The sequence below is a fragment of the Bombyx mori genome, chromosome 22, assembly GCF_030269925.1.
Source record: "Bombyx mori chromosome 22, ASM3026992v2".
In the NCBI taxonomy this organism is placed as follows: Eukaryota; Metazoa; Arthropoda; class Insecta; order Lepidoptera; family Bombycidae; genus Bombyx; species Bombyx mori.
The window spans coordinates 15,974,558-16,551,273 of record NC_085128.1 but is presented as its reverse complement, the minus strand read 5'-3'; the positions used below and the strand labels follow the sequence as shown (position 1 = coordinate 16,551,273).

Genomic DNA, 576,716 nt, shown 5'->3' with positions numbered 1-576,716 from the left:
AGCAAGGCAAAGCATATATTATTATACAAGTTCCGAACAACAACATTTGGACCGTCGGTCTACCGAGCAATTCACCCGCTCGGTGGAAGATCTTTCCTTTCGTCGTATATTCCCAAAATTACATGGATGATAAAAAAACAGTACGTAAATAAATATGAGGAGGTAAGCTCGTTGAGTGCGTTTCGTCACATTTTTCAAGGACTTTGGCAGTCTTTAGAACAGGCTATAAAGTTTTGTTTTAATTTGTGTTCGCCAAATTATTGATATTCGCCCGTAATACTCACACTGAAACTGACACATCCAGATTTTTATTTTGTCTTCTCTCATTTTCCCTTTCATTTTGTTATATTATATTTTGAAATGAGAAACTAATGAATGTAATAAACAAACAAAGAACGAAATCAGTTGTCAAATGGAAGTCAACTTTGTCAATGGAAAGCAACTATATCTATGTCTTAACTTATTTGCACATAGATATTATCAACATTAAATTATTTTTTCATGTAACTGTAACTGCTTCTTTTGTCTGCTAAAGACATACTTGCTGGTAGATATTCATATCACCATATGTTTCGATTTGTATTAAAGTTCTCAGATTCATACTATAATTTGATTTTTACAGTATATAACCCACACAAACCTGTCTGCTTTAGAAACGAGCTGCTATTGCCGGATATGATACTACTTTTCCATCAGGTCTGGCAACACTTAAAACATAGATTAAAGGTAGAATTAAACGTTCTGTACTTGTCATGATTTGTGATGGAGTTAGCCGCGAAAATGTTTTACTGCTAAAGTTCCTCATTCAACGCGTTCCAATGTTTCAGAATGCAAAGTTGTGACAAAGGCTGGTTCAGCAGAAATGACCAGTTGCATTTCATATCGGCTCCATATAATTTTATACTAAAAAAAACTCTGAATCTTTGATGATTATCCCTTCATGATTGGGAAATCGGAGTTTCTGCTCAGTGACATTAAGAAAACAGTAATCCCGTTTTTGCAGGCTAGCCGCCGTAGCACCGTGGTCCGTGAGGAACGTCGACCTTCACGACTTTTTTTTCCTACCTATGCTGATAGCCTTGAGAGGCTATTTCTTCTTCACCCTAACGTGTGTAGGTGAGCTCACGGGGCTCAAACCGGAGTGTTGCTAACACTGACCCTAGCAAGAGCAGAATCTACCACCGGATCGGAAACGCGACCCACCGAGAAGATCCGGCGAGAAACTCAGTGGGTTGTGTCTGTGGGCCTTCACGACGATCTAAGCCTTGAATCTTGGAACTGGAAGGGCCTTCGAGCCACACGTAATCTTTTTTTCCGAAAAAAAAAGATAAAAGCTATTTCCTTCACTTCCACAGCGATGAGAGCGCCTGATATGAAGGATTTGAAACGGGAGGAACATTGAAATGAATATTGACAACGTTATTGAGGTACAAAAATCGAAAGAATAATCAGACAATATTTAGAATATTATGTTTCAAGGTTTGTTGGCTGCCACTTTGGGTAGTGGGTTCCGATAGCCACTTTAAAACCAGGAGCATAATCGTCTCCGCCCATCTAGAGCAATATAAATAAATAAATAAAAAAAAACTAACCATACTTATACATTCACACACGAAACCTCCACAGATACCAACATAAGAGGAAACATGCGAAAATACGCAAACCTCGGTTTAATACAAACAAATGGACGCGCTTGTTCGATACAAAAAAGCGAGGCTGGCCCTTAATTGATTTAATTTGTCCGCAGTCAAAACTCCGCGCCGTGTCGCCCTGTCACCCGTCACGTACTGTGCGAGTAAAGAGGATTCCACAATTGTGTTAAAATTATATTATATTTTTTTGAAAGTAGGATAATAATTACGGCATTGCACAATTGTGTTGAAAATATATTTTTTTCTCCTACCTACGCCAAAAGTTCGGTTTTCGTCCCGCTGTACAGGGAAGAAAGTCTAACTTTTTCTCCCTGGGTACTGACAAGTGCGCATGCGCGTTAGTGTCTACATCTGCTCTCACGCACCTAAAATTCTCCGCCATTGTTGTGCTCGGGTAATTTGCAATATTGTGTTTAGTGTAAAAGTGAAATAAACAAAAGGCAATAAAATTTCATAGTGAAGTATTAAACAAAGATGAGTTCATCAGACAGTTCTTATTCAATTAGTAGTAGTTTATTTAAAAATTAAAAAACAGTTAAATTGTTTTTTTTTATGAGTGATTTCATGAGTTTTATTATTTTTATTATTATTATTAAAATTGGGTTTCAGTAATCACAGCTCGCCTATTCCCGGAATGGTTTTCCAATAAAAATAAAATAAAAAAGTAATTCCCAAAATTCCGTTAGAGACAATCGTTTACCGGAGATTAAAAACAAGGCAACATGAATCTTTCAAAGCACTGTCACTAATCCACACTCTCCCAATTTATTGCATATCATTGCACGCCTTTCTTTCCTACCGATGGTGTGGCATTGTGGGAATCTCGCAATTCAATCGATACGTATTATTATATAACTAACAACACAGAGTTTTCGGTGGAATGGTGCAGCATTATAACTCTATACCCCATCTGCAAATCAACTAAAAATGAATGACAACGTAATGTAATTTTTTCGATTTACACATTACAAAGTTCAAACCGAAATAAAACACAGAAATTCCGGACCGTTCATGTAAGGCCTCTAAATTCTCTTTTCTCTACTTCTTTTTTTATTTTATTTCACGCTGCTCTTTTCCATTTGTTTTCATTAAATCTTTCGATTCCGACTCGAGTCTAGAGCTTTATTAATCGCTTTTAAAAACAAACACCGAATTAACAAAAGAAAAAAGTATACAGAGTGTGTTACTAAACAAATGCTTGTTCTGAAAAATAAATTTGAGTGAAGCGCAATCTTTGCTCGCAGTAAAACAATTTTTCAGAGTTTCCAGCTTTTTAACTCTTGGAGCTAGCGGATAAATATGGTGATTTATATACATATTATATTTTATATGACTGACTCCGTGGTGTAGCAGTTAGCGTCCCTGAATGTTGAGCCGAAAGTCGCGGGTTCGATTCAGTCGTGTGATGAAAACCCATTAATTATTTACACATTAAGTTATGCACCTACCACAGGATTCTCTACACCACCCTTGGTTGACTGGTAGAGAATGCCTCAGGCATTAAATCCGCCATTGTACTTCTGTGCATTAAGTTAAATAAATATATAAATAATAAAAGATTTGTTTGCTCTTTTTCTGGATTTTTCTGGTACCTATAACACAGAGAATCCCAATTTAGGGCCAAATTAGGCCAAAATAGGGCGTGATTTGTTTCCAGATATTATTATTAGTTATTATAGTCGAAATATCAACTGGAATTGGATAAGCTGCCTATTCCTATGTTCCAATTTCATTGGTGATAATAACAAAACTGAATGAATTAATTGAATTGATACAGTAAAATTGAGATTCTAAGCTCTTGAGGTGGATGGGTGGCATTTAGTTCGTCATGCAAGTGAGCTCCAGAAGCCACTAAATATCAAACAGACCATACACTCGTTCACCAATCTATTAACAGAAAAGAATTTGTAATCTAGGAGATAGCTTACCCGAAATGTTAAACAATAAAAGCACAAAAATAATTAAAGCAAAAACTCAAACGACACGCATTTCAGTATATAACTAGGTATATTTATTAATATTTATATATGCACCAGCTGAACCGGTAGATTTGGTAGTGCCTCCATCGATAAATAAAAGACCTAAACTTTTGTATAAAATAAACTTAAAACAAACAAGGAATCCGTCCGACGGGGGACACATCAAAGGAAAAACAACATTATTATTTTTATTTGATTCCGAGCATTTTCATATTTATCTACCTTTTAAACCTTCTCTGGACTTCCACAAATAATTCAAGACAAAAATTAGCCAAATCGGTCCAGCCGTTCTCGAGTTTTATTTAGCGAGACTAACGAACAGCAATTCATTTTTATATACATATATACATATAGGTATATATGTCTGTTTCATTGTGTATGCAAAATGAAACATGAAACCATTAGTTTTATGTATAAAAGAGATAAATAACAGCATTGAATATTTAATGCCGACTGCAGTCCCATTTCATAGCTGTTCCCGGGGGAGTGCATCTTTACCATCTTAAAGATTCATGTCTCTCATTTGAGACGACACTGAGTACGTGTACGTTGCTGTCCCATTTTTAACCAACTTCAAGAGAGGAGGAGGTTCTAAATTCAACTGTTTGTTATTAATTTTTTATTTGAAATCTGATCCTTATCTTGTGGTCTCAATCAAAATCAGATCTGTAGTTTTGAGTTATATTTAATTATTTCTGGAACGAAGTTCCTTATGGAACGATGCGGAGGGTTACCCTTACTGGGAAAAACCGTCCGTAACGTAAGATTTTTATTAGTAATGCACACAGTGTACAACTTAACTTTGTAATAACGTACAAAAAAACCATATTTTTTATCATTAATTGACCACGATCTCAGAGCGTTCGTTTGCACAATACACTAACTCTTATGCAAACATCCGTGAATGAAGTGTACCACAATAAGTTCGCACGTTACCGAATGACCGTGGGTTGTTGCGAAACCTCCAGTTTTATTTTCCTTATACCTCGAATAGAACTTAAAATTAATATTTTTATAATAAGGAACTTCGTTCCTATTCGGTGTCCCACGACACCACACATATTTTTTGTTTTTGCTTCGATGGCTGGACGATTTCGGGGCCAACCTGGTGTTAAGTGGTTACCGGAGCCCATAGACATCTACAACGTAAATGCCGCCACCCACTTTGATATATTATTATGAGCTCTAAGGTCTCAGTATAGCTACTTCAAGCCGAAACGCATTACTGCTTCATGGTAGAAATGGGCAAGGTAATGGTACCTACCCGTCCGGACTCACAAGAGGTCCTATCGCAAGTAATGACGCAATTATAATTTTGCGGGTTTGATTTTTATTACACGATGTTATTCCTTCATCGTGGAAGCCGATCGTGAACATTTGTTAAGTACGTATTTCATTAGAAAAATTGGTACCGGCCTGTGGGATTCGAACACTGGAGTTAAGCAGTCACCGGAGCCCATAGACATCAACAACGTAATTGCCGGTGTTTAAATAATAAATAGAACTTAAAATATTTGTAGCGCATACAGAATGCAAACTGGTATGCAACATGATATTATACTAGTTTGAAATTGTTTCACACCAAGGGAGTTCTGTGCGTCTCACAATGATGACTCCAGACTTGATAAGCGAGTTTGTTGCATTGTGGTTTGTTGTTTGTTAGCGGAGACTTATATAACTTGTTGTAATATCATGTTAGATCTGGTTTGTAATGGAATACTTGCAACTTAGACTACTATTTATCTTTCAACCACTACTGGACTGCTTTGAGAGTGCATTAACTGAAGGATCACTGGTATCTTCGCTAAAATCGGCGGTTAAAATAGACTCTGTAAAATCCTTTTTATCGTCGCACCTCCCGCCATCGGAGTAGAGTTCATCCGTATTATCTGGAATCGCTGCGTTCATCGACAGTGCGTTTCCAGAGGTCTTTTTTGACACGTACCATCCGGCTATGGAATGAGCTCCCCTCCACGATGTTTCCCGAGCGCTATGACATGTGCTTCTTCAAACGAGACTTGTGGAGAGTATTCAGCGGTAGGCAGCGGCTTGGTTTTGCCCCTGGCATTGCTGAAGTCCATGGGCGACGGTATATCCACTCACCATCAGGTGGCCCGTATACTTGTCAGCAAGGAAAAAACGCATAATCATTGTCGGTCCCGTAAAACTGAACAAATTTTAATCCGATTAATAAACCAGTTGCTGTGTGAATACAGTCCGCTTTTATTCGAATAAGCCTTGCACCCAACATCTCACTGCAAAGGCGCCAACAGTAACAACTCTTTAAGAAACTTTGAACTCTATAGAAATCTCTTTTTTTTTATTGCTTAGATGGGTGGACGAGCTCACAGCCCACCTGATGTTAAGTGGTTACTGAAGCCCATGGACATCTACAACGTAAATGTGCCACCCACCTTGAGATATAAGTTCTAAGATCTTAGTATAGTTACAACGGCTGCCCCACCCTTCAAACCGAAACGCATTACTGCTTCACGGCAGAAATAGGCAGGGCGGTGGTACCTACCCGCGCGAACTCACAAGAGGTCCTACCACCAGTAATCTCTCTCTCACTCTCTCTCTCTCATTTGTAATCGTAATCTCATTCGTATTAATCTCTACTAGAGGTCCCGCAGTAGTCGAAATTCGACTATAATTAATTAGAATTGTAAGTTTGTACACTATTAAGATTGTATTTTATACTTCTATAATCACAAATTTCGCCAAGACTACACTATAAAAATATTAACAAAGACAAACCATATTCTATTCTCAATTTGACAACAGACGTCAAGAACAAAAGTTGGCAATAAATAGTATGCATGCGTGTGTGCGTCAAATACATGGTCCACACGTATACGCTCCAGGAGGAGCGCGAACTCCGTGCCGTCATACGTGGCATCCCTAAAGAGTTGGATGCCGAGCTAGTCAAGGCCGACCTTCTCGAACAAGGCCTACCGGTTAACTCCGTACACCGCATGCACACAGGTCGCGGAAGGGAGCCATATAACATGGTTCTCGTCGCCCTCCAGCCTACCCCCGAGGGTAAGCAAATATTCAACATCCGAACGGTCTGTAGCCTTTCCGGAATCGCCGTCGAAACCCCACACAAGAAAGGCACACCTAGCCAGTGCCATAACTGCCAATTATACGGGCATTCTTCCCGTAACTGTCACGCGCGCCCCCGATGCGTCAAGTGTTCAGAGGAGATCACGCCACGGCCCTCTGCACTCGCGATCAAAAAACCGCGACGGAACCGCCTAGCTGCGTCCTGTGTCGTACACAGGGTCACCCCGCAAATTACCGCGGATGCCCCCGAGCCCCGAAAATAAATCGCCGCGTCGCCCGCCAAAACCGTCTCCGAGCTTCCGGCCCAGACATCAAAGCCTCGGCACCCTCTGTGTCGCAGGCTAAGCCAGCGTTCGTTCCGGCGCCGGTGCCCAGTGTCTCGGCTTAGGCTAAACCGCTGCCGTACACGAACACGGATACAACTCCCTCCTCCGCGATTCGTCCCGCCCCCGCAACTTGTCCCTCTCCCGCGACTTGCCCTCCGACCGCGTCCGACAATCTCGCTTTAGCGATCGACTTCTTTCAGTCGATCAACTTTGAGCGCGTTAACGCTTTGGGCGACGCCATTCGCGCTGCCTCCACTGCACAACACTTTATCGCCGTTGTGCAAGAATACGCCGACGTATACGCGTCATTAAATACGTACGTCCTCCCCTCATTCCGCCGGTAATCAATGGCGTATATAAGTAGAATAAAGCCCCTATCCGTAACGATAGGATTTTTTAACGCTTACGGTCTCGCAAATCAACGTGATCAGGTTTCTGACTTTTTGCGTGACCATCAAATTGATATCTTTTTAGTGCAGGAGACCCTACTTAAGCCCGCGCGCCGTGACCCTAAAATCGCGAACTATAACATGGTCAGGAACGACAGGCTCTCTGCTCGTGGTGGTGGTACCGTCATTTACTATAGAAGAGCCCTGCATTGCGTCCCGCTCGATCCTCCCGCGCTCGCTAATATCGAAGCATCAGTGTGCCGAATCTCACTGACGGGACACGCGCCGATCGTTATCGCGTCCGTTTATCTTCCACCGGATAAGATCGTTCTAAGCAGTGATATAGAGGCGCTGCTCGGCATGGGGAGCTCTGTCATTCTGGCGGGCGACCTAAATTGTAAACACATCAGGTGGAACTCACACACCGCAACCCCGAATGGCAGGCGGCTTGACGCGTTAGTCGATGATCTCGCCTTCGATATCGTCGCTCCGCTAACCCCGACTCACTACCCGCTAAATATCGCGCATCGCCCGGATATACTCGACATAGCGTTATTAAAAAACGTAACTCTGCGCTTACACTCGATCGAAGTAGTTTCAGAGTTAGATTCAGACCACCGTCCCGTCGTTATGAAGCTCGGTCGCGCTCCCGATTCCGTTCCCGTCACGAGGACTGTGGTGGATTGGCACACGCTGGGCATCAGCCTGGCTGAATCTGATCCACCATCGCTCCCGTTTAACCCGGACTCTATCCCGTCTCCTCAGGATACCGCTGAAGCCATAGACATCTTAACGTCACACATCACCTCGACATTAGATAGGTCATCGAAACAAGTTGTAGCGGAGGACTTCCTTCACCGCTTCAAATTGTCCGACGATATTAGGGAACTCCTTAGAGCTAAGAACGCCTCGATACGCGCCTACGACAGATATCCTACCGCGGAAAATCGTATTCGAATGCGTGCCCTACAACGCGACGTAAAGTCTCGCATCGCCGAAGTCCGAGATGCCAGATGGTCTGATTTCTTAGAAGGACTCGCGCCCTCCCAAAGGTCTTACTACCGCTTAGCTCGTACTCTCAAATCGGATACGGTAGTAACTATGCCCCCCCTCGTAGGTCCCTCAGGCCGACTCGCGGCGTTCGATGATGACGAAAAAGCAGAGCTGCTGGCCGATACATTGCAAACCCAGTGCACGCCCAGCACTCAATCCGTGGACCCTGTTCATGTAGAATTAGTAGACAGTGAGGTAGAACGCAGAGCCTCCTTGCCACCATCGGATGCGTTACCACCCGTCACCCCGATAGAAGTTAAAGACTTGATCAAAGACCTACGTCTTCGCAAGGCTCCCGGTTCCGACGGTATATCTAACCGCGTTATTAAACTTCTACCCGTCCAACTCATCGTGATGTTGGCATCTATTTTCAATGCCGCTATGGCGAACTGTATCTTTCCCGCGGTGTGGAAAGAAGCGGACGTTATCGGCATACATAAACCCGGTAAACCAAAAAATCATCCGACGAGCTACCGCCCGATTAGCCTCCTCATGTCTCTAGGCAAACTGTATGAGCGTCTGCTCTACAAACGCCTCAGAGACTTCGTCTCATCCAAGGGCATTCTCATCGATGAACAATTCGGATTCCGTACAAATCACTCATGCGTTCAACAGGTGCACCGCCTCACGGAGCACATTCTTGTGGGGCTTAATCGACCAAAACCGTTATACACGGGAGCTCTCTTCTTCGACGTCGCAAAAGCGTTCGACAAAGTCTGGCACAACGGTTTGATTTTCAAACTATTCAACATGGGCGTGCCGGATAGTCTCGTGCTCATCATACGGGACTTCTTGTCGAACCGCTCTTTTCGATATCGAGTCGAGGGAACCCGCTCCTCCCCACGACCTCTCACAGCTGGAGTCCCGCAAGGCTCTGTCCTCTCACCCCTCCTATTTAGCTTATTCGTCAACGATATTCCCCGGTCGCCGCCGACCCATTTAGCTTTATTCGCCGATGACACGACTGTTTACTATTCTAGTAGAAATAAGTCCCTAATCGCGAAGAAGCTTCAGAGCGCAGCCCTAGCCCTAGGACAGTGGTTCCGAAAATGGCGCATAGACATCAACCCAGCGAAAAGTACTGCGGTGCTATTTCAGAGGGGAAGCTCCACACGGATTTCCTCCCGTATTAGGAGGAGGAATCTCACACCCCCGATTACTCTCTTTAGTCAATCCATACCCTGGGCCAGGAAGGTCAAGTACCTGGGCGTTAACCTGGATGCATCGATGACATTCCGCCCGCATATAAAATCAGTCCGTGACCGTGCCGCGTTTATTCTCGGTAGACTCTACCCCATGATCTGTAAGCGGAGTAAAATGTCCCTTCGGAACAAAAGGTGACACTGTACAAAACTTGCATAAGGCCCGTCATGACTTACGCGAGTGTGGTGTTCGCTCACGCGGCCCGCACACACATAGACACCCTTCAATCTCTACAATCCCGCTTTTGCAGGTTAGCCGTCGGAGCTCCGTGGTTCGTGAGGAACGTTGACCTACACGACGACCTGGGCCTCGAATCTATACAGAAATACATGAAGTCAGCGTCGGAACGGTACTTCGATAAGGCTATGCGTCATGATAATCGCCTTATCGTAGCCGCCGCTGACTACTCCCCGAATCCTGATCATGCAGGAGCCAGTCACCGTCGACGCCCTAGACACGTCCTTACGGATCCATCAGATCCAATAACCTTTACACTAGACGCCTTCAGCTCTAGGAGCAGGCTTAGGGACCTCGGTAACCGTACTCGTCGAACTCGACAAAGAGTTCGCCGTGCAACCTAACCCATGAATCAGCTTGCTGAGTTTCTCGCCGGATCTTCTCAGCGGGTCGCGATTCCGATCCGGTAGTAGATTCATTCGCGAAGCAGCTACTCTTGAGTTGTTAGGTCTCCTTCGGAGGCGCTCGGGCAGCTGTTAGCAAATCCCACCCCTCCTGGCTGAGCCTTTGCTCGCCCACCTGTCCTGGTGAAACTAGAAAGGCCACCGGGCCACCAGTAATCCTTCAATCATAAAAAAAAAAAAAAAAAAAAAAAAAAAAAAAAAAAAAAAAAAAAAAAAAAAAAAAAAAAAAAAAAAAAAAAAAAATACATGGTATGTTGTGTGTGTAATGTTTTCTTTATTGATTTAATGTATCTTTTATGCATTATTCTAAAAAAAAATTTGCATTGTACACTTCTCTTTATTCTCTATAAGTGTGGAAAATTTCATACTCCTCCGTCCGCGCAATTTTCGTAAAAAGGGATACAAAGTTTTTGCTTCACGTATTAATATATAGATAACATAATTCTTCGAAAGTCCTGCATATAGACAACTGAATCAAATCATTGGTTATCTGGTTAAATGTAGTGTAGAGACGATAACTCAGAGCGATCATCGTCCTCGCTTGATTGAACAAGCCGCGCGGCGTCCGAATGTCTGAATCGAACCGGAAAGCTTTATTCAATTTTATTAATGTGAATTATGTATGAATCGTCGTGGCCTAAAGGATAAGACGTCCGGTACATTCGTATATAGCGATGCGACGGTGTTCGAATCCCGCAGGCGGGTACCATTTTTTCTGATGAAATACGTACTTAGCAATTGTTCACGATTGACTTCCATGGTGAAGGAATAACATCGTGTAATAAAAATTAAACCAGCAAAATTATAATTTGCGTAATTAGTGATGGTAGGACCTCTTGTGAGTCCGCACGGGTAGGTACCACCACCTTGCCTATTTCTGTCGTGAAGCAGTAATGCGTTTCGGTTTGAAGAGCGGGGCAGCCGTTGAACTATAAAAATTGAGAGCATAGAACTCATATCTGAAAGTTGTTGGCGGCGTTTACGCTATTATTAATTACCTACAGGCTCCGGTAACCACTTAACGCCAGGTGGTTTGTGAGCTCGTTAACCCCAGTAAGCAATTTAAAAAAGACTTGTAATAAATTGTGCTCTCTATCTGAGACCTCATGACTCGAGATGGGTGGCAGCATTTACATTATATCTCTGGGATCGTCCGCCTAATTATAGAACAAAAAATAATTAAATAAACTATTATATATTGTTCTAAAATACAGTGCTTACCCGAGTCGGTAAACAATACGTCGTGCAACCAGTTATTACTCAATGTACTTGCATTACATTGTCATGAACTGTTTCCGCCTCTCTGGCTTAATTATTATGAAATTATTATAAGCTCCGAACCACATCCAAAAATGTGAGGGTAATTTTCTTTATAAATATTAATTAGCTGGCTTTTTTTATTATTATTTTTAGCTACTAAATAGCTAACTAAAATTATTTGCCAAAATTTTATCTTCCTAGCGATTCCTAACATCAAATGTATTTCTAAGACATCTTTCAATTTTTCGACGTGAATTACGCGTCTGTATACTCTTAACTTTTACGTTTTGTACTTACAAAATAAGTTCCTATGCGAGCGAATGGGACTCTGAATACAATTTGTTGGCCAATTCTTCGAAATTCTCCACTGTTTTAACACGAATTCTACTTTTGTGAGAGGTCTTATAACCCAATACTTTTTTGCACAATCAAAATATTAACATATTCAAGTTTTTTAGGAACTAATTCTAACAAATATTGAATGTAATATTGAATGTTTTGTTTTTCGAAACCAATGCACTTTAGTTTCAAATAAGGAATTTTTTCCCTACCTATTCGTTGGTAGCCTTATGAGGCTTATTCCAGCTACGCCCGGATGGGTGGGTGAGCTCACGGACTCAACCTGAGAGAATTTGCTAACACTAGCCCTAGCAAGAGCAGTGCTTCGCAGAATCTACCACCGAATCAGAATCGCGACCCACTGAGAATATCCGACGAGAAACTCAGTAGGCTGAGTCTCTATAGGTTAGGACGGTGACCGGTGCTATTAAGGCAGTTGATGGACATCATGCTTAGCAAAAATAAAAGTTTAAAATAAGGAATTTGTCTGAAAAAAGAAAACGAAAAACAACACATGCATGAAAAAAAAAGTTGATTTCCCCCTAAAATTTTTAATTCAATTAACTCTTTCTAAAAGGTGAAAGACTCTTTGGGACCCGCATCGATCCATTCAATACACCACAAGTACACAAAGAAATAAACCTCAGTGCATAAAGCTGCTTCACACTCATAAATAATTCAATTGTATTTGTCTTTTATTGTCGTCTAATAATAGAGAGGTCAGCACGGCTTTTACGTGTCCAATGCGGTACGCCTCTATAATTTCAAACGTCTATAAATCGACGTTTGAAAACAAGAAGGAATTTATAATGAAAGATTGAAGAATAAGCTAGTGAAAGCCGCGACTTTGCCTTGTTAACGTATTTAGATACACTAGATGATGACCTCTTGTTGTGTCTTGAAAGCGGTCAGTTGCCCTCAATTACGAAAAATAGTATTATTATTCGCCAATAGATGTCAGGAAGAGTTGATTATTGAAAACACGAATAAAACAACATTTTCTGAGAATAAATCGTAGCTAGATCGATTTATCGCCCCCGAAATCCCCTGTATACTAAATTTTATGAAAATCGTTGGAGCCGTTTCCGAGATTCAGATTATATAAATATACAAGAATTGCTAGTTTAAAAGTATAAATTATTATATATATTTCTATAACTAGAATGTACACTTTTTAAGGAGGCTGTGAAGCTAGACCATTTCCAGTATTTGCTTACGCACTTCACTATAGACAATTATAAAGTCGCGTTCCGTTAACACTAATCTAGTGAAACCAAAGGACTTTTTTTAATTATTTGTAGTTTAAAACAAAAATGCGCACACAAACAAACAAAAATTCCATAGTACACCAGTAGAATATAAATGTTACCGGCAATCTGTATATTTCAGGTATTCTATACAATGCCTATAGGTACTTAAAACGTTGATTTTAAGCAAATCTAATGTGTTATTTTTGTTTGTCATTTAATATCCATCTACTTACTTATTTACATAGCATTGATAAAGGCAATTATGTTATAGTAAAAAGAGGATAAACGTATTAATAAATACAGGCCCAAATATAGCTATTTTACGCATTACCGGTGGACCAGTAGGCACTCTATATAATACCTAAAAAATTTATACATTACCTGAACCGATGGAGGCTGACAGTCGACAAGCTAAAACGGAGTCACGATCCTCAGCAATGAGGGAGCGATGGAGAAGAAGAAGGTAAACTATATACTGGAAAATAACATTCATAATATTTCATACATTACCTTAAAGTTTTAGGTATTCTGGTGCTTCTAGGTACTTCAAGCACCGGTCACCGTTCTCGTCGAACCCGTCGCTTGCGACGAAGGGCTCGACGAGTAAATTAACTCTCAGACACAGCCCACTGAGTTTCTCGCCGGATCTTCTCAGTGGATCGCGTTTCCGATCCGGTGGTAGATTCTGCAAAGCACGACTCTTGCTTGGGTTCGTGTTAGCATCGTCGTCAGGTTTGAACCCCGTGAGCTCACCTACTAGTTACGGTTACGCTGGAATAGCCTCTCTAGGCTACCAGCTTGGTTAGGAAAAAAAAAACTAGATATTCTGTACATTACCTAGGTATTGTATAAAATACTATATTTACAAATTGCCGGTAACATAAACAATAAAATGATACACGGCAATGCACGGTCGAATGTGTGTCACAAAACATGTAATTGAGCTATTGAAACGTGGGTTAAGGAAACGGAGGCTATTAGAAGCGCGGATAGGCGGTTATTAAGAAGTTAAAGACGGGGTGTAGTCGCGCCGCCGGCTGCGAATGTTCCCTCATTATTTATTTAAAATCCAGATCCGATTGTCGTATGTACGCCTTCGGTGTGTGGCCCAACTTGAAGACTGACTGAGGTTTATAGCTCAATCTTCACGAAACTCTCATTAGCAACCAGAACGAGATAGCAAGTGGAATATTTTTGTTTATGCTTCAAAATCTAATAAAATTTTAATTGTAGATCAGACTCATATCTGAGAATCTTGCCTACAAGTGACATATCAAAACCTGTTGAGAGTTAATATGGCGGTAAGGTATTAAAATTTAGTGAAGATATCATATATGAGAATGGACACATAAATATGATTATAGGAAATTTAATAAATAAAAACGAATAAATTAGGTTTTTGTGCACCTGATAAAGTTTAACTTAAATAATTAATCTTTCGATAAGTAAAACGACAAAAAATATTATTTTTTAACAAACAAATTGACAGACTTAAGCCATATTATTATATTGTCTATAACTACGTCTATACGCATGTCGATATCTTAAAACCAGGTAGTTTGTTGTCTTTATGTGTCTGTGCGTATAAACGCCTTTAGAATGTGCCATAATACCTTTTAGCAATGTGACAAATGAAGGTATTATAATAATTTTTTTGTAATGCACCTAAAGTAGTTTATACTTCAAAAATTGTGATTAGTTTTAAAGAAGTACATCAGCGAAGTTTAGACAGAAAATCGGTCGCTGTGCGCCGCAGTTTTAAGGCATCCCTTCGCTACGTAGAGCTTTTAAAACTTAACCCTTATTTTCTCACTTTGAGCACTTTAGGGGATTACAGATGCTGTTCAGTCCTTCGACCTTTCGATTTGGAAGGCTAGTTCCTGATCCGCGCTAAGTTACGGTCTTTTTTCGAGGATGGGGTTTTTAGATTGTAAGATAGTTTTATGTCTCTGATTACCTATGTGTTCTTTTTATTTTAAACTAGCGACCCGCCCTCGCTTCGCTTCGGAAACTGTAATATTATTGATTTCTCCACTATTTAATGGATGTTATTATACATATAAACCTTCCTCTATAATCACTCTATCTATTGAAAAAAACCGCATCAAAATCCGTTACGTAGTTTTAAAGATTTAAGCATACATAGGGACAGACAGATATAGGGACAGAGAAAGCGACTTTGTTTTATATTATGTAATGATGGCTTATTACGCTTCTAAAGTTTAGCGATTGTTGAATGCCATTTCTGTACAGATTTTACGTACGCACTTATTTCTTCAGAAAAATTGGTATCTGCCTGCAGGATTTTAACTCAGGCATCTTCGGATCTCTCGCTACGAGTACACTGCGCTTATAAAACTCGATACAGCTACGGAACTGTAAGTTTTGTTGCAAAGTAAAATCGTGTATACATATCTATCTCTTTATGTGTTCAGCTGAAATAAAAATTGTCAAAAAAATTATGATAAATTCGACTGACGAAAAAAAAGAATAGAATTTCAACTTCTAACCTCGGTCGCGGTTATTTTCGTCTGTCAATTTTAAGCAAAAGCCTGCGAAAGTTCTAACGAAAATACATGAAAATCCTACCTGTCGCCCCACGTGGAGCTTTTACCGGTGACTGTATCGGTAAAAGCATACCGCGGAGACCACAAAGGAAAAGTTGTCGCGGAACCGCAACCATTGTTTGCGCGGACGGTGGAACGTTCGAGGCATTGAATTAAAAACCTACTAGAATATCCCATCTTCATTCTTTTTTTTTTTTTTTTATTGCTTAGATGTGTGGACGAGCTCACAGCCCACCTGGTGTTAAGTGGTTACTGGAGCCCATAGACATCTACAACGTAAATGCGCCACACACCTTGAGATATAGTTCTAAGGTCTCAGTATAGTCACAACGGCTGCCCCACCCTTCAAACCGAAACGCATTACTGCTTCACGGCAGAAATAGGCGGGGCGGTGGTACCTACCCGTGCGGACTCACAAGAGGTCCTACCACCAGTAATTACGCAAATTATAATTTTGCGGGTTTGATTTTTATTGCACGGTGTTATTCCTTCACCGTGGAAGTCAATCGTGAACATTAAATTTGTTGAGTACGTATTTCATTAGAAAAATTGGTACCCGCCTGCGGGAGGTGGTCTTATCCTTTAGGCCACGACGACTTCTATTAATTATAGTAGTTATTAATGATTAAAATTTACTCTTATTTTATAAAATCAACGATGCTTACGTGATTTGTATGCTCCAATAAAATTAAAATTATATAATTTTGGTGTTTCTAAAAACAATAAATAGTTTTTTCGTCATAAAATGTTTCAATCAGAAAAAAAATATCTAGAAAATACGTTCCGTACTTTTCATCCAAAAAAATTCTAGTTATATACATATTTTATTTAAAGTCAACGTTTTAAAGATTTTTTTCAATCTTCAGTCATTTCAAATGTGTTCTTTTTCATAAATTTCTTTCACTGTTTTCGCCTATCACAACTTCACATCCATTCTTTGACATTTCGACTGGATCCGTGTAGCGTGTTTCGGGCACCAGAGGTGAACAATAAATTCAACGCTTTGTGCTCCGGGATCTCTCTCTATCTCGTGGTTTTTTTGAGACCGCTTTAGACATAGAGCTCAGCAGCAGATTTGCAACGAATGATTTAATGAATGAACAGATACTTTGATAACAGACGTCCTTCGCAAACTTTCACGAGCTCCTTTTTTTTATTGCTTAGATGGGTGGACGAGCTCACAGCCCACCTGGTGTTAAGTGGTTACTGGAGTCCATAGACATCTACAACGTAAATGCGTCGCTCATTTTGAGATATAAGCTCTAAGGTCTCAGTATGGTTACAACGGCTGCCCCACCCTTAAAACCGAAACGCATTGCTGCTTCACGGTAGAAATAGGTGGGGTGGTGGTACCTACCCGTGCGGACTCACAAGAGGTCCTACCACCAGTAGTCCATGAGCTTGTTCACGAAATAAGTTTTTAATTTTACTCATAACGTTTATACTCCTTATAAAATTAGCGACATTCTAAACCCCAATCAATGAACATCCAAAAGAAATCGTTAACTGCATTGTCATAACCACATCTCCCACACACTTCACAGTACTAACACTGCTCCATCAACTAATATGTCCATTGTCAATAACTAGCGTCTAATTCGTCCTGACGACACCTTTTTCACGCTCGGGCAATCGTGAACTCCAGTGCTGGAGGTATCGCCAGACTCAGCGCGTTCTCACCTTTGACACGGGGCCCGTATATCATCTCGGCACAAAGGTGTGCTTTTGAAGTGAGAGTAATAGCCCATGGTGAATATAAATAACGGTTTCCCAGCGAGAGCCGCGCTATTATTGATAGGGGTCGCGTCTGCGCGATTTGCATCGCCTTTTTGTGTATACAAATCATTTCGCGAGTATTTTTGTTGTTTTTAAATTACATTTTAGAGTGAAGTTACCATGAAGTCACTAGCCTTAAATAAATAAAAAGTAAATTTTAATAGACTTGGGCTGGCCATGTTGGAGATACGATTCAGCGGTATATTTTTGTGTGTCGTTACATTGCATCTCGTCCGGAGTCATCGACACGATCTTACTGTGTTTTCGGGATTATTTCGATAGACCCTGTATTTTACTTTATATATCAGCTAGATAATATATATAGATAATATATAAATGTAACCGTCACGCATAATATTCTTCTTATAAAACCAGCAGATGAGGCAAATGTTACTTCATTTGCCTTTTTTACCTCACTCCTTGCCCGGAGATCCTTATTGCCATGGCTTTGACGCGGTGTTTCTTCGTCGCACATGTCTTTCTTCGAACGAGGTTTGAGAAGACTCATCACCGGCAGACAGTGGCTTGCTTGGCTGACTCTCAGACAGTGCTGATATCTATGCGCGATTATGACCAGTCACCATCAGGTCATTTGTCTATAATGGTTATTTAACTCCAGTTGATTACCCACAATATTTACTGAGGGGCCAATACCTCAAAATTTAATGCTAAACATTCGATTCATGAAAATCAAAAGCTTCTCTGTCTAGAGTCAAGGAAACACAGCGTGTAATTTGTGTTTCGCAAAATGTTCATGTTTATTAATGAGCACAACATTAGGTGTTAGTCGGAGGCAGAAAGCGGAGTCATCAACGTGGCTGAGTATTTGTGCTTCTAGGGATTACAGCCCTCTACCCTCCCGAGCACTCCTGGCAAATATTGACATTTCGCTGTTTTAATGCCGACGTCAAACAATCGACGATCCGTCCGTTATTCGCGTTAATGTTGCCGCATTATGCATTGTTGGGAAATTTTCAATGCATTTTTTGAAACAGCTCATCCATCTCATGACGTTCTGGTATTGACTGGTTCTTACTGGTAGTAGGACGTCTTGTGAGTCCGCACGGGTAGGTAGGTATCACCACCCCGCCTCTTTCTGCCGTGAAGCAGTAATTCGTTTCGGTTTGAAGGGTGGGGCAGCCATTGTAACTATACTGAGACCTTAGAACTCGTATCTCAAGGTGGGTGGCAGCATTTACGTGGTAGAGGTAAATGGCTCCGCTAATAAGGTAGGTCGTGAGCCCGTCCACCCATCTAAGTAACAAAAAATAAAAAAGTTCTATTAAACATTTTTTTCCTCATACCTTCCAGACTTTGCAGTTTCATTTCAAAATAATAAAAAATTAAGCGGTTCTCGGTGTTCATACACATGCAATACCTTCACCTGCTTTAAGACTTGAGTTCAAAGTCTCAATTGCACAGTACGATTGCAATTTGCGGCAGAAATAGGCGAGGTTGCAATACCTACTAGGGCAGGTGCAAAAGACAATCAGTAATTACACAAATTATTTTTTAGCGGGTTTGCTTTTTATTACACGATAATATTTCTTCACCGTTGAAGTCAGTCGTGAATGTGAATTTAGTAGATACATATTTAATTACATTAAAAATATGTACCTACCTGCCTGCAGGATTTGAAGACTGACGAAATCGTGTCAATCGATCGTATATGAGACGCCTAGTATACTCCGATCGATCGACATTTAGTTTATGGTCGATGTTCTTCATTTAGAGATATCTTCTTTTAGGGATACAATTGTAATCCGATAAAATTTATCAACAAAAAATGCAAAAATAAGTCGCAATGTACAACATCCCATAAACTTACATATCTACAATTAAGAATATTTAAATTTTTATTTCGCTAAAGTGCTACGTTTTGTTTTTAATAACTGAGTAAAATTATCGATTTTATAATCAACAATATCATTTTCTCTAGATAAAAATTAAATTTTATTAAATTAACAATCAGCTACTTATTTTTGACAACTTTCTCACAATATCAAGAAGTTGTTTGAAGAAAGTTCACACCACATAACTTTTAGGGAGAGCTAGCTATAAATTAAGATATCTAAAAAGGGTGGGCGTAATTTTGCTTAAATAGTCTTAACGAAAACGTTATTAAGCTGATAAATTTTCTTCATTTCGGAAATAAGCAAATTTAGCAAGTACTAAAATCTCATTTTTATTTTGTATTCCATAATTTGCAGAAAGCTTTGAATAAGAGCATAATATTACTATGTCCTTATACAAACAGTCCCGAGTAGAAATCCAAATCTAATGGTCATTCCAGATTCGGGTGGTAGGCTGATTGAAATAATACGTGCTTGAAACTTTGTTACATTGATTATTTAATTTAAAAACAGCATCTAACTTGTGAACATCAACTAGAGTAAAACGAACCGTCAACAGAACAATAGCTCACGCCGCAAACAAGAGGGAGATTTTTGTTAAAGCCCCGTCCGCCAATCGCCATTCAATCTTTTTTATTTCTTATACATTCCACGTCTTAATTCCTTGAACAATTGACGTGTTTGCGATTGGCTTATAACAGCTTTTATATTTGGCTGTTGAGTGATTTTTCGGGTTCTCAATATGGCCTCACATTTGGAAGCGCTTTTCAAACGTCTGAAACGTTAGCTTCTTTTTTTTAAATCTCAGTTTTTATTTTGTACATTACATTATCTCTTTTGACATTCTAAAAGGAAAAGTCATTTCCAAATTTAGCTAAAATTACTAAAGAGATCATTACTAAAAAGAAAAAAAAAAGACATAAAATACTAAATAAATCACACTATTTATATCTTGAGCTATTGAGAGAATCTTCGATAAAAATAAAAATAATGATACTAAAGGAAAACTTACTTTCTCTTTTGTGAGAAAAGAAACTTATTTCAATGGTTGTATTGATGAAACTAAAACTACTGAACAAAACGAAGAAGGTGATTAACAAATATAGAGATTAACAAAAATTATAAAAATGTGAAGTTACACGTGAGAAGTAAGAATACCAATGACGTATGTAACATTTATTAGTAATCTTTGCCCCCATAAGCGCAACTAACAGTCTCGATTTTTTTAATCATTAGTTACAACTAGGAAAGATACTCAGGTCTTCTAAATAATCAACGATGCAAAATTCAATTGAAAATTCTTAATCATCTTTATTGTGTTGAACCGAAGGACTAAATTTGCATAATTTTTCACCCTCCCATCCCTTGGGAACGTTTATCCTGTCTGCATAAATGCATGGAAATGTCGACGCGTTTGATACAAAACACTATAGAAGCATTTTAGAAGTTTGATCGAAGTCCAGTTTATAAAGAGCTGCTTTTCGTTCTGTGTTGAGGCTGAATACGGCCTTTCGTTTATTGGTTTATTTTGTCATACTCTAACTTGATAGTTTTGCGGGTGAATTTAGTTGAGAAACTCAAATGTATTTGCTGTGAAGGAAATACTTTTATTCGTTCACACAAAGCTGTCAAGATTCGACGGGTAACCGAATAGTTCTTAGAGTTATTTAATTTTTCCAGAGTGCATTGTTTGTTGTCGCTGGAAATTGAAATTGTTAAAGTTTTTTTTAATTTTTTTTATTGCCTTTGTAGGCAGACGATCATACGGCCCACCTGATGGTGAGTGGTTACCGTCGCCCATGGACTTCAGCAATGCCAGGGGCAGAGCCAAACCGCTGCCTACCGCTTAATACTCTCCAAAAGCCTCGTTTGAAGTTAAAGTAGTAAAGTAAATTGTTGAAAGGTTAAAGTAGAAAACTGACAATACTTTGTACATTACAATCAATGAACGACGTAATGAATAAGAAGAAGTGAAATACGAAAAGATTTATAAAATATTGCTATAAGTGATCTCTTCCAGATAGCAACGGCACAAGTAAAGTAATTAAGGAAAAGTTTAGATTGCAATGCAACAGAACTATTTATAGCATTTGATTTCTTGAATACCTAATACATCTTCTATGTAAATTAAAATAAATGTTTATTTGTATGTTTAGTTGCTTGACCTCTCTTCGTTTCTAAACTTTTTACTAATTTACTTCATCGACTTTTTTTAACCCAGATTTTTAGAACAAAATAAAATCTATATGTGATCGCAAAAATTTCATTAAATCTTTATTACTCGCTCAGATTCATCACAAATAATTATCTAATTGATATTCTTTATTCGGAAGATACATCGTGAGAGATGAAACAAAAAAGTCATCTATACATACGTCTACATAACCGTGAAATTGCTTTCGAGATTATAATATTATCTGCCGTGGCAGTCCCTAGTGACAGTCGGCCCCCGTAATTGTACCCTGTGGGACCCTCGGCACGGGAACACGAACGACTCGAAATAAAATTGAAAGAAATCTTTTTGATCGTTGGATACATGCATAGCAGTTCAGTTTTTATGATTTTTTCTTTGATTTTTTTATGAGTATTAATGTGATTCGCGTTGGAAGCTTAAGGATAAGATTTTATTCAAAACTGTGATGAAAAACAAATCGAAAGCTGGATTATCTCAAAGTAAGACTTAATGAGAGTAAATGAGATCTTATCAAACGAAATTTAATTGATGGAGCTAAGCTCGTTTTATTATGACGTAGTGCATATAGGCTATATTAGACCATTGCGAGCCCACCTCTGAGTACCAGCAACAATGTATTGCACCTTTAGAAGTGAAGTGACTTAACTTAAAATTTAAAAAAAATGAGTTTAATACTTTCAATGACTTACGAGTATAAACATGTATACTACCAGTTTAAAAAATATTACTTTATTTAAATTAAAAATTAAATTTACATTTTAGTTTAGAAAAGGACAAAGCACACTTTCCGTTTCTTTTAAATCAAGCGCATACTTTAAACTTTAATAGCGAATTTTTTTCTTATCTACTCTAGTTACCTCGAGGGGTCATACTAGGTTCTCCAGTAGATGAGCTCACGGAGCTCAAACCTGACGACATTGCTAACACTAGCCCTAGCAAGAGCAGTGCTTCGCAGAATCTACCACCGGATCGGAAAAGCGACCCACAGAGAAGATCCGGCGAGAAATTCAGTGGGCTGTGTCTGTGGGTTAATTTACTCGTCGAGCCCTTCGTCGCAAGCGACTGGTTCGACGAGAACGATGACCAGTGCTTGGGTTACCTAAAAGCACCGTTAGTGGATCAGAAGGATCCGAAATGACGTTAAGACGACGTCAACTGTTTACCATTCGGTCCGCAGGATCGAGGATAGCGCATTAAGGCTTAAATTATTAAAATCTAAATAGAAAAATCACAATTCGTCAATTACATTTTTGGCGTTTACCTAGAAAACAATAGTTTTAGATTAAGCCACTTCAATTCTAAAGATGCGATATTATGGCTGTCTTTGTAATTAAAACTTCGATCTCAGATGGGATGCGGAGTTCACGTAATTATATCTGTGGATATCAGTGAATAAGCAGTTAACTATTTATACCTAATACTAAATGTGTGTATTTATATTTAGCATAGAATAAAAATGTATTATTAAATTTATTCTATTATTTTTATCGATACTCGTATATGTGATTAGAAACATATATCATATTTATTTGTTCGCTAATCACAAGTCCAAACCTACAGAAACCTTAAAAACTTTATAGACTGTATTAAGTTGGAATATATAAAAATGCTTTAAGAAGATCTTTACGCGTCTAACTCTTTTAATAAGTTCAATACATTATGAAGCCCTTTCAATGTTCTTCTTTTATTATTATTCGTGTCGGCTCCGAGGTATCGAAGGAGTTGTAATTCAATTACACGACTCACCGTTACGAACAGAAATGGCGTGGAGTTTGCTTATATTTATTGTTTAGGCGATTTTTTTAAAATTCGTCAATTAAATGCACAAACGCAATCACATACGCACACAAACATGGCCGACATGAATTCTATTTTACGTACTACATATTTTTCTGGTTCGAATGTCCATTATAAGGTTTAATCTCGCGTTTTTATAGTTACTGTATTATGTATTTTCGTTTTTTTTTTGTCCTTGAAGGTACGGCTGATGGTCAGTGGTTACCGTCATTCATAGACGTCAACAATGCTAGGGTCAGAGTAAAGCCGCCATCTACCGCTAGAAGCATCTACCTTCTATATCTCTTTCTTTATCTTCTTCTGTTTCTTCTTGGTATTATCCCAATTTATATGGACTCAAAACAGCATATCCTCCTATTTTGCTAATAAGTCTTGTGATCGTCCACCTGTCTGAAGTCAACCTTCATTGAGTTATATCTCCAGTGGTATAGTCTTTGCAACGTTCCATAGGGAGGAACTTTTTCTGTATCTTTCTTTTGATGATGTTTCTTTTACACATCAAATCAATCAAAATACAGAAATACGAATAAAATTTAATATTTTCATTTTTTATAATTTTAATAAATGATATTATACACATTTATACTAATTGAAAATTTTAAAAATATTAAATTTTATAATTAAATCAAAATATTTTATATTTGTAATAATTCAAAATATAAAATATAAATCAAGGTATTTTGATTTCTGTCCTACCCATTAACCTTTATTTAACCTTTCCTCGGTCAACTATGTACATCAGTAAATAAACAAACATTAGATACACTATTCATAAATGAATTAAAAACTGTTTATACACTAGGGAGGCTCAACCAGTTCTTGTTCCAGATGACAATATCGACATTGCGATAGCAATATTATTACTATGGATTCCTTAGAGAACTCCACTGTGAAAACACTAGCTAAATTACTATCATTTGCAAAAATAAGAACAGGATGATTACAGAAACAATTAATAAATATATGTCGTAATTTTATTCAGATTTTAATCGCCCTTTAATGTAGATTTTTATCAATGACTAGCTGGCCCGGCGAACTTTGTTCCGCCTTAGAGGAAATAAATAAGCAGACTTTTGATTTTATCAAGATCAATTTTTTATTTGGATAATTCATTTTAATGATTCTTTATTGGCCATGTATTTTTGTTGTTATTATTATTATTATCTTCAGTCCGTTCACTCGCAATGTTTCGAATCTTAGTTGCATTACGGCTTCGTCGGGAAAGATTTGATCGTGTTCATCGCGGCATGGCTTTCTTAATGATTACCTATCTCGGCACAATAAATTAATAGAAACTCAAAACAAACACATCAACCGGTCAACTTCAAATTTCTACTATAAACTACATTACGTATAGCTGTCAGTTGCGTTTTGTTATTCCATATCAGTTGTGTTTTGTTATATCCCGTTTTATGTCACGTCCCACGGGATAAAAAGTATCCTATATCCTTCTCCTGGTTCAAAGCTACCTCCCCACCAATTTTCAGCCTAGTCAGTTCAGCCGTTCTTGAGTATAAATGATGTAACTAAGACGACTTTCTTTTTTGTATATATATATATATATATATATAAATAATATATATTATAATATTTCAGACTTTTTAGCACGCTGCTAGATACTATGTTACATGTGCTTTCATAGACAAGCAGTATCTTTAAAAACAAAATCTATCAGCAAACAATTTGCCGGCTCGACCTGCCAGGGCATTGATATAGAGCCGAGAACATTGATGCATGGCTCTCTGTACTTGGCAGATATCCTGCTAACACTCTTCGTGTTAGATTTTATGGCATCTTAAGCTGTCGAAAGAACATAAACGTAAAACTAAGGTCGTTTAAGATGTTCAAGAGACCATTTGTAAGACCAATTGTAGGAAGCCGGGCATACAATTTTCGGGTTTGTGTTTTATGTTTTTCTTCTTTGTTTCAGTATGGCGTGTTTTTGCTGATTACATATTCCGTTTTTGGTATGAAAGAGAACGGAATGAGAGAAATTTGATTTATTGGAAATTGTAAACAATTGAGATTATATTAAATAAAATGAAACGATAGGAGATGAGATATGAGGAGACGAAGTGAGGCGAAATAATGTCTCAGTAAAATTGTAGGAGCTTACTGAGAATTCAGTGTAATCTTTAGAAAATCATCGCTAATGTATTTTAATGTCAATTACTAAAACTTTACGTTTTTTCGTTTTCTGCTTTGTATCTTCGCTTCTTTTTTTTCTCCACCTTATCCCACTAGGTGGGGTCGGTAAAGCTATTTTTTCTCTTCCATTATCTTCTATCAGCCGTCGTCTCAACATTCACTCCTCTCTCTCTCTCTCATATCGTCATTCACACACCTCAACTATGTGTTCTTTGGTCGACCTCTTCCCCCTCTACCTTGCACTACCATTTCCATACAATATTTCCTAGTCACATGCATCTTCTCTACGCGTCACTTGTCCATACCGCGTTAACCGTCCGCTCTTTCCGCCTTGTGTATGATATACATGTCGGAGACGGTCATTAGTTTGGTAGCTAAACGAGACGCAGCACGATTCCCGAGAGATGGCAGCACGATTGCGGTATCGTTGGAACTCGGCTAACTTCGTGCTACGACAGAGCCTAGCCGATGGAAGCGCGTAGACGCCATCACAGTGATCACACTTACCAACCAGATTTCTTGAAGAGCGGTGCCTCCGTCCTAAGAACTGTCATTCATTTTGCTTGCTAACTTCAAGAGAAGATTTCTAAATTGTTCTAAGACATCAAACGTGATTGGTTTCAATCAATATTTCTCTTAGCTCGATTCGCCCCTACGATGTCTGACGATGGTGTTAATAATTGTGGCTTCTCCGACATATATATTTTACGTATATATTACCAAATTTGGGATAAAAACATTCATGGCCCCGAATAGGTTTCTAGTTTATAAATTAAGAACGAACATCTATATTATGTACTCATAGTACGTTACAGTAAACGGTTTACGAATGTATTCAGCACTCACATAAATCAATGTGCACTGCAACGCGCGGGACCGATGCCAAACTTCACGAGTGATTTAGAAACTGGAAAACGTTTAAGGTTTTCCTAGTAGAAAATATAGGAATTACCATTAAAGTGCCGATCTATTTTAACATTATTTTATTTTATATGAACACTATCACTTAATTTTTGTCACGATATATATTATCAATTTTTTTTTTTTTATAAATCTCCTCCAGTATCAACATCCTTCTCTGTTATTCGTTTGCGTTGCCAATTTACAAAAACAATATATCATAGTATAATCCAATTACCCCAATGTGTCGCACCTTTATGAATAAAAATGTTCTAGGCATCCTCCATGTTAATAATAGGTCAAGTAGCGTAATTGTTTAATGTATATTGTGAATAAAATTATTTCCTTACATTATAAGTTATATTAGTTTTCTTTATCGTGTCGTTTTGTCGTATAGTTGTAAGGACCATTGTATACAAATTCAGCACTTTGTCTCGCTTAGTCGTGCGCACATGGCTTATGTTGCAAGTCAGATTTTGTTTCTTTTTACTTGTGTTTTTTGTGTATCTTTTTAGCTTGTGATGTGTATTGTGTGCCTAATAAATAAATAAATAAATTCGTAATTAAAACTCTTATAAAAACCGAAGTTACCGAAACCTATAGTCATCAACAACGTCAATGTCGCCACTCGCCGGCTGCCCCACGCTTCAAACCGAAACGCATTACTGCTTTACGGCAATAATAGGCGGGGTGGTGGTACTTACCCGCGCGGACTCACTAGATACCCTACTACTAGTACCTTTTTTATTGCTTTGATGAGTAGACGATTTTTAGGGCAATCCTAAACGTAAAATTTTATATGATTGTTTTTAGATGTTTTTTTTTTTTTTTTTTATGATTGAAAGTTTACTGGTGGCCCGAAGGCCTTTCCAGTTTCACCAGGACAGGTGGGCGAGCAAAGGCTCAGCCAAGAGGGGCGGGATTTGCTAACAACTGCCCGAGCGCCTCCGAAGGAGACCTAACAACTCAAGAGCAATTGCTTCGCGAATGAATCTACTACCGGATCGGAATCGCGACCCGCTGAGAAGATCCGGCGAGAAACTCAGCGAGCTGATGCATGGGTTAGGTTGCACGGCGAACTCTTTGTCGAGTTCGACGAGTACGGTTACCGGGGTCCCTAAGCCTGCCCCTAGTATTAGAGCTGAAGGCATCTAATGCAACGGTTATTGGATCTGATGGATCCGTAAGGACGTGTCTAGGGCGTCGACGGTGACTGGCTCCTGCATGATCAGGATTCGGGGAGTAGTCAGCGGCGGCAACGATAAGGCGATTATCATGACGCATAGCCTTATCGAAGTATCGTTCCGACGCTGACTTCATGTATTTCCGAATTGATTCGAGGCCCAGGTCGTCGTGTAGGTCAACGTTCCTCACGAACCACGGAGCCCCGACAGCTAACCTACAAAAGCGGGATTGTAGGGATTGGAGGGTGTCTATGTGTGTGCGGGCCGCGTGAGCGAACACCACACTCGCGTAAGTCATGACGGGCCTTATGCAAGTTTTGTAAAGTGTCACCTTGTTCCGAAGGGACATTTTACTCCGCTTACAGATCATGGGGTTGTTTTTAGATGTAAGAACACACTAATAAGTATGGCAACACAGTTAGTGGAACTACAAAAATTTCTAGTCGAACGTGCACGTGTTGTATAGCAAAAAAATTAAAATCCTTTGCTCTGAATCTAGTTTTTGTTGAAGCTAACACCAATATACAGTCCACGCTCTAAACAGATGAGCTCAAAGCAGAAGCCGCCATCAAACGGCTCACCTAGTGTGAAGTGGTTTATGTACCGGAACTCATATATATTTCACGTGAATACTACCACCTCCTTTGGGACATGAGGTCAAGGTTTCCATTAACTCACTATTTGATACGAGTAGGTACGCTATCTACTCCGATCGATTTTTCCGATCGAAAATTGAGGAGCATCTCATAGAAACTTTCAACCAATATTTTTCATTCACCGTATTTTAAGTAAAATTATGAAAGCCCCGATATTATATAGGTACTTCACATTTGTTTCTCATCAGAAGAATGTGGATAACATTTTTTTCGATTCATATTTGAAAACGACAGAGTTGCATACACAATTTGCATGTACTTCCATTATTTTACCTCTTAGGGAGAAATAAATAAATAAATCTTCTTCATTTACTTCGGCCACAAACTCATCATCATTATCATCATTATCCTGCCCTTCTCCCAGTTACCTGGGGTCGGCGCAACATGTTTTCTCCTTCCACACTCTTCTATCATATACCATTTCTTCGCTCACTCCCCTCTTACCCATATCGTCTTTCACGCAATCCATCCATTTCTTCTTAGGTCTACCTCTTCCTCTATATCCTTCCACATTCATAGTTAACAAACTAAAAGGCGGCAACTGTCGAAATTTCAAGATGGTAGCTGCAAAGGATTTGCGTCGATGATTCAGTCAGTCAGCACAAGTAACTATGTATGTTTACGAAATAACACAATATTCCAGAAAATGAAATTAATACTATCAATGAACATACAGTCTTCTACGAGACGAGTAAGTCTAGGGGCGGATCAGACAGGGGTTGCTTAAGTTTTCTTGTGGTTTCCATGTTAAATCCCTAACATATTTCACGGTAATATGACTCTTATCACAAAGCCTTTGAAGACGTTTACCCAACGACGCATTCACGAAGTGAACGCTGCATTGAAATATGATAATTTTGTTGGCTAACGACGGTATTCATAGTTCGAAGGGTAAATAAAGAATCCTTAGTAATTACGAGCGAGATTAGTATGAATTTCAAAAGATTTGAAATGGAATACAACAAAGTTATGCGCTCCTTTATAATCTATATATTAATACGCGAAGCAAAAACTTTGTATCCCTTTTTACGAAAATTGCGCGGACGGAGGAGTATGAAATTTTCCACACTTATAGAGAATATAGAGAAGAAGTGGACAATGCTAATATTTTTTTTAAATAATGCATAAAAGATACATTAATTCAATAAAGAAAACATTACACACACTACATACCACGTATTTGACGCACACACGCATGCATAGGTATTATTTATTGTCAAACTTTTGTTCTTGACGTCTGTTGTCAAATTGAGATTAAATATTGTTTGTCTTTGTTAATATTTTTTATAGTGTAGTCTTGGCGAAATTTGTGATTATAGAAGTATAAAATACAATCATAATAGTGTACAAACTTACAATTACAATTAATTATAGTTGAATTTCGACTACTGCGGGACCTCTAGTACGATTTAATATATACACATGACGTAGCGGTGTCTTTCTCGAATAAACGGCGAAAACTTATATCGTGCTTACTACATTTTTTTTTAGAAATCTCGCATGTAATATTGAAGTGTAAATTTTGAAATCGTCGCGGCCTAAAGGATAAGGCGTCCGGTGCATTCGTATCTTGCGATGCAACGGTGTTCGAATCCCGCAGGCGGGTACCAGTTGTTCTAATGAAATACGTACTTAACAAACGTTCACGATTGGCTTCCATGGTGAAGGAATAGCATCGTGTAATAAAAATTAAACCCGAGAAATTATAATTTGCGTAATTATTGGTGGTAGTGCCTCTTGTGGGTCCACACGGTTAGTTACCACCACCCTATTTATTTCTGCCCTGAAGCAGTAATGCGTTTCGGTTTGAAAGGCGGGGCAACTGCTGTACTGTTAAAAAAGCGAGACCTCACAACTCATGTCTTAAGGTGACAGCTACGTTGTAGATGTCTCCGCTAACCAATTAACACCAGGTGAGATCGTCCACTCGTCTAAACAATAACAAAAGAAGAAAAAGTTTAGAAGAACATTACTTTTTTGTTTTTTTTTATTGCTTTGATGGGCGGACGAGCTCACAGCCCACCTGGTGCTAAGTGGTTACTGGAACCTATAGACATCTTCATCGTAAATGCGTCACCCACCTTGAGATATAAGTTCTAAGGCCTCAAGTATAGTTACAATGGCTGCCCCGCCCTTCAAACCGAAACGCATTACTGCTTCACGGCAGAAATAGGCCGGGCGAGTTACATTACAAAATCAGTTTCGTAATGTAACTCGAACAACTACATCATGATCGTGTTCCGGCGTTTCCGAAACGTTGTAATCCGACGTATTAAGCGGATTATAAATTACACGTGCCGTCGTAATCATTTTAGTTTTGACGTAAATTGTTTGCAAAATAAAATGGTCCTGGTATTTTTTTTTGTGAAATAATCCACATCGCAATGTAATTTTTTTTTTATAACCCGGCTTGAAGTTCATTTTTTTTTTATTAAATAATCCGATATGCAGTGTACATTTTTTTTTCTTAATAGTACGGTATTAATCTCTTTTTTTTTTTTTGTAGAATATAACGTCTTGAATTTAATTTTTTTTATTTGTGACCTTTTTTTGTCGTATGCAATGTACTTTTTTTTACAACACGCCTTGAATTTGAATTTAGAAGGCTTCAGACATTTTTGAGGCGTAATATTTATTATGTTATTATTAATCGGATTTTCACAATAAAAACTTAATATGTGTGAATATCATTAAAATATTTCGGTTCTATTTAAGTCACTTCTATTATATATTATTACGTATAGTATTATAACGAAGCTTACCATTTATACACAATTTCTATTATAGTATCATTATATACAATAGCAAATTTTTATAGGTTCGAGAAGATTCAGGAGCCTTTGAATGTATTTTCATCAAAAAACTAAAAACACTTTTGAACTTGCATAGTCGGATAATCACAAACAAAGCTTACTCCGCCATTATCATGAAAATAAGCTTCAAAAAAAGATAAGCAATTTTCCTTCTAGAAAACGTGTTACTGAAGGCACACTTATATCTTAAGCATCATAACCCAAACTCTAATATATGCATGAATATTTTACCACTAAGTGCCAACACCCTTGCCATTAGGGTGAATGCATCAGGTCCTAAGCGCAGCTAAGCACCGCTAAGAGCTGAAAACTAAATCCCCGACATCAAGCATTCAAGTAGCACAGACGACGATCGCGTACACCTGACTACTGTTTGAGTGCAATCCATAAGCGAAAGCGATTTTGTAGGCTGGTCGAGGCAGACCGGAATCGCAATTGTCGATGTTGATTAATTTACCTACAGGTTATTTTGTTAGTGATTTTATCTCATTCGTGAAATAATTAATCATCTAATATATAAAATTCTCGTGTCACAATGTTCGTTCCCATACTCCTCCGAAACCGCTTGACCGATTCTCATGAATTTTTTTATGCATATTCAGTAAGCCTGAGAATCGGCTACTATCTATTTTTCATACCCCTAAGTGATTAGGGTTGTCCACCCCTAAAAATATTTTTTTTTATTTGGACACTTTTTTTTGTTATAATGAGGTATTATGTGGTTGAATGAGGTTTTGTTATTTTTATTATATATTCCCTCATCGTTCACAGCACTACATACCCCTTTCACTCATTTACCACATCCTTACACACTTACAATAAGTTAGTTTTTTTTTTAAACACTAGAAATTCCCTAGAAATCTTATATATGGCAAAACAATGTTTGCCGAGTCAGCTAGTGTTTTTATAAAAATATAAATTATTTATTCTTATCATATTAAATTTATGCGTAATATACACACATATTTATACGAATAACACATAATACATATAATTCGAAACATTTTATTGACAACTACATAGTTTTCTCAATCAAGACAAGATTGTCTGGAAATATAATTTTTCATCAAATTGTAAAGAATGAAACAGAAAAGAATGTACTACATAATAATAAATCTTGAGATTTCAGTGATTAAGGTCGAATTTCGATTATTTCACGGACGTTAGTTCGAATAAGCACTTATATTTCGAGCGCTACCTCTTATTCCAAATTTCAGATTCATTAAACTCGCGATCGCTTCTGCTCTACACTAGACCGACCTTTTGTTTGGTCTCCTCACTTAGAAGGGTGACACAGGTGCGTCAAGGGTACGTGCCCAATCAAGGGACCAAGAATTGTTAGACACGACCTTTTGATGATGTTTGCCTCAGCCCTTCCCTGGAATGTTTCGGATACAGATACCTTGAATATTTGGAATGCTCCAAATGATTCGAGCTGTGACAGAACGCATTGCGCTCAATAAGTTCCCAGACCATTTCAGTTGTGAAACTGTTAGTTTGGTATTTGAAAATATTAATTATTATTTTTTATTGCTTTTGGTGGCTCATGTATTTTTAAGAATGTAAATCGTTGGTTATAAAACGGTCGATGAACTGCTGTAAACAGATCTTTATTTTTATTTTTTTATTACTTAGATAGTTGAACGAGCTCAAAGCCCACCTGGTGTTAAGTGGTTACTGGAGCCCATAGATATCTACAACGTAAATGCGCCACCCACCTTGAGATATAAATTCTAAGGTCTTAGTATAGTTATAACGGCTACCCCACCCTTCAAACCGAAACGCATTACTGTTTCACGGCAAAAATAGGGGGGATGATGGTACCTACCGCCGACTCATAAGAGGTCTTACCACCAGTAATTACGCAAATTATAATTTTGCGGGCTTTATTTTTATTACACGATGTTCTTCCTTCACCATGGAAGTCAATCGTGAACATTAGTTGAGTACGTATTTCATAAAAAAATTGATACCCGCCTGCGGGATTTGAACACCGGTCCATCGCAAGATACGAATGCCCCGAACGTCTTATCCGTTAAGCCACGACGACTTCGACGACAATCTCAGCTGTCGTGGATGGGCAACAAATATTCATCAACTAAACGTTCGCAACAAGAAAAATACCATTTACAATTCCGTGAATATTGGTGGTATAATTAAATACTGAGAGCACACACGGCTGGGTAATACCTAATTTGTCAGGTTGCTTCCTGCAAAGCAATAATCCAGCGTTCAAGGTAGGTTTTCGAGCGTCCTCGGAGCCTCAATTTCAAATTTCTAGGTTGTCACCAAAAACATCCACGTTATTTATTGTGTCTACGGTAGCCATCTCACGTCAAATTGGTTCCAAACTGGTCTCTTCATTTATACCAATTAAAATACCTTACAAACAAGTTTTAAGGACAAAAAAATATAAAAACTTTTAACCAACTGAGTTTGTCGCCGCATCAGTTTCAGTGGCTCGCGATTCCGATCCGGTATTAGAATCAGCGAAGCACTGCTCTTACTAGGGCTAGTGTAGGGCCCCTGAGCTCACCTATTGGTCTGCGTGAATTTGGAATAGCCCCTTAGGCTACAAACGATTAAAGAAAAATACTTATGTTTATTTTTTTATGAGTTAGTCTTAATTTGATGGTTTACTGTCAAAAATGGTAAATGCGAGCCCACAAAAGGATTACAGTTTTCATGGGCGCGGACAATAGCGATGTGAATGCGTAATAATAGTATAAATAATGTGTATGATACAAGAAGGTATATAAATTAGAGGCCCGAATTACTTAACTACAATATTTTTCATGGGTGGGAAACATTTTATTTTTCTTTTATCCTATTCGATCTGACGTTAACCGCAGTTCAGTCTCGATGTAGTCTAAATATAAGTAAATAAAACTATAACTAAATTTTGTATGGTTTATATCACTACATAGTATAAATCAAAGTCGCTTTCTCTGTACCTATATCTGTCTGTCCCTATGTATGCTTAAATCTTTAAAACTACGCAACGAATTTTGATGAGGTTTTTTTAATAGATAGAGTGATTAAAGAGGAAGGTTTATATGTATAATAACATCCATTAAATAGTGGAAAAATCAATAATAAATTACAGTTTCCGAAGCGAAGCGAGGGCGGGTCGCTAGTTCTCAATAAAATGGCAAACACGTATTTCACGCAACGCTAACGTTTGATTCATACAAGTACTACGGACTGCTCGTTTCTAAAGAAGCAAACATAGTAGTTTTATGGCCTCCGAAGCTTTCATGGGGTAAAGCACTGTATTTTCTTGTACTATTTTGTATTCGAACTTCAAAATGGGTTTATTTGTTCAACTAATGTGCTACTGCAATAATTTTATTTCACAAAAGAAGCCAAAATAAAATTATATGCGGAAAGTTTTTATTTAATCCTGACGTGACATGTTCTGAAACCGTACCGGTAGCTACAATCCTAGCCATCTATGCAGCGAAGCAATGATGCACTCCGGCTTGAAGAGCGGGATAATCTCTATGCTTAAGAAGACGCAGTCCCACGAGATGGTTGCACCAGATTCGGTCTTGTCTGGGCATGTAGCTTTACGACGCCCTCCTCGAGGCCAAGGATCGCAGCAGATGGAGAACAATCGTACAAGAGAAATTGATGCAGTGGTGGAGTCACGACCCTCAGTAATGAAGAGAACGACGCTTGGAGGAGGATAGTAAAAAAAGCTGTCTTCAAGCCGCATAGCCTTATGCTACCCGGTAGAAACAGACACAGTGATCGACAGTACTTGTGCGGCTCATAATACGAACTCCCGTAAAATAACTAAGATGATATACTTTTTATATTACTTTTAAATTTTTATTTTTTATTTATTGCTTAGATGGGTGAACGAGCACACCGCTCACCTGATGCTAAAAGGTTACTGGAGCCCATAGACATCTGCAACATAAGTGCACCACTCACCTTGAGAGTTCTAAGGTCTCCTTACAACGGCAGCCCCACCCTTCAAACCGAAACGCATTACTGCTTCACGACAGAAATTGGCGGGGTGGTGGTACCTACCCGTGCGGACACACAAGAGATCCTACCACCAGTAATTACGCAAATTATAATTTTTGCGGGTTTGATTTTTATTACACGATGTCATTCCTTCACCGTGGAAGTCAATCGTGAACATTTGTTAAATACATATTTCATTACAAAAATTGATTCGAACAACGTTGCATCGCTAAATACGAATGCACCGGACGTCTTATCCTTTAGGCCACGACGACTTATGATGACGGATGATGAATGCACAGCCGTGCTATAAAGATATATTTATTGATCATTTATTGGAGCTTTAGAACTCAAACAACAATATTCTCTATCCAACAACATAGAAAGTTCCAGAAAAAAAACTTTACTAACCGTAACGACATGACATTTCTGTTTAAATAAATTACGAAACTGCCGATAACCTTATAAATTCTTTATACGACAGAACGACGTAACAGCCAACGGGCTTCGCTTAAGTCATTGATAAAGAGTCGAAAATTGTGCGTCCCAAAGTAGATAAAGTACTTCAGTGTATCGAAGCAATGCATCATTAGGCAAGTTGTGAGTTTGGCATTCAAGGTCCTCCCTCGCAGGGCGCAATTTGCAGCGATTGATATTTCCCTCTTATCCGAGAGTTCCCCCTATGTTTGGCGTGTCATTTCGAAGATGTAATGCCAGTTCACAGCCCGGGAATTCCTTTGTTGAATGCACTATGCTTAGGTTCGTAGGTATATCTGTTTGTCGTTTACGTTCTGAAATGATTTGGGGTCCTCCGGATCTGATTCATGAAAATCAATCTCTACTTAAAAAAATGAATTGCTGTTCGTTAGTCTCGCTAAAACTCGAGAACGGCTAGACCGATTTGGCTAATTTTGGTTGCTTGAATTATTCGTGGAAGTCCAGGGAAGGTTTAAAAGGTGAAAAAATATAAAAAAGCTCGGAATTATATAAAAACAAACAATTTTGTTTTTCCTTTGATGTGTCCCCTTGATGTGTCTTTTATTTATCGATTGAGGCACTACGAAGTCTGCCGGGTCAGGTAGTTATTAATAAATATTATGTACGCGCTTTTTTAATCAATCATCGGTACGTACTCATTACACTCAATGAGATATTTTAAAGAGAATTTCTAATTTTCGTTCTATCCTTAAATATGATTAGTTCATGACACGTAGCTAGTTCTAAATCGGATTATAATTATTACAGAAGAGAAGTTTTACTGGTGGTAGGACCTCTTGTGAGTCCGCGCGGGTAGGTACCACCGCCCTGCCTATTTCTGCCGTGAAGCAGTAATGCGTTTCGGTTTGAAGGGTAGGGCAGCCGTTGTAACTTAGAACTTATATCTCAAGGTGGGTGGCGCATTTACGTTATAAATGTCTATGGGCTCCAGTAACCACTTAACACCAGGTGAGCTGTGAGCTCGTCCAACCATCTAATAATAATAATAATAATAAGCCCATTTTATTTCCAAAACACAAATAGAAAAAAAGAAAAAAAAGAAAAACACCTTATCAAATAAAAATTACAAAATTAAATATAAACTTGTGCTTGGAACCCCATTCGGGTATAGGCCTCCTCCAGCTTGCTCCACTCTTCCCTATCCTTGGCTTTGTTTCTCCATTCTTTTCCAGTTGCTGCTGTTATTTCGTCGATCCATCTGCTTCTTGGTCGTCCTCTTCTTCTTTTGCCCGCTGGTCCTTCCCATGTTGTAATTTCTAATGTCCATCTTTTATCCGTATATCTCGCAAGATGTCCTGCCCAGCGCCACTTTTGTGTCAGAGCGTACCTGAGAGCATCTATCAGCTTTGTTTTTTCTCTAATGTATTCGCTTCTTATCCTTTGTATTTTTCTAATATTCAATATACTTCTTTCCATCGCTTTCTGACAGGTCGCTAATTTTGTTTTTATTTTTGTGTTGTAAGTCCATGTTTGGCACCCATATAAGAGAGTCGGAAGAATACAGGTATCCATCACAGTCTTTTTCAGATGAAGAGGGAAGGACCCTTTTAGAATTTCCTTTAAGCTCCAGAATTTTCTCCAAGTTATATTGATTCGGCGTTCGACTTCTTCTTCATCGTTGTTGTCTTTAAATGAAATTAATTTTCCGAGATATATATAGTTGTTTACGTACTCTAACGGTTTGCCATACAAGCTGATTTTATCAGTACTACTGTTTGTCATTACTTTGGTTTTGTCTTGGTTCATTTTGAGACCGACTTTTTCGCTTTCCTCGCTTAAAATATTTATCATTTTTTTCGAGTTTTTCGTTTGTTTCAGCGAAGAGAACGATATCATCAGCAAATCTCAAATGTGTAAGTCGCTTCCCATTTACTTTGATTCCGTTCGATGGCCAGTGTACATTTCCAAAGATAAGCTGCAGTACTGCTATAAACAGCTTAGGCGACAAAGGATCACCCTGTCTTACTCCTCGGCAGATTTTTATGTCCTCTCCCCGTTTTTCCAGTTTGACTCTGCTGATACTTCCATCATAGATGTTTTTTAATATTTTTATGTATTTATCATGAACGTGACATTTATCTAGGGCTTTCCATATGAAATTATGTACGATTGTATCGAAGGCTTTAGCATAGTCGATGAAAGCTATGTACAGTGGTCTATTGAACTCTTTATATTTCTCTATAACTTGTTGTATAACATGTATATGATCTATTGTGGAAAAACCCGAACGGAAACCTGCTTGTTCGATCGGCTGGTGTTCTGTTCTGCTTTGTAAAATTGATGTGAATAGCTTGTACATACTCGAAAGGAGGCTAATAGGCCTGTAGTTGCCTATGTCATTTGGATCTCCCTTTTTGAGCAGTCCAACCATCTATGCAATAAAAAAAAAAAGAACACTTTATACTATCTTTATTTTGATATGTCATAGAATAAATTTAAATATTGAGATGCAGCTTACAATAAAGCCCTTAGTGTTTTTATTATAAATCTAACTGAAATCTGCGTTCCAATAAAAGTGTAGGTACCTACCATTCTATTCATGCTGCAAAGTCGCTCTGCAACGTCATGCTGCAACGTCATTCTGCAACGTCGCTCTGCAACGTCATGCTGCAACGTCGCTATGCAACGTCATTCTGCAACGTCGCTCTGCAACGTCATGCTGCAACGTCGCTCTGCAACGTCATTCTGCAACGTCGCTCTGCAACGTCGCTATGCAACGTCATGCTGCAAAGTCGCTCTGCAACGTCATTCTGCAACGTCGCTCTGCAACGTCATTCTGCAACGTCGCTCTGCAACGTCGCTATGCAACGTCATGCTGCAAAGTCGCTCTGCAACGTCATGCTGCAACGTCATTCTGCAACGTCGCTATGCAACGTCATTCTGCAACGTCGCTCTGCAACGTCGCTATGCAACGTCATTCTGCAACGTCGCTCTGCAACGTCATTCTGCAACGTCGCTCTGCAACGTCATTCTGCAATGTCATTCTGCAACGTCGCTCTGCAACGTCGCTATGCAACGTCATGCTGCAAAGTCGCTCTGCAACGTCGCTATGCAACGTCATGCTGCAAAGTCGCTCTGCAACGTCATTCTGCAACGTCGCTCTGCAACGTCATGCTGCAACGTCGCTCTGCAACGTCATTCTGCAACGTCGCTCTGCAACGTCGCTATGCAACGTCATGCTGCAAAGTCGCTCTGCAACGTCATTCTGCAACGTCGCTCTGCAACGTCATTCTGCAACGTCGCTCTGCAACGTCGCTATGCAACGTCATGCTGCAAAGTCGCTCTGCAACGTCATTCTGCAACGTCATGCTGCAACGTCATGCTGCAACGTCGCTCTGCAACATCATTCTGCAACGTCATTCTGCAACGTCGCTCTGCAACGTCATTCTGCAACGTCGCTCTGCAACGTCATGCTGCAAAGTCGCTCTGCAACGTCATTCTGCAACGTCGCTCTGCAACGTCGCTATGCAACGTCATGCTGCAACGTCGCTATGCAACGTCATTCTGCAACGTCGCTCTGCAACGTCATTCTGCAACGTCATTCTGCAACGTCGCTCTGCAACGTCATGCTGCAACGTCATTCTGCAACGTCATTCTGCAACGTCATGCTGCAACGTCGCTATGCAACGTCATTCTGCAACGTCGCTCTGCAACGTCATGCTGCAACGTCGCTCTGCAACGTCATGCTGCAACGTCGCTCTGCAACGTCATGCTGCAACGTCGCTCTGCAACGTCATGCTGCAACGTCGCTCTGCAACGTCATGCTGCAACGTCGCTCTGCAACGTCGCTATGCAACGTCATGCTGCAAAGTCGCTCTGCAACGTCATTCTGCAACGTCATGCTGCAACGTCGCTATGCAACGTCATTCTGCAACGTCATGCTGCAACGTCGCTCTGCAACGTCATGCTGCAACGTCGCTCTGCAACGTCATGCTGCAACGTCGCTCTGCAACGTCATGCTGCATCGTCGCTCTGCAACGTCATGCTGCAACGTCGCTCTGCAACGTCGCTATGCAACGTCATGCTGCAACGTCGCTATGCAACGTCATTCTGCAACGTCGCTCTGCAACGTCATTCTGCAACGTCATTCTGCAACGTCATTCTGCAACGTCATGCTGCAACGTCGCTATGCAACGTCATTCTGCAACGTCGCTCTGCAACGTCATGCTGCAACGTCGCTCTGCAACGTCATGCTGCAACGTCGCTCTGCAACGTCATGCTGCAACGTCGCTCTGCAACGTCATGCTGCAACGTCGCTCTGCAACGTCATGCTGCAACGTCGCTCTGCAACGTCGCTATGCAACGTCATGCTGCAAAGTCGCTCTGCAACGTCATTCTGCAACGTCATGCTGCAACGTCGCTATGCAACGTCATTCTGCAACGTCATGCTGCAACGTCGCTCTGCAACGTCATGCTGCAACGTCGCTCTGCAACGTCATGCTGCAACGTCGCTCTGCAACGTCATGCTGCATCGTCGCTCTGCAACGTCATGCTGCAACGTCGCTCTGCAACGTCATTCTGCAACGTCGCTCTGCAACGTCGCTATGCAACGTCATGCTGCAAAGTCGCTCTGCAACGTCATGCTGCAACGTCATTCTGCACCGTCGCTCTGCAACGTCATGCTGCAACGTCGCTATGCAACGTCATTCTGCAACGTCGCTCTGCAACGTCATGCTGCAACGTCGCTCTGCAACGTCATTCTGCAACGTCGCTCTGCAACGTCGCTATGCAACGTCATGCTGCAAAGTCGCTCTGCAACGTCATTCTGCAACGTCGCTCTGCAACGTCATTCTGCAACGTCGCTCTGCAACGTCGCTATGCAACGTCATGCTGCAAAGTCGCTCTGCAACGTCATGCTGCAACGTCATTCTGCAACGTCGCTATGCAACGTCATTCTGCAACGTCGCTCTGCAACGTCGCTATGCAACGTCATTCTGCAACGTCGCTCTGCAACGTCATTCTGCAACGTCGCTCTGCAACGTCATTCTGCAATGTCATTCTGCAACGTCGCTCTGCAACGTCGCTATGCAACGTCATGCTGCAAAGTCGCTCTGCAACGTCGCTATGCAACGTCATGCTGCAAAGTCGCTCTGCAACGTCATTCTGCAACGTCGCTCTGCAACGTCATGCTGCAACGTCGCTCTGCAACGTCATTCTGCAACGTCGCTCTGCAACGTCGCTATGCAACGTCATGCTGCAAAGTCGCTCTGCAACGTCATTCTGCAACGTCGCTCTGCAACGTCATTCTGCAACGTCGCTCTGCAACGTCGCTATGCAACGTCATGCTGCAAAGTCGCTCTGCAACGTCATTCTGCAACGTCATGCTGCAACGTCATGCTGCAACGTCGCTCTGCAACATCATTCTGCAACGTCATTCTGCAACGTCGCTCTGCAACGTCATTCTGCAACGTCGCTCTGCAACGTCATGCTGCAAAGTCGCTCTGCAACGTCATTCTGCAACGTCGCTCTGCAACGTCGCTATGCAACGTCATGCTGCAACGTCGCTATGCAACGTCATTCTGCAACGTCGCTCTGCAACGTCATTCTGCAACGTCATTCTGCAACGTCGCTCTGCAACGTCATGCTGCAACGTCATTCTGCAACGTCATTCTGCAACGTCATGCTGCAACGTCGCTATGCAACGTCATTCTGCAACGTCGCTCTGCAACGTCATGCTGCAACGTCGCTCTGCAACGTCATGCTGCAACGTCGCTCTGCAACGTCATGCTGCAACGTCGCTCTGCAACGTCATGCTGCAACGTCGCTCTGCAACGTCATGCTGCAACGTCGCTCTGCAACGTCGCTATGCAACGTCATGCTGCAAAGTCGCTCTGCAACGTCATTCTGCAACGTCATGCTGCAACGTCGCTATGCAACGTCATTCTGCAACGTCATGCTGCAACGTCGCTCTGCAACGTCATGCTGCAACGTCGCTCTGCAACGTCATGCTGCAACGTCGCTCTGCAACGTCATGCTGCATCGTCGCTCTGCAACGTCATGCTGCAACGTCGCTCTGCAACGTCATTCTGCAACGTCGCTCTGCAACGTCGCTATGCAACGTCATGCTGCAAAGTCGCTCTGCAACGTCATTCTGCAACGTCGCTCTGCAACGTCATGCTGCAACGTCATTCTGCAACGTCGCTCTGCAACGTCATGCTGCAACGTCGCTCTGCAACGTCGCTCTGCAACGTCATGCTGCAACGTCATTCTGCAACGTCATGCTGCAACGTCGCTATGCAACGTCATTCTGCAACGTCGCTCTGCAACGTCATGATGCAACGTCGCTCTGCAACGTCATGCTGCAACGTCGCTCTTCAACGTCATGCTGCAACGTCATTCTGCAACGTCACGCTGCAACGTCGCTATGCAACGTCATTCTGCAACGTCGCTCTGCAACGTCATGCTGCAACGTCATTCTGCAACGTCGCTCTGCAACGTCATGCTGCAACGTCGCTCTGCAACGTCATGCTTCAACGTCCCTCAGCAACGTCATGCTGCAAAGTGTCTAATAAAAATCGCTAAGCACATAAAAACACTAAAGCGTGTCCAACAAGATAGCGCCATTGTTAATCCATTTTACGACAGGCGTTTAGCTGCCTTTGATTTTAAAGGCCTCAATTGCATTTTCTGTACAATATAAAAAACAACATTTAAAGCCTTTATTTTCTTTTAGATTATTATTTTACATTTGGGTTGTTTTGTATGTAACATAACCATTAATAATACCAGGGGCATTACATAGATTCATAGATGACCATATTTTTGCATAACCGTTGTCTTGATGCGAAATTGTTGCAGTTTTCCATCAAACTTGTAGATATATACTTTTCTTGATTTAGGTTAGTGGCTAAGAATATAAGCTCTGGTAGGATAGTGGAGTGATATGAGGAATTACGATGTTGTACAGGGTTTGTATATGATATACCTAGTTTAAAATTATCGTTTTGAACTAAGGGAAATTCTAGAATGTATACATGGGCGCAAACGCCACTATTGGCAATAATTAACATATAGTTTAGTTTATTCTATGTTATTGTTTATTTATTATTAGCAATTAAAATTAGATTCAGCATGTGAGGTCTCGTCTGTTCGGCGAAGTTATTTCAAAAGCCTTCAGCTACGGTGCTCGATTCATGTAGTCTTGCTGTTGCTGGCTGCTGCTTGCCGATGTGAGTCCCGTCCCGATGCAGTTATGCACGTTTTCTATGCGGAATCCTACCATCTGCGCCAAATTTGTTACGCGGTGAGCGGTTTTTTAGTTTTAAAAAACCTTATTTTGATACACATTATTTATCCTTTAACAAAAATCTGATGTTACACGGACAGAGTTAGGATGTTATAAGCTTGAAGATTGATGTCGAACTCCTAAGTTGCAAGGAGAAAGATAATTTATACATGAATAGTATACATTTACTAAACAATTAGTAAATGAATCATTTAGACTATGAACATTATTGATAGAGACTTCAGTTAATCTAACTAAGAAAAATATTTTGAAGTGAAACTTCTTTATAATCGTTGTGATTTCAAATTCGATGAAACGAAATGAAACGAAACGAAAAAATTAGTCGATTGAGACACAAACACTTGAATGTCTATACATTCTAATGAATCCTATGAATCCTATGATTCATCCGGCGAGAGAATGAGATAGAACACATTATACATGAAGTTAAAATATCAATTCACAGAGGGCGCTACCTCATACAATGAAAGATGATTTACAATTATTTTTATTTAGTTTGTTATCAACAGTCGCTGCATGTAAATTCAACAATTCATGAATCGCGGTGACGAGATGTTACACAGTTCATAGACGTTCTCGTATTTCTCTTGCTAAATAATACTTACCTGGCGTAGGTATACCGTGATCACGCAGGCGGTTCCCCAGGGTGAGGCTGCTCCAGTGGTTGACCCTTGCGATTATTTTTATTTTTTATAAGTTTCACTTCTACCGTATGTGACTTGCACACACACCACACACTTTTTTTTGAAGTGAAAACTTCTTTAGCATCGTTGTGATTTCAAACCGGATGCAACGGAAAAAACGACAGGACACAAATACAAAAGAATGAGACAGAAATATACATACTATTTAATACAGCGCCATCTGTGAGATTTTTTAATACTAACGTGTGTATGAAAGCTCTTGTAGTGAATTTTAAATTAGGATTATACGTGAAATTAAAATATCAATTCACAGAGGGCGCTACCTTACAATTACTAATGACAAAATTTTAGATATACTTAAGACGTTTAGGATAATTGTATTTTAATTTTGGAAGGTTTCACTTCTACCACGTGTGAATTGCACACATGTTTTTTTTTTAATTTTAAAGTTTCAAGGTTAAAAATAGCATAAAAAAAAATTTTTCACATTCTAATTAAATGTCCCAGCAATGCTTTGATTGCTAGATGTTCAAAAACAAGAATAACTCGTGTTATATCATTGTCGTGTCTACATCAAATCGCTAGGGAAACTATTTCAATATCTACCATAAATTATGCATGACGAGAGCCGCAGTTCCGCCCTTCTCTAGTTCACCAACATCGACATCTTGAGCCGATATTATGTAGTTCAGCTCCGTTAGTGAAATCAATAGAAATCAATTGAAATCAATCAAAAATTACATAGTTACATTTCGGCATGTAAGTACATCCCTATGAGCACACAATCCATGTGCTGTACGTAAAGTGGAGTTTTTAGTCCAACTTAACATTTAACATGAAATTTTCAATTGCGTCAAAGAAATAACCCAACAAGCTATCCAGTGATGTGCTTTCAAGTCGTCATGACTAAAAGATGAGGCGCCCGATATAAAATATATTTATACGAATGTGCCAGTATTCAAATCGTAGCGCAACTCCTCGGCAGATTTTTATGTCCTCTCCCCGTTTTTCCAGTTTGACTCTGCTGATACTTCCATCATAGATGTTTTTTAATATTTTTATGTATTTATCATGAACGTGACATTTATCTAGGGCTTTCCATATGAAATTATGTACGATTGTATCGAAGGCTTTAGCATAGTCGATGAAAGCTATGTACAGTGGTCTATTGAACTCTTTATATTTCTCTATAACTTGTTGTATAACATGTATATGATCTATTGTGGAAAAACCCGAACGGAAACCTGCTTGTTCGATCGGCTGGTGTTCTGTTCTGCTTTGTAAAATTGATGTGAATAGCTTGTACATACTCGAAAGGAGGCTAATAGGCCTGTAGTTGCCTATGTCATTTGGATCTCCCTTTTTGAGCAGTCCAACCATCTATGCAATAAAAAAAAAAAGAACACTTTATACTATCTTTATTTTGATATGTCATAGAATAAATTTAAATATTGAGATGCAGCTTACAATAAAGCCCTTAGTGTTTTTATTATAAATCTAACTGAAATCTGCGTTCCAATAAAAGTGTAGGTACCTACCATTCTATTCATGCTGCAAAGTCGCTCTGCAACGTCATGCTGCAACGTCATTCTGCAACGTCGCTCTGCAACGTCATGCTGCAACGTCGCTATGCAACGTCATTCTGCAACGTCGCTCTGCAACGTCATGCTGCAACGTCGCTCTGCAACGTCATTCTGCAACGTCGCTCTGCAACGTCGCTATGCAACGTCATGCTGCAAAGTCGCTCTGCAACGTCATTCTGCAACGTCGCTCTGCAACGTCATTCTGCAACGTCGCTCTGCAACGTCGCTATGCAACGTCATGCTGCAAAGTCGCTCTGCAACGTCATGCTGCAACGTCATTCTGCAACGTCGCTATGCAACGTCATTCTGCAACGTCGCTCTGCAACGTCGCTATGCAACGTCATTCTGCAACGTCGCTCTGCAACGTCATTCTGCAACGTCGCTCTGCAACGTCATTCTGCAATGTCATTCTGCAACGTCGCTCTGCAACGTCGCTATGCAACGTCATGCTGCAAAGTCGCTCTGCAACGTCGCTATGCAACGTCATGCTGCAAAGTCGCTCTGCAACGTCATTCTGCAACGTCGCTCTGCAACGTCATGCTGCAACGTCGCTCTGCAACGTCATTCTGCAACGTCGCTCTGCAACGTCGCTATGCAACGTCATGCTGCAAAGTCGCTCTGCAACGTCATTCTGCAACGTCGCTCTGCAACGTCATTCTGCAACGTCGCTCTGCAACGTCGCTATGCAACGTCATGCTGCAAAGTCGCTCTGCAACGTCATTCTGCAACGTCGCTCTGCAACGTCATGCTGCAACGTCATTCTGCAACGTCGCTCTGCAACGTCATGCTGCAACGTCGCTCTGCAACGTCGCTCTGCAACGTCATGCTGCAACGTCATTCTGCAACGTCATGCTGCAACGTCGCTCTGCAACGTCATTCTGCAACGTCATTCTGCAACGTCGCTCTGCAACGTCATGCTGCAACGTCATTCTGCAACGTCATTCTGCAACGTCATGCTGCAACGTCGCTATGCAACGTCATTCTGCAACGTCGCTCTGCAACGTCATGCTGCAACGTCGCTCTGCAACGTCATGCTGCAACGTCGCTCTGCAACGTCATGCTGCAACGTCGCTCTGCAACGTCATGCTGCAACGTCGCTCTGCAACGTCATGCTGCAACGTCGCTCTGCAACGTCGCTATGCAACGTCATGCTGCAAAGTCGCTCTGCAACGTCATTCTGCAACGTCATGCTGCAACGTCGCTATGCAACGTCATTCTGCAACGTCATGCTGCAACGTCGCTCTGCAACGTCATGCTGCAACGTCGCTCTGCAACGTCATGCTGCAACGTCGCTCTGCAACGTCATGCTGCATCGTCGCTCTGCAACGTCATGCTGCAACGTCGCTCTGCAACGTCATTCTGCAACGTCGCTCTGCAACGTCGCTATGCAACGTCATGCTGCAAAGTCGCTCTGCAACGTCATTCTGCAACGTCATGCTGCAACGTCGCTATGCAACGTCGCTCTGCAACGTCGCTATGCAACGTCATGCTGCAAAGTCGCTCTGCAACGTCGCTATGCAACGTCATGCTGCAACGTCATTCTGCAAAGTCGCTATGCAACGTCATTCTGCAACGTCGCTCTGCAACGTCATGCTGCAACGTCATTCTGCAACGTCGCTCTGCAACGTCATGCTGCAACGTCGCTCTGCAACGTCATGCTTCAACGTCCCTCAGCAACGTCATGCTGCAAAGTCGCTCTGCAACGTCATTCTGCAACGTCGCTCTGCAACGTCATGCTGCAACGTCGCTCTGCAACGTCGCTCTGCAACGTCATGCTGCAACGTCATTCTGCAACGTCATGCTGCAACGTCGCTATGCAACGTCATTCTGCAACGTCGCTCTGCAACGTCATGATGCAACGTCGCTCTGCAACGTCATGCTGCAACGTCGCTCTTCAACGTCATGCTGCAACGTCATTCTGCAACGTCACGCTGCAACGTCGCTATGCAACGTCATTCTGCAACGTCGCTCTGCAACGTCATGCTGCAACGTCATTCTGCAACGTCGCTCTGCAACGTCATGCTGCAACGTCGCTCTGCAACGTCATGCTTCAACGTCCCTCAGCAACGTCATGCTGCAAAGTGTCTAATAAAAATCGCTAAGCACATAAAAACACTAAAGCGTGTCCAACAAGATAGCGCCATTGTTAATCCATTTTACGACAGGCGTTTAGCTGCCTTTGATTTTAAAGGCCTCAATTGCATTTTCTGTACAATATAAAAAACAACATTTAAAGCCTTTATTTTCTTTTAGATTATTATTTTACATTTGGGTTGTTTTGTATGTAACATAACCATTAATAATACCAGGGGCATTACATAGATTCATAGATGACCATATTTTTGCATAACCGTTGTCTTGATGCGAAATTGTTGCAGTTTTCCATCAAACTTGTAGATATATACTTTTCTTGATTTAGGTTAGTGGCTAAGAATATAAGCTCTGGTAGGATAGTGGAGTGATATGAGGAATTACGATGTTGTACAGGGTTTGTATATGATATACCTAGTTTAAAATTATCGTTTTGAACTAAGGGAAATTCTAGAATGTATACATGGGCGCAAACGCCACTATTGGCAATAATTAACATATAGTTTAGTTTATTCTATGTTATTGTTTATTTATTATTAGCAATTAAAATTAGATTCAGCATGTGAGGTCTCGTCTGTTCGGCGAAGTTATTTCAAAAGCCTTCAGCTACGGTGCTCGATTCATGTAGTCTTGCTGTTGCTGGCTGCTGCTTGCCGATGTGAGTCCCGTCCCGATGCAGTTATGCACGTTTTCTATGCGGAATCCTACCATCTGCGCCAAATTTGTTACGCGGTGAGCGGTTTTTTAGTTTTAAAAAACCTTATTTTGATACACATTATTTATCCTTTAACAAAAATCTGATGTTACACGGACAGAGTTAGGATGTTATAAGCTTGAAGATTGATGTCGAACTCCTAAGTTGCAAGGAGAAAGATAATTTATACATGAATAGTATACATTTACTAAACAATTAGTAAATGAATCATTTAGACTATGAACATTATTGATAGAGACTTCAGTTAATCTAACTAAGAAAAATATTTTGAAGTGAAACTTCTTTATAATCGTTGTGATTTCAAATTCGATGAAACGAAATGAAACGAAACGAAAAAATTAGTCGATTGAGACACAAACACTTGAATGTCTATACATTCTAATGAATCCTATGAATCCTATGATTCATCCGGCGAGAGAATGAGATAGAACACATTATACATGAAGTTAAAATATCAATTCACAGAGGGCGCTACCTCATACAATGAAAGATGATTTACAATTATTTTTATTTAGTTTGTTATCAACAGTCGCTGCACGTAAATTCAACAATTCATGAATCGCGGTGACGAGATGTTACACAGTTCATAGACGTTCTCGTATTTCTCTTGCTAAATAATACTTACCTGGCGTAGGTATACCGTGATCACGCAGGCGGTTCCCCAGGGTGAGGCTGCTCCAGTGGTTGACCCTTGCGATTATTTTTATTTTTTATAAGTTTCACTTCTACCGTATGTGACTTGCACACACACCACACACTTTTTTTTGAAGTGAAAACTTCTTTAGCATCGTTGTGATTTCAAACCGGATGCAACGGAAAAAACGACAGGACACAAATACAAAAGAATGAGACAGAAATATACATACTATTTAATACAGCGCCATCTGTGAGATTTTTTAATACTAACGTGTGTATGAAAGCTCTTGTAGTGAATTTTAAATTAGGATTATACGTGAAATTAAAATATCAATTCACAGAGGGCGCTACCTTACAATTACTAATGACAAAATTTTAGATATACTTAAGACGTTTAGGATAATTGTATTTTAATTTTGGAAGGTTTCACTTCTACCACGTGTGAATTGCACACATGTTTTTTTTTTAATTTTAAAGTTTCAAGGTTAAAAATAGCATAAAAAAAAATTTTTCACATTCTAATTAAATGTCCCAGCAATGCTTTGATTGCTAGATGTTCAAAAACAAGAATAACTCGTGTTATATCATTGTCGTGTCTACATCAAATCGCTAGGGAAACTATTTCAATATCTACCATAAATTATGCATGACGAGAGCCGCAGTTCCGCCCTTCTCTAGTTCACCAACATCGACATCTTGAGCCGATATTATGTAGTTCAGCTCCGTTAGTGAAATCAATAGAAATCAATTGAAATCAATCAAAAATTACATAGTTACATTTCGGCATGTAAGTACATCCCTATGAGCACACAATCCATGTGCTGTACGTAAAGTGGAGTTTTTAGTCCAACTTAACATTTAACATGAAATTTTCAATTGCGTCAAAGAAATAACCCAACAAGCTATCCAGTGATGTGCTTTCAAGTCGTCATGACTAAAAGATGAGGCGCCCGATATAAAATATATTTATACGAATGTGCCAGTATTCAAATCGTAGCGCATTGTTCAAGACAATTTTCTATTATTTAATAGATATAGAAATAGATTCTGCAGTGTCTGTCAGAATAGATTCCCATCTAAGCCATAAAAAAAAAATCTACTATGCTTACGTTTTTCCAAAAATTACTACAGCTTTACTGCTCTCAAAGTCACAGCATACAAAATTAACAGAGAGCCTTATTAAACAAAATACAGCGCAATATATTTTGTGTACTATAATATATCCGGCACCCAGCTACCTCATACATTCATTACTTAAACGAAGGTGTGTATGTACGTACCGCCCTTTCCTTGTTCAGCGATAGGAATACACCTGAGCCCATAATAAGAACTAAGAAACGTAGCTTGGTTTATGGTATTCATTTGGTATTAGGTGTTCAATTACAACAGAAATAATTGATTATTATCGAAACAGTAATTTAAAAATTGTTCAATTGTAAATTGTTTAATTACTGATACAGTTAGAAGACAAAGCGCCTATCTTTCATCCACGATTCCGATCCGGTAGTAGATTCATTCGCGAAGCAGCTGCCCTTGAGCTGTTAGGTCTCGTTCGGATGCGCTCAATTGGCTCTTAGCAAATCCTCGCCAGGCTGAGGCCATGCTCGCCCACCTGCCCTAGTGAAACTTTAAAGGTCTTCAAGCTACCTGTAATCCTATCTATTGCTAAAAACCTCGAGGGATTATGCTATCTCCATCGAACGTATAGGCGAGCTCACGGGACTTAACCTGGAGACTTTGCTGCTAACATTTACCAAGGACAGTGCGTCACTGAATCTACCACCGTATCGGAATCGCAACCCACTGAGAAGATCCGGCGAGAAACTAAGTAGGTAGTTACCCACCTAGCTACTAAGAAGGTAGGCTTAAGTTGAACAACCAACCCTTCATCTCATTCAACGGGTTCGTCCATAATGATGACCGGTGCTTGGAATGCCTAAAAGCATCGAGCGTGGATCGGGAGGGTCCGAAATGATTGGTTCAGGGCGACGGCGACTGTTTATCGTTTGGTCGTCAGGATTGGGTATGTAATTTGCGGCAGCCGAGATAAGACAGTTATTATGTCGCGCCGCTTTTTTCAAATCCGCTTCTTGATTAGATGTTGATATATTTGCGGTAACCACTCACCATGAGACCTTACACTCGTCTGCCTAGAAATATTATTTAAAAAGAATCCATTCTTAGATAATGTATTTTAAAATAAAACGAACGCGCATTTTCCCACGATTAAGATATTACGTATAAAAAGGTATATTTAATATATTTTTGTTTATTTTGGTTTCTTCGTCATCATGGGTCCCCTTCGTATGCCGATATTCATTGACATTACAGCTTATAGCTGTTTCTATTATTCTCGTGCTGTTGATACTTCGATCGTGCAAGTCAAGACCGTCGATGGTATCTATGGGGTCTAATCACATAAGACGCCCACGTCCAACCACCGAAGATTAGCTGATAAAGAGCGGGCCATTTTAAATCGTTTACACTAACCATAACATTAATGTACGTAAAAAAAAACTAGATTCTTTTGTTTTATATAAGTCCAAATATGATTTCACGCAAACAAATATGTTTTTTTTTTTAATGCTTAGTTGGGTGGATGAGTTCACAGCCCACCTGGTGTTAAATGGTCACTGGAGCCCATAGACATTTACAACGTAAATGCGCCACCCACCTTGAGATATAAGTTCTAATGTTTCAGTATAGTTACAACGGCTGCCCCACCCTCCAAACTGAAACGCATTGCTGCTTCACGGCAGAAATATGTTCGAAAATTAACACGTCCAAAACACAAGTTTTATCTGACATCATTTCACATTTGTTCCTAACTAACACTAAATTTATACTTAATCCTTTGATGTACGTCCTCAGACTAAGTAAATTCAACTCGCCGGACCGGACGGTCTCTGACACAAATTGCTACACTCGTGAGCTCTATTTCACTGTCCGGTGTCAGAGACAGTGCCGCTTTAGTGTTTGGAGTGTATGCGCCACGAGACACGAGTATCCCGCACAAATACCAGAAAATAATTTAGTAAAAATCATAACAGGATCATATAGAAAATAAATATAGGTGTAGTCTTAAAGAAATCAAACAGTTTTAGGTTCTATAATATTTTTTTAAATTTTACGAACGATATACGAGTATAATGGTTTTTCGTTGAAATTTAGTAAAGATAATAACAGGATCATACAGAAAATGATATAGGTGTGGCCTTAAATAAATAAAACAGTTTTAGGTTCAATATTTTTTATTTTTATTTTACAAACGATATAAAATAATTTATCGTTAAAATTCCAACAATACTTTTAATCATCAATCATCGATCAATAAAAAAATAATAAATCGAGAGGTGAAAGGCAATTTGGTTTAAGCTTGAGATATAAGTTCTAAGGGCTCAGTATAGTTACAACGGCTGCCCCACCCTTCAAACCGAAACGCATTACTGCTTCACGTCAGAAATAGGCAGGGTGGTGGTACCTACCCGCACGGACTCACGACCTTATACCGTAAAAGTAGTGTAGTATGTACCTCCACTTAAAATATTCTAAATGTCTCGGGATATTTGCTACGGAAAGGAGTAGTAGCCTCAGCTAACGACACACGCGAAAAGTGGAAGAGCCATAGGGATCTGAACATAACGACGCGAAGCAACCATCAAAACACGGTTATTATTTCGACTTCGGCTATCTAAGCGGCTTATGGGAAAATCAATTTCGTTTGTCACAGACTGTAGGGTGGCCACGGTATACTAATATATATAATTATACTAGCGGACCCGGCCACACGTTGCTGTGGCTGTGGCTTTTTTTTTTTTTTTTTTTGTCAGGAGGAAATCGCCGGACTTCCGCCCTTCACTGGGGATGGAGGGCGGGGCATGTCGGAGTCGAACCGACTAAAACCTCCTGTCTCTCAACAACCAACGTCCAAACCTCGCATGAGACAAAACTCATGAAAAGGCAAGGGGGGAAAGTGAAGCGTTTAGTGCGGAGCACATCTCTCCCATCACCCTTCCCCTCGGGACGCCGGACTGGCGGTCGTCGGCGCCACGACCACCAGCCCTCTCGGTCGGCAGGCTATCCGAAGCCCGCCTAGATGGCGCCGGTTAGAATGGTCTATCCTACGGAATACCCCGCTGGGTCAGAACCAGCGTGGGTTGAGGATAGCCGGCCTTCCATCACCCGGATGCTCATGCATAAAACGCGTGCAGAGCAGCTTGCACGTCGTCTTCTTAGGCCCCCTTCGTCGGTCCCCAGGCCGACATGTGAGGGAGACCCGAAACACTTAGAGGGCCAGGGCTTGGGCGAGATCCGCCTCCCTGGCCCCCGCTCGACGGCGGCGGGCCTGTGCGTCTCTCACGCGCCCCGCCGCCTCCTTCTGCGAGATGGTGCACTCGCAGAAGTCGAGCATCGCCTTCCACGACTCGTCGTCACCGAGCATCGATGCCACAACACTCGGCAACGACAAGTCGTTTCCTATTTTTGCAACGAGGACACGGCGCCACCCCTCCCATGCGGGGCAGGCAACGAGCGTGTGCTCCGCCGTGTCCAAGTTGCAACCACAATGGTGGCACTCTGCCGTCGGCTCGGCTCCGATCCGGTGCAGGAACTCACCGAAGCAACCATGCCCAGTGAGCACCTGCGTGAGCCGGAAAGTGAGGCGTCCTCTGTCACGATTCACCCAGTTCACAAGAACCGGGCGAATCGCCTCGACGGTCCTACGACCAGCCGAAGGATCGGCCAGCCGTCTGGACCATGACTCCAGCACGGACCGCCGAGATTGGGCCCTCCGCGCTCTGACCACACTGGGGCTGAGACGTGCCACGCCCCGGGCATGAAGGTCAGCCCGCCACTGATAGTCAGCGGCGAGCGCCTCCGCCTCCAGGACCCAAGGCGGCGTCCCAGCCAGTACACACGCCGCCTCGAAGGAGATGGTGCGATAGCCACGGATGACCCTGACCGCGATGGTGCGTTGCGGCCGTTGCAGCAGCTTCGCTACCCCCACGGCCAGGGACTGGCCCCACACGGGCGCCCCGTATAGGGCCATTGATCGCACCACCCCCGTATAGAGACGGCGCGTCACCTGGTCAGGCCCCCCCACGTTGGGCAGAAGCCGGCTTAACGCGCCGGCCACCCCCAACAAACGAGGGACCAGGTTCTGAAAGTGAGCACGGAAGGTCCAACGACTGTCCAGAATGAGGCCGAGGTACTTCAACTGCACCCCGACCTCGATACGGACGCCTCCAACCATGATATGGGCATCGACAGGTGGCACTCTCCGGGGCCTGTGGAACCACATGGCCTCGGATTTACTGAGCGCCACGTCGAGGCCCAATCTCCTGATTTTGCCGACGACATGCGCCACCCCAGCGGTGGCAAGACGAGCAGACTCAGCAAAACTCCCCCCCCGGGCCACGACCAGCGTGTCGTCTGCGTAACAGATTACGCTTAGGCCCGGGAGGAGGGCACCCCTCAGTACCCAGTCATACCCGATATTCCACAAAAGGGGGCCGAGCACCGACCCCTGTGGAACACCGCGCACGACCGGGAACCTGTGCACGATCCCACCGTGTCCGGTACACGTGACCGATCTGTCCTCCAAGTAGGAACCCACCAGTCGGCGAAGGTAGAGAGGCACTCCGTGTCTTTCCAGTGCCCCCCCTATCACGGACCAGGGCAAAAAAAAAAAAAAAAAAAAAAAAAAAAAAAAAAAAAAAAAAAAAAAAAAAAAAAAAAAAAAAAAAAAAAAAAAGGGTGTTAAACGCATTGGCGATGTCGAGCGACACCGCCAAGGCCACCCCACCCCTGGAGACGGCTTCTTCCGAGAGAGCCCGTACGCGAAGGATCGCGTCCACCGTTGAGCGACCCTCTCGAAAGCCATACTGCTCCGCCGACAGATCGGGTCCCACCCCGACCAGATGCTGAATGATGCGGACCGCCAGAATGCGTTCCAGCAGCTTGCCCACCTCATCCAGCAACACGATGGGACGGTACCCGGCGGCAGTATCCGCCGGGCGCCCCTCCTTTCTCAACAGCACGAGTCTGCCCGTCCTCCACGATGAAGGAAACCGTCCCGACTCGAGGCAGGAGTTGTAAAGCCTCAAGAGTCGGTCCCCCAGGGCACCAAGAGCCAAGGCCCAAACCCGGCCATGGACGCCGTCCGGACCGGGCGCAGTGTCCTTCGCGCACATTTTACGCACGGCCACATGGAGCTCCGCCCCCGTTATATGGGGCACCTCAGCAGAGGCGTCGCCGCCGTTTTCCGACGGGACGTCCATAGCGGGAGCGATAAATCCCTCCCGCTCCTGCGGGAACAGCGCCGAGACGATGTCCCGCAACTGCTGAGGCTGGAGACGCTCCGTGATTGGGGGGGCCCATGGGCGCATTTTATTGCGCACCATATGATAGGGTCGCCCCCACGGATCCTCATCCAGCGTCTCCAAGAGACCCTCCATGTGTTGGTTCTTGGCTCTTCTGATGGCCAGCTGCAAAGCCCTCTGCGCGACGCGAAATGTGCCGTACAGCCGGGCCTCCACCACCGCGAACGCAACCGGATCGTTGCGCCGCGGCAAGCGACGGCGGCGATGCCTGGCGCACTCGCGCCTCGCCCGAACGCACTCCACGCGGAGTTGCGCGATTTCGGGCGACCACCAGTACACCTGGCGATTGGGAGGCCGAGGGCTGATCCGGGGCATCGATACGTCGCAGATGCGTCGCATCGTGTCCCGGAACCACCCCGCTTCGCGCTCGACCTCAACCGGATATGGACGCATGGGCGTCCACGCCGCCACCGTAGAGGCTTCCATCAGTAGCGCCTTATTCAGGCGCTTCAATGCCCACCTGGGGAATGACCAGGGCGCACCATGTGGGTAGTCACCGTGGGCGTCCGCGACTGCGGAGCGGGCGGAGAGATCAAACCGAATATATCGGTGATCTGACAGCGTCTCCGCCCCCTCCAAAACCCTCCAGTCGCGGATACGGCGCGCGATGGCCGGGCTCGCAAAAGTAACGTCCACAATGGACTCGCCCTGCCACCGCACGCACGTCGCAACCGACCCTCTATTCAACAAACAGAGGCCGGCCGCGTTCGCCCACCTCTCCAGTAGCCTACCCCGAGCGTCCGAGCGGGGGGAGCCCCATGCGACAGACTTCGCATTGAGGTCCCCCGCGAGAATCACTGGACGAGGAGCGAGGCGGCGAGCAATCGCCCCGATCCTGCCCAGGAAATGCCCGAACTCGACGGTAGGCCTGTTCGGAGAGAAGTATGCCCCGATCACGACGGTCCCTTCCAGCTGCACTGCGACGAACCCTTGGCCCCTGGTCACCATCGCCAGGGGGGGGATCGCCGCGTCTCTTCTTATGACTATGGCCGCCAGGCCGCCATCGTCCCCAAACCAGCAATCATTTGCCGGGGGAACGAAGTACGGCTCGGCGACCACAGCCACATCTATGGACCACTCCGCCATGCTCTGAGACAGCATGTCCTGAGCTCTGGCGGAGTGGTTAAGGTTTCCTTGGAGGAAGCGATAGGTGCGGTCCATTACTGTTGGACCACATCCATCGCCCCCTCCCCTTCACCGCTGCCCCCGCTCTCCGGCACCGGCGCCGCAACGGGGATTACAACGTTGGCCAGTGCTCCTCTGGCCAACCTTCTCTTTTGCCGGCGCTTTGATTTCCGGCGCCGGTTTCGTTCGGTGTTATCACCGGACGGGAAACACGCCTTGCCTCCCGCCCGGTGGTTTGCCCTGCGCCCGGCCGCAGCGCACAGAGCGCAGTGCGGGGCGGCCGTGCAGGACGCCGCTTTGTGGCCCGGTTGGCCGCAACGGAAGCACAGACCGCTGCGGTCAACCGAGCTGGTGCACCTAGCGAGGCCGTGCCCCGTGCTGAAGCATCGGAGGCATCGCCAGGCACGTGGTTCTTGGAGACGCACGTGGGCCGCTATCCAGCCCACGCGCAGTCTCCCCGGATCCCCCGTCGATCTTCCCGGTGGAGGGGTGGCCAAAGAAGTGGCCGCCTCCACAGGGCAGCGCGCCCACGCCGACCTGGCCCCGGAGTACCCTGAGCGAAGTTCGCCCACGGTCACGCTTTCCGGGGCACATCCCCCCTGGGCGGCTATTGCGGCTGCCACCTCCTCCTTGGTGGCGCAGTCGTCCAGGCCGGTGACCCTAATCTCGGCCATCCTCACCGGCCTGTGCACGCGCACCTCTTCCTCCGGCAACGCCACGCGGAGCGTCGCCACTAGTTTGTCCGCGATGCCAGAACTATCGGCACCGGGACATTCCAGCAGCTTCGCCCCATTGGCGGTATGCCGGAAGCGTAGACCTTCCTCTGCCCCGATTTCTGTCAGGTTTACGGCTGCGCGCGCCCGGGCCATCACCTCATTGTAGGTGAGGCCCTTTTCGGCGGCGCCCGGCAGCAAAGTCACTACCACGGCAGCTGACCCCGCTGCGCGCGGCTTCTTCTTTCTGTTTTTCTTCTTGCTAGCGGCCGGTGCTCGACCCTCGCGGGGAGCAGCCACGGCCGCCAGCGCTGTATTTCGGGCTGCAGCGGTCGGCGCTCGACCCTCTTGGGGAGCTGCCAGAGCTGCTGTCTGTCGCCGTGCTTTGGTACCCCGCTTCACCACTTCTGTCCAGCCCTCGTCCATGCTTGACGGGGGAGGAGGAAGGGGACGAGGCTGTGGTTGGGATCTCGGGGCGGGATTCTTGGCTCCCGCACCTCTGATATTCTGGTTCCGGCCTCCACGTCGTGCCACCCTGGTGGATGGGGTAGAAGTGGAGGTCGGCTGCGCGGCCCAGTCCCGTATGGCGGTCGTGGCTTTTGGTGCCGGGACGCAATTTCCGGAACCATTCGAGGAGCGGAGCATCTCCTCGAGGCCAGCAAAGTGTTTGCGGACCTCATCCGCCACCGCCCGCGAGATGCAGGCCACCATTTCTTCTCTGCTTGGCGGCTCCGCAGGCCTGGGCCGCGACAGCGCCGGCCACTCGTCTACCATCCTCGCCAGTGGCGAGCGGATGTCTTCAGCCTGCGCTGGTGCAGGCCTTAACCTTCCTCTCTGCATGGACGCAGGGATGGCCGATATTTGGGGAGGCGGCGCAGGCCTTAACTCAACCCTCCGCGGGGGGTGAGGGAGTGCGGGAGTAGGCACTCGTGAAACAGGGGCCACAGAAGTGGGCGCTGGCATGGGCGCCGCCACACTCATCACAGCTCGTGAGGGCACGCTGGTGTCCATCTTCCTCGCGGGGGGCCCAGAGTGTGCCAGCGCAGGCATCGGCGACAAGGGAGTCCCATCTCGCAAGACCGGGGAGTCCTCCAGAATGCGACTCTCCCTGGAGTCAAGCTGCCCGACGAGTTTGGACAGGGTGGGGATCAGCTTTGTCCTAACCATAGCGGCTCCCTCCCGGAGCCTTTTCCTGTAGCTGCTGCCTGGCTCAGCGCCCTTGGCAGCCACAGTCGACAGCAGCTTCGCCAGATTGACCAGCGCAAGGTCGAGGTCGCGGAATGCCTCGTCCCCGCTAGCCAGGGACGCGGCCGACGTCGACATCGATTCCACCGACGTCGCTGGTGACACTGCGCCTCTCCTCCTTACTGGTGGCCGCTGGGGAGCGGGCATCGTGTCTTTCGTTGTGGCAGGCCCCGCAACCACCGGAGCCACCTCCTCGATGGCCATCGTCTTTTCCGGCACCTCGATGCTGGAAGATGACGCGCCGCCGTCGTCGGACGTTGTTAGTGGGGTCTTCCTTCGCCCCCTCTTTTTCCCTACCGATGGTCTGGTGGGGTTGATCGCACCCGACTCGCTGGCGAGCGCAGAGCGCATCGAGCCGGCGATCGGGGAGCGCCTCGGTTCGACGGGAATTCCGCTGCCCGTCGCACAGCCTCCTTCATCCTGGCAATTGTTGCCCCCCCCAGAATACGTGGGGCAGCGTGCTTCCACTGAGGTAGAAGCACGGAGGGATTCTCCGCCCGACTCGCGGGCGGTACCCTCCTGGGGTACTAACTTTGTACAATTGTCCATCATCATGAAATTTCTTTTTTTATTAACCAGGGGTTTGGTCCCCTGGGATCTATGACACCCTCGGGACTGGAAACCCTCCAGCCATACATCCCATCGCCGGGTGTCGAGCTTGGGATTGGGGCATTTTTGAAGAGGTTTGCGTCCTCGCGGCTCCGACCAGTAAAGGCAGGAGCCCCCGTTCCCCATGACTGGGGTTTACGGTTTGGCCGACGGTGGCCGAAGCCTGTCCGTCGCCCACAACGCGGTGTGGAGCCACGCCGGCGAGCCGGTACCTTCCATATCTGGAAGGCTTTCCCCTGTAGCCAAAGCCGGGGACATGGCAACCCGCAGCCGGAAGACACCAAAGTGCCGCCGGCTCATCAGGCTCCCGAGAGCCAACCCCTCATCCCCTAAATGCCACACTTTGCCAGTGCAAAGGGGGTGGGGAGAGGGTCCCTCACTCTCTCTCAAGCATCCCCCGCAGAACGCGGAGGCGGCTGCGGAGAGCTGGGCGCAGTTCTCTTGGTCGCGGCGTCCCACACAGATTCCTCTGCACGCGATTTTAGGGACGCACGCTTAAGCCCCACCGCCACGACAAGGCGGAACTACATTCGGTGGGGGTGGCTGTGGCTTAGGTTTTTGTTTCTAAATAACTCGCGGCCGCCTATGCTAATACCAAAAATTGACAACGTAAGAACAATTGGATTTCACTGTATTGCGTTTACTACGAAATAAATTTCACTTATACTTTAGCCTCAGAAACACGTGGTGCTTATGCCATTAAATTCTAGCTTATGTGAAACGTTGGTATTTTTAGCACAGCACCATCTATGAGATATTAAAGTCACAGTATAACAATTGTCTGTAAAAACTGATTTAAGGCGCCATCTGTTTTAGACTTATGAAACTTACAATTAATAACAAAAATCAACATAAGAAATCATTTTATTGTTAATTAATAAATATTGCGACCAATCATCGAAATAAAAACCATCCTATCTCTCAAGTTGGATCGAACTGCACATGGTGTGCGAATTTTATTATAATCGGTTAAGTGGTTTAGGAGTCCATTGAGGACAAACATTGTGACACGAGATTTATATATATTAAGATTGATAATACCTGAAGCAAAAACTTTGTACACATTTTTACGAAAATTGTGCGGACGGAATAGTATGAAATTTCTCACACTTATAGAGAATATAGAGGAGTTCAGAGTGCCAATGATATGTGTACAAATAACAAGAACATTTCCGATAGTACTAGTAGTTTCGATATCCGTTTTGGTTATTTGACAATAGATGGTGTTACACTTCCCGAACGTCCCAGATAGTATTTGTTGTTTTGATATCTGTTTCTCCTATTTAATGACAGATGGCGTTACTCGATGGCGATTTACATCTATGGCAGTGTCTTTGAAAAATTTTATTTTAATTAATATTTATCTAAAAGACACTCAATGAGCCAAAGTCGATTCGTCTTGACGGTTTTTTGTGCGACATTTTCGTTAACTACTATAACATTAATGTGAGATTACTTTGTAAATAAATAGAATATAAACGGATGATTAGAAACGTCCCACTGAGTTTCTCGCTGGATCTTCTCAGTGGGTCGCGTTTCTAATCCGGTGGTAGATTCTGCGAAACACTTCTCTTTCTAGGGCCAGTGTTAGCAACACTCCCGGCTTGAGCCTCTTGAGCTCACCTACACGTCAAGGAGAAGCTGATATAGCCTCTCAAGGCTATCAGCATAGATATATATATATATTTTTAATGAAAAATGATTTATCTACGAACGAAAAAAAAATACATATTGGCATTCTAAAATGAATTATGAAATTCTAAAATGATTAATGGCGGATTGCACACTCGTTGTACACTCACAAATCAACATTAAAAGCATTTTCACTGGTGGTAGGATCTTTTGGGAGTCCGCACGGGTAGGTACCACCACCCCGCCTATTTCCGCCGTGAAGCAGTAATGCGTTTCGGTTCGAAGGGCGGGGCAGCCGTTGTAACTATAATGAGACCTTAGAGGTGGGTGGCGCATTTACGTTGTAGATGTCTATGGCCTTCAGTAACCACTTAACATCAGGTGGGCTGTGAGCTCGTCCATCCAACTAAGAAAAAAAAAAAAAATTCGGAACATTATTCAAGATGAACGTTTTTTTCTTCCTACGCACATAACTTATGGTCGCATTATCGCGTTCGCGTAACCCTACTTCAGTTCTGCCGACAGAATTAATTTCCTGGGCTATAACTTTCGTATATTGGACATAGTATTACGAGTAGCTGGGATTTATAAGGCACTTCGTCTGGTGCAGGTATCGAACGCCTTCCGTGACCCGCATGCAATCGTAACCTGTCGCTTTGTAAATGTATGGGACATATGGATGAGCGAATGCAGAAGTTAACCAATAATGTAAATAAAATAAAGGATTTGTCTATGATACTTATGAAAGAATCAAATTGTTAACGTGGTACTAAAGTCCATTTAAATTAATTATATCGTTAGCTGATAATTATTATTTTATACTAGCTGACCCGGCAGACTTCGTAGTGCCTCAATCGATAAATAAAAGACCGACGGGGGACACATCAAAGGAAAAACAAAATTATTTAATTCCGAGCATTTTCATATTTATCTACCTTTTAAACCTTCTCTGGACTTCCACGAATAATTCAAGACCAAAATTAGCCAAATCGGTCCAGCCGTTCTCGAGTTTTAGCGAAACTAACGAACAGCAATTCATTTTTATATATATAGATTATTATATTAGCATCTATTGCTGATACTAATCAATGATATTACATGCAGTAGCAAATTGTTTTAACTTAAATCTAATACATCGGATTTCCCGGTTCAGTGATCAGCGTGTCCTGTGACACATAGGCCTCTTCCAGCTGCTTCAATTCTTCTCTATTGGTAGCTTTTCCGAAGCAGATTGTCCCTCCAATCATTTTGATATCATCTGTCCATCTTCTAGCTTGCCTACCTCTTTTTCTTTTGCCATCACGTGGCTGCCATTCTGTTATAATTTTAGTCCATTTCATTCTGATTTCCCTTGTGTTTTGTCCATCGCCATTTTAACCGTCTTATTTTCTTTAGTACGTTTTCCACCTTTGTTGTAGTTCTAATGTCTGCTGCTGGCTGATAATATCTGATCGTAAATGCTCACAGCCGAGAGCTAAGTATATTTAGGCTATTGATAACATGGCATAATATATCACTTAAGGAAACAACGTCCAAATTATGTTTATAACAGAGTTGAGTGAAATTAAAAAGGTCCTGCGGGCAATCGCCGCGATTTCAGTTAATAAGAGTGAATTCTGCTCCGGTTACATCTGAGGTAACCAACCTCACCTTGCTAAACCAGATGAAGGAATTGTCCAGAACACGGCACTTTAACTCCTAGGCTACGCCTCTTCCGCGAGATGTTTAGTCCAGGCACCGGAATATTATCTTGCCTTCTAAGATGAGTAAAGATTTCTGAAACACACGACTATAAAAATATATGTTAAATATTTAGCTCTTTAAAGTGGCGAGCAATTTGAGAGGCCTACGTCCAGCAGTGAACTGCTGTAGGCTAATGATGATGATGATCATTTAGCTCTTTTGGTTGACAAGGCTGCCGACCAATGACCAATCAGTTATTTGTCTAATTCATTAAATAAAATTAGACAGAACTTAGGTAGCGTTCCGCCTTGCTCGCCGGGGCGCCACCCTGGGACCTGGAGGCGGAGGCGCTCGCTGCCGATTACCGGTGGCGTAGCGACCTCCGCTCTAGGGGGGAAGGGCGCCCCAGCGAAGGTGTAGTTCGAGCGCGGAGGCTCCACTCTCGGCGGTCCGTGCTGGAGGCGTGGTCTCGCCGCTTGGCGGACCCGTCGGCCGGCCTCCGAACCGTCGAGGCGGTCCGCCCGGTTCTCGCGGACTGGGTGGGCCGCGACCGCGGATGCCTCACCTTCCGGCTGACGCAAATGCTTACCGGCCACGGTTGTTTTGGCCGGTACTTGCACAAGATAGCCGGAAGGGAACCGACGGCGCAGTGCCACCACTGCGCGGACCGCGACGAGGAAGACACAGCGGAACATACATTGGCGCGTTGCTCTGGATTCAACGAGCAGCGCGCCGCCCTCGTCGCGGTCATTGGAGAGGACCTCTCGCTGCCGCGCGTCGTGGCTACGATGCTCGGCAGCGACGCGTCCTGGAAGGCGATGCTCGACTTCTGCGAGTCCACCATCTCGCAGAAGGAGGCGGCGGAGCGAGAGAGGGAGAGCTCTTCCCTTTCCGCACCGATCCGTCGCCGTCGAGCCGGGGGCCGGAGGCGGGAATACGCCCGCACGTCCCGGCCCCTGTAGGTGGCGGCCTCCCCCCGGTGAAGGTCAAGGGGCGACCTGAGGGGGTGAGGCCGCGCGGCGCGCTACCAGCACTCTAGCGCGCTGCCGTGGAGTGAATAGAGCGACCGGTCGACGGTGTATCGCGTCCCGACCCGGCAGGCTGGTTCTGGTCCAGCGGGGTATTCCGGGACACCGGCGGCACCGTCTGGGCGGCCCGACGGGCTGCCGTACCGAGACGGCCGACGTTTCAGAGCCTTCGATTCGCCTCGAAGGCTCCGTCGGCTGGGCGTCCTTGGGGTGAGCCGCGCCGTCTGGTTGTAGTGTTGACCGCGGTAGCCCCCCTACCTCATCCGGGTTCTGACCTCGGAGGGGATCGGACGTCGGGTGTAAGAGTGCAGAGGAGTCGTTTAGTGGGTGGGCTCTAAAATCCTTGGGCCCGCGGTCTGCTCACAACACCATGCAGATCGTTGAGTCTCACATACCCCGCGCGCCCCTTTTGCGCGGGGACCTCGTAGGAGGTTCGGCCCTCTACCCGAAAAAAAAAAAAAAAAAAAAAAAGGTAGCGTTCCGCCTCTGGAATAAATATATCTAAATGAAGCAGTTCACACCAATGAAGGATTTGTTATCATAGGTTTAACTTTATAAGACAAATCGATGAACCATCCAGCGGAGGAGTTCATACAACGTAAATGCTACCATCTACTTTAAGGAATCAGGTTACAGTCTCTATTGCTAGTCTATTCCCCCTTACGGATTCGGAACTTTGTGTGTAAAGAGTAGGAAAGTCACGATACCAGCAAAAATTAAAGAATTATTATTACTATTAGCTCGTCGGATACCTTTGCATCAATTAAGAAAACATTAAGAGCCGTTAACGTTTAAAATAAATTCACAAGCCCGAAGTTTCTCGTTTGTAATCACTCCGCGATTTCACATTCGCAGAGTCGCTTGTGCGAGAGTTGCTAATTACTCAAGTTACATACGGCGTACGTGTTTTAGCGCTCAATACAATGGCGCTTTGTTCACGGTTTAATTGTCTTGTAATCGCTGTTTGCTTAATGTATGAACGACTGTAATTAATCCGGGCGAGGATTTCGTATTGTGTCCCTTTTGATGAAGAGCGAGTTTATTGAGACATTTTCCTTTTTTTTTGGCTAAAATTACCGATTGAGCTCGGTCATCGTGGACTGGAACCGCAGACACCGCTTTAAGAAACCTTGGAACAGCAGTGGACGGTCGACAGCGCCCTGAGTATACCCTATGCACTGTTATGTTCTTAATGCGAGTTTTTTAACTACTCGATCGCGTAAAAGTTAATACAAATTTGTATGGAGTCGGAACAGTTTCCCTTCATTTTTAACATCTTGATCGCGTAAAAGTTGTATGAAGCTGAAACGCCTCTTGCGGCAAACGAAGGGAAGCTGTTCTGGCTCCATACAATTTTGAGTTAACTTTTACGCGATCGAAAAGTTAAAATACTCGCACTAAGCACAATAGTGTCTGTTAGAAACGCTAGCCACTTACTATGAAGCGGCTCCTTGACTCGTTGATTTCTAATGGAAACGGAAGAATGAAATGGATCTCTTATTTACACTAGAATTCTCACTAATAGATAGAGGACTGTGATACTAACCTGCGTCCATTCAGAACTCATTCGAACACTTAAGATTTTTTTGGTACAGATTTGGTCCAGATTTGGTTAAATACGCAAAATCTCTTATTCTAGACATTCTATTATATACATTTTAAAAGAAGCAGTTACAAAAAAAAATACCTCTTTCAATCAACCAGACATGCGAGGCTCAGGTGACCTTCCCAGGGCGATCGACATCAAATTCTGTTCAGCACACACACGAGACAGCGTCGGCTAGTGATGTACGACATTTAGAATATCTGACAAAGGTAGCCAGAAATATTATACTGTAAATATTGTAAATATTTATGTGTAAACTAGCTGACCCGGCAGACTTCGTAGTGCCTTAATCGATAAATAAAGGACCTAAACTTTTGTTTAGAATAAAGTTAAAACAAACAAAAGGAATCCGTCCGACGGGGGGGACATCAAAGGAAAAACATAATTGTTATTTTTATTTAACTCCGCTCATTTACATATTTATCTACCTTTAAACCTTCTCTGGAATTCCACAAATAATTCAAGACCAAAATTAGCCAAATCGGTCCAGCCATTCTCGAGTTTTAGCGAGACTAACGAACAGCAATTCATTTATTATTTATTTATATAGATTATTATTATTTATATAATTATTATGTTATATGTAAATATTGTACTCAGAAATATTATATTTGTATTGACTGTGCCCTTGGCATTGTTAATGTCAGCGAAAGACGGCAACCACATGCTCTCGGGGTGGAAGTTCGTCTGAATGAACAGGACATGAGAAGGAAGCTTTGCCCCAAGGAAGACGTGTGTGCTACGAAAATCTCTATTTTTAGTGTGGCGTCGATTCCCACGCTGTAACCCAACCAGGTACCCCTTACCGAATGGTACTTTGTTTTCCACAAAAGAGAACTTTATAAAAATTACTGTCAAATGACAAATCTAGTTCGCAGATTTCGATACAGTTCTAAATAAAATCCGGCGAATCACTGAGCCCAGAAGTATCTCTGCAATCATTGGACTTGTTACGTGTATTTATTACATATATTCATTTATTACGCATATTCATTCATTACGTATATTTCACACTCGTTTCTTCATTCTAAAACTAAAAGTATTTAAGTTGAAACCGTTATTTCAAAACTGAAATCACCATAATCAAAATACCAGTTTCGATAACATCAAAAATATTGACTAGTATTTCTTGTATCGTATATATTGAATAGCCACATCATACTTAGTACTACTAGTAGATACTAGTTTGAGTCGTCGTCACGGCGCGTTATGTGAAAGAGCTGGCTCAGGTGCGTGACGCTAACGTATACTTACCCTAATCTACATTGAGACAAATAGCTATCAGTGTTGTGCATGAAGGCAAACTCTTTTGGATTAAGAATATACATATGTACATATATGTTTTGAATTGAATTGAATTGAATAGCTTTTTATTCAGATCCATATTACAATTAAATGACTAAATATAATTTAAAGAAATCTTAAATTTTATTTAAACCTTAATCTAGCCTATTATTTGAATTTTCCTATTTTCTGCAGATCTGTTTGCCAATCGACAAAGGCCTCTTCCAACCTTTTTCACTCATGTCCTTCTTGAGCCACTCTGTTCCATGTGACGCCTGCCAACTTGTCTTATGTCGTCATCCCATCTTTTTTGCGGTCTACCTTTTTTCCTTTTGTTTTCTCTGGGATACCATTGTGTCACAAATTTGCTCCATTTATCTTTACCTCTAACCATATGCCCTGCCCAACGCCATTTAAGCCTTCTAATTTTGCACCATATATCTATAACCTTTGTTTTGCTTCTTATTACACGGTTACTCAGTCGATCTGACATTTTCACGTTCATCATGCTCCTCTCCATTGCGCGTTGGCAGGGTGCAAGCTTGCTAATTGTGTTTTGTGATAAACCCTCCAACATATATATGTGGTTACATATATATTTTTACACTATACTACAGAGTAAACAGAAGTTTTCATCGTCTAAGATCTGCCGTAGCAAGAGCACTTCTTCCTGATTTTACTACCGGATCGGAATCGCGACCCACTGAGAAGATCCGGCAAAAAACTCAGTGGGTTAGATCGTCACGTAATCGTGTTGTGATTGATACCTGTAACCACAAACGGAACGTTTGATAATTCAATCTAAGGTCGAAAAGGGTCGTGTTCCTTTAGTATTTTAAATTTATCATTTGTATAAATGTCAGGACATTCTGGTCAAGTATATTAGCTACCTCTATACACATATAATGTGCTTTTAACATCATTATCAGCCCACGGTCGTCCATTACTGGCCATAGGCCTCTTCCAGCTTAGACCAGGACAGGTGGAGCTATGACTTACGAAGGGTGACGGACAATAAAGGGATGAGGGTACCGAAGACCAGGTTCACTGATGTAAATGTGATTGCATGCGTTCTTGTATTGGAATTGAGATTTTAACATTAAATTTTTATGACTGCACTTTGTTTACTACGTGTAGTGAACCGTCGGTTAGTTTTTTGTCGTCTATTTTATGTATGAGAGACATATGAGAACGGTCAATTCGTTCCTTGTCGTCTGGTTCATGTCGTCCTTTTAGGAAGTCAAAAAAGTACTGCCTGCCGCTAGTCACGTACGCCCTCGTTCCATTTCTCGCTTTATTTTTGAATTCTTGTCAAGTGTCTGTCTTAATCTGTGTTTAGTCGTTGTAGGTCTTATGTCCTGTCAAAGAGGTTGCACGCCACGACATGTAGTAGGTATTTCATTATCCATAATATCTGTTCTATCTATTCCAAGACATTTTTCAAGGAAATCAGCAGCGCTATTAATATTTGTACATAAATAAATAAATAAAAATCTGATCTGTAGACATTTGGCTCTAACCAAATTTACTCAGCGAATATTCTGTTTCAGAAAGCTACACGTTTAATATGCAGTAGTTTAAGAAAATTTACATTCTAGCGAATGATTTTTATTATTTTTTTAGGGTTAGTTTACTAGCCGAACCCTTCGACGCAAGCAACGGTTTCGATAAGAACGGTGACCGGATAATATATTGTCGAGCTCAAGCACAAGTTAAAATGAGTTCAACAATGATATCAATAGATGGCGTTGTGCGCATAAGCTGAATCGCGCTAACGACTTTTGACTCAAACAACTATAAAGAATTTTGATTGCTAATTTCGTGTATCTCTGGTTTCCCTTCAAAACGTATAAATCTTTCGCCTTTTACTAAAGATTTCCGTGGAGGGGAACACTCAAATGAGTCTATAGTATTTTTGACGCCACACTTCGGTGTGGCTTATAAAATTTACAAATATAGCGTCTAGACTTGCGCAAAACATCACTTCCCAATGTAATGTGATATGACATCACTTTTACAGACAGGTGATATTACTCGAAAACATTACACATCACTCTTAACATTACTCGGTGCGTTCAATAGATACTGTGACGACGAATGCATTGTATCTATACACCCGAATCATTACTTAAGTGATGTGTATCAACACATCACTTAGGTAATGATTCGGGTGTGTCATTACAGTAGTGTATTACAATACAAAGTATGAACTTTGCATTGTAATACACTGTTATATTACTTGACAGAGATTGACTTACTTAATAATATAATAATTTTATTTTTTACTTAATATAATTTATTGTGGGATGAACGGATTTCATATGGCGACTTAGACTGCAAATTGAGCTCGACAATAATGTTAATATACGAGAGCAGTAGATGCATTGTTTCGGCGCGATATCCTCAAAGTGCATCCAAGGAGGACTGTACTTTCATTTAGACGCCGTTCTTTCTTTCACTTATTAAACACGCATTAAAACAAATAATTAAACTATCTTCAAACAAGTGCTTAAGTAATTCAAATCAAACCCAAAAATTAATATGAAATATTACTAAACAATTACGAGCGACTAGTGATTTTACAAAAGTTGCGAATAAAAAATTAAGTAAGTACTTGCGGGGAACTACCGGCTGGGCGCATGAAAAATATAAACACAAATACCTATATTAAAATTCAGACGTACCATAGGTATAAAAATGTACCTAGCGGCCAGGACATACGGTTCAAAATCACTAGGAATAATTCCGTGTCGCTTGCTCATTTATTTTGCGTCGATCGGTCTGTCTCGCTCGCTCTGTTCCGTTCGTGTATTAACACGTTAACAGTCCGGTGTTACGTATGTGGTACACGGTTAGCGGTTCCGCCGAGTTAGTGTACCCTATGAGGTACACGAGCCGATGTGTTTCTCTACGAGGCCTAGATCCACGGACTTGTCAAATTAGTTAGTGTTTTCTTTGTGGACTTGTGGCCAAGGATCTAATAAATGGAGAAAGTCGAAAACATGTCATATTTTTTTGAAATTCTTAGTATAGCAACACGACATAAAAAAACTTAGAAAAAAAAATACAAATTTTAATTGGTGAACTAAAAGTTTAGAAAAACAAACAACGCAATATGCTTTTTTGCAAATTTTACATTGCGTTGATACCCTTTTGGCTTTGGCCTGTGCATATGGAGCAAATCGACCTTCATCAAGAAGGTTTTGGCAGCATCCCACGCATCGTCTTCGGATGAATCGAGATTCTTTCTTGCCCAAAAACTCAAAAAAATGTGTTTTTCTCAGCGGCGTAACTTGAACTTGCACGTTTCATGTGCTGCTAGAATGAATGCTTTTCTCTCCTCTCTTTCGGTAAACCTTTTCTCTTTTTATTGACTGTGCCACAGAGGTCTGTATTGCGAGAAAGCATAAATTCTGCCAAAGGGTCGCTCGTGTAATAGTTGTAAGTTATGATGCAGCGACCTTCATCAAGTAAACCTTCTGCGAATGTTACTACCATACTTCCGGAGGTATCCAAACCAAAAACTTGCACATTTTGACCATTGTAAATTTGGTATCCCTAAGTGTTCTGCAGACCATAGTTTATAGATCTTCATGTTATATTTATGTGTTTGAGGGTATGTATTGACGGAAAAGTAGTTTGCCGCGGAAGTGTACCATCGATATGGTAATAAACTAACCATACATACGTCTACTGGAACACTCATGAGCCTGTGGTACACGTAAAAGTTACCCGGTAATTTAATTCATAAGTCCGTGTACCACCCGCTGTACACGGGTATATCCGGGGTCAACGACCATATTTTGTTACTTTTAATGCATCAGCCGATAGGTGGACATCTAATAATGGCCAAAAAATATATAATCACACTTGGACATATGGCGTGTTTCGGAACGCTTGTATGGGGACTGTTAACGTGTTAAGCAACATTACACGACAAAGAAAGAAACATGTTGGGTGATAGTGTGATGTTTGTTTCCTTCGCGTAATGTGTGATGTTGCATTACATCGTAGAGTAATATTACCCGAGTAATATCACTCGCATTACTTACACATGTCTAATAGCGTCGAATAATTGATGGCCGTGTCGGAGACTCTCATTAGTTTAGTAACTAAACGAAATCGGAGACGGTCGTTAGTTTGGTTGCTAAACGAAACGCAGCACGATTCCTGAGAGATGGCGGTGCGATTGCGGTGTCGTCGGGTGGGGGATTAGTTCTTTATAAGCCCCTATTATAAGATGTTACTCCCACACTGTGGAAGCCAACTGCGAACACTTGTTAAGATACACTTCACCAGAAAAATTGGCACCCGCCTGCGGGACTCTAACACCGCTGCATCGCAGATATGAATGCACCGGACCTCTTTTAGGTCACGACTACTTCAAATGTGTAAATTTTCTTCCCTACGGAAACATTGCTTGCTTGCTTGGTGGAGCCCGAAAGAGTCATCAAACGTGCAGTTTTATTAGTATTAAGTTCAGCAGATTCCTAAAGTTTAAGCGACAATTCACCGTCTCATGTCCTGGTTTACTGCACTAGTGGCATGTAGCTGTATCAGTAGTCAGCGGCTTCAAACGATTCGTGTCGGAACTACCCACTCGTCATGACAAGTCCATTATTGCTATCGAACTTTCGCTTGAGACTTGCACTTGCCTTAATTTTTTTTGCAATAATTTGTTACGTGTTGTATTTCGTTAGTAAATACCAAGCGATTAAGTCAAGAATCAAACTGGGCGACATGAGCCAGAACGTAAGATGTGGCGATTTCTTCGTGACTCAGATCTTCCATCGAGCTAACAGGAACGTCATAACACGACTTGCGTATGCTGCGAGACATTCACCCTCTTGTGGCTTGCCATTGTTTAAATTGATAAGCGTCGCAGCCAGAGTTTTCGGAGGTATCATACCAAGCGAGAAATAAGTCGCGAAAATGCTTCCATGTGATACCTATGTGCGAAATCTGCGACAACATGATGATGCTCGGCCTTTCAGGGCTTTACTGAAGGCTACAATGAGTAATGTGCCATCCAGTAGACGTTCATCGAGGTGAATATCAACCGCAGCGCACTAAATACGCGGATCGGCATCTGGCTGTTCCCGATGAATTTCTGACCCGTGATCTAGTACCACTATTGGTATTCTGATCTGCATCATGTTTTTCTGCTATATATCGAACATGGCACGCCATGATCCCACTTCTGATGACAGCGTCAGGGATGGCTGAGCGGCAGTTCCGTCATCATACGTATTCGGTTGAACTCAGTTTACTGCAATAAAAGTCAATAAAACCTTTTGAATAATAATTATTGAAACTCTCAACAAATTTCACAATGACAGGGTAAACCGACAGTTTCGATTCAACTGACCGACTGACTGACTGACTGACAGACTGACTGACTGACTGAGACGACTCTTTTTTTGTTTGTTTGTTCTACCTAAGCTGAGAGCCTTGAGAGGCTATTTCAGCGTAACCTTAACTAGTAGGTTCAGGCGACTCTATCCACGTACCGCCATTTTATACTCAGGCGTTACGACGTCTACCCTACATGTTTGTGATATTTATCAAAACAACATTTTATAATTTAAAATAATAATCAAAACAATGTCTTAATATTACTAAAGTCGGTATCTACGACAAATATATATACGGTACATACACAAAAATAAATTTTTTTTACAATTTTTTTGTCTGTCTGTCTGTCTGTTAGTTTGTTTCGGCTAATCTTTGGAACGGCTGGACCGATTTTGACGGGACTGATAGGTAGCTGATGACGAAAATAACCGCGGGTAATATCGCGGGCCTCAGCTAGTATATATATATAAATAGAAACCTATAATTACATTCACTACAATGAACAATAATTGTCTTTACTATTCCTTAAAATTTAAAGGAACCAGTTTCCAGAGGTATCGGAAATTTTAAGTTAACGCCATCTGTTGATAATTATAAAAAGCCATTTGCAAACAACGGTGAAGAAGAAAAATTAGTTCCTTCAAATATCAGAGATGTCACTGTTGCAACAAAAAATATTTTTAATTTGTAGATTTGTCTGATCACAGAAATAAATGATAGTGGTAAGCTATGTTATTTGCAGTTTTATGCTTTTATAATAAATATAACATCATGACAAAGTTCTAATAATTCTACATTTAGATAGGTAGGCAGCGGCTGGGCTCTGCCCCTACCATTGCTGACGTCCACGGGCGAGGGTAACCACATTAAGCCTCAGGTGCACCATATGTTCGTATGCCTACAAGAGTAATAAAAAAAGTGTGTGTGTCCGCTCCGACGCACGACTGGAGTTTACTGGATATAAAAAATTAAACGAAACAATACGAGAAATAGTTCTATATTACGACAACACGATACACTACAGATTATTAACAAATTAACGAGACACAAAACAAACGACTAACAAATATATGAAAATACAATAATGAGAGAAACGCGCGATCAGTACGAGGCTTTGTGGCGGACTGCCGGCGCAGCAGCCCGGCGTCACCTGCGATAACGCATTTCGTGTGACATGCGCAATCAGGCGCATAACGCATTTCGTGTGACATGCTAGTACGATTTTGGTCCCCATAATTTTCATACCCCGGGCCTATATATGTAAATCGATTCTAAAGGAGTAAACTCCAAAAATATATTAACACATTCTTTCATCTGTCTGTGATGAAATGTAGTAGTTAATATAAAAAGGCAATAAATTATTTTATTATTTATTAATATTATTATAATAATATGTTAGTCCCTACCTCCTCCACGAGAAGATGGAATAGCCCCTTATGCTATCTTCAAATAGGTAGGGAAAATAGTCCCTGTGATCAAGGCATGATATTTAGCGATATTCACAGCAGAACGTAGTAAGTATTAAACGGTAGGCAGCGGCTTGGCTCTGCCCCTGGCATTGCTGAAGTCCATGGGCGACGGTAACCACTCACCATCCGGTGGGCCGTATGCTCGTCTGCGTACAAGGGCAATAAAAAAAATAAAAAAACCATTCACCATCAGGTGGGCCGTATGCTCGTCTGCCTACAAGGGCAATAAAAACAATAAAAAAACCATTCACCATCAGGTGGGCCGTATGCTCGTCTGCCTACAAGGGCAATAAAAAAAATAAAAAAACCATTCACCATCAGGTGGGCCGTATGCTCGTCTGCCTACAAGGGCAATAAAAAAAAAACGTGAACTGTTTTCACGATAAACATGACAAGTTTAATTCAATTTACATACATAAAATAACTCGTCAAATTCAGTCAACCATCACTTCTCTATTTGAATTGCCGTGACGAATAAAGAATACGCGTCAGAGTGAATGTATTTAAACTGTTAACATTGTTCGACGACACGAGACGACATTCACGGGTAATAAGTTATTTATATAATAATCTGAAAGGAGGATAGCTGGTAGATGGCGCACTGACTCTGCTCTTGAGCGTAATATAAAGTCTGTTACAGTAATTCGGTTGGAGGTTGCAGGGTCCATCGTTTGCACAAACTTTCACAACCTCCGTTGATTCCATGGTTGCCCTAAATCAGTGATTCCCAAAGTGGTGTATATCGACCCCTAGGGGTCTATGTCAACATGCAAGGAGTCTACGTCAGCGAAAAAAAATTTGGGGGTCCACAAAAGTGGATCTCAACACATACACTGATAGTACCTATTTACTTACATCATACTATCTTATAATGTCAAGACATCATTAGCCGAGGAGATTTAAGATTAACCCTTACAAAATTGACGCCAAAATTGATAATTTATTATTAAAGCATCAGGATCATCCTTCTCACTAAAAATATTGACTTATTGCTTATGTTATTTTATTTATAGTTTATTTTATGTTACGTATATTTTACATAACAGATACAAAATTTTATTTTGAGTAGTTTTAATTTAAATTCAATTAATAAATGTATAAATTAACATGTGTTTTTACTTTAAGTTTTTAACACTAAGCTTTACTACAGTTAGAAATTTACAGGAAATCAATATCAGGTAAGTAGGGGGTCTACCCAACACGGAAAAACATGGCAAGGGGTCTACGACACAAAAAAGTTTGGGGAACTCTGCCCTAAATCATTGTGAACGTGGATTCGTAAATCCAAAGTAATCCAAACACAATGTCACCGGTCACCGTCAACGCGTCTCTGTAGCCGGGGTGAGGTTACGCCGCGAGCACGATTTGCCGAGCGAACTCATCTTTATATTAATAGGTGAAACAAAAACTTTGTAGGTACCCCTGTTTATGAAAATTATGCGGACGGAGGAATATGAAATGTCCCATACTCATAGAGAATATAGAGAAGGAGTGCAGTGTTAATTTTTGACTATGCATTAAAAAAAACATTAAATCTATTTAAAAAAAAACATTACACACACACGCATACATACTATTTGTTTATTGTCAATTTTTCTTATTGCTTCAATTTTCTTATTGCTTATGGTCTGTGGTCAAATTGAGAATAGATTATAAATATTTGTCTTGAGTCTTCGTGACTTTTCTGATTAGAAGTATAAGTAGCCTTTGAAATAGAACCTTAATAATGTTCATACAAGACATAATTTCAATTAATTATAGTCGAATTTCGACTAATGCGGGACCACTGGTAATAACAATATCATGATTGTTCATTCGACCTTGTCAAGCTGTCAATAGGTAATTAAAATATTTCAATAACCATTTCGTTAAGCATTGGAAACAAACATAAAACTTTCAATACATTAAGCTTCAAATAAACAACACACGTTTTACAAGTTAACACTATTTTTATAATCGAACAGCGTGTAGCTTCTGCCAAATTTTTTTTTGAGGCGGCCTCAAAGTGCGCGGCCTAACGGTGCATACACACATCGTTCGAACGACCCAACGAATGAATGAAACGAAAATAATCAGTGTAGGCGTCTTACTATGGAATCCGAATGTAAACATTTAATATTTTTGTAGTAGGCTGTTGATGTGAATCTTCCAAACGTATTGTTAATTCCTTGAACTCTGTTTAATGTTTTCGCGGAAGTAATATGTATTATTTAAGATGGTGTTGTTCCTTAGGTGTTTTTTTTTTTAAAACACACAAATGATTGTGAGTGCTAGTATTTAAAAATCGCCACTGTAGATGAAATGTAATGAAATGAAAATATTTGTTTAAAATACTTAGACATATGCGAATTTCCGTTTCATTCCGTAAATATGCCGCGGATACTGAAACCTTGAATATGAATAATCGCGTTTACAAAGGATAGGTATTCGGTTGGATACTTACGTATTTGTTTTATTTTTATTAGTATTTGAATTATTTATGTACCGATGTACCGGTTAGATCTGCGGATAAAGAAATCTTTAACCGCGAATTTAGGAATTGAGTCGCATTTATTTAATCCGCGAATAGTGAAAACGCGAATGAAGGAATACGCTATTAAGGAGCTTTTACTGTAATAATGACAGTTTATTTTGACATTCTTTTTTTTATGGCCTGGTATTCAGACCTTTAAGCCAATTTTGACATTCAAAGTGTATGACAAAGGAAGTCCGATATTTAACGACTATACCTTCAAAAATTTCACAAAAAAAAACGATTACTTACTAGGTATATTCTAAATATATAAATATATTCTAAAAAAATATATAACTAGTCAGATCATAAGTATTGTCACACAGTAAAAACTTTTCTTTTAGAATGCTGGCCACAAAAAAGTTTATTGAATTCGAATTTCGAATTGTTCATGAAAATAAAAATGTATACTTTTAGAATTTTACTCATTTTTAAATATGGAGTGGACGCTTAAAGAAGACCGTGTTGCAGTTATTGCGTTGCATCGTTGCGGTTACGCGCCAATTCAAATTTTTAACATACTGAAAAATTTGAATATAACCAAAAGATTCGTTTATCGTACCATCAAACGATACAATGAAGACTCTAGTGTAGATGACAGGTCAAGAAGTGGTCGCCCTCGGTCTGTTAGGACTCCAGCAGTGATAAAAGCTGTGAAGGCGCGAATTCAAAGAAATCCCAAACGTAAGCAGAAACTGTTGGCCCTTCAGATGGGGTTAAGCAGAACCACGGTGAAAAGGGTGTTAAATGAAGACTTAGGGCTTCGGGCATATCGAAGAAAAACAGGACATCGTTTGAATGTTCGTCTAATGGACCTGAGACTGAAGAGATGCCGCGCTTTGTTGAAGCGGTACGCGGGAAAAAAATATCGGGAAATTCTTTTTTCGGATGAAAAAATTTTTACCGTAGAAGAGAGCTACAACAAACATAATGATAAGGTGTACGCACACAGTAGTGAAGAAGCGAGTAACCGTATTCCGCGTGTCCAACGAGGTCATTTTCCATTCTCGCTCATGGTATGGTTGGGAGTTTCTTATTGGGGCTTAACAGAGGTACATTTTTGTGAGAAAGGTGTAAAAACGAATGCAGTTGTGTATCAAAATACAGTCCTGACGAACCTTGTGGAACCTGTTTCTCATACCATGTTCAATAACAGGCACTGGGTATTCCAACAAGATTCGGCGCCAGCTCATAGAGCGAAGAGCACACAAGACTGGCTGGCGGCACGTGAAATCGACTTCATCCGGCACGAAGACTGGCCCTCCTCCAGTCCAGATTTGAATCCGTTAGATTACAAGATATGGCAACACTTGGAGGAAAAGGCGTGCTCAAAGCCTCATCCCAATTTGGAGTCACTCAAGACATCCTTGATTAAGGCAGCCGCCGATATTGCATTGGACCTCGCTCGTGCTGCGATAGACGACTGGCCGCGCAGATTGAAGGCCTGTATTCAAAATCACGGAGGTCATTTTGAATAAACTTTAGTGTCATAAGAATCTATGTTTTGTTAAGTTCATTTTGGTATATAAATGGTTACATAATGAATAAACTTGTTTCAATTATTCCATAATTTGGTTTCGGCAACTGCTTAACAGTAAAAGCGGGCTTAGAAATATTATCTTCCCAGTGGGTCGCGATAGCCCCGGCAGAGGGGATTGCCCCGAGGCCCGATCCGCACCCCATAAGGGGACGCGAGGACCCGACAGGGGGAGTCGCGATTCCGATCCAGTGGTAGATTCAGCGCAGCACGGCTCTTGCTTGCCGTGGGCTTCCTTACCCTCCCACGCGTTATTGGAATAGCCCCTTAGGCTACCAAATGATTAGACAGAGGAAAAAAATTCAACAGTAGCTTCGATCCAAGATACCTCCTACACCAATATTGTTTTCATAAGTAAGTCTATTTCTGAACGTTTTCGCTTTATTTTGTTCTATAGAAACACGCTAATAAACTTAGATGGTGTATTAATATTTGTACTGACGTCATCATTGTGGAGGAACCAGGAGCATACCTGTAAATCATAAACGCGGCTTACGTTTGTAACTGAAACCAGAAATTCATCTGTTCGAATTGTTTTAATAAAGAATTGAATAAAAATATAATCAGATCGAAATCATCTAGATTACGTTATTCAGTTACATTATTAATTGAACAATACTCTTAATATCTTGGGCGTCATGTGACGAGGTGGGTGTACCAGACCCGATTTACCACAGTGACGTAATTTATCGCGTCATCACTCAGAGACGCCTGCCAAACTGAGATCGATGACTCTTTTTTATAATACATAAAATTTAATTTTGTTATTAGATATCTTGTTGGAGTTCTAGTTTAACTAGCCTAAGTTGCCGCATGTTGCCATACGAGCTGACGTCATCAGGTTTTAAAAGAGTTCGTCATCATCATTTAACCACGAGTTGTATGATATTTACAAGGATCCTAATATCATAAAAACAATAAATACGATAGGCAGGACATGTAGCTCGAACGGCGGAGACCAGAATGCCAAGACAAATACGATAAGGCAAACCAGAGGACAGCAGAAGCCCAAACTTCGATAATGAGATGGCGTAGAGCAGCACCTCAAAGTTATCGGTGTTAGGAACCCTAGGAGAAAGCCCTGAACAGAGCAGTCTGGAGAGAAATACTGGACTAGGCTAAGGCCCACCCTGGGCTGTAAGGCCTAAGATGATGATCATCATGGTTCCAAGCCGGTTTTGGCCACAGCGACCATTTTTTGTTGTTGTTTAAAAGCTTCTTCTTAAAATCTTAAATATCCGCGCCTCTCATGCGCTCTAATATGGCTATGCCTATCTTGTTCTTAATGCGGAGTTTACATTACGAAATTAGTGTCATGCATGCTGAACTCAGTTTCACGAAAGTAGTTTCGATATATGCGAAAGTAATTTTAATAAATATTTTTCTAAGCCGCGGCATACGCATTGAGGTATCTACACCTACTAGTATCTACACTACAGTGTACTATTCTGTACGGACGGTATTACAAAACAATTCGCGCAGTATTACATAAGTCACACTCTCGCACGTGAAGCACTCGCCAAATACCAGACGGATGAGTTGTCCACGCACTCGAACAGGGCTGATAGACGTGTCCTGAACTGCTGCTAATTTAAACATTATTTTTTGTAATTCAATTTTACACAGTAACTCACGGTTTCCTTTTTTATTTTATTAAAGTACACAAGAAGTGTGGAATACCACTTATTGAACTGGTTACGGAAGCCTTATTTTTTATTTATTGCCTTTGTATGCAGACGAGCGTACGGCCCACCTGATGGTAAGTAGTTACCGTCACCCATGAACTTCAGCAATGCCAAGAGCAGAGCCAAGCCGCTGCCTACTGGTTAAGCCTATCCTTGGGCCCGCGGTCTGCTCCCTAAATCTGCAGGCCGCCAAGTCCCATATACCCCGTGTGCCCCCTAGACGCGGATACCCCGTATGAGGTTCGGCCCCCTGTTCGAAAAAAAAACCTATAGACACCAAAACGCTGGTAACGCAAGCCGCCACTTTTTTTTCCTACCTAAGCTGGTAGCCTTGAGAGGCTATTCCAGCGTAACCTTAACTAGTAGGTGAGACCACGGGGCTCAAACCTGACGACGTTGCTAACACGAAACCTAGCAAGAGTCGTGCTTCGCAGAATCTACCACCGGATCGGAAACGCGACCCACTAAGAAGATCCGGCGTGAAACTCAGTGGGCTGTATCTATGGGTTAATTCGCTCGTCGAGCCCTTCGTCGCAAGCGACGGGTTCGACGAGGACGGTGACTGGTGCTTGAGGTACCTAAAAGCACCGTTAGTGGATCGGGAGGATCCGAAATGACGTGTTTGGGGCGACGTCGACTGCTTTCCATTCTTTCCGCAGGATCGGGAATGTAGTTACCGGCGGCCACGATGAGAGGGTTCTCGTGTCGTGCCACTTTCGAAGTGGCGCATCGACGCCGACTGTAAATACTTACTGATGGACTCTAAGTCCAGGTCGTCATGGAGGTCGACGTTCCTGACGAACCAAGGGGCTATCCTGAAAAAACGGGATTGTATGACTTGAAATGATTTTAGGTAAGTGCGGGCCGCGTGAGCGAACACTACACTTGCATAGGTCATGACGGGGCGTATGCAAGTTTTGTAGACTGTCACCTTATTTCTAAGGGACATTTTACTTCGCTTGCATATCATCGGGTAGAGACGTCCTAGTATGAAGGCGGCACGGTCGCGTACCGTCTTTATATGGGGGCGGAATGTCATCCTTCTGTAGAGTGACGTCTAAGTATTTGGGCTGCCACAAACTTACTTTCTGAAGTTGAAACCTCGATTTGTTTGCACCCCCCACCCCTTCAATTAGAATGTATTGATTAATCGCACTAATTTAATTGCCTTTGATTTCTATTTATAAAGCTTCGGGAATAGGAATAACTACATTAACAAAAAATCGCGTAGGATTTGTTTGTACAAGACTCCAAATAACAGTTGGCGCATAGTTATTTTTATTTTTATTCATTTCATTGTGCATGACAAACTAAACTATTCCCAGAGCCTTAATGTTTTGGTTGGCACATTGAATACCCGGATCATCATCTCACCCTTTAGGGCTATGTCATAGTACGTGACAGAGAGAGTAGCTCTTTTTTGCGCAAATTAACACCACCGCTTCACAACACGCCGGCCCTGTTGATTGCTGAATTCAATGGAAAAATGGTCATATCCTACTCTTAAGTCTGGAAAGATTACCTCAGCTAATAGAACGGTCGGGATGCAGGGAAGATGACATCACGAGTTTCAAGACGAACCGGGTCGAGTATACTCAGCTGATATGAGAAGTGCTGTTTGCTTGCTTCTGGCATAACTTTTTTTTATTTTGGAAGAATGGATTACTGGTGGCTTGAGGGTATTCGCAGTGTCACCAGGACAAGTGGGCGAGCGCGGGCTCAGTCAAGAGGGGTGGGATTTGCTAACAGCTTCTCGAACACCTTCGAAAGAGTCATGACTTCCCAAGGTCAGTTGTTTTGCTAATGCATCCTACTGTCGGATCAGAATCGCGACCCGCTGAGAAGATTCGGCGAGAAATTGAAGTGAAGACATCATAATTGATAGTCTTAAAAACGATTCCAGACAGGCATCACATTCGAACTCCCTATATTGATTTACTGGCAGACTGAAATATACAAACTATTCCATAAGACCCAACAGAATATCAAGTGAGTTGCTCAGCGTGTCATTCCCAGTCATAAAGGACAATGACCTTTCATAGGTCAATTGGCTAATTCACAACTATTGAGAGTATTATTAACAACAGATCGCCAGTAAACCGACAACCCTATGACGACAAGCAAAATAAACCGTTATTATTTAGCACCTAAGCGTTTTTTTTCTTAGTTGTTTTTATTTTCGTAACGAAACGATCTGGAATAGAACAAGAATCCGCCCACAGTTTAAATGAACGTAAATCCGAATCGTAATTTGACGAAGACGTTTTGATTTCTGCACATTTGTAGTTTGATTCATACGAGACGTTTAATATTGTGTTTGTGGATTTTGATACTTTATGCTCTTTAATAATTGGTCTTGGCATTGCCACCGCGACGGAATTCGTAAACCATGAATATCATATCGTGTCCATATTGACCACAAAGATAAAGATCTATTGAGAATAAAACACTAATGAACAAACAAATGAATTAATTTGAAAATAGCATTCCATGTTATTTTTAAATTAAATTCCAAATGGCCATTAATGTTAATTCCTAAACGGCAATTTCGTAGGTGAAGATCCAATACATTCTCGCTCGTGACTCATTACTAGCATGTCTCGAGAGGCATGCGTGGTAGTACCACGTAGGCAAAGGCAATTGATGCTAGGCAAAGCCAAGTGATGCTAGGCAAAAAGGTCGAATATGCGAATTTGAACACGTTTAGATTCGTATATTCGATTTCTTTGCCGACTGACTTATGTGCTTAGTGTGAATTTTTTAACGTTCTCGATAGCGTAAAGTTGTTAGGAATATGTTGGTATTAATGACATTTTCGACAGTTACATCTCAGCCGCCCGTCAGTGTCAGTTTATGAGAATTGAACCATAACAATTTCAATTCTATCAAATCAGTAAGACCCATGATCGCTACAGCTCATAGATAGGTTTCATAATTCAGTGCTACAGCTGAATAAAAGAATCTGGAAAAATAAAAAAAAATATAAAAAAATAGTTTGTAAACAATAAAATATCTATGATATGTATAACAGATAATAATATCATAATAATATGGCCAATGCATTACTAACTCAGAAAACACTTCGACCTCCTTCAGTTACTACTATTTATCATATTTTATAGGTATTTGCACTTTCCTATGATATTCACGTAGTGCCTTTTTCATTGATGCAGGATTTTTTTTTTTGCTAGTCGTTATAGTAATTTTGAGCTGCAACTCTTGTCCATTCTTCCCTAGAATCGGCAATTAGCATTATTAAGTTTTGTATCTTTTTCGTTTTTTTTTTGTCAGTTTTTTTTTCCTACCTAATCTGATAGCCTTGAGAGGCTATATCAGCGTAACCTTAACTAGTAGGTGAGCTCACGGGGCTCAAACCTGACGACGTTGCTAAGACGAACTCTAGCAAGAGCAGGAAGCAATAAATACATATAATAATATAGGGTATGGGGTAAGACGTAATATTTAAGTGCAAAATAAAAAATATGGTTTAAAAAATGACTTGAAATAATTTATTATGGTATCTTACCCTCACTGACATCTTAATTCTTACACCAACTTGCCCTTGATTCGAGATCCTCAGAGGCTAATGAGATGTCTGGTCTTTCCAATCTTTCTGTATGGGGCTGAGACGTGGACGCTGAGGATACAAGACCGTCTTAAGATTGACGCACTGGAAATGTGGTGTTGGAGACGTCTCCTCAGAATTCCGTGGACCTCGCACCGTACCAACATTTCGATCCTGAAAGAGCTCCACATCAAAGAGAGACTATCGTCAACAGTCCAAATACGAATCCTCAAGTTCTTCGGGCACATCACTCGTAATGAGGACTCCATTGAGCGATTGGTGATGCAAGGGAAAGTCGAGGGCAAAAGATCTCGCGGACGATCTCTAACACGATGGACCGACCTCATAAAATTTGTGACTCACTCCAACATAAACGCTTGCTCTCACTCTGCGAAACATCGTGCCACATGGCGTCGCATCGCGAGAGCATCAGTATCGCAGGATCCAACTGATGCATGACCACGACCAGTCTGTCAAAAGTGTACGAATAGGAAGAACTTGCCCTTAAAATAATATTTATAAATAATTTCACAACAAAAAACTAGTTTTCTACAGCAAGATTAGAGTTACTTTAGTATGTATTTTGTAATACAATAAGGATTTGGGATAAGTAAGTATTCGGTAAGTTACTAATAAACACATGCACAACAGATAAATGAAAGCGGGATATTTTCGTTCTCGTTGGGGACAGCGCGGCAGCGGGACGGACAGTCTGAAAGCGAGACAATCCCGCCCAAAGCAGGACGTATTATTACTATGGTCACATTACGTATTACATTAGTCCAAAGTCTCAGACGTATTCCAATTTCAGATGCGGGTAAACACGCTACGTGGAGCTTAAATTCTTCTGCCTATTTATTTCAAAAATAATAAAAAAATCAGAGACTAAATTAATTCATTTTCTTCATATAAAACATTCCTTAATACAGAAAAGAGAATTATTTGTGCCAAAAGTTTGCCACATCGTAGCTTTGGTGTTGTTTTCCAAAGACGTTTGTGACGTCCTCTGCGACCTGTCCACAGTAGAACACAATTCGGCAGTACTATTTACATAGACAATTACTAAGATTTATTACGATCGTGACCCAGTGGCGAACGTGCTTCAAATCAGCACGTGTCTTCATCGAGACTGGGCACGTGCCAATATATTCTCAATTTTATTGAAAATTCATTTACATACGTAGTGTGAAATATGTTCGCGGGTGTTCGCAATTATGAGTCTTTTGTTTTGCGCAGTCATGGTGAACTAGCAACTATCTATTATGTATAAAGGTATCTAGGTCCTAAATAAATGTAGACGATTTTTTTACCTCGCTAGTCGGCTAGATTTTTATTTATTTATTGCATAGATGGGTGGACAAGCTCATAACCCACCTGATGTCAAGTGGTTACCAGAGCCCATAGACATTTACAACGCAAATGCTGCCACCTTGAGATATAAGTTCTAAGGTCTAAGTATAATTACAACGGCAGCCCCACCCTTCAAACCGAAACACATTACTATATATTTCACGGCAGAAACAGGCAGGGTGTTGGTACCTACCCGTGCGGACTCACAAGAGCTCTTACCACCACTAATTACGCAAATTATAATTTTGCGGATTTGATTTTATTACACGATGTTATTCCTTCACGGTGGAAGTCAATCGTTAATTTTTTTTCGAGAGCAACTACTTTTTCATAATTAAAAGAGAACATAGACACTACTTGTGACCACTCCGACTTTGAGATATATGTGACCAAAATCTCAATCGATCTGAAGTAATGTTTAAATTATTATTTTTTTCTTTGATTCGATACGATTGGACGAATTATATTATAAGATCACGATACAATCCGATCATTAAGATGTGTGCCAATTTTAGAAACGCATCCCCGCCCGAGACGAATCGTGTTGCAGCGTGAATCACACCGCCGAAATAACTATATTGAAGTTCAATTGTACGTGTCGGGGATTCTTGTGGATTAAATGGATCGGCTCACTTAATGAGTGCGAGCTCAGATAGTTATGATAATTCGTTTAGTTATTTGTCGATCAGAAGTAGAGAGGACGCATATTTTTCGATTGCAAAGCAATGCTCCACGTTCGTGACAAATAATGCAAAAAGCAGTAATGCCTTTCGGTTTGGAGGGTGGGGCAGCCGTTGTAACTACATATACTGAGACCTTAGAACTCATATCTCAAGGTGGGCGGCGGCATTTACTTTGCGTTGTAGATGTCTATGGGATCTGGCTCCTATTATTATTATTTTTGGAGTTTACTCCTTAAGAATCGATTTACATATATAGGCCCGGGGTATGAAAATTATGGGGACCAAAATCGTACTAGAGAGTATAGCATGTCACACGAAATGCGTTATGCGCCTGATTGGCCATGGTGATGCGTGCGCGCGCCAATCAGGAGCCAACGCGCGGCCGCGTTATCGCAGGTGACGCCGGGCTGCTGCGCCGGCAGTCCGCCACAAAGCCTCGTACTGATCGCGCGTTTCTCTCATTATTGTATTTTCATATATTTGTTAGTCGTTTGTTTTGTGTCTCGTTAATTTGTTAATAATCTGTAGTGTATCGTGTTGTCGTAATATAGAACTATTTCTCGTATTGTTTCGTTTAATTTACCGACATCGTTTTGCTTGTGGCCGGACGCCGTTCGGGTTCGATTCCTGAACGTATCAACTGTTAGTGGGTTGATACCCGAATATAACCCGCTACAAATCATTTATTAATAAAGCTTTTTTAATAAATGCATATTTTACTGTATTCAACTGACACAAATTTATATTTATATCCAGTAAACTCCAGTCGTGCGTCGGAGCGGACACACACACTTTTTATTATTATTGCTTACATGGGAGGACGAGCTCACAGCCCACCTGGTGTTAAGTGGTTACTGGAGTAGGTACCAGTAATTACGCAAATTATAATTTTGCAGGTTATTATATGTATATACCTATATGGAAGGAGAAAACATGTTGCGCCGACCCCAGGTGACTGGGAAAAGGGCAGGATAATGATGATGATGATGATGACCTATATTATATATATACTTATATAAACTATCTTCTATCCAATAAATTTTCATTTCTATATTTATTTGTCCTCTCTGCGTTACTAAGCCTTTCACCCGATTTAGATTCAACTTAAATAAATGAGTGCAGTAGAATGGCCTCGAGCAGGGAGAGATGGCGGGACATCGTGAGACGCATCAAGTCTGCCCCTTCCAACACTACATGACGAACACGACCACTCTGTCAAGAGTGACACGATTGAGAAGAAAGATTCAACTTGTATACTTGTCGTTGTCGATAAGATTTCTATCATAGCACCATCAAAGTGTCAAAGCTCCTCGTGAGCAGCTTAAAAAAAGCAATGTATTTCTCACAGTTACAGGTAATCGCAGAGCTTAACCTCGTTTCACTAGTAAGTAAATATAACTTGATACTATTGTAATTTGTTGTTACACAGTAAATTAAAGTCTATAATTTTCTCTCACACTACAATCAAGAGTAACAAGATACGTTCGTAATGTAATCAAAATGCCCTTCACAATTTATTAGTTCTAATGTGCGCAATTACACATGAGTAGTCGAGAGCATGAGTATTCATTACCAAAGAGCAAATGAGCTCATTTTATCTAACCCTCGACACAATCCGTGTCTCCATTTCGGCTGTATCGTAAATACGTACCTAATAAAAATATTATAAATTGTATTGTGAATATGTATGTAAAGAAAAACCTTTTTTTTGTAATTTTTTAAACAAAACTTGTAAGGTTTTTTTTTTTAAAAAGGATTTTTCTTATATATATATATTATCTGAACTCTCTGTCATTGAGAAAAAAGACAAGTTCAGTTTTATTTAATTCAAGAATACTGTGTAAAATAATTTGTGAAAAATAAAGGCTTTAAATGTTGTTTTCTTAATAATTGACAGAAAATAGAAAGAATATATAAGAAAATAAAAGAATAATGAACTTGTACGGTAGGCAGCGGCTTGGGTCTGCCACTGGCATTACTGACGTCCATGAGCGACGGTGACCACTCACCATCAGGTGGGCCGTATGATTGTCTGCCTATACGGCAATAAGAAATTAAGTTTTTTATTTGTGTTTAACCATAGTACCATTAGTAGTGAAACTGAGACATTTTCGTGACCATTAGAAGTGCTGCGGCGAAACAGCTTGCCGTTTCAGCTTCTTTAGTGGGCAGCCGGGTTAAACAATACAATAAATATATATAGCTTGTGACTGTCAAAGGATAGCACGGCACCGAACGTGATATGGCCTCTTGTGAGTCCACTTAACACCAGGTGGGCCGTGTTTTTTGAAGTGAAACTTCTAATACGACTTCCTTACGACTTCCAACAAGGTTGCGTTAAGCGTTTAACGCTACCGTGGAATAGAAAGAGACAGCGCGAGAGGGAATGCGCGGCACTCGAACCCAGCCGCGTAGTATACCTGTCACAGGGTCACAGGCCAGCGCGAGCGTTAGCAACGAGTAGCGTCCAACATATTAATGAAGTATTTAAAAAAATATATATACATACATGTATATTTTTTATATTTATTTTTCTATCTATAGTTTAAAATACATATAATATAAATGTTGAAGATGTCGCATCTCTTATACACATAAGTCCCTATTACAAGAGCAATCTGATTTAAGGATGAAAAATAAAGAAAACACAATACTACACATCGAAATAGAAGTTTCACTTCATTCACGTGCGCCAAGTTGCGCGTGCACCGTTTTTTGTTTATTGCCCACCTGATGGTAAGTGGTTACCGTCGCTCATTGACGTCAGCAATCCCAGGGGCAGAGCCAAGTCGCTGTCTACCATTTAGTACTTCCGCAAGCCCCGTTTGAAGAAAGACATGTCATAGCGCTCGGGACGTGTGCTTGTCCACGCAAATAAGCAATAAAAAAAGCAAATAATAAAGATAAACGTTTGAATCGGTCTGCTAGCGTACGAGCCCTTCATCCATCATTTTAAAGGGACTGTAGGTCCCGCTCATTTTATTCTTAGTCCTTACATTCTTGTCATAGTGATCGTGGTCGTCATAACATAACAAGAGGGAGCAGATTTGATGGGTATATAAAATACACATTCTTTTCTTATAATTTGGCGATAATATTACATTGTCACAGATTATATACGTGGCAGTCTGAAAAAAGAATCTATAGGTACCTATGTGATCTTTTTTTCAAAATTCATTGCCTCCATCCGTCACCGAATTCAGTGAAATTTCTGGCCTTAAATTCGAACCATTCGTTCCAGTTCCGAGCGAACGATCCGAGCATCTCCATGTTATTAATTGCGTTACAAGACAAACTGGACTTCGGTATTCGGAAGACAGATATGTACGTAGGGCCACTGATCAGTCCTAAATTGCATTGTTTATTTTGCATAACGTCTTCCACTGAATCTTGAATTGTAGAAGTCAAGTAGTGAGCTTATCGTTTAAAGCATCCGTGCTTTACTGGGTTCAACACCCTTTCGAGTGATACAACTTTCGCAGTGAAGGCAAAACATAAAGTTGTAAAGGTTAAATCGGGAACATGGATAACTTTGTCCTGATATTTCGGGCAAGAAACAAAGCCGGGCAAAGTCATGTTTGTAATGTAGCTGGTAGTCATCAAAGAACACAAGATATTTGACAGATGCCTGAATCTCATTTACGACATTTTCAAGATGTAGATATAATGGAGGAGGGAGCGGCCGCCTGAAGAAGAGGAAGAAGAATAAGATCAGAAAGCGAGAAGAAGAGAATAGAGAAGAAAAACACCTCAGAAAGAAGTCCACCCACCCAAAAAACCCAAACAAAAACTCTAACCTGCAACTCATCACCCCTGCCTCAATAGGCACGGAGTTCAAGCCCGGGCAGAGGGGGTTGCCCCCAGGCCTGATCCGCGCCCCTGTAAGGACGCGTCACGTCCTAAACATACGAAGCATCGAAGCTTTGGTCCACCAAGAAATTTCACCAGCTCAGTGGAAAATCTTTTGTCGTTACTTTCAAAGTAATTTCAAAGGTCGGATAGGCACTTATATATTGCAACTGAGATTTCGGCCGCATGTCTCTGGTCTCCGATTACTGCTTTATAACAAGTAGTTAGTGATACTCAAAACCCCTACATTAAGCCTTAAATCGCTGTCAAATAAAGCTAAAACAGTCTAATTAAGAAACATGCATCAAAACTGTTCGCTAAATTGGTCGCTCGTGAAGATGAATAATAAATTTATTAGATTACCGAATGGCGTATAACACTTTAAACACCTGATTCCGAACCCTAAAACATTGGAGCCGAGCCAGAGCCGACGGAATGCGATTTGTAATGTTGATTTACAAATTAAATAAAACATACAGTTCATTAATGTATATATATATATATATATATATATATATATATATATATATATATTTATCGATTGTTGTTATTATTGTCCTATCTTTTTTAGTTATTTGCCTTACTTCACGTTATGGTTATATGTGGGCTGCTGAGATGCTAGGTATGTTTTTCTATTTGGCAAGGAAAGAATCCAAAATGAAAAATGGCTATTACATATGAATGTTTTATGTTTTTATGTTAACTGGTGGTAGGACCTCTTGTGAGTCCGCGCGGGTAGGTACAACCACCCCGCCTATTTCTGCCGTGTAGTAGTAATGTCTTACGGTTTGAAGGGCGGGGCAGCCGCTGTAACTATACTTGAGACCTTAGAACTTATATTTCAAGGTGAGTGGCGCATTTACGTCGTAGATGTCTATGGGATCCAGTAACCATTTAACACTAGGTGGGCTGTGAGCTCATTCACCCACCTAACCAAAAAAAAAAAATGTCCAAGTTCCGATGGTTGATGTCTCAATAACATAAGCACTGATAGTTTTGAAACATATATTGGCTTTGCGTCAGTAATAGGCAGAATTTCACAAATTTTGCAAAAAAAAAGGGATTTTTATGTATTTTTTTTGTTTATTTATCAACATACCGTTATTTATAGACTGTTAGCTATCAACATACACTGTGCAAAATCGTAACAACTAAAAATAAAACTAAACTCTCTAGAATCATCGTACAATCTATTATCTAATGTGTATCAGGTTTGCTAAAATCAGATGCGTCGGAAAGCAGCGGCTTGGCTTTGCCGCTGACATTGCTGAAGTCCATGGGCGACGGTAACTACTCACCATCCGCTGGGCTGTATGCTCGTCTGCAAACAAGGGCAATAAATAAAAAGCTTGCAGTTTTATCCTCTACAACTAAGATTGATACCGTCGCATTTCACAAAAAAAACGCAATTACCATACATTAATAGAAAGCAACAAGTAGGGCAATTCAAAATACGTACACAGCTTAATAATGTCAATCCACAGAGGTGATTCAGAAGCATATTTCAAAGTCTTGTAAAAAAATATGTAGGCATTTCTTTTTTTTTAGAAATGTAATTGGGCCGTGCCTGTATCAGAATTACAATGAGGTCGACGCGAATTACATTTATAGAACTAAGAAATAATTTAATTCTAGGTCAGGTGATAATTTTTAAAGGAAAACATAAAGATTCGTACGTATTGTGGTGATAAATTTTATTAAACACTGTAGGTACATTATATGTAGGTATCGTCCTATTGATAACGCTTTTGTTATACAAAATAATTATAGATAGATACCTAACAAAATTTAAATGTCCAATTTAAAAAAAAACTCTGCTGTTTTTTATTGCTTAGATGGGTGGACGAGCTCACGGCCCACCTGGTGCTAAGTGGTTACTGGAACCCAGAGACATCTTCAACGTAAACGCGCCTCCCACCTTGAGATATAAGTTCTAAGGTCTCAAGTATAGTTACAACGGCTGCCCCGCCCATCAAACCGAAACGCATTACTGCTTCACAGCGGAAATAGGCAGGGTAGTGGTACCTACCCACGCAGACTCACAAGCGGCTCACAAGCTACTCCTTTGTTTCTCTCCTGTAGGAAGAATGGCAGGACAAAGTATAGTTAAGTTGGTAGTCGAGGATTCCAAAGTCGCATATCTTATCTGATCAAACAATTGCTTCTTTTGAATTTTATTCAATCACTAGTGGACCCGGCGAACTTTGTTCCGCCACACGGTTTGTTTCAAACACATCAACCAGTCAACTTCAAAATTATACTATAATTAACACAATTAACCATAGATTATATTACGTTTAGCTGTCAGTTGCGTTTTGTTATAGTTACCACGTTTTATGTCAAGTCCCACGGGAATGTGATAAAAAGTATCCTATTATGTCCTTCTCCTGGTTCTAAGCTACCTCCCCACCAATTTTCAGCCAAATCAGTTCAGTCGTTCTTGAGTTATAAATAGTGTAACTAACACTTCTTTTATATATATAGATTATTTATCTAAACAGCTAAAATTACAAAATAAATTGATTAAAAAAAACAATGAATTCTATATTTAAATTTATTATTCGATAATTCCTGAAACTAATTTTCTATAAGCACCGTCTAAATCACTATAATGTTCTCATGAACCAAAACTTTTCGGGCGAAACGTAACAATGTTGATCCAGTTCGAATCCCAATTTACGTCAAATCTTGGCTAACATTGTTATATTTGTGGTATGCGAACAAAAACACGATAATAAAATTTTAATAATTGCCCGTACCTAGTAAATAAGTAAGTCGTAAATCATGTTTTTACCAAAAACTAATAATAAATAATAAAAATTTATAATTAAGTTAATACAACCATAGAAAAGAGAAAAATCATTCCATCCCCGACTTGACAATGACCAAAAAGATTTGTAGTAATGTGTGTGTAAAGGACAAAACAATAAAAAAATCTAATAATGACTGCCTTTTTTGTCAGTCGTTTTTTTTGTTTGTTTATTAGACATTAAAACTAATTAAATATCGAAAATTCTTTTTCTTCCAACTTTATAGGTAAATCATCAATCAAAAACAAATGAATCTAAATTGTAAGGAAAGTACAATACTAGGCGAATATAAGTTTAATAACTAAACACACTCGAGATTATTAATGTCGATAAATTACTCCATTTTTATGACTTGAAAACAATTAAATAAATTACATATTTGTCCTTACTATACGTCCTAGCGCATCGCCCACAGAGATCTCTACACTATTTTTCTTCACAAAATCACAACGCTAAAGTTTTTTCTAAAAACACATTTGACGTACCAAAACATATTGTTCGATATTTTTTTCTTAGTGGAAATGAATCACATGGATATTTTCTCACTTGTATGTTATTTTTGTATTGAAAACACTGCGTTGCGTTACAGTAAACGAAGGTCGCCCGGAGCAGGTGAATAGACACACCCACCTACGTGAATGTATTCCTGGAGTACAGGTACATAAACAGTGAAAGTATTAAACAAGACGCTTATATATAAATTTATTTTTATACGGATAATATATCGTATTTAGTGTACTTAGATAAAAATATTTGTAAGACAGTAATAATATCGTATAAATACTTATATAAAAAAGTATTACATCAGAGGTTTACTGGTGGTAGGACCCTGCCTATTTCTGCCGTGAAGCAGTAATGCCTTTCGGTTTCAAGGTTGGGGCAGCCGTTGTAACTATACTTGAGACCTTAGAACCTATATCTCAAGATGGGTAGCGCGTTTACGTTGTAGATGTCTATGGGTTCCAGTAACAACTTAACACCAGGTGGGCTGTGAGCTCGTCCAACTACCTAAGCAATAAAAAAAAGGTTTTCATGAACACCGATATGGTTGAAAACACAACAAATTTAAACTATCAGATGCAATTTCCATTGTCGCGTCATCTCGTTGTGGCCACCGAGACAAGCCTGGTGTGGTAGTAGTCATAACAGAATTCAAGATATCTGACAGATGCCTGAACCTCGCTTACGACATGTTCAAGATAAGCTTGCATATATACAAGATCCGAACAAGAACATTCGGACCGTCGCGTCGTCGGTCTACCGAGCAATATCACCATCCGCTTGGCGGAAGATCTTATCTTCATCTTTATCAACGATACCGACGTGATACGTGGGGCTATTAGCCCCAGTGGCTGCAATCACTGCGATTAACCATAGTAGTGCATCTCCAGAGACCATACTCTATCATTTTTTATACTGAACCCTCCTCCATGACATTTCCTGAAAAATATACCATTTCAGAAGAGTTTTAAAAAGCATCATTAGCTGTAAATACTCTCACAATTTGGCGAATCGTCCTCTGCTTTCGATAATTATAAGAATGCAATACATTAAATAAACTATTTAATATAATTATGAAACACCTATTATTTGTATCAAATCTAAAACCTAACAATACTATGATGTTAGTGTTCAACAATTATCTTATGTGTATGCTACTTACACGAAACCTTTCGATATTTCCGAATGACACCAAACGTCCAGTTTCTACGTCAAAATACTCGGTGACTGACGAAAACATTCCAAGAAAATTCCTCGCCTCAAGCCGAAGGACAACGACAGATGTTCAGTTATTTTGTTTATTTCAAACCGTTTTTTTTTTCTTTACGATTCCACTTTCGTTCGCAGGTCAATGATAATAAAAATCATTCGCTAGAATGTAAATTTTCTTAAACTATTGCATATTAAACGTGTAGCTTTCTGAATCAGAATATTCGCTGGGTTAATTTGGTAAATGTCTGCGATCAGATTTTTTAGACAGCCGAATTCACGACCCGCTTTTGTTTTTCACCTTACAAGGCTGTCCACTCTTTTATCATTCAAACCAATACACCTCAAGCACCGGTCGTCGAACCCGTCACTTGCGACGAAGAATTCGTCGAGTAAACTAACCCATAGACACATCCCACTAAGTTTCTCGCCGGATCTTCTCAGTGGGTCGCGTTTACGATCCGGTGGTAGATTCTGCGAAGCACTGCTCTTATTTGGGCTAGTCTCAGCAACGTCGTCAGGTTTGAGCCCCGTGAGCTCACCTACTTGTTAAGTTACGCTGACATAACCTCTCAAGGCGACCAGCTTAGGTAGGAAATAAAAAAGCGAATACGTCTAACAAATAACGTTATAAGAATATAAATTCACGAGTAGGTACCATTGTATTTCTCTATTATCCTATTATTTCTGAGGATAAGCAGTTATATGTTCCAACTTGAAGGATCGGGCAATTATGCAATACAATTGAGAATGCGACCTCATGTCTCAAGGTGGGTGGCGAGATTCACGCTGCGTGTGGGCTCTAGGACGCGTTTAATACTAGATCAGCCACGAGTTTATGAACAAAAATTTCATAGTAAAAAAATGGCACTCACATTGAGCAGAATTTTATTTTTTATTGCTTAGGTTTGTGGATCAGCTCACGGCCCATTTGATGTAGAGTGGTTACCGAAGCCTACAGATATATCTACAACGAAAATGCCGCCTCCTACCCTGAGATATAAGTTCTAAGGTCTCAGTTTTTACAGTACACTTAGCTTATGAGCACACGTCTTGCGCACCAGAGAATACAGTTACAACTTTTTTGTCCTCCATGGCCTTTTAACGGAGTAGGTACGCACTATGTAACCTCAGATGCGAGACGCTCGTATATGGTAGTTTTCCAATTACAGCACAAGAGCGCATTATGCGGCATAATGCTCAACGTTGAATGTTCCAACTACAGCAACGCTTCGCACAATCGAGCACTCTCAAAAGTACTGCTCTCGCGTGATACTCGCAATCGATACCGACTCAGTGGCAGAAAATTGACAAGTGTTTTTTCTTTAAGTTGACATTGATCGAAATTTTGTTTATATTATCTTTAGCAATATTATTTAATGTCGAAAAAATTGTAAGGCTTTCGTTTCGTCGTAGTTTCTTAGAAATAATCAATGTTAATTAAAACTGTGCTAACTTAGCGCACTCTGCTGATGCATTTGAAAACTAATTCACGTTCCAATTAAGCTTCAGCATAATTCGGCATTGTGCGTCACTGAGTCGCATTATGCTCTGTAATTGGAAAACTACCTATAACTGCTGAGTCATGATAATTATTTGCGCGCGGGAAAAACATTACGGCTTTCGTGTTCAACCTTTTCGCATAGCTTTCTCGTTTGAGCCGTTCTATGAGAGAAATGAAGGATGGCGCCACGTAAACACATAGAATACAAATGATATACATATTTACACGTTTCTGGCGGTCGTCTCCGTGTATAAAGCTGTATGAGTCAGCATTATGTTCTCGAACTAATTATAAAATAATGACGTGCTAAGTTGTTTTTGTTTCGCTTTAAAAGAACAATTCAAAATTTCTTTGTGTGTTTGCGATGTATTTCTGAAATGTCATATGTGACATACAACACACAATAAATAAATCTACAGTGGGTTTTACGGATTTTCCGTTATAACTATTGGACCATGCATCCGATTGACTTGAAATTTGGTATCCATGTAGAAAATACATGTAGGTACTTAATGGATAGGCTAATATTTATATGAGTGTTGGACTCCCTACACCAGTTGCAGGGGCGTTAATGATGAGAATCGTTATGGAGGCGCTAATGATAATATTATAATAATAATATAATACTTATCGCTTAATATGTAATAATGTTAATTTTAAATACCCAGCGAAGCGGGCGGATACAGCTAGTAATTAATAAAATCACTGCTTTTCCAACTCATACTGGTTCTACCTTGTCAAAAAGATCCAGCTAAGTTCTCCAAAAACTCTTTACTTAATTTTTCTTACGTGTTTAATGAAATACCAAATTTGCCGTGTGTGTGTATTGTGTGTGTGTGTTTTAGTTAGAGACTCGCATTCCGATGGGATGCCCGGATGTGGTCGACCTAGATACATCCACCGTGGCATGCGGTGCATACCGCGCGTGTTTTAATGTCTCATTTATATCAAGAAACCGCAGTTAATTTTATTGAACGATGTGTTACTCGAGCATTTTAATATACGGCAGCGAATACCAGATGTTACAATCATCAAACGAATTTACTAGCCCGCTGAAAACGACTACTGTTATATACTAATACTAAATACGCTATTCGATAATTCTGGGCACCATTACAATTTTAAGTTTTTTTTTCCTTTTTTATTGCTTAGTTATGTGGTTACTGGAGCGCATAGACATTTACAACGTAAATGCGCCACCCACCTTGAGATATAAGTTCTAAGGTCTCAGTATGGTTACAACGGTTGCCCCACCCTTCAACCGAAACGCATTACTGCTTCACGGCAGAAATAGGTAGGGTGGTGGCACCTACCCGCGCGGACTCCAAAGTGGTCCTCTACCACCAGTAATTATGCAAATTATAATTTTGCGGGTTTGATTTTAATTACACGATGATTTTAAGGTTACGTCAGGTATTTCGCGAGTGTTAATTATTCTAATGCAATTAGAGACCACTTAGCCCACTGAGTTTCTCGCTGGATCTACTCACTTAGGCGCGATTCCGATCCGGTGAAAGATTCTGCGAGGCACTGCTCTTACTAGGGCTTATGTTAGCATATTCTCCGGTGGTAGATTCTGCGAGGCACTGCTCTTACTAGGGCTAATGTTAGCAAATTCTGTCATGTCAAGCCCGTCAGCTCTCCTACCCGTCCACGCGTACCTTTAATAGCCCCTTAGTCTACCAGTGAATAGGTAAGGAAAAAAAAGCAGCCGAAAGACGACCCAACACTAGATCCCAACGAAGATGCCCTTGCTACTGCTTTACCAACATATACAAATGCGGTGCTCAAATATAATATAATCTTGCTGATTTAGTAAACAATAAAAAAATATATTCTTCCAGAAACACAACTGTAGTAATCATTAATTGTTTAGAACCCATCATTAAAGTCTCGTACAAAAATAATTGACTTTAAAATCATCTAATCTAAATATTCGTAATCAATATTTGACGGAGAATTTATATTGCCGATGATTGCTTAGTTTAATTTCCTTCATTCAAATACTCATTATATGATATTAAACTTATCTAACCTAGTATTAATAGGATTAGAATAACATAATAATTGCTAGTATTTATTGGGACTTGGTTACTATGCACGATTTATCACACTAGCCTCAGTCGCCTAGAGGAAAAAAGCGATTAGGCTTTAAAAACGTCAGACATATACCGAATCTTCTAGATAAATACATAAAAAACAACTTCTGATATTAAGAATAGCATTATATTAAACCGAAACCTGCAATATCAATTTTTGTAATTGCTATTAGTGAGTTTTATAACACGGTATGGGCACGTATTCTGCCTGTTTCTGTCGGGAAAGATAAGACAGCTGTTAAGCATTACAAGAATCAAGGTGAGCGGCCCTTACTATCAGTATCCTAACTGTCTATGGTCTTCACCATCAGAATGACTATACCGTCTACTCATGTACTAAACGTATTATTACTAATGAAAATTTTAAAGCCAAAGCGATAATTCAATGTGTTTATTACTACTGAAATTCTCATCATTAGCATAGATAGTAGAAAGATAAAGTTTTATTCGTTTTTAATTCACAAGTGAATGGTTTTGTTCTAATTGTTTTCTGTATTTTATTTAATACTTAAAAAAAGTTATTTAAAACCTCACATTCATATACCTTTAAAAAAATTATTTTATTCCTTTATTTTCCAAATAAAAACTACAGGATGTCCAAGATTTTATGCTTTCACAAAAAAAATAGAAAAGCCATCAAACTGCACATATAGAAAAAACAACAGCGAATCAAATTAATTTTTTATAAAAGCCATAGGTTACTCGACCTTTTAGTCCTTTTGTTGTTTTTTTATAATTTTTAATAAGAGTAATAAATTGTGTGCAGTATAAAAAAAAAATTAAAGTAGCTAAACTTATACAATTCAACGACATCACTCCTCACGTCGGCTCACGTTTCCGAAAAGCGTCCAGACATTCATGATTACGAAACAAGGCGACCTACCCAACAATGTCGTTAGAAAAACATCTAGGTTTGTAAACATTTAAGAATTCAAAGAATTCGTGTTTTCGTCGCGTTCTGTTACCGATTTAGAACCAGCATGGGCTCAGGGATGCACCGATTGTCAAACTTTCACAAAAAAAAAAAAAAAAAAAATTTTTCGTTTCATCCAATCAAAGCACACGTCTACGACTTATTTTATATTGTATACCGTGTGTATGTATAAGATTTGCAGAAATGAGGAGACCCGCATAACGACTATGGCAACTGACATAGCCCGAAGGATTGCAAGATTAAAGTGGCAGTGGGCATGGCAATAGCTCATAGGACACATGGCAGCTAGAGCCGAAAAGATCACGAGTGGCGAGCGCGCACCGGAAAGCGCAGCGTGGGTGGTCTCCCACGAAGTGGACCGATGACTTGCTAAAAGTCGCGGGAATCCACTGGATGCAGGCTGGGCGGGACTGGTTACTATGGCGAGCCTTGGAGAAACTATGACGAACCTTGGAGAAGCCCTCTGTCTAACAGGAGACGTCCGTAGACTGACAAAAAAAAGATGTGCGTACTGACCGTTCTGAATGTTACCTATTAGTGTTCGCCCACTTTTCGAAATTCGACCATAATCACTGATATCTTAAGGCTTAGAATCATTTTACGTATAACATTTTGTATCGTTTTGTAATCAACATCTGATTTTGAAAAAAATAGCAGATGATTAAAACACTCATCAACACCCAAGTTCTTCAATCACTACTCCTCCTGCTCCTTCCGTCGAATACCTCAATGCCGAGGGTCGTGACCACCCTTCTGTGCCACTTTCTCTCGCACGATCTTTCTCCATCTGTTTCTGTCTCTGGCATTCACTACTAAACGAAATAAAAATAAAATCGGTTTACAAATAGAGGATATAAATATAAAAAAATCTTCAGAGGTGTCAAGGGACACCCGGATGGAACGAAGTTCCTTTTGATTAATTAGTGAAGGATTGTAATTATTTTTTTAAAGATAATAATAAATTACGGCATTATGAAGAAGAAAAAGACAATACTATGAACTAAATTACTATTGTTGAAACGCTATCTCGAGAAACTGTACTGATTACGCGGACCAATCGGATACGAGCAATGTCACGCGATAAGCGCCTACACGTTGATTGGTCAGAATGACGGATCTAAAAAGTGTCGTGACAACTTTTCGTAAGAATTTTTTCCGTCTAGCCCCCTTTCACAACCCGCGATAAGGAACTTCGTTCTAATTAGAAATATATTATTTATAAATAGATGTAGTATCTTGTTTTTTTTATACATAATAAAGAGTGACCACTACCAATGACGACGGACGTGAGTCCGTCACTCTTGAATTAATGTCGATTAATGTAACCATTGAATTAAATGTTAGGCGATAACATCAAAACATTGCGATAAAAAACACGCTTTTTAATTCATTATTACAATTAAAGTTTTTGAAAGGTACTGACCATGAATTCACTACTTATGTACTGGGTCCCTTTCTATAATAAAGATATTTCTAATTAATGAGAAATATATTAACGACACTCATTTTAAATGTACTTTAGTGATATTAAAACTCTGAACTGATTGTTCCGAAAAATATGTCGTAAATAATTCTCCATTCGCCCTTTGAAACTAAGCTGCGGTAGGCAGCGGCTTGGCTCTGCCCTTGGCATTGCTGAAGTCCATGGGCGACGGTAACCACTCACCATCAGGTGGGCCGTATGCTCGTCTGCCTACAAGGGCAATAAAAAAAAAGTAGATTAGCTCATCTAATTACGATGATTGAAGCATGCATTCATTTACGTTAAAATCTTCGTATGTAATGTTAATCATGGAAACGAATGCTAAAACTCAATATCTGAAGCGAACTAGCAACCCTACAAGTGAAAGAGATTTGGTCCACACCGCCGGCGCCACGGACGCTAAATAAATCGTTTGTATACAATAAATCCTACCGTGTAAACACGAGATCGACAGCCAAGACTTTAGTACAGGATGTATGTGGGTGAGATTCGTGAACTTCAGGGTTGTGACCACAGAACGGACGAGATCAGAATCGTTATCCTTAATGAACGTTCGACAAGTGACGTTTCCTTTGACAGCTGTCAATTTGACAAACATTGTAAACTGTCATGTGTTCGAAGCTTCGGAAATAAAATAATGAAAATTTAAAAAAAAAGACAAGTACAATGGCTAAAGTAGTTTTAATTAAGGATACGATGATTGTTATTTATTTTTTCTTTGTTTTCACACATTTGTTTAGTCCACGAACGGAAGCTTCGTCCTTTGTTTACATTATTTTCTGTTATCATTCAGCATCTTTGTAATTTCTAATAATAAAACACATCTACGTCATAGACTAAATCAAATACATTTAGAGTTAGACGTTTTGTTAGTCTATGATTGCATTGTTCAGTTTACTGTCTCAATCACGGAAAAATATCGTGAAAACAATATTCAACATACCGTAATAAAATGTAATGACGAATGTGTATTCAAATTACGCAGTATTCGAATTACTATTGTTGCGGCAATAACACAATATACAGATTTAGACAGCTTCCGCCACAGACACGCTTAGGCAATATGAGCGTAATAAATATTATGGTAGATCTTAATAGAAGTTGGTGATCTAATATGTATCATGATTGTTAGTGCAAGTCTAGTTTTTTTTTACTGCTTAGATGAGTGGACGGTGTTAAGTGGTTACCGAAGCCCATAGACATTTACAACGTAAATGCCGCCACCCACCTTGAGACATGAGTTGTAAGACCTCACTTTAAACAGTTACCCCGCTAGAGAAATACCTACACACTAAATTGAGAGTTTAATTATTTAATTTATTAACTGCCAATACGTTCAGAAATGCTCCAGAAGCTTTAATTTGAAAACTAGGCTAGCGTATTACCTACACGCTTTAAAGATGTCGCCTCAACTTCTCAAATACGAATACTCAAAACGGTAAACGCACAGACCTAGTTTATTGATTGGTCATTTAAATTTAGTATCAACTAGCGACCCGCCCTCGCTTTGCTTCGAACACATTAAAACACACATGAAACCAAAAAAAAAAAAAAAAATTTAGCCTATGTTCATCAGGGACAATGTCGGCTTCTAATGGAAAAAGAATTTTTCAAATCGGTCCAGTAGTTTCGGAGCCTATTCGAAACAAACAAACAAATCTTTCCTCTTTATAATATTATAGTATAGATATAGATATAGAAGTATAGATAACACATCCCAAAGCTAATCGGTTCAAGGTGCCATATCAAGGTATTCCCGTTAAATCGAATTGGGCATGAATCACTCTGCACCCGTTTTAGTGTTTATGCGTGGTTGTACAAACATGTAATCAATCAGGCTCCAGACACGCGCAGACATCAAACAGAAAGTTCGGACTTGGCCCAATATTGGTTGTGTATTGGTCGCTGAACGTTGGGCAAATTACTTGGTCAAATATTCATGATTGAAACCAAAAAAAAAATGTATATAGCTACAGCTAACGAGCATAGAGATAAAAGTCGCCATTTTTCTTGATGTCGGAATCTCATAATGGCACGGTGGCTCGTGGGATAATAAATTATTAGTTTATGAAAGATAGTAAATAATAAAATAGACTTAACAAAAAATAAGGTTTATGTTCCACAGAATTATCTTGACCAAAGTAAATTCCGTCATGGAATTTTGTCACATCATAACTGATGTACCATCATTCAAATCCATTGAATGAAACAATATTAACTTAAATTTGAGTGTGCTGTGGATTGGCACGTTTATAGTTAATTAAAATCCATTATTGATAAGACGTGACTGAACGACAATAGCAAATTTCTGACCGTGACGTCATAAACCCCGAACAACTTCAAAACGCTTCCCAAAATATTACCAATATACATCGGTCGAGAAGCAGTTTACATTTAGCGTTATATTCTAGGAACCGGCTGACACATTGATACATTTTCATAGCGCACTTGTATCGAGTGCCGAAACTGAAGATTCCACTGGAAATAGCCCTAAGGTCATTAACATCAACGCTAGGAAAGTAACGGTTTATTTGACGTTGTAAATTTGACCGAGGAACGCGCATTAACGCTGGAAAATAAAACATTTCGCCAACAAGCCATCACATCCATCAATCAACTCAAGTTATTAATATGCTGATTATGTTTACGCTGATTTGTCTTGAAAGTTTGAAAAGGGAAACTGATAGATCGTTATCCTAACTGGTCGCTCTTAGAACAAAGCAATGCGAATTCATATTTGTTTTAATTAACACTTAATTAAATTTGTAAATCGTCGAGATAAATCCAATCCCAAGTAAGGATAGAACTAAATTCAATATAATTCTGGTGGTAGGACCTCTTGTGAGTCCGCACGGGTAGGTACCACCACCCTGCCTATTTCTGCCATGAAGCAGTAATGCGTTTCGGTTTGAAGGGTGTGGCAGCCGCTGTAACTATACTGAGACCTTAGAACTTATATCTCAAGGTGTGTGGCGCATTTACGTTGTAGATGTCTATGGGTTCCAGTAACCACTTAACACCAGGTGAGCTGTGAGATCGTTCACACATCAAGGCAATAAAAAAAAAATAAAAAAATATTTGAAATTGCTTTTAAATGATTTAATATATAAATTCGTACAACAAAGTACTTTATCTCTAAATGATTTTCTTTCTTCTTTGTATCGCATTGATGCAAATAAATAAAAAAGAATTTTAAATGCATCTACATTGTCCACGCAAACACTAAAAATAATAAGTCGGCTTGTGGAAGTGATGTTATATAATATATTTTAGGCCGACAATAATAATTAGATAAAATATTTGAAAATTATAATTATGGCGCCAAAACCGTCAGTGACTGAAAAATGCACAGATAATATAAGAATTGGACATAAGCGTTTCGTTTCACGCTGTGAAGATTTTGGACATACATTAAGTATGAGTAGTTGATAATATTAACTAAAAGACTCTAAGTTTTCTAACTTTCTCTAAACTCGAATACGGGTTGCCTACATAGCTTCAAATCTTTCATGAACGCAAGTAACGTGGTTCTACGTATATTGTTGGCTCTCAAGTGAACCGACTCACCTGTGCCTCGATTCTGCCAAACTCAACAGTCCCATTAACATTTCGAGATTTCTCCGCATTGGGGATGATATAACTGGCACATTCCTGCGGCTCGTATCACTTTGGAATAGTGCCAGAGCTCTGGACGCCGATACCTCGCTAGGGCACCGTTGAGGTGACAAAGCGCTTTTATTGCACGTCCTCCAATAGTCGAATTAGATTGTGGCTCGTTATTAACACAAACATTCACATACAAATTGTTCTTAATATAACAACTGTGAAATGAATCCAAGATTCGAAAATAATTTAGCAAACTTTTTTAATAAAATTAGGAGCACGGTGCAATTTTTCTTTTTCAAACTGGTTAGCCAAATAAATGAACATTAACAATAATTAATCTCATTTAATTTCTAAATGTCACGTTTTTATTCATCACCGGTTTTCCAGCTCCCTCCACGAAGCTTGCAATCATTTTAACTATACGGTTATGTTTTGTTACGGTTTCTTTGCTGCTACATTATCTTCCGTTCCGTTTAGATTCTTATTTCAGATTAATTTATTTACAAATATCTGTTTCTTGTATCACACGAAAGTAATATGTATGCTTAAAAACAAAACAAAAACACGAATAAATAACACAAACCGAACCAACAATTAAACTCTTTTTAAGCTGTTGTCAATATGTTAGATCGAAGTTATAAAATTGTTGTATTGTCATCGATTTTTGAGGCATTTACAATTTTTTAATCGCCGCAATTCTTTTAGTCTCTGAAAATAACGTTCAAAGACTCCAAACAAACATTCATGTACCTACTAAGCTAATAAAAGCATGCTAATAACGACGCCATATTAGAAAACCAAAATGGCGACGTCGCAGCATGCCAAAATGTCAGAGCCCTTAAAAACTATTTACGTGATTGATGTTGGCTACAGTTTATTTTTAATTTAAACGTCTCTCTGCTGTTTTGTTTTGTAATGCGAGTGACATGACTTCTTCGTGTTTCACTCAAACAACATTTATATCTCATAAAAAGTAATGTCCATAAGACTGCTTTGTAGCTTTGCTTGATAATTTTTATGGACTACACACTTTTATAAAATTCGCTAATGCCTCACGGTCTAATAGATTCAATCGCTCTTTCTTTGTGGCTTAGAATAGCACCACCCTATGCTTTTCCGTGTGAGTCGGCTAAGGGTTTAGTGGCGTTATCTTAGCGCTATACTAGTGTGGTACGCAGCGCAATTTTGGCATTTACTGGTGGTGAAGGGCATTGTGACAACGTGCAAGGGTACTTGATGTGAGATTCATACGTACCGCTATTAATCTCGATCCCGAAGTGACTAAACTATATGTAACTCTCAAGTTAATTGCGTCAGAAAGGTCGCAGCTCAATGTGCTTAGTGCGAGTTTTTTGACGTTGTCGATAATGTAAAAGTTAACTCAAATTTGTATGGAGTTGGAACGTCTTGCTAATGATTTCTGCTAGGGGCGCTGTTCCAAATGCAAACTTTGCGTTAACTTTTACGCTATCGAGAACGTTAAAAGATTCGCACTAAGTACACCAGTCGCATGTTCGTCTTGGACTTATTCATCTTTAATCCCAGCTTTCCATCCTTTGAACGAACTATTTTAGATTCATTCAATGACACCAATAAATTTCTACTGCAATTTTAATGCGTAATAAATTAAAAGACAGTCACAAACAAACAGACAAGACTGCAATTGCAAAAAATATTTTTGATGTATTTATAGAATATAAAGTGGGTTTATGTTTTACACGAAAACCTGGAATGCGAGTAAGGTCGTAAGATCAAAGTGCGGGCTAAAAGGGGAGCATAAGATACATAGTGTTGTATTATGACTTTTATGATTTACGATTTGTCTGAGCAATAAAACGAGACTAAAAGACGTGAAACGACAAAAAGTGAAAAAGTTATTGTAATGCAAAAATCGCGTTCCGCTCAGATGTTTTCAATGCATATAGTATCGAATTAATAAAATAGATTTTTACTTTGTACGTATTTCGTATATTTCGTATACGCAGTCATATATTCATCTGGTTAGATATGTCTTGGTCGATTTTTTTTTTACTAAACCTAATTTGACATGTTTAAAAATGTCTAATGATAACGCTTGACTCTCGCTTGATGGAGAAGTAAAATCTATACTTATCTAAGATATTATTATGATTTTCTACTTAATTTTGAGTACTAAGTCTTGGAAAATTGAATAGCCCCACTAGGACTTTTCTTATGTTATGGAAACTGGCAAACAAATACGAGCCCAAACGGGGCAACACTCTAAAGTGTCTTTCACAAAGATCTTTCTGTTCAAAGGTATTTCTGGTACTGAGCCCAAACAGAAATCGATTTTAAGCACCGTAAAACTCTAGCAAGATTATCAGATCCTTCCCTGATATGTTCTTCTTCTTTTTCTAATCCATAGATGGGTGGACGAGCAGCCCACCTGGTGATAAGTGGTTACCGGAGCCCATAGACATCTATAAAATGCCGCCACCCATCTTGACATATGAGTTCTAAGGTCTCAGTATAGTTACAACAGCTGCCCCACCCTTCAAACCGCATTACTGCTTCACATCAGAATAGGCAGGGTTGTGGTTCCTACCCATGCGCACTCACAAGAGGTCCTATCATCAGTAATGATGAATTGTCAGTCACGGTTGTATTCATTATATAAGCACTATTGATCCGTCCTGCTGTACATAGCATTTGTGCCCAAAATCTTTGGCATTAGTCATACATCTGTTTGTTTTTACGACGATCGTGAATATACATATACAAAACCTTTTAATTTTATACTTGGCATCACAACGTGTTGACAATTCAATGGCCTCACACGACCGACCGACCGACCGACCGACCGACATGAAGGTTTCTTATATGAGCATTTAGCGATTTCGTATTGCATATAACTGTAAGTAGCTGTGTCCGTTTTGAGTATTTTAGTAAACAAATACCGATAACACAGAATTGCCAATACTTTTTCGACTAAATCCCAATCAAAATCCGGGGGCATTATTGACCAGGACTTTTCTTAGCAGACTGCAATACCTTGAACTGCTTTGCGCATAAAGTATCTATTCTGTGACAATCGGTGAAAAAATATACACATCCAGCGCCAGTCTTCGCAGCTGCTTCGTATCTGATCTCCTCGATGAGGCTGCCTAGAAAAAAAGCTGTCACCTTAAGCTGATATTCGCCCTTGGCCGTTGAATGGTAAATAAGACGGGCAAATATAAAGATCACCACAAGTGGCTGTAGCAAAAAGGAATAGTCCCATGACCGTGTTACTAGAATCACTAGCGAGACGCGAAAAGAAAGCAAATTGGTATTCAGTAGTAGAGCATGAATAATTAAAGTTGTTATTTTTGTCCACCAGAGCTCCTCTCCCTCGCGTCGTTTCCTCACTCCTGAGGGTCGTAACCATTATAATTCGACATGATTTTATTCCTTGTAGTGTCCTGCCAGCGCCTCCGTACATTGGCCGCATGAAAGGCGTCATGGAATGGGATCTCTAGTGTGGTGCGGATTTGGTCGAACCACCTTGTCGGACTGCGCCCGCGCGGTCTCTTTCCCTCGATCATCCCTGTCACGAATAGTCTTTCTAAGCTATCCCGTGTTTTCCGAGCAATATGACCGAAGTACTCAAGTGCGGGGCGAAAGCAGAGTGTGGACAGGTAGTCTTGATCTGCAGTTGATCTAAGATAAACAGATTGCTTCTCTTCGCTGTCCAAGGGATCCAGAGCATTCTTCTCCAGCACCACATCTCAAAAGCATTCACGCGTTTGCGATCAGCCGCTTTAAGGGTCCAGGTCTCCGCTCCGTATAGAAAAAAGGAAAAGACCAGAGTGAGCACCAATTTTGTCTTTGTTTTCTGGGTAATGTTACGGTCCTTCCAGATCGGACCGAGCTGGGTCATGGCTCCCTTTGCCATTCCAATACGCCGTCGTACTTCAGGTTCGCTGGATCCAGTATTGTTAAAGTTGGAGCCTAGGTAAATAAAGTTGTCAACAAGCTCAAGGTTTAGTGTTCCACTAAGCTCCAACTTTTTTGTGCGATCAATGACCATGATTTTAGTTTTGGATCTGTTAATGGTGAGTCCCATCGCCAACCCTATGTGCTCCATCCTGTTCAGAAGCACTGTCATTTCTGCTTCTGTTGTGGCAAGCAGAGTGGTGTCATCTGCGTAGCGCAGGTTCGTCACTCTGACACCACCTATGATTATGCCTCCATCCCAGTTTTCTAGGGTCTTACGCATGATGTATTCGCCGTATATATTAAATAGAATGGGTGACAGTATACACTCCTGGCGAACTCCTCTTCTGAAATTAAGCGGTTTGACATAGTGCTGTCGACCCTTACAGTGCCCTGACTGCCATAGTATAGGGATTGGAGAAGAGCTATAAGGTGCATGGGCACCAGAGCTACAGCTATCAAAAATATCAAAGCTAGTTAGGATTGAATTAGGATAAGACACAGTCCGACAAACTCATAATCTCTTCCTTGTTAGGCAGGGAGCACATTTCCGGGCAGAGGACCTACAGTGACCTATGAAACCTGAAGTACAGGTTGTAAATTAAAAACCTTTCCTTTAATATTTAGAAGATGAATCAGTAACACAATTAGCTGGCTCAAATCAAGTATCCGGGTCAATTAACACTCGTGCGTACAAATTAGCCACGGACTTTACTTTCGAAAGTATGGTTAACGCCATTACGTTGGTAATATCTTTACCTTTCGCATTCGTCATTCAGTGACGCCTATAGGCTCCTGTGTCTTAAAACCAAGAGGTATGCTCGTACAATCATCTAGATCAATAATAATCAACATTAATTTAATATGTAGGTAGTTAGTTCTCTTCATCTACCTATTTCAGCACAATTTACGCTTCTCATTATACCAGTCGCAAAAAGTCTATTCGACATCACTCACGCGCAGATCTACCACTTCGATAAAGCGGCACGACACGAGAACCCTCTCATCGTGGCCGCCGATAACTACATTCCCGATCCTGCGGACAGAATGGAAAGCAGTCGACGTCGCCTCGAACACGTTATTTCGGATCCTCCCGATCCACTAACGGTGTTTTTAGGTACCTCAAGCACCGGTCATCGTTCTCGTCGAACCTGTCGCTTGCGACGAAGGGCTCGACGAGTAAATTAACCCTCAAACACAGCCTACTGAGTTTCTCGCCGGATCTTCTCAGTGGGTTGCGTTTCCTATCCGGTGGTAAATTCTGCGAAGCACGGCTCTTGCTAGGGTTCGTCTTAGCAACGTCGTCAGGTTTGAGCCCCGTGAGCTCACCTACTAGTTAAGGTTACACTGAAATAGCCTCTCAAGCCTATCAGCTTAGGTAGGAAAAAAAAATTTAGCAGATCTGTGTATTTTTCAATAGCCAATAGTGGACCAAATGAAGACCAAACATTCCACAAGTTGCATGAACGTTATGATGAGAATATGCGAAGCGGCGCAGCACCAGCGGGCCGTTTCACAAATAGAATGGAATTCAAAACGCGGCACGACAGTTCACCACCTTGAAAATGTCGCTCGCATTCCAGAGCAACGGATCATAATGGAAATCGAAGTGAGAGAGTGAGAGGTCGCACGCTTTAAGAAGACAGAGATGACCTCTCTCTTATACGACGTGCGACAAAAACATTTCATAAGGCTGAATTTTCTTAGACGCAATTAGTACCAAAACATTCTCATACGGTATTCACTCATGGCCAAGTGAGCCGTATTTTCGACTGTATTTGTAGATTCACAAACTAATAAATGTGTACAATTGTTCTTATCGTTTTACACAGGGTGTTTTTATTATTTAAACTAGCTGACCCGGCAGACTTCGTAGTGCCTCAATCGATAAATAAAAGACCTAAGCTTTTGTATAAAATAAACTTATAACAAACAAAGGAATCCGTCCTACGGGGGACACATCAAAGGAAAAATAAAATTGTTATTTTTATTTAATTCCGAGCATTTTCATATTTATCTACCTTTTGAACCTTCTCTGGACTTCCACAAATAAGCCAAATCGGTCCAGCCGTTCTCGAGTTTTAGCGAGACTAACGAACAGCAATTCATTTTTATTTAAATAGATTATACTAATATTATAATATTCTCTGTTCATATTTATATGTAATATAATACGTTCATATCAATCTTGTAAATTTATAAAATTTATAAACTAAAATAAAAAAATTACTATGAGTATTTGCATTTTTATGTTGAATAATTTAGACTGGTTACAACAGATTCTAAAAACTCGGCCTATTATAAGTACTACAACAGAATATGGTAATAATAATTTTAAATATTTAATTTATTTGTAAGAATGAGTATTAGTATCATCTAAAGTATTGAGTTAATTAGCACAGTTAATTTTATACACATCCACTTAAATGATTATCTTAAAACTTTCATTAAACATGCACTCTGTCCACCCGTAACATAAAAAACAAAAATAAATATATTGCTTAATTTAAAGAATTAAAAAAACACGCTTAAATAACAAACCGAAACAATTAATTTCGCCTTATCCTGTTGATACCAGGATTCAAATTCAAATTCAAAATCATTTATTTCAACTTAGATGTCAGTATGACACACTTGTTGAATGTCAAAATACAAATAACAATGTTAACTCTACCACCGGTTCCAAAAAAAGCCACAGTCCTGAGAAGAACCGGCGAAACAAACTCAGCGGGCATATTAGATCGACGTTATAAAATTATTGTTTTGTCGTCGGTCCTTGATGCGTGTGCTTATTTTCAACTTCATCGGACGTCTTGAACTCATCAAACATGACATTCAAAGATGAAGTTACAAACAAACATACATGTCCATCGTTTGCCACGTAACATCCGGCTTTGGAATTAACTTCCCTCCACGGTGTTTTCCGAGCGCTATCAAACGAGGCTTGCGGAGAGTACTTAACGGTAGGCAGCGGCTTGGCTCTGCCCCTGGCATTGCTGACGTCCATGAGCGACGGTGACCACTTACCATCAGGCGGGCCATATGCTCGTCTGCCTACAATGGCAATAAAAAAAAATAATAATAATAAAAGCATATTAAAAACTTATATGCACGCTGAATTCTTTTAAAAAAAAAACTCAATCCTTAAACTATTAATCGTACTCAAAAAGGTGAATCCAGAACATAAATAATCAAGCGAAAAAAAAAACCACATAAATATTTTAATATCAATTTAAGAACAGTAAACGAAACGAATATTATTTGGCAGACGGTCCCGACCTTGCAATCAACATTCACATATTTATAGCCCATATAAATTTAGATGTTATCTCCAAAACATTTATGTGGACACAGCCAATAGTGGATGTACATTTATCGCACACGATTCTGGATAACGTATTTCGTTGATTTATTCAGAAAATTGCCTTTTTTTTATACCTTTCCATGGGTAGTCAATCAAAGGGCCCACGTCGGGTTAAGGTTTACCGGATCCAACGAACAAATACCTTTTTTTTAATAACTCAAGAGCAATTGCTTCGCGAATGAATCTACTGCCGGATCGGAATCGCGACCCACTGAGAAGATCCGGCGAGAAACTCAGCGGGCTGATGCATGGGTTAGGTTGCACGTCGACATCTTTGTCGAGTTCGACGAGTACGGTTACCGGGGTCCCTAAGCCTGCTCCTAGTGTTAGAGCTGAAGGTATCTAATGCAAAAGTTATTGGATCTGATGGAACGAACAAATACCATCGCTCGTCTCGAAACATGAGGACGATCATAAGGACATGGTACAACGGCTGTCCCACCATTCAAATTGCCATAAAGGGCAACTACGCGGTAGACAGAATGGCAGTATTTACCAGAGACAAGCTTATCATACCCTAACATCAGTAATTACATATATACGACTATGTACTAATTTTGCGGGTTTTGTATCTATTGTTCGTGATAAAAACGTGTAACCTAGGACGTGGGGTAAGTTACTTCGATGATGGAATTGCACCACCCCAGAGCGTACGCTCGTGGTCTGCTCTGCTGGGAAGGACCAGCTTCGTGTCCTTGTCCCGCAAATTGGGGCGGTCTTGTCGCTGCCGACCGTGGTGACACGATGCTTTTCAACGACAATTCCTGAAAAGCTATGCTTGACTTCTGCGAGCCCACTTTCTTATAGAAGAAGTCGGCGAAACTGGAGAAAGAGAGCTCATCGGTCTCCGCACAGATCCGCTACCGTCGGACTGGGGTTCGGAGGAAGATCTTTGCCCGGCTCCGGCTAGAAGAGTGGTTGGATATGGTTCTCCCCCGGTACGGTTCGGAGGGTCGGGAGAGGTCGAGGCCACCCGGCACGCTACCTGAGCCACCGTACCGAGACGGCCGACATAGAATCGTCGATTCGCCTCGATGACATTTGCCGACCGGGCGTCCTTGGGATAAATTGTTTAGATTGGAAAACTACCATTAAGTAATTGTTAATTACAGAGCATAATGCGACTCAGTGACGCACAATGCCGAATTATGCTGAAGCTTAGTTGAGCATTATGCCGCATAATGCGCTCTTGTGCTGTAATTGGAAAACGGCCTTTAAAAGCGTTCTCATAACAAACATCACAAAAGAGAAGTTCAAGTCGTGACACGTCTGCCCCTGAAAGGGAATCTAGCTCATTCTCAAATAAAACAATATTTAAACACAATTTTTTGTTGTTGATTTCACCTTTCTTTTAATGATTTCATAAAACAAACTGGGTAAAGTCATTTAAAAAAATCTATTTTCGAAACCGATGATCTCGCAAAGTTTTTGTTTATAAAACTTATATTTTTAGTAGTTTCGTTTACAAAAAAAAAAGCGAACATCTTCCACGTGTCATGTGATTGGATGACCGAAAAGTGTACTTGCAAACGAGCGGAACGTCTTCAACTAATAAATGTGACATCATAATATCATCACAAAACTTTTACTTCATTTAATATACTCTCTTTGTGCATTTTGTTTAATTATTCCTTTTCTATGAAACCGCGGATAGAATTACGTGCTGATTTGACACATTATATACTTAAGTAGTTCTTTGTTGTTGGCACTTTAAGGAAGTTTTCTGACAATGTACCCATACATGTACGGGTTTCAAGGTGTCTTTAATTTAAAATCTCTGTTAAAAAACTTGAAGCCGGATATCTGACAGGTATTATTATTATAAATTATTATGTTGCTTTTAGAAGGTTAAGTAATCGCTTAGAGTTAGCTGGAGGGGTGGGTTTGCTCATTAGTCAAATAAATGGTTATGATTTTTTTGAAATTCATGTAACGACGTGAGTAGATTTATACCATAAATTTCCATATGAAGAGTGATCAAGGTAAAATGTGGTAGACTGCTTCATTTTCATTATTTGAAATGCTCAAACAACATTATTCTGTAGTTTGGAATTGAGTAACACAGATAATTAGCAATGAGAGTGAACTTGGCCGTGTGAACTCGCCAACACAGGTGGAAAACATTAAAAACTCGTGCCAAAAATATTACAAAAAAAAAACACTGCGGCTAATCTAGACTTTCTCGACAATACAATTAGACGGTTGTGAAAAAAAATTGCGTGTTAACATTTACATATTCTTTTCATGGACTAATGACATTGGCAATGTGCCTATTTCATGGACGAAAAGGATGCGGATCCTCTGGCATTTATTTCTCTGGTGAGTAATAATATTTCTTGTGTGAAAATCAAGCAGCTTTCGGATTAAAGTTTAATTTTTACTCTATTCAATATTATAATTTTTTTACGATTTATTTTCGCATTCATTGTTATTGTTACATTTTGTACTATGACCGGTCAGTAGTCCCTCGTAACCACGAAAACTGAGAAGTATTCGAAACATGTTTTTTTTTATTCAATTTTTTTTATTTCGCTCATGTAATTATATTTCTTAAAGTCAGATAACGTTTTATTCGTTTTGTGATTAGAGGGCGTCACTAGTCCAAACGTCACTGTCAAACTGACATTACGTTTTCCCGCCCACCGCGCCAGTGATTGACAAGCGCGAATACACGCACAAAGGAATACGGAAAACCATAAATGATCTGGCAGCGCTGTGATGCTGAAGAACGCTAGACTATTCCGAGAGCTCAATGCCACGGGGCCAACAGCATCTCAATGATGATGTTACTACATCGTTCTAATTACACGCACGTGTATTTGCGATGCACGCTTTAAAACTCCGTACGATATAGTCATAATAGGATTATAGGATAATACTGGAGTATGAATGTGATGCGGTCTTTTGAATTTATGAAAATTAGGATTTCCTGTTGTCTCAAATTTTGCAGTTCAAATAATAAATAGGCCTTTATAAGTAAAAATAAGAGTAATTATGGAATAAGAGTTCCGTCGCGATAACTTTTTTTTTCCTTTTACCTATGCTGATAGCCTTGAGAGGCTATATCAGCTTCGCCCTACCGTGTAGGTGAGCTCACGGGGCTCAAACCGGAGTGTTGCTAACACTGACCCTAGCAAGAGCAGTGCTTCGCAGAATCTACCACCGGATCGGTAACGCGACCCAGAGAAAATCCGGCGAGAAACTCAGTGGGCTGTGTCTATGGGTTAATTCGCTCGTCGAACCCGTCGTCGCAAGCGACGGGTTCGACGAGGACGGGATTGTTGCTTGTGGTACCTAAAAGCACCGTTAATGGATCGGGAGGATCCGTAATGACGTGTTTTGGGCGACGTCGATTGTTTACCATTCAGTCTACAGGATCGGGTATAGGGCGGTAACAATGCCACACAAACTGCTCACACTATTAATGACGCTACAAACGAGCGCACGACACGATATTGGCTTAAATCCTTCCGATATGGAAAATTTGATTTAAAAATGAGCCCAATGGTCGCTCTAATTAAAGGCGACAGTGGAAGCTGACGACATTCGATCTACAGCTGAGCTAGTAAGCGACTTTCAACGTTATAATCAAGACAATATGGACCAACGTATGGATTAAATTGGCAAAAAAAATATTGTATAAGTGGGTGCAGCACGTACTGACAGATAGCCAGCGCGACGAATGCGTTTAGGCCGTGTATTGCTTAACAGACACAAAAACGAAGGCATTTTGTTTGTTGTATTGTCAGTTTCGATAAAAAATGGATTCTTTTTTATAATCGTAAGCAGCCATCATCTGGTTAGACCTTGGTTCAGTATTTAGACAACGCCCAAACGAAAACTTACCACTAAAAATTCATGACCACTGTTTAGTTTTTCAAATGATATACATTCTTCACTGCTTCTAACCATTTTTTTTTATTGCTTACATGAGTGGACGTGCTCACAGCCCGCCTGATGTTAAGTGGTTACTGGAGCCCATAGACATGTACAACGTAAATGCGCCACCCACCTTGAGATATAAGTTCTAAGGTCTCAGTATAGTTACAACGGCTGCCCCACCCTTCAAACCGAAACGCATTTACTGTTTCACAGCAGAAATAGGCGGGGTAGTGGTACCTACCCGTAGGGACTCACAAGAGGTCCTACCACCAGTAATAAAATAGCATTAGCATTCCTGCGAATGTGAACGGTGAGGAACTGGACGCAATGATGGTGAAGCTTCCGAATCTCCGACCAGCCTTGGTTAATCGCTCGCTCCCGCTCTTCCCGGTGCTCCTACATGACAACGCTCAACAAAGACACAAGAGAAGTACACTAAGCTATCATCGTGCTCACTAGACCTTGTGTCGACAGACATTTAGTTTGAAAAACATCTTGGAATGAAAAAATTTGATACCCGAGATGCAGTACAAAATGCCTCTAAAGAGTTTGACTCCCGTACAGCTGACTGCTTCAACAAGGGCATTGAATATTCCCACGACCCTGGCAGAAACGCATCGATAAAATCGGTGCATATTTTAATTGATAGAAATAAAATTAAAATAAATAATAGTTTAAAAAAACTAACAAAATACGCCTTTATAGAAAATCCAAATAAAAACAGAAAATAAATTTTAATATCATCATCGTCATCATCAACAGCCCACAGTCGTCCACTGCTGGACATAGGCCTCTCCCAAAATACACCACTGAGCCCGGTCTACGGCTCTCCTCATCCACTTCTTGGCGGCCACCGTTCGGAGGTCATCGCACCACCTAGCCAGGGGGCGTCCCAAATTACGTCTTCCGCTGCGCAGTCGAGAACCCGTTTGCTCCAGCGATCGTCAGTCCTACGGCATATATGGCCAACCCACTGCCACTTCATCTTGCTAACTCTGAGAGTCAGGAAATTATAATAAATTTGAATTAAAAATAGAGTAAGAAAAAATTTATTTTATTTAAAAAAAAAGCGTCTAGCCTTAGCCTTAATTTTGGCTTGATATTGGAAACTAAAGTATTAAAGACGGTCATTTACGATGTGCAATGATGTCATGAACGAGCTCACTGGCCGCCTGGTGGTGTTTGCCAAAACCCACGTCACGAAGTAAACGCCGCCGTCCGCCTTGATACATCAGTGTGCTTAGTGCGAGTTTTTTAACGTTCTCGATAGCGTAAAAGTTAACTCAAATTTCGAACGAGCTCATGGCCCTCCTAGTATTAAATGGTTTCCGGGCCCTTAAACATCAACAACTTAAATGCCACCACCCACTTTGAGCTCTAATTCTCAGTTCTGTAGTACAACGGCTGTCGCGCCTTTCCGGTAACGCATTACTGCGTCGGTAGAAAATAGACAGCGTCGTGGTGCGTGTCGTGAGGGCTCACAAGACGCCCTACCCCCAATTCAAAGTCAAGATGTTGTTTCGCGGACAAAACTGATCTTTGACGACTTAGTGACTTACTTAGACGAAAACGAAACAAAAATTTCAATTAAAAAAACACCGATTCATTTATTTTTGGTCCCATTACAAAATTTTCATCGAAAACTTACAATCGATACATTAGATTATATTTAAAACTATTTTTCTAAATTAAATCGATATCACATTACAAACTAAATAATATAAAGTTAACAAAAGATTAGATAATTATCGTAATATAATGACTTTTACGACAGCATCTGCGACCACGAAGTAAAACATGTGAAACGTCCAAAATAATGTGTAACCAATACAGAATTTGGATTAAAACGTAAAACTAATTTTAATTAATTTTACTTATTTAAATTAATAATCGCGGAAACCGAAGAAAGTACTAGAGATTAAGATATAACTTTCTAATTTGGAGCAAATTTTCAAAAAACAGTTTTTACAGCTGGAGATCAACCATGCAACATAGAATCATTAATTACTGTAATTTGTCTCTACTTCGCACAAGCGTACAACCTCTTATTAATACATTGTCGATACGCTTTTTCTCCCGAGAATTAATGCTTCTTATAACAGAACTGTTTCTTTAATAAAAAAGTTTTAAAAATTTTCGAAATATGAATCCAAGATAAAAACTTTAACACGAAGTAGCATAACGCGGTACATATTTATAATATCAATATTATAACATTTTAATGTGTTAACATATATTAGATTTTCATAATTTAAAACGATAATAATAACTATTTCATTTCTACCGTACGAGTATAGCTAAGTTCAGACAAGTACAGATTCTGAGCGTACCTAAAATATTTAGGCTTTATAAGTGCATAATATTGCATCATATTTAAAGCAACAATAACATTTTCATTTTCACAACAGCCGTGTTTTCTTCAATTCAAAGTATGTGTCCGATAGTAATTAAAAAGCACATTCAATCCATTCACTCATCAATCTTCCTTCACTCGTTCATTTTAAAACCATTCCACCATTCAAAGCTCATTCATTCGCTCAGTCTTATATTACTTCCCGCGCAAATCACAGCTCTCATTTTCGCAATTCGAATATGTATTTAAATAACGCGTTCCATAGATAGTTTTTTTTTTTTGAGTTTATGACCTATCTAGACCTTTAGGCCATATTCCATAGATAGTTATATTATAAGGTAATACCGGAACTAAAAATGTCAAAAAAAATTCATGAAGCCTCTTTCGGATGACATAATTGAATTCCGGTGTATCCTTACAATATACGCGTTGATGATATCCTTTTAATATTTCAGCATTTTTCGATAGGTCCGTATCGTTGCCTGAACCATGTCATTCCGCTGTAATCAGGCTCGTATACATCAGGGATCTCTTTGTCGATGGCCTCGCAATACACCATCTTGACTGTTGCTTCGCTGAACAGTCTTTCTTCGAATTTGATGAGCTGCTTGAAGAAACCCGTGTTCGGTCGAATTTGTGGTCTAGGAGATAAGAAATGAGTTAATTGGATTGTGTCAACAACGATATCGGTTTGAACTAATTGTACCCCGAGCATTTTTAAAAGTAAAAAGAAAATACGTAATTCTGGTCATGATTATGCATAAAATATAACTCTCATAGTCTTCTCGGTTTTTTTTTATCTACAAGGATTTTGAAAACCACTCGAAGTTGATACAGTATTGAAGTGTAATTGTTAATGCAAAAATATTATATTGCGTTTAAGATTAAACTTACCGTCTTATCTTCAAGTAGTGGTAGGCATCACGTAGGGTCATCTTCTGCCATTTGACCAAGTAAGCCAGACAGAGTGTCACTGATCTGGACACTCCGGCGACGCAATGAACCAACACCACCCCTCCGTTTGTGACCACCTTGGACAAAATTTTGAAAGGTCAACAATAGGATCTTACATGTTAAAATGTTCGATTATTAATCTGATAAGACGGAGATGCTGTTAGGCTTCCTCGAATCGGAACTATTCCTTATAAGCCATCCGTAGTGCTATTTCCACTTGGTTTTCTAGATTAACTAGTCCAAAAAATCCTATTCTAGTTTTATAGCCAAGAGCGAAACCCAAAATACTTTGCTTTTTGAGCTACTTTTAATTGCAGAGTTGAGAAGGATATTAAGGGCAATAAAAAAAAATGCACAATACGAAGTAATTTGAAAAATGCATAGAATTTCCTCTTCGAGCTAAGTTTTCCCAATTAATCATAGAAAACGTCGACCATCTCCCATTGAATGAGTAGTGTCGTCCATCTAAATTTACTAGTAGTTCAGTAATAATGGTTTATCTTAACTTATTTTTAAGAACTAAATAGTTGCAAAATTTTTTCTCACCTCATTAATAAGGTCAGCAACCCTATCCATATAGGGGAGCATATCTGAGTTCGGAGTGTCCAACAGGGGTACGAAATGCCTCGGTACGTAATCTTCGGGCGGTGGAGGCAGTTCTGGCGCCGCGCTGACGATCAATCCAGGATGCAAAACCCTGACGGCTCCAGGTAGAGCGTGAGCTCCACACACGTAGACTAGATTCGTGACCCTCGACACGCCCAATGGACAGCCCCTGTTGACAAAATAAAGGCTTAAATACATAAATTTAAAATACCGACTCCAGAAATGCCATTCCTTTAATTGCCATGAACGTATCAATGTTTCCTTAAAAAATAAAAATTTGTTCTGATTAAACGCTATACGACTTACAGCCCTATAGCCCACTGAGTTTCTCGCCGGATCTTCTCAGTGGGTCGCGTTTCCGATCCGGTGGTAGATTATGCGAAGCACTGCTCTTGCTAGGGTCAGTGTTAGCATCACTCCGGTTTGAGCCCCGTGAGCTCACCTACTAGTTAAGGTTACGCTGAAATAGCCTCTCAAGGCTATAAGCTTAGGTATGGAAAAAAAACAGCCCTTAGTAGCTAAATCGTTAAAGCATAATAAGCTGTTAAGATCCTAAGAATAAAGAGAAACAATATCCGTTTTAATAATGAATAGATCAAAACAAAACATCAAAGGTTCAGTTAAAAAATTTCACACTTCACGCCAACAATGGGGAAGTTTATGAAATCGATAAAGACGTATCATCGTAAACAGAAGGCGAGAACGCTGCAGAATCGAAGTATTCTGTCGTACAACAAACGGAACGCGGCACGTAAACACGAAATTCCTTCAAGTTGTGTCATCCTGGCTTCGTGCCAGGGCGGGCTGATCTAGCCGGGACACTCAGCCTACGTATGCCCATTGTGCTCGCATAATTTATTAGGCAACTAGTCAATGATTCGCCAAAAATGCACCTAATTAAAACGATGAAGGTCACATTTATTTTATTGGGTGAATACAATACGACATTCTGTACCGTTTGCAAGTATTTTAAATTTTTTTTATTGCTTAGACGGGTAGACGAGGTCACAGCCCACCTGGTGTTAAGTGGTTACTGGAGCCCATAGACATCTGCAGTGCAAATGCGCCACCAACCTTGAGATATAAGTTTTAAAGTCTCAGTATAATTACAACGGCTGCCCCGCCTTTCAAACCGAAACGCACTACTGCCTCACGGCAGGAATAGGCAGGGTGGTGGTACCTACCCGTGCGGACTCACAAGAGGTCCTACCACCAGTAATAAAATGGCATCAGTATTCCTGCGAATGTGAACTGTGAGGAACTGGACGCAATGATGGAGAAGCTTCCGAATCTCCGGGAATCTCCGAAAAGTAAATTTTATTATTGTATTTTAAAAAAGCGATTATTTTCATTTATGTCAACATTTGCTTGTTTTATTAAAGCGCGTAGATAATTTATGTAAAAACAATTTCAAGAAAAATCGTTTTCAAGGTATCGGTCGTGGATGTAAGCAGTTTTGGCGAATTTTTTTGTCAAGCTAACGATCTGACTAGAGAATAGTTAATACGCCAATGAATGTCACCCCAGAGAGCAGCAGCCGTGCGTACAATCCACATGGATTCAAGTGCTCACAGGAGGACGTTATGGCGAAACCTGAATTAGGTATACATATATGCAACGAATGCTTCAACTAAGGACGCGTAGTTGGCTTGCGGCAAAAATAGGCGGTACCGTCGTATTCATACGAGATTTGATGAAATGAAATCGTATTTCCAAAATAAGCAAATATTAGCTGTCACTTACTAAAATCTTAACACCAAAAAAGTTAACACAAAACAATGTAATCATTACATTTGTTGACCACATTTCGAGTGCCACTTCAAATAAATATGTGATCTACAAGGTAATAGCAAACTTCATAAGGAAAATACAAAAGTTTCAAACTAAAGCTAAAGTAAGCTAAATATAAAACTAAAGTAAATATACGTTGAGAGGCTTTATATAAAATTATTGATTGTTTAATAGATTAATTGTTAAACGAAAATTATAATATAAAACCCGAAGTAATTAAGGTGAACCCTGTAACAAGAGTTTCTAAAGAAGTTAGTGACTAATCAGGCCTATATCAACCTATCCTGTCTAACTGACAGGATCTACTGATCGTAAAGTAAGAAAGACAAAATGTTGTGTTTGCTTTTACAACCATTTTCTTATTAATCTTCATTTAAAAATGAATATTTTGATTACATATTTTAAGTAGCTTTACAGATTAGTCAATAGACACTTTTCTTCCTATTTGAGTACAAACACACACAGCGGAAACGACAGATTAGTCAATAGACAGACACTTTTCTCCATATTTGAGTACAAACACACACAGCACAAACGTCAATGATTAAAATTAAATATTTTTTAACTTTTAAAGGAATAACATAAAAAAATAGCTTAATTTTTTTTACAGGAAATTATTTTTTATTCACCTGTTCAATTCTTCTCTAATTAACTTTTGCGTGTCGACCACAACGGTGGGCTCATTCTCTCGACCGACACTAGCAACTTTGTCTCCAACAGTTAAAACTTTCATCGCTACAGTTATTCACTTCTACGTTTAATCAGAAACAACTCCACTGCTTCGGGAAAACCACAAAATAATTCGTTTGGAATTTAATGTTTTTTTTTTCTTTCTCGTGTGTAATTTCGTTGCGGTAATAAGTCGGGTGTGTCGGATGCGTACGCGCGAACCGTCGGCTGAATTCGCACTGACACTGGGAGAGAAACGTTCAGTTAGAGAGCATCGAGTGTAAGAATGCTGTGAGTCCTCACTCCTGGCTACCTGTGCCTACATCGCGACGGCGGTCGGCTGCAATATCCGGCATTCCACGGGCTATTCTCGTACAGAGACACGTACTTTGTTTACGATCCGAGCTTCTGTATCCGGACATAATAAAGCATAAACGAACTATTCTTATTCTTATTCGATCCAGATTATCCAATAACCAGAATGCATCACCGAAGCGTTTTATCATGTTTTCACGAATTGCATAATCTCGTAGATAGTTCTACAGCTTAATTTCTTTCTTGTTTTAATTAATTAAAATCACTAAATACATTTTGTTGTTTTTTCGTTTGTTTGTTTGTCGTTTTCGAACGATTACTGGTGGTAGGACCTCTTGTGAGTACGCGCGGGTAGGTACCACCACCCTGCCTATTTCTGCCATGAAGCAGTAATGCGTTTCGGTTTGAAGGGTTTGGGGCAGCCGTTGAAACTATACTGAGACCTTAGAACTTATATCTCAAGGTGGGTGGCGCATTTACGTTGTAGATGTCTATGAGCTCCAGTAACTACTTAACATCAGGAGGGTTGTGAGCTCGTCCACCCATATAAGCAAAAAAAATATACCAAATCAACCTCAATTTCATTATCCAGCTTATTAAGCAGCATTCCATGTTACTACACATTTCTACTTAATATTATTTATAGAATATTAAAGCGGAAGCCAAGTATGAATACAAACTATAGTCTTGATTCTCCAATTTCAAAATACTTGAAATAATATCGTATGATTTCAAAAGTCTCACCTGTAAACTGAATTAAACCATAAATTTCTGTTAAATAACCATTGTGAGTTCGGTGCCAACACTTCCTGTTGCCTTGATATTTAAGATTTTATCACTCTGTCTCTGTGGTTAATTCAGTCTTTCTGAATTCGTCGAGGGGCTAATATCAAAACCGTTTTTTGATATACAATTCAAATTTCTAGTTGTATGGGACTTTGATAATATTGTCGAATACTTTTAATTGTTGAAGTTAATCTGTAACTTTAATGTTTTGTTTTATAAAAAAAATATCACATTTCCTTGTTATCTTTATTACTATTTTTCTTAATTTGTTTATTCATTTATATTATGTTTTTTATATTCTTATTTTTTTCATTTATGTTATTTTTCCGTTGACGTTAGGGATATTTCGATACATTTGACATTCTTCTTACCGGTGAAAAGCTTAACATGGGAAATGTTCGGTACGCATTATTTTAGAAGTTAAGTCTTTTGGGGGCTCTTAGCACGGACTCTATCCACATAGGTCCAAATAGGAAGATGCTGCCTTTTTCGGTAGGCAGTGACTTGGCTCTGCCCCTGGCATTGCTGAAGTCCATGGGCGACGGTAACCACTCACCATCAGGTGGGCCGTATGCTCGTCTGCCTACAAGGGCAATAAAAAAAAACATTATTATACGAATCTAAACTAGGTTGTAGCCAACCAAGCCAAATAAATAATAATATCTTAGGTTACCTAAAAATAGCAATTCTTACCAATAAAATAATCTTATTAGAAAGTATCATTGAAGCGATGTATTTATCCCATCAAAGAAAAGTTCAGTTCATTATTTAGATTAAAAAAGCACTTATTTTGAATGTGATAAATGAGTCAGGTCCATCCTTCCCAATGTGTTTTTTTTTCAAGTAGCTTTCGGAACCAATTGAACCCGATAAATGCAGTTTTAATACTTATAAAAAAAAACCATTCAGTCTATTCGAAGTTAATATTTATGATAAAGATGAATATATTTTTTTTCTTCTTTTTTTTTGCTTAGATGGGTGGAGGAGCTCACAGTCCACCTGGTGTTAAGTGGTTACTGGAGCCTATAGACATCTGCAACGTAAATGCGCCACCCACTTTGAGATATAAGTTCTAAGATCTCAGTATGGTTACAACGGCTGCCCTACCCTACAAACCGAAACGCATTACTGCTTCACGGCAGAAATAGGCAAGGCGGTAGTACCTACCCGCGCGGGCTCACAAGACGTCCTACCACCAGTAAAGACTTTGACTATTTCGTGACGCTTCACCTCATTTAATCTTGTTAATTCCTTCGATTCACCATTCCATGAATTTATGGATAATTTATTGATCAACTATTGTGCAGTGAAATTATAGGTACGATGATAATAACTGAAACTAGTCCGTGATATGTACTTAGAAAAATGGAAGAGCATTAATATAACACTAGTGACATAATCACACGGTTTCCATAATAACCCCACTACAATATCAAAATTAGAACAGGTTTGAATTCCTAAGCAAAAATCTCTTTTTAATTATTTATTTAAAGTGAATGTTTGAAGTCTACACTAGATTGTAAAAAATGATTTAAGATGATTTTAATAGCAACTGCATCGTCGGAAGAAATTCGTCTTGTGTAACTAAAAGTTTGGTTTTCCTCCCGCTGTACGGGGAAGAAAGTGTAACTGTTCCTTCCTGGGTACTGATAAGTGCGCATGCGCGTTAGTGTCTACGTCTGCTCTCACGCACCTAAAATTCTCCGCCATTGTTGTGCTCGGGTAATTTGCAATATTGTGTTTAGTGTAAAAGTGAAATAAACAAAAGGCAATAAAATTTAATAGTGAAGTATTAAACAAAGATGAGTTCATCAGACAGTTCTTATTCAATTAGTAGTACTTAGTTAATTTAAAAATTAAAAAACAGTTAAATAGTTTTTTTTATGAGAATGGGGGGATCCGCCCCCCTACCCCCCACCAGGGCTTCGCTCCTGGACCCCGGCTCGGTACTCCACGAACTTTCGGCCTGGTAGGAGAAAAAATAGTATGTTTTAGAATTTTAGAATGGCTCATTAGAATAGTACATTGTGCACTTTATGCACAATGTACTATTCTAATGAGCCATTAGTCTATCCGACAGGGAGATGTTATATTTCCGAAACTGTTCACCGCTGCACTTGAAGATGTCTTCAAGACGCTGGACTGGAAAACATGTGGAATCAACGTCAACGGAGAGTACATGTCACACCTTCGATTTTCCGATGACATAGTCTTAATGTCGGAATCGCTGGAGGACCTCAGTCGTATGCTCAACGATCTCAATGCTGCTTCCCGATGCGTGGGACTGCGGATGAACCTTGACAAGACGAAAGTCATATTCAATGATAAAATCGTCCCGGGCCAAGTTACCATCTCGAATGCAATCATTGAAGAGGTAAAAGACTTTGTCTACCTCGGTCAGTCTATCCAGATTGGCCGGGGTAACTTCAATACAGAGATTGAGAGACGCATACGACTGGGTTGGTCGGCATTTGGGGAATTCCGTGCAATCCTCACCTCGCAAATTCCTCAATGCCTGAAGACAAAAGTCTTTAACCAGTGCATTCTCCCCGCTATGACCTACGGCGCGGAAACCTGGACACTGACGGCAGGGCTGGCCCATAAGTTAAGAGTCGCACAGCGGGCGATGGAGAGAGCTATGCTAGGTATTTCTCTAAGGGACAAAGTCCGGAACGAAGAAATTCGACGGAGAACCAAAGTCGACGACATAGCTCTCAAAGCTAGCAGGCTGAAGTGGCAATGGGCCGGTCACATCTGTCGAGCCAGCGACACCAGGTGGGGGAGGAAAGTCCTCGAATGGAGGCCACGGATGGGTACAAGGAGCGTGGGGCGTCCTCCAACCAGGTGGACTGACGACTTAGTGCGCACGGCGGGAAGTCGTTGGATGCGGAAGGCGGAGGACCGCATTATGTGGAAGGCATTGGGGAAGGCCTATGTCCAGCAGTGGGCAGATAAAGGCTGATGATGATGATGATGATGATTAGTCTATTGAGATTCTGACCGCAAGGTGCATTGCATTATATCGAAAAGTAAGAGACTATTTCGTTTAAGCGGTTTAAGCTCAAAAATAGAAGAAGCCACTGAGTTTCTCGCCGAGGCTTCTCAGAGGATCGCGACTCCGATCCGGTAGTAGATTCAGCGAAGCACTGCTCTTGCTAGAGCTAGTGTTAGCAATTCTTTCAGGTTAAGTCCGTCAGCTCACCTACCGGTCCACGCGAATTTGAAACAGCCCCTTAGACTACCAACGATTAGGTAGGGGAAAAAAAGGTGCAAAGAACACAAAAAAGAAAATATCATCACTGAAGTCACCCCTAGGCAAAGGCGACCTCGAATTATTTTTTTGACAGAGAGGCTGGTAATTCCATCGACCGGTGCGAGCTGAATACCTCCTACCACCAGCATTACTACAGAAATATATGAAATTTGCGTATTCAATACTGGTGGTAGGACCTCTTGTGAGTCCGCGCGGGTGTGGTGGTGTGAAGCAGTAAGCCGTTGTAACTATACTTGAGACCTTAGAACTTATGTCTCATGGTGGGTGGCGCATTTACGTCGTAGACGTCTATGAGCTCCAGTAACCACTTAAGACCAGGTGGGCTGTGAGCTCGCCCACCTATCTAAGCAATAAAAAAATTGTCCTTTGTCGTATCACTCTTGTCAGTGGTCGTGGTCGTCATTCAGTATCATTGCTGTGGGCAAATACTATGCAATGTTATGTTATTACACGACGTTATTCCTTTAACACCGAAAATTGCTTTATTATATCCATATTGACCCAGTGGATAGATGTTTAGGAAACTACTACTGAACATATGCGACGCGAACCACGTGAGCTTAGATTACAATACTTAACGCGATGTTATTGTGACAGTTATCAGCAAATAACATAATGTATGCTTAACCATAATACACATAAATTAATTATAGATAAGCAACTCAAACACTCAACAAAAATGTTTACGGGCGTCGGCCACTAGACGGCTTCGCTTCGATTAGTTTCTCATTGCTCCTGTAGATGGCAGTAACATATTACCTATCCTATATTTTATTTTTAAATGAAGGATATTGTACATTTTCAGAAACCTCAAATTGATGCCGCTCTGCCTATTTCTGCCATGAAGCAGTAATGCGATTCGGTTTGAAGGGTGGGGCAGCCATTGTGACTATACTTGAGACCTTAGTACTTATATCTCAAGGTGGGTGGCGCATTTACGTTGTGGATGTCTATGGGCTCCAGTAACCGATTAACATTTAAAAAAAATTTTAATCAATTTGTCTCTATAACAAATAAAGACTTGTATGATTTTTTTTCTATGTTTAGTTATACAATAATTAATTACCTTAACTTTAACAACATATGAGTTTATGGGCGTCCGCTACAAGATGTCGCTAGTTTTCATACAAAACATATGTTTGTCAAGTAAAGTATCGCAGTTTCAGGGCTCTGTGTTTAACTGTATCCGTACAGTTTGCATAAATACTCGACGTCACAATCTATAAAATTCAATTTTATTTAACAACGAAAACTAGTTTAAGTCGTACTTAAAGCCATTTTCGTGGTTTAATCTAATGTTTATTATTTACATTTTAATTATTTCTAGCGTTTTAAATACTCTACAGTTTTCGTGGTCGCAAACGATTCTGAAACCGAAAACAACACCGAAAGCGGCGAAAACTAAGGATATAATAAATAAATAAATATTTACTAACAATCACGCCACGTTAACTGGTCCCGTGATAAGTTCGTAAAGAACTTGTGTTACAGGTACCAGATAACGGATATAAATGTAAGATTTTTATTATACACATACATATATTTAATAGACATCCATAACCCCGGAAAAGACATTTATATTTATTATCATACAAATAACTTCCCTTGGCGGGATTCGAACCCGCGACCCCCGTGTGTACCACTACACCAGACGGCCGTATTACTACTTAATAGAATAGATCTAGACTAATTTATATGTATAATAGCTGCAATTGAACTTATCGATGTTATCACATCAAATTTCACTCGATTTACACACAATAGTACGATTGCGAACCGATGTAATTGCTTTAATGACCGTTCTCCATTAGATCACATGTAATGAGGAAAAATTGCTAGTCTCTAAAATCAACAAATGATTATAGATTTATTACTATACTCAATATATGTTGAAGTATGTTCCTATATTGATCAAATTACTTTATTGTGGGATATGGATAAATTCTTTTTTACGATTATAAATATGCAATTTTTTTTTATTGATTAGATAGGTGGACGAGCTCACAACCCACCTATTGTTAATGTTGATTACTGGAGCCCATAGACATCTACAACGTAAATGCGCCACCCACCTTGAGACATAAGTTCTAAGGTCTCAGGTATAGTTACAACGGCTGCCCAATCCTTCAAACCGAAACGCACTACTGCTTCACGGCAGAAATGAGCAGGGTGGTGTTACCTACCCGCGCGGACTCTCAAGAGGTCCTACCACCAGTAATTAAGCAAATTTTAATTTTGCGGGTTTGATTTTTATTACACGATGTTATACCTTCACCGTGGAAGTCAATCGTGAACATTTGTTGAGTACATATTTCATTAGAAAAATTGGTACCCGCCTGTTAGATTCGAACACCGGTGTATCGCTCAACACGAATGCACCGGACGTCTTATCCTTTAGGCCACGACGACTAAATGAATATATAATTATGGAAAGAAGACGTCAAAATCGACAAAAACAAAGTAGGTATAGGAAGTCAAACAGACACAAAATTTCTACACGTTTTGTATTAGATACTGTTGCGGTGTGACGAATATATTTGTTTTCGCACTAGACCTGGTACGCTTGAGGGCTTTGTGACAGAAACAAGCTAGATGGTGATACCTACCCCTGCGAGCTCACAATACTCCATCTATCAGTAATGAACACGTCTAACCACGTCACACGCATAGATACCACACCAGATAAATATGCCCACAAGTTACATTAATAATACTCGCACTGGGGTCATAATTATTTTAATTCTGTTCTTTTCATAATCACTTTCTTTCTTTAATCAACAACGGTAGACCTCCTTCGACTCCTTGGACTACATTTTGCGTGTGCTTGACTCTTAGTTTACGAACTGTGCTGGGAGCTGGTTCCACTGAGAATTTGTGCAAGATGGCCGCCAGTCCCGCCAATGACTGCATTTCACCTAGACGAGCGCCTGAAGTATAGAAATACCAGTTTATAATTATTTGTAGGTATAGAATGTCGACGCTCACTTTGAGTAATGAGATCACAGTCTTAAGGTGTGTATTTTTTTTATTGCCCTCGTAGGCAAACGAGCATACGGCCCACCTGATGGTGAGTGGTTACCGTCGCCCATGGACATCAGAAATGCCAGATGCAGAGCCAAGCCGCTGCCTACCGTTAAGTACTCTCCACAGACCTCGTTTGAAGGATATGTCATAGCGCTCGGGAAAAACCGTGTAGGGGAGTTCATTCCAAAGTCGGAACACACAATAGAGACAACAACAACAAAACACAAAATATTTGACAGATGCCTGAATCTCGCTTACGACGTTTTTAAGATAAGCTTGCATATATACAAGTTCCGAACAACAACATTTGGACGGTCGGTCTACTGAAAAAGATTTCCCGCTCGGCAGAAGATCTTCACTTCGTCGTAAACTTACAAGAACATATGAGGCCATATTTTTTGCCAGCGGTAGTTGAACCCTGTTACAGCCGCGTCACTCGATACGCTACGTTTACGTCAGGTAGAGAAACTCACTAATTAGGTCGCGGTGTTAATTCCTGAACCATTTGTATAAAACGAAATCATACAGCGCATTGAAGATAAATACATAATCTCAGGATAGTAGGGCGGTTAGTATGATGGCTTGTCCCATCGGAAAATGACGCAGACCATAAGTTTCTTAAAAAAATAATACATAACTTATAGAAGGTACCCACCTATACAGTTCCTAGGTCCAGCTCCGAATGGTAAAAACGAAAACTTTTTAATCTCCGAATCTTTAGCGAACCGCTTCGGACGAAATTCGCTGGGATCGTCGAAGTATTTCGCGTCGTTCTGTATAGCTTGCGCGGGAATTATGATTCTCACGCCAGGATCTATGGTAATACCTAATTCTGGTATAGTATATGATCTTGTGCAAACTCTATGCAAGTTTCCAAGGGACGGGAACATTCTCAACGCCTCTTTAAATGCCATTGTTAACAATGGCATCTCCAATATGGCATCATAACACAATTTGTTATCATGCCTCGATAATACCTCGTCTATTTCGCATTGAATTTCTTTTTGTATTTCCTGGTGGAAGGCGAGTTGGTGTAAAGTGTAGCTGGTCGCCGACGAAGAAGTCTCAAATCCAGCCGCAAAAAACACAAACATCTGAGCCACAATACATTTAGTATCCATTTCAAGTTGCACCTGAACAGGGGTGCCGTCAACGTTGAATCTGTCTATAGATTCTCCTTCAATGACCCCTTTCTGTTTCAATTCCAGAAGCAGGTCAACGAAGTCGTTTCTACCGCAAGGCTTCCCGTTCCTCTGATCCCGAATTTTTTCATAAATCTCCGTAATAGTGGCTTCAACCGAGCTACTTGGCAGGCGCAAGTATTTCCTCAGCTCCGGTAACAGATCCCACAGGCCAATAGCTACTAAACTCAAACCCTGTCGCGTGAAAATTAATCTTCCTAATTCTCTAAACAGCGAACATTCATTGTTGATGGTATCCATTTGGATTCCAAATCCACAAGCGCCTATGAACTCTGTAGAGAACCGCGCCATCAGCTCCCTGACGTCACACTCTCCTCCTCGTCCAGCGTACTCACCGGCTACGCTCTTCATCTTCTCGGCGCAGTTAATGACCAGGGGGAACATGGCTTTAAGTTTAGCGGTCGTGAAAGCAGGCGTCAATCTCTTTCGCAATAGTTTCCATGCATCTCCATCGACGTGAAATAAGTTCCGCAGTAAGGGTTCTAGATCTGTATTCCTTCCCAAGCCACGATGGTGGAAATACACGAAATCACCGATTAATATATTTTTAGCGATATCTAAGTCTCTCACTATGAGTTCCGGCTCGGTGCCTCTGTAGTAGCCCACGACTTTTTCATTTGGATACTTATTGTAAAGCTCAACCGACAATTCAATTATACTTTTAAGACCGAAGACGTTGCGAAAATGGTTTCCGAAGAACGGTACCGGTGGATCATGACGTACTCCCCTCTTCGCCCAGTAATTATGATTTCGTGTCGTGTATAAATAAATTACAATACTAAATATTAACAACAAAGCTAAGAGCAACATGGTGTCGAGGACGTGTGAGCTCAGACTGAAAGTACTGATATTGATGTAGCGTATTAAATAGTTTCGCGTGTGAGATCAAGGTCCATTATAAAACCTGTTATGCCGTCAATTGTCGGGTACAGTCGTATTGACTGATAAAGCGTATAAACTAGCTTATCTAAAGCGACTATTTGTACTTTTACAAGTAAATCAAATACTTGAATATAATATAAAAGAAATTGAAAAATTAAAACACACTTGAAATAACATTTAAATGTAAATTTTATTACAAAATAAACAAAATTTTTAGTAGATAAAGATTGTATTATACGATTTGTAGTTTAAATTTAATTAAAGAAGTATTATTTTGCTCTAACTATACTTGAGACCTTAGAACGTATATCTTAAGCTGGGTGGCGCATTTACGTTGTAGATGTCTATGGGCTCCGATAACCACCTAACATCAGGTGGACTGTGAGCTCGTCCACCCATCTAAGCAATAAAAAAGATCGACAAATAGTTGGATGCTAAAAATGCCCCTTACAATAAATTCGAGCAAAGGTGAGGAATACATTTAGCAATATATTAATATTGTCTTGACGTTTTTATTAGTTCGCAACATTAATGTTCAATCCGGAGATTGAATGAATCGAGGTGGCTAGGACTGCCGCCTTCCTGACGAGCTTGACCACAAACGACGATAACCACTCACCATCACCATCAGATGAGACGTTGTTGCGTTGTGGTGAATGAAAGTGGACTGTATTAGTAATTTGATATTTTTATTAGTTCATAAGTGATAAATTAAAGAATTAAAATTAATGAATAGAAGAAATATGAAATAGATGTGTCGCCGAGATCACGGGGTCAAGCCTGACGATGTGGCTAACACGAACCCTAGCAAAAGCCGTGCTTCGCCGAATCTACCACCAGATAGGAAACGCGACCCACTGAGAAGATCTGACGAGAAACTCAGTGTGCTGTGTCTGTGGGTTAGTTTACTCGCAGAGCCCTTCGTCGCAAGCGACGTGTTCGACGAGAACGATGACCGGTGCTTGGGGTACCTACCTAAAAGCATCTATCAGACATACATATACGTTTAAATATATCAAGAATAAACACCCAGACGAATAGCAAACAAATCAGTTCACTAATGCTTGCCCAAATTGGGAATCGAACTCACGACCCTCGGCGCGACAATCAGGGGTGCTAACTATTGCGCCACCGAGTCAGACAAGATATGAGAAGAATCTTGTGAAAAGGGTTTATGTCTCTGAATCGTTATGTTCTCTACAATACGTCTAAGTCACGTGCAGTGAATATTATTATCTGACGAATGCAACGACACGTAATGAAACGATTTTAATTGATGCTTAGTAATAAGTAAGGAGAGGAGTTAATAGGATTTGTTCGTTGGTTTCTCGTACTTTAGGCCGAATAGTTTTTTTTTTTAATGTATCCTCGAGTAAAATCCACAGAAATGGCAACGCTGCTCACAAGGGCGTCATTAAAAATGTTACTAGTGCGGCAAATGTTTGAGTTGCTCCCGGGATGCTTATGACGTAGAATTATACCCGTTATAATACGTGTCAATTGGGTCCTAAAGGTTGAAAAAAAATTGATAACTCAAGATAGGTACGCATGTCCTATTAAATGTTTTAATAGTAGATTCTAGTTGTTTTAGAAATTTGCCATAGGCCGATATTGGGTAATTCACAAATCAATACCATCTTAGAAGCACAATGATCTGCGATTTTCAGCTTTATGTTCAAGCGGCGAGTGAGCATCACTGATCACTGATTTAAAATCGCGATCAACTCAAACAATTATTTACCATACCCATATTTCATTGTTATACTCTTTATCAAAAATACATTTGTGTTAGCTGTCAAAAATGATATTGTCAAAACTCAAATCCCTGTAAATTTTTGATGCCTCTATAAGTAATTTTTAATCAATTTCTGTATATTTATATCAAAATTATCATCATATTATGTCGAGTAAAATGAAAGAGCTGTGCTAAGTGTACTCAATAAAATGTCATTTAATTACGTTCAAGTTTATTATGGGCCTTGTAATTCATTTCACACCACTGTTCATAAGCCGCAGAAATTGAAAGGACTCAGAGGTAAAACTTGAATTCTTCCTCTAGATCTTTAGGTTCAGTATTGTTGATATATAAAAGTAGTCTTTTTTTTTAGGTGGGTGGATCATCTCACGGCCCACATGGTGTTAAGTGGTTACCGGAGCCCATAGATATCTTCTACGTAAATGCCGCTATCCACCTTTAGATAATAGTTCTACTAAGGTCTCATATTTACAGTACAACGGGTGCCCCACCCTTCAAACAGACACGCATTACTGTTTCACGGCAGAAATAGGCAGGCTGGTGGTACCTACCTGTGCGGACTCACAAGACGTCCTACCATCGCGTGATATACTCCCCTGCACTGCAGCTGTATTCAGCACGCTGTGTGGTTAGTGCGAGTTTTTTAACGTTATCGATAGCGTAAAAGTTAACTCTTGTATGCAGTTGGAACAGCGATCCCAGCGGCAAACGTAGACAAACGTTCCAACTCCATACAAATTTGAGATAACTTTTACGCTATCGATAACGTTAAAAAACTCGCACTAAGCACTTTAAGCTCGACAGTTCACAGCGATACATTTTTGTTATGAAAATGCAATTTTTATTTTAACATAGGTATTAGTAACATAACTATAAAGTCAATATATTTGTTCCTTTTGAACTCCGAAGCGGCTGAGCCGTTTACGATTAAACGTTCAGGAAATCTTAAGATCGGCCTAGCGGTTGATCCTTTGATGTGTGTGATAGCGATCGGATTAAAGTCAAATCAAATATCGACCAGCGAATCGGCAACCAAACTTATACAAAATCTCATTATTAGTTGTGGAGCCAGTAATTTTAGTAGCGCACTGTTGGTGCCAATGGAATCTTCTGGAGTCTTCCTAGTTCATTCGAGAAGTAATCACGCCTTCTCGTTCGCAAACCAGAATAGACTTTATAATTAAACGGCTTGGGTGTAATTTGGTCTTGTCGATGACTATTGTCGATCAGACGAGCCAAGAGCGTGGGTCTGTGCGGCTTTAAGCACTGAAGTGTCCTATATGTTTTCCGCTATAATATTCAGGCAGCATCTATACAGTTATCAATATAACGCACCACACAATTATAAAGTATATTTCCGAACAGATCGCTTACAGAAGCTCGGCTTCAGGGTGGACTTGGTTCCTGTGGAATATATAAATTATTGTGTCCTTGAAATGTGCGGTCATGAGGTAAACATGAATTTAATTCCCATTTATTTTAACTGTATTGTAACAAAATTAAGTACATATGTAAGTATAAGAGGTTTTTTTTCATTGCTTAGGTGGGTGGACGAGCTCACAGCAGACCTGGTGTTAAGTGGTTACTGGAGCCCATAGACATCTACAATGTAAATGCGCCACCCACCTTGAGATATAAGTTCTAAGGGTCTCAGTATAGTTACAACGGCTGCCCCACCCTTCAAACCGAAACGCATTACTGCTTTACGACAGAAATAGGCAGGGTGGTGGTACCTATCCGCGCGGACTCTCAAGAGATCCTACCACCAGTAATTACGCAAATTATAATTTTGCGGGTTTGATTTTTTTATTACGCGATGTTATTCCCTCACCGTGGAAGTCAATCGTGAACATTTGTTGAGTACGTATTTCATTAGAAAAATTGGTACCCGCCTGAGATTCGAACACCGGTGCATCGCTCAACACGAATGCACCGGACGTCTTATCGCTTAGGCCACGACGACTTCGAAGTTAAGGCATAGTTTCCGAAAATAGATACGAATAAAGTTAAACAGTTTGAAGTCGTCGTGGCTTAAAGGATAAGACGCTCGGTGCATTGGTACCGGGTGATGCGACCGTGCCGGTGTTCGCATCCCGCAATCCCGAAATACGTAGATAGCAAATGTTCCGGAATGACTTTAATAGTGAAAAATGTCGCAATGAAGATAAATCCCACAAAAGCTGTAATTTGCGTAATTGTTGGTGACCGCGCATCATCTAATATCTCGCATTATCACATAATTAAACAGATATTTCGCTGCAACATTCAAAACCTACTCTTCAATATGCCGCACACCACGGATCCTGTCTGCAATCGCGCTGTACAAGCCGTTGTCGAATCGTCAGCGAAGTTCAAGAGAGCACGGAGTTACCTCTGGTTCTGGAGGCTCATCCAGGAACAGATCTTCTTAAGGAACGAATACACACCGAGGGATCATTGGCCTTTTGAATACGAGGCCAAAAATTTTGCAGGATGTTTGGACTGCGTCAACTGTTGCGGCATCGATACGGAAACTATCTAGTCATACATATTCTATATCGTAGATTACGTTTGTACCCGAAATAAATGTTTAACATATCCTTCAATAGTCAATGATCACGTCCTTACGGATCCATCAGATCCAATAACACTTGTATTTTTTTATTTTTTTATTCCTTATATGTGTGGACTAGCCCACGGTTCACCTGGTCTTAAGTGGTTACTGGAGCCCATGTACATCTACAACGTAAATGCGCCACCCACCTTGGAGATATAAGTTGTAAGGTCTCAGTATAGTTACAACGGGTGCCCCACTCTTCAAGCTGAAACGCATTGCTGCTTCATGGCAGAAATAGGCGGGGTTGTGTTAGACGCCTTCAGTTCTAAAGCTAGGAGCAAGCTTAGAGACCCGGTAAGCATAATCGTCTAATTCAGCAAAGTGTTCGACGTGCAACCTAACCCATCCATGAGCCCGCTGGGTTTCTCCCCAGATCTTCTCAGCGAGTCGCGATTCCGATCCGGTAGTAGATTCATTCAACAGCTACTTTTGAGTTGTTAGGTCTCCCTTGGAGGCGCTCGGGTGGCTGTTAGCAAATTCCACCGGTCCTGGCTGAGCCCTTGCTCGCCCACCTGTCCTTGTTAAGCTGGAAAGGCCACAGGGCCACCAGTATAATTAAAAAAGAGGTAATGGTACTATTTTCTAGGGTACGCATTAGTATTTTCTGAGTGAATAGTTATTTGTTTTAACCCTCAGTGGGTCGCATTCCGATCCGGTGGTAGAATCTGCGAACCACTGCTCTTGCTAGGTAGAGTCCCTTGAGCTCACCCACTCATTTTGCGAATCTAGCATGATCCCTCAATGTCTCTAGAATAGGTAGGATTAAAAAAAGTTGTTTATTCGCATGCAAACATAACCAATTATATACTACGTACATACACTTGTGTAGTCGTTTATTTCCGCATTATTTTTCATTGGATGCAAGATAATACATTGCTGCTACTGGCAAGTGCGAATTTTTTAATTACTATAGTTTTTGGTTAGTGCCAAATTGTATAAACATATCATTGACTCGGGCAAACTAACAATATCAGTAGCCGAGTACAGCTGCGTTTCATTGTTTGTAATCTACCGTTGGGTTCCAAAGCATAGGTACTTAAATGGGACACATTCGGATGACCATGATTTTACACAAGATTTCCGGTAACGAATCTTGAAGTTTTATATGATTCAAGCTCCTATTTACAATCTAGAAGATAGATAGGCTAGACTCGAGCATTGCCAGTTTACTTAGTTAGTTTATTTTTAGTTCTTTATAGAATTGGCATCAAAATCAGATTGGTAGCTTCTGAGACTAGCGCATTCAAATCGTCGGCCGAGTAGTCGGTGAGAAGTTTTTTTTTTATCTGTGTGCGCGTAACTTAAACCTAGTGTACCCAATGAATCTTGCGACGTCTAAGTCGTTTGTGGCAACGAGAACTGCAACTTATACGAAACCTCGAATGAAAAAAATAACAATAACAATGGCGGAATTAAACCGTAAAACTAATTTTAATTATATCAGATCGAGACATTAATGAAAATTTGATAATTTGATAAATAGCTTTATTTAATTTACAATCGAATTAATATCGTGCTCTAAATACATACATGGGGCTTTAACATTAAAACTTAAAAATACACCTAACACCGACGCTAAATAAAAACAACTTATAGTAGGTATTTTATTGCATGTTTCCATATTGGAAAATTAACAATAATATTTTGATCTTACGTTTTTACGCTTCTCTTTTGAACGACGCTTTGAAAATTTTGACGTTTTGAACTCTCTGACGTGTGACACTGGTTACAGTTTTATTACAAGCTAAGGAATCTTGAAGCAGAGGCCTACAAAATACCTTTTTTGTGAATTATTACGACCTTACATCCGGTAGTTTAGTGATGTCGTTTTTATTGAAAATAATAAGCACACTGAAGAACATAATTTAACATAGTATTTTAAATCGGTTAAGTTTCCAGCAAAGCAAAGTGTATTAAAAATTTAGACCCTTCAAGTAATTTTCATTCAATTTTCAAATATTTTAGTTTTGTTTTAGTTGATCTTGCTGTATTTATTCTTTATGGAACAATAAAAGTGTTTTAACACACTAATTCTCAGACGATCCATTGAAACTGTATTGTAAATCTATTTTAACCACAATGTAACAAACAAAAAAAAATTTAGTTTGAAAAATTATCGTGAATATTAAAGTTCTATACCGATAACTTTAACATGTCCCGTGACAATTTGACAAACTTTATATACACATACCTATGTATAGTTCCCTATGCCCACATATATGTATGTGTGTTGTATTAGCAGTAAAGTTTATTGCTTGTAAATGCTTAATTACTTACGATTAAATATGACTGTTATTGTTTGTGTGTTTTCTGTTGCCGTATCAAACTTTGACACGATAATGATTTAGTTTTAATAAATTTACAACTAGTTATTACCCAAAGCCACAGCAGTAGGTAGTAAACTATTGCCCACAGCCTGTTTGGTCTTACCGATAAACCCTAACCAATCTATACAGATACTGACTATCATAAGTATTTTGTCCTTATATCCTATTACGATAGAGATGAATATATATTTTTCGACACATATAAGTATGTATTACGTGACACAGACTGACATGTTTTTTTTTTTTAATTTTGTGGAATATGCAAGGATTTCTTTATTATTCGAGTACAAAAATACGCCTTTCGCATCGACACGTCTCAGTTTTGTTTGGATAACGAATATTACACGATCAAATTTTAATTTACGAACTCAAAATTTCGCTATGATATTAAAATATACAATCGAATTTCGCCAAAAAAAGCTATGGTACTTCAAGTCCCACATTGAGTGCATTCCTCATTACGCAGGCACACATCTATTCAAAACATTCATACGTCAATTAAAAACTAAACGACTACACAAAATGCGATTACTCTTTGTTCCAAATAAGTTTTAATTAGAATTTAAATAATAAAAACATTCCGATTTTGTTGAGACTCATTGTCTCAATAGCATCAACCAATAAATATTAAAAATTATTTTTTATTGTACACAACATAATTTTATTATCTCATATATGATATACATATATGATACAACACAAAACTTTAGCTTTAGGTCTTTAAATAGATCGATGTTGGCATAAATCGTCGTGGCACTATCCGGCTAGAAACTTCTATGATGGAAACTGGTTTCTGTCAAATAACTTTATCCTAATTAAAATTGAATTTTAATTAGGATAAAATTTGAAATTGAAACAGTACAACGGCTGCCTCACGCGCCAAAACCGAAACGCATACTGCTTCACGGCAGAAATAGAAACATGATACACTACCACCAGTTATCTACAACGTAAATGCCGCCACCCACCTTGAGACATGAGTTGTAAGGTCTCACTTTTAACAGTACAACGGCTGCCCCACCCTTCAAACCGAAACGCATTACTGCTTCACGGCAGAAATAGGCGAGGTGGTGGCACCTACCCTTGCAGACTCAGAAGATGTCCTGCCACCAGTTTAATTTTTATTACACGATGTTATTCATTCACCGTAGAAATCAATCGTGAACAATTTTGTCAAGTATGTATATAAAGAAAAACCTTAAGTATTTAAAACCTCTAAAGCTCTTTAGTTTAAAAAAAAGATTTTCCTTACGACAGATTGACTGACATATCAGTCAATCAGAAAAAAAAGAAAACTTCTGTTTTACATAATTCAATAAAACTGTTTAAAGTAAGATTTTAAAAAGGAGATTATATAAAGACTTTATATCTTATTTTTTTTGTATTTTACAGAAAACTTAAATCTTTTATTATTGTTCAATCATTCTAGAATATTCCATATCATTATATTATGTATTTGATTAGAAGAATCGGTATCGGTCTGCGGGATTCTAACACCTGTGCATCGGTCGATACGAATGCACCGGACGTCTTATCCTTTAGCTCACTATGACTTCATATTTGTCGCTTACTATTCGGGAGCCATCACCGTCTGCCAACTATCCACCGACCTAACGGATAGCTAAAAGCGGTCGATACTGAGCTTTGCTCCACGAGCCCCATAATGGTATACCATGAAAGCTCCTCTGAATAAATAAAAAAACGGTGCGCGTACAAAAGAAGTGAAACTTCTCTTGCAGTGTGCAGTATTGTGGTTTTCTTCATTTTTATCCTTAAATAAATTTTCTCCTTTTTTTATTGCTCTTACGGCCGGCATAGAGCACACGGCCCACCTGATTGTGAGTGGATATCGTCGCCCATGGACTTCAGCAATACCAGGGGCAGAGCCAAGTCCCTGCGTGCCGTCTCTTATAATAGGGAAGGCTGTGTATAAAAGAAACGACCTAGCTCGCTTTCGTCCTTTCCCTCTCTCCACGGTCGAGTGGTTCGCGAGACGCTTTATTTTCGCTCTCGCTCTTTCTAAATTGTATAATATCTATCTAGTTCTCTCTAGCCGTAACGAATCTGTCGCGAGGTAAATTTTACTCTCAACGCGCCTAAAGAAGTTTCACTTCAAAAACTAGGCTACGGCTTGGGACGACCACCAACTCTCCATCAGGTCTGTCTACAATGCCAAAAATCAAATAATAACACAAACAACTAATTCAACAACCGAAATCAACATGGATGATATATTTAATATTAGGACTGTAAAATTGTACTTTTTTATATATAGTCCATATCATATTATAGCACAGTTATTTGAATGCCCAAACATAAGTAAGAAGCCCTTTATTGATATTAAAGGGCCTTATGGACATGTTGCTTATGGACATTGGCAATGTCAGCGACACTCGATTCGCCACTGTTTTCAAAGCCACTGTTTTCAAATAGCATTCAACAAATTGCCCTTAATAAAGCTCTCTATCAGGTTTTCAGATTGAGATCAAGAGTCTTCGAGTGTAAGAAGATGAGGGCGTTCTTAACGCGTTATTTTCAGCTTGATCTGTGAAACGGAATTTCTTAACGCAATTATGACCGACAGAACTTGCATATATGCAAACTTATCTTGGAAATGTCGTCAGCGAGATTCAGACATGTGTCAAATATCTTGTGTTCTATGATGAGTACCGCCACAGTTAGAAACGATCAAATTAGTAACGAATTAGAAAGAAATAGAAAATTGAAATCGCGGCGCTCAAATGCAACCAGTTGGATTGTATTACAGCGTAACTGGTGTAGGCCATACATGGATGGATATTTCTGCCTATCTCTAAAAGTGGCAAAGATAAGAACCTGTTTTTTTTTCAGTGTTTGTCAAACTTTTTTTTGTTTCGTAATGCGCGACATATATTAGTGTTCTATTTTTTTTATACGTTTTTTTTTGATACTATGTTTTTTCCCTGTACACCCCATTACCGCAAAGCAAGCTTTGGTATAGAACTTGTTTAGCGGCTTTAATCAGACATATTTCATGGGCAAGTTTTTGTATGAAGTGACAAAAATGACTGCTTAGTTCCGTGAGTTGTTTTGTAATTAGTTACGACAAAAAAAAACTAATCCAAAAGTTCCATGTATCGAGCATAAAATCTATTTCCAACACATTTATTCGAACTCTATTGTCAATATACATTAAGCTCAATTTTGAATGCACACACAATGTTCGATACAAATTTTAATCGAACTATTCGTACTTGTTTGTGCTTTCAGCTTTGAGTGACACGAGTTTCGATTGAAAACTTTTTTTCGATGGTCTTACCGTTGTCCTTGTTACTGACAGCGACAATGCATCGGCAACGATCGCCTAGTGCAGTTACATCAAGAAACCGAAACAATAAAGCACTTTTTGAGTCTTAAAAGCCACAGATTTTATTAGAAAACATTTTCAGTAAAAATCTCATTCAATTTTATATCGACGATTCAATCACATCACTATTCTCGTCGTCGCGGAAGACTAAGGTTTGTAAGCCACATTGTTATAACTTACACTAATTTAGAGAGAGTGAGAGATAGAGACATTTAGAAATATATTTTCGTAACAAACAAAACATATTTAGCCTCTACAAATAGAAAAATCGATGTTATATTTATCGATATCGAAAAATCGATACGTGCCAGTTCTCATCGAAACTCGCTTACATTAGGGCAGTGTCACATTCAGTCATTTACAAACGCTTCACAGCACGTTACGACACTAATGCAGTTTCAAATCGAGCTGAAAAGTCACTCGATAGTCACACGACAATCATTTCACTAAGCTCTTGATGTGCTGCAGAAACTCGTAGTAGGAGAATGCCGACTCGACTCGGTCGTCCACCAGCCTCTCCAAGAACAGGTGTCTCGACGGGGAATTGTCTCTGTAATTTTACAAAAAAAAAACATTTATATTGTATTTTAAATACATACACATAGAGCTTATTTTTAATTTAAACTTTTCGACATAGGTTTACCGCCAAAATTAGCGTCGAACAAAGAGACTGTAACAGTCGAAAATAAGACCCTAACTAAAACATAGATATATATAGTACGAGCGGGTCATACATAAAGCAAGTACACGTATTATTCGGAATTTTTTGTACTCTTTTAACGAAAATTGCGCGGACGGTGGATAATGAAATTTCCCACACTTACTAGTTTATATAGAGAAGAAATGTAGAACGTTATTTTTTTTATGCATAAAAAATACATTAAATCAATTAAAAAAACATTACACACATTATCATGTATTTGACACACACACGCATGCATACTATTTGTTTTTTGTCAAACTTTTCTTATTGCTTATAGTATTATGTCAAATTGAGAATAGATTAAATATTGTTTGTCTTTATTAATATATGTCTATAGACTCTATAGGGTAGTCTTGGTGAAATCTGTGATAATAGAAGTATTATAAGTCTTTGACAATCGAACCATAATAATGTTCAAGCTTATAATTTCAATAAATTGTAGCGCTAGTAGTGATAATTACTTCAATATCAAAATTTCGGAGGCGTAAGGTCTGTCGTCGTTGAGTTTGTCTATGAAGGCGTGCAGCAGCGCGCTGGGCTCGGTGTCGAGGCGCGGCAGGGCGCGGCCCTCGTCGCCGAGCTGCGCATGCGCGGAGACTCCGAACGCGTCGGCCAGGAAGGCGGGCGCGACGCCGTGGCACACGTAGATGATCATGCACTCGCCGTCGTCCAGCAGGTACGCGCCGTTGCTGTTGATCCTGGGAACGGCCGAAGTGAAACTTCTAATGCGACTTCCAACAAGGTAGCGTTAAACGTTTAACGCTAGGGAACGTGCATTTGGAAAAATTAGCATTTTTTTATCGAAGTGAAACTTCTAATGTGACTTCCAACATGGTAGCATTATTATTGTATTCCATCTTCGAGCCGATGAATTGCCAATGTTATGTACGCCATTATTGTCACATGCATCAGGCCATAAATTAAATAGCTTAAGTTATTTTCAATGTTAAATATATGTGATGTGGCAGTACTTTTTTTAAATAAATAAATAAATAAAGAAGTGAAACTTCTAATGCGACTTCCAACAAGGTTGCGTTAAACGTTTAACGCTACCATATTAGACAGGGACAGAGCGAGAGTGAATGCGTGGCACTCGAACGCATGCTCGTAGTATACCTGTTACAGGCCAGCGCGAGCGTTAGCAACGCGTAGCGTCCAATATTTTAATGAAGTATGTATTTAAAAAAATATATAACATAGTTATTTTTCTATCTATAATTTAAAACATATATAATATAAATGTTGAAGATGTCGCATCTCTTATACACAGCATTCCATATTACAAGAGCAATCTGATTGAACGATGAAAAATGAAGAAAACCACAATATTACACATTGAAAAAGAAGTTTCACTTCTTTCACGTACACCAAGTTGCACGCGCACCGTTTTTTCATATTGATACAACAATTCCTTTCTACAACTCGCCACTGACATACATTATATTTTACTTGACAATGGACCCAGGGGCTATGACATAGCTGTATTGGTTTGCGGACTACGGTGATATCCAAGAGTAGCGGCGATTACCTCGCGATAAATGGTTCCTGGAGCCCGTTCCGTAAATGCGCCACCCACCTTGAGATATAAGTTCTAAGATCCCAGTATAATTACAACGGCTGCCCCAACCCTTTAAACCGAAACGCATTACTGCTTCACGGCAGAAATAGGCAGGGCGGTGATACCTACCCGCGCGGACTCACAAGACGTCCTAACACTAATAATTACGTAAATTATAATTTTGCGGGTTTGATTATTATTACACGATGTTATCATTCCTTCACCGTGGAAGTCAATCGTAAAGATTTCTGAAGTACGTATTTCATTAGAAAAATTGGTACCCGCCTGCGGGATTCGAACACCGGTGCATCGCTACATACGAATGCACCGAACGTCTTATCCTTTAGGCCACAACGACTTTGTGTAGTATTAGTGGTGCGTGCGAACCTCTCGGCGGACAGGTGCAGGCGCGGGGGGCAGGGCGCGTCGTGCGGGGGGGCCGGGGGGGCGAGCGCGTGCAGCGGGTACAGCGCGGGGTACACGAGCCGCAGCAGCTGCTCCAGCGGCAGGCACTTCAGCGAGCACATGTCGGCCACGCGGTCGTCCAGCCGCGTCGACGTGCCCGTCCTGAACGCTTTCTGTAGACGAAACACGACACGATATTAACGTCACCTTATTTTTTCCTACCTAAGCTGATAGCCTTGAGAGGTTATTTCAGCGTAACCTTAACTATAGTAGAATTATTTTGTCCGTGCAGTTTGGGTCATAAAACATAGCCCGGCTAGGGCGGTGAGCATGTTGCGTGGGCGCAACGCCATTATCGATAAAAACAAATGAGTCATCGAAGGCAGGTACACGGCGACAGTAGGTGAGCTCACGGGGCTCAAATCCGACAAATTGCTAACACGAACCCCAGCAAGAGCCGTGCTTCGCAGAATCTACCACCGGATCGGAAACGCGACCCACTGAGAAGAGCCAAGCGAGAAACTCAGTGGGCTGAGGGTTAATTTACTCGACGAGCCCTTCGGGTTCGACGAGACCGGTGCTTGAGGTACCTAAAAGCACCGTTAGTGTGGATCGGGAGGATCCGAAATGACGTGTTTTGGGCGACGTCGACTGCTTTCCACTCAGTCCGCAGGATCGGGAATGTAGTTACCGGCGGCCACGATGAGAGGGTTCTCGTGTTGTGCCGCTTTGTCGAAGTGGCGCAACGTCACCTTGCCGGTCGCATCAGTGACGTCATATCACATACAGTACCCGGTGGTAAAGAGTGCACATCGACGGTACGATCAGTAGTGTACGACAGAGATAACGCTCTACGAATCCGAAAGTAGCCGATTGTCTCTTTCCAAAGGTCGTCGAGCAATATTTATCGCCGGGTACTGTACTTACTATTTACATTATATTAATTAATATGAAAGATAACAAATATGATTACCTTAAAATTATTAAAAGATACAGTAATTAAAATATGTATGTATATTGTTTGTGTATATATGTATATATAAATATATTTTTTGTGTATGGATTTGCAATTTAATATGAATTTCATTGCACCTACCACTATTTACTCTGCACTACTTTTCATTGACTGGTGGAGAATGCCTTAGGCATTAAGTTCGCCAATGTAAATTTTACATGAAATGCAATTTTTTTTTTGTTCCCCTTGTAGTCAGACGAGCATACGGCCCAGCTGATGGTGAGTGGTTATCGTAGCCCATGGACTTCAGCAACACCAGGGGCTGCTGCCTACCGCTTAATACTCTCCACAAGCCTCGTTTGAAGAAGGACACGGTCATAGCGCTCGGCAACACGCAAAACATATATAAATAAATAATTCTTTTTTCAATTAATTTGTAGTTTTTAGTATATAAGACAACACTGAATTGTTTAATACTGTAATGTTTTGATATAGATTTAATTTTGTTATGCGTTAAACGAAGCCTTTTTTGTATGAAGTGAATGACTTCGTTGGGTGTTATTGTGGCGCGCTACTGTCTACGACGCGTCTGTCAGTTATATCCTCATAGTGAGGTGACCTGCTTAAATACATCGATTAAAGTGAATGAATCGATACGGGCTTGAAACATATGTGAATTTTAAAAATCATTAGGCGAATCCGTCTCATTATAATTTTTTTTTTCGTAAAATTTAAAGAACACAAGTACATAAGTCGTTGGAAGTCGTTGGATGCGGAAGGCGGAGGACCGCATTATGTGGAAGGCATTGGGGAAGGCCTATGTCCAGCAGTGGGCAGATAAAGGCTGATGATGATGATGATGATGAAGTACATAAGACAAGTACATCTTCTTTTTCTCCACCTTATCCCACTAGGTGGGGTCGGCACAGCGAATTTTTCTCTTTCATTTTCTTCTATCAGCCGTCATCTCAACACTCACTCCTCTCTCTCTCATATCGTCATTCACACACTCCATCCATGTCTTCCATAATTTAACAAAAATATTGAGCAGTAAAGTAGTAGGGTGTGTGTGGTACCCGCTTGAGCAGCGCGAGCAGGTAGAGCGGCAGCAGGCGCAGCGCGGCGGGCGCGGGCAGGCCGGGCGCGGCGGCGGGCGCGTTCTGCGCGAGGCGGTGCGCGCTCAGCGCGTCCGCCGCCACGTTGGTCAGCGCCTCGCGCGCCTCCGCCAGCGACGCCGACACGCACCGGTCCACCGCTGGGGAACGTGGGACGCCAACATTTATTTATATATTTACTGCTTAGATGGGTGGACGAACTCACACCCCACCTGGTATAAAGTGGTTACCGGAGCCCACATCTACAACGTAAATGCGCCACCCACCTTGAGATATAAGTTCTAAGGTCTCAGTATACTTAGTCTAACCATAAATACTGTTACAATTAAAAATAAACAAAATATTACATTTTAATTTGGAATCTGTCATTTTTATATGATTGCTCATTGAGTTTTCTCATTTTGGCGCCAATACATTGTACAATATTTTGCGATATTAAAATGGAGTGGGGTGATAAAGAGAACCGAATCGCTGTGATTGCATTACACAAAGTAGGTATGGAGCCAAATGCAATTTTTAAAACTCTACATACGCTTGGTATTAGTAAAATGTTTGTGTACCGGGCTATTAATAGGTGCAATAAGACCTCCTCTGTTTGTGACAGAAAAAGATCTGGCCGTCCACGTAGTGTTCGTACGAAAAAGGTGGTCAAAGCAGTAAGGGAAAGAATTCGAAGAAATCCTGTCCTTTCGGACAAAAGATTTTATCTCGGGAGATGAAGATAGCAGCTAGAACCATGTCGCGTATTTTAAAAGATGACTTAGGACTTGCAGCCTATAAGAGACGTACTGGTCATTTCTTAACTGATAATTTAAAAGAGAATAGGGTGGTAAAATCGAAACAACTACTGAAGCGGTACACAAAGGGAGGATATAGGAAAATTTTGTTTACGGATGAGATTTTTTTTACAATTGAGCAACATTTTAACAAACAAAATGACCGTATTTATGCTCAAAGCTCTAAGGAAGCTTTCCAATGAGTCGACAGAGTGCAACGTGGGCACTATCCGACTTCAGTGATGGTTTGGTGGGGTATTAGCTATGAAGGAGTGACTGGGCCATACTTTTGTGAAAAAGGTATCAAAACATCGGCACAAGTGTATCAAGATACCATTCTTGAGAAGGTAGTGAAGCCCCTTAACAACACCATGTACAATAATCAAGAATGGTCCTTCCGGCAAGACTCGGCGCCAGGTCATAAAGCTCGGTCTACGCAGTCTTGGTTGGAAACGAACGTTTCGGACTTCATCAGAGCTGAAGACTGGCCGTCGTCTAGTCCCGATCTTAATCCGCTGGATTATGATTTATGGTCAGTTCTAGAGAGTACGGCTTGCTCTAAACGCCATGATAATTTGGAGTCCCTAAAGCAATCCGTACGATTGGCAGTAAAAATTTTTCCCATGGAAAGAGTGCGTTCTTCTATTGATAACTGGCCTCAACGTTTAAAGGACTGTATTGCAGCCAGTGGAGACCACTTCGAATAAGCCTTTTATAATTTTAATTGTTTTATATTTATGTATTAAACTAACACACTGTAAAAGTAATAAATGTTATTTGCAATAGATTTTTTTGTTTTTTCCTTTGACTCAGTATCTACGACAAGACTAGGTAGTTATTGAAAACGGCTACCCTACTTTTCAAATCGAAACGCATCACTGCTTCTCGGCAGAAATAGGCAGGGTGGTGATACCCACCCGCGATCGTACCACCAGTAAGTCCCGAGTTACTAATATTTTTAAAATATGCAGTGACTTGTTGATTCTTTGAAAAATTATGTTCGATATTATTAAACATCTATTACTATGAGGCCCTAGCCCTACTTGACAACTACCGTCACAACAATCCCCACGGATCCCGAGGAGCGAAGACCAGACCCACTGTCACAAGCGGTCCCGGGGCGCGGAGGTGGCACTAACCCATTTTGCTGACCAGTCCTATGATGCAGTGCTGGTCGGCGGCGTGCAGCACCTCGGGCAGCGTGCTGGCCAGCGGCAGCGCCAGCGTGTGCACCCGTATCCGCCTCTCGCCTGGAAACCAACACAACCTCGTGTACTCACTTGGATGTAAGTGTACTAAAGACTCGAAACACACGTTTGTGGGGAGGCTTAAACGACGGAGGGAAGATATTCCACCGAGCGGGCGATATTTGCTCGGTAGACCAACGGTCCAAAGATTGTTATTCGGAACTTGTATATTATGTATATATGCAAGCTTATCTTGATAATGTCGTAATCGAGATTCAGGCATCTGTCAAATATCTAGCGTTGTATGATGACTAACCGCCACACGTCCAACCAAGTTACACTTGCGACGTCCAAAATGTCATCATCTTCATCAGCCTTTATCTGCCCACTGCTGGACATAGGCCTTCCCCAATGCCTTCCACATAATGCGGTCCTCCGCCTTCCCGCCGTGCGCACTAAGTCGTCGGTCCAGCTGGTTGGAGGACGCCCCACGCTCCTGGTACCCATCCGTGGCCTCCTTTCGAGGTCTATTCTCCCCCACCTGACGTCGCTGGCTCGATAGATGTGACCGGCCATTGTCATCCATAATTTATAAAGTATATAACTTTTTCGTTTATTATTTCAATCAATATATATTCGCACCTTTAGAATTATAGAGAACAAATAGAAAAAATGTGTTGTTTGGAAAACATCGAATAAAATTTTCAAATCGAAATGAGGTAGAAGAGGGGGACGGAATGAAAGAGACCGATAGATAAATTTGTCCCTTTATAAGTTACTTTCGGCCATTTGATTATTAATTTTTTAAGGGAAATTTTAACCTGGTAACTAAGACTTGTAAGTCATGCCTTATTTTAATTTATATTCTTATTTTTATGAAAAATGATGAAATAAAAATGATGAAATTAAATGAAATGAGATGATATGGGATGAAATATAGTCTCAGTAAAATAGTAGTCATTTACTGAGATTTTTTCAGCGGACTTTTTGGAGGATTTCGAGAAGTTACGTCCAGCGACTTTTTTCATTTTCCCACATTTATGCACTTTCACAGATATTAAACAGTTAATAAACCACCGTTATTAGACATTTAAACCTGAAGAAACACTAAATAGACAAAACAAAACAAATCACACAACTTCACTCCTCGCGTTCCCGCCAAAAAGTCCTTTGATTATTAAGAGCCGCTGAATAAGGGTCGTCTAGGTCCATTTCTGAATTAAAATCGAAATAGGTCTTTACAACTCTAAAGGTTTGCTATATTGATGGGGGTGGGGGCGGGGTGGGGTGCGTACCCTTGCTGCTGGTGTAGAGCAGCGCGGCCTGGAAGCAGACCTGCTGCAGGTCGGACAGCGACTCCTCGATGGTGAGCTGCATGCCAAATCCCACGTCCGGGGACACGTTGGGCAGCGACAACAGGTCCGTGGACCGCACGAAAAAGTTGCCGTGGAACGTGTGTATGGAGATTCCTCTGAAAACGTCAATAATCAAATTATATATTATTGCATAGATATAGTTGTCTTATTGAACGTGCTGGTGGCCTCCGCGTAAAGGGTCGCCAGCGGGTCGTTCCGAGGAATAACAATATAAACTGTAACTGTTTAATTTTTTATTAAGATCCATTCAATTTAGTTAGTTACATTAGTAATGCATCCTTCTTGTTAAAAGTTTTTTTTTATGTTTGAGAGACTACTGGTGGCCCGGAGGCCTTTCCAGTGTCACCAGGACAGGTGGGCGAGCAAAGGCTCAGCCAGGAGGGGTGGGATTTGCTAACAGCCGCCCGAGCGCCTCCGAAGAAGACCTAAAAACTCAAGAGCAATTGCTTCGCGAATGAATCTACTACCGGATCGGAATCGCGACCCGCTGAGAAGATCCGGCGAGGAACTCAACGGGCTGATGCTTAGGTTAAGTTGCACGTCGACCCCTTTGTCGAGTTCGACGAGTACGGTTACCGGGGTCCCTCAGCCCGCTCCGAGCAAGTCAACTCGCACATCTCAACACTGGCAGCTGGTTAAGCCACGCCCCCTACAATATGGCGCCGCCGCATCTTATTTGCCAAATAGACAAGATGGCCACGCTTTGACTTATTGTTCTTCGGGCGGAGGACATGTTGAAAGGGGCGGTAGCTTCTACACAAAATTACTATTGATTAGTTTTAATTTTTACTATAAATACGATTGTGCCGTAATTGTAAAATAGACCATTAGACTAGGGTCGATAATTTTTAAAACCAAAAAAAATAATAGTAGGACAAAACCCATTATTAGAAAAGGAAGGGAATATTAGGTCATAGAAACATTTTGTTTACGGATGAGAATTTTTTTACAATTGAGCAACATTTTAACAAACAAAATGACCGTATTTATGCTCAAAGCTCTAAGGAAGCTTCCCAATTAGTCGACAGAGTGCAACTAACACATAAACACACTGTAAAAGTAATAAATATTATTTGCAACAGATTTTTTTTTTCCTTTGTCTCAGTATTTATGGCAAGACTAGGTATATAAAATATATATCGTAAATATATTTTTAATAATTAACTTTTGGCCAATTTTCATATATATTTTATACGTTTCAAATATATTTCAGATACATATATTCAAAATATATATTTTTAATATTTTTAGCTATGTTTTTATGTCTTTTAAGATATATTTTGAATGTATCTAAAATTATGTTACATTAAGCATATTATTTTTTAAAGAAAATATTACTATTTTTATGTTCGAGTTGATTGATACAGATAAAAATAGAGATAGTATTTACCTTCCTATGCAGATTCGAAAAGTTTTTTTTTTTTTTAAGTAAGATTGTCACAATTATTTTAAAGAAACTCAGCGTGCACGTGTATTTTTATAAACGATGTTGTATGTACTGTATTTCGAATACTGGCTAGGCTAACGGTTGTTACAGCTGCTCCGAAATAGTAGGTATGTATGTAGCTTACTACCAGCTAGGCGGGTCTGGGGTCTTAACCCAGACCCGCCTAGCCCCTTCCCCACTTTTCTTGGAAATACCTTTTGATGGGCTAAAATTTTTCGTAGGTCACTCAGGTATATAAGTTATCTAAAAATAGTTATAAACAGGCATCTACGCATATAATTTAAAGAAGATTCGACAACTTTCTCCAAATATTGTAGATGTCTTATTAAATATTAATTTTATTCACTTATTTGTTTGTTAATTATAGTAGTATATTTTGATTTGCAATTATTATTTTTATCAATGTAACATGTAATCTTACGTTTTTCGAGTAATTAAATTGTAAATTTTATTAAATAGCTCAAAATTGTAAATAATAATTTTAAAAAAAAATCGAATTCGAGTTTTTTTTCGATTTTTTGCATTTTCTGAGAAGATTTACTATAGTAACATTTTTTCGGAAAGTAGAGATTTCAACGAACAGAAAACATACCAACTTTTAAAAAAAAGCTGATATTTTGACGGGTGAATTTTCGATTAAAAATTAGAGTGCTTTTCCGATGTTAATTCAAAATAAGGTGAAAAAATTAATATTTCTATTCAAATAAATTACAACGTATTTGGGACATAAAAAGGAAAGTTTTCACCAAATTTCGTGAATTTTTTTTTTTTTTTGAAAAAGAAAAAAAAACCAAAAACATGGTTTTTTGAATTTTTCACATAAATTTTGAGGTTATGTGAAAAAAGTGTAAATACAAAAGTTTTAGATCTTTTTATTACCTACAACTTTACCATTTGACTTTTTCCATAGGACTTAATTTTGCTGGAAATCGAGAAAATCCGTTTTTACCCTTAAACCCAATATATCCATACGAGTAGCCCAAGTAAGAGCAGTGCTTCGCAGAATCTACCACCGGAACGGAAATGCGACCCACTGAGAAGATCCGGTGAGAAACTCAGTGGGCTGTGACTATGGGTTAGTTTACTCTCCGAAAACTTTGTCGCAAGCGACGGGTTCGAAGACCGGTGGTTGAGGTGTATTCGAACACTGATCAGAGAGCGGACAGCCTTCTAAGGTGAAAAATAAAAGCGGGTCGTGAATTCGGCTGTCTAAAAAATCTGATCTGTAGACATTTGGCTCTCACCAAATTTACCCAGCGAATATTCTGATTCAGAAAGCTACAAGTTTAATAGTAGTTTAAGAAAATTTACATTCTAGCGAATGATTTTTATTATTTTTTTAAGGTTAGTTTACTCGCCGAACCCTTCGACGCAAGCAACGGTTTCGATAAGAACGGTGACCGGATAATATATTGTCGAGTTCAAGCACAAGTAAAATTAGTTCAACAATGCCATCAGTAGATGGCGTTGTGCGCATAAGCTGAGTCGCGCTGACGACTTTTGACTCAAACAACTATAAAGAATTTTGATTGCCAATTTCATATATCTCTGGTTTCCCTTCAAAACGTATAAATCTTTCGCCTTTTACTAAAGATTTCCGTGGAGGGGAACACTCAAATGAGTCTATAGTATTTTTGACGCCACACTTCGGTGTGGCCTATTAACGTGTATGTAAGATTGGTGATGGATGAATCGAAGTACTTAGGGATTTAAAATAACTCATCACTCTTCGCACAATTTTCATCAAACCTGTTGGTACTATTGGTTGAATGCGTGGTGAAAAATGTTATTTGAGATGACAAGCCGTGATAATAAATTTTATTAATAATGTGACTTATTTATTACAAAGTTATCGACCCGGGTCTATAATTATTAAAACAAAAAAAAAATAGTAGGATGAAACCCGTTAGAAAAGGAGGGGAATATTATAAAAATAATAATTTACGGGCGATCTGAGGTCGGGAAGGGGATGGGGGGTTTAAGTGTAAAAAACGGTTTTTCTCGATTTCCGGCAAAACTAAGTCAAATGGCAAAGTTATAAGGTAATAAAAAGATCTAAAACTTTTGTATTTACACTTTTTCTCATAACCTCAAAATATATTATGTGAAAAATTCAAAAAACCTTGTTTTTGGTTTTTTATTTTTATCTTTTTCAAAAAAATTGTTTTTTTCACGAAATTTGGTGAAAACATACCTTTTTATGTCCCAAATACGCTGTAATTTATTTGATTAGAAATATTTATTTTTTTCACCTTATTTGAATTAATATCGAAAAAGCACCCTAATTTTCAATCGAAAACTCACCCGTCAAAATATCAGCTTTTTCCAAAAAGTTGGTATGTTTTCTGTTTGTTGAAATCTCTACTTTCCGATGGTGAAAAAAAAATTTATTACTATAGTAAATCTTCTCAGAAAATGCAAAAAATCGAAAAAAACTAATTCGATTTTTTTTTTCAATTGTTATATACAATTTTGAGCTATTTATTAAGATTTACAATTTCATTACTCGAAAAACGTAAGATTACATGTTACATTGATAAAAAAAAATTGCAAATCAAAATATAGTACTATAATTAGCAAACAAATAAGTGAATAAAATTAATATTTAAATAAGACATCTACAATATTTGGAGAAAGTTGTCGAATCTTCTTTAAATTATATGCGTAGATGCCTATTTATAACTATTTTTAGATGACTTATATACCTGAGTGACCTACGAAAAATTTTAACCCATCAAAATAAAAATCAACAATATTTATACCTATAATAATTCTACCCTGGTCTACATCTGGAATACTTCATATTAATTTTTTTTAACAAACATGTTTCATAATTAAAAATATTTGGTAATTAAAGATTATTTCTCGTTATGAACTGGTATTCTGTTATCAGCTCGCCTGTCCTTCGAACTGGGTTTTACGATTAAAAAGAGAGGCAAGGTAGTGAATAGGCCCGGGGGTAGCCTGTCCTCCTAAATGAGCCTTACAATTAATGATTATTTTTTATTGCCCTTGTAGGCAGACGAGCACACGGCCCACCTGATGGTCAGTGGTTACCGTCGCCCATGGACTTCAGCAATGCCAGGGGCGGAGCCAAGCCACTGCCTACCAATGAGAGAGGCAAGGTAATGAGTAGTGCTGGGAGGGCGGGGTGCGGTCGCTCACCTGGTGCAGCGGACCCTCATGACGGCCTCGAAGCCGATCTTCCTGGTGAGGTAGCGCGTGAGCATGCGCTGCAGCGTGCGCACGTGCTGCGGCCGCGCGCTCGAGTACAGCGGCACGTGGTACACCGACCCGCCGCTGAACTTGCTCATGCCGCCTGCCACAACACACGCCGCAATGTACACTGCGCTTGCGAGTACGCGCGGGTAGGTACCAACACGCTGCCTACTTCTGCCGTGAAGCAGTAACGAGCTTCGGTTTGAAGGGCGGGGCAGCCGTCGTAGCTATACTGGTACTATATAGCAGCGGTCGGGGAACTTTTTTACCCCAAAATATTTTTGTGCAAGTTGATATTACCCTATGGTGAAAAACAAAAAAAAAACGAAATCGCTTCTTTTTAGCATCTTTCATAATATAGCCCCCATGATAATTTTGAAAAGAAAACAATTACTAAAAATTTAACGACTCTAAAGAAGTTCCACTTCAATATATACTTTTTACTCACAAAAATTTCATGTTTACCCCCCAAAATTTCATTTTACCCCATTGGGGGTAATTTACCCCGGTTTCCCCGACCGCTGCTATATAGACTATATAGAAGTCGTCGTGGCCTTGAAGGATAAGACGTCCAGCGCATTCGTGTTGAGCGATGCACCGGTGTTCGATCCCGCAGGCGGGTACCTATTTTTCTAATGAAATACGTACTCAACAAATGTTTACGATTGACTTCCACGGTGAAGGAATAACATCGTGTAATAAAAATCAAACCCGCAAAAATTATAATTTGCGTAATTACTGGTGGTAGAACCTCTTGTGAGTCCGCGCGGGTAGGTACCACCGCCCCTTCTATTTCTGACGTGAAGCAGTGATGCGTTTCGGTTTGAAGGGTGGGGCAGCCGTTGTAACTATACTTGAGACCTTAGAACTTAGATCTCAAGGTGGGTGGCGCATTTGCGTCGTAGATGTCTATGGGCTCCAGTAACCACTCAACACCAGGTGGACTGTGAGTCCGTCCACCCAACTAAACAATAAATATATAAATGACTAACTTAACGTCGCAAGGTCAGAGTACTGCGAGTTCAACAGGAACAAGTCGATGGACAGCTGCGCGCCGCTGCAGTCCAGAGCCAGACGTTTGTAGAAGTCGGTCGCCGGGTTCAAGTGGTTCACATCTTTCGAAGATCTCGCGTTGGGATCCTCTCTGCAAACATTATTACATTTGTTGTCATAAATGGAAGGAAGGCATCGTGTTTTATTTGACTGTGACTATTTTCTGGAGCCACGGACAACGTGCAGTGCATCGTCGAGTCCAGACCTCAAGGTACTATTAGTTCATTTTGTATGAAACAAGAAGTAAAATTTTTTTTTTTTTAGAATAGCAAACTGTAGTTAAATTTTTTCAATATTTAAATGTAATAACATCTCTGGCGACGGTGACCACAAAAACAATAAAAATATACAAATGAAAAGTGAAGATAATACTACACCCTCCATTTACAAGGTATTTACAGTACTTATACAAAAATATCGAGGGATGAAAGCCCATTTGTTTTAAGCGACATCTCGCTTAATACGCTATCTTTGTAATTAAAGGTGAGTTTTATTTATAGTAGGTATATTAATTAAATAATTTCATATTATAATTTCACGAATTTGTTTTTGGTTTATTTTACTATTAATTACAATATAATCAGATAAGTACAATATAAATTTCTAAAACTTCAATTGTTTTTTATTTATTTTTTATTTCATGTATTAATTTATTTAGTCATCACTGTCTAATCTCATGTGCGTTAGATGACTTTTTGGTGAGAACGCGAGGAGTGAAGTTGTATGATTTAATTTATTTTGTCTATTTAGTGTTTCTTCAGATTTAAATGTGTAATAACGGTGGTTTATTAACTGTTTAATATCACAATGTGAATGTGCACAAATGTGGGGCAATGAAACAAAGTCGCCAGACGTAGCTTCTCGGGACCCTCCAAAAAGTCTATTAAAAAAGTCTCAGTAAATAACCACCATTTTACTGAGATTATATTTCATCCTATTATCATCTCATCGCATTTCATTTCGTTTTCATTTCATTTCATAATAAAAAATTTCGTATGAAAAAAGTTTTCATTCAAATTAAAATAAGGCTGGCTTGACCTTAATACTTTTAAATTTTCACACTGCTATCGGAAGGCACTATGATTTGGCGGATGTTACGTTGCGTCAAGGAACGTTTTCCACAGGAGAAAATCGCCGGATCCCCACCCGCACGGCAGGTGGGGTATGTGGGAGTCGAACCTCACTAAAAACTCCTGCCGCTCACAGCCGGCGCCCTGCCCCGGACCGGGTGGGAACCCAGTCGGAGCTATTGAGACGGCGGGACAGGGTTTACGCAGAGCACATTACATCCATCCCGCCGGTCAAGGAAAGTTAGGCTCATCTAGTCAATTTGTATGACATGATGACGTTAAAACGCAGCGCTAAGTACGCGTTCTGTTTGACGAAGCCTTTATTGCTGTCGTGTTGGAGTTGGCTTGGAGCGTGCTCACCTGGAGTGCAGCGCGCCGGGGCCCGCGGTGGGCAGGCACGTCTGGAACACCGTGATGCGCCCGCCCGTCGGCGCCTGCAACACCACACCAGTCGCGGCATGCCGTATTATTTATTGCTTAAGCGGTTACCAAGGCCCATAGACATCTACGACGTAAATGCCGCCACTCACCTTGAGATATAGGTTCTAAGTTATCAGTATAGGTATAACGGCTGCCCCGCCCTTCGAAATAAAACGCATTACTGCTTCACGGCAGAAATAGGCGGAACGTTGGTACCTACTCGCGCGAACTCACAAAACGTCCTATATTATAATTTTGCGGGTTTAATTTTTTATTACACTATGTTATTCCTTCACTCTGGAAGTCAATTGTGAACATTTGTTAAGTATGTATTTCATTACAAAAAATTGGTGCCCGCCTGCGGGATTCGAACACCGGTGCATCGCTACATACGAATGAACCGGACGTCTTATCCTTTTCTTTTATGATTGAGTGTTTACTGGTGGCCCTGAGGCCTTTCCAGTTTCACAAGGACAGGTGAGCGAGCAAGGGCTCAGCCAGAAGGGGCGGGATTTGCCAACAGCTACCCGAGCGCCTCTAAGGAAGACCTAACAATTCAAGAGTAACTGTTTCGCGAATGACTCTACTACCGGATCGGAATTGCGACCCGCTGAGAAGATCCGGCGAAAAACTCAACGGGCTGACGCTTAGGTTGCACGTCGAACTCTTTGCCGAGTTCGACGAGTACGGTTACCGGGATCTCTACTCCTAGTGTTAGAGCGGAAGGCGTCTAATGCAAGGGTTATTGGATCTGATGGATCCGTAAGGACGTGTCTAGGGCGCCGACGGTGACTGGCTCCCGCGTGGTCAGGATTCGGGGAGTAGTCAGCGGCGGCAACGATAAGGCGATTACTATGACGCATTGCCTTATCGAAGTAACGTTCCGACGCAGACTTCATGTATTTTCTGTATATCATGTCCATTACACATCCCACCACGACTATTACTCGATGACGTAACAACAGTGCATGTGATATCCATTGCGCGTTCATTTGACATTGTATCGATTCTTTCTTTTTTTAATACCGCAATGAAAAAAAAAAGCGACCGTGGTTAGGTTAGGTAGCGCACGCACCATGAGCCTGTAGGCGGCCTGCAGCGCGGCGCCCAGCGCGGAGGCGGGGGGCGCGGGGCCGCGGGGCGCGGGGGCGGCGCGCGCGGGGAGGGCGCCCAGCAGCGCGCACACCGCCTCGCGCCGCTCGCCCAGGTTCACCAGCAGCGACTCCGGGGACGGCAGGAATATATCTGCACGCAAAGTGTACACACTGTTACGCCATCTATCGCCGAATAGTCGAACGAATATCGAAGGACCTAGTAGAGCACCTAGAACGCTCGAGAAGTACAACGCTATCTATTATCACATAGCGGAAACTACTACTAGATATATGGAATATTCTCGATAATTCTAGGAATGAGGTATCGGCTATAAAAGCGCTGTAGAGATGGTACGCAGTCAGTAATCGGAACTATTCAGAGCGAAATAGCGAACGTATCACCTGAAGCAAAGCGAAAGAAGCGAATTGAGAATTTGAAAGTATTTGTGAAGTGTTATAAGCGTTCCAAGTGTTGAATACAGTTTTAAGTTGTACTTTGGTGAAATTTTATTTATTCCGAACCCCAGCGAGTAACTATACTCTGTTTAGCACTATTCTTTTTGAAGGTTAATTTTCATTGGTCGTTTTTTTTTTATATTTTTGACCTGGTAACTGAGACTTTTAGGTCAAGTCTTATTTTAATTTTAATGAAAACTTTTTTATATGAAAAATGATATTACAAAATGAAATGAAGTTGATTAATTAATATGAAACATGGCATGAAATGAAAACGCAACGAAATTAATGAAATAATATAATCTCAGTAAAGTGGTCGTCATTTACTGAGACTTTTTCAGTGGACTTTTTGGAGGATCCCGAGAAGTTATGCCCAGCGGCTTTGTTTCATTTCCTCATATTTGTGCACTTTCACAGATCCGAAACAGTTAATAAGCCACCGTTATTAACTAACCTGAAGAAACACTAAACTAGACAAAATTAAATCACACAACTTCACTCCTCGCGTTCCCACCAAAAAAATCTTTAGCACTATTCAAACTTTGACTATGTAACAGTAAATCTACCCTCATTTAAGCGTCAATAGTGTTTAAAGGACGTACCGTCGATGTCCAGGACGGTCATCTCCTTGGGCCTGGCGAGCCCCTCGCCCATGGAGTAGTAGTGCACGTGGGTGTCGTAGCAGATGAAGCCGATCTGCGTCCGCGCGTCGCCCGGCAGCTGGTCCAGGTTGCTCATCAGCACGTCGCAGACAACCTGCAATTTTTTTGCCAATGACCATAGTGTAATTTCAAAAATTCACATTTCCACAAGGATATCTTATATATACCTATATATTAAATAATACGTGAAGCGAAAACTATGTATCCCTTTTTACGTAAATTGCGCGGACGGTGGAGTATGAAATTTCCCACACTTATAGAGAATATAGAGAAGGAGTGCACAATGCTAATATTTTTCATACATTTAAATTAAAAAATTACATACACTATCATGTATTTGACACACACACTCATGCATACTATTTGTTTATTGTCAAACTTTTCTTGTTGTTGTCTGTGGCCCAATTGAGAATAGATTAATATTGTTTGTCTTTATTATTATGTGCCTAAAGTCTTGGCCTTCATGGAGTAGGATTTTTGATAAAAAAAGAATACAAGAACAATATATTAAGCTTCTCAGGCTTATCTGAAAGAGTTGCAATACTTCAACTTGAGTTCAACAAAAAGATAATATTAATAATTCAAGTGTATGCACCAACTGAAAAGGCTTCTAAAGAAGAAATGGAAAAATTTTACGAATCACTGCAAGAAGCGCAAGCGCAGACTAGCGGGGATGTACTGCTAATGGGAGACTTCAATGCCAAAGTAGGGATAGCTAAAACAAAAGAAGATAAGATTCTAGGTAAATTTGGGTATGGAAAAAGAAACGAAAGAGGTGAAAAGCTCATAGAATTTGCCTTCGAACACAAACTGTCGATTATGAATACGTATTTTAAAATGAGACAAAATCGAAAATGGACTTGGAAATCACCAAATGGAAAAGTAAAGAATGAATTAGACTATATCCTATCAAACCAGCCCAAAAGTATAAGGAAAATAGAAGTACTGCACGGCTTAGGGTATAGTTCCGATCACAGACTGGTTAGAGCAACTTATTCTTTACAAAATACTAAAAAATGTAGGATATCGTTCAAATCATCCCCAAATATATTCAAAACTGAAAAAGAAATAATGATGTACACTAGAAATTTAGAAAACAACATAAAAGAACTTGAACCTTTTGAAGACGACGATGTCCAGACCCTATACAACAAAATAGAACACGTCATTATAAAAAGCATATCAACAAACGAACACAAAGAGGAACAAAGTAATTCAAACAAAATTCTTACACAATCAACAGTAAAACTAATGACCAGACGCTCGACACTATTGAAAATAAAACAAAAAACTTCGGAAATGAAGGCAGAGCTAAGTATGCTATTCAAAAAAACGAATAAAAAGGAGTTCAACAGACCAATATATATAGGTTTTATCGATTACGCTAAGGCATTTGATACGATCTCACATGACGCCATCTGGGAGGCACTGGACAAATGTCAGGTCCACGACAAGTACAAAAATGTCTTGAAGAACATTTACGACAAGAGCACCAGTTGTGTGAAACTAGAGAACCGAGGACCTGAAATACCTATTCTAAGAGGAGTGAGACAAGGAGACCCACTTTCCCCGAAGATCTTTATAGCAGTGCTGCATAACATTTTTGAGGAGCTGAAATGGAAGAACGAAGGCCTTAAAATATGTAACCAATACTTGAGTCACCTCAGATTTGCAGATGATATAGTCCTCTTAGCTGATAACAGTAGAAAACTAGAAAAAATGATAAACCAACTAAATGTACAAAGTAAAAGAGTAGGCCTATTAATGAATAAAGACAAAACAAAAGTAATGACAAACAGCGTCAAACATCCAATAAAACTTGAAGGAAAAACATTAGAATTCGTAAACAAATACATATATCTAGGAAAAGAAATATCATTTGAAGACAGAGGCGAAGAAGAAGAGGTACAACGTAGAATAAATATGAGTTGGAAAAAATATTGGTCACTCAAAGAGATAATGAAAGGAGACTATCCACTCCACCTGAAGAAAACAGTTATGGATACATGCATCTTACCAACTCTCACATATGGTTGCCAATCGTGGACTTTCAACACCACCATAAAAACAAAAATGGTTAATTGCCAGAAAGCTATGGAAAGAAGCATTCTAAAAATAAAAATAAAAGATAAAGTAAGAAGTGAATTTATACGAAAAAAGACAAAATTAATTGATGTCCTAAACTTCAGTAAAAGATTAAAGTGGCGATGGGCTGGCCACGTAGCACGCTACAGTGTCAAACGATGGACAATTGAAGTGACAAAATGGAAAGGGCCTAATGGGAAAAGAAGGAAAGGACGACCTATGAAACGATGGAGTGATGATATCATAGTCACCGCTGGGAAAGAGTGGATGAGGCAGGCTGGGAACAGAGAAAATTGGATTAAGCTGGAGGAGGCCTATACCCAAATAGGGGTTCCTGTCGAGGAAAATTGAACGGCAATGTAATTGGATCTGAATGTGGGAGTTATATATGGTTGAGAATATTTACATGTAATATTTAGGTGATGGGAAATAAAAGGCTTATTATTATTATTACAGTCAAAACCGTTTATTGCGACATCGTTTAGAACAACATGCCGGTTATAATAACCTAAAACAAAGGTCCCGGCTGAATGCTATAAGACCGCCTTATTAAAAACATTGCTTTATACGACATTGCTTATAACGACATACCTCATAAAACGACCACATTTAACTAATATTTCGGAGAATTAGATCTGTTAGAACAACCGGCTAAGCTGTATTGTAAACAATTTGAATAGGTATCCACATTTGTCTTCAATGGCTATTAAAATCAGGAAAGAAAACAATAGGATTTAGTTTAGTGTAGGGTCTTTTCTAATTCTTAGAAACAAAACACGTGCATGCAGTAGAGTCAAAGCCCGCTTCTTCATATCTCTTCAGTTAGTTTATTACTTATCTATACACAAGACGCACCAAAACTTTGTGGAGTTATTCGTGAAACTTTAAAAATGTCGCAAAGAAAAAGAAAACAAATTAATATTGAAGAAAAATCGCGTATTATGTAAATATATTTTTCCAATAATTCCCTATCGATTTGTTTGTACTTGCACGATACACATTAAACATCACCGGTTGTTACGACTATCGGTTTTTACGACTGAATATGAGCAGTCCCTTCGATGTCGTTATAACAGATTTTGACTGTATTATTATTATTAAAGTCTTGGCGAAATCTGTGATTATAGAAGAATAAGTCTTTGACAATAGAATCATAATAGTATCGACTACGGGGAGACCACTAAATATTTTTATTGGCCGTTTATATTGGCTTAACAGAGTGTTTACAAGTGTCCTTAGAAAATGTTGACGTTATAACCTGAAGGTAGCCGGAGTCTCTGGCTATCTGCGACACGTCGAACAAGAACAGGTAGACCGCGGGCTGCGGGGGTCGCAGCATGTACTCGCCGGGCGCGATGAACTCTATGGTCGCCGACTTGATCTCCGGCCTCCGCGACGGGTCGCCGTACGACTTGCTCACCGGGTCGTATTGAAACTCTTCTGGCACTGCAATTCGATACAAACATCGAGTATGATTGACGTGATAACATCTTATAAATAGATGAACAACGGCTGCACGCACGAAAAAGTGTCACGTTCCACCTGAGTCTGAGCGCACGATCACCGCAAGCGTTGGCTTGTGACACATTTATCTATTTTCTCGCGTGACGTCAGAGCGAGCAGTTCGAATAGTTCAGCTATTGACGTCATCACGTAAAGCTATCGTCCGTAAACCGACTTTACAAACATTTTTTTTGTGTTGGTAGCCATCATGGAACACAAGATTTTTGACAGACGTCTGAATCTCACTGACGACAGGATAAGTTTGCATATATACAAGTTCCATCCGTCTACAGAGCAATATATCACCCGCGCCATCGAAGAACATCCCTTTGTTGTTAAAGCACCCAAAATTTCACTACATTCGACGGAGATATTATGTTTCTATAAAATACGGATATGTAAATTTATGTTAATTCTTAATACAGAAACAAAAAAAAAAATATCTTCTAAGGATTTTTCTATTTTCTTCTTCTAAGGTTAAATATAGACGCATCATATACATCAGACAAAAAACTTAGAAATGCCTTCAGTATTTATGTAAGCTATTAAAAAAAACCGCAATCTCTGCTTCCGTTAACCAATAAACGCCAAAATTCCCCCCGCTTCCCTAAGCGCGCACACAATATATTCAAAACAAATTATTTAACGTTATCGCGTTCATCATTTGCAAACATTTGCATTATCAATCCATTATCGATCTACGTTTAATTGCTAGATTATCTCTACAGTATTCAAAGTCCGCTTTCAGAGCTCTCCGACGACACACAGTTTAGTTGTCGGCTTGATACGACGATGTCTTTGCAATTGGTTACAAACATAAAAAAGATACAAAGTTTTTGTTTACGATGAAACACAAAAGATAAAAAGAAGGAGAAAGTAGACAAGAAACAGATAGCCAAGGCAAAACAAGCAGGTATGCGTAACAAAAAGAATTATATTAAAGGTTTAGCACAGAAAGGTGACGAGGGATGTGCGATCGCAAGTCCGATTTCAATTTTGTTTGGGTCTTTTTGTGTTTGTAACCAACTGCAATTCATCAAGGACCGTCGGTCTACCGAGCAATATCACCGGCTCGGTGGAAGATCTTCCACGGTAAGAGTAACGCCATCTATCGCCGAATAGCCGAAACGAATATCAAAGGAACTCGTAACGCCGAGAAAGATCGAGAAGTACAGCGCCATCTATTGTCAGATAGCGGATAGAACAAACATCGAAAATACTCGACTTTTGTGGAATATTCTCGATAATTCTAGAGATGTCGTATCGACTATAAAAGTGTTGCAGAGATGGCACGAGTCAGTTAGTAATCGGAACCACTCGAAGCGAAACAGCGAATGGATCACTTGAAGCGAAGCGGAAGAAGTGAATTATGAATTTTAAAGTGTTTATGAACTGTTTTAAGCGTTCTAAATCTTAATACATTTTCAACTTGTGATTCGGTAAAATTTTATTTATCCCGAACTCCAGTGCGTAACAATACTTCTATAAAGTATAAACTAGTATTTCCTTCGGTTTTCAACGGGTCGTATCATACCACGAACACACACACTTACCCCTGTTTTGTTTAATTGTGTTCCATTGCGGGTCATCCCAAAAACATTAGGAACGTGATTTTTTTATGCTGTATTATTAGAAATTACCAACTCTGTCTTCTTGAACGACTCCAAGAGACGTTTTATTCTAAAGTCGCTAAATACTTGGAATACCTACATCCTACAACGTTTAAGCAGAAATACACACACAAACAATACTCACAGTCATTGACCCTATAACACAGATTGCATTTCCATCGCTTCGCATCGACGAAGTAGACAAACGGATTGATGTACGTCCGACAAGCCCGACAGCGGACTATCGTAGCGCACTGGATCACTGGTAGATGCTGGAAAGAATATCTTAATGTTAAACACATTTTGTGTACCCGTTATTGCCCACACCCCCTGCCCACCTGGTGTAAAGTGGTTACAGGAGCCCATAGACATCCACAAAGTAAATGCTGCCACCCACCTTAATAACATATATGAATTCTAAGGTCTCCGTTTTTACCGTACAACGGCTGCTCCCCCTTCAAACCGAAACTTATTACTGCTTCACGGCAGAAATAGGCAGGGTGGTGGTACCTACCCGCGCGGACTCTCAAGAGGTCCTACCACCAGTGATTACGCAAATTATAGTTTTGCAGGTTTCATTTTTATTACACGATGTTATTCCTTCACCGTGGAAGTCAATCGAGAACATTTGTTAAGTACGTATTTAATTAGAAAAATTGGTACCCGCCTACGGGATTCGAACACAGTTGCATCGCTCAACACGAATGCACCGGACGTCTTATCCTTTAGGCCACGACGACTTTATGAACGTTCGACGTCTGAACAAATGATATAATTATAGTTGATGTTTACTTACATTGAGATCCTTGAATGGATGTATGAGTATGCCCAACGGTAGTCTTGACTTCTGGAGTAGGCTGTTCGTTTCTGGTATCTTATTCAGCGTGCATCTGAATATTCTGTGAAAGATATTAACAATGACATTTAGTTATTTAGTTTATTTCAACCTGTATGTATGTGTATATTCAAAGGAATTTTCAGCGACTTGACGACTTAAACAATTCGAAATTTAAAATACCGTTACGCCGGTAAAAATAAACGCCATCTATCGCCGAATAGTCGAACGAATATCGAAGGATCTAGTAGCACCTAGAACGCTCGAGAAGTACAACGCCATCTATTGTCAGATAGCGGAAACGCAATACTCGAAATGTGTGGAATATTCTCGACGATTCTAGGGATTTCGTGTCAACTATAAAAGCGTTGCAGAGATGGCATGAAGCTAGTTAGTTAGTAATCGGAACTACTCGAAGCGAAACAGCGAACGGATCACCTGAAGCGAAGCGGAAGAAGTGAATTGAGAATTTTAAAGTGTTTGTGAAGTGTTCTAAGTATTGAATACAGTTTTTAAGTTTTACTTCGGTGGAATTTTATTTATCCCGAACCCCAGCGCGGAACAATACGTTAGCCTAATATTTGAACCGGGATCTCGAATATAAAAATATATCTATGAATGTTTAGTTCGACAATTTCTATTCAAGCATGTTGTTGTAGTTTTAAAACTATATTTAATCACTTTTCCATTTTGTCACTTTGTTTACTTTGGTAAATGAACGTTATATTAACGATTGAGACCTCAAGCCTCATTGTGGTCAGAGGTAGTCACATTTCTATTAAACGTGAATATCGTCCTCTAAAAAAGATATTCTAAATTATTACTTATATTTAATTAGTTTTATTATTTTTTTAGTCATAATTATTTGACTTTCCGCCTTTAAATTTCACAAAAAAATATCCTTAAGACCTAATAATGCGTGGAGCATTAAAAACCAAATTTGTTTGAAGAAAATATTAGGTTGGTTTGAGACATTGGACATATTCGGTTACAGGGTACGTAGTCTGGTATCGAAGTTCATTCCCTTGATAAAATACGGTCGACATTCGCGTGTCTTTCTTTTATCGAGCAAAAAATAAACCGGCATAAATCAAAGCACTTAACGTCCATGCTATTTGTTACTCATATAACTTATTCTTTATTACGTAGATGGGTGAACAAGCTTACGGCCGTCCTGTGACTACCGGAGCTTTTTTTTTCCTATCTAAGCTTGAGAGACTATTTCAGCGTAACCTTAACTAGTAGGTGAGCTCACTGGGCTCAAACCTGACGACGTTGCTTACGCGAACCCTGAGCCGTGCTTTGCAAAATCTACCACCGGTTCGGAAACGCGACCCATTGAGAAGATCCGGCAAGAAACTCAGTGAGCTGTGTCTGTGGGTTAATTTACTCGTCGAGCCCTCCATCGCAAGCGACGGGTTCGACGAGAACGATGACCGGTGCTTGAGTTACCTAAAAGCACCGTTAGTGGATCGGAAGGATCCGAAATGTCGTGTTTTGGGCGACGTCGACTACTTTCCATTCTGTCCGCAGGATCGGGAATGTAGTTACCGGCGGCCACGATGAGAGGGTTCTCGTGTCGCTACCGGAGCGCGTGGGCATTATAACGTGAATACCGACACCGCGGCATTAACTCTGTAAATGACTATAGGCGCCGCGGATACCTTAGACAGCGAAGAGAACCAATGTCAACAAATTAAGACAACTGCAGATCAAGACAAGACTGTCCACACTCTGCCTTCGCGCCACTCGAGTACTTCGGTCGCATTGCTCGGAAAACCCTAATAGATTAGAGAGAGGGGGAAGTTCGAGGGAAAGAGACCATGCGGGCGGAGTCCGACAAGGTGGTTCAATCAAATTCACACCACACTAGAAACGCCATTATTAAACGAAGCCCTTAACGCGGCCAATGATCGGAAAGGCTGGAAAGACATGACAAAAAATAAAACACTGTTGAAACATGATGGTCACGACCGTCAGCAGTGAGGAAACGACGCGGGGAGGAGATAGGTTCCGCTAACCAGTTAACACTAGGTGTGGGCATATCAACCCATCCAAGGAACAAAACTATAGCCGTTACACAATAAACATTCGGATTTATTTGGTGTCTAAACGAGATGCTTTTAAATTGGCAATGCATCGAAAACAAAGGGACGCTTCTTGTATTACGAACGATTGTATACAGAAGGGGGTCAACAGTGTTTATATTAGAATACGTAGCTTATCACCGATCGTCAATTGTAGAAACACAAAAGCAAACTTGTGACCGCGATCGAATACGCGGAAACATTAGCATCTGTCACGCGAGTAATGTATCTAGTGTTCTCACACGCATCGGCCAATCTTTCTTTAAGATTTAAAAATATATATTTTTTCAAACCCAATTCTTCTCGGCTTTCTGGCCGATTTAGCTTTGATCCTATCGTTACCATACAGAATCGTCCGTTAGGCCGAACTGAAGATTTCCTAAAAAAATAATCGTAATCGTCCAGTTCTTTCGGCGTATAAATGGAAGATAATTATACACACATGGATATTTTTATATATCGTACCTTTAGAATTGAAGTAGTTTGAAAAATGTTAAGAAAATGAGTTTTATGCTTTGAACGTCTTATAAACATGTAAAAACGAAATTTAAATTTTAGTAAAAAAAATAACGAAATACTCTTTCCGTCTCTTTTAAATCAAGCGCTTAACTTAATCTTTAAGCATACCCTAAGCCTTAAGCTTTGAAGCTTAAAGTATTAGAATCAAAATTGAAAAAATACAAATCTTTAAAAATTATTTTTTTTTGCCTTTACTACAAACAAGAACTTGGGATTAAGCCACTTCAATCAATTCTAAAGGTAAAATTGATTTAAGTGCCTTAAACCCGCAACATATCCGAATTTGTGTATTTATACTAGATAGGACAGCCTTTGCAAATTACATTTTTTTTATTGCTTAAATGGGTGGACGAGCTTACAGCCCACCTGCTGTTAAGTGGTTACTGGAGACCATAGACAACGTAAATGCGCCACCCACCTTGAGATATAAGTACTACAGTACAGTTACAACGGATGCCCCACCCTTCAAACCGAAACGCATTACTGCTTCACGACAGAAACAGGCAGGACTGTGGTGCGGACTCCAAGAAGTCCTACCACCAGTAATTACGTAAATTGTAATTTTGCCAGTTTGATTTTATTACACGATGTTATTCCTTCACCGTGGAAGTCAATTGTCAACATGTGGTAAGTACGTATTTCATTAGAAAAATTGGTACCCGCCTGCGGGATTCGAACACCGTTGCATCGAAAGATAGGAATGCACCGGACGCCTTATCCTTTAGGCCACGACGACTTCATACTTACATTCAAGACTTCAAACTCATGCCTCAAGGCACGGCAACGAACAAGGATAACGGACATGCACGTTAAGACCCATAAGGATCCCGGTAACCAGCTGACGAACCATGAACTTATCTAGTTCCGTCTAGTGCATTAAAATAAAATAAAACCGAAATTTACGTCAACACAAGCTTATCTCGACACATCAGTGAAAATTCCTTACTACAATGGACGAATCAATTACACTCAATTTGGTGTTCTATTGTGAAATACGACGAACACAAAAGCACAAACAGACATCGTCTGATCACAATTTTATTGATTGTATTATTTTAACTTAACAGAAAAAATCAAGTTTCATAATGAATATTCGAGTAGTAAAATTCAAAGCGCCCTTTTTTTTATTTGCGTTATTACTGGTGGGTGTCACAACACTGCTGACTTCTGCCGCGATACATTCAGGACTTCCAGTTTAAAGGGTGGGGACAGTTGAATTGAAACTTAAACTTGACATCTCCAAGGTGGGTCACTCCGGTAACCACTTAACCTAGCTAGCATGAGCTATGAGATAGAGCTATGAGATAGGTGAGTTATCTATAGATTTGATTAAACCGATAACACGTCCTATACATTCTTTTAAATATTTGTTATCTGCTTATTTTATTACAATTCATTTAGAAATAATAAAAGTACTAGGTAATCGTATTTATGTTGTATCATTTAACGTTTATACGGTTTTAAGAGGTTGATCATATTTTTAGATAGCAGTGAATTAATTATTATTTACTGGTGGTAAGACCTGTTGTGAGTCCGCGCGGGTAGGTACCACCGCCCTACCTATTTCTGCCGTGAAGCAGTAATGCATTTCGGTTTGAAGGGTGGGGCAGCCGTCGTAACTATACTGAGACCTTACAACTTATATCTCAAGGTGGGTGGCGCATTTACATTGTAGATGTCTATTGGCTCCAGTAACCACTTAACACCAGGTGGGCTGTGAGCTCGTTCAACCATCTAAGCAATAAAATAAAAAAATATTGTATATAATTGCATTTCTTATGTAAAATACCTATATTATTTAAACGTTCACGCTTTTTACCTACACATATTTAATTGTTCATTTAATTGTAGATGTAAATTAGATTGCTACTCGTTGAAAACGGTAGTTGGTTTTCGTTTTTGGTAAATACAAAGGCCGTTTGCTTGGCCGGTACCTATCTATGTAACGGAATTTTATCATAGCAAAATTTCACGAATCATGGGAGTTGAATTTTTGCTTTCGCATCCACGATCGATGACAATACAGTAATTGTATTTTTTTGACGAAACAACCGGACTAAGATGGCAGAAAAAAAGTGAAAAAAAAAGTATGGAATTTTAAAATAGAAATATTCAGAGATTTTAAATTTAGATAAGCAGAACAATGCGTCCATTTTAATTTTTAAACTGGCTAATTTGGCTAATAAACGTGTATTTTAATTCGAATGGAATCAGAACTAAGTTTATATAGAAGAAGTCTGCAAGTAACAACAGTGACAGAGAAAATAAAGAGTTTAAAGTTATCATGATGTTGGCCTCCAAAGAAATAAATTAGTGTGCGTTTTATGCTATAATCATCATACACCAAAGTTTTTATAAATTACATTGAATACACAAACCATCACCGGGGCGCATCGATACTGTTGTCGCGTGAGGAAGCGTATCATAAAACTGAACACCTAACGTCTCAGTACGCGTCTATTGAAAAATTACGGATAATCATAACGCACTTCTTGATTTTCACAATACAATAAATCTTGCCTTAACACGTTCTCTGGTATATCAAGATTGTTAAAATTGTACTTCCGATAGCTAACGATAAAAAACTTATTGAGATAATAACAGTAATACAAAAATGTATATGTCGTGATAATTTTTGGAAGACAAAACTCATTAGATATCCATGAATCAGCATTATCAATTATTATTTTTTATTGCCTTTGTAGGCAGACGAGCGTACGGCCCACCTGATGGTAAGTGGTTACCGTCGCCCATGGACTTCAGCAATGCCAGGAGCAGAGCCAAGCCGCTGCCTACCGCTTAATACTCTCCACAAGCCTCGTTTGAAGAAGGACATGTCATGGCGCTCAGGAAACACTGTGGAGGGGAGCTCATTCCATAGCCATATTAAGTTTTAAGACCAAATTGGCCACATAGCATGCTTAGAATCACAGTGCAAACATTTATTTTTGGGGAAAATCATCAACTTATGCTGATACACCTAAGAATCACTACCCATCGAAAAACTTACAAATACATTAACAAACATAGAAGGACTAGACAATAACATTCACATCTTAATTACCATTTGATCACCAAAAAGGTATCAGTCACAAAATGGACACTAAATCCACCTACAATGTAAGGGACCTAGCTATTACAGAGGTAGTATTGGGACAGACTCATTTTTCCTATAAAGGATCAGATTTAAGAGCCCATATATTTGAAACATTTCGTGATAAAACTTCTCAAAATACTAATTGGGTAATTATATATGCATTAACAATGTTCATTGCAGACTCTGTTTTTAGTTTATCAGAAAAAATTGTTGAAAAGTACTGCTTACAAACATCACATCACCTCCTATGATGATACCATCATCAGTTGTGATTGCCAAACAAATTTAGAAGCAGCCTTGGCTTGACAGGTAAAACACCAGTTATGTTATAATATTTTTGAGTGATACACAGTTCTACATAGTTATAAGCATGTCAGGTTCAGCAGAATAGCGTTCAAACTTTTTGTGTATAGAACAATACTACTTGCTTGATACAAGAATTTCCTTTTGTCATTTCCTTATATCATCACTTCTATCACACAATTAGCCTTCCAGTGGTAAGTCACATGATGAGCTTCAGAAGTGGCTTAGCACCATAGAAGCAATAATGAGACCATAAGAATTCATACGCTACTATTTATGGCAATCTACCAATGAACCATACGATTCCTACCATCATCACTTTTAATAAAATTCCATTTAATTTTTATTTAAATAATATAAAAAATTGTTTCTCTTCAATTGTATTTATATATCACTACGACCACTATGACAATGTACTCGTAGGTGTAGTAAATGCAAATATATCCACACCTACTCAAACAATGTGCAGGTGTTGTAGAAAACTTCATTAATTATTAGAATTGATAATGTATTACTTTTACTGAGATTTTAAAATTGTATTTTATTTTTTAACTTAAACCTATCTATTTATAATACAATACCAATACTTACTCAGGACTACAATTGGGCGAATCAGCAAACTGGTGTCCGAGCTTAATTTCCGGAGGATCCTCAGGGTATTCAGGCAATATATGTCTAGTTTGCAGCAAGTCAATCATGTGATGACCCCAAAGTTGATCAAAACCTTGCTTGGTTACACTCAACTGTCCCATTTGCTGTGTCAAACCTTGAGCATTGTACTGCTGTGGATATTTCGTAGATTGTTGCGGAGCAGACTGTTGATTGTAACTGGCCTGTGGCATCTGAGGATATCTGCTCTGCATATTACTTTTCAATGGCCCACCAGTTGGTCCACTTGGAGGCCCCGCTTGTTGATTTACTGGTATATTTTGATTCATAGGCGGTATTAGTGCTGTGGGTACATTTGAACCAATATTGGAGTTAAGTCCTGGCTGACTTACAGGTTGATTTAAATAAGGTTGACCAGGTGGAGAGCTTACAGATGGCATCATTGGTAGAGGATTTGCAGAACTGAACTGCTTGGGAGGTCCAGAGACTGGTGGTAAAGGACCATTTAGGCCCACTGGCCTTGCTTCTACTGCTGAATTTGGCGGTAAGGCATTTGAGCGTGGTCCATTTACTGAGAAACCCATATGAGGGCCACTTATTGGAGGGTTAGTGACAGGACCCGATATAGGACTTGCATAAGGTGGATTCAGAGGCCCAGGAACTGAAGGCCCAACATTTCTACTGACAGGAGGCACTGAGGTACCTATATTTGTTGGACCAGCCAGAGGTGGGCCTGGAAACTGAGTACTATGTTGTATGGGCAGTGACTGTGGTCCTGAAGGCTTTGTATTTGGAGCTGGACCATATTGATTGATTGAACTGGGGCCATATCCTCCCACTGGAGGCCTATTTAGTGGAGGCACAGGACTGTAGCTACTAGATGTTGGGTTTGGCATGGATGCAGCCAAAGGAGGCCCATTCACAAGGGGTTGATTATGTTGACTAGGGGGTACTAGTGGTGGTACATTATCGTTGATTTGTTTCTGAGGTTGATAGTTAGGGGTATAAGGGTTTGGATTGGAAACAAAAACAGGACTAGGCGATGATATCTGATTTAGAGGTTTAGAGCTTTGTGGAAAAGGTCTCATTGGCGAACCTTGCATTCCACCTTGCACCAATCCAGGCTGATTGAAAGCTGGTGAGCTACTGGCACTTTGATTGAAGTTGTTTATGTTTTGTATAGCATTATTTTGAGGTGATATTGTTCCATGAAGAGGACTATTTGAATTGTTGTCCTTCAGTCCTCCATATCCTGGGGGCAGCTGACCCAATGGTACTTGAGCGTATTGATTATGGTTAAAGGCTTGCACAGGGTTTGCATTCGCTCCAGGCTGGCTTACAAACGGATTAGGTGGCAAATTAGACATGATTTGTCGATCTGCAAAACACAATGTTCTTTGTAGTACACACAATCATTTAAAACAATTAACAATGAAATCACTATCTCAAACACACTACTAGGTGTTTATATAGCGATAAAAATGCTGATATCAATTAGGAAATTATTAAAACATGCTAATTCACCAATAGGATGACGGATTAGCTAAGGAATTGACTGGCATCTTACCTACAATACGGTGACTTTAACACAAAGCACTAGTAATATACTTCTGTTATATATTATAGCATTCTCACATATTAACCTTTATTGTGAATTAACGTAATTAATATATTTTAAGACGAAAAATACGACCCTGACTTACGTGGCCGAGCAAATTAAAGCGCCCTCTGGATTGATTTTTGACAAGAAAGACAATGTCATAAGCTCATTACTGTCAACTAGTGCTGCGTCAAAATTTAATGTCACGTATGAATCGACTTTAATCGAATTAGTCGATCTTCTGTTTCATTGAATCCTGAAGCCAAATAAGTCGATTTATGCGATATTTTATTATCTGCTGTCATTATGATGATATAACAGTGATACGAGATGATTTCTAATGCCGGCCACTCACACGCGCGCAAATATTCGTACATTGTACGAATGTTTGCGGCAAGGGCCGTCAAACATTCATTCGCAAACTTAGCGGCTGTACAAATGGTTTCGGTACTCAATTTCCGACCCGTTTGCGCTTCCTCCTGCACTTGTTTACGAATGTCTCACGAATTTCTCCTCCTTTTTAATTCGTCAATAAAGCATTGAAGAGAAAAAGAATTTTGAATTCTTTCCCAGACATCATTAATAGCCATGCTGTTTTTATAGGATTTCTTTGGATGAAGATACGCTACACAGTAGACGTCACGATCTATGAAAATAGCGAAACGTCCGTTGCCCTTGCAATCCTGGGCGCAACTGGTCACACGAATGTGTGGGACACTATGCGAAGGATCGCGGTTCGCGCGCTTTGATGTCTGTTAAAGAACCGACACAGCTTGGAAAACCACGAATGCAGCGAAAACTTTGCATAATCATTTGCAAATGTCGTCTTACACTTGCGGGTTTGCGTATTCGTGCGAATGTGAGTGACCGGTGTAAAACTCAGTATGCCTTGAGAATTATTTTTAGATGGTTGAATTACCCAGAAGCCCAGGCCCTTAATTTTTCATAAGTATTTCATTTTGTATTCGACCTAAGGTTACTGTTTCTTATTCGTGAGATGCATATGACGCCTTCTTTTATTAGTGCCCTTATTGGCAGACGAGCACACAGTCCACCTGATGGTGAGTGGTCGTCCATGGACGTCAGCAATGCCATGGGCTAAGCCAAGCCGCTGCCTATAATTTTTGATACGCGATTATTGGAAAACTTGTTAACCGAGAAGCTATCTAGTCACGGCGATGATGTGAATCTAGCGTCCCATGGCGTAATGTGACATAGAAGCATGGCCCTCGTCAACCTCCTGACTATTCAGAGAAATGAATTTTAACTGGATTGTCTGCCAACTCAAGGCATATATTGAACCTGTTATTTACCTAATCCATAAAATTAGCGCAGTATTTTTCAAGACAGATAAAGTAATGTTATATTTCAGCATTTTATTGCCAATCGTTACCTTATTTACAAAACCTCGATTACCACAGCCGGGATTCACTAGTCCAAATAAATGAAAAACAAATAAAAATTCAAACATCTGTATTTCAAATGACATTTCAAATCAATGATTTAGTCGTAAAACAAAATTTCAACAAACATCTGCGTATGTAATTTTTTTAAATTGATTGGATTAAAGCCACTCACTCAGATACGAATTACAAAACATAAATATAATTTTTATTATAATTTGTGTAATATAAAATTTATAATGTAAACAATAACGGCCAACTGATTTGTACATTTTCATTCCTCGTCCAATCAACGAACTACGCAGGATTACAGTCTAGCAAGTCTACACTTAACAATATCAACACCACATTCTTTCAGCAATATAAAAGTATTCAAACTGATCACAATGTTATGGCAGCTCCATGGAACCCCATGCAACACTTAAAGTAGGTACTCACAGAGGACAACTTGCCAACACATAATTATCATCATATTATACTTCGTTCGAGATATTTTAATTAGTAGATCTATTAAAAATTGCAATCTTTTACAAAGATTTTCATTAAACTCTTTGAGTAATTTAAGAATTGTGTAATGTTTCGGCCTCTCGGTTAATTAAGTAGCAAGTAGCCTACTGTAGTAGCGTAGCATATATGACGTTTCATACAATCTATTCACAAGCATCCGTTCTGTTCGTCGGACAATACTAAGAGAATTTTATTCTTATTTTACATATCCAAAATATTATAATTATGTAATGATCGAAATAAACGCGAGAATATTTACACTTGCACCTTATAAAAATGTCACATATCGCCCGCACTTCAACTACCTTTCTCATTTCATAGATCGATTCGAAATTTAAAGATTGAGATGCGTTTTTTTTTTTAATAATCAGTAAAAATGCATAAAAACAATCACATAAACAGACTAGGATCCGAAAACGCCGTCGAAAATTACATAATTTCTATTTATTGCAAGGAATAGGCCACGAAAGGAAGGCGACCGCACACGAGTACGAGCTCGACTTCAAAATGAGGATTTTAAAAATCCAAAAATATCATCCACGCCTGGTGCGGAGCCCGGGACGCCCGCGGCACGCTACACGTCGTAAAAACTACTCAGTCGTTTTCATTATCAATAAAAATATACGTTTAATGGCTCAAATGAAACCGTATCGGGTCGTTCGGCGGGCTCGGCGGCGGCTAGTGCACCGGCGGCTGCAGGCGGCGCCGCAGCAGCTCCGACTCGGCCGGCGGGGACAGCCCCAGCGGCGCGAACTCGTCCGCCTCCAGCAGCGACGCCGCGCCGCCCGCCGCGCCCCCGCAGCACGACTTGCTGCACCGCACCGCCGCCGGGCGCTCCATGTACGAGTAGTTCATCGAGAAGTGCTGCTGGATCACGCGGTTGACCGCCATCGCAGACTCCGCGAACTCCGACAGGTTGCGAGCGGATAAGTTCCTGCAAATAATGTTTAGCTGTAGTAAAACACTAAGTTAAATCGTATGCAAAACAACAACAGTCAATAACACGTAAGGCTATCTGAAAGAGAACCTCACAGGAATTGTTTAAGATGCTCCAGTCATCTCAAGTTTTTATCCTTCACAGGAGCAGGGCTCATCCGGACTAGCTAAAGCCACTGCATTCATCGAGAGTGCACATCGACAGTTTACAGACAGGCTTTGAAATTAACATCCCTCTGTACAACATTCGAAAGCGCTGGGATTTAGCGAATTAGCTGTTTTCCTAACATTACTGGCATCCGTGAGCGATGATGATTATTCATCATCATATGAGCTGTATACTACAACTATGCTGTCCTACAAAGGCAAAAAACGTATTATAAAATCTTACCGTTTAATATTATGAGGGGTCTGCAGCTTAGGGTGCTGAGCGTGCGGGTCGGCGCGACGAAGCCAGTGGTGCTGGAGCACGCGTTCCGCGCTCAGTCGGTGGGAGGCTTCGCGCACCAACAGTTGCCGAATCAAATCTTTCGCTTCAGAAGAAATGTGTGACCATTCTTCTTCGGGGAACGAATAACGACCCTCCTATTAAGAAAATAAGTTATTTACAACATGTCAATAGATTTATTTGTATTTATTAATGATTTTTTTATTGTTGGAACGAAGTTCCAGGCAGGCTTGGAGGGGATAGGGATTTTGCTGCGCGACCGAACTGAAAAAAATGTGATAGTAAAACCGTAAGAAAAAATCCGTGGAAAAAAGTGCGTGGAATAAAACCGTTAAATGAGACGTGCGCAGGCGCGACAGTCGCATACACAAGCGAGTAGTGTATAATACCTTTCTCTTTCTCCCTCTTTCTTTTCGTTCTCTAATCCCTTCTCTCTCTATTTAGTAATTATTTCTATTTCTATGTAATTTTATGTTGTCAACCAAAAATAAAGAGATATATTTTTTTTTTGTTATTTTAATTGATAATTTGAATTACTATTTTTTTTATTTTACGTAATTTATTATTTCCTAAAATACTGAATTTCCTAAATACTTTCCCGTACTTAAATAAAAACTAATCAGCAAATTTTAAGAGAAAAACCAAGAAAACCTACATAAAATTGAGCACCATTTCTTTTTTTGCAAATTGTGTCGATTCTACATTAGCCGAAGGAACTTCGTTCCTACCTGGTGTCCCACGACACCACATCTTTTTAGATGGATGGACGAGCTCACAGCCCACCTGGTGTTAACTGGTTACTGGAGCCCATAGACATCTACAACGTAAATACGCCACCCACCTTGAGATATGTTCTAAGGTCTCAGTATAATTACAACGGCTGCCCTGCCCTTCAAACCGAAACGCATTACTACTTCACGGCAGAAATAGGCAGGTTGGTGGTACCTACCTGCGCGGACTCTCAAGAGGTCCTACCACCAGTAATTACGCAAATTATAATTTTGCTGGTTTGATTTTACTGTATTATTATATTAGTATTATTACCTGTATCGAAGTGAAAAGGAGATCCTGACAGGCGCGGCAGTTCTCTCCGCGCTCCCATCCGCAATCAGCTCCGCAGTCGGCGCGGAACGGCGGATACCCACAGAGTAAAATGTAGGCGATGACGCCCAGCGACCACAGGTCACATCGTTTGTCATAGTGCGTCGCAGCCGAGCCCGCGAACAGGGACACCACTTCGGGTGCCATGAATTCAGCGCTGCCCACCTGTTTTGGCAAAAGAGAATACTATTTCAGAAAGTTGATCCATTGATAGTTCGATAAAAATATGTTTTCAATAGTGCCAGATCATAGTCGATTTTGAGCTTTACATAGTTCCCTGGGTTTAACGGTTATAATCGACTAACTGTAATTAGTTTTTATAAAATATCTTCATTATACCTTCGATCGAATCACAAGACATAATTTACTCTATCTACAATATTATAGATAACTCTAATGACTCGACGCCGGATATTGCAAAATTATTTGAGTTCAAATCAGTCACAAAAGTTACAGTCAATCTAAAAGTTACAAATCAGAGTCCGTCAATGAGTTCATTAAATATTCAACAGTAGATACTAGGCTAGCACTCTGTATCAAACTTTCATTTCGTGAGCTATCCTACTGCGGTAGTTTTAACAAGTTTGCTACACCTTACAGTATGTATATGCACAGAACTAATAATATAATTGTCCCTTTTCATAGTACTTCAAAATGAAACTTATATTAGGCAGGTTTAGGCATATAATTAATATTATGCTTACTCTATGCAACAGGGAGACGATGAGAACAAATTGAAACACATTAATGATCAATCAATTAGTTATCTAGAAGGGAAAATTTACAGATATATAATATATTTTGGGTTATAGCTTAAGAGGCAATGAATTCTGTTGAGTTATGTATTCGATCGAATTTATGTAAAATTTCAAATATACGTATCATCTCATTAATGAATGACGTCTTAAAGGATTTTAGTGTACAGTTAACATAACCTTGCTCTTCTTAAAACGGGCATTTTATCTCTATTGTAATTAACAAATAGAAATAAAAATCAACGTGTTAATTTTTTATCACACAACCGTGACTTATTTCTGAGCCCTTCTGTGGCGTCAGCAGTTCTTCGTTAATTACAATAAAATAAAGCATCGTAAGAGATTTATATATATTAAAAAATAATGAATCGTGACTCATTTCAACAACAAAACAAAACATGGGTGTGGAAATAATGATTAATATATTATATATTTAAATAATATGGAGAAAATAAACTAATATAAATTTCAAATGCGTGATTCGAACAAAGGATGTCGAACTGATATACAACGCGATACGAACATGTTCTGTTCACAATATATATTTTGTTACTAATTATAGATTCTATACATGTAACACATGCAGACAGCGAATACTAATAATAACATATATGTACATGTGTACGTAGTTCGCAGTAAACAACGAACCGAGGCTTAAATTATTTATTAAAATATCTATATATTAATACGTGAAGGAAAAACTTTGCATCCCTTTTTACGAAAATTGCGCGGACGGAGGAGTATGAAATTTCCTACACTTATAGAGAACATAGAGAAGCAGTGCACAATGTTAATATTTTTTTTAAATGATGCCTAAAAATACATTGAATCAATAAAAAAAAAAACATTACACACTACCCATATATTTGACGCACACACGCATGCATACTATTTATTTATTGTCAAACTTTTGTTCTTGACGTCTGTGGTTAAATTGAGAATATGTAGATTATATATTGTTTGTCTTTATTAATATTTTTATGTAGTGTAGTCTTGGCGAAATTTGTGATTATAGAATAGTCTTTGAAAATGGAATCATAATAGTGTACAAACTTTTAATTTCAATTAATTATAGTCGAATTTCGACTACCGGACGACCACTAGTTTATATTAAATGAAGATTCTATCATGTCTGTGTTCACGGGATTGTTCATTTTAAACTTTATAAATATGATTTTGCAATTTCAAATTGTGTTCTGTTAAAAATCATTAACATATTATATATATAGTATATCATAGATATATTACACATATTTAGCTATAGTTTTTTAAATATTTTTACGTGTGTGGCCTTACGATATTTTAATAAAATCGATGCCAAAAAAACAGAAATGCCTGTAACCCATGACAAACAAAAAGAAAGTAGTCCATTTTATTTAATTGACTTCAATGTGCCTTTTTTTGGGGGGAAATCACAAAACAAATTTAAATTTAAAAAAAAATTACCTGTAAATTTAACAATAGAGAAGAAGTGTTTGTGTTTGAAATCTCAAGTTTTTCTCTTACAGTGGAAAATTCGCTTTTTTTTTATTGCTTTGTTGGTTGGACGAGCTCACAGCCCACCTGGTGTTAAGTGGTTACTGGAGCCCATAGACATCTACAACGTAAATGCGCCACCCACCTTCAGACATTTGGAGTGTTACAATATTTCCGTTTTTATGCGCCGATACATTATAGTATCAGTGACTTTTAATATTATAACCGAATTGTATTTATTGAAATACAACTATCAGGTACGAAGTTAGTTATATTCTGTCAATTTAAGAAAGTGAATCTAAAATAATTTTCCTTTTTTTTTCTTTTTTTTTATTGCTTAGATGGGTGGACGAGCTCACAGCCCACCTGGTGTTAAGTGGTTACTGGAGCCCATAGACATCCACAACGTAAATGCGCCACCCATCTTGAGATACAAGTTCTAAGGTCTCAAGTATAGTTACAACGGCTGCCCCACCCTTCAAACCGAAACGCATTACTGCTTCACGGCAGAAATAGGCAGGGTGGTGGTACCCACCCGCGCGGACTCACAACAGGTCCTACCACCAGTAATTACGCAAATTATAATTTTGCGGGTTTCATTTTTATTACACGATGTTATTCCTTCACCGTGGAAGTCAATCGTGAACATTTGTTGAGTACGTATCGTTCCTTCGACTGATCAAATTCATTATGTACGTGATCACACAATATTATAACGTTTTACAATGACACGGTAAAATAATACAATCACATAAACCATGAAGATAGGGCACAAATCTTTATCATTAAAGCGACTTTACTACTTCGGTTTTATTAAAAATACTCCTTCATAATTTTTTTTTATTATGATCACTATATTTTTGGTTTTTTTATTCGTATAAAATACTTTCGAATTGAATATTACAGTTTCATTTTAGATTTCACATATTAAAGGTGAAAATCGTTGTGATCGAGTTAACCGTGAAACAATAGTTTGTGTAATACATGATATTAGCCAAAATACATCGCGGCGTAGCTATGAGAACATCAATACCTTTAGATATTTAGCGAAAAAGAGTATTTATATTTACAAAACAAAATCTCGTCAGACAGTTCAGGTAACTTTGCTGATGCTCTAGAATGTACTAAAGATGACTAATAACTTTATTGAGGCATAAATTGCGCTATTGATCTCTTAGTGTTAATGGTATTAAATTAAAAGGGTGACAAGGAGGCCTAATAATAAATTATGCACATTATTTTTTCATTTACAAAATTTAAACTCACTCTTGACTTTGATATCAAATTTAAACTCACTCTTGACTTTGATATCAAATTTGCAGAATTTAATGGCGTTACGCCTAAGCGTATAGCGTAAGCGTCTTTAAGTAGGGACATGCTTTTGTATATTTATAATCTTCTTTTTTTTCTCCACCTTATCCCGCTAGGTGGGGTCGGCATAGCTAATTTTTCTCTTCCATTCTCTTCTATCATCCGTCATCTCAACACTCACTCCTCTTACTCTCATATCGTCATTTACACACTCCATCCATGTCTTCTTCGGTCGACCTCTTCCCCCTCTACCTTGCACTACCATTTTTTGTATATTTACAATTTATTTATTTATTTGAATTTCCTACAATGACAGAATTCGAATTACGCTATATTGTTAATGAATTAATTACATATCGACGCTTGAAAGGCAAACATGACTAAGCGACAATAACTGCTTTGTACATAAATGATAGGCAATAACTATATTCGATGCGCAAAAAATATTTATTTCTAGGTCTATAAAAATCATTTCAATCCTACAGCTACATTCGTCAAAAAAGAATTTTTTTCAGGTATTTAAACTTTAAATTAGTCTACTGGAAAGTTCACGCATTGTCGCTTAGTCACGTTTGCCTCTCAAGCCTCGATATTTTAGATGTATCTATTTGTTAGAATGTCGAGTGAATACTAACCGGCGTCATCAGCTGCGGCGTGGCCAGCGGGCTCGCTACGCTCGACGTGAAGCTGATGCCGCTGCCCAGATCAAAGTCGCAGATCTTGACCGGGCACAGCCTGTCGCGGTACACGCACAGAATGTTCTCGGGCTTCAAGTCCCTGTGAGCGACTCCCTTCCCGTGGAGGAAGTGCAGGGCGTTCGCCAGCTCGCGTACTATCTCCGCCGCTTGCGGCTCAGAAAAGTAATGGTGCTCCTGTATACGAGAGAGGAGCTGACCGCCATTGATCTGTAACAAACAATAAAAACAAGCTTGACTCGTGTGTTAAGACGCCACGTGAATCTTGAACATGCAATTATGCCGCAGTACACATCTAGGGGTGGAAGAAGCATCATTTTTTTAGTCATATCCCTAAAATAGGTCCACATAAAACTTCCACGTTAAAAAAAAGCGACATCTTGTAATTAAGACTTTTCCTTCCTATTGCTGATAGCCTTGAAAGGCTATTTCAGCTTCATCCTAACATGTGTAGGTGAGCTCACGGGGCTCAAACCGGAGTGTTGCTAACACTGACCCTAGCAAGAGTAGTGCTTCGCAGAATCTAACACCGGATCGGAAACGCGACCCACTGAGAAGATCGGGCGAGAAACTCAGTGGGTTGTGCCTATGGGTTAATTCGCTCGTCGAGCCCTTCGTCGCAAGCGACGGGTTCGACGCATACGGTTCAAAATCACTAGGAATAATTCCGTGTCGCTTGCTCATTTATTTTGGTCGATCGGTCTGTCTCGCTCGCTCGGTTCCGTTCGTGTATTAAGCAACATTACACGACAAAGAAAGAAACATATTGGGTGATAGTGTGATGTTTGTTTCCTTCGCGTAATGTGTGATGTTGCATTACATCGTAGAGTAATATTACCGGAGTAATATCACTCGCATTACTTACACATGTCTACACCAGACGGCCGTTTCAAGATGGAGAGGGAGAGCTACTTAGAAATATTAATTGGAGGTTCTACCGCTAATATCGGCCCTTTTATATAACAATACTAACATAAGCTTCAGTCGGTACACTAACATAAATAACAAATGAAATAAAGTAAAACCACTTATCTAATAAAATTTAAACAAACCTAAGGGATAATAAATAAAGTTTATAAATAAATAAATAAAACTGTTGTTTTACTCTAATAACGGATTTAAAAAAAAACTGACATTCCAAATAAATTGAAGTCTATTTTCGTTCACATATTATTAAAAGTGTTATAGAGATTTAGCTAAATTTTGACCGACTAAAATCGATATACCTATACGAATTCAAATTTCGGTTTCCATTACAATTTCTATACTAATTGTTCTTGGACATGATTGATATATTATAAAGTCAGAAGAGTATCGAGATTACGCGCCATATTAATGCCGGATTAATTAAAAGCAATCTTACGCACACAGCAACCGACGGGCCATCTTTAAAAACAAATCTGTCGAGTCATTCACGTTACTTTACTACCGCCATAGCTTTTATACCGGTCAAACTGAAAAATATACGGCGCACGTCTTGTATCAATTTTATGGAGATAGACGATCCAACTGGATGTAATAAAAAAAAACATAATCCGTAAACAAACAACGTTATCGCCAGAGTTCACAACACATGATTGTACTTTATTACATTCAATTTGATATGGACCGTATAGTTTGCGAATTAATATATGTATTTATTAAATATACCTAAACGTTTTGTTATGTAAACACGCTGCGTCATAGATACGAGAGCTGAACATATTTATGTATCAACAATAATAATACATGTTAACGAATTAAAAAAAACACACGCGCCACCAATAAACTCAAATAACGTAGGAATTTAAAAATAGTATTTCAAACAAAGCGCTATCGGCGAAACTAGACTAGATGATTCACACGCGAAATATGTTCGATTTTTCAGTTGATGTTAAACTAACAAATGAAATAATGAGTCACAGCGTGAAGCATATGACTATATTTCTACTGAAAGTAATAATGAACGCAGAAAAATTCATTAAAGTTGGGTAGAATTAGTGGCGCGCCTCCGGTTATGTGGCATTCCCGATCCTGCGGAAAGAATGGAAAGCAGTCGACGTCGCCCCAAACACGTCATTTCGGATCTTCTCGATCCACTAACGGTGCTTTTAGGTACCTCAAGCACCGGTTACCGTTCTCGTCGAACCCGTCGCTTGCGACGAAGGGCTCGACGAGTAAATTAACTCTCAGACACAGCCCACTGAATTTCTCGCCGGATCTTCTCAGTGGGTCGCGTTTCCGATCCGGTGGTAGATTCTGCGAAGCACGGCTCTTTCTAGGGTTCGTGTTAGCAACGTCGTCAAGTTTGGGCCCCGTGAGCTCACCTACTAGTTAAGGTTCCGCTGAAATAGCCTCTCAAGGCTCTCAGCTTAGGTAGGAAAAAAAAACCTGTTATGTGGCCCAATTTTTTTTAATTTACATTTAAATTAATAGGTTGATTATGTCAGCACACGAAAAGTGTAATTTATTTAAAACGTTATTATTATTCGTTAATTATATCAATAATGTCTCGAGACTTAATTTTATGAAATCGTATTCGTAATGTCAGCTTGATCGATACATCAATTTTAATCGAGCAATATATCGCAATCGATTATATATTAACCGAGCAAGCATTAAGCCAATATGAATTTTTAAAATAACAATTACTGATAAGTTCTAGTATCTACTATTGATATCAAAACATCATAATAGTAGTATAACATAGAAAAAAACATATCGACTTCGCTAAAAAAACGGTATTAAAAAAATTAAAACTTAATTTTGTAAGAGTCCAAAAAAATATGTCAATAGCAAATATCGGTTCAGCTATGACAAGTATTTAATTGATAATCTAAAATGCTCTCAATTTTAAAGACGTATCATATGGTTACTTAAAAATACGATACTGGCATACGCGTGCTGAGTATCATACTAGTACTCTGCGTACGACTAATATTGCTATTTCCCCAAATTCAATCGTTTCTAACCTCAATTTAACGTTCGCCTTAATTTTACCGTAATTAATAAAAGTATTAAAAACTTCGAGAAAGCCAGTGATTAAAAAATAATGAGTATTGCATCAGCATTACGATTCATAATAAACAAATGATGCAATTATTGCAATTTAAGCGAAATACTAGGTGATACAACCAATATCAATAATACCTACTACGATGAAAAATGAAACAAAAAATTTTTCAGCATTTGTCAACACTAGAACCATGAATGTATTGAATAAAACTCATTTCTCACACCTGAACAAACGCATATGATATGAATGAAATAATTTTAATACATTTTAATATAATTTTTGGACGAAAACATTAATTTTACACACATAATTCATTTCGGTAATTCATATTTTAACGTTTACACACACTCAAGAGACACCGTGAAAAATTGAAATAATTAATTTAATATTTTTTGTACATAACCGCTGGTAACCTCAGAGGCTATTCCAGATACGCTCTAGCGGGCAGGTGAGCTCATGGGCTCAACCTGAGAGTTTGCTAACACTGGCCCTAGCTAGAGCAGTGCTTCGCAGAATCTACCACCGAATCGGAAACACGACCCACTGAGAAGATCTGACGAGAAACTCAAGTGTGTTATTTTTGTCAAATCGTACGCATTGATAATTAAATATTCAAAAGTAGTTCGTTAGTTAAGTTAGTAGTGGTAGTAGCTGAGCTCACGGGGCTCAAACCGGAGTGTTGCTAACACTGGCCCTAGCTAGAGCGGTGCTTCGCAGAATCTACCACCGGATCGGAAACACGACCCACTGAGGAGATCCGGCGAGAAATTCAGTGGGCTGTGTCTGTGAGTGAGGGTTCAATTCTTGATGCGTGTGCAAATCTTCAAGTGCATTGGACGTCAAAAAGTAAGAGAGTAATGAAATATGTAAATGAATGCTGGACGGAACTGACCTTTTCGAAGACAAGATAGAACTTGTCCGTGTCCTCAAAGAATTCGATGAGCTGGATTATGTTCGGGTGTCCCTGGCAGTAGTGGAAGGTCTCCACTTCCCGGAACACCCGGGCGCGGGCGTGCCCCGGTACTTTGTCGATGATCTTCACAGCGAACTCGAGCCCCGTGTAAATGTTAACGCACGTCTGAACCGAGGCGTATGCGCCCTCGCCCAAAACCTCGCCCGTCAACTTGTACAGGTCTGCAGTTAAAATACAACAAATCACTCACTTATTGCTTTACGTTTTAACACAAACGAGCTCACGGAGGATAGTGTGCTTAATGCGCATTTTTTAAAGTTCTCGATAGCGTGAAAGTTAACTCAAATTTGTATGGAGTTAGAACGTTTGCCTACGTTAGCCGCCAGGGGCGCTGTTCCAACTGCATACAAATTTGAGTTAACTTTAACGCAATCGAGAACGTTTAAAAACTCGCACTAAGCACACCGGTCTTAAAAGCAGAGTTGCCATCTACACTATACATATTTTATTGTACTGGTGTTGCTGACCTAGTCGATGCGAATGCCACCACCGACCTTTATATTTAAGGTCAAGAGTCGACGAAATAACGGATCTTTACCCTTCACAGAAGAACGACGCAATGGAAATAAACGGAGACTGATAGCAACGGTATGCGAGCTTGAATTATCCGCCCAATAAAATTAATATTTATTTATATAAAATTAATTCGATACTAGGCATACACATGCATGTTTAACTATGCATGCATACATACAACTATACCTATATAAAGTCATAACGCTAAAATGTTACTTATCATGAAGTTCATAATATCGTCTATAGGTTTAGTGGCTAATCCTATCTCTACAGGGCTCTCTACGGGGTCCGTGTTTGATCCCCAATCGGAGTCGATATCTTTGTTAAAGATTTAGTTTCTGAGATTTCAGAACTCTGCGTTGGTAGAACATAATATATTTTTATTTAACGAATATCAATGCCTCCATTGTTTAAAATAAAAAAATCCAGTTCTTTGTCCATTACCCCATATCACAGATAGCAACGTATTAATCTCTAGCCTAGAACTTTTTATAACTAATCTGTTTGCTGATTAAATCGTGTGCGATAAGAGAACTGGGCTCATATTATTTACATCCACTGTTTGTATAAGTGCTGATAATTTTACCTCTCGGCTTTACATTAAGTCACCTCGACTTTGTGTATACAGCTTTAAACGTTGCTATGAAGAGAACTATCCATTAAAAAAATGTCTTAAACGTTTTACAGACGGTTCTTGGGTAGACGAGCTCACAGCCCACCTGGTGTAAAGTGGTTACTGGAGCTCATAGACATCTACGACGTAAATGCGCCACCCACATTGAGATATAAGTTCTAAGGTCTCAGTATAGTTACGACGGCTGCCCCACCCTTCAAGCCGAATCGCATTACTGGTTCACGGCAGAAATAGGCGATGTGGTGGTACCTACCCGCGCGAACTCACAAGAGGTCCTACCACCAGTAATTACGCAAAATATAATTTTACTCTGTGGGTCATTCGCTCAGTACCAACCTTGGAAACATGAAGTAACAACGGAGCTTCCAGAACGCTTCTTCCTGCGACGCTTCCTGCGCGCCTCTTCCTTGCGTCGCTGCATGTCCTCGCTGTCGGGGATGTCGACCGGCGCGGACTGCTCGGCGCCCCTTGGAGTCTCATCTGACTCGCGTTCACTCCCCGACTGGCTGCTACAGCGACCCACACCTGTAAACAAAAATACATTAGCCATCGCATAAACTTCGGCTGATGTCACTGGGCGAAAGCTTTTTATTGCTTAGCTGGGTGGACGAACTCACAGCCCACCTGGTGTTAAGTGGTTACTGGAGCCCATAGACATCTACAACATAGATACCCCACTCACCTTGAGATATAAGTTCTAAGGTCTCAGTATAGTTACAACGGCTGTCTCACCCTTCAAACCGAAACGCATTACTGCTTCACGGCAGAAATAGGCGGGGTGGTGGTACCTACTCCGTGCCGACTCACAAGAGGTTCTACCACCAGTAAAATGAAGGCGTGTTTTTTTTTTTAGATTCGACGAAGACGAACTCAATCTAAATGCTAAGATGTTACCGGAAACTTTCAATAAAACACCGTGAAGACTGGTGAGAGATCCCATTGTCCTTACTTAAGAAGCAACCTTCCCTTCAAAACTGTCACCAATGCTATAATCCTCAGTTATTACAAAATTTACTGACGAGTGTTCATAGTCAATAACGGATGTCGTGTCGTACCTAATTGAACGCTCGTCTATATAATTAAATCACAAGTGAACGAACCTTCAAGGTATCGCCAAGCAAACTCCATTCAAAGTACGTCTAATAGCCATTCAACCAGCGCAACACGTCTATGTAATGAACATACAATGTACACAGACTTCATGATAACAATTCGAAAAAGTAGCATAACTTTTGCAATGTAATTACGCGAGACATCTTGAGCAAATGTGACGGGTGCAGTCAAAAATGAAAGTTAGTTGACGGTTAAGTTTGATGAGATCTCGCAATCAGTTCTGTCCTAACGAGGTTTTAAGTCTGTTCGAAACATAGCAACCCTATTTTCCTCACCGCGGCGGAAGCTTTTTTTTAATTTTTTCCTACCTATGCTGATAGCCTTAAGAGGCTATTTCAGCTTCGCCCTAACGTTTGTAGGTGAGCTCGCGGGGCTCAACCGGAGAGTTGCTAACACTGACCCTAGCAAGAGCAGTGCTTCGCAGAATCTACTACCGGATCGGAAACGCGACCCACTGAGAAGATCCGGCGAGAAACTCAGTGGGCTGTGTCTATGGGTTAGTTCGCTCGTCGAGCCCTTCGTCGCAAGCGACGGGTTCGACGAGGACGGTGACCGGTCGGCGGAAGCGGGGGAAGAGGCGTGGACTTACAAAATAAAACGACGTGCATCAACGAGAAACGCACAATAATTGTCGGTCCCGTAAAATTGTACTAATTTTGATCCGATTTAATAAACCAGCTATAAATACAGTCAACTTTTATTTGAATAAGCCTTGCAACCAACATCTCATCGCAACGGCGCCAACAAAGTCTCAATGTTTAAAGAGCCCAGAAGACGACTTGAAACAATTGGGAGTGGTTGGTTGGTAATGAGAAAAATGTTGCCCCGATAAAAGTATTGGTAAAATTTCATGGTGGACGTGATTGAAATATCTGGTTACGACAACAGAATAGCGACCGACATGGGCAGGACTCTCGCGGAGCTGTGTGCCAAACGCGTAACGCTATTGTTTCGAAATTTAACATTTTTTCGCTTCGAAAATTTATGCATTTACCGTGACTCCGCTTTATTGCGTTTTCTATTCGACTTTTTATCGATGCCGTTTGATAATTGAACACACGAAACTAATTATTCATGATTTGCTATTCGCCGGCATACGTTTTATGTTTGTATAAATGCTTGGCAATGAACGTTATTAACGACAAACAATTACTAATTCTTATTCCATGTTAACCGGAATACTTACAAGTTTATTGTGTTTAAATACAGATTAAGTATGTTCATTGTCATTGTCAAAATCAACGACCGGTGGGAATAGGAAATAGCTTGGCTCTGCCCCCTGACAGTGCTAATGTCTATGACCGTCATTAACCACTTACCACCGAATGGGCCGTGTGCTTATCTGCTTATAAAGGCAATAACAAAAAAATAACAAAGCATGAAAAACGACGCATTTTCCAATATGAACGGAGCTATCGTTGTATTCTAAAGCAATCGAGATTCGACCTATCTTCTATGGGTCGCAGGAACCACGTTGTACCTTCATCAAATCAATTGGTCCGCGAGATCGTCTCCCCGTATATCCCTAAATAAAAAATCCCTGCAAATCAAAAAACATACTCAGAGGATGACGGCGCAAAATAATTCGATTCACGCAAGGCCGAGACACGTGACAAACGAATTAATTCGATTGTATAATAGCGAAACTTCCAGAACAACATATCATTCACAGTTGTCATCGATAGTGGAATGACGGGAGACGTGGCAGCACGCTGAGTTGGCAAACAAAGCCGGTTCAATGACCTACATGGCCGCACCCAGCGCTCACGCACACCCACTGTACTACGCGATCGACTCTTTTGTCCAAACACACTCCAACAAGATCTGTTAATACGTACAAATGAATGTCGTTAGTTAGAATAGTAGATACGGAATTAATACCTATAAAATATATGGACCAGTTTCAAAAGTCGATTGGTTGTTATTATAGGAATACTAAACCTACTAATTCTACACTTGTCGAATACTTTGTTTTTTACTATATAATTGTATTCTGAATCGTCTATGAGGAACATTTCGACGTTGCTAACATTATTACTTACTACACTATATACATAAAATGTAACATTCATTTTATGTGAAATCAAAAAATGTAACACGATGCCATTGCATCATCAATTTAATTTCTTGTAAGACTCGAACAAAAAGTAGTTTTAATTAAGCTGGCAACACGTAATTCCGTTGACGGGGGGATTATCCCGATTAGCCTAACAAACTATGTAATGTATAATCCACTTTCGGGTAAAACAATAATTAAATAACAGAGGATGTTAAAACACAAAGATGGAAAGACCAAATGAAAACGGTTATCAATAATAAAGTACCTTAAATCTTGACTTCTGAAATAGATGAAATTAAAATTGAAAAAAAATTGTGAGCAACATCGTTTTTTAAAATCTTAAATTCTTCATAATAAAATGGCTCAATTTATATTCTAGTATTTTCTGTTCAGTGTCAATTTTGTATCATAATAGCAGCCCTAATTGCTCTATATTTAAGATGCACACAGAGTATAAAAGAGGTATTTAAGGTACAGAGAGAAGTATAATTTATATTTTTACTGGTAAATGGTTTGTCCAAATTTAGCTAAATCTGTTATTAGAGACACATCACACACACTTTGTCTATGTTTAGAGACGCAGCTGTTTGAAATCCGAATCGCGTTGCCGCAGTCGTGTGGCGCTTGGATCTGGATTTAAAGTTTTATTTACATTTTTAATTACTTATGTTTCGTGTGTAAGTAAAAGTGCTATGTTGTACTTTACAATTTCGAATACATGATTATCTTCTATTTAAACCACAATAATAAATAAATAATCAACGTTCTACCAAACGAGTATTGTGTTTATTAAAAACATCTTTTCACGTTCCTTGGCTTAAATTATCCTATAAAGTTATACGTAAAAAACTTGTTCTAACAAAAACTGGTTATGTTCAAGAGGTGTTTTTTTTTAAGCAAATGTGTTTAATGCGCGTCTCATTTGAATGGAGAGAAGCGAAAAATTTAACTTAGATAAATATATACATATAAAAATATCTATGTTTGTGTGTTTTTATAGAAAATACTTGAGTAAACGAAACTCAAAAATGTGGCTTCCATTTAAGAAAGCATTTAAACCTTAATTTATATTTATACTAATATATCAAAATCTAGTGATTTTTACGGATGTTCCGTTATAACTACTGCATCCGATTGACTTTTAAACTTGGTATCCATATAGAAAAAATACATGTACTTAATGGATAGGCTAATATTTATATGAGTGTTGGACTCCCTACACCAGTTGCCTAACGTTAATGATGAGAATCTTTGGGGGAGGTGAGAAATAATAATTTTAATTTTAAATTCCCAGCGAAGCGGACGGGTACAGCTAGTACTATATAACTTGCCAGTTTAATGCTCTATTAAAACAAACTCGGAATTTGTGACCACAGACTCACTAACATCAAATGCGCAGTGACAACGCGCGGCCGCCGTGTGCATGACACACACGCACAACTATAACAATTCAGCCACACCCACACAAACGTGTTTCGAAATAGACACACTTCCTGTTTATAATATACTGAATTCGTTCTAATTTTTATACGTAGGTACACGTTTTTTTTTCCTTCCCAAAACAACGTACAAAAACTGTTTAATTCGCACACGTTGTATTCTAATGCGTCGAAGTAAACAAACAACGTGATACGGTAAAGGAAGCGAGCCTTGACAAATTTAAAATCGAGAGTTACTGAGTCACAGTCTGCATCGTGTCAGATATGTCACGCAGCCTACATATCGACCTTGAGAACCTAAATTGAAACATTCAACTTTTGTTCGAACATGATCGGAAGTGTACAGTGTGCAACTACAAGTTTTTAACGTTCTCGTTAGCGTAAAAGTTAATTACCAATTTTAATTACCAAATAATAATACCAAATTTGTATGCAGTTGGAAATGCACCCGGCAAACGTAGGCAAACGTTCCAACCCCATACAAATTTCAGTTAACTTTTACGCTATCGAGAACGTTAATAAACTCGCATTAAGCACACTGTTACCACGAAAAACAACATACAATATCAGCTCTGTTGTGCCACTCGATGTATAATAATTATTGAAGCTTTTATTAGTGAGACCACGACTGGTTTTTAATAATTCAACGAAACTCGATATACATTTTTAAATATGTACTTTAAATATCTTAGGCTTATTCGGTCAGTTACAATGGCGAATGACAATATCGTGTGAAATTGGGTATCGCACAAGTTCACAACAAATAATGCAGACCTGTTTATTCTAATCATGGTCACGGTATACAAAAGCTAGTAATCTATATTGTTTTGAAGTTGCTTCTATTGAACTTTCAACTACTTTAGCACGTTTTTACTAATTAAAATACGTGTAATCAGACAGAAATCGTGGCAATAAATGTACAAGGTTTTGGAAGGTTCTAAACTACTTATTGTGGAAGATAATTCGATGTTCATCAATGTGTCTTCGTCATTTACTGTAATCTATGATCACAAATTTTCAATCAATCCTGCTTTTACTATTAACACACTTTTATTAGCTTGATTGTATGTGGGTCTGAAGTCGTCGTGGCCTAAAGGATAAGACGTCCGGTGTATTCGTATCGAGCGATGCACCGGTGTTCGAATCCCGCTGGCGGGTACCAATTTTTCTAATGAAATACGTACTCAGCAAATGTTCACGATTGACTTCCACGGTGAAGGAATAACATCGTGCAATAAAAATCAAACCCGCAAAATTATAATTTGCGTAATTACTGGTGGTAGGACTTCTTGTGAGTCCGCACGGGTAGGTACCACCGCCCCGCCTATTTCTGCCGTGAAGCAGTAATGCGTTTCGGTTTGAAGGGTGGGGCAGCCGTTGTGACTATACTGAGACCTTAGAACTATATCTTAAGGTGTGTGGCGCATTTACGTTGTAGATGTCTATGGGCTCCAGTAACCATTTAACACCAGGTGGGCTAGGAGCTCGTCCACACATCTAAGCAATAAAAAAAAAAGACTGTTTTTTTTGCCAGCTTTCGGCCCACCTGATGGTGAGTGATTACCGTCGCCCATGGACGTCAGCAATGACAGGGGCAGAGCCAAGCCGGTAATATCGTTAAGTACTCTCTTCTTTATGGGTAACGCAATTTCTGAACGTTATTTTCATAGACCTCAAGACGTGTGATTAACTTTATAATTGTTGCACGCATCAAGGACCGATAACAATATAATAATGTTATAACTTCGCTCTGATGTCCTGATCAGTATGAACAGGATAAAAAAAAAAAAACTTATTGTTAGTTTAGTTTGCTATCTAAACGTTTTATTTCTTTTTGTTTAATGCGAATAAGCACTTCGTTTATTATCAGCTCATGTTAGTGATGCAACTGCATTCCGATCGGTAAATCCATGATTTTAGTAAAAGTTGGTGGGATTTTTGATGCCTACTTGAAAGAATATCTGAAGACAAGAATACCAGGGTCCACGCCGGTCTCAAAATAAATACTAAAGACTGTTTAACGTTATTTATAAAATTGCATTAAAAATGACGGAAAATCGCCTTATATGGTATGGCCATGTCATGAGACGGGACGAAGATCATGTGATGAAGGTCGCATTGGGCTTGCCAGAACAAAAGAAAGGTAGAGGCCGCCCGCCATCGACCTGGTGGTCAAACATCGAAAGAGACCTTAAGAAAGCCCAATTACCAAAATCAACAACTCAGGACAGATCAGCCTGGCGCCGTAGAGTGAAGAGACCCGACCTCAGATAACGGGAACAGGGACGGATAGTAGTAGTATTGATTTTTGATTATTTTTTTTATTGCCCTTGTAGGCAGACGAGCGTACGGCCCACCTGATGGTGAGTGGTTACCGTCGCCCATGGTTTCAACAATGCCAGGGGCAGCGCAAAGCCGATGCCTACCGTTTAATACTCTCTACAAGACTCGTTTGAAGGAAGACATGTCATAGCGTTCGGGAAACACCGTGGAGGGGAGCTCATTCCGTAGCCGGATGGTACGTGGCAAAAAAGACCTCTGGAAACGCACTGTCAATGAACGCAGCGGTTCCAGGTTATATGGATGAACTCTGCTCCGATGGCGGGAGGTGCGATGATAAAAAGGAGATGAAGGGATCATCTCAAACAATTCCTCAGAGCATTCCCCATGGAACATACGCTACAAAATACAGAGGGAACCGAAGTTCCTCCGCAGACCCAGAGGCTCCAAATGATACGTGTATCGTATGGTCACGCGACAGAACCGCATGGCTCCACGTGGCGTCAAACAACGTGTGCGTTACGTAAATAGCCGTCCATTAATACGAGGAGCTCCACATATAAACGGAGAGCCTGCCCTTCAGATTAGCGAGGTCGAAGAACAATAGATGACCCACATCCAAATAAAACGGTTTTATCGATAAATTAGAAACAAGTAAGTAGGTGTATGTAGGTATGTAAATAAATAATTATTAATCACTCGTTGGTAAGTGATGATTGCAAAGAAAAAATGGCTTCTATCGCTGTTTTCATGATGCCCATCTAGACATTATCTCAGTGTCTGTGGCTTGACCTATAACTTCCTATTATAAATGATATAGAAAACAATAAGTTCTTGTCTAAAAAATCAAAGATGCCTAAAAAAACTTTTTATAAGCTATAGGAATGATTTATTAGAAATAGAAAATAAACAATTTCACGATATCGTTTTTTTTTTAAATTACGGTAGCGGTATCGTCTCTTTCTAATTGATAATATTAGTTCTTTATTACAGAATGTATTTCGTAACATTTTTAATGTCTTGAAAAAGTTCGTCTTACGCCAATGCAATTAAAATCTGATGCTAGTTATTTTGTTCCTTCTCATATTAATGCTTATGCCGCAGATGTTTATTAAGTATAATCAAGCAAAGATAAAGGCGTCTAAGCTTCAAGTTTTATGAGATTTCAACTAGAGATGTTTCGTTGCGTTAGCGGACCTCATCATAGCGGGTCAGCGGGTTGTTTTTTATCAATCACAGGTCTAGACTGTTCTAGAACACCCGTATCTTTGAAACCCGTATGAGCAATTCGGGCTTGCCACTTTTGTGCATCATGAAACTGAACACGATCGAGTTCTCTTTACGAATTAGCGGCTACAGTATCAACTTTCTAATCTGTGCGGCAACGGGCTCCATACTTCAGTGATCATAAGCCGTGCTTTTGTTGTATACCCTTGAGCTAAGAAGAAACAAGGCGCTTTCTAATTGGAAATGCAAATTCCCTTGCAACACTGGCGCCGTGTCTTTCAATGTCTCAACGGCTTAGCAGATCGTGAAAGTACAGTTATATTTACACATTTTTTTTTCAATAACTCAAAGTAATTTACGACTTGTATACAGGCGCGCCATCGACTGGGTCGTATTAATGTTTTTAAATTTCGTAAATCTTGTGGCGTAGGTAAATTTTATAATCGGTTAATGAACGAGTAATTTAAAATGTTCGTGGCCAATTATGCCAATTTGGGTCGATCCTGGTTTCGGTAGCAAATGTTGATGGTGTGGTGTGTTCACATATTTTATATGCCTTTCGATATTGATCCAATGTAATTTGGACTTTGATATAATTCGGTCGCCCGTATCTCCATTTTTCGTATTTTAATTTTTATGAATGCATTTAAACATTCAAGTGACGATATATTGTCTTGTTTCCATGAACTTAATCAAGAAAGACTGAATAACAATAACCAACTAACTGTGTATGATAGAACTAAAATGTTAAGTTTTTTTTTTCCCTACCTATGCTGATAGCCTTGAGAGGCTATTTCAGCTTCACCCTAACGTGTGTAGGTGAGCTCACGGGGCTCAAACCGGAGAGTTGCTAACACTGACCCTAGCAAGAGCAGTGCTTCGCAGAATCTACCACCGGATCGGAAACGCGACCCACTGAGAAGATCCGGCGAGAAACTCAGTGGGCTGTGTCTAGGGGTTAATTCGCTCGTCGAGCCCTTCGTCGCAAGCGACGGGTTCGACGAGGACGGTGACCGGTGAAATGTTAAGTATGGCAGCTCTGATTCACGGCTTTTATTTTGCGTATACCTAAATACATATAAACAGCTTGACTAGCGCACTATGTACATACTGCCGCTTTCTTACTGCAAGATCTATCCACCCTTCACTGAAAACAACATGTACTTGCAAACTGTTACAACGCAACACGCTTTGCCACGATTAAGCATTTTTAATGTAGATAAAATACTTATAATATACAAATTTGAACTTAATTTTAGTATACATTAGAACTTATAACGCCATAAGTACATTAGAATTCAGCGTCCATTAAATAACCAAGTAAACGGCTGATAAGGTCATACGTGAAACGTTGCACCAGCGAAACATTACTTTCACTCGATATGAACCATTGAAGTTGTTATAATGCAAACAGATTAGAAAAACAATATGCCCATTTTGTTTGTAAGACGTAACATGTCAACAAAACATGTCGACATGTCAATCCTGTAGGAATCAACTTAGCTATCCATTAGACTTCGATCAATAATAGTACTAGATTAAGGATCAGGAACAAAAATAAGACGCTCCAGTGGCCACGTTTGCATACACGAAAACATCTTCATTTCTTAGAAAAAAGTTTAATAATGTTAACGACTTCAGTTTATTATAAACCTTAATACTTAAACATAAAGTTTAATTACCATTGCAAAATATATGTATTTAGGTCCTTTCGTCAGAAAAAGAGTATTATGGAATAAATTTAAAATGTCACTTGAACATAAAAAGTCATCAGTACAAAAATATTTATTCTAAAATGATACTTAAAGCCTAATTTATAAGGTTAAAAATATTTGTTTAAAATTTCGTGCTTATTGTATTGTGGAACTATATGTAGTTCTTGGTATTACATTTCAATGCTCAGAACACAGTAAGTATTGAAAGACATAGAGTTGCAGAATATACATATTTGTTTTAGGTTTGTTTTGTATGGTCGCAACTATTTTTGACCGATTCAAAAAAGTAGTAGATAATATTTTACATTGCCGCTATTACAACAAATAGGTGATAAAAAATAAAATTGAATAAAGTAAAAAAAATATGAAAGGAGACACGAAACATGTTTTCCACGTATTCTTTATACAGAAGTAATTAAACCAATAATGTAGGTTTAATTACCTTTAAACAGATTCAGTTTGTTATAAAGCTGTCTTTTAGAAGTCATTTTTATATGAGCGGTTTCTTTTTTACAAATATAATGTAACCTTATATCAATGAATTTTTCTATAATCAGTTTAATTTAGGCTTATTTTATGGCTGTGTTCGTTTCCCCCAGAAAACAAATCCTTTTCAGCATATACGCTTAAAATATTTACACATACATATAAAGTTTTTTTAATACTCTTTTGCATTGATTTGCCACCACCATTGAACAATTCTAGAATTTTTATAAGGGTTCTATATGTCTTCTCCTCTTTCTTTCGCGACAATATATATCCATTGGGCACAGCGACAAGGGGCTACTAGGAAATCTACAAACAAAAATAACATTATAAAATATCAAAACTACTCTATGCATTCCCTGTTCAAGAATAGGTGATGTTTGTTACAATAGTTGGTGCCTTGCAAACATTGCAAACATTGGCCAAACAATTATAATATTCGTAAATTGGGTTTTATTTACAATATAATTGTGTTTATTATTTTATGAAAAACACTTAATAATATAAATTTACCAAAAAAAGATATTCCTTCCAAAACCTTGGTGTTACGGTGGTTTTTTACTCAGTTTTTGAACGCGCATTGCAGCGTTTTGACGTCTTAGTGTTGGCTATGATTGGACCATACTAATTTGAAATAAGACCACAAATTTATTTGTGGTCTTATTTTTCGGGCTGTTTTTGAAGCGCTAATCGCGAATCTAGTAGTATTATTGATCGAAGCCATTAGAGAACATAACTACTTACCAACGGGTTGGCCAAACATTGGATATATTTAAAAAAAATGACTACTAAACCATGAATAAAATAAATAAACGTTCCACATTTAGCAATAAAAAACTAGAATTTTCTAGAGCGCGGATCCCGTGATCAGTAGATACCATACGAGCAACGAAGTGATCAAATCGTTACTATAAGGAATATTATAGGAATATCTAACGAATATTCTACAAAGAAAATAATCTGGAGAAACATATTGTATTAAACAAAACGACTTCGTAAAAGTAAAATCCTAAAACTTTATGAATCACACTTGATGGTTTGAAAAATAAAAACGCTAAAACGTCATAGGGGTGCGTATTCCGGGTGGCAGCCGGTGCAGACTGCAGGCTTCAATCGATTCACGGAGGAAGGGGGTGAAGGGAGTATTATGCCGGAATACAGTCATGGTCAAGGTTATGTCGCGTTCTCGTACAGATACTAGACTAGGTACATAGTTACCGTCTGTTTGATTAACTGAAAACTTAATTGGAAGTGAATGTATTAAGTTCTGTGAAATTCGTTAATAACTTATGTATGTGGAAAACTCGTATTAAATATGTCGAATGAATAAATATCTGTAGTTAGTTATTTTATTACAGTAACTAATACATTTATTTGATCATTAAAATAGCTTGTACGCAAATTTCTGATTAGTTACTGTTAGCACGTGTTATGTAACGAATTCCCAACCAATGAAAAATAACATTCACGACAATAAAAGAGTGCGCAGTTGTTTTAGCTTGACCTTGGCCGTGAACGGCGGGCGTCGCGCTTCACCGCGACCGAAACGTTATACAGAACCTAATACCTACCTACCTACAGAGTGAATTGCATTTCATGTTAGACACGCGTTCCATAACAAAATTATCGAACGACGCGCAAATTCACAAATCGAATCGAGAATTTGAAATCACTGGATAACGATTAATGTAAATTCTAAATGTCAAGCCTGTTTTACGGTCGTGAGTATAGATTTGATAGCCATTAGTTTAGCGTTAACGAGCATGAGTTCCGCATACAGTGCGTCGCAGAACTAAATACACGATATGACAATTGTACGATATCAATATGCAAACTCAGTATCAATATTTACCAGTCGGGAGTAAACGATAAAAGCGTTGGTAAATACAAGCATAATAATATCAAACAAACGCACCTTAAAAAAATTCTCTCGTGAACAGAAAGCACGGTACGTATTAGTAAATAAAGTTATATGAGGCGATGACATCAGCTCTCTTTACAAAACAATGAATTCCGTTTAAACATACCTACATGGAATTTCAAAATTCGAAAATATGTAAGTTCTATTTAACCGTATTTTAAAAGAGAAATCGCATTCCAGGACCTTTGCAATTTGAACTCTGAATGATGTTTGTAAGCTATTTAAGAATAGTTCGCATTCATAAAATTCCTATAATTTCGTGACAAGTGGAACAATAGAGCAAGTTTATAGAAAAATATTTTTTAGTTTAACTTATTAAAGTAAAGAAGCATTTTGAAAGAAATTATCTTCATAACCTATCTTACAACTTGATACTACTCGTATAGTATCAAGTCTTATTTTATTGAGACAATGAAAATAGCAATATAAGCACCTAGTACTCAGGATCAAACATTCCAATATACATAGCATTGAGCGTGGTCAGTATTCTAATACCTACAATAATAAGAGCAAATTTAATAATAATAAAACAATCATCAGAACAATTATAAAATCGTACTAATACCTATATATTTTTCGTACCTATTACACCCGAGAGGAGCGTCCAATTTTTTTGTGCTTTTTATTTCAAAGAAACCGTCACTTCATTGATAAGTTTATTTTCGAACAGTAGTAGGTTAATTCGTAGGTGTTTTCGACAAAAACGATTGCACTCAAAGTTATCAAACTTTTAAAGCTTTTTATTTCTTTATTTGTGATTGAAATGTTTTTAACACACTTATGTAGTTAAAGTTTTTCAAAATAAATTTTATAGTATTAGTTATAGTGCAAAATTTGCAATTATGGTCAATAAAAATGTTGCATCAATGGAATGTGATATTACCTACCGCATCTAGAAAAAAAATACTTACCGCTATCTACACTCTCTTCCGATACCTTCTTGACCATCTTGATTGCTTGATACGTTGATACAGCGATAATGATATTTAAAACGAGTAGGTGTACTACTCTTCAAAAGCCGCTTTCAAACTTGTGGCGGTCGCCTTATCGACGTGAAATCGGTACAGCGTTAAAAGATGAAGGAAAAAAAAAACGCCGAAAATAATTCGAGAAATTAACGAAAAAAGCACCACCGTCGAGAAGGATGTACGTAAATTGTGCCGGAAGGTAATAAACAAACACTCTTAGAAGACGGAATAAAAAACTGCTGGTATCGTTAGCGATCCATCCTACACACGCCCGCCTATCCGATGTTCTGAAATCCAACTGAGGAATTGAGGATCGCGACTCAGGTCGCGGACGCGCGGAGTCAACGCGAACCGGCGCGCACATCATACGTAGTACCTCTTGCCCCTCAGTTCATTCTTCTCCCCGCCGGTCGCCAGATCGTGCGAGGTGCGTCGTTGTTTTGGCCTCTGTTTCTCGCGCATGCGTACTCGCTCGCTCTGTTGGTGACGTGTTTATATTTTTTATTCATTTTTCTGGATCTCAAAATTGGGGAGCTTTAGATTAATTTAGCTGAACTTAACTGCTCATTCTAATTCTTTCCGAACATCTACCAAATACTCCTCAACTAGTTTATTGGTTTATGAAAATTTTAGGTTCTTGCATTAAACCTATCTAACAGTCTAGGTACCTAATTAACTTTCGTAACGACGTATTGCGGTATTGCATCATCCTATATAACCACACGTTACTTGTGTCTTCTATGTTCCATGCTATTTATATACCTATCTACTTTTATGTTTCCTAATGTTCCTTTTTTTTGTCAAAATACTCTAGTCATTAAAGGTAAATAAATACGTTACGTAAATAACGTCTTATAAAATTTAGTTAATTAAGAAAACAAAGAAATTCAAGAGGAATCACGAATCACATAAAAAAAGGATTTTTTTAACTAAACACATGGTTTCTAGTTAAATTGAAAGCTAATTTTCGGAACCTTTCAATTCATGGTGAAAATTAGTGCCGATTTTAAATTGTACAGTCTGGCTGAATGTACTGCCGTCTTTCTTTTGATTTTCTATTTCTCTCGGGTGACCTTCTAGAAGGGTTTGTTTATAAACACGCTACAGGAACGACAGATCAATGCAGCTGTACGGCGCAGAACGCACGTGGTAAAGTACCTACCTACAAATCATATAGAAACCGGTCTGCCCGGCGACCGGCGCCGCCATGTTTGTTGTCGTTGTCACGCCATTATATTGCCTTCTCTGTCGCACTTTAAGCGCTCCTCCTCTAATTTCCTCCATTTCTGTCTAGTGTCGGATCTCTCGCTCTCGGGCCTACGTGACCGACAATAACAATAACATAACCCCGGCAGTACATAGTATAGTTTATTAGCAGACTTCGAATAAAACAGGAGATAAGTATAAAAATATGTATTTTTTTACTCAACTCTTTAATTAAACGTCTATTTTAATAACTAATATGCATTTGATTCGTTGACGTCTTCGCCACATTTCAATTAGCATATTTAGCAAGAGGTTTGTGAATAGGTTGTTTTGAGAGGCCATAGGTTTTAAAACTAGTTATCAAGTTTTAAAACGATATCGCGTGAGTTTTGTTTATCGCAAACATGTCAAAAATTATCTTGGTGTGTGTGTTTGTGATTTTTAAATTCTGCGTAATAGTTACATGATGACAGTTTCGAAAAAGCTAAACGATCAATCAAATTCACTTATATTAAGGAGAACATTAGATTTAAAATAAACATTATCATCACAGGTGACATCATCCCAACAGCTTGATACATTATTTTCTAGAAAAATATCGTTGTGGAATAACGCAGGTTCAGAATAGTTAGGTTAGTACCTTTTTTTTTTTTTTTTTTTTTTTTTTTACCTTTTTTTTTTTTTTTTTGGTCAGGAGGAAATCGCCGGACTTCCGCCCTCCACTGGGGATAGAGGGCGGAGCATGTCAGAGTCGAACTGACTAAAACCTCCTGTCGCTCAACAACCAACGTCCAAACCTCGCATGAGACAGAACTCATGAAGAGGCAAAGGGGGGAAAGTGAAGCGTTTAGTGCGGAGCACATCTCTCCCATCACCCTCCCCCTCGGGACGCCGGACCGGCGGTCGTCGGCGCCACGATCACCAGCCCTCTCGGTCTGCAGGCTATCCGAAGCCCGCCTAGATGGCGCCGGTTAGAGTGAGCTATCCTACGGAATACCCCGCTGGACCAGAACCAGCGTGGGTCGAGGATAGCCGGCCTTCCATCACCCGGATGCTCTTTTGTAAAACGCGTGCAGAGCAGCTTGCACGTCGTCTTCTTAGGCCCCCCTCGCCGGTCCCCAGACCGACATGTGAGGGGGGACCCGAAACACTTAGAGGGCCAGGGCTTGGGCGAGATCCGCCTCCCTGGCCCCCGCTCGACGGCGGCGGGATTGTGCGTCTCTCACGCGCCCCGCCGCCTCCTTCTGCGAGATGGTGCACTCGCAGAAGTCGAGCATCGCCTTCCACGACTCGTCGTCGCCGAGCATCGATGCCACAACACTCGGCAACGACAAGTCGTTTCCTACTTTTGCGACGAGGACACGGCGCCACCCCTCCCATGCGGGGCAGGCGACGAGCGTATGCTCTGCCGTGTCCAAGTCGCAATCACAATGGTGGCACTCTGCTCGGCTCTGATCCGGTGCAGGAACTCACCGAAGCAAGGTTAGTACCTAGTTGTGTTATTAAATTAGATATTGAAACACAATAATAATTATTATAAATTAGTAGATACGCAGGCTTTTTCGTCTCGTAGGTACCAATGCGGGAGGCGTTTGTCAACTGTTCTGGCGCCATATGTGCATATGTAAGTGGGTAGTTTGATCGTAGATTTTTTACAAGTTACATTGCGCGCTCACAAAGCTATTTGTATTATGCTTGGCGATTGATTTTTTAATTTCTGTTTACGTCAAGGTAACGCATAATAGCGTTTAGGCTTCGGTACCTAGTTCTTTTACACGAAATAAGTTTTGAAATTTCGTATACAAGAAAAAACCATTTAAATCCCAAATCGTTTCCTATAACCATTTATTACGTAATAGTAAAAGTCGAAACAGAATACCCCGAGAATAAATACATTTCTTACTACATTGCCTACACATCCCTTAAACCATTCGTCGTAAGGTCGAAATTGCAGGGGCCGAAAATTCCTATTGCGCAGTTGTTTGTAATCCGGGAGCCCTCCTTTGTCTCGTATTCAAGTTACGATCGACAGTGTAAGAACTTTATCATAATATGTTTAAGTTACTATATATTTATAAGACTCAGTATATTCTGTTATTATATTGCGTGGCCATAAGTTGTGATACTTAACCCTTTTAGCGCAATTAAAAAATTTACAACACAGCGAGACTTGCTACTCTTTACCCATTAGGCTACAGACGCTTTTTCGACAGCGTCTCTGATAATGTTTTGTTCTATTTAATTAGTTTCAGATTTAATCTTTATGCTAAAGCTATCCCTGATCCAATATAACTAATCGATCACTAATTCATATTTGTAATACATATGTTTTACTATTAATTGCTTATAAAAATAGTTTAAATAAGTAGGTATCTAACACAAAATTATTTTGTTTGTAAAGAAAAAACTTGCTTCTTACTATAAAAAAATAGGTTACTACGCTAACAGCTTTATGGTTGGTTGTAAATAAATAATCTATTCACTACAAGCACCCTTATGTTTCCTTTCAAGGCATCGATGACCTTCCCTATTCAGGATTAAGTTCAAAATGCCTTGTATCAAAGTACCTATCCTTTGTTCGTACAGAATGCTCCCGGGCATTCCCTGGGATAAATTTTTCGTTTGCTCGCGATACAGGGATGTCTTATTGTTAAGGGGTGATGCAATATTTGTCAATGATTACAACATTTGCATGGATGCATCGCGCTATGCACGTAGCACACGATAATATCTTTTAATATATATATTTTTTTTATTGCCGTATAGGCAGATGAGCATATGGTCCACCCGATGATGAGTGGTTACCGTCGCTTACGGACGTCAGCAATGCCAGGGGCAGAGCCAAGCCGCTGCCTACCGTTTATAACTGTTAGTCCAACTGTTAGTTTGTAAGAAGAATTAGTTAAATAAATAATGATATTCTTATTGTACTCACTTAAATTTAAAGTCTATATTCTTTTAATTTTCTATTATTCCTGTGTAATATTAATTTGCTCAATGATTTAATTAAACAAAGTGTGAAAAAAAACATTTAGGTACTGCACACCCTCTCAGAGCTGTTAACTTATTGTCAAACAAATAATTTCCGCTCGGTAAGTAAAATATCTTATATAAACCTAAGTAGAATCATTACTTTAAATTCTAAGCTAGTCTATTCCTATATATTATGTAAAACGTTATTTGTATTCCTACCTATTTACTCTTGCACCTTGTGTGACTTATGTTAAACCACAGGACAAAAACCTCCATCTTTGCAGAGTTTTTAAAGTTATGTAAAGTGTGTTCGAGGGATTGTCAACATTATTTTTGCTTGTAAACCTTAACTTCCTACAAAGTCTTAGTAGGTAAAATAAGGTAGGTTAATTAAAAAAAAAAAAACTAAACTTCATTAATTTAGAATATACATTATAATGTATGATTAAAATGTATGTATTACATGTCTAATATACATTACACATTAATGTCTGATGTATATTAGACAAGGTGCATGCGTCCTGCCTATTTTTGCCGCTATCGTTCATGCGTTCCGATTTGAAAGGTATATAAGGCGTCTCTTATACAGAACAATTGAGGCATGGCTTTATGACTCACTGGGTCGCGATGTCTAGTGTATAAGTTCCGCTAAACACAATCAGGCGGGCCTTGACTCGTCAGCTCATCTCTAGCCATCAAGGAGTCTGCTCACAAAAGAATCCCACGGACTACTACGTGAGCGGTGGCTGATCCATTGAAGCCCCGTTTATAATACTCTTGAAACTTGAAATACATAGATATTAGAAAGTCTAATCGTTGAAAATTCAATAAGAAACACATCATTTCGGATCCTCCCGATCCACTAACGGTGCTTTTAGGTACCTCAAGCACCGGTCATCGTTCTCATCGAACCCGTCGCTTGCGACGAAGGGCTCGACGAGTAAATTAACCCTCAGACACAGCCCACTGAGTTTCTCGCCGGATCTTCTTAGTAGGTCGCGTTTCCGAACCGGTGGTAGATTCTGCGAAGCACGGCACTTGCTAGGGTTCGTGTCGTCGCAACGTCATCAGGTTTGAGCCCCATGAGCTCACCTACTAGTTAAGGTTACGCTGAAATAGCCTCCCAAGGCTCTCAGCTTAGGTAGGAAAAAAAAACAATAAGGTAAAAATCCTTTTGTTCTTTATTCTTACGTATTAACGATTAGTCAGAAAGAAAGTCTGAAACAAGAACAAGAATAATTAACTTCACAAAAGCTCCTTATTATCAAAAAAGCAGGACTATATAAAATATTATTCTAATGTTACATATTTTTTTATGTAATCAAATCACATTTCGATACTTATCTGTTCAATGATTATTATTCGGACGTGTTTTTTTGTATAAGTTTTTAAATTCACTAAACTAGTTTCGATCTAAGACCGAAACTCAATCAAAATTAAGCCATCAAACACCTACATAATAAACGAATTATTATGATTTTATCACTGAAATTAAATTCCAATGAATAATATAACCTCAAAATAGATATCGATATATCATCGTATGCTATCAGCATACGTTTGATAATACAGTTCATATTATTTAAAATGTTATTGTCGTCCGTATAAATATGGATAACAACAAAGTGCCTTCTAAGAATCGTTTGTGATTTTCTTCGAACACCGACAGATCAGACTTTTAGTATTACGTAAGCATAACCATCGACCATTGAAATATTCAAATATAAACACCGTTCAGTTGATTAGTTGACGGCTGAGAACAAACTAAACGTGTGAGCGTTAAACAAAAAAAAGTATTTCAAAAATATTTTCGACCTGCATGAACGGTGAGACCGTGCCAGTTGCCAAGGCCATGTCGATTAATACTTCAGTGCAGTTCGAAAATACTGATAATTTTTCATGAAAAATATCGCCATTTTTTTACCGCGCAAAAGACTGTTATGTCCGTTATAAGTCACCATTATTGTCAACTTTATGGTTTTATTAACTTTGTCATATTATTAAAACCACTTTTATGGTTAAGTTTCGAGTTTATTATTTTCATTTTATCATTTTCATCAAGTATCAAGTAGTCTAGCTTGTTCAGTGATATATGCTATAAATAAAATCATTGCACCTCTTTTCAGTTTTAATGGTCACCAACTTTTACATTGTCTATGAATTTATTTTTGGTGGTAAAATTCTAGATGCGGTATGTACTTTTCTTATTACAGTTGTACCGCTCAGATGTCCATTACCAAAAATATAAAAACGAAGTGCGTGATAAGTTTGCGCTAAAAAAATTTTTTTGCACATCTTGATTCGTGTTTCTGCTCACGTGAAAGTATACTTATTTAATTAACACTTATTGAAGTCTATGCAAATATACGAACACGTGTACCTGGCCGAATTGACACTTACATTATTAACACAGATGTAGCTAACCTGAGATAGAAACAATCTTTTGATACGTTGCTATTTACGCAGCTCAAAGTTATGCATACATTTTGGTAGTGTATCCTAAAGGTATACGGCACGTCAATAATAAAAATCATTTATATTGATACAGCAATGGTCGTTCATATACATAACTGATTAACGTTCATTCCACAAGTTAATTTTACAAGTTTCATCCCTATGAATTTCAACTTAACATTTATTAATTTCAAGTTTAACTCTGGCTTGAATTAAATTAGCCATATAAAAAAAGAAACGACCGAATAGATCCTTCTTTTTCGAAGTAAACTCATGGTTATGATAAACGATAAATAGAGTCTTATGTGAAGGGTTATTTTGTAAGATAAATTATCATACGGTCACCGCGTTCAAGGTTATGGAGCTAGTACATTAGCAAGTCGAAATCTTTTCGCGTTGTTATTCATAGTCGATGTTTATTGCATGCGGGGGCTCCCAACGGTGAGACAGTGTCGATCACCTTATTGGCTTTTCAGCACATTTCAGTGTGTATTACTTAGATTTTTTTTTTTTTTTTTTTTATTGTGTAGATGAGTGGACGAGCTCACAGCCCACCTGATGTTAAGTGGTTACTGGAGCCCATGGACATCTACAACGTAAATGCGCCACCCACCTTGAGATATAAGTTGTAAGGTCTCAGTATAGATACAACGGCTGCCCCACCCTTCAAACCGAAACGCATTACTGCTTCACGGCAGAAATAGGCAAGGCGGTGGTACCTACCCGTGCGGACTCACAACAGGTCATACCACCAGTAATTACGCAAATTATAATTTTGCGGGTTTCACTTTTATTACACGATGTTATTCCTTCACCGTGGAAGTCAATCGTGAACATTTGTTGAGTACGTATTTCATTAGAAAAATTGGTACCCGCCTGCGGGATTCGAACACCGGTGCATCGCTTCAACACGAATGCACCGGACGTCTTATCTTTTAGGCCACGACGACTTGTATTACTTGCATATTCACTTATAAGATTTTGAGTTATTTAACCCAGGATAGTATATGAACTGTTTGTTTGTAAACAAACATTGTAGGTGTTTCTACTATATTTGTGTATATTAGTTCATATTATTTATTAATTTACATTACACACCTACTCCCTATTTAATATTATATCATATTTATTTACGTATTCTATAACACACTCTCATACAGTACACTAATACGCCAAACAACCATACATTCACAACACTACTCAAAATTATATTATTTACACAAACATAGACGGGGTCTTTGCTGCATACTAGCGGTTGCGCCCGACTATGTTTTTATTATTTTATAATTATCACAAACATATTGTAAATTAATAAATATGTGGTCATAAGCGACAGAAAAAAAAAAAACTAATTGCAATTTTGATATCAAATTGAGCTTCTATCAAATTGTTTTGTTGACCTCAAGAAAAGCTTGTTGATAGCAACCAGATATCTACATCTGAATTGACGTCAAACCTTTTAATGTTTTAATGAATTCGAATAATTTATGCTAACTTGACATTTATTTGTCAGATTTAACAAAAAATTAAAAAGTATATTCAAATTAGTCATCGTTTTTTAAAAGCCAAATGTTCATCTGCTTACCATATTTGAAATCGTTCTCTAAATGTGTGCTCGCGTCGAACGATGAGATTGTGTCGGTATTCGAATCCCGCAGGCAGTTACTCATTTTTCTAATGAAATACGTACTTAACACACTTTCGCGAATGACTTCCACGACTAAGGAATAATATCGTGTAATTTCGTAATTACTGTTGATAAGGGCTATTGTGAGCCCGTCTCATCCGCTGAGTTTCTCGCCGGTTCTTCTCAGCGGGTCGCGTTTCCGATCCGGTTGTAAATTCATTCGAAAAGCAGTTACTAACCCCTTAACACTAGGTGGGCTGTGAACTCGTCCAACCATCTAAGCAATAAAAAAAAGAACGATTACGAATAATATTTTAACAATCTTAACATCCGATAAGTTGATAAGATAATTAAATACTACAATTATTATGCCTATTACGATCAGCAAAAAAATTTTTCATGTAAAGTTTCATAGTTCTGGAATTACTGGTTTTTGTGGTATGACTAGTCTTATACCACGATCCTCAGGGCAGACAGTGTGGCGACGTCATCTTTGTGGTCAGACATGAAGCAGTGTAGTAACAAAGTAAAGGTGATGTTTAAACCGCAAACAATTGCAGTCAGGTTTGCCTGACCTAATTCTCAAACCTGATTCTTGTATTGTTCCAAGCTGTCTGTCTCCATACGTTAAAATCCGACATTCTTGTATCGAAGATACTATTATGTTAAAATTTACAGACGAGGTCTCGATTCATATTTTAGGTTAGCAGAATCTTATATCTTTAAACGAGCAATTCTTGCATCACTACATACCTACCTAGTATAAAAAACAAAGTCGCTTTCTCTGTCCCTATATCTGTCTGTCCCTATGTACGCTTAAATCTTTAAAACTACGCAACGAATTTTGATGCGTTTTTTTTAATAGATAGAGTGATTGAAGAGGAAGGTTTATATGTATAATAATATCCATTAAATAGTGGAGAAATCAATAATAAATTACAGTTTCCGAAGCGAAGCGAGGGCGGGTCGCTAGTATAAATATATATATATAATCTGAATCTCGGAAACTACTCTAAGTAATATAAAAAAAAAAAAAATTATAGCTCATAGTCTCATATGCATTTTATGAGGGCTGTATACCCACCCTTTGAATCGGAATGATTGCTTCGCCGCAAAAATAGCCAGAATGATGGTACCCCATGAGATGGTTCAACCTATCAGCACAAATAAACAGTCAATGATCGCGTTATGCTTGAATAATACTCAGAAAAAAGCACTACCCATTCTCTTGTGAATGCCTTAGTCACTTAACCAGCCACGGAATAGTTAAGGTAATTGATTGATTGATTACACGGCAATTGATTCTATATTATTTTATAGAAAAAAATTACAAATCAAACCGTTCATTTGATCTAATCTACCTAGTCAGGTCATAAATTCTGTCACATGTTTAATGTAAAATAATTGAAACAAGTTTATTCATTATGTAACCATTCATATACCAAAATGAACTTAACAAAACATAGATTCTTATGACACTAAAGTTTATTCAATGATCTCCGTGATTTTGAATACAGGCCTTCAATCTGCGCGGCCAGTCGTCCATCGCAGCACGAACGAGGTCCATGTCAATATCGGCGGCTGCCTTAATCAAGGATGTCTTGAGTGACTCCAAATTGGGATGAGGCTTTGAGCACGCCTTTTCCTCCAAGTGTTGCCATATCTTGTAATCTAACGGATTCAAATCTGGACTGGAGGAGGGCCAGTCTTCGTGCCGGATGAAATCGATTTCACGCGCCGCCAGCCAGTCTTGTGTGCTCTTCGCTCTATGAGCTGGCGCCGAATCTTGTTGGAATACCCAGTGCCTGTTATTGAACATGGTATGAGAAACAGGTTCCACAAGGTTCGTCAGGACTGTATTTTGATACACAACTGCATTCGTTTTTACACCTTTCTCACAAAAATGTACCTCTGTTAAGCCCCAATAAGAAACTCCCAACCATACCATGAGCGAGGATGGAAAATGACCTCGTTGGACACGCGGAATACGGTTGCTCGCTTCTTCACTACTGTGTGCGTACACCTTATCATTTTGTTTGTTGTAGCTCTCTTCTACGGTAAAAATTTTTTCATCCGAAAAAAGAATTTCCCGATATTTTTTTCCCGCGTACCGCTTCAACAAAGCGCGGCATCTCTTCAGTCTCAGGTCCATTAGACGAGCATTCAAACGATGTCCTGTTTTTCTTCGATATGCCCGAAGCCCTAAGTCTTCATTTAACACTCTTTTCACCGTGGTTCTGCTTAACCCCATCTGAAGGGCTAACAGTTTCTGCTTACGTTTGGGATTTCTTTGAATTCGCGCCTTCACAGCTTTTTATCACTGCTGGAGTCCTAACAGACCGAGGGCGACCACTTCTTGACCTGTCATCTACACTAGAGTCTTCATTGTATCGTTTGATGGTACGATAAACGAATCTTTTGGTCATATTAAAATTTTTCAGTATGTTAAAAAAAATGAATTGGCGCGTAACCGCAACGATGCAACGCAATAACTGCAACACGGTCTTCTTTAAGCGTCCACTACATATTTAAAAATGAGTAAAATTCTAAAAGTATGTATACCTTTTTTATTTTCATGAACAATTCGATATTCGAATTCAATAAACTTTTTTGTGGCCAGCATTCTAAAAGAAAAGTTTTTACTGTGTGACAATACTTATGACATGACTAGTTATACATTAATACGTGAAGCAAAAAGTTTGTACCCCTTTTTACGAAAATTGCGCGGACGGAGGAGTACGAAATTTCTCACACTTTTAGAGAATATAGAGAAAGAGTGCCGAATATTAATATTTTTTTAAAATTATGCATAAAAAATACATTAAATCGATAAAAAAAACATTACACACACTACCATGTATTTGACACACACACGCATGCATACTACCTATTCGTTTATTGTCAAACTTTTCTTATTGCTCAAAGTCTGTTGTCAAATGGAGAATAGATTTGATTAAATATTGTTCGTCTCTAACATTTTTGTCTAAAGTGTAGTCTTGGCGAGATCTGTGATTAAAGAATTATAATAGTAGGTATTTGACAATAGAACCATATTAGTGTACAAACTTATAATTTCAATTAATTATTGTACCGGGGGACCACTAGTTGTAATTAATCTTCGAAAAATGAAGTACGGGCCTAAAATCGGTTTACGCGATAAAGTATTTAAATATTTCAATTTTATATACATATTTACAATAAGTATATCACAGGCAGAGGAGATATTATGCTCGCACCTATAGGCTAAATAAACCAAGGGAAAACACGAAAAAAGGGAACTAATACATTTTATTTATTTATTCATTTATGTAAAGCTTTTTTGAATGCGCAATTCAATATACGCAAAATTCAATATACGTGCAGTATGCAAAAATTATCCATAAATCATTTCTTGCAGCATTTCCTGTTTAACCATAGCGTCGCCCTCGTGCCTAATACAATGTCACGCTGTTCACGATATTAGTTAACTGTAACAAAGTTCCTGAAATTCTTAAGTTCGAGATTTAGGCGTCAATGCAAAATAATTCCGTTTTGATAGAACGCTCCCAAATAACAAATTCATACATACTTACGAACGTAATCACACAAAAACGCCTGAACGGGCTAGGCCGATTTTACTCACAAAGATACCTTATAACCTATATTATATATACTTACCACGGGACCAGTTAACGTGGCGTGATTGTTAGTAAATATTTATTTATTATTATTATTATATTAACACATAAAATACTTTTTTCTAAAGGCAAATGACATGGCCAGAGCAACGCCGCATGCATCACTAAAGTAAATACGACAATGACTACGTTGCTTACGGGCTATGGTAACAAGCTACTCTTTGTCCCACGAAAGCACGACCCATTTTATTATTTTTTTCAAATCATAGATTCTTCGAAACTACAACGCCTTCCCACTGGAATTATAATTAATTAATAAAATATATGTATTATCATTACAGTTAAGAGTATGAACCCCATCTCTTAAGGTACGCCGTTAGCCCACTGAGTTTCTCGCCGGATCTTCTGAGTGGGTCGCGTTTCCCGTACCGTGGTAGATTCTGCTAAGCACTGCTCTTGCTAGGGCTAGTGTTAACTTCCCCCAGATTAGTGCCCCCAGAGCTCGCCTACTCGTAAGGTCACGCTGACATAGCATCTTAATATTACAAGCTTAGGTAGGAAAAAAAGGTACGCTGCTGCGTAGTTATATAAAATATATGGATATAAAATCAAAAATATCGCTTTAGGTTTTTTTTTTTTTGTAAAAACTTTCAACTTTTTTTTATTGCTTAGACGGGTGGACGGGCTCATAGCCCACCTGGTGTTAAGTGGTTACTGGAATCCATAGACATCTACGACGTATTTACGCCACCCACCTTGAGATATAAGTTCTAAGGTCTCAAATATAGTTACAACGGCTGCCCTACCCTTCAAACCGAAACGCATTACTGCTTCACGGCAGAAATAGGCAGGATGATGGTACCTACCCGCACGGACTCGCAAGAGGTCCTACCACCAGTAACCAACCAACTACCAACTATGTCACATTATCTGAAAAACTCAGAGAGCTAAGTTGCATATCGAAGTCTTCGTCGCATTCAATCAGAACGGTTCTTGGACTACCTAAATCACTAAGAACCGGAATGGATTGGGAGGAACTCAAGTATATGCGCTATATTTAGTATACCGACGCGAGGGTTAAAGTTTTACTGTAATAAAAAGGGCATTTGTTTATACTAATTAGTATTCACGTAAATATTCAGGATTATCGAATTGCGAACTACTGTTCTGCGAACTGTAATCAAATTTAATAATGTATTAAGGTCATACTCGATGCGGTTAACCACCGATTATAACATTAATTAAACTCGCCATCCACATAATAATATCGTTTTAAAGCTATTAAATGAAGACTGGAGAAATAGTAAAATAAATGCGTTTATTTAAAAACCATTGAGGGATCACAGAGCTTGCGCGAGATTATTTTGAAAAGCATAAAGGCACGTATTTTTAATATCAACGTAAGAAATGTAAATCTAATAAGAAAGCTACATAATATATTTGTGTAATCAAAATATTTTAACTACATTTAGTACCAAAGTGATCTCATAAAAAATATATTTTCAACTATTCGTAATGGAAATATCAACTATAAATCGAATGTACTTATTAATCTTCCAATATAATATATTCCTTAATACAGTGTTTTGTGTTAGTATAACTATTTAAATAAATAAGCGGAAAAATTAAAAATACATTTCATAAATCAATCTTCAACATAGTATGCGTATTTGCATATTGTTAGAATACTGTTAAAAAAAAACAATTTAGTTATTAGTCAATTCGTTCAAGCATCGCTCTAAAATTGTTAAATCTATTTTGATGAAACCTTTTTTCGATGAGGACCGCGTAATAAAGTTTAAACAGACAACCTGGCAACCTGTTTTACAACCAAGCGCAAGCGACATACGGTGAGGAGGTGAGCTGTCGTTTCAAGGATATTCATACTAGTTATCTTTTTTTTTATGGCCTTGTAGGTAGACGAGCATACGGCATAATACCTGATGGTGAGTGGTTACCGTCGCCCATGGACTTCAGCAATGCCAGGGGCAGAGCCAAGCCGCTGCCTTCCGCTAAAAACAAATAGTACCGCGGGCGACTCTTTGGTTACATTAAATTAGAATGTAGACTCGTAAGCTAAGCCTATGTTTAGTGTACGCAATCTTAATTCATAGTATATAAACAAAGTCAACATTATCGAAACGCAGCGAACGAGTTTATCATATTTATAAATATATAAGCTTCATTAAAAGGCCTGTTAGAAAACGAAAACTATAAATTATTCGTAATAATATATTCTGTTGGTATTGTTCGCGTAATTAGATATCGAATTGGTTTCTAATAGAAGTTTGTTTAGATTGTGAGGCACTTTTCAAGAATTGCAGTCATGTTAAGATGCTTTCATTAGTTTGACTTGTATGTACAATATCCCGAACTCAATCCTTTAGAATATTATAATGAAAAATTTTAAGACTGAACTCTTTAAGTTGACAATTTGTACGTCAATGTCAATACAATATTTTCATTACTATGGTCCAATGTCATGATAAGGATGATCAGGATAAAAAATGTTTATTACAATTTTTACTGCGGCTATCAATTGAAGCGTGTTGTTTTGTTTTTTTAGCTTCATCTATTAGACAAGACGTATTGGTATAAGGTATGCTAATTGCCAAACTCCTAAAAACTACTTGCGAAAAGCTAAGGCGAAAAGTAACTAAAACTACTTGCTCAGATAATTATAATAAGTATTGAATTTTATAAATTATAAATGAGCTATCTTTTTTATTTAATTTGAATGACTTACTCTGACAGATGAAAATTTTTTGACCGATTAGCAAAAGGCATTAAAAATGTTTAACAAACTCATATTAGCAGGATGTTAATCGTAAACTTTATACTTCACATGGAATTATCAAAATATTTCCCTCAAATTCACGTCGCGATATGTTCTAGCTTAAGATCAGGTTGTAAGTTCTGAAACATAATAGTAATGATTCCAATTATAAACACACATCTATTTATTGTTCTATTGTATGTTATGTATGTCAAAACATCTCAAAGTCCATGGTGATGATAAATCAGAAACATCGAGGCCAAAGTCCACTCAAGGTCAAGATCCGAAGACATACGAGAACTTTCAGCATTCTAATTTGACGCATCAATACACCTGTCAATTTGACACGAGGCGCTGAGTTCAAGGGCACATGTAACGAAAACTTCAGATTCCCAAACTCACACGAATGCATACAAGAGTTCGTTGGCCCCGATAACAAATGACCATCAGCTGCCATGAAGACTGACATCGGCAATCGGTGTCCACATACACTAGAAAAACTGAAATATTACCAAGTCAATGCGTTACTGAAAAATGAGGTGTATATCAATCGGGAATTTTTGGGGTTCCGTTTGCTTGAACTAATTTTGCTTATATTTTGGGTAAACCTTTGTAAATCGCTATTTCGACGACGAATTCAGAACGTTTCAGAGCTAATTCTAATATATCTGACGTACTTTATATTTTAACAATGTTAAAAGTAGTTAGATTCGATGTTATTGAATAACAAATATCCCGTCTAGAAATTGGCCGGATTGTAAAACATTACGGGCTTATTACAGATAGACAGTCCATTGCTCTTAATTTAAACAATTAATTTGTTAAGATTTATTTTATCGTAATTTTTATTTAAAATAAACATATGAGATGCTTTATCAGATATAAATTAAAAATAGTAGCTCCTATTTCTTAAATTTATCTTAAAAAAATATTTCTTTATTTATTTGTGATATAATAATTTTAGAGTTAATTATCCCAATATTATTGCTAAAAGAGAGGACCACGCCAAGCATTTTCAGACTTATTTTAAGTCTAAATAAATCAATCATTACACGAGATATACTTTGGAACAACAAAAACCTCCTCGAGCTTGTCAGAATTTCATCTAATTCTTTATCCATGTACAATAATTCGTACAATTATAATTAATACAATGATCACTCCAACCATATCACCATAAAACCTATGTAATAAAACGCTAAATTCAAAGTTAATGTTTTGCACAAAAATACTGCGCATATGTACCTACGACTAGTTACGTTCATTAATATTCTTGTTTAATAGTCTCAGAATACGCTAAAATTTTTATAGTAAACTTTTAAAATTCTTCCATCGATAATAATGCTTGTAAATCCAACGACAAAAATACCAAGAGGTTTAAGAAACAAAATGAAAAAAACCGCCATATTTAGTGGATTGTTACCAAACAAGCTTCACAACAAGTTTGGTTAGATTATACTGATACAAGCCTCGGGTGATGTCATCGAGTACACTCAAGTATAGCTTGAATGTGTGAGTTTGTACACACCTAAAAACACACGAAATAGTGTTGTAGCGTTGTGAACTAACAAAACGAAGCCGCTTTTGTATACTTAGTCAAACACTAAAACTTAAACTTAGGTTATTCGACGAATTTACTGGCTATATTAAAACAGCATTGTTATCTGAAAATCTTTGTTTTCTGAACAGTCGAAAACACAAAACGATGCCTCCAATGAACACTACTCTAACTCAAAATTTTGAAATTTTCGTTTTGCACGCAAATCGCTTCACTATTTTAAAAGTATTACAAATCATTACTGATGGGGTTCGAAGCAAGAGTAAATCAGCTAGTTACACAAAAAAAAACCATAAATATATCTGCAATAATAAAGATTTTATCAACTTTTTTTTGTCTAAACGCTCCTCCTGTAAACCTACGAATTTGGAGTTAGCGTAGTGTTCATTGGAGGCATCGAAAACATATTTGAAAACGGTTTAATAAATACACGTAACAAATACATTTCTGACGAACATGTACACTGACATTCAAAAACTAAAACTTATCTACTATCCAAACTTAGTCATTCAAATGTTAACGTAGGTAGTCTTCCTATTCAGGACACATTCTCTGGTTCGACACGCTACCGGCACCTTAGACTTGTGTTTGTACGTACACAGAGCCACAGCGGAATGGAAAGTTCCATGGTTCGATGTATAATGTTTATTTTAAATTTCAAATCCTAGTCATTACGAGAACGTCTACTGAATAGGAAAAATGTGAATTATAAATGGAATTGAGAAAAGTTAGGAGTCCAGTTATATGTTTAGTTGGAACATACAAAACAACTGGACGAAATAAATTATTACGTTCTCAGCAAATAACATTAAAAAATCATGTTTATACTGTTGATGGCGGGAAGATGTCGACCCATACGATGTTCAGTGTTGACTATGGCCTGTTAACAACGCGATAACCACCGGCCACTTTGAGGCATGAGGTCGAAGACTCAATCGTAATATTTCACGGCTGTATTCCATTAATGAAACCACACATTAACTCCACAATACATTCCTGACAAACGTAAACAAGTTTTTTTTTTTTTTGCTGTTGTTATAATACCTATCGTTTCTTCTGTCGATCACGTTTTTAATTTCGGTCAAGGATAATCGGTTGGCGCGTAAATAAATATTGTGCGAGTGAATTAAAACTTCAGTCTTGAAGTGTTCTTTTTGAAAGCTTGGGCAATAATTGTAACGTAGGTACCTTTATTTAAATCGTACGAAGCTCGTGTGCAATAAACACGAAAGTATTACAACATTTCAAAACAAGACCTTCGTCCGCGAATTTCTTTAATCTCTCAAAGGAACAGACTTTTTTTTCCTACCTAAGCTGATAGCCTTAGGGGCTATTTCAGCGTAACCCTAACGTTTGTAGGTGCGCTTACGGGGCTCAAACCTGATGACGTTGCTAACACGAACCCTAGCAAGAGCCGTGTTTCGCAGAATCTACCACCGGATCGGAAACGCGACCCACTGAGAAGATCCGGCGAGTAACTCAGTGGGCTGTGTCTGAGAGTTAATTTACTCGTCGAGCCCTTCGTCGCAAGCGACGGGTTCGACGAGAACGGTGACCGGTGCTTGAAGTACCTAAAAGCACCGTGGAACAGACTAGCACATAGTATATATAGGTAATACACCTCACAGGCAACGTTGTGTTACTGGAGACATTGAAATACTAGTGGCACAGTTGCCTTTTTTTTATTGCTTAGATGTGTGGACATGCTCACAGCCCACCTAGTGTTAAGGAGTTACTGGAGCCCATAGACATCTACGATGTAAATGCGCCACCTTGAGATATAAGTTCTAAGGTCTCAAATACAGTTACAACGGTTACTCTACCCTTCGAAAGGAAACACATTACTGCTTCATAGCAGAAATGGGCAGGGTGGTGGTACCTACAAGGCGGCGGACTTACAATAGGTTCTACCACCAGTAATTACCTAAATTATAATTTTGCGGGTTTGATTTTATTGCACTCACATTTTTTTTCTCTGTCGTATCACTCTTGTCAGAGCGGTTGTGGTGGTCAGTCAGTATCATTGCTGTGGGCAGGTGTTATGCGCCTCACAAGCAATCGCCATTTCTCCCGGTTCGCGATGAGCCTGATATGCTCATGTAAATAACGTAATTCCCTCACATACGTAGTTGTAAATTCAACAAAGAGCACGAGTAACTGTTCATTTATGTATGAAGATACAGGCTCAAAGGAGAACGAAACGAAAATGAAAAAAAAAAAACCAATAACTTCATTGAAGATAAGCGGCGCAGCAGTCTTTTTAGTGTTTGATCCAGTCTATTGGACACGTTTCTTATCCGACCGTGACGGGGCAACGCAAAACCGCCATCGCTCAAAACACGTCTTTTCGCATCCCCCGGATTCACTCTCGATGCTTTTAGGTCCCTCAAGCACCGGTCTCCATCCGCGTCGAACTCGTCAATTGCGACGAAGAGTTCGACGAGCGAACTAACCCATAGACGCAGCCCACTGAGTTTCTCGCCGGATCTTCTCAGTGGGTCGCGATTCCGATACAGTGGTAGATTCTGCGAAGCACTGCTCTTGCTAGGGCTAGTGTAAGCAAATTATCTCAGGTTGAGCATGTCACGACGTAGCTGGAATATGTGTATGTATGGCGAACAGCGAATAGTTAAGGAGAAAAAAAAAGGAAACTGTACACGGCATTTACCAGTTCATATGGGTATGCACCACCAGCAAACCGATTTCTGCCGCGAAGCAACCATTCCTTTCGATTTGAACCGTGGGAGAGCGGCTATATTATTGAGACTTAGTGCTTATAACTCAAAGTGGGTAACAGCACTCACGCTGTAAAGACTATGAGCACCTGATGCCCACTTAAAGCTCCTTCACTCATATACGGAATACGAAATAAAAAAACATTCAGAACGCAGTCAAAGGCACTTTTTTTTAAGCAATGTCACATTATATTATTACTATGTGTGTAAATTATGTATAAGTGTACAACAAAGTATAACAATAAATATGAACGCGCATTATATTATTATTAGGTCTGCGATAAATCGAGCGAAACAGAAAACACATAAATGATAACCTGAAAGCGCTTGATAACAGTATCTAATTTATATGAAAACATGTATTACATAATGTTTGACGAAAATATGTTTAATTCGTGTTAATTTTTTTTTGCTCCCATAAATGTGCAATAACCGGTCTGTGTTGTTAAGGAATTGGCTGTTAACATGCAATATGCCATATTAGGATAAGAGAGTCTTGATTGTGTTAGCATCCTTCTTCTTCTTCTGAGTCGACATCTTCATTTCTGAAGGCTGTGTCTAGTTGGACGACTGTTCTCTTACTACCCGTTCCACAAGTCCTTTCCACGTTTCCCTGGCAGTACTTACTGCTGCAGGTAATTATTTATTATACACTAGCTGACCCGGCAGACTTCGTAGTGCCTCAATCGATAAATAAAAGACTTAAGCTTTTGTATGAAATAAACTTAAAACAAACAAAAGCAATCCGTCCGACGGGAGACACATCAAAGGAAAAACAAAATTGTTTGTTTCTATATAATTCCGAGCATTTTCATATTTATTCACATTTTTAAACCTTCTATAGACTTCCACAAATAATTCAAGACCAAAACTAGCTAAATCGGTCCAACCATTCTCGAGTTTTAGCGAGACTAACGAACAGCACTGGTGGTAGGACGTCTTGTGAGTCCGCACGGGTAGGTACCACCGCCCTGCCTATTTCTGCCGTGAAGCAGTAATGCGTTTCGGTTTAAAGGCTGGGGTAGCCGTTGTAACTATACTGAGACCTTAGAACTTATATCTCAAGGTGGGTGGCGCATTTACATTGTAGATGTCTATGGGCTCCAGTAAACACTTAACACCAGGTGGGCGGTGAGCTCGTCCAACCATCTAAGCAATAAATAAAAAAAAAAAACAGCAATTCAGATATATATAGCACTATAACAGCGCTCGTTTTTATTTTCTTCAATGGTCGATGAACGCATCGGTCTTATACCGGTGAATGGTACCGAAATAATGCTAATAAAATGCTATACCTCCATAAACGAAACAGAATATTCAAATTGAAAAACATAATTAATTTGCGTATTGTTTTTCGGTATTCGCGATTCGACAACACATTTAAACCTTATTAGACTTTTACGATTTTATTTCGCGTTTTTTTATCGTCATAATATTATATACGACGTAATTCGAATACATTACGGTTTTCGTGGTCACGGACGACAGAGGTGTGCCTTTGCACCTTTACGATAAAAATGACAATGCCAAACCCGATATTAAACCGTAAAACCGTACTTTTGAACTGTAAAACCGTTATTTTAATTTTAATATTATAAAAGCATGCTCATTGAACTTCAAACAATGTTATTTCTACCACCGGCTCTAAAACAAGCCACAGAACCGAGAATAGCCAGCGAAACAAACTCAACGAGATGGTCTTTTTCACGTATTTTTAGTTAAAGCGGTATACATGTCGCAGGCAATTTGTATGATTCCGCCGTTTACAAACGGCGTCGTCATTATAAAAACGCTCGCCGTTATGTAAAATGCCGAAGGCAAAATGATAACTCGTTCAATAGTTATAATTTCGACACTGGTTGCAGTTTTAGGGTGACCATAATAAAATGCAGTTTATAATAATCAGACTTTATTTCCGTAATCAAGTACTAATGAAGATTTCAAGTAAGACTAAATTATGTGCTTTGGTTTTCTTAAAGTACTTAGTTAAAATATTTAAGTAACAAAACAACATTTAAATTACAGACTTTATATACTCATGACAATAATAAAACTTCTAAGGATAATATGACACATTCAAATAAAACAAACAAGTCGTAAGTAAAACCATATTATTTTGAAGTTTGAAGTATTCATGGTCTTGACTCTGCTCATTAAAATCTCGAGATATAATCGGTTTAACTACGATACCTTTATTTGGTATGTTACGTTTGGATTCACAAACAGGACATAACGATACGAATAAATCAATCGCTTTTCTCACATTAATAAATCTATCCTTCGTTTGATACTGAATTTTGCCTCGATCACCATGTCCGCAACCTCTATGAATCTCTAACAATACATCGGAATATTCGTTCAACGGTATTACACGAACGGTTGGATCAGGGCTATCCTTTTTAAAATAAGGTAGTCCAATTCACTGATGCTCATGACCTCGTATTGTCTTGACCAGTAGTAATCTGCAGGAGTCCTCCGCGAACCAGATTCTGTGGCCACCTTAGCATTTTTTAGGTGCCGAATAACCTCAAAAATCTTACTATTTGTCCAAGGCTTTTTTACAGCTTCCATTTGAGAATTGTATTTTTTTTTTAATTCACTATAATATATACCTTTAAAATCAGAATTCTTTCCTAAAATGACTTCTCCACACGATATATTTGCACTGTTTTCAGTTCTTTTTTGACGTGGTTGTTATTATTTTGATCAACAGTGGCGCGCGTGGTAAAAAATTGAACTAAGCATTTCAATTTGCCGCGGCATTATGAAAACGGCGTTTGAATTGTCGATGCTATGTTGTGGCATATTATAAAGTGACACGGCAGTTTACATTTTGCCTTCGGCATTTTACATAACGGCGAGCGTTTTTATAATGACGACGCCGTTTGTAAACGGCGGAATCATACAAATTGCCTGCGACATACACACGGTCACATCTCGTAAATTTACAACATAATTGCCGACACACGAGTCTGCTGTGTGCTTAGTGCGAGTTTTTTAACGTTCTCGATAGCGTAAAAGTTAACTCATATTTGTATGGAATGGGATCGTTTGCGTACGTTTGCCGCTAGGGGCGCTGTTCCAACTGCATACTAAATTGGGTTAACTTTTACGCTTTTTATTTATTTATTTTTTATTGCTTAGATGGGTGGACGAGCTCACAGCCCACCTGGTGTTAAGTGGTTACTGGAGCCCATAGACATCCACAACGTAAATGCGCCACCCACCTTGAGATATAAGTTCTAAGGTCTCAAGTATAGTTACGCTATCGTGAACGTTAAAAAACTCGCACTAAGCACTCTTATGGCGCGCTCACTTTGTGTTATTTTTTTTCCCTACCTATTTGCTGGTAGCCTAAGGCTATTTCAGCTACGCTCGGACGGGTCGATGAGCTCACGGGTTCAACCTGAGAGAATTTGCCAACACTAGCCCTAGCAAGAGCAGTATAAATATAAATATAAATATAAATATTTACTAACAATCACGCCACGTTAACTGGTCCCGTGATAAGTTCGTAAAGAACTTGTGTTACAGGTACCAGATAACGGAAATAAATGTAAGATTTTTATTATACACATACATATATTTAATATACATCCATAACCCTGGAAAAGACATTTATATTTATCATACAAATATCTTCCCTTGGCGGGATTCGAACCCGCGACCCCCTTGTGTAGTGACCGTGTCACTTACCACTACACCAGACGGCCGTTAGTGCTTCGCAGAATCTATCACCGGATCGGAATAGCGACCCACTGAAAAGATCTGGCGAGAAACTCAGAGGGCTGTGTTTATGGACTAGTTCCCTCGTCGAAATCTTCGTCGTAATCGACGAGTTCGATGAGGTTGGCAACCGGCGCTTGAGGGCCCTTAAAGCACCGAGAGTGAAACCTGGGTTTTTGTGTTACATTGCGTGCTAAAAACTACTGAAGTTGAAGCTGTTAGATCAGTATGGCTTAAATATTTTATGCCCAAGATCTTCATTTAGTGTATGACCATGAATGCATTTCAATAATGTTCAGTATATTGTTTTTTAGGTCAAATCGAGCTCCCATAGCAAATAAATTCAATATTTCGAATATTAAGCCATATTATTATGACTTAACATGGAAACCAGTCTTCCTTTGTACCAACTACACATTCAATAACACCCACGTCTTAAAACAGAACATACATGCTAAATTACTTTGAAATGAATATATTGTGTAATGTACACGAACTTACAAACCATCTGAGACTATAAATAGGAGGCAAAGGGTGGGAAAATCATGACCTCAACATGTCGGGTTGTGTATTAGCAATTAAATTAGTTTTCAATTCTAATCCTCTTCTACAAATAGTTCACAGTGAGTGAATAGAGTTTTTAATTAGTATTTCTTTCGATCGCATGTCTTGCAACTAATGTTAGTAACAAAATGTAACAATATTATCATCTGCGATATTATTGAACAGACCGGAGCTAAACTTCTAAGGAATAATTTATTTGTAATCACCTAATGTCTAAGGAAGTATTATTTCCCGGCAAAAGTGAGCGATAACAGCGATAAATTCAAGTTGTGTGCAAACCATTATCATATTTTGCAACTGTGCGACATGAATACGCAATAGTTCGGTGTTGCTATGTATTGTGGCTTAGAACAGAATAAATATTCTTTATTTTACATAAAAAATCGTTTAGTGCTTTACATTTTTAAGAGGCTTTAAAAAAATCAAAGGAATGTAATTGAAATTTTGGAATGTACTCTTCACTAGAGAGGATTTAATTTTTATTAATTACTGATTTATTACACTAGTGTTGTTCCCTAACCCTGGAAATCAATCGTTAGCAAGTGTTGCTCACGCATTTGCTTAGGATAAAGGTCAGCTCCCCTGGGCTTTGTACCACGGAATAGTTGCTTATCTCGACATGAGTAGGCGTTTTATCTATTACATCTATTCTTTTATCTCAGTGGACATAACGGATTAACTTTACTACATTAATAAAATATAATGAACATATAACAACAGATGTGTATCACGTAAAGATTATAATTACCCTTTACGGTATAATAACACGTTTTTTTATTCACATCCGAAATTATAACGCGTTTTCGTGCTTGAGAATAGTTAAGTCGTCCAGCTCGAAGCTTACGGAGTAAAACCAGTTTCGAAAACACAATAATAATAATACAAAAACAATTTAATTGCTCTGCTGGTTCTCTATTAGGTAAGTTAAGTGTGTTTGAGTTTTAAAAACAAACATATCACAACTTAAGCCACACATCATTATTCGCAGTCAACAGCGAGAATTTTAATGAGTCATTGTTGACTGCCTCAAATCGTTGTTATTCTTAGTCTAATGGTTGAATTGAATGGCCTGCGGGAGTCAAGGTGAACAGTGCAATAAAACGTTACTTATTATGTAACACATTTTTTGTCTCTTTTGTTTTAGCGATAAAACACACGTATGATATTATATGAAGTAAACATTTTCATCAGTAGCGAGTAACTAAGTGTGTTGTGGTTTTGGCCACTGAGTTTCTCGGCGGATCTTCTCAGTGGGTCGCGTTTCCGATCCGGTGATAGATTCTGCGAAGCACTGCTCCTGCTAGGGCCAGTGTTAGCAACACTCTGGTTTGAGCCCCGTGAGCTCACCTACATGTTAGGGCGAAGCTGAAATAGCCTCTCATGGCTATCAGCATAGGCAAGAAAAAGAAAAAAAAAGTGTTGTGGCTTAGAATTGCATCACTTCGTCTCATCCTGTGGGTGTCGAAAAAAATGATTAGGATCTCTTCGGAGCAATTGACAGCAACGTTCTCTGATGTTACAGCGTACTGGAATCACTAATAATTTACTGATCTACCGAATTTTGCATTTGCCCGCATAAGCCTCGAAGGAGTCGGGTGTTTCAGTTTGAAGGGTGGGGTAGCTGTAATAATAACGCCAACTTTGAGACGTAGGTTTCACCTCAGTTTTTTATTTTATTACTTAGATGGGTGGACGATCTCACAGCCCACCTGGCTTTAAGTGGCTACTGGAGCCCATAGACATCTACAACGTAAATGCGCCACCCACCTTAAGATATAAGTTCTAAGGTCTCAATAATAGTTACTACGGCTGTCCCACCCTTCAAACCGAAACGCATTACAGCTTCACGGCAGAAATAGGCAGGATGGTGGTACCTACCCGCGCAGACTCACAAGAGGTCCTACCACCAGTAATTACGCAAATTATAATTTTGTGGGTTTGATTTTTATTACACGAAGTTATTTCTTCACCGTGGAAGTCAATCGTGAACATTATAATTGTTGAGTACGTATTTCATTAGAAAAATTGGTACCCGCCTGGGTTTCGAACACCGGTGCATCGCTCAACACGTATGCACCGGACGTCTTATTCTTTAGGTCACGATGACATCTACATCAATTTACATCAAATTCATCCAACTCTATCTATTCCAATTCTCTGTCAACGTCTCCTACCGTGTTATCGGGAGAAACCAAATTATTAATGATAAAAAATACATATATGTTTAATAAATTGCTAACTTGTTAATACGTTTATGATAATAAGTTGTAAGTGTCAATTGTGTTAACTTAATTCGCAAGCAACTCAGGACTTGCATCATTCACAGGACACGTCATAGCCGCGTGATAAGCTCGACTCGAAACTTGGAACAGGTATCAACGGTACTGTATACACTTTATCATACTACATAACATTTAATTAGTGTGAGCAATCTATCATAGAGATTAAGATTCGCATCAAAATCGACTATCGACAATGAAATTTTGCAAATGGCTTTTTAAATAGACTTTAAGTGGTCGTGGCCTAAAGGATAAGACGTCCGGAGCATTCGTATCTAACGATGCACCGGTGTTCGAACCCCGCAGGCTGGTACCAATTTTTCTAATGAAATACGTACTTAACAGATGTTCAGGATTGCCTTCCACGGTGAAGGAATAATATCGTGTAATAAAAATCAAACCCGCAAAATTATAATTTGCGTAATTACTGGTGGTAGGACCTCTTGTGATTCCGCACGGGTAGGTACCACCGCCCTGCCTATTTCTGCCGTGAAGCAGTAATGCGTTTCAGTTTGAAGGGTGGGGCAGCCGTTGTAACTACGTTGAGACCTTAGAACTTATATCTCAAGGTGGGTGGCGCATTTACGTTGTGGATGTCTATGGGCTTCAGTAACCACTTAACACCAGGTGGGCTGTGAGCTCGCCCACCCATCTAAGAAATAAATAAATAAAATAGATTTGTGTATTTCTTTTAATTAGATACTCTCTAAACGAACGAAATGGAAGCTGATGGTACAAAGAGTCACGAAGGTCTTTCAGGGACACGACCTTCAGCAATGAAGTATGCGACAGAGAAGAAGAGATATTCTCTAATTTATGTTAAGGCTCGTGGTTGCGTTTTAAATCTATCTATAAGTATATAATATACAAAAATGAATTGCTGTTCGTTGGTTTCGCTAAAACTCGAGAACGGCTGGACCAATTTGGCTAATTTTGGTCTTGAATTATTCGTGGTATTCCAGAGAAGATTTAAAAGGTAGATAAATATGAAAATGTTCGGAGTTAAATAAAAATAATAATTTTGTTTTCTCTTTGATGTGTCCTCCGCCGGACGGATTCCTTTTGTTTGTTTTAAGTTTATTTTATACAAAAGTTTGGGTCTTTTATTTATCGATTGTCCAGGCCTTTCCAGTTTTACCAGGGCAGGTGGGCGAGCAAGGGCTCAGCCAGGAGGGCTAGTATTTGCTAACAGCGACCCGAGCGCCCCAAAGAACACCTAACAGCTTAAGAGTAGCTACTTCGCAAATGAATTTACTACCGGGTCGGAATCGCGACCGCTGAGAAGATCCGTCGAGAAACTCAGCGCGCTGATGCTTAGGTTAGGTTGCACGTCGTACTGTTTACCGAGTTCGACGAGTACGGTTACCGGGGTCCCTACTCCTAGTGTTAGAACTAAAGGTGTCTAATGCAAGAGTTACTGAATCTGATAGATACGTAAGGACGTGTGTTAAAAGGTACAATGTAACCCCTTGTACTCTCTCGAAGTTTACTTCCCTTGATGTTTCAAGAGATCTTTCGGAGCTTGAACCGCCTTTATCCGCCGTTGCCATTATACAACTATGCCATTAATGTACCTTAATTTGGACTGCTCCAGGTGAACTGTTTAATTTTCGATATTTAATATTGGACCATCATTGTTCAGCATAAGTGTTTCTAAGTAACATTAGTGTCCCACCGTTGGAATGCGGTATTGCATTTACCTATGTTACGCTCAAGAGAACTATCGGTACTGGAACGGATGATTCTCTGCGGAACAACATAACCACGTAAGCCAACCGTAAATTTCACGTGAAAATTAAATAAATTTGTACACAACGAACTCGTGTGACTGTAAATATACTATTTGTTTATTACAGTTTTTTATATCTCGCGTCGCGATAAGATACGGGGTATGAAAAAAAAAAAAAGATAAAATCTACTCCGCCGTAACTTTGTCGCGGTTTGAAGGCTTGTAAACAAACAGTTTTGTTGAACAACGTTTTTGTGATCGGCGGCTTCGCCCACATGTCGGCGTTTACCTTCCCGACAGATGTTTCTATAAACAGAAATCGGTCAATATTAATGTCTAAAATATTCAGTCATTCAAATTAATGCGGATAAAAAGTAATCGACACGTAGCTATATTATAAGTCAGCCAAACAGTATTATATTAAATAAACTAGCGACCCGCCCTCGCTTCGCTTCGAAAACTGTAATTTATTATTGATTTCTCCACTATTTAATGGATGTTATTATATATATAAACCTTCCTCTTCAATCACTATATCTATTAAAAAAACCACATCAAAATCCGGAGGGATATCGGGACAGAGAAAGCGACTTTGTTTTATACTATGTAGTGATGCGAAGACCAAACAGTTCAGTGTGTAAGTATAATCTATCAGACAAACAATAAAAAACATATATATTTTTGGCGATTTTGCATGAAAAATGTTAAAAAAATTTGATCTAGAAATTTAATCGAAATTTTGAAATTCAAAATGTTTCAAAATATTCCAAAAACTGTGCGAACACTAGTTACATGAAATTAATAAACAGCTTTATCTATCCCAAATGAAAAATGAACGTTGCTAAAATGAAGAGAAAGTGGTAATTCTGTACCCGAGAACTAAATCAGAAACTTATATTACATTACTATTCATTATATTACATAACACGCAATGTAATCATCCGACGGTTCAATAAACCCGTGCGACATGGGACAACAAGTTTGTTATCGATTGCAGGTTGTTTCATATTGCTCGATAGGCAGCGGCTTGGCTCTGCCCCTGGCATTGCTGAAGTCCATGGGCGATGGTAACCACTCACCATCAGGTGGGCCGTATGCTCGTCTGCCTACAAGGGCAATAAAAAAAATAATCCTAAAACGATAAACAATTCTTTGCTTGACAAAAGCACTATGCTTTCAGTATGTGTTAAGCTTGTTTGTTGACCAAATGAATTGTCTGTAGAGACAATAGAACTAGTGACAAAGGCTTTAAAGCATTCGGAACCAAATTCTTGCTGAAGGACTATTTGAAAATTCCGCGCCCCCAAATAACGGGAACGTGCGAGGAATTGAGATTTCTGCTCTTTATTCAACGGGGACAAAAAATCCGACACGAGCTTAAATAAAAAAGCCTTTGTGCTTGTTACATCGCAAATTTCTCACAATAAATATTTTGCAAAAATAAAATGAGATCCTTTGCGTATATTATAGTTGCTCGGTATTGAACTATGGCTAGGTCATAAGACCAACATCACACAGCGTTATTATCCTAAATTAGATAGAGGAGTAAAAAATGTTCAATTGACAATAAACTCGAAGATTGTGACTCGTGATAGTGTCAACTCAAAAGAATAGAATAATGAACAAAAATACAGTCAGTCGAAAGTGACCACTTTGACTTCTCAGATAGATTCTTGAAACTGTACGATAAATTCCTGTTCACATTATTCTCCGAGCGTTGTATTGCAATTTTGTTTAAAGAGGATTAAAGAGACTCTTATTATTGTTTGGTTCCCATAGAACACTAACTCGAGTAAAAAGCAATAAAAATAACACAAAACACAGAGCAAACTTAAAACCGAAGTAGCACTTACGAAAATAGTATAACAAGTTATGAATACTCTTCCTAATTGGTGATTCAACGGAAAATCTGTCTGTTAGTACTTATGCTTGTAATGGGAAGATTGTAAACATACCGTACAAAAATAATCTATATATTAATACGTGAAGCAAAAACTTTGTATCCCTTTTTACGAAAATTGCGCGGACGGAGGAGTATGAAATTTTCCACACATAGAGAATATAGAGAAGAAGTGCACAATGCTAATATTTTTTTAAAATAATGCATAAAAGATACATTAAATCAATAAAGAAAACATTACACACACTACATACCATGTATTTGACGCACACACGCATGCATACTATTTATGGTCAAACTTTTGTTCTTGACGTCAGTGGTCAAATTGAGAATAGATTAAATATTGTTTGTCTTTATTAATATTTTTTTATAGTGTAGCTATGGCGAAATTTGTGATTATAGAAGTATAAAATACAATCATAATAGTGTACAAACTTATTATACAATTCCAATTAATTATAGTCGAATTTCGGCTACTGCGGGACCTCTAGTACACATAGTTTGTACAATGAACCATGACATCACGGGCCAGAGACCGGAGCGCCTGTGCATTAAATAAAATCCACTGAACCTACTAAATACCGCGAAAACAAGTTATTGTTACTAAAATAAAAGCCTTTTCTACGTTATTAAATTTACACGGACCAATACAACAGAGTGGCGGATATTGAAGGCCATAAGGTATTAGATAATTAATTTAATGTATTAGATACAAATAAATTAGATTTTCGATTGCCTATCTATTAAAGCACCAAAGCTACTGCTGATCGAAATATTTCGCAAAGAAAATCGTGAGCGGTACATACTATATTATATTATTTATTAATATGTTCCTACTAAATTAAAAGACAACACCGATCACTCTGCAGCAACTCAATCAAGACAGGAGCAGAATGGTTCAACTAAATGTAACCCCATATTCTATTCGCGGTAAAGTTAAAAATAACGTCACGTGCATCTAAACACCACATTCTATTACTAATTAAAGTACTCTTTATTACTATATTTCTATTAGGTAGCCTAGATTCTATAGAAAAAAGATTATAATTTTAGAAGGGTATATTTTGTATCCTTCAAGTTCAAGTAATACTTATTTTTTACGGCCTTATTCAATTTCATGAAATCAGTTCGTAATAGTTTCACAACCAGTCGCTTTTTTATTTATTGCTTAGATGGGTGGACGGGCTCACAGCCCACCCGGTGTTAAGTGGTTGGTTACTGGAGCCCATAGACATCCACAACGTAAATGCTGCTACTCACCTTGAGATATGAGTTCTAAGGTCTCAGTATAGTTACAACGGCTGCCCCACCCTTCAAACCGAAACGCATTGCTGCTTCACGGCAGAAATAGGCAGGGTGGTGGTACCCGCGCGGACTCACAAGAGGTCCTACCACCAGTAATTATGCAAATTATAATTTTGTGGGTTTCATTTTTATTACACGATGTTATTCCTTCACCGTGGAAATCAATCGTGAACATTTGTTGAGTACGTATTTCATTACAAAAATTGATACCCGCCTGAGATTCGAACACCAGTGCATAGCTCAACACGAATGCACCGAACGATCCGTTAGGCCACGACGACTTCAAAGTATTTGACAATAGAATCATAATAGTGTACAAGCTTATAATTTCAATTAATTATAGTCGAATTTCGACTACCAGGGGACCGCTAGTCTAATTTAAAAGCAAAACGTTAAATAGAGTTAACAAAACATTGAAATGGCGACCGATGTAGCCGCGTACTCACTCCTACATTCGACCGCTGAACTTTCCACGAAATTCGTTCTGGAGTTTACGTGTTCACATCGCATTGAACAGTGGCGCATCAATTACCGGCATCATTCATTCCGATGTTTTAACGCTAAACGTACGTACCCAAGACTTTTAATCGGAAAAGCTTTTACGGCGCCATTTATTTTGTTGAATGGGGCTCTAGAGAGTGATGCCAGGGGTAAACCTTTTTTTATTTTTTTATTTTTTATTGCTTAGATGGGTTACGGCTGCCCCACCCTTCAAACCGAAACGCATTACTACTTCACGGCAGAAATAGGCGGGGTGGTGGTACCTTCCCGCGCGGACTCACAAGAGGTCCTCCCACCAGTAAAGTTTTTGGGAAATCGCGAATTGCTGAAAACGAAAATATGCAATAGAAACAATAATTATGAATGTTTAAATTCTTATTCGTGTTTACTTTGATGAATTTATACCGGCCATAGGATTCGAGCTCCAGCATAGTTGACTTGACGTCTTGCACATTGAGCCACTAACGCTCGAATAATTCAATCCAACTCTAGTGATAGGATTTAAGATATCATCGCCGCCACGACTATTTCAAAGTAGTACTTCATAATAGTAATTTTGAAAATTTTAATTAAAATTTTACAATAATTCAATAACTATACTATTCTTTGGTATGACAGAAGTAAAGATACAAAGATACTATTACAGTAACAAATATAATATTCTTTGGTTTGACAGTAGTTATCATACAACATAACATACGACATTTTCAAGATAAGCTTACATACATAATATATACAAGTTCCGAACAACAACATTCAGACCGTCAGCCTAACGAGCAATTTCACCTCCCAAAACGGCACACCTAGATTTTTAAACGTAGATGTATTTATGATAATTTAATATTTTACTTAAGTATAAGACTACAAATTGCGCAATGAAAGTGATAAAGAATCGCGGCTAGTGGAGATACTAGCATTAATAGCCTTGCCTTCTATATAGTATGTATGTGGTTCTGGTTTTTTACTTCAAGCGCTCCGGGCACTCAATTCTAGTATTATTATTACCTTTTATTCTTATTTTAAGTTCATGCATATTTATGCGCTCGGTACTAGCTTCACGGTTCATTTCGATTTGGCAACTAAGGTACTGTTCAATGCGTAAGTTCAGGTTATAGTTAACCCATGCATTAGCTTGCTGAGTTTCTCGCCGGATCTTCTCAGCGGATCGCGATTCCGTTCCGGTAGTAGATTCATTCGCGAAGCAGCTGCTCTTGAGTTGTTAGGTCTCCTTCGGAGGCGCTCGGGCAACTGTTAGCAAATCCCACCTCTCCTGGCTGAGCCTTTGCTCGCCCACCTGTTCTGGTGAAACTATTAAGGCCTCTGGGCCACCAAGCAATCCCTCATTCGTAAAAAAAAATAAAAAATATGATAGCATTATCTCTCGACTACAATGTATCTAAAAAGTGCAACGAATATTGCGGATTGACAGCATCTTAGCTATTTGGTTCTATGTAAGTAGTTTACTACACATGTTAATAAAAATTCAAAGCTGGTATCCCAGTTGTACTACATAATACTATTTTCAGTTCTCCTCATTATTATTACAACCTTGATCGTTCGGAATTCAAAACAACAAACACACCGAAGAGGCGAGAATGCTGTAGGTAAATTGGAATTATTTTTAGAATCGATATTTTAAAGGCAATCGACTTATGAACTTATACATCTACACCTTCTGTCTTTAAATACTCTAGCGATATAGTATAAATTTAAATTAACTACAACCCTATTAATAAGATTATAGGTTAGGTTTCGGATATTAATGAATCACTACATTCTGTGGAATTAATAAACACTGATGTTGCCACAGCATTTGGTTATCAAAGAATTGAAAATTCAATTTCATTATGATTAAAAGTTGCATTAAAACATCGAATTAGATTTTAAAAACGATTATCTAAAACGAGATTATTAAATTCGTATATAGATTAAAAACATCCGATGTAAAAAAATATGTAAATTAAATTTAATTATCAGTGATAAATTGAATAAAATCGACTTTCTGTTTCGATGTTTATCAGTTTATAAGTAGGCCACTGAAAAATTAAGTCGAGTTTATCGATTTTGTTTTAATTTATAAGCCTTATGTTCTTATCTACTGTTGTTCAGGGAATTGTTTCGAAAGCGATCTTACGGTTCTAAAAGTGAATATATCTAAAAGGGGAAATGCTTTTTTTTCTTTATTAAGCTAATTTTTCCTTGATTAAGTGGATTATGGCGGTAGCTATCATAGGACACAAAATACCTGATAGATGCTTGAATTGCGCTAAAGGCATTTTCAAGATATATCTGCATAAATTTAAGCTAAGAAATATGATTTTGTACCTAGTCCTAATCTATACCAAGAATACCAAGCACTTTCATTTGCATATGTGGGAGTAGCCCATAATGCGAAAGTATCGTGAACTCCCTCAATCTCCCACCTGCTCTCTCTTTCTCAATTTCGTGTAGCATATTTCGAGTAATATCTCTGCGTAATAATAAAATAAAAAATTGTCTATTTATTAAAACATTGAAGTCATTACATGCTTATACAACATACTTTTAATGCAATCAAACCCTTTTTACCAATAACATCATTATCAAGATTTTTTTCTATTTTAAATGAATAAAATTTAGGAAAAGAACAACAATTAGTTTTTAGAATAAACTTAGAGCATTTAGTATTTCCTATCTAGTTACTGTATTAGTAGTACATTTATATCTTTTATCTGTGAACGCCTTGAGTATAAAATCCTTACTCTATTTTTGATTCGATGTCACTAATGTAATTAATTTGTCTCTTGATATCTTAATATTGAGGCGCGCTCTTGATCAATAAATGTCTATTTCAATTTTACAATGCCTCAGTTAGAGCACATCAGTGCTTAGTATTTGCTGTAAATAAGTCTCGCAGCACTAGATGGTGCTTCATAGTGCCATCGTCTTTGACATTGTCCATGTTCATATTTTCATAAAAATTATTATTTTCTTTCTTCGATTATTATTTTCTTAAGGTGAGTTAATCGAAAAAATTAAAATACATAATTTAGTTTGCAAAATATAAAATTACCCAAAACGGTATAGAATTTAAATGAATTACTGTTTTACTGGGTTTTTTTAGAGATCAAACAGCATTTGCGACCTTTGTTAATATGGTTAATCCGGTGTATCAACACAAACGTGAGATTTAAGTTAGGGTATTAAAATTTAGCTTTATAATGTTACCGATATGCGAATACTACAAATAAAAAACCCAAAAACATTTTCTTTGCAATTGAATATGCAATTTCGAAAAAGGCATATTTTGTCAAATACGTTTTTTCATATACATGTAGTTTTGAGGCTTACCTACATACATTTTATAATAATTCCAGTAATTTTCAATTGCTAATTAACACTAAAATATATCTCAAAAGTTAATATTTTGAATTTTACACTGCTTTAGAAAATAATCAGTTTTTTTCATTTCCTAAACATTTTACATTTTCAGAGATGTGCCCTTTTCGAAATTGCATATTCAATTAATTTAAGACAAAAATAATTGTTCTCCTAAAACTCAATAAAAATTCATTACGATAAATATTCAACTCATGTCAAATACGTGTGTCAATGATTAAAGGAATGGAAAAATTTATGTAATATCTCGTTGATGTGTTACAAACGAGTTGCTTATAGACGTGTCCGTGTGTGATAAGTGGGTCAAACGCGCGATACCAACATAATGTGAACGTATGCAACAGCTGACAACCGAGGTCGACGACCTCAGCTGTGTGCGGGGCAACGACCTCACTTCCACCCAATCCACCCTTCAACTCGCAGATGAGTGAATTCGGGGCACCTTTTAAATTTAGCCAAGCCTTTTGTTATGCAAGTTACGTTTTGTGCTCGTAATTCGATGTCATTTTGATTATGACATACGTAAGTGTATGGGGGAATGTGAACGAACCCAATATTTCGGGTTGATTTAACGGTACAGTAAAAGTTTATCCAAACAGTCAAGCACCGTATTGTATTCAAAATCGCCTTCGGTAAATTAACACCTTACGCCCTATCTTAGAATCACGCAACTTTGAAGTACATTGCGCATTTTCTATTACATCTTGAAATAGCATTCCCTTTCGAGAAATCTTCTTCGGTCGTTCTTCGGAACAAACTTCGTTGAGTCGCGTCAATTCCCCGTAACAACTTAATGCCGAGAAAACCGTGGTGTCATCTTCGATTCACTAATAAATACGAAATTCTACCACATAATCGATAAGTTCAATAACGCTTTAATAATAATACAATAAACAATCAATGATGTATAACTAATACAGTAAGATTTTATTGCACTAGATGGGATAAAGTGCTCAGGGCCCGCCTGCTGTTAAGTGATTACCGAATCTCACCGCCAGCCTTTCTGACGCGATGCTGTAACGCATTTCAGTTCCAAGGGTGGGACAGCCGTTGTACTGTAAAATGGAAACTTCAAATTCATATCTCAAAGCGGGTGCTGGCATTAACGTTTTTTATGTCTCCGGTAGCCACTTAACGACCATGACAAATCGTCCCCAAATTTAATCAACAAATAAAAATCTCGTGACGTAAAATCGCAGTTTATTGTTTCACTGCTATCTCTATTCGAGCAGAAACGCATTATTGTTTCGTGGTAGGAAATAGACAGAATCGTGATTCCTACCCTTGTGTGCTCGATACGTCCCCACCACCAGGAATTACAAAAAAAATATTGATTTTCGCGGATTTCACGCGGCAATGTCGAGATATGTTGATGGCGATTCATATTTCGTTGTGAGGGAGTTCAGGGCCCGTGTCGTGTCAAATCAGCTTCAAAGAATATAGAAGAAGAAATGGTGCACGCATGCACGATCTTCTTCTCAGTCGGACACTCTTGCCAGAGCGGTCGTGGTTGCGCTGACGCTGTATATGCAGAAGAGCCCGTTAGGTCGCCCATGCTCCTGACGACCGCCCTCCAGGCGATGCGCTTCCAGGTCTGGCGGTTCGAAATGTTTCGAAAACATTCGACCATAATGGACTCAGTTGCCTTCTTTATTAGGTCAGTCCGGCGGGTCGGTGAGCGGCCGCGTGATCTCCTGCCTTCCACCCGGCCTTGGACTGCCAGCCAGTGCTCTGAGTGATTGTTCGAGATGATACCGTCATCCAAGGAGTATCCCTGCAACCTTCCGAGAGTATTGGGATACTTGGGGTCGACATTTCGAGCGATGTCTAGTTTCGGAGTCATTTGGAAGGCAAAGCCAAGTTGGCGTCCAAAATGCTGGGAGTCCTCAACAGAGCGAAGCGGTTCTTCACGCCTGGACAAAGGCTTTTGCTTTATAAAGCACAAGTCCGGCCTCGCGTGGAGTACTGCTCCCATCTTATGGCCGGGGTTCCCAAATACCAGCTTCTTCCATTTGACTCCATACAGAGGAGGGCCGTTCGGATTGTCGATAATCCCATTCTCACGGATCGTTTGGAACCTCTGGGTCTGCGGAGGGACTTCGGTTCCCTCTGTATTTTGTACCGTATGTTCCATGGGGAGTGCTCTGACGAATTGTTCGAGATGATACCGACATCTCGTTTTTACCATCGCACCACCCGCCACCGGAGTAGAGTTCATCCATACTACCTGGAGCCACTGCGGTCATCCACAGTGCGTTTCCAGAGATATTTTTTGCCACGTACCATCCGGCTATGGAATGAGCTCCTCTCCACGGTATTTCCCGAGCGCTATGACATGTCCTTCTTCAAACGAAGCTTGTAGAGAGTATTAAATGGTAGGCAGCGGCTTGACTCTGCCCCTGGCATTGCTGAAGTCCATAGGCGACGGTAACCATTCACCATCATGTGGGCCGTGTGCTCGTCTGCCTACAAGGGCAATAATAAATAAATAAATAAAAAGCCTCTCCACCGAGTGCATGCACGATGTGACCTTGAAAAAAAGTGATTTAGAAAATTCTATAATTTTAAAACATATTCTTCGACTATAAATTAATGAGTCATGGGTGCTATATTTTCTTTTAATATAGCATGTGTTAGTCATAAAATGAATATGGAGATATAAAGATAACAGCTTAGTGTCAGTACAACAAATGCATCAAGTGTGATCACATGGCTTAGCGGTATGCACGCTTCTCGAATGCGAGGTCTCATGTTAGAATACGTTTATAGTTCCTCTGAATAAAAAAACGGATATACCTTGGAATGGATTTAGGAGATATTACAGTTCGTAATCTGCTTCCAATCAATATTTCGATAGGCAGCGGCTTTTCGGTAGGCAGCGGCTTAGCTCTGCCCTTGGCATTGCTGAAGTCCATGGGCGACGGTAACCACTCACCGTCAGATGGGCCGTATGCTCGTCTGCCTACAAAGGCAATAAAAAAAATAAAAAAAATTTGGCGAAACGGTTGTGATTCAATTTGTCCAATTTGGTCCCAAACGAAAACTGTAAAATGCCCAGAATACAACTTCGAAGAGGATTATAATTTTGTAATTACCATTATTCGATGGCTAAAAGTTTCCTCCCGAAATCAAACTAATATATTTATTGATAAATAATTTTTGAAATTTCATTGTAGATAATATAGTCGGTTGACCGGACAAGTTATTCTACTTTCTACGTCGTGTCAGATGAGAATGTAGAGTGACTTGTTCGTCGAGTCTCGGTCTGAGGGTTTAGAACTTAAGCTAATAAATAAACAAAACTGTATAATATTATTAATAGCGATGCACCGGTGTTCGAATCCCGCAGGCGGGTACCAATCATTCTAATGAAATACGTACTTAACAATTGTTCACGATTGACTTCCACGGTGAAGGAATAACATCGTGTAATAAAAATCAAACCCGCAAAATTATAATTCGCGTAATTACTGGTGGTAGGACCTCTTGTGAGTCCGCACGGGTAGGTACCACCGCCCTGCCTATTTCTGCCGTGAAACAGTAATGCGTTTCGGTTAGAAGGGTGGGGCAGCCGTTGTAACTAAACTGAGACCTTAGAACTTATATCTCAAGGTGTGTGGCGCATTTACGTTGTAAATGTCTATGGGTTCCAGTAACCACTTAACACCAGTTGGGCTGTGAGCTCGTCCACACATCTAGGCAATAAAAAAAAATACATTCACACTGTCTCAACATCCACAATCAATTAAACAACAAAACCGTTTTAAACCAAACGCGTACAGACACGGTATGCGCAACGCAAAACTATCACAATTCTAATGATAACTTATCGTGATTGAAAACTTTCGAAACAACTTGTTTGTTTTATTCACTAAATCAACGAATAACAAAAAAAAAACGATTAAATTCCTTTTATATAGAATTTATCAAGGCGAATTAATTCGGTCACGTACCACTGCTCAACCAGAAACAGACCCTGCGCCCTTATTCTGGATAACGATTATTGGATTAATAATCGAATCAAACATTAAAGTGAGATTAAGATCGAAAGTGAGAGCGAATGACATTTCAATATCACAATTAAAACAATACGACTTAGCAAAACTGTACCGATGTTATAGAATTAATAAAAAAAAATTTATGAGCAAAACCCTCAGACAGAGGCTAGTGAAGGCAAAAACGGGAATTGTTATCGAATCCGAATAAATAGATCAGTGTTGTATCGGATTTCATGAATCGTAAACATAATATATAACTACTTTTACAGTTTAGTCTCGCGTTTCTTATTGTCATTAGATCAGTTAGCGCAATATTGTCGACGAATAACGCCACAGTCATCCGTGACCACGAAGACTTAAGTATTCAAAATGTCCAAAATCATCATCATCATCATCATCATCAGCATCATCATCATCAGCCTTTATCTGCCCATCGCTGAAATAGGCCTTCCCCAATGCCTTCCACATAATGCGATCCTCCGCCTTCCGCATCCAACGACTTCCCGCCGTGCGCACTAAATCGTCAGTCCACCTGGTTGGAGGATGCCCCACGCTTCTGGTACCCATCCGTGGCCTCCATTCGAGGACTTTCCTCCCCCACCTGGCGTCGCTGGCTCGACAGATGTGACGGGCCCATTGCCACTTCAGCCTGCTAACTTTGAGAGCTATGTCGTGGAAACGAACGTCCGAAATAATTAAAAAAAAAAAACATGCCAGATCAAATCGTCTAAATACTTTTAATTAAAACAACATTATGCGTATTACGAGTATTTACGAGCTCCTTCAAGTAGGTATTACTGATATGCCCACTTCTACCGTGAAGCAGCCATTAGTTCAGGTGTTAGGGTTGGGTTTAACTTCATATAAATGAGTCTGGCGAGTGTGACTGTAGTCACGCCACCCAGCCCCGGGTGATGTGTGAACTCGCCCGCTAATCTAAGCGGCAGAGTACTAAAAAAAACTCATCGCTCAATCACACCGTCACCAGGCCTCGAACTGGAAATGTTCTTATTCTAGAACGTCTGAAACGACGCGACGGAATAAGGCCGACTAGTGAAGTGCGTTGCCCGCCGCACGTACGCACCGCACCGACCTTGCTTGTGTTTTGTTTCTCAACAATAAACAACCATAATGAGAGATACCATAAGAGCTATAGGTGTTTTGTACTTAAGTACCGCACAGGGAAATAACACCGCGGTCTCATCAGTTCAAACGTAAACAAATTAAACCTTAATTTTTTTTTAATAACGTCGTCGTGATTTGGAAAACTTCCGTATTATGAAAAAATTAAAGAAAATTCACGTTATTAAATTATTTTCAAATGGGCTATTTGAGTAGGTTAAATATTGTTGGGTCCCGCGGTGAACCTCGTATATATGACTAATAAGCTTATAGTGTCTAAATCTAATAAATTACCGCAACCCAGTTTTTTTGTTAACACACGACAGAGGTCACTTGCTGGTTTTCGATCCTCTTTCAGGATTGGAAACTTCCTATAATTATTTTGTAATAAAGCCCTTGTTGAGCTCTTGTTGTAGAGTTGTCTTGAACTGTTTTCTATTTTCCCGATCATCTACGTTACAAATTCAACGGGTTCTTACGATGTTTTTTTAGCTTTAACGAGTTCCCGAAATTCGTTATAACGAGTGCCCTGATCACTAGAAGTCTACCATGCATCACTTGCAACAGCGCCGTATAGTAAGAATCCGTTAAATAATAATAATAATAACCTTTTACACAAAGTCGGCTATTGCGCAGAATCCGACAGTATCGAATATAATTCAGTTTCAATAGATGGTGGTGGTGGTCACTCTTTACTGGTGGTAGGATATCTTGTGAGTCCGCACGGGTAGGTACCACCACCCTGCCTATTTCAGCCATGAAGCAGTAATGCGTTTCGGTCTAAACGGTGGGGCAGCCGTTGTAACTATACTGAGACCTTAGAACTCATATCTCAAGGTGGGTGGCGGCATTTACATTGTGGATGTCTATGGGCTCCAGTAACCACTTAACACCATGTGGGCTATGAGCTCGGCCAACCATCTATGCAATAAAAAATATAAAAAAAAAAATAATTTCGAACAGGGCAAATCATAGTTCAATATAGGACAACAAGAAACTATTTATCTTCTCTTTTTTTGCCTACCTATCTACCAGTAGCTATTCGAATAGCTATTCCGGCCTCAGCCCGAGAGACTTGGCCAAGATTTTCCCCAGCAAGAGCAATGCTTCGTTGAATCTACCACTGACAAAATCTGGCGGGGACCTCAGTGGGTTGGTCGAATCGGTAAGTTACTCTGCGAATCACTGCTCTTGCTAGGGCTAGTGTTAGCAAATTCTCTCAGGTTGAGCCCGTGAGCTCACCTACCCGTCCGGGAGTAGCTGGAATAGCCTCTTAGGCTACCAGCGAATAGGTACAGTAGATTGGGGGGGATAAAGACTAGAGTGAGAATAGGGACAAATCTGGGATGTCCCAATACTTTTGTTGAGTTGTTAGATTTAACTTTGTTGAACTGAATCTTACTTTTATTAGGTGTTTAAGAATGTTAAATAGTTTAATTTAGTCATCAAAGTTTTGTAACTCATTAAAGCTATTAAAAAGTTAATTATCTCAAGTTACCTAACAACTAAATAGCGCCAGCCCTATTGAAGAACTCTATTGTCCACGTAACCTGATTCACCCCAAAGCCAAGGTGAATCGGGTCAAGCTAGTTTTTTCAGTTTTTGTGTATATTTTGTCATGAACTATGTATAGGTAATAACGCATCATCGCCAGCCTCCAGAATCATTTTAATCTCAATTTTATTAGTATTAATTACCCTAAAAAAAACCATTGAAAGTTTGTTTTGGATTTGGAAAGGGTCCTGATTCCCCCCAATCTACGTAGAGAGGAGAAAGTTACTAAAACATAGCTATCACATTCAACAAATTACATTTTCAACAATTCTGCAGTGTATAAAGACACAGAACGCATCCGACCCCATTAGATATAAGTGGCCAGTCGCGTCACACACGTAGGCGGGGTGGACATATATTCGTCCGCACCTCGATACTTGTGTAACAGACAAGGAAATCTAACTAAATAGATCGTGTTTTCATCATTTCGCAACAGATTTCCGTCCCGAAAGCGATCATCTCTTTCGAACGTTCTTGTCAGTCTGAATTATCGCTTCAGAACTATCCTTCTTACTCGTAATCACAACTTCACAATATTTTATTTCATTCCACTCTATAGTCGGTATTTCGGGACTGCGCTGAGGTCAAATCATCTAGTTGCAGCCCGAGGTGACGTGTCTTCAGCTTTGCCAACTAAACGCTCCAATAAATGACATCCAGTTTCTAACTATTATCGGATTGTAACAGCTCATATGAAAACCAGTCCAGGACTATAGCAGAAAGATTTTCAAATCTTCGCTTAATGTTCTTTCTTAAGTCAACAAAACGGCCAGATATAAATGGGCCATAGCAGCAGAAACCGGAGGGAATCTCAGAAGCTCAGATAAGTGGTGTTTTGAATGAGCGAAACCCTTAAAGTTACCTTCAGTAAGTGGTGGTAAGTGGTTACCGTAGCTCATGGACGTCTGCAATGCCAGGGGCAGAGCCAAGCCGCTGCCTACCATTAAGTACTCTTTGCAAGCCTCGGTAGAAGAAGGACATGTCATAACGCTCGGGAAACATTCGATCGATTTGATGGTAGATTAAGCGAATCACCACTCTTGCTGGAGCTACTGTTAGAAAATTCTTTCAGGCTGAGTCCTGTGAGCTCGCCCACCAATCAAGATCAAACCAGAATAGACCCTCGAAAAGATATTCCCATCCGGCAAACAAAAATGGCAAAGCCTGACGAAAATTACCAGCAAAGTCCTAGCTGGATCATATTATAGACTGTATTATATCTTTTTTCTATTGAATAAAGTAGTTCGTTTTTTTTATTTTATTGCTTAGATGGGTATACGAGCTCACACCCCACCTGATGTTAAGTGGTTACTGGAGACCATAGACATCTACAACGTAAATGCCGCCACCCACCTTGAGATACGGCTGCCCCGTCCTTCAAACCGAAACGCGTTACTGCTTCACGGCAGAAATAGGCAAGGTGGAGGTATCTATCCGTACAGACTCACAAGAGGTCCTACCACCAGTGATTACGCAAATTATAATTTTGCGGGTTTGGTTTTTATTACACGATGTTATTCCTTCACCGTGGAAGTCAATCGTGAACATTTGTTGAGTAAGTATTTCATTAGAAAAATTGGTACCCGCCTGCGGTATATTATTAATACATTCACAATGTCCCAACATCCGTCATTCCCGATCCTGCGGACAAAATGGAAAGCAGTCGACGTCACCCAAAACACGTCATCTCGGATTAGTAAATTAGTTATTGACATTATATTTGCAACTCTTTAACACAAGATATTTTCGAGAAAATACCATATGTAGCGAGATATACACAACAGGTACTACACGCAAACAAGACACTAAATAGTTATCCAAAGAGAAATTCGTGGAACGACCATTTATTAGGCACTGGTAGCTAATTTTGTTCAATTTATAGTTGTTCATTTTTTTATATGTAGCCAGTTTGGAAAATATTTTACAAGGTCACGACTGATGATAAATTCAAATTGTCAGAGAGTGGTATTTTCATAATTATTAGCTACTGGCTGACCCGGCAGACTTCGTAGTGCCTCATTCGATAAACAAAAGACTTAAACTTTTGTATAAAATGAACTTAAAACAAACAAAAGGAATCCGTCCGATGGGGGGGACACATCAAAGGGAAAACAAAATTGTTATTTTTATTTAATTTCGAGCATTTTCATGTTTATCTACCTTTTAAACCTTCCCTGGACTTCCACGAATAATTCAAGACCAAAATTAGCCAAATCGGTCCAGCCGTTCTCAAGTTTTAGCGAGACTAACGAACAGCAATTCATTTTTATATATATAGATAAGTAGATTGCTATGAAAATACGGACGGAATAAATAATCAAAATAAAAAAGTTTTTAATCGCGTAAGCCTTTACAAGTACCTACTTCTTGTCGTCATGATTTTACCGCAGATTCGAAATTCATACTACTGAAAAGAATTGGCAAGAAATACAGGGCGTGCTCTTTTCCAATTACAAACATCACACAAAATTTACAAAATATTTTTAGATCAGTTCATACAATGAAATGAGTTGACCTAATTCGATATTGACACAGTCGCTTAATGTATAAATTTTCACCATTTTAAGATAGTTTTCATTAACCTTTGAAGTTGGGATTTTGAAATTGGGATAGCTTTGGGTTCATTTTCAAACAGAATCTAAAAAGACAAAACACAGCAAGATTATAGATATAGTGAGAAAAGATTTTCCTTCGTAATTTTTCGGAAAGGCTCGTATTTATCGTGCTCTCTCAAATAGATTCAGTACCCATCTTAGAGCCGTAGGGGTAAGTCTCCACGACTACCAAAATCCAGTTCAAGGAATTATATTTAATATTCACCTGTACTGTTCCCATATCGGGAAATAGCAAACTTAAAAATAGCAACAACTCAGAGTATAAAACCGGTGATTATGACGATGCCATGAATAATGTTAATTATGAAAAATAGTTATGGAATAAACTTATTCTCAACTTGTCTCCAAATTCTGTATTAGTAGTAGATAATGCTGCTTATCACAATAAATATAGTCTTTTCGCATTAAAAGTGTACAATTTCCAAAAATATTCGAAATTAAGTTAAAATGCGGAATCACTTAGTATCACCAGTATTTTTCTCATAAATACTATCAAAAGAGCGTAGTTTTTTTTTTTTTTTTTTGTTTTCCTATATTTTGACTACTATTAACAAAATGAATACGTAATTTTATCTTACTAAAGACAGATAATGCATCTGGTAAAAAATAAAAATCAAATTTTGCAAAGATGAATAATATTAAAAATACTACATGGTAAACCTTGGAAACACTCTCCTGTAAAATTAGTGAGTTTTGAGATTATACAGTTTTAATGCAAGAAGACGATATGTGGAAATATATAAAATAATATATAAAAAAAAAAACAGCGTTCATTATTAACACATTAGTAACACAATAAATACAATTAGACATTATTAAACTGCATAGTTATTGAAAGACATTTATGTATGTATGTTAAAAAGTGTACGACAATGAGGAATTTTTATTGTGTTTTAATTACGGTATCCTACTTTATTACAAGTAGGATACACCTGTTATCATTGTGCCAGATTTTGAACAAAAGATTTATTTAGTCTTTCAATAAACGAACGATTACAAATAATAGTACAAGAAATGTTTTGTTGTAATTTACGAATGTAATGAGGAAATATTGAAAAAAATTCAAAGCACATGTGCAGTGAACGAAGCACGATATGGTTTCAATTTATTTCAGACCTTGTTTCCGTGACACAATCTTTAGTCAACAGTGACATGTTGTTTGAAATAAATAACATATATATAAGATTATCTATTATATTTCTTCTTAAAACAAAACACTATGTGATTCATCTAAAACAGAGTTTTATTTATTTAAATACAGTTAAACTTTTACTTAACAAATATCAACTAATGAACTAACTACTAACCTAAAACAGAGAATCGACAATTAAATGTTCATGCTTTACTATTATTGTATTCAAATTTGAATCGTCCTTTTTACTTTTATAATGAAGCTAAATCACAAAGAGTTTTAATGAATTTTAATTATATATTTTTATTGAGAAAAAACACGTTTCTTACTTGTCCCAATTGTGGCTCCCTCTTATGGTTCTTCTTCTGTTTGATTTTGGATCGCGCGGCTTGCGCATTTGCCACAAAGCAAAATCCCTCAAAATCCCTAATAATTGAATGCTTATCTGATACCTACCACATACCCAAATATTAATGTCAACGTCAACATAAAGCTTACATATTTAATTATATAACATTTTGTTCGTTGCTGGGATTTAACGTTTTAGTCGAAATCATAGTTACTATTCGAGTAGTCGTCAACCAAAAGACCTAAATATAGAAAATATAATATAATTGAAATTTATTCAAAACGCCATATTCTTTTAAAGATATTCTTGTAGTCTTGCGTTTCAAAAATATGTACTGGTCAAGGCAAGAAGAACAGAGCAGGCTTACCGGTAGCCGGACTCGTCGAACTCGACAAATAGTTCGACATGCAACCTAACCCATGAGTGCCCGCTGAGTTTCTCGCCGGATCTTCTGAGCGGGTCGCGATTCCGATCCAGTAGTAGATTCATTCGCGAAGCATCTGCTCTTGAGTTGTTAGGTCTCCTTCGGATGCGCTTGGGCAGTTGTTAGCTAATCCCACCCGTCCTGGCTGAGTCTTTGCTCGCCCACCTGTCCTGGTGAAACTAAAAAAGCCTCTGGGCCACCAGTACTCATTCAATCATAAAAAAAAGATAATAAGTAATATTCCGGTGCTTGAACAAAACATTTCACGGAAGAGCCGTAGCTGAGGAGTCAAAGAGCCGCATGTGAGAAGAGAATCCTAATTTGGGGCCGAAGAATGACCGTGCGTGATTCGTTCCCAGTTATTTAGTTTGTTTATATACATATTATTAGACTATTTTTAAAGTTTTGAGTACCTAAGTAACTATCACGGACGACTAAGGTGTTATTCTTCGACATTTGAATTTTATGACAACTACCGTCTATTTTTCTATAAAACAAATTTCTAGATTGTTACTTTTTGTTTTGTTTTTCTTACTTTGTTGTTTTATTCCGAGATTGTAGTTATTGCTTTTATTTAATTCTCGCATACTATATGAAATGTTAATGAATGTAATATGGATGCAAAATCTGAAGTAAAGGAAAAAATAATTATTTACGTTTCAATTCTCACGGAACGTTAACAGTTTGAATTATGGTCTCCGACTCGTGAAATCGAAAGAAAATACCATAAGTAGGTTGTAAGTCAGACCAAAAGCTGAGAACGATTATAATGCACAATCATGTTTTCATTTCGGATTACATAAATACGTCCCACGATTTATTACATTGACTTTATGTGGCCAAAACATCTTCTTAGCGACTATATTTAGTCTTTAATACTTTCTTTAGGACTTGGCAATGAAACTCGAAAACAACATCCGAAAGTAATCTTAGATTCTGTCCGAGAAATATAATTATACTAATTTATTTAGGTACATTTTTTACAAGTACATTTTAAAAGATCGTTTTTGTTAAGAGCTATTCGTCTACTTTTTCGGTCAGTGGATATTGATGGAGGTGAAAAGAACTCGCGGAAAATCACTTGTACAGTTCATCATCATCATCATCATCATCATCAGCCTTTATCTGCTCACTGCTGGACATAGGCCTTCCCCAATGCCTTCCACATAATGCGATCCCTCGCCTTCCGCATCCAACGACTTCCCGCCGTGCGCACTAAGTCGTCGGTCCAGCTGGTTGGAGGACGGCCCACGCTCCTGGTACCCATCCGTGGCCTCCATTCGAGGACTTTCCTCCCCCACCTGGCGTCGCTGGCTCGACAGTTGATCAGCAATGGGTAATCCACTGCACCAATATACCAGAATTACTAAATCATAAACCAAAAAGTTATAAGACGTGCTCTATATAGCAAAACACTACCTCATCTTTACCAGAATAACTCTGTCAAAAGTCCAATGACGGAGAAAAAGATTTGCAGAAGAAGTCCGAAGGCATCGTATTTGTCTTTTTTGAAATTTAGATAATTTATTTTCATCATACTAAATGTAACCAAAACCCTATCGCGCAAGTTCACGCAACAGGGCATTTTTCCTTAAAATAATTCTTGTTAATACGCTTTTATTAGCTTCAGACGTATGTATGTTAGTATGCAACGGAATCTTTGAACATGATTTTGACCCCCTTAAAAACGTCGGATTAACTCGAAATTTGGTATACTTATTAAGGACGATGACAATTCAATATTAAAAAAAAATAAAAAATAATAATTTTGAAATTCAATTAAAAATGAAAAATAAATAATAGTTTAAAAAAAGTAACAAAATACGCTTTAATAAAAAATCCAACTAAAAATAGAGAATATATTTGAATTAAAAATAGTGTAAGAAAAAAATATTTTATTGTAAAAAAAGCATGGTATCAGTAGTTATAAATAATTTATGAACAGATATGAGTAGAAGGGCTATTTTGATAATATCCTGAAAAGCACCCCACGATTTTTTACAATGAAATCATTTTTTCTTATACTATTTTTAATTCAAATTTTCTAAAAATTTTTTTCTATTTTTTAGTTGGATTTTCTATAAAAGCTATATTTTGTTAGTTTTTTTAAACTATTATTTATTTTTAAAATATTAATTTCCATGTCGCTATGAAACTAATTACGAATTTGATTTCACACAAATGTCCCTGTTAGGATATTTAGAGTAAAATAGTGTACAATCTGAAGTAGGAAATTATTTATATCATTAATATAAAGTAATAGTTATTAATAAGATAAATGTTTCTTTTTCAACAATAATATAAGAACATTCAAATTCTATTCTTCCTAAAAAACAATGTAATTAAATTACAAAAAAATATATAACAGATATTATTAAAACTGGTTACGATTTACATTAATACCGACATATCAAACACGCAAATCTGTTGTGACTACCGTTTATTTCCGAAGAATATTAAGTCCATTTACATGGCCCTGATGAGTATGTAGCTCAATACAGTTCACAAAAGCACAGTTTTTTTACTGGTGGTAGGACCTCTTGTGAGTGTGCGCGGGTAGGTACCACCACCTGCCTATTTCTGCCGTGAAGCAGTAATGCGTTTCGGTTTGAAGGGTGGGGCACCTGTTGTAACTATACTTGAGACCTTAGAACTTATATCTCAAGGCGGGTGGCGCATTTGCGTTGTGAATGTCTATGGTTACTGGAGCACCACTTAACACCAGGTGGGCTGTGAGTTAGTCCAGCCATCTAAGCAATAAAAAAAAAACTCAACACTCAACACTCCAGCCTGCTTATTTATACCTCAATATCATATTACTGACCATTACTTTAAAGAATACGACAAACGTCATTGTACCAGACTTTGGTTTCGTGTTCAAGGTCATGGCATCAGCACAACCGCTTGTCTCCACGTGAACCGCCAGCTATTTCTGCACAGTACGTCAAAAACGAAACCAAACTGGAACAAGGATACCCGAATACGCCCAATTTGCAAGTCGAAAACAATGCGACACTTGTTTTGATTCCTTTGACACGTGGCGAAATTAAAAATGTTATAACTAAATATTCTTTACCGCCCCTTTTCGGCTTGCACGGATTTGTATTTCAAACTAGAATAGACTTGTAAAACTTTAGTTAATGTGCAAGGTTTGTGGGCAAGGTTTACGCATTTGGAAAATAAATGAATAAATAATCAAGGGCGTAAATTAAAAGTTCGTTTGTCGTTCACCGTAAGTCCGGTCCCGACTCGGCATGATGCTGGCTGGCACCTAAACAACCAGCTCTTTGTATTTAATGACACATTATATGACAAGTGAAGCTTCTGGCGAATCGAAAGCAATTCCAACTATTTCTCTTTAGCACGTCTCTAGAGAACTTAAGTAACATTCTCTATTCATATTCCAATAATTGAAGTCCTTTACTAGTACTCTAGATCGGCCATTTTAGATTTAAAAGACTAAAATTTTATGTACCATTTTTGTTTTATTTAGACTGGTAAAATAGCTTTTTTGCAAAATGGAATTAAAAAGTTATCAGAGTCCATAGACATCAATAATGTAAATGCTGCCGACCACCTGGGGGTATTAGTTCTAAATCTCCGTGCTATAGTAGTATTATATTAGTTCTATCTATAGTCATAGTTCTATAATAGAATGCTTAGGACTTCCAAATTCCTGGACAGAGTGGACACTCGTCACCACCGCAACCGTCATTCTCATTAGTTCATTAGTCTGGTTCCCGGTAGCGACCACGTTGGCGGACTAGACGTTGCGTCAGCCTAAGAGAATGACCCGGCCGAGGACCTGGCGTCGGGCCAATATACAATTCTTTGTGAGCATGCATTTGTTCTATATCGCGAACTGTTCAATTTGTTATCAATTCAAAATAGATCTGGGAGTATCTTTAAGGTGTATATGTAGAACGTGTAATACACATCAATAATAAACGTACAGTGTGCTTAATGTGAGTTTTTTTAACGCTCTCGATAGCGTAAAAGTTAACTCAAATTTGTATGCAGTTAGATCAGCGCCCCTAGCGGTAAACGTAGGCAAACGTTCCAATTCCATACAAAATCTATATAGTTAACTTTTACGTTATCGAGAGCGTTAAAAAACTCGCACTAAACATACAGGTTTTGAAAGGTTCTTAGCGAATTCGTGTGGGGGAAATAATTCAGTGTCTGTCAATGTCTTTTCATCATTTTAATTAAAAATAATGATTCTTTTTCTCTTCGATCGATCTCATGTGCTTGTAACTCAAAGAAACCTTAGAAATAACAAGATTTTACATTACTACGCGAAATCCGGGCGGTACTTTGAGAATTACAGTGCCTTCTCTCTGTTTTTATCTCCAATTGCACCAGGTTACTGTACGCTTGTGACTCACACGCTTAACGCTAAGAGAATATGATCGTTATTTCACATGACTATTTCATGACACATTCAAACGATGTATCGACTGTGAGAGTATAGTTTTTTTGAAACATGACTAAAAAGTCGCCTACGTGATTTCGGTTGGTTATTTTTTTGTTGTTAAAATACACCGTCACCTCTTATCAAGTGACTAAGTCAGGCCATAGATACCGAGGCGATGGTAGGCTCAAACGGAGGGCATGATTACTTTGCGGCAGATTTAGATCGGATAGTGTAGCCACTCACACCGCATACCCTACTACTCAGGGTATTGTGGCGATAGTTAATATATAACACGGGATGACAGATGCCTGAATCTTGTTACAAGTTCCGAACAACAACATTCGGACCGTCGGTCTGTCGAGCAATGTCGTCCGCGGAAATTTGGATTAAAGAGCCACGTAGAACATAAGTGAGGAGGATACTTCGAGCACAGAAGGAAAATTGGGGGGAATTCTGCCGCGAAGCAGTAATGCGTTCCGGTTTAAAGGGTTGGGCAGCGGTTATACTATAGAACTGAGGCTTAAAGCTCATGTCTCAAGGTGGGTAGCAGCATTTACGTTGTTGATGTCTATGAGCCGATAATTACTTATCACCAAGTCGGCGTAATCTGGCACATCCGTCTAAGCATAATTACGTATAGAAGTAACTCGAGTTAACTAAGATCACAATACCATAGTAAGTGATAGTGCTGCCATGTTTTTTTTTAATTTTTTTTTATTGCCCGTATGAGTGGACGAGCTCAAGGCCCACCTGGTGTAAAGTGGTTACCGGAGGCCATCTACAACGTAAATGCCGCCACCCACCTTGAGATAAAAATTCTAAGGTCTCAGTATAGTTACAACAGCTGCCCCATTCTTCAAACCGAAACGCATTACTGCTTCACGGCAGAATTAGGCAGGGTGGTGATGGTACCTACCCGTGCGGACTCACAAGAGGTCCTACCACCAGTAAATTTAAAATTAAAGCCTTTATTTAGAGTACTTTTAGGGTTTATTTTCTCGTTGTTTCTCGTCGCCGATATATTATTACCGACGTTTCGGATACTTTACAACTTTCATGGTCACTGCCGACTAAAGTATTTATCTTCTTAATTTCGAATATTGTGCCACATCAGTTACCATGACAGCTACTGAATAACTAGGTGGTGCGGTAGCCAGCGCTTCTGACAGCCGAGGGTCGTGATGTGAATTCGTGTGATGAACAGCTTTGTTTGTTCTTTATTTGGGTGTTTATTATATATAGTAAAAGAATGTTAGATATTCTATTTTTTATTTTATTATAATAAATAAAAATTAATAACTGGGAACAAATCACGCACCACACGCATATGGGTACCAGAAACTGACATACATTTACATATACTAGAGGTCCCGCAGTAGTCGAAATTCGACTATAATTAATTGGAATTGTAAGTTTGTACACTATTATGATTGTATTTTATACTTCTATAATCACAAATTTCGCCAAGACTACACTATAAAAAATATGAACAAAAACAAACAATATTTAATCTCAATTTGACAACAGACGTCAAGAACAAAAGTTTGACAATAAATAGTATGCATGCGTGTGTGCGTCAAATACATAGTATGTAGTGTGTGTAATGTTTTCTTTATTTATTTAATGTACATAATATCTTTTATGCATTATTTTAAAAAAATATTAGCATTGTGCACTTCTTCTCTATATTCTCTATAAGTGTGGAAAACATACTCCTCCGTCCGCGCATTTTTCGTAAAAAGGGATACAAAGTTTTTGCTTCACGTATTAATATATAGATATCACAGAGAATCCTAATTTGAGGCTGGATAACCGTACGTGATTTCTTCCCAGTTAATTAATTTATTATTATAATTAAAAAAAATTTGAATTTCTAACATTATTTTACTTTCAATTTATTTTTATAATCTATTTATAAATAACCCGTCTATATGTCTATATATAATTATAGTTATAAAAAGCTTATAAATAGGTTGCGTTAATCAATTACCAGGTTTTATGTCCAACAACGAACAACGCTCGGCAACAGATTGTACAACTAACATAATATCTGTTTTCTGTTTTGTTTCTGGTACGTAACACAACGAGTTACTATTTTGTTCTTGGAACTCTTCATTATGATATCGCCGGCAGAGGAGAAAACTTAAACAATATATATATGAGAATTCCATTGATTTTGGTACCTGGAGAGACAAGAGACATGGAGATGGCATTGACGTTCAGATGTCTATGAACTCCAGTGATCATTTAACGCCAAGCACTCAATTAAGTGTCTTCGCAGAGTCCTTGACTACTTCGGTCACATTACACGGAAGGATGGTAGCAATCTCGAGAGGCTCATCGTAACCGGTAAGGTAGATGGGAAAAGACCTCGGGGGCGCAGCCCAATACGTCGGTCCGACCAGATCTGCACCGCTCTTGATTCCACATTTCACGATGCCCACCGCCAGAGACAAGAATAGACGGAGAAAGATCGTGCGTGCGAAGGTGATATAAAGGGGTGGTCACGACCCTCAGCAATGAGGAATACGACGCAAGGAGAACTCAATTAAGACGTTAGTCAGACCAGGTGACCGCAGAACTCAAGCTCTCCATGAGGCCGAAGATCAAGCCTTATAGAAGAGTTTGATGCAGCGTTTCCGTCGAAGCCACGAACCTCATTACTGAGGAAATAATTTGAAAACGAGGAGTTAATAAAAAAAAATCGTTTTTTATATAAGTATTCCTCACGGCTCCACAAATTATTCACATTTATTCGCCGGTGACTTGGACCGACGTGTAGCATTGAGACCGGCATCATACGGTACGACGTCACCACCACACGCCAGCACATTGAAAATGATAATCATGAGCTTTACCCGCCCACATGAGCGAATTCTTTAATGGGCAACGAATTGTATTTATGTTAAAATACACAACATTTTCGTGCGTTTAAATAACCTGTTAAAATCTTTTTTCTTGGGGCGGAGACTGTGGCCTTTTTTTTTCGGACCTGGGTCCGAGCCTTCTACGAGGTCCCCCGCGCCTACGGGGTGCGCGGGGTATGTGGGACTTGACGATCTGCAAGGTGTTGGGAGCAGACCGCGGGCCCAAGGAATTTTAGGGCCCTACCGCACTAAACGACACCCGACGTCCGATCTCCGTCCGGGGTCAAAACCCGGTCAGAGTAGGGGGTTTCCCGCGGTCAACACTACAACCAGACACGCGGCGCCACCCTGAGGACGCCCGACCGACGGGTCGTCGAGGCGATAGTCAAAGACCAACGACGTCGGTCTACGCGGTACGGCGGCCCGCGGAGACCTAGAATTTAGACATTACGAATTACATTCAAAGGATTAAGTTATCCGGGTGCTTTAATGTGTTTGATAATGATCGTATCTCCTATTCCAAAATCTCGGACGTGAGGTTTTGCCCACGATTGTTATTATATCAGAAAAATAATCATAGATACTTAATGCGTCACAGTTCTAAATAATAAAGTATTTTAATGAGAAAATAATCTTATTGTCTAGACCAAAATCTATGTATATTTATATCAAAATCCAGTCAGATTATAGAATGGATGTTATTAAAATCCGGTTGGAACTACGTATTATTGTTCTCACGCGAGCCGGCGCTGTAATGGCTACGTGGTTACTAAGCATTTCGTTTCTAAAATAAATACCAATAGCCATTACAGATATCTAACATGACTGCACTCCCAACCTTCAAACCGGGAAGCATTCCGGTTATTCCTATCCAAGGTGTTGCCGTATGTAGTTATAATAAGTAAGTACTACCACCAAAACAAACTTTATTAGTGCTTTCGTAAAATCTAAATTTTGCTTTCGTAGACTACACTTTACATAGCGTGAACGGAGACACGTGCTTTGCGGTGAGTTATGCGAATTAACCCATAGACACAGCCCACTGAGTTTTTCGCCGGATCTTCTCAGTGGATCGCGTTTCCGATCCGGTGGTAGATTCTGCGAAGCACTACTCTTGCTAGGGTCAGTGTTAGCAACAATCCGGTTTGAGCCCCGTGAGCTCACCTACACACGTTAGGGTGAAGCTGAAATAGCCTCTCAAGGCTATCAGCATAGGTAGGGTAAAAAAAAAACGGTTGATTTTTTTTTGGAACGAAATTCCTTATCGCGCGTTGTGAAAGGGGGCTAGACGGAAAAAATTCTTACGAAAAGTTGTCACGACACTTTTAAGATCCGTCATTCTGACCAATCAACGTGTAGGCGCTTATCGCGTGACATTGCTCGTATCCGATTGGTTCGCGTAATGAGTACAGTTTCTCGAGATAGCGTTTCAACAATAGTAATTTAGTTCATAGTATTGTTTTTTTTTCTTCATAATGCCGTAATTTATTATTATAAGTTAAAAAAATAATTACAATTCCTTCACTAATTAATCGAAAGGAAATTCGTTCCATCCGGGTGTCCCTTGACACCTCTGAAGTTTTTTTTATTCCTTATGTGAGTGGACGAGCTCACAGCCAACCTGGTGTTAAGTGGTTACTGGAACCCATAGACACCTACAACGTAAATGCGCCACCCACCTTAAGGCTAAAAGGCAGCCTAAATTCTTTCCCAATCTTTAAAATTATTACTGTACCAAATTATTCCAAATCGGTTTAGTGGTACTCATATTATTATTTGCAATTTTAACTTCTAGCAGTATAAAAATAAATTCCGAAAAATTAGGAACTTCCATAATTTTCTTTGCCACATCAAATTTTAGTGAAACGAAGACTTGTATTCCGCTTCAAGTTCATCTCTGTTTACCCGTGAAAACTTCATGATGATCCGATCAGTGATTTCGGAGATGTGCCCAAACAGGCAAGCAGACAGACCTACAAGATATAGTTTTAAAAATCACGGGTTTATGTTTTATTACTCTCCTTTTCTTAACCTATCTTTCTATTCGTATTTCACGGAGCTTTTCAAGAGGTCATTTTTGTCACGTACTACCCAGACTATGGAACCACCTCAGCAGTATTCACCCAGTGCTACTAATCGGAGATTCCTTGTCGAAAGGCTTGGCCTTGGCATGTCCATTATCTCAAGGTCAAGTGATCAACAGATGGTCTACAAGCTTGTCTGCCGTCGTTGGTAATTAAAACAAGTTCTAATCATATACTAATGGTTATTATCGTCATAATATGAAAAGTATGCAAGTCGTAACGCATAATCATGAATATTGAGATGGTTATATGAGCTTTAGTAACCAAATAGCACCAGATGGGTTGTCAGCTCATCTAAACATCAAGTGCAATAACAACTGTGACTATCACAACAGTCTAGGACGTTCAGTGTTTAAATTTTACTATATTCACTATTTAAATCAAAACGGGCTGAGAGGCTCAGTAATTTTTTCTCCTCTATAGTCAAATACTTATGAACTTTATATCAGTTTAGTATATTTCATCAAGTTTGTTATCAGCGCAAATATTGAAAAAAAGTTTTCGCCATCAAGAAATATTTCAAAAACAAAAGAGAAAATACATAATAGCTAAAATTAATCTATGTATATTTTGAAGTGTCAAATATGGCGGTCAAATTTCGACCAATGGACGACGAAGATTCTAAATTAAAGCGTAAACTCTTTTTAATTATCTGTGCACTCGACGCTAATTAATTATTCTGTTGTTATTCTAGGCTGACCGTACTGCGCAGTAGCGGTCGTCGATTAAGTGTATTTACAATAATAATATAATAATTAAAACAGCGATAATCAGACCGGCTAGACGTTTTGGTTTTATCAAAATGCTATAGGTATTATGATTGATAATTTATTGACTTGGCAACTTTACAAACAAGTTTTTTTTTGTTTACGTTTCACGGCGCTGGATTATATTATTAGGAATATTGATTAGATTATTATTAGATGGTTTTAAATATTGTATTGTCGATTATTTTATACCGATCGTCGTGGCTTTAATGAGAACACGGCTATTATAGTGTATTCATATCGAGGAATAGGACTATTGCTGTGTTCAGATATTAAAGGCAGAAGATACCTATAAATTACTTCCACAACGAAGGAATAACATCGGTCAATAAATATCAAACCCGTAAAAATGTTAATTTGCGTAATAATTGAGATATATACCTCAAGTCTCATGAAGGGTGATGGAGTTTACGCGGTGATGTCTGTGGGCTCATGTAGCTACTACACGAGTTAGACTTCTTCACCCGCATTAGCAAAAAAACTTCTAGAACGAATGATTCGCAAGGCGTGTTTAATTTAGATACAAATTTCCGAATAGAGGTGCGTCAGTGTTATTGTATTTATTAGCCGAGAAAAGCTGTGCAAAGTTGATCGCCTTTTTGCTATTTTTAACGATACTCCATCACATCATTAATTTATTTCAAACTGCTGTTACAAATATCATTTAGTGTTGAATATGTCAAAAGTAAAAAATCGGGGAATTTATTTTCTTCTTTCAGGATCTCCGGCTTCAAAATGCAATTCACTAAGTGAAAAATGTATTTTTCGATTGCTTCTTTTTTTAAGTATGGCAATCAGTTTCATACGACGCCATTGTTGCCAGTTCCGAGTTTTTAAAAATCTTCAATTATTAAATACATTTCAATATTCTGTCACATGAAGCGAAATGAAATAAAGTTGATTAATTTGAGACAATAATCAATCGGGATGAAATTAATGAACTGAAACGAGTTGATGGTGAAATAAAATATTGGGATGAAATAAAATCTCAGTAAAATGGTGGTTATTTACTATGACTGTTGCAGTGGACGCTTTGTCTCTTTTCGACTTATTAACTTAACTGCCGTTATTACATGTTTAAGCCTAGAGAAACAAATTAACAAAATAAAAGAATTCACAGAACTCCGTTCCGCGCATTCCCGCCAAAAAGTCCACGTGTATTGCTACATCATACGACACAATGGCGTTAGTTAGTATTGACAGATTTTTAAACATGAGAAGATCTACAAAACTTGACCTTAGGAACTAGATCATGGAAAACGAAACAACTGCACTCTGCTTCAATCCCTACTGTTTTTAATGAAGTGAAATTAGTCTTTTGATTTTGTAGTAAATACACTTCGAATACTCAGTATTTTTCGGCGCTGATTGAATAATAGTTTACTCAAATGAATCTCGACAAGTTCCAGGCGACGTCATAGGAACAGTCAAACGCGGTAGTGCGTCAATCCGGTGCTAACACCTAGCAAACAGCGGAACTTATATATAGAAACGATCACGTCCTGCGCAGTTTGTTATTTTGGCTATGAATTCGCAAGCACATGGCAACAGAATTGGTTATACGCCACATGGCCGGATTAATGTCTCGTTGCAAATATCTCGCTGTTCTAGAATCAATTTGAATCAAATTTAATATACAATTAAGATTGGAGTGATTGATGTTAAATCTTAAGAGTTCTGGGCATAGATTACCTTAGAGGGGTCCAAACAGGGATTTTCGGTTTTATCTTCTTTTTTACTGCCATTTTAGATGAGGATATGGCCCGTTTGATATTGAGTGGTCACCGTTTTTTATGGAGGCCATCACTGCCAGCGACACAGTCATGAATATTGTCTCCATCACGCTGAGAGCTCTTTGCTTCACGGCTGAAATAGGCAGGGTGGTGGTACCTACCCGTGCGGACTCACAAGAGGTCCTACCACCATTAAGTATTAGTGGATCATTTAATGTTTTGTTATATTTGTTAAAACATCCCGATGACTTTAGCTCAGTGCGGCGCGGCGGATGATTGTAGCTAAAATTATCATATTAAATTCAAATCTGTCGATTCCGGATGGCGCGCGAGAGGCCGGGCGCAATTGCGAACGAATTTATTTGTTCATTGTTCATTTTCATACAGGTGTGTTTTTGTTTAAATATGCTGTTTTACATGTCGCTGGTCTTCAATGCGCAATGCACTGATTGGACCAGATACGCTTTATTCTCAACACCACAGTCCACAATGCCATCCGTGCAGCTGGGGATAGGCAGGATTGGCGCGGGGTAATCCTGAAGAAACTTTTTATGGAGGCCACGACTCTCAGCGTTGAGGATTACTAACGCAATGAGTAGGAAGGAGGATTTTATAAGTAGTTTGGTAAATATCAATAGACAAAGATTTCAGACTTTGACATAATGGTATCAGTGGTTATAAATATTTTATGAACAGATATGAGTAGAAGGGTTATTTTGATAATATCCTGAAAAGCAACCCACGCTTTTTTACAATAAAATCATTTTTTCTTACACTATTTTTAATTCAAATTTATTTTCTATTTTTTAGTTGGATTTTCTATAAATGCGTATTTTGTGAGTTTTTTTAAACTATTTTTTTATGTGTTTTTAAGAATAGGCCACCAGGCTGGTTAACGAGGCCAATAGACGCATTGGAGTCTCTATTGTACCTTATACAATAATTGGGTCACCCTCGAACCGCGTGTGTGTATTGCGGTAGAATAAATCAGGTTGGTTACACCTGCCTGTGCAGGCTTATGAAACATGACAACAGTATAAAGAACTTTCAGACACACACACACACAATTAGTATGACTACTTTTATGGTTAAATATCACGTTTGTTTCGCTCAATTTCCAATATATCGAATGCTTCATAGCAAGTGGAAAGGGTATGATATTGTTAGTAAAATTTTATACTTTTTACCTATGAAATAAACCGCTTCATGTACTTTTACTTTCGCTAACTTCATGACATTTTCGAGATGAATCATAATTATAATCAAATGGGTGTTAATTAATAAATAAGTAAAAATGTAAACAAGTGCACGTCCTATCAGATCTTAAATGGTATCGACGCCTATAGAAACTACAACGTGTGATGAACCTCGAGAAGTGAAATTAAATTGGATTTTGTTATTGAAACGGATGGATGACTGGATAAAAGTATTATTACATAGAATCATTACGAATTGTTTTAAATTTTCGCGACTATCATGATAAGCCTTATAGAACTTTTTATTAGTTTGAGATTGCTTGGGTCGCATACATATACTCACTGCGCTTACTGGTAGAAAATTACCATTAAAATCCTCAGGCCTTATAAATATATATTTTTTTACCAGTGAACCGTAGGGGTGCCTAACCGATATTTTCTCTACTTATACCTCGATATAGTCATGCGTTCCGGGTAGGATGTGTAAGTCGACACCCAATACAGTTGAGACCTAAAGAGTAGGTAGCATTCACTATAATTCCAATAACCACTTGTTACCTGGGCCGTATGCTTGTGTGTCAAAAAAAAAAACACAAAAAATTCTTAGCACTTCACTAGCTTCGGAGAAAACGGCAAGTAATCACCGGAAAAGAAAGGTATTTTTCCAATCCATGTCTCAAGGAACCACTAAAGAATTATCCAAACAATACTCTCATCGATATTCCTTTGAAAACACCACAAAAGCTGACAACGAAAGAAAATTCCTCATCGAAAAATTACTTAAAGGCTTCGCAAACTTGAATCACACGATGAATAACTTTTGTTTCTATTTGTACAGTTGGCAAAGGAACGCAGCTGCACCTCGTGTCGTTTTCCCCCCGGTGCGGTGTGACTCACGACAACTCAGGGCACATCGAATAGGCCCCCTCGTTTTAAAATAAAACCATTAAAAGTCCTCAATCATCCGTGACAAACGACGTTTCAATAACCGTCGCGATAATAATGAACTCAGTTGTTAAAACAACAATTAATTTTTATTCAGTCATATTGTGATGCTACCGTTTATAATGCAAGAAGTTTTTATCAAGATAATTTTCGTACCACCATATGCTTTTGTTTGTAACGTTATATTTAGCTAAGTTAGTAATTGTTGTGGTAATTTTGAGGCTCATGTGCTGGCTGGCGGTAGGCCGAAATATAACCGGCTCTGATGAATTATTCGAGTATGGCAGAAGTACTGTATTACAATGCTACAAAAGCAAACATATTCTTATCTGTGACTGCCGCGATCACGTTACAAATCGTCTATGAATCTAGGAAGGTGTTTATTATTGCATAGATGGGTAGACGAGCTCACAGCCCATCTGGTGTTAAGTGGTTACCGGAGCTCATAGACATCTACAACGTAGATGACGCCACCCACCTTATATGAGTTCTAAGGTATATAGTTACAACGGCTGCTCCACCTTTCAAACCGAAATGAATTACTGCTTCACAGCAGAAATAGGCGGGATGGTGGTACCTACCCGTGCGGACTCACAAGAGGTCCTACCACCAGTAATTACGTAAATTATTTTTGCGTGTTTGATTTTTATTACACGATGTTCTTCCTTCACCGTGGAAGTCAATCGTGAACATTTGTTAAGTACGTTTTTTATTAGAAAAATTGGTTCCCGCCTGCGTGATTCGAACACCGGTGCATCGCTAGGTACGAATTCACCGGACGTCTTATCCTTTAGGCCACAACGATTTCCTTTGCCTAACTATTACACTGAAAAATATGGCTTGTGCATAGTCCTTGTGATGTTGGTTAAACCCTAACTTGAACGTCCGATCTGAACGCCGCTGCGAAACGTATTCATAAAAAAGCAATTATCAAATTATAATACCTCATAACGAAGCTTGCATGAGTTAACCGTGTGTGCGTACACGGAAACCGTCTCAAATGTGATTTTCCGCTTCTACAGTACTGTACTGTTACTACATGTATTGGTTATGTGTAATGTGGAATTTAATCGATATGTGTCAAGGACGATTTCTGTCATTTTCTTTCTACTAGAAATTTCCATTAGATTATTTCTAGCTTATGTTTGTTTTTAATGCAATTCTATTTAGTTAACGTTTTATTTGTCGATAAAGGAATGATTCAATGTTTTTTTTTTTTATAAAGCGTTATGTATGAATTATGAGGCTAAATACTTTTTTTTATTGCTGAGATGGGTGCACGAGCTCACAGCCCACCTGGTGTTAAGTGGTTACTGGAGCCCATAGAAATCTACAACGTAAGTGCGCCACCCACCTTGAGATACAAGTTCTAAGATCTCAGTATAGTTACAACGGCTGCCCCACCCTTCAAACCGAAACGCATTACTGCTTCACGGCAGAAATAAGCAGGGCGGTTGTACCTACCCATGCGGACTCACAAGAGGTCTTACCACCAGCATAAAAACCAGCATAAAATCATAATTTTCAACAATTACGAATTCCCGAAATCAAATTAATTTGGAACTCCAGCCTAATCGACTTTGCGGGAATCGATTTAAAAAAATACTTTAGTTTAAGTTTTTAGAAATTAGCCAAACGATAGAATATTGATATTTCTTTTAAGTACTTTAAGATTGTATTAATAAGTACTAACAATCTATTTAGGTGCTTTCTCCTTCTTGAATGGCCAGTTAAACGATAACTTTTTTTATCGCTGATATGGGTGGACGAGCTCACAGCCCGTCTGATGTTAATTGGTTACTAGTGCCCACAGACATCTACAACACAAATGCGCCACCCACCCTGAGATACAAGCTCTCAAGTCTCAGTATAGTTACAACGGCTGCCCCACCCTTCAAACCGAAACGCATTACCGCTTCACGGCAGAAATAGGCGGGTTGGTGGTACCTACCCGTGCGGACTCACAAGAGGTCCTACCACCAGTAAGTATTACTACTTGAATAGGTCTGTTGCCGTTTATTATATAGGTACATTAAATTCAAGCCAACCTAAATTATATCACCGCATTTATAATATCCTCGTAGTGGTCGTGTTGGACACGTCATCGTGAAAGCTGACAAAAGCAAACGGATTACACACAAATCTCATTATCTTTGTTACATCTATACTCACACACGCCATATAGGTAACTGACCGGCGGAATTCAAGTCGAAGAATACTAGAATATTCTGGATTTAGATAAAAAAAGAATATAATTCGAATATCAAAAAATAATAATACATTTTATTTGTATTTTGTAATTGTCGGTACACTGATGAGCCGCGTAATGCAAAGCACATTTTAACGGTAGGCGGAGGCTTGGCTCTGCCCCTGGCATTGCTGAGGTCCATGGGCGACGTTGGCCACTCACCATCAGGTGGGCTGTGTACTCGTTTACCTACAAGGGCAATATTAAAGAAAGATTAGAATAATCATGTGCCCTTTTTTTAAGGTTAAGTCTCTAACTAATTATCACGAAAAATAACTATTTTTGTAACCCTATTTACAGCTTGTAAATTTCTAAAAACTATGTATTATGCTGGTTTTTTTTTACTTCTTACCACCTCCTTACTGGTATACTGAAACCTTTATATTCGCCCAGCAGTATTACATATTACTAATCCTTGTAGTTATGTTGATAATTGAGAATTATTTTTTGTGTCAGTCGTTTGCACTCTTGGCAGAGTGGTCATTGTCATCAGTTACAATTATAGCAGAATTATAGTTCTAAATAATACTAAAAAATGTCAACAAAAGATTTTTTCCCGAGTAAAATATATGCACGTCGTCTTGACGCATTCTTTAGTGTTAATTACAACCGAAGCTATTATTTTCCGTCATTTAACACTTAGGTACAGTTCGGTAAATAAAATATCTAACATACAATCGTATTAAAATTGATGTTTTCGATATTTCGAACGACATTCGCAAAACACTTACCACTCCACGCGTTTAGTCTCCACTTTACTATTAGCGAAATTGGAGAATTGCCAATTCCAGTTCATCTGTTCGTTTCTGATCGCGCCTCCGAGCAATAATCAGTGACGGAAAAAATAGACTTCCACAGTTTTTAACTCGTATTTGTTCCACTCATTTAATTATTCTGAAAGTTTCCAATAATTACGTCCCATTTCGTGGCTATACATTAAGTGATGCACATAACTTAGTACGCTATAACCTATAGTGTTATGTATAGTTTTTGCTAAAACATCACATAAATAAATAAATAAAAAAAGATGTGTGGTGTCGTGGGACACCGGATAGGAACGAAGTTACATATATATAAAAAAAAAAGAATTACGAGAAAAAAATCGCGCGGTGAAATATCGCTGTGCGGAAAACAAGGCCTTATTCCACGGACTTTTTCTTACGGTTTTTACTATCACATTTTTTTCAGTTCGGTCGCACAGCAAAATCCCTATCTCCTCCAAGCCTGCCGTAAGGAACTTAGTTCCAATAAAAAAAAAACATGTGTGCAATTCACACGTGGTAGAAGTGAAACCTTCCAAAATTAAAATACAATTATCCTAAACGTCTTAAGTATATGTAAAATTTTGTCATTAGTAAATAATTGTAAGGTAGCGCCCTCTGTGAATTGATATTTTAATTTCACGTATAATCCTAAATTAAAATTCACTACAAGAGCTTTCATACACACGTTAGTATTAAAAAATCTCACAGATGGCGCTGTATTAAATAGTATGTATATTTCTGTCTCATTCTTTGCTGGTTTCATCCTACACATTTTTGTATTTGTGTCTCTTACCTGTCGTTTTTTCCGTTGCATCCGGTTTGAAATCACAACGATTCTAAAGAAGTTTTCACTTCAAAAACACTGTTACAATTTCGAGGCCAAAAAATAAAGTTTAATGCGTTCGTGAAAGATTCACATCGTGTGACTTAATTGAACCAATTGTGGCAATTTACAACAGATATTAGTCTTACACGAGAAATTAGTGTACACGTTTTGAACAACCAAAAGATAGGCCACGACCTTTGTTATTGGCAAGAAAATAGGTAACACACTGGACACAGTTGACACGGTCATCCGCCGTCTAAAAAGAGATAAAAATACATTTATTAAATTGTTATTGCTTTAGCATCAAATCGAAATGCGAATTGAGAAGATTTCGCAAGAGACTCAAGACTTTTTTTTAATATATGTATATCACGATATAGATATTTGACGGCTGTCTGGTGTAGTGGTAAGTGACATGGTCACTACACAAGGGGGTCGCGGGTTCGAATCCCGCCAAGGGAAGATATTTGTATGATAAATATAAATGTCTTTTCCAGGGTTATGGATGTATATTAAATATATGTATGTGTATAATAAAAATCTTACATTTATTTCCGTTATCTGGTACCTGTAACACAAGTTCTTTACGAACTTAGCGCGGGACCAGTTAGCGTGGCGTGATTGTTACTAAATATTTATTATTTATTATCACGTAAATGCGTTTCGGTTTGAAGGGAGGGGTAGCCGTTGTAACTATACTGAGACCTTAGAACTTATACCTCAAGGTGGGTGGCGCATTTACGTTGTAGACGTCTATGGGCTCCAGTAACCACTTACCACCAGGTGGGCTGCGAGCTCGTCCACCCATCTAAGCAATAAAAAAAAATCACAAAAAAAATACCAACCATTTTCATATGAACAGATATAATAAGGTAACTTGGACTACAAGAGGCAAGTCTGTATTATCGAATACTGACTATCAAACACTTTTTAATGAAAATGATCATTGGTAGTCATGTTGTTCTGCAAATTCGTTTGTTGTTTTTATCTATTTGAGTTGCGCCTTTAACAGCTATTGACAGTTCAGGGAATGTTTTTAATTAACAATTAACATTCATGATATTATTAGTGAATCCAACTAATTTTATTTCATTTCATTAACTTTAGCATTAGCCGCAAAAAAATCTTATATTTCGAGAAGAGTTTCGTTAATGAAATAATTAGGTTAATACAAAAAAAGAATTCGTTGATATGGAAACTTTTCTGTGAAATTCATTTACTTTGTGTTTTTAAAATGACCTAATCTAGTTTTCATACAAACATAAACATTCAACAAACCATTAGCAAAAAAATTATTTCAGAAATTATTTTAAACTATCATTTGGGTCAGCAATTTCCAACCTACTGGGGTTAGGTTAAAATTACATTAGTAACTTACGATCTGCCCTCGCTTCGCTTCGGGAACATTTAATTTTATTATTGATAGCTGAGTCCCGTGATGTTACCCGCGGTTATTGTCGTACCGCGGGTGAAACCGCGGGACGAAGCTAGTCTAAAAAAAAGTAGCCTTAGTTACTCCTTATATCATCAGCTACCTATCAGTGAAAGTCTCGTCAAAATCGGTCCAGCCGTTCCATAGATTTGCCGGAACAAACAGACAGACAAACAGACAGACAAAAATTGTAAAAAATGTTATTTTGGTGCATGTACCCTATATATATTCATATGCATGTAGTAAAAAGCGTTTATTTCAATATTACAAACATACACTCCAATTTTATTTATATGTATGTATAGATGAAGGAAATACTAAAAAGTCAAAAAAGTTAATTATTATAAACTTTTATAAAGTATTAGATCTGCAATAATTACTTTAAAATGAACCTTACAATTATTATTAATAACTTACTGCGGTACTAGACGGTGAGCGTCGGACTGATGTAAGAGTAATAATTAAAAATGAGCCTGGTTAGCCAGATGAAAACATTCAAAATTTGTAAATTTGTTTAGGTCATACTCTATTCTAATTACGAAATCCCTTTTGACACTTCTTAGAACTTAGAACGTAACTCTTCACGTTTCGCATAATTTGAAATAACAATTATTTTTTGGTTCATGGACGTAAATCAACATTTAAAAATACACAATCAATCTAAATCATTATACAACTAATTCACACGCACAATAACATCTATCAAATGGGACTTGGTAATTGGAATAGAGTATAAGTTAGTAAAACAATATTGAGAGATATTTGTTTAAAAATTATATATATTGTCTTCCAGCAATCGTAAAAACATATTTCACCAGGAATATCATCACATAGCTATAAATAGCGTCCTACCGGTTATGACTTACGGAGCCGGGACACTCATAGTGCTGGTTCGTCAGTTCAAGATCGCTCAAAGAGTCATCGTCGGGTCTTCTCAGAAAGATAAAATCAGGATTGAGACTATTCGACAGTGAACTAAAGTCATCGGCATAGCTCAGGGAGTCGGTAAGCTGAAGTAGTAGTGGACTGGACATACACACAAACATACGTTTTAAAGTCGGCGTGGCCTAAAGGATAAGTAAGACGTCCGGTGCATTCGTATCTAGCGATGCAACGGTGTTCGAATCCCGCAGGCGGGTATCAATAGTCTTTGAAAATAGACTCATAATGTCCAAACTTATAATTTTAATTAATTATAGTCGAATTTCGACTACTGCGGGAACACTAGTTATGATTAAATACTATGCTAATATATTATATAGTTACGTCCCATGTCATAACAAGAGAGCTTGGCAATCTTTAATACTCGTTATGACAAGAGCATCAGATCTCTTCAGCGCTGCAGTTTCCAAAGTGTGATAGCCCTAATGGTTGACAACCAACAAGATATAATATTAGATTAAGATAAGAATAATTGAATATCGAACATCGAACGGTCGGATGTCGGCTAGATATCTATGTAACGTCTCTGGACTTACTAGTAACGGGTTTTACTGTACTACGGGCTTCGGATAGACGCAGGGGTCTTACCAACAAATGAAACTTGTGTATTTTTGTTTTACATTTTTAAAATAAATGACAAAATGATGCATGTGTACCGACCATAACTATTGAGACGTCAATGAACTTTGACAATTCACGGAATGTGTCATATGTGTTACAAATATATCGTTGCAAATGCATAAATGCATAACATTTAATGGTTTTTTTACTTTATGGCAGTTTAATATTAACTATACCTGACTATAATTATGACTATACAGTGTAACTATACCTGAAACCTTAGAACTTATGTCTCAAGGTGGGTGGCGCATTTACGTTGTAGATATCTATGGGCTCCAGTAACCACTTAACACCTGGTGGGCTGTGAGCTCGTACACCCCAATAAGCAATAAAAAAAACTCAATTCTTAAGGCTTATCTGAAGAATTCGTCAAAACTTCATTGAAATCGCTCCAGCCATTCCGGACTGTATAGTGAACATCCACCCATCTAAGCAATAAAAAAAAAAAATACCTAACTAAAATAGAACATAAAACAGTTTCTGATAAGTAAATATTATTCTCGTGACAGTTCAAGTCCGCTTCGTTATAATGCAATCGGTTTCATTAAGTTACAGTTATAATAAAGTATCGATTCTGATTCATTACGCAGAATTTACATAGCCAGTTCAAGTCCAAGTCGTCTATTATTATGGATATTATACATTGTTTTACAGTGATATGCAGTATCGATATTAATTTGTCTATTAAAAAATCAAATTCAATTTTGAAATTCCTAAATTTGTATTGTGTATTTTGGAGTAATAAATATGAAATGAATAAAAAACAAACTAGGTATATGTACGTAAGTATTATTTTAATAAATGTAAATTGATTTATTGTTTTTTTTAATGTAGCTTTTATGAACCCGTTATCCCTACTTGATTTACTCAAAATAAGATTTGTTTAAGCTTGAAATTTATAGTTCACCGTTTTAGGTTTATTCTACAAAGGTTTCACTGATTATAAGCGTAACTATATGTTGTGGATAACGACTTATGTAATATAATTTTTTTTTTTTTGATTATTATTTTAAATGATAAATTGTTTTTTGATAAATATCACGAAAATGTAGGGTAGACGCCATAACGCCAGAGTTAAAAATGGCCGTACGTGGACAGAGTCGTCTTCGGTCACCGTCCTTGTCGATCCCGTCGCTTGCGACGAAGAGCTCGACGAGCGAATCAACCCTCAGACACAGCCCACTGAGTTTCTCGCCGGATCTTCTCAGTGGGTCGCCTTTCCGAGCCGGTGGTAAATTCTGCGAAGCACTGTTTTTGTTAGGGCCAGTGCTAGCAACAATTCCTGAGAGCTCACCTACACGGTACGGTAACGCTGATATAGCCTCTCAAGGATATCAGCAAAGGTAGTAACAAAAAAAAAGTTGGGTTTTTTTATGTCCGGACATGTTAATCCACCATCCACCTTACTTCTGCCGCGTAACAATCAATGCATTCCGGTTCAAAAACTCAATATAAAGTCATCCAAAAATTATTCAATCACAATGGGTCAACTGTCATTCCTCTTTCATTGAACATAGCATATACATATTATGTACATAAATCGGTACGTGAAAATAAATAAGAAAGTTGACGCAATCAATCGAATCCTAAAAATTGCACAACCTAAATATGAACATATGTTACAGCCTATGTTAGAAAAAATATGATTTACATAGCGATAATTTTAACTTGGATTTTATACTAGTTTTCTTCTGCGATAATTTTGACGTTTACAAAATTTCCTTCAATTATCTTCAAATATGAGATTTTTGACTTTACAAAAAAAAAATGATCAATAACTAAACAGACAATGTACAATGACAATGACAATGTATTACATGTAATCAAAATCTGAAAGCGTTCATGGACTCATGGAGTCCCGTGGAGCATAATGTTAATCCTGCAACGCACCGTGAGATATAATTATGGCGAAGTTTGGATTTAGTTGTGTGATGAACACGGAACACGCATTTTAATATCCTTATTAAGAAACAAATGGGATATTTATGACTCTTAGACGTTATACGTTGGTGCATAGAAACGAATTTATTTAAATACTTGATGTATGTATATAGTAGGTATATTATGTATTTTTTTATTTATTGCTTAGAAGGGTGGACGAGCTCACAGCCCACCTGGTGTTAAGTGGTTACTGGAGCCCATAGACATCCACAACGTAAATGCGCCACACACCTTGAGATATAAGTTCTAAGGTCTCAGTATAGTTTAAATAGCTGCCCCACCCTTCAAACCGAAACGCATTACTGCTTCACGGCAGAAATAGGCGGGGTGGTGGTACCTAACCGTGCGGACTCACAAGAGGTCCTACCACCAGTAAATTGTTATACACCATAAAATTAAATATTTAATGAATAGTACTTTCCATGACGTTTATTAATCACACACACACCCACACGGACACGCACATGCACACGCACACGTAAATCGCATATACCTACTACTAAATTAATTTAAAAAATAACACAATCTTACCCGGCCTAGACATTTCGATAATAAACTGCAGAAATATTACTTCCTGTGACACGTCGAACAAAAAAAAAGATATTTAAATTCAATCGAACTTCCGTTCGTTCAATGGCCACGTAATACAGGTTTTTGAATATTAAACAGTCTCTGATTATTTCGTAATTAACAGCAAAAACTAGTGTGGAGGATTCCTTCCTTTCACTGGCGCTTGGTGTTTCGTAACCGTTTGGCTTCTAACTACCTAGGGCTTCCCTCATAATACATACGAAATATAAAATTTACTTAACATTTAGTCAGGCACGAGTTTTCTTTTCCCTTGGCATTGCTGACGTCCATGGGCAACGGTAGCCTCTCACCATCAAGTGAAATAAAAAAAGGGTGCGTGTACTTATGTACGCGCGTAAGAAGTTATACTTTATTTTTATTATTTTTTTTATTTAAATTTTAATCAATTTGAAAAAAAAACGATTAAACAACATCCTCAAATACGCATATTGGACATCCCTTTTCTTGACATCGTATAAATTCGGTAATTCTCGGTACGGTTCGGAAAGTTCACCTGCGGCTATATTCAGACTCGCCAAGTTACGTCGGTCGTATTGTAATGAGCGATTTAGTGGGCAACTTCATTCTGTTAATTTTGTGTCACGGTGCGCGCGCGCATCGTAAAATTTCACTCTCATCAATTTTTCATAACGCGCCTAAAGAAGTATAAATTCAAAAAAATATATGGAAAGACTAGCTGGCCCGACAAACGTTGTTTGCCACATAAAGTATTTCTAGGAAAGATAAATAACCTAGGTATCGACTGCAGCGCCATCTGCCGGGCTGATTTGTGAAACTAAACCATCCAGGGTGCCACCCAAACGCATACAAAAAAAGTCATTCAAATCGGTCCAGCCGTTTAGGAGGAGTTCAGTGACAAACACACGCAGAGATGAAATATATATACAAAGAAAATGTGTTAGACAAAAATACTTTTACAGTTTTAAGCTCGCGTGTTTTAACTCTGGTTACATTAAGACCGATATTTCGAATACTTCACAGTTTTTGTGGTCACGGATGACAAAGGTGGTATTTGTTATTCGTGGCCATTTAAACATTATGCTATTACATATAACTACCGAAATAAGTGTCCTGAAGTTTGCCAGTTTGATTGAATTTAAAGCAATGTTAAGCGCCAAGAATAAAACGACGTAAAATGGACTTTATTTATAAATACACATAAATCACATTTATTTGAGAGTCACACTTTTTTTTTAAATAGACCTGAATCTACTTCGTTCCTGTCACCAGAAAAATCATCTGATTGTACAACGTTGAAACAATTGAAGTAACGTTTCGTACTAAATGTTTGTTACTGGTGGTAGGACGGCTTGTGAGTCCGCACGGGTAGGTACCACCGCCCTGCTTATTTAATGACAACTTAATGACCTTATTTAAGGAGCATTCATTCATCGTAAATATGCGTGTGTGCTTTAATCAAGGTACATACATATACCTTAGTGTTATTTATTTATTACTTAGATGGGTGGACGAGCTCACGGCCCACCTGGTGTAAGTGGTTACCGGAGTTACCGGAGCGGATAAGTTCTAAGGTCTCAGTATAGTTACAAAGATTGTCCTACCCTTCAAACCGAAACGCATTGCTGCTTCACAGCAGAAATAGGCAGAGAGGCGGTACTTACCTGTGCGGATTCACAAAAGGTCCTACCACCAGCAAAAATATTATTATCTTTAACCAGTTAGCAACTTATACGCCCTCTAAGCTTAGGTTCAAATGAAATATACGAATAAAAAACGAACCAGACAAATGAATCCAGATATTAATTCGAATTAAAACTACCCATCGATCTGTCTGTCGATATCTTTCTGATAAACATTAAGCCCTAAATACATAGTAATAAGCGTGTAATTCTATTTAAGTTATTTACCGGTGTGCACCGGTACCGCCCGCGGGTATTAGAAAGGGCTCCGTGTACTCGTTGCCGAAGAGAATAACTGTTCGATAACTTCAAACTAATTTTTCACGGCGGTTTCGTTCGCCAATAAATAAAAACGGCGCAAAAAAATGTAACCTAACCAATGTAGTGATTTTTTTTTAAAGGGATTTTGTGACCTGGTAACTAAGACCTTAAAGTCATGTCTTATTTTAAATTTATATTCCTATTTTTATGAAAAATGATAATATGGAGAGAAATGAAATGAAATGAAATGAAGATGATTAATTTGAGACATTAATCAACTGGGATGAAATTAAACGCAATGAGATGAGATGATATGGGATGCCATATAATCACAGTAAAATGGTGGTCATTTACTGAGACTTAAATGTAGTGATCATTTGCTTCAATGTTACCAGGATAGTCGAAATCGAATGTCCAAGGGAAATTAATGAGAAGGATAAAAAATTGAATTAAAAAAATGACCGACTTTAAAATTAATATATCATTATTAATGCAGCTAGTAATGTAGTAGAAGTTAATCATGTATGCATTATTGAGGATAACTCAAAAACTACTACTCAGATCTTTATAAAATTTGAGAGAAAAATGAGACCACATAAGAAGCACCTTCTTTCAAATAAAATAATCATCGAAATCGTTTAGAAAAAAGTTTAATTAAAAAAAAAACACGTAACAAAATAGAATCGAATTTGAAACAACGTGAAAACAAGACCTTCTTTTTTTGAAGTCGTTAAAAAAAATTAGATAAATCCGGGGTGAGTAATTGAACCATCCTCCTTCTACTCGTAATCGAGGCGGGTGCTCCTCAAAACAATTCCATTCCCATTCGTACCGTGAAGTACAGGTGTACGTGCTCATCTCAACGCAAATGGCTATATTGCTGTTGGAGATTGGCGATATAATAAGAGTAGCCAAACAGCCAACTACTTTTTTTTCCCTACCCATGCTGATAGCCTTGAGAGGCTATATCAAGCTAAGCTGTAGGATTGAAATGATTTTAATAGACCTAGAAATTTATATTTTTTGCGCATCGAATATGGTTATTGCCTATCATTTATGTACAAAGCAGTTATTGTCGCTTAGTCACGTTTGCCTTTCAAGCGTCGATATGATTTCGGAGGGAATTCGAACTGAAAAAAGTTTAAACTAACTTCATTTAAACTAAACGAAGCATAATCAAATAAAACAAACATGAACATTGGCAATGTCTGATTAAAGTATAACAATTTAATTAAAAATACACCATCAATGAATTATATAATATCATTTAAAAGCGGTGGATCTATCATCTACTTCATATTTTTGATAGCTTGAGGCATCATAAATCGTGAAGTAACATGATTTGTACTATAGCTTAGGAGCCACAAGGAAAGCATACATACATGATACATAAGTAAATAAAAACAGTTTTATTCTCCAAGAATTTTGTACTATTTTTTTTCATTCAAAATGAATAACTTTAATAAAAAGATAAGTGTTTCTCCAACGAAACACTTACTTATGCCAACGACTATTATGCCCTTTTCATTATGCACCCTGATCGTTGCCACTAGATAATTGACCTTGCAGTTTTTGTTGCAAGCCGTTTAATGCATACGAAAAAAAAAAACTGTTATTTCTTATACTTTCTCTCTTCCTATAGTACCAAAACAACGTGCATCGGCTATTCAATTTATAATAATAAATTTTTAATATAAGTGATTTTTTAAAACAATTTTCAGTCTTGTTTCATTAATTTATTTTATTTATTTAGGAAACTAACAGTAAAATACGTCGACATAGTATTTTAGAGAAAAGAAAACAAAAAGCAGACATGTTTCTACCGTTAAAACATAATTAGTAAATTAGTAATTAGTGATCAGAAACAACTGAAGTTATGTTGAGTTAATTTATGTTTTATTATCTATTTATTAATGTATATGATAGTATTTTTTTCTGACTAGACTTTGAAATAGTTAAATAAAAACAGGCGTAAAGTCATCACAGAACCAACCATCTTGAGACATGCTTTCTCAATCACAATTGCATACATTATAACGGAAGCGTCAAAACGCTATTTCGACAAAGCGGTGCACCACGATAACGCTCCTATCATGGCTGCAGCTAATTAATATCCGACTCAGGCGACGAGACGACGTAAGCCGACGTGACGACGCCCAAAACCTGTCTTATCGGAATCTCCGCATCCGCTCTCGGCGCTTTTAGGCTCTTCAAGCACCGGTCATCGCAGAATTCTACGAGCAAACTAACCCATAGACAGAACCTGCGATTCTGCTAGTGCCAGTATTAGCAAGTTCTCTCAGGTTGAGCCCCATGAGCTGTCCTACTAGAAATAGCGCAGCTGAAATAGCCCCATAAGTTACAGACGAACAGACCGTGACAATAACATTACTGACATTTCAATCTTGAAACCGGATTGCATTTTTTACTGGCAATTTTTTACTGGTGGTAGGACCTCGTGAGAGTCCGCGCGGGTAGGTACCACCACCAAGCAGTAATGCGTTTCGGTTTGAAGGGTGACGCAGCCGTTGTAACTATACCTGAGACCTTAGAACTTATGTCTCAAGGTGGGTGGCGCATTTACGTTGTAGATGTCTATGGGCTCCAGTAACCACTTAACACCAGGTGGGCTGTGAGCTTGTCCACCCATTGTCTAAGCAATAAAAATAAAAAAAGTTATTCGCTTGAAATCCTACAAGGATCCCGCAAGACCACCTTAATCAGTAAAATATGTTCCGGCTCTAATTTAGTTTGTTTTAAAATTGTAATATTTATATTTCAGTAAAGTAACGAGAAAGAAGATGAAAGAGTTCTTTTGTGATTGTTTAGTGCGGCTAACGGGCGTAGCGTGCATTAGGACAATTACATTCTAATAATAGAACAAAGTCCTGCAGTTGCGACGACCGACTTTATTAATTAATACAAGCCAACGACTTTAATTGAAGATCAGTTGTGGTGTGTTTTATCTTAATTAGTGTTCTGGAAACGAATGGCTTAGTATTGTGATTTAAATTATCTCGGTAAATGCGAAACTTGACGCTTTGGACCAAAGAAGTCTTTTGTGCCTAACCTACCTAAGTGCTAAGACCAGTGTAGCCCAACCACAATGCTTCTTAATATTTTGCAGTATGCTTAGTGCGAGTTTTTTAACACTAAACATACCATAACGGGTCAAATGACCCATTTAGAACGTTTTCATTGAAAATGCGCGAATAATCTTGTTGCTTTTGCACATTTGACTCCATGACTTTTTCTTATCAGTTAATCTACAGTTATTATACTTTTTTTTGTATTCTTTATTTTAAGTAATACGTCTTGTCGTGTACCGTTATCTACCCACTATGGAAGAAATAGGTACCTGTAAGAGTTGGTATGTTCAGTGTTAAAGTTCTCGATAGCGTAAAAGGTAACCCAAATTTGTATGGAGTTGGAACGCTTGCCGACGTTTGCCTCTAAGGGCGCGGTTCCAACTGCACACAAATTTGAGTTAACTTTTACGCTATCGAGAACGTTAAAAACTCGCACTAAGCACACAGATACGATATTGGACACGTTAATCAAGTATGTAGTGAAAGTTGTACGACTTTGCAACGGGTAGCTATTATAGAACACAAGATTTTTGAGTGATACCTGAATCTTGCTAACGACATATTCAAGATAAGTTTGCATATACAAGCTCCGTATATTCAGACTTACGGCCTACCGAGCAATTTCCGCCACTCGGTTAAAGATCCTTCCTTTGCTGTTCAACGCCCAAAAAATTATATGTACACATAGCCTTGCATCCCATGAGCTCGTCGGATTATCTTCTATCTTTCAAGCCACAGATGTCCACTGCTGGACATACTCTGCCAAGCCTCGCCACAATGACCGATCCTGCAGATTCCCGTCTGACCATCTAAAACAATAAAAATAACGCAATGGATGTTACAAGAAATAAAGTTGTATTTGTCAAAAGTTCCTTGACCCGAATCCAAGGAATATTTGTTCGGGGCTTTTGGGAGTTCATGGAACTCGTCATAATTTAGTTAACAATTTAGTAGTTCATTCAATTAAAATAAGTGTACCAAATAAACGCGAACTTATCAATTCATGTTTTCTACATTCAAATCTGTATATTAATACGTGAAGCAAAAACTTTGTATCCCTTTTTACGAAAATTGCGCGGACGGAGGAGTATGAAATTTTCCACACTTATAGAGAATATAGAGAAGAAGTGCACAATGTTAATATTTTTTTTAAATAATGCATAAAAGATACATTAAATCAATAAAGAAAACATTACACACACTACATACCATGTATTTGACGCACACACGCATGCATACTATTTATTGTCAAACTTTTGTTCTTGACGTCTGTTGTCAAATTGAGATTAAATATTGTTTGTCTTTGTTAATATTTTTTATAGTGTAGCCTTGGCCAAAATTAGTGATTATAGAAGTATAAAAAACAATCATAATAGTGTACAAACTTACAATTTCAATTAATTATAGTCGAATTTCGACTACTGCGGGACCTCTAGTATAGGTAATTTCATGTATAGTTATGAATACTCACTTCGCTTTAGCATAAACTCTTGCATCGCTTGTATTTAAAGCTGTTGCTTATATTTTGTATGACCATTAGCAGGAGTCACACAAAAAAAAAACCTTTTTTTAGTATTTATCTATTGACTATGTTGTTATTCTATTTAATGGTTAGTAAGCTGTGCATTGCGGCCTGGGCTCCTGTTCACAGTGAGTGTCTTCGAAATACGCCATTCGTGGTCTGGATGTTCGTGTCTTTTTATGGGTTTACGGCAACCATAACACAGTACAAAACTTAAGTTTCAATGTCAAACTTTGACTTCATGGTAATGGACGACAATAAATAGTTTAATAATTTACTGATTACGCTCGACGACGTCTAGTGAGTCTGCACGGTAGGCAGGGACGTCTTAAACTAGGCTGGGGCCCTTGGGCACACAAGAATTTGAGGCCCTTTTGGAAAGTAAAAAAAGCGAATTATAATAAAAAAATTTTACTGAGTATGACAATTTATTATAGGTAATCAAATACAGTATGATATAATAATATTAATTATATTAGAATGCTGCTGGTTTTTTGGTTACGATTACGATAATGGTTTCTTTCGGGATTCCTGTTGAACAAAATATTCCACTATATCTTTAAAGTCAATTTTTTGAAGGATATATTTTTTTTTTTTTTTTTTTTTTTTATTGCCTTTGTAGGCAGTCGGGCATACGGCCCACCTGATGGTGAGTGGTTACCGTCGCCCATGGACTTCAGCAATGCCAGGGGCAGAGCCAAGCCGCTGCCTACCGCTTAATACTCTCCACAAGCCTCGTTTGAAGAAGGACATGTCATGGCGCTCGGGAAACACCGAGGAGGGGAGCTCATTCCATAGCCGGATGGTACGTGGCAAGGATGGTACGTGGATATCACTTTCTATGCCCATAATTGACAAATTACTCAGCCGTTTTTGTAACATTGTTGTTAGCAATTCATTTTTTATTCTCTTAAGCTGCGAAAATGACCGCTCTCGACTAAAATTGTCGGTCCTTCGGGGCCCCCTGAGAATGGGGGCCCTGGGCACGGGCCCCGTGTGCCCTTATGGTAAAGACTGTATTGACGGTAGGTACCACCACCCTGCCTATTTCTGCCGTGAAGCAGAATGCATTTCGGTTTGAAGGGTGGGGCAGTCGTTGTACTGAAGTGAGACCGTATAGTTCATGTCTCAAGGTGGGTGGCGGCATTTACGTTGTAGATGTCTATGGGCTCCGGTAACCACATAGCACCAGGTTGGCCGTGGGCTCATTCACCCATATAAGCAATAAAAAATAATTGTAAAGTGCTCTCTTTATTACCGAAAAATAGATATAAAGCAATTCATAACAAATGTATCCGTGAAACGCGAGGCTACTACTAGTGAAGTTAATTTACCGTAAATAGACTCTTTCTTGACAGGCGAATATTCTCAGAGCGGTGCTTTGACCGCTGTTAATGTTACCAATGTATAAAAATAATAATTTATTAAGGTACATTTTCGGCAGATATTTTTCAGCATGTGACGCACAAAATAACTACACGAAACCTGCGCTGTTTTAATGCGTATCTACTGACTTTTAAGTCACGAATCATGTCAAAGTGATCAACGGTAGTCACGTGCGACGACAAATTTCAAAGTCCAATAGTATACAGTTACACGTCACACATTATAACCCCTGTGAGAAAAAAATGTGTGCGTGTACTAGTGTACACACGTAAGAAGTGAAACTTCTTTATGGCCTTATTTTTCGAAAAATGATCTACATGCAACTTTCTAGAAATTGGTTAAATAAAGTTAAATTAGATAAAGTTTAAACAAAAGGATTTTATTATCATAGACATGAATACAAAAAAGATGGCGCGTAACGGAAAAATGTGACGCGTAACCGAAAAATGTGACGGTAATTTTTTTTCCAACGCCGATAAAGAAGTTTCACTTCAAAAAACTTCCGCTTATATATGTGATTCTGACAGGTAATAATTTTGGTACTCAATGTTAAGACGCATACAGTCACACTTTAACGTTTTACTAAAATACGGCCAGTACATAACCAAAGAGAGCAGCTCTCAAATATATACCTACCGAAAACTACAATGGAATAAATCAAATATTAAAGAGATAGTAAAATTACCTCCGTATTCATAAAGTAACAAATAGTGTATCCAGCCTGGGTCCCAAATCTTCTACTTTATTATAAAATATTGGAACTTTGATGCTTACGCCTCTTTTGATCATCTTTTCATCGTATTGGGGATTTACATAAATAGATTTAAGTCGTCTTCTAATCTTTTTCAAAAAATTTTTGAACTTTACGAACTAGCAATAATACATTTCTACCAGAAACTACAAACAAAATAGTATAATTTAAGGCGTAGGTATATCAACTAAAGCACAGCAACACCGAGCCCCCTGACGTGCGCATGCGTCAGCACTTTCTTCAATATTCCAAACGTACTGAAATAGAACGAACCATGTAACATTGGCATCGCACACCTTTGCAGGAGACTCGAGACTAATTTGATATGTTTAGTATCCGGGAGAAATTTTATTATTATTTTTAGTTCATTATTTACAAAACATTGCACGCTCATAGATAGAGGTTAAAGTTCCCATTAAAATCCGGGTATATCGTTGGATCTGTGGAAATGGCTCTGATGACGTTATCGCAGATGTAAACAAAGTTCTCCCCAGAACTATTAGAGCAAATGTTAAGATTTAAGCTGTTTTTAATTTTTTTTAATCTTCAAGAACAAATGTTTCGATGTATAGCCGGCCGATATTTGACTTTTTATCCGATCGCTACCAAACATCACAGGATCACCCGCTATGCTAATTTCAGCCTTCCTGGAAAGTTTCATCGGAATGGCTCCAGCCGTATACGGAACCCGGACTTTTGCATTTATAGATTCAATATGGCTTTTCCTAAATCGACGAAGTCAATTTATATGAAAACATTTTGTATATTCCTGTGCGTTTTGAGACGGGCGTAATCGTATGGCTTATGTGTCCACCTCACTCCTTTCCCTTTAGGCCACGACGCCTTCAACTTACTCTTTATTGTTTTTATTCAGACGCAAATTCTACGATAAGTCAAAGTGTCAATAACAAACAGCTTAACATTCACTAAAAGAGCACTCAAACATGTAGTTCTTCAGTTGATCTTCACAATACTAAAATTACATTATAATTAATAACGTAAATCTTCACAAATAGTTTTGATTTTCCCAACACGTTGGACGTGTGCCCAGTTCATTATGAATTTGCGTCAAATACATTTACGTTCTGGGACTTAGTGGGGCTCGTAAAATTATTATTTTTTATTGCCTTTATAGGCAGACGAGTATATAGCCTAATGGGGAATGGCTACCAGAGGAAATGTGAAAGTGATTGACAAATTAAAGAGCTAACGGTTAGCGTGGTATAGACATATGATGCGTAGACAAGAGATGCATGTGTCTAGGAGATGTATAGAAATGGTAGTGCAAGGTAGAGGCTGAAGAGGTCGACCAAAGAACACATAGATGGAGTGTGTGAATGACGATATGAGAGAGAGAGGAGTGAATGTTGAGATGACGGCTGATAAAAGAGAATGGAATAGAAAAACTCGCTGTGCCGACCCCACCTAGTAGGATACGGTGGAGACAAAGAAGAATGGTGAGTGGTTACCGTCACTCATGGACGTCGATAATGCCAGGGATAGATCTAAGCCGCTGTCTACCTCTGAATACTCTCCGCAAGCCTCGTTTGAAGAAGGACATGTTATAGGGTCCAGGAAGCATCAGTAATGTAATTATTATGAATTATTAATGGTACCGACGAATATTATAATAATAATAATAATAATGTTTTTATTTCAAGTAACCATGACTCATATAAATTGTTAATAAGACTTAGACCTATGTCAGTAGTTATATTTACATCATAATGAATTACTGTGGTAACATCCCATAAGCTAATAAATATAACAACTCATAAGCTCTGAGCTATTACGTAACAGTCCGTAATATAAACTACCGTAATATAAACGAATAACTAACAAGATTAAACAAAGATATACATATTTATGTATCCATAACATCGCGTAGTTCTCAAGTTAATTTGAACGAAAGTTTTAACTACCGATTTCCTACTTTCCCCCTGTATAAATATAATTGCAATTTCCTTGCACTATCGCTAACAACTATTTTGTTTAATTAAAACAGGTTAATACACTAAAACTTTCTAATGCATTACTCCTGCGACTACTCGTACAGTATTTTAGAACGATTGCAATCCTAAATAAATATAATCAAATTTCATATCTAAGGATCCAAAGTTAACATGATTTTTTTGCAAAGAGCATTATTATTTGTCAATTCGAAAAAATTGGCACTCAGATTTTGAAAAAAATTCTAGAGTAGTTATTATACTTTGCTAAATGCTAAAACCAATTACACCTTTGTCCAGCAGTGCATTTCTGTGAATTGATAGTGATGACGAAAATCCTGTAAATACATTTTTACATTTAGATTTTAAAACGTGGGAAAATCTGGATTCGAAATGATTTTATCTGCCGCCTAATAAAAATAAAAAGTACGTACGTTTAGTTCCCATTTTTCGGACAAAACTTCGCTGTGTGAGCAGCTGATTTGGCAGTGTTTTTTAATTAACACTATTCAACAGTACGATTCCAATATCCCACGTTAATAAGTCGCCGGATCTTAACAAATAAACGTAAGAAAGAATAAGAAAGCGTTAATTCACAACTCTACAAAAAAATAATTCGTTCTTTGTCCTAACGTTTATACTAGGGTTTTCCGGTTAATTATTCACAAAAACGAAAATAAAATACCTTTTCTTGGTATAAAGTTTGCTTTTGTGATAGTTATAGTACTCATTTTTAAATTTTTTTTATAAATTGTAATTAATTTTAAAACTTTCAAAAAAACCGCGTTATGAGAGTGGGGTGTTTAAGCTTACTCAGTACCACTAGATGGCACTCGAGTCATAAACAACGATCAGGTGTTTTGTACAAGCCCAGAAAATCTTAAAATGTCACGAAAGTATAAATACGATGCTGATGCATTTTGTTTCATATGTGGTCAATTAATTAAAGTTCAAAAGCAAACTGTTTCATGCCATGTATTTTTTTCTCGTCTAATTACGATCTAAAGTATCATAATTTTATGCTTTGCAATCAAAGTCAAATTTGGTGTTGACCCGTGTTATGTTTTATTCTTATTTAAAAACAAGTTCAGGAAACGATAATCATGACGTCACAGTAAATCGGTAATCTGAATCTCGCTTATCTTTTAAATGAAACGTGCATTTAGTTTTTTCTATTCAATATACCATCTAACAATATCAACAAGCTGAATGAGCATGAGCTGAAACAATATAAAACATAGATCATCAAATTGAAATTAAATTAATTAGGTACATTCTAGATCATTCTTCGTGTTTCTTCGTAATAAACGAACACGTGGTTTTCTTTCGGCCATACCGGTAGTGGATAAACCGCGTGGCCGGATCACAGATACACCGATATAAACACTGCAAAAAAATGTAATCCAACAGACAGCGCGCGCGCCGCGTAGATTGGAAAATCAAAATAGATTTTTGGCGAAGCGCCGCGTGCGTTCGTTCTCTAAACAATGAAAACTGGGTCGCCGATCTGTTTACCGTGACAAAAATGCGAACAGCACACACCGGGACTCCTCAGAAGAATATTCGTAATTCTAATGCAGTAAGTGCTTGATTCCATTGACAATTGACGCTGCCGATCTCTGACGCCGCGACCTCTGACGTTTTCTCCTGTACCATTTCACGTTTATCTTTTGGAGAGCTTACGCATCGCTAACTATATATAACAGTCATCGAGTTACAATATTAAAGCCCACTGAGTTTCTCGCCGGATCTTCTCAGTGGGTCGCGTTTCCGATCCGGTGGTAGATTCTGCGAAGCACTGCTCTTGCTAGGGTCAGTGTTAGCAACATTCCGGTTTGAGCACCGTGAGCTCACCTACACACGTTAGGGTGAAGCTGAAATAGCCTCTCAAGGCTATCAGCATAGGCAGGAGAAAAAAAAACAATATTAAATGCAATTAAGAATCTGAACTGACCAAATGTTTTCCCAATTCTGTATATCGCAGTATTTACTGTCAACACAAAATATCTAATTATCTAATCTACCAAATATTTTTTCTAAGACGATTTAATAGAACCCAACTCATAAAAAATAACTTTCTAAATAATTGAGAACCAAATATATTTTTTATGATTTATTTACACGATTACATGTCATACTTTACAATTTATTGTTATAATTCTGACAACTTTCCAGTTAAACTGAATATCAATCCCGTAAGATGATGTCATAAATGACTTATCATTATTATTAGTGTATGATTTAAGGTTAGCTCACTGATTAATTTGGTCCCAACATGAAATGAAGGTGAGATTTCAGCTGGGGCTTTTAAAGTTTGAGAAACAATTTTAAAAAATCGTTTAAAATTGTCATCCCTATTGCATACAATTCGACGTACAGTTTCTCGCTGGATCTTCTCAATGGGTACCTAGCGATTCCGACCCAGTAGTAGATTCAACGGAGTAGGGCTTTTGCTAGGGCTGTTGTTAGCAAATTCTCTCAGGTTCAGACCGTGAGCTCACCTACTCGTCAACACTTAGTTGGAATAGCCTTTTAGGCTACCAAAAATTAACTAAGGAAAAAACTGCATACAAATAACATATAACCTATCCTTCGAATTTCTAATAATCATGTAACGGTACCAAAATAGCCCTGTGCGAAATTATAACGTCCCTTGCTACCAATATTTATTAAAGGGTCAAACATTTCGTGACCCGCTTCGAAATTGGTCCGCTGATCCAGCAAGTCACACGTGTCGACCATAAGATCCCGGACTTAATATCAAGTAACAGAGTATTTTGGATTATTCTGAAAAACATTTTTTACGTCACATTCAGAGATTATCTGATGACAAAAATGTTGACATTGAACTGTTGCGCGTATAAATAGTTAAATTACCTTGACACAACCATGAGACATTCATTGATTCTCTAGTGTAGATGAATAAATGGTATTAACATCGTTTTTAAGCAATGGATACACTTACGGTTACTTACGTAATGAATCTAAGAATTTTATTATTCGGTGAAATAATTTATAGGAATTATTATTCAGTTATGTAACTATACTTGAGACCTTAGAACTTATATCTCAAGGTGGGTGGCGCGTTTACGTTGTGGATGTCTATGGGATCCAGTAACCACTCAACAGTAACACACCAGGTGGGCTGTGAGCTCGTCCACCCATCTAAACAATAAAAAATAAAAATAATTGTATGGTGCTCTACTTAAGATTCGTTTAGACCTACATTTTTAATTAGAAAACACAATAAAAACGTTTATTTGATATTCATGATCATACAATTCTCCAGAATAAATAGATTAGTTTAAATAGGCATTAGGTAAAACGTCATCTCGTTCTGTGACCATTCCAGTATAATTTAACATTACCTGTAGGTAACTCGATTACTTCCGACCGATGAGATTCCAATTCACTTAACTTTCTAGAAAGAAAACAATCAATTTGTTCGTCGAATTATCGATTAATTCACAACTATTTATCTTTGAACATAAGGAAACAGAATACGTCCTTGTCGCATCTTCCGCCTTAAATAACATTAAGAAAGTACATTATATTTTAAAATACTTGAATGTGGCAACATTGTAAATTCAAACTGAATTTCTTCCTCGTTCATTATTAATTCGGGATACGAAAATAAACTACATTCGGGGCTATGTTGATTTCAATACTCTCGTTTATTCCGAGGGAATGTGGCCTTCCGTAAGCTGTTGGTCTATTTTATTTTCTTGAACAATTTATTATGTTTAATGCAGCAGAAAAGGTTTTTCATAATCGACTAATGTTCGATGAGGGAATCATCATTATCCTGCCCTTCTCCCAGTCACCTGGGGTCGGCGCAACATGTTTTCTCCTTCCATACTCTTCTATCATAGACCATTTCTTCGCTCACTCCCCTCTTACCCATATCGTCTTTCACGCAATCCATCCATTTCTTCTTAGGTCTACCTCTTCCTCTATATCCTTCCACATTCATAGTTAACACTCTTACCAACCTCATTTTCATTTCGTCTCATCACATGTCCATACCATCTCAAACGTTCGATGAGGGAATAACATCACATATTAAAAATTGAATCGGCAAAATGTATCAATAGCCTAATTGTTAGGCGTACTCCTGTGTCATATTAGGTACGAAATGTCCCTACGTTCTGATTTTCTTCTTTTTGCCTTGTAGTCAGATGAATTCATGACCTTCATGATTTTAAAAGGTCACCAGCTCCCATATTATTCCTTCTATTTTATCTGCTTTGCACTCAAATCGAGTACATCTCTCAGGTTTTTTACCTATTAAACCACAAAAAAAATGTTAAAAAATGTTGTTGAAAATTGAGACTGTCCGAAATTAAAGTTCACTTAGTATTTATGTAGAATTGGGATCGTGGTACATAAAATAAAATTATTCCACTGTTCCAAAATCTTCTGTTATTACAATTAAAAACTTATCATAAACTTAAAATTATCTAACACATTTTTTACGCCTTATCCGTCTTCGCCATCTTCATTTTCTCTGTCATTCTCGGCTGTCATTCTCTTTTCCCTTTCTGGCACTCACATCTTAACGTTCCATTTCATGCTATTTCAAACGTTCCGTTCTTACCCATCCTACATTCGTAATACCTTATACCCCCAACAATTCGTTCTCAATTCAGCCCAGCAACCGGAAAAACGCACAAAGCCGTGTTCCAATGCCAAGCCCATTGTTGACTTGATGAGACCTTGGAAGTTCCGTTGAACTCTCCTTTGATATTATTTTTAGTATTAACCTACATTCAAATATCAATCGATAGTCGTATCAACCGACCGCAGACTATACTGTTCAGATGTTCCAAGTATAAAATCATACATGCTGCTAACTAAAACAACCAAAGAAGATAGCGATAAATGACAGCATTAAGTCTCAATATTATATTTGTTTCCCAAAATACAGGACCATACTATCAGCGTAAAAGTTTTACTTGGTAATGTTTAATTCCATTAAATGTAAGTGAATCCAATAAGAAAATATTACTGCAGCGATAGAAACTTAAAAATATCTAGTTTAAAAATGATATGAACAATGACAATTTAGAAAAGGTACAGTTAAGGTAATGTTTGAATTATGTTGAAAAAAGGAAATACATTTCGTCGTTTAGCTAACAATACCACGCTAGTCAAAGCTTGGTTCTCAGACACTGCTAAAAACTGAATATGTCTCCTAAGTTTTTTTGGTGGACATTAATTGTAAGAGGAGATACTCTGTCCCTTTCCCGCAAACTGAGTTTTTCTATAAAGAGAAGAGAGATAGCGTGGCGGATGTGAAAATTGACGTCAAACCTTGATATGGTGTTCACTTGAAATTAAAACGTGGCTTCGCTATTTCTGAACAGATTTTAATTTCATTACATAAAGACATTAATGACAGTCGACACGCCGTTCTCCTAAAGGAATTATGACCTAATAATGATCCATCAAATAATAATCTTCACTCATGCAACACACTTACTGGCAGCACCGCACGGGTAGGTACCACCGCCCCGCCTATTTCTGCCGTGAAGCAGTAATGCGTTTCGGTTTGAAGGGTGGGGCAGCCGTTGTAACTATACTGAGACTTTAGAACTTATATCTCAAGGTGGGTGGCGCATTTACGTTGTAGATGTCTATGGGCTCTAGTAACCGCTTAACACCAAGTTGGCTGTGAGCTCATCTAACCATATAAGCAATAAAATAAAAATAAAAAAAACAATCTGTAAGTTTGTCATACAGTCTCCACAGTTTTACATAACCGCTTCACATCGCGCTGTGAGTTCGTAAATGTACTATTTTTCGCTTTCGCAATATCGATTCGACCTTGTACGTCTTCAGATGTGCTAGAATTAACAACGTAGGTAGGGGAGACCGGGGCAAGATGAAGTTCGGGGCAGGACGGGAAATAAGCTTTTGTCTATGAATGGTAATCTTGTTCGGACCGGTAACGGCGCCATTTGTACGAAATTCAGACTGCGCAAGTGCGTCCGAGCAAAGCGAACGTATTGGATCTCGTTTTTGCGTTGTATAGGAAAAAAACTGATTTTGCAAGTGTTTTTATCCGGTTTTTGGTTAAGAAACTGATGTGCAGACATGTAAGTACTTGAATTAATATAATGTTTTAATCATCAGCGTGTTGTAGTACTATAACACTTTAAATTCCGATTAGATTTTTGCGCCGGTAAGATTTAAGATTAGAATTGCTTCAACTTATTTGAATACATATAGGTCGGGGCACCATGATCGGGGCATAACGAAATACTATCCCGTTTTGCCCCTTCCTTGTGGTTTAAATAACTTCTTCTGTGTACCCATTTACCTATCGATAGTATTGCAACCTGGTTAAGCAAGCGTCCATAGGCTACGGTAACTGCTTTCCATCAGGCGACAGGCGAACTGTAAGCTTCTTTGCTGACTTAGTGGTATAAAAAAAAGTATAAGTACATATTGTTGTAACTTCTACATAAGCAAGAAATATCGTTGCTTTTCTCACAAAGTTTTTTTCTCAGATACAATGGTTCGGAACTATAAACGAAAAACAGATCGTGGCAAATGGGATCCTGAAGTTCTGGGTCTTATGGGTTCTTAATAACAGGATGGGGCTTCCTCGAGCCTATGCTACATATGATGTTCCGCGGCCGTGTAAGAAAAGCTCGTGATACTGTGGATGACGACACTGATTCCGGTAATTACTAAGTATGCAGGAAGCACGGTTAACCGGAAAATAACTTCGTGTAATAGCTTATCGGTTGGCTCAGCGAAATCATATAGATAGCCCACTTAATGAAGAAGCTGGCATGGCAGGAGAAGATTGGCGTAAAAAACGAATACACAAAGTTGGAAATAAGAAGATAAAAAGAACTGAAAACAAGCATCAAGCTAAAAGACTCGCCAAAGAAATCGAATCGGAATATAGTTCATCATAATTGGAGGACGGTGACTGGGCCTGCATCTATTGTGGTTTAGTCTTTCTTTCTTTTTTTTGTCTTTTTTTATACAATCACGCCACGTTAACTGGTCCCGTGCTAAGTTCGTAAAGAACTTGTATTACAGGTACCAGATAACGGAAATAAATTTAAGATTTTTATTATACACATACATATATTTAATAAACATCCATAACCCTGGAAAAGACATTTATATTTATCATACAAATATCCTCCCTTGGCGGGATTCGAACCCGCGACCTCCTGTGTAGTGACCTTCGATCAACAATAGTAACTAGATTTCGGGTCGGTGCATAAAATCCGTCTCGTCAAATAACAGCGCACTTGAAATGTGAGCTCTTATTTTGTTTAGTTCACTTCAAACACAGCCAATGTCAACCCGTCTCACAATACCGCAGTGTGTATTCAAAAGTTGCAAAAATAAGGCCCGAAAAAGCAATTTATTGGCCGGAGTATCTTACTTTCGGTAAGTACATGAAGTATAAACTACATTGTAAGCTTTAAACTTATAAATAATATTAAATTTTGAACAAAATTACCGATTTTTAACCACCGCTACAAATGTTGGCCAGGACTCGGCCAACACATGGACAAACTTTTGCTTAACAGAACAGTAAATGCATGGAGTAGATTTGTGTTGTAATAATTTTTTAAAATTTGTTAGCAGCACTTCAAAATTTGTTGGTTAAAATTGGTTAATGCTACTTTTGTGTCTGTTTGTTGGACTCTCATTAGATACTTAGCTTTCCATTTTTATTTTAGCTTTCCTAGCAATCACGTGTGCAGAATGGATCTCGATTGTCGCCAGAGAAACAAGAGATGACTTTTATAAGCCAGCTAAGAACTCCGCTTATTGACACTGGACATCTTTGCCTTCCGTGCTCACGGCTACTGAAATGTGGCCGAAACATTGTAATAAAAATACCACGCTTGAAACCGTTTAAACGTTGTTTTATTATGTGCACTGGTCGCGAGAACTTAAAAATATATATTACACAAAAACGTAACGCTAATAAAATAATAAGTAATGTATAGATACTAACAAACATACATTTCCAAAACATAAAAAGTAAACAACTAAACTTTTACTTTAATTCATTAATAAATTATTTTAGTGTTAAGCGCGACTCCCTTACCTCCTGTAGTAAATAGAAATCGGCATTTCAAGAAGCAAAAATAAATAAAGCAAAACGATGTTAGTTCTCAGAGCAATTAAGGGAAAAGTTACTTTATTTGTTGCGCCTTAAGATTGATTTAACATTAAAAGTTGTTTAAAATATGTCTTTTTATTGGTAAGTGACAGGAGTAATTTATTGCTTTGCTCGTTTTATGTAACGAATGATCGTAAGTATTAGATAATGTTTTGGAGATTTGTGACTTTATTACTAGGTGCCATAGTTGTTATTAGTTTGAAAGTAAAAGTGTTTCAAAACTTTTTTCTCCGTTTGTTAGTAAACGAATGTAGCTATATAAGTATATATTTACGCGGACAGTTTTTGCTTTAATTTTATACGTATCCCTTTATCTAGTTACTATTGTTGATCGAAGGTAGTGACCATGTCACTTACCACTACACCAGACGGCCGTGGTTACTTATACTAAGAGTCAACTGAGGGTTGGGCTATCTGCAGTATTTGCCATGGTTGGGCACACGATTCCGGTGCCGAAGTAGATGAAGAAGACGACGAGGCACACATTTGTGAACGCTGTCTGCCCGATTAAAATACGTACTCCTTTTGCCCCATAGCATTTCCCATCTTACCCCGTCCATGGGGCAAGACGGGAAATTCGCCACATTATCGTTAATCATTATTTGTCAAAAAACTTCTGTGATTTTGCTTGATAAAATTATTAATTTTAAGAAACAAATGTATAAGTGTTACTTATTTTCTTAAAGAATTTAATTAAAGAGTATAATTGTCTTTGTACAGCGAGTTTTGTCTTAGCTATCTCATCTTGCCCCGGTCTCCCCTACGTATTCTCGTACATCAACCGCGAGCTCGGAGTGGCTCTGACCAAAATGTGATGTTGTATCATAAGATTACATAGGGTTGACACGTGCCGCTTAAAATTTTATTTCAAAGGCATCATTAGTAACTATCACGTTTCGGTATAATGGATTTAAAACTAAAAATATGAATTCATCGTATTGAGTAATTTGGATTTAGAACAGGGAGTGTTTAATAGAAGTATTTTCTTATACTCAAAATGAGTTCACTCACAACTTACCCCATCTTGTAGACCGAATGGTAAACAGTCGACGTCGCCCAAAGCACGTCATTACGGATCCTCCCGATCCATTAACGGTGCTTTTAGGCACCACAAGCACCGGTCACCGTCCTCGTCGAACCCGTCGCTTGCGACGAAGGGCTCGACGAGCGAATTAACCGATAGACACAGCCCACTGAGTTTCTCGTCGGATCTTCTCAGTGAGTCGCGTTTCCGATCCGGTGGTAGATTCTGCGAAGCACTGCTCTTGCTAGGGTCAGTGTTGGAAACACTCCGGTTTGAGCCCCGTGAGCTCACCTACACACGTTAGGGTGAAGCTGAAATAGCCTCTCAAGGCTATCAGCATAGGTAGGAGAAAAAAAAAACCCGGCCTGGTCTTAAAAGAGAAGAGAAGCTAATGCACTGTGATGCAAATACCACCGTCAACCTTCACACTCACACGTTCTCACGGATCCTTCTCATCTAGTCTCAATACTGTTGGAAGCTATCAGAAGCAACAACCAAATAAAACTTCAGAATTATACGCGGAGATGCTCCCACCAGATACTTTGTTGTTTTAATATCGTTGAAATACAATAAAGCTCAATGCCTATTCGATCTTAGACGTTTAATAACATGGGCCACTTGCATATCAACTAAGCAATAAAATATATATATATATATATATATATATATATCCATAATGAGATTGATGTCAGTCTCTGTTGCATTTATAATAAGGACCTTATTTTAACGACCTTAATTATAGTTAATTTCTAGTGTCCACACTGACATTTATGATCTGTTGGCACAACTCCCGGTGAAATTACACAACGCGCACTAAAAAACAAACCCTACTCGGGTAAAATAAGATAATTCCTATCGTAACTATTCGTCTTTACCGAGTTATTGTTTGCCAGCGGTCGCCTTTGACTCAGATCCAAATTTCCTTTTCAGCCCGGTGGTACTTTAGACAAATTAAAATAGTTTCACAAGATGTTTCAACGCACTATCAATACCCAACGTAATAACATTATAAAATTATTGTCTTAATTGCAACAAATATTCTGATAAATCGCATCATAGGAAAAAAATTATTCTGTATCTTTTTTTAGCTTGTAATGCGTATTGTGTACTGCCTAATCAGTAAATAAATAAATAAAAATCGATTTATACTGACGTTTCTATATACGAATCAATGAACTTACAATCGCAAGTAATGTATAATTTATTTACTTACTTTTATTAAACATTAAACTTTACACTACTTCGAGTGTTTAGACAACATTTATTTAAAAACTTTAAATTAAATTTAATCAACCGACTTTCGACAACCTTATTGAGAAAATAGTCGTAGGAAAATTTACCGCATTTTTTTAAATATTAAACTACTACGCAGTTAGTTCTCTCTTACGTTTGAATATTACATTTTAGTTTCGATACTCGGTATTGTGTTGGACGACAAATTTAACATATTTCTATTGTTTATGTTTATTTTACAAGATTCTTCAGCAGTGTAAATGCTATCCAGAGTTGACAACAATACTAAATCCGCTACCCCTAAACCACGAGGAAAACCTACTAAAGTAATTTTGTACGTTATATTTCTCCGCGTCTCAGAACTTAACGTTAATTCGTAGCGCTAGTTTTTCGTGAACAAATGGTACCGAGCCACAGGATCTAACCACGATATATTCGCATAACTACATATACGCCGACGCTTATAATATTAGAACCTTCCCTTTTTCTTGTGTTTTTCTTTTTCACCTCGTTAATCGAATTAGTGTGTAGCCTGATGGCTTTAATTAGTTGTTGTAGCATAACATATGGCTGATGTGCTAATACTGCGCATTGCGAGCTTGCCCGGGTTAGGTTATCTTCGCCCACGTGGTGGGATCGACTTACTCTAGTGAAATATGTACTTGACACATGTTCACGAATAGCTTCCACAATGAAGGAGTAGGGTACATGAATTGTTTCCCAACGGATTCCTATCGCGCAGGGTGCATGAATTGCCCGAAATGGAGATTTACTGTGGTTTAACTTCTAGACTCACCGGACCGCGATATAGAAGGAAAAGATAGGATCAGAAGGATTAAAAAAAATGGCCATGGTTTTTTTTAGTAGCTTAGAGGCGCAATCGAAATCATGATCAGATCTTAAAAGAAAAAAGGATCATAGACAACAAAACACAAATACCGTCGCCAGCCTTCCGACGTCCACGTCCGAACAGACCCGTATTCCTAGATTCTACTCCTAGTGCTGTTGGAAACTGCCAGTAGCACTAGCCAAAGCACAGATCACCGTACTGATTGAACTCACCAAAAAGTTCGATGTGAAACTTAGGCCATGGTATCAGCTCGTTCGCGGGATCGCGTTTCTAATCTGGTAGGAGATGCAATAGCTTTGTAGCTGATCTAGAGCACACAAGACGCCCTACCACCATCCCCATCTCCCATCTGGCCCATCTCGCAATAATAAAATCCCTAAAAAAGAGCGACTTTTCAATCCAATTTCTTGCAACGAACCGTATGTTCACACCGGAAATCCAATTCATCCGTGTCATTGAATTAATTGCCAGAGCTGAATAGTAATTTAAAATGGTATTCGTACAGCATTCATCGTTTTTGTTAAAATAATTTATTGCAGAACGCTTTGTGCATAGTACAACATGTTTGTGCATCCTATCGTTTCGATAAAGCGGCACGACATGAGAACCCTTTCATCGTGGCCGCCGGTAACTACATTCCCGATCCTGCGGACCAAATGGTAAACAGTCGTCGTCGTCCAAAACATGTCATCTCCCGATCCACTAACGGTGTTTTTAGGTACCTCAAACACCAGTCATCGTTCTTGTCGAACCTGTCACTTACGACGAAGGGCTCGGCGAGTAAATTAACCCACAGACACAGCCCACTGAGTTTCTCGCCGAATCGCGTTTCCGATCCGGTGGTAGATTTTGCGAAGCCCGGCTCTTGCTAGGGTTCGTGTTAGCAACAGCATCAGGCTTGAGCCCTGTGAGCTCCCCTACTAACCCGGTGACGATGACTTGGTCTCATGGTCTAGAACCATCAGCTTAGGTACGAAAAAAAAAAAACATCCTATCTCCCAAAGTCATTCGCGACATAAATGCTCTGCATAAAACAGATCAGCCAATCACACTTGGTATTAAGCCAGGATATTATTTCATACCATTTAGTTTGATACTCTTCGGAATACCAGACAATTTGGACATACAAGTGTTATTGTTAAAATTCAAACGTCTGAAATAAAGGTTTATGTGTACATTATTCATGTGTACTTGATTGGAAACAAATACGCATCTGATAGTGTTTATTTATCTGAGATAATATCCGAAATGGCAATTGGATCCAAAGATGTTTCATTGTCTGATGAAATTGGGGCATTCGGGGTGTCTGTATGAAACTGAAATATTCTAAGAGCGGTAGAAACATTGAATTGTTCTACATATTTCTAGCAGAAATAGCATTCAGACTTTCATTGCCAGATCGAGGTCTTTTCACTGAATAAAGTATGCTATTTTTACCCTGAAACCATGTTCTATCCATTCATTCGTTTCTTTGATTACAAATTATTGACCGCGGGCCATATTTTAATTTGTATCAAATAAAATCACTCGCCTCCTGACGACGAAACTATGACATAAGATAGTATCATTCTTTACAGCACTGACCTCAGCACATCCTATCAAAAATATAGGTACAATTTTACTACAATTTGAGACTATTTCCTATATTTTACTGAATACTCTATAACTAACATGAAATGGGTAATTTGTTAACAAATATTTTCAAGCTTCTTTCGCGTTTGTTGTACTGATTTTAGAACGTCCTACTTTTCTAATATCTTGTCAATTTGTTTTTTTACAAACTAACGCAGTTTAACGGACGACTGCTCATAAAACGAGTTGATTTAAATAATTTGAACGGAAGACTAAGAAAATGAAACGCTAATTTTTCAATGAAATCACTAACATAAATAACAAACCATTTGTGTTGTAATCGCTGAAATCCAGAATCATCTACGTAAAAAAAAAAAATCAAACGACTCTAAGAACATATAGCTAATGCTTATTTTTCCACTCCTGAAAACAATAATTCGATGTTGATGACTTCTTATTAAATCCATGGTAGAGACCAGCCGTTTGGTGTTCAGCTACCGTCAAGGTTACGACGGCACTGGGTCAAGGTGTGAACTATTTTAGATCGTATAATTCGGTGTATAACTTCAAAATGTTTCACGTGACGCTTCTAATTTGTGTTCATTACATTTTCAATATGCAGATGTGGAATAAACGGAACTTTACTGAGAAGCATATGTGAATATAATTGGGTGGTTTACTTACTAAGAATATATTCAGAAGCTCGGAGTAGTTGCCACGTCACGGATATATGAAATATCCACACTATCTTTTTAGTGGATAGCTTTGTACGAACTCACACTTAACCTTTTTATTTATTTCTCTTCTTCTTTTTCTCTACCTTATCCCACTAGGTGGGGGCGGCACAGATAATTTTTCTCTTCCATTCTCTTCTATCAGCCGCCATCTCAACACTCACTCCTCTCTCTCTCATTTCGTCATTCACACACTCCATCTATGTGTTTTTTGGTCGACCTCTTCCCCCTCTACCTTGCACTACAATTTCCATACATCTCCTCGATACATGTAGTAACCGTTGCTGTATCCGTTGACAAAGCGGAGTGTCCCAAAGACGCTGCAAACGCATTTTTTTTTATTACTTAAATGGGTGGACGACCTCACAGCCCACCTGGTGTTAAGTGATTAATGGAGCCCATAGACATCTACAATGTAAATGCGCCACCCACCTTGAGATATAAGTTCTAAGATCTCAGTATAGTTACAACGGCTGCCCTACCCTTCAGACCGAAACAATAACTGCTTCACGGCAGAAATAGGTAAGGTGGTGGTACCTACCCACGCGGACTCACAAGAGGTCCTACCACCACCATACTCACATGTCCATACCACACTAACCGTCCGCTCTTTAATTTGTCAATCACCGAGGTTACTGTTACACTTCCTCTGATATACTCAAATCTTTTCATTTATTTATTGCCCTTTTAGGCAGACGAGCATACGGCCCACCTGATGAGGAGTCAGTAATGCAAGGGGCAGAGCCAAGCCGCTGCGTACCGTTAAGTACTCTCCTTAAGCCTCGTTTGAAGAAGGACATGTCATAGCGCTCGAGAAGCATCTGGTACGAAATGGATACCGGAGTGCATAGACGGCTGCCACCAGCTTTGAACATGAAATCTCAATAGTATTTATTATATAGCCCACAAAACCGAAACCTATGAGTGTTTTGCGGCAGTATAGACACGGGGGTGGTGCCACGGGATGACAGATTTTTTTTAATGCTTAGATGAGTGGAAGAGCTCACGGCCTCTTTAATATGAAGTAGCTACCGGAGTCCAAAGGTATCAACAACGTAAATGCGGCCACCCCCCTTAAGACATGAAATCTAAGTCTGTTTGATAGTACCTATATAACGACTGCCCCACCCTTCAAACTGAAACGCATTACTACTACACGGCAGAAATAGGCCGGGCGGTGGTACCTACCCGTGCGGACTCACAAGAGGTCCTACCACCAGTAATTACGCAAATTATAATTTTGCGGGTTTGATTTTATCATACAAACGTTATAAACTCATCGTGGAAGTCATTCGTGAACATGCGTCAAGTACATAATTCGTTACAAAAACGTATCCGTCTGCGGAATTCGAACATCGGCACAATGGCATGCCTCGATAAAAATTCACCAGGCCGGTTTAGCCTTTAGGCGACGACGACTTCGATCAACTGAGGTATTGACAGCAAAACGGGCGTTTAATTTTTGTCGCAAGATAGAGTATCTCGGCCACGTGCTCAGGAAAGATCGATACATGCTGCTGCAGCTGAAAATTATGGGCAAAGTGGACGGCAAGAGACGTGCTGGGCGAAGAAAAAAGTCATGGCTCCGGACTATCCGGGAGTGGACCGGTATTGCCTCCGTCGAACAGATGTTCCGGCTGGCTGCTGACAGAAAGGAATACAGGAAGCTAACGGCCAACCTTCAGGATTGAAGAGGCACTGGAAGAAGAAGAAGAAGAATTTTTGTCGATATTTTTATTAAAGTACACAGTATTACATTGTATATTATAGTATACCTACAGTGGTAGTTATAGTAGCACATTAGAAATGTTTTATTTTTCTTTTAACACGCTTTTATTGGTTTAAGCTGTACCTATTAGAGTATGTCTGTATTAGCCTTATCTTAATATAGTTATAAGTCTTCTCTCCATATTTATGTTAGTGAACTCCTCCTGATCCGCTGGACCCATTTTGATGATAATTAATATATGTGTTCATGTGTATTCGAGAATGGCTTAGATTCACAATTCAAGCCACTACAAAAAAAATATCTATTTTAATTAAAAGAATTTGAAATTTTCAGATTTAAGACCTGTGTACAGGATAACATCTGTCGGGTCCGCTAATCTACTTACATAATCTCTTTCAATGTAATTTTCAACAAGCCAAAAAAGCCGATGGTTAAACACCTCAGTCGTCTTCCGTGGCCATGAAAACTACAGGGTAGTCAGAGCATCGAACAATTAACGAGATTTATTCGCGAAGCAACCGCCATTAAGTTGTTAGGTCTCCTCCGGAGGCGCAGCTACAGCTGTTAGCAAATTTCATCCCTCCTGGATGAGCCTGTGCTCGCCCCCATCTCCTGATGAAACTGGAAAGGCCACCAGGATACCGCTAATCCTTCTTTTAGAAAAAAATTAATCAATTATCGCTTTTTTTTCTACATAATCTAGTAACCTCGAGGGGCTATACTAGATTCACCGGGCGAGTAGGTGAGCTCACTGGGCTCTAAGCTGATAAATTTTCCAATACTAGCTCTAGCAAGAGCAGTGCTTCGCAGAATCTGCCATCGGATCGGAAACTCAACCCACTGAGAAGATCCGGTGAGAAACTCAGTGGGCTGGCTGTGTCTGAGGGTTAATTTGTTCACTGAATCCTTCGTCGCGAGCAACGGTTTCGACGAGATAAGTGACCGGTGCTTGAGGCACCTAAAAGCATCGGTAGTGGGAGGATCCAAAATGACGTGTTTTGGGCAACGGCGGCTATTTTCCGGTTCGGTCCACAGAATCGGACAAGATTATCGTGAGATTAAGCCCGCAAAATTAGTTTTATTTACAGTTCTACATTTCATTCAGCCGTGATAATTGACGAAAACAAGACGGCAGTCACGGACTCGTCTTGTTTGCCTTTAAATGATCTTTCGACACAACACAATCAGATGTCAACGCCCTGTACAAAATGCTGTGGTCAGTTTTGAATACGTAAACCTAAACATGATTTGAAGAAGCCAATTAAAATTTATGAAGTCCCTTCACATGAAATTCAAACAGCATCCATATTCGAACAGCTTACGGGGACGTTTGTGTACATACAAAACAATATTTTTTGTTTGTATGTACGAGTTTTTTTTTTTTATTGCTTAGATGTGTGAACGAGCTCACAGCCCACCTGGTGTTAAGTGGTTACTGGAGCCCATAGACATCTACAACGTAAATGCGCCACACACCTTGAGATATAGTTCTAAGGTCTCAGTATTGTCACAACGGCTGCCCCACCCTTCAAGCCGAAACGCATTACTGCTTCACGGCAGAAATAGGCGGGGCGGTGGTACCTACCCGTGAGGACTCACAAGAGGTCCTACCACCAGTAAAAAAATATTTACGTCAATTATTTAATAGCTTAAGATCAAACGAATTAAGAACTCACCTTGGTTCAATCGAAATGTCGCAATTTTTAAATCTCGTATTTTACAGGAGAACCTTCACTTTTGAGTCTCTTAATTAATTTAAGCATTCTACAATTTTCAACCTACACTTCAATATAGTATTTGATGTATTTTTACAAATTGTATTTAAGTACAAACGTATTTTATTCCGCGTCGCGTTTAATGAACAAAACGAATGAGATATTAAACCATAAAATCGTTTAAGATATGTCAGAAAAAAGGCGAAATCCTCAGAAAATACTAACTTGAAAAAATCGTGTTCAGATTTATGAGTTAAAAGTGACCTAACATGAATTCACACTCCATTCCGTATAAAATTAGATTTTTGTAACTAGTGATTTTCATTTCTTATCTCAATTTTATACTTGGCACGTAATGTAAGACAAACTGATATAACGCGCGACGCCTGCGTTCTCCTGAAATGCGACCGCCATTTGCTATTGATTTGCACCCACTCACCTGCCTTGACTTAAAGCTCAAAATTGCACAACACGTTCAATCGTGAATTTTCATCATCATCATCATCTCAGCCTATACCGGTTCACTGCTGAACATAGGCCTCTCCAACTGATGTCCAGTGCGGCTGGTCTGTTGCCACCTGCATCCAACGTGACCTAGATTTTCACTAGGTCGTCGGTCCGTCTGGTAGGTGGCCGTTCCACACTGCGCTTACCAGTATGTGGTCTCCACTCAAGAATCTTTCTGTCTCATCGGCCGTCTTACCATCTGGCCTGCCCCTGCCACTTTAGCTTTTAAGTCCTTGTGATTTTGTTTTCTTAAATAGATTAGTGAACGCGTCACGTGCTGTTAAGCAGCTATCAGAGCTTATAGTCGACACGCGGACGCGATGTTATTCCTGAATCATTCGTTAGAGAAAAACATAACTAAATGCTATTCCAGCTACGCACAGTTTGAAAAACGAACTCACGCTGCTCAGCCTATGAGAACTTGCTAACACTAGCCCTAGCAAGAGCAGTGCTACGCTAAATTAACTATCGGATCCGAATCGCGGAATCCACTGAGCAAACAAATCCGGTAAGGAACTCAGTAAGCAACAAAAACAAAACGTACAACCTCCTTGCACTAACAACACGTATTAAACAGTTCATTAACCCAGAACCATAGGGTCAGGTCGTAGTTCAACGACATTGTAAACATGCAACAGAAGCATTCGAATTTTCATTAAATTCATCCCGGCACTGCTACAAATGCATGAGGGTACGTATTAGACATTAAAATTGAAGAAAAACGTGCACTCTCCAAAAATTCAAACATTCGTGTTCCTTTTTTTTATCCAACTAAACAATTATAATAGAGTTTCGTGCGTTTTGAGCGTACTTTAAGGTGTTTGGGAAATGATAACGCAAAATTATAGGGTTCCAACAAGGGACTGATAACTTCAGTGCTGTTTGTCCGTAAATACGGATTTAAAAACTAGAAGAAGCTCAAAATAGGACAAATTGGAGATCTTTAAGTGACACTAGGCTAGCTGATTTCAGCTGATAGCCAGTCCTCAACAATTAAAGACAATTCAACCAAGAGGAATTGAGCAATAATGGTGAAGATTGATTGAAGTTGTTTGTTTGTCTGCGAATTTTATCGTCATTAAATAATTGTGAATAACCTGCGATAGGTGGCGACTTGGTTGTGCCTGCATTGCTGATGTCCATGAACAATGATGACCACTCATCATCACGTGGGTCATATACTGCGTAAGGCAACAAAAAAGTCTTATAGATATAAACATTCGATGTTTAACATTCCCAAGGGAAGCTTCTCCCTTCGCGATCCGGTTATTAGAAACATGAAAATATACCCAGAAAGAAAAAGATATTGATTTGAACTGGGAATCGAACCGCGAAAGACTCCGTAGCTCAGTAGTAATTAACCACCAAGCCAACAAAGCAATTATAATTGATAAAAAAATCAACCTTTTAAAAAGACTGAAAACATAGCGCTATTGTAAACATAGCATATTGATAAAAAAAAAAAAATCAACATAGCATGTTTTTTAACCTAAAAAATTAAAGTTACATAATCAAAAACGAACGGAATAATTTTATGATTTTCATTAATAGAAATAAAATTAAGTCAAAAGACTTTTTCGCGGGAAAATAACAATAATTACAACACAATGCATACCTACATACATATTTGGCTACAATAATAACTTGACCAGAGACTAAAGAGCCTTCAAACTTAATTAAATAATCAAGGAAACAATTCAGAAATTTCAAAAAACGCAAAAGAGAAGGTTTTAAGCTTTTTGGCGGGAACGCGAGGAGTGAAGTTGTGTGCTTTGTTTTATTTTGTCTATTTAGTGTTTCTTCAGGTTTAAATGTGTAATAACGGTGGTTTATTAACTGTTTAGTATCTAGTGAATGTGCACAAATGAGGGAAAATAAAACAAAGCCGCTGGTCGTAATTTCTCGGGATCCTTGAAAAAGTCCACTGAAAAAATCTCAATAAATGACCACAATTTTAGTGAGATTATATTTTCTCATCTCATTTCATTTCATTTCATGCCATGTTTCATATTATTCAACTTCATTTCATTGCACTTCATATTATCATTTTTCATATATAAAAAATAATCATAAAAGACTAAGCTGTGTGGTATGACAACTTTGCCTTTCCAGTTGGAAAAATAAAGCTACTACTACTAGGTTTTGGCTTGAATAGTAAAATTGGTTTCTCATTTACCTCTCACACTCGCTCACTCAGATGCCCTATTCAAACATTAACACTCACGATTAGGTACAATAAATAGGGACTATAGACAATTAGGTATTTTAATTATCTACAATAGGAGTTCACCTACTTGAGAGCCTAGCCTTTATGACCTAGTTCAAGTACAAATATAATTAGAATTTTTCTGCTTAAATAAGTAAATATTAAATAAATTTTACTGGTGGTAGGACCTCTTGTGAGTCCGCGCGGGTAGGCACCACCACCCCGCCTATTTCTGAAGTGAAGCAGTAATGCGTTTCGGTTTGAAGGGTGGGGCAGCCGTTGTAACTATACTTGAGACCTTAGAACTTATATCTCAAGGTGGGTGGCGCATTTACGTTGTAGATGTCTATGAGCTCCAGTAACCACTTAACACCAGGTGGGCTGTGAGCTTGTCCACCCATCTAAGCAATAAAAAAATAAAAAAATAAAAATAATAAAAGTTAACATGAACAGCAACATAAACGTTTAAAGACTAAACCTTCTCTAAATATTATTATTATTATTATATTAATTAATTATTAAACATCTGTATGTTTAAATAATAAAAATAAAAAATATAGGAAGAGCATCAATTTACTCACCGTAAAAAGACGTAAACACTCGTATTTTGGAGATTGTAATGTATTAATTAAAAATTAATTGGAAAGTTTCTCAATCAGCGCCTTTGAGAAACATTTTTCAATTCAATGAATTCCTTTTTATCGTCCTAATCAATATAATAGTTGATATTGGCACAAGTAAGAATTGTATTATATTTCAAATTGTCGCATTGAAATATAATTTAATAAAAAAACGGAAACCAATGAGGTTTTTGAAAAATAATTAATAAAAAAAGAATCAAATCGAGTATAAAATTCTAGTCAATTCATTTTTCAATTCGATATTAATTAATATACAACACAAAAATGCTAGATAGAAAACAGCGGGAAACAGCTAGCTTAGTATCGAAGCTTAGACGAGGACTAGCACATTAAAATCAAAGGAGGATAGATGTACAAGGAAAATTCTGGAAGACGTATACAAAAAAAATTAAACGAGAATGTTTAAATATTTTATTGGGTCAATGTCGCTTCGTTATCGATTTTTTGATGCGAATTGTAAATACAGAATCAATTTGTACTACTTTCTGTGCCCCTGATAACGCATATTTTTTGTATCACACATATTTTCTGTCGAGGTCGACCATCTTTAAAAGTGTTGATTGGTCGTCTGTAGTTAAACAGTTTGGCACTCCATGGATACATATTTTAAATAAGATTTTGCAGTTTAGCTTTTTAATTTTAAAACGGAAATTTATCGTTATATTAAACTGAATGAAATAAATTTAATAATTTAATATTAAAATCTATCAAAATTGTGACAAGGAAGAAAATGCGAATCATGGTAAAGAAAGAGCTAAACAAAATTCCCAATGTATGAAACGCCAAAAAAGCCGAGATTAAGGATATACAATAGATTTATTTACTTTAAAAAAAACGTATGTCGTTTATTATCTACACTATAGATAATAAATACACTTTAATCACGCGTTTATGTGATTATAAGCGGAATTCGTAGCAATATAATATAATAATATTCAAATAAAAGTCTGCTTTACTATAGCATACGAAATCGCCACTTTTAACATTACAAAGACCTTGCTTATTATCTTACTACTGACTATCGATTGATCTTGATAACGTATTTTATTGCTATGGAAAGTTAACGTTATTAATGGTCACAATTCACTGATATCGATATATTTTTTATTTTTGACAAATATTCCCAAATTTTTTTAATGCAGGTTCCATAAATGAGCATTTTAAAATGGCATTATATCTAAAATTATTACATACCCAAAACCTTTTTATTGACAACAGTAATTAAGAAAACTATTAGTTTTTTTTTGTGTCAAATAGATGATAATATAACAAGGATCCAGTTCATTCATAATTTGAAATTATAATAGGGGCATAGGAAATTATAATGTAATAGGGGCACCACAAGATATAGTTTGAGACAAGAGATAGTTCAAAATTGGCAGGACGGTATCCCATCCCAAAACATGTCCCAAGCCCATACATTCGTATGTGGGATGAGGCTAAGAAAAATAATGATTTATTGTTCACTGTTTTACACATGGCGTTTCAATTGAGAACTATCTTTGAACAATAGTTAGTGGTACATTTGGCCCCAAATGACGTCGAACATTTAGTAAAATTTTCTGCATTATTTTCAACATTAAGGACCGTGTGATTTTCCATCCCACTAAAAGATTATTACATAAAGCTATTTATAATTTGGTCAGACGAGCTCACATAAAAAAACCTTTACCGACATAAATATTTAATTTTAGGTATAGTGAGTATGTAGGCAATTTGATTACCAAATCAATTTAAGTTTTTCACATCGAACGGTGCCAAGGTTTTATCCATGAAGTCTGATAAATTCAGTAGGTAAACCCAATAAACTAAGCGAAACATTTTCCTGTAAGTTTTCCTTACATTGAAACGAAAATGAAGGGTATTTCTGGTGGTTACATCTTGCACTAGGTTTTCTTCTTAGTCTTATCACACTGTCAGCTCAGAATCATATGATAATAATCATTCCGATCGTTTATCTGGCTGCCCAGAATACTTTGAGCTATTTCTACTACGCGCGTCTTATTTAGGTCGTCATTGATGACGAAAATGACTCTTCTAGGTCATCAAATCTCGCATGGAGATACTGTTGCGTCACCTGTGTAGACATGAAAATGAGAAGGTTCAGAATAGATTCAGTGTGCTAATAAACACGTCATGTGACATCGCTGAGTGGAACTCTTCGTAATACATCGACTTACGATTACTGAAACTCTGTTAGCGTTGAAAGCGATGAAGAGTTCCACGTGCAACCTAACCCACAGATACAGCCTAGTGCGTTTCTTGCCGGATCTTTTCAGTGGGCCATAATTCCTAACCAATGGTGGATTCAGCGCGGGGTTAGAGCAAGTGTTAGCAAATTCTCTCAGCGAAGCCCTGCCTAAAAAAATCGTTGAAACTGGACTAGTCTCTTAGGTAGGGAAAAAAACAGAAATTATCTTTGAATATTGTTGATATAAGTAAACCGCAACTTTTCTGATCTATCTTGTTCAAAATTGCTCTACTATTAACTGGAAGAGATCGCTTTGAGCGATATGACCGACTGTTATACCTACTGGTACACAATAATTATCGTATCTTTTTTTATTAATTTAATAATTATTCATATAATAAATTTATTTTAATTTAATTGTGTCTTATTCCTAGTCGGTGTCAGTCTTGACAGAGTGGTCGTAGTCATCACTTCAGGCGTTGGTGGCAAGCTTCACAACACGCCTCCACTCCTCTCTGACGGCCGTCCTTCTTGTGCATTCGTCTAATGATGATGAATTATTTACAGCCGTACTACTACTGGTCAGTCCACCTTATAAGGGATCTAACAGTGCTTAAGACCCGCGAAAACCGAAGAAAATATTATTTAGCATGGCCAGAGGCGATTATAATATTATAAGGTAAAACATTTGTAAATGAAAGCCATCACGTCTGCTTTAGTAATATACTAATTATAGTACGCAAAACGTCTTGTCCACGTATCTGTTAATGAAGTTCAAAGCAGCCGAGGACTGTTTGAGATAGTAGTGGTAGATTTGATGTCGACATTGGGCAAAATAGTTCGATTCGCGAAGTCGCCATTGAAACGTTTTTAAAGATACATAAAAGTTTTTAAAAGTAAAAAGTTTTTAAACAATACGGTAGGCAGTGGATATGGTTTTACATAAATCTGGAAATTTAGGTATTTAACAAAAATATAATATATAATATATAAAGAGATATTTAAAAACAGATAAATCACTGTCAATGCTCTCATAATTATTCGCTATTTCAGATAATTAAGAAAATAATAATAAATTTCATCGTCTTATACGTGAGAAATAACGTATTTGAAATATTTGAAATTATTGCATCAGACGTTACACAATCACCAGACGTCGGAGGTCAGGGCGAAACAATAAATTAAAATGAGGTAGGTACATGCCTACACCAGTTCGAGTGGATAAACATTCAAATCAAGTTTACTGCTGAAAACAGGAATGCTAAACATGCCCTAAGTTTAGACTATTAATTTAAATCTACTGTTTAATTTGTTTTTTTTATTGCCCTTGTAGGCAGACGAGCATACGGCCCATCAGATGGTGAATGGTTACCGTCGCCCATGGACTTCAGCAATGCCAGGGGCAGAGCCAAGCCGCTGCCTACCGCTAAATAGAAATGCTAAACATGCCCTAAGTATAGCGTATTTTTTTTTTTTTTTTTTTTATTGCTTAGATGAGTGGACGAGCTCACAGCCCACCTGGTGTTAAGTGGTTACTGGAGCCCATAGACATCTACAACGTAAATGCGCCACCCACCTTGAGATATAAGTTCTAAGGTCTCAATTATAGTTACAACGGCTGCCCCACCCTTCAAACCGAAACGCATTACTGCTTCACGGCAGAAATAGGCAGGGTGGTGGTACCTACCCGTGCGGACTCACAAGAGGTCCTACCACCAGTAATTACGCAAATTATAATTTTGCGGGTTTCATTTTTATTACACGATGTTATTCCTTCACCGTGGAAATCAATCGTGAACATTTGTTGAGTACGTATTTCATTAGAAAAATTGGTACCCGCCTGCGGGATTCGAACGCCGGTGCATCGCTCAACACGAATGCACCGGACGTCTTATCCGCTAGGCCACGACGACTTCAATTAATTTAAATCTACTGTTTAATTTTAGTGTAATGCCTGCTCGTTTATTCACTCCTGGTGTGATCTTTTTCTGGAGCAACACGCTGTATCGAGGTTCTAAGTATGTAAATTCACAGACCTTTTTTATTACAGATCATTTGGAACCTCCCTATGGATCTACAGAAGGACTTTGGTCGAAGTCATTCCTTCTTCGGGAAAAAGTTCATTGGCGTCTTGTGATTCAGCAGGGGTAGGAGGTAGGTTCCACCACACCGCCTTTGGCGGCAGTGAAGCAATAATACGCTTCGGTTTGAAAGATGGGGCGATCGTTGTACCGTAAAATTCGGACTTAGAACTGCGTCTCATGGTGTGTGGCCGGTGTGTATTACCGTTGTTAATGTCTACGAGCCCTGGTAACCACTATATACCAGCTATACCGTGAACTCGTCCATCTATCTAAGCAATAAAAAAATGGTAGGTGCGTAATTCCTTAGAAAAAATGGGTACCTATCCACCTAAGTCACTACACGAACGTCACTACCTATGAGCTTACTAACTCACCGGTGCAATAGTTATTGCCACTGACAGCAAGGATGAGAGTATTGGAGTCCCACATCCCATCCTAGTTTAGGGTCAAATGACCGTGTGTGACTTGTTCCTTGTTACTATTGTTATTAAATCCAAAAACAGCGACCTTTAAACTTACTCCACGAATAATATCCTACAGTCCTACTGTCCAGACAAAATTTGTGTCGCTTCAACCACTTTTTAGTTTAAATAACTGGGTTGCAAACAGTATACGTGCAGTGAACCGTTCGATTCACAACAAAACCCTGTTTTCATGGCGCAGAGATTGTTTGAATTTTAAATCGATGGCACGGGTTCGCGACCCACTTACAAAGGCCAGACTAGAAGCTGGTCACGAAGGAACAGTCAAAGCGAGGAATTATTAACTAAAGTTGAAAGCAATTCTAGTTTCGATCAGCGTTGAGTTCAAGTAAAAATCTCTCTTGTGTTCAGTCCTTGGTGAAAAGTTAAAATTAGCATTACCTAGTCAGGTCATAAATTCTGTCACATGTTTAATGTAAAATAATTGAAACAAGTTTATTCATTATGTAATCATTCATATACCAAAATGAACTTAACAAAACATAGATTCTTATGACACTAAAGTTTATTCAAAATGACCTCCGTGATTTTGAATACAGGCCTTCAATCTGCGCGGCCAGTCGTCTATCGCAGCACGAACGAGGTCCATGTCAATATCGGCGGCTGCCTTAATCAAGGATGTCTTGAGTGACTCCAAATTGGGATGAGGCTTTGAGCACGTCTTTTCCTCCAAGTGTTGCCATATCTTGTAATCTAACGGAGTTAAATCTGGACTGGAGGAGGGCCAGTCTTCGTGCCGGATGAAGTCGATTTCACGCGCCGCCAGCCAGTCTTGTGTGCTCTTCGCTCTATGAGCTGGCGCCGAATCTTGTTGGAATACCCAGTGCCTGTTATTGAACATGGTATGAGAAACAGGTTCCACAAGGTTCGTCAGGACTGTATTTTGATACACAACTGCATTCGTTTTTACACCTTTCTCACAAAAATGTACCTCTGTTAAGCCCCAATAAGAAACTCCCAACCATACCATGAGCGAGGATGGAAAATGACCTCGTTGGACACGCGGAATACGGTTGCTCGCTTCTTCACTACTGTGTGCGTACACCTTATCATTTTGGTTGTTGTAGCTCTCTTCTACGGTAAAAATTTTTTCATCCGAAAAAATAATTTCCCGATATTTTTTTCCCGCGTACCGCTTCAACAAAGCGCGGCATCTCTTCAGTCTCAGGTCCATTAGACGAGCATTCAAACGATGTCCTGTTTTTCTTCGATATGCCCGAAGCCCTAAGTCTTAATTTAACACCCTTTTCACCGTGGTTCTGCTTAACCCCATCTGAAGGGCCAACAGTTTCTGCTTACGTTTGGGATTTCTTTGAATTCGCGCCTTCACAGCTTTTATCACTGCTGGAGTCCTAACAGACCGAGGGCGACCACTTCTTGACCTGTCATCTACATTAGAGTCTTCATTGTATCGTTTGATGGTACGAATCTTTTGGTTATATTCAAATTTTTCAGTATGTTAAAAATTTGAATTGGCGCGTAACCGCAAAGATGCAACGCAATAACTGCAACACGGTCTTCTTTAAGCGTCCACTCCATATTTAAAAATGAGTAAAATTCTAAAAGTGTACATTTTTATTTTCATGAACAATTCGAAATTCGAATTCAATAAACTTTTTTGTGGCTAGCATTCTAAAAGAAATTTTTTTACTGTGTGACAATACTTATGACCTGACTAGTTATAATAATGAATTGGACATTTATATGTTTATACTATAAAATTCCACAAACATCTATACTGATATTATAAAGCTGAAGAGTTTGTTTGTTTGAACGCGCTAATCTCAGGAACTACTGGTCCGATTTGAAAAATTATTTCAGTCTTAGATAGCCCATTTATTGAGGAAGGCTATATATAGGCTATATAACATCACGGTAAGAGCAATACAATTGGAGCACCAATAAAGGATGTTTCAAAATATGGGGTTTAAATAGCTCCTTAACATTCTATAATTCAAATTGTATTTTCACTTTCTACGTAAATGAAGTGGGGGTAAAATTTAGCGTTATGCCAAAGTAACTATTCCACGCGGACGGAGTCGCGGGCAAAAGCTAGTCCAATATAAAATTATTTATTTAAGGCGATTGAACGACAACAGGGGTCGCATGCTATTAAGTGGTTACCGGAGTCCATGGAAATCACATCGTGAAAGGCAACACGAATTAGATATTACGTCAAAGTCACAATTGCATGCCCCACACTTCAAACCAGAACGCATTACTGCTTCACGGCAGAGACGGGCAGGGTGGTGGAACCTCCCCCCGCCATCTCATTAGTCGCTCGAGTACCAGTAAAACTTGTATTAAAATAACTTTCCTCTATGCCGGTTTCTATGCTATGCTTACAAAATTTCTTGGATACGAAATACCAAACATTATTTTAAGTCGATCCATCTTGTCACGTTGGTTGTGGTAACATAAACAGCGGAAGCACGTCCAATGATAACCTAGGCTTCCCCAAACATGGCTATAATGACACTTCTAACTTCCATTGATTTTGATGTAAGCCTTGATTGATGCAGGTACTTACTATATACCCACTAAATACAACAAACAGTGAGACTTCAAGAATAAAACTGAAACTTCAGTAATTTTTTTTTTATGTTTTCCAGTTAGTACAACATTGACTTTCTAGTTTATTCCATTTAAGTAAAGAAAACGATAGTACAACTTGTAAAATAAAAGCGTCATTGAGTGATTAAATCACTCCCCTGTCCTCTTTTCTTCATCTCCAAGCACCGCCCTAAAGAGTTTTGTAACAAACAGCATATTAAAAGTAGGAATTTAATTTCACATATTTATTTTTGTAGTAAAATCGTTTTTGTCTTAGTCCCATGAACAAGTACATCCCAGTAAATGTTACTGTTATAAAAAAACATTGTTCTAAATTAAATATGCAATTTCGAAAAGGTTACATCTCTGAAAATGTAAAATGTTTAGGAAATGAAAAAAACTGATTATTTTCTAAAGCAGTGTAAAATTTAAAATATTAACTTTTGAGATATATTTTAGTGTTAATTAGCAATTGAAAATTACTGGAATTATTATAAAATGAGTGTAGGTAAGCCTCAAAACTACATGTATATGAAAAAACGTGTATGACAAAATATGCGACATGTGCCCTTTTCGAAATTGCATATTCAATTAAATTTATCGTAGTTGATATTCACCACAAATAATCTATCTATCTGTTATGTGTTTTATGAACGACGTAGTGCGAATCGCGAGGGTCAAAGGTTCAGGGCTGCGCAGACTGTCAGGCGCGGAGCACTCAAGGTGAAAGGAGGACGATGCTCTATTTGCGGTAATTATAACAAGTACCTACTTTTTTTATTGCTTAGATGGGTGGACGAGCTCACAGCCCATCTGGTTGTCAAGTAATTACCGGAGCCTATAGACATCTACAATATAAATGCGCCACCCACCTTGAGATATAAGTTCTAAGATCTCAGTATAGTTACAACGGCTGCCCTACCCTTCAGACCGAAACGCATTACTGCTTCACGGCAGAAATAGGCAGGGCGGTGGTACCTACGCGCGCGGACTCACAAGAGGTCCTACCACCAGTTGTAACAGTACTATTGTTAAAAAAGCACATTATTAAAAAAAATTACTGTTTTACTTATTTCTACTTTGATTTCAGTTTTAAATTACTTGGCTAATAACTAGCTTGAGAGATCACAGTCTCACACTACTGTCTTCTATGTACAAATAATTGTCAATTTTTATTATGAAATCGGTTACAAAATTAATGATTGGTTGATGAAGGATGTTATTTTGTCATATACCAGATAAAAATATCTACTTAATGTGAATTTTTTTTCAATGATAGGAAGTGATTTGAATGATTCTGTTTTGAGTTTGTTAATGTCGAACCTTTATCCTTGAAACATTAAAATGTTGATCAGATAATATCACTTTGTTCTACATTTACTAACACGTTGCCACATTAACCTAAAAATGAATATTAGGTTACCGAATACACCAACACTGTTAGAAACCTTTTTGTTTGATTAATTTATATTTTGTTCTACACGCTAAATACCTAAGGTTTTCTTGCAGAGTACGGCACCTTTTTAATATCTTTGAAGTAACCTAAATTGGATTATCTAGTGGCGTGGCTTCGATAACGTAACAGATCTTACTATCCAATAACCATTTCAAAAGGCAAATAAGGCAATAAAGAAGTGGGCAGACAATATTATTATTAAATTGGATTATCTTGTTGATTTCCCTCCAGACTTTTCTGTACTCCAAACTTTGAGGTAGCCTAGCGGTCAATGCTAGCTTCTGAGAGAAAATAAAAACAGAAAAAAAAAACTAGAAAAGTGCAGACGGAAAATAGCGCTGCATACTCTCCATGTTAACGTAAAACCATCACGAACAAAATCACGATAACATGCCTCAAAGATTTATGAAAATTACAAGTTCAGTGTGCTTAGTGCGAGTTTTTAACGTCCTCGATAGCGTAAAAGTTAACTCAAACTTATATGCAGTTGGAACAGCGCCCCTAGCGGCAAATTTAGGCAAACGTTCCAACTCCATACAAATTTGAGTTAACTTTTACGCTATCGAGAACCTTAAAAAACTCGCACTGAGCTCACTGAACACACACTTTTTTTTCCACAGAAGAAAATGGCCGGATCCCCACCCGCACGGCAGGCGGGGTATGTGGGAGTTAAACCTCACTAAAAACTCCTGACGCTCACAGCCGGCGCCCTGCCCCGGAGTCGGGGATATTGAGACGACGGGAACATACATGATACACTTAGTGTGCTCATACTAATTTGTTTGTTATAAAGCTTTAAGATAACTTAACAGGGATTCAGACCATTTGTTAATTGACCGACGGGGTCACGATGTAACATAACTAGCTGTCCGAGCCCATAGACTCGCATAATATCAATGTAGCCACTGACCTTGAAACATGACATCGAAGTCTCAAAGGCTAAAAAATCAAAATCTAAAGATCGTCCTAATCTTCGATCTGGAATGGATGATTGGCTTTCGTTTTTCATTTCACGACTCACCAGGTGTTAAGTAGTTAGTGTATTCCATAGACATCAACAACAACTCAACCTTAGAACTCATGTCTCAAGGCGGGTGATTTTATTATACCATGAGACATGAGTTCTAAGGTCTCCGTTTTTATACTACAACGAGTACTCCGCCCTTCAAACCGATTCATATTACTGCTTCACAGCAGAAATAGGCAAGATGGTGGTACCTATATGTGCGGACTCACAAGACGTCCTACCATCAATGAAGATTATAATTTTTGCGGGTTTATCACGCGATGTTATTCGTTTATCGTGGAAGTCAATCGTGAATATTCCGTAAGTACATATTTCATTAGAAAAATTGTTACTTGCCTGCGGGATTCGAACATCGGCACTTTGGATCGCTTGATACGAATGCACTGGGTGTCTTATCCTTTATGCCACTACGACTTCAAAAATTCGGCAGAAATAGGAATAATTGTAGTATCTACCTATATAGGATCACAATACATCTTACTATCTAAACAGAAAGATAATTAAAAAATTCTACTGACCCTTCTATGGGAATTCATTTCACGGAAAAAAGTTATTTATCATTTTATTATTCACCAGGCTAATTTTAACTATGAAATGATTGTAATGTAGGGTTGTGAGTTACAAAACAATTTGGTTCAAATTTATTATGTTTGTCTATTTTAATTTAGACCGTCTTTGGTTCTAAATACAACAATTTTTAAGCATACTTCTGGAATACTTTACTATTTTTGCGGTAACGGACGACTAAGTAATAAAATGTAAATAATAAGCGCGGATTAGAACGTAAAAGTACTTTTAGTTTTTTTTTTTTATTGCTTAGTCGGGTGGACGAGCTCACAGCCCACCTGGTGTTAAGTGGTTACTGGAGCCCATAGACATCCACAACGTAAACGCGCCACCCACCTCGAGATATAAGTTCTAAGGTCTCAGTATAGTTACAACGGCTACCCCACCCTTCGAACCGAAACACATACTGCTTCACGGCGGAAATAGGCGGGGTGGTGGTACCTACCCGTGCGGACTCCTCTAAGAGGTCCTACCACCACTCGCGAAAACCACATAAAATACAACAATATGCATATTATTATGTATTTTATCTAATTTCGTGTCGCACGTTAAACTAATGCTAACGAATATTACTAAATTCGCATATGTAGTGATTTTCTAAGAAATATTACAGGCGTCATTGCAAAAAAAAGTGGACACAGGGAAGTCAAGAATGTCTGCCAATTTTATTTTTGGTCTAGTTTTTTTTCTCTATTACTATTTAGTGAGACGCATTTTGTAGGATTTGCGATGGAGGTCATTGCTTTTGCTCCCGAAGAAATTGTTTTTATGTCAAAACTAGTGTTGGGATTCCTATGATTTTGAACGATCGTAAATCGATTTTGTTAATGATTATTGTTTGAAACATTTTGCCAACCCCGAGCCCTTGCGTTTCAGTTGTGTTTATGACGGCGACGCCGGTGCAACAGCCGGCCGTGACCGAGTTTGTCGCTCGCAACTCCACGACTATGTACCGCAAACATTATGTCAATACGCATAATATTTTTCAAACAACTTTATTGAATACGAACCGATACTGAATTTCGACTGACTCGGTGGTACAGTAGTTAGTGCCGCTATCTGTTGCGCCGAGGATCGTGGATTCGATTCCCACATCGGAGAAACATTCGTGCGGCGAACAGATGCATTTGCTCTTTGTCTTGGCGTTTATTATCAATTTAAGTATATATTTAAACGTATATAAGTATGTATGTCTGTCTCTGGTATGCAGAGGGAATCCTAATTTGCGGCCGGATTACCGTACATGATTTTTTCCCAATTATTAATTATTATTATTATTATATTATTAATCTTTAATCTCTATATATAAAACTGAATTGCTGTTCGTTAGTCTCGCTAAAACTCGAGAACGGCTGGACCGATTAGGCTAATTTTGGTCTTGAATAATTTGTCGAAGTCCAGAGAAGGTTTAAAAGGTAGATAAATATGAAAATTATCGGAATTAAATAAAGTTTAGGCCTTTTATTTATCGATTGAAGCACTGCGAAGTCTGCCGGGTCAGCTATATTAAATAAAAATATACTTTCACAAATAAATGAGCGGTTTGTCTAATACATGATTACAGTTTAAATACACGTTAATTTCTGGCTCAAATTATACAATTTCTATTTACACTACGACCGTTAGAAGATAATTTAGGACTGGTCAATATTATGGCAGTTCTGGCAAGGTTTCATATAAATAAATTCACAGTAAGCGATAACTGGTCCGGGAGTATAATGTGCACCTGAAACTTCTGACGTTTTGAATAATTACAGGTTTCGTCGTATATCGACCAGATATCGAAATATTCTGCAACATTCTGATGTCTACAGCAATATCGACTACAAAGATTTTACTCATGGCATTTTGGCAGGCTGAAAAATCCCAATCGCTTGTTCGTCCATTTAAAGTACGCGTGTGGTGCCGTTAGATTAAAATTATGTAAAGGCTCCTACTCTTATCTCTGGTGTGTGAAATATGCACTTCAAAGCGCGCAACAAAACAATAAAAACCAAACAACTGAAAAATGTTTGTGACAACTATCTATGAAAAATGCAGGTCAAATAAATACATACTTCAAAAAGTATAGTGTCTACAAGCATTTCAAGAATTTACCCAATAAATATTACGAATAACAATTATGAATTAGTAGGTACATTAAAATTTTCTACGTATGTTAAATTTCAATGAACATGAGTTTAGTAAAACGGATAAAAATCTTGCAAGGCCCTGCTAACGCCATCTAGGCAAAGGGAATAATATTCCAAAGCAGTAATTATTATAATCTGAATGTAGATGGCGGTAGACAATAAACGGCATTAAATAATAAACAAATTGATAAATATAAATTAGCAATCTTTGAACAGGTAGGTATGTACTTCATATAAAGAATCAATCTGTCAAAAATCAATCACTAATGATGAGCCATATCTTCATTTAAAACAATGTGAGCCTCTTTAATGAAGTACTTTGAGGACTCAATAGTATTACTATGCTTTTTTTTTATAGATAGTCATATCGTAAATCGACTCATCTCTCAATCCCATTTCATTTTTCACACAACATATGATTCTGAAAAAGTGTATTTTATTTTATTGTTTTCTAATTTAGTCGATTTTGAAAACGATGAATCGAGTATTAGTTTATTATCCATTTTGAACAAAATAACTCTTTTCAAACTTACTAACTTAAGTTTGCAAGATCGTATAATTGGAAATCAAATAAATAATATCGGTTACACATTATGTTCTCTCAAACTAAAGTAAAATGTTGATCGATTAAACATTTTTGACAATAATTTTTAATCTTAGCAATGGAATATTTTCCATTGTATAGATAAATCTTAGGTTTTTCTAATTAGCAACAAAATAATTCGTCTAATTTGCTACTGTAATGTTGATCTTGTGTGTTCTTTGCCTCCCACCTTCTAGGAACCCCAAGGGGTTATACAAACTTCACCGAACGTATAGGCGAGCTCACGGGGCTCACTCAACCTCGAAGACTTTGCTAACATCTGCCCTAGCAATGCTTCGCTGAATCTACCACTGGATCGGAATCGCGACCCGCTGCGAAGATCCGGGGAGAAACTCAAGCTATTTCAGTGGCTGAAGGGGCACAAAGAACCCTTCGTCGCACTCAACCGATTCGAAAAGAAAAATGTTGATTTTTCGATGCTTTGTTGACAAAATCCTGTGTTGCTGTTGTCTATGCTGTCGGCATTACGATCGGCGGGAATGTACCTAATTTGTGAAGATATCTTTGTGTTTTTAATAAGTTATTGTTATTGTGTTAAGTTATTGTGATATTGATTGTGATGTGTAATTATTTACACCCTTTTAGTTTCAAAACTCTCAGTAAATTCCCACTGTTTTACTAAATAATTGTCTTACCTCATCTTAATTTCCGTTCACGTCACTTCACAAGTAAGAAGTACCTATATGGCTCGGCCTTTGGTATAATAAAATTGATAGTACTACGGGCTGCGTTTCCTTTGCCTGTTGCTTATACGAATCAAACCAATGAAAATGTCAATAGCTAGTGACGACTGGAATATTATTTTAAGAATTTAGCAAATTCAAATAATACAATAATTTAACTATCATTGATTGATGAAAAAAACTAATCATAAATCATATATTAATTACATTTAAATAGTATATAAGAGCGCTCAACAAAACCTAATAGCTTACATCAAGAGGTTAGCTTATGAATTTGTGGCTTTCATAAGTGAAACTGGAAATGAACACAGAAAAAAGGAACGGCCGTGGACGAGGCAGAGGTCGTGGTCGCGGAAGAGGTAGGGGTAGAGGCAGAGGTAGAGGTAAAAAAGTTCCTAAAGTAATGTCCAGTGACGAAGAGGAATGTTCTGTAGAAGAAACCTCACAAGATGCTGAAGAACCAGTAGTTGAGGAGCCTAAGGAAGAACCCGAACCGGTTGACCCACCCAAACGTAAGTAAAGTAAATATGGAAATAGCGACGTTTTTAATCAAATCAACTTTAAGATTTGAGATATTAGTGTATAAAATATCTATAGTAATTCAATAAATTTACCATTAAAGTATAGTTTGACTGTTAACAGAAAAAAACAAATGAAACATACAAATCATTTCATTAATTATAAGTAAAATTGTGTTATCAAGTTCAAAATTTGATGTAGAGATTCAATAAAAAATTCAAACAGTACAGATAATTGTTAACACAAAAATAAATTAACTCTATAAGAGAAAAAATCATTTAATATATTCATTATCAAGGGTATACATAAGTCGAATGACACAACACTATCAACACAACAAACATAACCTCAAAATTATGCATACAAAGTAAACAAGCTGCAGACCAATTATAAATTATCTATGAGTTTATCAGTATTTGATAATACACGACCGCAATGGTAGCATGTATCTCAACAGTCCTTGCACAAGTATGTTTTTAATGGATTCAAAATTCGAATTTATTGTGTTTTAAACAAATATGTAACAGGAAAATGTTTCAGTCAATTTATCTATGTTTTTTTTTTTTGTTTTTGATGGATGAAGTTATGCAATTTCGATATGTGATTTAAAAAAAATACTGTTGTTGAAACTGTTATGCAATTTAATATGATGAAATTGTTACTAATATTTTAATACAAAAACTTTAATGGTAATAACATTAGTTTTAAATTGCAAAAAAAATAGTATTGATATTATCATTAAATTTAGGATTGAAAAAGGAAATAAATTTGAAACTAAGTAGAAAATGTTTGTAATAATAAATTGTACAACTTACAGTGGAAGTTCCCTCAGACATATCACAATTAGAAGCACCGGTATTCACAACTTTGCAAAGAGGACCACCTGAACCGATGCTGCGACTCGATTGGAGCCACCGAGCTACACTTATTGGAGAGAAGGTCTTGAATCCAATGATATACTGCTGTGATACATGCTCCAAACCTATTCTTATTTATGGAAGAATGGTAAGTCAAGCATAATTTTCAAGCAGTTATAAAAATATTATTGTGTATTAATGTATTTTTCTATAGTTTCCTTTACACTCTTGTGAACATATTTTCATAAAACAAATTTACATAAAGAAAATATTTGTGATAACTAATTCATTGTGATTATTTTTCTGTGACCATCTCTGAATAGATGATTTGGTAACGTAATAGTTAAATTAGTACAATCCTCCTAGTGTTATCAGAAACCAATAAATTAGTTTGATTTTGAGCTGGAATTACAAATCTTTACTTCCTCTTTATTCTCAGATACCATGCAAACATGTCTTCTGTTTATCTTGTGCTCGTGCTGATCACACGCACTGCCCTCGGTGTAGAGAGAAGGTAATTTACTTTTAAGTATAATATATTTATTTATTTATAGATTCTGGTGGTAAGAGTTTTTTGTGACCTTGCATGGGTAGGTGCTATTCATACTGAGCATTAATGATGTGTTTTGGTGTGTGGGGTGGGGCTGCTACTTTACTATAAAATGGAGACTTAGAACTATGTCAGAAGGTAGGATGGGATTTAAATTGATGATGTCTTCGGGCTGGGTAACCACTTACTTCTGAAGTCGTTGTGGCCTAAAGGATAAGACGTTCGGTGCATTCGTACCTAGCGATGTACCGGTGTTAAAATCCCGAAGACGGGTACCAATTTTTCCAATGAAATACTTACTTAACAGATGTTCACAATTGACTTCCACTGTGAAAGATTTACATTATGTAATAAAAATCAAACCCGTAAAACTATAATTTGCGTAATTACTGGTGGTATTGGGAGTCCGCACGGATAGGTACCACCACCATCGTGCCTGTTTTCTGCAGCGAAGCAGTAATGTGTTTTGGTTTGAAGGCTGGGCAGCCGTTGTAACTATACTGAGACTTTAGCGCTCATATCTCAAGGTGGGTGGCGGCATTTACGTTTTACCACCATTACTTAACACCAGGTGGGCTGTTCACATATCTATACAATAAAAATGAAAAAAAAAACAAACCAGATAGGCCATGAGCTCATCTAAGTAATTAAAAATCCATTAAAATATTAAAGCAACTACATCTAGTGTCTTAAGGGCAATCCAATAAACAGTTAACAGTAGTTTTCACTTTTTAAATAGAAATTACAAATATATAAGTTAAAATTTAATTTGCAGGTTCTCCGAGTAGAACAAACCGGTTTGGGCACAGTTTATATGTGCACACATTCCGGAACACGTTATGGCAATACAGGATGCAGGAGAACTTATTTATCGCAGGTAAAAGAGAGAATAGTCCATTTCTCATTTATCTTAAAATTATAATCATTTTCACTAGTATATTGTATAGTATATAAGGAGATCACAGTGAAAATGTTAGATTTATTTTCTAGCGAGACCTACAAGCACACATCAACCATAGACACGTGTCATCCGGTAACACTGAACCGAAAGTAGAACCGGAAACTCCATCTCCTTCCGTACCTGTGGTCAAACCTATTACAGTAAGTACAAAGCTGTATTTAATATGCTAGCACCCGAGATGAGCTCTAAATAGGAGTTTAAACTGTTGACGGAGTTGTGAAAATATATAAGATCCCTAGGCATAATAACATAAACAGCTCTTTGAATTCTTCATTATATATTAATATAGTGTAATTGTTAAGACTGTTTTATATATCAAAGCCTGCTCACCATAACATAATAATATACGTTTCCTATATCATCATATATAATTATACTGTGTTTTGTGTGTCTAAGATAGATCCTGCTCGACTTCTAATCGTAAGCTAATTAAACCTCATTTTTTTATTGCCCTTGTAGTCAGATGAGCATAGGGCCCATCTAATGTTGAATGATTACAATCGCCCATGGACTCCAGGAATGCCAGGGACAGAGCCAAATCGATGCCTACCGTTAATTATTTGTATTATATTAGCTCAGTATCAAAATTGTCATCGTTCCAGCCGATGTCGGTGGGTACGAGCGACCCACGGGGGCACGGCCGACCCCGCACCAACCTCATCACCGTGCCCATACATGACCACACTGACCAGCACAACTATTACAACTATTACACGGTAATTATTACTGTGATGTCTCTCTCCATATAGTATATAAGTATGATTTTCCTACATCACTCTTGTATGTACTAGCAGAGATACATTTTTGTCGATTTTGGAGAATATAAAATTAGCTTTCCTTATGTGCAAAATTTAAATCAATTACCGTATTTAAAAAAGTTGAAAGATAGCTTCGTTTAAGGTACAAAATTTCTAGTCATAAATTGAATAGAGTTTTGTTTGAAATTGTTATAAATGTATATATTAATACGCTTTTATTAGCTTCAGCTAACAACTATGTATGTTAGTATGTATGTAACGGAATCTTTGAACATGATTTTGACCCCCTTCAAAACGTCTGATTAACTCGAAATTTGGCATACTTTTAAGTATGCTGCGGTCATTTGTCACTGGTGCATTGACAGGTGACACTCAATATTTAAAAAAAATAATTAAAAAAATTGAAAATCAATTAAAAAATGAAACATAAATTTTAGAAATAATGATTTTATTGTAAAAAATTCGTGGTATGCATGGTATCAATATGAGCAAAACAGATATGAGTAGAAGGGTTATTTTGATAATATCCTGAAAAGCCCCACACGCTTTTTTACAATAAAATCATTTTTTCTTACACTTTTTTTGATTCAAATTTTTATATTTTTTTAAAATTTAGTTTTGGATGTAAACATATTAGTATAGTAATAATAATAAACAATATTTTATTACATATTATTATTTCACTTGTTTGAATGTTGATGTCTATAATGAAAGTTGTTGTTGAGTGCAGCAGCCCCCGCCGTCCGTGACGTCGGTGCCGGTTCTGCAGTCGCTCAGCGTCCCGCCGCCGCCATACTACGCGCCGCCGCCCGCGCCTCACGCGCCCCACGCACCCCACGCACCCCACGCAGCGCACCCACCCCACCACTACGTGCCGCCGCCCGGTATGACACTTCAAACGATTCTTTTTTGTTTCATACCTAAGCTTGAGAGCTATGCCAGCGTAACCGAGCGAGTAGGTGAGCTCATGGGGCTCTAATCTGGGGGTGTTAACACTGGCCTTAATAAGAGCAGTTCTTCGCAGAATCTACCACCGGATCGGAAACGCGACCCACTGAGAAAATCCGGCGAGAAACTCAGTGGGCTGTGTGGGTTCGACGAGAACGGTGACCGGTGCTTGTGGTACCTAAAAGCACCGTTAGTGGATCGGGAGGATCTGAAATGACGTGTTTAGGGCGACGGCAACTGTTACCATTCGGTCTGCAGGATCAGGAATGCATTACTCTAAAAGAGCATAAACATGAACGTTTATGCTATAATATGTTGATGTGTGTTTAATAAATTAAAAACATTTAGTTAGCAATATTTTAAGTATGTTAACATTGTCATAAACATAATTTCAGGTGGTACGATATCTACAGCAGTAAGCGGTGTGTCTCCTGTCCCGAACGTGACTCCAGCGAGCGGGGAGGCGGGGCGTTGGGGGGACGGCTACTCCGGGAGCTGGCCTCCCCCCCATCCCTACTACCGGTAGCGGTACCGGACCACCATACGCACGCGGTACACCATGCGGAGGTTCTAATCGACATCGAGAACGTGTGGGTTATTGTCGTGCTTAAACGTCTTAAGTAATAGTGCTGAAACATTCAACTTGTCAGTTATGTGAAATAGAAAACAAAATGTGTACTGAAACTTGCATACCGCTAGGTACATCTGATAGACGTGCGATCGTACACGTGTGCAACAAAATTTATAAATAGACAGCAGATTAAATACCTCCATGAATCTTAGTCAAATATTTGTGTACTAAAATTGTGTTAGACAAAAGTGCTACTAAAAATTGTGCATAATGACTAATATACTACAAAAGTATAATTTACACTTAAATGTTGAGAATACGTGTATATGAAGTACTCACTAACAATGATTACAAAAGTTCTGTGGATTATTGTATTTTCATATGACATTGTGCTCGAATGGAATGTACCTAAGTGCGTAAAAACAAACCAGTCAGACCTACTGAGAAGATCCAAAAATTTAATCTGATTCTTATATTATTACATTTAAATATAAAATTAAATGTGGCCTAGTGATGAAATACTACAACATTGTTATTCTAGACATCGGAGAGCAGCATTACTGTAAATAAGAAATGGCTATACTTAGTTGTCCTTGCACAGACGTATTGAGACTCGATTAAATATAACTGAATAATTAAATTACAAGAAACTTATACAATTTGTCTGCTCAATAGTTTAAGTTTCCGTTTTTGGGAGAATAAAGTGGTCCAACAACAATGTTCAGGACCTAAGTAGTAAGTACCTCGAAATAACAAAATATGAACTTAATTCTTCACAAAAGTAATACACATGACAGACTCTTTGTATCCAACGCGTTCATTGGAAGATGTCAACTTCATTAAGTAATTATTACTCGAATAGTTATGGTTGTATTGTTGTGTAGGAAATTATATGTATATAATAGAATTCAGAATTTGCAACCTTGTTCTCTTTATGAGCTATAGAAGTCCAATAGATTCGCGCGTATTATGAAATAACTTGAAATTGAACAATTTTTTATTTGTAAAAGTGATTTTGTGAAAACTGGATGAGAAACTATTTACATTTAAAAAAAAATAGTCAGTTTTCGTTGTTGTTAAATACAAAATTGAGGAAAACACCCGAACCAGAGAAATAAAAAATATATATGAGTCGTCTATTATCAAAGGCGGCAATCTGTACATTTGGACAAAAATTTTTTATTGATATGTCAATACAGATTTATTTGAATATAATCGTCTCCTTCAAAGAATACGGTTCAAAATCTGCATTAAATAAAGGTTAATAGTTAACCTGTTATTTATCTAAGATGTCGTTCCGAAGAGTTTTGTGACTGCCAATGGAATACAAAGTCAATAATTCGTTTTTCTGATTTACCAATCATTGTCCAAAAGTCAGATTGCCGCCTTTGATAATAGACGACTCATATCAAGTTTCAATGTTCTTCATTTAGGATAACTTAATTGATAGTTTTACATATTTTATGTAAATTGTTTTCATTGCATAATCTCGTTTAAACGTGTACCAATAATTAAACAAGAATTTAGAAAGCTAGTGATTTACACAATAGTATTTAAAGACTTTTATTTTATTTTCTTCTATTTTAAAGGGTATATTAATTATTCGTTTATAGTTTTTTTTATTTTAATGATACCATAAAACGAACAGTTCATCACATTTGCTGCAATATTAAGAATAAAACTTTTATTTATTCTATTTATTTTATGTTCAGAAGTATATTTTTGTTCAAACTTAAAATACACTAAGTAATTAGGTGTACGAAAGACCTATAAAATATATAATTGTCATCTGAGAAGTTGCGAATTGAAAATAAAATATAGTATAAAAACTATAAAATGTACCTATGATTTTATTCTATCTATCTATCTATCTATCAGCCCATGGACGTCCACTGCTGGACATAGGCCTCCCCCAAGCCTCGCCACAAAGACCGGTCCTGCGCTGCCTGCATCCAGCGGATCCCCGCGAACCTTAATAGGTCGTCGGCCCACCTTGTGGGAGGCCTACCCACGCTACGTCTCCCAGTACGCGGTCGCCACTCAAGAACCTTCTGGCCCCAACGGCCATCTGTTCCGCGAGCAATGTGTCCTGCCCACTGCCACTTCAGTGTCGCAATCCTTTGGGCTATGTCGGTTACCATGGTTTTCCTGCGAATCTCCTCATTTCTGATTTGGTCTCGCAGGGAAACTCCGAGCATAGCCCTCTCCATTGCTCTTTGGGTGACCTTGAGCCTTCTCATAAGGCCCATTGTGAGCGACCACGTCTCAGTATGATTTTATTAAATGAATAAATTTTTATACATTTTCGAAAGTGCACGTAGGTTTCATATTTGGCTATTACTTATAATTATCAGTTAGAATGTAGATTTTAAAAATATCACAGATGCATTGCCCGTTCTTCGCTTCAATAGTGAAATGAAATATTTGTTATTGAATATGAAGAATCTTAATAAATATTCAGTATTTGCGAAAATTATTCTTTTATTTTAGTTACATTTTACTCAGTAATAAACCATTTCAATATTATATTTACGAAAAACAGTATGTACAAGTTAGCTAACGGATATGAGTTTTGCTAAAACAAATTAACTCTGAACATCCTACAAAGTAATGTCAGATCACGTCTTTACTTAATGTTATCTTGTTCAAGTTTTTTTGTATACTTTCTCGACAATCAGCAGATATCATGTCTGGAATGGAGCCCTGCGATCACCCCTTTTTTTTCTTTTCGGGCCGGGGGCCGAACCGCCTACGAGGTCCCCGCGCCTAAAGGACACCCTAGGACAACTTAAGGAACAAGGAGAAAGCTACTTAAAATAAAACGTTAATATTAAAGGTTGGGATTATTTTATTTAAAAACTAACAAATATTTACAGTTAATTCAAAAACGTACACTCATCTTACCGCAATCAACAAATGCATTTCAATTCACAAAAATATATTTTTTAACAATAAGACATAATATTTTATACACGTCTCCAATAATTTCAATCGTTACCAGACTTTAAAGTACTATTATTACATTCCTCGAAATCGCGCAAATCCTTCAATAAAAATGAACTATAAGCATCAGTTTTGAAACCAAATATTTAAAGTTGTAGTGAAGTAGGTATATTAACATTTTAATAATTTAATTCTTAAAATTTCTTTTTACTATTTTACTATCCTAAAACAAACAAAAAACGATAATATTAAACACAAAAACCCTCCAATACGATTAGCACAGCGGAGTAAAATAGATACATCAAATTTGACATGAAACAAGAATCAATAACATTTACACATATACATATTACTACTGGACAACTGGTTAAATTATTTATCTGGTTATCTGTAAAGAAAATTTGGGATAATAATTTCACTACAAATAATTATCAGACCGAAGAATTAAGTCTAATCTAAATTTTCAAAACCTGTTTTAACAGAGACTCTTAACATCTTTTCCTGAAATACTTTCATATATTTCAGATACATTAGCCAAATACGATGATAATACAATTACAAATGTTAGATTCGTAAAGTTAAAGCCATAGATGTGATTAGTGTCTATTGTCGAGATATACAAAATTAAATTTTATCAATATTTACTTGTCACTTGAGCACATAAAAACATGTAGAACAACAATGGAACATTTGTTATAGTTTTTTAAATGTATTTCCTTATTACATTTTGCCTGCTCACTATATATATGTTTTAAATTCTTTTTTAAAAGCATGTGGAATGTATATAATTAAAATCATTCTTACATGATATATAAGTAGCCCTCCAAATTAATATAAACCTTATATTCAGATTTTTGGTATGTTATGCTTTTATTATTCATAATGACACATAGAATCAGCTTTAGTTGAAATTTAGTAGCCAAAATGCAAAGAATAATGCCTAGAAACTTTATGCTGGTATTTTCCATTAGCCGGTTTTGACGACAGAACAAACCCAGCAGACAAGGGAGCAAGTATAGCACAGCAAAAGTGCTTCCACTGTTTTTGAAGTATACTTATCCCATTTTTACTATAATGTTTTTTAAAAATAAATAGAATAATGTAAATGCCATTGACACTTGATAGAAAAATCACAGAGAAACTGAACACTAATACTGCATAATGGGTGGCATATTTATGCCGTGTAGAGTTCAATTTTTTTGTAACTGCTAAGAAAAGAACTACAGCTTTAACCTTCAGTCGCGAATACAGTATTAATTCAGGTTCCACATTCAGGCTCCAAAATGTGGGTGTCACACAAATAAATCACTTTTGCACAACACTCATTCTCACTTTGTTTTTATGAACAGACTTATTCCACTTTGTTTTCGTTAAAGATCATGATTGCTTGGTGATTGGAGGTGTTGGGTCTGGTCCGAGATCCACAAGGGTCGCCTCCGTGGGAGGCGCCTGTATACCTTTGCTTGTTTCGGGTTCCGTGAATTGAGGTATCACTTGTGATGTCTGCATCTTCCTAACAGCATCCATGTTTACTTTCGTCGATAAGTTCTTTTGACGAGTTTGCTCAGATGTTTTGGATAGTCTTTCACTCAATGCTTTTAATGCAATTTGTCTATAACAATATAAGGTGCCATAAAAAAGTGCCTTTATTGGGACAGTAACAAAATGACATGTCATTACCATTAAAAATAAACTACAATAATTGTTGGCCAGTTTTATTGTTCAGATTTTGAAACACTTTAAAACCACTGAATTCTATTTTTTTTAACTATCTAAATTAATCATAATTTATTCTCACCTTCGCCTCTCCATATCTTGTGGTTCCACTCCAGGCATAGAAATTGTCACACCTCGGGGACTAAGTGCTAAGTGCACTCGACGTGGACTAGGTGAACAGAGACCAAGCCGCACTAGACAACGATGCGGTGGACCTACAATAGCTCGGACTACAGGTTGCAGGACTGTTGGAAAGAAGCTGAAACATTTAGTTTTATTTCAATATGATTAGTAAAATTTTTCAAAATGACTATAAATAGTATAGTAAAATATATTTGGCTGAAACATGATAGTGGGCAAGGATAAAATAATATTGATGTTTTCAGCTTTTTTCATGTTGGAATTGTGCAGCGATATGTGTGGTGAACTGTTGTCTTAAGGAGGTAGTATCAATCATGTTCTTGTGGTTCCTCCCATAAACCAACAAATCTTATTGCCTTACATTATGAATGGCCTAAAGCTACTTTTATTTTGAACATTGGCAATTTTAAAAGAAAAGTAATGCACTGCCAATGCAAGGGTTTGAGCCCTTTGGCACAAATCTTTGCCACTGATTATGTAGATATCTTAATAACACAAGCAACTATTATCATGACATTCTATCTTACCCTAGCAATCAGATCTATAATGGCTATACAATGGAAGATACAGACTTAAAAGTATTACTATACTACAAAATAGGGAGCTTTTCTATAGGTATCAACTGGGTTTGAGTAAAAATCAAGATATTGTCTTATTAAGCATATAAATTTCATAATCTGGATTACTTTCAAAATACTCACTTATCAAAACTAAAGTTGTCTGCCATATCTCCCCTGGTACCATTGGTGTGTCTTTGCCAGAACCTTAGATATATCCAAGATAGAATCGTCCCACTGCCCCACATGCAAGGATATGTCCCTTCTAAGGCACCAATAGCCCACAGGATAATAGCCACTATTAGGATCAGTAGTGGTAAAGACCTGTTGGTTAATTTACCTGAAATTTAATACCTTTTCATTAATCAAACTTGCCCAGTCCACAAAAGCTAGATATTAAAGTTTTAGATTTAATTCATTTGTTCAGAAAACTTAGCTCAAATGATTAAGATGATCTTAATTAAATTAATGTATTGTATATGCAATATGAATCATTTAATAAAAAAGTTAAAATGTCATTAATATTACCTACATTTCACATTACTGTCAGTTATTGTGTGTAATTTTTTTTTGTTTTTATTTCTAATGATTGGGAGACATTACATCCATGCTACCTATTACTATTACTGAGCCATTTTATAACTAAATGATCAGATTCGCCAATAAGAAGCTAACCATTCCAAAAGGGGATTTATGGTGACATGCTAAATTAATCACAAATCCTAATTGTGGGAAGGAGAAAACTATTAAGTAGAAACTATTAAGTGAAAAAAGTAGAAACTATTAAGTGTATGAATGTGCATTAGTTTATTTGTATACTATTGTGAATTTGTATCTTATTATTAGCTATAGGTTTTTACTGATAAACACGCACACAAAAGACTCATTACAGTCAAGTAATATTTCGTTTTAACTACTGTATTTCATAATATTTATAGCTGTATAGCTTAGAGGATATCTAAAAGTTAAGATACACCAATTTCTCTGAAGGAAAAATAAAATAAAATTGTCAATATACTTATCAAATTCATTCGCACCTAGTGGTGTTTTAATCAGCAGATGATCTGGCATGATTTGCTTCACAGCGACACTGACTGCGGCCAGGTACCCTGCCAGCCCGTGTACATGAATGTCGAATAAATACGAGGTTTGACCCGTACACGCAAATATCACTAAATAGTAAAACGTAGTCAAAAACGCTACACCAAAGTTGGTCAGTATGAAAAACTTCATCATTTCCATCTGTCCCCACAGTGGTTCTATGAGTTTCCCGCACAGCCCCACAGTCACAATATCGATGATCACCTCCCACAAATGTATTTCGAGAAACCAGAACGTGAAAGTAGACCATAGTTGAAATGAAGGAGGCAGCAAATACCCTGGAGTGACACTGAGTACATTGACGACATCATCGGAAAATGATAATATATATCCTATAACCACGACCACGCAGATAAACTTTACCGAAGGTGATGTGTTCCCTAACAATGCTGCAAATTGTTGTCGCAAATACGGAAGATTACGGCTAAACACCCTAAGCGCAGCCATCTTTGTGACGGTTCAGACCTTTGACGTTGACAGCTTGGACGCACTTGAGCTTGATAGATGACAACCACAGTAGTAATTTTAGTTTAAATACCTACCTATTAATTCATACCGATATAAGAAATAAATGTACTGGCGTAAAGTAATGTACAGGCGGCGAGGAACTGGCGCTGGCGCCATGGCGGAGCGGTGGTGGCGGCGGCCCCCAATCGCGCTTAGTTTGCACACTCAAACGCTCAGGGTAGACGCGACCGTGCGTATCGTGTTTGCCCACTGAGCTTCTCGCCGGATGTTCTCAGTGGGTCGCGATCCGATCCGGTGGTAGATTCTGCGAAGCACGGCTCTGGCTAGGGTTCGTGTTAGCAACTTCGTCAGGTTTGAGCCCCGTGAGCTCACCTACTAGTTAAGGTTACGCTGATATAGCCTCTCAAGGCTCTCAGGCAGGTAGAAAAAAAAACGACTAGTACTATACGAAATTGAAAATTGTACATATATCATCTCGACTATAAAAGCGTTGCAAATATGATATTAACAAATCACCAGAAACAGAACGGAAGAAGTGAATTGCGAAATGTGAAGTGTACCTACTTTAAATATTCTAAATATTAAATATGGTCATATTTCATACTTTAGTAGAAGTTTTTGTTTATCTCAATCTCGAGAGCATGAATGACAATTACGACTTATTTCTGGTGGTTAGCTGGTGGGGAGCTGGTTTTGGACGGTAGTTAGCTGTGGTTGGGATTATACGATTATACGTATAATCTATCATACGTACGACAGATTATACGTTTCTTGTCCTGAAATTATGTTGCTTTTTTCATCTCCTTTAAAAATAAATAATTGTTATATTAAAATTAGTGGACCGGTGGCGGGAGTGGACCGGTATTGCCTCGTTCGAACAGCTGTTCCGGCTGGCTACTGACAAAAAGGAATACAGAAAGCTAACGGCCAACCTTCAGGATTGAAGAGGCACTGGAAGAAGAAGAATTAAAATTACTTCACATCACTACTCACGACAGCTGAAAGTTCTCAGGATTCGATCGCATTCAGTTTGTCTCATAGGTTTGTCTTCGGTATATATATATTTTTCATTTACTTCAGATTTTGCATCCATATTACACTTCATTGCACTGCATTAACATTTCATTTAACTAGAATTAAATAAAAATAATAACTACAATCTCGGACTAAAACAAAAGCAATAATAATAATAATAATTATAATGTGTATAATGTATGGTGTAAAGTGTATAGTTTAGTCTATGGATTAGTGTATATAATCTATGATTCTCTTGGCGGCCGGCATGGAGTTAATAAGTACCTACAACATAGTAACTCTATGGCGGCCGGAAAGTGAAGTGACAATTTGTAAATATGTAAATTAAAGAATAATACATAATAATACATATCATACCATTAAGTGTATAATCTATGATACCTACCTATATAGGTAACATGCACATAGGATTTAAATAAAATATTATTTTAACTGACATTTGGAACCAAACTACGTATCTATTATTAGTAAAAGAAAAACAGTAAAAGAATCTTCTTAAATGTTATTGTACAGGTTGTTCGGGAGTGCTCTAATAGTAAGTTAAATACTGCTATCAATTCATTAATATGTACCTCTTGTAATTTATATAAACATTTAAATATACGTGATCCGTAAAGTAAGTCATCATGCCAAGATTATCAATGTAACTTAGAGCACAATATGTAACATTAATTAAACATTTGGTAGTTGCGTGTAGCAAAACTGTATAACATCGGAACTATGACGAGCAGTATGAATCAATGCAACACTGTGACGCGGTACCTCAATCAGTCAGAAGCGGCAGCACTGGACCAGGATCTTTTCACTGAATACAAGTTTAGTGTCGATCAACTTATGGAACTTGCTGGCCTGAGTGTTGCTAGTGCCATTGCCAAGGTCTTCCCACCCTCAACGTAAGAACGGTTTTATAATACAGTAAAATTAAGTCTTCATTTTTTGCTTTCAATGCATATTAACGATAAACAAATATTTTTAATACTAATTTTTGTTTTCACAGTCACTCATCAGCTCTTATAGTGTGCGGGCCAGGAAATAATGGAGGAGATGGTTTAGTAGCCGCAAGACATATGCAGTTGTTCGGATACAATGTATCGGTACATTATCCTAAACGCACACCCAAACCTTTGTATGAAAACCTTCTGGAACAATGCATAAGATTCAATGTTAATATAATTGATAAATTACCAGACACTAAAGATTTAAATAATGAATATAAGGTACTTGTTGATGCCTTATTTGGGTTTAGTTTTAAACCACCAGTACGGGAAGAATTGAAGCCAGCATTGGATGCGCTAATTGATTCTAATTTACCCGTATGCAGGTAATTTATGTAGTTGATTTTAGAAGTAAATCTTTAGACTTCACCTAATGTTAGATTAAAGTTGAAACTATCATAAAATGCACTTCGTTTTTTTCCCAGTGTCGATATACCTAGTGGCTGGGATGTCGAAAAAGGCCCAGGTGAAGGAAGAGCATTAAAACCTGCACTACTAATATCACTTTCTGCACCTAAGCTATGCGCCAAACCAGAGTTCTTAAGGAACACCAAACATTATTTGGGAGGAAGATTTCTGCCAACTGATATATTGAAGAAATATAATTTAGAAATTCCACAATATCCTGATCAGGAACAAATTGTAAAATTATCTTGTTAAAAATTTTGTTTTACTATGCCCTATATTATAATAAAAACTACTATTATTGTTTAATCTCATCTGTTGTCTCAATTGTTGTCATTACATCATTTCCAACATTTTCAAATCATAGTTTTCGTGGTCAAGCATGAATAAAATGCTATTTGTGAAGCTTTCATGGCAATTTAGAAAAATAGGACAGGTGTTGTTTTTCAGATATTGTGTTATAATTTATTATTATTCTGTATTGAATGTAACAACACTTAAATAACTCTTAAATAAAAGAGATCTTTGAATTAAATATTGCTGTTATCAATTCATATAATAAAACAGTGCAATCCAGTACATAGGAGAAATAACAAAAATAAATATAATGCATATATTGATACATTAATTACTTATTTATAACTCGGGTTAGTGCAGTTAGTAACTTTCACAATGTGTTGTAAATCAATTTCCGTTGGGAACGCGAAGAGCGAAGTTGTGTGAATTGTTTGTTGTATGTGTATGAGGCATAAACGTTGAACAATGCTAGTATTAACTGTCTAGCATCTATATAAAATGGACAAGAATGAAAACATTACACAAAGTTGTTGAACGTGATCTCTCAAGTTTTTTTTAAATCCATCCATTGAAATTGTAACTTCTCGTCATTTTACTAAAGACTTATTCATTTCATTCCACTCAACATCTACGTTAGGTCACGTCATTTAATCATATTTAATTTTATGCCATTTCAATTTTCATGCCAGTATCGATTGTCTTTATTACAAAAGGCTTGTTAATATGAGCTACGTTTCATTTGCCTGTCCGATGGATTCATAAAACGAAAAGTCTATGGTTGGTTGGACAAATGGACAAGTTTCGCGCCAATTCTTCCCGCTACCGAACGTCGAACGGTTACGAACCTACTGCTTTGTCATTTATTTTACACAGTTGTTTTAATTTGTTTGTAAGTTAGGGGTCGCTGACTGCTTAGCGTTATTATTAATTTTCAACAAAATTATTGAAGTGATACATTAAAATGTAAGTATAACAGTTTTTTCTACAAACCTGCCTTAAGCGTCACCATGTACTATTAAAACAAGAGCAATTACTAACCATGTTTCGAATTTGGTACAAATTACATGAAATCTTAGTTTACGTTGAAAGGCGAGGGTCAGCATATGTTTTTATCTGATTAAAGTAGAAGTTCAAACATCAACTTTCAGATAAACATGTTTGAGGCACGTTTACTCCGAAGCTCTATCTTAAAGAAGGTCTTGGAGGCTATTAAAGATCTGCTGACACAGGCCACTTTCGATTGCGATGACAATGGAATTCAGTTACAGGTAAGAGGAACTACTTTCAATTGACTTGAAACAAAAGATATACATGAAGTAAAATGAATATTTATTCTAAAACATTCAGCAATTATAACCGTATCTTTAAAAGAGTCAATATTTTACACTATAAGCGTGAAGATTTGAAAGTAAATATTAACCACTGTGAGGGAACTCAACTTGGGTGAAGCAGAGAATATTCTGTGTTAGGTCATCAGTGGTTTTTTTTAACTCTTGGAGGTCCAGTGTCCACACGTATTGAACATACAGCTTTACATTACACTAGTCATAGGACTGCAAAGGGTTAATTCAACACCTTGAAGAAAGCTGTTATACTTATCGTGACCATACATCCTGCTTTGGGCGGGATTGTCCCACTTTCAAGCTGTCCGTCCCGCTGTCCCCAATGAGAACAAAAATGTCCCTCTTTCATTTATCTATTGTGCATGTGTTTATTAGAAACTTACTTACTTATCTCAAATCCTTAATGTATTGCAAAATACATACTAAAGTAACTCTAATCTTGCTGTAGAAAAGTAGTAAAAGTAGCATCCCGCTTTGACACGAAAAAAAAAGGTCACATTAGTTATACTGGACAGGAAGGAAATATATCTATATTTATTTTCAAGAGATTATTCTATTTCTAAACAGATTCAAACCAAGGAACAGATAAGTTGTCTAGTTACAGAAAATATTGAGCAGAGAAGCTCGTTTCTAGAGCTGTATATAATGTTTGGGTATTGTATTGATATAAATAACACTTGAGTGGATTATGGTCAGGTAACAAAAATAAACTAGTACTCTGTTTTAAAAATGATATAATCGACAGGCTATGGACAACTCTCATGTGTCTCTCGTGTCACTCACTCTCCGAGCTGATGGCTTTGACAAGTACCGCTGCGATAGGAACATCTCAATGGGCATGAATCTAGGCAGCATGTCAAAGATTCTCAAATGTGCTGGAGATAAGGATACAGTTACAATAAAAGCACAGGATAATGCTGACAATGTCACATTTGTTTTTGAGAGCCCAAATCAAGAGAAAGTCTCTGATTACGAGATGAAGCTTATGAATTTGGATCTTGAACATTTAGGTAAGTTTTGAAATTGTGATTTTTTAAAATCCATTCTGATAATGAATTTAAAGCTTAAAAATTTGCAATTTGTCTGTTTTGAAATTGTTAAAACATTGGTGACCAATAATTTTGATTTCATATTTGAAGTCTTCTGGTTGTATCTCATATTGTAGTTACATGTATTATTATCCCCCTATTTCTTACAAAATATTAATATTTAAATTATTCTGTATTCAGGTATTCCAGAGACTGAATACAGCTGCACTATTCGCATGCCAAGTTCTGAATTTGCTAGAATCTGCCGGGATCTCTCACAGTTTGGAGAATCAATGGTGATTTCATGCACAAAAGAAGGTAAATACCATTAATTATTTATTGTGTATGAAATGACAATGCAGAACAAATAACATCACTCCATTCCAACAAAACATACAAAATAGAACATAACCATGAGTCACTAAAATAAATTGGTTAATCAATTATCACAACCTTAGAATAATTATATTAAGAATATTAAGCACTATGCTATACTAAATACTGTGCTTTACTAAGGCTGGCTTGGATTGATTCAGATTTAAAAGTTTGTGCATGAGTGTTGTGCATTTCTTTAAATTTTTGCAATTTAGCTAATGGAATTTCATCAGAGACTTCATTTAGGTTATTCCTATTTTGCTTGTTCAATGCCTATGGGGTCCAAATTGATTAAAAATAAATCTACTTGATCTTATCGCACTGTATCGCTATCCTTATATAATGTTGTACAAGTCTTACATTGGTAATTTTAGAAGTGTTAGTAATGCAATAATTTATTTATTTCTATTTACATTTAATGCACAGTTTTTAAATAATTTGCTTAATTGTATTTTCGTAATTAGGAAATATCATTCCTTTACACCACTCCACTAGCAATTTAGACTTCAAGCATATTTCAAGATGGGTTTACATTCACCATGGCTGACATTCACTCCTGTCGCCATCGCCCTAAACACGTCATTTCGAATCCCCCTGATTCAATATTGGTGCTTTTAGGTACTACAAGCATCAGTCATTGTAATTGTCGAACCCGTCGCTTGCGACGAAGGGCTCGGCGAGTAAACTAACCCATAGACACAGCCCACTGAGCTTCTCAGTGGGTCGCGTTTCCGATCCAGTGGTAGATTTTATGAAGCACTGCTCTTGCTAGGTGTTAACAACTAAGTGTTAACAACACTCCAGTTCGAGCACCATGAGCTCACGTACTCGATCGGTTACATTGCCATAAACCTCTCGAGGTTACTGCCAGCTTGGCAGGAAAAAAAAGAACAAATGTCTTCAGTAGCAACTTAATGTAAAGGGTGACTTGTTCAATAAAATTAGATATTTGATTAAATTATAACTTAATAGTCATTGGATTCTGACCGAAAATGAAATTCCAGGAGTAAAGTTCTCGGCAACAGGCGACATCGGCTCAGCGAACGTCAAGCTGGCCCAGACCGCTTCTATTGACAAAGAGGAAGAGGCAGTCGTCATTGAAATGGAAGAGCCCGTCACTCTGACGTTTGCCTGCCAGTACCTCAACTATTTCACTAAAGCTACTTCTCTCAGCCCTCAGGTAGGTTGTCCAACCTCTTCTTGCTCAGCACTGATTGTTTGGTTAAAGGGTACAATAAAATCACAGTTTCACATGTGGAAAATCTGATCAAGTTATTTTTGTTTATACTTTGACATTGGCAAAATCAATGCCTAAGGCGTTTGAGACATTTAAAAAAAAAGAGTATAATAGCCACTGTTAGTGCCATTACAATATTGTATTTGTGGTAAGCTGTGTTGTGTCGTCACTTGTTGCAGTATGATGGCGTTACATTACTGTACTTATTTAAATATAGAGTTTGTGTTTTAAGATATATAACTCGTTTTGTAATGAAGAGAAGGATTGCGGTTATATCGAAACCATCGAGACTTCGAACTGTCCCACGGTTACGGCGCAGCTCCGATAGTCGATAGGGGTCCATGGGCTCTGCTGTCCAATCTATCCCAGTGTTAAACTAGTTGTTACTGGTATTTTCAAAAGCCTCTTGTTCTTTCAGGTGCAGCTGTCGATGTCAGCAGACGTTCCTTTGGTGGTGGAGTACCGCATCCCGGACATTGGCCACATCCGCTACTACCTGGCGCCTAAGATCGAGGAAGAAGACAGCTGAACTGAAACTGTGCCGTTTATTTCAATCCGTTCAATTTAAGAATTCTTTTTTTTATTATCATGTAATATTCCTGCAATTTCTGTACACAGTGTGTATTCAGACAGAATTGTGATAGTTATCTGATTAAGGCAATAAAATATTTTTCGTAATTTCCTTTTGGTTTATTATCTATATATATAAAAATGAATTGCTGTTCGTAGTCTCGCTAAAACTCGAGAACGGCTGGACCGATTTGGCTAATTTTGGTCTTGAATTATTTGTGGAAGTCCAGAGAAGGTTTAAAAGGTAAATAAATAATAATATGAAAATGCTCGGAAATAAATAAAAATAACAATTTAATTCTCCTTTGATGTCCCAGTCGGACGGATTCCTTTTGTTTGTTTTACACAAAAGTTTAGGTATTTTATTTATCGATTGAGGCACTACGAAGTCTGCCGGGTCAACTAGTTTGAAATATTTTTAGTGCGTGCAAATTGGACGGTAAACTTGATCGTACATGACTAATTACTATAGAATACATTACGCATCAGGCGCATACTTTTTAACGCCTTTTTCTCTATCCGTGACGGATACTTTTGAGGGAATTTCCACAAACTTCATGACGATCGATTGACTCCCACACGTTAAGGACCTATACAAGTCCAGTAGTTTTGTCAAAATTTATCATAATAACCAGGGTAGCCAGGATAAAAAAAAAGTTCGTTTTGATTCTGCACCGCATACACCTTTGTTCAAAATACTTCCTTCACTAAATTTATCCATTCGCGTTTCTACCACTAACCGCACCCAAGAACCACGCCGTTCCCCAAACGCTACGTCATGAACCTCTTAAAATAGAGTTCGAAGAGTTCTCTAGGGTACGCAGCAATTCTTCTTACTAAAGCAAACAATCTAGATATGCCGCGCATAGACACTAAATTGGAAATGTCATCATCTCTAGACTCAAATAAAAAACATGTACTTGGTATGTCGAAATCTTTATTTTACCACGTTCTGAAAATCAAACAGTTAAATTTCACTCATTCAACATGTTTTACATGAGTATTTGAATAAATTATAATATTTCTACGAATATTATCATATAAAATATTCGCCAATCGCAACTGTGATTAAAAATGTTTCACAATTTTCGACTTACGAAATACTTTATATTTACGCTAACTTAAATTTCGTGGTCGTCCGTTAGTTAACACAAAACGAATCTAAAAATATTTTGAAAATATCTAAGATGGCGTGTCCTTTAAACGGTCTTCTCTTCTGGAATGTTCTTTAAAGTACTTATATTTAAAATCCACACCACAACGTTTTCGAACCGTGAACGAATTGGAATGTTTTATGCAATAAAAGATATAGTTTACAAACTAAAAGTTACTCTTTAATAGTAAAACAAATTATTTTTCTTCGTCATTCAGGATTTTAGGCCAATAAGATTATTGTGATGTTATCGGTCCGTGACGCGTGTGAACATTTTCAAGATAATATTGGTGAAATTTACATTAAAAAATATTTCGTTATATATTTGAAATACAAGGTCAAAGTAATAAAAGCGTGCTAGAAACTAAAGTGATATTATAAGACAATAATAACTTAATTCTAAGTAATTACTTACGACTTACAAATAAATACCGCAGCATCTAGATGATAAAAATGTCTACACTTTTTAGCGTGCTTCGATTGCAGAAAGATCAAAATTATTTTAATTTGACTCAAAATTATTATAGGAAAAATACTCGTCAATTATTACGCGTAAAACTTTTCAAACTTAGACACTGCGATTTTAATTATAAAACTTAAAACGAATTTATCTCAAACACAAACAGCGGTTCTTAACAGAGACTAGAATACAAATCGCTTAAATTTAAAATTTAATTTAAAAAAAATACATTAATGTGTAGCTTAAAAATTATAGATAGTTAAACTTGTAAAAATAATTGTAAGGAGGGTGGGCAGGATGTCGTGGAGATAGCCGACCGACGCAACCTCGCACCGAGACGTTTCCACGAGTACAACAGTAACTGTGTACTTAGTACGAGTTTTTTAACGTTCTCGATAGCGTAAAAGTTAACTCAAACTTGTATGGAGTTGGAACGCTTGCCTACGTTTGCCGTTAGGGGCGCTGTTCCCACTCCATACAAACTACGTTAACTTTTACGCTATCGAGAACGTTAAAAAACTCGCACTAAGCACACTGAACACGTTTCACACTTGTCTAATGCCTTAGAATCTTTATGATTTCCAACGTTTGTTACGACCTAATTATCGCACGCGGTAACGTTGCTATTCATTCTCATCACCAAAAAAAACCCTTCTGTATATCGACTATTCAGTGTGCTTAGTGCGAGTTTTTTAACGTTCTCGATAGCGTAAAAGTTAGTTCATATTTGTATGGAATGGGATCGTCTGCCTACGTTTGCCGCTAGGGGCGCTGTTCCAGCCGCATACAAAATTGGGCTAACTTTTACGCTATCGAGAAAGTAAAAAAACTGGCACTAAGCGTACAGGGGTCGTTATTGGGCACGAGTGGTGCAAGTGGGTAACGGCCGGTGCGGCGTCGGGGGCTCGCTTCACTGCTTCCACTTCCTGGCGGAGAAGAGCACGGCGCGCTGTCGCAGGAACAGCGAGTAGCTCTGCTTGCGAGGCTCACCGTCGCCGGAGCTGCTCACTCCGCGGCCTCGCCCTGTCCGCGGGGAATGGTCAGTGTGTGCTTAGTGCCAGTTTTTTAACGTTCTCGATAGCGTAAAAGTTGGGATATCGCCCCTAGCGGCAAACGTTTCAAATCCATACAAATTAGAGTTAAATTTACGCTATCAAGAACCTTAAAAAACTCGAGACACGAATACCGTCGAATACCACGTGGCAGAAAGTTCTTCTATTTTTATGAAATATTTAGTGTCACTGATCTTTGACTTGAATCATAATAACTTTGATAAATGTTCTTTAAACTAGATTTAGACTAGATTATGGTAGGCAGCAGCTTGGCTCTGCCCCTGGCATTGCTGACGTCCATGAGCGACGGTGACCACTTACCACCAGGTGGGCCATATGCTCGTCTGACTACAAAGGCAATAAAAAAAAGATGCTACTCTGAATTGTCAGCCTATAGACATGATAATTGTTTTAATGTGTTAAGTCTCAATTTTTTAACTACGCAAATTATAATTTTGCGGGTTTTGCGGTGGAAGTCAATCAGAAAAATTGGTACCCGCCTGCGGGCTTTTAATTTGGTTTAAGTTGGTAGTAGGACCTCTTGTGAGTCCGCACGGGTAGGTACCACCACCCTGCCTATTTCTGCCGTGAAGCAGTAATGCGTTTCGGTTTGAAGGGTGGGGCAGCCGTTGTAACTATACTTGAGACCTTAGAACTTATATCTCAAGGTGGGTGGCGCATTTACGTTGTAGATGTCTATTGGCTCAAGTAACCACCTAACACCAAGTGGGCTGTGAGCTCGTCCACCCAGAAAAAAAAACAAAAAATAAATAAATAAATAGCAATAAAAATATAAAAAAACCGAACACCGTTGCATCGCTAGATACGAATGCACCGGACGTCTTATCCTTTAGGCCACGACGACTTCAAAGTTAGATAGACCAGTTATTATTTTATTAAAGTAGATCGTGTACAGACCTGCCCGCCCTCCTCGTCTTCATGGCTCGCGCTTGGCGGGCGCGACGCCGGTCTCGTCGGCCGCCTCGTGCAGAGTGCGCAGGTGCCGGAGCAGGTTCGATTTCACGTTGAAGCCTTTGTTGCACAGTCCGCACACGAACGGCCGCTCCCCTGTGTAAGCGAAACGATTACAAAAACTAAACACATCTTTATTTATTTATTTTTTATTGCCCTTGTAGGCAGACGAGCACACGGCCCACCTGATGGTGAGTGGTTACCGTCGCCCATGGATGGACTTCAGCAATGCCAGGGGCAGAGCCAAGCCGCTGCCTACATCTACACCAACGTGTGCTCTTAATCTTAAATGAGGCCTTCAGCGCAAAAGTGGCCTAACCCACAATTCATATTCATGCTTATGTATTGCGATTTATTGAAAACATAATACATTTTGATGCAAAATCGACCTATCCCTAGTTTCAATCCATAGATAACAAATGACTTTGTAAAGATTATTTTATCGCGTATTTTTTTGCCTACGAAGTATTGTAAAGGTAAATTCGAACCTCATTATCTCCATACTAACTATGGTAAGGCCACTTTTGCGATGACGGCTTCAAATGTACTTAGTAATTGCACAAGTAAATATATTACATCTAACAATTTGTCGAGAACTTTCAAGTACCATCATATCATTATTATAACATACCCTACGATTAAGACGTACCTACGTATAATTGATTTTGTAAAATAAAAACTTTAATTAGATTAGATTAGATTAGGGATTAAAAGTTCGCTTTAAATTTTATCACAAATTTTGTCTCGCAGCAATAGCAACATTATTAACATTATTGACAGTACTACAAAATAGTAATTTATCAAGAATGCTTTCCGATTTGAATGAAAAGTCGTTATTGTATTGTACTCCAAAAATATTGCAGTTGGGTGCAATGTGTATTTTTTTGTATTTCTCGGTTAAGCTCAATCCGGTGTGTAGCCAAACCGCAATTTAAGTATATATTTTAGTTTTTGTTTATTGCTAAGAAGGGTGGACGAGCTCAAAACCCACCTGATGTTAAGTGGTTACTGGAGCCCACAGACATCTACAACGTAAATGCGCCACCCACCTTCAGATATAAGTTCTAAGGTCTCAGTATAGTTACAACGTCTACCCCGCCCTTCAAACTGAAGCGCATTACTGCTTCACGGCAGAAATAGGCAAGGTGGTGGTACCTACCCGTGCGGACAAACGAGACGACACAATCACAATTCGAACAAGAGCGAGTGACCAAACAAAATAAAAAACTTAGAATGAATCAACACGTAAGAGCTGCCATATTTGTTTCCGTTTTATTCAGGAAAAACTGTGTGCTTAGTGCGAGTTTTTAACGTTCTCGATAGCGTAAAAGTTGCTCATATCTGTATGGAATGGGATCGTTTGCGTACGTTTGCCGCTAGGGGCGCTGTTCCAACTGCATACAAAAATGGGCTAACTTTTACGCTATCGAGAACTTTAAAAAACTCGCACTAAGCACACTGGTCTCTTAATAAAACATTGACCTATAATGTTTGCACACAGCCTATTATGGCCCGGGTTCGTAATTAATCAAAGGTATTCTTATGATACGCCTACCTGGCAATTTGCTTGTCAAATACTTAAGATCTATACCGGAAGAGATGAATGAAAAGTGTACATACCATACCTGCTAAAATCTGAAGTAGTTTTCTTTGTATTGGAATAAAAAATAGACTCTCATCTCATTAATTATAAACGAAAGTTCTTTGGGATTTTTATTATTAAATAAATTAATAACTTTGTACAACTAAATTAATTAACAAAAAAAACAAGAAAATAATAATCGGGAGACAAACGAAAAAAGCGGGTAAGTCTACTTACTCGTTGTGAGCTATACTTTTTTTGGAAGACTAATATGCCGAAATCATTTCTTGTGAGTTTTTCAAATAAAAAATAAAATACAATACAGCATACAATTATTACGACAGAGTGATTTTAATACATTTCGCGAGAACCACTAATTGAACTTGGTTAATTTTACCATCAGCACGCCAAAAGAGTATAACTCCTTAGATTACGAGCATAATAACAAATAGAAAATACCTGTTACTTGTAATTGTAACGTTTATTTCATCAAATTTTATTGCATTTTTCTGAGATCATTCATATTGAGACAATGTAAACACAATTCGTTTTAGCTTAACGTATTTAAAATCGATTTTCGATAATATTTCCTGTTGTACCTACCACTAAAAACGACAAATACTGTGGTTCCGAAATTTCTTATCATAATTGATACGTAGTACATACATCAAATATATTAATTAAAAATATATATCTAATTCACATTTAAACACCATCCAAAATTAGGCGGATATTTTCTTCTACGAACAATAGGCGATGACCTACTATATCAATACAGGGTGCAAAGAGAACGTGCCCTGAAGGAACTACCAAATCTAATCGAACAGTTCACCTGTATGCTTAGTGCGAGTTCTTTAACGTTCTATATAGCGTAAAAGCTTACCTACCCAATTTTGTATGCAGTTGGAACAGCGCCCCTAGCCGCAAACATAGGCAAACCATCCCCATTCCATACAAATATGAGCTAACTTTTACGCTATCGAGAACGTTAGAAAACTCGCACTAAGCACACTGGTGCTGAGCGGTTAAAGGAGCCCATAGACAACGTGAACGCTGCCAATCTTGAGACATGAGGTCGTAATCTCGGTTGTATTGCATAAGGGCTGTCTCATCCGTCACACTGGGACGTATCATATTTTTGTAAACCCGAAATTCGCTCTAGACAGCGGAATCACATGCGTCAGCCGATTTTTATTTGCATTACATTACGCGCTAAGTCCCTACAGTACATTTTTTCGACAACTGATTTCTTATATAGCCATTTATAACCACAACATCCACCAGTTACATTTCAGGAACGATTTCATCACACCCTGCACCGACCAGTAACTTAAGTGTATACAATATTACGTCGAAGAATACAGACAACAACGACATTCCCTATTCGTTATCCATTACCTAGTTTAATACTCAACAATATCACCAATAGATCGTTCAATTCATCACAGTTATCCCTATAATCGAGATTATACAACCATACATGTGATATGATATGATGATACAATCCATATCGTTCTGATCACAACCTTCTTTCACGGTGTTTCGCCTAAGGTTTGTCTGCGACATATTGCTTTAAGCAACACGACAAGCGGTTGTAATGTTTGCAACATCTTGTTATTCAAGCATTTTTCTACTACTACTACTACTACTACTACTACTACTACTACTACTACTACTACTACTACTACTACATCTATGTCACATCACTACGCTAAAGACTAGATTCTAGTAAATTACTGTCAATTAGGTACTAAATACGGTTTACTATCAATTTGTGTGTTTCCTTGGGGTATCTAAACTTTAGGTCAACTATTTAATGAAATCAATTATTTTTCCTTTCAAAATGCTCGTATAGATATTTGTTGAAATGAAATGTAAAGTATCTCTTTGTAATATCAGAATTACAGCTTTACACTAATAGCTAATGAAAACGTGTACAAAAGTGTGTGGATAGCTGATGAGCAGTAGCCATTTTAATTTTTAAAAAAACAGACATAGTCTTACGCGCCAAATTAAACATCTATTCATTTGAGAACAAAATGCGATTTAAATAGGATAGTATAATTAATATCAGATAAAGTCACAACAAAACGCGTCAACTACACGAGGCGTAGACACAAAACTACTTTTACGATTTAATTTCGCACGCTTATCATCATTACATTAGTTCGCGGCACGAGATCACGTAAACTCTAAGTAGGTATTCGAAAAAGTCAGAAATTATAATTTAATGACAATAAAAAACGCGAGATTATACAGTTAAGGTAGCCTTAATTGTGTCTACACAACGTTAGAATCGATTACAACTTGGGAATATCCGATTTTATGAATTTAATTTCGTTGCTACTGTTAGTTATATCCGATTACCTAATCAACTACTATCTACTTTTCACTGCTTACTAAGTTGATGATCGAGACGAAAGTGATGCCACAATTTGGCACTAGTCCTGGACTCAAGGTATACATTAAATTTGGAAGAAAAACTTATCCCTACTTCAATATAATCGTCCGTATACAGAACGTACTAAGCTCGATCTCAATCTGCGTTGCACTTTGGACCTTAAGTGAATAATACTGCACGTTAGATTTTATCTTCACGTTTTTCAGTCTCGCCAAACTTCTTGTTTTCTCCTACCCGACTTCTACAAGCCACTGGGTTCTTTGTTAAATAATAATTAGTTTAATTTCGAGTTGTCGAATTCCAATTGTTTAAAGTCTCTTCTCAATCGTTCAACTTTTTAATTAATAATATATGTCATTTTATGATATTGCTTCAGAGACACTTGTCGATTATCGGTTTGTGACGTAGAAAATAATTGAATTTTTATTTAAATATAAACATGTTTCCCGTGCTATAACAAATATGTTCATCCTCTTCACTCATAGCATGAATCTTACTTTGACGCTTTATACTGCGATTTAAATCCCAAGCCTTTAGGGGTTGGTTACGGTTTTTTTTAGTTGGCACTTTTTTTTTTGTTGCCCTTGCACTTATGTAATTTGATGCATAATTTATATTCGTCGTTATTCTCTGAGCGGACATTCTCTCGATATTCTGGAGGAGAACGATATCGAAAATCAGTTGGAGCTTATTTACTGTTCGACGTTGATTCGCAGTTTTTATACGATTTCTTAAATTGACGACAACGCGCTGCAGTCATTTGAATTTTCCTTTGAATTTTCCCTGTACTTTTAGTCCCAGATTGTCCCGGACCAGCTGTTTCATTGTTAGTCTGTCCTACCACGGCACTTTGGTTACTGAGCTGCCCTGACCCAGCTATTTGATTAGTGGACTGTTCTGGCCGAGGGTTTTGCTGACGTACATTATTACCAGACGGTTCTAGCGCGGTGCTTTGATTATTGGGTTGTGCTAACGCGGCGTCCTTATTGCTGGTTTGCCCTTGGACAGTATTCGTGAGTAAATATCTTGAAGCTGAATTTCGCAGATCAAGTTGAACAAAAATAGGTTGATAAGCTGCATTCATTTGTTCTTTGTTGATTATGGTCGGACGATTGAGATACTCGTAAAGTACGGGATAATTGTTTCCGAGCAGGCGGACTTGATTGGGGACCACGGGCTGGCGGGGTGGCCGACTGTCCGACTCATTGTTCTCTGGTTTCTTCTCTTCGGCTGTTCCGATCGGTTCTTTTACAAGTAATGCACATTCGGTAGCTCGAGCTCCTTCAGTTCGCTCTGTAGATGTCCTGGGCTTTGGAACACCTAATAATAATGATAAAATTAAGGTTTTTTAAACGGTTTTAGTACACTTCCAAAACTAAAAAGAACATGTTAGGGCACGTTAGAAGCTTTCCGATGTTAGTAACGACAAGCGAACAAACTAGGTAATGCGAAAGTCACAACCGAGACTTAAACAAAAACCCGTTATACGATCTCGAGGAGCATCGATGGAATCAGTTCATTCCCGAGCAGTAGTAATATGTAAAACGCATTATATCTAATATATTATTTTCTCTATCTCTTCGTTGAGTGCCGAATACCAGACAGGACCTTCCGCGACACTGGGATCGCCGATGATCCGAACGTCGCATCTTCAGATCCGGTCAACAGGATACGTTTGAAAGCGGCATTATGTAGCTGAGGCCTTAAGCATTGTTGTGATTTCATGGTAATCTTGCGCGCTAGCTTTGCAATGATTTTCGATTTCAACCTTTTGAAATGAGCACTGACTGACAATTATTTAATGAAACACGCAGCTTTTTCATGATATTAGTTTGGTATACATGGTTATTTACAAAGTCGATTGATTAAAGTACTTACTGTAATAACTTATTTATTATTTCTACAAGCTATGTATGTACAGTATCAATTATATTTTAATTAAAAATATATTTATTTAAATTCAGGAACAACTAGCGGAACCACAATATTGTAGTATAACAAGGTGATCCTTTTAATAGGTCACTATTCGCAACCGAATTCGATTACACCACGAGTCACGTCCGATTTTGAAGAAAAAAAAACAGTTTTAGGAAAAAGTTTGTCTGTGGTAAATAAAAAAAAATCGCCAAGGAACTTTCATTTCAGATGTTATCTGTGCACGAGACAGAGTACGCACTCACCTGTGTGCGTGCGCATGTGTATGAGCATGGACGCGTGTGACGGGAACGTCTTCTTGCAATGTGCACATGTCTTGTTTTGCGCGCCCTCTGTGAAACGATTGTGACGTTTTGGTGGGGCACTGTTGTTTGATATGGCCAATTCTAGACAATCGACAACCAATTTAGAACACCGCCCATTCGAATCACAATCAATAACGTTATCGATTTTAAAATCGGTTATTAAGTGGGTAACAACAACAAAAAAATCGATTCGTGAACATAACTGAAGTGATTATCATGAGTGTAGCGGAACGTTGGACGTGATCGAGTCGATTCGGTTTTAATTTATGGGATAGAGTTTAGGTTTCGATGTTCGGTTGTCGAGAATCAGCCATTTACAGCCACATACATAACAATCAGCATTCAGCTATGTCAGTAATAAGCACACCGATTACAGAATTAATGTTAAATAAATAGGAGGTTACACAATTGAAGACACGAATGGATGAAGGGGTTAAGTATAATTTTTAAGATTTTTGAGTTTTTTCATTGAATGAAGGGGTTATGTGCCTATAAACCATATTAGACCTTAAGACTCCGGGCTTAAAGGCTATTTTTAGAAATTGCATGTGATGAAGAAGAAAATTACAAATAAAAGTTTTTAGCCCATTTTCTCAAAATTAACAAATTGTATCATATCCTCTTCATCCGCTCATGTCTTCAATTACAATAGATCAAATCTAATCAGTAACACATGCGAGGTTCCTTGTTTAAATCAATATATTATAGTTACAAACAGGCATCACATCGTAATTAATTAGCTTGCGTTATTATCTTATTTAATTATTATTATGCTCCGTGAACCATTTCCCAGAGAATGTATATACATAGATATATCATTTTCAAATATCAACTCGACTCTTTTTTAAATAAACCTTTTTTAAGTTAAATATCAAAACACACATTTGTTGAAGCAAACATTTTATAAGCACGAATTGTGAATTCCACTACCATCGGATCTCGCAAGTAAAAATTCCAGAGGAGTACCGATGAAAGAAATGTATGTATGTATTTATTTTCGTATTACTAAAAACTTTTATAAGAATTCGTGTAGATTTTTTTTACACGAACGAATCTACGCGAGGTACGATGCGGCGACCGTTCCTTAAATTAGTTATACGAATCTTATATATATTTTATATTTTTATTTATGAATTCGAGCCTAAACAAATGTGCGCAAACTTTCATGTGTGGAACATACTGGGAAACAATATCATTAAAACACTTATGACATAATACAGGTAGGTTGAACAAAGAAGAATCGCAAATAATAATAAAAAAATCCAAGAAAAACCAATGGTAATCTCGCACATAACAAAAATATGTATATGTAGGATACAGCAAGGGAATTTAGCACAAAAATCTACATATTTCCTTATAATTAACTTAATATAATAAACATCGATTAAAAACTGTAGGTATAGTGTGGGTTTTAATATACTTATGTTTATTAGTAAGTCGAAACTGGCACAGAGCAATAATTATTAACCGACATAAAAACAAAAAAAACAAGGAGGTTCTTAATACGACTTTTTATCTGTATTTCCTTCGAATTTTTCGAACAGACACTTCTCATAAGGTCCCAGTTAAATTGCATCAACAACAGAATTATAGTTTTTCAGTTGGCCCTCAATAATGTAAATTGAAAGGACTAAATGGATTTTATAAATTTATTTATTTTGTTGAAGTACGTTTTCTTTTAATGAAAATTTCGTATTAATAAGTTTATTAAAAATAACGATAATCAAATTTATGTTTAATATATATTATAACGCGCAGTGACGCGCACATCCCTAGTGGTTACTCGTTGGGTGGGTCTTTGAGCGGCAGGCGTGCGGGGGAGCTTCCAGAAAAATCAGTCCTTCAGTCGATATAGAAAAGTGTTTAATTCTGTTTACCTCAATTACTTATCTTTAAGTTCATTGTTGATTGTTCACACATCATTAAGCTATACTATAAACTGTGACAGTTTTATCTAAAGTACAAGTCACAAACGCACACCAGACCTACAGCGTTAGACGGTGGTACGGCTAGTGTGGTCCACGCACCTGTTTCGGTGTGGGTGCTCTGTATGTGCCGCACCCACTGCGCTGGGTTCGGGAAGTGCTTCTGGCACAAGTCGCAACGCAGCAAGGCCATTGTCTCCTCACCCTCGTCGCCCTGGATAGGTCACACGGCCCAAGTCAGTGACGGGTCAATGAACCCGACAGGTTCTACTAGCGACGTCCTTGTCGGACCTTATCGGATCCCACAGGTCTGGTTGTCGGGTCCAGCAGAAGTCACATACGCACAGTGATGGATTTAAGTTTTGATGCCGCCCTAAGCTCTCTTTGTCGCACCGCTTTTAACGTGAGAATACATTTTATCAATTTTTAAAATTTAAAATAACTTATAATTTCCTTTATAAATAATAATGTAAACACATCTTCAAAGGAGACGGGGCTTTATCTTTTTTTCGTCTTTGTAATGTTGGCATTTCAAAAATTTTACCGCCTTGCAAATCATGCCGCCCTAGACACGTGCCTCGCGGGCCTAGTCGTAAATCCATCACTGCATACACATTCAACATACTTCCCATTTTTTTATTGCTTGGATTGGTGGATGAGCTCACAGCCCACCTGGTTGTTAAGTGGTTACTGAAGCCCATAGACATCTACAACGTAAATGCGCCACCCACCTTGAGATACAAGTTCTAAGGTCTCAGTATAGTTACAACGGCTGCCCCATCCTTCAAACCGAAACGCATTACTGCTTCACGACAGAAATAGGCAGGGCGGTGGTACCTACCAGATCCACAAGAGTTCCTGTGGAAGGATACTTCTTCAAAATCTATTTCTACGTGGACAATGTATGTTTGTATAGTATTTATGAGAGACTTCAGTCTGGGGCAGTGAGTTATTTAGTGCAAAGGGGTGCGGCGGGGTACGTACCGGGGCGCGGGGCGGGCGCGGCTGGTCGTGCGCGTGCCCCTGCACGTGTCGCACCCAGGCGGCCGGCACCGTGAACACCTCCGCGCACAGCTCGCACGCCAGCGGACTGTACACCTGCGGCACATACACACACACACTTCAACACACGCACAGTTTCCCTTCCAACCTATCCTAGTAACTTCGAAGACCCGTTCTGGCTGAGCCCTTGCTCGCCCACTTGTTCTTGTGAAACTGGAAAGGTCTCCGGGCCAGCAGTAATCCTTATATTAGTTCATCTGACATGTAGACGAAGCTGACGAGCTCACTCTAACAAATTTGTTAACATTGGCCCTAGCAAGGGTGTTGCTTCGCTTAATCTACCATCGGATCAAAATCGCGATCCGTTGAGAAGATCCGACGAAAAACTCGGTAGGCTATGAACTCACAGGAGACCACTTTGTCAACTGGAATAAGAGTCTTATTTCTGTCATTTTAAACGGAAAACAATTTGCTAACTATGAATATTGTAGTTTTGATCGGTCGAAATTTGGTGAGCTTGCAAAAGTAAAAAAAAGATCACTCCCCAAGAATGCCCAACGTATTTAAGCGAAGTAGTAGGGTCATACATATCAGCTGCGTTTTAATTGTATTGTGCTTAAAATATCGTAACACAAAGATCTCGGGCTTTCCCCTGACTGCAATACTGCAACTGCACCATCGAGCCAATTTTTGGTTCTAATAAACAAGAGAGGTAAAAGCAAATCTTTAGCCTCTATCACAAAAGGGTTACCTCAAGTGTGACAAATACACCGAGAGTACCTATATATGAGGCCATCAGCGCAAAAGTGGCCTAACCCACATTTTTTTTATATTCAAGCTTATATGACGTATATTGGAATTTATTTAAACTATAATAAATTTTGATGCAAAACCGGCCTATCCCTAGTCTCACCCATAGATAACAGATAGATAGATTTGCAAACATTATTTTTGCGCGTATTGTTTCGAAAAATCAAACCTAATTGCCTCCATACTAACTAGCTAAAAAGCTTAGGCTACTTTTGCGCTGACGGCCTCATATATGTCGGAGAAGGTCATTTGTTTAGTAGCAAAACGAAGCACGGCACGATTCCCGAGAAGTGACAACACGATCGTAATGTCGTCGAAACTCGGCTAAACTCCTTCGTGCTACGACAGAGCTTAGCCGATGGAGGCCCGTAGATGCCATCACACTTACCAACCAGCCTTCTTGAAGAGCGGTGCCTCTTTTCTAAGAATTGTCATTCGTTTTTGTTTGCTAACGTCAAAAGAAGATTGCTAAATTGTTTTAAGATAGCAAACGTGTTTTGTATAAGTACTCAATATTTCTCTTAACTCGATCACCCTAGCTATTCGCCCTTATGTCTGACGATGGTCGTAATAATGCGGTCGTCCTGATATATATACGTAGCAATCATCTATTTTTGTATATGACTCCATGGATCAGTGTTAACTTTTCCTGTGATATTATGGTCTAAGCTCATAGTCTCATGATAACGATAAGGACCAGTGTGCTTTGTGCGAGTTTTTTAACGTTCTCGATAACGTAAAAGTTAGCTCATATCTGTATGGAATGGGATCGTTTGCCTACGTTTGCCGCTAGGGGCGCTGTTCCAACTGCATACTGCATTTCGGTAGGCAGCGGCTTGACTCTGCCCCTGGCATTGCTGGAGTCCATGGGCGACGTTAACCACTCACCATCAGGTGGGCCGTATGCTCGTCTGCCTACAAGGGCAATAAAAAAAGGGTACAAAACTGGCTTAACTTTTACGCTATCGAGAACGTTAAGAAACTCGCACTAAGCACACAGTACTGTTGGGTCGGGTCAGGTAGTCTGTTCTTGTGTCTCACCAGGCTGTCGTCCTCGATGTCCACGTCGTCGACGGGCTCCGACTTCACGTTCATCTCGGCCTGGAACATCTCCGCGATGGAGCGCTCCTCCTCCTCGATGCTGCTCGCGTCCCATTCCGGTTCATCTTTTATCTGAATTTCAGTTGTCGTCGTTTCTTGAGCGCTTTGATTTGATTTCTCTGTAACGTTATTCACATTTTACAAACTGTAAAAACAACGACTCATGGGTTAACGAAAATAGTAAAAAATCCCATGCTCTAAGGGATTAGGCTAAATCAAATTAGACTCCAGAGAGACATCGTGGCCCAAAGGATAAGACGTCCGGTGCATTCGTTTTGAGCGATGCACCGGTGTTCGAATCCCACAGGCGGGTAACAATTTTTCTAATGAAATACGTACTTAACAAATGTTCACGATTGACTTCCACGGTGAAGGAATAACATCGTGTAATAAAAATCAAACCCGCAAAATTATAATTTGCATAATCACTGGTGGTAGGACCTCTTGTGAGTCCACGCGGGTAGGTACCACCACCCTGCCTATTTCTGCGGTGAAGCAGTAATGCGTTTCGGTTTGAAGGGTAGCCGTTGTAACTATACTTGAGACCTTAGAACTTATATCTCAATGTGGGTGGCGCATTTACGATGTCTATGGGCTCCAGTAACCACTTAAAATCAGGTAGACTGTGAGCTCGTCCACCCATCTAAGCAATAAAAAAAAGTCGTTATCTTGATCCTGGCTAGTAAGTTACAGGTGAGAACTTACTTGAGCATTCAGATACATTATCAGCGTTTCCTCCGTCATCGTTATCCTTGGCATCTTCTTCCGTATTTCGTTCAGTCTTCTGCCTTTTTCCGTATTTCTTTTCCGTGACATGCCTCCTCAGTATCCTTGGTGGTGGACTGTCTTCGGACGCCTCCGCTACTGGGTTGGCCGTGCTCGTTGCTGCAGTGGCGGTCATTGTGGTGAGGGTGGGGGCGTCAGACGTGGGTGCCGGCGCGACTAGTATGGTCTGACCCTTCGGTGCGCAGGGACGTAAGGCGGCTTGGGTCCCGCCTTCGGTGGTCTTAATGAACACCAGCTTTGGGGGACCGATGAACATTGGTCTGAAACATCAAACAGCAGATATGTCTCCTTTGCTTCATTTTACATTAATCATAACAAAGTTAAGAGAAAATTTTACAGAATCATAAAAGAGTTGGTCGAGAGTCGACTAGCGTGCTTCTAATTTATTTCTTGATTATCGACTTATTATTTAAATATTGAAACCTTGTCTTCCACAATAAACAAACTTTTATATTCTAAAAAAAACCGAATAGTTTTCTATTCACATATTTAGTGTATATTCCTCCAATTTATTTATATTAAAACCACTCACCTTTATGATATATTTGCACAATTGTTGAGTTGACATTCAACTATAGATTAATTTACCATTTTAAAAAAAAGGACCACTTTACTTACTTTTCAGATTCTCTTCCAAAGAGTGAAGAACAGTAGCAATGACTGGATTCAAATTGGTACTTAGGTACTTACTTCAATACAACACTCTATATTTTTTAATTTCTTTTACTTTTTGGTCGAATAGACTAGGAGGTTGCCCGCCCGATTAGACTGGACTTTGGGAAATAGTCAACATGTAAATATAGATCCTCACCTGGTTATTCCCTGTCCTGCGCCTTGAACTGGTGTGAAGGTTTTCAAGAGCTTATCATCTTTCTTCACGGCTATCTTGGCCTGTCCCTCGTCAGGCTTCTTGGTCACGATTTGCTTGTTCACGCTCGCCGATGGCAGGGTCTGGTTGAATGTGCTCTTGTCTGGGGGCTCCGTGGAGGCGCCGCCCTCGTCGGTCTGACGCCACAGCCCGCGGATCTTGAGCACCTCACCAGCTTTCAGAACGGTGTCCAATATTTCATTTGAGACTGTCGTTTCGCCTGTCCAAAAGAAACGTTCATATATCATCATTAACACGTTGACTGCCATGTAGGTCACCGGTGACCTACGCGGCGCACTGAAGTAATTACGCCGATTTCTCCCTTCGATTTTCTTACTAAAGCGCCAGAATATCTAATAGACTCTGTAAAAGATGAATCCTAAGACACTGAGAATTAATATATCTCTAAGAGACCTAAAAGACTAAAACATACATTGACAAACAAAGGGAGGGATAGTTAGGCAATCAAGGCGCTTAGTAACATATACATAATATATTATCGGATTTGTGAATTTAAACCATCCAAGGCGCTACCCAAACGCATACAAATAATTCATTCAAATCGGTCCAGCCATTTAGGAGTTTAGTGACATACACTGATACAGTAAAATTATTGATACATAAAAATTTTAGAAAATTGTATTATAAAAAAAAGGTCAATATATATCTCTTCATTTATATGCAATAACCACGGATTGGATAACTAATTTTCTTGTGAAAGTTTTTTTATTTATTCCCTGCCTATCCCTTGGCTGATGACGATCATGAAATAATACGACTCGCAGCTGACAAAAAGTTTCGTTATTGGTTCAAGAAGCAACCGAGCGTGCGGCTCTCATAATGGTAAGTTGCTGTACTCTGAGAATGAGCTGCGTTAGCTCGGCTACCAAACCTGTAGTCGGAATAGGCGCTAGAGGCCATTAGCTATTTAAGTAGAGACAAAAGTTGTCTCCAGGTTCATTGATGAGAAGCGTAAAATCAATATCCAGTTAAATGAAACGTAAAAGATTACACATAAGCTACAATAATAAACATCTTATATTATATAATAGCGACACGCCCTCTCTTCGCTTCAGAAACATTAAATTTTATTATTGATAGCTGAGTCCCACAATGCTACCCGCTGTTATTGTCGTACCGCGGGTAACGCTGCGGGGCGAAGCTAGTCTAAAGTTACTACTTGTATCACCAGCTGCCTATCAGTGAAAGTCTGGTCAAAATCGTCGGTCCAGCCGTTCCAGAGATTAGCCGGAACAAACAGACAGACAGACAAACATTGTAAAAAATGTTATTTTGGTGTATGTACCGTGTATATATTCATATGCATGTAGTAAAAAGCGGTTATGTCAATATTAACAAACAGAGACACTCCAATTTTATTTATATGTATAGATACCTTTATACATGTATTCGACTAAAATCTTCAGGGCCTTCGTCGATATTTCCGGCGGAAGCACCACGTACAGCATCCCTCCCATCCTCATAACAGACCTCTGGCCCTCGAACAGACCGCTCAGGTACACGCTGCACGAACTCAGTATGAACTTGTGGGCCGGTATTTGCGAGCCGTCCATAGTGCACAAGACGACGTCGGTGAAACGCTCCGAACGCAACAGAGCCGCCACCGAACCGTTCAAATGCGAACTGTGCGAGTGCCATTTCAATTGATATGTGTCCGTCGAAGTCATTGTTCTTTCCAAGTCTACGGCATCTGTTCAAACCATTACGAATTATAATATAAGAAGCGTCGTTTTGTTTACGTGGTCACTTTATGATCAAGTCGGCCATGATTGGCTTATTGTTGACGGTTGCCATGGTTACGGTTTTGTTTTTAACACGCGTAATTTGTTTCGTGCCAGTATCGGGTTTAAGTTGTATTTAAATAAAATTTATGTAATTTATAAGTAAAAGCCTTATAAAATTCTTATATTATTGTTTACAACAAGATTCTAATAGTAAGCATTCTCAATAAACAAACTAAATTATTAGACAAATAAAAACATTAAGCAAAAGGTAAGAAGGCAGCAATTAAAAAAAAAAATATGTCAAAAAAACAAAATTTGAATTTCACATTTCCGTTGAATCAAGGCACTGTTCAAAATAATTACCTTAAAACCGACGATTAACAAATTAACGATTAACTTTCTTATACTACACAGAGAAATCAATTAACTATTAATTATGATTATTAAATTTCAATATGGTCGAGCGCACTAGATTATTTGAACATAAACCGCGCGCAACCACCGCGTGCGACCCTCGGTTCGGTTGTGCGGCGGCTGCGGCTCTGAAAATCGATGGAATCCGTATTGATCCAAGCCGAAAAGCGGGGTGCGCGTTTATCTCATCGATCGAGGGCAGAGCGCGGAGCGTCGTCGGTGCCACGCGCCTGCGCCGTGCGCGATTGACGCCCGCCCTGCCGCATCGCCAAGCCGCCCTGTTCACGCGCAAATTGCCATCTCTTTAATTCCCTACTCTACTCTTAATTACTGGTGGTAGGACCTCTTGTGAGTCCGCGCGGGTGGGTACCACCACCCAGCCTATTTCTGCCGTGAAGCAGTGATGCGTTTGAAGGGCAGTCGTTGTAACTATACTTGAGACCTTAGAACTTATATCTCAAGGTGGGTGGCGTATTTACGTTGTAGATGTCTATGGGCCATAGCCGTAATAACCACCTAACACTAGGTGGGCTGTGTCCAACCATCTAAGCAATAAAAAAAAACTTTTTTACGGAAGCCGAGCTCACAGTGCTGTTACTAAGCGAATACCGGGGTCACCATCCCCCATCAACGGTAATGGCTGACCTACCTTGAAACGCAACTTCAAAGACAGGACCTCTTGTGAGTCCGTACGGGTAGGTACCCCACCTATTTCTGCCGTGAAGCAGTAATGCGTTTCGGTTTGAAGGGTGGGGTAGCCGTTGTAACTATACTGAGAGCTTAGAACTAATATCTCAAGGTGGGTGGCGCATTTACGTTGTTGATGTCTATGGGTTCCAGTAACCACTTAACACCAGGTGGGCTGTGAGCTCGTCCACTCATCTAAGCAATAAAAAAATATATGTATATACTGTACGTATACATTATACAGTATACGACTTCTTCCGTTGATCGTTTACCGAAAGATAGGGTTGTCAGTTTTTTGTTATGTTTAGAAATTTATATTTAGGTATATTTAGAAATACTTTGAAATAATCTTTTATTGACCCTATTGTGGTGGATCACTGACTAACTCGTCCGATTGGTGGTGGCATGCTTCGAATTGTTTCTTCTCGAAAATCGGCCACAAGAAATAAAGCATATCGGCGTACATATATTTCTTTGTCTTTTTACTAACACTTCCAGCCGAAGCGGTTTTCATTCTAAATAATTCTTTACGGTAATAATCTCTTATGTTCGTCCACTTCTTTTTCAGATCCATACCTAAAATTAAAATGTTGAAAATGAAATTAATGTTTGTATGTGTTATTTGTTATTTTGAGGCGTTCACGCATCTTTAATCGTGAAAGATACTTTATATTGCTACCACAAACATAGTGATATTAGTAAATCATGAGAATTTCGTATTAAAAAAATTGTTAAATATTATATTATTGTATACGATAATATATTATTAAGTGACAATCAATGCACGGTGACTGGCAAGAGCTGGATGAGAGAAGCCGAGAATCGTGCTCAGTGGCATGAAATTTTTTTTTATTGCCCTTGCAGGCAGACGGACATACGGCCCACCAGATGGTGAGTGGTTACTGTCGCCCATGGACTCCAGCAATGCCAGGAACAGAGCCAAGCCGCTGCCTACCGTTAATTGCAGAGAAATATGTCCAGCAGTGGACTGTTACAGGCTGATGATGATAATAATGATGACTATTAGTTCTTTTCATTTTACAAGATGTTATAATGATATTCATTCTACATTAGATTATCAATGCTCTCATTATTCCGCAATCAAATTGTTACATCTGTGGGTCTTGTACTAGGATTTGTAAGCCCTCATTCGCACGGGCGTTTTAAAAACGTTGCGTTAAAACTCGGCGTTGGCGCTATAATAACGTTCTCGTAGTGACGTAATCTGTAACGCCCATCGCTTAGCGCTCAAAATGCAACAATGCGCAATAAAAAAGCGTTGCGTTTTAAAAGCGCTGACGTATGAACATATACTTACTAGGAAATGCATGTATCCTATTTGAACGCTTTTTTAACGCGCGCAAAAAAAACTTCCGTACGAATAAGGCCTAAGTAAAAAATTATAATACAAACATACCATTCTGTCAAAAAAGTACCCGGAAAAGATAAGTAATTCATAAAATGTTAGTTTTTCATCCAGATTTATTTATTTGATCGCCTTCAAAAACGATACATTTACGCCAGAGACTAATCCGATCATTAAAACCTTTTAAACGCTTTTTTCGGATAACACTTTGTTATTGGTGGTAGGACCTCTTGTGAGTTCGCAAGGGTAGGTACCATCACCCTGCCTATTTCTGCCGTGAGGCAGTAATGCTTTTCGGTTTGAAGGGTTGGGTAGCCGTTGTAACTATACTGAGACCTTAGAACTCATATCTCAGGGTGGCAGCATTTACGTTGTAGCTGTCTGTGGGCTCCGGTAACCACTTGACACCAGGTGGGCCGTGAGCTCGTCCATCAATCTACGCAATAAAAAAAAATTAACTTATTTCTGTTCTCGCTGCAATTCTTTTTTATGTTTTCTAGTTTCTACAGTTTAAAAAGTATTGCCACGAAGTGATAATTTGAGCTTACGAAAAATAAAGAAGTCAGATGGAGCCATATCTGGTGAATAAAGTGGTGGCAATTTAGACCACAAACAAAGCCCACTGAATTTCTCATCGAATCTTTTAGTGGGTTGTAGCTGCAATGCAGTGGTAGATTCAGCGAAGCACTGTCCTTGCTAGGCCTAGTATTAGCAAGTCTTTCTAGGTTGAATCTTGTGAGCTGCCAAACCGCGTGTAGATTGAATAACCCTGTGTCGGGTAGCCATCATACAACACAAGATATTTTACAGATGACTGAATCTCGCTTACGACATTTTCGAGATAAGCTTGCATTTAAACAAGTTCCGAACAACACTCGAACCGTCGGTCTACCGGGCAACATCACCCGCTCAGTGGAAGATCTTCTCTTCGTCGTAATATCCACAACCCCTTAGGCTACCAGCAATTAGGTAGGGAAAAAAAAAAAAAACTAGACTACATAGTCGTGTCAGTTTAAAACAACACAGCAAAAGCAAAAAGAACAGCATTTCCAACGTTAAATATTTATTGGATGGTTCCAGTTCACGCATAGATTTTAATGAACTCATAGGTCTAGTACATAAAGATGGATGAAGCCAAAGTCGCGTGTCTAGATGTAATACCAAGTTAACCCATAAAATCAAGTATGAGTCTTTGAATTTCATATCAGATGAAATTAAAATAATCTTTGGCTAAATGGGGATTTTTTAGGAATATATTTGAGTAAGTACCTAGTATTTACAAAAGTGTCCCATTATTAACTAAAAAAAATTTACTCGATAAAGCAGTCTTTAGTTACATTTACGTAACGGCATATATGTAATTATATATTATTATCACTTCAGTTTTTATTTGACTGTAGGGTCTGTAGGTAAGTATGCAAGTAAGCAACCGGTTGAAGGCCGCGATAATCTTGGCGGCTGGGCTTGGGGGGCGGAAACTTGGAGGAGGCCTATGTCCCGAAGTGTGGGTACGTTTGTGGGCTGATAGAAGATATACAGGTAAGTACTGTTACAGTACACTGAAAGATCTGTCTCATTACTCATTTTAATCATTATATTATTAACGACGTTTCGAATATTTTTACTGCTGTTGTTTTCAATGTACACTCGAGCAATACGAATTAATTACTTACAAATTGTAAGTAATTAATTCGAAGTAAATTAATTAAGTAAATTAAATAAGTAAGTAAATAAATTATTTCGAAGTAAATTGTAAGTAATTAATTCGAAGTAAATTAATTAAGTAAATTAAATAAGTAAGTAAATAAATTAATTCGAAGTAAATTGTAAGTAATTAATTCGTATTGTAAGTTACAATCATAAAATCAGTATCATTGTAAGTTTTAAAACCGCATTTATAAGTGACTATGGTTCCAGAAAATATGAAGAAGATTATTATTAATCTTTGATAAAATGCAAGATGCCAGCTTGGAATTATTGAATTTTATTGTCTAATCACGTTAGACGTAATCATTAGATATTGTAGGATAAAAATCGCAGGTTCACCACGCACGGTAGCGCGGTCCGAGAGAGGGGAAGTTCATTGAACCTAATTGTAGTCGGGTTTCAACCCTCGCCTAGTAATTAATTCTGCTTTTGTTGTTTCACTTCTAGGTACGACATAAAACATGTGTTGTGTTGCGGGCGTTTTTTTTTTAATTTGGGCAGCTCCTAGACACGATAAAAAAAATGAAGCAAGTACGAGATGAAATTGCAAATCTCTCTTTTTGGTTCTGTGTGTTGACTTCAAGGAAATAAAATGAAAATTTCATCGATCTAGTCGAACTGAATTAGAATTAATTTAATAATGATGAAACAAAAGCTACTAGTGAGTTTGTGATTAAGTTTAAATGACACCACGTGTGAAGCATCAGTTTTGAATTTTAAAAAAATATGTGTGGTGTCGTGGGACTCTGGATAGGAATGATGTCCTTATTATAAAAATATTTATTTTAAGTTCTATTTGAGGTATAAAGAAAATAATTATTTGGGTATACATTTTTTATTATGATTTTTTTATTGGTAAAAATTAAAAAAACTAATTTATTATTTTTTGTACGCTATTACAAAGTTAAGTCGTACACTATGTGCATTACTAATAAAAATCTTACGTTACGGACGTTTTTCCCCGGTTAGGGTACCTCTCCGCATCGTTGCAACTTCGTTCCAAAAAGTATCAACAAAATCGATTCATCTGGAAAAAAGTTCGTCGGGTGTTTTATATTTTATTTATTTGGCAGCTGTGGCAAACGAGCATGATCGAATGATTTTAAGGGGACATCGTTGCTCATGGACTACGTTAATGCATTTCTTCTCAGTCGTTTGCACTTTTGGCAGAGTGGTCGTGGTCATCAGTTCGGGGAACGAATAATGCACTCCGCACTCTTTGTTTATAGATACGTTAAAGCACCGTCACGAATATACATGTAACTATTGAACACACTTATTTATTTTAATACTAGCTGACCCGGCAGACTTCGTAGTGCCTCAATCGAGATATAAAAGACCTAAACTTTTGTATAAAATAAACTTAAAACAAACAAAAGGAATCCGTCCGACGGGGGACACATCAAAGGGAAACCAAATTGTTATTTTTATTTAATTCCGAACATTTTCATATTTATCTAATCTTTTAAACCTTCTCTGGACCTCCACAAATAATTCAAGACCAAAATTAGCCAAATCGGTCCAGCCGTTCTCGAGTTTTAGCGAGACCAACGAACAGCAATTCATTTTTATACATATAGATAAATAAGTAATTTATGTGTTCAAACTCTTCTACAAAAATGGCGGATTGCGAAAGTAGTGCGGGGCGCGAGGATTTTTCTCGCGGTGTATGAAAAAATAAAACTTTTTCTAATTATAAGAAAATTCAATAAAGCTCAAAGAAGATCAAATCAACCTTCAATGAACATTAAATATTTTGTAATTAAGAAAGACCTTTTTGTAATTTATCACAAAGTAAATGCTTAAATGTTTGTACTTGTAGGGTTAATTTTTTTTAATGGATAACGCCCTACTTAATTTGATAAATTGCCAACCTCAATATAATAATCACATTCGGTAGCGATTAATTGTTTAGGAAATTAAATATCAAGTGAGAAGTTAAGTTTTTCCTGTTGATTTTGTACATTTGTTTCATTAGTGTGTAAGATTACCTACGCCATATCAGAATAGCACGTAGGTCCGACCTATCCGACCGCAACGGGGCAACACAAAGCCGCCGCACAGTGGGTCGATTCTATGATTTTAGTGACTTAGGGACCAACTTTGTTTTTTTATAATTTTTTTTATGTAGATAGATAGAGCTCGTTAATCTCAATAATAATTGTTTTGGGCAAAAATTACAAAAACTTTATAGTTTGGTCAGAAAAATGTGTTTTGTGATTTTTTTGTATGGAGCGGGTCACATTAAATTAAATTCCTGCTAAGTATCGCGAGGTCCCGCTTTGAAACTTTATTTTCCTTACACCTTGTCTAGTCTACTATCATTTGATGCTATGAACATGTGCATAAAGTTGCAACTCTGCCAAATAAATGGATCGAAAAAAATTAATAAATACATAGAATAAAAACCTTTATATTTTTTTTCGTAAGTGCTTTTAAGTTAAATTTGATATGGATTAGTAAGTAAAAGCACGTAATCATACCCATAATTACATAATACCTAACAACAATACATTTAGTAGGTCTCTTATTATGCAATCTCTCTAAATATTATATATTTTGTTTCACCTTTCGATCTTTGGGTCAGAAGACGAAAGAAGATTGTGTAAAATATCCTCATTAGTCGACGTTCTACTTCTCATTCTTGAATAACATCTCTCTGTATATTTCCGAAAATCTTTATTGCGAGCTTCCGCTGCCTCTTCCGAGAGTTTACCTATACAAATGGCACCAAAGTTCTTCATTATTATATATCACTGCCATGTGCCAACAATTTATGGATACTGGAAGGCATATATAATACCAGGGATATAAATTAACATACAATTCTGCAGTATATCTAAAAAATTCCGAAAAATTGGAAACGCGCTCTCCAAATGCAACAGAGTGAAGAATCACGTGAAACCTCTCTATTAAATCTTTACGTATTCCTGTTATGCGGGCTGTTTCTTCTGCATCCCTGAAAAATCTTCTGGCAGTATTGCCATCATTGGTTGTTCCTACTCCTTGCTTGACAACATCTATAAGTAAACCGCATTCCTTTTTAAACACTTGCTGTATAGCACTTTTTCTGGTTGTTATTTTTTCTTTGTCATCGCCCCTTGCAACTCCATTTCTTGAAGTCCAAACGATAAGACGTAAACAAAAAAAGTGTCATTTAAAAAATTATCTCACAGGAAACTACATACGATGAAAAAATTGTGAAGTAATAAAATTATATTTACCGATATGAAATAAGCACTCCAGGCATGTAAAGATGGCATTCCATACTGGAATATTTCTTCATTATTTTCTCTTTGATAAGCAAGTCACTCCAAAAAACTCTGACGGTTTTGCTTTGCAAATATCACAGACAGCAGAAAATGTTTCTGAAAAATATGAGGTTATTTTGCCGTTTATCATCATCATGTGCAATTGATGCTTAACTTCAACTTGTTTGATTTTTGATGGCTGAAGTCTTTCTATTTCTTCTGTTATGCTAGCTTTTATAATTGTCACTGTTGACTGCGTTTCTTTTGTAAATTTAAACATTATTGGACGGCAATAAAAAGTTGATGAGGGTAGGTCGTTTTCCCAAAAAATTGTTCCATCAAATTTCTGAAGCCTTATAGGAACTAGACTGACCATGAAAATAGATGAATCATCAAACTCGGTTTCAGTTTTTTGTTTATAATTACTTTGACCTGGGGCTCTATCAAAGCCTATTTGCTTATAAGCAGTAGCTCTCTTGCAGAGTCCAAATCCGAAGTAATCACATCTAAAAGCCTATATAGCGCCAAGTTTAGTAATGCTTGCATTTTAATAGCAGCTCCTTCTTCAGTAATAATTACCTCGTCTTTCCCTGGATAACATTTGGTCTTTTCTTGCTTAATTTTATATTAAGAAGGGTATAAATCAGACCCATTTTCACTTACTGCTTCTCTTAGGTTTATATACTGCCACTTAATTTAAGTGAAACTAATATTGCCTTATCGGGAGAATATGTACTACTTTTCACTTTACTTGTAATTAAATACTCATTAACTTTTTCTAGATCTTCGGGGTGATTTGACAAGTGGTTCATTATTTCTCCTACATCTTCATTTCTAGTGTTTCTCAAACTAGCAATTGTAGTAGCTTTCATTTCATCCGGGGATAACGAAAGCGATTGGTAAATTTGTTCAATGCGTCTTCGTTTTTGCCTGGATCCCAATTCTTCAAAAGGTTTTCGAGGTGCAAAAATAGATGTCGAGACTTCTGTAATACATTTGAGGGTGGTACATTTTCAACATCTTCAGTATTAGAAATCTCGAGCCTTTCATGTGCAGTGTTGATAGCTTCAGGTATCATTCCTTCGGGCCAGTTTATTGCACATTCTAACCAATCACATTTTTTTCTTATAAACTGTGCTAACATGCGACTACTTCGTTTCCATATTGCACTTATATTTGAACAAAATTGCGTACAGAATTTTTGGAGCTCAACATTTTTCTCTTCGGTCACGTTTATTTGATTTTGTAGGAATTGAAAGAGTTTTTTATTATCAGACAGCGACTGTAGTTGCTCTCTTAAAATCATAAAGAATCCTAAATTGTTAACAAAATTATCAATTATAACGGAAACAGCAAGATCACAACGACAATCACGAGATGTTAGTACAGGGTGGCCCATAAGTGCTTTGAAAAGTAAAATTTGAATAAAACGAACAGGGCGCGCGTGAGCGGTGCAGGGGAAGCGGGGGGAGTAACTTCGGTTTCTGGGAATTTAGTCGCGATGGAGCGTTTTACCGGAGCGGACCGTGCGTTTTGTGTGCGCGAGTTTTATAAAAACGACAATTCGGCAACCGTTGCGCGGCGTAAATTTCGAGAACACAAAGGTTTACACAACTTTGACGACACTCCAACTCTTCAAACGATTAAGAACTGGGTTGCTAAGTTCGAGGAGACCGGTTCGACGTTAGATAAACCGCGGTTGGGTCGCCCAAGGACGTCACGTACGGAACAAAACATAGACACAGTGACACAGTCTATTCGCGAAAATCCGACACAGTCAACTCGTAAGCGCGCCAGAGCATTAAACGTATCCAGGACATCGTTACAACGGATTTTGAAGAAAGATTTACATATGCACCCTTACAAAATTCAGTTGGTTCAAGAATTAAAGGAAACTGACGGTATTCAAAGACAAAATTATGCGAATGAAATGTTGAATCGGTTTACTTCCTTCAATAACATAATGTTCTCTGACGAGGCTCATTTCCATCTTAACGGGCATGTTAGTAAACAAAATTGCCGCTATTGGAGCCCCATCAATCCAAAACTTAAGCATCAGAAGCCCTTACATAGTCCGAAAGTGACTGTTTGGGCCGCTATGTCAGCCCATGGTATCCTAGGGCCTTACTTCTTTGAGGATGGCAGAGGGCGCGCAGTTACTGTTACGTCGGAGCGATATGTGGCTATGATCGAAGAGTTTTTCATACCAGAATTGCAAAACTTTTCAGGCTTTAATGCCAGGACGTGGTTTCAACAGGATGGGGCCACTTCTCACACCTCTAACACTGCTATGCCCGTTATCCGTCAACTTTTTCCTGGCAAAGTTATCTCTAAGAGAGGAGACATTTCCTGGCCTCCACGTAGTCCAGATCTGACCCCGATGGATTTTTTTTTGTGGGGCTACCTTAAGGCTAAAGTATACGACACAAACCCGCGGTCAATTGAGGCCCTAAAAGAAAACATCCGCAGAGAAATGACAAGCATTTCAGCAGTGACGTGCCGCGCAGTCATCGACAATTTTAGACGTCGTTTGCAAGAGTGCCGTGATCGCAACGGATTACATTTAGGAGATGTTATTTTCAAAAAATAATTCCCGTTTTTTAAGCTTTTTATGTAAATAAAAATTTAATTCATAATGTAATTAGTTTTATTTTAATAAATTTTTTTTCATATCAAAGGACTTATGGGCCACCCTGTAGTAGTACGAATAAACGAACACTAGTTAGTATATAATAAACTTTATACTTCCAGAGACAAACAAATGTTTACTATATTTTCTACTACCCAGTAAAGGCTGCTTAACTAATTATCCTTATTAAATAATGTTAACTATCCTAATAATTAGAGATATTGCTTAATTAGAGACCTACTAAATGTATTGTTGTTAGGTATTATGTAATTATGGGTATCATTACGTGCTTTTACTTACTAATCCATATCAAATTTAACTTAAAAGCACTTACGAAAAAAAATATACAGGTTTTTATTCTATGTATTTATTAATTTTTTTCGATCCATTTATTTGGCAGAGTTGCAACTTTATGCACATGTTCATAGCATCAAATGATAGTAGACTAGACAAGGTATAAGGAAAATAAAGTTTCAAAGCGGGACCTCGCGGTACTTAGCAGGAATTTAATTTAATGTGACCCGCTCCATACAAAAAAATCACAAAACACATTTTTCTGACCAAACTATAAAGTTTTTGTAATTTTTGCCCAAAACAATTATTATTGAGATTAACGAGCTCTATCTATCTACATAAAAAAATATATAAAAAAACAAAGTTGGTCCCTAAGTCACTAAAATCACAGTATCGACCCACTGTGCGCCGTCGCCGTCGCCTCAAACATGTCTTGTCGGATCCCCCGGATTCACTCTCGGTGCTTTTTTTAACTAACAAACCAATTTTTAATATATTTAAATATTGAAAACTTAGCCTTTTTCCGTAGACAGGTGAATGAACTCATAGCCCACGTCCTTATGTAGGTACTTACCGGAGCTCATAGACATCATAACGAAAATGCCGTTTACCTTAAGATATGAGGTCGGTCGTGTCACAAATAGATAGGGTGGTTGGCACCTATTCGTGGGAGCGACGAGTAACTATAAAACTAGTATAATTAAAGGACATTAGAAATTTTGCTGGTTCGTCCTTAGTTGGTTTTTAGTTTTAGCAATAAACAATTTAGATTTATTACCTCTTTATTTGATCCATCTTTTATGTTGATCGATATTTCTTTGAACATCCTAACCTAAAAATTTTAAGATTATGATTTAATTTTGTGATCGAGCATGAAGATCTTTGACTTAAAGCTCTGGTTGTGTCTACGAATGTTCGAGTGCATTTATATTTGTGTTTCGGTGTATATGTAGTGTGACGTCATTGGAGCATTGGTACCACGACCCTCTCCCTCGCTGCGGGAGGAGCGCCGATCGCGTGCGCAGACCTTATTGATTTTTCAAACACGACCCCTCTTCTGCGCAAAAAAACTGACTTTACTATATTTATAATGGTTTTATTTATCAACGACAGTAACAACTTTTGTCTTTTTATTGATTTGCGCAGATTTTTTTTGTTTACTTTGAACGTTAGAATTTTTTCCGGTACCTAATCATTGGTAGCATAAAGGGCTATTCCAACTACATACGGTTTGGTAGGTAGGTATTTAACGAATGTTCACGATTGACTTCCACGGTGAAGGAATAGCATCGTGTAATAAAAATCAAACCCGCAAAATTATAATTTGCCTAATTACTGACGGTAGGACCTCTTGTGAGTCCGCACGGGTATGTACCAACACCCTGCCTACTTCTGCTGTGAAGCAGTAATGCGTTTCGGTTCGAAGGGTGAGGCAGCCGTAACTCTTGTAACTATACTGAGTCCTTAGAACTTATATCTCAAGATTGGTGGCGCATTTACGTTGTAGATGTCTATGGGCTCCAGTAACCACTTAACACCAGGTGGGCCGTGAGCTCGTCCACCCATCTAAGCAATAAAATGAAACTCAATTCTTAAGACGTATCTGAAGATTTCGTGAAAAATTCATTGAAATCGCTCCAGTCATTACGGACTCTGTAGGGAACATATTTATTTATACACATCAAATTTTAAGCAGATTAAGATTTAAAAAATATTTCCAAAAACATAAGCGGATCGGGAATTAATAAAGAACTGTAATGATTACGCATTTCTAACATGCTTTCATGGGCCATTTAATGTTCGTCCTAGAAATCTAGCGATAATACAATGATTGGAAATGTACCTAGTCGTCTAAGTTAGATAATAGATTTTCGTATCTGTAGGTAAGTACATACTGATCTCTATCCCTATTTTATAATATAGTCTAGTCTGAGTACATTTTTGTCTCTTTTTTTTCAGTCGTTTATTGTTTTGTGTTCCTTTCTATCCTACAGTTTATAATATTGTTTTGTCCTTTAAAACGAGAGAGTCTAAGTCGAACGTGTGTACAGACGATATCGATTTTTCGCCCGACTGATGTGCATCATCGATATAATATAATCTACTAGCTTTTGCCCGCGACTCCGTCCGCGTGGAATAGTTACTCTGGCATAACGCTAAATTTTATCCCCCACTTCATTTACGTAGAAAGTGAAAATATTTTGAAACATTATTTATTGGTGCTCCACTTGTATTGGTCTTACCGTGATGTTATATCGCCTATAGCCTATAGCCTTCTTCAATAAATGGGCTATCTAACACTGAAAGAAATTTCAAATCGGATCAGTAGTTCCTGAGATTAACTTGTTCAAACAAACAAATTCTTCAGCTTTATAATATTAGTATAGATAAGTACACCAACGGTTACTTTAAACGGAGAGCATAAAAACACGAAACGCGCTGCTCAAATGTTGTAGTATAGTAAAAATACGCTTTGGCACTCTAGTTTGTACTAGTGAAATGAGTATTCTCCGCATAATATCCAAGTTCATCAGACCAAGCGATACAGCAATTTGAGAAATAATCCTCGATACCAGGCTCACCACAAAAAGGGAGAACTGGCGTTTGCTCGTAAGTCGCTTAATTTAAGAAAAATAAAGAAAATGTTGACTACTTTTTTTAATTATTAATTGAATTTTTCGTAGAGAGTTGATTACAAAGTTGTGTCATTTGTGTTTATATTTACAAAAGTACTTACCACCAAATTTTACGAAAATGTTTAGCAGTATAGGCAAAAAAGTACAATTCTGAATATTATAGATACCTACGTACTGAAGATGCAAACTTGACGAATATTGAAACGAGGTCAAATGTTATGATTTGTATATTTACCTATTATCATAGTATGAATATCACAGGCTTATATTATCTTCAAGCGTTCATTTATTTAATTTACAGTACTTTTTACCTAACGCTCTAAATAATTCGTATCTTAAGTGTAACTGGAAAAGCGTGAGATTAAGTTGGTTTCGTCACCCTGCCCATTTATTCTACTAAAGTATTATTATATGGAAAACGTTTAAACGATAGAGCGGTTTTATATGAAAGAGATTTCGACTCGTTAGTTTGTTCAATGTGTTCGAGTGTCCCATATCTAGCACTCAAAAAAAAAAAATTCTTAAATTAAAAAATATTTATTCTTAAAAATAAATTATGCAATATATCAATTAACACACATCTCACAAACCCACGATTAATGAGACACATTTCAGATTGTAAAAAATCTAAATTAAACGTCATAAATAGTCAGTCATAAATAGTTAGACTCTATTGTATTCATCTAGGTACATACGTACAAGTAATTTAGGGAAGGGCGCGCGCGAGGGTCGCAGTGAGGAAATCAATAAAATCTGCGCACGCGATCGACGCATGCTCTGCACAGTTGCGATCGTGATTCCGACAATTCTATCATCAGAGCAATATTAGTGGCGAAATAATAAAAGCGTAAAACTGTATTTTTTTTTTCTAATTCATACTTTTTACAAGCATTCACTTTTACGTTTATATATATCTGTAAATTCATCGGACGTCACAAATATTGCAGCTCTTCAATGTTAAAGATTGTGTCGGAGACTTATGTTTCGTAATACATCTGAGGTGGTGATTTTCCTTTAAGGGTTTTTATTTTTTAGAATTTATGAAGAACATAATACTTGGAGATTTTTTAAAGTTCATATTATTCATTTTGTTCTGCACCAAAAAAGTTTTATAAACTTTTTATATTTGAACATATAGAACCTAGATTATATTAGAAAATATGATATTATATTTTATAATATATAACAATATATTCATATATATTATATTTAAATTTAGTTTAGACTTAATGGAGTCGTCGTGGCCTAATGCGGAATTTACATTACGAAATTAGTGTCATGCATGTTGAACTCAGTTTCACGAAAGTAGTTTTGGTATATGCGATAGTAATTTCGTAAATTAATTAGGATAAGACGCCCGGTGCATTCGTGTCGAGCGATGCAACGGTGTTCGAATCCCGCATGCCGGTACCAATTTTTCTCCTGTCCTGGTTAAGCTGGAAAGGCCTGAGAGCCACCAGTAATCCTTCAATCATAAAAAAAAAAACAATTTTTCTAATGAAATATGTACTTAACAATGTTCACAATTGACTTTCACGGTGAAGGAATAACATCGCGTAATAAAAATCAAACCTGCAAAATTATAATTTGCGAGTCCGCACGGGTAGGTACCACCACCCTGCCTATTTCTCTCGTTAAGCAGTAATGCGTTTCAGTTTAAAGGGTGGGGCAGCTGTTGACTATACTGTGAGACCTTAGAACTCATATCTCAAGGTGGGTGGCGGCACTTACGTTGTAGATGTCTATGAGCTCCGGTAACTACTTAATACCAGGTAGGCTGTGACCTCGTTCACCCACCTACGCAATAAAAAAAAAGTAAAAAAGGCGAATAAGTGCGAGCCTGAACTTTATAATTTGTTTTTCTTCTCTAACACGAAATATAGTTATGTCGAGAAAAGCATACTCCCAAGACACATACATAGACAACTAAAATTATACTTAGGTAGATACCAAAAATAATTCCTAGGGCTATTTTTCTGTTTTTAAAAAGTATTTTTTCTTTTTACTATTATTACAGTGAAATCTTTTTTAACCCGTTGTGAAATGAGAGAGAGAGAGAGAGAGAATACACTTTATTGCACACCAAAACACAATTTACATTCAAAAAAACAATCAAAAAACAGATAAATTTGTACAATAGGCGGTCTTATCGCTAAAAGCGATCTCTTCCAGACAACCGTATAATTTATAGAAATTCTGGAAAATATAAAAAAAATATAGCAGGTATGTTGCGGTGTACTATAGATAATACATTATAGAAAATATATACATACAATAAACAAAATATATACCGTTTACATATAATATGAAATATATACTTATTATTATATACCAATATACATACTTACATACAATACATACTAATATACTTACATACACATAATACATCAACAGTATGGAAATAATAAATGATGATGCAAACAAACAGCACTAAGAAGATAAGTAGTGTTCCTTCACCATTCTTTTAAAACAGTTTAAAGTTTGAGCACTTCTCACTGCATCCGGCAGAGCATTCCACAATCGAACCGCCTGGACGGTGAATGAATGATCAAAGAATGATGATGAATGCGCCGGCATTTTCAGTCTCAGGCTATCCGATGATCTCAGGGAAAAATTATGCGTATCACGTAGGAACTCGAAACGTTCTTTGAGATATATGGGGGCATGGGGGTTAAAGAGAGTACAGTATAGTAATGAAAGGACATGAGTATTGCGGCGAAGGCGAATTGGTAACCACTTGAGTTTAGTGCGAAATTCAGATACATGATCATATTTCCGTAAACCAAATATGAATCTTATGCAGAAATTTTGTAGCCGCTCAAGTTTATCAAGTTGTGTTTCAGTTAAATCAGTATAGCTGGCATCGGCGTAGTCAAGAATTGGAAGAAGGAGAGATTGTGCAAGCGCAGTTTTAGTGGCAGTTGGAAGAAAATTTCGTAACCGTCTCAAAGATCCAGCTGTTGCAAACACCTTCCGGCTAACCTCTTTTATCTGAGCGTTCCATGAAAGGTTTTTATCAATTAAGATTCCTAAATTTTTCACAGTATCGCTGATAGGAATTGGTACGCCATCAAATAAAATAGCCGGAAGCTGCGACCATTTCACTTTCGAACACAATCTTGAACTGCCGACAACAATGACCTGTGTCTTCGACGGGTTCACCCTCAATCCATGCGAATTACTCCAACGGGATAGTATTGATAAGTCATTATTCAGCGTCTTCATCGCGTTGGTCAGTTCTGACAAAGAAGTTTGTGTATAGATCTGTAGATCATCTGCATACAGGTGGTAGGAAGAAGTAATTTGTATAGAAATAGAATTTATAAAAATTGAAAAAAGTAAAGGGGATAAAACGCCACCCTGCGGTACACCTACGTGCGTTTCACACCATGAAGAATAGGCATTCTCACAGTGAATACGCTGTCGGCGACCAGACAGGTAACTTCGAAACCAATCAACCACGGTCGGAGATATGTTAATGGAGCTAAGGATGGCTAGAAGTATGTCGAAATCAACGGTGCCAAATGCATTACTGAAATCCAGCAATGCCAACACCGTCAGTTTCCCACTCTCCATGCCAAGTCTGATGGCATCCGTAATATTCACCAGGGCTGTGACTGTGCTATGACCAGGACGAAAGCCGGATTGGTAAGGGTTTAAAAGCTGATTCCTTGTAAGAAACTCATTGAGCTGGTTGTGAATCAAGCGTTCTAAAACCTTTGAAAGGAACGGTAAAATGGAAATTGGACGGTATTCTGAAAAGAATATAGGATTCGACTTTTTTGGCAGTGGTGTAATTTGTGCTTCTTTCCAAGCCTTTGGAAAGATGCCGCTAGATAATGAGTGATTGAGGATATGACAGATAACGGGAAGGATTTGGTCGAGGATAGGAAGGATCATATTACGGGCGACACAGTCACTTCCAACTGCATTGGAAGTTATAGATAATATGCTCCGCTTAACATCACAAGCCGTTAGGTGATTAAAAACAAATGGAGAGCAATTTGGGACTGGAAGAGATGAAATATGATTTAATGTTTTTGATTTAGTTGTCCCATCAAAATCGGACGACGCACAGAAATGTTGATTTAATAAATCAATACTCGAATGAGATAAATGAGTGTTATGTTGTGATTTTCCAATCCCCAGTGATCTAAGAAATTTCCAGACTTTAGCTGGATCTCCATTTTCGACAGCACTATGAATATGTTGGCGTTGTGCATCCCTACACACCCTGTTGCAGTGATTACGGATGCGGTGATAATTTGTGCCATTTTCGAGGGTAGGTTTTTTCTTATATTTTAATTTAGCAGCCGCCTTCTTGATTAAGATACTTTTAATTTCATTAGTAAGCCACGGCGCTGGCAAATGTTTTATTCTTACTGGTCGACATGGTGCGTGCTTGTCATATAGACCAGTTAATTTTGCATTGAACTGATCAACTTTCTCATTGATTGAGGTAGAACACGTCAAAGCAGTCCAGTCAATGCTGCCTGCATCTTCTCGAAGACTTTCAATATCCATACCGTTAAAACTGCGCAGCAGAAGAATTTTTGACTTAGCCTTAGGAGGTCGTACTTTGTATGAGACGAAAATGAGATCATGATATGAGAAAGCGTCAGCTGAACATTGTCCATGGTCAGCCACGTAATCAAGAGAAGTAACGAAAATAAGATCAAGAAGTGAAGGAGCACAGTTTGGAAAATGATGTGTCGAGTTCAACGGTAGAATAGTTAAATTTACCGATTCGATCATCGAGTGAAATAAAGTAGTGCGAGAATTCTTTTTAAGGAGGCATGTGTTAAAGTCACCCATGATAATGGTATTAGTATATGAAGGCATTATGTTTTCTAGCAAAGTTTCAAAAGAAGTAAAAAAATCTATACTTGACGAAGGACAATAATAAACACCAAGTAGCATCTTCGTGTGTTGAAGTTCTATTTCAAGAAATAAGTGCTCGCCCGCACATGGCGGTGTAGGCTGTGCCGATACATTAACAACTGTACAATTAAAATATGAACGGATATAAATGGCAACGCCACCACCGCCACCAGTGATACGGTCGTTCCTAAAAAGTTGAAAACCAGGAATGGTATAAGATGTAGACGGAAGACATGGCTTAAGCCAAGATTCTGACACAAGTATAGCATGGATATTCTTAGAATCAAAACTTGCCAGCATGTCAGGGAAATGAGCCGGAATACTCTGGGCATTGATATGAACGACATTAAAATTCCTAGGAACACCAGAGAACCGTGAAGACAATGTTTCTGCTAAAGAAGGCACACTAATATCGCTGTTGTCGCTGTTTGCTGAATAAAAAGTTTCAGATTCACTTGTATCTGTTGAGTTGAGCATATAAGTAGAGAAAATAAGTATATATATATATTATACACAATATCAAAATATCAATACGGTTATGAATATATATACAAATTAATAATACCCACCAACTGGGAAAGTGTCTATGAAATTTAATTTAACTATAATAGACAAAACAAGCCAAAAGACAAACAAAATAACAAAATAAAAGGAAATCAAAGTAGCAAAATAGAATACCTATATAAAATATACGTAGCAATTAGGTAGTATAATCTTATTAGAAAATGAAAACATTAAATAGTAAATACAAAGCAAAAGAAAAAGAAAAAAAGAAAACAAAATAAATAAATAAAAGAAACTAAAATTAAAGAAATACAAATCAGAAGCATGAGTAGCAGTGAAAAGATTACAGTATACTTAAATTCATCTCGACGTTTTCTTTATTAAGCTTCGCTTTAAACTTAATACGTGTAATTTAGCTGTATAGACGAAGATACCTTTGCCACTTGAAAGTTGACAGTTAAAAAATTTTCAATATCATGCACTGTCACTGTCACTCAAATATTTAAATATAAAATTAAATGTACCTACCGACAAAAGGCTAGGTACTTATAAGCTAAAAAACAGGTAGTTTGAAATTAATACTACATTATTAATATTATAAATTATAAACAAAATTAACGATAAAATGTAAAAAAATGATAATTAAAAAGTTTATAAGGAAAGTTAATTTCATTTTGTCACCTGTTAATCCTGTTATACACAAGAAAGGAAACAAACAAGAAGCAAGATTATCACTATCACTTTCTAGCAGCAGCGCGCTTTGCCTTTACCACAGCCGGTTTTGTAACAGCACGCTTATGAGCATCAACCTCAGGGACTGCCTCCGATGTGTTCTTTTGAAGATGATTAAGATTTCGATGTGTAACGACGCGATGTTTGATGCCATCCGCTCCCAAAATGTAGACACAGCCATCCTTGGTCCAGACCTTCTTCATGCCGAATCTACTCCGTGCAGCCATGAAAATGTCGTGCCGCGCTTTCGTCAGAAACTCCGAAATAGTAAAGCCGGGTACCCTTTAGTTTTGTTTTAGAAAACCAAACTTGACTGCGCATTTCATACGTTTGGAATTTTATCAGTATGGGACGAGATCCTTCGGATGTTGACAATCTATTCATACGGTGACATCTTCTAATATCAGTTGAGGAGAACTCGGCCAAAGCAAGATGACTGCCTATGAAATTAGACAATACCTGTTCAATTTGCTCACCCTTAGTCTCAGCTACTCCGTGAATGATCAACATTTTTCTACGGCTGCGAGTCTCTGTATTATCTTGCATGCGCGCGAGCATCTCCACCTGCTGTTGCAAGTTATTAAGTGCCTCAGTAATGAATGCCCGAAATGACGAAAATTCCAATGCCAAACTTGATGATGTGGTTGATGGTTCTGGAGACTTGTTGAGCTGGGCTTCGAACTTCGCCATACGTGCATTAAACAGCTCTGACATCTCAGCCAGTGAAGATTCAAGTGGATTCATAGTAACAGAGCAGTGAAGTGTGTAGAAGTAATTAATTGTAAGGATAACACTTTTCCAGCTGGTAGGTACAATCAGTTGTTAGAATAAATCATATAAATAATGGTGCCGTAATTTTTTCTTATTTTACACAATTTCCACAAAAACACAGTATTTTCGTTTCAACACACAACTACCCACTTCCAATTGAAATGAAATTTGATGAAACGGAAATGACACTGGAAAAGCGATACTAAAAAGAGATAAGTAGATACGATTATATACAAAACGATTTAATCTGCGAGAGAATGATATAGGTAATAACACTTCTAAAGGTTCCATTACCACCTCATCTTTAGACTTAACACTTTTTTGTATGAATCATATTGTCACATTACCCTTATAATTTTTATTCCACTATCATGCTTTTCAGTCAAATTTTATAGTAACACGTCAGATAAACATTTACTTATTTAGATACATTGATATTTTCGTGCCATTTAATTTTGATCTTTCGTAAAAGACCTGGTTTCAATACCATTATTATAATAAAAATTCAGCGTATGGGCTATTTCCTTTGCTTGGTCAAGAAGTCAAATTAAAAACTCAAGTGTCATTGTAGCAAATGTCAAATGTAAATTTTGTCAACAAGTCACTCTTGGAATTTGTTGACTAGTATTTTATTTTGATGATACTAAAAACGGAATTATATTGGAGACAATGAACACCTCCAGCAAGTCCACTGCACTATCTGCAGATCTAAATAACTTTGTATACGGTGTTTCGAGACGAAACACTCAGAGTACCCCGGAGCTCACCAAAACTGGTATAAGTTTGTTAAAAACCTTTCCGGCGGCAAGAGACGCTGTGTTAGAGTTTTTCTCGATTGTGTTTCAAGAAGCCGTTAACGTTGCCATCAGTCAAACTGACTATGAAGTGAGTTGTTAATGACCATTTAAGGTTACATTTTCAGCAATACTTAGGTGAAACATGGTTAAGGTTAAGACTAACATACATGACCTAAACTAAGAGAGCTTCCTTTAATTAAAGCACTGGATAAACTATCATCAGCTTATTATATATTTTCTTTTAAATTCTATTGATAAGTAAAAAGTCATTTGATGGGCAGTAAGCCCATTGTCCAAATTCTTATTAAAACAGGTCGAAAGCAATAAACAAAATAGTTTAATAACTATAGTTTCACACATTATATTTACACTATTACAGACACTGAAAAAAAAAACTAAAAGTAATTTTAATTATGTTTAAGATTGTGAAAACCGAAGTAAATACTAAGACTTGTAATGTTTTATGTTGACTGTTTGTGCATAATGATGTATCTTTTAGGCTGATCCAAATGCTAATAGTCTTTTGGAGAGTGTCAGTATGATTGGACCTGAGCTATGCAACCTGGGAGAGTCATGGGCACCCTTCATAGCTCCATGGTGTGTCAATTTGATAATTGACATTTCCACTAACAAGTCAAATGTGCCAAGTAAGTATTTAGATCACAATTAAAATAATAATAATATCTGCTAAATATTATTTCATGCTACAATATTATATTGTTTCATCATTTTGGATAAGTCAATTTATAAAAAATAGACCTCAATTTCTAGTCAGGGGTTCATTAATTGACTAATAAGGAATGGCACAAATTTGTTCATTTCAGACTCCACCCTCCAGAGTGCTGAGCCTGTCAGGGTGCTGTTGGATATAACAACACAAAATTTAACTTTATTAGGTCCAGAGGAAAAAGCTACATGCATTGATATGATGCTTGGTGAGAATTCTTTACTAGTTTCATGCACTTATTCAGCAGTACTATACTGACATATCAATGCACATATAAAAAATAAACCTAAACAATTAGAATTTGCAAGAAATATTCCATGGTTAACTAACACATTCAACATTATTATAGACATCATGTATATGGTAGCCTGCATTCCTGAAGGGCTTCACAAATTTAACAGCAATTGTTTAAAATGTGTTTTTTGCAAGAAAAACCTTAAAAACACGGTGACTTATGGAAACAGTGGATTAGACCACTTCCGAGATTATGTATGTCAGATATCAGTGTCCGTGGTCAATTGTCAGTGTAAACCGTCTATCCTTGCTGGGTGTTCGCTGACATTGCTATAGACAAGACTCTCTCTCTATAGATAAGACTCGCTTAGACATAGTCTGGAATTCAATGTGTTAAGAGGTGCTCTCAATATTTATTTTATTATTATGGTGATCTGTCAATGAAATAAATTAAGCATGTTTGAGATCCAATACTAAAACTAGACATAACAATATTCTACACAATTCACAAAAAATAGAATTAGTACCTCCTTCCGTTATAGAAGCTTAAGAAAAGCGCAATGAATTGAGGAACTTTAATAGTGCTAACATTACAAAGATGTCAGAGTCAAATATTATCAAGATCTTCAAATACCTAAATGTAAAGCTCAGCCTCTTTAAGTACAGTTAGCTGGTAGATAACTCAATTGTTGAGTTAAGCTCGCCATTTTCGCAATGATTGTGTTGTATTAACTGTGTGTACAATAAAGAATAATAAAGACAATAGCGTCATGTTATTCTGTGTGTATAGAATCTCGCTGGTGCGGCTGGGCTGTGGGTCGCGTGGTGAGGGCGGAGGCCGGGCTGGTGGCTCTAGTGGCTCCGCGGGCGCTGGCTCTGGGCGCAGACGCGGCGCGTGCGTTGCTAGCCCAGCTGGCGCACCACGCACCCGCACTCGCGCACCTGAAACGAGCACTACAAACTTTGTTTCACGTAAGTGTAGTCATAAAAGCCCTCCTAATCTAAAGCAAGAAGGAATGCGGTATTACGCGCTACAGTCTTGAGGTTCCAACATCGAGTGTCAGCTAGTGGTGGCGGTTGAAATTAAACAATAATAACGATATAAGATTTATATTCATTTATAAATTAGATTAAATGTTATTTCGGATCCTTCGATCCACTAACGGTGCTTTTAGGTACCTCAAGCAATGGTTTCCATTATCATCGAACCCATCGCTTGCAACGAAGGGCTCGGCAAGTAAACTAACCTATAGACACAGCCCACTGAGTTTCTCGCCGGATCTTCTCAGTGGGTCGCGTTTCCGATCCGGTGGTAGATTGCACTGCTTTTGCTAGGGCTAGTGCTAGCAACTGCTCCAGGCTTGGCCCCGAGGGCTCCACTACATATTAGGGTTACGCTGACAGCCTCTCAAGGCTAAATAACATAAAATAAAAACATTAGATTCTACTTTTCCGTTTTGTTCATTACAATTTTCTTGTAGAATTGGAAAACAAACCGCTTCATACTTGTTTTTAAAGGAAATTGGTTGATATTTAGTGCTGTGACATTTTTTTTGCTATGTACTATCCGGTATTGACATTTAGAGATATATATCCACGGTCCTCGTGAGCGATATCGCTCGGACCTCTTCAAACGGTGTGTTTGGAAATTGCTCAGCGATGGAATGGTTGACTGTACCTCTGGTATTGCTGACGTTCATGAGTGGTCGTACCCATTCACCATCAGGCGAGCCGAATGCGCCTCAACCTCGCCAAAAGCACTGAACCGTCTTGTCTTCAAGTTTAACCTGAGTATATAAGGTATGGTGAATACCTTTTGTAGGATGTGATAAGGGAGGACAGTATGCCGGAGAGTAAGCGTGACGTCATACCGTATCTACTGAATTTAGCTTCGAAGTCCGATGTAGTCCTGAAAGCCTTCACGCAAGATATAGAACAAACGCGTGAGTACTGCTAATTCATATTGAATAAGGAAATACGTGATTAAAACCATTTTTTATTGCTTCACTGGATGGACGAGCTTAAGGCCCATCTGTTGTTAAGTGGTTACCAGAGTCCATAGACATCAACAACGTAGATGCTACCACCTACTTTGATACATGAGTTCTAAGTTGCAGTTTTTATAAGACAACTGCTGCCTCGCCTTTTAAACCGAAACGCATTACTGCTTCACAACACAAATAGGCATAATACGTATTACCCATTTTGGCATAGGGTAGGTGGTACCCACTGTGCGGACTCACAAGACCTCCTACCACCAGTAAATATAACACGTAATAAGAGTCGTTATAGATATTTGATCTATGACTTTATTTAAAAATAGTTTGGCCCATGAGTAGTTACCACCAGCCTGCCTATTTCACGCGTTAAAGGATAGGTAACAATTGGTATTTACAATATAATTGTCGCTTCGATTTTATAACTCATGTTTCAAAGTGGGTGGGCACCGGTGACCTACTTTTTTTAATTTTTTTTATTGCTTAGACGGGTGGACGGGCTCACAGCCCACCTGGTGCTAAGTGTTTACTGGAACCCACAGACATCTACAACGTAAATGCGCCACCCACCTTGAGATATCACTTCTAAGGTCTCAAGTATAGTTACAACGGCTGTCGCACCCTTCAAACCGAAACGCATTACTGCTTCACGGCAGAAATAGGCAGGGCGGTGGTACCTACCCGCGCGAACCCACAAGAGGTCCTACCACAAGTAAAATAAAGTAGCCTAAAAATAAATTAAGAGTGTATGTAAGATGTTTTGTCGGTTGAGTGTCGGATGAGGTGGTGCGTCGTCTGGGCGCGGTGTGCGGGGGCGGGGCGCGGTGGGAGGGCGCGGCGCCGGCGTCGCTGGTGCAGCTGCTGATGCGGACGGACGCCAGGTGTTTGCTGCTGCTCCTCAGACACGCTCGGAACTACCAGTTCTGCAGGCAGTTGCTTGGTGAGGCTTTATAAGCTACATGCTCCTATAGTCATCGTGGCCTAAAGGCTAAGACGCCCGGTCTACTCATTTGGCGCGAATCGACTGTGCCGATGTTCGAATTCCGCAGCTAATTTTTTTTTAATGTCTTAAGAAGTTACCACACATTCACGTAATGACTTCCACGGTGAAGGAATACTATCGTATAAAAATCAAACCTCCGAAAATAATATGCTTAATTAACCATTTGATAGCCATGTAGTCGCTAGTTTCGTAGTCGTCGTGGCCTAAGGGATAAGACGTCCGGTGCATTCGTATATAGCGATGCACCGGTGTTCGAATCCCGCAGGCGGGTACCAATTTTTCTAATGAAATACGTACTCAACAAGTGTTCACGATTGACTTCCACGGTGAAGGAATAACATCGTGTAATAAAAATCAAACCAGCAAAATTATAATTTGCGTAATCACTGGTGGTAGGACCTCTTGGGAGTCCGCACGGGTAGGTACCACCACCCCGCCTATTTCCGCCGTGAAGCAGTAATGCGTTTCGGTTCGAAGGGTGGGGTAGTCGTTGTAACTATACTGAGACCTTAGAACTTATATCTCGAGGTGGGTGGCCCATTTACGTTGTAGATGTCTATGGGCTTCAGTAACCACTTAACACCAGGTGGGCTGTGAGCTCGTCCACCCATCTAAGCAATAAAAAAAAATAAAAAAAGTAGGTCACCGGTGCCCTACGCGGCGCACTGGAGTAATTATATTGATTTCTGTTACTAAGCGTCTGATTGCCTAACTTTAACACAAAGGGGACGGCCCATTTCAGGCCCAAAGCGGACAATAGATTAGAGAAAAAATACTTAGTGCATTAATTTTGTCATAAATAAATATGCATTTACTTTCTTGCAAATAAGCGCCACTACAGTTTACAATAAGTAGTTTAAAAAAAGTAACTCTATTGAAAAAACAAGGATTTTTATTTTTGCGGGAAAAATATTGCCAGCTTCAAAACCTTTTACGTATGAAGTAAATATTTTGAGTATATAAATAAAACATATAAATAAATCATTTTAAGTATTATCATTAATCAAACGATTTTAATGGATTTTATGCACATAAAATAACATCGAAGACATACCTATTGGACTTTAACTTGTAACTATACTTGAGACCTTAGAACTTATATCTCAAGGTGGGTGGCGCATTTAGGTTGTAGATGTATGTGGGCTCGAGTAACCACTTAGCAACACCAGGGTGGCTGTGAGCTCGCCCACCCATCTAAGCAATAAAAAAAACTTTACTAGTATTGTTATTTAAATATGTACAACTAAATCAAAAACATAAAAAATAATGTGTACTCGTAAAAAAAAGATTAAGATATAAATCAATTATCGGTTATTTAAAAAAATAATCGATATATGAATTTCATGTAATTATTTTTCTTTATACTGACAACACTGAATTTAATCTGACTGACTGACACTTCGCTTGCTGCTTGTGGTGTTGTGCTTGCGTACAAAATGGATGTGTTTTGATTTTTCTTCGATTTATTTTACTTTTATCAATAACGTTTCATACTACGACTAAAAAACATTGTGTGAACTGTGGTTTTACCCTGACCGAGATTTAAAACCGTGTATATGCTCTCTTTTGCTATTTTTAGATGATACTAATTATGTATGAAGATGAAGAAAATATAGATATTTATAGAATTAAGTTTGTTTTTTATACCCTATTGGATAAAAATACATTAGGAACATCTTAAACATTAAGTAAAGAAAAGTTCTTGAAGTATCTCACAATCCGACACTTATTTATATAGAAAATTAACCTCAAAACGAGTTTTTATTTTTATTATATTTTTTATAATAGTGGCGTCAATTTCAATATATTTTTTAGATATCTAATACATTTAAGAATTTGTATCAATCCATTTTTATAGTAATATTTGATGTCCACCTTGGGCCTAGCACACTATGGAGAGTGGGCATTCCCCTTTGTACCTATGCAGTTGGAACAGCGCCCCTAACGGCAAACGTAGGCAAACATTCAAACTTCATACAAATTTGAGTTAACTTTTACGCTATCGAGAACGTTAAAAAACTCGCACTAAGCACACAGGTCTCTTACGAGTTACTGACTAGTAACCCCCGTGAGGTCGAACCCTCCTATACACTCTGATGTGACAGTCGATGGCAGTTCGACTGATTTTCTAAACATTATTATATTTTTCAAATATTAAACGTCTTTTTATATAGATATTCAGTTTTGACCAATAAAATTGTCTATTATGTAAATAAAGAAGTAAGAAATTCGTATGATTTTATGCCGTAACTCAGCACACAATGTAACATTTTATATGTTTCTAAAGCTGTCGGAACTTTTTTTACGTTTTTATTTCTCGTTTTGTTTTTACGACGACTGATCGAGTTGTTCGTGATTACGGAAACGGTAGTATATTATTAGTTTAATAGAGTATAGTATTCGAAAGGTTGGAAATAATAACTCCAATAGTAATCATAATAAAAAATAGTTTTAATATATGTTTATTCAATTATATGTTTATGTATATATGTTATGTATATGTTTAATATATAAAGGTATAATATATGTTTATTATCATATATGTTTATGTGTGCGAGTTGCGAATACCGAATAAAATACTATAGCTATACTAGCTGACCCGGCAGACTTTGTAGTGCCTCAATCGATAAATAAAAGACCTAAGCTTTTGTATGAAATAAATTTAAAACAAACGTAAGGAATCCGTCCGAGGGTGGGACACATCAAAGGAAAAACAAAATTGTTATTTTTATTTATTTCCGAGCATTTTCATATTTATCTACCTTTTAAACCTTCTCTGGACTTCCACAAATAATTTAAGACTAAATTTAGCCAAATCGGTCTAACCGTTCTCGAGTTTTAGCGGAACTAATGAGCAATTCATTTTTATATGTATAGATTATCTGTGCGAATTGCGAATACCGAAGAAAATACTATAGCTATGTATAATTATTTCAGAGCACCTCCTACAGAAGCTAGAATACGAATGTCTCTTCCCGGACAAAACTATACCGCTGTTGACGAGCGCCGCTGAGGAGATACACATGATCCGGGAGAAGCTGCTGGACGGGAATCAGCTGGAGAAGTATTCACTCGCGCGACTGCTCATCCTGATTTGTAAGTGCCTACCATAGTCCAGAGTCCGCCCTACAAGGTAACTGTAATAGGATTTTGGTAGGACTTCTTGTGAGCCTATTTCTGCCGTGAAGCAGTAATGCGTTTCGGTTAGAAGGGTGGGGCAGCCGTTGTAACTAAACTTGAGACCTTAGAACTTATATCTCAAGGTGGGTGGCGCATTTAAGTTGTAGATGTCTATGGGCTCCAGTAACCACTTAAAACCAGGTGGGCTGTGAGCTCGTCCACCGATATAAGCAATAAAAAAAAAGAGTACTGCTAATATTGCTCATATTAATTAAGTAAATATGTGATCAAGTAAGCATTACCTCTTGGGCCGGGGAATTCCCGCAGAACGGGTAATATATTATAGATAACTATTATTTGACAACATTTAGAGGTTTACTTTTAGCATATCCTTTGTTTACTGTAAACGATTTTTTTATTGTTTAGATGGGTGAAGGAGCTTACGACCCGCTCAGTGTTAACTGATTCCTATAGCCCATAGATATCAACAAAAACTAGTGGTCCCACAGTAGTCGAAATTCGACTATAATTAATTGAAATTATAGGTTTGTTCACTAATATGATTCTATTGTCAAAAATATTTCTATAATCTACACCTTAGACAAATATTAATAAAGACAAACAATATTTAATCTGTTCTCAATTTGACCACAGACTTTATGCAATAAGAAAAGTTTGACAATAAACAAATAGTATGCATGAGTGTGTGTGTGTGTGTGTGTGTGTGTCAAATACATGGTAGTGTGTGTAATGATTTTTTGTTATTGATTTAATGTATTTTTTGTGCATAATTTAAAAATATATTCACACTCTGCACTCCTCTATATTCTCTATAAGTGTGGAAATTTCATGCTCCTCCGTCCACACAATAGTCGTAAAAAGGGGTACATTAATTTAATCTGAATATTAATACGTGAAGCAAAAACTTTGCACCCCTTTTTACGAAAATTGCGCGGACGAAGGAGTATGAAATTCCCCACACTTATAGAGAATATTGGGAAGAAATGCACAATGCTAATATTTTTTTTAAATAATGCATAAAAGATACATTAAATCTTCGATCAGTTACTATTGTTGATCGAAGCATTAAATCAATAAAGAAATCATTACACACACTACCATGTATTTGACACACACACACGCATGCATAGTATTTGTATAATGTCAAACTTTTCTTATTGCATAAAGTCTATGGTCAAATTGAGAATAGATTAGATATTGTTTATCTTTGTTAATATTAAAATTTGTCTAAAGTGTAGTCTTGGCGAAATCTGTGATTATAGAAGTATAATAAATAGTCTTTGACAATCTATACTAATATTATAAAGAGGAAAGATTTGTTTGTTTGTTTGTTTCGAATAGGCTCCGAAACTACTGGACCGATTTGAAAAATTATTTTTCCATTAGAAGCCGACATTGTCCCTGATGAACATAGGCTACTTTTTAAAAAAAAAAAAAATTTATTTTTTTGGTTTCATGTGTGTTTTAATGTTTCCGAAGCGAAGCGAGGGCGGGTCGCTAGTAGAATCATAATATTGTTCAAACTTATAATTTCAATTAATTATAGTGGAATCTCGACTACTGCGGTACCACTAGTATATAGATAAATAGGCGGGGCGGCGGCACCAGTAAACGTATACTACTTTCAGGCTACAACCAGCCCTCGGAGTTCGTATCGACCATAAGCTACCTGCTGCAGTACAGCCGCGACGACGCGACCCTCGCGCTGCTGGTGCGCATCATGTCCGGCACCGCCTCCATGCACGTGCCCAACGACACCCCCGACATCAGCACCGACACCGAGCGGTACCAGGACTTCATCAGGACGGGCGTGGAGCACGCCCTCAGGGACGCCGCCATGTCCGACACACAGATAAAGAGGTGCTTCATCGAGGGAAACGTTCCTAAGGATCAAAAGACGTACATGCATTATTTTTGTCTGAACATCATTAAGCTGTTGAGGTGAGTGTTGGTTTTGTATCGTGTAGATTTTGCTGTTTCCTTCCCCCCTCTTAGGTTGTTCTCGAATAAGATGTTTCTTCTAAAGAATTAAACTCACTTCGTTTCCCCTCACATTAGTAAAGTCACTTCACGTTGACGTTGTGCGGTGGTTGCAGATGGGAGAGCTCGAAGCGCGTGTCGCAGCTGCGCGGGCGGGCGGTGGGGCGCGCGGTGCAGGCCAGCCTGTACCGGCTGGGCGCGGCGCTGCAGCACTACGCGGCGCTGCTGCGCGACCCGCAGCTGCACCACTGCACCATGAGGTCGCTCAACGAGATGCCCACGTGCCACGCCCTCGCCGAGGTACGTACGTAGAACAATTACAACTCAATCCATCGACGACATCAAGTCATCGTGGCCTAAGGGATAAGGCGTCCGGTGCATTCGTGTTGAACAATGCACCGGTGTTCGAATCCCGCAGGCGGGTACCAATATTGCTAATGAAATACGTACTCAACAAATGTTCACGATTGACTTCCACGGTGAAGGAATAACATCGTGTACTAAAAATCCAACCCGCAAAATTATAATTTGCGTAATTACTGGTGGTAGGACCTCTTGTGAGTCCGCGCGGGTAGGTACCACCACCCCGCCTATTTCTGCCGTGAAGCAGTAAGCTGAGACCTTGGAACTTATATCTCAAGGTGGGTGGCGCATTTACATTGTAGATGTCTATGGGCTAGATATGTGTATTTCGATCAATTTTAGAGATTCAGATCAATACTGACCTGTTGACAAAATGATCCGGTTCGTACGACCCGTTCATTCGAACTTTTGGATTACCGTTTATCACATCAATTTATGACGTAATTAATATTATCAGGTCACTGGCTGGATAAAGTTTAAGTATTGAATAACAGTTTAAAGGAACTGTTATAGTTCGATTGTTTACGTGAGATCAAAACAATTCAAATACGTTATGCGTCATTATGCGACAACGAACGACTAACCGAGACGGGCGCGGAGCGAGACGCGGCGACCCGAATGACTGTCGTAAGGTTCTTTTCTTCTGATTCGTAGGTTTTGTTAAACGAGTCGATCTAATGAACGACTCATATTTTTTGAAGTGACCCTATCGTTCGCGCGCGGATTTTGAGACCCGGGTGGTTTGAGTCGTTCGTTCGCGAACGACACATATCTACTATGGGCTCCAGTATCCACTTAATACCTGGTGGGCTGTGAGTTCGTCCACCCATCTAAGCAATAAAACATAAAAAATATTGAAACTAGGGTTATGCCAGCGTAACCGGTAGGTGAGCTCACCGGGCTCTGGTGACGTTGCTAACACTAGCCCAAGCAAGAGCAGTGCTACGCTGAATCTACAACAGGATCGGAAACGCGACCCACTGAGAAGGTCCAACGAGAAACTCGGTGAGCTGAGTCTGATGGTTGTCTAGCTAATGAAAACTTGTCCAAGTGAAGGTTCTGTCTTCAAGTATTGTCCAAGTCAAAATTCAGTTTCCATTCGTTTGCCACTAGGGGCGCTGTTCCAACTCCATACAAATTTGAGTTAACTCTTACGCGATCGAAAACGTTAAAAAAACACTAAGCACACTGATGGTGATCATGTTCTCGTGCAGGTACTAGACAGAGTGGACATGTCCGGCACGAAGGGCCCGCTGCCGAGCGTGGAGAGCGTGCTCAAAGTCGTACAAGCGACCGTCAAATATTTCTTCAGGTGCATCCACGAGCCAGGTAACAGTACACTGATAGTGATCATGCGGCTATCTCTTTTGAAGGACTCAGATATTTAAAAAAGGACATTAGGATGCACAATAACCAATCTTTTTTCAACAATTTTTTCTTGCCACGTACATGACATGTCCTTCTTCAAACGAGGCTTATGGAGAGTAGTTAACGGTAGGCAGCGGCTTGGCTCTGCCCCTGGCATTGCTGAAGTCCACGGAAGATAGTAACCACTCACCACCAGGTAGGCCGTATGCTCGTCTGCCTACAAAAGCAATAAAAAAAAACTTATCTATCACAATCTGTTTCATTCTCTGTTTTTGGGAAATAATAGATTTCCATCAATGAAGTTACCATTTTACAATAACTGGCCATTTGTAAAGCTATTTATAAATTCTGGAAATAAACTATAAATTCTTGAAATAAACTATAAATTCTGGAAATAAACTATAAATTCAAATCAATTATAAAAAAATATGGAATTCTATTTTCAAATTCATTCGTTAGTTTATTGATTAGTGTTTTGTTTTCACTACATCTGTATACATTTCATCAATATGGACACGATAAAAATACGAGTTCGCGGTAGCAAAGGTTCACAACATTGATGATGTGTACGGATTCACTCCTCACTACAAACGAATTCACGACTCGGTTTGAACGGAAACGGCACGGAAATATTTATCAAAAAATTCAATATCCGTGAGCCAGTACAAAATCCTTTCAAGAATTCATTACTGGTCGTAGCATCTCTTATGAGTCCGCGCGGGTAGGTACCACCAACCCGTCTATTTCTGCCGTGAAGCAGTAATGCGTTTCGGTTTGAAGGGTGGGGCAGCCGTTGTAACTATACTTGAGACCTCAGAACTTATATCTCAAGGTGAGCGACGTATTTACGTTATAGATGTCTATGGGCTCCAGTAACCACTTAACACCAGGTGGGCTGTGAGTTCATTCACAGGTAATTTAATGATAAATACAATGAATTGTGATGAGGAAATTAATTAGAGAAATATCGTTTTCGACAGACGTAATGAACAAAGTCCGGGGCACACAGACCGCGTGCCGACTGCTCCGCAAGCTGTGCGGGCACAGCAAGCTGGCCCGCGCCGTCGGCCTGCGCGACCTGCTCGAGGCCGCCATGTTCCGCGAGGAGCGCGCCTTCGGGACCCGCGCCGAGCCCCGCGCACCCGACACCGACGACCTCCTCATACACTTGAACCAAAAACACGTGAGCCTTATTTCTCTATTATTATAATCATCGTTATTTTTATACAAGTAAACACCAAGAATGGAGTGTTCTGAGTTGATGATGTCTATGAGCGACAATGAGCACTCGCTATTAGGCCGGTTGGTTACAATATCAAAAAAAAGCATTGAATTGAGGGTTCTTTGTTGTAGGGCCCGATCACGCAGCTGACGCAGAGCCACACGTCAGTGTTCCACGCGGGCATCATCGGTAAAGGAGTTAGGAAGAAGAGCTCCCACGACGAGAACTCACTACCGCCGATCCTCACCACCAACAACGAGCTGCTGATGGGCGCGCTGATGGCTTGTATGGTCAGTACAGTCTGCATAAACTGCTATACTGATCATGTTCGATATGGTCTGAAATACAAGAATTATTATTTTTATTTTATGTAGATTTTCGATACAGCGCCATCTATTAGATAATTATCCGGATACTAAAGCAAAACGTTAGTGAGCTAACTCATAGAGATCATATAATGACAATCCTACGTCATATATGAAATAAAAAAAGTGTAATAAAAAAAAATGTTATTATAATTTGAGATAAAAATTATCCTATTTCTCAAGTTGGACCAAACTAGTTAGAGTGTGCGAAGTTACATTATTATCAGTTTATTAAATTAGGAGTTCATCGCGGACAAATAACGTGATACGAAATTTTTATATACATACATATCGAGGGGTGAAAGGCTATTTGTTTTAAGCAACATTTTTGCAACCTTACAGGACTTACAGCACTTTAAAGTATAAAATTTGAAAAAAATATCATTACAAAAAAAACTTCTTCGACTATTCGAATGGAGTAAACATAGTTGAAGTTCAATTAAACGCATCGAATTGTTGATGCTAACACCAAATAAAAACGGGCCTTAAATTACAAAGATAAACGTCGGGTATTTAACTAAATGAAGCTTAAACCAAATAGCCTTTCACCCTTCGATATAGTATAGATGTCGACAGAAATGCAATTTTAATATTAGGTACCCAATATTAAAACCGAAATGTTAATAAATATTTGTAATCGAACATTGTGTTCCTTCGTCGTTTTTATTTATCCTTAAAAGAAATGTAATTGTTGGTAATAAATACTATTTAGCCATTAATCGATTTTTTGCAAGGAGCTTTTTAACGATTTTAATGACACAAGATCGCTTAAAGTTGAACTCGTCACTTGCAACGAAGGGCTCGACGAGTGAACTAACCCATAGACCCAGCCCACTGATCTCGCCGGATCTTCTCAGTGTAGATTCTGCAAAACACTGCTCTTGCTAGGGCTAGTGTTAGCAACTTCGCCAGGTTTGAGCCCCGTGAGCTCACCTACTCGTCTGGTAACGCTGATGTAGCCTCTTAAGGCTATCAGCATAGGTAGGGAAAAAAGCTTAACAATGAGACCACCCAAGGGCACTGTACGGGTCATGTATAGTACAGGGCACGCGCGCATTCACATCAGCACTTTTACATCGCTTTACTCAAACCGTAGTATAAAGCGCCAGTACACGTTCAACTGTTTCAACCCCAAGTGGATGAGGAGAGCCGCAGATCGGGCTCAGTGGTGTAGATTGGGAGAGGCCTATGTCCAGCAGTGGACGACTGTGGGCTGTTGATGATGATGATGATGATGACACGTTCAACACTCACATACAGCGGTACTCACCACATCAACATACATAGATAGAATTAGTTACTGGTTAGCGAAGTATATAATAAGCGAATATTCTTTGACTATCAGTGATTTCTTCCTATCTAAATCTCAAGTTGCGTACGCCACAATCAGCAGCGCATACAGGCCCTAATGACCTTTTTTTGTTCTTTGCAATGTAATATTGCGTTGCACGTAGTACTCTGTGTATATGCTCTAGCCGCACTCCGTATCTGTGGTTGCAGGACGGGAACAGCGGTGTGGTGGAAGGCGCGACCTCCGTGGCGCTGTTGCTGGTGGAGCTGGTGTCTCCCGACGTCATGTACAACGGCCTGCCGTGGCCCGACGAGGACTTTACCAAGGTACCAACCGAACTACTCTTATTTTGAAACTAGTTGCTGCGATGTTATTGTCAGCATGTTACAGCTTTCTAGTCACAAATGAATTTTTTTAATCTTATTTGACGGTCAGAGCCGTGATTAGTTGTGTTAATTTAAATTTCAATAAGATTGTTTTGCAATCTGTAACTAACTAAGAAATCATCAATATTCTCTTTAACGCTTATTTCGAAAACGTCGTGTGTGAAGCCAGGGCCACAAACCCGTAATACTATAACATAATCACCGAACAGATATTGTTGTAATTGAACCTAAAACTAAGTCGAACGGTTTTTCTTTTTACCTCACCTGATAGTTGGTAGACATTGTCGCTAGTGGATATCAGCACTGCCAGAAGCTCAGCTAAACCGCTGCCTACCGAAAGGTGTATATAGTACCGTGAGCGGGTAGTTGATGGAGTGAGTTGTTGTGCGCAGCAAGTGAGCATCGAGCGCGAGCTGTACATGCGCGCGGCGCTGGAGGCGAGCCCGGTGTGTCGCGCGGCACTGCGGCGCTGCGGCGGCGCCCGCCCCGCGCTGTGCCTCGCCTCCGCGCTGCTGCGCGCCGCCGCCGCCACGCTGCTGCACCGCCTGCGCGCCCTGCTAGGTACCGCCGCTGCGCCTTAACGAGCGGACGTCGTTTGTTTAAAGAATTTTCGAGTATAAGCCCCGCACGTTGATATTGCGATGGAACCATGTCACAATAACAGCTGCGTGACGTCATCCGCCGCAAAAAAGAATTGCTTATAATAAGTACTAATATTATAAATGTGAAAGAAGTCTTGTCTGTTTGATATATATTTTCATACAACTACAAAAATTATAAAAACAAAATAATTAAAAAAATGAATTGAATTTGTTATCCGCCATACATAAATTACGTTACAGATGGCCAGTTATTCTAAAATGGCAACTTCATTGATATTCACCTATTATTTCGTGTGTCAATCGGATTGTGGGTATAAGCCGCGCCAATAAAGAAACGAATCGAAAATGGCGGCGGCGATCAGGTGCTCTCACTCTAAACTATTGCTGTCTTTAGTAGCACACGGCCCGTACTGCATGCAAAAAACATATCAGTTCTGACTTTGTTCTCCGACGCGCTCAGTTTTCTCTCAAATTCTGTTGTTATTTGTTGCATTTGTTCGTTATTTCGTGGTTATTTTGTTATTTATTTTACACCTCCCCCTCTGCTCGGGCACCAAAGTAAAGTAAAGTACATTCTCATTTTTTTTTTTTACAATCAACTTTTTCTTTCTATGTTTCTTTTTATTTCTTGACCCTACCATCTGTCAGTGCAGGTACATAGACGCCATTTTCGATTCGTTTCTTTATTGGCGCGGCTTATATGTTAACGTTTTGTTTATCAGATCGCCACACGCATTCGCCTGAAGTGGAACGTGAGCGAGCTACATTAACGGAGCTGTTGTCTACAATGACCCTGGGACAACTGTTACCGCATCCGCTGAGCCATATGTTGGAATTAGCACCTGAGCTTACTCCGAACGAGGTAGGTGTCGACGTCGACGCGTTTTTTTTTATTGCCTAAATGGTTGGACGAACTTACAGTCCATCTGGTGTTAAGTGGTTACTGGAGCATAGACATCTACAACGTAAATGCGCCACCCACCTTGATATATAAGTTCTAAGGTCTCAGTATAGTTACAACGGCTGTCCCACCCTTCAAACCGAAACGCATTACTGTTTCACGGCGCAAAATAAGCAGGGTGGTGGTACCTACCCGTGCGGACTCACAAGTGGTCTAAAGCTACAGCTAGCTGTAGCTGTTAGCTACAGTATGCTACTGTATGGAGTTGAACAACTTCCCTACGTTTGCCGCTAGGAGCGCTGTTCCTGCTCCATACAAATTTGAGTTAACTTTTACGCTATCGAGAACGTTAAAAAACTCGCCTTAAGCACACAGAACAGATCTCGATCGAGTGCTACGATCATAAATTGCATAAAATCAAAACATCAACTGTATGATTGTGATATAGAGAGTTTAAATAGACGTGCAGACAAAGCTAATGGTATGGTAGGAATAAGCATGTATGCCGGGTACAAGATAATCGAGTGCAAAGCTTGTGCTCCCTGCTGAGACAGTTCTGCAAATAATTTTTTTCCATTGTTTGGCAATAAGGAAAGAAAAATGCGTAAACACTTTTGTTGCAGATTGTACAAGTACTCCGTGACTGTTTGTGGAACTACACACGGGACCACGTCCCGTCGCCTGCTTTATTTACGTGTGACGCTACAGGTTGGTTATTTATTTTATAATGTATATAAATAAGATTAAACTGGAGGTACTCAAAACAAAACAGTTTGAGAGCCTGTGACCTACGCCCGAAAATATCTTATATATTGATTTATTATCTCACAATTCGACTTATAAATTATGTATACTATAAATTCTGATTTTTACAGGCTTGCACTGGCGCGATCCGTCATCTTGCAAACCACCGGCCTTATATACGGATACTTTGAGGATTATAATACAGAAAAGAATAGCGAAATTGGGACATTTGTATCCCATAATGTTTTTGAATCTTGAAAAGGAAAGCAGTAATTAATATCTCCGGTCACCAAAATATTGTTTTGTTTTTGTAAAAAATAATATTGTACTACCCATTTGCTTGAGATTGCCTGTGTAAATAATGTAAGTAATTTATTAATTAAAGTATCAGACAATAAAGTACTTGTTTTATTTATTTCTTTGTAAATTAATAATAAAATAAAATTTATAAACTAAGGTTAGTAGTGACTCGTGAAAATACTTCTTTCACTATACTTCTTTATAGTCAAATTTATATTCGTTTGAAAATTTGGCTTAAGGTGATGAAAAAGTTTTGTGAAATATCGTATTTTGTTAATTTAGTGTTTCATTATGTATAAAGGTGAAATCACTATAGTTCATTGATGATTTATTTGTTTTATTTTACTCGTTACAGAATACAAATATGAGTAAATGATATAAAATAGATGTAGTTTGTATAATTCTTCCAAAAAGTTCGTTGAAGTCTCAGTAACTGCCCACTACATTTTATATCATCTCATTTAATTTAATTTCATAACCATTATGATGAGTCGGTCGTTTATTATTTTTTCTAGATTACGCTCTGTTTCACGTATCAATGGTCACACAATAAATTTTATTAAAACATGGCTTTATACTACTTAAACTAGTGCTCAGGCTATTTAAAAACTAAAAAAATAAAAGAGCAACAGTCAAAAGATAAATACTCTTTGGCGGGAACGCAAGCAGCGAAGCTGTGTGAATTGTTTTATTTTGTCTATTTACTAATTAGTATTTAGTGGTTCTTCAGGTTTAAGCGGAGGCTTATTACCTGCTTAGTGTCTGTGAAAGTGCACAAATGTGGGAAAATGAACAAAGCCGCTGGACGTAGCTTCTCCAGATCCTCCAAAAAGTTGACTAAAAAGTCTCAATTAATAACCACCATTTTACTGAGCCTAGGCTGAAGATAATGATGATTTTACTAAGATTATATTTCATCCCATATCATTTCATTTAATTTAATTTCATGCTGTATGCGGCTTATAAGGCGTGTAAAGGTGTTAATTACTGTCCTTTATAAATAAAACAAGCTACTTCCGATTTTACTCCGTATATTGTCACAAGTGTCTGACGCGTCGGGCGGGCTACGTACGACTGACTATAACAAGCGATGTACAACCGCATGTGCTACTCAAACTGTGTCCCTACACATGCCAATTGAGTAATGTTCCAAATTAATCAACTTCATTTCACTTCATATTATCAGTTTTCATTAAAATTAAAATAAAAGGTTAAGGTGTATGATATGATTGATACCTTTGACTTTCCAGTTGGAAAAATTGAACTACTACTACTATTTAAGTGTGTAATCTATGACTACTACTGTCAGCAGCGCTGTCAGATGTACCATTTAAATAGTATTTGTACGACTATTTCAAAATTTTTTCCTTGTACAATCGCAATACGAAAGTCATACGGCTAAAATACTACTTTTTATAACCTAGCTGTCTTTTATTTAAACGTATAAAAATTCTAGTTTATACTATATTTGGAAACATTTATAGTAACAGTATATAGTTAACAACATACAGTTATAGAACGAACGAACTCGCTTCGTCAACATCTAAGTCTATGGTCTACATAAATGCTTATGTTCACTTGGTAGTCTGTGGACGGATGATATTTTATATTTGGTTGGAGACTTTTTGCGATATGATTTAAATGACCCTATTTTATCAAAATTGCTTGCAATGCTTACTGCCCACAAATGCAATACCTATCTAACTCATACAGAAATAAGATCCCATCCCTACAGCCTTTGATGATATTGGTCCCTCGAATTGTAGGCAATGAGAATGAGATGCAAAAAATTGATAAAGAATGGCGAAATCTGCCAAATACAATAAATAAAAAGATTAATTTGACAACAAGCCCTGATAACTTTTGGGGCGATGTTAATAGACATTTTGAAGAGTATAAGTCGATATCCCAATTTTCACTAAAATTAGAAAGAGTTTATCTAATGAAAGTATCAATGGTACCTTGCTGGCCAAACAACATGTTTTAAATGAAGCAGGTAAATGTGCTAATTTTAAACCAAGTAAAGAAATGATGGCTAAAATGACAAGCAATGTATTGTATAAAAAGCATATGTAATTATTTATAGTAAAAAATATTTTTGATGTGTACTATTGTTTTTATTCAAAACTACGAAACGTACTACTTTTTTAAAGGTGGTATACTATTATCTTAATTTTACATCTGACAGCCCTGACTGTCAGTGTCAAACAATAAACCACAATAAACAAACGAATCAAACTGAAACGAAGTTTTTAATTTGTAGTAATTTTTGAAGTAGTTTTATGGAAATAACTGTTGTTCATCTGCATCGGTTCTAAAAAGAGATACATTGGAGAAAAAATGTCTTCCGATACAAATAAACCAGAAGGTTCAAACGCGGAGCCCAACAAACCCATTTGTTTGATAATTTTAGGTTAGAGTTTTTGTTCATAAACATGTAAAATCATACCGTAAATAAAGAACAAATATTAATTGATCGAATTCAAGTTTTGAAAACATAGATCCTTATAGAACTTAATGAATAATATTCATAGAGATTTTTAGGTATGGCCGGCGCTGGAAAGACTTCCTTCACACGTCGATTGTCAAATAAAGTTATTAATGGATCACGACCTTATCTAGTGAACTTGGATCCAGCTTGCAGGGAAGTACCTTATCCTGCCAACATTGGTAAGATTCTGTGAACTGCAATCATGTTATACTGGTATTCATTTCAAGCCTAAGTCTCTAGAATTAATTTATTTTCTAACCGGATAGACTAGGGAGGCTGACTTCGTGCTAGGGCCTATAGAAAAAATCATAGATTGAATGTGTGGCGGGTAGCCATTATACAACGCAAGATAATTGACAGATGCCTGAATCTCGCTTACGACATTTTCAAGATAAGCTTGCATATATACAAGTTCCGAACAACAACGTTCGGACCGTCGGTCTACCGAGCAATATTACCCGCTCGGTGGAAGATCTTCCCTTTGTCGTATACCTACAAATGCAAACAGTTCAAGTTGAAGCCTGTATTAAATTATTAATTAATATAATCATAGTACAATTGAATAATTTTGAGTAAAGCAGGAATATATTAATTGGTAAAAAAACCATTTCAAATAAAGATTTTTATAGATAAAGATTGCTACTCAGGGATTATAGATCACAATTAAATTGAAATTAAGATTAATTTGTAGAATTTAAAACAATGTGACTCTTTTATTTCCTCACCTTATTTCATTCTGCAATTTAAAAAATTGTTAGATAACAAGGTTAAAAGGTATAATTAAACATAATGTGTCCATATAAACATTTGCAGATATAAGAGATACTGTAGACTATAAAGAAGTAATGAAGCAGTATGGTCTTGGACCAAATGGTGGTATAGTTACAGCACTGAATCTGTTTTCAACAAAATTTGGACAAGTCGTAGACTTGATAGAGAAAGCGGGAAAGAAACACAAGTACTGTGTTATCGATACGCCAGGTATTTATTTATATATTTCTCTATTAATGCAGTTAGTTTAGTCAACATGTTACGTTGATGTTTTCCTGCAATTATGAAATGAGATAAAATCTCTAATATAAACTTATCATTAAATGTATCGTTAGATAAAACGTAGTACTATTAGATATAATAGTGATACTATTTCGTTCGATTATCTATTATTTATTATGTAACTAGTAACAAGATGGTTCAAAATATTTTATATATTTTTACGTATTTTTAAAAATATTGTTCCTTAAATATTCAACAGGTCAAATAGAAGTGTTCACATGGTCAGCATCAGGCACAATAGTGACAGAAACACTGGCGTCATGCTGTCCCACAGTCGTAGTGTATGTAATGGACACAGTACGCAGTGTGTCGCCCGTCACATTTATGTCCAACATGCTGTATGCTTGCTCAATATTGTACAAGACTCGGCTGCCGTTTATTGTTGTCATGAATAAAGTGAGTTTTAGAGATATTTTTTAAATTAACAGTTTAAGGAATAAAACTATCACAGTTTAAGGTAAAGTTTAACGATGTGTTAACAATCAACAATGAACGTAAAGATAAGTAATTGAAGTAAACACAATTTAACACTTGTCTATATCGACTGAAGGACTGACTTTTTCTAGAAGCTTAGTGGTCGGCCGACGGCGTCTTATTTTTTTATTTATTGCTTTGATGGGTGGACGAGCTCACAGCCAATCTGGTGTTAATCGCATTTACGTCGTATATGTCTATAGGCTCCAGTAACCACTTAACACCAGGCGGGCTGTGAGCTCGTCCACTCATCTAAAAAAAAACATTACTATTCTCTTGTTTTTGTCTCAGATCGATGTAGTAAACAATTCATACGCAGTGGAATGGATGAGAGATTTCGAAGCTTTCCAAGAAGCATTAAATGCAGATGGTGGGGGAGAGACGGAAGGAGGAAATACTTACATAGGAAACTTGACACAGTCCATGGCACTGGCGTTGGACAGTTTTTATTCAGATCTGAAGTGCTGTGGTGTGAGTGCGCATACCGGTGAAGTAAGTTTATTAAAAACTTATTTTATGTACAGAGCATGGTACCATTCTGAGCAGAGGAAGTCACTCACTTAACGTTAAGCAATTATGAATGACGAATTTCATCACTTTAATGGACGTGCCAAATTATACAAAGAATTTAACACATTTTCATTTTCTATTTCCAAGATGAACAAATACCATTGTGCAATAAAAACTTAACCTAAAATATATATAATTTTGCATAATATCCAGTTAGGTATTATTATCTTACACGGGTAGTCCACTATCTATTCCAGTTAGAAGGGTGGAATTCGTTCTAAGCTACAATTAAACTGATTTCTGTGTTTTAAAGTTTTGCTTAATTCTCTCAAGTCTGGGTGTTGTTTTAGTTAACTGGATTAGTTTATAGCTCATTTATGGGTCACGCTTCCTATCCAGTGGTAGCTTCTGAAAAGTACTGCTCTTGCTAAGGCTAGTGTTAACAAATTCGCTCAGTGTGCTTAGTGCAAGTTTTTTAACGTTCTCGATAGCGTAAAAGTTAGCTCGTATTTGTATGGAACGGGATCGTTTGCCTACGTTTGCCGCTAGGGGCGCTGTTCCAACTGCATACAAAACTGAGTTAACTTTTACGCGATCGAGAACGTTAAAAAACTGTCACTAAGCACACTGGTTGTACCCGTGAGCTCATTTACCCGTCCGGGCGTAGATGAAATAGCCCCCTAAGCTATCAAAGAATAGGCAGGAAAAAATATTATAGTATAGTATGAGTGGAATTTTACAGGGCATAGATGAGTTCTTCAAACTAGTTGATGAATCTGCAGAGGAATATGAAAGGTTAGTATGGAAAAAAAATCTCTTTATTTATTAATCACAGAGGAGGGATACATAATTTGTGTATTGTTTAGTGTTGCCATATATTTACTGTCTTGTTAATTTTAGAGAATACAAAGCGGATTGGTTGAAAATGCGCGCTGAAAAATTGGCAGAAGAGAAACGAAGGAAAGAAGATGAATTAAAAAAGACAGACAGCGGTACAGTGGAATATCTATTTTAGTTTTAATATTTCACGGGTTCATGATTTTCATATTTTTAAATAATAGTGTTTATTATTTAGAAAATCGCAATGTTCAACCCCAAGCACTGGTCATCGTTCTCGTCGAACCTGTCGCTTGCGACGAAGGGCTCGGCGAGTAAACTAACCCATAGACACAGCCCACTGAGCTTCTCGCCGGATCTTCTCAGTGGGTCGCGTTTCCGATCCGGTGGTAGATTCTGTGAAGCATTACTCTTGCTCGTGTGTTCGTGTTAGAAATGTCGTCAGTTTGAGCCCCGTGAGCTTACCTACTAGCCCGGTGACGCTGACATGGTCTCTCTAGATCATCAGATTAGGTAGGAAAAAAAGCAAAGCTCAAAATAATCCATAGACAATCTTTGTTTTTCTTATTTAAAAAAAAGAAAAAACATTTCATCCGTTCCCAACACACCGAAGTGTAGAATAACAAGCGCGACCGTATACCGTTAAAGTTGTTATAATTGAGTCGTCTATTATCAAAGGCGGCAATCTGTACATTTGGACAAAATTTTTTTATTGATATGTCAATACAGATTTATTTGAATATAATCGTCTCCTTCAAAGAATACGGTTCAAAACCTGCATTAAATAAAGGTTAATAGTTAACCTGTTATTTATCTAAGATGTCGTTCCGAAGAGTTTTGTGACTGCCAATGGAATACAAAGTCAATAATTCGTTTTTCTGATTTACCAATCATTGTCCAAAAGTCAGATTGCCGCCTTTGATAATAGTCGACTCAATTATCACAATCATTTGTTTTTTTGTTTTGTTTTAAATTATGTTATTTGACATTTCACAGTGGAGACAGTTATAGACAAGAAGAGTTTGATAGATGAAGTGCCGATCGGCAGAGAGCTCAGCGACATGTACCTGAAGCACCCCGGCAACGAGAGCTCCAGCGACGACGAGGGAACTGAAAATGAACCGGAAATCGGTAATTTTTTTTATTAACATTACTGGCTGTATGTCACGTGACCTCTCGGGTACGACGCTAGTACCAGGGTACTGTATCAAATATCTCTAAGTATCTCACGAAATGTTTTCAAACTGAATGTTTTCATTAAGCCTTCCTTAAGCTGTGTGGACACGTATACGCGTGTTGAGTTAATATTTATTATATTTTTACTAAATATTTCTTATATGGCTGAGATTCACACAGAGACAGACACGTTGGATAGTCAATATTATTATTATTATTTTTTATTGCTTAGATGGGTTGACGAGCTCACAGCCCACCTGGTGTTAAGTGGTTACTGGAGCTCATAGACATCTACAACGTAAATGCGCCACCCACCTTGAAAAGTCAATTTGTTGTATTTAAATATAATACATGTTTGGACATGTGTGCGCCATGAAGAGCAACAATTTCCAAATAAAGAAGGAGACTGTATTGTGATTCTGAAGGTTTTATGTTCTATGGCCATAGCCATCATAAAACGCAAAACATTTGACAAATGCCTGAATCTCGCTAACGACATTTTCAAGATAAATTTGCATTTATACAAGTTCCGTCGGTCTCCCGAGAAATGTCACCCGCGCGGTCGGAAATTCTTTCCTTTGATAAAAAGGAGCCTTTTAACTATAAACCTACCTAACCTACCTTCCAAAGATAAAAATAAAAGGATAGGATGGGAATTAAAAAAAAAGATAAGACGTCCGGTGCATTCGTATGTAGTGATGCACCGGTGTTCGAGTCCCGCAGGCGGGCACCAACTTTTCTAATGAAATACGTACTTAACAATTGTTCACGATTGACTTCCACGGTGAGGAATAACATCGTGTAATAAAAATCAAACCCGCAAAATTATAATTTGCGTAAATTACTGGTGGTAGGACATCTTGTGAGTCCGCACGGATAGGTGCCACCGCGCTGCCTATTTCTGCCGTGAAGCAGTAATACGTTTCGGTTTGAAGGGTGGGGCAGCCGTTGTAACTATACTGAGACTTTAGAACTTATATCTCAAGGTGGGTGGCGCATTTACGTTGTAGATGTCTATGGGCTTTAGTAACCACTTACATCAGGTGGGCTGTGAGCTCGTCCACACACCTAGGCAAGCCTGAATTTTGCTAACGACACTTTCAAGATAAGTTTGCATTTATACAAGTTCCGTCGGTCTCCCGAGAAATGTCACCCGTGCGGTCGGAAATTCTTTCTTTTGATAAAAAGGAACCTTTTAACTATGAACCTACCTTTTATAGATAAAAATAAAAACATCCTTTAATTGCAGACGACAAACCAGAGGACGTGGCTATGTTCCAAGAGTTCTTAAAGAAACACATAAAACCTAATGACACGCAGAAATAATACGTAGTTAGAATTTATTCTTTAAAAATAAAAATAAAAAAAGTGTAAATATTAGGTTTACGAACATTAAAATAAAACAAGATATATTTTCACACGGATGGATGTTTTATTTATTCTGTAATTTATTTTCCATGACATTAGGAAAATTGACAACTAAATTAATTTCTTTATCGCTATTCTTTAAACATAAAATAAAAATGGAAATATTAGGTTTACGAACATTAAAATAAAACAAGATATATTTTCACACGGATGGATGTTTTATTTATTCTGTAATTTATTTTCCATGACATTAGGAAAATTGACAACCAAATTAATTTCTTTATCGCACGTCGTTCAAAACCAACGAATGCGTCGTTAAAATAATATCTTTATAAACTAATTTCAATTCGTACTTAGTACGTTATTGTCAAGACAATAACAAAGTCACTTCCGTAACAAAATATTTTTTTCCGTAATTTTAAAATGTATTGTTGTTAAGATGTTTGTTCTTGTAAATTTACTATAAATCATAATATTTTAATGCGATTACACTTTATTGACATTTACGTACATACATTAAATAATAACAATATTATAACGCGACTTAAAGTGATTCTTGTAAGATATTTCTAAACTAATCTAGTAGAGATTTCTAAAGTTAAATAAATACAAACTAATGTTTCGATGTTGAGCAGACAATATCCATGATGATTTGAATAATTTAATTTTTGATTGTTTCGAAATTAATATTTTATTTTTAATAATTTATCTAAAAATTTAAAGTAAAGCTTCAAGATAAAATCACACAATACGTTTTATTGATGCCATTTCTTTGTAAGAGGCTTGTCCGACATTGTTCAATTAACGATATTTAAAAAAACTATAAATTATTAAATATTGAATCAGTTTGGGCGTGTAATCGGAATTTAACAATAGATTTTAATTTGACAATAATAAAACTCCCATTAAGAGTATCCGAAATAACAAATTAAACCAAAGAATGAGCACATTACACACGGGTATCTTTTTTTAAAAAGGAACCCCAATTTTGATGACACTTAAAACGATATTTCTGTTGTTATGTGGATACTGGAACCCATAGCCATTATAACCTGATTTACCTCTCCCTCTTTGACATAGATATGGTCAGTGTCATTTGTACAACAAACTGTTATCCTACTCTTTAACTGTACCGATGGCAGAATGTTCTTAGAATGGATTTTATTGATTTAGATTGATTGATTGGATTAGATGGTCTTAAAAAGTATGCAAAAGTCATTTCGTAAAAAAATCCTTTAGCTATTCGTTGCAAAGCGTTTTTAATAAGCTTTTATTAACTTGAACTATATCTATATGTGAAATGGAATCAATCAAAATCATTTTAAGTAACTTTTTTATAAGTAATTTTAAGACGTTTGGTTAAAAAACCTACACACTTATCAAGGCCGATGCCAATACAACTGTAATTTTATAATATTGCCCTAACGTCCTGACAAGGATTATAAAAATGAAGAATAAAGTTTTAAGAATTTATTCTTACTTTGGTTTTATATTGTTTTTGTAATTTCTAAAATGAATGTATTTAACTTTATATGTAAGTAATTTTTTTAAACAATATTGAAGTTGTACATTCATATATTGCGATGTAAGTACAAATCTATTGCATTAAGTACTTATTAATTAGATTCGTATAAAAATGTCATGAGAACAATAATATTTTTTTAATATCCACTTATTTTCAATTAGAAAGTTGAAATTGAAACGAATGGAATAATTTAGTTTCATTATAATAAAAATGTAGAGATTGTATGAGGTAATTGATGTGATGTCTAGATTTTTTATTAGTTTCTCAATTTATATAGTTTATCTATATAATTGTTTGACCAACCTGAGTGGCCTTATGTAGAAAACAATATTGTTTTGTGTTTTATTATACATTGCGTTTTTTTAAATTTGCAATTGTATCGAATTTTTTTAACGAATGATCTCGACGATGTAGTAATAACCCTATCCTCTAATAGAATAAAACCCGTAAGTAAATAAATAAATAAAAATAAAAACGACTGCCTCAAATAACATGGTCTGGTCTGGTTGTAGGCAGCGGCTTGGCTCTGCCCCTGGCATTGCTGAAGTCCATGGGCAACGGTAACCACTCACCATCAGGTGGGCCGTATGCTCGTCTGCCTACAAGGGCAATAAAAAAAAAAAAAAAAAAAAAATTGAACATCTCAAACTTTAATTAGGGTATCGACAATACAGGTAACCTTCTTATAACACGGTAGATACGTCCCTACAAAGCCCCGCGTTGTGTGAAACCGCGTTATATGAGACCAGAAGCCAGTACAAAAAGACGAGTAATTTTTCTGAACGAAACATCTCAACTATGCCTGTACGTATTTTTTTACCTATTACACATAAAAAATAAGCAGCAAAATTTCAGTTATTATATATATTGTGTGTTCCTAGTGTATAATTTAATTGTCTATATACATAATTTTAAACAAAATTTTCGTTATCGAGTTGTAGAAGTATTGTGTTATAAGATTGTTTTGGAGAATTTTTCTTTTCGTGTTATAGTGGAACCGTGTTGTAAAATACCGTGTAATAGGAAAGTTACCTGTATAAATAAATTAGATTAGCAGGAACAAAATTATCGATACCATACTATATATTATATTTACCCTAGCATTCCAGAGACAGCTGCATAAAACCTAAAACTATTTTCGAACTACCCGTAAAATAATAAAATTCGAAATTCAAAGAACATCACCGTTGCGTATACAAGGATTGATGGTTGACGTCAAACTATGATTGTGATATGTACCGTTTCCATTGACGGGTGCCTTCACTGAACTTCCTCGACCGGCTCTCTCTAAGGACGCGTCGGATAATCTCCAGGCGGGGTGGTAGGTGACGCAACCGAAGCAGTCCTTGTGGGCTAAGGCTGGATTCGGCCACGTGTTCGTTGTGCTTCCTATCGACGTGTACCTGTGAAAGAAAAATGTTATTATCTATGTACAAGTAAAAGCTGTTGTATTCTTTGTACGAGAAGCACTGCTGCTTGAGATACAAGTTTTATCAGCTAGTTCAAGCACAGATGCAAATTATGATGTCGTTTCCACTTCTATGTTAACAATAAATAAATAAATAAAATACATACTATGTATAAATAGGCAAAGATAAAACAGTTAAATACAATTCTCTCCGCCGTAAGTCAATCCATTATTTAATTTACACCAAAAATGCATTTTAGTTTTACAAAGAAATGATAATTAATAATTAGCTTTATTTGTTCAGATTAGAACTCAAATATGGTTGAATTAATCTATAAATTTAGTAATAATTATTAGATAAGTAATTATGTAGAATTATTTCAAATATTGAAAAATATGTGAAAAATAGTTATTTCTAATGTAGTAAGGTGAGGTCGCACCTCATCAGTGTGCTTAGTACGAGGTTTTTAACGATCTAGATAGCGTAAAAGTTAACTCAAAGTTGTATGCAGATGGAACAGGCAAACGTTCCAACTCCATACAAATTTGAGTTAACTTTTACGATATCGAGAACGTTAAAAAACTCGCACTAAGCACACCGGTCTCGAGTCTTCACTGGCTACCCACATTGAGGCATGAGGCAAGTCTGAATTGTTTTACACTTTACAAATCCTATTGAACTATAATTTTAAGTATCTTACGACTTCAATATATAAATATTAATATCTGTTAACAAAATGTAGTCCGAACCCAGATTCGAATAAGAGTGTTGCCATATTAAAATTTTAACCTAACATGGGATAATAATATATCGAATTAAAAAAGGAAAGGTTGAATGTGAATACCCTTTATCGTAGAGACTGCAGTACGGCACTTGTCGTTGCAATATGTAGCTCCATATGTGGTGATAAAACCAGTTCAATAGCGGAGATATTCTCATTATCTGAGGCCAATTCGCATCCGTTTTCTGTTAACGCATAAATTAGATTGTGTCAAATTGAATTGATAAGACGTCAAAAGTCAATTTTATACTTAAATTATGTAGTAGCTCCATTTTCCAATAGGAAAGGCGAAAGTATCATACTGTACAGCCTAATCTTTTGTATATTCTGTTATGTAAAAAAAAAATGTGCAGCGAAAAATGATATAGATGAAAGAGGCGAAGTTGATTTATTTGAGATTGTAATCAATATGGGATGAACTTAAATGAATCTAGATGAGATGGGATGAAATAAAGTTTCAGTTAAATAGTTACAGAGGTTTTAGTGGACTTTTTCCCCTAACTATTCGCTAGTAACTAAGGGAGTATTCCAGGTACGCCCGGATGGGTAGGTGAGCTCACGGGCTCAACCTGAGAGAATTTGCCAACACCAGTACTAGGAAGAACAGTGTTTCGCAGAATCTACCACCGGATCGGAATCGTGACCAACTGAGAAGATATGGCGAGAAACTCAGTGGGCTGTGTCTATGGGTTACTTTGCACGTCTCTCAACTCTTCATCGTAATCGACGAGGACGGTGCTTGAGGGGCCTAAAATCACCGAGAGTGAATTCGGGTGTTCCGACCAGAGATATATTTTGGGCGACGGCGGCTTTGCCTTGCCTCGTCGCCTGGGTAGAATAAGCACGTAATCCATAAGACTCTCACCTGAACAAATTGCAAATTCTCGCTGTAAGGATCGCTCCGTCTCGTTCCCATCAAGCCGGCCTTCAATATTCCGTCCTTCTCTAATAGCCTCTGTAACGTCTCCTTCATTTCGCCTTCGGTTACTTTTAACGTCAGACCATAATACATTTTAATCTCTTGAACGAATTTCTCGATTTCGACAAACGGTCCCTTTGTCCTTATGTAGACGACTTTAAGGTTCTTCCCTATGTCGCAGCTCTTGTAAATATCTTTAAGTACGTTTATTGTGATGTCTAATAATACTGTGCAGTCTTTTCCGCCGTTGAAACATAAGAATACCTCGTCCAATGCGTACGTTTGGAAGCATTGCCTAATTACCTGAAATGCGAAAGTACAATTTCACTCTTATAAATCGGTTGGAGAGCTTTGAGACCTGTTGTTAAGTATTTCCCTACGCATATATGATGGGTGTTCCACATTTGAGCCCTTCACTGCTACCCGGCAGATATAGGTTCGCTGGTATTACTACCCATCCGGGCTAACATTATCACTTGTGAAATAGATAGTTATTCTATTTAGCTGATTTTAAATACATATTTTTGTTATGCTTTTTGTCATGTTATAACGTAAATTAACGTAATACATTATACTAGGTTTGGTTGACAGTGACATTAACGTTATTTTGGTAGGCGACTAAGCTTTATTGGTGGTACTGGTATTTTACTGGTATTTACTGGTGGTAGGACATCTTGCGAGTCCGCATGGGTAGGTTTGCCTATTCCTGTCGGTTTCGGTTTGAAGGGCGGGGCAGTCGCTGTACTGTTAAAAGTGAGACCTTAGAACTCATATCTCAAGGTGGGTGGCGGCATTTACGTTGTAGATGTTAATTCGTTCCGGTAACCACTTAACATCATGTGACCCGTGAGATCGTCCACCCATTGAAGCAATAAAAAAAACAACTTAAATAGCCATGGTCAGACAATGTTAATGCCAGCAAAAGGCCGTGAAGCAGTATCGCGTTTCACTTTGAAGTGAAGGGCAGCCGTTGTACTATTAAAACGGAAACTTAGAACTAATTTCTGAAGGTGGGTCGCTGTATTGACGTTGTCGATGTCTATGGGCTCCGGTAACCACTTAACATCGGTTAAGCAATAAATAAAAACTGTCGTGTCGTTTACGGGTACAATGTACGCTACCAGAATAGTTTATGATTAAAATTAATCCACGGAACCGTGTCGATGTTCAATTGTGATTAATTTCGGTGCTTAAGAAAACGCAAGTTTTTACCGGTGGTAGGACCTCTTATGAGTCCGCACGGGTAGGTACCACCACCCTGCCTATTTCTGCCGTGAAGCAGTAATGCGTTTCGGTTTGAAGGGTGGGGCAGCCGTTGTAACTATACTTGAGACCGTAGAACTTATATCTCAAGATGTCTATGGGCTCCAGTAACCACTTAAAATCAGGTGGGCTGTGAGCACGTCCACCCATCTAAGCAATAAAAAAAAAAAAGTATTTGTATGTTTTCGTTTTCCTCACAATTTAATGCAAACAAGCGGAATTGATTAAAGTTAGTAGCTTCGGTAATGCAATGAAAACGGCCGTCTGGTGTAGTGGTAAATGACATGGTCACTACACAAGGGGGTCGCGGGTTCGAATCCCGCCAAGGGAAGATATTTGTATGATAAATATAAATGTCTTTCCAGGGTTATGGGTGTAATTAAATATATGTATGTGTATAATAAAAATATTATATTTATTTCCGTTATCTGGTACTTGTAACACAAGTTCTTTACGAACTTAGCACGGGACCAGTTAACGTGGCGTGATTGTTAGTAAATATTTATCTTTATTTATATTTATTTATTTATTTAATGAGTACCTGCTCGGCTTCCTTCAGGACATCAGTAACGTCAGGTAGCTCGTCCATGCCTCCGCACGTCGGTTGCATGTCAGTGTTTGCTCTGAAACAAATAACACGGCATTCAGAGAAGTACTGGTCCCGCAGTAGTCGAAATTCGACTATAATTAATTGAAATTATAAGATTCAACATTACTATGGTTCTATTATCAAAGGCTATTTATTATACTTCTATAATTACAGATTTCACCAAGACTACACTTTAGACAAAATTAAATATTAAAAAAGACAAACAATATTTAATCTATTCTCAATTTGACCATAGACTTTATGCAATAAGAAAAGTTTGACAATAAACAAATAGTATGCATGCGTGTGTGCGTCAAATACATGGTAGCGTGTGTAATGTTTTCTTTATTGATTTAATGTATTTTTTATGCATTATTTAAAAAAAATATTAGCATTGTGCACTTCTCTATAATCTCTTATAAGTGTGGAAAATTGCATACTCCTCCGTCCGCGCAATGTTCGTAAAAAGGGATACAAAGTTTTTGCTTCACGTATTAATATATAGATTCAGAAAATGCTTAACAAGGTCTATACGTCAAATAAGTTGCGCTTTAACATAAAGACCTTTGTTGTATGACGACTGCCCACTGGTTCGGGGCAGATTTTTTTTTATTGCATAGTTGTGTGGACGAGCTCACAGCCCGCCTGGTGTTAAGTGGTTACCGGAGCCCATAGACATCTGCAACGTAAATGCCGCCCCTCACACTGATCTTAGCTGTTATCTCTTTGAGTTATCCAAGGTTTTATTTTTTATTTTTACACTTGCCGAATGTATTAAATATACAAACAGAAATTGATAGCATAACAAATTAACGTTGTATCCGCGGTAAATTCTTATTTTAACAGATGTGAATACAGAGAAACTTCCACGGAAATTTCAAAATTTATGATTAATTCAATGAATCGAAATGAATTTACCCACTGAGTTTCTCGCCGGATCTTCTCAGTGGATCGCGATTCCGATTCGATAGTAGATTCAGCGAAGCACTGCCCTTGCTAGGGTTAATGTTAGCAACGCCGTCCGGTTTGAGTCCCGTGAGCTCACCTGCCACGTACCATCCGGCTATGGAATGAGCTCCCCTCCACGGTGTTTCCCGAGCGCTATGACATGTCCTTCTTCAAACGAGGCTTGTGGAGAGTATAATATTAAGTAGACAGCGGCTTGGCTCTGCCCCGGGCATTGCTGGAGTCCATGGACGACTGTAACCACTCACCATCAGGGGCCGTCTGCTCGTCTGCTTATTAGGGCAACAACAAAAAAAAAACACCTATTTGATAGGTTACGCTGACATAGCCTCTTAAGGCTATCAGCTTAGGTTGGAAAAAAAACCTACAATTGAATAATAATTAGTATACCTAACGGGCGGTTTCATAGCTAACAACGATTTCGTCAAGAAAACCGGTTGAAAAACCCGCTGGAAAGCGATGTATTGCTTGCCGGCTAATTATGATATTTTTTTCGCACGTAGAGTATTGTTTCGTTCGATAAGACCGAGATATGAATTATTCATGATCGGTAAACATGTCACAAGGTACCGGAGGATCGTGTCTGTTTCAGTACGTAAAAATATAATTAATTGCTTCATGAATAGTTTTATTGCATAGTTATAACGAATGCTTAAGTGAATGTGGTACAGCTGTTTCTAATTTCTGTAAACTAAACAGTTGAAATTTGAATAAAATATTTTTTAAGCTATTGCATAGCTTTTATCGCGGGCCTTGAACGCGGCGACCGAATCATGAAATTCCGTAACGAAAAAAACCTTACACCCCTCACTCCGCCTACCATGTAGCTCGCGTTCAACACATTCACACGTTGTGCTTGTTTAATGTTTGTGAATAAGCGCGTGGCGTGACGTCATCATGAAAAGTCTGCCCATCTCTCTCTCGCGCGGTCTAGCTTATAACCGTGAAGGGGACAGTTAAGGTTTTGCTTTTATTAATGTTTAATATAGCGTGGTGTTGTTTTATTATTGTTTTAATATTAAATTATCAGTCTTATTATAATTGCATAAGTTGATCAAAAATGCTATGCAATAGCTTTATCGCGGCAGTTCCCGAGTGCCACACGTTTGTTTTTTATTAATTAATTTACGCTTCATTGTTATAGGATAAGTTGGTTGGTGAATCTGAAGACCAGTTAATTTTAAACGATTGCAGGACATAAATTGCGAATTCACAATTGAAAGTCGTCGTGGCCTAGAGGATAAGACGCCCGGTGCATTCGTATCAAGCGATGCGACCGTACCGGTGTTCGAAATTCGCAGACAGGTACAAATTTTTCCTAAGAAATACGTGTTTAACACATATTCTCGTGTTAGCACCACGGTAAAGGTATAATAACATCGTGTAATGAAAATTAAACACGCAAGCATAATTTGCGTAATTTCTGGTAATAAGGCGAGTCTTGTGGACCCTCACAGGTGAGTACCACTTCTCTACTTATTTTGGCCGCAAAGCCGTAACGCTTTCCTTTAGGCACGATCGAAGTCCGGTTTGAGGCTGTCCTTCGGAAGCTAGGATAGCTTAGTGGTAAAAATAGACAGGATAACGGTAACTACCCATCCCTAAAATCCCCCACCCATAAATATCAGCCAGGTTCTCGTTCGGTGAATCTAGTATAAACTCACGAGTTTACTAAAATAGGTAGAAAAAAAACAAAGCAAGGTTCCAACAACAAGGTGGTTAAGTTCCAAATGAACTTTAATTAACAATAACGATTAAATTTTCCAATTAAAATCCGGTTTTTTTAATTGTGTACATCAGGTTTTCACGTAAGCACCATTTCTGTATTATAGATGAATATATTTATAGACAATGTAACCTATTGCAAACAAATAGAGTTGACACATAATTGTTTTATAATAGACTATACTAGAAATTAATGTTTTTGTTTTTGCTTTTATGGGTGAATGACCCCGCAGCCATTTATTACCTACCGTCATCGCCGTCACCTACCTCGTGGTTGGCGGCTGCTCTAACCGGGTGGGATTACAATGCGCCCTAACACCAATAGAATTGTTGGTTGAAAATTTTATACTTTCTTTACCTACCTAAGTTGATAGCCTTGAGAGGTTACGTCAGCATAACCTAACAAGTAGGTGAGCTCACCCTCAACCCTAGCAAGTCAACACTGTCAGTAATTTTATATGTGTAATAGTTTTACAGTCCAACGATTCAAGCAAGCTAATTTGTTCCAATTTAGACTAATTTTCTGATTTCCGTTTCCGAATTGGAAACGGCAATTACCTCAAAAGAATAGGCAAACAATATTCATTTGCTAAGCATCAGAGAGTTCGTAATTTCTTGTTGTTACATTGCGTGTTGCTTTCTTTTTCTTTTACGCTACCATAATATTCACATATTTAGTTTTAAACTAAACACCTACAAAGAGGATCAAACATTTATATATGAAATGTAATGTATGCTTGTATGTACGTTTGTATGCTTCCACAGTGCGTTTCCAGAGATCTTTTATGCCACGTACCATCCGGCTATGGAATGAGCTCCCTTCCACGGTGTTTCCCGAGCGCTATGACGAGGCTTGTGGAGAGTATTCAACGGTAGGCGGCGGCTTTGTTTTGCCCCTGGTATTGCTGAGATCCATGAGCGACGGTAACACCTTACCAGCAAGTGGGTAGTGCGATCGTCCGCCCTTAGGGCAATAAAAAAATGTAGAAGAAAATTGTGTACGCGCAAGCGGGTTCTTTCGGAAACAACTAAGACAACGTAAATTTATTATGACGTATTAGCCGAAGTCGTATGTAGGACACGATAGGAATGTTGCTTGTTCGACAGAGTACATTACACGAAATACCAGATGCAACAGTGAAGATTTGTATAAACTAGTAGTCCCGCAGTAGTCGAAATTCGACTATAGTTAATTGGAATTGTAAGTTTGTACACTATTGTGATTGTATTTTATACTTTTATAATCACAAATTTCGCCAAGACTACATTATAAAAAATATTAACAAAGACAAACAATATTTAATCTATTGTCAATTTGACCACAGACGTCAAGAACAAAAGTTTGACAATAAATACTATGCATGCGTGTGTGCGTCAAATACATGGTATGTAGTGTGTGTAATGTTTTCTTTATTGATTTAATGTATCTTTTATGCATTATTTAAAAAAAATATTAGCATTGTGCACTTCTTCTCTATATTCTCTATAAGTGTGGAAAATTTAATACTCCTCCGTCCGCGCAATTTTCGTAAAAAGGGATACAAAGTTTTTGCTTCACGTATTAATATATAGATTAACTTTTTAAACAATATAGCCGAGAGTGTGCCCATCCGACCGTGACGGGGCAACGCAAAGCCGCCCTCGCCCGAAACATGTCTTGTCGGATCCCCCGGATTCACTCTCGATGCTTTTCGGACCCTCAAGCACCGGTCTCCGTCATGAGCTCGACGAGCGAACTAACCCATTGACACAGCCCACTGAGTTTCTCGCTGGATCTTCTCAGTGGGCGGCGATTCCGATCCGGTGGTAGATTCTGCGAAGCACTGCTCTTGCTAAGGTCAGTGTTAGCAAACTCTTTCAGGTTGAGTCCCGTGAGCTCAACTATCGGTCACAGCATAACTGGAATAGCCCCTTAGGCTACCAGCCTACCAGGAAAAAGAGCAACTAAAGGGTTTCCCCGTTTTGAGATATTTACAGAAAATTTTTTTTTTTTTTTAATTTCACAAGTGTGCAGTTTTCATACACATCATTGAACGAAAACGATGACGTCACGTCTTTGGAAAGAAAAGAAAACTCACAACAAAGTAGATTTTATAATTAAACAAAAGAAAAAAAAGTTTCAATAACATTTAGGACATACATATAGGTATAATAATAAATATTTACTAACAATCACGCCACGTTAACTGGTCCCGTGATAAGTTCGTAAAGAACTTGTGTTACAGGTACCAGATAACGGATATAAATGTAAGATTTTTATTATACACATACATATATTTAATAGACATCCATAACCCTGGAAAAGACATTTATATTTATCATACAAATATCTTCCCTTGGCGGGATTCGAACCCGCGACCCCCTTTTGTAGTGACCATGTCACTTACCACTACACCAGACGGCCGTTTGCATATTAATTTTTCAATTTTTATGTCCAGGCGTACCTATGAACTATTATGAATTATTTTATTATTTAGAATTGATAAAATAACTCACCCATTTCGGAGCGCGTGCGAGTTAGCCATGTCTACGTCCGTCAAGATGCACTGTTCGAACGTAAATACAAAACAAACAGGCGTTGAAATACTTTAATAATACATTAAAAACGTCAAAAAAAACGTCAAGCGCGAACCGTGACAATAAATTTAACGTTCCGTTTTTTATTTTGAACAAGTCTCATATCATCTCAGTATAGTCTCCAAATATCGGAATATTATGTGTATATTTAACAAATACTTTACAGTAAGTTATCGGTTGTTGTAACAAAATGTTTCGAGAGGTCAGACAAACGATAATGCTAATTATTCGATTAATTCAAGGTCTCCATACAATGTGCGTTTAAGGGATTTATAAATGTCAAAATAGATACCGTCATGTTCTCCGTGATTCATATGACACGTACGCTGGATTACCTTTTTAAATATAATACCGTTGAATTAAATAATAATAATAATAAATAAACTTTTTTTTTTATTGCTTATATGGATGGACGAGTTCACAGCCCACCTGATGTTAAGTGGTTACTGGAGCCCATAGACATCTACAACGTTAATGTGCCACCCACCTCGAGATATAAGTTCTAAGGTCTCAGTATAGTTACAATCAACTATAAATGGTTTGGAGAAAATGAGCCAGAGTTAGTTATTTGTGGTATATCTTTATGCATTATTTAGAGCATACTAATGGGATTTTTTATTTATTTATTACGGAACCCAAAAGAAGCATTGCGTCCTAAGCAAGGATTTTTTTTTTATTTTTTTTTTATTGCCTAGATGTGTGGACGAGCTCACAGCCCACCTGGTGTTAAGTGGTTACTGGAACCCATAGACATCTACAACGTAAATGCGCCACACACCTTGAGATATAAGTTCTAAGGTCTCAGTATAGTTACAACGGCTACCCCACCCTTCAAACCGAAACGCATTACTGCTTCACGGCAGAAATAAGAGAGGCGGTGGTACCTACCCGTGCGGACTCACAATAGGTCCTACCACCAGTAATATGAATGAAAGTGAAGAAGCGTTTTTCTTAAGCTCCACGCGACCGATACCTGCTTAGTTTTGTAACGTTCTCGATAGCGTAAAAGTTAACTCAAATTTGTATGGAGTTGGAAGGTTGGCCTACGTTTGCCGCTAGGGGCGCTGTTCGTCTCTTATTCTCGCAGCGACCCTAAATGTAATTAACATTAATTATATAATTAAAAAGTCAACAAAAGTTATCGTTTGTTGTAACAGAATGTTTCGAGAGGTCAGGCAGACGATAATACTAATTATTCGATTAATTCAAGGTCTCCATACAATGTGCGTTTAAGGGATTTATTAATCTTAAGTGCTATAGGTACACACACAAGAAGAGATAGTTCTTTGATAGAAATCGCAGTTAAATTTATACATAAAGTCTCCGGATTACCACACAGGTGGGCTGTGAGCTCGTCCACCCACCTAAGCAATAAATAAATAATAAAAAATAAAAACAGCGGAAAGGCATTTAACCTTTACAAACGGGATAGGTTTGTAAAGGCTTATTCTCTATTCCTTCTCTGTATAATAATACCACAGCAAACATTTTGAAACCATAATAATATGATCTATTTATTAGATCTCTAACTGTATGCGCTTTTTGTTATAAAATAAAAGCAAAGCTACAGGCTAGGCGTGGTCTTGGATTGATATTTAAAAAAAAAACAGATTTGCGGGGAGGATCGACATTTGCACAGGTAAATTTCACAGGCAATTTCAATCCAATTTACATTTGTTCTCAAAGTGTTTTATTCGGAGTGTTACGACGGAAGAAACTATATTATTTAAGATTCAATTTTTTTATAATAATTCTAGCGGACCCAACAGACTTCGTAGTGCCTCAATCGATATATAAGAGCCCTAAACTTTTTTATAAAATAAACTTAAAGACAAACAAAAAGAATCCGTCCGACGGGGGACACATCAAAGGAAAAACAAAATTGTTATTTTTATTTAAATCCGAGCACTTTCATATTTATTAACCTTTTAAACCTTCTCTGGACTTCCACAAATAATTCGAGACCAAAATTAGCCAAATCGGTCCAGCCGATCTGGAGTTTTAGTGAGACTAACGAACAGCAATTCATTTTTATATATATAGAAATAGATGTAAGGTACCAGTACTCATTCTTAAAAGCTCTAAAACCTACCTTAATTCTTAACTGGCATGGAGGTGCCGATTCCTTGCAGCTTTACCCTTTCAATCCGATTTCGATTACAGCATCTCGAATTTGTGGGGTTATTGATTTTGTTATTCTTCGATCTGAGGCAGAGCTTTTTTATGTTTTTTGGTAAACAATTACCGAACACGTGCGTTCACAGCCACTACTGTATATGATGTGTAATGTACAAATGAGTTGCGGTAAGTCAGTGAGTCAAATACGAGTTATGAGATTGTTGACAAAAATACTGATTACGTCCGCTGCCTTACATGACTTTTAGTTACATATTATATTAATACTATTAACTTAACACTCACTAGACTAATTATTAAGTAAAACGCTTTTCACGTCCTTTCAACTGAAACCAAGACGATTCGCGCTAAAATATATACCATAGTGGTTCATAATCGTATCACCAGCACCTAATTACATTCCCGATCCTGCGGACAGAATGGAAAGCAGTCGACGTCGCCCAAAACACGTCATCTCGGATCCTCCCGATCCACTAACGGTGCTTCTAGGTACTTCAAGCACCGGTCACCGTTCTCGTCGAACCCGTCGCTTGCGACGAAGGGCTCGACGAGTAAATTAACTCTCAGACACAGCCCACTGAGTTTCTCGCCGGATCTTCTCAGTGGGTCGCGTTTCCGATCCGGTGGTAGATTCTGCGAAGCACGGCTCTTGCTAGGGTTCGTGTTAGCATCGTCGTCAGGTTTGAGCCCCGTGAGCTCACCTACTAGTTACGGTTACGCTGGAATAGCCGCTCCAGGCTACCAGCTTAGGTAGAAAAAAAAAGTACCTAATAACGAAGATTTCTAAATTAAGCGGGTTTCTTACTTGTTGCGCGATATTATTTCTATAGCGCGGAATTCGTTCATAAACTGTACGATGGGTGCGTATTTGTCAAGAAAAAAAAGTAGCTTAATTTATTGCCCACGTAGGCAAACGAGCATACGGCCCACCTGATGATGAGAGGTTACCGTGGCCCATGGACGTCAGCAATGCCAGGGGCAGAGCCAAGCCGCTGCCTATCGTTAGCTATACGTGTCAGGGCGTTATCTTTGATTTTCGTGTCACTCGTGACCGCGTGAACTGTAAATTATTCAAATTTTCGGAAATAATATAAGTAATTACAATTAATAAACAATAAAAAAACCCGCGATATTAAACCGTAAAAATAGTTTTCTTGTCAAGGTTTTAGTCGATTTAGACCAAAATTCCTACAGCAAATTTTTTTATGGATCTTATCCAAATTATTATTTGATTGGTGCTTAAAAAAATAGCCATTAGCAATGTATTTTTACCCATTATCGGCTTCTCTGTAATTATCAATGACAGTCATTAGTAAGTTTTAGTAATTAAAAAGGCAAAATTGTGACGTATGTATTTCAATAAGATAAATACGCGGAAGCGACAATTAAGAAAATGATGTACTGGTTAGTACAATCATTGACTTCTTCAACACATCAATTTATCTATTGCAGAATTTATGCATACGTTTAGTGAAATCTTATACCTTTAAACGAGCAATTCTTGTATATTAATATATATGTATATAATCTAAATTTCGAAAACGGCTCCAAACGATTTTCATAAAATTTAGTATACAGAGGATTTCGGGGGCGATAAATCGATCTAGGTACGGTTTATTTTCAGAAAATGTTGTTTTACTCGTGTTTTCAATAATCAACTTTTCCCGACATCTATTGGCGACATCATGAAAAGTCTGCCCATCTCTCTCTCGCGCGGTCTAGTTTATGAGTGTGAAGGGGACAGTTAATGTTTTGCTTTTATTAATGTTTAATATAGCGTGGTCTTGTTTTATTATTGTTTTAATATTAAATTATCATTGTCTAATTATAATTGCATAAGTTGATAAAAAATGCTATGCTATAGCTTTACCGCGGCAGTTCCTGAATGCCACACGTTTTTTTGTTTGTTTAGAGCGTGGACTGTATTTTGGTGCTAGCGTCAATAAAAACTATATTCAGAGCAAAAAACTTAAATTTTTAAATGTACAACACGTGCACGTACGACCAGAATTTTTTTGTAACTACCACTAACTGTGTTGCCATACTTATTAGTGTGTTCCTACATTTAAAAACAATAATATAAAATTTTATGTTTAGAATTGCCCTAAACATTATTTAATTATTGTTTGGTCGTTGAGAGATTGCGTCTGGCGAAATAACTCCGGTTAACTTTCGGTTAACACAAAATGATGTGATAAATTTTAATTTGACACGTCGGTTTGTTTCTCAATGATATAATCATTCGTTAATTGAGTAAACAAATTAGATTTTTTTAAAAAAATCGAAATCTCAATGCTACTCAGTTAAACTACGGTGTTGGTTCCACCAAGACCCGCCAACAACGGATCCGGCCACTGAAACTATTGTACTTAAAAACTATAGTATAACTACAGTCACTAACAAAACACACCCATTTAAAAATTACTTATTTACTGTTCAGTTTTATCGTTCTTATTCAATTTACTTATTTAAAACCAACAGTCAAAGTCAACAATTAAGCTATTTTTTATTCATCACGTACCAAAAGTTTAAAGCAAATTGTATATTGTAAGTAAATAAAGACTAATGCGATATATGTAACATATGTAATTAAAATATGTAAATAAAAAAATTTATTAAAAAGTTTTCATTTAACTATATACAAATTAAAGATAGAAAAACTTGTTGAATTATAGTACTATGAATTACGCTTTATGTAAGGATGTTTAATTGGTAAAATGCAAGAAAGTGGAGTGTGATCCTGTGACCTGTAATCTGTACTGGTTCCGATACTAATTATTGGGTCCTCAATCTCAAATTAAATTAAAAAGTTAAGCAACAATGTGAATATGAGCGTCCATTGATTCCGCTTTTAAGTCTTGCAAATACTTGTATATACTGTTTGATTTGTAGTTTTATCCTTTGGTATGAAGCATACAACTTTTTAAATAAAAACAAATGAAAAAAAATTATGAATATTGAGGAACATGTCCAAAATTCAATCTAATGAAACATTTTCACTGTTGTATAAGAATTTAATTATAAAACGTAGAAATATTCATTGAAACAACTATTTACTTTCAACACATAACTTTTTCAAAGGAGGTTCACTATGATCATCACTATTTATGCACAAAATATCATTAGTTAACTTAATGGTAACACGCATCATCTCCTTCTTTGGAGACACATTACGTACATCAAACACTTCAATTATATTCTTTGAGATATCAATGGCAATATTTTCACAGACCATTTCCTTTGCAATTTCCTTTGTAGCCGCAAAACAATAAACATAAACTATAATTTCATTTTTCAAATTATTTACATTCTCACTACGCACCAAACCCTTAAAATATTTCAAAAATTCAACTGCCAATGCTGGTAGATTCATGGTAATGTGTATCCGAGAACTATCATCGAGCTTTCTTTTTTCATTACATAGATCTAATAAATAATCTTTGAGCACAGTTAAAATGAATTCCTTACCATCCAAATTGTATGATTTAAAGTATTGATTGTTTATTTTATTTTTCTCTGCATTATGGTTCAACCATTTGTATGATTCAGGATTCAGGTCGTTTGCATAAACAATGGTTTTGCGTTTCGCTGCTGGTATCGAGAATGGTCCAACTCCACAGAAGATGTCAAATAAGACATCGCCTTGTTTCAAATAACTTAGTATTCTTTCGTGCTCTTTACATAATCTTGGATTCCAGTAAACTTTTGAGAAATCAAATTCGAAATTACATCGATTTTCTTTGACAGTAACAATATAATCTTCGTCCCCTGCTAAAAGTTCCATGCTGAAGTTGCGATATGTATTATTTATAGTGTTACTTTTATTGACTACAGTCCGACATGACCTTATTTTGTCGAGCAAGACTTCACCAATCAAGAAACGATAATCAAGTAAATGATCTCGTAAATTCAAGTGAATGATGTGTCCGATGTGTGAGAAACTGCTTAGTTTTTCTTCATTTTCAGGTAAGACAGCATTGAAAATGATGTCAAAACTCCAATTATCGTATGTCAGTTGTATTTCTTGGGTATTAAAGTTGGATTCATTGACCTCGAAGACGGACATGTCCTTCCGAACATTTTCTTCAATATCAGTCCAACTGTTTATAGTATCAGGGTTCAAGTAAATGTTTTTTTTGGACTCCTCTCCGTCCAGCTTCGAGCTCTGTACCGGCTTGAATCGTTCCAGTTTTAAAAAGTAAGACTTGCAGAGTGGTGTAATTTTCGCCAATGTCTGTTCACTGACCTTCAACACTGGCACTTTGATGTTACGCAAGAATTTTGAGCGGTCAAGGACCTTCATACCACGAACATTGAGGGGAACCAAAGAGGAAGTCATTGTATGTAAAAGTCTAATGATTAATGTAAAAGTCATGTGAAAATATCTACGCAAGATTCATCGCAATACTAACCTATGATCAGATTAGATACGGTTCTCCTCTGGTGCACAACTCACTGAGACAATTTTTATTTAACGATTTCACTGTTTTGTACAAATTTTAAGTCCGAAATCCTTTTTTTATTATTTAACTTTTGTGGTGAAAGTAATTTTTAAGTATTACAGCCAAAATATTATCTTTTGTCAAGTTGACAGTTTGTGATTTTGACATTGACAGGAAAGCAATCTAACAGCTCCATAGACCTTTAAAGTAGGTTTCGTACTTCAGTGAACAGCTCCCACATGTTTTCATTTCTTTTAACTTTGGCCAAAGGATTTATGTTAATACTGTCTTCGGTTTTATTTACCGTTTTACGAACTTGTAATATGTATCAAAGAAGAAGTATCAAGAAATTGTGAAATTGTGTGAAGAGCAAAAAAACCGGTTCATTTTATAAAATTTATTTATTGCTTAGATGGGTGGACGGGCTCACAGCCCACCTGGTTGTAAGTGGTTACTGGAGCCCATAGACATCTACAACGTAAATGCGTCACCCACATTGTCTCAGTATAGTTACAACGGCTGCCCCACTCTTCAAACCGAAACGCATTACTGCTTCACGGCATAAATAAGCAGGATGGTGGTACCTAATTAATAATTAATTTCTAAATGTTCTAAGTGGTAATTAATTTCTAAAAGAGATATGTTATTTTATTTTACTTATATATACATAAAATAAGCAATATTTATTTTGAAGTCGTCGTAGCCTAAAGGATAAGATGTCCGGTGCATTCGTGTTGAGCGATGCACCAGTGTTCCAATCTTAGGTGGGTACCAATGTTTCTAAGGAAATACGTACTCCATAAATGTTCACAATTGACCTCCACGGTGAAGGAATAACACCGTGTAATAAAAATCAAACCCGCAAAATTATAATTTGCGTAATTACTGGTGGTAGCACCTCTTGTGAGTCTGCGCGGGTAGGTACCACCACCCTGCCTATTTCTGCCGTGAAGAAGTAATGCGTTTCGGTTTGAAGGTTGCGGCAGCCGTTGTAACTATACTGAGACCTTAGAACTTATATCTGAACCACTTAACACTAGGTGGGCTGTGAGCTCGTTCACACAACTAAGCAATACAAAAAAAATTGTGTTGCTTCTATATTATCCGAAGGAATTTTGTTCCTACCTGGTGTCTTATGACACCACTTCTCTTTTTTGCCATTATTTCACTGCCACTCTTTACGATTAAGATTCACGCGCGTATCTTGAGGTCGCACGGGTAAGTGTTACCATCAAGCCTATTTCTTCTTCTTCTTGATCATTCACTCAACGCTAGTTGGATTCCGTCAACGAATAGCTGGAATAGCCACTTAGGCTACCATCGAATGGGTAGGAAAAAATACCAGTTCGGTCATGTCCCAAAGAAAACCCGAATTCAACGGGAGATCGGAAAGGCATTTTGTTTTTATAAAACAAAATTGGACACAAACAAGACACAAAACTTGTTAATAATAAATATAAAAACAATAATTTCTAATTACGAGGCACTTCGAAGAAAGCCATACATCGTATTTAAGACGACAGATGTTGGCTCAAAGGAAATAGGTTGCTTTACGAAGGACCCGAATCACAGATGACAAAAACTTTTTAGGTATTAAGATCCTTTTGTTTTCTTAGTAAAGTTACGCGTGGCCAATATCGATGTCTATGAGCGCCATAATGTGTTATAAGGATATGTCTTGTAAATAGTTAAATAGAAAATAGGGTAGGTGTCCCAGAGGTATGCATTGGCATTTTTTTTTTGGCCCAGCGGTCATGGCGCCTACGATCCTCTGCTTGGGGTTCTTTGTCCTTTGTGAGTGGTGGGGAGACATGCGCTGCTCTTGAGATGCGCTATTTTGCCTGTCGCCTGTCTTGGTTGAGGTTAATCACATCCGATGCTCGCGAACGAGTTGTTGAATGTCGGGGAGCTTTGGCCGGTTTAACTCTGATATGTCCCGCCTATCCACATTTCCAACCCGTAGGGAGCTTTGGCGATTTCCTCATGAAATAACAAAATGAGTTCCAGTGGTTGCTCATTCTACACATATAGAGCAGTAAAGCCTTCTTGGGAATGATAGACTTCAAATTGACAATAAGCAAGATAAAAAATAGTTGGAGGTAGATTCTTAAGATCGTGCGAATCCGCGGCATCGAAATCACTTTTACATTTTACATGTCGCGTTTCATCTTCCTATATCCACCGTTTCGAATACTTTACAGTTTTTGTGGTCACTGACGATATTGTCCAGTTAACTTGATCCTTTTCGGCGCGCACTGCGGTACCGTAAGTTTCGTGTAGTCGGTGTGGTGGAGCTCAATGGGGCTTAGTCTGTAGTTGGTTCTGCGGGGCAAGTGCTTCGCGCGCCTTTTTCCAGGCGTAGTCTCCCGTGAGAAATTGGAGGAGGCGAAGGAACTCGGCCCTTCTCTTTTCCCCTTCTTCGACATAACCCGGTCCGTTACCCCTCTCGACCGGGTATCCGTAAATGGATTCACCAGCGTTAAAAAAAAGTTAACTTGATCCTCGAAGTTCTGAAACTGAGATGTATGTGACAGATTTCGAAAAGGTGAACGTCAAACCGGAAACGTATTAATAAAAAACGAACTGTATGTATGTACCAAGGTGAAACAAACGATATTTTTCAGTCGATAAACACATGACACATCAAGCCCGCATCAGTCTCCCTGGGGCGGGATCTCATCTGGCGCAGTTAACTGCCGCGTAATGGTGTTTTTATGATTTTTCCCCCAAACATCAACCGTTCACAACTACACAGTTCATGTTTACGTTAGTAATCACATTTTCTGGTACTGTGAGGTGGGTCTACACTGGTTAGGTATAATGCTTCTTTATTTTCTTCATTTGATGGTTGGGCGAATGAGTTCACTTTCCATCTGGTATCCAAAGCCCATAATGCCATCACAAAGTGAATGTCACAAACCCACCTTGAGACATGAGGTATCAGTATCAATTGAATAGTACAAAGAGTGCACGACAGAAATAGCTAGGAGCGTTGATACTCCCGAGACGACGTCCTTCGGGATAATCCCGGAGATGAAATCCCGTCGTATCATCAGGATGGGTACCAACGAAGACGAACTATCGGCGCGCATATTCCTTCATCGTGGAAGTCAATTATAATCATGACTGTAGAAATTGATACAGTAGAAATTGATACAATATACAAGAAATTGATACATTAGAAAAATTGATACAAGCATATTGGTTTAAGCCACGACGACTTCTGACCTACTGAACTCGATGCCACTGTGGTAGCCCTCTGTTGTTTTCGGTGTGATTTATTTGCGCATTGTCGAATGTATGAGGTGTTTAGAACCGAGATCATCTTCCTTTTTAACCGAGCAGGAAAATATATAGGAGATATACGAAGGCGAAGTTGAGCAAAACGACATTTGGATTTACTCGAGGCAAATTAGAAATCTAAATAATCTTTTTTGCATCAAAAGTTTCGTGTTGGTATTCAAATAATTTTGTGTTTGATTATATAATTGGTAATTAAATGGTGGTTATTTGAAATTTTGAATTAAAATCTTTATAATCTTATCTGAATTCTTCATATTAAAAAAAAAGGTTATTTATGTATTTAGGTTTCTTAATTTCTCATGAAGACAATGACAGAGAAGTCATTTACCCACTCCTCAGATCAAGTATAGTTTATTTAAAAAAAAGAGGCACGTTTTATAGTTTCCAACATCTGGCTTATATGTACAAATATAGAGTCCGAGTCGACGACAAGTGTCTTTTTTAAATGTAACACAATCAACGCGAGATGAAGCATTAAGTGTTTTATTCTAAGTTCAAATGTAGATCAATGATTATATCATTGAATTAGATCAATGAATAAACCGTCTTCGTCGATTACGACAAAGATTTTGACGAGCGAATTAACCCATAGACATCGCCTACTGAGTTTCTCGCCGGATCTTTTCAGTAGGTCGTCATTCCGATCCGGTGGTAGATTCTGCGAAGCACTGCTCTTGTTAGGGCTAGTGTTATTAAATTCTCTCAGATTGAGCTCACTTACCCGTCCGCCAAAAGCTGTAATAGTTAGGAAAAAAAACTCAGCCTTTATCTTTGAATTTAATCACACATGCTTTGACAATTTTATTTATAGATATTTAAAAAAAAGACCCTTATTCAACATTACCGTTTCCACGCAGCCCTTGTGGCTCGAAGGTTAGGATTCTGCGTTTAGACAGACGCTATAAATGACGTGTCCAACGATGCCTCTAAGTATATCACAAACACGGCAGCCTGTTTAAACTCGGGCCCTGTGGAAACTCATCCCGGCATTTGTACACTCGGCTCGGTAAATGTTTGTTCGGACCGATATTGCACGCCACATGACGTTTTTGCCGCTGCGTCTGTTTGATATCATTTCCTTTTTAGTGACTTTTCATCTCGATTTGGAACCGTTTGCCGTGTAACGATTGTTTGTGTAACGTGTTTCGCATTCGTTCATATCAGGGCTCGGGATCTCTTTGTCTGCGTGCAATCAAAACGCTTTATGACCCTTGAAGATCTTTGTAATGAATTTCGTTCATATATTTTTTAGGTATTGTTGTTAAAGGATTTGCTTGTGAATGAAATAATAATAGCCTCTATGTATGTTTAGTAAATACAAACTTACCAAAACTACATTTACTGGTCGAAATTCTTCATGAATCAATCGAGGATGTCACCGATCTTTGAAAAGTCAAAAGACTGTCATTTGTTCAGAAATCAGAAAACAGAAAAAAAAATGTCATCAAGTTCTTCGAACTATTCCGAAGTTCCGCAAATTGAATCCATTTACGAAAACCCTAAATCGTCTTCATCGGAAGAGCCTCCGATAGAAGAATGGTCATCTTTATACCTTGGTACTCCACCGGACAGTCCAAAGATGGTTCTCTACAAACAAGGACTTTACGATCCGGGAAGTGGAGAGATCTGTGCGAAATATATCGGTTTGTCGGACAGTGAAGTGTTCAGACATCCATACAGTTCATACCCTCGCATCAAAGATCCTGGGATAGAAACGTCGTTATTGGACCCAGGTATTTAAATTTTAAGGGGCAAGTGGACAGAGGAACTCATAACCAAGTTTTTTGTCACGAAGTATTCTAGGGTACTCAATCATTACAATAGAATTCAGATTTCAATCTTATGTATTAAAACTCTAAATGAATGGATGAGCTTACCTTGTGTCGTGTGCTTGCTATGCATCTTGAGGCGTGAGATCCAAGTCAATTGTATTTAAAAGTGCTTTCCCACTTTTGAAATCGGAACGCATGACATTTTTTTGTTTGCTTCTCGGCGAAAGATGGACTAAACAATGGCGCTTATCCGTGTAGGTTTACAATACGTCCTACCACCTCTTATCACGCAAGGTTATAAACTTGTCCAGTTATGGTTATTCTTTCCTTGTGGAAATCATTTGTGTGAGGTACTTATTTTTTTAGTTTTTATTTCTAAACATACCATGTGTTCTCAGTATTTGAATAATCGCATACCTAAATAGATACGAGTTTAATCCACCAGATCACAGATTTTTACACTGTTTTCTCGTCTGACCAGCATCAGCTTTTTATTACTTAGGTATTTATTATTTATTACTTAGACGAGCTCACAGCCCACCTGGTGTTAAGTGGTTACTGGAGCCCATAGACATCTACAACGTAAATGCGCCAACCACCTTGAGATATAAGTTCTAGGGCCTCAAGTATAGTTATAGCGGCTGCCCCACCCTTCAAATCCAAACGCGTTACTGCTTCACGGCAGAAATAGGCAGGGCGGTGGTACCTACCCGGGCGGACTCACAAGAGGTCCTACCGCCAGTAAAAAATGATATGCTTCTAGAAATTACACATTTTGTGCGGCCACGCTTAATCTGCTTTATAGCGATAGCATTTAATGTTCGGTATTCGTTTTGTAAATTATAAAATACAATTTGTTTGATTCTCGACATCTTTAAAATTGAGATTTGACATTTCTAGAACCTCAAATACTTTTTAATTTGAACGGTCAAGATCTTTATTTGGACTTGTGTGAGAAAATGGGCTTGATCCCAGTACGAGGTTTCCACAAAGCTCTCGTTGAAGATGTAATTAATTTACAGGTATGTTTTTAATTATGTGCGTGCTTAGTGCAGTTGGAACAGCGCCCCCTAGCGGCAAACGAAGGGAAGCCTTTCCAACTCCATACAAATTTGAGTTAACTTTTACGCGGTCGAGAAGTTAAAAAACTCGCACTAAGCACACTGGTACAAATACTGGTCATAAGTTGTAGTTGTATGAATTCAGAGATGTTATGTGGTTTAAGAGTGCCTGCATATTTATTAACTGTTACACGAGATGCTTTAAGAGAAAACATGATTTTTTTTGCGTCTTGTAAGTCTGCATTTGTGGGTACCACCACCTTGCCTATTTCTGAATGAGTAATGCGTTTTGATTTCGAAGGTTTCAAAGAGCAGACGTTATACTATAAAAACGGAGACTTAGAACTGGTCAAGATGGGTGACGGCGGTTCTTCGGTGACACCTTAACACCAGATGGATTACTGGTGGTAGGACCTCTTGTGAGTCCGCACGGGTAGGTACCACCATTCCGCCTAATTCTGCTGTGAGGCAGTAATGCTTTTCAGTTTGAAGGGTGGGGCAGCCGTTGTAACTATACTGAGACCTTAGAACTTAACTCAAGGTGGGTGGCGCATTTACGTTATAGAGTTCTATGGGCTCCAGTAACCATTTAACACCAGGTGGGCTGTGAGTTTGTCCACTCATTTAAGCAATAAAAAAAAAGATGGACCTTGAGCTCATACACCCATTTTACCAATAAAAAAAAAAGTCAGATTTCATGTCACTGTACCTGCTTTCAGTACTACGGTGTTAAACCAGTAGGTGTAAGAGCAATGTGTTTATCATTGACAAACAACAAGTACGTGAAACGCCTCGACTTGTCATACAATCAATTGTCGGAAGACGCTTGTTACCATTTGGGCGAGCTGCTTGGCGACAATTTTAATCTTAAGGAATTGGTATTGACGGGATGCAGGTAACATTGGCTTATCTCTATTAAGTTATTAACATCACCATTCGTAGTTTGAAACATGCTCACTTTGTTTATCGACTAAAAAACGTTTTAAGCGTCTTTGTAGGCAGCGGCTTAGGTCTGCCCCTGAAATTTGCTGAAGTCCATGGGCGACGGTAACTACCCACCATCGGGTGGGCCGTATGCTCGTCTGCCTACAAGGGCAATAAAAAAAGGCGATTTTGAAAGACACGAGTAAGCCAGCTAATACGGCTGTATTTTTGTGTGTTAATATTACCTCAGATTTTTTTTCTAGGTGATCCGATTTCAATGGTTCATTTTTATTTGAAATCTGGGACCTTTCATTGGATTATAATTTGATCAGGATCTGACCTGAATTTTTTGCGTTATCTAAGAATAATAATTTTGTATTAGACTTTGCGTCAATTTGACTTTGGTTTGAAGTTGAATTTTTCTATAATAATTAGGATAGGCACCGAAGGCATACGGAGACTAGTCGTAAGGTTATCGGCGCGAACTATGAAGGAACTGGATTTGTCGAAGAATGAGTTTGGCGAGACGGGCTTTAAATATTTGGCCGATCAGATAGTAAACGGCGCGGTCATTAAAAGGTAAGCTAGTTGAGTTATCGTATATTAGATTCAATTGTTACGCGCTGATGCTCGAGATAAATAAAACTTTGACCGATGTACAAAATAAAAATGTGTAGTGTCGTGAGATACTGCATAGGAACGAAGTTTCTTATTATAAAGGTATTAATTTTAAGTTCTATTCGAGGTATAAGGACAATAAAACTGGAGGTTTCGCAACAACCCACGGTCATTCGGTAACATGCGAACTTATTGTGGTACACTTCATTCACAATTTTTTGCATAAGAGTTAGTGTATTGCGCAAACGAACGCTCTGAGATCTTGGTCAATGAATGATAAAAAAATATGTTATTTTTTGTACGTTATTACAAAGTTAAGTCGTACAGTGTGTGCATTACTAATAAAACTCTTACGTTACGGACGTTTTTTCCTGGTTAAGGTACCCCTCCGCATCGTCCCATAAGGAACTTCGTTCCAAAACTCTATTTAACACTTAGAACACTTAGGCACAGTTCACAATTCGAAATTCATCTCTCCCGCTTCACCATTAAGCTTTCGTTAAATTTAAAAAAAAAACTACTTCATTTTTATTATATGATCTTGAATTTTCAATTTCTATGGAATAATGGCCTGTCTTTGATCGGGTCAGAAATATGATGGATAGTGACGGCTCAAATATTAGTTCTTTCTTCTGGAAACTACTGGTTAAATTATATTTGATATTGCTTTGCCTACAACACCGAAATCTTAACTTATAGGCTATCATGATAATTTTTTTGGGATTACATGTTTTTTTTTTATCTTAGATTGAATCTTAGTCACAACGATTTGGGAGAAGAATCGGCCGAAGAATTGGCAGCTGCTTTAGAAAGGAACAACACTATAAAGTGTTTGGATTTGTCTTGGAATCAATTGTTCAGAGGTTAGTACAGAGCTTGTAATTTAGTTTGGCGTTGAAATTTGAGTTAATGTATTTAAATGATGATTATTGAGGCTTGTGTAGAAGGCGAAGCCCACTAATTTTTGGAACGAAGTTCCTTATGGGACTGGATAAAGAGAAAATTAAAAAGTAATAATTTAAAAACGCAACGTTATTAGCGAAATTAGTTACATTTATCAGTAATGAGATAACTCAGCAATGGAATAGTCGAATCGCGATGCGACGGGGCGGTGGGTTCGTCTGACGAAACTTTTAGTTGGCTGTATCATTCTGGTCGCGTGGGCCTGATACAGTCTGTCATAAATATTAAACAGGACACGGCTCCGACTCCCTCGCGTTTCATTTTCAACGTGCTTCCTGCCTTTTTTCATTGCTGGGACGTTTACTTTAGAGTAATTGAAAAATTTGGTCTCTTTTTTTTGAGGTTAAATTACGTATCGAGTTTTTCTTCATCAAATGAAAAGTTTCAGCATATATAATTCAATATGTAAGCATTAAATATGTAATATAATTCCTATATTAGGATTATCTTCTCTGTTATATGTAATGTACCTACACTTACACGGGATGTCATTTTGACAAGCGAAACAGATGCATTTAAGGCTTAAATCTCGGGTTTCAAGATGGAAACCGACATTAACTTTGTGGGATCTATGGCTCTTGATAATCTTTTAATAGCATACTCGAAAGAATATTGAAAGCATAATAATTATATGGCTGTCCTTTAAAAGGATTTTTTCTTGTTTTCGACTTTATATTTTTATTCGCCATTAGTCCATGGATTTAAATGGCGGCTAGGCTACACAAGGTAGGCTGTGAGTCTACAAACCTTCTCCTCCGTGCGTCGTATTCCTCAGTTCTGAGGGTCGTGACCTTTACTGAGCACTTTTTTTAGGACTATGTTCCTCCATTCACTTCTGTCCTCCGCGCATTGGATAGGGACATTGATGCTGGATTCCAAAGTCGTCTTAATCTGATCTTAATACTAACCTACGTTGGCAAAACAAAAAATATTACATATTATATGTTTAATCTCTAGCAATTGTTTCCCAATAGGCGCAATATTTGTTGCATTAATGTTCAATGTACAGACGATTTCTTTTACGATACCGTCTGCAAAATCAATATAAATAATTAAACTCAATTTAAGAATTTAATATCCTAATTAATGTAGACACGTTTTGCCGTGCGATGTTTTAGGATCAACTGCTTTTATAATAGAGCTGTGTCGGAGCAGGGTGCTCAAGGAATTGAATCTGGCATGGAACGGATTGTTTGTGGGTAGACCTATTTCGTACCTACTAACTGTGCCCACATTGACGACTTTGGATCTTAGTAACAATAAGTACGTATCTTAATTGTATTGCAATCACTAAGTAGGTATCGTAAGCTCACGGTCTATTTATGGATTCGACAACGTGAATAAAGGTTGTGCCGAAAAACAAAATACCCGGGCATCATTTAAATAAGTCACTAGTATCTAGGACATATATGGAAAGAGTAGTGTAAGTTAGAGGGGGATGTACTCGACCGAAGAAGACATGAATGCAGTGTGTGAATGACGATATGAGAGAGAGAGAGAGAGCGAGTGTTGAGATGACGGCTGATAGAGGAGAATGGAAAAGAAAAATTCGTTAGGGACAGAAAAGAAGAGAAAGACATAAATAATTGGCAAATTATCAAGCCGATGTCATATTTCGTTTATATTCGAACATGGTTTTAAAATATCAATTAAATTAAATTGTTTGACATAAATCAATATGGGCCAATGAAGTTTAAACTTTAACCAGCATTCCGTAAAGTTGATATTTGCGACGTTTTAATTCCTTCACGCATTGAGCCCCACAGTGGTAAAGTGGTCTGGGCAAACGTAAATTTTCATTTCTTTGTGTTCTTTGTGGTCTAAATGGAATGGATTAACTAACAAGACAGGTACATGGTCTAAATTAGCTTTGACGATGTTTAAGGTATCAAATATCGCGTGCGGCCCCCAACAAGGATCGAGTTGTTTCCTCATTATTCCTCAACAAGGCACTTAACGCTTATTCTGGTCACATTATTAAGAGCGTCTTACAGCCAGTTAAAGAACCATTAAAGATAGTATTGGATGCTTAAATCATTAGGGGCTTGTTTTTAATGAACAACGAATTGCGTTTTAGTTCAATGGGCATTAATTACACTTTATTTTACAGGATTTTTTGTTGCATTTGTGGATGAACAAGCTCTGGGCTACATCTGTGTGCTTAGTGCGATTTTTTTAACTCAAATTTGTATGGAGTTGGAACAGCGCCCCTAGCGGCAAACGTTACGCTATAGAGAACGTTAAGTTAATCGCACTAAGCACACTGGTGTTAAGTGATGATGGGAGACAATTGACGTCACGGCGTGAATTCCGTCACCCACTTTTAGTCCTAATTTCTAAGTCTACTTCATGAGTAATTAGAGTTCGTAGATCCTTAAATGCCCATTTTGAGACATTAGGATCAAGTATCAGTTGAATAGAAATGGCCGGTATCAGGAACTGAAGGAAGAGGAACCGCACCAATAGCCTTAACGGGCCCATGTTCTTCCAACCTTTGCCAAATCATCTGTACACTTACGTATAGTTTTGTTGTTTTACATCTCACACTGCACCGGTCGTATACTGGTGCCCATGCTAGAATTATAATTAATTAGTTTACTTCAAGTATGCAGTACGTCAATTCAATTTGTAGGTTGATTCCGCGAGCGATAAAAGCTATTGCCATCAGACTCAGGCTAGCTAAAAAACTGCACACCCTGAACCTGTCACACAATCCCGTGACTCCTGCAGACGCTTTCCTGCTCCTCAGTAAATTAAGACTTAAAACGGTTGGAATTAAAGTATTGTTACTGGATGGTGTCGGTGTCTCGAAGGAGTTTGTTGACGTGAGTTTAGTATCAAGATCACCACTGTTGTTTCCGAGGAAATTGTAATTTTTCTTGGTTAAAACGGATTTTGTTGTTTTTTTTTAATTGCTGATATGGGTGAACGAGCTCACTGCCCGCATGGTGTTGAGCGGTTACCGGATCACATAGACATCTACAACGCAAATTCCGTCTCACAACTCGAGACATGAGTTTTAAGTTGTCAGTTATTTCGAGTATAACGGCTGACCCTCCCTTCAAGTCGCAACACATTGATTCCCGTGCGAACTCACCAGACGTCTTACCACCAGTACCACTACCGCCTCTCGGTTTACATATCCACATACTGCTGTGACAAATGATGGATTTAATAAAAAAATATTCGAAAGTTATACTTTTTTATTAAATGACCAGTCAGAAATCTCCAGTACGTCTTTTTGGAGATTGTTCTAAAATGTCCAATACAAAACTGAGTGGCTAGCCATTTAACAGGACAGTTACAGGAAAGGTAGATGGCAAACGTCCCAGAGGACGCAGTCTCACGAGATGGTCGGACCAAATACGATCTTCTCTAAATATCAACTTCCACAATGCCCTTCATGAAGCTAAGGATCGCAGCAGATGGAGGGAAACCGTACGGGTGAAACTGACGCAGAGGGGAGTCACGACCCTCAGTAATGAGGAAAACAACGCGAGGAGGAGGACCCGTTTAGCACCAGGGGGGTCGTGAGCTCGTTCACTCGTCTAAACATTAAAATCAGGCTGAAAATCATAAGTCTAACAAATGTGTAGTGTTTTTAAAATGTTTATTGTGCAAACTAAGAGCTCATGATTTAAAGTCTGCATTTATCGGGGTTTTTTTTCCCCTATAGTGTAGGTGACGGCCAATTTATAAAACTGCCAGACTTTAACTAGGAATATAATTTGTTTCGATTTTTCATTCAGGAACGAAAAGAAGTCTTACAATTGGATTATAGAACCGATACGTCAGTGACCTACGGCCATGTTATACGGAACTACACGTTGTCAAAGCCCGACTTGCGGGCTATTGTTCTTAAGCGAATAGACTTTTTAACAAGCAGATCGTCTAAAAAGAACCAATTGGATATCGGGTTAGAACTTTTCAAATTATATTCGTTATCTATACCTATCTCGTGTTGGCATAATATTGGCAAATTATCGTAAAAAAAGAGTACTTGGGTACATAAGCTCTACATGAGGTAGACTCTCAATGGCTTATTTGGTACAGACCTGACTCATAAGTTCGTCTTACTTTTTTCCTGGTTGGGCCGATTCTCTTACGAGGTTCGTGTGGCTCCCCTAAAGAGGCGCACATGATTTGTGGGATTGGGTGACCGAAGTTGGTACAGGTTCACCCACTAAACGTCTGCCCAGTACTCTCGCCCAACGCCTAATCCCCGTCCGAGACAGACTCTGGGAAAAGTAGTCCTACTGGTAGTGGGTACGTCCTACCGCCAAAATAAGTCACATGGCTGGTCGTTAATAAATAGTAAGATTGAATTGATTTTTACTGGTGGTAGCATTTCTTGAGAGTCCGCGCGGGTAGGTACCACCGCCCTGCTTATTTCTACCGTGAAGCAGTAATGCGTTTCGGTTTGAAGGTTGGGGCAGCCGTTCTAACTATACTTGAGATCTTAGAACTTATATCTCAAGGTGGGTGGCGCATTTACGTTGTAGATGTCTATGGACTCCAGTAACCACTTAACACCAGGTGGGCTGTGAGCTCGTCTACCCATCAAAGCAATAAATAAATAAAAAGGATTATTAATTTTAGTTTAGTTCACCGTTTCATAGATTCATTAATTTTTTATTGAATCTTCAGTCTGTACTTCTTACGGGAGTTGAAAACGCGTGAGGCGCCTCACATGATGCCGCGTGAATTAAACAGAGCTATGAGGCAAGCTGGCTTCGTCATGGACGAGGGACTTTTGGACGAGATCGGGAATGCTTTTCCGGGACCACGATTGGAAACCGGAAAGAAAACAATAAATTTACAGAGTACGTTTTTAGAATATTGAGTCTAACGCATGTTTTTGTTGATAATGTTGGACATCATTACGTCACAGCTATTCGACTTAATCTAATGGACCCAAAGGTTTCGTTCCAGTTTGATGAGTGGAACAGCCGTTATATAATACATTTGAGACTTCGACCTCATGTCTCAAAAGGAGTGTCGGCACTCATGTAATGTTGTCTAAACAATTGAAAAAGAAAGCTGATCATAATTAGCCTTTCATTAGAAATAAATAGAGATAACATTATTATAATTATATGAATAGTCATATCGTCGCTGTCAAATCAAAATCTGCTATGTGCAAAAACTCTATTTTGAATTAACGAGTAAAAACATTTTCGTATAAAATTTTATTTTAAATGAAAGCTATATATAAATATTAAAGCTATAGACATATAACAGTTTTTTTTATATGGTAGATACGGCTGTGCTCTCAAAAAGTGCACATAGCAGATTTTGGTTTGACAACGACGATATGTACGATGAGTATTAATTTTACATTTATAACAGATGTAGCGGATTACATAAAACGTATATGGCCCGAGAAGAAATTTCCACCGACCCCTCCAGAGCCCGAACCAGAACCTAAACGAAAAAAGAAAAAAAAGAGGAAGAAGTATTTTAAGATTAAATGAACAGACGTCTTGAGTCTTTGACAGTTGTCTAGACTAGAATAAGTTTGGTAGTACAATAAGTATGTTCAGAAGTAACTATTTTGGTTTTTTGAAATGAGAAGAATGTCGCGGGAAGTGTTGTCAGAAATAAAATTCTTAATCCCGAAATATTAAGAAGTAGTATGACTTTGTTATCATATTGTTTTGATTTCACTGAAAGTACCCTTTGCCAGTGTACCAAATTCGATTATATTTTTGAAGTTTTCACTTCTAAAAAAACTTCTAAAACACTTCAATAAAAAAGAGAAAAACATATACCTCTAAGACTTATCCTGCGAGGGAATAAGAAATAATTAATCTAAAAGATCATTTCTGCCGCGTGTGTGAAAAGCCTTAGTGAATATTGTAAATAGAAGTAAAACGGGTATTGAGATTTTTTTTTTGGTTAATAATATTCTGGGATATGAGTGTCGTATTTTAGTAAGGGGTTAATATGGATGATGATGAACACTGGCGTCATTTTTCAATATATTGTACATACTGTCTATCTAGTACGAAATTATATTTTTTTCATTTTCTGAATAGCTTTTAGGTTTATTTTCAATATCGGTAATTTCTATGAGACCATTCATCAGTCAACGCGTGGATTAAATTTAATACTGTGCGAAAATGTATACCGAAGAATTTGATTAAAAATAGTATTCGCAATTTCTCGGGCAATTTATTTAATTTATGAAGACGATTGCCTCGACAAAAATAACGTCACTCCAGTTGTAGTGGGAGTTTCTGACCTCATTTGACTAAAGTGAAATTCTCCCTTGGAGGGGCCCTTTGTTTCTATGGAACAAATTTAAAAATATAAAACTGTTTGTCCCTGTTGAAGGCTAAATTAGTCATCGCGATACACGTTATCTTAAGATTGTCGTGCCTTGTAATTCGGGGGATATGTTTAATTCAGCTTTTGTGCTAAACTTTGTAAGAACGACTCGGTTGGGCCTCGGATTGACGACATTCCGTTATGAGTTTTCTGCTTTGTGTTTTGGAATTTAATTTAAGTGCACCGAAGGAAACTTTTGACATTATTGAAATCGTATCGAGGAGCAAAAGTTTAATGACGTAAGACAATAATGGATTCACCATTGGATATTTTTGTAATACGCTTTTATTAGCTTCTGACTTATGTGTACACATGTATGTTTGTAACGGAATCTTTGAACATGATTTTGACCCCTTTCAAAACGTCGGTTTAACTCGAAATTTGGTATACTTATTAAGGACCGATGAAAATTCAATATTTAAAAAAAAAGGTGAAAAAAAATGTTTAAAAATTGAAATTCAACTAAAATCATCATCATCATCATTCCTTCCTATTACCCTCTGCTGGGGTGTAGGGCTCGAATCAAATTTTTCCATTTATTCAACTAAAATATGAAAAATAAATCATAGTTTAAAAAAACTAACAAAATACACTTTTATAGAAAATCGAACTAAAAAATAGAATATTTTTTTAAATAAATTTGTATTAAAAATAGTGTAAGAAAAAATGATTTTAGAAAAAAGCGTGGGGTGCATGGTATAAGTAGTTATAAATATTTTATTATTTTCTAGTTGGATTTTCTGTAAAAGCGTATTTTATTAGTTTTTTTAAACTATTATTTATTTTTCATTTTTTTCTGTTTTGTTTTGCGTCATGCAATCAACGCACGTGTTAGCAATACTTCATTGCTGATCTCACACGAATAACGAGCACTTGACGCTTGAAACATTTTACTATGATACACAATCAAGCCCACGGTGTAACAATAATGAAACTCGCCACACTGAAACCTTTATACCAGTGCCATTGATTTTTTTTTAATGCTTAGTTGGGTGGACGAGCTTACCTGTTAAGTGGTTACCGAAGCCCATAGACATCTACAACGTAAATACCGCCACTTACCTTGAGATATAAGTTCTAAGGTCTTCAGTATAGTTACAATGGCTGCCCCACCCTTGAAACCGAAACGCAATACTACTTCACGGCCGAAATAGTTTTTTTTTTATGATTGAAAGATTACTGGTGGCCCGGAGACCTTTCCAATTTCACCAGGACACGTGGGCGAGCAAAGGCTCAGCCAAGAGGGGCGGGATTTGCTAACAACTGCCCGAGCGCCTTCGAAGGAGACCTAACAACTCAAGAGCAATTGCTTCGCGAATGAATCTACTACCGGATCGGAATCGCGACCCGCTGAGAAGATCCGGCGAGAAACTCAGCGAGCTGATTCATGGGTTAGGTTGCACGGCGAACTTTTTGTCGAGTTCGACGAGTACGGTTACCGAGGTCCCTAAGCCTGCTCCTAGTGTTAGAGCTGAAGGCGTCTAATGCAAAGGTTATTGGATCTGATGGATCCGTAAGGACGTGTCTAGGGCGTCGACGGTGCTGGCTCCTGCGTGGTCAGGATTCGGGGAGTAGTCAGCGGCGGGGCCGAAATAGGCAGAGTGGCGGTACCCTCCCTTGCGTACTCACAAGTGGTCCTACCACTAGTAACTACGCAAATAATAATTGAGAGATTAAGATTGTATTTACAACTGTCCAACCCTTCAAAACGTAATATGCATGATTGTTTTACGAAACAAGCTCGACAATCGTCTTGTGCAAATTTGGACTTACATCCTCTGCCTGTAGTACTTGAGGTATAGCAAAAGTGGTTGATTCTATTGCGGCCGTCGGTTGGTGATGAAACAATTCCAGTAGTAGCTTGCCAGCGTTTACTTGCCCTATGATAGCCGATAGCCGAAGTCTTCTATGTGGGCCCTAAAATAAAATTTATAATAGAGTAGTTAAAAAATCTCGTGAAAGCCTGTCTAAATAAAAAAAAATCACGTTTACCTAACAATAATTATTGCTTAAGCTTCTGAATCCGCATCTTCATTGACGAGTTTGCCTATAGTTTGAATTCGATTTAAAATACCCGGTACACAGAAGTCGTCTAATGTAAATCATTCAAAAGTCACCCCTTGGCTGACTATGAAAAGTGTCGCAAAAGCATTTTTATTCCGTTAAAAGCGTCTCTAAAGTGTTTTAAGAGGCGGCGTAGATAAATAAATTTAAGTTTAAGGATAAATATTGACATTCCGAGTCGGGAATTAAGCACTCATAAATGATTTAGGAGAATCCATCTTATCTCGTTTTGTTGCCTTCGAGGTTATTACACGATAGATCCATCAGATTGTTATTCTACATTTTTTATTCCATCGTAATTGATACTATTTGTAAAAACGAGCTTTAGAAAATTGTGAGTTTTAATTTTAAACGTTGTTTAATGGTGACCCAAGTCCATAGACATCACAACTGAAAGGACGCCACTCAGCTTTCATAACAGCGGCCTCACCCTTCAAACCGGAAAGCAGAAGTAGATTTTACTTAAGTCCTTACCTTTCTTCTGACTTATCTTTCTCTACCCCCTTCTAATATCCATCTTGAGCAAATACAACTAAAGCATCTTAAGGTTGCTGCCATATTCCTACCAAATTCTGCCGCGAAGTAGTCCTAAAATTGGACCATGTCTAAGGGCGCGGTTAGCCACTCTATAGGCCTAGGCGTATCTAATCGATAAAATGTTGTTTGGCGATCCATCCTACCACGACATGTGGGCGATTGAATCACGTTCAAAGCAAGCAATTTGGAAAATGCACCACTAGGGAACTCGCTAAGTAATTCCCCCGAGTACGTGTGGCATAATGTAGCAAGCAGCGATAAAGTAACAGCTTCCGGTCTCTGTTAATGAAGATAATTAATGTATTAATTATTATAATAATAAAAGTAATTACCGGGAACAAATCACGCACATTCTTCTGGCCCTAATTTAGGATTTTCCTGTGTGATGGGTACCAGAGACTGATAAACATGCTTATATAGGTATGTGTCAATACATACGTATATAGATAAATTATCAGACAAAGAGTAAAAACAACTGTTCATTTTTTTTTGTTCTTTTTTTGTATATAGCATCGATGGGTTGACGAGCTCACAGGCCAACTGGTGTTAAGTGGTTACCGGAGCCCATAGACCTCTACAACGTAAATGCCGCCACCCACCTTGAGATATAAGTTCTAAGGTCTCAATATAGTTACAACGGCTGCCCCGCCCTTCAAACCGAAACGCATTACTGCTTCACGGCAGAAATAGGAAGGGTGGTGGTACCTACCCGCGCGGACTCACAAGAGGTCCCACCACCAGTAATTACGCAAACTACAATTCTACGGGTTTGATTTTTACTACACGATGTGGTTTTTTTACCGTGGAAGTCAATCGTGAACATTAAATTTGTTAAGTACGTATTTCACTAGAACAATAATTGGTACCCGCCTGGGATTCGAACACCGCTGCATCGCTCAACACGAATGCACCGGACGCCTTATCCTTTAGGCCACGACGACTTAACATGTTTTGCGACATTGCAGAATGTTTGCCCGATGTGGGAATCGAATCCACGACCCTCGGCACTACAGTCAGGGCCGCTAGCTACTGCACCGCCGTACAAAAGAAGCTTAGATGTACAAATAGATTATCATTTAAAAAAAAAAACGTGTGGTACTCGGGGACTGCAGCGGTAAAGCTATTGCATAGCATTTTTTAACTTATGCAATTATAATTAGACAATAATAATTTAATATTAAAACAATAATAAAATAAGACCACGCTATATTTATAAACATTAACAAAAGCAAAACATTAACTGTCTCCTTCACAATCATAAACTAGACCGCATGAGAGAGAGATGGGCAGACTTGTCATGATGCGCATGCAGTGCGACGTCACGCGGCGCGCTTATTCACAAACACTACATAAGTGCAACGCGAGCTATATGGTAGGCGGAGTGGGGTGTTAGGTTTTATTTTCGTTACGGAATATCTTGAATTGGTCACCGCGCTCAAAACCCGCGATAAAAGCCATGCAATAGCTTAAAAATGGTACATCTATTCGACTAGAATTATTGTATGACAACCGACGTTCATTGGCTTAGTAAGAATTTAAACTTATTTATCTATATGTATAATTTATGGTAGTATTGAGTTTCATATTCGTTTTGGTATGGAATTTATCGATGCAAAACTCTTTTCCATGTATGTGTTAGGTTCAGTGCGTGCACAAACATGAAACAATAGACAAGCGCGCGGTTGAGTTATTGGTGTCAAATTTACAACAGCCACTGACTCGCTCGCTGAACCAAAGTGAAAACTGCATAGTGAACTAGAATAGACTTAGGTTGTTCAAGTCCGTATATATTTTTCAGAGTCTGGGGGATATTAAATTATTCCTGTACGTCAGAGATCTTTAAATTGATATAAAAATAATCTTATTTTAATTAATTTGAAGCATCTTTCGTTATAAAGTATATTTACTATTTAGTTAGTTTTTTGGTACAGTCAGATTTTATTTGTTTCGTGAATAAGTCGTTAACGCGATTTAGGATAAATATTTATCGACAAAGAAAAGATCTTTCATCGAGCGAGTGCAATTTCTCGATATACAAACGCGATGGTCCGAATGTTATTTTTCGGAATTTGTACTTATGAAGATTGATCTTGAAAATGTCGTTAGCGCGATTCAGGGATCTGTCCAATATTTTGTGTTCTATAGTAGCTACAGCAGCTAACCCACAAGAACACAAGCTAAGAATACAATAGGTAACTAAGAATTACGTTTACTGGAATTTTATTTTAATTGAATTTACTTAAGAATTACATTTACTGGAAAAGGCAGTACACTGCTGTGTACATTGAAAGAAAAGATACCTGATACACACAGCACACTGATGTGTATTGTCTTTTCCAGTAAATGTATTAAATATGAGGGGCCGGCGTGACCGCAGCAAAGGGACGCTGTTTTGGCGTGCAATTACTGTCGACCGGTGATGCATGCCCATGTCAGTATGAGTAACGGTTTCCGAGTGACTAGGCGGCGAATAGTCCGGACTCGTTCGCTAAGGTTGGGCTCACACGGCACTGTCCTGCACGTTTATTTACAGTATGTGTATTAACGAATGAATAGTGGCACATAATTATATTGTACATAGTCTTCGACCGACTTTGACGTGCAACTTAATCCATGCATCAGCCTGCTGAGTTTGTCGCCGGATCTTCTCAGCGGGTTCCGATTCCGATCCGGTAGTAGATTCATTCGCGAAGCAGCGGCTCTCGAGCTGTTAGGTCTCCTTTGGAGACGCTCGGGCAGCTGTTACCAAATCCCACCCCTCCTAGCTGAGCCCTTGCTCGCCCACTTGTCCTGGTGAAACTGGAAAGGCCTTCGGGCCACCAGTAATCCATCAATCATAAAAAAAACATTGTACATAGAACCATTCACACGTCGTGCACCGCTTATGCGTTCAAACGAATACTCAACGGACTTGTCAGCAAATCGAATGAACTTTAACGTTGCAGTGGCGCATAGTATAGCTCTGTCTCGTTCACACGTTTGTTTTTACACGAATGAAAATATACCGTATGAACCGGGTGACGGTACGTTAAAATAACGAATACAAGGAAAACGTGCAGAACAATGCCGTGTGAACCCAACTTAAGGGTGCGAGACTGAAGTATTAATTGAAATCAGTGTACCCTCACTATTTTATACATTACGATTTACTTACAAGTTGAGTATGATTTAATTAGAGGTATTTGAGGGTACAAGTATGATAAGTCTATTCGGTTATTCCCTAGAGGTTACACGACCCCAGACCTCATTAGCTACTGCTATACTAGCATACCCTTAACACGTCAGTTAGTAGACACAGTAACAGACTATCTCTCTGTATTCTTGTTTTCGATCTCATTTTCCCCCGAATTTCATTTTGTTATTGTCAGTTTTCTAAACAAATCTCACTTATTACTGCCGGGCTTGTCGACGTCGCCCTCAGGACGACATTACGGATCCTTTCGATCTATTAACGGTGCTTTTAGGTACCTCAAGCACCGGTTATCGTTCTCCTCGAACCCGTCCCTTGCGACGAAGGGCTCGGCGAGTAAACTAACCCATTGAGTTTCTCGCCGGATCTTCTCAGCGGGTCGTGTTTCCGATCCGGTGGTAGATTCTGCGAAGCACTGCTCTTGCTAGGGCCAGTGCTAGCAATACACCCGGTTTGAGCCCCGTGAGCTCACCGTCAAGGAGAAGCTGATATAGCCTCTCAAGGCTATCGGCATAGGTAGGAAAAAAAAACCGCTGGGCGACCGTGTGAAAGGTAGTAAAACTGTTATGTAATATGATTGTGATTCCGATCCCATGTTTCAAGGTAGGTGGTGGAATTCATTTTGCATAATAATATGGGCTCTGGCAACCATTTTATGTGTGGCAAGCTAACCCATAGACACAGTCCACTGAGTTTCTCGCCGGATCTTCTCAGTGGACCACGATTCCGATCCCGTTGTAGATTCTGCGAAGTACTGCTCTTGCTAGGGCTAGTGTTAGCAAATTCTCTCAGGTTGAGTCCGTGAGCTCACCTACCTGTCCGTACCGGAGAACACGTGACCCAAGCCGGTGAGGGGCCACGTGAGTATATTTCATCATGCGGCAATAGATTTATTAGTCTCGAAGACCCTTCTATTTTACTAGTCCTAACTAGATCCGACCGGTGATTGTGAAGCGAAGTCCAAATTGTTTTACAATTGCCAAACAAAATTATTTTCTAAGCCGATATGCATTAAGATTATTTTAATACATAAGCCTCAAAATCAGCTACACCAATATTCAACACCAGAAAAACAAGTTTTGAAATTATCAATTTTATCGCGCTCCTGAAATTTTTATCAAATAGTTATCATAGGCATATTAAACATTAAAACCAATTACTATCAGATATTAAATTATTTCTTTCCTTTTTTTTTCCTACCTTTGCTGATAGCCTTGAGAGGCTATATCAGCTTCGCCCTAACATGTAGGTGAGCTCACGGGGCTCAAACCGGAGTGGTGCTTACACTGAGCTTACAAGAGCAGTGCTTCGCAGAATCTACCACCGGATCGGAAACGCGACCCACTGAGAAGTTCCGGCGAGAAACTCAGTGGGCTCCTTTCTTAATGATTCTTATCCACCTAATGGTTGTCTGGAAGAGATCTCTCTTAGCGATAAGACTGCCAATTGTACTTTTTTGTATTTAATGTTTCGCATTTTTATTATTAATCTGTGTACAATAAAGCATACCCTCTCGCTCTCTCTTTCTTTCAATTAATATAATATACTTGCTATCTTAGATATTATGACTACCGTCGTCTTAATATGGTATCATTTGATTCTATGTGTGTGTTCGAGACAACAATTAGGCGGACCGCTTGAGTTAATCAATATTATCGGACGTGGCTTCCTACCTTGTCGGGTGCCCGTAGGAAATGATATATAACATCCTAAATATAGTGGGCAGTAGTGAAATTATCTCGCATCGTCGCTTGCCTGTCTTGGTTGTAGATATATTGTTTTTGACGAGGGATTTTGGGGTAAATAGAATTGGCTTAATGCATTATGATTTACTTATGTTTTGGTACGTAATTGATGGTAAAATTGAGATTATGGCCCGTATCTCATGGTAAAGACGACAATCGTGTGGTTAGGTCTACGGGTGAGCTGTTTCGATCGAGCTTTCGATACAGCTTTTCGATCTGTATCGAACGATACTAAACTCAGTTAAAACAGGATACGGCTTAATTTACTTTGTATGGATTAATTTGACTTTTTCGTCTTTTACATCTACTTTAACCTCTTCAGAGATATTGGCACATCATGTACGTTTTTTAATTATTTATGTAAATGTAATGGGCACATATGCAGAGATATCGTTTTTTCATGATTAGTCAATATCTTTGTTAATTTTTTTTTAGTTATTGAATTGCTTTCAATATAAAATGAATAAATCACAGTAAAGAATAAATTAAATTCATTTGTTTTATACATAATAAAAAATCGTTTTTGAAGAAGTTAATGATTATGTATTATTTTCCCTTTTTTGTCATGCTACTGATTGGAAATGAACCGTCTTCGTTCCAGAGTCGAACTAGCGACGTATCAATTGAGAGGCACGTACAATAGCGTTGGGATACAAAGCTACAATGCATCGTTCCCCCAAACAAATTTTTACTTTAACGAACCGTTTTTAAGACTGTCTTTTAAACTCTCTGACTTAATTCTTGGGATCTTTGAGTAATTATGCTGCGAACGGAAAATATTTATAATCTGGAATAAGCTGGCGAGGGACGGTGTTCAACAAAATATCTGGACACAACAAACAACAAACAACACAATGTTAGTGGTTGGCAGCCTTTGAACAAATAAATAAATCTAAAGTAGTTAAGTGAACTTTCGCTTTCATCATAGGAATTGGTTTTTTAATTATTAGTTTTTTTTTTCATTTACATTTTGAGTCTAGTGATTTTTATAGTACTGAAAATTGCCGTGCGCTGTCTGGCCATTTATCCATGTCAAAAAGAAAAAAAAAACATTTCAATTAAATCTATATATTAATACGTGAAGCAAAAACTTTGTATCCCTTTTGACGAAAATTGCGCTTACGGAGGAGTATGAAATTTTCTACACTTATGGAGAATATAGAGAAGAAGTGCACAATGCTAATGTTTTTTTTAAAATAATGCATAAAAGATACATTAAATCAATAAAGAAAACATTACACACACTACATACCATGTATTTGACGCACACACGCATGCATACTATTTATTGTCAAACTTTTGTTCTTGACGTCTGTGGTCAAATTGAGAATAGATTAAATATTGTTTGTCTTTATTAACATTTTTTTATAGTGTAGCGTTGGCGAAATTTGTGATTATAGAAGTATAAAATACAATCATAATAGTGTACAAACTTAGAATTCCAATTAATTATAGTCGAATTTCGACTAATGCGGGACCTCTAGTCTTTAAAAAAATGTGAGCCGTCACGGGACGCCTGGCAGTTCACATCGACATTATTTTGTAAAAGTAATATGCAGAAAATAACAGATAGTGATAGGAACTAAATATGTCATAATGATAAAATAAAATATTACGAAAACATAATTTGTTTTCAAGTAAAACACAGGTTATGTGTACTGTATTAAACAACACTGTATACACTACGGAGTATACACTATAGGTATCCGAGCTCAGTGTAGCGAGAGAGATGGCTTAACGCCGGATCGAGTGGGAGAGAATCGCACTGTCGATTGCGCATGGCGATGCGTCGCCACGCCAGAAATCGGTTTTACGTGCGGCTATAGATGTTTCACATCAATAATACTTACTTTCTACTAAAAAAAATTTAAAATCTATAAACAAAACCACAAACGAAGGCTAAGGCAGATATTAAAACATAAACACGTTTATTATTATGGCACGTTTAGTTTATGCACAGACTTGCATAACATCGTCCAATGAAATGCTAGAGGTCTCTTACGCTCCATATTGCGCACAGGAAATTAAATCCTTTTACCATCCATCCGTCTAGTCTTTTAAGTTCATTTTACTTTGCCTCGTTTTAGATACATGTACTATGGAAATCTATTCTTTAACACTATTGGTTTATGGGCTATTATTGATTGTTCGGTCTGTTTTTGATTGTTCTGATGTCGGAAGAAAGTCCACTGTAACACCTAAGATACGGGACGTCATTGTCCTCTTAAAAAGGTTCCTTAGGGCTGGGCCAGCTTTTTTTTTAAGCAACTTGACTTGGTGGTGGTCTTTTGAGCCAGTCTGGGTAATCAATATGAAACCAAAATAACCCGTCGAGGTTACTGGCAATTAGGTAACTACGGGTAGAAAATATTAATAAATTTTACTAGTAATAGGACGTCTAGTGAGTCCGCACGGGTAGGTACGACTACCTAACGACGACGCGACGGTAGGATTCCAATCCGGCGGCAGTGCTCTTGTTAGGGTTCTCTCAAGTTGAGGCCGTGAGCTCACCAGCGGTCCCTTAGTAGTTGGAATAGCCCCCTTAATCTACCAGCGATTAGGTAGGGACTTTTTTTTATTTTTATTGCTTATATGGGTGGGCGAGCTCACATACCACCTGGTGTTAAGTGGTTACTGGAGCCCATAGACATCTACGACGTAAATGCACCACCCATCTTGAGATATAAGGGTCTCAGTATAGTTACAACGGCTGCCACACCCTTCAAACCGAAACGCATTACTACTTCACGGCAAAAATAGGCAGGATGGTGGTACCTGTCCGCGCGGACTCACTAGAGGTCCTACCACTAGTAAAAAAATGTAGATAGCCGCAAAGCTTAAAAGCTCAGATTAAGCGGCGTTTTAGGAACGGCTCAAAGGGTTACACAGCCGTAAGTTCGAAGACACAATGTGACAACCCTAAGGAGTGCAGGGTCGCATCGACTGACTAGGTTCGCATTCCAGTCGAATGCACATTAGGGCCTGTGCACACCACGTTTTTTAAGCGCGCACTTTTATCCTACAGAGCGGTTTGTTGTGATCTGTATCGATACAAACGCGATGTTAACGCGCATGTGTATCGATATAAACGCGCGTTGGCATCACGTCTGTATCGATTCAAACGCGTATTTTAATTAGACAGGTGTGCAAAGGTCTACAGGCTGCGTCTGACTTGCGTGCGTATCGCGTCTGTATCGCTACGAACGCGCGTCGACGGCGCGTTTAAAAAACGTGGTGTGCACAGGCCCTTAGGTCTCATGGCTATTCTACAAACAACATTAAGGTCTTATCTCTTACCTGCCATTGTACTTTTAAATATTTCATTGTCTGTTCGCTACGTTTGAGCTGTTACACTAGTCTAACACTTAAGCTACTTATGTTCTTACTATGCCGTTAAATATATTATGTTCTAAATTCGTCATTTAATAATTCGAACCGTCGATCCTATAGACTTTTATTATATCTGAATCTAGTCCAGTCATAAGTTCTGTTACAAATGAGAACGCATTTTTTTAATGAAGTAATGTAATATTATTAAAATACCTTGTTATACATTTGTTGAGTACGTATTTCATTACAAAAATGGATATCCGCCTGAGATTCGAACACCGGTGCATCGCTCAACACGAATACATCGGACGTCTTATCCGACGACGTCGGCCACGACGACTTGGCTACGAATTTATGAATTTACGCACTGTTTTCAAGGGAAACTTTGCCACTGCTTTTTCCAAAGATTTTTTCCAGACTCAATGTCACCGAGTCGCTTAGAGCAGGCCATGTCCTCTAAAACTGACCATAATTTGAAGTCTGGGCTGAGAAGTCTGGTTGAGGTCTGGGCTAGATGATGGCCAGTCTTCAGCTCTTATTAAGTCCGGAACGTTGGTTTCAAGTCAGGCTTGGGTAGTTTGTGCCTTGTGACTCGGTGCAGAGTCCTGCTGGAAAGTCCAGAGAAGAGCCCAGGTATATTTTTAAAAAGTGTATTGCTGAGAGGTTTACAACATGATCCAAGACTGTATCTTGATACACTTTGGCTGCAGATTTCACTCCTTTTTCACTAAAATGTAGTTTTGTGGCTCCTTGATAGGACACGTCCCACCAAACCATCACTGAACCAGGATGATGACCAGTTGTACCTTTCCGCCACTTGAGCACTTCCTTTAATCGCTCAATCGTGAAAAATTTTTCATCAGTCAAGAGGATATTTCTGTGCCTTTCCCCTGCGTATCGCGACAGAAGGCGTTTTGATTGATCCACTCCCTTTAATTAAATTTTAAAGATTGATTTAGGGCATGTCCTGTAGGATATATAGAAGATAAACACCGAGCTTCAAGTCTTTTTTTATCATACGCTACAGAGACCTAGCGGGAATCTTAATTTCTCGCGATAATTTTTTTTGCTTCCTAATGGGGTTTTGACGAATTCTGGCTTTAGCAGCATTAACAGCCTTTGTAGTTCTAACAGCACGCGGCCGCCTCGATCAATGGCGGATCCAGGGGGAGGGTCATGGGGGTCATGACCACCCCCTGAGCTCGGTCCAGGACTTAGGTGGATCACTAATTGAATATAATGATTTTATTTATATATTTTGTCACCATACAGATTTTATGTAACTACATGCCTTCAATATTTAATTAATTGAATATAATATAATAACTTTGTATAATGGCAAACGTTTGGGAACGAACCCATCTTAATTTGACTATGTGACCCCCTCCTGGCGCCAAAGCTGGATCCGCCCTTGGCCTCGATCTTTTCCTGTCTTCGAGGGACAAAGTGTTGTTGTATCTGTTGATAGTACGATATACGAACATACGACGGCTCCATACCCACTTTGTGCAAGGCGATCACTGCAATCCTATTTTCTTTAACACCTGATTCCATTTTGTAAACCTTACAACTCATATCTCGAGGTAGGTGGCGGTATTTACGTTGTAGATGTCTATGGACTCCGGTAGCTCCGGTAGCTTCTTAACATCAGGTGGGCCGTGAGCTCGTAAACCAAAGCAATAAAAAAAGACTGTTTGTTATAAAATGCAAGGTCCGGGAGAAAGAGGGAGAGGATAGTATATTTTATTGTACACCAAAATAATAAAGTCCCGTTTTATTTTTTATTAGTTTCTTTAAAGGCGTTTCTAAGTCTCATTATAGCGTCGGTGTGTAATCATTACTCTAAGGCCCTCTAATAAGCGTGCGGTCAAAATGGAATAAGTCCTAATGTAACAGGTTCATTGAAAGTGCCAATGCTGGCGACCCTAACATCTCTGCGCCCATGTTTTTTTATTTTATTGCTTACATGGGTGGACGATCTCACAGCCCGCCTGGTGTTAAATAGTTACTGGAGCCCATAGACATCTACAACGTAAATGCCGCCTCCCACCTTGAGATATGAGTTTTAAGGTCTCAAGTATAGTTACAGCGGCTGCCCCACTCTTCAAACTGAAACGCATTACTGCTTCACGGCTGAAATAGGCAGGGAGGGTGATGGTACCTACTGGTGCGGACTCTTAAGAGGTCTTATCACCAGTGGTAACAACATACCCTGCACCTCAGGTACCTTAGAACTAAAACATCTTAAGTTCGAAATCATTATTGTTTAAGACGAAATTTTGTTATCACCATCGATAAGGTTGGTGGTTTTATTTAGGTAACGACTCGATATAAACTTAGGTCTGTTTATAGAGTAACTTACTTTTCTTTTAAAATTGTGATATTCTATGCCTAACTCGTTACCTAAATGGCGTGGCTATAGGATTATACTATTATGTAAGCTGTGTTATTCATGCACTTTTGTATCGTAATATACTACGCGCAGAAATTATATTTAAGATTAACCACTCATTTTTTGTATATATTATTATGAGGTATATCATCTTTTATGATTAAAGCTTAATAGTTTCCAAATGTTTAACAGATTTAAAAGCGTTTTTCTTATATCAACAACCCGCGAAAAGCATACAAAATACTGTATTAATGTTTTTATGAAGAAATTTGCAAAGTTTGAAAATAATGTAGGTAATCTCTATTAGCTCTGTGGTTCACGGAGGTCAGATAATGGCCGACATAATTCTAGGATCGAATTTTATGTAATGTTGGGGATACCGTGTAAATTCTAGAGTGTCTGTGCGGTCTCGACCGTGGCTATTGGTAGCACCCGTGACGCATCGGTGGCTAGGTCGGACTAATGTGGATACTTCTTCACATATTTATTTTCCGGTAACTTATATTGTCTGCAGTTTATGAAGACTAATGGAGCGCTATTTTTTTTCCCTAACTATGCGCTGGTAGCCTAAGAGGCTATTTCAGCTACTGTCGGAGGGGCAGGTAAGCTCACGGGCTCAACCTAAGAAATTTGCCAACACTAGCCCTAGCAAAGCAGTGTTTCGCAGAATCTACTACCGCATCGGAATCGCGACCCACTGTGAAGATCCAGCGAGAAACTCAGTGGGGGAGCGCTATTAAATATGGCCGCTCCAAGTACACACGTGATCCAGCTGATGCAGTGACCGTCGACGACCTACTCATGTCTGACTCGACATGTCCTGCAGCTTTTACATTGTAATTTCTACAGGTTCTAGCAACCACTTAAAACTAGGTAAGCTCCTTCGACCAATGCAATAAAAAGGCTTAGTAGCCCATTGACCGCGTCGTTTACTCATTATAAATTGCTGCAAAGGCACTACCACCCACGATGATAAACGTTTAGTAGTAAAAATTGAGTCCCTCCTCTATTCTCAAGGCGGGTGACGTTATTCATGTTGTGATATTCCCAGGTTCCTGCAAGTATATAATATATAAATTCGGGAACAATAGCAAGATAGATAGATAGGCAGCCGCTTAACAAGGCAAGGTAACATTCATAAATTTAGGCAGCGGCTTGGCTCTTTCCCTGGCATTGCTGAAGTCCATGGGCGAGGGTAACCACTCACCATCAGGTGGGCCGTAAGCTCATCCGCCTAGAAGGGCAATAAAAAAAAGATACCTCAAAGTAAATCGTAGATCAAGTCATCGACAGCCTTTTGAATGTCTTATATTATGTAAAATTTATATTTATTTACCTCCAGACATTCTATAATTAGAGGTATCCATGTTAAGTGTTCAGATATCCATCGTAGGTACATCGGCGAAGCGCCACCCCGTCTCATCCCTGCCGCTTCGACCACCAGACATTATTTATACGCCGGCGGCGCCCTAACGTGACATATTTTAAAGCGACCGTTTTAATAAGTCGCCTTTAACCTGGCGCCTCGGATGTAATAAGGAATGGAAGTGACAGATTCCTATTCAGTTTGCCAGAGTTAATAATGCCTTTAGTGATCTATTGTCACTCCCTAAAGAAATATTAATAATTGGGATCATATATCACACGCATCAAACTAAGTTATGAAAACAATCGCAGTTGATAAGTGATAAAAAACTTGTAGCTGGTAGATGCTTGGGTCTCGCTAACGACATATTTAAGATATGTTTGAATATGTAATTAGGACCGTCAGTCTACCGAGCAGTTTCACCACCATGGAAGATCTTCCCCTATCGATACCCCTAGAAAGTTAATAAAAACTTAAAACTTAATACATCACACTACAGCAAATACGATGACGTCAGAGGTTTTTTATTATTAATGTTTAGATAGGTGTACGAGCTCACAGCCCACCTGTTGTTAAGTGGTTACTGGAGCCTATAGACATCTATGACGTAAATGCACCACCCACCTTGAGATATAAGTTTTAAGGTTTCAGTATAGTTACAACGGCTGTCTCGCCCTTCAAACCGAAACGCATTACTGCTTCACGGCAGAAATAGACGGGGTGGTGGTACCTACCCGTGCGGACTAACAAGAGGTATCATCACCAGTAACAACATCGAAAATAGTGACTAAACGATTTCATGGTTTACGTGGAGTCAGACTGGAAGCCACTGGTGGTAGAGTGTATTGTGAGTATCAACAGGTACCACCGTCCTATTTCTGCCAAGAAGCAGTCACATGTTTCGGTTTGAAGGAAGATCGTTGCTTAAGACAATTATGAGTTTGACCTCACATGTCAAGGTAGGTGAGGGCATTTACGTCTACAGGCCTGAAAATAATAAAACGTAGTTCGCGAGTTCGTTAACTCATCAGTTTCAATTCTGTTCGCACGGAGATTTTTGAAGTTATACTTCTTTAGGCGCGTTATGAAAAATTGATGAGAGTGAAATTTTACGATGCGCGCGCACCGTGACACAAAATTAACAGAAATGAAGTTGCCCACAAGTGCTCCAGTACAATTGAGGTTAACTATCCGTATATATTATTTAGTAATATAAATGACAAAATTATTATTTAATATAATTCATACTAAATATTATTAAATTATTAACGTTAAATATTTATTATTAACTATTTAATATAAAAAAAAGAAATAAATTTAATAAAAATAAAGTATAACTTCTTACGCGCGTACATAAGTACACGCACCCTTTTTTTATTACATAGGTGATTTATATCATATACATACGAGTATACGGTATTAAATGTTTGCCGGAGCCCATGGACAACAATTGCTACCTTAAAGGTAGGTTATTCGTTGTATCGTTTATTTGATATTGGTATTCCAATCTTAGTCACTCTCTAGTCTGGTTTTTATCATGCATGTACTGATTTTTTTTCCGCCATCTTATTGTAATGTAATTTCAAGCTTCTTAAATTTAGCAGTTCCTGAAGTCGTACGATTAGATTATCATACAGACTAGATTGGTGAATAAATTTCCGTTCAATACAAGTATCGTCATCATTATCTTGGGCCCTTTGGTATCCACCGCTGGGCACAGGCTTCTCCTTTTTTTTGCCACAATGTACGATCGCCCGCCATTTTGAACCACGTCTGCCACGGTCCTGACTGTATATTATACAAGTATCACTTTAATGTATTCAAATAATCTCCGGGAGCATATTCTGAAATGAATACCAAATTCATAGTCTCATTTGAAATTGAAAATGCCACGTTATAAAATCGACCCGTTTCTTTTACGGCTCTAGATTCTTCGAGTTAAGGTGACTTCTGAAATTGCTTTGGTGCTCGCTCGATATTTAGGTACCGTTCCATGGCAGATAAAGGTCTCGCATCCAGTATAACTTTACGTCTTCGTGAGGTCCCTGGTTACGGCGAATAACTTGCCAGGAATTACCCTCGCTGCCTAAAATCTAAAGGTATCTGTGTAGTGGCATCTGCCGCTAATTGATGCGTTATGTTGAGAATAAAAACTGCCCGATTATACGTGAACATTAAAGCTAATAAATGCACGTTCTTCCCGATTTTTGTTTAGTTTGTTTGTGTTTGGGATTTTCATCCTCGTTAGCAACATTGCATTCCCTTTTGTCCTTCAGCACTACATCTTTCCACCTCTTTTTGGGTCGGAGACCTAGAGGTAGAGCATTGCAAAGAACATTTCCACCTGGACATATGTATAGTGCTGGAAGACCAGAGGGAATGCAATGTTGCTGACGAGGATTTTTTTTTATTGCTTAGATGGATGAACGAGCTCACAGCCCACCTGTGTTAAGTGGTTACTGGAGCCCATAGACATTTACAACGCAAATGCGCCACCCACCTTGAGATATAAGTTCTAAGGTCTCAAGTATAGTTACAACGGCTGCCCCACCCTTCAAACCGAAACGCATTACTGCTTCACGGCAGAAATAGGCAGGGTGGTGGTACCTACCCGTGCGGACTCACAATAAGTCCTACCAACAGTGAGAAGACAAGTCGAAGACAAAGCGGAGTGCAGGAGTAGAATAGATAAAGCTGACCCCACCACCATGTGGTATAAATAGCTATGAAGAGAGAGAGAGCTGTTGGGATTATGACGTAATTTTTAACAAACAGACTTTTTTTTGGTCAGGAGGAAATCGCCGGACTTCCGCCCTCCCCTGGGGATGGAAGGCGGGGCATGTCGGAGTCGAACTGACTAAAACCTCCTGTCGCTCAACAACCCGCGTCCGAACCTCGCATGAGACAGAACCCATGAAAAGGCAAAGGGGGGAAAGTGAAGCGTTTAGTGCGGAGCACATCTCTCCCATCACCCTCCCCCTCGGAACGCCGGACCAGCGGTCGTCGGCGCCACGACCACCAGCCCTCTCGGTCGGCAGGCTATCCGGAGCCCGCCTAGATGGCGCCGGTTAGAATGGGTTATCCTACGGAATACTCCGCTGGGTCAGAACCAGCGTGGGTCGAGGATAGCCGGCCTTCCATCACCCGGATGCTCTTGCGTAAAACGCGTGCAGAGCAGCTTGCACGTCGTCTTCTTAGGCCCCCCTCGCCGGTCCCCAGACCGACATATGAAGGGGACCCGAAATACTTAGAGGGCCAGGGCTTGGGCGAGATCCGCCTCCCTGGCCCCCGCTCGACGGCGGCGGGCTTGCGCGTCTCTCACGCGCCCCGCCGCCTCCTTCTGCGAGATGGTGCACTCGCAGAAGTCGAGCATCGCCTTCCAAGACTCGTCGTCGCCGAGCATCGATGCCACAACACTCGGCAACGACAAGTCGTTTCCTATTTTTGCGACGAGGACACGGCGCCACCCCTCCCATGCGGGGCAGGCGACGAGCGTGTGCTCCGCCGTGTCCAAGTCGCAACCACAATGGTGGTACTCTGCCGTCGGCTCGGCTCCGATCCGGTGCAGGAACTCACCGAAGCAACCATGCCCAGTGAGCACCTGCGTGAGCCGGAAAGTGAGGCGTCCTCTGTCACGATTCACCCAATTCACAAGAACTGGGCGAATCGCCTCGACGGTCCTACGACCAGCCGAAAGATCGGCCAACCGTCTTGACTAACAAACAGACTAGAGTTTTAGTCTCTAAATCGTTTCTAATTCAAAGATTTTTCTTAACGCCCAATTGCATGCTAGGTTAGGTGCATGGTGTCGTTTGCGTTGCTGTTAATGGGCTACATATAAAACCAGACGGTACGATATCTCGTTCAAAAATCACACCAGGAAACACGCAATTAACCCACTTCGCCAGTAATAAGCAGAGCCCAAAATCGCAAATCAGTTTTATTTGTGAATTCTTCGACTTTTAACCTCGAACGGAAATCTTTACGCGCCGAAACGTTACGTGATTTACAAGGCAATTAAGTTTTTAATTTCAGCCGGAAAAGGTCCATAGTCCGCTGTTATGTTTTTAATAAACGCTGGCGCGGTCGTGAGGTGCGACCGTCGTCGGTTCACAGTGAAATTGAAAAAGTTAAGCGACAAAATCTATCGGTGCGGGATCGCGGTAATACTGCGAACTTTGCTGCGCGGGTGTTGTGACGGCGATATGTTTGTTCTGTAATTGTTTACTGAGTTATTAATTAAACTACACCTTTGTAGGTTTTTGATATAAAGAAAAACGCGTGCAGAGCGTTGTTTACGTAATAATATTTTGCATTTATACGAGTTTGATGTAGCTAATTACAAAGTAAAATTTGTGAACGTTTGTTTTTTGCTTAGCTATTGTTGTTAATCATCTCGAGGGGCTATGCTAGATTAAGCGAACGTGTAGGTGAACTCACGGGGCTCAGCCTGGTATTAAAACGTATATAAGCGTCAATTGTGGACCCGATAATCAAAGTCCGGAATAGCATCCATCGTTTGATTTAAGGGATTGCTTCATTCCAGAAATTAATGGGTACCGCTTGATTTTATGATTGCGAATACTTACCCAGCTCTGGAATATCAGCCCTACCGGTTATGCTGCTGCAACGGATTCGGTTCCGTTTTGAAGAATAAGACTTATATAAGAAGGGTAGGATCGTTATACTAAAGCACCCAGAAGTTGGAACCTTGTTCTAATGTTTTTTTTTTATGATTGAAAGTTTACTGGTGACCCGAAGACCTTTCCAGTTTCACCAGGACAGGTGGGCGAGCAAAGACTCAGCCAAGAGGGGTGGGATTTGCTAACAACTGCCCGAGCGCCTCCGAAGGAGACCTAACAACTCAAGAGCAATTGTTTCGCGAATTAATCTACTACCGGATCGGAATCGCGACCCGCTGAGAAGATCCGGCGAGAAACTCAGCGGGCTGATGCATGTGTGGCGTGTATATATTTTGTATAGCTTTAAGTTTATTTTATTGTATAGTGTTATTGTATTTAGTCTAAAATATATTTTATGTTAAATTAAATAATATTATTTCCGGACAAGCAGTTAAATTTTATATATATATAGTGGTGGCTACGCATCCTCGGCGCCCGCGGCCCGATGGAGCGGCTGCGCTGCCGGCAGTGCAGTTCGATCAGTTGGCTCGCCACTACGGACACGCGCGACGTATATGTCTCTGAATAACGCTGCTTCCGATTAGCTATAATTTTCTATCTAACTTCAGCTTTGTTGCTTTCTCGTGTGCTTATACTCCTTCTTGTGGTGTTGACTATTATTGTGTTTAAAAGAACAAATAAACTGTATAAACCTGTGGGAACTATTATTCAGTTTTAACACCCTACGCTAACTAAAACCACATTGGTGACCCCGTCAGAACACGGAAATGAGTGTATCCAAAAAACAAGTTGTGTCTGCGGAACAAAATCGTGGTGATGTTCCAGAAACTTATCGTGTGGGCGTGCGGATACCCCCATTTTATGCCGAGAAACCCTCACTTTGGTTCTCCCAGATGGAAGCACAGTTTGCTTTAGCAAACATCAAGACGGACGAGACAAAGTTTTACTACATCACAGGCAACCTGGATCCACAATTTGCAAGCGAGGTCGAAGATATAATTTGCTACCCACCCACGGAAGAAAAATATGAAAAATTGAAAACTGAACTCATAAAGAGGCTGTCAGCATCGCGTGAGAAAAAGGTGAAGCAGCTTCTTATGCATGAAGAGCTTGGGGACAGAAAACCGTCGCAGTTCTACCGCCACCTCCTTAATTTGGCTGGACCTGGGGTTCCGGAGGAGTTTCTGCGCACAATTTGGACAAGTCGCCTGCCCAACAGTACGCAAGCCATCATCGCGTCACAGACCAAGGCCGATATGGATGAACTTACGGAACTAGCCGACAGAGTTCACGACGTAGTCGGCTCGCAAATTGCATCGACATCCGTCGTCACAGCATCATCGGAGACTTCTAGTGACGGTATGGCCCTCCAGATTGCCGCGCTGACCAGGCAGGTGGAAAAGCTAACAGGAAGAATGGAACGAATGTCTCGACCCAGGCGACGCTTCGACAGCCGTACGCGTAATCGTTCGAGCTCCACAAGATCACAATCCAATTACCGACGGTACCCTCTATGTTGGTACCACCACAAATTCGGGGAACAAGCTAAAAAATGCATCAGACCATGTGACCATCACACAGCGGGAAATGCAAGGGGCAATCAATAATGGCGACCGATGATTGCCCGAGCGCTGGTCGCTTGTTCGTTACCGATCGAACATCAAAGACGCAGTTTCTGGTCGATACAGGTAGCGACCTCTGCGTTTTTCCTCGGTCGGCATTGCCCGAACGCCGGCAGAAGACCAGCTACCAATTATGTGCAGCAAACGGAACGCCCATTTGTACATACGGCTACAAAAATTTAACTTTAAACTTAGGACTACGCCGTGACTTCACCTGGCAATTTATAGTCGCCGACGTCTCAAAGGCAATAATAGGTGTAGATTTCTTGTCGTTTTACAATTTAATTGTTGATTGCAGGAACCACCGTCTTATGGACAATAATACAACACTCGCGGCCCCGGCTTCTCCTGCCTGCCCGTCTGATGTTGTTTCTTCGGTAAAGGTACTCATTGGTGACAGCACATACCATCACATACTAAGAGAGTATCCTGACATCACCCGTCCTTCAGGTATTCATCGCACACCAACACATAATACATTACATTACATAAATACTACACCTGGGCCACCAGTTTCATGTACACCGCGTAGGCTGGCCCCCAACAAACTAAAAATTGCAAAAGAGGAGTTTGATGCGATGCTGCGTAATGGCACAGCCAGACCCTCAAAATCACCATGGTCATCTCCGTTGCACTTGGCCCCCAAGAAGGACAATGGATGGCGACCTTGTGGGGACTATCGGATGCTGAACGCCAGAACAGTGCCAGACAAATACCCAATCAGACACATTCACGATTTTTCACACAGTCTATCAGGGTGCTCTGTGTTTTCCACTATTGACCTTGAAAAGGCCTACAATCAAATTCCCGTGAACCCTGAGGATATTCCAAAAACGGCCATTACAACATGCTTTGGGCTATATGAATTTCCATATATGACCTTTGGACTCCGTAACGCTGGACAGACTTTTCAGCGTTTCGTTGATGAAATGCTGCGTGGTCTGGATTTCTGTTACGCTTATTTGGACGATTTTTTAATTTTTTCGAAAGACCAAAACGAACATGAGGACCACTTACGTCAAATTTTCACCCGTCTTCAAGAATACGGCATGGTCATCAACACTGCCAAATGTGTCTTCGGTGTAAGCGAGGTATCTTTCTTAGGTTATAGTATATCAGCCAAAGGTACCAGACCGTTACCAGATAAAGTGGAGGCCATCAAGAGATACCCTGTTCCTAAGACCGTTCGGGAGCTCCGACGATTTTTAGGGATGATAAACTTTTATAGGCGGTTCATACCTAATGCTGTGCAGAGCCAGGCTCCTTTAAATGCCTTATTAACAGGATCTGCAAAAGGTTCTCACCCTGTACACTTCACGTCAGAAGAGACAACAGCATTCAACAATTGCAAAGAAAGCCTTTGCAAAGCTGCAATGCTGGCGCACTCAGACTGTGAGGCTAAGCTTGCAATTATGACGGACGCCTCCGACTCAGCTGTAGGTGCCGTGTTGCAGCAGTGCAGAGATGGAAAGCCATGGCAACCACTTGCATTTTACTCCCGTAAATTAAGTCCGTCACAGCAGAAATACTCGCCCTACGATAGGGAATTGCTTGCCATCTACGAAGCAATAAAACACTTCAGGCATATGGTCGAAGCACGGAATTTCATCATCTACACAGATCATAAGCCCATCTGTTTCGCATTCCATTCGCGAAAGGAAAACTGCTCACCAAGACAGTTCAGACATTTAGATTTCATCTCACAATTTACGACTGACATAAGACACATCGCAGGTAAGGACAATGTTGTCGCTGACAGTCTCTCACGGATCGAGGAAATCGTCCAACCGGTGGACTTGAACAAATTATCCGAGGCCCAGAAAGGCGATCGTGAGCTTGGACACTTATTGGACAGTAATACGTCATTACTCCTAACAAAAGTTAAACTGCCGGGATCGAATGTCGAGCTGTACTGTGACGAGAGTACCAAAATCATTCGACCGTACGTCACTAAAGAGTACCGACGTCAGGTATTCGAGAGCTTACACTCCTTAAGTCATCCTGGCGCTAACGCAACGACCAAATTAGTTACTGAGAGATACGTTTGGCCAGGCATGAAAAAAGACTGTAAAGAATGGAGCCGCGCTTGCATCGCGTGTCAACGTGCCAAGGTTTCCCGTCACGTAGCTTCACCAATTGGAACCTTCAGGCTACCAAAGGCTAGGTTCATGTATATCCACATCGACCTTATAGGGCCTCTGCCGTTCTCACAAGGTTGCCGATATTGCCTCACTGCCATCGATAGGTTCACACGTTGGCCTGAGGTGATACCGATACCAGACATCACGGCCGAAACGGTTGCCAAGGCCCTAGTGAGTGGATGGTTTTCACGATTCGGTTGCCCATTGGACATCGTGACAGATCGTGGCCGCCAATTCGAGTCTGCACTCTTCAAAAAGTTATCAGAGATTATCGGATTTAATCACAGACGTACTACAGCTTATCATCCAGCCTGTAACGGACTCATTGAACGATTCCACAGGCAGCTGAAAGCCGCCATCGTCTGTCACGCCAAAGATAATTGGATCGAATCTCTGCCCTTGGTGCTTTTGGGTATCCGGAATGCATACAAAGAAGACCTCAAGACAACATCTGCTGAACTTCTGTACGGTGAAACTCTCAGACTGCCAGGAGAGTTCTTTCAGGCAAAAGTTGATGACACAGAAGACATGAGCGAGTATGTGGTGCGCTTAAGAAACTTTGCCAAGAGACTTCAACCGTTACCAGCCTCCCGTCATGGTAGCAAGCCAACGTTCGTTTTTAAAGACCTTTCTTCAACCAGCCACGTATTTCTAAGAGATGAAACATCGGGTTCCTTAAAAGCGCCTTACACCGGACCACATGAGGTAGTGCAACGAGGAGACAAGGTGTTCAACCTCCTTGTCAATGGCAAAAGAGTTACAGTTTCTATAGACCGACTTAAGCCAGCCTACACACTACACGACTCAACTACACATACTAATACAGCAACAACACATACTAACACGCACATACTAATACCCACCACCAATTCACCTACTGAGAGAAGCAACATCAGAACGACGAGGTCTGGTCGTAAAGTACGATTCCCAAACTATTATCGCCCGTAGGACGGTCTCTGGAGGGGGGTGATGTGGCGTGTATATATTTTGTATAGCTTTAAGTTTATTTTATTGTATAGTGTTATTGTATTTAGTCTAAAATATATTTTATGTTAAATTAAATAATATTATTTCCGGACAAGCAGTTAAATTTTATATATATATAGTGGTGGCTACGCATCCTCGGCGCCCGCGGCCCGATGGAGCGGCTGCGCTGCCGGCAGTGCAGTTCGATCAGTTGGCTCGCCACTACGGACACGCGCGACGTATATGTCTCTGAATAACGCTGCTTCCGATTAGCTATAATTTTCTATCTAACTTCAGCTTTGTTGCTTTCTCGTGTGCTTATACTCCTTCTTGTGGTGTTGACTATTATTGTGTTTAAAAGAACAAATAAACTGTATAAACCTGTGGGAACTATTATTCAGTTTTAACACCCTACGCTAACTAAAACCACACATGGGTTAGGTTGCACGTCGACCTCTTTCTCGAGTTCGACGAGTACGGTTACCGGGGTCCCTAAGCCTGCCCCTAGTATTAGAGCTGAAGGCATCTAATGCAAAGGTTATTGGATCTGATGGATCCGTAAGGACGTGTCTAGGGCGTCGACGGTGACTGGCTCCTGCATGATCAGGATTCGGGGAGTAGTCAGCGGCGGCAACGATAAGGCGATTATCATGACGCATAACCTTATCGAAGTGTCGTTCCGACGCTGACTTCATGTATTTCCGAATTGATTCGAGGCCCAGGTCGTCGTGTAGGTCAACGTTCCTCACGAACCACGGAGCCCCGACAGCTAACCTGCAAAAGCGGGATTGTAGGGATTGGAGGGTGTCTATGTGTGTGCGGGCCGCGTGAGCGAACACCACACTCGTGTAAGTCATGACGGGCCTTATGCAAGTTTTGTAAAGTGTCACCTTGTTCCGAAGGGACATTTTACTCCGCTTACAGATCATGGGGTAGAGTCTACCGAGAATAAACGCGGCACGGTCACGGACTGATTTTAAATGCGGGCGGAATGTCATCGATGCATCCAGGGTAACACCCAGGTACTTGACCTTCCTGGCCCAGGGTATGGGTTGTCTAAAGAGAGTAATCGGGGGTGTGAGATTCCTCCTCCTAATCCGGGAGGAAATCCGTGTGGAGCTTCCCCTCTGAAATAGCACCGCAGTACTTTTCGCTGGGTTGATGTCTATGCGCCATTTTCGGAACCACTGTCCTAGGGCCAGGGCTGCGCTCTGAAGCTTCTTCGCGATTAGGGACTTATTTCTACTAGAATAGTAAACAGTCGTGTCGTCGGCGAATAAAGCTAAATGGGTCGGCGGCGACCGGGGAATATCGTTGACGAATAAGCTAAATAGGAGGGGTGAGAGGACAGAGCCTTGCGGGACTCTAGCTGTGAGAGGTCGTGGGGAGGAGTGGGTTCCCTCGACTCGATATCGAAAAGAGCGGTTCGACAAGAAGTCCCGTATGACGTGTTCTAATGTCTTAAGGCTCACTACGCCGTAGCGCTCACTTATACTGTTCATGGATTTGGGTGACAATCAAGTTCGGCTTGACTGCCGATTATATTATAGCTCATAAAATTATATATTTTGACTACTTATAATTATAATAGCAAGATTAATAGTTAATAAATTAACAATGATAAATAGATTTTGCTTTATTATAGATAAATGTTCATACTATATAATTATTACATAACATAATATATTAGTATTGTATTTTAAATGAAGATTCTTAATCAACCAACCAGTTGTAATGTAACTGAAAAAAATATATTCAAAGAATTGAATCACATAAATTTTCTATACGGATTATTATATTTGTTCGATTTTTAAATAAACTTTTTTGGTAATGATGAAAAAAATCATACCTAAGAAAGACAATAAAATCGAAATTCAAAATCATTGATCAATTTAATCTGAAAATAAACTCTACAGCCCGTTCCGATGAGAGCCACAGTCCTGAAAAGAACCAGCAAAGCAAAGTCAGCCTGATTGTACTTGTAAAATAATAAATTCCAGTATAACTAAACAAACAGTGTGTTTACCGTAAGTTCAATGAACTTTAGTAGCACTAGCGGGCAGGTATATGCTGAGGCGGGCACAGATTCCAGTCGAATGCCGCAGGAAGTTAGATGAAGGATAAATCAATAGCAACTAAAGACTTACGGCAACTTCATGGACTTTGATGTTTGTATGGGCATGTCACATCCTCGCTCGATATCCGTGCGAATATAATAAAATTCTAAATGTGATTCAGAATATTTTTGCACTGTTAATCGTAAAAATTGTTTTGATCTGTTTTTTATTATAAATTTACTTTAAAAGTCTTTTAATGTTTAACTTTAAATTCTTAACAAGTGTTCGAAATGATACTACAAATCTATTTCAGAAAGAAAGTGTCGTTTTTTTTAATACATAGGTATGATGAAACTTTTACTAGGGTTTGGATGATTCACAAGTGCTATTGCTAGACGTGTTTAGATATGGAGGGTGTTGTGAAATGCGAGCGTGAATAAGGAATGTTTTTAGAAAAAAATAACGTATAAATAAGAATTTATGTACCTAATGTATTTTTCTTAGACATGATTATAGCTACTTTTGCAGTTTATTATATTGTTACGGTTTTCTTATTATTACAGTTTATCGATTTTATTTTTGGCCTTTTCGAATACTTTACGGTTTTCGTAGTCACCGACGATTGACTAAGGTGAAATTGTGGTTACTTTTTCGTAGTCACCGACGATTGACTAAAGTGTAATTGTTGCTACTGTCTTATAATGTAACACCGAAGTAGATGCGCGTGTGTCGTGGGCTGTTACAAGTGGATGAATCGATAGCAACAATACCGGAAATATTGGGGATAAATCTAAATTAGATCAATTTACACTCTTGTATAATGTAATCCTATGTAATAAATGCTATTATCATTTTCGTAATAATGTTTTAACTGTCTTTATGGTTTTGTATTTAGACAACTAATCGATTGGGAGATTTGAAAATTTAAAAATTTGAATTACTTCAACCCCTATATTAACTTTTTAAGTAAAAAAAAGATGTGTGGTGTCATGGGGCACCGGATAGGAATGAAGTTCCTTATTATAAATATATTAATTTTAAGTTCTATTCGAGGTATAAAGAAAATAAAACTAGAGGTTTCGCAACAACCCAGGGTCGTTCGGTAACGTGCGAACTTATTGTGGTACACTTCATTCACGGTTGTTTGTATAAGAGTTTGTATATTGGGCAAACGAACGCTCTGAGATCGTGGGCAATTAATGATAAAAAAATATGTTATTACAACGTTAAGTCGTACACTGTGTGCATTACTAATAAAAATCTTACGTTACGGACGTTTTTTTTCCGGTTAGGCTACCCCTCCGCGTCGTCTCATAAGGAACTTCGTTCCAAAAACGTTTTGCAGTCAAATCATAATGAATAGTGACCTAATTGTCTCAAATCTAACATAAAAGATTTGGATTTCCGTAAGGAGTTATTCCACTGTTACGTACAACACTGTGGTTCGAAAATTTATGTTAGTATTTCCCTGTAAGCACACGGCAGCAACCTGTATACCTTTTAGCTAAGTGTTTCATGCGGGCCGCGGTAACCATTCCAATATTGAAAACTTTAACTCGCCAATTTTAAATTGGCAACTCTATTTTGTACTGTACAGTTAAGTGATATTGAATTTATGTATGGGTAGTTCGAATTTGTTTTTTGCTAATATTTTACGTGTGTTTTCGCAGTGGACGGGTATACGAAGCTACGAATCATAGATATTAAGTTGTCGCTGGACCAACACAAATGTCAACGCCCACTTTGTGATATGAGGTGATGTTTTGAGGTTGGGGCAGCCATCCGAAACAATTAAGACTTTGATCTTATCTTTTAAGATGGAAGATGTTCTCGTTATCATGGCTATTGGTTCCGATGACCACTTAGTACCAGGTGCGCTGTAAACTCGTCTACTCGTGTAAAAAAACTAATAATTGAGTCGTCTATTATCAAAGGTGGCAATCTGTGCATTTGGACAAAAAAATGTTATTGATATGTCAATACAGATTGATTTGAATATAATCGTCTCCTTCAAAGAATACGGTTCAAAACCTACATTAAATAAAGGTTAATACTTAACCTGTTATTTATCTAAGATGTCGTTCAGAAGAGTTTTGTGACTGCCAATGGAATACAAAGTCAATAATTCGTTTTTCTGATTTACCAATAATTGTCAAAAGTCACATTGCCGGCTTTGATAATAGTCGACTCAATTAGCGTTTCCAGGATGAGAAAATATTGACAGCATGTGTGGATAATGAATACTTTTATTTATTTATTGCTTAAGTGGGTGGACGAGCTCACGACCCACCTGGTGTTAAGTGGTTACTGTTACTGGAGCCCAGACATCTACAACGTAAATGCCGCCACCCACCTTGAGATATGAGTTCTAAGGTCTCAGTATAGCTAGAACGGCTGCCCCACCCTTCAAACCGAAACGCATTACTGCTTCACGGCAGAAATAGGCAGGGTGGTGGTACCTACTCGCGCGGACTCACAAGAGGTCCTACCACCAGTAAAAACAAGTCTTTCCGATTCGAACAATATGCAATCATTGTTTCAATTGACAATTATTTAAAAATAAGAAACATCACCGTGAAACGTAGTTTAGAATTCCGAAAAACGCGATCTCTTATCAATATTAATTTGAGAAATTCCATATTCAAGTTCAGAAGACGTTATCAGTCGGTAATCTCGGCTAATTATTCCTTAAGGACTCAGTTGATCGGTTGATCGAGCCCTCGGGCCAATCACGCGAAGTTCCCTCCTCGAGTTAGCTCTTAACTGCGAGTATATCCGCGTTATGTTCGATAGCCACTTACTATTTAGGAAACAAGATATCCACGGTGCTTAGTAGTTAATGGGTACGAAGTTTGCCCGTTTAAAATTGTAGATTGACTTGTAATCGTATTTCAAATTGTTTATGGGAAATAAATTGATTTTGATGCTCATAAATGTATAAGATTGGAACATGCTGGTTAAATTGGTTTCATTCCGATTTAAACACGTTAGATATTGCATTTTAAGTCATTAATTTTACCGCGTTTTATTCGACGGATTTGGAATGAGCTTCCCTGTACGGTGTGTGTTAGTTCCAGACGCGCAGGTATAATAATTCCACATAATTCTGCCATGAAACAGTCAAGAGTTCCTCTTTCTATTCTACAACTAACTAACTTAGACATTACTAGCCGTACTCGACCGCTTAGCTGGGCATTTAAAATTAACATTATTATTTATTGTCATTATTATTACAGAGTCGGACACTCATATAAATATTAGCTTATCCATTAAGTAAATGTATTTTCTACATGGATACCAAGTTTCAAGTCAATCGGATGCATGGTTCAGTAGTTATAACGGAACATCCGTAAAAACCACTGTAGATTTATATATTAGTATAGATATAGATGTTTCAAGGTCGGTGGCGTTATTTCCGGTGCGACTTCTATAAGTTCTGGCATCCAACAGTCAAGTAGATCTAATGATTTTGGATTGGTGCCATTTCGAAGAACCTCTGATATCATAATTAAAAAAAGTTGTAAATGTATCTGGGCTCCAGTAACCACTTAACATCAGGTGGGCCGTGAGCTCGTCCACCCATCTATGCAATAAAACAAACAAAATGCAGTGTGACGTCACGCCACGCGCTTATTCACAAACACTACACGAGCGCAACGTGTGAATGTGTTGAACGCGAGCTACATGGTAGGCGGAGTGAGGGGTGTAAGGTTTTTTTCGTTACGGATTTCATGATTCGGTCGCCGCGCTCAAGGCCCGCGATAAAATCTATGCAATAGCTTAAAATTCGGCGTGGTATTATCTGTTGACATAGTCGTTAACAAATTCATAGTAAGATTTCAGATCTGTTTAAGTTTTTCGAATAACAAAATTCAGGAAAACAATAGTTAACCAGTAGTAGGCCGGTTTTTCCGTTGCCGAAGTACTCCACACAAATAGACTTAAGTTCGTACGTTAAACAAATTGATAGCGTAGTTGTCGCATCCGGAGTCTGTCCCCGAGGGCCATGTCGTTAATGTGATCATAAATTGCTCTTCCTTGTAAGCTGCTTGGCCTATGGGCCTCAATCCGAACTGTGTAACAAATTTGATGATAATACTTTTTATGAATTGGCCTGCTCTTATGTATGGCAGCGAAACATGGGCGGCAACCAAAAGGAAGGTGCATACCATTCAAGTTGCTGAAATGAAGATGCTGAGAAGGATGTGCGGCGTGACTAGGCTCGATAAAGTCCGCAACGAGTACGTGCGTGGAAGTCTAGGTGTACGGGACATCGCCGACAAGATGCAGGAGAGTAGGCTGAGATGGTATGGTCACGTGAAAAGGAAGCCGCCTGACTACGTCGGAAATTTGGCGCTACTGCTCGACCTCCCCGGTCGAAGACCTAGAGGTAAACCCAAGACAAGGTGGAGGGACGTAGTGCTGAAGGACAAGAGAGAATGCAGTGTTGCTGACGAGGATGTCAAAGACAGAGCGAAGTGGAGGAGTAAAGTCAGGAAAGCTGACCCCACCACCATGTGGGATAAATAGCTGAGAAAAGAGAGAGAGGAAGAGAGACTTTTATGAATTGAAAAGTATACACCGCCTAGAATAATGTAAATTAAAGAAAAAACCGTGTCATGAGTTTGTCTGATCAGACGAACAAGCAGAAGTAAGTGAAGCAGTAATGCGTTTCGGTTTGAAGGGTGGGGCAGCCGTTGTAACTATACTGAGACTTTAGAACTTATATCTCAAGGTGGGTGGCGCATTTACGTTGTAGATGTCTATGGGCTCCAGTAACCACTTCACAACAGGTGGGCTGTGAGCTCGTCCATGCGTCTAAGCAATAAAAAAAAGTAATTTGACCTTCGATTGTATTCTTCCAAATTATTCCTAACTACCACATCTAGTTTCCCCATTATTTTGGTGATAGAGGGCATTTGCAAGTATTTTTCCGGTAGAAAAAAGTTTTCGGTTGCGGTCTAATAGCTATGTTATAATTCTACTCAGCCTTCAACCTTATATTTCAAAGAAGAGGCAGGCAGGGACATTTCCGACCTATCACACCAAGTGAACGAATGGCCACTATTCACCACTGAACAACCATGAATCTTGCGTTTATTCCAGGTAACACTAACCGCAACAATTCCTATAGATCAAATCCGTCACATATCTTATTTAGCGCATTAATCCTTTTGCATTCAGCACCAATCTACAGAAGATCCGAGTGTTGCCAAACAAGGGGAAACAGGTAAGCGATCCATTTGCGAGTAAATCCCTTGTAATCCTGAAATGTGTTCAGTGTAGGTGTTGTACTCGAGTTATACCGTGTTACCGGGGTGCTATCTGTAAACCGAATATTGTCGATGAAAATTACGCGCCATTTTCATTTCAGGGAAATTATTATATTCGTTTGATTTCAAGGTTTGGTACTCTTATATCTGAGACTTTTGTATCTGGCTTAATCCCAAACGTTTAGCGAAGCATACAAATTTTACCACGAACGTCGTCTAGGTACTATTTAAAATTGATTTCTTGTGTGAGTTCATAAAACGTTGCGGTACCTTGGTATTCAAAATAGGAATTAGAGAGGAAATTAAAGAGGTGGGTGAAAAGATAAGACAAAGTAAAGATAAAGTTAAGGTAAGGACATCAAACTTATCAGATCGAAAACAGAGTACATTGCTTATAGGTGAATGCTGTTGTATGTCATTAACACCTAAACAAGGACCTCAAATAAAGTTTTTTTTTTTATTTATTGCTTAGATGGTTGGACGAGCTCACAGCCCACCTGGTGTTAAGTGGTTACTGGAGCCCATAGACATCTACAACGTAAATGCGCCACCCACCTTGAGATAAAAGTTGTAAGGTCTCAGTATAGTTACAACGGCTGCCCCACCCTTCAAACCGAAACGCATTACTGCTTCACGGCAGAAATAGGCAGGGCGGTGGTACCTACCCGCGCGGACTCACAACAGGTCCTACCACCATTAATTACGCAAATTATAATTTTGCGGGTTTCACTTTTATTACACGATGTTATTCCTTCACCGTGGAAGTCAATCGTGAACATTTGTTGAGTACGTATTTCATTAGAAAAATTGGTACCCGCCTGCGGGATTCGAACACCGGTGCATCGCTTCAACACGAATGCTCCGGACGTCTTATCTTTTAGGCCACGACGACTTCAAAAGTCCATTTTGAAGTCTAATATATGAAGTAAGAGTTCTTTATTGATAAAGGTAAAGGTATCGAATTCTAATTTATGCGTTTTGATTTGTTTATTTTATATAACCAACCAATTCCTATTCTGTTTTGTAAGTGGTAGATCTAGAGCATCCCCCAGGAGAGTTGATGTCGAACTGGCCCCATACTTTTCTATTTAATAAGTAAAAAAATATTATTAAATGAAAAGAAGTAACTTTGGCAGTCCTAATCTACGTGAACTTTGAAAACGTTACAAAACAATATCCAACTTCAAATTGTTGAAGTTCAGATCTAGTTGCTTTATTACAAGTCGGGGATTAAAGGTTGAATTAGCCGACCGACGTGGGCAGATTAACAAAAGTGTATATCAAGTAATGCGTCGCCGGGGCACAAGTGAGTGAGCACACGTACAGGCAATTTGAGGAGTCACGGAGTCGCACAGAACTTTTCCGTGAGTAGGGTGGCTGTGTAATAAGGAATCCCGATAATTTAAAGATATTTTTGTGCATTTTCAAGATTTTGTTGTTTGAGAAGGCGTTAGATAAGATCGTTAATTTCTTTGTCAAAGAACGTAACTTTTGTGAAATGAGTCTGGCATCGCGGTCTTAAGAAAAAACACTTGTCAAAAATATGCGAAACGAACCGGTTGTAGCTTTTTAGTTTTACTTAAGTTAATATTGTAAATGTGCTAAATACACGGTCATACGGAAGGAAATGTCGTATTAATCGATAACAAGTATTTTCCCTCAAGATCCGTCACATTCTTGTCATCTCAAGTGGCCCGTGACGTCATGGGAAGTGACAAGGCTTGCTATTGAGGTGTCTTCGATTTACAATCGAGGAAATAAAGATGAAGGGAGCTTTGGAGCTCGTTTGAAACCTTTAGAGAGACTACGTCTTTATACCGTAAATTCCATGGTGCGTGCTCTTGGAAATTGTTTGATATGGCCTCATTATCTTCTTCTTCACCCGGACCACACTATCAACCAGCACAGAATTCCTGATCACCTGGAACCACTGGAACCGGATAGCATTACTGCTTCACTGCAGAAACAGGCCGAGTGCTGGTACCTACCAGTGTGAGTTCATAAGATGCTCTACCATCATTAATGACACAAATTCAAATTTTACAACTTTATTTTACACGACGCTGTTCTTTCTTCTTTGAAATGATTCGTGGAGATGTATTAAGTAAGTGTTTTATTAGAACAACACGCGTGTAACCTTATCCCTCACTATTAATGCAAGGGGGGCTTATCCATACCTCTAAAACTACAGCTGACTTTGAAGCGTTAGCCTAGAATAACCCCATCCGTGTTCTCCCCCTAAATGTCGTTAAATGCGACTAGGAAATATTTCGGAGAACGGTCAGCAGCGTTTTCTATATATTAAATTAATTTACTGAATTATAGGATCGGATGGAATCACCCCAGTTCGAAAGGTGGGATTTACTTATACAATAACATTGTGACTTCGACTCTAGGTCTAAAGCAGGGTAAGACAGTATTCGTGTCGTGATGTCCATGAGCTCCGCTTACCACTAAACATTAGATGGACTGTGAGCTTTTCATTCTTACCACACAATTAAAAAATAATACGGGCCTTTTTTATTTTTCCAGCAACCCTATCAATAGACGGTAACGAACTGTAGCCAATTGCTGATCTTTAAATGCCTTTACGTGAGACTAGACTCGAAGGAGTAACTTCGGAATTGAGAGGAATGTCTTGAACTACGAAATAAACATATATAATGCTCTTTTAACAATTATCATTTTCGGAAAAAATATATATTCAGGTCACACCCTTCTTCAATATTCCATAATTCAAGTTGGTTGTAATCTTCTGTATAAATATCGCGTAAAAGCACGACATTACTGGACAATAAACTGAGACAATTTACATAAAAGAATAACGTCCCAATCTATGATTTTTACGGCGGTTTAATGTTGCCATGAATCAGTGATAAAAAACCCTTTTTTATCCGTTGTCCTTTGTAAAGGTGACGTATGACGTTTTGATTTTATTGCAGTACTGTACAGGGTTGCCAGATAACAGAAGTAAAATATACCGTTTTTATATCCGTTTTTATGGGAATTTGCGATACGGAATAAAATTAATTGATTCCAGAGAAAAGTAATTCTTATGCGTTTGAAAAAATTGTATATACCCATGTCGAGTGTGACTCAGAAAGCTGGGAAGCATGTTTTAAAAATTCAAATTTAGACAGGTAGGTAACAATTTAGAATTTAACTGAAATACTCCTTGTAATTTTTTTGTACATTTGCACATTGATAGCTTATCGACGTTGACCTCGATCTCATTGAGAGAGGAAATACTTTAAAGTTGGCTTTAGAAATACGACGAGTTCACCGCTTTATGTACACAGACATAAATCAATAAAGAAATACCCTGTTCCTTTCGATATTATAATTCATCAAATCTTTTGAAGTTATACTTCTTTAGGCGCGTTATGAAAAATTGATGAGAGTGAAATTTTACGATGCGCGTGCACCGTGGCACAAAATTAACAGAATGAAGTTGCCCACTAAATCGCTCATTACTATACGACCGACGTGACTTGGCGAGTCTGAATATAGCCGCAGGTGAACTTTCCGAACCGTACCGAGAATTACCGAATTTATACGATGTCAAGAAAAGGGATGTCCAATATGCGTGTTTGAGGATGTTGCTAAATCGATTTTTTTTCAAATTGATTAAAATTTCAATAAAAAAAAAGAAATAAATTTAATAAAAATAAAGTATAACTTCTTACGCGCGTACATAAGTACACGCACCCTTTTTTTTCATAGATCTTTTGAGTGATAGTAAAAATCTTGCTCGAAACTACTCGAAGTAATATGATCATTTGTTATTTTTTTATTTCTTAGATGGGTGGACAAGCTCACAGTCCACCTTCTATACAAATTTGAGTTAACTTTTACGCGATCGAGAAGTTATAACAACTCGCACTAAGCACACAGTAATACCGCGGACAGAGCCAAGCCGCTGCCTACCGTAATTGAAATGTAAAACTAGTTAAATCTTTACACTAGTTTCAATAATGTACAATTATTTGCCAATTTTAATACATCACTGATATTCTGTAAGTTGAGTCTCGAACGCGGCTCACGTCACGTGACCTTGTGTTGTGTCTCCTCATTCGTATTAGATATCAATGCTAATACGACAGACGGAACATTTCCTTGTCTATCAACTATCAAGTACAACTATAAATATCGTATATTATTTACTTTGAAAATCTCAGATAGGTAAATAAGACCTATAATTAAGTTCTATGAAATAAATGCCTTTCTATTTCGAGTTTTTTTTTTATTGCTTAGATGGGTAGACGAGCTCACAGCCCACCTGCCACCTAAATGCGCCACCCACCTTGAGATACAAGTTCTAAGGTCTCAACTTGAGATTCTCAAGTATAGTTACAACGGCTGCCCCACCCTTCAAACCGAAACGCATTACTGCTTCACGGCAGAATTAGTCAGGGTGGTGGTACTTACCCGCGCGGACTCACAAGAGGTCCTTCCACCAGTAAGTATAGTACTAAAGTATTAGTAGTAGTGTAGTACCACCAGTGTAGTACTAAATCGAGCGACGCGGGCACCATCTCTGTTATCAAATGATTTTTACCTTTATTCTTCCTTAATCTTCCATTGCGTACATTCCATTAAGGTTCCCTTATAAATATCATAAAAGAAAATGCCACATCAATATTTGATTCCTCAATGCTTATAAAATCAACATTACAAACTTATTAGGTGCCAAGTGGGTGTTTTAATAATCCTCCTGATTACGGTATTTCAAGATGCATAAGTACGCCTTGAGTCGAATCGTTCAAATACTCTTAATCTGTACCAGGACGCATCAAGCGTACCTTGACCGTGTACTAATAGACTCGCACGCGTACCCAGCACGTCAGATCACATCACTCTAATGGGATAATCGGCTACCTACTGCAAGGTTGTGACGCTCCAGGCAGTCCTGTGAGCTCCGGCCGCCCCGCTGCCAGTCGACACTACGCCTGCCCAATTGCCGCTAATGACACCATTCGAACGCGTATCCGTTCAATGTACTCCGAAGTCAACAGGGATCATACAGTTTGTGCTCCGACACGATCTGAAACATATCATTAAACTGCTCCGAGAATTTTTTCAAATCAGTGCTATGCCGTGATCCCTGGAGGACGTACCGAAAATGATCGCGGAAAGGTGTGGAGAGACGAGAATGCGCCCCGCGGGAGGACGTGCGAAAAACGGGACGGCTCATTCGAATGATAACTATGATTGATTGGACTTTAACTGTTGAACAACAGCCTAACGTGATGAATGGAATAAACGCATCCGCTGGGAAACCGGCGGCCGTGGAAACGGGGAAAGACGAAGCGAAAATTAAAAGGTCCGGCGTCAGAGAGAAATTGATGCAGATCAGATCGAACATTACGGTGGAACCGATTATTGCGTGTTACATTATGTCTAATGTGTTCTCGGGACTTGCAGTGCAAAATCTGAATTTAGAGAAGGCGTGCCGAGTGAACTTGGGTTATAGCGATGAAGTGTGTTCGGCACTGAAGAGACGGCAGACTGAGAATTACACGATGGAGGAAGCAGAGGTCCAGAAACTAACGGCATCCGTGCAAGCGTGGAAGAATATTGTACAAACAGCATTTCCGTGCATTCTCGTGTTATTTGTAGGCTCTTGGAGTGACAAGACTGGAAAGAGAAAAGCGTGCATATTACTCCCGATCGTAGGGGAAGTACTCTGTTGTACTAGTTTTATTTTGAACACGTATTTCTTCTATGAATTACCGTTGGAGATAACGGCCCTATCGGATTTATTTCCGTCATTAACAGGAGGCTGGATAACTGTGTGCGTCGGTGTGTTCAGCTACATTGGAGATGTGACTACGAAAGAAATGAGGACATTCAGGGTGGGCGTGGCGAATCTCTGCATGTCCCTGGGGATTCCGCTCGGTATGTCCCTGAGCGGTATACTACTCCAGAAGATTGGTTACTACGGGATATTTTTGATATCGAATTTTCTGTATTTGACCAGTTTCATTTACGGCTGCATTCGGTTAAAAGATCCCGTAATATCGGAAGGGAGGCACACGGTGAGTTCATGTTCAAATTAGCACGGAAATAATTGGATTAAATGTATTTGATAGAAGTTTTACTGGTGGTAAGACCTTTTGTGAGTCCGCGTGGGTAGGTACCACCACCCCGCTTATTCCTGCTGTGAAGCAGTAATGCGTTTCGGTTTGAAGGGTGGGGCAGCCGATGTAACTATACTTGAGACCTTAGAACTTATATCTCAAGGTGGGTGGCGCATTTACGTCGTTGATGTGTATGGGCTCTAATAACCACTTCACACCAGGTGGGCTGTGAACTCGTCCACCCATTAAAGCAATACAAAAATAGAAATAAAAGAACTCGTCCGCCCATTCATAAAAAACTACTAAAATCTGTTTGCACTCTATCTATATCTTTAATATTATAAATGTGTTTGTTTGTCCTTCTTTCACGTCGAGGCGAAACAACGGGCATGATTTTTTCAGTGATAGTTTAAGTTTAGAAGGATAACATAATATACCGAAACACCTTATTTCCACGGGAAACTACATTAACACTTTTCCTGGACACCGTGGGCGAAGCCGCGGGTGGCAGCTAGTAGATTTTAAGCTCTCAAATCGCAACATCGATATAAAGCATGATAGTCTGCAGTGTGTAGTGTCAAGTCGTTTGTCCATTATGAAATTTCTAATAAACAAAATACAAAATACAAAAACAAGAGTTTAACATTGATTTAGCATTGTATTGAAATATTAGTTTGATGATCTTTGCCAGCTTAAAACTGTTTTACTTTTTCCTAGCCTTCCGTCTGTGGCTCCACCCGTGTTCATTGTAATTCTTAAAATAAGGCGAGCGGATGTTTTTTTTATTTTTATTGCTGAGGTGAGTGGAGGAGCTCACAGCCCACCTGATGTTAAGTGGTTACTGGAGCCCATAGACATCTACAACGTAAATGCGCCACCCACCTTGAGATATAAGTTCTTAGGTCTCAAGTATAGTTACAACGGCTGCCCCACCCTTCAAACCGAAACGCATTACTGCTTCACGGCCGAAATAGGCAGGGTGGTGGTGCCTACCCGTGCGGACTCACAAGAGGTCCTACCACCAGTAAGTCATGCAAGCTTACGAAAACAGTTATTTTTTTATACAAAACCACCATAGCTTCAGCTATTTTATCGAAACTATTTACGAATCTATACTACTAATATATAAATCTACAGTGGTTTTTACGGATGTTCCGTTTTAACTACTGAACCATGCATCCGATTGGCTTCAAACTTGGTATCCAAGGAGAAAATACATGTACTTAATGGATAGGCTAATATTTGTATGAGCGTTGGACTTCCTACACCAGTTGCGGGGGCGTTAATGATGAGAATCTTTGTGGGGGTGAGAAATGATAATGTTAATTTTAGATGCCCAGCGAAGCGGACGGGTACAGCTAGTTACATATAAAAACCATCCTTAATTATCGCTCACTCAAAACGGTTGCATGCTTTAGGATAAGTAAGCGTGTAGACATATCGACACAAAAAACGACTACTGTAAACAGTATCTAAAGGCATCTCAAATTCGCATTGCATTATAAATAAAATTTGTAAAGAAAATGTATACGCAATAATCAGTTTTCAATCGGCTTTCGAGTACAGAATAGATGTTGTATTGTACAATACTTCAGTGAGATTCGCAGTGGCGTTCCGAGCTAGTTCTGTGTTTAAGTGATAAATTGCTGTGAACTCGCTACGCAAATTCTAACGAAGGGGAACGTAACGCAATCGGTTTGTGCGAGGATCGGACGAGGTGCCACCTTTTATACCGCCGTAGGGCTTTCGGAGTCATGGAGTCTGTTATCTGTGTATCTAAATCGTCGGATTCACGAAAAACAGATAGCGAACGTCAATACCCGATTCCCTCACTAATATTGAAGTTTCACTTGAAAATTTGACAACCAAATATGTGTATTCGATAACGGATGTCCTGAACCCCAAAATCGAGACAGACGACACGTAAAAAAAATTAGGTGACCTTTTAGTACAAGCTTCGTTGTGTAATTTTTTATTTCAGTTTATTTATTGATGGGTACGAATGCATTCGCCAGTCGCGTGTTAGGTGGTCACTTTTTTTTCCTACCTATACTGATAGCCTTGGGAGGCTATTTCAGCTTCTCCTTGACGTGCAGGTGAGCTCGCGGGGATCAAACCGGAGTGTTACTACCACTGGTCCTAGCAAGAGCAGTACTTTGCAGAATCTACCACCGGATCGGAAACGCGACCCACTGAGAAGATCCGGCGAGAAACTCAGTGGAGTGTGTCTATGGGTTAATTTACTCGTCAAACCCTTCGTCGCAAGCGACGGGTTCGACCCGTCACCGGTCACCGTCCTCCACCACCGATCCGGTGGTAGATTCTGCAAAGCACTGCTCTTGCTAGGGCAAGTGTTAGCAACACTTCTGGTTTAAGCCCCAGGAGCTCACCACCTACGGGTGAGGGTAAAGCTGAACTAGCCTCTCAAGGCTATCAGCATAGATAGTAACAAAACACAAAGTGTACTTAGCACACTTGTCCTGATTAGTTGTGCGCACTTGGCTTACGTTACGAGCCAAATTTTTTACTTGTTGTTATTTATTGTGTATATTTTCTTTTTTAGCTTTCAATGTATATTGTGTGCCTAATATATATAAATAAATAAATAAATAACAGCTGTCCCACTATTCTAGAGATACGCAGGATGATGGTACTAACCCCTGTGCGTTTAAAATACGCTCTAACGCCCCTATTCGGTCTCCTATCTGAAGGCGAACTGTGGCATTAATTCTAATATGGTCTCTGGTCACTCAATAGATAGAAGGTGAATTAATCCGTCTACCTAAGCCAATAAAAAAATCCAACAATAGCCCGAAGCTGCAGGTGTATTTTTTATTTATTAGGTACACAATCTATCTCTATATATAAAAATGAATTGCTGTTTTTTTTTTTTTTTTTTTTTTTTTTTTTTTTTTTTTTTTTTTTTTTTTTTTTTTTATTGCCCTTGTAGACAGACGAGCATACGGCCCACCTGATGGTGAGTGGTTACCGTCGCCCATGGACTTCAGCAATGCCAGGGGCAGAGCCAAGCCGCTGCCTACCGCTTAATACTCTCCACAAGCCTCGTTTGAAGAAGGACATGTCATAGCGCTCGGGAAACACCGTGGAGGGGAGCTCATTCCATAGCCGGATGGTACGTGGCAAAAAAGACCTCTGGAAACGCACTGTGGATGACCGCAGTGGCTCCAGGTAGTATGGATGAACTCTACTCCGGTGGCGGGCGGTGCGATGGTAAAAACGAGATGCCGGTATCATCTCGAACAATTCCTCAGAGCACTCCCCATGGAACATACGGTACAAAATACAGAGGGAACCGAAGTCCCTCCGCAGACCCAGAGGTTCCAAACGATCCGTGAGACCGGGATTATCGACAATCCGAACGGCCCTCCTCTGTATGGAGTCAAATGGAAGAAGCTGGTATTTGGGAGCCCCGGCCCAGAGATGGGAGCAGTACTCCACGCGAGGCCGGACTTGTGCTTTATAAAGCAAAAGCCTTTGTCCAGGCGTGAAGTACCGCTTCGCTCTGTTGAGGACTCCCAGCATTTTGGACGCCAACTTGGCTTTGCCTTCCAAATGACTCCGAAACTGGACATCGCTCGAAATGTCGACCCCAAGTATCCCAATACTCTCGGAAGGTTGCAGGGATACTCCTTGGAATTGCGGCGCCATGACAAAGGGGTCCTTCTTCGCAGTGAACGCGCAAACTTGTGTCTTTAACGGGTTGAATTGAACCAAGTTCAATTCACCCCATTTGGAGACTCGCCCCAGAGAGTTCTCCACTTCAGACACAAGTTTTGATCGTCTCTCTTGCACCACGCTCCGAGAGAGACTCTGATGGCCGATATATCGCGCATCCCCCGTGCTGTCATCCGCATAGCAATGCATGCCATCAATAGACAGCATGTCATTGATATACAGGATGAAAAGCGTGGGGGAGAGCACCGAACCTTGTGGAACGCCAGCGTTAATGGTCATGGTATCAGAACAGTCACCGTCTACAACGACCGTGATGCTCCGCCCATCCAAAAAGCTAGCGATCCACTTGCAGAGACCCTCGGGGATTCCGTAAGATGGTAGCTTCGACAGAAGTGCCCTATGCCAGACCCTGTCGAAGGCCTTCGCAATATCAAGGCTCACAGCAAGAGCCTCGCCCTTGCTCTCCAAGGCTTCAGCCCACCTGTGAGTAAGGTATACAAGAAGATCGCCAGCTGAGCGACCGTGACGGAAACCGTACTGTCGGTCACTGATCAGCTGGCGATCCTCCAGATACTTCAGGAGTTGTATATTAATTATTCGCTCCATCACCTTGGAAAGCAAGGAAGTTATCGCGATAGGCCTGTAGCTCGATGGGTCCGACCGGTCACCCTTCTTGGGGATAGGGTGGACGTGGGCAGTCTTCCATGAAGACGGAACCCTGTTAGCGCAATAAGAGAGGCGATACAAACGCGTTAGCGCAGGCGTCAGCTCAGGGGCGCACGTTTTCAGAACCACTGCAGGGATGCCGTCTGGCCCGCTCGACTTATGGACGTCCAGGAGTCGGAGTTCCCGCCTGACTGCACACTGTGTAAAGCAGATCTCCGGCAGGGAACTATCACACCGGAGGATGTTCGGTGGTGTGGCACCCCCGTCGTCCACAGTCGAGTTCGAGGCGAAGAGTTTGACCAGAAGGTCAGCCTTCTCTTTCGCACTATGGGCCAGACTGTCATCGGACTTGCGTAGTGGTGGGAGACTAGACCTGCAAAAGTTACCTTCTGCAGCTTTGGCGAGCGACCAAAAAGCACGGCTCCCAGAGGGATAGCTCTTCAGTCGCTCGCCAATTCTAGCAACGTGCTCCGATTTCGCCCTGGCAATAACCTTCTTGTAGGACCTGGAAGCGGCGTTATATTTCCGCCTTTCCTCTGAGATGTTAGGATCCCGACGTCTCCTAGCATCATCCCATGCAACGTATGCGGACCGCTTGAGGTGTGCAGCATCCCTGCTGGCATTGTTATACCAGGGTCTGCCGCGACCCCCAACGGGCACTTCAGAGGAGGGAATAAACAATTCCATCCCCTGGAGCACCACGTCTTTAAGACGGTCCGCACAGACGTCAGGATCAGCAGAGGAAAAGCAGAACCGCCCCCATGGGTAGGATGCGTAAAACTCACGCAATCCATCCCAATCTGCTGACAAATACTGCCAAACTCTTCGATACCTGGTCGTCGTTCGACGACTAGGACGAGAGAGTGGTGTGGCAGCACGGATAAGGCAGTGATCAGACGATCCAAGTGGAGCGTCGACCACCACACTGTATCCGGCTGGATCGGTGGTCAGCAGAAGGTCCAACAGAGAAGGCTCGTGCCCCTCAATATCTGGGACACGGGTGGGCTGTGTCACCAGCTGGGAGAGGCCGTAGGCCAAGGCGAAATCGTAGGCAGCCCGACCCGGGAGGTCAGTGGTTCTGGACCCCAACCACTCTTGGTGATGAGCGTTAAAGTCTCCAAGAACCACCACCTCCGCAGATGGGTACTGCTCAAGCACGCGGTTAGTCCCCTCTTGCACATGCTCTATCAGAGCTGAACCTGCATCACTGCTGTGGGACCTGTACAGGCACGCGTAGACTCGGGTACAGCCCCCGTGATCTACGCGCAGCCACAAGAGGGACAGGTCCCGTTGTTCGAGGCTTCGTAGACGGCGACAACAGACATCAGCCCGGACGAATACACACACCCCGGCTTTACGCAGGAAGTTGTGCTCCAATACGTAGCCGGGGTATTCAAGGTACGAAGTATCATCCGGAGCAGATATCTGCGTCTCCGTCAGAAAAAGAAGGGCAGGCTGCGCCGTCTCAAGATGGTGGTGTACGGCGTCGAGGTTGCTATGTAGACCCCTTACATTGCTGAAATCCACATTAAATGTGGAATGGGGAGTCGCCGACAAAACCCTTTTCCTTTTTCGAACTTTCATTTTTTTTTATATTTTTTTTTATTTGGAGAGTGGGATTGGGCGGGGTAGGATGTTCGAGGCGAAATCGTGACAATACCTGAATAAAGCGCGGAGCACAGTACGTGCTCGACCACGGGTTGCGTGAGCGACTGACGCAGGGCATGGAAGGGCCCCCAGTCCACCCTGCGTGCGATCGCCGGGATCCACTCCGGTCTCCGACTCCGGCACGACGACCGCACGACAGGATTTTACACCGGTTGGCGGGACAGCTTCCCGGGGCGGAGTTTAGTAGTGACACCCGGGTTCAGGTCCCCAACTGACCGGCGGGCGGCGGCGAACACCGTTTCACTGGGTCTCCCTATACCCCCGTCAAACAATCACGTCCCGCGAGCTCACACGCACGTCTGCTCCGCATGTTCCAGGTATCGCCAAGATTCACCCCCAACAAGGAAGAGGAAAGGGTAGGAATAACACTGGCTCTCCAACCCACACGCCGGAACACAGCTAGGCTATTTGGCGGCGGACTCTAGTTGGAGGGTGGTCGCCAGCCAGTCGGACAAGTCCTACCACCGATTATGTATTCGGCTCCCGTTTTGCACCACCCAGGGGTCACTTGTAGGGAATCGCGGGTTAAACCTACGGAAGCGGGAAGCAATCAACCCCCCATTCGTTAGTCTTGCTAAAACTCCAGAACGGCAGGACCGATTTGGCTAATTTTGGTCTTGAATTATTCGTGGAAGTCCAGGAAGGTTTAAACGGTAGATAAATATGAAAAGGCTCGGAATTAAATAAAAATAATAATTTTGTTTTTACTTTGATGTGTCTCCCGTCGGACGAATTCCTTTTGTTTGTTTTAACTTTATTTTATACAAATGTTTAGTTAGGTCTTTTATTTAGCGATTGAGGAACTAAGAAGTTTTTTTTTATTATGATTAAATGATTACTGGTGGCCCGAAGGCCTTTCCAGTTTCACCAGGACAGGTGGGCGAGTAAAGGCTCAGCCAGGAGGGGTGGGATTTGCTAACAGCTACCCGAGCGCCTCCGAAGGAGACCTAACAGCTCAAGAGTAGCTGCTTCGCGAATGAATCTACTACCGGATCGGAATCGCGACCCGCTGAGAAGATCCGGCGAGAAACTCAGCGGGCTGATTCATGGGTTAGGTTGCACGGCGAATCTACGCGCACTAAGAAGTCTGCCGGGTCGGCTAGTATTGGATAAAATCTACACACATTAACAGTTAACTTTAATAAAAAATGAATACATTGTTCAGTACACCCTTTTGGGTGTGAAAACAACTTTAATTAATAAAATATTATTATAGATGTGTATGAACATTGGGATCTTGCGCTTACAGCCCAGTCGCTGTTCTTGTAAGATATCGGACTCAGGGCTGGGAATTTCATGTTTTAAATAAATTATAAATACTGTAGTAGCATGTGAATTGCGATCATAATATATTCTCACGTGTATCTTGGTTTGTTTGCTATGTATTTAAAATATTGTCTACATTTTTAATACTATAAAACGAATATCTACTTGGTCTGTCGATGTTAAACAATAATAGAATTTAAAGTTTGCGAGTGTGAATGCTGCTCGGTTTTTTTAAATGTTATTGCATAGTTGGGCGGACGAGCTCACAGCCCACCTGGTGTTAAGTGGTTACCGGAGCCCATAGACATCTACAATGTAAATGCCGCCACCCACCTTGATATATGAGTTCTAATGTCTCAGTATAGTTACAACGGCTGCCCCGCCTTCAAACCAAAATGCATTATTGCTTCACGGCAGAAATAGTCCAAGTGATGGTATCTACCCGTGCGGACTCACCAGTAATATTTTTCAAGCGACACTCTTTAGTTTTTAAATTATATTTAGTTATTATTTGAAAAATCCTTCGGCAGCACCATAGACCAGAGACCCATTCGAAGCTAAGATCTGATCAAGTCCGTCGATATGAGTTATCCAAACTGACAGTTACCACAATGACATTAGCTACTCGTGCGGACTCACAACACCTACCACTAGTCCTACCACCAGTAAAATAAAAATCTGAAAGTTAGGTATTGTCAATGTTGTTGTATTTTTTATTTTATTTTTTAGGAGCAACCGGTTGGTTGTCGCGGATGGATATGTTCATTCTTTGACGCCCGCCACGTGAGGGAGACGCTGACGGTGGCTTTCAGAACCGGCCCACGGCGGAGAAGACTTAGGGTCTCGCTGTTAATTGTTGTCGTATGCGTTATATTTGGGCCTTTACACGGTGAGTCCAAGTATGCTTAACGCTTAGCTATAGGTAGGTTTTTATTATTTTTATTGCGTAGACTGTGAAGAGGTCATGGCCCTCGGAGTGTCATTTGAAGCTTTAAGAAATGAAGCTGGAATCTCAGCTGGAACGAATGATTTAAAATCGTCCATTATTGCTGAAGTGTGCAACTTCGGGTATCACTTGTGACAAAAAAGCCAACCCGTATTTTAAGTCAGCACGGGTAAATATAATTATGGGGTATTTTGGATGGGTGATGTTCTAATGCTATCATAGGTTATCATTTTCCAAGTTAGTTCGCCTTTATATTACTTCAGTGTATTAAGAACATGTTTTTGGTAATCTTCTATCTATATATATATATATATATATATATATATATAAAGGAAGTGCGCCGAAGAATTGGTATGGCTAAGAGTGCCATGACTCAGCTCGGAAAAATCTGGAGAGATCGCAACATATCCGTAAAGACCAAAACCAAACTGGTACGGACTCTAGTTTTCTCGATTTTTTCGTATGGCGCTGAGACCTGGTCACTGAAATCTGCAGACCGCAGACGCATTGACGCCTTTGAGATGTGGTGCTGGAGAAAGATGCTGCGTATTCCGTGGACAGCATTTCGGACCAACGTATCAATCTTGCAAGAACTCAAAATCTCCTCGCGGCTGTCATCCGAGTGTCTTCGTAGAGTCCTTGAATACTTTGGTCACATCGCACGGAAGGATGGTAGCAATCTCGAGAGGCTCATCGTGACTGGTAAGATAGATGGGAAAAGACCTCGGGGGCGCAGCCCAATACGTTGGTCCGACCAGATCCGCACCGCTCTTGATTCCACATTTCACAACGCCCTCCACACCGCCAGAGACAAGAATGGATGGAGAAAAATCGTGCGTGCGAAGGTGATACAAAAGGGTGGTCACGACCCTCAGCAATGAGGAATACGACGCAAGGAGGAGATATATAAATGAACTGCTGTTCGTTAGTCTCGCTAAAATCCGAGTACGGCTGGACCGATTTAGCTAATTTTGGTCTTGAATTATTTGTGCAAGTCCAGCGATGGTTTAAAAGGTAGATAAATATGAAAATGCTCGGAATTAAATAAAAATAACAATTTTGTTTTCCCTTTGATGTGTTCTCCGTCGAACAGATTTCTTTTATTAGTTTATTTTATACAAAAGTTTAGGTCTTTTATTTATCGATTGAGACACTACGCAGTCTGCCGGGTCAGCTAGTTTTCAAATAAATATTAGTAAAATCACAACGGTGAGTTTTAATGGTTTCGTCACTAATTTTTATTTGTTTTTTGTTTCCAGGTGAAATGAATGTTTTGTATTTATTCATGAGGTACAGATTTAATTGGGACGAGGTACAATTCAGTATGTTCTGCACGTATAGCATCATCACCAATTTAGTGGGTAAGTGGGAAGTAACCGTCCACTATGTGTCAGCCGTCTTCGGTACTATGCGAATCTTATAGCTCTGACATATTAGTTAGACGAACGAAATGAATGGTAAATAAAAAAAAACACGTGTGGCATTCGGGAACTGCCGCGGTAAAGCTATAGCATTTTTTTTATCTACTTATGCAATTATAATAGTTAATAATAATTTAATGTTAAAACAATAATAAAATAAAAACACGCTATATTTATAAACATTAACAAAAGCAAAACATTAACTGTCCCCATCACACTCATAAGCTAGACCGTGCGAGAGAGAGATATACTATACTGAGAACTCAGAACTTATATCTCAAGGTCGGTGGCGTATGTACGTTGTAGATGTCTATGGGCGTCAGTAACCACTTAGCACCAGGTGGGCTGTGAGCTCGTTCACACATCAAGCAATAAAAAAAAATGGGCAGACTTTTCATGATGCGCATGCAGTGTGACGTCACGTATTGTCGATTTCGAAAACCGGACAAATTAAAGTAACCCCTTTTCATTTGGGTACAGGTACATTGTTCTCAATCAGCATATTCAGTGACTTCATGAAGCTGGACGACACTGTAGTGGGCATCATCTCTTGCACTAGCAAGATCTTCGCGTCTCTGGTCTTCGCTTTCGCCACGACCACTGCTGAGATTTACATAGGTATGTCCCGACATAACGAATACAGACATAATCATTTTTCGACTTCCTGTGACGTTTTTATTTATTTATTGGCCTTGTAGCCAGACGAGCATACGGCCCACCTGATGGTGAGTGGTTACCGTCGCCCATGGACTTCGGCAATGCCAGGGGTACAGCCGAGCAGTTGCCTACCGTGGCTTATCTGCATAACGCCTGTCCTTATTTAGCATATTTTTTCAAACTAAAAGGTTATTAGGAATTTGAATTTTAAGGGTAGTCGTTTTTGTGGCGAGAAAATCCTAACAACATCGTTGAGTGTGGACAACCTTTTTTTTAAATAACAGTGTTTTCGTGACGTCAAAGTTAATATTTATTATTATTGTGTTAATAATAATTGCCCTTATCCAGACAATTTGGGTTAAAGGCAAGAAGAAAAGGCCTTAACGTGAAATATTACAATCTCTTATCTTTTATTCTGTTTTAGCTCCATTGGTAGAGATATTCAATGGTACATCGTTCATCGCAATGCGCTCAATAGCGTCAAAGTTAGTGACGAGTGAGGAGCTGGGTGAGTGACTGTTTTTTTAGCGATTATTGATCAAATTTCACCATCCCGCAAATGTTAATGCGATTTTTTAACTACAGGAAAACTAATTTAAATAATAATTTGATATTCGAGGAAATTCTAGAAGAGATAAAAGCATAATATATAATAGTTTCTGTCTAGACTTTTCCATTAAGGCTTTTCTTGCGATAACTGACAGTCTTTTTCATGGAATCCATGAAAGGAACTTTACGAATGTCAAAAAAGAAAATACCAAGTCCCTCTCTGTATTTAAATTTTATCGAAGAACAAAATGTATTGAACATAAATAATGAATCCGACAAAAAAAAAAAGTTGTCTGATTATGTTTTTTAATTTGCAAATTTCTGTTGCTGTTTATGATAGTATTGTAAATACAGATATCGAAGCGCCACGAACAAACTTTATAATCGGCAAACGATAAATATGAAAGCCTAAACAAACAAACAGAAATCGATTAGCGTTATTATTTACTTTGAAGAATAGATACGTTGATTACAATACTTTGATTCATTCAAGTTATTACTTTGTTCGTAACAAATAAAAAACACTATTTATAAGTTTGAAAACGTAACTTTGGTAGATCCTTACGGTCCACATCGTGCTACGCTATAACTGACACTGATAAATCAGAATTGAGAGTTTAAAAAAACAGATGTGGCTTTGAAATGATGACAGTAAAATTAATTATTTATTTAACGAAAAAGTCTGGTGAATAATTATGTCAACACACATTAATTAAGCAATACCTAAAATGAGGATAATGTGAATTTAATTTAATTTAGTTATTCCACAAGATTATTTGCCACGGGTGAATTAACCCATAACTCACTGATTTTCTCGCCGGATCTTCTCAGTGGGTCGCGTTTCCGATCCGGTGTTAGATTTTGTGAAGCACTGCTCTTGCTAGGGCTAGTGTTAGCAACACTCCCGGTTAGAGCTCCGTGAGCTCATCTACATGTTTGGGCGAAGCTGAAATAGCTTCTCAAGGCTAACAGCATAGGTAGGAAAGAAAAGAAAAAGATTATTTGCGAACTATCAACAATTGAACCAAAATAAAGTGGTATTTAAAGTACATATATTTCCGTCTAGTTATTGGAAAAAATACTGACATTTTGATATATTTTCTTCCAAAATTGTACTGAAAAATATATGTATTATGTATAAAAAATACAGGCAAAGGCTTTGTTGTAGATCGTATTTATATCACAGAAGAAATGTATGAAATGGCTAACCAAGAAAAGTGTTTCAATTTTGTTATTAAGCTATTCGAAGCTATGTTCTATTTTCAAGCACAGCTTTGTTTAGGAATTTATTAACACTTAAATTACATTTTTTTACTGAGGGTAGGACCTCTTGTGAGTCCGCACGGGTAGGTACCACCGCCCCGCCTTTTTCTGCCGTGAAGCAGTCATGCGTTTCGGTTTGAAGGGTGGGGCAGCCGTTGTAACTATACTGATACTGTACTATACCTTAGAACTTAAATCTCAAGGTGTGTGGCGCATTTACGTTGTAGATGTCTATGGGTTCCAGTAACCACTTAACACCAGGTGGGCTGTGAGCTCGTCCACACATCTACGCAATAAAAAATAAAAATAAAAAACTATCTTATTTTAGTGCAAAGGTATAGACAGTTATTTGGGTTATGTGATAAAATGAACTTGTCAAACCGAAATAGTTCTCAACGTTTTACTTCAAAGAACTAATTCACACAACTAGGTGTAGCTCATTGATGTATTGAAACATTAATCACAGTAATTTACTTGAGACGTAAATTGTTTGTCATTACGAACAACATTTACTTTATTAGACAAACAATTAAACGAAATGAATGAGACAAATCACTTTGTACAGATATTAATATACTTTATACGACGTTAGATTACTTAATTATCCCAGAGTCGACTGATACCGGTGGTAGGCACTCTTGTGAGTCCGCACGGGTAGATACCACCGCGCTACCTATTTCTGCCGTGAAGCAGTGATGCGTTTCGGTTTGAAGGGTGGGGCAGCCGTTGTAACTATACTGAGACCTTAGAACTTATATCTAAAGGTGGGTCGCGCATTTACGTTGTAGATGTCCATGGGCTCCAGTAACCACTTAACACCAGGTAGGCTGTGAGCTCGTCCACCCATCTAAGCAATAAAAAAAAGATTTGATTGTCTCTTAAAATAGCTTACGATAAATTATACAGACAATGAAAAAGAATACAAATTTTGTTAAGTTACAAGAAAGTATTATAATTTTATACTAGACTAAAGGTGGACGTAATGTTTTCCAGAAAAACAAAATTGACATCTAATCGTAGCGATACCTGCCAGACCCAATTGTAAAATAAAGCCGTCGAGGGATCTCAGGTGGCTTTTACAAAATAGGATACTGCAACAATAACATATCGATTTATAAAAAAAACTATCCGTACTCGCCCGCTTCGTTGGGCATTTAAAATTAACATTATTATTTATTGTCATTATTATTAGGGAGTCCAACACTCTTATAAATATTAGCCTATCCATTAAGTACATGTATTTTCTACATGGATACCAAGTTTCAAGTCAATAGGATGCATGGTTCAGTAGTTAAAACGGAACATCCGTAAAAATCACTGTAGATTTATATGTTAGTATAGATTTGAATTTACTTGTATACTGTTAGATGTTATATGACAAAATAATACGAAAGTACCTCTGTCCGTTTGTTATGCCCAAAACATTGAGTTGATTTGAGGAGATCCTTTATAGAAATGTGTATTTGCCATTATCGGAAAAAATTGACCTCTCATTCCACTGTTGGATATTCGACCACATGATATGAAGTATAATCTATGGGGGACGAAGCTTTTTAAGCGAAAATTATCTTCTTTTTAAGTGTTTGTATGTTAGTTTTCTTTGCTTTCCGAAACCATTAGTGATGGTATTTGGTTCTTTTATTCTTGGCGCTCCAAAGAATGTTTTTATAGTACCACCAATAAGGTACGTGACGCAGGAATAGTTTTAAGAAATCAATGTTTTTTTACAATTATCGATAATAGCATGCGAGCATGACCCGGTTTGATTAGTCAATTATAGGATGTAATTTTTTTGTAACGTAAGATTTTTATTAGTAATGCACACAGTGTACGACTTAACTTTGTAATAACGTACAAAGAATAACGTATATTTTTTTCATTGACCACGATCTCACGAGCGTTCGTTTGCGCAATACACCAACTCTTATGCAATCAACCGTGAATGAAGTGTACCACAATAAGTTCGCACGTTACCGAATGACCGTGGGTTGTTGCCGAACCTCCAATTTTATTTTCTTTGTACCACGAATAGAACTTAAAATTTATATTTTTATAATAAGGAACTTCGTTCCTATCCGGTGTCCCACGACACCACACATATTTTTTAATTGCCTTTGTAGGCAGTCGTATGTACTGCCTACCTGGACCGCCCATGGACGTTAGCAATGTCAAGTGCAGAGCCAAGTCGCTACCAACCGTTAAGTACTCTCCACAAGCTTAAATCTGACATAGAACTGAGCCTGTATAGTTAATTATTTGTAATAAGACTATAACAGATTATAACTTGATCATTTTGATGACAAGAAGACGACGTTTATACTAGCAAATCCACGAACAATCAGAACAGATTTAGTCTCCGGGGCATTCGTGAGCTCAGTACAGCGGCAGGCCTTTGTGATTTCAAGGAAAATAAGATTGCTATTCATAAATTTTATTGTCTGCGCTAGGTATGTACTAGTGTGTTCCTTTTTAATACGTTTTTATTAGCTTCAGACGTATGTATGTATGTAACGGAATCTTTGAACATGATTTTGACCCCCTTCAAAACTTCGGATTAACTTGAAATTTGGTATACTTATTAAGGACCGATGACGATTCAATATTAAAAAGATTTTAAAAAATTGAAATTCAACTAGCAAAATGAAAAATAAATAATAGTTTAAAAAACTAACAAAATACGCTTTTGTAGAAAATCCAACTAAAAAATAGATAATAAATTTTAATAAATTTGAATTAAAAATACTGTAAGAAAAAAGATTTTATTGTAAAAAAAGCGTGGGGTGCATGGTATCAGTAGTTATAAATATTTTATGAACAGATATGAGTAGAAGGGTTATTTTGATAATATCCTGAAAAGCACCCCACGTTTTTTTACAATAAAATCATTTTTTCTTACACTATTTTTAATTCAAATTTATTAAAATTTATTTTCAATTTTTTAGTTGGTTTTTCTATAACAGCGTATTTTGTTAGTTTTTTTAAACTATTATTTATTTTGTATGTAGCGGAATCTCTGAACAACATTTTAACTGACTTCAACACTTCAGATTTATATAAAAAATTGCACAGGCACAAAGGGCCAATGACAAAACCAAAATTTTATTGCTCTACTATCGTGACTAGCGTCAACAGGTTAAAGAGCAGATGTAATCAATTGTTAATTCAATTTGCTCTTTAATTCTGTTGCTTCTAATTTTTAAAGTACAGATAGCTTGGTAGTTTTTTTTTCACAATTTTATTCCCATCATTTTATATGAAAATCAATCCTGAACTTCTGAATCCAACTCTTTTCAAATAGAAGCTGTGTAGATGTGTAGTACTTACTAGGTATGAAGGCTTTATATGATAATTTTGTGCAGACATTATCAATAGATACCTTGGTCGCTCCGAGCTAAATAGTAGCCTTTTCCTTATTGGCTAACTTAGACTTTTCCCAAACTTTTATTCTAATTCAATTGACTCATTACTTAACGTTCTGAAGTTAAACCAAATTTAAATAATTACTCAGGGATGTACTGTGCTGACCGTAGCTAATGTTTGTTGTAAAGACACAAGAAGAAATCTGTGGTTTATAAATATATATTTTAACACGCTGAAAACTAAGTTGCGTGAAAATTTTGCGAGATTGTCTACGCACTTTGACGTTGGCATTAAAAAACTCAGTACAAGAGTACTGTTGATGTATTAAATGAGAATTGAATATATATTTCTTTAATGGATTCGTTTAAATGTCTATACCTGAACGTGGAAAATTGCGAATTACACGCGAAAGTGGTTACCGTGATGCGTTAGTATTAGCTTGTCCAACGGCTAAAGTAAATTAGTAAACATAGATATTGTTGTACTCTTATCGGTTTTGGCGAGTCGTAGACAAAATTAAAAATAACTTTTACGATTAAATTTTGAGTTTTTGAAGTGAAACTTCCTTATCGGCGTTGGAAAAAAATTTACCGTCACATTTTTCGGTTACGCGTCACATTTTTCCGTTACGCGCCATCTTTTAATTAACGGCTGTATGTTCTGAAGTATGGATGCGCATTTGAGAAACCGACCTCATGTCTCAAGGTGGGTCACGGAATACATTTTGTAATTGCAATAATCCCAGGTAACCCACTTAATATCACGTGGACCGTGCTATTATTGTTATTACGTAAAATAATAGGAAGAAAAGTACCAGGGTATTATGATATCAAAGAGATGTATTATTATAACTTTACTCTGACGTACAGCCTTCTTTATTAATTAACGGCTGTATGTTCTGAAGTATGGATTCCGATTTGAGAAATTGACCTCATGTCTCCAGGTGGATTACGGAAATCATTTTGTAATTCCAATAATCTCAGGGAGCCCACTTAATAATATCACGTGGACCGTGCTATTTATTACTGTTATTACGTAAAATAATAGGAAGAAAAGTACCAGGGTATTATGATAGCAAAGAGATTTATTAATAATTAACGGCGGTATGTTCTGAAGCATGGTTTCGGATTTGAGAAATCGACCTCATGTCTCAAGGTGGGTCAAACTTCACGAACCTCAGGAACCCCATTTAACACCACGTGGACCGTGCTATTATTATTAATTTATAGGAAGAAAAGTACCAGGGTATTATGATATCAAAGAGATGTATTATTAAAATGCTGTAATAATCTTAGTAGCAAAAAGGTAAAGTGAAATAATTGTATTATTTGTATTCATGTCTATGATAATAAAATCCTTTTGTTTAAACTTTATCTAATTTAACTTTATTTAACCAATTTCTAGAAAGTTGCATGTAGATCATTTTTCGAAAAATAAGGCCATAAACAAGTTTCACTTCTTACGTGTGTACACTAGTACACGCACACATTTTTTTTTCTGTTATTGTATCGTTGCCGACTTTTAGAATATTTTAAAGTTTTCGGGGCCACTGTCGACTAAGGTGTTATTTGGTCGAAATTTGAACATTATGTTGCAGCAGTAAAACTAGTTTTAATTATCACACATCATCGGCCTATAGCAGTCCGCTGTTGGACATAAGCCACTCCATTGAACACGATCTTCGGCTTTTCTCATCCAGCTCTTGCCAGCCACTCCGCATTTCCAATTAAATATGTTCTCGTTACTCCACACATCCATCGAAACATTCACATCTCTGCATGCAATCGCCTTTCATTCGCCACTTAAGCTACTTTAGCACCTTTGTTTATACTAATTTTTTTTATTGCCGTTTTAGGCAGACGAGCATACGGTCCACCTGATGGTGAGCGGTTACTGTCGCCCATGGACTTCAGCAATGCCAGGGGCAGAGCCAAGCCGCTGCCTACCGCTAAAACTGCTACTAACAAACATAGATACTGATGTTCTAAATAAGTTCGTGTATCCAGGCAAGGTGAATTCTCTGTTCGGTCTGGCGGAGGCGATGATGCCGCTGGTTTACGGACCGCTCTACTCCCGCGTCTACATGGCGACGCTCAACGTGCTGCCAGGCGCCGTCTTCCTGCTCGGAGCCGCCATGACCGTACCGGCTGTAGCTATTTTCGGGTATGTATTTTTTTATTTTGGGACGAAGTTCCTTATGAGACGATGCGGAGGGGTACCGTAACCGGGTTAAAACGTCCGTAACGTAAAATTTTTATTAGTAACGCACATAGTGTACGACTTAGCTTTGTAATAACGTACAAATTAGTAATGCACACAGTGTACGACTTAACTTTGTAATAACGTACAAAGAATAACATATTTTTTTATCATTCATTGACCACGATCTCAGGGCGTTCGTTTGCGCAATACACTAACTTTTATGCAAGCAACCGTGAATGAAGTGTACCACAATAAGTTCGCACGTTACCAAATGACCGTGGGTTGTTGCGAAACCTCCAGTTTTTTTTTTTTTTTTTATACCTCGAATAGAACTTAAAATTAATATTTTTATAATAAGGAACTTTGTTTCTATCCGGTGTCCCACGACGCCTCACATCTTTTTTATTTATTTATTGCTTACGGTGAGTGGTTACCATCGTTCACGTCAGCAACGTCAGGGGCAGAGCTAAGACGCTGTCTACCATTTTTCCGTACTTAATACATAATAAAATATTTAACTAAGTCTTTGTACAGTAAGGAACGAAATAAGTCTGAAGACTTACCGGTTCGCCTTCCTTCCACTGCCTCGCGCTCCCTGGGCTCAGCGTCGTTTCCGGAGGTGGGACCGTCTGTCCCTTGACTGGTACACGATGAACAATTGTCGCTGGTTCTAATGGTTACGCGTGACTTGCGTTGGATAATTTTTGTTGTTTGTAATAAAGAATGTCTGCCGCGGAACGCGTGTGTTAAGTTACTATGCGACGGCGATCTCTGCCCGTAGGCTTGGAGGGGTTGCTCAGCAAGCTTCTGGTTGGCTAGTCGGCCGTCTACAGGCGAGATCGAACCTTACTGCACCTAGGTTAAGACTTGTGTTGTCTTGAAGATGTATTGCCTAATACTCGATATTAATAAAAATACAGAAACACGAAAAATCTGTTTCAGTACGAAACATGCCGCTCACCTTAAAATAATGCAATTGTTTTAACACTACTTATGAAGGAATTTAAAAACTCAGTAACTCAACCACGTATGTGTGAAAATTAAAAGTACTAATAAAAATAAAAGAAAAAACAATGAGTGACATAATAATAAAAAAAGTTAATTTATTGGAAGTGGACAAAGTTTGACTACTGCACGTTTAACAAAGGTATTACCGATTTGAACAGTTACTACGCGAGTAACATTGTCGGACCCGGGATGAAGAGCGTGTACGCGAGCCAGTCTCCAGTGTAATGGAGGAAGATTATCGTCGCGTACCACGACAATGGTGCCTTCACGTACGAGTGGTCCGCGATTGTGAAACCATTTATTGCGTTGTTGGATTTCATGTAAATACTCGCGACTCCAACGTTTCCAAAAGTGTTGAAGACACTGTTGTACCCAACGCCATCTGGTCAGTTTATTTGAAGTAGACTCCGTCAATGAGACATCTGGCAGAGCCGTTAAAGGACCTCCAATTAAAAAATGAGAAGGTGTTAAAGGTAAAGGGTCCGTAGGATCGCTACTTAACACACAGAGTGGTCGTGAATTGAGTACGGCCTCAATTTGACAAAGAAGTGTATGCATCTCATCATACGTCTGTGTTTGTGTGCCTAACACACGGTAAAAGTGATGCTTAAAACTTTTTACACCAGCTTCGAATAAGCCGCCGAAATGAGAAGCGTAAGGTGGCTGAAAATGCCAAGTTATACCTTGTTCTAAAGTTTTACTGTTTAACGTCGATTGTACATTATTATCACGTAAAAATTTATATAACTCTTGTAGGTAGTTATTACAGCCAACAAAGTTTCTCCCGCAATCGGAATAAATATCGGTACTCATACCTCTACGTGATATAAATCGTCTTAGAGTCGCCAAAAACGCGTCAGTAGATAATTCCGAAACCAACTCGAGATGCACCGCCTTAACCGACATACAAACGAAAACAGCAACATAACATTTGATTACCTTCGCGTTTCGAACTTTGTTTGCACGAACGTAAAACGGTCCAGCGAAATCAACTGCAGTCTTTAAGAATGGACGTTCGGGACGCACTCTTGAGGCGGGTAGCGGAGCCATGGCTGGCTGTAACGGAGCAGGACGTGCTCGAAAACAACGAACACAACTATGAATACGCATACGAATAATATCACGACTGGATAAGATCCAGAATCTTTGAAATAAAATGTGTTGAACAGACTGAGGTCCGGCATGCAAATATGTGATATGAGCGTTATCGATTATTAAAAAAGTTAAATGATGTTTTTTAGGTAGAATCAACTGGTGCTTAGAATCAAAATTCAAAATTGACTTGTGAAGTCGTCCTCCTACTCGTAAATTATTGTCTTTGTCAAGAAAGGGATTTAAACGTCTGAGTTTATTTGAAGGATATTTTCCCTGTGAAATATTTTTTATGTCCTCATAAAAACAAAATAATTGAACTCTGTGAATTAATTTCATTAAAGAAAACTCATACTCGGACACCGTAATAAAATCAGGATAGGATTTTTTTATTCGCTTACAATTATTGTAAAAACGAAATATTCGAGCTGTAATTCTAATGAGGTTACCTAGCGTGGAAAAGCGTGATATGTATTCCACGTCCTCCGGTTGTGTTATTACTGAATTCAGCATTACTGTTAAATTACGTCTTTCCTCCGTAGTATTAGGAATGTTTTTGTTCGTGGGCCAGTAAGACGGCTCTCGGGCAAACCACGGTGGGCCATTAAACCACATTTCATTATTTAGAAATGTTTGAGGAAGCATCCCACGAGATGCAGATGCTCCATATCTGCTGGGTTATCCTCAGATGGAACGTGACGCCAGCACCTTGCTGGAAGTCGTGAGAGTATCTCGCTCGTTCGATTAGACACGAAGGTTTTCCATTCGTGAGGTGGTGATCGAAGCCACGCTAACACAATAGAAGAATCTGACCATGCGTATATATCTTCGCAGTTCACACGATCTTTATAAATACATAGCACCCTCTCACACAGCTGAGACAATAATACCGCCGCACATAACTCTAAGCGTGGTATCGTCAAAACCGGTTTGATAGGCGCCACGCGAGTTTTTGCAATTAAAAGAAAGCATCTAACATTATGTTGTAAGTCCGTAAGACGTAGGTAAATGCTAGCAGCATATGCTTTCTCGGATGCGTCCGAAAACCCATGAATTTGGACAGCATATGTATTTGGCAAAACATAACGTGGAATTTCTAATTGCGATAAGAGTGGTAACTCATTGATAAAGGTCGACCACGCGTTTGTTATATTCACGGGCAGTGGGTCGTTCCAGCCCACTTTTGATAACCATAATAATTGTATTAAATGTTTGGCATATAAAGTGACAGGAGCGAGCCAACCCATGGGATCATAAATTTTCGCTATTTGAGATAGAATCGCACGTTTTGTTATTTTATCGGTTCCTACTTGAATAGAAAATGAAAAAACGTTAAGCTTTGGGTTCCACTGCAGACCGAGGACTTTTATTTGCATATCATTTTCCATGGAAGCGAAGGATATGTTGTCCTGCCGCTCACCGTGAAGACTTGGTGTCCGAACTGCCGCGAGTATCGCGGGCGAGTTGCTGCACCACTTTCGCAGTTCGAATCCCGCTGATTGACAAATACCAATTAATTGTTGTTGTAAAACTAAAGCACGTGACTCGTCATTTTCTCCCGTGACTACGTCATCAACAAACACTTGGTCCCTCAGGACCTCAGAGGCTAACGGGAACCGCGTCTGCTCATCGACAGCTAGTTGTCGCATCGTGCGTAATGCTAAATACGGTGAAGAACTAACGCCGAAAGTAACTGTTCGGAGTCGATAGTCGCGTACGGGTTCATTTAATGATGACCGCCATAAGATTCGTTGAAAATCGCGATCCGACTCACGTATTAAAATGTTTCGGTACATTTGTTTTATATCTGCTGTGAAAGCAATAGAATTTAATCTAAATTTTAGTAAAACATCGACTATGTCTTGGTGCAAGTTAGGACCGACTAATAAGATGTCATTCAAAGACTTTCCATTGGAAGTTTTGCAACCTGCATCAAAAACAACGCGCGTTCGAGTAGTAGTACTCGAATCTTTGACCACGCAGTGGTGCGGTATGTAATACGAATTGTCCGGAACCAGGGATGGAGTGCTTACTAACTCCATGTGGTCAAAATCATCGTATTCTTTTAAACACGTGTGATAGTCCATTTTTAACAAAGGATTACGTTCTAAACGATATTCTAATTTATTTAATCTAGCTAAAGCTATATTCCGGGATTCACCTAAGGACGGGGAATCCGGTCTAAGCGGAAGGGGGACTATGTATCGTCCGGTTTCGTCACGAGTATGTGAGCTAACAAATAACGATTCGCACAAAGTTTCATCTGGAGTGAACTCTTTCCTTTCAGGCAACGACTCCAATTCCCAAAATTTTGTTAATTCTATGTCATCGTAGGATGAGCTAAAACTTGAATGATAAACTTGTATTCCTGTAGTAACAGGGGAAGACTTGTGATTGAAAGAAAGACTACCTAACAATAGATAACCGAAGATGCTATTTATAGCTATCGGCGAACCAGGTGGTCCCGTAATCACATTGCCTAATAATATTTGGGACAGTATGTCCGCACCTAATAGCATTTCCACTGGTTGTGGAGTATGAAAATTGGGATCAGCTAATGTAATATTCTGTATATGAGGCCATTCCGTGAAAGGTAAAGAAACACTTGGCATATTTTGTAAAACAATCTTTGGTAAAATAAATGCTTCAACCGGGATCGAAGGCTGATCCCCATTACGAGAGGTAACGCAAAACGTTACGAAGCCATTCGGGTATACAGGCTTACTATCACCCACACCGAACACCGGAACGTTAGTATATTTACGCGCTAAATTTAAACGCTGCGCGCAAGCCTCTGTGATAAATGTCGCCTGACTACCACTATCTACAATACATCGAACGATGTGTTTAATACGCGTAGTCACACATACATGGATGAGCGCTGTGGCTAACAAAACTGTACCCCGAACACACGATGCAGTAGACTGTGCGTGATTCACCGCGGTCATGACGTGTTGAGCGGCTACGTCAGATTGAGATGTATCGTTGCGCGAGAGAGATGCAGAACTACTTTCTGTCATACCACTATTTAATGTAACCGAAAAACGATGAGAATCAAAATGAAGCAAAGTGTGATGTCTTTTTTGACACGAGCGACACACAAAATTGGACTTGCATTGTTTCACATCATGACCGACATTTAAACAATTAAAACAAACGTTTTTATTTTGAATGAAAGAATATCTATCACGCGGAGATAAATTTAGAAATTTGCTGCATTTATTTAACGTATGCTGAGCCTCACAACATAAACAAATATTGTTCTTCGTGTTTTTATTTGTTAAGGGAACGTCATGAATGACGCTAGCGGCAAATGAACGTCGCGTACCTAAGGTGGCTTCGCTTGACTTAGAAACAACACGCGATGCATTTTGCGGTAATGTTCGAGAACTACCCCCGTGTTCGACCATTTTAACATTTGTATTTAAACTAACCGAATTTGAGTTTGAAAATTGGCATGCAGATAACTCACGTTCTAAAAAGTTTATTAACGTGTCGATGTCTGGAATATCGCATGGTTTTATAAGAGATAACTCGAACCTCTTACGTATTGAGGGTGGTATTTTACGCAGTAGGATGTTCAATAATAAAAAACTCCATTGTTTCGTAGGTAATGGCATAACTTCCAAAGCTTTTATATTTTCTTGATATACGTTCAGTAAATTACGCAAAGTAAGAATGTTTCTTTCGGAACAAGGTTCGATATCGAGTATTTTGTCGATATGTTTCACTGCGATCACCCGTTTATTATCATACCGAGAAATTAAAATGTTCAAAGCCACAAAGTAATTGTCCTCAGTTATCGGTAGTGACTTTATTAAATTATATGGCTCATTATTTAAAGTTAATAGTAAGTAACGGAATTTCTCCGTGTTGGTGAAGGCATCACTGTCGTGCACTAACGAACGAAATAAATCATAAAACGGGGGCCACTCGGTAGGTTCCCCGTTGAAACACGGCATAGGCAAGGTGGGTAGTTTGGTTGCGCAACCACCGCTATGAGCATTGAATGAAGAATTTAAAATTGAAGGTCGACTCATGCGTCTACTCTCTTCATCCGATTTTTTCAAATTATTCATATGAGCAATTATGGCGTAGTAACAATCATTAAAATCACCACGAATTTTAAGCTGTTCATCTTTATCGAAACATTTTGATTTTATTAGAACCTTTTCAATTTTCGATTGTAATTTTGAGAACTTTCTGTGTTGAGAAGTTAGGTCTATAACACGAGATCTAAATTGCTGTTCATTAATTTGAGCAACTTGTAGTGTACGTTTGATATCGTCAAGAATTATTTCGCGTTCAAACAAATCTTGTTCGATATCCGCCATGATGGCTACGGAGCAGCGCGAGTTAATGGCGGTTATCGTGAATTTTATTACAAATTAAAAATGAATACTAACTCAAGACAACACAAGGTCACGCTAAGCAATTCGGTTCGAATGGACCAAAAAATATGTACAGTAAGGAACGAAATAAGTCTGAAGACTTACCGGTTCGCCTTCCTTCCACTGCCTCGCGCTCCCTGGGCTCAGCGTCGTTTCCGGAGGTGGGACCGTCTGTCCCTTGACTGGTACACGATGAACAATTGTCGCTGGTTCTAATGGTTACGCGTGACTTGCGTTGGATAATTTTTGTTGTTTGTAATAAAGAATGTCTGCCGCGGAACGCGTGTGTTAAGTTACTATGCGACGGCGATCTCTGCCCGTAGGCTTGGAGGGGTTGCTCAGCAAGCTTCTGGTTGGCTAGTCGGCCGTCTACAGGCGAGATCGAACCTTACTGCACCTAGGTTAAGACTTGTGTTGTCTTGAAGATGTATTGCCTAATACTCGATATTAATAAAAATACAGAAACACGAAAAATCTGTTTCAGTACGAAACAGTCTTTTTTAGCATTGGACTTCTTAACATCAAGAAACATTCGCTAGTCTTTACATATATTTAATTGGTGTAAAGTTTGGTTGTAAGGTAGAGGCCTCTATGAGCTCCGGTTTCCACTTAAAATCCTGGTAAACTTCCAGAAAATGCAAGTCTAAAACGACACCTACAATACTACTAGTTAATTTCACATACTTTTCGCTGATTCATAATATTTTTACAGCCCGCGCGCCGTGACCCTAAAATCGCGAACTATAACATGGTCAGGAACGACAGGCTCTCTGCCCGTGGTGGTGGTACCGTCATTTACTATAGAAGAGCCCTGCATTGCGTCCCGCTCGATCCTCCCGCGCTCGCTAATATCGAAGCATCAGTGTGCCGAATCTCACTGACGGGACACGCGCCGATCGTTATCGCGTCCGTTTATCTTCCACCGGATAAGATCGTTCTAAGCAGTGATATCGAGGCGCTGCTCGGTATGGGGAGCTCTGTCATTCTGGCGGGCGACCTAAATTGTAAACACATCAGGTGGAACTCACACACCACAACTCCGAATGGCAGGCGGCTTGACGCGTTAGTCGATGATCTCGCCTTCGATATCGTCGCTCCGCTAACCCCGACTCACTACCCGCTAAATATCGCGCATCGCCCGGATATACTCGACATAGCGTTATTAAAAAACGTAACTCTGCGCTTACACTCGATCGAAGTAGTTTCAGAGTTAGATTCAGACCACCGTCCCGTCGTTATGAAGCTCGGTCGCGCTCCCGATTCCGTTCCCGTCACGAGGACTGTGGTGGATTGGCACACGCTGGGCATCAGCCTGGCTGAATCTGATCCACCATCGCTCCCGTTTAACCCGGACTCTATCCCGTCTCCTCAGGATACCGCTGAAGCCATAGACATCTTAACGTCACACATCACCTCGACATTAGATAGGTCATCGAAACAAGTTGTAGCGGAGGACTTCCTTCACCGCTTCAAATTGTCCGACGATATTAGGGAACTTCTTAGAGCTAAGAACGCCTCGATACGCGCCTACGACAGGTATCCTACCGCGGAAAATCGTATTCGAATGCGTGCCCTACAACGCGACGTAAAGTCTCGCATCGCCGAAGTCCGAGATGCCAGATGGTCTGATTTCTTAGAAGGACTCGCGCCCTCCCAAAGGTCTTACTACCGCTTAGCTCGTACTCTCAAATCGGATACGGTAGTAACTATGCCCCCCCTCGTAGGCCCCTCAGGCCGACTCGCGGCGTTCGATGATGACGAAAAAGCAGAGCTGCTGGCCGATACATTGCAAACCCAGTGCACGCCCAGCACTCAATCCGTGGACCCTGTTCATGTAGAATTAGTAGACAGTGAGGTAGAACGCAGAGCCTCCTTGCCACCCTCTGATGCGTTACCACCCGTCACCCCGATGGAAGTTAAAGACTTGATCAAAGACCTACGTCCTCGCAAGGCTCCCGGTTCCGACGGTATATCCAACCGCGTTATTAAACTTCTACCCGTCCAACTCATCGTGATGTTGGCATCTATTTTCAATGCCGCTATGGCGAACTGTATCTTTCCCGCGGTGTGGAAAGAAGCGGACGTTATCGGCATACATAAACCCGGTAAACCAAAAAATGATCCGACGAGCTACCGCCCGATTAGCCTCCTCATGTCTCTAGGCAAACTGTATGAGCGTCTGCTCTACAAACGCCTCAGAGACTTCGTCTCATCCAAGGGCATTCTTATCGATGAACAATTCGGATTCCGTACAAATCACTCATGCGTTCAACAGGTGCACCGCCTCACGGAGCACATTCTTGTGGGGCTTAATCGACCAAAACCGTTATACACGGGAGCTCTCTTCTTCGACGTCGCAAAAGCGTTCGACAAAGTCTGGCACAATGGTTTGATTTTCAAACTATTCAACATGGGCGTGCCGGATAGTCTCGTGCTCATCATACGGGACTTCTTGTCGAACCGCTCTTTTCGATATCGAGTCGAGGGAACCCGCTCCTCCCCACGACCTCTCACAGCTGGAGTCCCGCAAGGCTCTGTCCTCTCACCCCTCCTATTTAGCTTATTCGTCAACGATATTCCCCGGTCGCCGCCGACCCATTTAGCTTTATTCGCCGACGACACGACTGTTTACTATTCTAGTAGAAATAAGTCCCTAATCGCGAAGAAGCTTCAGAGCGCAGCCCTAGCCCTAGGACAGTGGTTCCGAAAATGGCGCATAGACATCAACCCAGCGAAAAGTACTGCGGTGCTATTTCAGAGGGGAAGCTCCACACGGATTTCCTCCCGGATTAGGAGGAGGAATCTCACACCCCCGATTACTCTCTTTAGACAACCCATACCCTGGGCCAGGAAGGTCAAGTACCTGGGCGTTACCCTGGATGCATCGATGACATTCCGCCCGCATATAAAATCAGTCCGTGACCGTGCCGCGTTTATTCTCGGTAGACTCTACCCCATGATCTGTAAGCGGAGTAAAATGTCCCTTCGGAACAAGGTGACACTTTACAAAACTTGCATAAGGCCCGTCATGACTTACGCGAGTGTGGTGTTCGCTCACGCGGCCCGCACACACATAGACACCCTCCAATCCCTACAATCCCGCTTTTGCAGGTTAGCTGTCGGGGCTCCGTGGTTCGTGAGGAACGTTGACCTACACGACGACCTGGGCCTCGAATCAATTCGGAAATACATGAAGTCAGCGTCGGAACGATACTTCGATAAGGCTATGCGTCATGATAATCGCCTTATCGTTGCCGCCGCTGACTACTCCCCGAATCCTGATCATGCAGGAGCCAGTCACCGTCGACGCCCTAGACACGTCCTTACGGATCTATCAGATCCAATAACCTTTGCATTAGATGCCTTCAGCTCTAATACTAGGGGCAGGCTTAGGGACCCCGGTAACCGTACTCGTCGAACTCGACAAAGAGGTCGACGTGCAACCTAACCCATGCATCAGCCCGCTGAGTTTCTCGCCGGATCTTCTCAGCGGGTCGCGATTCCGATCCGGTAGTAGATTCATTCGCGAAACAATTGCTCTTGAGTTGTTAGGTCTCCTTCGGAGGCGCTCGGGCAGTTGTTAGCAAATCCCACCCCTCTTGGCTGAGCCTTTGCTCGCCCACCTGTCCTGGTGAAACTGGAAAGGCCTTCGGGCCACCAGTAAACTTTCAATCATAAAAAAAAAAAAAAAAAAAAAAAAAAAAAAAAAAAAAAAAAAAAAAAAAAAAAAAAAAAAAAAAAAAAAAAAAAAAAAAAAATTTTTATCTAAAGAGTACGTGTTATTATTATGAAATAGCTTATGTACATGTTAAGCCGTACGTAATAAAACAAAATAATTGCTCGTACCTAATATTTACCTCAGTACAGCCGGTGGCAACGTTCTTAAAATAATTTCGATTTTTTTTTTGTTAATGGTATACAATTCAAAATAAATTTTAGTCTTGTGAATTGTACGAAGAGGATTCGCCATGCTTAGTTTGGCCGTTTTCCGAACGAGAAAATCTCATACTTATTAATTAAGTAGGGAAATAAAAAGGCAAAGGATAGTTCACTTTTAAATAGTTAATATTGTTGTCGTACGATCTGATGGAATTCTCAAAATAAATTAAATCACGTACTATTAAAAATACATTATTAACGTTAATGTATTTTCTTAATTGCTTTAAATTTTGGAGACGATTTTCGTGTTAACGATTTTTTTAACTTAACCAATCTATTAACTAGGCTCCATAAGTACGTAGTCTCGTTTGCTTTCATAGTAAGTAATATGTTCACTGCTGTCTCCGCTATCGTTCCAGATGGATGTACTTCGAGCACCAGCTCGACAACAAACAAGTCGAAGAAATTGACGATGTCAATAAAGACGTTTAGTTATATAACCGGACTATTCAGCATTTATAATTGTGAATGTGCAGTGTGTTTAGAGTGTGACTCAAATAAAGTAATAAAATATTTATTGGATTTTTATTGGTGACTGTACACGTCTAGATCATCTTTGTTTGACGGTTATTTAAATTGAATATCGGCCGTGGCGAGTTTATTTTCGATTTCTCCGAGTGTGTTTGTGGACGCATTACAGCGATATGGCAACATAAGTGTGTTTGCTCACACAAATTCGAACAATAGCGCGCCAGCGGAGTCCCAGAGGCGGCGGCGGCTCAACCGGTAATTCAATATCGAGCGTTTCTGTTAGTGATGCGTACATCGCTCTGACAATTCGATGGGACTTCAAAATCAATTCTACACAATATAACAGAATAAAAAAAAATTGTGTTACAAACAAAATATGGAAAAGGCAGCGAGAATCGAGACCGCAATAAAAAACGATAATATGAGTTCGCAAAAGGAAGATTCGCCTTTAAGGACTGAATCTAAAATAGAGATACAACGAATGAATTTCATGGAGAAAATTAGATATGTAAAGTCAAACATAACTGTGGAGCCGGTGTTGGCATTCTTTGTGATGCCGAGTGTATTAGGAACACTTGCCATTCAAAATCTAAATTTAGACAAAGCTTGTCGAGTCAACTTAGACTTTGGCGACGATGCATGCACTGCGTTGCGCCTGAGAAAACGAGCGAACTACACCTACGAAGAAGACGAGGTCCAAAAACTAATAGCCTCGGTGCAAGCTTGGAAGAGCGTGATCCACATGGCGGTGCCAACGCTGCTGATTCTGTTTATAGGAGCGTGGAGCGACAAGACCGGAAAGCGGAAAATTTGCATGTTGATGCCGATCCTTGGGGAATTCGTGACGTGCCTTTTGAACATAATGAACACGTACCTCTTCTACCAAGTCCCGGTGGAGTGGACCGTGTTTATGGAAGTCATTTTGACCTCATGCTCGGGCGGATGGCACACGATGTTCCTTGGCACGTACAGTTATTTGGGTGATATAACTTCGAAGGAAACAAGAACTTTTCGTCTAGGGATCTTGAGCTTGTGCAGTACCGTTGGCTTTCCGATCGGCATGGGGCTTAGCGGCGTGCTGCTGAAGATTCTCGGCTACTACGGAGTCTTCGTGATATCTGCGAGCTTGCAGTTACTCAATTTTTGTTACGTATTGTTTTTTATCGAGGACCACACTTGGCTCGCGGATACAGAGAAGGTACCTACGTGATTTTATTTATTGCTTATTTAGGAACATTTTTTTTTTCCTTGTCAGTTCGAACCGTGTTGACACCGGTCACATATGTAACGGCATACCTTGTGTGACTTACCTCTTAGTTTCAGTAGTGGTAAATGATGAACACGGTTTCAAATCTTTAGAAAGTAATAAACAAGTAAATTTCATTGTGTTCGATAGTGCTCAGTTCTTTCTTTTCTTCGAGGACTCTTGTCGGAGTGTTTGCATTTGTGGCGATGGCGTTTTATATACGGTGGTTATCCATTTTCTATTTTCGGACATTAAATCTCACGATGGCTATATAAATAAAAAACATCCAAGTGATCTTATTACCCATAAGAGTCTTCAGGATAGTACTGATGTGAATTGCAGCAGGTAGCGGCTTGGCTGTACCCCTGGAGCCCCTGGCTGTCCTTGTCGGCAGCACCATAGACGAGAGACCCATTCCAAGCTTAGATCTGATCCAGTCCGTCGATATGAGTTATCCAAAGTGACAGTTTATCACAATGACTTTCCTGTATCGTATTAACGTTATTATTTGTGAAGAACGAGTAATCAACAAATAATACAAGTATAACATTATATGGGTCTTGTGTACCTATGTCCTCGTCGTCGTGCCCTAAGGGATAAGACGTCCGGTGCATTCGTATCTAGCGATGCACCGGTGTTCGAATCCCGCTGGCAAGTACCAAGTGTTTCAATGAAATACGTACTTAACAAATGTTCACGATTGACTTCCACGGTGAAGGAATAACATCGTGTAGTAAAAATAAAACCCGCAAAATTGTAATTTGCGTAATTACAATAGTGGTAGGACCTCCTGCGAGTCCGCACGGGTAGGTACCACGACCCCGCTTCTTTCTGCTGTGAAGCAGTAATGCGTTTCGGTTTGAAGGATGGGGCAGCCGTTGTAACTATACTGAGACCTTAGAACTTATTTATACCTCAAGGTGGATGGCGCATTGACGTTGTAGATGTCTATGGGCTCCGCTAACCACTTAACACCTTGGGTGGGCTTTAACCTCGTCCACCCATCTAAGCAATAAAAAAAAGACTAGTATACCGACCTAAAACTTAAAGTTGTATTTTGATATCAGTAAAATAACAAAATCATTCTATTGTCCTTCATGTGTAGGCGATATATTTCAAGAAAATCCGTTTATATGACCGTGTATGTCAACCCGTAGAGATAATTTTTAGTTATCAATTTTCTAACGATATAACTGAGATACGCATTAAAAGGCAAATTACAATGCAAAATTGCTTGCTAAATAAAACATTAAGCAAACCAAATGGTTTACACAACAAGTTTCCAATTGAGGTTCAATACGATAATCATAGTATGTAATTTTTTAAACAGGTCTTTTTATTTACAAACTTCGGAATCTTTTATTTACAAACGGATCGTTGGGAACCTCTGGGTCTGCGGAGGGACTTCGGTTCCCTCTGTATGTTCCATGGGGAGTGCTCTGAGGAATTGTTCGAGATGATACCGGCATCTCGTTTTTACCATCGCACCGCCCGCCACCGGAGTAGAGTTCATCCATACTACCTGGAGCCACTGCGGTCATCCACAGTGCGTTTCCAGGGGTCTTTTTTGCCACGTACCATCCGGCTATGGAATGAGCTCCCCTCCATGGTGTTGCCCGAGCGCTACGACATGTACTCCTTCAAACGAGGCTTGTGGAGAGTATTAAGCGGTAGGCAGCGGCTTGGCTCTGCCCCTGGCATTGCTGAAGTTCATGGGCGTAACCACTCAACATCAGGTGGGCGGTATGCTCGTCAGCCTACAAGGGCAATAAAAAAAAAAAACTATTCTCATTCTGTAATTCATTTGTTTTAAAACATTTTAACTTTCAATATAGTCATCATACATTTAATATTTTTTAGTCAAATTATACTTTATTAGTAAGAAATCCTTACTAGGATATTTTCCGAAGGCATACGGAATACTTTTTTTATTTTTGATGGGTGACGAGCTCACAGCCCACCTGGTTTTATGTGGTTACAGCAGCCAAGATACATCTATGACGTAAATGCCGCCACCCACCTTGAGATATCAGTTCTAAGGTCTCAGTATAGTTACTACTACTCAGACTATTATTAAGACGTCTAAGGTTTAATTCATGAGTCACAACGACTTGATGGGTTGTTGACATTGTCATCAACCATGTTAACGGCGGCACCCACATCCCAACATTTGTTTTATCGTTTAGTACAATAATAAGGCTTCATTATGGTCGATTCGATTCCTATTTGAAGCTCTGTAGTGGGACGTATTTTAAGCTTACACAAGGATGTACCAATATCCAAGGTTCGTCTGGTTGAAGAGTATCCATCGTTATAAGATACTATTGAGACTTAGACTGGGCTGGGTGCCGTTTTTACGTTATGATGTGTTTAGGGTTAATCTTAATTCAGATGGACTGTAGGCTCGTCTTGCCATCTAGAGCAAAAACAAATATAGCACAGATTGCGTCCGCCAGCGGTATGGCATGATAGTCAAGTGAACAAATGCTGATATGTTTTTTATTTTTTTATTGCCTAAGTAGGGAAACGAGCATACGGCCCATCTGAAGGTAAGTGGTTACCGTCGCTCATGGACGTCGCAATACCAGGGGCAAAGTCAAGCCGCTGCCTACCACTAAGCACTTTATTACTACTTCCATTTATAATTCCCGCAATTCCCGCATTCGATTGTGCTATTAGACAATACATAACATGAAATATTGTTGGATTATATTTTTAGTAAATATAAGAGAGGACGGTTTGCGTGGTATGTGATGCGTAGAGAGAAGAAGCATGTGACTAGGAGATGTATGGAAATGGTAGTGCAAGTAAGTAGAGGGGAAGAGATCGACCGAAGAAGACATGGATGGAATGTGTGAATGACGATATGAGAGAGAGAGGAGTGACTGTTGAGATTACGGCTGATAGAAGAAAATGGAAGAGAAAAATTAGCTATGCCGATTCCACCTAGTGGCATAAAGTAGAGAAAAAAGATATTTTTAGTTACAAAACTTGCAAAATGAGCAGTCACTGTAAAATTGAGCAAACATAAAACGCGTAGCTATATTGGTCTGAAAAAACAAAAATCCCGTGCTACCAGATGAAGCGCGGCATGAATTTAAGCGTCGTCCCCCAGCGAAAAACATGAAATCGGCTCCTGCGTGACCGTGTTAAAAACGAAAGCGGTCTTTAATCAAAATTATTTGCAGGTCAAAAAAACAGGATGTGGCGGTTTCCTGGTGGAATTTTTCGACTTTCGAAGCTTCCGAGAAACATTGGAGATTACTTTCAAGAAGGGGAAAAATAATAGGAGACTAAGAATGTGTTTAATATTGATAGTCGTTTGCTTGAACTTCGGACCAATGTGGGGTATGTAGATGTTAGAATGTTTATTGGTAGACGACTTCTTCATGGACATAATAATATGTTCGACAAGAATAGACATAGTCCGTACCATAGATATGATAACACCAGTAATGGTGTTGTTATTTGTGATAAGCTACACAGACAGCGTTTCATTACGAAATCGCTACATAAAAATTGCAAAGCCAATAAATCATTTCTCGTTGATAGCGCTGTATGTGTTATAGGATAAAGAGATCAGGTAGTAGAAACACAGGAACAGGCTCTTTGCAAGCTTTATGGTTTTCAACAGTGCCGGATTCAGCAAGCGCGGGGCCCGTAGCAAATTATTTCAAAGAGCCCTTGATCTACTATGGGTTCTTAAGTATAAAGTGGTAAAAAAACAAATCAATAGTCTATACGTTTATTTGCCATGTATAGGTTACAATTTTATAAATATCCTACACATCCACACTGTGTCAGGAAGAGTGCTTGCATACGTCAGACTTTTTGTAGAGCTGATTATCAGGCTGATTGAAATCTTACACGTTTATACAAACAACTTTTTCTTAATAGGTCACTCAAAAAATTAAGCTCGGGCAGAGATGAGTGGGTTTAGATATGCGGGGCCCGCGTTCGCGCGGGGCCCGTAGTAATTGCTACTCTTGCTACATGGTTAATCCGGCATTGGTTTTCAAAATTATGGATATTAGAATCACAAAAGACCTTATGTCTTTTGTTCGAGTTCGGACAAGTTCACCCAGAACGAAATGTCAAATACCCCTCAAACGGCGTAGCCGGAATTTGAACGGATCCCGGCGTCAGGGTGACTAACCTCTGATGTGGATATCATTGAGGATCGTGACCCGAAGATACTGGTAATTAAAGGAATATTGTTTGACAAGCATTGGAGTAAATATTGATAATGTTTTGTTTATGTCTGTTTATATTTAGTTTTCTTTGATGTATCAAAACACTATTACACTAACATAAGCATGAAACATAAACTTCTATTTTATCAACAATCGTGTTCCGTAAGGTTACTTAATCTTAATTAATTCGAAGTTATTGTTTCTATTGCTATCTTTCACATGGCGTATAGTGATTAAACTAAACATTTCAATAACATTTTCATTTTAGGTGAATTAGGCATAACTTACATCTTTACTCGTTACCAATTCAACTGGGATGAAGTGACTTACAGCATTTTCAACACTTACAGCTTGGTCACCCACTCATTAGGTAAGTTCATAACAAAAAAACTTCTGATAATTAAGTTAAAGTTGAATATCGAATTCGCGGTTTTGCATTGATATGATATTGGGTCTTCTTCATGATGTGTGATAGTTACATATCGCAAATACTGTGCGATAACGTCACCCATGCAAATTATATAATTTTTCAGGAGAAACATTCTAAAATTCAACATATTATTATAATATATAGTTCTGCTAGACTAATGAATTAAAAACGATAATATTTAAACTACAACTTTAGATTTCATCAGTAAAAGCAAACATCTCACTGATATAACTAATAAGAAATGTATTTTCTCATACTCAGTTCAGTTTTAACAAAAATTGCTTAAGTGACTTTATAGCATCGTATGTGCGATATGTGAGCTATGTGATATGTGTAGGAAATTGGTAAGACAATAGAAACAAGATCCCGTTCTTTGACGTTCTCGAGTTTTACTTCCTATAGCGGGATTTCAAGATAGGCTATGTATCATAGTCCATGGTGTGGTGCACTTCATATATTGTATACTAGCGACCCGCCCTCGCTTCGCTTCGGAAACTGTAATTTATTATTGATTTCTCCACTATTTAATGGATGTTATTATACATATAAACCTTCCTTTTCAATCACTCTATCTATTGAAAAAAACCGCATCAAAATTCGTTGCGTAGTTTTAAAGATTTAAGCATACATAGGGACAGACAGATATAGGGACAGAGAAAGAGACTTTGTTTTATACTGCATAAATGCAACCCTTGAATGCCATCCATAATAATATCCGGTAGATAACATTTTCATGTAACGAACGTCAACTGTATCTTGAAAGCTCTTGACCGAAGTTCGCGAGAACAAACAAGCCGAAAGCTAATAAGCTGCCGTCAAAGCCACTGCTCATGTTTGACGCAACAACACGGCCGCCGGAGGCTGTTTCAATCTGTACTGTTTTGATTTGCATTTATATTAGTTTAATCGTGTTTCAATTATAATCGATAGAAAATTAAAATATCTCGACTGTCTCATATATACAAAAAAAAAACAATAAAGATTTGCCGTAATTAACGATAATAATCGAATATTTCGTGTTTCTTCCTCCATCCTTTCTTCCTTGTTTTCGCCCGGTAAGGCTGGATCACTAATCAAAGAATAAGTTTTAGTCGAGGATAGAATAGAAGTTAATTTCACTCTAAGTATTAATTGTCAATTAGAGATGACGTCACTACGATAGAAACAAATTTTTGAAGAAAACGCAAGAATATTTTTGATATTAAACTGAAAAAAAAAGTTACGCAAGAGACTACTTCTAAAAAGCTTAGTATAATTGGGAGTGAATTGAATTACACAATAAGAACACTTCCTCGTTTGGATTACTTCTACTTTCTCTATTCTGTCAATTTTCTTGGAGTAGTTAGAAGCATACCTGTAATATCTGATGGTAGACGGAAAGATTGGTGTAATATCAAATTGCATTCTTTATACCCAACCGAAAAAGATATATCTACTTCTTCTAGAATCTAATTTAACTTAACTTTGGATGTTGTTTAAGGTACGCTGTTAAGTATAGGCATTATCAGCAAGAAATGGAAGGCGGACGATGCTGTTTTGGGGATCATTTCAACTAGCAGCAAGATTTGTGGAGCACTGGTGTTGGCTTTTGCAAGGAATGGTTTTGAAGCATATTTTGGTATGAATTTTATTATAACCTCATTTTCCCATTTTTTAACAACGCCGACGTACCACTGTGAGGTTCTCGTGGATCGCTGCACGTTAACCACTGATTAACATACATGGCTTATTACTAAAACTGCCTAGTAAGTTAATCGGGGCGGGGTATCATTCCCCTACACCACTAATGAGGTTATTAGGAATGAAGTTACGGGTGGTGGGTTGTATTAAACTTCTATGGGTATCTACCATTAACTTGTCTATTTTTACGATTAACAATGTGTTCCAAAGGTGGCGTAGATCCATTACAACCGGCCTTATGTTCTCGAGTCGCACCAATCCCATATTTGGCGTTCGGTTCAAAATAATAAAGTTAACCTGAAAATTATTTACAGCGCCACTTGTGGAGATTTTAAATGGTACCTCAACTATTGCCTTACGGTCAATCGCATCGAAGTTGGTTTCACATCAAGAACTAGGTGATTCTTTTTTGTTTATTTGATATTTTTGTTCTGTTGGAACTATTTCAACAAAATCTGCTGTATGGTTTATAGGAGCCTATGGCAAAAGGGGAGTATTATCAAAATGGCGATAACGTTAAAGAAAAAAAAAACTTCTTTTCCTGTTATAAACAAAAACAGTGGTCATTTAGTTTTCATTGGCTATTAGTACATTTTATACTTTATGTAGAAAAGAAGCTTTGGTATCTATTGTGGTGAGTTCGCATAGATTACCTAATATCCTATATACTGCTACCGCAAAGCAATAATACATTCCACTTTGGTTTGATCGGTAGGAAACTGCTTACGAACTCCTAAACTTCAGCGGTTTATTAGTGGAGTCCACACCACGAATTTCACCACCCGCTTTGCGACATTTTGTCGAAGTTTTTTTGATTGGGTTTGACACCGAAACATGTAATAGGTTCTTAGCAGGATAGCCGTTGTATGCTGACAAAGCACGCTTCCACCAGTAGCTACGCATATAACGACTCAATATCTTATGTTCGATTAAGGAATTTGGTTTTATGGCGCGGAATTTTAATCCACATAAAGAACTCAGTTTGAAATCGCTGTTTTTTCAGGTAAATTGTTCTCACTCTTCGGGCTAGCGGAGACGACGATGCCATTAATATTTGCGCCTTTATACACCAAGGTGTATGTGTCCACCCTTCATGTGTTGCCAGGAGCCGTTTTTCTACTTAGTGTTCTTTTTACGATACCAGCATTAGCTATTTTCGGGTAAGTTCCACAAATATACCTTGAACCAATAGAAATTGTTCTTCTGCGTATCTTAAATTTTACCTAAGTATCTTTTTACATGTATGTAAACAGTTTTTGATTATTTTAATTTGATGTTACCAAGTAATCTGGGATTTTCTTGGTAGAACTAATTTTAAAGTGCTTTATCGTGGCGTTGATAAAAACCTATTTAAGGTGGAATTGTTTTAATAATTTCTTTCCCCGCAGATACTTTTACCACCAGCACCGGAAAGAAAAAAAAGAGAAAAGACTAAACTTGAACAGTTTTCCTGTCACAGGAGAAGAGTGCAAGAAGAGCATAGCTGAGAAGGCAAAAAATATCAATATCGTTTGATGTAGAGACTATAGAAGCTACAAATCTTTTTGTTCCAGTCCATCAATAAGCCTAGGCATAGTTTGACTTCGAATTTCGTTTCAAAAACTCGTCGTAATGAAAACTGAAATGCTTTAAAGTTTAGCTGATTTTCATAAACGCAATAAAGGTTAATTTTTATTTCTTCAAATAAAAGTTATCGAGTATAGGCCTTTATAATTGAAATATATGAATAAGGTTTATTTGATCATTGTATTTTTTAATTCATTATGTATTATCGAGCTGCCTGTTAATACTGTGCCTTTATAGCTCATGTTGTTACCCGTCTTAAATTAAAGCGTTATCCACGTTATATTTAGATTTGGCTGACGGTTTCTGTATTGACTTGTCGTCATTATTTCTCGTAAACATTTTCGGATTGGCAAACTAGAACAGGTTTTTGGCCCAATATATAAGAAGCCCAGATTTTTTGTATCGGCTCTGCCAACTAATTGTTTCTAACAAATACTTACCTAACCATTATTGAAGTCTTACGTGCTGAAATAATAATTAACATAAGGTAATAAGACTGTACGCAGTAGTGGCGGCCGTAGGCAGATGCTACCATCGTTTCTAGTTCTGTTGCGAAGTAGTCGTATATGACACGTGTGGGACAATGTTTATATTGCTTACAATGGAAGACAATATATAAAAAAAGACATACAAAAAAATCTCGCGGAAGATTAAATTTAATAAGGCAAGCTAATCTAGCCACAGACATCTGTCTGTGCTGTAGTAGAATAAATCCTGCATACTATTTACTGGTTCATAATTCATACCCAGATTCTCTCAATCTTCAGGCTTTTTTTACAATATTATAAATCGCATTTGCTTCCATTGTTTTTGTTGTCACTTTTTTTTTTCAAAGTATCATTAAGGATAGCGTTAAATGACATTAGTTAGGTAAATACTACGAGTAAATGTCCTTTTATCAATCAATGATTTCCGTGTCAGGAATTAAATTCAATGTTTGTAGATTTAAGTTTTAACACGGCCGCACACACGAAGAATTTTAATTAGATTTTCGCATCGGCAGCTCCGTGATTCCTAACTTAAACAAAAATGTAATTAGGAATTTTCATTAAATCGAATTTCTACTGATATCATTTGTAATGTTGGCAGATCCATGTACTTCAAATGTTTCGAAACTATTCTGAATTCTCTCATAGAGAAACCTAATATGTGTTTAAACGTGTCATGTGCGCCGTGTTTATAAGAAAGACTTGTTTTGCACTTTGATGATATTTTTATTTTGAAAATTAATACATTGTAATTAAAACTAAATCTCTAGTTCTTAGTGGTTTTCTTTCCTTTTGGTATAATGTTGGGCTATTTCGTAGGTAAGAATGGATACAACCATCTCGCTTATTTTTGATGCTAAGTAGTCAAGCAGCCATACGTCCCGGTTTAAAATGTTGGGCAACTACTTGGATATAACACGCAGTTGAGATTGCGATCAACACTACCTTTTACACTACCTTTACGGTCACCTTGTTTGTATATCTACACAAGTAATGAAGTTTGCCTGTTCCGAAATAATATGGAAAATCGCATGCGCAGTTATAATCCATCGGGTTTGGAATTAATTTCACTCACATTGTAGTATAGCTCGCCGGGTGTCTTGCCTCGTTAGTCTAGTAGTGGACTAGTAGTGGTCTAGTAGTGGTAATAGTCGAATACGTACTCAACAAATGTTCACGATTGACTTCCATGGTGAAGGAATAACATCGTGTAATAAAAGTGAAACCCGCAAAATTATAATTTGCGTAATTACTGGTGGTAGGACCTGTTGTGAGTCCGCGCGGGTAGGTACCACCGCCCTGTCTATTTCTGCCGTGAAGCAGTAATGCGTTTCGGTTTGAAGAGTGGGGCAGCCGTTGTAACTATACTGAGACCTTACAACTTGTATCTCAAGGTGGGTGGCGCATTTACGTTGTAGATGTCTATGGGCTCCAGTAACCACTTAACACCAGGTGGGCTGTGAGCTCGTCCACACATCTAAGCAATAAAAAAAAAAAAATCTGATCGAGACTTAAGTTTGCTTCCTTGTCAGCGTCAACATCTCTTTCGAATGACATTCGAAGTCTTATGCTTTGTGCTGTCTCGCACGGGGGACGTTGAATGGGATTGTTTATTATTATTTCACCAGCATTTTCAAATTTTGGGCTTCCGATAGTCTTCAGCGCAAGCCCTTTCTGTTATGTTTCTTCAAATATAATCAGCTACCTTAACCCTTAAATAACCTGGTTTCCGACGGTTTCCGGAGCTCAGAGGCACTATAAAGGGAGTTTCCACTACCTTGATCAGTTGTACGTCACAGTTGCATAGGAATAGCGCTATTCCAGCTAAATATCACGCCGCAACTGATAAATACTTCACCGTTCAAAGACAGGACAGTGGTATGAATATTTTCTGTACAGAATCAAACAATGGCAATGCACAGTTGGAAGATAAGGCTAAGACGCTATTATTATGGATGGGAAAAATGCCCGTTTTTGTAAAATAGCCATTGGAGCACCGTCGTTTGTCAGGAATGTTAAATTTCATGACGATTTAGACCGAGAATTCATTAGTTAGTATCCCAAAACAGCGTCAAAGGGTTTCTTCCAGAAGGCAGGACCGCACGTCAACCTTCTAGTCACAGTCGCCGTAAATTAAGCTCCTGAACAAGATGACGCGTCAGCGAACAATCGTGGTCGCTCTAGAAATGCTCTTTCTGATCCTCTCGATCTATTCTGTGATTTTGAGCATTTCAAGCAATGGTACCCATCCTTGACGTGCAACTTAACCCAAAGGTCCAACCCGCTCAGTTTCTCGCCAGATCTTCTCAGTGGGTAGTGATTCCCCACCTATCATGATGACAGCAGAATAGCCTCTACTGGCAGATTGGTAGGCAAAAAAGGTAAATAGTAGTAAGCAGTAAGTCGAAGAAAGTCTCATACACTGGTAGCTTTTGATAAATAAGATCGAGAAAAGTGTTCTGCCTCAATTTCGTGATAATTCGTATTTGAACTGATCAAAGGGATTTAAGAGTGGCATTTTTTGTTCTACGTAAGAAGTATTTCATTAGGTGTGTACTTCTTTCCTATGTCGGGAATACAGCCACCTGTAAAGAGAATTTGGCTTATTTTTTGTTTATAAACATGAAGTTTTAAATAGTAATGATACAAAAGTTTGTGTAACACTAGTCAACCGATATACAGTTCTTAATTGTGTTTTGTTGAAACTACACTGATGTTTCTAAAGCTAATTATAAGTATATAGTGCCCGAAAAACAAAACAACTAATAATACAAATGAAAAAACAACAATCTATATGAGTATTCTGACTTAATTTGTTTTCATTCTGGTTTTCATTCCTGCCTGCCATGCGCGTGATTATAGATTCCAATGTCCAAATTATCTGGAGCCATTGAACACACAGACACTGGATTATTCACTGCCTCTTTCGAAAAAGGGATTCCTTGAAGTCGCTAACTTATTTATAAGGCTATGTTGCAAGCTTGCAGGGTGTCCCAAGCAGTCACAAACAAGTCAGTGGGTAAACAAATTAATTGGCAAATGACCTGCTGTCTTAAACTGGACAATTGCATTAAAATTTCGGTGTCTAACCAGGTAGACTACCCTACCTAGCCTACTAGGTAAAACTACCCAGGTAGTTTACAAAAATAAACTACAGCCCACCTGCCGCGCTGTTGGGGATCCGGCTATTTTCTCCTGTGGAAAAAAAAAGGCAATCGGTGTAAGGCAATCGATCGCTTTTCACACTCACGTGAATACGAAGGCGACAGGAAGAGTGAGTGCCCCTCCAAGCAGGAATACTGCACCCGGCAGAGCGTCCATAGTAGCCGTGTACAGTCGCGTAAACATTGGCACGAACATTATCGGCATCAATACCTCAATCAGGCCGACTATTGAATTTAGTTTACCTTGAAAAATTACAAGCATTAGCTGTGTGTTTCAGTGAAAGTTTGGTATTCAAAAGCATTTTATGATACATTGGTCACTTCGATCTCATGCCGAAAATTGATATGGAGCATTTATCTCATGATGTTCATATGTTCCTGTGACTTCTAATGCAGTCTTTGAGTTTGCATATCTACGATAATTGCTGTGCCGAGCCAATGTACTTTATTACTTTAAATTCTAATTCAATTTACAATTATATTTATTTGTATTTGGATTATCGTGCGTTTTAGTTATGATAAAGACGATAATTCGTAAAAAACTGTAATATATAGTGTTGTAACTTACACTGCAGTTTTCACTATATCGTAAAATGCCTTTTTGATTGTTCAAAGTATTTAATTTGTCCAACGTTCTTGACAAATTTGAAGAAGGCTTTCATTGATGATGAGAAATATGAGATGGTATGGAGACGAGATGAGATGGTATAGATTTTTTTATATTTGATTCACTAATTTTTCTGTTTCTCTATATATGTGAGTCGCACAGATGTAGTATATAGTAGTAGATGAATTTTTATGTAATTTTTAGTGTAGCGTTAAGGATATTCTTGAACTAAAATAGTTTACTGGTAGCGGATCTTAGGGCCTAACTGGAGTTGTCACTGGTCCTCATAGATAAGTCCCATTAGCCACGTCGTACGTGAATGTCTTTGAGACGTGAGAACAAAGTTTTAATTCGTAGCTTTTTAATCTTTAAGCCCGATTATCTTTTACGTTTACTGAATGTAGATAAAGCATAAGAAGATCCATATTTCTACTTCTTTGTCCGAAATAATATTATATAATTTTCGATTATAAATTCTAAGCGCTATATGCTATCTTCGTTATGTAGGAATTCGATTGATTGATTTGAAAAAAATTAGATTATAAAATATATATTATAAAATTGTGTAGAATTTGGCGAGTGAAAGATTAGTAATTTTTTTTATCAGAATGTTCCTTAAATATTCTATTGTAATTTGGAACATTTTAGTAAACAGTTTTGTTACGACAAAAAGTAATTCAGAATATTTTTTCTTTATCGCAGGAAAAAGTTGCTAGACTTTGTTATCTGTATTCAGCTATTACGGACCAGAGCGTGGCATAAACAACTCCTTATGCCATGACAAAGCGATATGTTTCATTCTTTCTGAATTACAAATCGGTGAAAACAACGCCATTGAAATCATGGCACTACTATGTAATGAGATATATATCTAACAAATTACAAAAATATGGACTTTGTTTATGTTTTATAATGTTAGAAAGTTTAAAACTTTGTCCCATGTGTTGTAATGATTGTTGTCTTACTCTTGAAGGCGGAACGCTGAGTTGACTCTCAACAAAAATAGGCAGGATGGTAACCGCTACTCGCTATCGGCTTTTGGAATTACCAAATTATGGTTACGTTTTTAAAACGCACGTGTGAGCTTATATAATTACATTCGTAATAATAATAATAATAGCATCTCACCTATTTCGTTCGATTCCACCAGTTTTGAGGATATCGATCTTATTACAAGCATTGATGTTGTACTCAGTATGTCAACAACGGGTGCTGGAAAACAAGCACGCATAAATAAGCATCCTTTGTTACATTGTTAAGCAGTTGCATATACAGTTGCATATGCGGTAGGCAACGGTTTGGCTCTGCCCCTCGCCTTGCTGAAGTCCATGGGTGACCACTCACCATCAGGTGGGCCGTATGTTCGTCAGCCTACAAGGACAATAACAGTTACTGGGTTTTTTTATCGAGGGATTATTGGTGGTCCGGACGCCTTTCCGGTTTCACCAGAACGAGTGGGCGAGCAAAGGCTCAGCCAGGAGGGGTGGGATTTGCTAACAGTTGCCCGAGCGCCTCCGAAGGAGACCTAATAACTCAAGAGCAACTGCTTCGCGAATGAACCTACTACCGGATCGGAATCGCGACCCGCATGGGTTACGTTGCACTTTGACCTCTTTGTTGAGTTCAACGAGTACGGTTACCGAAGTCCCTAAGCCTGCTCCTAAATCACTGGGGTGTAAATGGCACCATCCACATAAAGAAAAAAGTTCGAAGTTCTTATTGCACTGGAAATCTCGCTCTGGAAATCTCGCGGTAGCTCGCTGTGGCCGTAGCCATCATAGAACACAAATATTTGACAGATACCTGAATCTCGCTATTAACAGTTGCAAGATAAGTTTGAATATAACATACAAGTTCCGAAAATTTGGACCATCTAGGGGGCAGTTTTACCCGATCTGAGGAATATCTTCCCTTTACCGTTACCTTAATACCACGAGTTGAAATTAAGCCAAGGTTAAATCTCACAGTGAATAGTCAGATCGGGTGTTCAATTGCACATGTTGTGTAAAACTCAGTGAAAACAAAATGGACAGAGCTGGTTCGCTTTAAGTAAGCAGAAAGAAGAGAAAGAAGAAAGAACAGTATGATATTATTGTTGAATCATTATGCATTCGTGAACTACCAGATAAAACTATAAAAAAATATGTGAATAAATTGAAAACTTCAGTTGTACATAAATGAGTAGGCATTGAAATGCAGCTCGACGATAATTTGTTTTATTGATAACTTTTATCTGATAATTAAAATGCAGTTTGAATATCTTATAGCTACATTACTCAGATATGAATTGCAATAAGTCATTTTAGATCACTTAAAAAGAAAAGAAATAATGATATTATTATATTTATTAAGGCGCAACCTACAGTAATTGTGACTACGACAGTTGTTATCATATCGCTTCATGAGGTGTGATACCAGCCTCGCAATGCCGCATTTAAAGGATTACTCACAATCTGAGGGACCGATTGAAGTGGATGGAATTCTCGCTAACTGTGAAGATTGATAGCCTAGTAATAGCATTAGATTAACCAACACTTCGATAAAGCGGCACGACACGAGAACCCTCTCATCGTGGCCGCCGGTAACTACATTCCCGATCCTACGGAAAGAGTGGAAAGCAGTCGACGTCGCCCAAAACATATCATTTCGGAGCCTCTCGATCAACTAACGGTGCTTTTAGGTACCTCAAGCACCGGTCACCGTTCTCGTCGAACCCGTCACTTGCGACGAAGGGCTCGTCAAGTAAATTAACCCTCAGACACAGCCTACTGAGTATCTCGCCGGATCTTCTCAGTGGGTGGGTTGCGTTTCCGATCCGGTGGTAGATTTTCTGAAGCACGGCTCTTGCTAGGGTTCGTGTTAGCAACGTCGTCAGGTTTGAGCCCCGCGAGCTCACCTACTAGTTAACTAGTTAAGATTACGCTGAAATAGCCTCTCAAGGCTATCAGCTTAGGTAGGAAAAAAAAAGAAGATTAACCAAATTCGTTGCTTACCCACACAAAAGATTTGCACGTTTGGAGCGAAGCAATACACGAACGATGAAGTAATTTTACTTGTCGTCGACACGATGCCGAGTAGTGAGTCGTGCCATTTCAAATACTTGCTTAAAACTACAGTGGAGAATATTGTACCTGAAATAATTTCAACACAAAATTCGTATAGTAAATTGTGAATGATATGAATTTTACAATTTAAATGATTTTCGAATTTTATAGAACAGACCACGTAGTTTTAAAACTAGTTACGACGATTTTACCGGATCAAATGATGTAGGTTCGCTGCAAGGCGCTTTGAACTTTATTTGCTTTTGTTATAATAGATTCTTGTATACGGTGTTCAACTGAAAATTGATTCATTGTCTTCTATTTTTCAAAATAGCATCATTCCAAGCATAATGTAGCCCGATCCCATCACCCCGTGGGTATCGTAAAAGGCGACTAAGAGATTTAAGGGGTAATGGGCAAACGCGTTGTGTACAGTTCCGATATATTGCGACCGCTAACCAATACTCACTGGTAGCAGAATGTATTGCGACCTTATGTGTAGTTATCACCAGTCTCCTATTTGTTCAGGGAAGCAACAGTATTAGGACAACTTTTGTTCAATATAATAGAGACTTCAGCTCTGTGTGGATGAGTGGCGCTTTTATATTGCCATGTCCATTCGTTACGTTTTAAACACGTTTAGTGTCCTTAGTGCGAGTTTTTTAACGTTCTCGATAGCGTAAAAGTTAACTAAAATTTGTGTGCAGTTAGAACAGCGCCCCTAGCGGCATGTCCACGGTGGAGGAATATCATCGTGTAATAAAAATCAAACCCACAAAATTATAATTTGCATAATTACTGGTGGTAGGACCTCTTGTGCGTCCGCACGGGTAGATACCACCATCCTGCCTATTTCTGCCGTGAAGCAGTAATGTGTTTCAGTTTGAAGGGTGGGCAGCCGTTGTAACTATACCGAGACCTTAAAACTCTTATCTCAAGGTGGTGGCGCATTTACGTTGTAGGTGTTTATTGGCTCCAGTAACCACTTAGCGCCAGGTAGGCTTCGAGCTCGTCTGCACATCCAAGCAATAAAAAAAAACATAAGCAAATGTTCCAACTCCGTACAAATTTGAGTTAACTTTTACGCTATCGAGAACGTTAAAAAACTCGCACTAAGCACACGGAAGTACAGACGTAGCGATCTACTATAGTGTAGCGTATATTCGTGTAGGTACATCTCATCTATCTACCGAGAAACTTTGTTGATTTCATTTATAGAAGGAGTATGTTTCAAACACCCTCCATTATGATAACTTGACTATCGCCACGCTGAAAAAGTTACGGGCGCGTAGCTGTAAATACTTAGCTTATTAGATAAACATTATTAACAGCTGCGTTATAATTTATTATAGCTGTCTTTATCGCTACATACAAGTCATTTTACAATCTAATCTAATAATGACATTGGCTTTTTAGAAAAATGAAAACCAAACATACATAATAAAATATTGTAAATCTGTAAAATATTTAAAAAAGAAATTTTTTAATTCAATTTTTGGGTTGAAGTATCATAACCCATCTAGTGTGAAGTGGTTATCAGAACCTATAAATAATAAAACATGATGGCTTAAACGTCTCTCTTTCAAGCGTCCGATCCCCTCCGAAGTCAGAACCCGGGTGAGGTAAGGGGGTAATTACGGTCTATGTTGCAACCAAACGCGCTCACCGCAAGGTCTCACCTAAGGGCGCCACGCCGAAAAAACATAAAGACCACCAGTCACTCATACGCACGTTTTTTAATTGCCTTTAAAGTGATAAAATTTACAATCCCTCTGATAGTGAGTGGTGTCCGTCATTCATGGATATTCGCGATTAGGGCCTGAGATCTCTGCAGATATGACGGCTTGAATGGAAAAAGAGGACACGCTGCGCAGATCACGCATAGTGTCTTAAGGGCCAGGAGAAGAAGAAGATATTTATATCTGGTAAATATCTTTAGTTGGAACGTGAAAAAAAACAACTTACCAACGATTGTGGCAGCAAAGTTAAATGTCTGAAAAAATGAGAACTGCATTTCGTTCCAGTTAAATCTGTATCTTACAAACAGATATAGAACAGCTCTTTCACCTGCAACAAATTTAAATTTAACATTTTTATCAAACTACTATTATATTATGTGAATTATTTCAAAAACAACCTCATCGAATTGACTTTGAAAATATATTGGATCTTACTTAAAATTAATTTAGATACGAAGCTAATTTAGATCTTTTGCTGTGGTTAATACATGTTTGCATTTCGGGACTAATGTTCTCAAACCCTTTCTGTAATTTTTAAAATATTAGAAAACAAATATTATTGACCAATAAAAGTTGATAGTTATATGCAATTTACATTTATTAAGTGACAATGTAAATTTTGAAGTGCGCAAGGTTCCAGTTTGCGTCAGTCCACGATACCACTTCGTTACGTGAACGATAAGTGGGTCTGATCGGTTTTGGATGGTTTGATAGATAGGTTTGATATCACGGCATGTCCCAAGAAGGTATTACCATCTTGCGAATTTCTGTCGCGAAGTATTCATACATTTAAGTCTGAAGGGTGGACAGCCCTTATAAAATACAATTGAGATTCCGATCTGATATCACCAAACTAAGTAAAACCATCTATATTATAGCCATAGCTTATATTTAGTTCATATTTAGGTGTATATTAAAATTAAAAAAATCTTTTATTTTAATATTTAGTCATTTAGTATACTATATTTGCTTTGTGGAACTTCCTTCTTAAATTCCTGTTTAATGAGACTAGGGATTCTCAGAATGCTAGATTTTTGGTCCACAAAAAGCAATTTCTGCTATTTCTTGGATATCGTTAGTTGCTTTTTCGGTACCAGTTAATAGAGTTTCAAATTTATATAAACGTACCTTCAATAAGTCCGTACAGCAAGCAAGCGATCATAAATATAATGGCTAAACAAATGCGACGATTGTTTTTTGTCTTTTTAAATAACACCATGAAACAATCTGTCACTGCTTTAGGCTTGAAGAAGTCTTTTGCGAATTGGATACAGCCTTTGTTGTCATACTATAATACAAAAGCATTCAAAAGGATTTTAGTGTACGACAAAAGGAAAAATGTTACTCCAATGGGGAGTATCTTTGGGTGACCAAACTAAATTTTCGAAGCTAATATCAGTACAGTTGTTACTCATTAATATGTGTAATAGTCAAATTAATCCTTAGGATTCTTTTATACTTTCAAAATTATTCTAGTAATTCTCACAGGGCATTACAGGCTGGAATCATATTGTGATTTATTCAAAGATACTTTGAGCTCATTTCTCCGATTGAGTGGCGAAATTTACGTTGTGATATGTGTGGTTTCAAGTCGTCCATCCGTTTAAAGCAATATAAATAACGTATCGATAGAAATACTAAACTGTTTTGACCTTAAAGTTAAGATGCCTGCTAGACTCATATCGATAAAATCCCACAGGCAGGTTTTTCTGTATATTCATGAATAATTTTCACAGTGAAAAAAATACATCGATTATCAAAAATCAAACACTCAACACAACACAAAAATCATACAATAATTTGTTTAATTTCCGCTGATATATAGATAAGCCAGTGAGAGTGGGTATCATCATCCTACATGTTTCTGCAATAAACGATTTTCGTAATCAATAGAAAAAACTACGATGGAGAAGCATAGTAAAATGTTTACTCACCCTCATAATTTGTTCTTTAGTTCTCAACTGATCTTTAATCCTGAATGTCAGATACAAAACATTTGAGAGATGCAAAAATAAAGCTGATCCATAAATAGCGTAATACCCGAAATACCTCAAAATTATCCCCGAAAATGCCAAACCTAACGGCATCCCAGAAAATGTAAGCACATTAACAAATCCTAACCTCTGAGTTCTATTATCCGTGGTTGTTATGTCACAGACGTAACTAATCAGAGCTAAGAATATAACAGAGATACCACCAGTAATCCCCGGGAAGAATGTATCAAAAAATATTAGAGCTTCAAGAGGAATTTCATAGAAGAATATCACATTTAAAAGGTTGCTGATGTTTTGGAAAATTTTCCCGACTAATGGAACAAGAATGATGGCTTTTCTTCTGCCTGTCTTGTCGCTCCAGCCTCCAGCAAACAGCAGCATAGGGAGCGGTAATACTGACTGCAAAGTACTTTTCCACAATAGCTGAACTGAATAATGCTCCTGGACCATTCTCTCGTAATCAGTGAAGTTATTCGATTGGTTTTGCACTCTCAGTGAATCGCAAATCACATCGTCTAGTCTGAGGCTTACTCGGCAAGTTTTCTCTAAGCCTAATGTCTGTGTTGAAATGTCTGATAGTATCATAGCGAACATAAACATGAACGCCACGGGCTCTATAGTAATATTGCTTAGTAAGTATCTAAAGCCTGTTTTCTCCTTAATTAGAACTTTATTTGGAGTGTTTAATTTTTCAATTGCTTGATCTGTTATTACTTCATTCGGTGCTGCGGCCATTTGGATTTGTTTTGGTTTATTTTTTATTTTTGTTACTATTTCAACATTTAAAACACAATATTAAATATCTTGAAAATTCACACGACTATAAAATTGATAATTGTTACAAAATTGCACGTTTTACTTAAATAGCATTTATAGACTATTAACTATCGCAAATTATCTGATTACAATGATAAAGTGTATGATAAAATATCTATGAAGTGTTAATAGCTACAAATTTTATTCAGGCTAATTTGTAGTTTTCAAAGTAGTTTATTTCCAATCTATAATCATTCCGTGGCGTGAAAAAGGCGTGAAAAAAGGTGGAAATATCAAATAAATTTTGAATAACATACGTTAACAATCAAATCGTAACCAATAGACTATACTGAAGATGTAAAAGGTTCTAAATGTATGGTTAGAATTTATGTTCTCCTTATGATGGCACACAGGATAAAATATTAAAAAAAACGTGAATGTCATGGCAATTGTACTTGTAAAAACGTGGAAATGTTAAAAATCTTTGTCCAATTTCAAGAAAACTCCAGATGCTATTCGCTTTTTATGTATTTTGTGCGAATAAAGATATATACTTTGACCAATAAGTATTTATGTAAATTATTAGAAGGCAGTCAGTACAATATTAAAATTTGACGAAACACTCGTTAGCGGTGATAACGGGAAGCATGCAAAATATCAGATATTCGTAGAATGAAAATGTTAATTCAGTAACCATAAAAGCTTCTCGCCTGATCTTCTCAGTGGGTCGCGATTCCGATCCGCTGTTAGATTTTGCGAAGCACTGCTTTTGTTAGGGCTAGTGTTAGCAAATTCTCTCAGGTTGAGCCCGTGAGCTCACCTACCCGGGCGTAGCTGAAATAGCCTCTTAGGCTACCGGTGAATAGGTAGGAAAAAAAACCATAATTGTAGAGGAAACAAAAGTATCTTTTGTACTAAAAGCATGTACTGGTGGTAGGACATCTTGTGAATCCGCACGGGCAGGTAATACCGTCCTGCCTATTTCTGCCGTGAAGCAGTAATGCGTTTCGGTTTGAAGGGTGGGGCAGCCGTTGTAACTATACTGAGACCTTAGAATTTATATCTCAAGGTGTGTGGCGCATTTACGTTGTAGATGTCTATGGGCTCCAGTAACCATTTAACACTAGGTGGGCTGTGAGCTCGTCCACCCAACTAAGCAAATAAAAATAAATTTATTATATTGATCTATTATTCTCTATATTGATCTATTATTGAAAATATTATACAAAAATCATGTTACGTTAATAATGAATGTGCTATCATCAGATATTTACCTATATTACTCATACTATGTCACGACAACATAATTAATTTTGAAACATTCTCCGTAGATAACACTAATAGAACTTAGAATAGTTATACTCAAAAGTAATAAATATTATTAACACTGTTTTAATTATTCACGTAATGTATTGCCTATAAAATCTATGTTAAATTTCAATTAAATAATTTAGCGAATTTGAAATACATTTAATGGATATTAAATGGTGCGTGAAGACATTTGGGTACAATACACGTTGATAATTAAATGTTTTGTGATAAAGTCGCTTATATTATATGCATAAAAGTACAATGAAGCATTGAATAATGAATAAGATAAAGGGGAGTTAACACCGATAAACTCTTTCAGAAATATGTTTATGAATATTTAAAAATGTTTTTATTGCCTTTAGAATCATGTTGAGACGAATAGCCTCATCTTGGCCGTGAAGCAGTAATGCGTTTCGGTTTGAAGGGTGGGGCAGCCATTGTAACTATACTTGAGACCTTAGAACTTATATCTCAAGGTGGGTGGCGCATTTATACTGTAGATGTCTATGGGCTCCAGTAACCATTTAACACCAGTTGGAGCCCCATCTAAGCAATAAATAAATAAAACTTCATATATCGAGGTAGCTAGTAGTGCTCAGTTGTGTTGCAATTTAAATCCGCAGAGGCTTTAGTAGCCACTAATTATCAGGCGGGCCGTGACTTGAGCTATCTCAGAGTGTAATTCAGTTAAAATCATAAATCATAAAACAAGTCTAGTAAACCGCAGATACAATGCCTTACCAAAGACCTTTTTACCGCGTACCACCCGGCTTTGGAATCGGCTTTGGAATGAACTCTTCTCCTTGGTGTTTCTTGAGGGCTATGTTTAGGGTATGTTAGGGTATGTAGGGCATGTTCTTCTAAAAGCGAGAATTGCTAATAGTACTAAGCAGTAGGCAAGGGAACCGGTGGTCGTGACGCTGGCGGCCGCCGGTCCGGCGTCTGTGGGATGGCGGGATGGATGAAATGTGCTCTGCGTCAATCCTGTCCCGCAGTCTCAATAGCCCCGACTAGGCTCCGGCCCGGTCCGGGGTAGGACGCCGGCTGTGAGCGGCAGGAGTTTTTAGTGAGTTTCAACTCCCACATACCCCAACTGCCGCGTGGGCGGGGATCCGGCGATTTTCTCCTGTGGAAAAAAAAGCAGTAGGCAGCCGCGAGGTAGTATTTTGGCAGCGACTCAGCTCTGCCCCTGGCTTTGCTGACGTCCATGAGCGACGGTAACCGCTCACCATCAGGTGGACCGTACGCTCATCTGCCTAATAGGGCAATAAAAGATTCGAAATTAATTCTACCGAACCCAAGAGGATACAGTTTTAGAGTTCAACCGCTTCGAGTTCCTCTCCCCAACGAAACTTTTTAGAAAATTTCGTTTCTAAGGGACTCGAGAGCCCTTGACAGAGAAATGTCTAGACGAAAATAAAATATTTGCACAGCGCGAACGTTAAATTACGATTTTCGTTAATTGTTTGTTTTTGATACGAAAAATATTTTTACAATAATCCCGATCCACGGTTAACACGATGATAAGAAAAATAAAAAACTAAGTTATATACGCGATATAAGCTGCTTTCAGACTACGCTATACTATAGTTCCATATAGTATAGCAGCCTATACTTAGCCAATAATATATAGTACAGTACAGTGTGAACGTGTCCATAGCAATGTATGAGGCGCGATATTGTTGTGCTATGAGCTATATACCATATGCTATTATATTATAGCGTAGTCTGAAAGCGGTTTTAATCTCGCCGATTTTATAGTCATTACGATATTTTAGATATTTCGCATACTTTAGTTTTTGTGGCCGCGAATGACTGGAATAGAAGAACAAAATATATAGTAGCATATATTATTTTCTCTTCCTCTATTATCTCTCCCGGTGAGAATCGGGTACTTTTGTCCCGCGTGCCAAGGACTAAAAGCGAACTTTTCATCCTGGTTGAAAAAAAAAATTTGTATAAGCACCTAGGGAGAAAAGTAGAACATCTCTACGGTGCGTAATATACTACATGTCAAACTAACGGGAGTTTTCATTATTGTCAATAAAGAATTCACACAATTCGATAAGTAAGTTGTAAAAGGAAAAATAATTAATTGGGTCACTAAAAAAAAGCAAAGACACCCGACCTTATAGTTCGGTGCTCTGCGATCCATTTTCGCGTATCCGTCACGTGCCTTAAATCAACTACGGTTCCATGGCCATTGATTGATCGGCAACGTCAGATAGCTTTTCAATATTCCGAGGCGGTAAGGGTTGGGGTGGAACAAGAATATGTAGTGAAATTTTTGAAATGTTTTTTTTTATACTTTAAATATATTTATATATTTCTATTTAAATATATTTATATATAATACTAGCGACCCGCCCTCGCTTCGCTTCGGAAACTGTCATTTATTATTGATTTCTCTACTATTTAATAGATGTTATTATACATATAAACCTTTCTCTTCAATCACTCTATTTATTAAAAAAAACCGCATCAAAATCCTTTGCGTAGTTTTAAAGATTTAAGCATACATAGGGACAGAGAAAGCGACTTTGTTTTAAACTATGTAGTGATATTTGAAAATAAAATATTTAAACTATTTATAAGGTGAAGGTTAGTCCGATGAGTATTATCCTCGTAGTAAGTTGATACACAAAATAATATGTGCGTATTGTGTTGCTTTAGTTTTTTTTGTAACTTAAATTTCTAAATTTCTCTTCTCTGTTCGCTTTCTACCTATATGTGATTTTGATTGTGGAAACATATTTGGTTATTGTTTTAGCTATTTTTTAAAATATTATATGTTTGTATTGTACTGTTTGTTTCCAAAATAAATAAATACACTTTTCACACACATTATCGATAAGGTATTCGTTATTTTTTTTGGAATTCACGGATAGCAATGTTGAAGCTTCCGTTGTCTAATCGTTAAGACGCCCGGTGTTAAAATTTTAATTTAGTTGTCGAATTACGATACCGCTGTCGAAAATAAAGACTCGCACGTTCTTAAAGCGTAATCACAAACAATTTCTAAGATGAAATAAATTTTTTTATTGTCCGTGTAGGCAGCCGAGCTAACGGCCCATCTGATGGTGAGTGGTTACCGTCGCCCATGGACTTCAGCAGTGCCAGGGGCAGAGCCAAGCCGCTGCCTACCGTAATGTCTGTGCTTCGGTATCCGCTAACCAAGAGACGGGTTGGTTGCTCGTTCGGAAATAAAAAAAAACTTATTCACACGCAACCCTAACCCGAGAACAGGGAAATTTTGAATAAGTCGATAAATATTTATGTCACTGCTAGTTTTTGAGTTATTGAAACTATGCAGTTGCTATTCATAATAGAAAATTTGTAAGCGCTAGAAAGCATCTGTTTGTATAACACGATGTAACGCTTTAGTAAGTAAATTCTAGGAGTTTATTTGGTTTGCTGAAGATGATTAATTTTTTTTTATTGCTTAGGCGGGTGGACGGCCCACGGAGCTCACGGCCCACTTAATGTTAAGTGGTTACCGGAGCCCGTGGACATCTACAACGTAAATGCCGCCACCCACCTTGAGATATGAGTTCTAAGATCTCAGTATAGTTACAAAGGCTGTCCCACCCTTCAAACCGAAACGCATTACTGCTTCACGGCAGAAATAGGCAGGGTGGTGGTACCTACCCGTGCGGACTCGCAAGAGGTCCTACAACCATTACTTATTTTTCGAGATGATTCCCTTTTTTTACCACCGTCTCACACCACCAGAGCCGATTCCATCCATGTTTTCATCTACAGTACATTTCAAAAGCTCAATGTGCTTTGCCTCTATCATGAAATCTACGATTTTCAATAATTTTCGCTGCTGCCCAAGAACTTAGTCTAAGTGGCTACTGACTAATATACCTTATATTGTAGCCGGTACCATTCTGGCCTATATTTGTCGTATAGAAATCATATAATTTGGCTCAAAATCAATCAGCGTATCAGTGCGAGTAGGAGCCGAAAAATTCCCTTCCACAAGAAACAGCCCGGCCCGAGCTTTGTTCTGTTCAATGAAGTATCAAAATTACCAAGTGCCATTTCCCCTTACGAACACACACATGCTTCCGCCCTTTAACATTGAAACTCCCGAGAACTTGAAACACGAAACTCGATCTCAATCATAATTACATATATAATAATTAAGTTCTAATAGTAATCTCATTTTATTATAATTAGATTAGTATTCCACGTTCCACGCCTCGTATAAAATCCTAATAATTATATAACTTATAATATATTCGTAAATTATACGAAGTCACGCTGAAGACGAAGTTAATCAGTAAAGATATGGAATTCGAGTTAATTAACTCTCACCCTGAGAATGGGAATAATTGCGTGGTTTAACAGGTGTGCTATCCAACGCTAGCTAGCTGGTAGCTTCTGCTACACAGGCTAACTCTGTCTATTTTCACCATATTCTAGGATACGCATGGTTGTATTGTTTATATTGTGCTCTGAGGAATTGTTTGAGATGATCCTATCATCTTGTTTTTACTATCACACTGCCCGCCACCGGACTAGAGTTCATCCATACTGCCTGGAGCCACTGCGTTCATCCACAGTGCGTTTCCAGCGATCTTTTTTTGCACGTACCACCCGGCTTTGGAATGAGCTCCACGGTGTTTCCCAAGCGCTATGACATGCCCTTCTTCACACGAGGCTTGTGGAAAACATTATACGGTAGGCAGCGGCTTGGCTCTGCCCCTGGCTTTGCTGACGTCCATGGGCGACGGTAACCACTCATTACTCATTTCTCTCTCTCATTTTTTATGACTCTTCATCAACTCATTTTTCATGACAATGGCTGATGATGTGTGATAATTAAAACAACTTTTACTGCTGCAACATAATATTCAAATATTGACAATTAATACCTTTTTTATTGGCCTTGTATGCAGACGTGCATACTGCCTAGCTGATGGTGAGTGATTGCCGTCGCCAATGGACTTCAGCAACACCAAGGGCAGAGCCAAGCCGCTGCCTACCTAGACCAAAAAATTTGTGTTTTATTACAAGCTATAGCCGTAAGCAAGTTCCACATCGCTCGCTCCCTTCCGTAGACTCCGGGCTAATTATTTTGAACTTTACAAGACACCCCTAAAAACTCTTGATAAACGGAATGCTTGTAAGTGAAAACCGTTGTTTTGCTCGCACTGATTTCCTTAAATCTAAATAACGGCCGCGTTACGTACAATTATAAATTCGGCCGGATGTTTTGCCGGTTGAATTAATACTGACAAGTTTCGCACCGGATTACGGTAGCTGCGTATGCGTTTACAGGGTTGCCATTTATAGGATTTTCAAACTGGTAAAAAAATAATTAGGCTCGGAATAAACGGTTCAATGTACAGATGAGGTTTCTGTCAAGCTGTGGTATTTTTGTGACAGATACGATAACGATAATGAGCAGCTGCAGAGTTATTTCTATCGCGCATCACCATTATTTGCCTAAACTTTTTGTTGTAGGTACATATTTTTATTGATAGATCTTGAAAGTAATATTAAACAGAAGGTACCAGTATACTAGAGTACGACTGATCTCCCCTGTTCTCAATCGCGAGGAATCTTTTCATGCTTAATGTGACTATCTATCTCTACTGCACTTATTCTTCCTGATCTTTCTGTAATATTAATAACCGCGCATTGGGTTCTTGATAGGCCATTCCTGATTCTTGATTTCTGTACTGCTGGGAAGGTATATATTGAGTCTATGCAGGTTCGTATCTTGGAAACCAGTTTAGAAGACAGGAATCAGGGATGATCGACCAAGAACAGAATATGCAGATTTTAATTATTGCGGTATCGTATGGTACAGCCGTTATACGAGACTTAGAAGTTATGATTCAACTGGATGGTTGTATGTTATTCTGTCTATGGGCATTGGGCTCAGGTTAGCCACTGCCCCTCTTAATACCATATATAACTTTAAATAGTTTAAGTAATTAATGATTAAATTACTGCAAAAAAAAACCGGCGCGAGGGAGCCCTGAAAACATATTTTGATTTAACGGAAGCGTTACTAAGTAAATCCGAGATTAGATTTTAATTATTGTTTTGGTTTGTGTATCAATGTAATGGGTTTTGAATGACTTAATATTATGATATTTACGAACGTTTAACAATAATTGCCATCGATTGGGGCGATTTGGTCGGGTCTCTTAGTGACATACACATTGTTGCAGTAAACGAAAGCTCTTTATTATGCTATTTAAGTTTATATCTTACAACTGACGGTATTAAGTAGTGTAATTTTTAAGTTGCGCAGCAGATTTCTTTGTCTACCTCTCCTTGGTTTATGGGTACATCGTAAATGCCACAATCCACTTTCAAATCCTTGTTCAAAAACTCTATTGCATTGGTACGATGGGTATGCTCCTTTCAGATGAGAAAACATGATTATTTCGCAGCAGAAACAGATCGTTACGTTACGTTACGTTACGTTACGTGACGCTACCAAGCTATGACCAAATCACACCCTTCGCTCCTGCTCTACAAGTCTTATGTTTTCAGGTTCGAAGACAGTGACTCTTTGGATAGTGTTATCATGGACTATGTTCTTCCACCTAGTTTTATCAAATGCAACGTAGATAGCTACACATATGCTTGGGCTCATCAAGGCTTTACAGGTGTGCATCTGCTGATACGTTTTCCTTGCTTTTTGCCTTTTACTCAAAATTTCTCGAGCCATTCTTCAACTCTATAAGACACAGAGCGACTTTTTTTATTGTTTACGTGGGTGGACGAACTCACGGCCTTACCTGGTGTTAAGTGATACGCCCCCCACCTAGAGATATGAGTTTTAAGGTCTCAGTATAGTTACAACGGCTGCTCCGCCCGTCAAACCGAAACGCTTTACTGCTTCACGGCAAAAATAGGCGGGGTGGTGGTACCTACCCGTGCAGACTCACAAGAGGTTCTGCCACCAGTAAGAGGAGTGTACTTGTTTTGGTGATACTGGAAGATATCACAGCACTGGCTCTGCTATGACTCGGAAGGATAATCGTTTAGCATTTGATTTGTAGTACATTTATTTTTGACAAATCAAAGCGCTCGTATTAATTTACATTATTTAAATTAATTAATCGACTCGTCAAATAATAATTAGGGTTTTTTTTTATGGTAAGGGGTCACCGTCGCTCATGGACGTCAGCAATACCAGGGGCAGAGCCAAGCCGCTGCCTAGCTGTGGTAGCACGGATGTTTGCACGTAAACAAATTTCACCATTCTACAATTCAATTTCCGTTTAACTTTCGTTTAATTCTGACGTAGCTTGCTTGCTACTTCGATAAATATTTAAATTCATTACGAAGCTGTCAATCGAAGTATTTACTGAGCACTTTCATTCATACTTGAGCACAAAAGCTCCTATTACGGCCCCGTCTGCAACCGTAGTTCATGCGATCTTAGACGGTTAGGTTCGGTGAGTATTACGGTACTCGATGTCAAATTATGACGTAGTGAAGAGTTCTTTTTTTTTTAAGTGAGCTTATACTCATTTATACATACTCTATGGTGGGCGCATCACTAAATGTATTAACTTCAAGGATCTATTGAAGCTATACGAGACGTATCAGTAGTAGGTTACTAGACGTCATTTCGGATCCTCCTGATCCACTAACGGTGCTTGTCGGTAACCCAAGCAGCGGTCATCGTTCTCGTCGAACCCGTCACTTGCGACGATGGGCTCTGCGAGTAAATTAACCCACAGACACAGCCCACTGAGTTTCTCGCTGGATCTTTTCAGTGAGTCACGTTTCCAATCCGGCTTTAGATTCTGCGAAGCACGGCTCTTGCTAGGGTTCGTGTTAGCAACATCATCAGGTTTGAGCATCGTGAGCTCACCTACTCGCCCGGTGACGCTGATATGGTCTCTCAAGACTATCAGCTTAGGTAGGAACAAAAAAAGGTAAGTGGTTAGATTAATGGCTTAGGAAGTTATAGAAGACGACATAGAATTGGTGGAGTCAGAATTAACTCTTTCCGAGCTTTGTCTCGATACAGAGATCGGGCGATATAGCATTTAAGAAAATAAAATTTAAAAGTTAAAAAGTACACTTAAATAGTCGGCCGAAATATTTTTTTATAATTACCTAGTAAATATTCACAATTCACAATTGCAGGATATTGAAACAGGGGAGAAAAATATTGGTATTGCGATCGGTCTTTGATACGTGTGCAATGTTCAAGTTACTCGGAAGTCTTGAAGTATGTGAAAAATACCTTCAAATGTCCCGTTACATAGAGGTATATTCAGCTGGCAATATATCTGTCTATCTGCTATCATTAGCAGCTAGCAAACTACTAAAATCGTTTTAAAAAGGGACCATGCCAAATGGCATCGCATCCCTAGACTTATCGAGAACATTCTCGGGAAAGCCAGTCGTTTCGACATGTGTTTCGCCATTTGATAATAGATGGCATTGCACTTCTCGAGTGTTCTCGATTTTACTAGTTATTTTAATATTCGTTTCTGCTATTCGACGATAGATGGCGTTGTTCTTACCGGCGTAACATTATCACGAAAATGCTAATTCACGGCGACCCAAAAATGAGATTTGATCGCGAAACTTTCATTTTTCCTTTATAGTGAATTTTAATAGCTTCAATGCGTCTTTAAAGAGTGTATCCTTCTATTTTTATTATTGGTGTACGTTGTACTTATCATCTGTCAAGTACTGACAGCGTGACTCGTGACAACTGTTGAAATGGCGGGCTGGCTATTCAAAATCTATATATATAAAAATGATTTGCTGTTCGTTAATCTCGCTAAAACTCGACAACGGCTGGACCGATTTGGCTAATTTTAGTCTTAAATTATTTGTGGAAGTCCAGAGAAGGTTTAAAAGGTAGATAAATATGAAAATGCTCGGAGTTAAATAAAAATAACAATTTTGTTTTTCCTTATGTGTCCCCCGTCGGACGGATTCCCTTTGTTTGTTTTAAGTTTATTTTATACAAAAGCTTAAGTCTTTTATTTATCGATTGAGGCACTACGAAGTCTGCTGGGTCAGCTAGTCAAATATAATAATGACTTACTTCAACGTAAATAATAATAATTAATAATATAACCTAAACGTCAGAGACATATGACAGCAGTAAAAATACGAAAAGTGTCTTCAGTATTCGAATCAAGTAACAGTGATTTTCACGATAAAAAATATCTAGTGTACAAAATATATTTGCTATTTGAAGTGATCGTGGCTTAAAATCGAATCGAGCATTGCGACTGTGCCTGTATTCAAATACCACAGATAAGTACCTCTTGTGAAATATGATGACAGATATAATATAATATGATATGACATGATCTGTGCAATAAATAAATTAAAAATATAAACTAGTGAAATAAAAATCAAACCCTCAAAAATTGCAATATGCGAAATAACTAAACAATTGAGACACGGACCTCGAGTCTTAAAATGTGCGAATGTGCGAAAATGTTTTTCACCTGTTTCTACACATTAAAAAAATAAGGAAGTTGCATTGCAAGATTTCTGCGTAATTTTGTTTCACAAAGATAAGATACGTTTGTTTGCTTGGATGTGAATTGATAGAGTGTTAAAATTTTAAAATAATACCAGTGAAAGCTTATGTATTCACTCCAACTGGTTGCTAGAATGTGGCACTCAAACTTTTTTTTAATTTTTTGGTCAGCGCTTCTCAAGTCTAACTTTCACTTTATAGATAATTCAATTATATTTTTTTAGCTGTGTGGTAGTCATGGCCACTTTTACTTAATGTTGAGGGATTACCGGAGTCTACCGGATGAACTATGAACTAGTCGGATGCCGCCTCCACCTCAACACAGATTAGTAACATTCTCGAATCCACTAAATAACGACTGTATTAAGCTTCAAACGGAATCTATCCTCTTCTGCCTACAGATGAAGGCTTATACAGAGGGTATCGCTAATTATAATTTTTAATACTAAGTTATCCCCGTACTGGACTGACCAGATCCGTACTACCCTCGACACCACAGTTTACGATGCTCTACACTCGGCGGCAGATAGAGGCAAATGCCGTGGAATGATCCGGAATAAGCTCTTGTTGCGACGAGATGGTCACAACCCTCAGTATTGAAGAAGCCCAAGCAAGAAGAATAAGATCCCCGTATTGGAGTTGAAAAATTTCTAATTCCTGACAATACTTGTCGGCTGCTTCCTTACAACTCTACTGTGTCCCAGAAGCCAACGATGTCGGATCAGACTGACATAAAAGACCGCCATTATTCAACCTAGATCGTTAATTATTTTCAAAACAGTATTTAAAATTTGAAAACCTCATTAAGATACGCACGAACCGGCTCACATAAAGGGTTTTGAAATAATAAAGAAGGTAATTTTCGCTTATTCATTAAATGTAATTAGAAGCGGAGCGATAATGACGGGGCTTGCCTAAATTAATAACATGCAAAATAACAGACGAGTCAGTGGTGGTAATGTGTACGATGCGGAGAGCTTCGTAAGGCTTAACGACCGTGCGTTGGATTCCAGTGGTACTCAAACTGTTCCTTAGCACTGTTTGCTGTAAATAACAGGAGGGACAATGCTAAGAGGATGACTTAAAAAATGGCTCAGTAAAATGTTTACGTCGGCTGTTTCTGCTGAGGCCTAATAATCAAATCCTTGAGCCATCCTACTTCTTCTGTGTCGTCTGTCCATTGAAGCAGTATCATTACCTATTAAATAGCAAATAGGTAATGCTATCTTGCTTAGACTGGTGGACGAGCTCACAGCTCACCTGGTATTAAGTGGTGACTGGAGCCCATAAACATCTACAGCGTAAATGTGCCACTACCAAATAGGCAGAGTGGTGGTACCTACCTGTGAGTAACTACAAGACGTCCACTACCACCACCACCAGTCATCCCCACATTTCCATGAGTTTTCTACTCAAATATTATAAATGTCTCAAATATTAGTAATAAAGCATGTCATGAATCTGCACCGGTAGTACCCGTTTTCCTGCTGATGAAAGGTGAAGTTATTTCAAAACGAATTTTGTGTTCTATTAATTTAAATAGCGCGGAACGGGAAACGGCCATTTTGTGTTGCGTCGTCAATCAGCGCGTGATTTGTGTTTGGTTACTGAAAACGCAGCATTTAACGAATTCGGGGACTTAACGATTGGTTACGCTGTTGGGCCGGTTTTTTTTTGCCATCGACACTCCTTTATACAAACCGAAAACCAGACCACCAAAGAAAGAAATTGTTTGAGATGATCCCATCATCTCGTTTTTACCTTCGCACCGCCCGCCATCGGACTAGAGTTCATTCATCCTACCTGGAGCCACTTCATCCACAGGGCATTTCCAGAGATTTTTTTGCCACGTACCATGCGGCTTTGAAATGAGTTCCCCTCCACGGTGTTTCCCGACGGTTATGATATGTCCTTCTTCAAACGAGGGTTGCGGAGAGTATCTACTCAGGTACACAGCGACTTAGCTCTGTCCTGGGCACTGTTGACATTTACGAGGGACGGTAACCATCTCCGTGACTATCAGGTGGGCCATATGCTCGTCTGCCTATAAGGGTTATAAAAAAAGCAACATAACAGCTGCGACTCAGCCATGGGTTAAGGTATCTTAATCGTAGACAATGAGATATTTTCATGCAAGTGGTTTTTTTTTCAAGTTCAAAATAAAAATTACTCACTCGATAATTTATTTGTAATCTCTAAGTCGATCAGATATTATTTGGATTCGGTAAAAATAGGTCGATTAGGTAAAAACACGAAGTTTGAGAGCCACATGTCCAGCAATTCGAGTAAGACTGCTGAAATTCCTCGATACAACTTTAAGAACGTAATATGATTTACGATCGGCTGTTTGTTGAATCAAGGCTTTTCGCGACTTTAATAAGTTTTATAATTAATCAACTCTATTTTGACATGTCGATTGGTATTTAAAGCGAGCTGTTTTTTTTATTTGTGAGGTTTCAAACTTTGAAATCGGTACGACAAACTTACCGAAACAAGAATTGTTAAGGTTTAATACATACTAATGGTAGTCGAAATTCGACTATAATTAATTGAAATTATAAGTTTGTACATTGTTATGTTTCTATTGTCAAAGACAATTAATTTATTTCCTATAATCACAGATTTCGCCAAGACTACACTATAGACAAATAATATTAAAGACAAACAATATTAATCTATTCTCAACTTGACCACAGACTTTAAACACACTTTAAATAATAACAAAAGTTTGACAATAAACGAAGAGTATATATGCGTGTGTGTGTGTCAAATACATGGTAGCGTGTGTCATGTTTCTTTTATTTATTTAATGACTTTTTAAAGGCATAATTAAAAAAAAAAGACATTCTGCACTCCTTCTCTATATTCTCTATAAGTGTGAGAATATTCATACTCCTCCGTCCGCGTTATTTTCGTAAAAAGGGGTACAAAGTTTTTTCTTCACGTATTAATACATATATAGATTTACTATATTTAGAAAAGGAAATATGATAAATCAAGGAAGTAAGCTTCACGTTTGTTTTTACAGTTTAAAAATAAAAATACAGTCAAATGAATAAGCGAATCACTTTCAAACCTTAGAATATTGAGATTCGATTTTTACAATGTCATTAAGAATGCAGCTATGAATGTTTTACAGGAATTGTTATTCCGCTCTTTAAAACTAGCTTTTTTTTAAATACAGGCTAGAATTAACATTACCAATACCTACTCGTAGTTTCTCGGATAAATCTGTATGTATAGCACGTCATGTAAAATAACTTTTTATCTGATATTGTGTCATTTGTGTTCTGATTTAAAAGTGTTATTGATTTGTGATCGAAGTCTAAATAGAATATTATACTTTAATAATAATTTTTATTTTTAATTAAAAAGTTTAACTATATGTGACCTATTATTTTACCTGACTGTCCAGCAAACGTCCATACCACGTTGAAAACACCGGTTCTCGTCCGATCACCGAAGTCAAGCAACGTCGGGCGCAGTCAGTACTTGGATGGCTGACCTCCTGGGAACACTGCGTGATGTTAGCCTTTTGCTTCTTAAGAAATTCTGAAACTATCACTTCATTGAAATTATCATTAAATTTAGTTATAATTTCTATTAATATAATACAACAGTTTTGAAATATTTCTGTGCGTATTGGACTCCCTACACCAGTTGCGGGGGCGTTAATGATGAGAATCTTTGTGGGAAGTGAGAAGTAATAATGTTAACTAGAGGACCCGCAGTAGTCGAAATTCGACTATAATTAATTGGAATTGTAAGTTTGTACACTATTATGATATTGTATTTTATACTTCTATAATCACAAATTTCGTCAAGGCTACACTCTAAAAAATATTTGTAGCGTGCAACATTCGGTTGCACTCGGGCGTCATCGGTCGCGATCGGAGTTCCCGAACGCGCAGGTGTCCCGTGACGTCACACGGCGAGATTCGCGCGCGTCGATTTAAGTGATTTGTAAAAACGTATTATAATTTTAGTTTGAATTGGTGTCATGTAGTGCCTAGTGACTTGTTTACTCTTTATACTTTTTATTAGAACATTGTACACATAATATTATATTATTATATGATTGTTGAATTGGTGTGTTTGACTTTTATGTGTTCGGAGCATAATATTCCCGAGAGTACAAATAACAAACTACAGTGGTGACCCCGACGTGATTCAGTGTACAAGTTATAAAATTAAATATAATAAATCGTTGTATTAACAAGAAAGACTTAGTGATGACTTCAAATAGTGACAAGATGGAAAATGCGAGCGAGGTTTGTCGTGTTGGCTTTAAAGTCCCGCCATTTTGGCCTAACGAGCCCGCGTTGTGGTTCGTACAATTGGAAGGACAGTTCGCGCTTTCAAATATCACGGTTGATGCGACAAAATTTTACCACGTCTTGGCAAATCTAGATTATAAATACGTGTGTGAAGTTAAAGACATCATAACTAATCCGCCAACGGAAAACAAATACGAGAAGATAAAAACTGAGTTGATTTCGCGGTTATCTGCGTCCCAAGAACAACGAGTGAGACAGCTTCTTACACATGAAGAACTGGGCGACAGAAAACCGTCACAATTCCTGCGACACTTACGAAATCTAGCTGGATCAGATGTACCTGACGAGTTCGTTCGGTCATTATGGACGAGTCGTTTACCTAGTCACGTACAAGCGATTATAGCAGTGCAAGTCGATCTCCCTCTAGACTCAGTCGCTCAAATTGTTGATAAAATTCATGAGATTACGCTCCAACCTCAGAATCAAGTGGCTGCAATGTCTACGGCAGTTCCCACAACCGAAGTTTCTTCTTCTACGTTTACTATGGAACAACTGACACGCCGCATTGATGATCTCGCAAAGAAGATGGATGAGCTGTCGGCTATTTCCCATTCGCGCTCGAGAACTCGAGCACAGTCCCCGCGCTGGCGTCAACGATCCCGAAGCCGCTCCAGCGTAGATACAAGGCTCTGCTGGTACCATCGACGTTTTGGTAACAAATCTACGAAGTGCCGGGAGCCGTGTTCCTTCAGAGAGGGAAACGAAACAAGCAGTCAGTGAAGACGGCGACTCCTGACTGCGGTAGTGTGACAGCTGGCCGTGTTTTTGTAACCGATCGTAAGACAAAAGTGCAATATTTAGTTGACACCGGTTCAGACTTATGTGTTTACCCGTATAAGTGCGTACAAAATCGACAATGTGTGAAAACAGACTATAAACTGTATGCAGCAAACGGTTCAACCATAAACACGTTCGGTTGGATAAACATTTCTTTAGATTTTGGACTTAGACGTGCATTCTTTTGGCGTTTCGTTATAGCCGACGTCGGCAAGCCTATTATAGGCATAGATTTTTTGTCGCATTATAACTTATTACTGGATGCTAGACATCACCGTTTGATAGACAATATAACGTCGCTCAGTGCTCACGCTCAACCTGCGTCAACCGATTTATATCAAATTAAGTCTGTTACAGGTACTTCACGCTATCATGATTTGCTTTCTCAGTTTCCGGACATCACTCGTCCGGCTGGGGACCTGTCTAAGCGTAAAATTAAACATAATACGTTTCACCACATCCGTACCACTCCAGGGCCACCAGTATTCAGTCGTCCTCGTCGTCTAGCACCGGATCGACTCCGAATAGCCACCCGTGAGTTCGAGGATATGGTAAGAGCAGGTATTGCAGTAAGATCAGACAGTCCATGGTCATCGCCATTACACTTAGTTCCGAAGAAAAATAATGAGTGGCGCGTGTGTGGCGACTATCGGGCATTAAATGCGCGTACAATACCTGACCGATACCCGGTTCGCCATATAGGCGACTTTTCACATAACCTTTTTGGGTGTACCGTCTACAGCAAAATCGATTTGATCCGAGCTTATAATCAATTACCAGTAAACCCAGCAGATATAGCGAAAACAGCTGTTACGACTCCTTTCGGATTATTTGAATTTCCGTTTATGAGCTTCGGTCTTTGCAACGCAGCTCAAACATTTCAACGCTTCATGGATGAAATCTTGAGAGACCTTGACTTTTGTTATCCTTATATCGATGATATTTTAATAGGGAGCCAGAACGAGACATTGCACCTGGAACATCTGAAGAAAGTATTTCAACGTCTCCAGGACCACGGCGTTGTTATTAATGTTTCGAAATGCGTGTTTGGTGAGCCTCAGGTAGATTTTTTAGGCTACGCCGTATCATCTTCGGGCACCAGACCGCTTCTTCAGAAAGTGGAGGCGATCCAGAACTTCCCGCAGCCGAAAACTATCAAAGAATTACGAAGATTTCTGGGTATGGTTAATTTTTATAGACGTTTCATGCCTAAAGCTGCAAATATCCAGGCTCCACTCCATAATGTTTTGTCCGGCCCAGCTTTAAAACCCCGTACGCCTATTACCTGGTCAGCTGAACTGCTGGAAGCCTTTATCGCTTGTAAGAAAAGTTTAGCTGAAGCGACATTGCTAGCTCATCCTAACCCATCGGCAGCTTTGATACTCTGTACGGATGCTTCTGATAATGCAATCGGTGCCGTACTACAGCAAAAGACAGATGAAGGACAGCAACCACTCGGATTCTTTTCAAAAAAATTGAATAAAGCTCAAAGAAAGTATAGCCCATTCGATAGAGAGTTGTTAGCTATCTATGAAGCAGTAAAGCACTTTAGACATATGGTGGAAGGCAGAGTTTTCACTGTGCTTACCGATCACAAACCAATAGTCTCAGCATTCAAAAAAGCATCAGAAAACTGTTCTCCGCGGCAATTTCGCTATTTTGATTTTGTGTCACAATTTACAACCGATGTACGACATATTTCAGGAGACGATAACGTAGTGGCAGACGCTCTTTCCCGCACAGAAGCAATTACGAGTGAGCTTGATATGCATGCTTTAGCATCTTCGCAAAAAGACGACCAAGAACTATAAAAACTGCTAGAATGCGGCTCTTCACTTGACCTACAGAAAATCAACATTTCTGGTTCGGGTGAGAGCTTATATTGTGATACTCGTAGCCCTTCTCTTCGACTTTATCTGACGTCACAGTTTCGTAAACAAGCGTTCGATAATATTCACGGGTTGAGTCATCCAGGAGTAAAAGCTACTGTAAGATTGATGACACAGAAATATGTCTGGCCTAGCATTAAGAAGGACTGCAGCAACTGGGTACGCACATGTCTCCCATGCCAGCGCGCGAAAATCACACGGCATATACAGTCTCCCGTACATGCGTTTATTCCTCCATCTAATAGATTTAGTCACGTACATATAGATCTCATTGGACCTCTGCCAGCTTCACACGATTTTAAATACTGTCTTACAGTAGTGGACAGATTTACACGTTGGCCAGAGGTTATGCCGCTCTATGATATCAAAGCTGAGACAGTGGCAAGAGCCTTCGTTACGGGCTGGATATCACGTTTTGGCTGCCCAGAGAAAATTACGACGGACAGAGGTAAACAGTTCGATGCATATTTGTTTAAAGAACTTTCTAGATTAACAGGAGCCCATCATATTCAAACAACAGCGTACCATCCAGCCGCAAATGGTATGGTCGAAAGATTCCACCGCCAGCTCAAATCGGCAATTATGTGCCACGAGAACGATGAATGGTATGAAGTTCTACCTTGGGTACTTCTCGGAATACGTTCGGCATGGAAGGAAGATGTTGGTTCGTCATCTGCAGAGTTGGTGTATGGAGAACCCCTACGATTACCGGGTACATTTTTCAACACCTCGACAACAGAAGTCGTAGACCATAATGATTTTCTTTCCCGTCTAAGAGCCTACATCCGAAAGATCAAACCAACGCCTGTGATACATCATGGTACTTCTCCAGTTTTCATAAGTAAACAGTTATCATCTTCAAATCAAGTTTTTCTCCGCCAAGACGCTATTAGAAAACCTCTGCAGCCGCCATACACAGGACCCTATACGGTACTAGAACGTCGAGATAAATATTACAAAATAGATATCAAAGGAAAGCCTGCCACGGTGTCATTAGACAGATTGAAGCCGGCGTACTTCTTAAGCGACTCGGAATCTCACTTTGCTGATTCATCTCCAAGCATTTCACGTTCAGTGCAAAGAACGAAATCTGGACGTCAAGTACGCTTTCCCGATTTTTATCGACCGTAACGGTCTCCGGGGGGGCTGATGTAGCGTGCAACATTCGGTTGCACTCGGGCGTCATCGGTCGCGATCGGAGTTCCCGAACGCGCAGGTGTCCCGTGACGTCACACGGCGAGATTCGCGCGCGTCGATTTAAGTGATTTGTAAAAACGTATTATAATTTTAGTTTGAATTGGTGTCATGTAGTGCCTAGTGACTTGTTTACTCTTTATACTTTTTATTAGAACATTGTACACATAATATTATATTATTATATGATTGTTGAATTGGTGTGTTTGACTTTTATGTGTTCGGAGCATAATATTCCCGAGAGTACAAATAACAAACTACATATTAATAAAGACAAACAATATTTAATCTCAATTTGACAACAGACGTCAAGAACAAAAGTTTGACAATAAATAAATAGTATGCGTGTGTGCGTCAAATACATGGTATGTAGTGTGTGTAATCATCACCATCATAATCATCATCATCTCCCATCACCCTCCCCCGCTGGCCCGGCGTCCCGAGGGGGAGGGTGATGGGAGAGATGTGCTCCGCACTAAACGCTTCACTCTCCTCCCCTTGCCTTTTCATGAGTTCTGTCTCATGCGAGGGTTGGACGTTGGTTGTTGAGCGACAGGAGGTTTTAGTCGGTTCGACTCCGACATGCCCCACCCTCCATCCCCAGTGGAGGGTGGGAGTCCGGCGATTTCCTCCTGTCAAAAAAAAAAAAAAAAATGTAGTGTGTGTAATGTTTTCTTTATTGATTTAATGTATATTTTATGCATTATTTAAAAAAAATATTAGCATTTAGATCAGTGTCGATAATTTTTAAAACCAAAAAAAATAATAGTAGGATGAAACCCATTACAAAAGGAGGGGAATATTATAAAAATGAAAGGAAAAATAATTTACGGGCGATGTGAGGTCGGGAAGGGGTTGGGGGGGGGGGGGGGGTAGGTTTAGGGTAAAAAACGGTTTTTCTCGATTTCCGGCAAAACTAAAAGTCCTATGGAAAAAAGTCAAATGGCAAAGTTGTAGGTAATAAAAAGATCTAACACTTTTGTATTTACACTTTTTTCACATAACCTCAAAATTTATGTAAAAAATTAAAAAAACCAAGTTTTATTTTTATTTTTATCTTTTTCAAAAAAAAAAAAATGTTTTCGAAATTTGCTGAAAACTTACCTTTTTATGTCCCAAATACGCTGTAATTTATTTGATTAGAAATATTTATTTTTTCACCTTATTTTGAATTAATATCGAAAAAGGACCCTAATTTTCAATCGAAAGTTCACCCGTCAAAATATCAGCTTTTTTCAAAAAGTTGGTATGTTTTCTGCTCGTTGAAATCTCTACTTTCCGATGGTGAAAAAAAAATTATGTTACTATAGTAAATCTTCTCAGAAAATGCAAAAAATCTAAAAAAATCTCGAATTCGAATATATTTTTTTAAGTATTATATACCATTTTTTATTTTAATATTTACACTTTAATTACTCGAAAAACATAAGATTACATGTTACATTGATAGAAAAAAATTTCAAATCAAAATATAGTACTATAATTAACAAACAAATAAGTTAATAAAATTCATATTTAATAAGACATTTACAATATTTGGAGAAAGTTGTCGAATCTTCTTTAAATTATATGCGTAGATGCCTATTTATAACTATTTTTAGATAACTTAATATTATATACCTGAGTGACCTACGAAAAATTTTAGCACATCAAAAGGTATTTGAAATACATGAAAGTCAGCCAAAAGTTAGTTATTAAAAAATAATAATCTCCTTAATTTTGCACAAACAAATTTAGTTACTCCCAGGAAAAAAATTATTTCTAAATACATAAACAATATATTAAAAATCTATAAAAAATATATAAATATATATATAAAATATATATATTTTTAATAACTAACTTTTGGCTGATTTTCATGTATATTTCATATGTTTCAAATATCTTTTGATGTGCTAAAATTTTTCGTAGGTCACTCAGGTATATAAGTTATCTAAAAATAGTTATAAATAGGCATCTACGCATATAATTTAAAGAAGATTCGACAACTTTCTCCAAATATTGTAGATGTCTTATTAAATATGAATTTTATTAACTTATTTGTTTGTTAATTATAGTAGTATATTTTGATTTGCAATTTTTTTTTATCAATGTAACTTATAATCTTATGTTTTTCGAGTAATTAAATGGTAAATTTTAAAATAAAAAATTGTATATAATAATTAAAAAAATATATTTGAAATCGAGTTTTTTTTTACTATAGTAACATTTTTTTTTCACCATCGGAAAGTAGAGCTTTCAACGAGTAGAAAACATACCAACTTTTTGAAAAAAGCTGATATTTTGACGGGTGAATTTTCGATTGAAAATTAGGGTCCTTTTTTGATATTAATTCAAAATAAGGTGAAAAAATAAATATTTCTAATCAAATAAATTACAGCGTATTTGAGACATAAAAAGGTAAGTTTTCAGCAAATTTCGTGAAAAAAGATTTTTGTTTGAAAAAGATAAAAATAAAAAACCAAAAACTTGGTTTTTTTTAATTTTTTACATAAATTTTGAGGTTATGTGAAAAAAGTGTAAATACAAAAGTGTTAGATCTTTTTATTACCTACAACTTTGCCATTTGACTTTTTTCCATAGGACTTTTAGTTTTGCCGGAAATCGAGAAAAACCGTTTTTTACCCTTAATCCCCCCCCCCCCCCCCCCCGTCCCCTTCCCGACCTCAGATCGCCCGTAAATTATTGTTCCTTCCATTTTTATAATATTGTCCTCCTTTTCTAATGGGTTTCATCCTACTATTATTTTCTTTCACTTTTCATTATTTTTAAAGGCTTCTACCCTGGTCTAATTGTGCACTTCTTTTCTATATTCTCTATAAGTGTGGAAAATTTCATACTCCTCCGTCCGCGCAATTTTCGTAAAAAGGGATACAAAGTTTTTGCTTCACGTATTAATATATAATAGATTTTAAATGCCCAGCGAAGCGGACGGGTACAGCTAGTTAGTTATAATAATATTGTTAATTCATAGCCTTAATTCATTGCAGCCTTGAGAGGCTATTCCAGCGTAACCTTAACTAGTAGGTGAGCTCACGGGGCTCAAACCTGACGACGTTGCTAACACGAACCCTAGCAAGAGCCGTGCTTCGCAGAATCTACCACCGGATCGGAAACGCGACCCAGTGAGAAGATCCGGCGAGAAATTCAGTGGGATGTGTCTGAGAGTTAACTTACGGTGACCGGTGCTTGAAGTACCTAGAAGCACCGTTAGTGGATTGGGAGGATCCGAGATGACGTGTTTTGGGCGACGTCGACTGCTTTCCATTCTTTCTGCAGGATCGGGAATGTAGTTACCGGCGGCCACGATGAGAGGGTTCTCGTGTCGTGCCGCTTTATCGAAGTGGGTTAATTCATTGTGACTTTAATTTTAACGACAAGGAAACATCACAACGATTAGCGAACCAAAATAGCTTTAAAAATATCTCTCAATAGTTATTCGGGACATTAAACATTACTAATGATTTTTGCATTACACCCAATGTAAGATAAATAAAAATTGAATAACTCGTGGGGGTCAGCGGCCTCATGGTCGGCATTGCTTTCCGTTCGTCACGTAGGTACCTTAGACTAGTAGTTCATTACGGCTTGCTTGGGAATGGTGTTATGTCATGTGATGCCATTCATATGAAAATAATCATGCGTCTTGGTATGCACTATCTATACGAAGCTAAAATTAAGCAACAAATTTTGCACTAAAAAACGGTACATAGTTCCTTTGTTTTCTACAATTATATCATCTTTTGAATACGCCGCATCGCTGCAATCACGTTCAGAAACAAACATCAGTTTTATCTAACTGAGACACTAATACTCTACAAATATTGAGATTTATCGAGTACTATTATATAAAGAACAAGTAAATACGCGAATATAATCATTATAAATGATTGTTCGACAACAGTAACTGTTTGATTCTCATTAAATTCACTATCGACCACAAAAGTATCTATTATGCAATACAATGGCTGTTAAAGACCTGAAAGTTTGTGACGATGAAGAGTGCTCGAAAGGATCTCACGAAACATGCCCGTTGAAATCAGAAAACGTTCGCGAAATAAAAAAGCTTACATTCAAACAACGATTGAAATTAATAAAAGATAACACAACCGTGGAGCCTATAATGGCTTGCTACGTGATGCCTAGTGTTCTGGCCTCACTGGCGGTCCAGAATCTGAGCTTAGACAAGGCTTGTAGAGTCAACCTTAATTACTCAGACGAGGTCTGCACGGCTTTAACATTACGACAAACGGAAAACTACACGGAGGCGGAAGAAAACGTACAAAGACTGATAGCGAGTGTCCAAGTTTGGAAAAACGTTGTGCAAACGGCTATACCAGTATGTGTGATATTATTCGTCGGGGCGTGGAGCGACAAGACTGGTAAAAGAAAAGCGTGCATTTTGCTGCCGATAGTTGGTGAATTTTTATCTTGTTTGGGTTTCATCGTAAACACATATTTCTTTTATGAATTACCCGTTGAAGTGACGGCGTTTACTGAATCTATTTTCCCGGCGATCACTGGGGGATGGTTCACGAATTTCATTGGTGCCTTTAGCTATGTAGGTGATATAACTACAGTGGAGAACCGAACTTACAGAGTCGGTTTGGTCAACATGTTTATGTCTCTTGGTTATCCGATCGGCAGTGCTTTAAGTGGGATTCTATTGAATTTGATTGGCTACTACGGCGTTTTTACGTTGTCAGTAATGCTTTACTTGTTCAGTCTGGTCTATGGCTACTACTATTTAGAAGAACCGAATAAAGTTGTCGCAGAGAAAGAGGTAAAAATTTACTAGTCGAGTTATAATTAATTATGTTCAGATGCTTAATTACTTGATGTGATTACTGAATTGGCTACCCTCACTGTGTTTTCAGAGCAAAAAGACTGGCTGCGGAAGTTTCTTAAGAGAATTCTTTGACGTCCGACTAGTTTTGGAGACTTTTAAAGTGGCATTTAAGAAGGGGCCAGGAAATCGACGATTGCGTGTGGCTTTACTGCTAATAGTGGTCTGTGTCGTATTTGGACCAATGCATGGTAATCTTAAATACAATCGTTACATATAATATAAGATAAAGTTGTTTTATGCTTCTTTCGCCACGTCTTGCGTTGTTAATGTGGAAGCAAAGGCGCACTGATTTATGGCTAAGCCTCAAAACTCAAGGTGGATAAATACATTTGGCAAAAGACTGTAAATTTTAGTTATGAAGACTTGTAAGCTCGTAAAATTGTCCGAAACTTTGGTCAGTTATAATCTTTAACACTAATCTTATATTACAGGTGAGTTCACCGTGATGTATCTGTTCGCGAGATATAGATTCAATTGGAATGAAATTCAATTCAGTTTTTGGTCTACATACGCTATGCTAACTAATTTAATAGGTAAGGATAATTTTTACATGACTCTTAGTTTAATTAATGAATTGGCAAGTATAGATCTAAACGGTGGGCCTGCATTTTTAAGGTACCCTCAACTTACCTATTTCTTTTACGAAGCAAAAGGCTTACCTTTAAAAGGAATACCTTTTCCTTCAGTTGGACATTTTAAAAATGCCTTTTAAATAATAAACCAAGTATTCAATCACCACTTGCAATAATAATGCATGGTCATGGTCCATGTGGTATTAAGTGGTTACCGAACTCCACAGATATGCGTGATATGCGCACTGAAAGCTTCAAGCCGGAACACATGGCTGCTTTTTTGTTCCTTGGTATAGAGGGTTTGGTAGTGGCCCAGAGGGCTTAATTAGCACGGAACCTACCAGGAAGGGTCGGATTTGCTAACAGCAGCCCGAGTGCCTCTGCAGGGGTCCTAGTAGCTAAGGGCAGCTTCTTTACTAGTGAATCTACTATCCGACCTTTTTTTATTGCTTAGATGTGTGGACGAGCTAACAGCCCACCTGGTGTTAAGTGGTTATTGGAGCCCATGGCCATCTACAACGTAAATGCGCTACCCACATTGAGATATAAGTTCTAAGATCTCAGTATAGTTACAACGGCTGTCTCACCCTTCAAACCGAAACGTATTACTGCTTCACGGCAGAAATAGGCAGGGCGGTGGTACCTACCCGCGCGGACTCACAAGAGGACCTACCACCAGTACCCGCTGAAAAGATCGTAAGAAGCTCATTGCGCTGATGGTATGAGCTAGGTTTTATGTCATACTGTTCGAGCAGTTCACTGCATAGGTAACTGTTCACAATAAAGCCATTTTATGAGTTAAAACATAAACTTATGGAGTTTCATTTCTTCAGGTACACTGTTCTCGATGAGTCTCTTTAGCAATTACCTGAAAGTAGATGACACAATACTAGGAATAATATCCATTATCAGCAAAATCATGGGAGCTTTCGTATACGCTTTCGCCAGGAACAACTTGGAGATATATATCGGTGAGTAATCATGATACAGGGCCGAGATTAGGGCTGCCGACTTTTGAACGTTTTATAACTATATAAATTGTTAAATATTATTTTCAATTTGTACAGTATTTGATAATAAGTGGCGTAAAATCACACTGACACTTTTCATAACCTATAGATATTTATATTTTTATTATTTTTAATATCTTTATTTATGTACTTTTTCATTCTTTTGTTTTTCGAAATCGCCGGGCTTCTGTCCAAGCGTTGGGGCGATCAAACCTACTAAAATTCTTTGTGGCTGAACGTTTCGCGTCAGAACTAGGAAGGCAAGCCGCGAGCAAGGTGACGCTGTTAGCGTGGTGTGCAAGCTTATCACCGCCACGACTACTGAGCCACTTGTTGTTGTTTTGATAGAGTAACTTAAGCTTCGCCTACTTGCATATCCTACGCTGGTTCACAAACATAGTTTGGATTATTATACGATACATTAAATTTATTTATTTATTTAAGGATTACCGACAGGATTTACAGTAAGACATAAAATAACATTGACATGTATAGAGCAATTGATAACTGCAACTCTAATTATAGGCAATCACAGCATGCATTACATTAACATATTAATAGAGATTTAACAATACTATAAATAATAATAAAAAATTAAAAACAGAAAGACAACAAGGACAGTAATACCCGAGTACTCAGACCAAGGCCGAAGCTGAGGTTCAACAACAACTTTTTATAATTTTGTTCTTAAATATTGGAAGGGAATCGCCAAATATGTCAAGGTTTTCAACTTTTCTAACTAGATTATTATAAAGATGAATAGATGAGTAGACCTTAGCTCTTTTGATTAAATGCTAGAGTGTGCCAATTAAGTGCCATTTACTACTTCTAGAATTATTGTTCTATTTTTCCGCTCCGCATCCCAAATAGCGAGGGGGTGACCCTAAGTCCGGTATGAGGTCCATTTGTTTCGGAATAGTGCATTCTGTGATTTGTCTTCGTGTCAAGGTGGCCATGATTTAGAGCTGTGCAACCGTAGCGACAAATTTACCTAAATTATTTGTAAGCATTGAGATAATAAAAAAATCTGTTTTTATTAACCAAGTGAATGTGTGCGTAGAATTAGGTTGTTATACATATAACGTATTATTTCATTTGTATCAAAATACAGTTTAGCTTTGTAAAACTATAGCAATTGAGTTGCTCTTATAAAGAGAAACAACATTTAAAACTATTGCTTCACCATTATTTTTATATCTTTTTATATTTTAATATTGCAAAAATGCTCTTTATATGTCTAATGTTCTAATGTTTCAATAATCGAAATTCTATTTATGTCATCTATAGAAGAATGATATAAATAACATATTAACCTCTTTAAGGATTAATCGTATAGAGGTTACATACATATTAACAGTAGATAAATGAGATCATGGCCCACGCGGTGTAAAGTAGGTATCAGTGATTTGACAAATGAGTTAAAAGTCTCTATCACTTTATATGACGCCTGTCCCGAAATTCGAAGTGAAATGCACATCTTAGCGGCAATAAGCAGGATCATGGTATCTTCCCGTAGTGCTGACACCATACCCTGTCACCAGTGTCACCAGTAAATGCCGATTGGCGATATAACACTCAAATAACGTTGCTGCACATTCTCCAATGAATCTCCCAGCGTATTTAGCGATACCTAAGGAAAGAGATGGGGTTCCACTCTAGGATACCACACTGGTTGCGTACTAGTATACAGGTTCGCGTAGTTGGTCAACTGTTACCAATCTACACAGTTTATTGGTGGTAGGACCTCTTGTGAGTCCGCACGGGTAGGTACCACCACCCAACCTATTTCTGCCGTGAAGCAGTAATGCGTTTCGGTTTGAAGGGTGGGGCAGCCGTTGTAACTATACTTGAGACCTTAGAACTTATATCTCAAGGTGGGTGGCGTAATTACGTTGTGGATGTTTATGGGCTCCAGTAACCACTTAACACCAGGAGGGCTGTGAGCTCGTCCACCCATTTAAGGAATTAAAAAAAAAGTGTTTCAATGCGTTGAACTGAACAAAATTCAGCTCGCCTTACCCCAATGTTTTCATTTCGTAATATGAGCGATTGAATTTGACAATGAGTTTAGAGAATTAATAACACTTGACGAATCTAAACGTTACAAAACTCTATGGACGTCGAAGCCAATGAAAGTGTAAACCCTCATAAGTAGTTGTGATTTACTTCGTGGAACCAATACTCGGTGCACGGCCTACACCCGTGTAAGTTGCCACGTAAACTTACGAACTACCTAAACTTTCAAACACGACTCCGCTATTTACGATGGAACCCTCGTCCGGATATTACATTGTTATTTACGCAGATATTGTTGTGTGAAAGGGTTTAATGTGCACTATTAAATATTTGATTAGACGCTGTTCAATTATTAATTTTATGTTATAAACTCACATTTAAAACGCAAAATGTAGTTATTGGGATCAGTGTGCTTAGTGCGAGCTATTTAACGTTCGTAAAATTTAACTTAAATTTGTATGGAGTTGGAAGTTTGCCTTCGTTTACCGCTAGGGGCGCTGTTCCAACTGCATACAAATTTGAGTTAACTTTTACGCTATCGAGAACGTTAAAAAACTCGCACTAAGCACACTGTTTGTTTTGTATGCGTTGATTGTCGTTTGTCCGATCGCCTTGTTAATTCGAGGTCGTTGTTTTGTGGACGACAGATGGAGCTCGAGTCGTTTTTATTATTAACTTTCATAAGCTCTCATAAAATATTTTCGTTTTCGCTCATATCAGCGAAGCGAGCTCATGAGATATAAGTTCTAAGGTCTCAAGTATACTCGTAGTTACAACGGCTGCCCCGCCCTTCAAACCGAAACGCATTACTGCTTCACGGCAGAAATAGGCAGGGTGGTGGTACCTACCCGTGCGTACTTACAAGAGGTCCTACCTATCTGAAACCGCTGCGTTCATCGACATTGCGACTCCAAAGATCTTTTCTGCCACGTACGATCCGGTTTGGAATGAGCTCCCCCCTCCACGGGAAACACCGAGCATTATGACATGTCCTTCTTCAAACGTGGCTTGCAGAGAGTACTCAATGGTAGGCAGCGACTTAGCTCTGCCACTGGCGTTGCTGACGTCTCTGAGCGACGGTAACCGCTTACTATCAGGTGGGCCGTATGCTCGTCTGCCTGCAAAGGCAATAAAAAAAGTTTTTTATCACATTTAAAATTAAAATGATTACTACAGTTGTCAATTATTGTAAAATATTTAACCGGCAAAGAGATTTAATATTTTGTCATACCTATATAATATTATGTACGTATGTAATCTTATTGTAGGACTATAAAACAGGTACTGCATAGGGTTCGTTCTAAGTGTGCGCGGTTGATTGATTCTACAGTTACAAATAATATGGCCCGAGCCTTAAAAAATCAAAAGTTTTTGAAAAAGAAAAAATGGTTGTCTGTAAAGTCGGTTTACGGACGATAGTTTTACGGATAAGGTCCATAGCACACGGTGTATTTTAAAAGCGCAGTCGACGCGCAGATGACGCGCGTATACGCGCTTCAAACGAGATTCGAACGAACCTAGTAACCCTAATAGAGTAAGATCCCAGGGCCCCCAGAGGTCACGTATTTTCTGACGAACGATGATTGTCCCCTTGGATCGGTCTGTCTTTTTGTAAGAAGTTTTAAAATAGTTGTCTGGTGGACATATATAAAAATCAGCCTTCAGAATTTACGTGAAGTAGGTAATGATTTTATGTACCTTGAGTATCTGATACCTGAAAATTGGTCATCTAAGCAAGGTAGCAGGTAGGCATGCGTTCTTAGTACATACTAACACTACGCTATCGGCCACATTTCGTTCGTCAGAAAATACGTGTGGTCGCTCGTAGCTTTTACGTTTTGATCAGATCAGTTTAGTTGTACAAGGGCGCGGGTAGTCGGGGTAGTGCGACGGCGTAAGCGCGCGTCCTCTACCCTCTACCCCTACCCCTTCGGACGCAATACAAATGCGCTCCTCACGCGCGTTTGCATCGCGTTTTACGCATGTTTGAATCTTTACAAATCCAAAAATCGGCATCTACGGCGCAGATGACGCGCGTTCTGGAAACACGTCTCGTTTGCACGTTTTAAATACGCCGTGTACTAGGGATCTAACGTCATAAAGATACACTGATGAAAAAATTCATTGTTTTATGAATTCAATGGAATCATTATCACTGAATTTATATATAAATACAAAGAATACAATAAATACAAAGAAGGAGTTAACTGAAATTTAATTTTTTTTTCGATAAATTAACGCTTGGATCGATCGTGCCTCTCTATCGCTTGTTCAGCGCTCTCACTTCCACACTCAGGCTAAAAAGAACGTGACACTCTTTCATGCGTGCAGCCGGTGTGCATCGATTTCAACAACTTTATCACGCCAACTTCATTAATTTTTCGAAAAACTTGAGCTTTGCGGCGTACTGTTTTCATTTGACGTAAAAACGACTTTTTTTAATGAAATCAAAACAAACCAGTGTTTGCAAACATTACATTTCAATAACTATGTAAATCTTTATTAATATTTCGACCTTTTATGTTGTTATTTTATTTATTCTTTATTTGTACACACTGTTAATATAATACAGGAATTGCGATAAGATATAAAAAATGGCGAGCTTAACTCAACAATTGTTAAATGGATGTACAAAGGAATATTTAAATTATTTATTTAATTTTAATCAGAATCTTCTTTTAAATTTACTAGAAAACGTAATAAACTTATTAAAACAAATATTGTACTGCAGTATTTGTAGTAGTTCATTTTATTTATCATAAGCACATAGCAAATATGAATGGCAGTCAAACAAACTGATAATTAAGTACGTAAATTGCAGATAAGAAGTGCATGAGATGTCTGCGATTCTCTAGTTATAAATTTTGTTGTTCATTATACCTATTGGATTTTCAATGGTTCGCAAAATAGCTGAAACAACACGCTTTGTAGAATAACAAAGCGTGTTGTTATTAGTGATGAAGGTAGAATAAGTTTTATTGTTCACCTTTATGAAAAAAAAGGATAATATTAAATACAGGAGCTCTAAGTATTAGTTACGAAAGATATTTCATATGGATTTTGCAAGTTGTTTATTGAGAATGTATTTTAGAATGAAATCTCGCTTTGAAATTATTCAAATATTTTTCGGGTCAAGGCCATCTCAATGCCAATGTCGACGGTGAGAATGATGAAGGTGACTTACAAAATCGTCTGCTTACGTAACAGCAAGCGGAATGTTTTCATATCATCTATACTAATATATAAATCTACAGTGGTTTTTACGGATGTTCCGTTATAACTATTGAACCATGCATCCGATTGACTTGAAACTTGGTATCCATGTAGAAAATACATGTACTTAATGGATAGGCTAATATTTATATGAGTGTTGGACTCCCTAATAATAATGACAATAAATAATAAGGTTAATTTTAAATGCCCAGCGAAGCGGGCGAGTACGGCTAGTCTTTTATAAAATTTCGTTTCGGGCGCATATGTGACAACGCTGTACAGCCGAATGGGATTACATACTTGTAGAGTGCGCCTACTGAGTTTCTCACGGGATCTTCTCAGAGGGTAGCGATTCCGATTCAGTGGTAGACTCATCGAGGCACTGCTCTTGCCAAGGCTAGTGTCAGCAAAATCTCCTAGGTTGAGTCCGTATCGTTTATACCCCTAGGACCACTCTGGGAATCCCTGTTCTAGTACAAATCGGATAGTAAATCTATACCAATATTATAAAGCTGAAGAGTTTGTTTGCTTGAACGCGCTAATCTCAGGAACTACCGAACTACTGGTGCGATTTGAAAAATTCTTTCAGTGTTAGACAGCCCATTTATTGAGGAAGGCTATATGCTATATAACATTGCTCTTAGACCAATACAGGTGGAGCACCAATAAAGAATGTTTCAAAACAGGGTTTTAAATAGCTCCTTAACATTCTATAATTCAAAAATATTTTCATTTTCTACGTAAATGAAGTGGAGGTAAAATTTAGCGTTACGCCAAAGTAACTATTCCACGCGGACGGAGTCGCGGGCTAAAGCTAATTATTTATAAAGACAGAAAATTAACATATTTTCTTTTTCACGCAGCTCCGTTGATGGAAATTTTAAATGGAACATCATTCATAGCGATGCGATCGATCGCAACGAAACTGGTGAGCGGGGAGGAATTTGGTAAGTTAATCAATACAAATAACAGCATTATTAACTTACATTAGGGTAAGATGTGTGCCACAATCCTATCCTATCCTATCCTATCCTATCCTATTTCTACTGCGAATCAGTTATACTGTTTCATTCTGAAAATCGGGATTACAGTTGCAACAGTATAATCTAGACTTTAAGATTAAGTTTCAAGATGGACAATACATCTTACTTTGTGATGACTATTGTCTTGTGGATCTACCGAGAACAATTCATATGCTTAATTTAATAACTGGTTTCACTAAAAAGAAGATGTAAATTGCATACAGTAATACATAGACACTTAATTTTTGTCCCCAACTGGGCAGCCATAATTAAATGATTAATAGTAATTTATGAACATCTTCGATATCGGGCTCGTGAAGAATTGAAATTCTGATAAAACTTAGCAGTGAGGATGAGGAGGAATTTTCTTCTGAATCTTACTATAGAATAATGCAGTGGTTTACTGTAGTGGAAATGGACTTTGCTCTGTGGATGATAATTCCTGCGGTTATGAAGAGGAGATAGTGAGATTATCTCAAACAACTGCTAGCAGGACTCTTGGAGTTTTGCTTTCATTTAACTACTTCTAAACGACTACTACTAACATCATTATCATTCATCATTATCCTGCACTTATTCCAGTCACCTGGGGTCGGCGCAACATGTTTTCTTCTTCCATACTCTTCTATCATATACAATTTCTTCGCTCACTCCCCTCTTACCCATATCGTCTTTCACGCAATCCATCCATTTCTCCTTAGTTCTACCTCTTCCTCTATATCCTTCCATATTCATAGTTAACATTTTCTTTCCAACCTCATTTTCATTTCGTCTCATTACATGTCCATACCATCCCAAATGCGCACTTCTCAGCTTCTCTGTCACAGGTGCCACTTTCAGACTTTATCTAACATATTCATCTGTATTCTATCCATTCTCGTTACTCCACACATCCATCGCAACATTCGCATCTCTGCTGCATGCCTTTCATCCCGCCACTTTAGCTACTTTAGCAACTTAGATTACACTATTTTATTTTTATTGCTTTTGTAGGCAGACGAGCATACGGCCCACCTGATGGTGAGTGGTTACCGTTGCCCATGGACTTCAGAAATGCCAGGAGCAGAGCCAAGCCGCTGCCTACCGCTAAAACTACTACTAACAAACATAGATATTGATGTTCTAAGTAAGTTGGTGTATCCAGGCAAGGTGAATTCTTTGTTCGGTCTGGCGGAGGCGATGATGCCGCTGGTTTACGGACCTCTCTACTCCCGCGTCTACATGGCGACGCTCAACGTGCTGCCAGGCGCTGTCTTCCTGCTCGGAGCCAGTTTGACTTTACCTGCTATTTTCATATTTGGGTTAGTGTGACTTTCTTTTTGATGTCATAACGGCTGTCTCATCCTTAAAGATGGTACGCGCGATTGTTTTGCGGCGGTAATAGGCAGGGTGGTGGACCGCCAGGCTGGATGGTGGTATAATAATATGGTGGATTTCGCGTATCCGTTTACGGAATACAAAATGATATACCGGCTGTACCCTTAGTCACCTTTTAAGACAGTGCAATGAAGTTTTTTTTTACGGTCATCGGCTACCTGCTTTTGAGTGATTATTGATACCCATGGACATTGGCCAAGCCTTTTCCGTATAGATAAGGCTCCTACTTTGGCCAGTTCTTTTTTTTTTTAAGAATCTTAAATGTCATATTTGATGACACGAAAAATAATTAAACTTTTTAAATTTCAGGTGGTTGTATTTTGAACATAAAAAAGACGCACAGAGGAAAGTAAACACAACATGTGATTCGGAAAAATAATAAAATTGTATTAGTTTAAAATTTAGGTTCTAAAATATAAGGCTGATAAGCGCACACTGCTTTTTTATTTCACACAATAGAATCGTCCAACCCTAATGGTTCATTTATTTATTATATTTTGTACACACAGCTGTTAGAAGAAACACTACAATAAGGATACAGAGTACAAGGGCACTACTTATTTTCGGTTGAAATCTCTTCCAGTAGGCCCGCAGAAGGAAAGGAGAATTAGGAATACAAACTTAGTGCATACAGTAAACATTACATAGTGGATTGATTACAAGATAAAAAACAATATATAGACGTACAAATAAATACACACACATATACATATTATACTTACTTTATATTATAATACATTATACAAATATATACATATATACTTTTATTTAATATGTTATGTTCTTTAACAGATTTCTTGAACGCTGCTATGGTTTTGCACGCACGTATGCTTGGAGGGAGTTAATTCCAAAGTATAACTGCTTGTACAGAAAATGAAATGTGGCTAACATATTATTATAATAGGTAAATCTGCAGTTAAAATAATTGTAGTATTATTGTACTTACCTTCGAGCTTTATATCAACACAAGTTACGTTATTTTACTGCATGTGTAATATCATTTATCACTGTCAGTGTCTGCTTCTTTAATAGCTCCGAATACTGCCAACAGATGGCATTATTCGGGCTTCTGAATCGTGCATTCATTATTTGTTAAAGAGCATTTAAGTAATTTTTAATAAATTGGTTAAGTATCTCTGGTTTCCCTTCAACACGTATTAATCTTTCGCCTTTTACTAAAGATTTCCGTGGAGGGGAACACTCAAATGAGTCTATAATATTTATGATGCCTTGTGAGGCTTGTAAATTCCATACAGTCACTAGACTTGCGCAAAACATCACTTGCCAATGTAATGTGATATGACATCACTTTTACAGACGGGTGATATTACTCGAAAACATTACACATCACTCTTAACATTACTCGGTGCGTTCAATAGATACTGTGACGACGGATACATTGTATCTATACACCCGAATCATTACTTAAGTGATGTGTTCATACACATCACTTAGGTAATGATTCGGGTGTGTCATTACAGTAGTGTATTACAATACAAAGTATGAACTTTGTATTGTAATACACTGTTATATTACTTGACAGAGATTGACTTACTTAATAATATAATAATTTTATTTTTTACTTAATATAATTTATTGTGGGATGAACGGATTTCATATGGCGACTTAGACTGCAAATTGAACTCGACAATAATGTTAATATACGAGAGCAGTAGATGCATTGTTTCGGCGCGATATCCTCAAAGTGCATCCAAGGAGGACTGTACTTTCATTTAGACGCCGTTCTTTCTTTCACTTATTAAACACGCATTAAAACAAATAATAAAACTATCTTCATACAAGTGCTTAAGTAATTCAAACACAAAAATTAATATGAAATATTACTAAACAATTACGAGCGACTAGGGATTTTACAAAAGTTGCGAATTAAAAATTAGGTAACTACTTGCGGGGAACTACTGGCTGGCCGCATGAAAAATATAAACAAATACCTATATTAAAATTCAGACGTACCATAGGTATAAAAATGTACCTAGCGGCCAAGTAATACGGTTCAAAATGACTAGGAATAATTCCGTGTCGCTTGCTCATTTATTTTGGTCGATCGGTCTGTCTCGCTCGCTCTGTTCCGTTCGTGTATTAAGCAACATTACACGACAAAGAAAGAAACATATTGGGTGATAGTGAGATGTTTGTTTCCTTCGCGTAATGTGTGATGTTGCATTACATCGTAGAGTAATATTACCGGAGTAATATCACTCGCATTACTTACACATGTCTAACAGTCACAAATTTCATACAAGACAAGAATGAAATAACAAACACACTTCAACTTCAATCTTTCATTCGCTCATGAATTCACGATACATGTCATGAGACAAATTATGAGCTAGTGATCTAGTGAGCTAGAACTGAGTTACTGATACATTCGGAGCTAGTGTGAGTTAGTCATACATTCTATCGGAGTGAGTGATATATATATTTTAAATCATTCACTCAGGAGCTACACAACTTTAACTTCAAGCGAAGTTCATGTTTATTTTTGAGACGCGAAATATGCGGGTCATAAGGAGCAGGATGTTAGTACGCATCTATGGACTCGCAAAAACTAATCCTGTAAAAACGAGACCTGAGTAGAAATTTACGTAGCACCGGGTAGGTTAGGACGAAGCTAGTAATTAATTTGTCGCAAATTACTTTTTTGTTTGATTTTTCATTTAACTCCCATGTTGAGACAATTATCAGTATTAAAACCACGGAATAGATTTATCTATTCCGTGATTAAAACTGATAGGCGGGATTGAAATAAAGGTAAATTATAATGCAAATATGTTCCCAACAGTATATTCTGTTTTTTTTTTTATTGTTTACAACGTAAATGCGCCACCCGCCTTGAGATATAAGTTCTAAGGTCTCAGTATAATTACAACAGCTACCCCACCCTTCAAACCGAAACGCATTGCTGCTTCAAGGTAGAAATAGGCGGGGTGGTGGTACCTACCCGTGCGGACTCACAAGAGGTCCTACCACCAGTAGGATTCTACGGATGCCTCTCGCGCTAGATGAATTATTAGAAAAATCCAATTTACGATTTATTCTCAGATTCTGGGGAGCGATAAACGTTGTTACCGGTTTTTTTAATGACCAAATAAAATACGATAATAATTATTAATAATTTTGTCACCAAGCCTAAGTTCTTTTTTTATTAAAACACGAGTGCTCAGTAGCGAGACACCTCCTTGAATGGGGCTTAACTGTTTGAGACACGTTAATGAGGCAAGGTGACGTGTGACGTCACCCCATGAGCGTTCCAGCACCCTCTCGACTCCGTGAATTACAGCTTCGCACACAAAGCACCGCTATTTGCAGAATTCTCCGTGAGTTTTGTGTGTCCTGAAATAAATGCATTCTTGACTTGGAGTTTTTCGAGGCCTTTGCTAGACGTAGAAATGATTAAAATTTGTCATCGTCGGTGACCACGACAATGGTAAGCTTTTAAATATTTAGTTGTTATTACATATGTAAAGATAAACCTGTTCTATGTAAAACCTTTTTAGTTTAAAAAAAAGAATGATTTTTTCATCACATTTTTCTTCATTATACTATCTATGATTGGGACTTTTTGGCGGGAACGCGAGGAGTGAAGTTGTGTGATTTGTTTTATTTTGTCTATTTAGTGTTTTTCCAGGTTTAAATGTGTAATAACGGTGGTTTATTAACTGTTTAATATCTGTGAAAGTGCAAAAATGTGGGAAAATGAAACAAAGCCGTTGGACGTAACTTCTCGGGATTCTTCAAAACGCCACTGAAAAAATCGCAGTAAATTACCACCATTTTACTGAGATTATATTTCATCCCATATCATCTCATATCATGTCATTTAATTCCATCCCAGTTGATTAATGTCTCTAATTAATCATCTTCATTTCATTTCACTCCATATTATCATTTTTCATAAAAAAACATTCCATATCATTTCATTTCATGTCACATTTCATATTAAATTGATCAACGTCATTTCATTTCATAATATCATATTTAATAAATAAATAAAAAAGAAAAGACTAGGCTGTATGGCATGATGCCTTTGCCTTTCCATTTGGAAAAATAAAACTACTACTACTATCTATGATTGACTGAACTCTCTGTCATTGAGACTTTTTGGCGGGAACGCGAGGGGTGAAGTTGTGTGATTTGTTTTATTTTGTCTATTTAGTGTTTCTTCAGGTTTAAATGTATAATAACGGTGGTTTATTAACTGTTTAATATCTGTGAAAGTGCACAAATGTGGGAAAATGAAACAAAGCCGCTGGACGCAACTTCTCGGGATCCTCCAAAAAGTCCACTGAAAAAATCTTAGTAAATGACCACCATTTTACTAAGATTATATTTCATTCCATATCATCTCATTTCATTTAATTTCATCCCAGTTGATTAACGTCTCAAATTAATCATTTTCATTTCATTTCACTCCATATTATCATTTTTCATAAAAATAAGAATATAAATTAAAATAAGACATGACTTAAAGGTCTTAGTTACCAGGTCATAAAATCACTTAAAAAAAATCTGTCATTGAGGGCTTTTTGGCGGGAACGCGAGGAGTAAAGTTGTGTGATTTGTTTTATTTTGTCTATTTAGTGTTTCTTCTGGTTTAAATGTGTAATAATGGTGGTTTATTAACAGTTTCATATCTGTGAAAGTGCACAAATGTGGGAAAATGAAACAAAGCCGCTGGACGTAACTTCTTGGGATCCTCCAAAAAGTCCACTGAAAAAATCTTAGTAAATGACCACCATTTTACTGAGATTATATTTCATCCCATTTCATTTCATTTAATTTCATCCCAGTTGATTAATGTCTCAAATTAATCATCTTCATATCATTTCACTCCATAATATCATTTTTCATAAAAATATGAATATAAATTTAAAATAAGAAATGACTTAAAGGTCTAAGTTACCAGGTCATAAAATCCCTTAAAAAAAATCTGTCATTGAGAAAAAAGACGAGTATATTTAATTCAGGAATACTTTGTTAACAATAATTTGTGATAATAAAGGCTTTCAAATATTGTTTTCGTAATATAGTACAGAAATCGCAATTACGTATTTTATTATTGTTTAACCACTTTTAGAATATTCCATATCATTATACGCCATCCGAGTGTCTTCGCAGAGTCCTTGAATACTTCGGTCACATTGCACTGAAGGATAGCGGCAATCTCGAGAGGCTCATCGTGACTGGTAAGGTAGATGGAAAAAGACCTCGGGGGCGCAGCCCAATACGTTGGTCCGACCAGATCCGCACCGCTCTTGATTCCACGTTTCACAATGCCCACCACACCGCCAGAGACAAGAATAAATGGAGAAAGATCGGGCGTGCGAAGGTGATTCAAAAGGGTGGTCATGACCCTCAGCAATGAGGTTTACGACGCAAGGAAGAGGAGATAACGTATATTTCGTAATTTGTAAATGTGGATTGGAAGGGGCATTTGGGAACTTTTTAATTCTTTTTTAGGTACGGCCCCCTTGAAAAAAAAGAGGGCTGAATATCATTCGCGCGGTGTATATGAGTCCGGACCACGTCTTGACGGTCCAGTGATTATGTTTACGACACGCGAACACCAAAAAAAATACAGTGAAGATTTATGTGCAGTACATTTTAATCCTACGTAAGAGGTATTTCATTAGCTATTTTAATTTTTTCTTTTTGTACATCTTTCCTGTGACGCCAATACAGCCATCTGGAGAAATAGAAAAAAAAATTTAGGGGAATAGTCTCATAAGGTCATTTGGTCCCAAATTAGAGTCAAGGAAACCAAACTGGAAACTAGCGACATAAATTCATAAGGATATAAATACTTAAATATCTTTAACCATTTATTATTCATATATATTAAATATACGGTTATAGTATTAATATAATAAATAATTTTTAAATCACATTATTCTAGTGATTGGACATTTCAATAAAAAGGACGGTTTAGTCGTAGGGTGTACGGAAATACGGCATTATTTCCCGGCTCTTTATGACAGGGATTGTCAAAACTTTTTTTTTTTCTAGTTACAGAGTATATTGCAAGCTATGCGTGCTCACGATTGGCAATGGGATCTGATTTATGAGCCATTGCGGCAGCTTACATTAGCGGAAGTTTGAAGTTAACTGAAAGTTTAACGTTTTTCACACTCACATGAATACGAAGATGGAAGGAAGAGTCAGTCCTGCTCCGAGCAGGAATATTGCTCCCGGCAGGACGTCCATAGTAGCCGTATACAATTGCGTAAACATTGTAACGTATATTAACGGCATCATGACTTCAAGCTGACCGACTATTGAATTCAGTTTACCTTTAGAGACAAAAAATATTAATAAGTTTTTTTTTAATTGTTTAAATCGGTTTACAAGCTCACAGCCCACCTGGTATTAAGTGGTTACTAGAACCCATAGACATCTACAACATAAATGCCGCCACCCACCTTGAGATATGAGTTACAACAGTATAGTTACAACGGCTGGCCCACCATTCAAACCGAAACGCATTACTGCTTCACGGCAGAAATAGGCGGGGTGGTGGTACCTACCCGCACGGACTCACAAGAGGTCCTACCACCAGTAAAATAATCACTGTTATACTTTAACGTCTTAATCTCGCGTTTATTTAAGCCATAAAATTGGTACTGATGTCTGATGTCGTCGACATTAAAACTGAGAAATAAATTTGAAGGCATTTTATGATATGCAAAAGGCCTCGTGTCACAATCCTATGTGCTGGTCGGGCCAAATCCGTACAACTCTGCATATAACAGCTTACGATGCTGCCGAGAACAGAGGAAGATGGCGAAACATCATCCAGAGAAGGATAATGGGAGGTGATGGTCACGACTCTCAGACATGAGGAATGCGATTCAGGGAGGAAGATGATATGCTAATGTTCACGCGTTCATTAACTTGTCTTTGCAGTGCCATATCACATCAGGTCGACTCGCCCGGTTACGTTGGCATAACCCTTTTATCAGCTTAGGTAGGGGGAAAAAGAGGTCGAAATGTGAGTTATATTGTGGAATGTAATATTGCGATAACGGAAAAGTATAAGTCAGTTAAGTAGTAGGGCGCTTTGTCTGTCCGCACGTGTAGGTAGGTATCTACCACCACCCTGCCCATATCTGTCGTAAAGCAGTTAATTTATTCCGTTTCAAAGGGTGGAGCGACCGTTGACTTATATAACTTCGACTTAAGTTCACATTTCATGCCACCTTCCAGAATTTACGTTGTTAATGTCCACTGGTCCCAGTAACCACTTATGTACCTACCATGTCTAAGTTACGTATAAAATTTGTATTGTAAATATTAAATTTTTGCTGGTGGTAGGACCTCTTGTGAGTCCGCACGGGTAGGTACTACCGCTCTGCCTATTTCTGCCGTGAAGCGGTAATGCGTTTCAGTTTGAAGGGTGGGGCAGCCGTTGTAACTATACTGAGACTTTAGAACTCATATCTCAAGGTGGGTGGCGGAATTTAAGTGTTCTGCTATTGACGTTATCACGTAAAACTATCGTCTGTAAACCGACCTTAAAGACAACCAATTATTTACCTATTTCATTTGACTCCACCAGCTTTGAATACATCGATTTTATTGCGAGCAATGCAGTTCAGAATGTCCACAACCGGTGCTGGAAAAGAAATGTTTTTCTTTATGTAGACGTGTAGGTCAGACGGATTCACGGCCCAAGTGGAGTGGTTACTGAGTCTATTGGCTTTGGCACTTATGCTCCTACCGACAGTACTTTGGACTGTGTTTTCAGAAATGGCTATCCCTCTTTTCATACAAACTTTGGCTTCTTCTTATTTATCTACTCTCCCGGGTAAACATTTGCCTAACATTTTGATTATTGGAATCTTTTGTGCCATTCTCCTGTCGTCCACTCCTTATTGGCCGCCGGAGTCAAGAGCGTTTAGAAATCGTGGTCTTGGTATCATTAACCAAGATGTTCATTCTTGGCCCCGATAGGCCGCCAGACTCACAAAGTATTTACATCTTCAAAATACAGAATCGGCTACTATAGCTACATACTTTTTTGTATGCTTACAAAAAATTGCGATCTGGAAAGCACTCTCAAATTAATCGATTTTTTTTAAATCGATATTAACCAAAGATTCGATCTCAGTGTGTAGAAAATCGAGAATTATTTTTTCTTTTTCGGATCGGATGCAACAATAACTATTACTTACTCAACAGATTATATCTGTTCCAACTCTAATCTTATATGATACTAATAAATATTTGTTGGAGTTTTGTCGGTTCATATTGCATATGCGTCCTAGTAAATTGACGTAACGATAATTGGCATAGTTATTTAGAACAACTCGCGCCCTCCCACCAAGCATACTGGCGACTAGCTAGGACTCTCAAATCCGAAACTACCGCTACTATGCCTCCCCTCGTACGCCCTTCAGGCCAACCACCGGCATTCGATGACGATGACAAGGCTGAGCTGCTGGCCGATGCACTGCAAGAGCAGTGCACCACCAGCACACAACACGCGGACCCCGAACACACCGAGTTAGTCGACAGGGAGGTCGAGCGCAGAGCTTCCCTGCCGCCCTCGGACGCGTTACCCCCCATTACCACTGACGAAGTTAGAGACGCGATCCACAACCTCCAACCTAGGAAGGCACCCGGCTCCGACGGCATCCGCAACCGCGCGCTAAAACTCTTGCCAGTCCAACTGATAGCAATGTTGGCTACAATTTTAAATGCCGCTATGACGCACTGCATCTTTCCCGCGGTGTGGAAAGAAGCGGACGTTATCGGTATACATAAGCCGGGCAAACCGACAAACGAAACTTCTAGTTACCGTCCGATTAGTCTCCTCTCGACGATAGGAAAAATTTACGAACGGCTCCTTAGGAAACGCCTCTGGGATTTTGTTACCGCGAACAAAATTCTCATAGACGAACAGTTCGGATTCCGCTCTAAACACTCGTGCGTACAACAAGTGCACCGCCTCACGGAGCACATCCTGATAGGACTAAATAGGCGTAAACAAATCCCGACCGGCGCCCTCTTCTTCGACATCGCGAAGGCGTTCGACAAAGTCTGGCACAACGGTTTAATTTACAAACTGTACAACATGGGAGTGCCAGACAGACTCGTGCTCATCATACGAGACTTCTTGTCGAACCGTTCGTTTCGATATCGAGTAGAGGGAACTCGTTCTCGTCCCCGTCAACTGACTGCCGGAGTCCCGCAAGGCTCCGCGCTCTCCCCGTTATTATTTAGTTTGTATATCAATGATATACCCCGGTCTCCGGAGACCCATCTAGCGCTCTTCGCCGATGACACGGCTATCTACTACTCGTGTAGGAAGATGTCGCTGCTTCATCGGCGACTCCAGATCGCAGTAGCCACCATGGGACAGTGGTTCCGGAAGTGGCGAATAGACATTAACCCCACGAAAAGCGCAGCGGTGCTCTTCAAAAGGGGTCGCCCTCCGAACATCACTTCGAGCATCCCACTCCGTAGTAGGCGCGCAAACACCTCCGCCGTTAGTCCCATCACTCTCTTTGGCCAGCCCATTCCGTGGGTCTCGAAGGTCAAATATCTAGGCGTCACCCTCGACAGAGGGATGACATTCCGTCCCCATATAAAAACGGTACGCGACCGCGCCGCGTTTATTCTAGGACGACTCTATCCAATGCTTTGTAGTCGAAGCAAACTGTCTCTCCGTAATAAGGTAACTCTCTACAAAACTTGTATACGCCCCGTCATGACGTATGCAAGCGTAGTGTTCGCTCACGCAGCCCGCACCAACTTGAAATCCCTTCAGGTTATTCAATCACGATTCTGCAGGATAGCCGTCGGAGCGCCTTGGTTCCTTAGGAATGTGGATCTCCACGACGACCTGGAGCTCGACTCCTTTAGTAAGTATCTACAGTCGGCATCGCTGCGCCATTTTGAGAAGGCGGCACGACATGAGAACCCTCTCATCGTAGCCGCTGGAAATTACATACCCGACCCAGTAGACCGAATGGTAAACCGTCGACGTCGCCCAAAGCACGTCATTACGGATCCTCCTGATCCATTAACGGTGCTCTTAGGCACCACAAGCACCGGTCACCGTCCTCGTCGAACCCGTCGCTTGCGACGAAGGGCTCGACGAGCGAACTAACCCATAGACACAGCCCACTGAGTTTCTCGCCGGATCTTCTCAGTGGGTCGCGTTTCCGATCCGGTGGTAGATTCTGCGAAGCACTGCTCTTGCTAGGGTCAGTGTTAGCAACTCTCCGGTTGAGCCCCGCGAGCTCACCTACAAACGTTAGGGTGAAGCTGAAATAGCCTCTCAAGGCTATCAGCATAGGTAGGAAAAAAAAAAAAAAAAAAAAAAAAAAAAAGTAAATTGACGCTTGTGTGCTTCGATCAACAATAGTAACTAGATAAAGGGATACGTACAAAATTAAAGCAAAAACTGTCCGCGTGAATATATACTTATATAGCTACATTCGTTTACTAACAAACGGAGAAAAAAGTTTTGAAACACTTTTACGTTCAAACTAATAACAACTATGGCACCTAGTAATAAAGTCACAAATCTCCAAAACATTATCTAATACTTACGATCATTCGTCACATAAAACGAGCAAAGCAATAAATTACTCCTGTCACTTACCAATAAAAAGACATATTTTAAACAACTTTTAATGTTAAATCAATCTTAACTAGCAACAAATAAAGTAACTTTTCCCTTAATTGCTCTGAGAACTAACATCGTTTTGCTTTATTTATTTTTGCTTCTTGAAATGCCGATTTGTATTTACTACAGGAGGTAAGGGAGTCGCGCTTAACACTAAAATAATTTATTAATGAATTAAAGTAAAAGTTTAGTTGTTTACTTTTTATGTTTTGGAAATGTATGTTTGTTAGTATCTATACATTACTTATTATTTTATTAGCGTTACGTTTTTGTGTAATATATATTTTTAAGTTTTCGCGACCAGTGCACATAATAAAACAACGTTTAAACGGTTTCAAGCGTGGTATTTTTATTACAATGTTTCGGCCACGTTTCAGTAGCCGTGAGCACGGAAGGCAAAGATGTCCAGTGTCAATAAGCGGAGATCTTAGCTGGCTTATAATAGTCATCTCTTGTTTCTCTGGCGACAATCGAGATCCATTCTGCACACGTGATTGTTAGGAAAGCTAAAATAAAAATGGAAAGCTAAGTATCTAATGAGAGTCTAACAAACAGACACAAAAGCAGCATTAACCAAATTTAACCAACTAATTTTGAAGTGCTGCTAACAAATTTTAAAAAATTATTACAACACAAATCTACTCCATGCATTTACTGTTCTGTTAAGCAAAAGTTTGTCCATGTGTTGGCCGAGCCTTGGCCAACATTTGTAGCGGTGGTTAAAAATCGGTAATTTTGTTCAAAATTTAATATTATTTATAAGTTTAAAGCTTACAATATAGTTTATACTTCATGTACTTACCGAAAGTAAGATATTCCGGCCGTTAAATTGCTTTTTCGGGCCTTATTTTTGCAACTTTTGAATACACACTGCGGTATTGTGAGACGGGTTGACATTGGCTGTGTTTGAAGTGAACTAAACAAAATAAGAGCTCACATTTCAAGTGCGCTGTTATTTGACGAGACGGATTTTATGCACTGACCCGAAATCTAGTTACTATTGTTGATCGAAGCTTGTGTGACGTGAGTTAGCCCTCATTCGCACGGGCGTTTTAAAAATGTTGCGTTAAAACTCGGCGTTGGCGCTTTTATAACGTTCTCGATGTGACGTAATCTGTAACGCCCAATGCTTAGCGCGCAAAATGCAACAATGCGCGATAAAAAGCGTCGCGTTTTAAAAGCGCTGACGTTTGAACATATACTAGGAAATGCATCTGTTCTATTTGAACGCTTTTTTAATGCGCGCTAAAAAAAACTCCTGTGCGAATGAGGCCTTACTGATTGCAATGTTGAAATTTGTTTTTTATGTAAATACTAGCTGACCCGCCATACTTCGTAGTGCCTCAATCGGTAAATAAAAGTCCGACGGGGGACACATGAAAGGAAAAACAAAATTGTTATTTTTATTTAATTCCGAGTATTTTCATATTTATCTACCTTTTAAACCTTTCAAGACCAAAATAAGCCAAATCGGTCCAGCCGTTCTCTAGTTTTAGCGAGACTAACGAACAGCAATTCATTTTTATATATAACTAGTCAGGTCATAAGTATTGTCACACAGTAAAAACTTTTCTTTTAGAATGCTGGCCACAAAAAAGTTTATTGAATTCGAATTTCGAATTGTTCATGAAAATAAAAATGTATACTTTTAGAATTTTACTCATTTTTAAATATGGAGTGGACGCTTAAAGAAGACCGTGTTGCAGTTATTGCGTTGCATCATTGCGGTTACGCGCCAATTCAAATTTTTAACATACTGAAAAATTTAAATAAAACCAAAAGATTAGTTTATCGTACCATCAAACGATACAATGAAGACTCTAGTGTAGATGACAGGTCAAGAAGTGGTCGCCCTCGGTCTGTTAGGACTCCAGCAGTGATAAAAGCTGTGAAGGCGCGAATTCAAAGAAATCCCAAACGTAAGCAGAAACTGTTGGCCCTTCAGATGGGGTTAAGCAGAACCACGGTGAAAAGGGTGTTAAATGAAGACTTAGGGCTTCGGGCATATCGAAGAAAAACAGGACATCGTTTGAATGCTCGTCTAATGGACCTGAGACTGAAGAGATGCCGCACTTTGTTGAAGCGGTACGCGGGAAAAAAATATCGGGAAATTCTTTTTTCGGATGAAAAAATTTTTACCGTAGAAGAGAGCTACAACAAACAAAATGATAAGGTGTACGCACACAGTAGTGAAGAAGCGAGCAACCGTATTCCGCGTGTCCAACGAGGTCATTTTCCATCCTCGCTCATGGTATGGTTGGGAGTTTCTTATTGGGGCTTAACAGAGGTACATTTTTGTGAGAAAGGTGTAAAAACGAATGCAGTTGTGTATCAAAATACAGTCCTGACGAACCTTGTGGAACCTGTTTCTCATACCATGTTCAATAACAGGCACTGGGTATTCCAACAAGATTCGGCGCCAGCTCATAGAGCGAAGAGCACACAAGACTGGCTGGCGGCGCGTGAAATCGACTTCATCCGGCACGAAGACTGGCCCTCCTCCAGTCCAGATTTGAATCCGTTAGATTACAAGATATGGCAACACTTGGAGGAAAAGGCGTGCTCAAAGCCTCATCCCAATTTGGAGTCACTCAAGACATCCTTGATTAAGGCAGCCGCCGATATTGACATGGACCTCGTTCGTGCTGCGATAGACGACTGGCCGCGCAGATTGAAGGCCTGTATTCAAAATCACGGAGGTCATTTTGAATAAACTTTAGTGTCATAAGAATCTATGTTTTGTTAAGTTCATTTCGGTATATGAATGGTTACATAATGAATAAACTTGTTTCAATTATTTTACATTAAACATGTGACAGAATTTATGACCTGACTAGGTATAGACTAGGGGTACGTTTGAATGGACCCCTAGACACAATAGTTGCTTAATCATCTTTTTATAAACAACAATTAAGTAGTGAGCTATAGTCGACTTCAAAAAAGGTGGTTCTCAATTCGACTGTATTTATTTGAAGAGGTTGTCGGACTCCAAGGACATCAACGACGTAGATACCGCCACCCACCTTGAGACATGAAGTCTGAACGGTTGTGCCACCTTTCAAACTGGAACCCATTACTGCTTCACGGCAGAAATAGGCAGGGTGGTGATATCTACCCGTGCGGACTCACCAGAGGCCCTACCACCACTAATTACCCTTTTTTTATAACAGTTTTATTCGTTCATCGTGGAAGGGCTTAAATATTTATTTCATAAAATAAAAAAATGTACCAGCCTGCGGGATTCGAACACCGGCACATTCGCATCGGTGTACGAATGCAGTCTTTTTTTTTTTTTTATTGCTTAGATGGGTGGACAAGCTCACAGCTCACCTGGTGTCAAGTGGTTACTGGAGCCCATAGACATCCACAACGTAAATGCGCCATCCACCTTGAGATATAAGTTCTAAGGTCTTAAATATGTTACAACGGCTGCCCCACCCTTCAAGCCGAAACGCATTACTGCTTCACGGCAGAAATAGGCAGGGTGGTGGTACCCACCCGCGCGGACCATACCATATGTCTCTTATCATTTAGACCGCCAAGATTTCAAATACAGTGTTTCGTACTGAAACAGATTTTTTCTTGTTTCGTATATTTTATTAGTATCGAGTATTAGGTAATGAATATATTACATCTTCAAGACAACACAAGTCTTAACGTAGGCGCAGTAAGGTTCGATCTCGCCCGTAGACGGCCGACTAGCCAACCAGAAGCTTGCTGAGCAACCCCTCCAAGCCTACGGGCAGAGATCGCCGTCGTATAGTAACTTAGCACACGCGTTCCGCGGCATGCATTCATTATTACAAAAACAAAAATTATCCAACGCAAGTCACTCGTAAACATAGAACCAGCGACAATATGAGGCCTAAAAAATCAAAGGCAGCTAAATTCAAGTCTGTCAAATATTCAGGTAAACTACAAAAATTAGCCCTGAACACGTCATTACGGATCCTCACGATCCATCGAAGTACTGCTCTTGCTAGGGCCAGTGTTAGCAACACTCCCGGTTTGAGAAGCTGAAATAACTATGTCCGGATAAACGATATTCTTTATTTTAAAGCAGATTTATAAAAAATGAGAATATTACTAATAATCTGAATTTTAAATGATAAAACTTCGTTTATTAGTACTTAGTACTGAATAAAAATAAAATTTTTGAACTGAATTTGTTAGAGATTTAGCTGCATTTGTTATAACATGAAAACACTAAAGCGTTTCCAACTAACTAAACAAGATAGCGCTATTGTTAATCCATTTTACGACATTATGGCGTTTAGCTGCCTTTGATTTTATAGGCCTCAATTGTTCATCGTGTACCGGTCAAGGGACAGACGGTCCCACCTCCGGAAACGACGCTGAGCCCAGGGAGCGCGAGGCAGTGGAAGTAAGGTGAATCGGTAAGACTTCAGGCACTTATTTCGTTCCTTACTGTACATACAGTAATCCCTGAATTTATTTTTCATATCAAATATTTATTAGATCGATTAATACTAGATTCGTCGCTTACCTATATATAAGATTTGCGCGTTCGGCGCGAAGCAATAGACGAACGATGACGCAATCTTACTTATCGTAGACGTGATTCCCAGCAGGGCGTCGTGCCACTTCAAGTACTTGCTCAACACGACTACAGCGAATATTGTTCCTGGAATCAATTGAAAACTTAAGTGACTTACGCGGTAGTACTTCTACGAAATGCAGCTTCGGCCACATAGTCATTTGTTTGTGAACGCATGACCTGCCACTAGGGCAGACTTCATCTCGATTAACTCAAACTGTGATACCGCGGCGAATAAGCTCTGTGTCCTGAATGTTGTTATTTTTAAGCTATTGCATAGCTTCTATCGCGGGCCTTGAGCGCGGCGACTGAATCAAGAAATTCCGTAGCGAAAATAACCTGACACCCCCACTACGCCTACTATGTAGCTTGCGTTCAACACATTCACACGTTGCGCTTGTGTAGTGTTTGTGAATAAGCGCGCGGCGTGACGTCGCACTGCCGCATGCACATCATGAAAAGTCTGCCCATCTCTCCCTCGCACGGTCTAGGTTATGAGTGTGAAGGGGACAGTAATGTTTTGCTTTTGTTAATGTTTATAAATATAGCGTGGTCTTATTTTATTGTTGTTTTAATATTAAATTATTATTGTCGATCTATAATTGCATAAGTTGATAAAAAATGCTATGCTTTACCGCGGCAGTCTCCGAGTGCCACACGTGTTTTTTTTTTTTAGTCTTTTCTATTATATCTGTTATCTTATTATTTTATTATTATTTTATTCTTCTCTGTTTCTTTCTATTATTTTCGCACAGCTATAATGATGACAAGTTCAGATCGGAATTCAGAATTGGAATTTATACATGACATTGTCTCCGACCTGATGAAAGCTGCCTATTATTGTATGACTTTAAGGTTCGCTTCATCTCTAGACTAAAGTTAGATCGTTTTTAATTCAACTAAGGGTGGATTCGACCAAACTTAAATTTATACACGAGTAACTATACGAGGAATAACCTATTCCATGATTTTAATATCGAGTAAATCCATAGTCGTTTTTCCACGTATACTTGCGCTAGGAATAACAATACGCGAATAGCAGAGTGAATGGTGAACAAAAATAAAATCCGGCAAATAAATGTTGTTGTTCAACGGCATAGTGTAAGAGCATACAAATCGTCAACTCGATTTTGCCGTATTTTAGTGTGAAAAAGTAGCTGTTGTGTAAGATATCCAGCTGTCAAACGTATTATTTTTATTTGTTGTTTGTTTGAGGCACTGAAGTAGGAAACCTATGGAAATGAAACGTCAACAAAAGATTCGTGCCACTGTGACGTCATCTGGCCACAAAACATGGCGGTTTTAGTGCTGCGCAGAAGATTTTAATGTTACTAGGTTTTATCGATAAACGTTCTTGGCTTATTTTATTTTAAATATTGTTGAGTATGAATGTATTTGTAGAATTTATACTTTAATAGGAAGGAAGTATATTGTTATGTGCAAAGATGATGTGATTTAGATATTATGTGAAATCTAAGACGAGTTCGTGCTTCAAATTTTCCAAGTAAACGATATGACGATTTTTAAAATTTGCTACACTGATTTTATAAAGTTGGCGTTTGCCGCAAAACATAAAGATATGGCATAGTACAGTGCCATCAGCCCATTTCTAGCATGCTGAATGTTATCGTATTTTGAGTACGTGTTTTTCTTAGACTATTACAATCTATTTTAATTGTTTTGCTGACTCTAAAGTCCGTAACACACTACCGCAGCGCACCTCAAGGAAGGTGCACCGCACTACCGCACCGCACGCAAATTTTAAACTTATCAAGGGACCGCCTGATAAAAAAACACCTACCTACAGAACATTTATTCGTTAATGAAATTACAAACGTCATTCCTTGTGACTTCCTCTCTAAAATCACTTAATTAATAAATATTTAACGAATTTACAATACTGTTTTACTCACTGCGGAATAAAACTATTTTATTTAAATAGTTCCGAAGAGATTTTGTCGGTAGCCTTTTTCCCGAAATATCTAAACAGAATGTCTAAATATGTTTTGATGACATATTTTAAAGAGGTATTTATGATTAGTGTCATGATGAATAGATTCGGACAGAAAAATTGTGTCCGATATTTCGGATTCAAATATATTATTAAGTGTATCTATGTTTCGGATGAGGGCTCCATAATGAATTTAAATATATATAGATAATAGTTTTGGGGCATCGGCCTTCGTGAGATCCTATAAAATATGTTTTAATTATTATTTTTGTATGTTTTAAGCATGATAAAATTAGAAATTTTATATAAGCAATCATATTAAATCGATATCAAAGTCAATAAATAATGTACAACCCAAAACAGACGGCCGAACTGACGTGACAATGACATTTGGCGCGCTAAACATGGCGGATTTTCGGCCTCATTAGACGGAGACGGAGACATTTACGTATATTCATGTTTCATTTTATGTACGCACTGAAATACTGTTATATTGTTTTCCTGCGAGTTAAAGTGCTGAGTAAGAACGAGATAGATATATGTTTATGTGTGTGCCTTCAAAATGGGTGCTATTTATATAAGCAATTGTACGTATAGAACAATATGTCGTGTCCCTACTATATAGGTCTATGGTTTGAGGGAATTGTCAAGTTTTCTCGTGTGGTTTTATCTTTTTTCGTTTAAACGTTGCATTATACAATGCCAGACTATTAATAATAATTTAGTGCATTGCGTTGACTTGAAATTAAAACAGAATAAATATTTATGAAATGACAGAAATCAGATGTTGGACTGACTGACGCCATTACTTTATTCTAGGAATAGCTCCGTTATTCCGTGCGAAACGGCGGTATAGTACCAATTCCCGAATAGGCCCACTATTCTTAGAATTGTAGATGGTAAAACGTAAAATTGATTTACTCTCGATTAACTGACGAGTTATTCTAAGAATAAAATTTACTCTTGTTTGGTCGAATCGACCCTTAGTCTTCATTAGTTAATTATTAATATTAGCATAATTAGGAGTTTGATGACCTGGTTTTCAGCACAACTTGTATGATTAAATTGATGTTATAAAATTTATATTTTTACTGAATGTATCGCAGAGATCTGAGATAAATTGAATCGAATATAGATTTTTAACCAATTTCAATCAATCAATCGATCTAAGACTAGATAATCGTGATGCGTTTTTATCTGTTCGACGACGATATTCTGGAACAATATTTACGAGAACGGTTGCTAGATAGATAAATCAGATCATTTAATGCACCGGAGAGCAATGGCTTATTCTTGACGAAATCTTAGTACTACAGCTCTCAAATACTTATGTGTTTCCGACATTAATAACGTCAACAAAAGTTAAATATGACATTTACAACATCGATACAAAGGCATACGATGCAATGTTGGAGTTTAAAATAGTTTAAATATTGCGGCATAGCGATACATCGGGCATCACTAACCAAAAATTAAGAATTCCTCACCATAGAAATCTTCACTACGAGCGGAAGATTTTTAATGGTTGGAACCATCGGGCGAAGCTGAAACAGCTTTATCAGGCAATCAACAACGCTAACTCTCCAGGTGCTTTTAAAGTGTTATAAACAAACAACAATAGCGTGATTCAGATGTAGGCACAGCGCCATCTATTAGCGATATTCGAAATCATTCACCAAAAGTTGTTACCTAGTGACCCTAGTGTCATATTTTATGACCGACGTTATTTTATAATAGGTGAAGTAAAAAGTGTACATAGTTTATAAGTGAAGATATTTTTTTAGTAAATGTTTTATTTATGTATCTATAAAATAAAGATAATCGTAAAGATTTATATCCATATCTATGAGACGAAATTGGATGGAAATACTATTACAACAGAATTAAGGGAATCATTGATTTACAGTTAATTATAAATCAATTACTGTTAAAGCAAGTAAAACTATGTATTCATTTTAATATGTATTATCCTTACGTCAAGTTAATTTAAAATTAAGATTATGTCAAATCTTTTCATGTGTTACTACATAATATTATATACTCTACTTTTACGACATAATAAAATAATAGTTTCTTGTTGTCCTTTGATAAATAACAAACATTAGGTAAGTAATGTTTTTTTTTTTATCGCTACATAAATAGACTTCCTATTTCAGTCTACCTATCTCCTAGGTTCCTCGAGGGACTATTCTGGCTGGTTGGCCAGCTCACTGCTAGGCCGGGACATTGCTAACATTTGCCTTACTTCGCATCTACCACCTGATCCGAATCGCGACCCATCGAGTGTTGTGTCAACGGGGATACGAGGTAAACGTCTACGTTGTGCTATTATAACGGGCACCGCATCCTTCAGATCGGAAAGCATGAATGCTACGCACCACCAGTGTATAATGCGATAACTAAAATACTGCAGCACTCATAGCAAATTTGAAATCGTACACGAACTCCGATACAAATATTAAAAACACTTTTACTGTTTATTCTTCACAGATTTGGATGATTTCAAAACAGTACACACCAGTTTAGGCTTTCAATTGTTTGCCACTTCGACAAAGCGACACGACACGAGAACCCTCTCATCGTGGCCGTCGGTAACTATATTCCCAATCCTGCGGACAGAATGGGAAGCAGTTGACGTCGTCCAAAACACGTCATTTCGTATCCTCCCGATCTACTGACGGTGCTTTTAGGTACCCCAAGCACGGGTCATCATCCTCGTCGAACCTGTCGCTTGCGACGAAGGGCTCGGCGAGTAAGTTAACCCAGAGACATAGCCCACTGAGTTTTTCGCCGGATCTTCTCAGTGGGTCGCGTTTCCGATCCGGTGGTAGATTCTGCGAAGCACGGCTGTTGCTAGGGTTAGTGTTAGCAACGTCGTCAGGTTTGAGCCCCGTGAGCTCACCTACTAGTTAAAGTTACGCTGAAATAGCCTCTCAAGGCTAGGCAGCTTAGGTAGGAAAAAGAAAAGGTTTCAATACACCATTAAAAACAGTAGGAGTATGTCGGTAAAGAGGTTCGGTAGGGTGCGACTTGGCTCTGCCCCTGGCATTGCCGAAGTCCATGGGCGACGGTAACCACTCACCATCAGGTGGGCCGTGTGCTCGTCTGCCTATAAGGGCAATAAAAAAAATAGACCGCGAGAACGTTGTGGCTCTTTCTCCAGTGGCGCTGCCCCAGGTCACTTGACAGAGCTCTAAAGTCTATTATGGTTTTCGGTTAACTTTTTGAGAAGATCCGGCGAGAAACTCAGTGGGCTGTGCGAGTTCGACAAGGATGGAGGCCGGTGCTTGAGAGACCTAAAAGCACCGAGAGTGAATCCGAGGGATCCGATAAGACGTGTTTCGAAGCGACGGCGGCTTTGCGTTGCCCCGTAGCGGTTGGATCAGCCGCTTCACCTGGGCTATTTTTGCGAAATACATAATATGTATATATTATATGTAAATACATACCAATCATGTTGACAACAAAATTATAAGTCTGGAACAGGGTGAACTGCATCTCGTCCCAGTTAAATCTGTATCTAAGGGACAAGTACAGAACGGAGACTTCACCTGGAATTTGTAAATTATACATTTTCAATTTTCAATGTAGGCAAATAAAATTAACTCGTGGGATCGAATACTGGGAATATGGATTTTAGCTAATTACATTGAGTTTCGAGAGCTTTAATGTCCTTATTGAAATTCCTGCACAGTTTTTAATCACTAGACAGGCACTAGCTCACAGCATATTTTCTTGTCGAACCCGTATCTTGCGACGAAAGGTTCGGCCGGTAAACTAACCCATAGACACAGGCCACTGAGTTTCTCAATGGGTCGCGTTTCCGATTCGGTACTAGACTTTTTTTAAATTTTTTTTAACGCTTCTATAGGTGGACGAGCTCACGACCCACCTGGTGTTAAATGGTTACTGGAGCCCATAGACATCTACAACGTAAATGCCGCCACCCATCTTGAGACATGAGTTCTAAGGTCTCAGTTTTGACAGTACAAGGGGTGCCCCGCCCTTCAAACCGAAACGCATTACTGCTTCACGGCAGAAATAGGCAGAAATAACCTAAGTGTGCAACACGGCAGAAATAACCTACCAGTGCGGCCTCCCAGGATGTCCTACCACCAGTAATTACGCAAATTATAATTTTGCCAGTTTGATTTTTATTACACGGTGTTATTACTTCACCGTGGAAGTCAATCGTGAACATTTGTTAAGTGCGTATTTCATTGGAAAAAATTGGTACCTCCCGGCAGGATTCGAACACCGGTGCATTCGAATGAACCGGACGTCTTATCCACGTTAAGGCCACTACGACTTCAAAATTTCAAGATTCTAGGGAGCACTGCTCTTGCTAGGGCTAGTGCTAGCAACGCCCCCATGTTAGAGCCCCGAGTGCTCACTTACACGCTCGGTTACGCTAGCATAGCCTCTCAAGGCTATCAGCATAGGTAGAAAAAGAGAAAAAAAAGAAAATATATATATACTAGTATTTTTTTACTTCAACGTTCAACTTACCATATACAGGTCCATACAACAAACAAGCCGTCATAAGTATAACTAGTAAATACAAACGGCGGTTGTCTTCAGTCTTTTTAAATAGCACTTTGAAGGAATCCCTCAATGTTCTAGGGTCGAAGAACTCTTTTAAAAAATGGCAGCAGCCTTTGTTGTCGTACTGAAAGAGTTTTTGACAATTTTTTAGTGTATTTCAATCATCCTCCATTAGTTTCTTAGTTACGAACGATTTGACCAGGAATTTGGTAAGTTTTATAAGTTAACCAGCTGACCCTGCAGACTTCGTAGTGCATCAATCGATAAATAAAAGACCTAAACTTTTGTATAAAATAAACTTAAAACAAATAAAAGGAATCCGTCCGACGTGGGATACATCAAAGGGAAAAGCTCCCCTCCACGGTGTTTCCTGAGCGCTATGACATGTCCTTCTTCAAACGAGGCTTGTGGAGAGTATTAAGCGGTAGGCAGCGGCTTGGCTCTGCCCCTGGCATTGCTGAAGTCCATGGGCGACGGTAACCACTCACCATCAGGTGGGCCGTATGCTCATCTGCCTACAAGGGCAATAAAAAAAAAAAAAAAAAAAAAAAAAAAAAAAAAAAAAAAAAAAAAAAAAAAAAAAAAAAAAAAAAAAAAAAAAAAAAAAAAAAAAAAAAAAAAATTGTTATTGAGCATTTTCATATTTATTTACCTTTTAAACCTTCTCTGGACTTTCACAAATAATTCAAGACCAAAATTAGCTAAATCGGTCGAGCCGTTCTCGAGTTTTAGCGAGACTAACGAACAGCAATTCATTTTATATATATAGACAAAAATATCAAAATATAATTGAAGATAATTGAACTGGTGGTCATGAAGACGGGCAGTCCCGGCAAAAGAGCCCAACGGTCCGATCACAATATTTTTGTTTACAACTGAGGTCTCATATTCATATTATTATCCTAAGAGAGGGACGGCCTGTATTTAAAAAAATATATAATATCTAGTCACGCACGGTTATCGGGCCTCAAATTAGGATTCCCTGTGGTATGGGTACCAGAGACTGACAAAAATACTTAATATATACGTTTAAATAAGTATATACAACACCCAGATGAAGAGCAAACAAAACTGTTCAACACGCGAATGTTTGCCCGATGTGGGAATCGAACCACTGCACCACCGAGGCAGTCAAATTTGAGTAAGAGCTTTTAAAATTTCAAAAGTTACGTTTCGCCTTGTTTTGATGACGTCACTGCTATCTGTATCCGTCACTAGTGGCCCGCCCTGGCTTCGCTCAGTTGTTAAACAACAATTTCAAAATTTAAAAAAATTATAATAACAAACTTGTACATATTTGCGTCAGGTTACTAAAAGAAGAAAATTATAAAGAAAGTTTGTATATTAATGTTTTAATGAACTTTTATTTTTGTATTAATGTTTTTTTATGTTATATTGTTTTTATTTTATTTTTAATAAGTATTATTTCCTTAAAAAGGTCATACATACAAAACAAATGCTATTGAATTTATTGAGTCAGAGCTTTCCTGCAAACGATTTCAGATTATTATTTTTTTTTAAATAAAAGGACACTTATTGTGGCATAAATATAATAGTTAGACATATGATGTGGCGACACTTTTTCTACATAATGATTTGTTCTGCAAAGTCGCATTACATTATTTTATTCTATTATCAATAATTTTTGTGGCGCACGCGATGTAAATAATATTTTGGGTAATCTTTTTACACCTTGTGTTACTTTTATTGGAGTTTTAGTAAGGATATCTAATTTTTTTTAAATTTAATATAGCCTATGTGACTCAGGGCTACACTCAGCTACACTATAGCTTCTCAACAGCGAAAGAATTTTTCAAATTCGCTCAGTAGTTTTGGAGCCTATTCAAACAAACAAACAAACAATCAAATCTTTCCTCTTTATAATACTATTCTTTATAGATCTGTTATAATCAGATACCATTTCATTTGATTTAAAACGTTTTTTGGAGTTAAGCTAATAAAAGAGTTCTATAGAAATAATTTGACCTTACTGTTGAATCATTTGTTGATAAAAAGTTTTAAAATTCTATGTTTCTATCTATCGGGCGTGGCATGTTATCTGTCTGAATTATGATTACATTTTGGAGTTTTATCGTTGTAACTTCAATTCGACAAAACGTATTCGTTTCGTAATACGTAAACGTATTCGTAAACTAGCTGAGTCCCGCGATGCTACTCGCGGTTATTGTCGTGCCGCGGGTGAGACCGCGGGGCAAAGCTGGTCTACAAAAGTAGCCTAAGTTATTCCTTATATCATCAGACGAGACTTTCACTGATACGTATCAGTGAAAAACTCGTCAAAATCGGTCCGCCGTTCCAAAGATAAGCCGGAACAAACAGACAGACAGACAGACAGAAATTGTAAAAAATGTTATTTTGCTGTATGTATATATACTTAATCTGGCCATAAATACTGTTACAAAGGAAAACAAAAAAAAATCTATGGCAAATAACATTTATTACTTTTACAGTGTGTTAGTTTAATACATAAGTATAAAACAATTTAAAGTATAAAAAGCTTATTCGAAGTGGTCTCCATTGGCTGCAATACAGTCCTTTAAACGTTGAGGCCAGTTATCAATAGAAGCACGCACTCTTTCCATGGGAAAATTCTTCACTGCCAATCGTACGGATTGTTTTAGGGACTCCAAATTATCATGGCGTTTAGAGCAAGCCGTAGTCTCTAAAACTGATCATAAATCATAATCCAGCGGATTAAGATCGGGACTAGACGACGGCCAGTCTTCAGCTCTGATGAAGTCCGAAATGTTCGTTTCCAACCAAGACTGCGTAGACCGAGCTTTATGATCTGGCGCCGAGTCTTGCTGGAAGGACCATTCTTGATTATTGAACACGGAGTTGTTAAGGGGCTTCACTACCTTCTCAAGAATGGTATCTTGATACACTTGTGGCAATGTTTTGATACCTTTTTCACAAAAGTATGGCTCAGTCACTCCTTCATAGCTAATACCCCACCAAACCATCACTGAAGTCGGATAGTGCCCACGTTGCACTCTGTCGACTAATTGGGAAGCTTCCTTAGAGCTTTGAGCATAAATACGGTCATTTTGTTTATTAAAATGTTGCTCAATTGTAAAAATTTTCTCATCCGTAAACAAAATTTTTCTATGGCCTCCCTTTGCGTACCGCTTCAGTAGTTGTTTCGATTTTACCACCCTATTCTCTTTTAAATTATCAGTTAAGAAATGACCAGTACGTCTCTTATAGGCTGCAAATCCTAAGTCATCTTTTAAAATACGCGACATGGTTCTAGGTGCTATCTTCATCTCCCGAGATAAAATCTTTTGTTTTCGGACAGGATTTCTTCGAATTCTTTCCCTTACTGCTTTGACCACCCTTTTCGTACGAACACTACGTGGACGTCCAGATCTTTTTCTGTTACAAATAGAAGAGGTCTCATTGCACCTATTAATAGCCCGGTACACAAACATTTTACTAATACCAAGCGTATGGAGTTTTAAAAATTGCATTTGGCTCCATACCTACTTTGTGTAATGCAATCACAGCGATTCGGTTCTCTTTATCACCCCACTCCATTTTAATATTGCAAAATATTGTACAATTTATTGGCGTCAAAATGAGAAAACTCAATGAGCAATCATATAAAAATGACAGATTCCAAATTCAAATGTAATATTTTGTTTATTTTTAATTGTAACAGTATTTATGGCCAGACTAAGTATTCATATTTTTTTTTTTTTTTTTTTTTTTTTTATTGCTTAGATGGACGGACGAGCTCACAGCCCACCTGGTGTTAAGTGGTTACTGGAGCCCATAGACATCTACAACGTAAATGCGCCACCCACCTCGAGATATAAGTTCTAAGGTCTCAGTATAGTTACAACGGCTACCCCACCCTTCGAACCGAAACGCATTACTGCTTCACGGCGGAAATAGGCGGGGTGGTGGTACCTACCCGCGCGGACTCACAAGAGGTCCTACCACCAGTGATTACGCAAATTATAATTTTGCGGGTTTGGTTTTTATTACACGATGTTATTCCTTCACCGTGGAAGTCAATATTATGCATGTAGTAAAAAGCGGTTATTTCAATATTACAAACAGACACTCCAATTTTATTTATATGTACAGATATGCATTCTTTAGACTTTAGATATGTCCTGCTGCTATAAGACTCATGTCCGTATCTTTAGACGTTTCGTAAAATAGTCCTCCACTCTTAACTCATCCGATGATGCTCGAGAATTCCCTCCAAACTTACTCGAGTTTGGTATTTTTAGTCAACCATTACAATATTCCTCAACTGTCCTCGAGTGAGGTGATAATGATGAAAATTTGATCAAGCTAGCATCAAATCCATAGAGTTCTGTAGTCTATGGTCATTGTTTAATGTCAAAGTCAAGCTGCCGCTGTCTGTTTGACACTAGATGAACTTGTTTGATATTTTGGTTGCTGAGTTATTCGTAAATATGTGTGCGTGTGGTAAATCTGAAAGTGTATTATTTATTTTCTAACCTATTATTATTTTAGATTTCGGATCCGACTTTGTATTTTTATTCGCCGCTTTTGTGTGATTTTGATTGCATCGTGTTGTTGAAGTGCTTTTCCACAACCACCAGTTTATTATTATATAAATAAAACTTATAATCGCATTGATTTTATTTATCAGATAATATATGACTCTTATGTAGGTAAATAAAATAAAGAGTTTCAAATGTCTAACCTCGAACTTAATAAATATTATCAAAATTGAATTATTAATAATGCGCGAATCATGCACAGATCCAGGCCATTGCACAACAATATCATATATTTCCATTTGCGGTCCACATACTATTTGGACATTGATAGAAAACCAGCCTTGAGGAACCTTGACTTGACAGTTCGCCTACTTCACTCCGGTTAGGAAAATTTTCCAAGGACGTTTGAGTGGAGTTTATTTTTACGACTAATCATACCAAAACGCGCGTTGGAGGTTGAGTCGAGTCGAGTTAAGCTCGTGTAAACGACTAAAGATACGGGTGTCAGAGTACGTTGCTGCCCATTCTCTGGTGAATCTTTTTAGCGTCTTTCACAACATTGTGGAGACTTGCGAGTGGTGGTCGTATATTAGGCTGACACACATCCAAACGCATTGAAACGACGGCTATCCTACTTAATAGTATCGTTTAATCGGTTCATTGCTTTGCTGCAGAAATAGGCATGATAGGCAGAACTAGTCGTACGACATCTGACTAGAAGAAGCTAGTGTTTTTAACTTTTCCTAGTTATAATTAATTATTAAATTAATTAATTAAATATTATAATGATATGTCCACGTCCACGGTGAAGGAATAACATCGTGTAATAAAAATCAAATCCGCAAAATTATTATTTGTGTAATTACTGGTGGTATGACCTCTAGTGAGTCTACGCGAGTAGGTACCACCACCCTGCCTATTTCTGCCGTGAAGCAGTAATGCGTTTTGTTTTGAAGGGTGGGGCAGCCGTTGTAACTATACTTGAGACCTTAGAACTTATCTCGAGGTGGTGGCGCATTTACGTTGTAGATGTCTATAGACTCCAGTAACCACTTAACACTAAGTGGGCTGTGAGCTCGTCCACACATATAAGCGATAAAAAAATATTATATTTTATATTAATTTATAATTAACTATTTAATTAATTAATAAAATACGTACCTACGGCTTGATTTAGTCAATCTTTGAATAAGTAGGTAAAATACGCAGAAGAGTATGTTTCTTTAACAGTTTTAGCGTCGTGGTTCGGTAGGCACGCGTAGCTTCTATTTAAAATACTGTATATTAGATTTGTAAATTTAGGGCAGACTGATGTCATACGAAAATGGCGACTCATGTATTTCTTGCTAAATGTTAGAGTTAGCATATTTTCCAATACGTACTTTCGATGATGACGCACGACCTTGTGGTCACGGATGGTACTGACGTTAATTGATTTCGTAAATGTGATGTTTGCAGTCCACATCTCTTGTCAGTACTTTCTATCAACCTATTCCAGCGGTATGTTATTAACGAGAAGCGAAAAGAAATAATTACTCACCGTCATAATTTGCTCTTTAGTCCTCAATGGGTCCTTTATCCGGAATGTCACATACAAAACGTTTATAAAGTGCAGAAAAAGAGCTGTTCCATATATGGCATAGTACCCAAGATGCCTCAACATTATCCCGGATAACGCCAAACCTAGCGGCATTCCGGCAAACGTACACAGATTGACGAGTCCCAACCTCTGAGTTCTGTTTTCCGAGGTAGTTATATCGCAGATATAATTGAACAGCGCTAAGAACATTATAGTTGTGCTCCCAGTGATCCCCGAGAAGAATGTATCAAAGAATATCAAAGCCTTAAGCGGGATTTCGTAGAAGAACACCACGTTTAAGATGTTGCTGATGCATTGAAGAGTTTCGCCGATTATGGGAACTAGAATGATGGCTTTTCTTCTGCCTGTCTTGTCGCTCCAGCCTCCAGCAAACAGCAGCATAGGGAGCGGTAATACGGACTGCAAAGCGCTTCTCCACGTTAGCTGAGCAGAATAATGCTCTTGGACTATTCTCTCGTAATCGGTGAAGTTATTCGATTGGTTTTGTGCTCTCAGTGAATCACAGATAGCATCTTCGAGTCTTAGACTCACTCTACAAGCTTTTTCTAAGGCTAAAGTCTGTGTCGACATAGATGACAGTATACTAGCGAACAATACTATGAACGCCACTGGTTCTACTGTAATAATGCCCAGTAAGTATCTAAAGCCAGTTTTCTTCTTGATTTCAACATTATTCGGAGTGTTCAGAGCTTCTGTTTCTTGTATAGATATTTCTTCATTTAGTGTTGTGGCCATTTTGTTTTGCCTTTCCCTGCATTACTATATTTCTATTATGTTTTAAATAATGCCACCTTTTAGTCACACCTTTCAAAAAGTAATTGTATTGTTTACAATTAAAGGTTATTTGCTAATGTAAATACAACATGAAAGTATTGATCAATAACGAGTCCATTGTGTTTTAACCAGTAATAGATACGAGATTTCACTGAAGTTATATTTTTTGTAGAACACTAGTGATAAAATACAAGTTATCTGATTATAATGATAAAGTGAAATAAATGTCTATGAAGTTTTTTGTGATATGGATAATTGTATATTTGGTTACTGATTTATGTATTAAATATCAGCAATTGTATTTTACTCCCGATATTTGCATTTTATTATGTTTTTTAGTTTGAAATGTTTTTTTGTCGGTAATTTTTGTTTTTTTTTTCTTATTTTTTTTTTCGTTCAATGTTTATTGAACGTTTATAGTGATGTGGTAAAAATGAAAAAAAAATGTAAAAATACTGAAAACTATTAATACGGTATTTTTTTACGTTTAATTATTACGTTTTATTGTCATTACATTACAAAGTTTCTGAAGTTTCGAAAACTTTTTTTTTTTTTTTTTATGATTGAAAGTTTACTGGTGGCCCGAAGGCCTTTCCAGTTTCACCAGGACAGGTGGGCGAGCAAAGGCTCAGCCAAGAGGGGTGGGATTTGCTAACAACTGCCCGAGCGCCTCCGAAGGAGACCTAACAACTCAAGAGCAATTGTTTCGCGAATGAATCTACTACCGGATCGGAATCGCGACCCGCTGAGAAGATCCGGCGAGAAACTCAGCGGGCTGATGCATGGGTTAGGTTGCACGTCGACCTCTTTGTCGAGTTCGACGAGTACGGTTACCGGGGTCCCTAAGCCTGCCCCTAGTATTAGAGCTGAAGGCATCTAATGCAAAG

General features: G+C 38.7%; 21 protein-coding genes, 1 long non-coding RNA gene and 5 other non-coding genes across 41 annotated transcripts; 14 read left to right on the top strand and 13 right to left on the bottom strand.

Moving 5' to 3' along the window:
* Window positions 1–42,636: 42,636 nt before the first annotated feature.
* On the bottom strand, window positions 42,637–58,248 carry LOC119630248 (serine/arginine repetitive matrix protein 1-like). Its single transcript, XM_062675102.1, has 3 exons — window positions 56,876–58,248; window positions 44,526–44,682; window positions 42,637–42,741 (listed from the first exon to the last, which is right to left on the bottom strand). Exons 1-3 carry the CDS (start codon window positions 58,246–58,248, stop codon window positions 42,637–42,639), a joined length of 1,635 nt encoding a protein of 544 aa, XP_062531086.1.
* Window positions 58,249–67,563: 9,315 nt separating this feature from the next.
* Window positions 67,564–67,678, top strand: LOC119630287 (U5 spliceosomal RNA). The gene has a single exon (XR_005246071.1). It is a non-coding gene; the product is annotated as a U5 spliceosomal RNA (small nuclear RNA).
* A 46,975-nt stretch (window positions 67,679–114,653) lies between these two features.
* Window positions 114,654–119,791, bottom strand: LOC101743164 (dual specificity protein phosphatase 14). Its single transcript, XM_004924244.5, has 4 exons — window positions 119,406–119,791; window positions 116,926–117,154; window positions 116,320–116,456; window positions 114,654–116,066 (listed from the first exon to the last, which is right to left on the bottom strand). Exons 1-4 carry the CDS (start codon window positions 119,507–119,509, stop codon window positions 115,877–115,879), a joined length of 660 nt encoding a protein of 219 aa, XP_004924301.1. The 5' UTR covers window positions 119,510–119,791; the 3' UTR covers window positions 114,654–115,876.
* Window positions 119,792–126,540: 6,749 nt separating this feature from the next.
* On the bottom strand, window positions 126,541–128,883 carry CYP6AN2 (cytochrome P450 6B7-like). The gene is made up of 2 exons (NM_001279498.1): window positions 127,500–128,883; window positions 126,541–126,747 (listed from the first exon to the last, which is right to left on the bottom strand). Exons 1-2 carry the CDS (start codon window positions 128,854–128,856, stop codon window positions 126,578–126,580), a joined length of 1,527 nt encoding a protein of 508 aa, NP_001266427.1. The 5' UTR covers window positions 128,857–128,883; the 3' UTR covers window positions 126,541–126,577.
* Window positions 128,884–130,727: 1,844 nt separating this feature from the next.
* Window positions 130,728–133,269, top strand: LOC101743446 (UPF0728 protein v1g117062). Its single transcript, XM_004924246.5, has 3 exons — window positions 130,728–130,963; window positions 132,050–132,135; window positions 132,933–133,269. The coding sequence occupies exons 1-3, from the start codon at window positions 130,873–130,875 to the stop codon at window positions 133,203–133,205; spliced, it is 450 nt and encodes a 149-aa protein (XP_004924303.1). The 5' UTR covers window positions 130,728–130,872; the 3' UTR covers window positions 133,206–133,269.
* A 1,482-nt stretch (window positions 133,270–134,751) lies between these two features.
* Window positions 134,752–170,886, bottom strand: LOC101736562 (protein transport protein Sec24A). 2 transcript variants are annotated; one of them, XM_038018776.2, is made up of 16 exons: window positions 170,801–170,886; window positions 169,080–170,475; window positions 162,444–162,546; window positions 161,793–161,919; window positions 159,793–159,980; window positions 156,390–156,543; window positions 155,313–155,482; window positions 154,178–154,251; window positions 152,687–152,838; window positions 151,641–151,794; window positions 146,948–147,123; window positions 145,605–145,715; window positions 143,651–143,829; window positions 141,602–141,792; window positions 140,118–140,354; window positions 134,752–139,503 (listed from the first exon to the last, which is right to left on the bottom strand). In XM_038018776.2, the coding sequence occupies exons 2-16, from the start codon at window positions 170,462–170,464 to the stop codon at window positions 139,392–139,394; spliced, it is 3,513 nt and encodes a 1,170-aa protein (XP_037874704.1). In that variant the 5' UTR covers window positions 170,465–170,475; window positions 170,801–170,886; the 3' UTR covers window positions 134,752–139,391. The 2 variants fall into 2 exon arrangements, with proteins under 2 accessions (XP_037874704.1, XP_037874702.1); XM_038018774.2 differs by having other exon boundaries at window positions 170,665–170,844.
* LOC119630290 (U5 spliceosomal RNA) lies at window positions 150,019–150,132 on the top strand. Its single transcript, XR_005246073.1, has one exon. It is a non-coding gene; the product is annotated as a U5 spliceosomal RNA (small nuclear RNA).
* A 1,269-nt stretch (window positions 170,887–172,155) lies between the features above and the next one.
* Window positions 172,156–199,020, bottom strand: LOC101743583 (MAP kinase-interacting serine/threonine-protein kinase 1). Of its 2 annotated transcripts, XM_004924247.5 has the most exons (8): window positions 198,217–199,020; window positions 197,599–198,132; window positions 184,784–184,972; window positions 183,217–183,458; window positions 179,270–179,539; window positions 175,036–175,257; window positions 173,935–174,128; window positions 172,156–173,541 (listed from the first exon to the last, which is right to left on the bottom strand). In XM_004924247.5, the coding sequence occupies exons 2-8, from the start codon at window positions 197,633–197,635 to the stop codon at window positions 173,286–173,288; spliced, it is 1,410 nt and encodes a 469-aa protein (XP_004924304.1). In that variant the 5' UTR covers window positions 197,636–198,132; window positions 198,217–199,020; the 3' UTR covers window positions 172,156–173,285. The 2 variants fall into 2 exon arrangements, with proteins under 2 accessions (XP_004924304.1, XP_021202424.1); XM_021346749.3 differs by lacking the exons at window positions 197,599–198,132; window positions 198,217–199,020 and adding an exon at window positions 185,548–185,685.
* A 1,117-nt stretch (window positions 199,021–200,137) lies between these two features.
* LOC101736703 (E3 ubiquitin-protein ligase Hakai) lies at window positions 200,138–318,301 on the top strand. 2 transcript variants are annotated; one of them, XM_004924278.5, is made up of 13 exons: window positions 200,138–200,343; window positions 300,280–300,391; window positions 300,766–300,988; window positions 301,763–301,866; window positions 305,494–305,582; window positions 306,908–311,812; window positions 312,637–312,824; window positions 313,116–313,190; window positions 314,002–314,103; window positions 314,217–314,327; window positions 314,790–314,903; window positions 315,676–315,829; window positions 316,289–318,301. In XM_004924278.5, exons 6-13 carry the CDS (start codon window positions 311,602–311,604, stop codon window positions 316,417–316,419), a joined length of 1,086 nt encoding a protein of 361 aa, XP_004924335.1. In that variant the 5' UTR covers window positions 200,138–200,343; window positions 300,280–300,391; window positions 300,766–300,988; window positions 301,763–301,866; window positions 305,494–305,582; window positions 306,908–311,601; the 3' UTR covers window positions 316,420–318,301. The 2 variants fall into 2 exon arrangements, with proteins under 2 accessions (XP_004924335.1, XP_012544240.1); XM_012688786.4 differs by lacking the exons at window positions 200,138–200,343; window positions 300,280–300,391; window positions 300,766–300,988; ... (1 more) ...; window positions 305,494–305,582; window positions 306,908–311,812 and adding an exon at window positions 312,136–312,287.
* Window positions 280,590–281,678, bottom strand: LOC134200926 (uncharacterized). The gene is made up of 2 exons (XR_009976039.1): window positions 281,615–281,678; window positions 280,590–281,433 (listed from the first exon to the last, which is right to left on the bottom strand). It is a non-coding gene; the product is annotated as an uncharacterized LOC134200926 (long non-coding RNA).
* Window positions 318,302–319,294: 993 nt separating the features above from the next.
* On the bottom strand, window positions 319,295–323,410 carry LOC101743723 (transmembrane protein 115). The gene is made up of 4 exons (XM_004924248.4): window positions 322,859–323,410; window positions 321,966–322,161; window positions 321,206–321,382; window positions 319,295–321,019 (listed from the first exon to the last, which is right to left on the bottom strand). Exons 1-4 carry the CDS (start codon window positions 323,367–323,369, stop codon window positions 320,785–320,787), a joined length of 1,119 nt encoding a protein of 372 aa, XP_004924305.2. The 5' UTR covers window positions 323,370–323,410; the 3' UTR covers window positions 319,295–320,784.
* Window positions 323,411–324,630: 1,220 nt separating this feature from the next.
* Window positions 324,631–326,139, top strand: LOC101743875 (NAD(P)H-hydrate epimerase). The gene is made up of 4 exons (XM_004924249.3): window positions 324,631–324,960; window positions 325,113–325,318; window positions 325,423–325,746; window positions 325,846–326,139. The coding sequence occupies exons 1-4, from the start codon at window positions 324,925–324,927 to the stop codon at window positions 326,078–326,080; spliced, it is 801 nt and encodes a 266-aa protein (XP_004924306.1). The 5' UTR covers window positions 324,631–324,924; the 3' UTR covers window positions 326,081–326,139.
* Window positions 326,140–326,814: 675 nt separating this feature from the next.
* Window positions 326,815–330,787, top strand: Pcna (proliferating cell nuclear antigen). 2 transcript variants are annotated; one of them, NM_001043360.1, is given in 7 exon segments: window positions 326,946–327,085; window positions 327,271–327,390; window positions 328,211–328,475; window positions 328,695–328,811; window positions 329,873–330,048; window positions 330,524–330,634; window positions 330,670–330,785. In NM_001043360.1, coding segments are annotated over 5 exon segments (783 nt in total). In that variant the 5' UTR covers window positions 326,946–327,085; window positions 327,271–327,276; the 3' UTR covers window positions 330,670–330,785.
* Window positions 330,788–331,595: 808 nt separating this feature from the next.
* Window positions 331,596–349,308, bottom strand: LOC101736836 (zinc finger and BTB domain-containing protein 42). Of its 4 annotated transcripts, none has more exons than XM_012688795.4 (10): window positions 349,136–349,299; window positions 348,424–348,738; window positions 346,971–347,247; window positions 346,079–346,419; window positions 345,314–345,492; window positions 343,445–343,558; window positions 342,563–342,674; window positions 340,476–340,616; window positions 334,259–334,408; window positions 331,596–333,311 (listed from the first exon to the last, which is right to left on the bottom strand). In XM_012688795.4, exons 2-9 carry the CDS (start codon window positions 348,713–348,715, stop codon window positions 334,278–334,280), a joined length of 1,587 nt encoding a protein of 528 aa, XP_012544249.1. In that variant the 5' UTR covers window positions 348,716–348,738; window positions 349,136–349,299; the 3' UTR covers window positions 331,596–333,311; window positions 334,259–334,277. The 4 variants fall into 4 exon arrangements, with proteins under 4 accessions (XP_012544249.1, XP_021202425.1, XP_004924336.2 ...); XM_021346750.3 differs by having other exon boundaries at window positions 340,476–340,562; XM_004924279.5 differs by lacking the exons at window positions 331,596–333,311; window positions 334,259–334,408 and adding an exon at window positions 336,013–339,615 and having other exon boundaries at window positions 349,136–349,308.
* Window positions 349,309–369,213: 19,905 nt separating this feature from the next.
* LOC101744312 (integrator complex subunit 5) lies at window positions 369,214–386,164 on the top strand. Of its 3 annotated transcripts, XM_038018978.2 has the most exons (17): window positions 369,214–369,529; window positions 369,941–370,088; window positions 370,266–370,376; window positions 371,193–371,374; window positions 372,225–372,345; window positions 373,172–373,339; window positions 376,340–376,498; window positions 378,172–378,484; window positions 378,640–378,823; window positions 380,101–380,215; window positions 381,235–381,437; window positions 381,608–381,766; window positions 383,342–383,458; window positions 383,911–384,079; window positions 384,843–384,982; window positions 385,645–385,729; window positions 385,897–386,164. In XM_038018978.2, exons 1-17 carry the CDS (start codon window positions 369,314–369,316, stop codon window positions 386,040–386,042), a joined length of 2,736 nt encoding a protein of 911 aa, XP_037874906.1. In that variant the 5' UTR covers window positions 369,214–369,313; the 3' UTR covers window positions 386,043–386,164. The 3 variants fall into 3 exon arrangements, 2 of the variants coding, with proteins under 2 accessions (XP_037874906.1, XP_037874907.1); XM_038018979.2 differs by lacking the exon at window positions 373,172–373,339 and having other exon boundaries at window positions 369,220–369,529; XR_009976156.1 differs by lacking the exons at window positions 383,911–384,079; window positions 385,897–386,164 and having other exon boundaries at window positions 369,220–369,529.
* A 1,960-nt stretch (window positions 386,165–388,124) lies between these two features.
* LOC101736249 (GPN-loop GTPase 1) lies at window positions 388,125–394,030 on the top strand. Its single transcript, XM_038018856.2, has 9 exons — window positions 388,125–388,478; window positions 388,610–388,735; window positions 389,370–389,537; window positions 389,809–390,005; window positions 390,375–390,575; window positions 391,336–391,388; window positions 391,494–391,585; window positions 392,427–392,561; window positions 393,856–394,030. Exons 1-9 carry the CDS (start codon window positions 388,406–388,408, stop codon window positions 393,930–393,932), a joined length of 1,122 nt encoding a protein of 373 aa, XP_037874784.1. The 5' UTR covers window positions 388,125–388,405; the 3' UTR covers window positions 393,933–394,030.
* LOC101736382 (FAD synthase) lies at window positions 394,017–412,475 on the bottom strand. Of its 3 annotated transcripts, XM_062675051.1 has the most exons (6): window positions 412,277–412,475; window positions 410,168–410,224; window positions 400,413–400,494; window positions 398,555–398,911; window positions 397,753–397,874; window positions 394,017–396,902 (listed from the first exon to the last, which is right to left on the bottom strand). In XM_062675051.1, the coding sequence occupies exons 3-6, from the start codon at window positions 400,479–400,481 to the stop codon at window positions 396,671–396,673; spliced, it is 780 nt and encodes a 259-aa protein (XP_062531035.1). In that variant the 5' UTR covers window positions 400,482–400,494; window positions 410,168–410,224; window positions 412,277–412,475; the 3' UTR covers window positions 394,017–396,670. The 3 variants fall into 3 exon arrangements, with proteins under 3 accessions (XP_062531035.1, XP_037874786.1, XP_037874785.1); XM_038018858.2 differs by lacking the exon at window positions 410,168–410,224 and having other exon boundaries at window positions 412,277–412,467; XM_038018857.2 differs by lacking the exons at window positions 410,168–410,224; window positions 412,277–412,475 and adding an exon at window positions 405,648–405,840.
* Window positions 410,858–412,280, bottom strand: LOC101742451 (tRNA (guanine(37)-N1)-methyltransferase). The gene has a single exon (XM_004927506.5). The coding sequence runs from the start codon at window positions 412,237–412,239 to the stop codon at window positions 410,914–410,916; it is 1,326 nt and encodes a 441-aa protein (XP_004927563.1). The 5' UTR covers window positions 412,240–412,280; the 3' UTR covers window positions 410,858–410,913.
* A 4,520-nt stretch (window positions 412,476–416,995) lies between the features above and the next one.
* On the top strand, window positions 416,996–426,577 carry LOC105841854 (leucine-rich repeat-containing protein 74B). Its single transcript, XM_021348903.3, has 10 exons — window positions 416,996–417,342; window positions 418,282–418,403; window positions 419,162–419,337; window positions 419,802–419,945; window positions 420,732–420,847; window positions 422,066–422,210; window positions 423,580–423,772; window positions 424,697–424,863; window positions 425,595–425,770; window positions 426,297–426,577. Exons 1-10 carry the CDS (start codon window positions 417,048–417,050, stop codon window positions 426,419–426,421), a joined length of 1,659 nt encoding a protein of 552 aa, XP_021204578.3. The 5' UTR covers window positions 416,996–417,047; the 3' UTR covers window positions 426,422–426,577.
* A 36,820-nt stretch (window positions 426,578–463,397) lies between these two features.
* Window positions 463,398–493,322, top strand: LOC101742596 (proton-coupled folate transporter). The gene is made up of 7 exons (XM_038018959.2): window positions 463,398–464,641; window positions 472,709–472,868; window positions 474,185–474,286; window positions 474,827–474,964; window positions 475,428–475,511; window positions 482,182–482,338; window positions 493,167–493,322. The coding sequence occupies exons 1-7, from the start codon at window positions 463,802–463,804 to the stop codon at window positions 493,237–493,239; spliced, it is 1,554 nt and encodes a 517-aa protein (XP_037874887.1). The 5' UTR covers window positions 463,398–463,801; the 3' UTR covers window positions 493,240–493,322.
* Window positions 493,323–493,402: 80 nt separating this feature from the next.
* Window positions 493,403–503,653, top strand: LOC101736519 (proton-coupled folate transporter). The gene is made up of 7 exons (XM_012689131.4): window positions 493,403–494,476; window positions 497,713–497,872; window positions 498,986–499,087; window positions 500,628–500,765; window positions 501,142–501,225; window positions 501,831–501,987; window positions 502,216–503,653. The coding sequence occupies exons 1-7, from the start codon at window positions 493,655–493,657 to the stop codon at window positions 502,340–502,342; spliced, it is 1,590 nt and encodes a 529-aa protein (XP_012544585.1). The 5' UTR covers window positions 493,403–493,654; the 3' UTR covers window positions 502,343–503,653.
* A 97-nt stretch (window positions 503,654–503,750) lies between these two features.
* On the bottom strand, window positions 503,751–520,734 carry LOC101736655 (uncharacterized). Its single transcript, XM_021347005.3, has 8 exons — window positions 520,698–520,734; window positions 520,380–520,490; window positions 512,564–512,723; window positions 511,662–511,763; window positions 509,646–509,783; window positions 507,781–507,864; window positions 506,132–506,288; window positions 503,751–505,466 (listed from the first exon to the last, which is right to left on the bottom strand). Exons 3-8 carry the CDS (start codon window positions 512,652–512,654, stop codon window positions 505,427–505,429), a joined length of 612 nt encoding a protein of 203 aa, XP_021202680.2. The 5' UTR covers window positions 512,655–512,723; window positions 520,380–520,490; window positions 520,698–520,734; the 3' UTR covers window positions 503,751–505,426.
* A 7,669-nt stretch (window positions 520,735–528,403) lies between these two features.
* LOC119630278 (5S ribosomal RNA) lies at window positions 528,404–528,522 on the top strand. Its single transcript, XR_005246067.1, has one exon. It is a non-coding gene; the product is annotated as a 5S ribosomal RNA (ribosomal RNA).
* A 1,378-nt stretch (window positions 528,523–529,900) lies between these two features.
* Window positions 529,901–529,984, bottom strand: Mir2736 (microRNA mir-2736). Its single transcript, NR_107292.1, has one exon. It is a non-coding gene; the product is annotated as a microRNA mir-2736 (primary transcript).
* Window positions 529,985–536,863: 6,879 nt separating this feature from the next.
* Window positions 536,864–547,678, top strand: LOC101745323 (proton-coupled folate transporter). Its single transcript, XM_004924686.5, has 7 exons — window positions 536,864–537,969; window positions 538,064–538,223; window positions 538,467–538,568; window positions 539,441–539,578; window positions 545,710–545,793; window positions 547,013–547,169; window positions 547,555–547,678. Exons 1-7 carry the CDS (start codon window positions 537,151–537,153, stop codon window positions 547,622–547,624), a joined length of 1,530 nt encoding a protein of 509 aa, XP_004924743.1. The 5' UTR covers window positions 536,864–537,150; the 3' UTR covers window positions 547,625–547,678.
* Window positions 547,679–548,376: 698 nt separating this feature from the next.
* On the top strand, window positions 548,377–548,485 carry LOC119630292 (U5 spliceosomal RNA). The gene has a single exon (XR_005246075.1). It is a non-coding gene; the product is annotated as a U5 spliceosomal RNA (small nuclear RNA).
* A 4,368-nt stretch (window positions 548,486–552,853) lies between these two features.
* Window positions 552,854–576,265, bottom strand: LOC101736795 (lysosomal proton-coupled steroid conjugate and bile acid symporter SLC46A3). 4 transcript variants are annotated; one of them, XM_038019066.2, is made up of 6 exons: window positions 574,996–576,265; window positions 568,918–569,077; window positions 567,858–567,959; window positions 562,407–562,544; window positions 553,400–553,556; window positions 552,854–552,952 (listed from the first exon to the last, which is right to left on the bottom strand). In XM_038019066.2, exons 1-6 carry the CDS (start codon window positions 575,788–575,790, stop codon window positions 552,877–552,879), a joined length of 1,428 nt encoding a protein of 475 aa, XP_037874994.1. In that variant the 5' UTR covers window positions 575,791–576,265; the 3' UTR covers window positions 552,854–552,876. The 4 variants fall into 4 exon arrangements, 3 of the variants coding, with proteins under 3 accessions (XP_037874994.1, XP_037874995.1, XP_062531033.1); XM_038019067.2 differs by lacking the exon at window positions 552,854–552,952 and adding an exon at window positions 554,800–554,878 and having other exon boundaries at window positions 553,489–553,556; XR_005246059.2 differs by lacking the exons at window positions 552,854–552,952; window positions 553,400–553,556 and adding exons at window positions 554,808–554,878; window positions 561,532–561,635.
* Window positions 576,266–576,716: the final 451 nt, after the last annotated feature.

Coding starts and splice junctions, on each gene's coding strand:
- LOC119630248 (XM_062675102.1), bottom strand. CDS start 58,248: ATGCGCTCTGCGCTCGCCAGCGAGTCGGGTGCGATCAACCCCACCAGA. Junction 44,683..56,875: donor AAGAAGCCGCGCGCAGCGGG/GTCAGCTGCCGT, acceptor TTTACAAAGCAG/AACAGAACACCAGCCGATCG. Junction 42,742..44,525: donor CTAAAGCCTTCGATACAATC/GTACATAATTTC, acceptor AATTTGGCGCAG/ATGGTAGGATTCCGCATAGA.
- LOC101743164 (XM_004924244.5), bottom strand. CDS start 119,509: ATGAAAGTTTTAACTGTTGGAGACAAAGTTGCTAGTGTCGGTCGAGAG. Junction 116,457..116,925: donor TTGCTGACCTTATTAATGAG/GTGAGAAAAAAT, acceptor ATTTTGTCCAAG/GTGGTCACAAACGGAGGGGT. Junction 116,067..116,319: donor CACTACTTGAAGATAAGACG/GTAAGTTTAATC, acceptor CTTATCTCCTAG/ACCACAAATTCGACCGAACA.
- CYP6AN2 (NM_001279498.1), bottom strand. CDS start 128,856: ATGTTGCTCTTAGCTTTGTTGTTAATATTTAGTATTGTAATTTATTTA. Junction 126,748..127,499: donor TGGACCTAGGAACTGTATAG/GTGGGTACCTTC, acceptor TCTATACTTCAG/GCGCTCGTCTAGGTGAAATG.
- LOC101743446 (XM_004924246.5), top strand. CDS start 130,873: ATGTCATTTAATTACGTTCAAGTTTATTATGGGCCTTGTAATTCATTT. Junction 130,964..132,049: donor GAAATTGAAAGGACTCAGAG/GTAAAACTTGAA, acceptor ATTTCCGAACAG/ATCGCTTACAGAAGCTCGGC. Junction 132,136..132,932: donor TTGAAATGTGCGGTCATGAG/GTAAACATGAAT, acceptor ATAATTAAACAG/ATATTTCGCTGCAACATTCA.
- LOC101736562 (XM_038018776.2), bottom strand. CDS start 170,464: ATGTCTAATTTGCCACCTAATCCGTTTGTAAGCCAGCCTGGAGCGAAT. Junction 143,830..145,604: donor AGGACTGGTCAGCAAAATGG/GTTAGTGCCACC, acceptor CACGTTCCCCAG/CGGTGGACCGGTGCGTGTCG. Junction 140,355..141,601: donor CTGCACCTGTCCGCCGAGAG/GTTCGCACGCAC, acceptor GGCCGTTCCCAG/GATCAACAGCAACGGCGCGT.
- LOC101743583 (XM_004924247.5), bottom strand. CDS start 197,635: ATGGTCAAGAAGGTATCGGAAGAGAGTGTAGATAGCG. Junction 175,258..179,269: donor CGCCGCAGCTGATGACGCCG/GTTAGTATTCAC, acceptor TTGCCAAAACAG/GTGGGCAGCGCTGAATTCAT. Junction 173,542..173,934: donor ACCCCTCATAATATTAAACG/GTAAGATTTTAT, acceptor CATTATTTGCAG/GAACTTATCCGCTCGCAACC.
- LOC101736703 (XM_004924278.5), top strand. CDS start 311,602: ATGAACACAGAAAAAAGGAACGGCCGTGGACGAGGCAGAGGTCGTGGT. Junction 313,191..314,001: donor GCCCTCGGTGTAGAGAGAAG/GTAATTTACTTT, acceptor TTTAATTTGCAG/GTTCTCCGAGTAGAACAAAC. Junction 314,328..314,789: donor CTGTGGTCAAACCTATTACA/GTAAGTACAAAG, acceptor TCATCGTTCCAG/CCGATGTCGGTGGGTACGAG.
- LOC101743723 (XM_004924248.4), bottom strand. CDS start 323,369: ATGGCTGCGCTTAGGGTGTTTAGCCGTAATCTTCCGTATTTGCGACAA. Junction 321,383..321,965: donor GACAACTTTAGTTTTGATAA/GTGAGTATTTTG, acceptor TAAATGTTTCAG/CTTCTTTCCAACAGTCCTGC. Junction 321,020..321,205: donor CAAGATATGGAGAGGCGAAG/GTGAGAATAAAT, acceptor ATATTGTTATAG/ACAAATTGCATTAAAAGCAT.
- LOC101743875 (XM_004924249.3), top strand. CDS start 324,925: ATGTTATTGTACAGGTTGTTCGGGAGTGCTCTAATA. Junction 324,961..325,112: donor TGTTCGGGAGTGCTCTAATA/GTAAGTTAAATA, acceptor AACATTTGGTAG/TTGCGTGTAGCAAAACTGTA. Junction 325,747..325,845: donor TCTAATTTACCCGTATGCAG/GTAATTTATGTA, acceptor TTTTTTTCCCAG/TGTCGATATACCTAGTGGCT.
- Pcna (XM_012688753.3), top strand. CDS start 327,277: ATGTTTGAGGCACGTTTACTCCGAAGCTCTATCTTAAAGAAGGTCTTG. Junction 327,391..328,210: donor ACAATGGAATTCAGTTACAG/GTAAGAGGAACT, acceptor TATAATCGACAG/GCTATGGACAACTCTCATGT. Junction 328,812..329,872: donor GATTTCATGCACAAAAGAAG/GTAAATACCATT, acceptor ATGAAATTCCAG/GAGTAAAGTTCTCGGCAACA.
- LOC101736836 (XM_004924279.5), bottom strand. CDS start 348,715: ATGACTTCGACGGACACATATCAATTGAAATGGCACTCGCACAGTTCG. Junction 342,675..343,444: donor CGCGCCCGCCCCGCGCCCCG/GTACGTACCCCG, acceptor TGACCTATCCAG/GGCGACGAGGGTGAGGAGAC. Junction 339,616..340,475: donor ACACATGCGCACGCACACAG/GTGAGTGCGTAC, acceptor CATTATTATTAG/GTGTTCCAAAGCCCAGGACA.
- LOC101744312 (XM_038018978.2), top strand. CDS start 369,314: ATGAACACCTCCAGCAAGTCCACTGCACTATCTGCAGATCTAAATAAC. Junction 372,346..373,171: donor GCAAGATATAGAACAAACGC/GTGAGTACTGCT, acceptor TTGTCGGTTGAG/TGTCGGATGAGGTGGTGCGT. Junction 378,485..378,639: donor AACATCATTAAGCTGTTGAG/GTGAGTGTTGGT, acceptor CGGTGGTTGCAG/ATGGGAGAGCTCGAAGCGCG.
- LOC101736249 (XM_038018856.2), top strand. CDS start 388,406: ATGTCTTCCGATACAAATAAACCAGAAGGTTCAAACGCGGAGCCCAAC. Junction 389,538..389,808: donor CTGTGTTATCGATACGCCAG/GTATTTATTTAT, acceptor AATATTCAACAG/GTCAAATAGAAGTGTTCACA. Junction 392,562..393,855: donor TGAAAATGAACCGGAAATCG/GTAATTTTTTTT, acceptor CTTTAATTGCAG/ACGACAAACCAGAGGACGTG.
- LOC101736382 (XM_038018857.2), bottom strand. CDS start 405,676: ATGGCTAACTCGCACGCGCTCCGAAATGG. Junction 398,912..400,412: donor TCCTGAAGGAAGCCGAGCAG/GTACTCATTAAA, acceptor TTCGCATTTCAG/GTAATTAGGCAATGCTTCCA. Junction 397,875..398,554: donor AGAATTTGCAATTTGTTCAG/GTGAGAGTCTTA, acceptor ATGCGTTAACAG/AAAACGGATGCGAATTGGCC.
- LOC101742451 (XM_004927506.5), bottom strand. CDS start 412,239: ATGACTTTTACATTAATCATTAGACTTTTACATACAATGACTTCCTCT.
- LOC105841854 (XM_021348903.3), top strand. CDS start 417,048: ATGTCATCAAGTTCTTCGAACTATTCCGAAGTTCCGCAAATTGAATCC. Junction 418,404..419,161: donor AAGATGTAATTAATTTACAG/GTATGTTTTTAA, acceptor ACCTGCTTTCAG/TACTACGGTGTTAAACCAGT. Junction 423,773..424,696: donor TCTCGAAGGAGTTTGTTGAC/GTGAGTTTAGTA, acceptor TTTTTCATTCAG/GAACGAAAAGAAGTCTTACA.
- LOC101742596 (XM_038018959.2), top strand. CDS start 463,802: ATGATAACTATGATTGATTGGACTTTAACTGTTGAACAACAGCCTAAC. Junction 472,869..474,184: donor TATATTTGGGCCTTTACACG/GTGAGTCCAAGT, acceptor TTTTGTTTCCAG/GTGAAATGAATGTTTTGTAT. Junction 474,287..474,826: donor CATCATCACCAATTTAGTGG/GTAAGTGGGAAG, acceptor ATTTGGGTACAG/GTACATTGTTCTCAATCAGC.
- LOC101736519 (XM_012689131.4), top strand. CDS start 493,655: ATGGAAAAGGCAGCGAGAATCGAGACCGCAATAAAAAACGATAATATG. Junction 494,477..497,712: donor GGCTCGCGGATACAGAGAAG/GTACCTACGTGA, acceptor AATTATTTGCAG/GTCAAAAAAACAGGATGTGG. Junction 497,873..498,985: donor GAACTTCGGACCAATGTGGG/GTATGTAGATGT, acceptor TTTTCATTTTAG/GTGAATTAGGCATAACTTAC.
- LOC101736655 (XM_021347005.3), bottom strand. CDS start 512,654: ATGGTGTTATTTAAAAAGACAAAAAACAATCGTCGCATTTGTTTAGCC. Junction 507,865..509,645: donor CGTGCAAATCTTTTGTGTGG/GTAAGCAACGAA, acceptor CTTGTTTTCCAG/CACCCGTTGTTGACATACTG. Junction 506,289..507,780: donor GGTGGAATCGAACGAAATAG/GTGAGATGCTAT, acceptor TAATTTTTCAAG/GTAAACTAAATTCAATAGTC.
- LOC101745323 (XM_004924686.5), top strand. CDS start 537,151: ATGGCTGTTAAAGACCTGAAAGTTTGTGACGATGAAGAGTGCTCGAAA. Junction 539,579..545,709: donor CAACTTGGAGATATATATCG/GTGAGTAATCAT, acceptor TTTTTCACGCAG/CTCCGTTGATGGAAATTTTA. Junction 545,794..547,012: donor GGTGAGCGGGGAGGAATTTG/GTAAGTTAATCA, acceptor TGGTGTATCCAG/GCAAGGTGAATTCTTTGTTC.
- LOC101736795 (XM_038019066.2), bottom strand. CDS start 575,790: ATGGCCACAACACTAAATGAAGAAATATCTATACAAGAAACAGAAGCT. Junction 567,960..568,917: donor GTTGTATGGACCTGTATATG/GTAAGTTGAACG, acceptor TACAAATTCCAG/GTGAAGTCTCCGTTCTGTAC. Junction 562,545..567,857: donor TTTTGTTGTCAACATGATTG/GTATGTATTTAC, acceptor AATTGATTCCAG/GAACAATATTCGCTGTAGTC.